The sequence below is a fragment of the Vulpes lagopus genome, chromosome X (assembly GCF_018345385.1).
Source record: "Vulpes lagopus strain Blue_001 chromosome X, ASM1834538v1, whole genome shotgun sequence".
NCBI lineage: Eukaryota > Metazoa > Chordata > Mammalia > Carnivora > Canidae > Vulpes > Vulpes lagopus.
This window is the reverse complement of record NC_054848.1, coordinates 12,936,769-13,389,616: the sequence shown is the minus strand read 5'-3', so window position 1 is coordinate 13,389,616 and position 452,848 is coordinate 12,936,769. Positions and strand designations below refer to the sequence as shown.

Here is a 452,848-nt window from a genome sequence, read left to right as displayed (position 1 = left end):
ATGGTGCCTTTTGAAATTTTTTTAAGTAGGTTCCAATGTGGGGCTTGAACCCACAACCCTGAGATAGAGACCTGAGCTGAAATCAAGAGTCAGACACTTTTATAACCACATGTACATCTCTCTCTCCCACTCCATGCCATCTCTAACCCTGACAACCACTAAACTGTCTCCATTTCTAAAATTTTGTCATTTCAAAAATGTCATATAAGTGCAATCGTACATGACATAGTCTTTTACAATATTTTTCCCCCTCGGCATAGATTCGTCTGCAGATTCATCTAAGTTCTATGTCTAGGGATCCCTGGGTGGCGCAGCGGTTTGGCGCCTGCCTTTGGCCCAGGGCGCGATCCTGGAGACCCGGGATCGAATCCCACATCGGGCTCCCGGTGCATGGAGCCTGCTTCTCCCTCTGCCTGTGTCTCTGCCTCTCTCTCTCTCTCTGTGACTATCATAAATAAAAATTAAAAAAAAAAATTTAAGTTCTATGTCTATCAGTAGTTTCTTCCTTTCTACTGCTGAGTTGTTCTCCATGGGCTGTACGCACCAGGGTTTGTTTTACCATTCACCTGTTCAAGGACATCTGAACTGTTTTCAGTTTTTTACTATTAGATCAATAATATTTATTGCACACCTACTGTATATATTAGGTGCTTTTTCTTGTCCCAACTAATCTTTACCCCAAAAGTCCTATGAGATAAATATTAGTATTAGTGCTTTAACTGAGAGGTTCTGTGATGCCAATTAACATGCCAAGGTCACATAATCAGTAAGCGACACAGTCTGAATTCGTGCCCAGATCCTCAATTCCCAAGCCCATGAGTGCCATTTGCTAGCTAATTTGATGGCTTTTCCCTTGGGCTAGCATGGGTATGGGGGCCAGGCTGGCCAAAACGAGCCCAGAGAGCATTTTGGGCTGTTAACATCCCAGGGTTTCTCCATTATTTTCCCACCATAAATCAGGACTGACTTGGAGAACTGGGCAGTACGATGCCCACCTGTTTGCTAGATTTTTCTTTTAGAGGTGCCTGTGCTTAGAGAGGGTCATCAACAAAACAAGTGAAAAGCTGAAGGTAAGATCTGGTTTCCCTCATCTTGATAAACGTTCGTTTCTTGGGCTCTTTTCCTATTTTCTCTTCCAATTGACAAACGTTATCAAGGGAGTGGTGGTTAAACTGACACATTGTCATTCTGAAAACAAATGACTGGAAATGCCATGCCAATTCATATAGTTCCAGAAAAAGGTTCAGAGCAGCCCATCTGCCCAGGGGAGGGACACATTCTGCCTATCATAACTCAAGCACAATCTCTTGGAGGAATAAGTATGCCTGTCAATAGAGAGCCAGCTCTCTGAAGAAACAGCCTTCAAGATAACAGACACATAGATGCTATCCCTTTTGGACTTCAGTAGGACAGTTCCTAAGCCCCCCTCTCCTAATCAAAGTGCTTCTCCTACCAGCCCATCACCTACAAGTGCCACTCTCTCTCCACACCCATGAACCAAAAAATTTGGAACCTGTGGCAACAGGGGCACCTGGGTAGCTCAGTGGTTGAGTGAGCATCTGCCTTCAGCTCAGGTCATGATCTCCAGGTCCCGGGATCGAGCCTCCCATTGGGCCTGCTGCTCATCAAAGAGTCTGTTTCTCTCTTTCTCCCTCTGCCCCTCCCACGGCTCATCCCCCTCCCCCGCCTCAGAAATAAATAGAATCTTTAAAAAAAGAAATTGTGGCAATGGTAAGGGAACCCATGTGCATTTCAAAGAGGCATTTAAAACCACAGTGAGATATCACCACACACCCACCACAACAGCTAACACTCAAAACATTGACAATACCAAGTGCTGACAAGGTGCTGAGCAACAGGGGCTCTCATACATTGCTGAGAGGAACACAAAATGGTGTAACTGCTTTGGCAAACTGTTTGGCAATGTCTACTAAAACCAAAATATGCAACTCCTATCACTCGGTAATCTACTCCTAGGCATAAACTCAAGAAAATGAATGATTATGTCCACCAAAAGACATGTACAAAAGTGTTCATAACAGATTTATTCAGAATAGCCCCAAACTGTAAAAACCCAAATGTTCATCAATGGGACCATGGATAAGTAACTGCTAAATATTCATGCAATAGAATGCTAACCAGCAAAAAAAAAAAAAAAATACTGACACACACACATGGCTGAACCTTACAGAAGCTGAACTCAAGAGCACAGACTGAGTGATACCATTTACATGGAGTCCAAGAATGGGCAAAATTAAGCTATGGTGATAGCAGTCAGAGTAGTGACCTTTGGAGGGAGTGGGAGGTAGTCACTGACAGAAAAGAGGCCTAAGGAGCCATCCGGGATGCTGGAAATGGTTCTATGTCTTGACCTGGCTTGTGGTGACTTGAGTATATACAAAGGTAAAACATTCATCAAGCAAAAACACTTAAGGATTTGTACACCTTATACCCTTTCCTATATAAATTTCATAGCAAAATTTTAAAAGTTAAAAACAAATACAAGGGAGAGTTGCTCTCCCATTGACCTCCGGGAACACTGAACCAGGCCCCTCTTCTTTCCTGTCCTCCTCCTCCTCATTTATGGATCTGTGGACACCAGGACATATGACAGAGCCAGTTGGTTGCTCCACCCCAATGGATTATTTGGGGGAGCCAAGCGATAACAATACTAGGCATAATTAGTGGAAAACCAGATAAGAGATTGGCACTGCAGTCTGAGGCAGGATAAGCACTTCGTGCTAAAATACCTCCAGAGACTTTTCCTGTCTCCTTTTAACAAAAGGGTGACTCATGCTGAGGCGGAGATGCAGGAATTATATGAGCACAGATAATTTCCGCTCCCTTGGAAACTTGAGTTCAGGAGACAGAAACACACACGTGTGTGCACACATGCGCGCGCGCACACACACACGCCTATTTCCAACAGGCACTGATTCCAGAAGAATTTAAATACACAAAATGAGAGAGATTTAAGAAAAATTAGCAGGGTGTACCAAACTCTATTTCTAATTTGTACATGGTGAAATTCACTCTCTGTGGTATACAGTTGTATAACCTTAAACAAATGCATATGGTTGTGTAGCCACCACTACTATTAAGACACAGAACAGTTCTATCACACCAAAACTCTCCTTTGAGATGTTCCTTTGTAATCCACACCCCTCTTGTCCCACACAACCCTGGTAACTGGATCTGTTCTCCATCCCTAGAATCCCTATAGTTTTACCCTTCCCACGACGTCACATAAATGGAATCACACAGTTTATAGCCCTTTGGGTCTAACTTCTTTCACTTAGCAGAAGGTCTTTGAGAATCATCCTTGTTGCATGTATCAAGAGTTCATTCCATTCTCTTGCCAAGTAGAATTCCGCAGGATAGATATAGCACGGTTTGTTTAAACCATTCACCAGTTGAAGGGCATTTAGGTTATTAATCGTTTCTGGCAATTATGAATAAAGCTGATACAAACAGTCATGTATCGGTTTCTGTGTGAACATATGTGTTCATTTCTTGGGCAAATATACCTAACTCTGGGAAACAAATTAGGGGTGGTGGAAGGGGAGGAGGGCAGGGGGTGGGGGTGAATGGGTGACGGGGGGCACTTGACAGGATGAACACTGGGTGTTATTCTGTATGTTGGTAAATTGAACACCAATAAAAAATAAATTTATTAAAAAAATAAATAAATCAAGTGAAAGTGAAAAAAAAATAAATGTATACCTGTAAGTGGGATTGCTGTCAAGTGTGGGTTTAACTTTATAAGACGCTCAACAAATTGTTTTCCAAAGTGCTTGTATGATTTTGTTTTCCCAATGTGTAAGAGTCCCAACTGTTCCACTTCCTTGCCAACATTTGGTATTTCCACTTTTAAGAAGTGTTAGCCCTTGTAATAAATGTGAAGTAGTATCACATGGTTTTAACTTGCATTTCCCTAATGACTAATAAAGGTGAACTTTTTTGTGTGTGCCTATTAGCCATCCACATATCTCCTTGGGTGATGTGTCTGGTCAAGTCTTTTGCCCATTTTTATTTTTTTATTTTTTATTTTTTTGTTTTTTGTTTTTTTTGTTTTTGCCCATTTTTAAAATGAGATACTTGTTTTCTCATTGCTGAATTTGGAGAGTTCTTTGTATATTCTGGATACCAGCACTTTGTCAGAATGTGATTTGCAAATTTTTTTCTCTCAGTCTCTGGCTTGTCTTTTCATTCTCTTAAGAGTGTCTTTTGGGATGCCTGGGTAGCTCAGTGGTTAAGCATCTGCCTTCAGCCCAGGGTGTGATCCTGGAGTCCCGGGATTGAGTCCCACGTCGGGCTCCCTGCATGGAGCCTGCTTCTCCCTCTGCCTGTGTCTCTGCCTCTCTCTCTCTGTCTCTGTCTCTCATGAATAAATAAACAAAATCTTTTTTAAAAAAGAGTGTCTTTCAAAGAGCAGATGTTTTTAATTGCGACAAAGTCTAATTTATTGATTTCTTTCTCTTCTGGATCATACTTCTCATGTCATATTTAAGAACTCTTTGGATCACAAAGATGTCCTCCTATATTTTCCAGGAAACTTCATAGATTTATTTTTATGTTAATCCATTCTGAGTTAATTTTTGTATAAATTGTGAAGTTGAGTGGAGGTTCATCTTTTTGCATATGGATGTCCAATTGTTCCAGTACCATTTATTGAAAATAATATCCTTTCTCCATTGAATTGCCTTCACAGCTTTGATGAAAATCAGTATTTGAGTGGGTTAATTTCTGGATTCTATTTTGTTCCATTTGTCTAGGTTTCTGTTCTTTCACTAATACCACACTGTGTTGATTAATGTGGCTTTAGACTAAATCTTGAAATCACAGTGTGATTCCACTGCATTTGGTTTTTTTTTTTTTAATTGTTTTGAGTATTTCAGTCCATTTGCTTTTCCATGTAAATTTTAGAATCAGCTTATCAATATCTACCCCCAAAAATCATGCTGGGATTTTTATTAGGATTGCATTGAATCTATAGATCAATTTCTTGAGAATTGACACTAAACAACATTGAGGGGATGCCTGAGTGGCTCAGTGGTTGAGCATCTACCTTTGGATCAGGGCGTGATCCCAGAGCTCCAGGATTGAGTCCCACATCAGGCTCCCTGCATGGAGCCTGCTTCTCCCTCTGCTTGTCTCTGCCTCTCTCTGTCTCTCATGAATAAATAAATAAAATCTTGAAAAAAAAAAAACAATGTTGAGTTTTTCAGTTCATGAACATGATATACTTTCCCATTTATTTAGATCTTCTTTATTTCTTTGCTATGTTGTATTTTTCAGCATACAGATTCTGTACTTTGCTAGGCTTATACTCAAATGTTTCTCTTTTTTGGGGAGTGCTGATGTAAATAATGCTTTTTTTTTATTCTGAATTCCAATTGTTTTTTGTTAATATGTAGAAATACAATGAATTTTTGTATATTTGCCTGGTATCCTGTGACCTTGCTAAACTCCCTCATTAGTTCTACAACCATTTTTATAGATTCTTTGTGATTTTCTATATATGATGTCTTCTGTAAATAGAAACAAGCTTATTTCTTCCTTTCCACATCTGGAAGCCTTTTACCTATGCATTTTAAGGTCAATCCCGTCCCTGGTTAAGAACTTTCCCTTAGGGCAGCCCCGGTGGCTCAGTGGTTTAGCTCCACCTTCAGCCCAGGGCCTGAGCCTGGAGTCCCGGGATCGAGTCCCACATCGGGCTCCCTGCATGGAGCCTGCTTCTCCCTCTGCCTGTGTCTCTGCCTCTCTCCCTCTCTCTCTCTCTCTCTCTCTCTCTCTCCCTGTCTTTCATGAATAAATAATAAAATCTTTTAAAAAAAAAAGAATTTTCCCTTAAAAAGCCAAACCCTAAAGTTCTTAAGATGTTATCCATCTCTCATATTGTACACTAATAACTAAAACTGGGGATCAACTAAACTACATCAGTCAGGATAGGTTAGGCTTTGCTGCAGTAACAAATAACCCTAATATCTCATTAACAAATCTCTCTTGCAACAAAGTTATAAAATCTTGCTCACAGTATATGCCCATTAGAGATTGACAGGAGGACTCTGCCCTTTGTGGCCTCCCAGAAACCCACACAGATAGACCAGGCACTGTCTTAAATGCTACTGTGAGTATGCCAGAACAAAGGAGAATTCTGGAGAATTTCCCACAGAAGATTCATTGGTCAGCCGCACAGTGACTCGCGTAGGTTCTGCTCACAATCACTGACCAGAACAAGTCACAGGATACCACTCCATGAGACGGGGGCTAGAAAATGCAATTTTACCATATGCCTCGAAGTGGAGAGCCAGAAGTATTTGGTGAAGAGCAATGATGACTGTCAAGGCACATACACACATACAGACACACACGCACACAGACACACAAAGGAAAATAAGACATAAAAGTCATCCAAATGCAAGCTAGAAAGTGGTGCATGCCTTTAGAGAGGTATAGAGAAAGTGCTTTTGGAGTTAAGAGAAGGTTTCTCTTGTATGAGCTCAGGGGAGGCTCCTGGCAACAGGAACCTTTGAAACTAGGCCTTGAAAGATGTTAAAAATTGGAAGTTTAATACGTTTATATTTCCCAACATAATGTAGTAGTTAAAAGCAGGGGGTTTGGGAACCAGATCATCTGGATTTAAGTCAGATCTGCCCATACTAGCTGTGTGACCTTGGGCAAGCCACTTAACTTCTCTGTGCCTAAGTGTCCTCATCTATAAAGTGAGGCTACTAATAGTACCTGCTTCATAGGTTGTTAAGAGGGTTAAATGAGTTAATATTTGTAAAATTCTAGAACGATGCCTGGCACATTAAGTGCTATAAATGGAAAATGCACACGCGCCACTCCCCCAGCCCCCGCAACGCCCCCCCGCCCCGAACATCCCTGTCTTCAACCAATTTTAAAACCTTGAGATTTTTAAACACAGAGACTAGATAAGAAAGGAAATTGGAAAATTAGTTCTCTCTGGTGAAATTCACCCTGATTCCAGCGAGCAAGGGCCACAGGCCGACAAAACCATCCATTCACTGTCTCTGTGACTCTGAAGCACTGAGCAGGACTCCTCCTTTCACTTTACAACCAGAAACACAGATCGGATTTCTTAGCTATAGGTCAGCATTCCCCCTTCCCTGTCCAAAGCTATACCAGTTGAGCCTTTCCTAGGAGATTTCCCCCTCTAACGTTGAAGACTTAAACTCTGTTTAGGAAAGTCTTTTCACCAAGCTATGTGAAAATAAAACCTCCATTCATCAGCTGCCTGGGGCTGTACTAAGGGGGAGTAAGCATACCACAGGACAGTTAGGCATGCCACAAAAAGGGATTTGCTCAGAGACCCTCTTTCAGGAAAAGGATAGAAGCAGTACTCAAGAGACTTCCACATTTCTTTGAAGATGAGCAAATAAAGAACTATTTCTACTATAAGTGGGAAAATAATAATTCTCATAAGTAGAGTCAGAATGGTTTAGCTTGTTTGAATGAATAAAGCTCTTCCAAGTGTATTTCCATGTTTGGTTCTCACAACAACTCTATAAGAAGTGCAGAGGGGGTGCTTAGTATTCACTGTCACTCCACAGATGAGAAAATGGACACTCAGGTGAAGTGACTTGCCAGTGACATTGCAGCTGGTAAGTAACAGAGAAGGAACTTAAACGCAGAGCTCCTTTTCACGGTCACCTCTAAGTCTCTGTCTAGAAAAAGGTGGGAGGCATAGTGTCCGCAGGGTACGAGTGATTTCATTTTACATGTGACATATTTATTAGCAAAATGTAAAACCAGAACAAACTAGTAATCTGAAGCTTCCCTTTGCAATTAATTTTATTTGCTTCAGACATTAGTCCACTTAAAGAAAATCTTAAGTGATGAACAACACAGATGGCATGTGGATATGGCCAAAATTATGAAGACAATCTGCCAAGGACTGAAGGCCGGAAAGCCTGCCGTAAGAACAGTGATGGGCATGGGTGCCCTAGGCCAGGCTCTGTCACTAGCAGGCTATGTGACCTTGTATTAGCCATGACCTCCCTGAGCTTCAGGCCTATCCTAGCAAGAACGAGGGGGTTAGTTGCAGTCTTTCCTGGAGCTTCTCCAACTGGAATCTTCTAAGATAGAAGCTGGTGTTATGTCCACGATGGGTACAGGGTTGGGTTCCTCTGGCCCTCTTCTTTTGCAGTCAGCTTTCATTTGCCTGAAATAAAGCTGACAGGAGGCTGCAGGATTCTGAGCACATTCCTCTGTGTAAGCTGTTCAAGATCTTTTCTCAGGAGCTTCTAAGGAGGGCCCCTTCAGCAGCCTGGGTTCTCCTTGGCTGTGCACCCTGGGCCCCACAGCCTGCTCAGGAGAGACCACGATGGACAAAGCAGGAAGGAAGCGGTTTCCACAGAGCCATCCTCCAACAGTGAAGGATTCCAGCAGGGTGGGGAGCTGGGGCAACCAGGAATAGAATTTATGATAGGTCCAAGCTGAATGGCAGCAAGGTCAGTGGGAAGGGCTTTTGGAAAGAGCCAGGATTCCTACTGAGTGTGTCTTGAAGGTACTTGTGGGTGGGTGGCTGTTCTACCACAGAACTAGATCAGCATCCAGAACAAGAAAGTACAGGAGGGTCACCAGTGGCTCATGAAAGTATGAGGAAAGCCAGGGCCACCCTGCCCTGCTTTGTGCCCCCGGGCAATAACTTAATCTCCATAAGCCTCAGTTTCCCTATCTGTGAAATGGACATAAGAACTGTAACTATCTCCTCAGGGATGCTGGGGATTAAATAAAAGAATACCTGTAAACACTGGCGTCGTGGTAAGAATAAACGTTACCATTCACATTTACGATTGATAATCTTGCACTGGGCGGCCGGGATAGTGTTCTAGCTGGGGATTAGACAAACATACATTGAAATCCTGGCTTGGCCTCTGATTAGTTTTGTAATTTGGGGCTTCAATTTTCTTTTTTTGTTTTAAGATTTTATTTATTTATTCATGAGAGACAGAGAGAGAGAGAGAGAGAGAGAGAGAGAGAGAGAGAGGCAGAAACACAGGCAGAGGGAGAAGCAGGCTCCCTGTGGGGAGCCCGATGAGACACTCAATCGGGATCACAACCTGAGCCAAAGGCAGACGCTCAACCACTGAGCCGTCCAGGTGTCCTGGGCTTCAGTTTTCATCGATAAAATAGTGATACTAATAGTACTCACTTTGAGAGAGGGTTATTATAAAGATGCAATTGCGTGTTAGCATAAAGCACATCGCAGAATGCCTGCACACCTGAATTGTTCGATAAATTATAGTCATGATAGACATGGACCTATCATGAATTCCCCCACATCCTCAAAGCCTCACAGCCCAGCTGCGGAGACTGCTGCCAGCTGACAGGTCCACCGTCAGCACTTTCAGGGCCTGTGTGTCCCTAGTAAGCTCCTTGAAGGTAGGACCCCCACTTGGTTGATGTCCCCAAGATATTCAGCACAGCACTGCAAATATGATATGGCAGATCAGCTCCAAACACTGACGGGCTAACTTCATGACTTCCTTCTGAAACACAGAATATATCTCGATGGATTCTACTTTGAAACATCTCAGGTGAGAATGGGGAAAGTCTGCAGAGCCTAATTCCAAGTCCATAGCAAAGACAAAGGGCCCCATCAGCCTCCCTCACTGACCTACAAGGGTTCTCTTTCTTTAAGATGGGATACAGAGCCTGGCTTTGGGGATCCAATTTAGTTCTTGTCAAAACCCCTCCACTCTCTCCCCAGGCCTGGCTGGGAGGGAGGACACTAGCTTCACGCTGACCTCGTTTCCAGTCAGCACTGCCTGTGAAAACGCAGTCTTGGCAGATGTGCCCTTTCGAGAAGATTTTTATCTTACGGAACTTGACAGATTTTCAGGCTCACTCTTTAATTTGAAGTTTCTCATATTACCCCCTCCCCTCCTGTCATTCCAGCTTGGGTAATTTTTCTCTAAAGCGACAGTTTCTCAGTTGGTGGTTACATTCCAGAGTGGGTTAATATGAAAGGCAGAATTGCCACATCTTGAATAACTTAAACCGAAGTGACGAATGAATATGGGATTGACCAGAATGTAGCAAGTCCTGGGCTTTTGAGCAGTAGTTTCCAAACACCAGTCCATGGAGCAGGGCCAAGGTCCCACTCCCACAGAGCTACAATCCAACGGGCGTGTGTCGAAATGCAGTGAAGGCCACCATACTCTGCAGCTCCTCTCATCAAGGGGTGGAGTCTATTTCCACACCCCTTGAATCTGGGCTGGCCTTGTGACTTGCTTGTTTGGCCAATGGAATGCAACAGAAGTGACGATGTGTCGATTCCTAGCTTAGAGTGCAAGAAGTCTTGAAACTTCCGCTCTCAAGCTCTTGGAACGCTACAACTGCCCTGTGAGCAAGCCTGGGCTGAGCTGCTAGAGGATGAAGGATAAGAGAACATGAGGAGAAAGGCCCCAAGGTCCCAGCCTTCCCAAGGAAAGCCATAATAAACCAGCCAGTCCCACTGACCCATGTGTGAGCAGGCCCAGCCAAAATCAGCCAAACCTGGCCCAAGCAGTAGAATGGCCCAGCTGAGCTTAGACCATATTGGCATTCTACAAAATCATGAGTAATTAAATAAGGGATGATTTACATCACTGCACGTTGGGGTAGTCTATTGTATAACAGAATGGATAAAAGGGGAAGAGAATACAGGGGGAGATAGAAAGTAAAGAAGAAAACAGAAGACCAAGATAATACAAATCATGACATATACAATAAAGGAAACAAGCAGGGTGAGGTGATGGAGGAGTCTGGGTGACAAATTTGGGGGAGATCGTCAAGGGAAAACCTCTCTAAAGAGATGACTTTTCTGCTGAGACCCATATGATGGGAAGGAACCAGCTAGGTGAAGACCTGAGGGCAGAGGAAATTGCGATTCAAAGCCTCCAAGGTGTGTTTTCAGGAAATAGAACAAAGACCAGTATGGCTTCAGCCCAATGAGAGAGAGAGAGAGAGAGAGAGGATGTGGCCAGAGGTAGTCAGAGAGGTGAGTAAAGTGCCTCAAGAAACCACGTGACAACATGTGATTGTTGAAGAGCGACAACATGTGATTTCCATCTTTTAAAAGGCACTCTGGCTGCGGTGTGGAGGACCGATTGTAGGGTGCCAAGACTGGGAGCAGGAAGCCTGGTCGGGAGGCTGTTGCAAAATCCAGGCGAGAGAAGATGCTGGCTTAGACTAGAGGTATCAGTAGTGGTCCTGACAAGGGGTTAGGTTCTGGAACTGTTTTTGGAAAGAAAGCTTCCTCACAGCACATAAACTGGCTTAAAACCAAAGTTTGTTATTTGATCCATATGTCTAATAAAGTTTAGGTCATAGGTATTGCTTTACTTTTCATATGCTTAGTCCAAAATTTTTATTGAGGAGCTTTTAAATAAGTATATAATTTACTCATATTTTATACCAGCTTTTATTGTTAATTATTAATGGGTGCATAAGGTTCTCCTCATACTTAAAAAAGTGGATAAAACATAAATCCAACATCTGGTTGTTCACAGAACAGACTATTTGATTCATAATTCTTATATTCCCAATTTTGTAAATAGGATTAAAATTTTCATATTCAGAAATTTTTTTGAACATTTTTCATCAGAATCCTTCTGATAGTCTCCCAAGATGTCAACATTAGCTTATAAACCATTTACTAAAAAATTTTTTCTTAGAATATTTTTCTTAGAAGTTAATTTGGAAACATTTGTTTGTTTAATAAGTATTGAGAAATAGTGCAGTTTGGTGATTAAAATCATGGACTCTGGAGCCAGTCAGGTTCAAATTCCAACTCTGCCATTTATGACTTGTGTGATCTTTGGCATGTTTTTTTTAAATGAGGTGATAATAGTACTTCCCATATGGTAGTGTGATGATTAAATTATTTAATACATACAAAGTGCTTAGAACAGCCCTTAGTACATAGTTGGTGCTCAGTGATAGCTATTAATATTTAACATTGAATGTCTTTAGGATCTCAGTCACTGGACTATATATCTTTGTTAGTGTGACTATTTGAAAAGTGGAGAATAACATTTCCTTTAAAAATTAACAAAAAACAATCTTTCGGATTTTCACTAATCTAGCATTTCCTTCCAAATTTTCTCTCTCTCAGTTCTGACTATATGTTGTCCTCTAATGACTGGTCCTCTTGCTCACTGTACCCTTGGCCAGTGCCAGCCTTGAGTTATCAAGTGTGGATTGCATATGTAAGAAAAAAATTGTCAGCACGGTACATGGTGACTATGCCAGATATGGTCATGGAAAAGTTGCCTTCTATTCCAAAAGAGGTGATGGTTGAGTTATTCCTGAGTTTGCAGTTACAGGAGGATGGGGGCTGAGGTCATCTTACAAGCTAATTCAGTCAAATGCCCCGTACCTGGTCTGGGAAGGCACAACCAGCTGGGGGTTGAACAGCTGGGGCCCCTTGGGCATGTCTATCTCTGTGTGGTCTCTCCCTGTGGCTTCTCCAACATGGTAGCCACAGGGTAGCCAGACTTCTTATATGGTAGCTCAGGATTCCAACAATGCCTGTGAGGGGAGGGGAGAGAAAGAAGCAGAGAGCAAGCAAGAGCCAAGCAGAAGCTAGACTGCCGTTTATGACCTAGCTACATGGAAGTCACATGGAAGTCACAACTAATATTGTAGTCTATTAGCCGAGGCTGTCAAAAAGGCCCATCCAATGTTCCATGGGGAAGCAAAATAGAGCCCATCTCTTGATAAGGGATGGGGGAGCGGTGGCAAGGTTCTGGAAGAGCATAAGGGACTGGAAATATTATGGCCATTTTTTGAAATATGCTCTGCCACAGATGGAAAGAGCACCAGTCAAAGCATGGCTTGTGCTGGCCAAGAAGATGCTATTGACAAGGAACCAAAAGCCACAGGTCCACTTGAGCTGGCTAAATTTGTAGCTTCACCTGAATGGCCCTACCTGTACCAGGTTAAGAGAGAGAGCAATTATGGGGATGAGAGGAAGGGGAAGAAGGAAACTCATGTTTATTGAGCACCAATTATACCCTGAATGTTTCACGCATTGCCAACTGTCAATCAACAATCATTCAGCTCATGATTCTGCAGGATGGCAATTTGAATTGCATTTAGCTGGCCAGTTTTTTGTTTTGGTTTTTTTTTTTTTTTCTCTGTGTTAGCCTCAGCTGATTGCTGGGCTGGCTCATGCATCATCAGCCAGCTGCCGGGTCAGCTGGAAGCTGGCCGACAGTCAGCTGAAGCACCTTGGTTCTTCCCAACATGGTCCCTCACCCTCCAGTGAGCTAGCCCAGCCTCATGCATACAGTGGAAAGGTCCTGGGGCAGCAAGCCCCATTACACAGGCACTTTCCAAGTCTCTTCCATGTCAGAATTGTTCTTGTCCCATTGACTGAATCAAGTAACATGGCCAGACAAGATTCACAAATATTGCAAGAGTGTAGACATAGGGGAGGGAATAATTTGTGGCCACTTTTGCAAGTTACCAGAGCACAAGATGTAAAGTTTTGTTCACCAACTTCTCCACAACAATTTCTCACAAAAAAGAGTCATAGTGAGAGAAAGAGCCTACCAGAGACTCCTTATGCTTCCCCCTAAGATAACAAGGGAGGTCCAGGAGCAAAAAGCCTCTAGGACTCCTACTCACACTAGAGCAGGGAACACAACCAGGCTGAATGAAGGCAGCTGTACTTTGAGACGAGGAAGAGCTGAATGGGAGAAGAGTAAGGGGAAGGCCCTTCCAGAACATGGCAGTCTAGCACTGCTGCTCCCATTCATCACTGCCCACCTATCCCTGAAGGGAGTTATTACTCAGCCTCAATACATTCATAGTATCATCAGCAAAAAAAAATAAAAAGCAAGTCACTTCTGCTTTTTGTTCTAGGTTTTTCTTCTTCTTACATTTTTGTTTTGACAGACAGGAGCCGAAGGCTGGAAGAACAAAAGGTCATCTGGGGCACGAAAGCTACCCACCACATAAATGGACAAGGTTCCACCATCAAACAAAGCCCCCAAGGTAAGTGTGTTATTGTGTCAAGTGAGGCCGTAAGTGCATTTTAGAATATTAAATCATTTTTTAAGATTGTCCTTGGGTCTTTGACCTTCTTTATTTCTTCCACTTAGATGCCTCACTTATTTACCCAGAACATAAACTATGGCCTTCCTCTGTGGCTACAACTATTTCAGGGGGTTAGCATTGACCTAAGCCATAAATAATCTGTCTCCAAAGAACAACCCCCAGCCCTACCACCCATCCTCCTACCCTACCCCCACAGCTTGGCAGTTAACCACTTTATGTGGTTCCAAAATTTGTCTGTGCCTCCTTCATTCAGGAGGACGAGGCCTGTAGAACTATGACCAGTCAGTCCCTGACTGCAGAAACATTCACGACCAAGCTCTTGGGCAACTTCTCCCTCATTCCTGATATCCTTTCAGAGTCGTATGAGCTATCGGTAGGACACTACTTGATTCCAGGATGCTCTCGACTCGTTTTCCAAATTCATAGGCCTGGTGGCACAGGGAAAATGGCCCCACCAAAGATGTTATGTCCGTTTGCTAGCGCTGTGAAGAAGACTGTTCTGGGCCTCTTCTCCTAGCTCCCTGTGGTTTGCCAGCCATCTCTGGTGTTCCTTGGCCTATAGACACATCACCCTGATCTCTGCCTTCACGTTCGCGTGAGACTCTCCGTGTGTGTCTGCATGTCTCTGCCAAGATGTCCCCCTTTTGGAAGGACGCAGTCATATCAGATTTGTGCCCACCCTGATGACATCATCTGTGGAGAACCTATTTCCAAATCAGGTGAAATTCACAGGCACCGATGGTTAAGACTTCAAAACCTTTTGGGGAGACACAATTCAACCCATAACAGATGTCTACACACTGATCCCTGGAACCTGTGAATATCTTACCTTCTGTGGCAAAGGGGACTTTGCATATGTGGTTAAGGTTACTCAAAGGACTTTGAGAGGGAGAGATTATCCTGGATTATCCAAGTGAGCCAACATAATCACGAGTCCTTAAAAGCAGAAAAGCTTCTCACACCAGAAAGAGGGGGGATCTGTGAGGATGAGAGCTGCAGCACCGAGGAGGGTGTCAGGGGGCTGCAAGCCAAGGAATGTGGTGCTCTCTGGAAGCTGAAAGGGGCAAGGAAATGGATTCTTTCCTAGAGCTTTCAGAAAAGAGTACAGCCCTGCCAACACCTTGATTTTAGCCCAGGGAGACCCGTGTCAGACTTCTACCCTACAAGACCTTAGATACTAAGTTTGTACTGTCTAAGCCATTGAGTTTGTGGCAATTTTTCAAGCAGCAATAGAAAATGAACACAGCTGAGATTAAGCCTACTCAGATCTTAGGTCATGTTCCCTAGAAGCAGAGCCTGAGACAGAGATTTTGTGCAAGTGATTTCTTGGGGTGAGTGGCGGAGGGTAGGGGAGAAAAGCTAAGCAAAGATGTGGTCTTTACTGGAGACAAGCTTCCATTCGATCCCATGGGGGGCTCTGAAGCACAAACAGCACCACAACATTAATCAGATTTCTGCAAGGCTCTTCTTATATCCTCATGCTAGTCAGTGACTGATCAAGGCCTGCAGGGGTGGAGGGGGGGTGTAAGTGCGTAGGGGAGGAGCAGAGCTTGCAGGGGTAAGAACAGCTATGAGTTATCGGCCAGCACTCACAGTAGCTGGGAAATGGGGGGTCCCACAGATAACCTGGGGCAGAGCCGTCTAAATCTAATCTTATGGCATTCGGCAGCCTCGTGCACATTCCACAAGGCCAACATTTGTTCACGGTTTCAGGGTGCATTTTCCCTGTACTTTCTCAAGGGCATGACTTCGCCACAGTCAGCCCAGGGCATCTATTTGCTGAGAGATGGTAGGGGGCAGTGAGGGGGGGGAGGAGATTGAGATTTTGCTGCAGAGGGAGTGGAGACAAAAAGATCCTGCAGCAGGCAAGGGCCTTGCAAGCCAAGAGCTTGTCTTCAGGAAGGATTTCCAGAATCCTTTGTCTCTTCTGGTACCCAGTCAGGACACGGAAGACTCCACTCCCAGGTTGTAACTGTAGTGAAAGAGAGGGGACCTCTGTCTACCATGAAGGCATAGCTGGAGTCAAGAAAAAGGAAACACGACACAGAGGATTAAAAGAAGCCCATCCCTGTTATAGCCTAAGAACTTGTGGGGAGTAGGAGAGAGTGAGGTGAGGAAGCAGGCACAGGGGTGTGTCCTGAGCATCCCTTTCTGGAATGTGCAGTAGCCACACTGAGAGACTAGAGGGCCTCGGACAAATCTGAAACAGTCACCTTAGAGCCAGCTGCATGGCACAGTGGGATCAGGCACAGTGGGATCAAGCACAGGAACCCCTGATCTTCCCAGGCTGCCTTTGGTCCCAAAAGGGTGTAGTACCTAGGTTAAGAGCTAGAGGTCCCACCACAAGACCACCGGAGCAGGACAATGTCGCCCTGCCAGTGGGCCATACAGAGATCTCAACGGGTACCCAGCGGTCTACGGTCAGCAGGAGCCTAGGGTGGGGAGGGCCTGGTCATCCTGGGAGGCCATAGGCCTTGGTCACACCAAGAGAATGGTCCGATCCCAAGCTGCACCAGCAAAAAAGACACCAGCTGAGCATCCAGAAGAGGCTACAGAGCCTAAGTCCCTTTCCTCATGGAGTAGGGAAAGTGCTGTCTCACCAAATGAGAGTCTGAACATCTCCTGATAGACCCACTTACATGATCACAGCTGACACTGAATTTCATCCCTCCAAGGAGCAGGTGGGGCCTCGGGAGACTCATTAAAGATCAATGGAAATCGGTTTTTTGGCCCACTCACGTGCAGGGGGTTCATTCTGCCCGTGTACAATGAAGGGCTCAGGCCCGAGCCAGCAGCAGGCCACGGGCCTGGGAACCACGTGAGACAGCGGGGGCGGGGGGGCGCCCCCGGTCGGCTCCACTTCCCTCCCAGCCCCCTGCACCCTGAGCGGCTTGGGCAGGGGGCAGGGAGCGGACGGGCCTCTTCTGGCGGTGCTCGGGGAAGCCTGCTGGGTCACCGGCCGGGCCTCCTCCATCCTCCCGGGGCCTCTGCAGTCGCGGTCCCAGCTTAGGCCCTTGACACCCGCCCCCCCGGGCCTCTTCGGTCCTCCCACCCGACTCACTCGTTCCGGAGACTTTCACTAAGCACCCAGCCTCGGCCCCGACACTGAGTTCAACAGTAGGGGGTGGACAAATGTGAGACACGCGCCCTGCCCTCAACGGGCCAGCCTACCGATGAGGACAGACACATGGACAAGTTGTCGTAAAATAATGCAGCCTGGGGCGCCTGGGTGGCTCAGTGGTTGAGCACCTGCCTTTGGCTCAGGGCGTGATCCCGGGGTCCTGGGATCAAGTCCCACATCGGGCTCCCCGCAGGGAGCCTGCTTCTCCCTCTGCCTCCGTCTCTGCCTCTCTCATGAATAGATAAATAAAATCTTTTCTAAAAATTAAAAAAATAAAACTCACTCTGAGTTTCTAATGGCCTGGCTCCACATGCCAAGCCACCATTGTCCTCTGCATTCACTTTGTGTGGTAGCGACCACGGCCCCGTACAGAGAGGAGATGTGGAAGGCCCACACCTTCAGCACAGCGTCTCCCCTCCCTGGGCCATCCTTGGGATCTGTGGGGTCCAGACTCACTTTGAGCTTTTGGCTTTGAGACAGGGCTGTTGCAAAATGGAAAAGAAGCCTCCAACTGGGCACCAAGCCGGGTACCTTCAGTAATCCACCCAGACCCTCTGAGAGCCATCCCCATCATGGCACGTGAGGCCTGGTGGGCCTTCCTGCCCAACCACTAGCACCCGCATCTCGGTGGACCACTCTAGCCCTCTGTATTGTTGAGCGTGGACAATGAGCTGCCCGGGGACGGCACACTGGGGACATGGTGGGTCCAGAGTGTCCATGAGCCCCACCCCTGGTGCAGACACAAACTCCAGAGCACCCCTGCGAGGTTGAGTCAGTCATCTCTGTGGGCCCTGCTGGCTGCCTCCGCCTTGCTTTGTCTCCTTCCCTCCCGGGCCTGCTCCCCGCGCCCGTCCTGGTCTTGAATACAGCACTGTCCCAAGAAGCCTCAGGCCAGAGTTTGCTTCCAGGGAATGCAGCCTCAGGACTGGGAGAGTCTGTGCTCCCCCCTGGCTTGATTTAGGTCAGGAGCAGGGCAGGGGTGAGCCTCGGGATCTTTGTTTACCACCTGGTGACAAGCTCCTTCTCCAGCCTACAAGCCACAGCGTGACAGGGCCTGTCTCACCTCAGCAACCACCGTTTCTCTGCGATCTGGGCGAGGCATCGTGAGCTCCCCAATCCTTCTGGACCAAGGCCTTCTCTGCTAAAATGCTGAGAGGTCTCCTACAAGCCACTGAAAGTAGCTTCCTATAGAAACTTTGCTTGGGTTAGTCCTGGTGCCTCGAAAAGTGTCATGAAAAAGGCACCTGGGTCTGAGTCCTAACGGCTCATCCTGAGGTCACAATGAGGAAGGACCCTCACCTGGAGAGAGGAGTGGACAAAAGAATTCTCACTCGACATTGACTGAGCTTTTCCTCACCAGCTTGTTCTAAAGGAAATTCTGTTGTAACCGTCCTTGACCACAGAAGATCATGAATATACTAAGGGAACATTTTTAGGCTTAATGTAGTGCCTCTAAATCATGTATCTTGGCAGCACCGATCCTGCTGCCTCAGGATGTCAGAATTGGCAGGTGTGAAAAATCCCCACCGTCCATCACTCTAGAACTCATCTTCTCCCTGGGGTCTGAAGCTAGCAGAGCTGAGGAAAAAGAAAACACATTGAGGAGGAGACACTGCAGGAAAAACAGCCGGGGTTTTCAGTCAGAGACGGTGACATTCATCATCATGAGCCAAATGGAGAGTTAAGCCAAAGGTCACCAACCACCCATCACTGGCTCCCTCCTCTGAACAGCTGGCAGAAGGCAGGCCAGAGAGTTTTTGAGAGGTACAAGTGCCACTTGGGTGTGAGGTGGCCTTGTGAAGACCTTCAGCAAGGACATGGCCAGGTGTACCCTTGGCGCTCCTGCCCTGAGCTACGTCCTCTGGGCAGAAATTTGGTGGAAGGTGCTTGTCAATCAGGGGACAGCTGACATGGAGGACGAGGTGAGATTCTGGAGGGGCCATGGGTAGGGCACAGAGGGAGAAGCTTTGGGAACAAAGAGACTTCAGGGCCCTCTACAGCTGTGGCCAGGGGGCGCCTGAGTGGCTCAGTGGTTGAATGTCTGCCTTCAGGTCAGGTCGTGATCCTGGGGTCCTGGGATGGAGCCCTGCATCACACTCCCCATGGGGAGCCTGCTTCTCCCTCTGCCTGTGTCTCTGCCTCTCTCTGTGTGTTTCTCATGAATAAGTAAATAAAAAACATTTCTGTGGCCAGGGTTGCTATATATTCACTAAAACCCACTTATTGTCTTCAGCAGCACATGGCTTGATACATTTCTCATCCTTCCTTGCATTAGGCATTGACATGGGACTGAGTTCTGGCTCATGGAATGTGCACAGGAACGTGGTGTGCTGTCCTCACTTGGGGCCACAGAACTGCCTTCCTGCATTTGCCTTCCAGGGCCCAAGGATAGAGGAGGGGGGAGACAGGGAGGGAAGGAGAGACGGGGAAAGAGAGAGAGAGAGAGAGAGAGAGAGAGAGAGAGAGAGACTAAGTCCCTAGGGGAGAGCAGAGTCGCAGGTGGAAGTCATCTGGGTGCCTATGGGATTGCATGCAGCTAAACCCCCATCACCACACAGTCGGACTGTGTGGGCAAGAGGTAAATGTGTAGTAAGTCCCTGAGACTCAGGGGTTTGCCTGTTATAGCAGCTAATTCTACCTAAATTAATTCAGCAGGGAAGCAGGGCATGACAGCAGCAACCTTCAGTGTTTCACAACTGAGCCAAGAAGGGGCATAGCTGACAATAATCCTAATGAGAGACAAACCAACAAAAAACCAGTCGCCTAAAAAAAATAAAAAAGTAAACCAGTTGCCTGGATCAAAAGTTTCCTTCTTCAGTTTGACAAGCAGTGGACAAAGAGCAAGTGCTGTGCAGGCTGACAGGCCTGGAAGCGAATTCTGGCCTTCTCCCTGCCGAGTTGTGGGACCTCACAACGATGCATCTTGTCTAAGGCTCGACTGCCTCCTCACCTTTAAAATAGAGACAGCCACGTCTAACTCCTGTGCTTGTTACAACGCTCAGGTCCAACGAGATTGCGTATCTGGTGTCCACTCAGTGCCTGATGCATAGTAGACCCACGTTAAATATGAGCTTTCCATTTGCTTCCTTGTCTCTCTCCAGAAATTTCTCCGCGCTACCATTTTTTGCCCATCATCGCTGGGTAGTGTCTGACCGCAGGGAAACAGCAGACCCCTGTACATCGCACGATATAGGAGGTGGGGGAGAAGGACAGGGCTGGGTGCCGGCCTGCTCTGTCATGCTGGGCCAACCTGACCAAGGCTTTCATTCCACTGAGTGATCATGTTCATTTTGAGCTGCATTCGGCTGCTCAGAAAAATTCGTCCCCAGCCCTCACAGTGAGCTGGAGGGCTGGCCTGGCCCCAAAGCTGGCTCAGCAGATCTGCTACCCGGCTCCAGCGGTGGGCAGCCAGGCGTCTGGTCCCCCGGCCCCGGTCATGCAGCTGTGACTGGCGGGCAGCGGGGAGCTGGAGCTCTGATGGGAGGACTCGCTTTGGCTTCTAGAAAAATAGCAACAGCAGCAGCAGGCTCCAGTGGAAAGCAGCCCTGCCAGCACGGCTGATGCCGACACCCCACTGCCCAGGGACCCACACCAGAGGGTAAAACAGCAGGTAATTGATGGCTTCCCAGGCTCACTTAGCAGACTGAGTCAACTCTAGAGTTTAAGACACAGGTTTGATTCCAGCCGGACCCTAGTGGGCCATTTCCTGACAGCTTGGGGCAGAGAGCAAGAACTGAATGTTGCTTCCTCAGCTGTACACAGAAAGGATCCCTTGCAAGTGTGGGCAGCTCTAGCCAGGGGACTCGGAAGCTGGCCGCACACCGGAATCAGCTGGCAGCTGAAAAACTTCCAATGCCCAGGCTGTGACCCAGACCAATGCTGTCAGAGTGGCCGGGGCCGGGACCCAGGCACTGGAGGTCTGAAAGCTTCCCCAGGTGATTCCACCTGCAGCTAAGGGCAGGAATCCCTTGGGCTATAGCTTCCAACTACTCACCCTGGTATCAGCTCCCTTGATGTAGGGCTTCTCTACAGAGAAGGCAATAAACCCAAACAGGAAAAATAATTCATTTAAAGTCCTACACTTGACAGGTGAAGGAGCTAGGATGTGGCCCCAGCCTCCTGGTGTTTAATTCAGTAGTCTTTCTCCTTAACCCCCCTGGCCTCATCTTCCTCTTCTGTAAAATGAGCATCCCATTAGCCTACCTCCCAGGGTGTTGTAAGGATGAAACAACTCGATCTTACCATTTCATTTCTTTTGCTTAATATCTACATGTGACCTTCCAGTGTGCCCAGGGCTCGTCAAGCACTTTACCAATATTAACTCAGCTTAGTTCACTAAAATAGCCTCCTGTACCCTCCTACGCCACTGGGGGGAATTACTCTGGGGAATGATTTAGCAACACGAGCAATTGCCTTTAGAATGTGTGAACTTTTTGCCCCAGCAAAATCTTAAAAGTCATGAAAGGAAATAATTAAGGGTATATGAAAAAATTTAACCACAAGGGTGATCACTGCAGTTTTTATAATGACAAAAAAATGGAAACACTAATTTTCAAATATAAGGGATTCATTAAATAAATTATAGCACAGCAAAAAGCTGAACTAGCATGGCTCAGTTTTAAATGGTGTGTGACACACCCTTCCGTGTTCTCCGACTCTGATTCTGGGGGAACTATTTTACAATTCTGCAGGCTATATAAATGATAGCAATGTAAAGTTTCTTTTGCTTAGAGACATCCAAATTCTATCCTGTCCTGTCCTGTCCTGGAGAAGTCCTCCCCCACAGTGGAAGAGGCTCGTTTTGCCTTCATTTGCACATTCATTTCAATATCCTTTATCTATAAACATGTCCATTCTTTGGATTTTCTTTTTTTAAAAAAGATTATTTATTTTAGAGAAGGAGAGGAAGAGAAAGAATCCCAAGCAGGCTCCATGCCTAGCTTGAGCCCAGCATGGGGCTCGATCTCACAACCCTGAGATCATGACCTGAGCCAAAATCAAGAGTCGGGTGTTCAACCAACTGAGCCACCCAAGCGCCACTTTGGATTTCCTTTTGCACTGGTTATACCATCTGCCTGGTTCCCTCGTATTTTTAATGAGTGAAATAAAATCTTTAACAAGCGTAAAATGAAATGAAATAAATAAACGGTATGTGGCGAACAGGGCGGTCCCATGTTCACACCTGGCATCATCCCTTCCCCTTGAATGTGGGTGGAGCCTGCAACTTGCTTCTAATGAACAGAATATGGCGAAGGTGATGAGACATCATTCCTGTGGTTACATTATGATGTAGACACAAATAGATATAGACAGACAGATACAGACATAGATACAATACTTATCTTGCTAGCACACCCTAGAGAGACTCTCTGACTGGCTTTGAATAAATACTGTGAACTGCCTCTGGAGACAGCCACATGGCAGGGATTGCCGGTGGCCTCCAGGACCTAAGGGCAGCCTCTAGCCAACCACCAGGAAGAGGCTGAGCCCTCAGACATGCCGCCTCAGGAGAATGAATTCTACCAACAACCTCAATGAGCTCAAATGTGGACTCTTCCCTAGTCGACCCTCCAGGTGAGAAAGCAGCCTGGCCGACATCATGTTTGTAGCCTCACAAGACCCTGAGCAGAGGCTCACACTAAGCCAGACCTGGACTCTTGACTGATGGAAGCTGCAATATAATAATTGGTGTTGTTTTAAACTACTGGATATGTGGTAATTTGTTACACTGAAATAGAAACTAATAGAGGTGTCATGAAGAATATTATTTTACGTGAAAGATATCTACAAAATACTATTCAATTACAAGCTCAGATTATAAAGCAATATGATCCAACTCTGTCTCACACACACACACAGACATAATGCACAGAATCTAGAAAGCCAGTAATATAGTAGAACTTGGAATGACTTGTATTTCTTCCCTTTGAATCTCCGTACCTTCTAAAATTAGTTGCATTTTTCAAAACAATTTTTTAAAGATTTTATTTATTCATTCATGAGAGAGAGAGAGAGAGAGAGGCAGAGACACAGGCAGAGGGAGAAGCAGGCTCCATGCAGGGAGCCCGACGTGGGACTCGATCCCAGGACTCCAGGATCACGCCCTGGGCCGAAGGCGGGCGCTAAAACACTGGGCCACCCAGGGATCCCCAATTAGTTGCATTTTAATATAATATTAGAAAACATTGAAAATAAAACTACTGAATAAAATACTCAAGTGTTAGCAGCCTGGGTGGCTCAGTGGTTTAGCGCCGCCTTCAGCCCAGGGCATGATCCTGGAGACCCGGGATCGAGTCCCACGTCGGGCTCCCTGCATGGAGCCTGCTTCTCCCTCTGCCTGTGTCTCTGCCTTTCTCTCTGTGTCTCTCATGAATAAATAAATAAAATCTTTAAAAAATATATATTCAAGTGTTAACAGTGGTTCTGTCAGGGTGGTGAAATTATCGTTGAATTTTATACTCCAAAATTCAAAAAGTTATTTTAATGTTTCCACTTTGAAGAGCTGACACTAACTGGTGTAATTAAACAGAGTAAATAACTCCCAATTATTTTTTTTAATTACTGAAGAAAAATCCCACCATCATTGCTCTCAGATGTAATTAGGAAGGAAAAACCCATCCATGTGGGGTCTGTCTGCCACACATAGAGATCCAGGACAACACAGAGTTAATAGCACAAACTCAAGTGCCATATGACCTGGATTCCAATGGTATTTTCTGGGCAAATTATTGAGTCTCATCTATAAAATGGGAGAATAATAAATATCTACCTTGTAAGGTAAGGATATCATGAGGATTCAGTCAGATGGTGTATATAATTTATTTTTAAATGACCCTGCTGTATAATAGGTGCTCAATAAATGTTATTATCAACCAACTTCCTGTTGCAGGAGTAGCCAATATTTCAGTCCTGATGTTATGCTTAGGTTCATTAAAACAAGTACAAAAGAAAAACATAAGAATTATAATTATGGCATATTCAGATATTTAAAAGAATATCACATGCCTTGAAAGACCTAACATGGATGCTATGGGATGTTGAAGATACGCTTTGCTCACTTCAATGCTAGAAAGAGGTTCTTTGGTATAATTAGCACTATGTGTCTGCTGGGATGACATGGGGTGGTTGGAACGGGCTCTTTAAGAATTTAAGTCAAGGGCAGCCCCGGTGGTGGCGCAGCGGTTTAGCACTGCCTGCAGCCCAGGGCATGATCCTGGAGACCCTGGATCAAGTCCCATGTCAGGCTCTCTGCATGGAGCCTGCTTCTCCCTCTGTGTCTCTGCCTCTCATTCTCTCTCTGCATCTCTATGAATAAATAAATAAAATCTTAAAAAAAAATTTAAGTCAAGCTGGTTTGAGGTTTATTGCATGCTATAATAAACTGGTTCGTTATGGTATGAGGTGAGCCAGGTCTAGGTCAAAACTCTCTCAATATTCCAGGGGCCTCTGGGTACTGGGTGGGAGGTGGAAGCACTCCAAGGCCACCATGAAGCACAGCTGAAGAGTTACAGCTGCCCTTGGGATAGTGTCAAAATCTGTGCTTGGTTGAGGGAGGCCAGGCCAAGGAGACTTGACAAACAGGCTGGAGCAGGAGAAGGGCCAACATCAGGGGACCTGTAGGCTGGGTATCTGGTGACGTGGCCACAGGCAATAGGCAAGTGGCCAGCCAGACAGGCAGATGGAGTCAAGGATGTTCTACAAACTTTTCATAGCCTGGCCTTGGGAGTCTGGCAGAGAGTGGTTGGCAGAGGGAGGGCCAAGCCACTGATGGCACAAGGGAGCCAACCTACTGGTAACAGTGCCACAGCTATAAGATGCTAAGGATGGCTTGCTGTCCCAAGGAGCAATTCTAAGGGATGAGTCTTTCTTAGAAGCATGTGGCTCCAGACACTTCCAGAGACAGACATGGAATTGATCCCATGATGAACAGCGTAAAAATGAAATCCATCTCAATCTTCCCCAAGAAAACTCCAAAAGGAAATTCCTGTTTCCTTGGGAGGACCTGTCTCCACACTCACAAAGACCAAGTAGCGAAATAATCATATCCATTTTAAAAGTTTAGATTAGGAGCTCAGCAGTGCATGGCAAGGAAGGAGAAGGGATAGTGCCTCTCTGGTGAGTCAGGCTTTACTATGATCACAATTTTGATCATGATTATAATTATGATTATGAACCTTTAAAAGAACCTTCAAATGTGTTTATTTTAAAATAACTGGCCTTTAAAGATTCCAATCCTAAAATGTCAAAACCAGTTTCCTAATTCACAACTAAACAGGTTGAGAGCAATTTAGACATAAATATTTTCCTGCACAGGTGGAACTGTCAATGATTTAACTAGTTTCCTCTCCTGGAAGGAAAAGATGTCTAACTTGAAAGGACTATCTACTTTGGTGCTTTCCTTTTTGCTCTCATGGCCACGGCCATATCCAAGTCATTGTCTTCTTAGGCACAGAACACCTGGAGGGGTCTTTTTTACCCTACAATTGTCTGCTAAAGCCAGCATACCCAAATCACTGCTTTGAGGTGTACAATACCCCCACTCGGGATCCCTGGGTGGCGCAGCGGTTTAGCGCCTGCCTTTGGCCCAGGGCGTGATCCTGGGGACCCCGGATCGAATCCCACGTCGGGCTCCCGGTGCATGGAGCCTGCTTCTCCCTCTGCCTGTGTCTCTGCCTCTCTCTCTCTCTCTATCATAAATAAATAAAAATTTAAAAAAAAAAACAAAACAATACCCCCACTCAAAAGCCTATGATGGTGTCCACATTAGTCAGGGTGAGTAATGTTGGATGCTGTAACAAATAACCTAAAAATTTCAATGACTTAATATGATAAATATTTCTTTCTTGCTCATCGAAATCCACTCTGCTGAATGGTTCTTCTCTAAGGTGAGACTCAGGAATCTAGTTTGTTATCAATCTTGAGGTTCTATCATCCAGTATGTTCAAAGCTGAGCTGGTATCATCCAGCTGCTATGTGGGGCAGAGGGAGAACATGGAGGATCCTATATTTACTATTTAGTCCGTGTCAGCCTGGAGGTTACATACACTCCTACCACTCACATACCATTGGAGAGAATGAATCATGTGCAAGGAGAGCTGGGAAAACAGTCTCTGGCTGGGCAGCCAGATCCCAGCAATAGCTCTATACTACAGAATGGGAAACCCCATATTTGGTGGTCAGCCAACCATCTATTCCAACAGAACCTCCTCACTCACTGAATTACTTCCAAACTTGTTAGGATGGTATTGCCAATCTACTCTAACTTAGCTCCAATTCAAATGATGAAGGCCATCTTTTAACCAACCAGGATAACCCAGTTTTCCCCCAGACATACCAGTTAGCTTTGGGTGCATAGCAGACCGTTCCAAAACTTAGTGACTTAAAACCACAATCATTTATTTAGCTCATAATTCTTCAGATTGGCAATTTGGGTTGAGCTCCACTGATAGATTCTTCTGGTTCAGCTCTGCTCCCTCATGATCAGCTGCCAGATTGGCTAGGGGCTTTGGGTCTAGAGGGTGCCTCAGCTGGGACAGCTTGCCTTTGTTTCATGTAGTCTCTCATCCTCCAGTAGGCTACTCTTGGCTTGTAAACCTAGCAGCAGCAGGCTTCTCAGAATGAGAACAGAATTGTGTAGGGCCCCTTGAGGCCCAAGCTCAGAACTCTCTCACTTCTGTGGTATTTTAATAGACAAAGCCAGTCACAAGTCCAGTTCAGATCCAAGGGGTGTAGAATAGATTCCACCTCTAGATAGGAGGAGGCCCAACACTACCACACCAGATATGTACTATGCTTCCACGCCTCCTTCACAGTGTGTCATCTACCCAAAACCTCTCCCTCCTCCTTGTTTTTGTCTGTGGACAACTCCAGTTCAAATGCCTCCTATTCCACAATGGCTTCTGCCTTAGTTTAGATTCTCCCCAAAACAGAGTCTGAGACAAGGACTTAGATGAAGCTATTGAGTGATAAAGTAAAAAGAGTAAAGCAGGATGGCGGAAAAGCCAAAATCAGGGCGCTTTTCCTGAGATCACTGCTGGTGGCAATGAGAGGTTGATTCCCCATGGATCCCTAGGAAGCTATGGGATACTGCTCAGAAATGTCCCTTATGCAAAGAAGTGGGGCCTAGAGCCTTTCTCCACCAGCTCCCATTTTTTATTGGTTGAGGGTTACCCCAAAGGACAGTCTGTTCCCCACAGTCTTGGGCTGCTCTTGCATGTGGACCAAGCCAGCCCCCCCAGCATCAGAGGAAAGCCCTGAGGCAGAAAGACCCAAGTGCAGGCTTGAAGTGGGATGCTGTCAGCATGACCCGGAGCTCCCCTGGAACTATCCTCTATAGCTGGGTCTGAAATCACTGACCAGAGAATGTTTTTTGAGGTACCAAAAATGTTAGCTATCATTTCCCTGATGTCTTGTTAGAGAGGGATTCTCCTTCCTCAGGGATCCTGTGCTCCGAAGTTTCCATTATTCCTATGGCACCTATTACATCGTGTTCTTAATCGTAGACATTCATATGTGTATAAGCTCCCCTGTTGGATTTCAAGCTAGTAGAGGACAGTGGCCACATCGCATAGAACTTTGTAGACCACTAAGTTGGTCCCTAGTGCGAAGCACTTTCACCTTTGTTGGCTGAATAGGCAAAGAAACCCCTACACCCCTGATACTGTAATCTTTCACTCAAACAGTCCAGCAAGTAACTGCAGGTGTCCATAATGTGCAGCACTGGAGGGGTTGTGAAAAACAAAGAAAAACAAGTAGAAGTTCGCATTCCCCAATCTCAACAATCTTAATATCTTGTCAGGCATATAAACCACATATGCACACCATAAAGTCTAATAGAGAACAAACTGAGGGTCACCAGAAGGGAGGTGGGTGGAGGGAGGGGTGAGATAGGTGATGGGGATGAAGGAGGGCACTTTTCTTGATGAGCACCGGGCGATGTATGGGAGCGTGCAATCACTATATTGGTACACCTGCAACTAAGAGAACAATGTCTGTTAACTAACTGGAATTTAAATAAAAACTTTTTTAAAAAGTAAACACGTCTAAGGCAATGCCATGGAGTAATCTGGGGGGACAGTGGTTATGCCGGGAAGACCAAAGGAGATGTTGGATTAGTCTGGCTGCCATAATGGAGACCTAGCTTAAGGAGATAATGCAAAAAAAAAAAAAAAAAAAAAAAAAGGAGATAATGCAGTAAAAAGGAGGTGCCATTCTTCACCAAATGGATTAGTATTCTTACAATATCTTTCTATCCATAAATATGATACGTGTGCATTATAGAAGAGTTAGAAGATGCCAAAAAGAACAAAGAATGGAGGGGATCCCTGGGTGGCGCAGCGGTTTGGCGCCTGCCTTTGGCCCAGGGCGCGATCCTGGAGACCCGGGATCGAATCCCACGTCAGGCTCCCGGTGCATGGAGCCTGCTTCTCCCTCTGCCTGTGTCTCTGCCTCTCTCTCTCCTCTCTGTGTGTGTGACTATCATAAATAAATAAAATTTAAAAAAAAAAAAAAAAAAAAGAACAAAGAATGGAGTTCATAATCCTACCCCCCAAATGTAACCACTGGAAACACTTCGGCATACAGTTCCTTCTTTCCTCCTTCATACACATTTATTTTACATGGTTGAACTCATGCCGGATATTGAATCCTAGTTTATATAGCATGAGAGCTAGAAGTGACAGAAAATTGAGTCCAACTTCCTCATTATATAAATGAGAAATGGAAAACCCAAAGAAATCAAGGGATATATGGAGCCCCCAGAGCTGAGATCAGAATAGAGGTCTTCTGATCCCAATCGAGCACTCTTCCTAGCATATGATGCTGCCTCTATTTACCTCTTCCTTCCCACATAAGTATGAATACGGACAAGAAACATACGTTTGTGGCTTAAGGTTTCCCAAATCAGTATGTGCACTTATAATTGCATGCCTACCTATGCACATACTGTGGTGGAAAGAGGTAATGGTGACCGACAGAGCCACTCTGAGAGCTGGAGATAACACACATGGGGGAGTACCCACGCATGCAGCAAGCACTCCATAGGTGTGACTGGGGTGTTTGTGTGGCTGGGGCGAACAGAGAGAGGCGCAGCAGAAATCTCCGCTCTGTTTTTGCCACGTGTCCTCAAGTACAAGCTCACAATGTTCCGCTGCCCATGCGGAAATAGAAAATAAACTTCTCAGCCAGGAAGGTGGTTCTGGCAGGTTTCCTCTGTGTCTGGGTGGATTCGTTTTTCTATAAACTTTATGGTCCTCTGCAAAGAATGACTACAAGGGCTGCAGATGTTGCAGGCTCCTGTGAGCAGATGTTCATGACTGTAAAATCTCAGGGAAATTATACCTCAGCCCTTTTAAGTCAATGAGCTAAAACCCAACATAACATTCTGGGCTCATTTATTATTCCCCCCCTCCTTACAGCAGGCTGTGGATTAGTAGCAACAAAACAAATACATTTCCTGGGCAGTAGCCTATGGTCACTGGAGTCACAGATAAGCCCAAACCTCTCTGTGTCTTGGGCACGATGATTATCTTTCTTCTGGGCTTAACTGGCAACACAAACCCTCTGGTATCAGAGGACAAATACATTCAGGGATTTTGTGGGTTGCAAAGAAAGCAACACGTCCCCCACACCACCACCACCACCACCCCCATCTTTGGGGGCAACTTCCAACCCCTCCATCGCCGCTTTCACTCATGTCAGGGGTGAGAAATCGGAGCATGGAAAGAGAGCTTTGAGATGATTTAACTTCTGGAACCCAGTGAAGTCTTACAAAAAATTATGCGTGATAATCAGCAAGGATTAAAGGAATTCTTTATAAATAGAGCATTAGAAGAAGTCACAGCTTGCTTGCTTGCTTTCTGTCTTTCTTGTAGTAAATGCAAGAACATCTCTTTTGTTCACATATACCTCAGGATCTAAACACCCTTTTGTGGAGAGGGATCAGGTTCCTTCTGTGAAGCTATGCATCATTTCTGTTCAAGAATAAGGACAGAGCATAACATTCTCACCACCACGAACAAGCAAGTACACAGACTGTTCTTTTCTTCCTCTCCACCAACCTCTCCTCCCTTCTTACCACCCCTTCCTCTCAACCGTGGAAGTCAATGAGTGATGAACAGCAATCTCCCAAGCATGATGTTTCAACATTAGGCCAGAGCATTGCAAGAAGCAGACTCCAGGCAACTTTCAAAAGCAGAACCTGTTCAAAAACACACTCTGCTCCTCCTTCAGACAACTAAACGGGGTACAGACTGGTTGACAACTGGAATCCCCCAGATGGGAATATGGAGAAAGTGATAGCCCTTGAAACAGAAATGTGGGGGGAGGAATCACATGAAAATATTGCACTTACTTTAAATGCCCAAGGGGAGAACGAGATTCCCAGGTGCTGAGAACAATTTTTAACTAGCCAACAAATAGGCACTTCATTGCTGAGCCCATCCCAAGCAGTACAGCCAGGGTCTGATCTGGTTCGGCTGGTGGCATTAGGCAAAAGTCCAAGTTCCCTTAGTTTATCCAAACTGGTTTGTCCGTTTCTTGCTTTAATGTGCAGAGTTTGTTTTTGAAAGTCATTGCCAGCCGCTTCTCTCATGGTCTGACTCACCAAATCTGTATCTGGTGGAGTAAACCAGGGCTGTTGAGTCAGTTTGGTGGTCAGAAGCTATAGAAGTCCCCATCTGATCATTTCTATTTCATCTATGCAAATGATGACAAGTTTATTTCCTATCAGTTGAGTGCAAGTGGTGTGTGAGTAAATTGGAGGGGGGGGGGCGTTTGTGTTGGTAGAGAGCAGTGCTCAGGAAAATGGAGGAAGAAGAAGGGGGAAGGGAAGATGAGAGAAACAGAGCTAAGGGCATAGAGAATGATCGCGTAACCTCAGCTAACTTGGACAATCTAACTCTGTGCCATTGTCTGATTTGTTTCCTATGAGCCTGGTATATATTGCTTGAGTCTGAGAGCTAGGCTGATCCAGAGGTAGGGTTTTGTCAGATGAGGGCAAATAAAGGCTAAGGAAGGCCATGGAGTTAAGGATGTTTTTCAAGAATATGAAGAGCACCTGGAGGGAAGATGAGAGACACTATCCAGAGCTCTCCCGAGGCAAGATATAGCAGCTGTTCCCACTGACCAGCATGGAAAGCCTTGTAAGTCATGGGGCATCAGGTGGAGTAATCAGAAGCGTTTCGCCTCAATCACAGTAAATAACGAGCCCTAAACTAAACGCTGCCCTGATCCTGCCTAGTAAGTCTCAGAAGCAAGACCCCCCCAAAATCACCCTGCTTCTAAGTAATTTAACCACATCCAGAAAAAGAGAAAACTATTTAGAAGAGTGCAAGAATATCCAACACGCAACAAGGTAAACTTCACAGTGTCTGGAATCCAATAAAAAAAATACCAAGAAAGCAAAGAAGCCGGAAAATCAATCAATTGAAACTAATGTAGAATGACAGAAATGATTGGATTAGTAGGCAAAGTCATTAAAACTGTTATTATAACTATTCCATATGTTCTAGAAGCTAAAGGAAAGAGCACAAGTTAACTAGAGACAGAAATGGTAAAAATATGGTAGATTACAGCTCTTTAAAGCAGGTGTGAAGGTTGAAAGCAAAACACGGAATACCATGGATGGGGTTCTCAATATATGTTGATGTAAGACAACTATAGCATGAAGAGGGGAAGGTAAAGAGATCTATATGGCAGTAAGTTTTCTACATTTTCATTGAAGTAGGAAAATACTGATTCTAAACAGACTGTGAAAAGATAAGTATGCATTTTGCAATCCCTAAAGCAACTACTAAAAGATAATCAGCTGGTTAAAGCGTATCACTTCTGTGGCTCAAAAGGGAATCCTACCTTTATTGCCATAAAAAAAGTTAATAAATCATCAGATAAACCACCACCTCCACAGTTACTGCTCTAGGACAGGGGGTCAACAAACTATGGCCCATGGGCCAAATTTTTGTTAATGAAGTTTTATTGGGAAACAGCTATGTTCATTCATTTACATATTGTATATGTCTGTTTTCATGCTACTGTGGAAGAGCTGAGTACTTGCGACACAGACTGCATGGCCCACAAAGCCAAAAATATGTGCTATCTGGCCTTTTACAGCAAATTTGTTGACTCCTGCTCAAGTACATTACAGCTTCAGCCCAGGCCATATCAACGAAAATGAAAGCCCTATGATCTGCCTCTCTACACGCATTGTTAGAGCCTCATACAGGGACCACTGTAACTGCTGCTAGAGAAACAAAACTCTGCATGCACTATGAGAAGCATGGCATCCACCTCATTTCTAATTTGCAAATCTCTCAGGAAGATATCCTCAGGGCAAAACCTGGGACACATATGGAATTCAAGCAGTAAGAGAAAATAGCAAATGAATTTAGCTTTCCAGCCCCCAGCATGCAGTAAGGCATGCTACAGAGGGCTGGAATGGAACTCAGTGGGCCAATTTGTACTATCTGCCAAACCATCCACCTTAACGGTCATTCCAAATAAGAAATCCATTGCCAAGCCAACAGGATGGAGACCAGGCAAAGATTTAAGGAGGAGAATAGAAGGCACTTTACTTTTATTATTTAATTTTTGAGATACAATTCACATATCATAAAATTCACTAAAGTATATGATGTAGTGGTTTTTAGTATGTTCCAAAAGTTGTAACACCATCACTATTATCTAATTTCAGAACATTCACCACCCCAAAGAGAGCCCATACCCATTAGTTGTCACTCCCTATTTACCCCTCCTCCCAGCCCCTGGTGACAGCTGATCTGTTTTCTGTCTTCATAGATTTGTCTATTAAGTCCCTTTCATATAAATAGACTCATGTGGCATTTTGTGCTTGACTTCTTTTACTTAGCACAATGTTGAAAGGGTCATCCATGTTGTAACATGTGTCAATACTACATTCCTTTTTTTGGATATGTGTAGATATACCATATTTTGTTTTTCCATTCATCAGCTGATGGCTATATGAGATGGTTCCACTTCTTGGCTATTACAAATAATGCTGCTATGAATATTTATGAACAAGTTTTCGTGCAGACATATATTTTCAATTCTCTTAGGTAAATGGGTAGTAGTAGAATCACTAGGTCACATAGTTACTCAATGTTTAACTTTTTCAGGAACCGCCAAATTGTTTTCCAAAGCAGCTACACCATTTTACAATCTTAACTGTATTGTAGAAGAGTTCCAATTTCTCCACATCATTGCCAAAACTTATTTTCTGTTTCTTTAAATATTTTCATTCTAATGTATATGAGACAGTATCTTATGGTTTTTACTTGCATTTCCCTAATGACAATGGCGTCAGGTATTTTTTCATGTGCTTGTTGACCATTTGCATATCTTCTTTAGAGAAAAATCTATTCGAAGACTTCACCAATTTGAAAAATTGGGTTGATTTTTATTATTGAGTTATAAGGCTCTTTACATATTCTGGATACCAGTCAATTAACAGATAGGTGATTTGTTAATATTTTGTCTAATTCTGTGAGTAGTCTTTTCATTTTCTTTTTTAAAAAAATATTTTATTTATTTATTTACTTGAGAAAGAGAGAGAAACAGAGAGAGTACAAGCAGGGGCAACAGTAGTGACAGAGGGTGAGGGATAAGCAGGCTCTCCCTGCTCGAGGGAGCCCAATGCAGGGCTCAATCCCAGGACCTCAGAATTATGACCTGAGCTGAAGGCAGATATTTAACCAACAGAGCCACCCAAGCACCCCTGTCTTTTCATTTTCTTGATAGTGTCCTTGAAAGCATCAACATTTTTAGTTCGAAGTCCAATTTATCTATTTTTTTCTTTCACCATTTGTATTTTTGCTGCCATAGTTAAGTAACTATTGCCTAATTCAAGGATATAAAGATTTATGTGTATACTTTCTTCTAAGGGTTTTATAGTTTTAGCTTTGCATTTAGATCTTTGGTCCATTTTTAAAAAGATTTATTTATTTACTTGAGAGAGACAAAGAATGGGGGTGGCAGGGAAGGGGAAAGGAGAGGGAGAGAAAGTCTTAAGCAGACTCCACACTGAGCATGGAGCCTGACATGGGACTCCAACTCATGACCCTGAGATTATGACCTGAGCTGAACCAAGAGTCAGGTGCTTAACCAACTGTGCCACTCAGGCACCCCAGTCTTTGATCCATTTTTTTAAAGATTTTATTTATTTATTCATGAGGGACACAGAAGCAGAGACATAGGCAGAGAGAGAAGCAGGGTCCACACAAGGAGCCCAATGTGGGACTTGATCCCAGGACTCCAGGATCATGCCCTGGGCCAAAGGCAGACTCTCAACCACGGAGCCATCCAGGTGTCCCTCTTTGACCCATTTTTAGGTTAATTTTTGCATATGATGTGAGGTAGTGGTCCAATCTCATTCTTTTGCATATGGATATCCAGTTGTTCCAGCACCATTTACTGGAAACACTATATTCATGTCTTATTGAATTGTCTTGTATCCTCATAGAAAATCAATGGGCCATAAATGGAAGTAAGGCTTTGTTTTTGGAATCTCAGCTCTAGTCTATTGATCTATAGGTCTATTCTTATGCCTGTACCACATTGTCTTGATTACTATTGCTTTGTGGTGAGTTCGAAATTAGAAAATGTAAGTCTTCCAATTTTGTTTTTCTTTTTCAACATTGTTTTAGCTCTTCTAGTTTTTTGAGTCTCCATTTAAATTTTAGGAGAAGCTTATCCATTTATGCAAAAAAAAAAAAAAGCAGGATTTTGATAGGGATTGCACCGAATCTGTAGATCAATGTGGGGAGCACTGTCAATTTAACAGTATTAAGTCTTTCAATCCATGAACATGAGGTACCTTTCCATTTATTTAGGTCTTCTTTAATTTCTTTCAATGATTGATGTCTTGTAGTTTTCAGGGTATAAGTCTTACACATCTCTTGTTCAATTTATTCCTAATCCTATTATGCTTTATGTTTCTTTTGTAAGTGGAATTCTTCTTTAATTTCATTTTCAGAGTCTTCATTGCTAACGTATAGAGATACAATTGATTTTTTAAAAAGATTTTATTTATTTGAGAGAGAGGGAGAGAGCACGCATGAGTTGGGGGTGGGGAAGCAGAGAGAAAGGGAGAAGCAGACTCCCCACTGAGCAGGGAGCCTGACTTGAGGCTCGACTGCAGGACTTTGAGATCATGACCTGAGCCAAATGCAGACACCTAGCCGACTAAGCCACCCAAATGCCCCTACAATTGATTTTTTTTAAAGATTTTATTTATTTATTTGACAGAGAGAGAAGAGAGAGAATGCACAAGCAGGTGGAACCACAGGCAGATTCAGAGGGAGAGGGAGAAGCAGGCTCTCTGCTCAGAGAGCCTGTGGGGGTTCAACCTGCAGACCCTGGGATCATGACCTGAGCCAAAGGCAGAAGCTTAACTGACTGAACCATCCAGGCATCTCTACAATTGATTTTTAAATATTGATCTTGTATCCTGCTACCTTGCTGAACCCGCTGGTTAGCATTTTCTCTCCCTCCCCCACTAATTTTCTAATTAGTTTTCTCTCCCTCCCCCACTCCTCTGTGTGTATGTGTGTGTGTATTCTTTAGGATTTTCTATATACAAGATCATGTCATCTGCAAATAGGGATCGTTTTTACTTCTTCCTTTCTAATCTGAATACATTTTATTTACTTGCCTGACTGCCCTGGCTAGAACATCCAGTTAAATGTTTAATAGAATTACCAAGAAGGGGACATCCTTGTCTTGTTCCTGTTCTTGGGGAGAAAGCTTTCAGGCCTAAGTATGATGTTAGCTGTGGGTTTTTCATAGATGCCCTTTATGAAATTAAGGAAGTTCCCTTCTATTCCTAGCTTGTTGAGTGTCTTCATCATGAAAAGAGACTGGATTTTGTCAAATGCTCTTTGTTTATTGAGGGACAAAAATCATGGGATTTTTGTCTTTTATTAATATGATGTATTACATTGATTTCCACACATTGAAACAATGCTGCATACATTAAATAAACATCACTTGGTCATAGTGTATAATCCTGTTTTTTAATTTTTTTATTTTTTTTTAAATTAATTTTTATTGGTGTTCAATTTACCAACATACAGAAAAACACCCAGTGCTCATCCCGTCAAGTGTCCGCCTCAGTGCCCGTCACCCATTCCCCTTATAATCCTGTTAATATGTGGATTTGGTTTGCCAGGGTTTGGGTGAGGATTTATGTATCTATAATCATAATGGATATTGGTCTATAGTTTTCTTTTGCTGTAACATCTTTGTCTGGTTTTGGTATCAGGGTAATGCTGGCCACATGGAATGAGTTGAGAAATATTCCCTCCTCTCTATTTTTTGGAAGAGTTTCTAAAGCTTGGTGTTAATTCTCCCTTAAACATTTGGTAGAATTCACCAGTGAAGTCATCTGGTCCTGAGATTTACCCTGTGAAAAGTTTTTTGATTACTGATTCAATCAATATCTTTTCTTACATTCAGTTTTTCTGTTCTGCTTGAGTCAGTTTCAATACTTGTGTCTTTCTAGGAATTGGTCCTTATCATTTAGGTTATCCAATTTGTTGACATAAAACTGTTCATATTATTCCCTTTTAATCACTGCCATTTCTGTAAGGTCAGTAGGAATGTCCCCACATTCATTACTCACTTCATTAAAATGAGCCTTCTCCTTTTTCTTGCTCAATCTATTTATAGGTTGGTCAATTTTGTTGTTTTTTTCAGAAACCCAGCTATTGGTTTCACTGGTACTTTTCAGTTGTTTTTCTATTTCATTAATTTCCACTCTAATCATTTCATTTCCTTCCTTCTGCTTGCTTTGGGTTTAGTTCCCTCTTCTTTTTCTGGATTCTTAAGGTGGAATGTTCTTGATTTGAGATTTTTTCCTTCTTTTAATGCAGGCATTTACACCTGTAAGTTTCTTTGTAACCCTGTTTGAGTTGCATTCTGTAAGTTTTGTCTATTTCTCCCTTCAATTCTGTCAGCTTTTGCTTCATGTATTTTGGGACTCTTTTGTTAGGTGCACACATGTTTATAATTGTCCTCTCTTGCTGATTAATTGACCCTTTTATCATTATAAAGCATCCTTCCTTGTCTCTAGTAACAATTTTTTTCTTAAAGTCTATTTTATCTGAACTTAGCCACTCTATCTCTTTTAGTTACATTTGCATGATATCTCTTTGTACCCTTTTACTTTCAAGAGATTTGTGTCTTTGAATCTAGGATGTCTCTTGTAGACAGCACATTATGGATCATTTAAAAAATATCCATTATGCCAATCTCTGCCTTTTGTCTGTTTAACCCACTTATATTTAATAATATAGGGTCTGCACCTACCATTTTGCTATTTGTTTTCTATATGAATTGTCTCTTTAATTCCTATATTCCTCCATTACTGCCTTTTGTGTTTACTGTAACATTTTAATTATTTTGATTTCTTATATTTTTTGAGTTATTTTCTTAGTGATTGTCCTGAGGAGTATAATTAAAATGTTAACTTATAACAATCTAGCTTGGATTAATACCAACTGAACTTCAATAGTCTATAAAAAACTTTGCTCCTATATAGCCCCCTTGATTTTGGCTGATTTCCAGAGTCTTGAAAAAAAAAATGATTTTGACCATTTTCGCTAGTATTCTTGTAGCTTTTACGGAAGAGAGTATTTGTGGAGGTCCTTGCTCCAACACCCCCAGTGACATTATTCCCAGGCAGTTCACTTCTAAAGGGTGCCTACAATCTTAGGAAGAAGTGACATGGAGTAGCAAAAGGTCTAAAAGTAAAGATGGCTGTTGTTGCTTTTCAGTAGATATATAGCTGTGGAGGATTGCATTCTTGTTTCCAACTATCTACCCCCTCTCTCTCCATGCCCTCTGTCTGCCGTGTGACTTCGCAGTGGTTCCACCTGGAGGTGGACTATATTTCTCTGATCCACTGATGATGTTGTTTTGCTGTATAGCTTTCTTTGGCCAAGTGAGATGTGGACAAAAGTGAGGGTGCCAGTTCTGAGCTTAGATCATAAAGCAGTTGATGTTTCCACTCATCCTTTCTGTGCTGCTGCCATCACCATGAGAAGAACATGTGCAGCTAGTCAGCTGGTCCAAGAAAGAAAAGAGAACAGGAAGCCAACCTGGACTCAAGCTAGAGCTTGGGGCCAAGTTCAGCCAAGCTTGGTCTATAACATCCAAATGTCAGCCAACCCACAGGTGTGTGGGCAAGAACAAATGATTTAAGCCAGTGAGTTTCAAGCTGGTTTATTATTCAGCCCTGTTGTGGCAACAGCTGGCTGATACATGTTGTTTTGATCATACCCTGGTAAGACTTGGACCTCAAATATATCTACCAGTTATTTATGCCACTACCACTTTCCTTCTCTCTCTCTTATCAAATGGAAGAGTTTGCTCTGGGCTAAGGAGCCATTTTACATTTTTGTCAGTTATGAAATGAATATCTGGTATGAAAGGCAACAACTACATTAGATCAAGTATACCCAAGGCAGCCTCTATCTCTCAAGGAAGCAGCCAGCAAATCACACCTCAGAGAGCAGACACTCAAGGTCAAACAACCAGGTCTTTTTTCTAAAAAGAGAAATGATGAATTCTTCCCACTCTGAGGGGAACAGTTTGCAGTATGGAAAGCACTAATGGAAACTCCAGTTTTCATTCCAAGGATTTTTCTTCCAGAAAACTGGTTATTTTCTTCAGAGCAGTTTGAGATCACACGCTCTGACTAGATCACATCATTTATGGAGGAAGAACGTCTCCACCTCAGTATCTTTCTGGTGAAAGTTTAATGGCCTATAGGCTCTTGGTCCTGAAAAAGGATAGAGTGTGAGGAAGATATATGAGGAAATGGGTGTAAAGGTATTTGGTAACCTTTACAGGTGTTCTTAAAAAGTGGTTGGAAAGCTTCTGTCAGCTGCTATATACCTTGCTCAGTTAAATCTTTAGTCTTTATTTTTTTTTATTTAAAAGATTTTATTTATTTATTCATGACAGACACACAGAGAGTCAGAAACCACTGAGCCACCAGGCTGCCCAATCTTTAGTCTTTAAAAGGTAAACTCTAGCTTACTGATAATGTTAATCATGGATGATGATCATTTCTTGATCATTAGAATAACATTAAAGAATGAAGTAAGTAGGGCAGCCCGGGTGGCTCAGCGGTTTAGCACCACCTTCAGCCCAGGGCGTGATCCTGGAGACCCTGGATCGAGTCCCATGTCGGGCTCCCTGCATGGAGCCTGCTTCTCCCTCTGCTTGTGTCTGTGCCCCTCTCTCTCTCCGTGTCTCTCTGAATAAATAAATAAATAAAATCTTTAAAGAAAAAAGAATGAAGTAAGTATAAAAGACTTGGTTAATTCTATTTTGGCTATAGGAAAGAATGTGTTCTGTAAGTTGGTAAGTGAATGTACATGTATGAGAGTTTAAGCCTAGCAGTTCAATGATGTTTCTGCCCTCAATCTTAAGACATGTTTTATTTATGTAACCCCCTTCAAGTGGGGCTTATGTATATCAAGGAGGTGTTAGGTTTATAATGAAAGAGAAACACATTTCCTTGAGAATCAGAGTGAACCAAGTACAACTGTTTGCTTAGGGACTGGCAATCTATAGCAGATGTACAATTTTCACAGCCACTGTTGTTTGCCTATCCCAACTCTCATTGTAGTCTTCTTTTTAGTAATACAACCCCAATTTTATTTAATATAACCATGGTCTTGCTTAAAGATTACATTTCCCCAGCCTCTTTTGCAATTAGATATAGCCAAGTGACTAAGTACTGGCCAATGAAATGTAAAAGAATATATGTATGGCTTATAGGAAGTCTCTTTAAAAGAATGGCAATTCCCTTAATTACCTTTTTCTTATTCCTACTGCCTGAATATGGATGTAATGACTGGAGATCCATATTGGACCATAAGGTGACCTAAAAAAAGGAAGCCACATGCTAAGGATTATAAAACGGCATGATATTCACCAGGCTTCCTGTGACAACATAAAGCTGCCATACTAGCCCTGGCCTATTACCTCCTGGCCTATTACCTTCTTTTACCTGAGAGAAAAATAAAATTTATTTCCTTAAAGCCAGGTTTATTGTATAATATATAGTAAAATTCACTCTTTTTAGGTGTACAGTTCAATGAGTTTTGACAAATTTATACATTCATGTTACCACCACCATATTCAAGATGTAAGCCATTTCCATTGGCTCGTGTTTCTTTGCATTTAATCCCTCCCCCCACCTTCAGCCACTAGAGATCACTGATTTGATTTCTGTCCAAATAGTTTACCTTATCCAGAATGTCACATAATTGGAACCATACAGTATGTAGCCTCTTGTATTTGGCTTTTTTCACTTAGCATAATGCTTCTGAGATTCATCCATGCCATTGCATGTATCAGTAGTTCGTGCCTTTTTGTGGCTCAGGTACTACAATTTATTTATTCATTCACCACCTGATGGGTATTTGGATTGTCTCCAGTGTTGGTCATTATAAGTATGGCTACTAGAACTATTTGTGTACAAATCCTTGTATGGATATGGCTCATTTCTCCTGAGTGATACTGATGGGTGGTATGATAAGTTTATGCTTAATATTATAAGAATCTGCTAAGCCCATTTTTAACCAGCAGCAATGTATAAGAGTTCCAAATGCTTTACATCCTTGTCAGCATTAGTGTCAGAAATTTTCATTTTACCCATTATAATAGCTGTGCAGTAATATCTCATTGCGTTTTAATTTGCATTTCTCTAATGACTAATAACATCGAGCATCTTTTCCTGTGTTTACATGTCATCTGTATCTCTTTTGTGAAGTGTATGTTCAAATCTTTTGCCCATATTTTTAGTTGTCTTCTTAGTATTGAGCTGTATTTAAGATATAAGTCCTTTATGAAATATGTGCTTTGTAAATATTTTCTCCTAAAGTACAATTTGTCACTTCCTCAACATTTCCTGTTTCTTAAAAAAAACAGAAGTGTTTAATTTTGATGAAGTTCAGTTTAGGGAATTTTTCTTGTATGCTTTGTGCATTTTTGTGTCCTATTTAAGGATACATTGCCTACCCCAAAGATTTTCTCTTCTAGAATTTTTATAGTTTTAATGCTTATATTTGGATTTATGATAGGTTTTAAATTTATTTTTATATATGGTGCAAGGTAAAAGTTGAAGTTCACTCTTTTTTGGCATATGGCTATCCAGTTGTTCTAGCACCATTTATTGAAAGACTATCCTCCTTCCATGTGGAATTACTTTGGCACCACTGTTAAAAATTAATTGACCATATATACAAGGGACTATTTCTGGACTCTATAGTTTGTTCTGCTGATCTATATATCTATCTTTATGCCAATGCCATGCTGTCTTGGTTACTGTATTTTATAGTAAGTCTTTTATTTATTATTTATTTTTAAAAGATTTTATTTATTTATGAGAGAGAGAGAGAGAGAGAGAAAAGCAGGCTCCGTGCAGGGAGCCCAACGTGGGATTCGATCCCAGGACTCCAGGATCACACCCTGGGCCGAAGGCAGCCGCTAAACCACTGAGCCATCCAGGGATCCCCTACAGTAAGTCTTCTTAAAAAAATATTTTATTTATTCAGGAGAGACACAGAGAGAGAAAGGCAGAGACATGTGCAGAGGGAGAAGCAGGCTCCTTGAGGGGAGCCTGATGTGGGACCCAATCACGAGACTCCAGGACCACGCCCTGAGCCGAAGATAGATGCCCAACCACTGAGCCACCCAGGCGTCCCTACAGTAAGTCTTCTAATCAGATAGTGAGAGTCCCAACTTTGACATTTTGTTTTCAAAACTGTCTTGGCTACTTTAATTTCCTTAATTTTCCATGTAGATTTTAGAGTTAGCCTATCAGTTTCTACAAATAAGAATTAGAGGATTTTGACCGGGATTGCTTTGAATCTATAGATAATTTAAGAAGCATTGACAATCTAACAATTTTGAGCCTCTGATCCATGGGCATGACATATCAAGAGAAAAATAAAATTCAATATAATTTAAGACACTGTTACTTAGAGTTTGTTTTTACAGTCAGCCAAGCCTAATGCTAATCAATACAGAGGCATTCACAACTTGTCATGATTGTATCAGATGCTCAACTAAAAGAAATAGAGGTCCTTAAAAAAGAAAAAAGATGTCAAAAAGACACTGGAGTCAACCTGAAAGAGCTTCAAATTGCCAAAAATGAAACAATTTGAACAACGAAATAAATACTGATTGTACTGAATTGTGACCCAAAGAATAAAATATTCATGAGTTCATATTGATATAAATACATTATTGAATAATGAGGAAGAAAAAACAAATATTCTTTATATTAGAATTTCAACTAACAGGGGATCCCTGGGTGGCTCAGTGGTTTAGCACCTGCCTTTGGCCCAGGGCGTGATCCTGGAATCCCGGGATCAAGTCCCGCATCAGACTCCCTGCATGGAGCCTGCCTCTCCCTCTGCCTGTGTCTCTGCCACTCTCTCTGTGTGTCTCTCATGAATAAATAAATAAAATCTTAAAAAAAAAAGAATTTCAATGTACATAGAAAGAATGAAAAAAGCAGAAAATCACCCTTAAAACACTACAGCAATAACTGCTGCAGGTAAGTCATTTACACTTTATGTATGTGCAGTTTGTTGTATGTCAATTTTACTTTAATAATATTGGAAAATTAATCTCACCGTATTTTATTTTCCAATGAAAAGTTAACATTTCGGTGCTTCATTCAAGTACAGGAGGTGAACTTTCTGTGGGCAGAGCTGTTCTAATACCTATAGCTCAGGTATCAGGATATACCCGAGGAAAGAAGGGCAGGCTCGATTGCTAATCTGTCCTGAAGTTTACTTTGCCTGCCCATCTGTCAGGCCAGAAGTGCCAGGGAATTCACGCCCCCAGAGGAATTGCCCTCAAACAGTGACTTCTGGGAATTGATTGGTGTATAAATATCCCAGCTCTCTCACCTCCTGTGTATAGTAACTCTGAACGCATGTTCTACACGGTTTCCCAGAGGTCCACAACAAGACTGTGCTCTCCTACTGCCTACAGAGCTAACTGATTTGATAATGTACCCTGTCTTCCCCTGCCTGCCTCACTTCCCCACTTCTCTACAGGCATTTCCTCTACTTGCAAATAAACTACTTGCTCTTGAATCCTTGTCTCAGGGCTGGCTTCTGGGGGAACCCAAACTAAGACAAATATGTAGTGGGCATCTTTAGTGAATACATGAGCATCTGTAGGAAAAATTGCTAAAAAACATATTCCCCTTGAATAGAAAGACTACCAAGAATTTCAGGAACCTAAAGCTTTATTTTTCAGCCTGTGAATACTTGAGAATAAAACGATCTATAAAACCAGTGCAATTAAAAAAAAAGCAATACTCTCTCCCTCTGCCCCTCCTCCTCAATAAATAAATAAATAAATAAATAAATAAATAAATAAATAAAATATAATTTATATTAAAAAATAGGAGTGTCTGGGTAGCTCAGTCAGTTAAGCTTCTGACTCTTGATTTCAGCTTAGGTCATGATCTCAGGGTTGTGAGATCAAGCCCTGCGTTGGGCTCTGGGCTGGGCATGGAACCTGCTTAGGATTCTCTCTTTCTCTCCCCCTCTGCCCCTCCCTCCCATCTCTCCCTAAGAACAAACAAACAAGGAAATAAACCAAAAAAGCAATAATATATGCAACTAGCTTAGTGTTGATTTGCTTCTCCTCATTTCTTTTTTTTTTAAGATTTATTTATTTATTGAGAGAGAGAGAGAGAGAAAGGCGCAGAGACACAGGCAGAGGAAGAAGCAGGCTCCATGCAGGAAGCCCGACATGGGACTCGATCCCAGTCTCCAGGATCACACCCCGGGCTGCAGGCGGCACTAAACCACTGCGCCACCAGGGCTGCCCTTCTCCTCATTTCTGATGGATAACTTTAATCTTGACCATCACCCAGTTTATTCTCAGTCTAACAGTATATATTTGTCTATTTGTCAAATGTTCAGCAACTCTTCATCACTGGGGTTCTTGTTTTTCCTATCCCTTAGTTGTTTGTTTTCATAAGATGTCTGAGAAGAGGAGGGCAAGCTCATTACACAAAGCTTCAGCTTTATAAAGCAATTACTTATCCTAATGAGAGGGGGTGCTGAGCTCAAGGCTTGAATACAATGGATTGACAATGCATAATTTGCATCATGTATTAACATGGCAATTAAAAACCATGAGAAATCTAGATATTGGAAATGAAATGGTTCTGGAAATAGCCGCAGCTGACAGTTACCGGTCACCTTTGAGGAGTGTTGGTAATTGTGAGAGATTGCAAAAATTGCCCCAATTCTTTACTTTTCCATGTATCTACACCCCCTCTGCCATGTAACTTTGCAGTGTTCTTCTGTGCAAGGGGGTTCAGTTATGTGGCTTCCTTTTGGACAATGAGATATAGAATATGACACAGCAGAGGTTTGCAAAGAGTTTCCATGATTGAACTGTCTCACTCTTGCCTTCTCTCATCACCATAAGAACATGCTCAAGATGGTGTGCTGGGGGACAAGAGATATAGAGCAGACCCAAGTCACCTCACTCATTTTAGCCAAGATCGTCTTGGACCAGCTGATAGCTAATTGCCAGAAATGCAAGTAAACCCGGGCAAGACCAGATATACTCCCCAGTTGAGTCATCACCATCCCAGAGAAACATTAAATTTATACATTATATTTTGAGCCACTGATTTTTGCAGTGGCTTATTACATAGAAATCTGATGGAGATAAATAATACAGCAAGGTTGGAGATGGAGGAGTGTAACCTTCCTCAGGGCAATAGGGCCCAAAACTCACATAAAAATGTATAAATTCAGCAAGTCACCTGAATACTCATAAATATCTAGGTAAGTGATGGATTCTAAAACACCCATATCAGAGACTGCAAACTGGTGACCCACCATCCATATCTGGAGATGTGTTCTTACAGAATGGCAAAAGCAGGACTCCTTGTCTTCTTTTCAGTCAGAAGTAAATGAATCCTATATATCAGAGACCTTACCTCTCTTGGCTTAAATTTCTTTCTCTACTACCAATTGGATGTAGAATCTAAAGATAAACCCTAGGGTCAATAAAACATGACTCTGTATCAGATAGGGATCAGTCAGAGAAACAGAACCATGAGGAATGATGTAGAGTAAGAATTTGTCATAGCAATTTAAGCAATTATGGGAACTGGCAAAATGGTCTCAGTTTGGTTGTTTCTTCTGTGTCTGGTGAAGAGCCTACAATCCAGTGGGCACTAGGGAGGCAGGTGGAACCAGTGAAGAGCAAGCTGGAACTTGCTCTGGTCTCTCCCCATCTCCAAGCCTCCAACCCTTGCTGTCTTAGGTGACCTGTAGGAGAAGTTGGTGCTCTTGCCACGAAGCCACACTGATACCTGGCCTAGGATTTGGAGAAGCTGAAAGAAAAGATCCTACAATAATTAAACTTGCAAGCCTGGCTGCTGCTGCAGAAACAAGGTGTGCCGGCAGAACCGTGACACTGCCTCACCTACACTGACCTCCCGAGGGCAACCATGGCCACTGCTTCACTTCCACCTTCCAAATATCCTGCAGATTTCTTCTGGGCTAACTCTAACTAGAAATGTACAGGGAGGGGAACTCCAGGAACTGACAGGCTGGTACATGACAAAGCCACAACCGCTTGGTACTTATTTGAACAAGTTAAAATTTAAATGGAAATCAAAAAGTCAGTTATTATCCTAAGTTTTAAATTTCTAGATTGTGTCCCTGGGTGCCTGCCTTCAGCCGAGGGCATGAACCTGGAGTCCTGGGATCGAGTCCCACATCAGGCTCCCTGCGTAGAGCCTGCTTCTCCCTCTGCCTATGTCTCTGCCTCTCTGTGTCTCTCATGAATAAATAAAATCTTTTAAAAAATAAATAAATTTCTGGATGAAAACTAGAGAGAGAAGAGCCATGCAGTTCATGCTGTGTGTCCCAGGAAGCTTCTGACTCTAAGTGAGTCAGACAGGTTTAAATGTAGAGAGATTTCTTGCCTTATACAGTAAGTTCAAAGGCAGTATGGTTCCAAAACAGGCTAATTAATGGCTTCATGACTCCATCTAAGATCCACATTCTTTCCATCTTTTTGCTCACCCTCTATAGCATGTTGGGTTTGTTCTCAGGTTGGTCTCTTCCTGGTCACAAGGTGGCTGAAGCAGTTCCAATCATCACATCACCACATGCTAACATCCAAAAGTGTCTATTTTTCTAAGATTTTATTTATTTATTCATGAGAGATACACACAGAGAGAGGGGCAGAGACACAGGCAGAGGGAGAAGCAGGCTCCATGCAGGGAGCCAGACGTGGGACTCCATCCCAGGTCTCCAGGATCAGGCCCTGGGCTGAAGGCTAGCGCTAAACCACTGAGCCACCTGGGCTGCCCATAAGTGTCTATTTTTTATGTGTGAAGAAACTTTTCCCATTAGTCTCCTAAGCAGAACTTTCTTAACATCCCACTGGCCAGAATTGGTCAGATGTCTACCCTAAACCAATCAATGGCAAAGGAAGTAGGATTACAAAAATTTCTCTTCCTAGGCTATGATTATGTCCACACAACTCTTTCTCTCATTTAATTATCTGCTTATGGCATATGTGCCAAAGTACAATTATTAAGTCAAAAGGCATAATAATACTTTATTTTTTTAAATGTAAAGCTAAAGCAACCCTGTTACTGACGTCAGTTTTTCCTCACTGAGTTCACCAGAGTGAATATACTGAGCAAACAGTGTCTGGATAGTTTAGCCTCCTGTGAATCACATGACCACCCATTATCTAAATCAAATTGAATTTCTATTAGCAAAGAATAATAGGAGAGATGAGTGGGCAGTGGCTTTGTGTCTATTCATTCACTCAGCATTTATTTTATACCTGTAACCACATTAAGAGTACCAGTTATGAAAGCTCCACAAGTAACATGTAGGAAAAGAGAATTTCTCCATGGCCCAGAGAAGTAAAGTATAACCATCCTGTGAGTTCTAGAGGGAAACTTAAAAATAGACATATGAGGGGTACCTGGGTATCTCGGTTAAGTGTCTGTCTTTGACTCAGGTCATGATCCCAGTGTCTTGGGATTGGGCTCCCTGCTCAGTGCAGAGTCTGCTTCCCCCTCTCCCTCTGCCCCTGCTCTCTTTCTCTCTCTAATCAATCAATCAATCAATCAATCTTTAAAAAATAGGCACATGAAATGGCCAACAAGCACATAAAAAGCTGCTCTACATAATTACCCATTAGGGAAATGCAAATCAAAACCACAATGAGACACCACTTCACTCCACTAGGACTTTCTAAAAACAGGGAAAGGAAAGTGCTGGTGAGGATGTAGAGAAACTGAAATCCTCATACACTGCTGGTAGGAATCTAAAATGATAGGCTGCTATAGAAAACTGTGTGGCAGGTCCTCAAAATGCTAAACAGAAAAATCGTGACCCAGCAATTCTACTTCTAGTATCCACTCCCCCCTCATACAAACATTTGCCCACATGGAGACTTGCACATGAATATTCACATCAGCACTATTGGTAACAGTAAAAAACTGGAAAGCCAAATGTCCATGAATGAATAAATGTATAAAAAAATTATGGCCTATCCCTACAAGAGAATAGCATTCAGCTATAAAAAGGAATGAAATACTGATACAAGCTACCATGTAGATGAATCTTGAAAACATTATGCTGAAAGAAACCAGACGTATATTGTATAATTCCATTTACATGAAATGTCCAGAATAGGCAAATCCTTAGACACAGAGGGCAGATTACTGGTTGCCTGGAACTGGGGGAGAGGGAATAGGAAATGCTTGCTCAATTAAACCCCAGTTAATTTATGGAGTTTCCTTTGGGGGGGGGGATGAAGATATTCTGTAACTAGACTGAAGTGGTAATTATACAATACTACAAATGCACTGCCATGGAGCCGTTCCCTTTAAAATGGTTAATATCATGATATGTAAATTCTATTTCATTTTTTAAAAATCTTGTAAAGAAAGACACAAGAGAAAACAGCTTTTCCTACTTTATTTTTTTTAATTTTTTTTAATTTTTATTTATTTATGATAGACACAGAGAGAGAGAGAGGCAGAGACATAGGCAGAGGGAGAAGCAGGCTCCATGCACCGGGAGCCTGATGTGGGATTCGATCCCGGGTCTCCAGGATCGCGCCCTGGGCCAAAGGCAAGCGCCAAACCACTGCGCCACCCAGGGATCCCCCTTTTCCTACTTTATTAGGAATAAAGTTAGAACTGCCAAAGCCACCCTGTGCTCAAAAAGAGACAAGTCTGAGAAATAAAAATCTTCCAAAGATGGCAGAGCAAAAAGATGGAAGGAACCCAGGTTTGGATGGGTTGTCAAGCTGTTTAAGTGATCTGTCACAAAACCACTTTTCCTTAAGACTTTTTATTTTGTGAGATAATTAATTCCCCTATTAAGAAGTCTTAGGAATGGGATGTTTGCCAAATGCTTTTTTCTTTTATTTATATTTGCTGTCTAGAAGCTGGCAGGCTTCTGAAAATTTCCCTTAATGATTCTAGATATTCCCATAATTCTTTTCAGACACCACAGCTTTTGAAAACACTCCTCTTACCTGTAGAAACCAGACATGCACCCTTCCTGCTGTTATAAAAGCCAAGTGCTGTGAACCTAACCACTTACAGAACCTAACCATTCCAGGCTTCCCAGAAACAGAAATTGGAACAGGACAGAACACAGGTACATTCTCTCCAGATATTATGTGCAATCCATGGACACTTAATGAAATTCCATAGTCAGAAGGAGCCTGACCTTCAACAGAATGGATTTCTTTTTAGTCTCAATCTCACCTCAATTAATTTTAGTATTTCTGTATATGCTAATGGGGCCTCTTACTCCCATTGATGCGTACACACACGTACACACTTCACAGAACATTCCTGCAGAAATATTTTTACTTTAAAAATTACGCAGAAATGGGGGCACTTGAGTGGCTCAGTCAGTTGGGCAACCAGCTCTTAATTTCAGCTCTGGTCGTGATCTGGGCATCATGAGATCGAGCCCTGCATCAGGCTCTGCGCTTAGTACAGTGTCTGCTTGTCCCTCTCCCTCTGCTCCTTGCCTTGCCCATGCACACTAATAGCTGAATAAATAGAATCTTTAAAAAATTACTCAGCAATCACAATGCCACAGATCCTTCAGTGTAGTTCTATCTCACCCTACCCCAGCCCATGTCCCAAGAAAACTGCCTTAGGTGGAAGCAAGAGGAGGTAGGAAGGCAGCTTGCTTCCCTGCACTGGAGCCATGAAGGAGGTGGAAATTGTCAGGGATACTTGAGCTGTGGTTGTGGGGAGTCCCATGTTGCCAGCCATATCATTCAGCAGGAGCCAAGGCAGGGTTTCTTTTGTATTATTTAAGATACTTCACATGAAGAACTCAAATGATATCTGTTGATTTAAACTTTGTGTCAGGTATAACTTATCCCAGCTATGACTCACGTGATGCTACAGAGCTGCAGAATGCTTCCACATACATCATGATATTTAATTGGAGCCACAGTTCCTCACAACGGGTCTTCTCATCTCTATTTTACGATAGGAAGTCAAGAAGTTAGGAGCCATGAACTTCACATAGACAAAGCCAGAACATGGCAGCCCAGCCCCTAGCCCAGGCCTTCTGACCCCAGGTCTCATGGTCTTTCTTTTTTTTCTCTGTATTCTGGGGCCCAGCTGCCAGTACATGGCCCTCACGGGCCTCCTTGGAAGGACTTAGGGGTCTCTGGGGACTCACCCAACAGCCCCCCCACTTTGCTAACCTTACTACTACAGCACCTACCTGGAACTGAACTAAGAAAACCTGCTTTCATGGCCAGACTCATGACCTGGGGAGTAAATCATAACCCTGTACAACTGATGTAGATAAGAGCAGAATTTCCTTTTAAAACTTGCTAGAAACACACCCTCATACCTATATGATTTTTTTTCATTTTTCAAAAGTTTTTCATAAAAAAAACATAAATGCTCACAGAGGGAAGAAAGAGCCTTATATCTTTTAGTCTCTCCCCCATCCCTACTTAATCCATCCCCAGGAAATTCCTGGTAGACACCATAATGTTGGGAGTCTAATAAGAACTTTGTGTTAGTTTCTTATTGCTACCATAACAAATAACTACAAATTCAGTGGTTTGAAACAACATAACTTTATCATCTTACACTTCTGAAGGTCAAGAAGTCTGGGTACAGCATGGTTCCACGGAGTCCTCTGCTTAGAGTTTCTCTAAAATAAAATCAAGGTATTGACAGAGCTGTATTCCTCTCCAGAGGCTCTGGGGATGAATCTGCTTCCATACACAGTCAAGTTGTGGGCACAATTCAGTTCTGTTGGATGAAAGCACTGAAGTCCTTGTTTCCTTGTTGGTTGTCATCTAGAAGGCTCTCTGCTCTTTACGGCCAGTTGCATTCCTCTTCACATTGCCCCATCCACCTGCAAGTCCTTCCCATGCCTTACAGCTCTGCCTTCCTCTTCTGCTTTTAAGGACTTATGTGATCGCAATAGGCCTATTAGATAATCCAGAATAATCTTCCTGTTTTAAAATCAGCCAATTAGCAACTGTAATCACATCTCCAAATACCCTTTGCATGTAACACAACATGACCACAGGAATAACAGCAGAATACCAGAGGGTGAAAATGGAGGGAGCGCCAAATTCTGCTTATGACAATCCACCCTCTGGTGACCCCATCATCCCCACCCATTGCACAAGGCCTCCACGTTCAGTTTTCTACCAAGTTTCTTTACGGTATTTAAGCTTTCTCTATGGTGATTAGGATTTCTCTAGAAGGGTCTTTAATCTTTCTGAGCCCTGATCAATAGTATTTAATACTCACATTTCTACTAAGAGTCTACTTATGACAATCTAGGCTTCTATCATGCTGCCACACTCTCGATAAGTTACTTCACTTCTCAGGATTAAAATTTTCTTCACTTATTGGGGCACCTGGGTGGCTCAGGGTGTGATCCTGGAGTCACGGGATCAAGTCCCACATCGGGCTCCCTGCACGGAGCCTGCCTCTCCCTCTGCCTGTCTCTCATGAATAAATAAATAAAATCTTTAAAAAAATTTTTCGGGCAGCCTGGATGTCTCGCGGTTTAGTGCCGCCTTCAGCCCAGGGCGTGATCCTGGAGACCCGGGATTAAGTCCCACGTCAGGCTCCCTGCATGGAGCCTGCTTCTCCCTCTGCCTTGTGTCTCTGCCCCTCTCTCTCCTGTGTGTCTCTCATGAATAAATAAAATCTTAAAAAAAACCTTAACATTTTTTTAAAAAATTTTCTTCACTTGCATGAACAATACTAGTTTCAAATTTTAGAGAATACTCCACAGAATGATCTTAATCATCTAAGTGGCTTTGGATTTCAGCCATTACCAGGCTCCACAAGAAGAATGTCATCAAAATTGGGGCATCTGGGTGGCTCAGTTAAGTGTCTGCCTTGATTTTGGCTCAGATTGTGATCTCAGGGTCATGAGATTGAGCCCCATGTGGGCTCTGTGATGGGCATGGACCCTTCTTGAGATTCTCTCTCTCCCTCTCCTTCTGCCCCTCCCCTCTCTAAAAAAAAAGAAGAATATCATCAAACCATCTGTGGTCCCTTTTTCACCAGCTCAAGAAAAGGGGAGGGCGGTGTGGTCAAGTTGTTTGCCTGTCTTGAAATCAGGTGTGGGCTGGTGGTCTCTGGGATGATCTCTGAGATGATCCTGAGACAAAGACACTCATCTTCTATTTCCCAATGCTGGACACAATGCCAAGGCCTGACAAAATGTTAAAAGTTTAAGTTTGTCTGTGTCTCTATGTCTTCTACCTCATGGTAGCTTAAAGCTGACTCCTAGAAATGCTGAGAAATTCTAGTCAGAGAGCAGAGTGAAAAGAGGAGCAGCTATGGTCTTCAGAGAGCAGGCTGAAGGCACAGTGGGAGCCAATTTAAAGAAACGTGATTAAATTATGTTTTAAACTATTTTAATTACTGTGTCTATCAGAGAGAGGAAAGTAGTATTTAAAACCTAAAATCACTATAACCAGCCATGCTGCCATCTAAGAGAAAAATCTCCATTATTAAGTAATAAATGTCTACACTGTTTCTTCCCCTTACAGAAGCTGGCAAGAAAAGAACGAGAAAAATATAGAAATGGTAAAGCTTCTATCATTCTTCTATGCTGTGAAAGGTGAGGTTGCAAACTGGCAATGCGTAGGCCCAAGCTGGCTCACAGACATGTTTTGTTTGGCCTGCATAATGTTAGCCTGCACAGTGGTTTTTTCCCCCTCGGTGTTTTAAATTGAAAATAGTTGCCAACATATTTTTTAAAAAAAGGCAAGAACCCTTTGACAGATGTATTGCAAGTAAGTTCTACTGTGCCACAGCCTGCCAAAATCCTCTTGGTTGTGAATTTTGATAAACAGAAGTTTAATTTTAATGAAATCCAATTTATCAATCTTTTCCTTTATGGTTAGTTCTTTGTATGCCCTGTTTTTAAAAGACCCTTTATGAAATTCATGAAGATATTACCCTGTGCTTCATTCTAGAAGCCTTATTGTTTTACCTTTCACATTTAGATCTATGGCCCATACTGAATTAATTTTTATACATGGTAGGGATCCAGGTTCACTTTTTTCCACATTGATTTCTAATTGTTCCATCTTTTCCCCCCACTGAACTGTGGTAACATCTTTATTGTAAATCAAGGGATTACATATGTGTGAATGTGTTTCTGGAATCTCTACTCTGTACTATTGATCTGTTCATCTAATATCTGCAACAGTATCATGCTCTTAATTACTGCGGCTTTATACCCAGTGTTGAAATCCAATAACATAAGTCCTCTGACTTACCTAAGTCTGTTCTTCTTCAAGATTATCTTGACTATTCACTGGGATGAACACTTAAAAATTGGTACACGTACGTTATATCTCAATAAAAAAGTAAATAACACCAAACAGCCCTTCTAGGGTGTAAAGGAGAGGAGATATTGAGCTTCTCTCAAGGTTTCAGAAATTTAGCAACACAGGAGCCCATAGGGCAATAATCCACATCTGCCCTCTTGGCCAGGGTATGCAAGCTCCAATTTGTCACAATCCCCATCTATTGTTCCCTACCACTGTGACGGATGGGCTGGTACCACTTCTCATCTTACTCCCAACTCACTTCACTAATTTACACTGCTGCTCGGACCCTGGAGGTATTTAAATTAATGGACTAACTTAGCAGAACCGGTTGCTGTAGCTGTGACCATGTGAAAGGGTGTTCATGGCAATGACAGGGAGAAGGCTACCTAGCTCTGAATAACTGAGGGAAGTGAAGGAAGCCTGGAGGGCTCCTCTAGAGCAGGTTTCATACACGGTCACTATTAACATTTGGGGTCGGATCACTCTCTGGGGGGAGTTATGCTATGCACTGTAGGATGTTCAGCAGCACCCCTGTCTTCTACCCACCAGATGCCCTCCCAAGTTGTGACCACCAAAAATGTTTCTGGATATTGCCAAATAGTCCCCTGGGGGGCAAAGGCAGGACTGCACATGGTTGGGATGAAGTGGCCCAGACCTAGAGTAGAAACAGGGAGGGGAGAAATGAGATCTGTAGTGGGGGGTCTGGGTATTGAAACAGAAATACTAGCAGGACCACCACAGTTCCCACCTGCCACCTTCCCTCTGCCAGCAGAAGCAGAAAGACACATCTGCAAAGAGGGACAGGAATATGCTGCACAGCTCAGAGCCGTGAATGGGTCAGCCGCAGCACACACCACAAGGGGGCATCTCTCACACAGAACACGATGTGAACGTCCCCTGGAGTTGGGAGAAGGGGGGCCCTGGATATAAACTATGTTCTGAAATTCTGCCTCTTTCCCACTCCACCCCATCTCCCATACACAGACACGCAAATGCCTCATGTAAATGATGTTCTGCAGGGAAATAGATGGTCCATCTATCAAACTAATTCCTAGGAAACGTATCAGAGCCAGAAGGGAAGAGGATAAAAACATCAGTTTATCTACCATTACCTCTGCCTCTCACAACCTCCAGAGAGGTGGAGATGCAGTCCCTCACCACACATGGGTTGAGGTTCAAGCCAATTTCATTTGCATTTCAAAGGTCCTACATCACAATTCTCTGTATCTGTATTTAATTTTCTTTGCTTTCCTTTATTTCATTCTCCAAGCATTATCTTTCTTCCTCTTGGCTTTCCTTCAACCTTGTAGCTTTGAGTAAGTCTAATCCAGGGGTGGAGGCCTGTACTCTGTGCCACAGTGATGTACCTAATGCAGGAGTGCTCCACCTCAGGTCCAAGAAACTGGGGGGCATTCTCAGTAAAATGTTAAAAAAAAATAACAAAACTGACTACAAGTCAGTCTTTTATTTTCACCATGTGCCAGTGGTTCTAAAATTGTTTAGACACTGGCCAATGATAAAATGCAACCCCCCCCCCACATTCTGTTGGCCTACATTCAAAACAATTACTGTGGTTACTATTGTTTTAAATATTTATCTATTTATACATATATATTTACTCTGAGTGAAACCCAAATGCAATGAAGAGAAAATCACTTAGACCTGCCAACACCAATGTCTGCACTTCCAAAATACCTATTGGAAAAACAATATGGCAGTACTCTTTGAAGTTGGGAGTTTGCCATAAAGATGCTATACTTGGGAGTATTCCTCCCCAGGCTCAGGGATTTTCGGAATTATTAAATAAATTCATGGAACTTGTGTTCCAAACAAATTGGCATTTCAGCTTTATTTCCAAACTCTTCATTTCTGCACTTTGTTAAGCCTTCTTGCCAAAAAAAAAAGAAAGAAGGAGGGAAAGAAGAAAGGAAGAAAAGAGGAAAAGAAAAGAAAAAGAGAAGAAAGAAAAAGGAATAAAAGAGTCCCGGATCTTTTGGTCATCTCAGTGCCCATTATCTCCCCCAAAATGACCGAACTGATTATGGAAAAAGTTTCACGTCATCTGACAGAGCTCCTGCCTAGCAGGGTTTAGTCCCTTGTGTTCTGGGCTTTGGTCCTGTGTCCAAACACATGCCAGAAGATATGTAACAAATCAAACTAACAGGTTTGGTTCATGTCAGAAACACTAGTTTACAGTCTTCCAGTGAAACATTTCCTTTCTAGGGGGTAGAAAAAAAATTAAGAGAACACAAATCACTCCTTGAATATTAGTGAAGTGACTTCATGCATTTGTGCTTAAATCTTGAAAGAGGCTGTAATTTCAGGATGTTTTATGGCTTCTCATGACATGCCTTCCCACCCAGCCCCCATGCCCGACGCCTGCCACTTCCTCCCCTCCACACTCCACTGGCTTCTCCATCCAAAGGACTATCTTTTGCAGTTACCAGAATACACCATGTTCTTATACTGCCTTGCCTTAACACATGCAGCTTCCTCTGCCTAGAACACCCTTTTTCTTAGTGAGTGCCTATCCCTCTTTTAAGACTATTCTATGAAGTTCTCCTGGATCCCCCACAGTCTGAATTACATGTCCCTCCCCCACATGGTATGTCTCAGAGCAAACTGGCCTTGTGCCGTCTGGTGGACAATGTGCTCACTGCAACTTTTTCCTCCTGAACTGACAGCTAGACCACATTTCACATCTCCATTGCAATTAACTGTTGCCATCTGAGTTCTGGGAAATTAAGTATGCAACGAAGGGTTGTGTAGCACTTCTGCTAAGAGAAACTTCCTATAGTATCATTTTTTTCTCCACATACAGGCTAAAAGGACAAAACTCTCTAGCCTTACAGGAAAATGAAAGCACACATTAAGAGTCTGGGTTCCTGCCTGTCCACAAAGAAAATGGGGCAACTAAGAACATGCAGTCTGCACTATAAGGTGAGAAATACACTTTCACTGGGTCAAGCCACTCTACTCTTGGGAGTTCTCTGTTACAGCAGTCAGCCTACCCTGATACATCTTAGTAAGTGTCCCCCACTGCACTACAATTCCTGTGTAGGAATCTGTGAGCTCTTTGAAGGAAGGGCTTCTGTATTGTAGACCTCACCTCCAGTCCCAACATAGTGCTTGATATACAGCAAGAGCACAGCCAGTATCAGGAGAGGGAACAAACTCATGACTCTCTCCCATAGCACAGGAGAAAGTCTGCCCTGGGAACATTCTGATCCTTTGCTGTGACTGAAATCCAGATGAGTTCATTTGCCTTTCTGCACCATAGTTTCTTTGGCTTTAAAATGTAGTTAGCAAAAAAATAAATAAATAAATAAATAAAAATAAAAATAAAAATAAAAATAAAATAAAATGTAGTTAGCAAGAACAGTAGTTCAGTTTTCATGGGCATCACATCAGTATCACATGGAGGGCTGGTTATCACAAAGGCTGCTGGGCCCACTCCCAGAGTCCCTGATTCAAGTGTTCTCCAATGATGGGTTCCCCAACAATGTTGATACTGCTGGTTTGGAGACCACATTTTGGGAACCACTTGCCTAGATGATCTCAAATTTCTTTTATCTCTAAAGTGGGGGACACAGTGATCCTTACTGGTGTTTTGGAAAGGTCAGGGCCAGGTGATTTGCAGTGTGCAAGCTTATCCGCCAGATCACAGATGATTTTTTCCAGAGTTCGTTTGGTATTCAGAAGTACTAGACAATGGGGGATCCCTGGGTGGCTTAGCAGTTTAGCGCCTGCCTTCATCCCAGGGCCTGATCCTGGAGACCTGGGATGGAGTCCCACATCGGGCACCCTGCAGAGAGCCTGCTTCTCCCTCTGCCTGTGTCTCTGCCTCTCTTTCCTTCTTTCTCTCTCTCATGAATAAATAAATAAAATCTTTATAAAAATAAAAGAAATACTAGAGAAATATCACATGTCTAGCCCACCATATGCATTTATTATACAGAATAAAACCCCCATGTGACATAAGACTGGTTAGACTCCTCAAAATATTCAAATTTTTAAAGTGAGAGCCTGCAACTGGGGTGACAGGTTACTTGGTTGGGCTCTCAAGCCCACTCTTCCTGATCTCTCCCCCTTCATCCCTACTCCAACTAAGGATATGATGGTGGGTACAGTTTTCAACAAAAAGAATACTGACACAATGAAGCAAATTACCTGGACCCACATCAGGCCAAGTTTTCAATTCAGTGGATCTTTAAAATGCACTGAATTAGGCATGATATCCCATGACCAACCAGGGTTTACTGTGTATAGGTGTTTAAGGGCCTAGCTCAGATCACCAGGATGTAAAAATAATTAAATCTCAGACTTTGATTCAATTAATTGGGAAGATCTCCAAATCTTTTCTACAGTTCTTCCATTAAATGAAAAAGACTAAAAATGCAGGCCACAACATATCGACACCAAGAGTCCATAAAAGCCACACTTAGTTATCATACATTTATTTTTAACATAGCACCCCAGTTTCACATCATGTACATTTTCCAAAGTTGGAGATTTTTAACCTACTATGTTCTTCACAGACTTTCCAACAAGTGTGAAAAAGAGGCAGTAAGGTTAGAGTCTACAAGTCACAAACCAAATATAGGTTACCCTATATTTATTTATGTTTAAGATCAATATACATAATGTTCCCAAGGCCTAGCAAGTGAATAAGACTCTGGCTAAGTAAAATATTAATAGAACTTGTTCGCACATTATCATGAAAAGACAGAAGGCATTAAATATATACTTTGCGGTTACTCATTTTACTATTCAATGTACTTGTAGTGAAAAAATATACACTTTTACCCTCAAGGTTAAAATAGACCATCAGCTCATTATCCCTCCTGGCCCACTGTAACAAAGACTAAAATGGCTCTTCCCGCCTCTGGCTTTCTTGAACATCATACTTGCACTGAAGACAAAAGGAGTGGTAGTGCTAAAGAAAAGGGTACACCCAGTTCCCAAGATGGGTACAGCCAAAGTCCTCATACAAATTGCCTTAAAACAAAACAAAAACAACAAAACTAGCTGATCCAATCTCCATATAATGGGGTTCTTGTGTCAACTGCACCATTCTGAGGGCAGAACTCCATAAAGGACCTTTACGATCCAGTCCTGTTGTCCAAAAGACTACTTTAATAGGACGGAACTAGTCCCTGAATTTCCCTAGTGCAGCCCTCTTAAAAGTCCCATGTCCTCTGGTCTCCAGAGCCTTAAGCCCATTTTCTCCAACTTCCTACACCCATGAACTTAGCTTAGAGCAAGAACACACAAAAAAATAAACATTTTCCAGTTGTTAAGAACAGAGCAGGCTTCTATAACTAGAAAAAGCCCTCTCAGTTGAAACCCTGCAATGCCTTTTAGAAAAGCTTCCTTTGTGATCATGTAGGTTAGCAAATGTAGACAATAACTACCTGAGCCTAAAAGCAACTGTGTATCTGGGATCTCTTGCTCACATCAACAGACTGGCTGTTTCAGAGGCACTTGTAAGGTAAACTCCGAATGCCTATTTTTGAGGAGGGGAGCAGCTCTTAGAGTTTGTGCTACTTTTCAAGTCTGGTCCTCCATGTCTGTTCTTATGGTTACTCTTGGGAGGGTCACAGAACTAGGCGCATTTCTCATTGCAAACAAGCAAAGTGGGGTGGCTCACAGAGTAAGACTCACATGCAAATTGCCATCAATGACTGAGCTGTTGGCATTGGTGGGCAGTAGCCTTTTGCTTGTGCCAAAAGAGGATATGCCACCTCAGACTTCCAAAAACCCAAATCCCCACTTCTACTAGGAACTTGAACCACACTGAGTCATGATGGAAAAAAAAGAATGTAAAAAAACACCTATCACTAACGTGTAAATTCAAGAGATCTTTGAAATCAGTTTTAAAAGAGTACACTTGCAACAGAATAAGCCAGTCGGAAAGAGAAACCAAAGTTGCCATGAAAACAAATAGTGTTCTATTTAACTAGAGGAGAAAAAGACCTACCTTTTTCTAACTGATATTACATTTTGTTCATAATGTTCAAACCACAACCTATAAGCCCTACTTGTCAATAATATGAGAAGATCTGGCTGCTGTGATATTTGGAATTCATATATATATATACATGAATATATGTATGTGCGTATGTATATATATATATATACGCACACACTTTCAAAATTACATTCCTTTGGCAATGTCTAGTCACGAGGTCTGATTGTGTTGAACAAATGTTTTTAGCTGTAAGGTGTTATACTATAACTGAGATCTTTCCAACTACTGCTTAGAAGAAGGCATTTGCAAATGCCTGTCTTAATTGCAAGAGAAACATCCATTCCAGATGATTTTGTTATTGATCTTCTGAGTACACATCTATTATTACCACGGTTGTGAGATTATTTAAGAAATAGACAAATTATCATTTATAAAGATACTATAGAATCAAGTCACATATGAAGAAAAGAATGCTTTATGATAGTTCAGACACTGGTAGGAAATCAAAGGAAAACTCATGTTTTTGATTACTCCCTCTAAAATATGCTGAAATCGAACATTTGCAACCCACATAACTAAAGATATATCGAAGAAAACTATAACTTACTACATATTGAGTTCATTTCCATCGCAGTAGTCTATTTTAAAAACAAACTCCCATAAGGAATACAGGAATGGAATCCATTCAAAGCAACAGCTGTCAAAAGTTCTGCCAAGAAACTCAGAGTAATTTATTGCATCATGAAAGGTGAGGTGTTCAGAAGAACAAATAGTTCAATCTTATTCTTCCCTTCAGATTTAATTTTTGCTTCAATCCAAGAGAAATATCTAGATCTAAAACTCACTGAAACATGTTTTCATACTCGAAGACTTACTAAGTAAATAAAATTCAACACAGTGAATAGAAGAAAACCTTCTCATCTATTTTTAGTATTGCTAGAGGCTAGAGGACTTGACTTAGAATCCATAAGATCAGCTGGCATCTCAACTCTGCCACTACTTATCTTTCTATAGATTCTTAGGCTAGAAAATGTAGTTTCTGATGGCCTTGGTTCCCCCACAAGCAAACTGCAGGAGACAGTACAAGTCCTCTCAGCTGTGACATCCTATTCTCCAAGGAGAGTAAAATGGGCATAGCTTCCAGTTGAGATGTCTCCCTTCCCCATCAGGCCCAAAGCACTTCTCTAATATTTATAAAGCAGTTAGATCTTCCCAACTAAAGCAAGTGCAATTATCTGCCTTGATAACACCACGGACCTTCTTTCTAGATATCTACCTTTTGGTTTTGCTTCATGTCTGCTGGACAGGGAGGTGCAAGAGCAGTACACTGCATACAAGAGACACTGAGGTGCCCCATAAATCTGCTATCAATTCCTACTGAGCTTTCATCCTTGGGACTACAGGACCCCTCTGGAGGAAACCACTTAACAACAAGCTTATTAAAGCCCCATGGATGGGGGCAACCTCGACCTTCTGTCTGTTGAATTCTGCCCAATAAGCAGTCTAATTTTGGAGTAGTTTTATAGAAGAGGTATAATGGTGATTTCAATAACCCAGCCTTCCTAGAAATCACATTAAAGGCTCACAGAAATATTAATAGGAGCTATAATCTTAAAAGTGCACATTCTGAGAAAAGAGAGACATAGAAGAAGAACACTAGTCAGGTAATAATAATAGTGTGTATTTGGTTTTTTTAATCCACTTCTAAGCAACTGATACACTTAATGGTCACCATTAAGTGCAGTCACAAAAGCTGGATACAGAAACTGATGTGTGCTTTAATGCAATGCTCATCTTAAAATAGTAGTGAGACTACACAATTCATGAAACTTTAACTGTCCAGTGTGTGTTTGTTCCTTTAGTGAAAACCAGGCCAACTAAACAAAACCCCAACCTCCAATTTGTCTTACTCTGGCTGGCACTGACTTGATGAGGGAAAAATATATCAATATTTTTAAACATATAATAAAAACTAAAATTTCTTAGTTTCATATGCCTCTTCACTGGACATGCAGTGCTATCTCGGGTGACTGTGTATGTACTGGAAGATGAGGAGATGGAGCGCACAAGCTGGTCTTTCCCGGGTAGAATGCAACAAAAACTAAGCATGCTGTGGAATGTCTGCAACAAGGACACTGTTGATAAAATCTGTGGTAGCCCCCAGATCTCAGAACATGGGAGAAGAGGTTATCTCAAAAATCTGCACCACCTATTCATAATCTTAGGAAGGGTTTAAAATGACTCCAAAACCCTCCCAGAGGGACAGAAAAGGCAACCAAATGGAAGGAAAGGGGGAATAGAGAAACAGTTCAAGTTCTAAGATTCTCAAAATCAAATCAATTCAAAATCCTTTAATATGTACAGAATAGAATCAACAATTTGTTTTTCTTTGGGAAAATATCTGCTTGAGTCTTTCCCTTCTGCCATTAAGCTATTGATAAAGCTGGCAAATAAGATAAGGAAGCACTAAATAAATACCTACTTATTCTAAAAGCTGTCAACTCTACTGAAACCAAAGGCTTAGTCCCACACCGCAAACCAATCCTAAATCACTTCAAAAAGGACCCCAGGCACACCCCACCCCTCTACTCTAAGAATGGCTAAATTATCAAAATGCACAAGAGATAGCATTTCTTGTAATCAGTATCTCAAAGTCATGTTAAAGCAGGTGTGCCCTGATCCCTGTGAAAATCAGTCAATTCCCACTTTCAACCTGACCTTCACAGGAGGAGCAGGTGATCAAAATTTCTATAGGATACTGGCTTCTGCAATTTGAGTTCGGGGTTTTACATCACATACACTGGAGTCAGTGGGCTCTGCTGGACTGTATATAAACCAATCACTTCCCAAGGGTACATTTCACAGGGAACAAACAGTTGTATATCCAGAGTGAAGATCAGTTATCTTGCATTATTCCTTCATACTCAATACAATCACAATCCAGGTTAAAATAACAAAGACAAAAATAACTACCAGAGTTGTTGGATTGCTGGTAACAACCATTCCCCTTCTTCTGCAGGGTGAATACCTGGGCTCAAGTAACAAATATTTATCAGTCCAAAGAGTCTCTTCAGCTTTTCACATCTGATGTATAGCTTCCAAACACATGCACTTACAGATATGTTATCCCATGCAGGATAGAAGTAGAGATCTGGCAACTATTTATTTAATTTGATCGGGTGAGGTGGTTAAAGCAGATTGTTCTTGCCCAAAAATTTACATGAAAGGACTGAGTTTTGTGAGCTGATGGCCTAGCTGGGCCAAGTTAAATAGATCATTGACAAAACTTCCACTTTATAGAGGTGCAAAGACCCAATAAATCTCTGCCATTCAACAGAAAACAATAGTTATGTATTATTTATAGCTAGATATAATGTCAAAATGGCACTAGAGAAGCAATTTTTGGCATATGGTGGCGGAGGGCACAGCGCCAGTCTAAATCTGATGCTCTTATTTTAGTTTTTGCTTTTATTATCATCATGCCAAAGACTATCCAGTTGGAATCCCAATTATTCAGGAAACCAACCTACTGTATTTGATATACATACAAAAATAAAACAAGCATCCTGAAAGTACTAGGTTATAAGGTTTTATACAAATCATAAATTCCTTAAATAAATAATGCTCTAATTTGTTTTTATTTGCTAGAAGATTGGTTTTTGGTAAGGAGCAACATCTAACAACTTGAGGAAGTACTTAAGAATGGGAGATAAATTCCACTGATAATTATAATTTCAAGTGTGATAATCAGTTGCATTTTTTCCACCAGAGTAAAATGTACAGGAGAAAAGGAAATATGGATTATATCTGCTGCTCGCAGCTTTTCACACAGTCTTGGACATCTATGACAAGTAGTTGGGTTGAAACATTCAAAGGAAAGATCTTGGCAGAAAGAGTCACCCACTGTTACTTGAGTCTTACAACACAGTGACTGGACGAAGTTGTTCCAATTGGTTTTCCAACGCAATCCGTTCTTGATGAACCTCCTGATTTGTACAAAACAGAGAGAAGAAAACAAAAAAGCAAAGGGGTCATTTCTTGGGTTCATCCTCACTTCATCAAATATTAAAAAGAAACTTATAAGCGGACCTACAAACACTGAAGTGCCACATGACCATAGGACAAGCAGGCTAGAGAGCATCGTATTCACAGCTGGTGACTAGATAGAGGCGGCTTCACAATCTGTCATCTTGCAGCTCCTTTCTGAAGATGAGGATATGAAACTGACACCACCCTGCCTCACTCTCATTGGCAGTTTTAACAGGATCAGTGGCTGGCAGAAGTTGATGCTAAAAATCAAAAGACAGACTGGGAGAAAGCAGAAAAGCAAAAGCAAACTGCTAATACTGAAAGGTGAGCCAGGAGGACTCAATTTCTAGCTGCAATCTCTCATTTCTAGTCCAGCACCACACCCTGGAAGGTCTGGGGGATGAGCAAACGTGCTGGCCACCCCCCGCCAAAATCTCATCTTGGCTCCTGCACAAAATACAGCTTAAGGTGTGACTGCATGGCTAAAGGCAGGGAGAAAGAAAAAGAGGATCAGCCATCTGCTATTTGGCAATTCAAACTTTCAGCCCTAAAACAGAATTACTGGCAGGAGGAGAGGGGGACACATAAAGACATTCGTAAGGAGAGTCAGTCAAGATGGGAAAGAACTCTGTATGAAGGCTCAATTCTGAGATGCCCCAGAAGAATCAACATGCTAACAGTCCAAACAGAACTCAACGAGCGTTTGTTCACCCTCTCCTCCTACCCGTCCACCCAAGAGTCTTTGACTATTTGTCTACTACAGGCCAGATTCTGCTCTAGGTATGATAGCACCAGCAAAGAACAAGACGGATCAGACCAATGCCCTCATATGCTTTATACTCAAATGGCTAGAGAAAGACAATAAAGAACAAGATACTTTCAAAAGGAAAGAAATAAGATGAGGTAATAGAGGAATCTGGAAGACAGGTGGAGCAGGTGGTCAGGGAAGTCTTCTCAGAGGTGATGCTATCTAAGCAGAGACTCAAATGAACTAAGGGGTGAGCCATAGGAAGACATGGGGGAAGGATATTCAGGGAGACAAAATGGCAACTACCAAGGCTCCAAGGGAGGGAATAAGCTTGGTGTGTTTGATAACAAAAAGGCCTATGTGACCAGAGAGGAAACCAGAAAGATGCTAGTAGGAGCTGAAGGCTAAGTGTTAGGCATAGACCTTATGGACAGAGTTAGGAGTGTGAAACACCATTCACAGTACAGGGGGATAGCACCATGGGTTTTGGATCAGGGAACGTATGTGGCTTAACTTAGAATTCAAAATGTTCACTCTGGCTACTGTACAGACAGTGGATTGTAAAGCAGAGCAAAAGTGCAGGCAGGGAGGGCTGCAAGGTGACTTCATGGACCCAAGTGAGAAATGAAAATGGCTCTGATCAGGGTAGCAGCCATAAAGATGGAGAGAACTAGATTATTTCTGGATATATTTTTTACCTAGAACTGACAGGACTTGCTGATAAAGCTGATATAGAAAAGAAGGAAGAAAAAAAAAAAAGAAAAGAAGGAAGATTTGGGATCAAGCAAGTGGGTGGTTAGTAAGCAGTACTGAGAACAAGATTAGATGAGAAGTAGGCATTTCAAAGGAAAGGTTGGAGGGGCAGCCCGGGTGGCTCAGTGGTTTAGTGCCACCTTCCACCCAAGGCATGATTCTGGAGACCCAGAACCGAGTCCCGCATCAGGCTCCCTGCATGGGGCCTGCTTCTCCCTCTGCCTATGTCTTTGCCTCTCTCTGTGTCTCTCATGAATGAATGAATGAATAAATAAATAAATCAAAGGAAAGGTTGGGAATGAAGCATCTGAGGTATGTATTACATATATTAAGAGAAAATGTTGAGTAAGCAGTTGTAATTCTATGTCCAAAGATCAAGAGGTACGAGAAATAGGGTTTTAAACATAAGTTTAGGATCACTAGGTTACGGGTGATCTTCAAAGCCTTGAGACTGTATATCATCTAGCAAAAGTATACAAACAGAGATTGCAGGTAAAAGATGGAACTGAACATACACAGCATACTCATTCTCTGCTAGAATTCCACTAAAACGATAAACAGGTTTTTTAAGTCACAGACACACAAGAACAAGAAAGACAAAAGGGAAGGAGTGTTACCAATAAAATTTATAAGCAGGAAGGTAAACTGATGAATGGTAAATGACTTTACCATTTAATCAAGAAAAATAAATGTGGCCATTCTACCAGTTGTTACGTTGCTGCATGGTGGGGGTCCATCCATAAAGTGACCCAAATACCCCTTTATTCAAGGGTCCTGCATCTGTGAACTGACTTAGTATGGGAATTGATTGAGAGGCTGCGACTGAAGCTCTATTTTAATGATTCTTCAGACTTCTTTTCACTCAAGCCTGAACATGTTCACTCATATTGATCGAGTGCAGAAAACTGAAACATAAGCTAAGCATAGGGACAAACCAAGAACCAACCTTATTTTACATAGAAGAGACCCCGAAAGACTCAGACTGGCAGCGCAAGATACCTACATAACTGAAAGTGGAGAAGGAGAGGAGGATGGCTAGAATGAGTGTTGGTAAAAGTCTGTTTCAGAAGGAATTAGCTCCCCAGCTCCTTCCTGCTACCAGAGCAGAACTCTGAAAATTTATTCCTTGAAAAGGTAAAACATAGGGCCTCTTGGTTAGCATACAGAGACACAGTTGAGGACAGATATTGAACTGAAACTAAGGAGATGAAATGAGTATCCTGGATACTGATACCCACAGCCCTCTCTCTCCCCTGAACTAGATCCTTCCCTTCATGTAGGACTCGCCAAACACACAAATCTCCTCTGGAAATTCCAATCAGATTAAAAAGAAAGCACCAATGATACTGCCTTGGGAGGTTCCCCAACTATACAGCCCAACCAGAATGTTGAAGACTGAAACTCAAAGTTGACAAGCCCTACAACATGCTATGTACTTTCAGTGAGCATTTTCATCCTCCTCCCAAATATAAGCAAAGGACCATCAGATATTGAAGGAAAGCATCTAATAAATACATAACAGTAAAACAGAAAAGTATTTAAGAAGAAGAAAAATACTACTATTAATAGAAGATACTACAACAACACAATGAGACTAGGATACCTTTAAAAAGAAATAATCCAAGAACAAAAAATGAACTCTTGGTTATTAAACAACAGTTTGACAATTTTAAATTAAGTAAATCTCCAGAAGTGGACAAAAAGACAAAAACAAAGAAGAGGAGGACAAAACAGAAGAGAACATATGAAAAAATTAGAGAACTAACAAGCTAAGAGTTCCAATGTCTGAAAAATATCAGCAAGTGAGAACAGAGAAAATGGGCAGGGGAGTGGAGGGAAGAAACATGGAGAAAATACAACAATAATAAAAACCAAGAAAACCCTTAGAACTGAAGAATATGGGTTTCCAAGTTCAAAGAGCTTACCGAGAAGGGAGAACAAGTATATGAAAAGGACCTACACCAAAGCAAAGTCAGAGGGGAGAAAAGCAACATATAGAACACAAAACAAAAACAAGATTTAGGGCAGCCCCAGTGGCCCAGCAGTTTAGCGCTGCCTTCAGCCTGGAGTGTGATCCTGGAGACCCTAGATCGAGTCCCATGTCAGGCTCCCGCTTCTCCCTCTGCCTGTGTCTCTGCCTCTCTCTCTCTGTGTGTGTGTCTGTCATGAATAAATAAATAAAATCTTTAAAAAAAACAAGATTTTTTTAAAAACAAGATTTGTAAAATAAAATGAAGTTTGACATTTTAAAAAATTCTTATTTTTATTATATAGTAAAAGTGACTTTTTTCTTTTAATGTACAATTCTATAAATTTCAACACATGTACATATTTATGTAACTGCCACCACAAAGAGGGTATATTACAGTTCCAACAACCAAAATGTCCCTGGCACTACTCAGTGATTTACAAACTTTCACCTTTGTGCACAACCCCTGGCAACTACCAGACTGTTTCCCAGCACTACGGTTTTGTCTTTTCAAGAATGCCAGATAAAAGGTATCAAACAGTATATAACCTTTTGACCCTCACTCAGCATAATATCTCTGAGTTTCATCCAAGGTGTTGTGTGTATCACTACTTCTACTGTTGAGGGCTATTCATTGTGTGAATGTACCACATGTAACATATTCATCCTTTGAAGTACATCTGGGCTGTTTCTAGGTCTTGGCCATCACATAAAACTGTTATGAACATTCATGTTCAGATTTTTGAGGGAACACAAGTTTTCATTTCCCTGATGGATATCCAGGAGTAGGACTGCTGGGTCACATGATCAGTGTATATATAACTTCCGAAGAAACTGCCAAATGCTTTTTCAGAGTGGGGTAGCATTTTTCATTCCTAGCAGTGCATGAAAGTCCCAGTTACCAGCACTTGGTGGTGTCATTATTTTCTGTCTTGGCAATTCTAATATGTGTGTAGTGGTATACAATCACAGTTTTAATTTGCATTTCTCTATGGCTAATGATGCTAAGTATCTTCTCACATGTTTGTCATCCTTTTATCCTCTTTGGTGAAATATCTGTTCAAGTCCTTTGCCCATTTTTAAGTTGATTTTCTGGAGTTTGGAGAGTTCTTGAGTTTAGAGAGTTCTTTATATAATCTGGATACAAGCCCTTGTCAAATATGCAGGTTGCAAATATTTCCTTCCAGTCTGTAGCTTGTCTCTTAATTCTCCTGGCAGTATTTTAGGCAGAGCAAAGGTTTTTAATTTTGATGAAGTACAATTTTATTTTTCTATTCTAGAATATGCTTTTGGCATCATTTCTAACACTAGGTCACATAGAGATTTTTTTTCCTGTGTTTTCTTCCAAAAGTTTTATACCTTTATGTTTTATGCTTGCATCTATGACCCATTTCAAGTTAATCTTTGTGTAAGGACTGAGGTTTCAATTGAGATCCATTTTTTTTTCCATATATGGAGGACCCATTGTTAGAAAACAATTGTTGAAAAGACTATCCCCTTTCTCAATGAATTGATGTTGCACCTTTGTCAAAGATGGAATGACTATATTCATGTAGTCTACTTTACAACCCTCTATCCTGCTCCCATCGATCTATGAAACAGTCCCTCCCCCAAGGCCACACGGTCTTGATTACTGAAGCCTGATACTAAAGTGATCCCTACAACTTTGTTCTTTTCCAAATTTGTTTTTGCTATTTAAGTTCCTTGGCCCTTACATAAAAATTATCAGACTAGCTGATCTATACCTACAAAACATCTTGCTAGAACTGTGATTGACATTGTAGTGAATCTATAGATCACTTTGGAGAAAAATGACATCACTATTATGTTAAGTCTTCCAATCCACAAAAAGCAGATGTCTCCATTTATTTAGGTCTTGGATTTCTTTTAGCAGCACTTTATAGTTTTCAGTATTCACAACTTATGTTTTAATGAATTTATACCTAAGTATTTCTTTTGAAGGAGGGTGACAAGATATTGTGAATGGCAGGCACTGTTTTTCATATTTCTGTTATCAATTGTTCACTGCTTACATTTAGGAATATGATTGGGTTTTGTGTGTTGATCCTGTATTCTGCAACCTTCACAAACTCAATTAGACAATGAATATTTAAAAACCAATTCAATCTGCATTAGTGTCACAATAATTAGGAATAAATTTAACAAAACACAGGTAATACATGTACACTCAGAACTGCTAAGAGAAATTTCACAAGATACAAATAATTAGAAAGATGTACTCTACGAACAGATTGGCAGACTCATCACTGTTTAGATTTTGATCCTCCTTAAACTGATCTATATACCAAACAAATCCAATCATAATCCTAGCAGGCTATTTTGTAGCAAATGGCACATTGATTCTAAAAATTATGTGAGGGATGCCTGGGTGGCTCAGTGGTTGAGTGCCTGCCTTTGGCCCAGGGCGTGATCCTGGGTGCGGGGATCAAGTCCCACATCAGGCTCCCTGCATGGAGCCTGCTTCTCCCTCTGCCTGTGTCTCTGCCTCTCTGTGTCTTTCATGAATAAATAAATAAAATCTTTCAAAATAAAATTTATATGAAACAGGCTGATCCTTTTTTTAAAAGATTTTTTAATTTATTTATTCATGAGAGACACAGAGGGAGAGAGAGGCAGACACAGGCAGAGGGAGAAACAGGCTCCACGCAAGGAGCCTGATGTGGGACTCGATCCCGGGACTCCAGGATTACTCCCTGGGCTGAAGGCAGGTGCTAAACCGCTGAGCTACCCAGGGATCCCCTTATTCCTAATCTTGAAGGAAACACTGATGCTTTCAGTTTTTCACCATTGAATATGATGTTAGCTATGGGTTTTTCTAGATGGCCTTCATTATGTTGAGGTGTATTACCTATCTCTCTCAAAAAAAAGAATAAGAACCCAAAAATAAAACTACATTTATATGGCCATTAGACTTTTGACAAGGGGACCAAAGTAATTTAAGGAGGAAAAAAATTATTTTCCACAAATGATGTTAGATTAGATATTGATATAGGGAAAAAATAAACCTTCACTCTAATCTCAAAAAACTTAATTTGAGGTAGATCATAGACATTGACGTAGCCACTATGGAAAACACTATGAAAGTTCATCAAAAAATGACAAAACTACCAGGAGTGACATCAGTATCACGGCTGTGTAAGACATCCCTTGTCCATGTTCCCCTGCCAACAACAATATCAAAAAAAACAAAAACAAAAAAACAGGCTTTCATTCATGGGCAAAGTACCTTTGTGGGAACTCTGGGATCCAGCATCATACATATGCCAAAAGACCCAAGAGGAGTCTCACTCAGCCATGTACTGGGTAATAGGCACACAGACCTCAGACCTAGATCTGGACCCTGCACTGGCCTGTGAACCAGCTCTAGCTCTCTTAGCCACCATCTGGGAGTCTATGGAAAACACTGTTTTAGACAATCCCCTATAGATTACAGAGCCTTTGTGGAAGTCTAAATTTCCAGCAGAGAAGTTCTAGCACAATGCTGGAGGGAAAAAAGTCTTTGGGATGCACTAGGGAAGAGAAGAGGGAACTGTTAGATTTTACTTACATCACACTTCTCTACAAGGTAGCACACCTTAGGGCAAAGAGAGATTCTCTTGGCCCATCATGTCTCCCATGGGGGAAATAAGAGTGTGTGAGTACACATCCCGCTTCCCCAGCTGTGTGGGACACTGCCAAAGAGGCTCAGTTTTCTCTTGCCCCATACAGAGTATTGAATTACAAACTGTATGACCGAGAGATAGAAGGTAACTGGGAGTACAGAGGACAAGACCCTCAAAAGGTATTAAAGGAAACACAGATCCTACTAAATGTGTTGCAAGACTCATCAAGAAGCCTACCCATGAACTTCTGGGGATTCTCCAACTGCCCACAGGGTACTTTCCAGCACACCTCTCACCTAACACACACACACACACACACACCCCTCTCCTATGGCCAGATACCTGTTCATATGCCCTCGGCAGCAAACTTTAGCAGGTGGCTAGTGAGCACATGCAGAAAGGTTGTGCAGGCCCAAATCTGTGAGTCATGGAGAGACCACAAAATTGAGCTTTAGCGCCACCTTTGGGAAAACAAAAGACAGGCTTCTAGCACTTGGCCTGGTGTTTTGCAGGATCAGGAGGTGGGATATAGCTAAATAATTCTGCCACAAGAGGGAGCAAGAAATGTCAAGTAGGTACATTGATAAAAGGTCTGAGAAAGCCTCAGAATCCCTAGCAGGACTGATGAAATGTACCTGTCTCCTGAAGGTAGTTAATAAAGATTGGAGGTAGTGACTGCTACTTCAAATATGAAGATAGCAAAGCAAAATTTCAAGGAACATAAAAAATTAAGGAAGTCTGACACCACTAAAATATTGTAGTAATGTCCAATAACCAATCCCAAAGACATGGAAATCTTTGATTTACCTATTAAGGAATTTATTTTTTTTCCTATTAAAGAATTTAAAATAGCTGTTTGAAGAAAACTCACTGAGGTACAAAAGAACACAAAAAGACAGTATCAGGAAAACCACATTACACGAACAAAATGAGAAGTCTAACAAAGAGAAAGAAATCACGAAAAAGAACCAAATAGAAATTCTGGAGCTGAAGAATGAATGAAATGAAAATTACAATAGAAAGCAAAAACATCAAAATGGATCAAACGAAGAAAGAATCTAGGAGACAGAAGTCAGAACTTTAAAATTGTGTAGTCAGAAGAGAACAAAAAAAAAGAATCAAAAAGAGTGAAGAAGGGCTACATCATTTATAGGGTACCATCAAAAGAAATAATTTGTGATTTGTTGGACCTCTAGAAGTTGAAAAGAGACATGGGCAGAAAGCTTATTTAAATAAATAATGGCTGAGAACTTCCCCGAACTGGGGAGAGATATGGGTCAAAGTTCATAAAGCTCATCAAATTCAATTTAAAGAGATTCTCTTCAAGATTCATTTAAATAAAACTCAAAAATCAAAGAGAGACCATCTGAAAAGCAGCAAAAGAAGTCTGTAACTTACAAGTGAACCACCAAAAGACTCAGCAGATTTCTCAGCAAGCACCTTACAGACAGGTCAGGAAAGAGTGGGATAATACATTCAAAGTACTCAAAGAAAAAAAACTGCAAACCAAGAATACTCTATTTGGCAAAGTAATCCTTCAGAAATGAAGGAGGGGCATCCCAAGTGGCTCAGCGGTTTAGTGCCACCTTCAGTCCAGGGTGTGATCCTGGAGTTCTGGGATCGAGTCCCATGTCAGGCTTCCTGCGTGGAGCCTGTTTCTCCCTCTGCCTGTGTCTCTGTCTCTCTCTCTGTCTCTCATGAATAAATAAATAAAATCTTTTAAAAAAAGGAAATGAAGAAGGATTAAACACTTTCCCTGAAAAACAAAAGCTGAGTGAGTTCATCAACATTAGACCAACCTTGCCAAGAAAGGCAAAAAGGAGTTCTTCAAGCTGAAATGAAAGGATAGTAATCAGCAACATGAAAACAAAAAAATATAACATACTGGTAAATCTAAGTATATAGTAAGATTCAGAATACTCTAACACTGTAATATGATGGAGTGTTAACCACTTAACTCTATTAAAAGGTAAAAGGAAAAGAGAATTAAAAATACCTATAGCTATTCGCAAATAATCAATGTGATACATCACGCATTAACAAGTGGAAGGATAGAAATTGTATGATTATCTTAAGAGATGCAAAAAAGACATCCGACAAAGTACAACATCCATTCATGATAAAGACTCTCAACAAAGTGGGTTTAAAGGTAATACACCTCAACATAATGAAGGCCATCTAGAAAAACCCATAGCTAACACCATATTCAATGGTGAAAAACTGAAAGCATCAGTATTTCCTTCAAGATCAGGAATAAGGGGATCCCTGGGTAGCTCAGCGGTTTAGCACCTGCCTTCAGCCCAGGGAGTAATCCTGGAGTCCTGGGATCGAGTCCCACATCAGGCTCCTTGCGTGGAGCCTGCTTCTCCCTCTGCCTGTGTCTCTGCCTCTCTCTCTCTCTCTCTCTGTCTCTCATGAATAAATAAATTTAAAAATCTGTTAAAAAAAGGATCAGGAATAAGATGAGGATGTCTACTCTACTCTCACCACTTTTATTCAACATAGTACAAGAAATCCTAGCTGCAGCAATCAGACAAGAAAAAGAAATAAAAAGCATCTAAACTTGTAAAAATGGGGCAGCCTGGGTGGCTCAGTGGTTTAGCACTGCCTTCAGCCCAAGGTGTGGTCCTGGAGACCCGAGATCAAGTCCCACATCAGGCTCCCTGCATGGAATGGAGCCTGTGTCTCCATCTGCCTCTGTGTGTGTATGTGTCTCTCTCATGAATAAATAAATAAAATCTTTTAAAAAATTAAAAATAACTAAAACGGGATCCCTGGGTGGCGCAGCGGTTTGGCGCCTGCCTTTGGCCCAGGGCGCGATCCTGGAGACCCGGGATTGAATCCCACGTCGGGCTCCCAGTGCATGGAGCCTGCTTCTCCCTCTGCCTGTGTCTCTGCCTCTCTCTCTCTCTCTCTGTGTGACTATCATAAATAAATAAGAATTAAAAAAAAATTTAAAAAAAAAATAAAAATAAAATAAAAAATTAAAAATAAATAAATAAATAAACTCGTAAAAATGAAGTAGAATTGCCACTATTTGCAGATGAGGATATTACACATAGAAGACCCTAAAGACAGCACCAAAAAAATATTAGAATAAATGAATTCAGTGAAGTAACAGAATATAAAATTAATATATAGAAATCTCCTGCATTTCTAAATACTAATAATGAAGTAGCAGAAAGAAAAATTAAGAAAACAATCTCATTGACATCTGCATCAGAAAGAATAAAATACCTAAGAATAAAATTAACCAAGGAGGTGAAAGACCTATAGACTGAAAACTATAAGACTGATAAAAGAAATTAAAGATGACAAAAACAAATGGAAAGATATTCCATGGTCATGGATTGGGGGGAACAAATATTGTTAAAATGTCCATACTACTCAAAGCAATCTACAGATTTGATGCAATCCCTATCAAAATACCAACAGCAAAAAAAAAAAAAAAAAAAAATACCAACAGCATTTTTCACAGAACTAAAAACAAATAATCCTAAATTTTGCATGGAACAAAAGCCCTCGAATAGCCAAAGCAAACTTGAGAAAGAAGAACAAAGCTGGAGGTATCACAACCCCAGATTTCAAGATATACTACAAAACTATAGTAACCAAAACAGTATGGTACTGGCACAAAAACAGAAACAGATCAACAGAACAGAAGAAAGAACCCAGAAATAAACCCACACTTATAGGGTCAATTAATTTATGACAAAGGAGGAGGCAAGAATATCCAATGGGAAAAAGACAGTCTCTTCAATAAATAGTGTTGGGGAAACTGGACAGCTATATGCAAAAGAATGAAATTGGACCACTTTCTTACACTATACACAAAAATAAATTCAAAGTGAATTACAACTAAATGTGAGACCTGAAACCATAAAACTCCTAAAAGAAAACACAGGCAGGGATCCCTGGGTGGCGCAGCGGTTTGGCGCCTGCCTTTGGCCCAGGGCGCGATCCTGGAGACCCAGGATCGAGTCCCACGTCGGGCTCCCGGTGCATGGAGCCTGCTTCTCCCTCTGCCTGTGTCTCTGCCTCTCTCTCTCTCTCTGTGTGTGACTATCATAAATAAATTTAAAAAAAAAATTTAAAAAAAAAAAAAAAAAAAGAAAACACAGGCAGTGATCTCTTGGATATCAACCTTAGCAACATTTATGGATAATGTTGCCTGTCTCCTCAGGCAAAGGAAACAAAAACAAAAATAGACTAATAGAACTATACCAAAACAAAAAGCTTTTGCACAGCAAAGAAAACTATCAACAAAAAGGCAACTGAACAAGATACTTGCAAGTGATTTATCTAATGAAGAATTAATATTCAAAATATATAAAGAACTTATACAACTCAATACCAAAACAAAACAAAACCCAATCCAATTTTAAAAAATGGGTAGAGGACCTAAATAGACATTTTTCCACAGAAGACATTCAAATGACAACCAGACACATAAAAAAGATGTTCAACATCACTAGTTACTGAAGAAAGGTAAGTCAAAATCACAATGTGATATCATCTTACAACCTGTCAAAATGGCTAGAATAAGAAAGATAAGAAATAACAAGTGTTGGTGAAGATATGAAGAGAAAGGAACTCTCATGCACTGTTAGTGGGAATGTAAATTGGTGCAGCCACTGAGGAAAACAGTATGATGGTTCCTCAAAAAATGTAAAAAAAAAAAAATGGGGCACCTGGGTGGCTCAGTTGGTTGAGCATTTATCTGCCTTCAACTCAGGTAATGATCCCAGGGTCCTGGGATCAAGCTCCACATTGGGATTCCTGCTCAGTGGGGAGCCTGCTCCTCCCTCTTCTTGTTCCCACTGCTTATATACTCTCTGTCAAATAGATAAATAACATTTTTTTAAATGTGAAAAATAGAACTACCATACAATCCAGTAATTCCAATATTCAGTATTTATCCAGAGAAAATAAAAAACATTAATTTGAAAAGATATATGCACCCCTATGTTTACTGCAGCATTATTTACAATAGCCAAGATACAGAAGCAACCCAAGTGTCCATCAATAGACAAATGGATTTTTAAAATGTGATACATATGCCCCCCCCACACACACACACTGAATTATTACTCAGCCATAGAAAAAGAATGACATTCTGCCATTTTCAACAACATGGATGGATCTAGAGGGTACAATGCTAAGTGAAATACATCAGACAGAGAATGACAGATACCATATGATTCCACTTATATGTGGAATCCAAAAAATAAAACAAATGAAGAACAAAAAAAATAGACTCTTAAATACATAGAACAAACTAGTGGATGCCAGAGAGGAGGTGAGTGGAAGGATGGGTAAAATAGGTGAAACAGATCAAGAAGTATGAAATTCCATTTATAAAATAAGTCATGGAGATGAAAAGTACAGCATAGGGAATATAGTCAATAATATTATAATAACACTGTATGGTGACTACGCTTGTGGTAGTGAATGCTGAGTAATATACAAAATTGTAGAAGCACTATGTAATACACCTGAAACTAATGTAGCATTGTACGTCAACTATACTTCAATAATAAAAAAAAATAAAAAGCAAATCAGTATCATATGGGGAATCAGAGTGCCAAAGTGCTGTATACTTGGTATTACTACTCCTCTGCTCTCTGCTCTGTCACATGGTAGCTAAAGGACCATGGGCCAGTCACAACAAATTTCAAGGGCCTTGCTATGCCCATCTGTCAGAGAGTTTCCTGGCTCCCTTAAAGCTCTGAAATTCTATGATTTAGAATCGTAAAAATCACTAACATAAAACATTAATAGGCACAACACTAGAGCGACTAGCATCCAATTAATACCTTGAGGAAATAAAGTGAGATAGTAACTTTTAACAGGAATTAATATAATTAAGGCAATAAATATTATTTTAACAAAAAATGCTACAGCTACAATGATTTGCTAATGGATATACAATATAAAAAGAGGTCAACTGTGACAGCAAAAACAAAAATGGGGGGGGACTAAAAGGTTAGAGTTTTTATATGCAATCAAAGTTAAGTTGTTATTAGCATAAAACAGACTGTTATAGCTATGTTTTATACGAGCCTCACAGTAACCGCAAAGCAAAAACTTACAGTAAATTCACAAAAGAAAGGGAAGACAATCAGAGCATACTACTGAGCAAGGGTCCAAACCTCCAGAAAATCATCAGTGCACAAAGGAAAGCAATAAGCAAGGAAGAAAGAAACAAAGGAACTACAAAATAGTGAGAAAACAAATTAAGATGGCATTAGTAAGTCCTTACCTATCAATAATTACTTTAAATGTAAATGTATTAAGTTCTCCAATCAAAAGGCATAAAGTAGCTAAAAACAAGACCCAACCACAGGTTGTCTACAAGAGGCTCACTTCAGCTTTACAGTCACACACAAGGCTCAAAATGAAGGGATGAAAAAAGTAATTCATGCAAATGAAAACCAAGAGAGCAGGAGAGCTATATTTAAATCAGAAAAAAATAGACTTTCAGCCAAAAACTGTAACAAGAGACAAATAAGGTCATTATATAATGTTAAAATGGTTAATTCATCAAGAAAATATAATAGTTGTAAATATGTATGTACCTAACATCAGAGCAGCTACATATATATTAATAACAGATATGAAGGGAGAAATCAATGCATATATCATCTAGACAGAAAACCAGTAAGGCAATGTTGAACCTAAGCTATACTTTGGACCAAATGGACCTAAGAGACATCAAGAACATTCCATCCAGGGCTGCAGAATACATATTCTCAAGTGTACATAGAACACTCTCCAGGATATATATCACGATAGGTCACAAAACAAATCCTAGAAAACTTAAAAAGACTGACATTATACTAAGTATCTTCTCTGACCACAGTGCTAATGAAAGTAGAACTCAACTAACAGGAAGAAAGCTGAAAAATTCACAAATATATAGAAATTAACACACTCCTGAATAACCAACAGGTCAAAGAAGGAATCAAAAACTATCTTGAAACAAATGAAAATGGAAACACAACATACCAAAACAAATGACCAACAGGCAGGTAAAAAGACGCCCAACATCAGTAATCACCAAGGACATATAATCAAAACCATAATGAGAGGTATCTGGCTGGCTCAGCTGATAAGCAGATAACTCTTGATCTCAGGGTTGTGAGTTCAAGCCCCACACTGGGTGGAAGCTTACTTAAAAAATAAAAACACTGCAATGAGGTATCACCTCACACCTGTTAGAATGGCTATTATCAAAAAAGTAAGAAATAAGTGTTGCCAAAAATGTGGAGATAAGGGAATCCTTGTATACTGCTAGTAGGAATGTAAGTTGGTGCAGCCACCATGGAAAACAGTATGGAGGCTTCTCAATATTTTAAAAAAAAACTATCATATGATCCAGCAATCCCACTTCTGGGTATTCAAAGAAAATAAAAATCAGAGTCTCAAAGGAATATCTGTACTCTCATGTTCACTGCAGCATTATTTACAATAGCCAAGATATGAAAACATTAGTATCTGTCTACAGATGAATGGATAAGGATGTAGTACATACATAGAATGGAGTACTATTCGGCCATAAGAAAGAAGAAATTCTATCATTTGTGACATGGATGGACCTTGCAGGCACTATGCCAAGGGAAATAAGTCAGACAGAGAAACGCAAATACTGCATGATACCACCTGTGTGTGGAATGTAAAAAAAGCCAAATTCATAGAAAGTAGAACGGCAGTTGCCAGGGGCTAGGGGGAAACAGAGAGATGTTAACCAAGGGTCCAAACCTCCAGTTCTAAGATGAGTAATTTCTAGGGATCTAATGTACAACATGATGCCTATAGTAAACAATATGTATTACATAATTGAAAGTTGCCAAGACAGTCAATCTTAAATGTTCTAACCACATAAAAGAATTGGTAATTTTGTGAGGTGATAAAGGTATTAATTAACAATACTATGACAATCTTATTGCAATATGTAAATGTATCAAATAAATGTGTTGTATACCTATACATACTGTTATATGTCAATTATATCTCAATAAAGCTGAAAAAATAGAACTACCTAATACAACCCAACTTCTGTGTATATATATCCAAAGGAATTAAAATCAGTATCTCAAAAAAAAATCAGTATCTCGAAGAGATATCTGTACTCTCATTTTCACTGCAGCATTATTCACAATATCCAAGACATGGAAGGAACCTTTAATGCCTACCAATGGACAAATGGATAAAGAAAATGTATATACATACCGTGTAATATTATTCAGCCTTAATTTTTTTAAGAAAAAATAAAGAAATTCAGCCATTTGCAACAACATAGATAAAACTTGGAGGATATTAAGCTAAGGGAAATAAGCCAGACACAGAAAGACAAATACTAAGTGATACCACTCATGAGGAATCTACAAAAGTGAAACTCATAAAAGGAGAGTATAGAATGTAGTTGTTCAGGGCTGGGGGAAATGAGAAAGTACTATTCAAAGGGTACAAAGTTTTAGTTATCCAGAATGAGTAAGGCCTAGAGATCTACTATACAGCAATAGTGCCTACAATTAATTATAGTGTGGTGTATAATTAACAATTTGTTAAGTGGGTAGATCTTAATTTTTTTTTTATTTATGATAGTCACAGAGAGAGAGAGGCAGAGACACAGGCAGAGGGAGAAGCAGGCTCCATGCACCGGGAGCCCGATGCGGGACCCGATCCCGGGTCTCCAGGATTGCGCCCTGGGCCAAAGGCAGGCGCCAAACCGCTGCGCCACCCAGGGATCCCAAGTGGGTAGATCTTAAGTGTTCTTGTCACATATACAACATAATAATGATGATAATAAATAAAGAGGGGGAAGGAAACTTGTAGAGGTGATGAATAGTTTTATGGCATAAATTGTGGTGATGGGTCCATGGATATATAATTACCTCCAAACTGTATATATCACATTGCATATATTAAATATGCATAGTTTTTTGTGTATCAGTCATACCTCAATAAAGTGGTTTTAAAAAGCATCTTTAGACCTAAATGCAAAAGCTAAAATAATAAAGCCTTTAAGAGAAAACATAGGAGACTATCTTCATAACTTAGATGTAGGCAGTTTCTTTATATAGGAAGAAAATAAGAACCATAGAGGGGAAAAATGATAAATCAGACTTTATAAAAATTAAAAATGTTCATGAAAAGATACAGTTAAGAAAATGAAAGAATGAAAGAAAACATTTATAAAACAGGTATCTGACAAAGGCCTAGTAACCAAGATAATATAAAAAGCATCTAACTTAAAATGCCACAAAAAAAAGACTAAAAACAATGTTTAAAATGGCCACATATTTTGAACAGACACTTCATAAAATATATGGAAGGTAAAGAATTGCAATAAAAAATGCTCAGCAAAATTAAGCATCAAGGAGATACAAAATAAAAACTAAATCACCACAGGATCAACTAAAATTAAAAGACCACCACCAAATGTCGGCAAAGATGTGGAACAACAGGAATTCTCGTGCTCTGGTGGGAGGAGCACAAAATACCTACAACTGCTTTGGGAAAAGCACTAGCAGTTTCTAATAAAACTAATCACATACATTTGCCACTAACCCAAATCTTAGGTATTTCCCCAAGAGAAATGAGAACATATCTCCACACAAAGACTTATTCAAGAATGTGGTTTTCTTCAAAATAGCCAAAAACTGGCAACAGCTGAGGTGTCGATTAAAAGAACTGATTAAAAAAAAAGAACTGATAAAATTGTGGCATAATCACTCAATGGAATACTATCTAGCAGTAAAAAGGAATGGATTACTGACACATGCAGTATCAATGAATCGCAAACATGTAATACTAAGCTTTACACAAAAGTACATATTAGAGAACACCATTTACATAAAATTACAGAATAAACAACACTATAGCATAACAAAGTAAGAACAGTAGTTGCCTCTGTGTGCGTGGGGCAGGAATTGACAGGGAAGGAGCATGAGGGAGCCTCTTAGGGTGATGGTAATGTTCTATGTCACGATAGGGTTTTGGCTTCCATAAGTATATGCATTTGTAAAAACTCAGCAAATGGCACATTTAAGATTTGTGCATTCATTGTATATAAAATTTATATCATCAGAAAAACCTGTAAAAATATTCAACTCTCGTTAATGATCTGCATGTTGTAATGTTTAGGGGATGCATATAAATGTCTGCAATTTACTTAAAAATGCTAAAAATAACTGATGAACAGAGGGATAGATATGTGATAAAACAAATACAGTAAAATGTTAAAAGAGGTGGCTATAAAAGTATTTACCATAGGATTCTTTCACCTTTCTTGTATACTTGAAAATGTTGGTAATAAAATATCAGGACAAAGGGGGAGTAATAAAAGAAAAATCAAAGAAGGAAGAAATAGCAGAGAATGCTAAAGAAGAAGCACCAGGAAGGGAGGGAAGGAGGGAGAAGGAACATGAAAATAGTATAATAGCCCAAAAGCCAGTGAGAAAGGCAACTTCGGAGGAGGCAATGGTCAATTGTATAGAATTCTTCTGAAAATTCAAATAACATTGAAAGAGGCCCTTTGGATTTGGTTATAGGAGGGATGTGAATGGAGGAGAGTGACACCACACTGAAGTGGAGAGAAAAAAAGCTATTGGTGAGGATGGAGAGTAAATGAAAAGCAACTGCTAGGACACCTAGCTGGGAAGGAGAGCAGAGACAGGGGGCTGCAGCTGAACAAGGATGGGAGGTCATAACTCTGGAAAACGAACTAGGGTGGTGGAGGGGAGGAGGGCGGGGGGTGGGGGTGAATGGGTGACAGGCACTGAGGGAGGCACTTGACAGGATGAGCACTGGGTGTTATTCTGTATGTTGGCAAATTGAACACCAATAAAAAATAAATTTATTATTAAAAAAAAAAAGGATGGGAGGTCAAGGTAATGGACAATACTGGAGCATGTTTATGTGGATGGGAGTGATGCAGTAGACAATCAGGGGATGCAGTGGGTAGAACTGTATCCCCCAAAATGATATGCTTAAACCCTAACCCCCAGTACCTGTAAATGTTACCTCATACAGAAATAGGATCTTTGGAGATGTAATTAAAATGAGGTTCTGCTAAATTAGGGCAGGCCTTAATTCAATAACTGGTGTCCCTATAAGAAGAGGACATAATAAGAAGAGGAATTTGGATACAGACAGAGATCCAGAGAAAACATAATGTGACAGTGAGACAGATACTGGAATGATACATCTGGAAGCCAAGGAATGCCCAGGATTGCCAGCAACTACCAGAAGCTGGGAAGAAAGACGGAAGGATTCTTCCCAAAAGCCTTCAGAGAGAGGGGATGGCTCTGCTGACACTCTGATTTCAGACTTCTAGCCTCCAGAGTCGTGAGAAGTGATTTCTGTTACTTCAAGCCACCAAGATTGTAGTACTCTGTTAATGGCAGTCCTAAAAAACTAATACGGGGGAGATTAACAGTGAAGAGAAAAAGGCAGGGGTGATGTTCTTGAGAAGGTGATAGGGAACCATTTGTCCACAGGAGAGGTTGGGCCTTTGATTGTGTCAGGGCTACCCTCTTCCATCTAAATAAGTATAGCATCATTCAGGGAGGATCTACACAATTGAGGGTTTAATTCAGAAGCTTATGACAATGAAGAATGCTTCTGACAGCCTTTGTAAGAGGTTCTCTGTCCTACTAACTAATACACAATATGTAGCCTGCATAGTCAAGTTACTAGTCTTCCTGTAAACATACAAGAACCAACCCATGAAACCTAAGTGCAGCAATTCTGTCTTCCAAAAGACCTTTGAGAACAAAGATGCAAGTCTTACCAACTGGAATGGAACCAGGTGCTCAGCCAATGGTCAAAACAAAGGCACCAGATGAAAAGCCTAGTAATCCGATTTCAGGAAGCTCCTTACCTTGAGCTGCTGCTGGAGTTCACTGTTCAGCCGGGCCAGCACTGCATTTGCCTCTTTATTTTTGCGGATAGCAGTTTGAATAGCCTTCTTCTGTTTGGAAGACTGTCTAAAAAAAAGTACAAACAGTTCAGGGAAACAGAACTCAGAGGTCCAGATCCTTGTGGGTCAGAACACTCTAATTCACGAGAAGTGCTCAACTAACAAGGGGCTAATGTCACAGGGCTCCAAAAATAAAATCATCGATTAGCAGGCAGGCAAGCAGGCACACACCAAACAAAACAAATTTGTCGGGATGAATTATTTACACCTGAAGTAATTCCCATTTTATAACTTGAAGAAAAGCTGTGAATTGGACCTTTTCAAACTTTGCATTCCATTTATTCCAAGACATTTTAATAAGCATTTCTTCCTGACAAACCACGTTAACTAGAATGCCCTTTTTGTGTAAGCATTAATGGCATTTAAAAGAACTGCAGGTGGCCTCTGTGGACAAGTCTGAAGGAAATGAATAGAAGAACATTCTCTTTAGGAAAAATCCTACATTAACTTAGCCAGCCTATATAACTCTCCTTCATCTCTTTATTATTAGGTATGAATGCTTGAGTGTGTGTATGTGTGTGAGTATGCTCACGCAAGTGCATATACCAGCATACATCTGTGGCACTTGAGAAAATGTTTTAATACCACTATTCCTAAATTAAGTCAGTATTAAATTCACAGAACAGGTATAACTAGAGTGACCATATGTTTCACTTTGCCCATTACATCCTCTGCTTATACTGCTTGTCTGGCCCTAATTATCTTAGAACCCTCTTTTTCCCTCGAAGCTGTCTACAGTTGGGATGATAAATCAACATGACTGTATAACCTACAACCTTATATCCCACAGCAAAAAATACCGAATTCTCAGAGCGAAAGGCCAATTTAAGTTCCCCTTGGAAAACAGACATATTTACAATCTGTGAGAGGTAGGTTCTACGCCAGAGCAACTTAACCAGAATGCATAGTGACCATTGTGGAGATCTGATTAATATTCACTGAGTATATACACTATGCTACCCACTCTGCTAATCTGCAGAAGGCATACTCCCTTCTCCAACAAATTGAAAATTAATTTTTTCATCCATAAATAGGCAAGAAAGAGGCTTTAAAATCTACTTTTAGAAAGATAAGGATTGGATTTCCAGTTTCAGGACAATGTGAAGTAGACATACTTCTCTCTACCCCACCAAATACAGCTAAGGTCCTAGATATAATATATAAAACAAACATAAGATTACTCCAAAAAGTGAAGAAGCAAATTAGTCAAGGAACTCAGTACCCAGGGAAACACACAACAGTGAATTCCCCAAGTTTTCTAGAATGCTTCATATATCCCAGACTACATAGTGGAGAAATCAGCAATCCATAAATGCCAATAAAGGCAGACAGTAAAAAGTCTTTCCCCATCCAAATCCTGCTCTCTCCAACCAGGTAACTTGGAAATGGGCAGTCTAGCAAGACCTAAATTAGACACAACACCTCTCCTGGAGATACATGGAATTTCTTTAACAAAATATTAGCAAATAGAATTTAGCAGTGTATTAAAAACTATACACCATGACCAAGAGAGCTTTATTCCAGAGATGCAAGGCTGATTCAATATTCAAAAGCCAATAAATATAATCCACCAACCTAACAGGTGAAAGAACAAAATCACATGACTGTATCAACTGATAAAGAAAAATCACCTGATAAAACTCAATACCCATTCATGATAAAAACTCTCAGAAAACTATGAATAGAGGTCAACTGGTTCAAGCTGATGAAGAATATCTACAAAAAAAAACTACAGCTGACATCATATATACATACATAATAAAAACTAAATGCTTTCCCCCTGAGATGAGGAACAAAGCAAGGATTTCTACTTTCATTACTATTTTCAATACAGTGCTAGAAGTCCTAGCCACCACAATAACGCAAGAAAAGGAAATTAAAGGCACACAAATTAGAAAGAATGAAATTGTCCCTATCTGCAGATGACATAATAGCCTATATAGAAAGTTCCAAGGAATCTATAAAAAAAATTCTCAGAACTAATAAATGACTTCAACTAGAATAGAAGTGAGTGTGGAGGAGAGAAGATTAACGTACAAAAATCAATAGAATGGGGGTGCCTGAATGGCTCAATCAGTTAAATGTCTGACTCTTGATGTCGGCTCAGGTCATGATCTCCGAGTTGTGGCATTGAGCCCCACACTGGGCTCTGCACTCAGCGTAGAGTCTGCTTGTCCCTCTCCCTCTGCTCTGCTCTTCTCTTTCTCTCTCTCTCTCTCCCCCAGTTCTCAAAAAAACAATAGATAATTTTTTAAATCAATAAAATTTTGATATACTAACATTGAATACTTAGAGAAAAATTAAAACACAATATTTACAAAGCTTCAAACCAAAATTCTTAGATATATCAAAACAACTACAAGACTTACATGCTGAAAACTATACAACACTAATGAAAAAATAGGATCAAAATAAATAGAGAAATATTCATCATGTTCATGGATTGGATGACTCAACATAATAAAAAAAAAAGTCCATTCTCCTCAGATAACACAATTCCTTTTTTTCTAATTTTTTAAAGATTTATTTATTTATTTATCTATTTGAGAAAGAAAGCATGAGCAGGGTCAGGGGTGAGGGGGAAGTAGACGTTTAACCAACTGAGCCACCCAGGTACCCCAAAGGTTTAACAAAATTTGTATCGAAATCTCAGCAAGATTTTTTTTGTAGATCAAGACAAAATTATTCCAAAATTTATGTGGAAAGAAGAATTAGAATATCTAAAATAATTTTGTTTTTTATAAAGATTTTATTTATTTATTCATGAGAGACACAGAGAGAGAGGCAGAGACACAGGCAAAGGGAGAAACAGGCTCCATGCAGGGAGCCGAATGCAGACTCGATCCCAGGACTCCAGGATCACGCCCTGAGCCGAAGGCAGATGCTCAACCACTGAGCCACCCAGGCATCATCCTGTTCACCTCTCTTTTGACACTGAAATGGATGCTGGCCCATGCTGAGCTGACCAGATTCTCCCTCCAAATGATTTGAGTTATGGCTAATAATTCAGTTCAGCCTGGGCCCAGCACAGTAATCTCTACAGTTGAAGGTGCTTGAGAAGTCCTCATAGACAAAAATGTCAAAAACATCCTAAGAAAACTGAGAGGCATCAGAATGAGCCCCAGAAGGTTTGCAATCCTTTCTTCCAATCCACCCTGCCCCTGATTTCCCCGAGTCACCTCTATATCCTTATAATACAGAGTATAGTTTTGGGGCACCTGGGGGGCTCTGCCTTCAGCCCAGGTCATGATCCCAGAGTCCTGGCTCCCTGCTCAGTGGGGAGTCTGCTTGCTTCTCCCTTTCCCTCTGCCCCTCCCCCTGTTGTATTCTCCTGCTCTCTCTGTCAAATAAATACATACAATCTTAAAAAAATAATAAAGAAAAAAAAAATAATAAAGAGTATGGTTTTGCTACCTCAAGTTGCCTTTTATCATTTGCTACCAAAGGAGCCCTAAATAACACAAAGATAGGATCAAGCCCAGAATACCTCTGAAGGGGTCACCAAAGCATTTAACCTGCCTCACCCTCTTAAGAGTTGCTTCTGGAGTCTGTCTCTTCAGGTTCTCCTAATATTTGTACTCACTGTTTCAGGCTGTACTCTAACCAGCCTGGCTTCCAGGGAGGAAACTGAAGAAGTAACACTTACGTAGACATTTGTTTTGTCTGGCTCTGTTGTGTGTCATGCTATCTATCAATTTAGAACAGCAGCACCATGAGGCACTGTCCACTCAAGGTTGTGTGGCAGACTGTCCTCCAAAACCTCTTCTTGTGCCTTCTTGTTTGCAGTAGCCTAGCATTCTCAGTTTGAGTGAGGTACATGGCCCTCTAACTAGAAATTCCATTTCCCTGTCTTTCTTGCAGGTAGGTAAGGCCATATGACTTAAGTTTGGGCCAAAGCAGAGATGCCACTTCTGAGTCATCCCCTTAAAAATAGCCTGTTTTCTCTCCATTTGTTCCATTCCCCACTCCGGGGTCTAGAATGTGAACATGTTAGTGAGCCATCTTCAACCATAAATATAAAGGCCCCACAGGGATCCAGAATAAGAATACAGGAAAGTACCCGGGTTCATGCACAGAGCTAATCTACGCTTTGGGACCACTCACCAACTTAGACTTCTACACAAGAAAGAAGTCAATTTCTATGTTTATCTGAGTGACTGCTAATTGGGTTTCATTCAAGCAGCTGAACCAATATTTGAAAGAATATAAACTGGGGTCTCTAGATAAGAAAAATCTTCTTGGCCTTCAACCTGAGCCCCAATTTATCCCACGGAATTATGAGTACAGCGTCTAAAAAATGAACTTGTATTACCTTTTCTCTACTTGGAAATAGCAGGTTTTTATTAGGAATGCCACTCATTGACCCTACAGACAATCTGGTACCATTAAGCATGCAGCAGGAAGGAAAACAGAATCCAAGCACACTAAGAACATCACGCAGGCAAGCAGACACTGTCACACTGGCTGCTGGGCATGCTCTAGGGTGGTCCAGGACACTTCCAGAGTTTATAGAAAAGAGCAAAAACCATGGAAGCTGGCACAGCTTCAGTCATAGTACTGTTATACAACACCCTCTCTCTCCAAACTGTTCAAACCATTCTATTTTCCCAAGGTCCATCTATACAAGATGTACAAGACATGAGGGAAAAAAACAAGTAAGTCATATTATTTCTTTTAAAAAACCACTTTTGGAACACCTAGGTGGCTCAGTGGTTGAGTGTCTGCTTTTGGCTCAGGGTGTGATCCCAGGATCCAGAATCAAGTCCCACATCAGCCTCCTCCCAGGGAGCTGTTTCTCCCTCTGCCTATGTCTCTGCCTCTCTCTCTGGATCTCTCATGAATAAATAAATAAAATCTTTTTTAAAAACCCACTTTTGTCCTCACAAGCAGCTCAGTAATTATGACACAATCCAAGAGTTGTTTATTAGTTATAATCTGGACTCAGCAGCTCACTTAGAAAAGATTATTTTATTTTTCCTTTTCCCTAAATGGAATAGACAATGATGATATATGAAGAAGAATTTGTTTCTTACAATAGGTCAGTTCTGATGTTCATTTCCCGAAGACCTGATGACCATTTTCCAACTAGTTTATTTTTTTTAGCCTTTCTTAACCAGTGTTCTGTTAGTTAAGAAAATTACTTGTCACTCTTTTGTCAATTTCCCCCAAAGCAATACACAGTAAATACCACTCTAGATGCATAGGAGAGAGGTTAAGTTCCTACAGACAATGGATGTCTAAGGGCATCAGAGTTTCATTCTTTCCCAGAACCCTGGTTGAGAAAGAACTATACAGACTAACCATCATGTGTCTGGCTGTCTCTCTCTCCAGGGCTTAAGAAAATGATAAATTCTAAGTTGCTCCTTATCACTCCAAAATAAACTAGTCTGGGAATGATAACAAGCTGTATGAAATTCCCTAACCCAAAGCTTACATCCCTGCCATTTACAGCACTACTTGTGTTCCTGGTGATCGCTAGCATCTCTCAGTCTGACACCATGTGGTCACCTAACTAGTGAGAGAGTATCACAGTGAGGGACAGTCACTAAACTGGCAAATAAAAGAAAATATCTCCTTCAATAAACGATGTGGGGACAACTGGATATCTATATGCAAAAGAATGAAGTTGGGTCCTTTCCTTACCTTATACACAAACATGAACTCAAAATTAACCACATGTTTCGATGTAAGAGCTAAAACTATAAAACCTATAGACGCAACACAGGAAAAAATCTTCATGAACTTGAGTTAGGCAGTGGTTTCCAAGCCATGACACTAAAGACACAAGTAACAAAAGAAAACAAAATAAACTGGACTTCATCAATATTAAAGCTTTAGAGCTGCAAATGACACCATCAAGAAAGTGAAATGACCATCTACAGAATGGAAGAAAACACTTGCAAATCATTTATCTGGCAAGGGATGTGTAATCAGAACAGGTCAAGAATTCCTAACTCAACATAAAAAGATAAACAATCCAAGCAGAAAAGGGCAAAGGATCAAGTAAACATTTCTCCAAAGATAAACAAATGGCCAATAAGCACATGAAAAGATGCTCAACATCATTAGCCATTAGGGAAATGTAAATCAAAAAGACAATGAGATACTCCTTCATACCCACTAGGATGGCTGTAATAATTTTAAAAAATAAATAAATAGCAGCAAGTGTTGACCAAAAATACCAGGAGGAACCAGAACTCTCATATGTTCCTGGTAGGACTGTAAAATGCTACACCTACCATGGAAAACAGTTTGGCAAGTCCTCAAAATATTAAATATAGAGTGACCATATGACCTAGCAATTCCACTGCTAGGTACATCTCAAGACAAATGAAAATGTAAGCCCACACTAAAACGTGTACACACATAGTATGCCAGCATTATTCTTTACAGCTTTATTTTTTTTTTTTAATTTTTATTTATTTATGATAGTCAGAGAGAGAGAGAGAGAGAGAGAGAGAGAGAGAGGCAGAGACATAGGCAGAGGGAGAAGCAGGCTCCATGCACCGGGAGCCTGATGTGGGATTCGATCCCGGGTCTCCAGGATCGCGCCCTGGGCCAAAGGCAAGCGCCAAACCACTGCGCCACCCAGGGATCCCTCTTTACAGCTTTAAAGTGAAAACAACCGAAATGTCCATCAAGTAATGAATGAATAAATGTGGTATATCCATACAATGGGACATTATTTAGCAATAAAAAAGAATCAAGTACTGACTCAGGCTATAGCATGGATAAACCTTGAACACATTATGCTAACTAAAAAAAAAAAAAAAAAAGCCAGCCACAGAAGACTGTGTGCTGCATGATTACATTCACATGAAATGGCCACAACAGGCGAACCTAGAGAAACACAGAGTAGATGACTAGCTGCCTGGGACATGGCACAGGAATGGAAAGTGATTGCTAACCCACAGAATTTCGTTTGGGGGCAATGAAAATGTTCTAAAATTAGTTTGTGACAACAGTTGCACAACTTTGTGGAAATACTAAAAACCACTGAATTGCACATGTAAAAGGTGAATTATATTGCTATGTGAATTACATCTGAAGAAAGCTGTTTAAAGGGCACCTGGGTGGCTCAGTGGTTGAGCATCTGCCTTCAGCACAGGTCATGATCCCGGGGTTCTGGGATCAAATCTTGTATTGGGCTCCCCAATCTTGTATTGCCTCTCCCCTCTGCCTATGTCTCTGCCTCTCTCTCTCTCTGTCGCTCATGAATAAATAAATAAAATCGATAAAAAAATGAAAGCTATTTTAAAACACACACACACAGATAAAGCAAAGAAACAGAAAAAGACCTCTGCATGAGCTCTGCCAGCTGCCCTCCATCCAGGACGGAGGGTGCTGTAGCCATCCCTGACTAACAGTGATGTGAAGCAGAGACCACCGTGGAAAGCCAAGATGGCACACAGAAGCAAGTTTAGCCATCCTTGTCCCTGACATGGATTCATCCCCTAGGCTTGACAGTGGCTGAAAGATAGTCAAAGCTCTCAGTGGCCATTAAGGACAAAATATATTTCCTTTATGCATTGATACTGCTAGGGAACTGTCTATTTGGAAAAACTGACACAAAAAACATTATCTGAAGAGTGTTGTATGGATTCATGATGGGGTTTTGGCTTCAGAGGCAAGTCGTGCCCACAGAATCCGTTGCTTCTTTCTCTACAACAGTATAAGCAGGAGAAAATCACAGCAGCCCCTGGGATCTACAAGGCCACTAGAGCAGTGTCAGGGCGTATGTTGAGCATTTATGTTAGTGACCAGGCAAGCTCATTTATGAAGTTATGCACAGCAGCAGGTTTCTGCTCTCAGCACTGCTTAATTTCACTACAGAAAAACTGAGGCAAGGGACAGGTTTTCTTAAAACAAAACCCTCTGTAGAAAACTGGTTTGTCGGGAACATTGTTCTCTCAGTTCCTAGCCTTGTCCACGGGTGCCCCCCTCACATAGCTGTTACAGCCAGTCACATAGCTATTTTGGAGGCTCCACATGTGACCATCTGTGCTGAGATGATCGACAATAAAAATTTTCGTGGGGAATAAAATGAAATCACAAGCCACATGTACTTAAAATTGGGTCTGAGGGTCACAAAGCTAGCCATTTGCCCTGGGGGAGCACCAGAAGGCAAAGAGGAAAAAGGGCCATTTGTATCACTGTCTTCTTCCAAGGAAAACGTGCACCAGCACAAGGAAGCACGGCAGGAAGGAGAGGAGGAGGAGAAAGGAAGGGAGGGAAATCAAAGCAAACTGCAACAGCACATCTTTGTACTTGCTTGGCCCTTGGCTCAGGTTAGGTTCTAGAGCACAGGTCTCTTCCTGGGTGCCCGGGAAGAGTACCACCACAGAGACAAGAAGGCAAAACTACAACCATAAAATCACACCGTTCTATGGCCATGAGTATAAATGCAAACAGATTTCCAGGTACACACATATAAAAACTGGAAAGCTGGTGTCTGAGTCCCGTGATCTGCCGTACATACTTTTGGACTGCTGCGTGGGGCTTCCCGCTCGCTGCCGACACTGGCCCACCAACAGTGCTAGGAGGCTCTTGGCTTTCTGTAGCTGAGTTTTCAGGTCGGAACTTCCTTCGGATGGGCTTTGATGGAGGCTGAGAATGTGGTATGTCCTGCAGATTAAATACAAAACAATAAAACCCCGAAGTTCACAACAGAAATGCTCCCTTCATCATGCCAATGTCCTCATGTTCCTTCTATGCCCATCCTCAGGTCAGGTGTGTGCTCTGTTCAAACTCCACACCTGAGGATGTAAGTTTGAGTCATGACTTCACAAGGGGGGGGGGGGATGACACAGGAAGGACATGGGCATCAGATTCCAGGAGCCTTTCTTTTTTCGTTGTTCTTTCCATGCTTGCAGCATATTATTGCTTTTTGCACCTGAAAGGACACAGGTATCAGATTCCAATGGGAACTCCCTTCCTTTTTTAAATGCTATGTGCATTTCACAGCACAAGGCTTTTTCTGACTGAAGACAAAGCTCACTCTTGCCTCACTTTGGGGCCTGTGGGAACATGTTGTAAGCTTTGAAGTTTGTGATAGTCTCAGTCATCTCATTCTTCCACTCCCAATTCATACATGAAGTCATGCTTAAGGGCCACAATGTCTTCTGGAAGGAGACAGCCAGCTGGCTTCCTAGGAGTCCCCTCCTCACCTGTGCTCCCAGGCCCAGGGCCCATGCTCTGATCAGAGGAGGGCCTTAGAAAAACAGGGTGCAGCCAGAAGAGGGTAAGAAGGTAAACAGAGAGCAAAAGTGAGTGGTGAGTGGTACCTTCTGAGTAAGTAATCTGGGACTCAGTGACACCAGTGGGCTAAGGTGAAGATGCCGCGATGCAAGAGGGGACCATGGCACACAGACAAAGGAAGGCAGACTTCCCGGCCCCCACCAGAGGTGCTCCTAGACACTCAGCAACCTGCAGGGTTCTGCCAAAGGCCCTCCCCACCACACCTCCTGAACTTGCCAAAAGCAAAGCCACCATATTTAGCTCCAAGGCTGAAGAGGGAAGTACAAATGGTCAGTGACATCAAGGTCAGGCCCAAGAATCATCAGCACCCTAATCTTCACAAAGAGCCCAAATTATAGGAAAGCTGGATCATTACCATTCAGGTCAGGACACAGACACCAAAGCAAAACAGATTTGCAAATAGAGACAAGAAGCCCAGGGGAGGGGCTTACAGTGCCATCAGAGAGGCACCTTCCTGCAGGCCTTACCTTCTTCGTTGGACTACTCTCAGCAACCTGGGAGGGAGCTCTGTTCAGCTGGGGGTGTATTTCAGCCTCAGACACCTGTTCAGACTGTAGCAAAATATCATACAGAAGATAAAAATGCAAAAACATAACCACCTAAATATATAATGAAGAGCACTTAGAAAATGTTACTAAGTGGAAGTTGATGACCAACATGCAGCCAAGTGTGGTCAAGTCTATGGACCCCTGAGAAAATCTTCCCTAGACCCTGCCATTCCCTCCCATGCCCCCTTCCAGTACTGTTCAATATTAGGAAAAGGAGTCACAGTAATGTCCATAACTAGACACAGGTGTTGCTAAAAACTAATGTTTTACAAGCTCAAACTAAAAAAATAAGGCTTATCGGGAAAAAAAAAAAAAGCTGGGAAATTTGTTAAAATTTTAACCCAAGCACTAACAAAAATAGTAACCATAATAATAAAAAAATTGAAATTTTTAAAAATATTAAATTCCTAAGAAAATCACTCTAAGTGACATGACTCTTTACCTTAAAAAACACAGGAGTGGGGGTGTATAATGGAAGGAGTAAACAGAAGGGTTGAGGCTACCAAGTAGTATGGAATCTATGGACAAATGCACAAAGAATGGTGAGGACTGCCTCCAAAGCCCTTTGAGACTGAGCAGGTGCCAAAGAGTCAAGCAGAAGAGTACAGGGAGACTAGATGCCATGTGCTGTTCCCGGTCTCCAAGAGGCTTGCTACACTCAGCTGCTATTAGCCAATAATGCAAAGTGTTAACATGCTGAGAAAAAATGCTCCATATGAACTAATGTGACTTCTTCATTATAGTGACATCAGTCCTCTACCCACAGATTAATATGCATTTCAGAAACACACACTGCAGCACAACAATCATCCTTAGCATGTCCATCCTGTTCCTAACCCGGCCTTTTCTAACTCCTTCTAGAGCCTGGCTTCTTTCTTCTTCCACCTCTTCTGTAACAGACAAGGGCATTAAATGTTCCCCTATTTATTGGATTCTTGCTGCCTCTTCTAGTTTTTGCCCAGGCCTCTGCCCAGCACAGCACCCCTGACTATCTTTTTAAAACTCCTGTCCCTGGTATCTGATGAAGGACAATCTCCTACTGGTAATTATTATCTCTTTCCTGTTTTGACCCCTCTTATCCCTCAGATTTAGGATTTCTCAAGATTCTGTCTTTGGTTCTCCCACCCTATTCCTCCCGTCACCATTCATTCTTTTCCACAGCAAGCCCATCTGCTCCTACATTTGCACTGCCCTAGCTAGAAACCTCAGCTCCCTATCACCAGTCCACCTCTTCCAAAGCCATTTTGCAAGCACTCCATATGCCTTATTTCTCATTCCAAGTTTTGCTTATAGCCTTCTCCTTTCCATTAAGGATAACTGTATTGCTACTGTTGTCGATAGTTATCTGAAACACCAAACACAGTGTCACACATTTCTCCAGGTGTTCTGCATAGATGAAAGCATTTCATCATCAGAGCCCGAGGAAGGAATTATTACCCTCATCTAATTGGTGAAGAAACTGAGGATCAAGAAGTTGAAGAACTCACCCAAGATCACACAAACAGCAGAGTCTGAACCCAGGCCTCAGGTTCCAATGTGGGGCTTGTGACCACTATGCTATATAGCCTCAGGTACTCTTGGGACCGAGTGGTACTCATTCAAGAAATATTTATTGACCAGCTACTGCAGGCAGGCCCTGTGCTAGATCTGTTATTCAAGATAAATGATACTTAGACCTTTCTTATAAGAAGCTTGAAGTCTAGCAGAAAAGGCAGAGAAATGATGGGACAAGCATGCTTCAGTGGAATTCAGACTTTGGTGAGGAAGTATGAGGGACCAGGCCGGGTGGGTGAGCAAAGACTTGAATGAAGGTGATATCACAGCTAAGACCTGAGTGATAAGTAGGGTGCAGCCCAGTGCACAGGGATAGTGAGAAAGGAAGCTCCAGTACCCAGAACACCAATTTAGGATACCATGACAGTAAGAGATCTGTCACCAAGACAGGAACCATGAGAGAAGCAAATGTAAGGGGAGCTCACTTTCAGGCACACTGAGTTTGAAACACTCAGGCAGCACCTGTGCAAAGCTATCCAGGAGCCATTCCTTATCAGGAATATGAGGAATGTAAGTAAGACTTTACCCACCTTCCCTCAGGGTTCTGACAAATAATGTCATACTTTAAGATCTGCAGGCCCAGGGGCACTTGGGTGGCTCAGGCGGTTAAGTGCCCACTCTTGATTTTGGCTCAGCTCATGACCGCAGGGTCCTAAGATCAAGCCCCACAACTGGCTCTTCACTAGGTGTGGAGTCTGCCTGGGATTCTCTCCCTCTCCCTCTGCTCTTACACTCAGTCACTCTTTCACACTCTCTTTCTAGAAAGAAAAGAAAAGAAAGAAAAGAAAAGAAAAGAAAAGAAAAGAAAAGAAAAGAAAAGAAAAGAAAAGAAAAGAAAAGAAAAGAAAAGAAAAGAAAAGAAAAGGAAAAGGAAAAGGAAAAGAAAAGAAAAGGAAAAGGAAAAGGAAAAGGAAAAGGAAAAGGAAAAGAAGAAAAGATCCATAGGTCCAATGTCAGCTTTATTAACGGCTGAGTGAGGGCCCAATAACTTCCTGAATGCAGGATTTCCCCTGACCTGTGTGGAAGAACACAACTTGGACTTGATGCCCCTTCCTACCTTCCATCCCCAAATCTATTGCTTGGAACACAAATGTTCTGGCCTCAAGTCTATGCATGCAGCTCTCTGCAGGACCACAGGTATGCATTGACATATCCTGCCAGCTAGTCACAGAGAAAAGGAGTGACTGATTAGTCTCCCCGCCTTTCACCTGCTCAGCTCTCTCCTCCATCATCAGGCAGAGAGAAGCATTTGCCCTAATGCTTCCTTTCCTGGGGAAATGAGCAGTCTCCCTCTTGTGGAAAATACAGGGGAAATAATAAATCAGACTCTCCAACAAAAATAAGGATTCTAAGCACAGCAAAAGTAGTAGACTATCATTACCATTGCCTCTGCTTTCTTCCCTTAAACATCTCTAAAAATCCAAACAACACTGGAGTGGGAGTTGATAAGGATGAAAAAGCAAGTTGTGAAAAGGGTCTGACAATTTTTTCCACTTATATGTTTACCTTCCTGAAACTGTATCCAAAGGCCTTGGTTTTCTAGCTCCACCACCAAAAATAAACAGCTCCTCGGTGCTATGTCAGGTGGAATCTAACCACCAACCTCCTTGGGAGGAACATCAAAACCTCCCCTCCCCACCCCATGACTGATTCTAAATGACTCCATCTATTGAACATTCAGAGGAGTGGAATCCTGTGAGGGGCCTGAATCACGAAGGTCCTAGAAAGGTAGAGCTTCACTGGAGCCAGACATTATCCCAGGAAAAGAGATGAGCAAAGAAAATGAGCTTTGTGGTAAAAACAAAACTAAACTAAACAAAACTAAAGATGAGATTTAGAGGTACAAAAGCCCCTCTTTGCAAGAAACTATTTCACTTTACCTCAGGAAAATAGTGTAAGGCTTAGCAGCTGGAAAGCCAAAAAAGCCTGGGAGATTTCTTTGCTATTTCTACAGACTTTTCTAAGGTAACTAACAACTTGGAGAGAATGATAACCCATGAAACAAGGGGGCCTCAGCAGCTCCCTTTTTCCTCCATATATTAAAATACGAAACAACTCTATCAAGATGGACGATATGCCCTTGCCTGGATTAGAAGCAACCCATAGTGGGCAAAGGCAATCCACTTAAAACATTGAAAATTAAAACAAGACAAAAAATGATGGTCACTTAAATCAGTCTGGTGGAAGTGGGGAATAGGCATATTTGAGAGCTATGTAAGCTTGACACTAGCTACATCCTTGGTGATTGATGGCATGTGATAAGTGAAAGGAAAGAACAATGACACATGGAAGCCAGATTTTGATCTTCAACAATGGATAAATGGTTGAGAGGAAAGAGTTTAAAGCAAGAGGAAAAGAAATATGGCAGCATAAAAGTTGAATAAAATTAAGCAGATTCATCACAAGCAGTACTAGAACAACCCACCTCTATCTTCTTATAGCAGTATCTCTCAAATATGAGTTCCAGGGAATATCAGTTCTATGAATTGCCTAGCCAAGGATAGGAAAACTTTCTCTGTCAAGAGCCAGATAAATATTTTCAGTTTTACAGGCCATTTGGTCTGTGTGTCTCCAATGCAAACATGCTACACTGCTACTGAGTGCTAAAGCTGCCAAAGAAGACAACACAATGGAACATCGGGGTGGCTCAGTTGGTTAAGCATCTGCCTTTGGCTCAGGTCATGATCCCAGGGTCCTGGGATGGAGCCCTGCCTTGGGCTTCCTACTCCATAGGGAGCCTGCTTTTCCTTCTCCCTCTGCCTGCCGCTCCCCCTGCTTGTTCATTGTCTGTCTCTTTCTCAAATAAAAATCTTAAAAAAAAAAGACAACACAATAATGGGTGTGACTGTGTTCCAATAAACTTTATCTACAAAAACACGATGATGGGACAGATTTGGCCTGTGGGCCATAGTTTGTCACGCCTGGCCTAGAGAAAACAGATAAGCTTAGGGAACATGGCATAGCCTATATCCCTTCTAGAAATTCACAGAACACATAGCATATCACACACACTCTGAAATCCTGTGAAGTAAAGGAAGCCATTGCTTTCACTTAACCCAGCAGTTCCCAAAATGATTTGGCTTCAACTTCTTATTTTCATGTAACTCCTATTAATATCTAGCAGAACTATGTTCTGTGGTACACACTTTGGGAAACAATGACCTACCGACTGGGTTTAGAGGAACAAAGGAAAAATATTCCATTTGACTCAAATGCCAAATGCCACATTCCACACCTAATCCTTTGAGAGGAGCATTCTACAGATTGTTTGGCAGATCCAGCTCGGGGAAGCCTCTGCTAGACCCCCTTCCCCAAGCATGTGGAAGCAGGGTAAGGATGGGGTTGCCGCCTGGCAAGAAAGGCCTCCCTTTGTTTCTCATTTCCTCCCTCCTTCCTTGCAACAGCAGCTGTCGCTGCTGCCAACTACTTCTCTATATGAATTTATTTACTGGGCTTCCTTTAAAATCTCCTGGACATGAACACAATAAATTCATTCATTATAATAGTTAAAGTAGATGAACAACACAATACTGATAAATTATGGATTTTTTTAAAGTAGCTTAAAACAACATGCCCCAGATTCCAGTGCCACCCAGGCAGGCTAGCTCTGCAAAGGTCCCACAGCTCCCATCTCAGTCCATGTGCTCATTATTAAACCTCCTACCTGGGGCACTGCAAAAACTGCAGTGGGTCTTTTTCTAGCCTTCAGTTATTTTCCCAGTCTGATCCACCCTGCACACACTAAGGAAATAATTTTGTAAAAGCACCTTCTCTCATCAAAACACTTTCCTCAAAGTCCTTCAATTGGTCCCTAAGGCCTATGGCATAGCACCACAGGCCTTAGGGACACTCAGCCAGTTAAAGATCTTCTATCATCTGGCTCCAATTTGCCTCTGCATCATAACTGCATTAGTTTCCCCATATGGATCCCGCTCCAGGCACGTAAGTATTACCTGAATCTTCAAACAGACCAGAAATTCCTTCCCAACTCAATTCTGTTTGTTCTAGACCTTCTAAGCCCAGTGGTTCCCAAATATAGCTGCACAGGAGAATTATCCAGGGAATTTTTATAAATTACAGACTTTTAGATACTACCCCAGACCTCCCTAATTAGAATCTCCTAGGGGTGGAGAACTAGAAACTTCTATTTTAACAAGCTCCCTGGGTAATTTTTATGTAGCCAGTCCAGACCAACTGTGGACCATAGATGGCCTGAACTCATTTAAGAGATGAAAAAACCAAGTCTCCAAGGTCCTGCTCTGAAAAAGGCCACAGGTGTTGCACCAAAAACTAACTAGGCTTCTTAACTGTTTTCTTGTTCATTTACCATGGAGGAATAGGGGTGTCTGCCATATGGTTTCATAAAATAAATAAATATTTGAAGCTGGGCAAAATCTTCAGCAGTAAGACTTTTGTTTAAAAGTCAAATTTGCAGGGTGCCTGGCTGGCTCAGTCGGTGGAACATCCAACTCTTGATCTCAGGGTTTTAAGTTTGAGCCCCACCTTGGGTGTAGAGTTACTTTAAAAAAATAAAATCTTAAAAATAAAACCTTAAAAGCAAGGAAGTAAGTGTCAAATTTGCAACAAAAAAAAGCAGAGGGGAGGGGAAATTAGAGAAAGGTGACCAAGAGGTACAAACTTCCAGTTATAAGATAAGTAGTAGAAATGTAATGCACAGCATGGTGACCATAGCTAACACTGCTGTACAATATATAAGAAAGTTATTAAGAGAGTAAAACCCCAAGAGTTCTCATGACAAGAAGGACACTTTTTCTTTTCTTTTCTTTTTTTTTTATTGGTGAGGGGGAGAGGGAGAGAGAGAATCCCAAGCAGTCTCCATGCCCAGCCCAGAGCCTGATGTGGGGCTCGACCTCACAACCCTGAGATCATGACCTGAGCTGAAATCAAGAGTCAGATGCTCAATGGACTGAGCCACCCAGGGGCCCCTTCTTTTCATTTTATCTATATGAGAATATGGATGTTAGCTGAACCTATTGTGGTAATCTTTCACAATATATATAAATCAAACCATCGTGCTGTACATCTGAAATTTACACAGAGATGTATATTATCTTTCAATAAAATTGGGAAAAAAGGTCAAATATCTTTTTAAAAATTAAGTAGTTTAGGAGTGCCTGGGTGGCTTAGTCGGTTAAGCATCCAACTCACCCCTTTTCCTCTCTTTCTGTCTCTGCCCCCCTCCTCACTCATGCACACTCCCTCTCCCTCTCAAATAAATAAATAAACTTTTTTTTTTCAAAAAGTAAGTAAGTAGTCTAATTGCAGAACTAATTGCTAAAGGTATGGATAATTGATTAATTTATTTTATAAACTCTGTAATACTCATGCTGACAGATTAGAAAAAGGAACTCAAGTTTCATTTATTACCCAAGAATTCAGGCAGATGCCAAGACTGGGAAACACAAAGGCAGCAGCTAAACTGTAGGCAGATGGGCAGACAATCATGCTTTGGCCTCTAGGGAATCTCCAGCATCCCACTGATATTCTAAAGGTCATTTGGTGCCAACCTTTCACCTGACCTCCATCTCTACTAGGTAAGGGCACATTAGAAATAGCCATGTGGTCACATCCAGCCATAGAAGATGCAGAACCAATGGCCAGCAGCACACTGGCCACAGCAAAGCCCATCATGGCATGCCACAATCAGTTTCAGAGAGAAGTTCCAAAAAAGCTGAATTTCTCTGCAAGAACGATGACCAAAATCCATGACCCAAGTCACCTCTGAGAGACAGAAATGGAGCTGATGTGTAAGCACTTGGAGGGCTCAATGTGTTTTGCTTCACTGTCCTTTCCCATGCCTAAGCTGAATGGAAGCACACAGCAAGTACCCAAATCCATGTGGGGAATGAGCTAGTAAGAATCCAACAGTGTTTTGTGTTTTACTGGACAAGTCAAGAATTCATCCTACAGTAACTGGAGCCCCAGAGCACATCAGTTACAGTGCAGAGGCTCTGGAATCAGTCCAGGATTTGTGCTTGCTTGGTATATAACCAGAGCATGTGCTTAACCTCTCTGAGCCACAGTTTCTTCATCTGCACAAGGGGATAATTCACCTAACTTCTAGCATTTGTAAAGATTAAGCAAAACAGCTGTCTAGAGTGCTAAGCATAGTAACATAGTAGCCACTCAATAATGGCAGCTACTATAATAATTAAGAGTAAAGATACAAAAAAAAGAGTAAATATACAGAGGCGCCTGGGTGGCTCAGTGTCTGACTCTTGGTTTCGGCTCAGGTCATAATCTCAGGATCGTAAGATCGAGCCCCAAGTTGGGGTCCACATTCTATGGGGAGTCTGCTTGAGATTCTCTTTCCCTCTACCTCTGCCCCTCCCCCTGCTAATGCTCTGTCTCTAAAATAAATAAACAAATTTTTAAAGAAAAGTGAGTAAATATACAACTGGTTTCCCAGGCATAGATTCTGCAACTGCAAAGAGTAGCCAATTCAACATAAAGGACTCTTCCTCTCTTGCCAAAAGATGAAAACCTAGACTGCGAAAGTGCTGACTCCAATTTAGATTATACACAGATCCTATAAAGCAGGCTATCCAAGGTCCAAATTTGTGCCACTGGACATTGCTATTAATATTGGAGGGAAGAAGCTTTTAAAGATAAAAGCTCTTTCAGATTTTAGGGCTGTTTCAGCACAGGTGTCTCAGGCAGCTTATACTGAACATCTCTGGTGGTCCCCTACAGCTGGCCAATCCAACATTGGCAACAACCAGGGGAACGCTGACAGAGGAGCTCAGGGACAACTGCAATAGAAGTGGATAATCAGTGACTATAATGGGCAACTAGTCCCTGGACACAGCAGTCAAATAGCATAATCTCTTGGGGATTTCTGGAATCCACTGGATTATGGACAATAATCCATGAAACAGATTTACTGTGACAAAGAACCATGAGTGCTTTATTTTGGTCTAAAAGACAAATATTTTGGCAATGATGACTGGGATTTTGTTCTTCTATTTCCAATTTCTACTAATAGAACAGAACTCTGAGTCAAGTCTGAGCCCCACCTTCTATTTAACACATACCTAAAGCCATACGATAATGCTCTCTGCAGAGTCAACAACATAGACTTCATAGGTAAGGGGATCTATGACAGGATTCTCTTGAGATTCATATTCCCCACTGAATAAAGGTTGAAAAAAAAGATGCCATGTGTATGCTTCTTACCATACCAAATAGATGATTACTAAATAGGCAGCCACCACCATCACAATTCAAAGATATCTGGATATGAGGCCTTTAGAAATCCCCCCAACCCCGACATATATAGGCCTGGCAACAAGAGCAAAAGTATATAAAAATTTCTAAGTGCCTCAAAGCCCTAGCTCTAGCCTAACTTGATATTTTACCACACTTAAAATTTTGAATTCCATTCCCAGTTCTGTTGCTCTGTATTAATGTAGTATTTGAAAAACATCTTTTCTAACTAGTGAAAGCTGATAATTAGACTGTGATTAATGTCCCCTTTTGGGTTGACACAGCCCTTCCTGCATGAGCTATGTCCATCAGAAGAAGGTGGCTTTTAAAACTTTCAATTAGAAATAGCTGGCTAGAGAGGAAACTATAAAAATTAGTTAAGAGTTAAGAGCCAGTCACAAAATAAATCCAGTACTGACGAGGATGTAAGAAGTGGAACAGGAACATTGTTGATGGAGTATAAATCAGTACAAACACTTCATAAAACTGTTTGGCAGTACCTATAGGTACCTATAGGAAAGGCTGGACATATGCCTATCCTATGACCCAGCAATTCTACTATAAGCAGAAACCTAAGAGAAATGAAAGTATCCACCTACTCAAAAACTTGTACATGAATATGCACAGCAGCATGATCCATAATTGCCAAAATCTGAAAACCAAATGTCCACCAACAGTGGACAACAGTGATATTTTTGCATATACAATGGAATACTATACAGCAATGACCTATAGTTATACACAAGAATATGGATGAATCACACAACACTGTGTAAGCAAGAGAAGCCAGACACAAGAGTATCTACTGTGTGGTTCCACTTATGTAAGGCAGATAACAGGTAAAACTGATCTATGCTGTTATAAGTGAGAAGATTGGTAACCCTAAGGGACAGTAACTGGAAAACAGCCTAAGATGGGCTTTCTGGGGTGCTGGTAATATTTTGTTTCTTGACTTAAGTGCTGATTATACACATGTGTTCAGCTTCTGAAAATTCATTCAGTTGCATACTCAATGTACACTATTCAATATGTATGTTCTACTTCGATAAAAAGTTAAAAAATAAATCCAGTGGAGCCAATTTCCTGTAATGTCCTTAAAGTGCCACCTAGTGGCACAAGTTAAATGTAAACAAGAGGGAAGTTTTCATTTCTAGCGACTTCAAAAATATGGTCCCATTTCTAGCAGCACGTTCTGGGATTGGGCTGAAACAGTGCCCTAGACTAAAAACGAACAAACAAACAAACAAAACACTCCTGTGTGGCACACAGAGTTCCTGACACAAGGGTCCAGCAGCGAGTGAAGCTGTCTACTACCCAACACACTAGCAGCAACAAGCTGAGGACACACATCACCTCCCAGCCACACCTGCCATCAGCCACGGTGTGGGAGATTTACAACACAGACATCAGGAAAGGCTACAGAGTGGGGCTGTTCCTTTTTCCAGAGGGAACATTTACCAACACACCAGGAAGTGATACCTACAGAACTTGCTGAACAGAAGAGAGTATTCAGGAGGAGTTGGGAACAAAGAAATCCTTTATCCTGTTTCTCCTGGACAGGCTTCTTTCCCTCTTTCTCACCTTAAAGGCAAGGCCTTAGTCTGGTTTCCTCTATTATGCCTGAGAAAACAAAGTTAAGAAGGCCTGCCCACAGCAACTCTTTGAAGCTACTGGTTGAGTCAAGAGTATTTGCTCAAGGCTTTATTAGTAAACTGTAACACAGAGAGCATCTTGGTTAGATAAAGGTCCTCAAGGCAAAGCTGCAAACTAAATACAGGCATCACAATTCTTGAGTTAGGAGATGGTAGGTTAAAAGGCCTTATTAGGAGGTCTATCTGTCTTTCCATCAATTCTCCTCCTTCATGTTTATTTACAGGAAAAGGTGATGATCTGGATTTGGAGCTAAAGACTGTAGTTTGCTGACCCATGTCATGACATAGGCAGAGGGCCAGCCAATGAAAGGTCACAACAGCAGGAAAGAATACCATTCTACTAGAAGTGGTTTAGTAAGCCAGTCCAGCACTCATTCTGGGCTTAGGACCGGCCACTAATTTTTGGTTATCCTAAGTCTGCTCCTCCATATTTGCCAATTAGAACCAGCTTCTGTTTTGCTGTGCCTGGAGCAGTAATAATTATAATAGCTACTTGCCACTGAGGCCTGACTATATGCCAGACACCATTCTAAGTGTTTTACGGATACTAACCCATTTAATCATTTTAACAACCCTATGAAAGTAGACACTATCATCATCCCCACTTTATATATGATGAACCTGAGAGACAAACTAAATAACTTGCCCAAAGATACACGGCCAGCAAGAGGCAGAGATAAAATTTGAACCCCGAGCCCATGTTCTTAACTATTCTGTCAGGGTGCCTCCCTGGGTCTGACTCCTAGCTGTCCTTCATTGTCCTTTCCCATTAACACCACAGCACATTTGGACACCCTTCCATCCTGCCCCACTTCCATACTTGCTCCTTCCCTGACACACAGGAGTACTTATTGGTTTTTATCACCATGTGATGAGGGGGACAGAGAAGACAAATAAATATTCCATTGTTTAGGAACCTAAAAAACAACCATAACTGACCTCCAGGGGAAAGACTAGGGTAGCTTGTTAGTTATGGGAAATACGGCATCCAGCTACTGCCTATAATCCTTGACAATACAACATGAGAAAATGAACTTAAATGAGATACATATACACACTAGGAGAAACTATAAAACGGATGGCATTAGGCAGGAGCATAGGGCAATCTCTGTGCCGTCACAGCTCTTGGCAAAGTATGGGCCTGTTGTAAGCATATTCCATCAGTGGAATGACCTTATAGCATCTTCCAGAGAAATGATGCTAGCAAAGTCAGCTTTACATGATAATACCATGAGCACAATACAGTAAGGGGGGCATCCAAGAAAGAAGACAAGTTACTAGTGGTGGGGTAAAGCTAATTCATTAAGAGGTTTCACAATATAAAGTGTATCCGTGATAAAGATAATTGTCAACAAATGAGTTAACTCAATTGTCAACTCAGTTGTTAAGAAGAGATAGGTTAAGGGGCACCTTGCTGGCTCAGTCAGAAGAGTGTGCAACTCTTAATATCAGGGTTGTGATTTCGAGCTCCATGCTGTGTGTCAAAATTACCAAAAGAAAATAATTCTGAGACATGGTTGGATAGCATAGCATAATAGGAGGAACTGGCACTCTAAGGCAAGATAACCAGGACTGGAACCATCATATTAATTCTTACTTGCTGTGGGTGACCTTGAGGAAATTCCTGAAGTTCTCTGTGCCTTGGTTTACTCATCTGTAAAATGAGAATAGCAACAGAACCTATCGTGCATGGTTGTTATGAAGATTAAGCACATATTTGTCAAGCACTTAAAAGAGCATCTAGCATATAAGCACTATATATAATTATTTATTATGCAAAAATTCTGCCTTTTTGTTTCCTTTTAAAAAGCAGAATAGGGCTAACAACACTTGGCCTTTTGCCACACCAAATATCGTCCACTGACCAAAGTGTGAAAGCTATTCTGGCCAAGATAAATGTTAAGTCAAGTCTGCACTGAGAAAAGCACTTTTGCATTTTGCCTAATGTATGGAAATACTTCATATTTAGAAAATTATTGGTGGGCACAGAAACTGGAAATTCTTGTGACCTTTTGCTTAGCAAGTCTTTGGGCTATGCAATGAGTGATTCCTCTGTCTCCTTCTCCCTCTCTCTCAATGTTTGTTATTACATTTCTAGCACCTCCTCAGAAATCTTTCCCAGCTCTCCTCTTTACAAGAGCTTAGCTAGCTCTGTCACTCACTAGGTGAGAGGCTCCAAGAAACTCACTTTCTGAACCTTAACTTCCTCTGCTGTAAAATAATGTGCAAGGACAGATATGAGAGAGCACAAGCACAAAAAGTGTTAAAATTTAAAAAGACTTAGACATACTCAGAAGCCAGCTCAACACCCCTATAGGGCCAAATCACAAAGTAGTTAGCTAGACTGAGGGTTCAGAAGCAGGCAGAGGCAGCTGAGAGCTCATACAGAGCAGAGTAACAGGTATTTCAATGCCCCAGAGGAGGCAGGGGGCCTCCTCCATGCTCATTTCCTGAAGCCAGAGGCTAAGGTGGTGCTTTACTACCTGTGAAGCTGCAAAATCAGGATGAAGCCTGGGAAGGTGCTTGGTACTGCCTCCCTAAGAAAGGGAACAGAAGCAGATAGAGCACACAGCCTGCACCCCCCTGCAGAGAGGGACACCTCGGTGGCTCAGCGGTGGAGCATCCGCCTTCGACTCAGGGCATGATCCTGGGGTCTGGGATCCAGTCCCACGTCGGGCTCCCTGCATGGAGCCTGCTTCTCCCTCTGCCTATGTCTCTGTCTCTGTGTGTGTGTGTATGTGTGTCTCTCGTGAATAAATAAATAAAATCTTGTTTTAAAAACCTGCAGAGATATGACTAAGATTGTTCCAAATTAGGGTGCCTGGGTGGCTCAGTTGGTTGAGCATCTGCCTTGAGCTCAGGGTCCTGGGATCAAGTCCTGTGTGCAGCTCCCTGCTCAGCAGGAAATCTGCTTCTCTCCTTCCCTCTGCCTGCTGCTTCCTCTGCTCATGTGCTGTCAAATACAGAAAATCTTACGATGAAAAAAGGAACCAAAAGAGAATTCTTTTTTTTTTTTAAATAAGTCTTTGCACCTTCCTTCCCTCTTTCCATCCTTCCTCCCTTCTTTCCTTCCTTCCTCCCTTCTTTTCTTCCCTTTTTTTTTAATTTTTATTTATTTATGATAGTCACAGAGAGAGAGAGAGGCAGAGACACAGGCAGAGGGAGAAGCAGGCTCCATGCACACCGGGAGCCCGACATGGGATTCGATCCCGGGTCTCCAGGATCGCGCCCTGGGCCAAAGGCAGGCGCCAAACCGCTGCACCACCCAGGGATCCCCCAAAAGAGAATTCTTAACAACAACAAGAAACACCAGAAGAAAAGGAGGGAATACATTCACAATGCTGAAGGAAAATAACGTTCAACCTGCAATTCTGTACAATGCAAAATTACCATTTCAGAGAAAGGGCAGTAAGAGTTCACTATCCAGAGAACATGGACGTAAAAAACTAGTAGATGGGGGAAAAAAAGAAAGAAAAAACTACTACGTGATAGATTTCAGTAAACAGTATATTTGAACCTCCCAATTCCTGGAGTTATCCTAACTACATGATGACAGGTCTTATAAATTCTGAGAGCATGGTGTCTAAAAGTAGCTTCCCAAGTGTCAGTTTATTCTGATGAAGCTTTAAGTGAGTTTTTAAAATTCTAACTGTCCTATCAGAGAGCACTTTTTCCCTTTTTCATAAACATTAATTGAAAGAGAAACTCTTTAAGAAACTACATAATTTTCTTTTTTTTAAAGATACAATGTATTTCTTTTTTTTTAATTTTTATTTATTTATGATGGTCACACAGAGGGAGAGAGAGAGAGAGGCAGAGACACAGGCAGAGGGAGAAGCAGGCTCCATGCACCGGGAGCCTGACGTGGGATTCAATCCCGGGTCTCCAGGATCGCGCCCTGGGCCAAAGGCAGGCGCTAAACCGCTGCGCCACCCAGGGATCCCGAGAAACTACATAATTTTCCCACCAAAAAGAGCTATCTAAACTACTACCAATTACTTAGCAGTTTACCTCCAAATGCTTGACAGTAGAGACTTGACATTTTGGACTGAAATGTCCGGAGACCTTCACGGACACTGCAATTTACATACATACCACTCATATAGTCTCCCCAAAATAGAGACTGTACTTATATAAACAAGGTACAAGATGAGATAGGTAAGTTATAAATGAATTATTTAAGTGACCCCTTTAGACCTCTGAAAAGAAGTCCATGGAAATTCATTAGGGAGTTAAAAACCTCAAAAGCCTACAAGGGAACACTGGCCAGTAACGCTGAGAAAGGAATTCAAAATCTGATCATGGAAAAGGGGCCAATCACTGTGTTCCACAGACCTTGCAGATCACCCAAGGAGGCAGAACACCTTACTGTCAAAGGTTTACTAAGCACTTTTATGTGGTACAATCAGGAAACATTTCTGTACCCAGCTGTTATCTCCCTTTTCTACTATTTTCCATTTAATCACTTTAAGAGATGTCTAATATCCTATTAGGCAGATAAACAATACCCTTAACCAGAGTAATACCAACACCCTTAACCTTCTTGGACATTTGTCTGTATTGGTGTTTTTTAAAAGATCTTGTGTATTTATTCATGAGAGACACAAAGAGAGAGGCAGAGACACAAGCAGAGGGAGAAGCAGGCTCCCTGCAGGGCAGCCGATGTGGGACTTGATCCCAGGACCCCAGGATCATGACTGGAGCTGAAGGCAGATGCCCAACCACTGAGCCACCCAGGTGCCCCTGTATTGTTTTTTATTTTTATTAATAATACTAAAATAAATGTCATCATAAAACTTTTCCTTTTCAACAGTTTTTGGGATAAATTCTAATAGTATTTGTTGAGAGCTGGCAAAGCTATGCATGCTCTTTTAAACAGCAGGGGTTTATCCTTAATCCACCCTCCACTACTACAATCCCAGTATTTCCACGTAACTGGGAGGCTCAGTCAGTTGAGTATCTACCTTCGGCTCAGGTCATGATCTCAGGGTTCTGGGATCAAGTTCTGTGTTGGATTCCCTACACAGTGGGGTATCTGTTTCTTCCTCTACCTCTGCCCCTCCCCACCTCCTCGTGCTCACTCACTCTCTTTGTCTCAAATAAATAAATAAAATCTTAAAAATGCCAGTATTTCCTCACTATATCTCTGTCTCTGTCTTCTCTCCAAACTTATCACTATGGCAGTTTCTTCTGCCTTCTTAATTTCTCATCCAATGCCAACTGTTTGAGTACAGCTTTCAAATTCCTTTAATAAATCCTTATGAGAGGACTTGTAGAACTCTCAAGATTCAATCAACAGAAGCTGGTCTAAACCACAATTGTGTCTTCAGGTTACACCAACCAACAGCTATGATGAGCAATTTGAGTCACCTATGAACCAATCCTACAACTAGGGAACATACAGTAAAATGCACTGCCAAAATTAATATGGGAAAAAAGATCTTACACAATCAGAATCATTCTACTGGAATATTCAACCTTGATAAATTCAAAACAACATTATCTGCAGTGAGAGATAAATTTATCAGAATCTGATTTTGATTTAAAATAAAGCCTTTTAACTAGAGGACACAAAAATCAATTTTTAGTTTCAATGATTTTGCTATTGTTTTCCTACTCTCCTTATCATTTATCTCCACTCTACCTCATTTCCTTCCTTCTGCTACCTTTGGGTTTAGCTTGCTCTTTTTTCTCTCAATTCTTATGGTGTAAAGTTAGCTTATTGATTTTGGATCCCTTTTTCTTTTTAATATAAGTGCTTATAGTAAAATTCCACCAGAGTACTGTTATTCCAACATCTCATAGGTTTTGATATGTTTTCCCTTTCAGTCATCTCAAGGTATTTTCTAGGTATTTCACTTATAATTTCTTCTTTGACCCACTGGTTTTTTAAGAGTATGCTGCCTAATTTCCACATTTTAGTGAATCTTCTGATACTTCTGTTACTGATTTCTAGTTTCATTTCACTGTGGTCACTTTGTATGATTTCAGTATTTTCAAATTTATTGAGACTTGTTTTGTAGCCTAACATCTGGTCTATCCTGGGGAATGTTCCATGTGCACTAGAGAAGAACCTGTCTTGTGCTGTTGTTGGGTGGAGTGTTCTATAGATGTCGCTCAGGTCTAGGGGATTTATACTGCTGTTCACGTCCTCTATTTCCTTACCAGTTTTCTGTCAAGTTGCTCTATCCATTACTAAAAGTGAGATTTTGTAGAACTGCTACTCCCTTCAATTCTATTGGTTTCTGCTTCATACATTTTGGGGCTCTGTTGTTTGGTGTGCATATTTCTATAAAATTTTTTTTTACCATCTTAATGGAGTGAACCTTGAGTTAATATATAATGTCCTTCTATGTCTTCTAACAATCTTTGTCTTTAAGTCTATTTAGTCTGATGTGACTATAGCCACCCAGACTCTCTTTTGGTTATTATTTGCATGAGGTATGTTTTTCCACACTTTTATTTTCAACCTGTTTTTATCATTGGATCAAAAGTGAGTCTCTTATAAACAGTATATCGTTGGAATTATTTTTTAAATCCATCTGTTTCTACCTTTTAATTGGAGACATGTATCCATTTAAAGTAATTAAAAATAAGGAAAGATTTACCCCTGCCATTTGCTGCTTGTTTTCTATGTCTTGTACCTATTTGGTTCCTCAGTCCACCCATCACTTCTCTTTTTATGATTAACTGATTGTTTTTCTAGTATACTGTTTTTGTTACCTTCTCATTTTTGTATTTTTTATATTTTTTAGTTTTTTTCCTTAATAGTTACCCTAAGGATTGGTTAACATCTTAACTTTACAACAATCAAATCTGAATTAATACCAAGTTAGTGTCAATAGTATACAAAGACTCTCCTCCTTTATAGCCCTGCTGCCCCTTATATTATCATTGTCACAAATTATATCTTTATATGTATGTGCCCATCAACATAGATTCGTAATTATTATTTTAAGCATTTTTCTTTTAAAACCTATAGAAACCTATAGAAAATAGAAGAGTTACAAATCAACCCTACTGGCTTTGAGATTTACCGACGTGGCTGCCTTCACCATTCTTCATTTCTTGTTACGGCTTCGAACTACTGTCCTTTCATTTCAGTCTGGAGGACTCCCTTTAGCATTCATTACTGGGCAGGTCTACTAGTGACAAACTCCTTGAGTGTATGCTTATTGGGAAATGTCTGTCTCCAGTGACACTATCTGTGGGGGTATAAAGTACCTTCCAAGGCCACCTGTTGCCATCAAATCAGGGTTAGGAGACCCCCTTGGTCTCTGCTAAAACCATGTTTGCCAGCTAGGAAAGTACTACCCTACGTTGTCTACTGCCACCAAGTGAGGGACAAGAGGCTAACTCCCAGATTGGTCTTCGATGACCCCAGAGGGAGGTATATCCATGATGTTTAGCTGGTGTAGGGCATGTGTTGTCAAAAAGGTTTCTATCTAGTTTGTCTACCCTTTTCGCAGTCCTTTGGCCAGAGAGGAGACTTTTCTCAAGGGTTTTTATTTTTTTTTGGGGGGGGGGATCTACATTTGTTGGTAGTTCCAGGTTGCAAGCTTCTCCAGTATGCAGTCCAGGATATATGGGAGTTGGTTTTTTGTAGGTTTTTTATTGTTGTTGTTGTTTTTTTCCTTACAATTCAGGGAACTCATTGCCATGCCATTACTCAAGTCCTAAGGCCCTAGCCAGGCCACTTTCCTGTTTACATCTTTCAAAGTCCTCTTTCTGTTTATTATGTCCAGGGCTCTTAAGTTGTACTCAGCAGTGGGGGGAAGCAGGGAGAAATTAATCTAAGTCATCTTGTCCTCAATTGTGTTTTATGATGCTTCAACTATATTTGCAACAAAATTTTTCTTGGACAGAGGACTATAACACAGATTCAGAGACCTTAAGTACTAGAAGGATCTATCTACTCTAATCTTTACATTTTATAAAACAGGCAGTAGGTCTTGTGAGACTAATCTGCTTACTTCCCACAAAGTTACAGAGTAGTAGAGCTAAGCAAGACCACGGAAACATTTATATAGCGTTCTACAGCTTTTAGTATGTTTTTTCCTCATCACAGATGAAGATCAATCCTGGGCCTAGACTTTCTTTCTTAATTACAGAAATACTCATTTACATACTGTGATTTTCAGCTCATCTACAGTGTGCACTGTAAGACAGAACAGGGTAACACACTGGAAGAAAGGGAAGGTGTCATCTTAGGTGACAGGTTTGTAAATTCTCTTTAGAATAATTATAAAGTTTCTAATAAATGAATACATAGAAAAAATACTTCTTGACATGTACTAAAATTACATATTGACAAGTGAAAATTAGGATGCTGTATATATCTTTGAAAGCTCATTAATATGCTTTATATAAAGCCAACATGCTCTTAAGGTGATTCAATGACTAGTGTATATTACATGAGATCATCTACATATATTATAGCAAAAGATCTCATATTTGATGTATGCCCACTGAATTTTAATTTGATAGAGAGAAAAGCCATGAAATGCTAGAAGCGGTAACATTTCTATATTGTTTATACTTAAAGAATGTTTCCTGCTGTTTTCTTATTAGATATTTAAAGTTCCCAATGAGATAGTACTCCATTTTACTCTATTAAAAATGGATTTAGCAATGTTGTACTATATGTTGGTTAATAAATTTAAATAAAAAATAAAAATGGATTTAGTATGTGCTTAATAGAGATTCAGTATGCATGTTAAGCTTTAATCAAATTTACATGTTAAAAATCTATTAAATAACTCTGTGAGAAACTTACATGATCACAAGTAATGCCCCTCTCCACCCCCAAAAGACTGAGAAAAAAAGAACAAGTGTGGGTGAGCTCTACTCTTTATTTCTTCCAGGAGAATTTACTATTTTGTATCACCAACTCTACATTAACTCACAGAAAGAAGACTTGAAATGACAGGATACTAATTTATAAGGACATTTTCTAGAAAAGCATAGTGTCAAATATTTCAGAAGTAGTTCAGGGCCTACAAACTGCCATTTTAGTTTAAGTGAGCCCGTCTTTCCTTCCAAATAAAAGAGGGTAGGATCTTATCTAAAAAGTCGTGTCTAAGAAATTTGGCTTTGAAAGGGAACAGCATGCCCAGCATATTCCTACTGGGTTCAGTATTGCCTTAGAGACCTGATTCTAGCCAGATGACAAGGTTAGATGAAGGACTTGCTGCATGGACTATGGTTTCCTCTCATGACCATCCAGGTGCATGGCTAGTCCTTCACAATAGCACACACAGGACCTGAGGTGCACAGTGGCTAGTCCTTCCAGCAAGACCATTCCATCAAGCCCTCTAACCCTACTGGAGTCAGCCATCTCAAGAAGGCAGAAACTCCCAAGGCCATTCATCAGGATCTGGGTTCTTGTCACCACAGGGTAGGAGTACATCCCCTAACCTGACCTTATGCCTCCCACCCTCCCCAACTCAAGAATGCCTTCCACTGTGCCCTTTAAGAACTGGGCATACCATCAACAAATTCCCTACATTCTCAAGTTGGTCTTTGAACATTCCTTCTCTTGCCTTAATTCAGTGTTTCTCAATCCTGGCTATACTTTAGAATCATGTGGGGAGCTTCTTAAAACTCCCAATGCCTGGGCCACCCACCACACCAAAATCTCTTGGGGTAGGACCCAGACCTCAGTAGGTTCAAAGCTCTCCCCCAGATTATTCCAGTGTGTACGAGTACCACTGGGCTAACTGATGCCCTGTGCTATCCCCTCAAGGGCTGTTCCCCCAACAGAACTCTCTTGTCAGGGTACCTTTCCTCTCCCAAAGCTCTGGCATTACTGGGACTCAAGTGGGCAGGTCACTGGCTCTTCACTGCCATGTTCAAACACTAAATCTCTCTCCCCTAAAATCTAGCTTTCTAAATTTCAGGCAGTTCCTTAAACACATGGGGATCTCTTGCATGCCTGAACCATGAATTTGCTTTTTCTTTACATTAATGCTCTGAACTCCTTGGCCATGTGAAAAGAAAAGTTTTCTTGTTTAAAGCTCACTTCAGGGATCCCTGGGTGGCACAGCGGTTTAGCGCCTGCCTTTGGCCCAGGGCGCGATCCTGGAGACCTGGGATCGAATCCCACGTCAGGCTCCCGGTGCATGGAGCCTGCTTCTCCCTCTGCCTATGTCTCTGGCTCGCTCTCTCTCTCTCTCTCTCTCTCTCTCTCTCTCTCTCTCTGTGACTATCATAAATAAAAATTGAAAAAAAAATTTTAAAGCTCACTTCATGGATTACCTTAGCCCTTCCATGAAGCCCTCTTGGTCTAAGGCTTAAAAGTATTGATCAAATGTTTCCTCCACAGTGTTTTCATCCTACAGTGCTATTTTAGTACTCCTGCACTGCCAGTGAGAAGCACTTGCTGTTATAAGGTAAGAAATTAGCTTAAATCCTGAGCACATTAGTCTACAGGGAGCCCCAATACATCAAATGTGGTGTTAATATAAAACTGAAAAGATTATCCTTTGTACCAAAAAACCTCTTTTCTTTTATAAAGATTATTTCCAGAAGAAATGTGGCATGAGATCAATACTATTAAAGAGATTTAATTATTGGAGTACCCAATAGGCCCTTAGCAAAGAACTGACCCACAGGACAAGCACCTCTGTAGATGGCATTTTATTTTACTCAGTTTATATGCAGACAAACAGTGAGCTACTAAGTTAAACTCTCATGTTAACACTGCTCTATATGAAACAGTTAACTCTGCTTTTTAGTCATTTATGTTATGAATCAGTCTTTTCAAAAAAATTTATAAATAAATGTGTCACCTCTTTTGATCTGAGCCAAAATACCATGCCCTTGGTCTCTAGCCTGTCCCCAGGAAAATATGGAACACAAACCATTTGATTCTTTATATATTCAATTGGTCTCTCTTGATCTTACCTATAGTATGAAAAATAAAAAGATCTGTTTCTTTGAATTTATTCCTTTTCCTAACTCTAGGGCCCCATCTGTATAATTTCCTCCAGATGTCCATATCATACTGAGGCTTAGTGTAAGCAGGGGCCAGCTAAACTGCATTTTATGCTGAAAACCTATACCTCATCTCTCTCACTTGATATAAGTAGAGATATACTTTTAGTGTATGTAGAAACAATCTATATATACCTTTGTGGACACATCTACAAATGTACAAATGCTTTTCTCTTACATACTTACAATCTCGAAGGATATCACTGACTGGCCACATAGTTTTTTAAACAGTTGTTCCTTTTTAGGGAACAGAAAGTTTTCTTGTTTATTATAATCTAGCATTACCCACTTATCAGGTCAAATAATATGAAAATTTTAAATCCAGGAGTGCCTGAGAGGCTCAGTCAGTTAAGGATCTGCCTTCAGCTCAGGTTGTGATCCCTGGTTCCTGGGATCAAGCCCCGAGTCGGGCTCCCTGCTTAGTGGGGAGTCTGCTTCTCCCTCTGCCCCATTCCTTGCTTGTTTTCTCTATCTCTCTCTCTCAAATAAATAAAATCTTTATTTAAAAGTTTTAAATCCAAAATCTCTTTATATTAATCTCTTGTCAGAGCTATTAACAAATTTAAGATTTAAACTATACCAAGTCTCCTTGTTTCTCTCCCCTCAGTACTACAGTTTAAGTCTCGTAAAAAAGTCTCTGAGGTTTTTTTTTCTAAGTCAGTTCAATTGTCCATATATAACAAGGAATACTCAAAAAAAAATTTTAACAGAGCAAAGGAGGAATTCAAAATGCTTAGGTTTGCTGTAATAAAGCTTGCTGTGAAGTAGTAAAAATGACCTCATGAGAGAATAAGCCAAAAAGAAAAATAAAGCAAATAAGAAAACAAAACAAACTGAAAACATGACAACTAGAAATCCAAAGCTAACATGTGGTAAACTTTCTTTTTTTGGTTTCAACTCTTCTAAGAAAAACTACTGGCCTCAGATATGATAATTTAACTTTAATCACATAATATGGAGAAGAGGTGACAGATGAAAGTAGTTTGGAAATGTTCTTACCAATATCTTAAGGCTGGTGTAGAATAATGTTTCCTACTCACCAAGCCCTTAGAGTATTGGTTAAGTATTGTATAAATGAAGAGGTGAATGGTCACGCACACTACAGAATTGCGAGCTTTACCAAAATTGAGCAGGTTTCTTTACTGTAGGACTTCAAATCCTTTAGTGAGCCCATATGCACTGTGATTCTCCACAAGCGGGCACTGAGGCAGGAGCCTGCAAACATGTCTTAACCACAGAGCCCTATTAACATCTCCCAGAAGACTGCTTTATCATAAGCAGTTTGGGAAAGACTAGAATATACAGGTGCCCCCATCCAAGTGCTTAGGTGAGACTCTCCCAGGACCATTAGGAATTTGACACTGCACAAGGACTAAATACAGTCATGTGTTCGGTACCCAGGATTTCTTCGGTTGAATGTGTGTGTCCCACTCACAGTGGAAGAAAAGGGGAGAATAGGGGGAGGGAAGTGGTGAAGGGATTTTCTGCCTGCATTTCTTACACACCTGTTTCTGCAGTCTGAAATCTCCATAGTTAGGCAGCTGAGTTGGAGGCTTGGGATGAGCACTGCGCTCACTGTTTACATTGTGATGGGAAATCTGGTAGACAAAGAAGCAGTCTCATTCATTAACAGTGACTTGAGAATTCCCAGCCCCCCATCAGATCCTTGGTCACTAAGCCCCCAAGCAGGCAGGAAGCCCATCTCAAGCAGGTCAGATGAGGACTGCTAATAGCAGCAACACATTTCACAAGCAGGAAGTAATCACTGTTACTTGTGCAGTAGAAGATAAGGAGGTTGATCACAAAAGTTCTTTCAGACAGGTCTTCCACGCATTCATCCAAGTGGCTCCCAAGCCCCAGTTTAAAACCAGTAGCTAGTAGATAAGTGCCTCCAGAATGCCCACATTTTGTTGTGACAAAGCCCAGGTTTCCTGTTGGTACCAATCAGGAGTTTGGTCTCATCTAGGTCCTCCACAGTGGTGAATGTGGTGAAAGCCTCATCCTGCCAGAGCAACAGATCACTATCTTACTGTATGCATAGACACTTCAGCTCCATTGATGGGCAGGGCAGGGGCCTTTAGGAGATGGACCTCGGTTTGGGAGCTGGCTCTACCTATTTAATAGCTATGTCACCTTGGCTGACTTGCTTAACCCCTGTATGCTTCAACTTCCTCATCTATAAAACAATACTACTTCATAGAATTTTCATGAAAATTAAATAATGCATTGAAAGCACTTATCACAATATCTGTCTACTGCAGATGCTCAAGAAACAGAGCTACTAATTTCAATGAACAGAAATTATAACCAGGGAAAAGCTTAGGACAGAACTAAAGCTTGCCATTAGACATACAGCGGGGACTCAATACTTGTTGACTAATCAACATCTCTTAAAGCCAATCCTAGAGTATTAGAAAGGGGGTTCTCACCCATTTATGTGTCAGGAAGAACAGGGTTTTTTTTTTATTACCCTTCAAACTGAGGAAGGAAAGCAGTACTCATTGTATTTGCACCTCAAGGTTGAGTGGATGCTAAAAATGATCTAATTCTCTAAAAGAAGGACAAGCAAATGTTAAAAGTGGTTTCAGTGACTCAGCAAGTCCTAAGATGTGCCACATGGAAAGGTATGTTCTAAACCATCTAGAGTAATAAGGTAGAAACTGAGATTGTTTAGAGAGAAATTTTCCGACATTTTCTGCTTAAAGTTAGAAGGCCTTTAAAGTCTCTTTAACAGCAATTAATGAAAAGAAAGATCTGTAGCACCCTTTACCACACTCTGCAGATTTGCTGCTTGCTTCTCATTTCTAACTCTACAAGGAGTGTTGATGAATAAGGCCATAGTAGCACATATAAATGAGGCAGAATTAATTCACAAGTGAAGCAGATTTTGGTGACACCCTCTCCCAACTCCTGCTGTTTCAGCTTATTGTTCCAAAGGAAAATATCATCCTACAGAAAGCAATATAGGCTCAAAACACAGCACTAACACCATGGTGATGACCATTAATTATGGAGAATTAATACAACTCCTAAAATACTGATGAAAATATACACACCTAAATTATACATAAAAACAAACCATGCCCCCCGCAACTGGAGAAATGCCCATTCTTCTACTCTTTTCTCTATCTGAAAACAATATGCAACCCTCTAGGGGCAAAGGTGAACTACTATGCATTTGTTTGGTTGCTTATTGAGGAAACTTTCCCTTTTCCACATGAGGTTGGGGGACTGGCTGGATAAGAAATAAAACCACACTCTCTGCTTTGTCCAGATGTCATCGTGGAAATGTGACCAGCCAATTAGTTCTGTAGCTATCAACCCTTGCAAAGGAAGTACAGTGGTAGGACAACTTCCCTACTATCAAACAGTGCACAGAAATCAACTTCTGTTTCCTACCTGTGACGGACAAGGTCTTGGAGGGAGTGCAGGTGGTGGAGGTAACAATCCTGACTTAGTAGCTGAAAAGAAAAACACATACTGTTAAGAATTACCAAAAACAAAATAAAATACCCTTCCACTTTTTAACTACGAATAGCAATTGCAGTTAACATGTTTAAGTTATTAAAATCCATCTGAAGGCTTAATTTAAAAAAGGAGTATATGCTATTTCTAATCTCTCTTTCATTTTCATCCTACCTAGCCCAAATCCAATTATTTATATAGGCTGTTTTGATTAAGATAGTATAAAACAGTAAAGAAAAGACACCCTTTGATCAAAGGACTAGAACCCAGCATGGGAAAGGCAGTCAATCCCTCATTATTCTGATGTTAATTATTTAGTTTCAAATAATCTAGGCCTTTTGGTTTCTCTAATATTTTTCCCTATCTCTTGGCCATTACACTATTCATTAGCTCAGCAAGTAGGCTACAGAAATGAAGAGAGCCAGAGTCCCCACGAGGCAGCTCTGCTGCTCTGTAAGCTAGTGGGTCTGACAGCAGCAGGGGAGGCTCAAAGAGATAGGACTAAATGATGTTGAGGGACCCTTCAAAGATCTCAATTTCCTTTTCTCTCCCTGATCCTTATTAGCAGCAATAATAAAATCTGTTTCTACAATAATGGCCCCATTTAAAGGATGTTTTGAACAAAAATTTGTCTAATTTTTTTTAATTTTGTGAGATACAGAGAAAATGTGAGTTAAGCCAAGAACGTCTGAATTTTAACTAAATGAAAATAAACATCTGCTAGTGAATTACAAATCTCATAATTATGCACAAGAAATAAGCTTATTATCACACATTGGCAAGTTAAACCATATTCTTTACAAACTCCTTTAAAAAGCACACTGTGCTCTATATAACCATACCTAGTTTATTGGCAAATATAATATGTGTGCTAATATTTGGACAATTTTCTGTGACTTAAAAATAAATCATAGCAATGTGCCAAGAACATGAAAGTTTTTGTAAATCACTTTTGATCTGACCTAGCTAGATCATACGAGCCAGAAGATGGAGTTTGGGGCTTTCCACAAAGGTAACTTAAGAGTAATTTCATAGAGATTTGCATTCTGAGCCAGTGCACAGATCTGGTACAACCATGTGGGCCCATCAGTGGTTTCTCTCAATCTGTCTTTCATTAAAATTTATGAAACACATCAGTGGGTCAAAACTCCAGCGGTGGTGAGACCTTGAACAGCCTTCGGTAACAAAGCATGTAGCAGCAAAAAAACAAAAGCCTCAGGAATTATCCATCTTAGGGCACCTCCCTACCCTACTTAAAGGTCCTCAGGATTAAGCCTTTCAATGACCCGTTTTTTTTTAAAAAAAAAAAAAAAAAAAAAAACTTCTTTTTAAACCTACACATGCTTTTAAAGGAAAGGCCTTGCACCGGAACAAAGTGCATGTTAAAATAACTCTTTATTAACAGAAGAGGACTAAGAATTGATAAGCATTTAATTAAACTTCTGCTTCCAGCAAGAGGGAATAACAGAGACCAGATTTACCCTCCCATTTGGAACAGCCAAAAACAAACACATGTTTTTTATATGAAACAACAGTTTTAAGATACTGGAGCAAAATGTATAAAACAACAGTTTTCAAGACACTAGGAAATCTGGCAACAAAAGACAGTGATCCCTGAAAGACAGAAAACCAACCAGGGGAGTTGTAGGTTTCGCTGTCTCTACTTAGTGTACTCAGATTCAGGACCTACATCCAGATGCATGAGATTCATTTCATTTTTACTATTTTTTTAATTCAAAAAAAAACAAATGCCTTATTTTTGTAAAATAAGAGATGAGGGTGTTTCTGAATATACTTTAAAATAAAATCATATCACCTACGAATACTAACAGCAATTTGGTTTCCTCTTTTCAACCTTTATCTATTTTTTGTTTCTTATTTTACTTACCTGGCTAGAATACCTACTATAAAGTTGACTTACAATAGTCATATGTGCATTCTTATCTTCTCTTGATCTCAAAGGTAAGGCTTTCACTATTTCAACATTAAGTATGGTATTTGCTGTAGGTTTGTGTAGAAACCCTTTAACGGATCATGAAAATTCCCACCATCATTTTAAGTTTTTTATAATTTGTTTAATTTTAACCAAAACTGCATGTCCACCCACTAAGAGGATAGTATGATTTTTCCCCTTATAATTAGTTAATATGATAAGTTACACTATAAATGTTTAAATATTAGAACACCCTTAATGACCTAGGATAATCCCAACTTGGTCAGGTTTTTATATCTGTTAGGTTTAGTTGGCTAATATACTGTCTAGGATTTTTGCCAGTTATAAGTGAGACTGATAAGTGGGTTTCCTTTCTCATGTGGTTACTGGTTATGCTTCATTCAGCTGGAGAGTATTCCCCATCTATACTCTGGAACAGGCTGACATTGTTGAATGTCAGGTAAAACTTGACAGCAGAAGCATCTGGGCCTAGAGTTTTGTTTGAAACAAGGTTTTTTTTTTGATAAGTATATAATTTATTCTGGACCATAAAAGATCCTTCTATTCCAGTAATGAACAGAACTGGCCTATCACTGTTAGGGCACTGTTATCATGGATAATTTTATTGCTAAAAGCCAATGCATTTGGTATGTCACTTCTTCCTGTTTCCACAGAAAATACACCTTGATCCCATTGTATAGTTCACCTGTACCCTTGAAACAAGATTTTTAATGATTTCACATTTTAATTGTTACAGGATTATTTAGAATTTCCAATTCTTAAATCAGTTTTGATAAATGATATTTTTCTAGATATTCATTGTCTAAATGTTCATATTTATTGCCAGAAAGGCATTCCTATAACCTCCTCTACTCATCTTAATTTCTGTGCACATAACTTTTGTTTTCCTAATACTGTATCATCACTCTAGTTTCCTTCATTGAGCTCACCTGACATTTGTCCATTTTATTACTCTTCAAAAACCCAACTTTCCTGAGCCTCTGTATTGTCTGCTTGCTTTCTGTTTCATTGATGTCTGTTCATCTGCTTGCATTTTCTTTCTTTGGGCTTATCCTATTGTTCTTTTTCTAGCTTGAATTATTTGCTTAGCTGATTAATTTCCAGCATTTCTTCTTTTCTAATGTAAGTGTTTAGTGTTACAAATGTTCTCCCAGCTGTCACAGGTTTTGATATGTTCTCATTCGGTTTTAAAATTTTCCTAATTTCCATTACAATTTTTTTTTTTTACAATTTCTTTTATGATATTAGCTTCTGTCTGAAGTTTATCCTTTAGAATTTCCTTCATGGATAATCTGTTATTAGCAAGTTTATTCTGTTTCTGTGACTGAAAAGTCTTTACCCTCATTCTTGAAAGATTGTTTCACTGGGTAGAGATTCTAGACGGACAGCTATATTCTCATAGCACATTAAAACTAACATTCTGCTGTCTTCTGGCTTCCATTACCGCTGTCAAGGAGTCAGGTGGCTACAGAATCGTTGTTTTGGTAATTTGTCTTCTCTCTGGTTGCTTTTTAAATCTCTTTGTGGTGCTCTGCAGTACCAAACTTGACACCAAGTCAGCCTATTTCTTCATCCTCTTTTTCTTTCATAACCTGCTGAGCTTCACTGGACTTTCTGAACCATTGTGGTATCCTGTTCACTCTGGGAAATTCTGATTCTGCCATTTTCTCTTATCTCTCCTTCTGGAGTTCTTTGTCTCAACTGTGCTATGTTTGGGATAATTTTCTTTTTAAAAAAAAAAAGATAAAAGATTTTATTTAGTTATTCATGAGACACAGGCAGAGGGAGAAGCAGGCTCCATGCAGGGAGCCCAACATGGGACTCGATCCCGGGACTTCAGGATCACGCCCTGGGCCAAAGGCAGGTGCTAAACTGCTGAGCCACCCAGGCATCCCTGTTTTTGATAATTTTCTAAGATCTACCATTCCATCAATCTTCCCTCTTCAACTGTCCTGTTAACCCAGGCTTAAATTTATTTCAATGACTAAGTGTTTCATTTCTAGTTCTATTTGATCTTTTTCCAAAATGGTTTTTTCATTTTTATAATTTTGTGGCTATATACCCATTTTCTCCATTTCCTTTTCTTTCAATTTATTAAACGTATTTATATAACAGTCTGTGTCTGATAATCCCACAATCTGAGGGCTTAGTATTTACTACTCTTTTGTTGCTCCTGCTAGCTCCCTCTCACTGTGTTCCATTTCCTAGAGTGCCTGGTAACCTTTGACTATGAATGCATATCCCTTGGAACTTTACCTGTAGGAATACTCTGGGCCCTGTGTGAAAAGTGGGTTCCTCCTCTACTATATCTGCCAGACACCCAAATGTACTTATCAACCTGGGATCACTTGAAATTAAAAGCTTGGCTTGATACTGTATAGGATTCCTAGTGTCTGCTCTCCTCAAATTTCATTAAATGTCCTACAGTAAGACTTTTGAGCCTAGATGGTAGCTTGAATATTTGCAACTAATCTCACTCCTACCTCATTGACAAATAGTGAAAAAAAAATGTTTCAATTTTCTTGTTTAAATTTTGAACTGGGAAAAAAGATGAGTGGCTGATAGCTAAATGAGCAACAGAGAAAGCAGACAGTAACCAAGGTATACCACAGAAGCCCCAGTTCTCAAGAACTGATGAAATCAAACTCCTCTAGAAGTAGGAAGTAGGAGTAAAATGAAGAAAGCAAGAAGTAAAGAAAATTAACTAATAGTGAATCCTGTTACCTATCCTTTAGAATGGCATACCTTGACAACACTCTTGAAGATCAGGTTCCAGCTACACCTCAAGCAGTTTTTGGCTTCAGGATCCCTGCTCCTGTGGTCCCCTCTGTGTATAGTGTCCATGCCCTACCCCTACTTCACCTGCAGAACTCAGAATATAGTAAGTATTCAACAAGTATCTGTTTGAACTAACATAAGAAAGAACTACAGAACCACAATCCATTCCCATATTAAAAGAAAAAAAAAGACTAATTGAAGCCCTTTAGGAGCAGTTAGATCCTGAGATTTTTCTCCCACATTCTGTACATTTTCACCATGTTTCCCACTCCAGCAAAAGGCTAAAAGTATCCTTCTTCTCCAGGGAGGACACTAGGTCCAGATGAAGGTATGGGGCCATACGGAAAACAGGAGCTAGTAAATATATACATTCTGGATGTTGAGACTTGTAATCCTCTCCCTCTCTGCTCTCAGACTTTTGTATCCAGAGATTAAAAGAAGTAGTCCAGGGAATTGGACCAGCCAAGAATGAAGAACTAGATACCAATATCAAGATATCTCCAACAAGATAATAAAATCAGATCACTCATGAAACCCAAGATGCCAAGTCCTATCCATTTATCTATATATTTCAATCAGCTTTTTACCCCCCTTTTTAAATAGAAACAGATGATAAAGTATTACCAGATATCTGCAGAAAAATTTCTAAGAGCAATAAAAAAAGGTTAATCTCAAAGAGACAGATTAGATCTATAATAGATCATTTTTAACATGTTAGTATCATCATAATGACTGTTCAGTTTATTCCAGAAATATTTAAACATCTACTATGTATCAGGCATTGTTTGAGGTGCTAGGAAAATAGCAGTGAAAAAAAAAAAACAGGAAAAAAAGCTCTACCCTCATGAAGCTTTATTTTACTAAGACAGCTAATGGGGTGGGAGTAAGGAATAAAATTTCTCAAAGGAGAAAAGACTTTCTCAGGGAAGTCCTCAGCAAGAGATAAGAGATATTACTTGCAAAGATGATATACTGAAATGCTACTGAAAAACAAAACAAATAATTAAAAAGAGTACCGAGAAATTAAAAACATGACAGCAGAAAGGGAAAGCTTAATACAAAGGTTCAAAGATAATCTAAGGAGGTTTTTTTAGTATTTATTTATTTATCTAAGATAGCACAGCACACCTGCAAGCACAGAGGGGAGGGGCAGAGGGAGAAGAAGAGAGAGTCCCAAGCAGTCTCAGCACTGAGTGCAGAGCCCAACACAGGGCTTAATCCCATGATCCTGACCTGAGCCAAAACCAAGAGTGGGACACTTAACTGACTGTGCCACCCAGGCACCCCAATCTAAGGGGATCTTAAAGAAAGTAGGATAATATCCTAATAATCCAATATCCAAATAAAAGTTCCACAAAAAGAGAGAAAATATCAGGAAAAAAAATCACACACTCCAAGAAAACTACCAAGAAATAAAGAATAGGACTTTCTAAATTAAGAGAGCCCACTGAAAAAAAAAAAAAAAAAAAAAAGAGAGCCCACTGAGTACCCAAGACAATGGAAGAAAACAGATCCATGGCAAGGCACATGAATACGAAATTTCAAAATACTGGAGTTAAAAGATTCTACAAGTTTCCAGCAGGGGGTGGAAGGGGAGGGCAGGCCACATCCAAAGGATCAAAGTCCAAATGGTTTTAGACTTTTAATATACTACTGAAAGCTAGAATTCATTGGATCAGTGTAATGAAAATCCTAAAGAAAATTGATTTCTGGGGAACCTGGGTGGCTCAGTGATTGAGTGCCTGCCTTTGGCTCATCAAATTGTGATCACCGGGGTCCTGGGATCAAGTCCCACATCAGGCTCCCTGTCCTGGAGCCTGCTTCTCCCTCTGCCTGTCTCTGCCTCTGTGTGTGTGTCTCTCATGAATGAATGAATGAATGAATGAATGAATGAATAAATAAATAAATAAATAAATAAATAAATAAATAAATAAATATCTTTTAAAAAGAAAGAAAAGAAAACTGATTCCCAACTGATGGTTTAACACCCAGATGAGCAGCCTGCATGATGGTTCAATTAAAGGTATTATTAGACATTCAGAGGCTCATATTGAGCTCTACACACTCTTTCCAAAAAAGCTACTCAACGGTGTGTTCTACCAAAGCAAGAGAGTAAACCAAGAAAGAGCAAGGCATGGGATGGATACAGGATAAAGGAACTCCAATATGAGAGAAAGAAGAAGAGAATCCTTGGATGACAGAGAAGGGAGATGCTATGATGAATACTATGTACCCACAGAGAAGACTATCACTCTACATTTCTTCAAACAGATAAAACTAATACCTGAGTCAGAATTTCATAAGAGGACCTTTAGAAAATTGAGGAAGTCTACAGTTGCTTCAGGGGCAAGTACACTGAAAAGAAACAAGTTGATTATGCACTCCAAGGCCAACAAAAACCTGCATAAGTAAGAAAAGTAAATAATATACTATATGGCTTACATGGCCATAAGAATAATATAAACACTAAATACTGACCTAATCAAAATTCTACTTTTAATTGTACTGAGAGGGTGAAAGAGAAAAAAAGGTGCTAGAAGGGAAAGGCAGTAGATGATAACTAAAACTGAAAAGTCAACAAGAGGCTATTACAAATATGCTATTTTGAAATATGAATGCCAAAAGGATATAAACAATTCTCTAACAGAGTGTATTCTCTCAAGTCTTCGGGTACATCAATGGTCTTGGAGATACTTCCCAAACTTCAGTTTGTTCCCTCAGTTCAGCATGGAGCCTGGGCCTTCCCCTCCACCATATCAGGGCATCAGCTGTGATTATTCATTCTGCCAGCTTTTTCCCTCTTTCCAGAAGTCATGTCCACTGACCCTCAGTCAAGAAAAGGTAAAACTAAGAGTACGCATTCATTTCGCTTCACACCAGATTTGGAGTTTCAGGAAGAAATTTCAAGACTTGTCTACTCACACACACGGCTTCTAGAAGGAGGCAGGCAGAGTCTAACCTTGGGTTTTCCCTTAGCGTGGTAACTTACAGTGGTAACTTAGAGTGGTAACTCTTTGGGGAAAAAAATGGTATTAGCTCATGCATCTTTCCTTATTTGGCTCCTGTTGAAAAATCTCTTCTATGTGTTTATGACTCCATGTTCATTTCCTTTAACAGTAGGTGATATTAACCTAGCTTCATTCTACAAGCTTATGTCTGATTCATCTTTTTATCTCCCATTGCACCTAAACACACTGCCTTGTGTCCTTGTGTGTAGTATATTCACATAGTGGGTGAATAACTAGAACTGAATTTAGTAAATATCTCCTCTTATAGTAGTTACAGTCCATTCATGATCTTAGATTCAAATATTTTATCCAGAATGCTCTAATCAGTTTAATAAAGAGAAAGTATATCTTCATGCAAAGTGAAATTGAAAAAAATACTTTGACTGAATAATCTAGCGCACACATGCAAAAGATGACAACATACCTATTAACAGTAATACCTGCTTTACCGGAAGGGAAGGAAAGAGGAGGGGAGAAGGACACTTTTGATGTATACATTAATAGCTACCATCCTTGTGAAGCAATTGCAGGTTTATTCCTGAAGTCTCAAATAAGGTGGAATACCAGGTATCAGCAAAGTTTTGTCAAATCAAAAATGTTTATACGTGTAATGAGGGAAAAAAATAATAGATACCCAAATCCTGAAAACTAGATTTAAAGGTTCATGAAAGAAATTGCCATTTAATCCTAAACTCAGGAAACACAGTAACAATTACTAGTGTTTATTAAATTTATTGAAAGATGTGCATTTTCTAGCACTGATCTGCTGAATGTCAGGTCTTCGTATCTTCACCCAACATTCTAACCTCCAATTTTTTATCCTTTTATTTTATTATGTTTAGGAATTTCCAGTCAAAATTTTATCCATATATATTACTGTCTATTTACTAATTTCCTTCAGATTTTTACAAAGACCCAAATCAATAATTTAATGAAAACATGTTCCAAATAACTAAGTGAAAATAAAGCAGCAGATGTGGCAGCTGAAAGCTGCAAAGAACAGAAAGCCAATTCTTCAGGGGAGTGAAACTTAGAATAACTTCAGCTGTGAAAAGGCCTCCCATCCCCCCAAACTAGGAATATTTTATGAAGAAAATAAAAGCATTCAAACGCCAAAGGGGGGAAAAAAACACTTAAAGGATGGAAAATGTTGAAAGAAGCCTGCCAGTGGGACCTGCACTTTTAAGTATCAATCAAGTAGAGAGTCAGCCATATGCAAAGCTTCAAGGATTTCATCAGTGAAGACCATTCTTCTTCTTGGCAAGTTCATTAAAACGGCTATTTCTTTGTAATAGAAAAATGTACTTTCTTTCCTTACTAATCACAAAAGCATTTGTGAGCCTATGTCTATCTCCTAATCACCCAGCTACACACAGTGATGGGTTTGTATGTTATCTGCACCTATGAATCTGATAAAATGTTTGCCAGGAGTACTTTTCCAACAGGGGCTGCTTCAATTCCCTGAGAATGCCCCATTTCCCTCCAAACATACAAGGTCATTCAATTCTCTGTTAAACACAACAATTAGTTTTCACCAGTTAAAAGAAAGGAACTTACACATGACCTGGAATTGTTCGCCAGGGAAAATATTAATGACTGAGTTTGGAAAAGTAATAAGATCAAATTCAATTCTTCTACTTTGCAGATGAGAAAATTAAGGCTTAGAGAAGTAAAATGACATCACCAAGGCTACTACAGCAATCAGTATCACATTTTGAACCTACAGTATAGGTAGTGGTAAAGAGCAGAAAAGGACACTGAGATGGGGATAAACAGCTGGATAGGTGTTACTGTATGTCCAGGAAATAAGCATGCCAGAAGGCTGAAAGTAAGAAAAGTATTGCAACTTCCAGGAACTACAATGATGCTTCTGAATAGGCTACATGCCACATACTCTGAAGAATAAGATGCTAGACACTACCTTAAAATGTGCCACTGTAGCAAATATTTAGTCTAAGTCATGTGACTACCTCTTCACAAGACTACAAATAACTCCCTTGCTTTAAAAAATATTCAATGTAGTACTGCCATCAGGATATATAGATCAAAAAACAGAATAGAGAGTCCAGAAACAAACCCTTCAATTTACACTCAAGTGATTTTCAACAAAGGTGCCAAGGCCACTCAATAGGGAAAGGAGAGTATTTTTTTCAACAAGTAGCACTAAAACAACTGCATGTCCACAATACAAAGAAATGAATTTAGGCCCTTAGCTCACACTACATACAAAAATTAAATCAAAATGGATTACAGATACAAATAGAAGAGTTAACACTAATATTTTTTGAAGTGAAGAGAAAAGCTTCAAGACATTTGATTAGGCAAAGATTCCTTAGATAGGACACCAAAAGCACAATCTAAACAGGAAAGAATTGATAAACTATACTTCATCAAAATGCAAAACTCTTTTGCTTCACAATATACCATCGAGAAAATGGAAAGACAAGTCACAGAATGCGAAAAAAAAATATTTTCAAATTATACGTCTGATAAAGGACTTGTATCCAGAATAAATGAAGAACTCTGGAATATGTAACTCAACAATAAGAAGACAAACACCTCCCCTCCCCCCAAAAAAGAAAGCAAACACCCAATTTAAAAATGGGCAAATGATTTCTGTAGACATTTCAACAAAAAAAAAAAGATATAGGAATCATTAATAAGCACACGAAAAGATGCTCAACATCATCAGCCATCAGGGAAACAAAACCACAATGAAATACCACTTCACACCCAGTGGGATAGCTATAATTTAAAAAAAAAAAAATAGTAAGCGTTGGTGAAAATGGAAACAGTAACCCTTGCACATTCCTGGTGGAAATGTAAAATAGTATGGACACTTTAGAAAACAGTTCGGCAGTTTCTTAAATTTACCATATAATTTAAAAATGGGCAAATGATTTCTGTAGACATTTCAACAAAAAAAAAAGATATAGGAATCATTAATAAGCACACGAAAAGCCACTCCTTGGTCCTGTGCCAAGAGAAATGAAAACATATGTCCCACAAAGACTCACATGCAAGTGTTCATAGTAACATTATTTCTAACAGGCAAAAAGTATAAAAAATTCAGATGTTCATCAAACTGAAAAAGGAGAGGAGAGGCAAAATGTGGTATGTCCATACAAGGGAACACTATTCCACAATAAAAAAATGAAATACCGATATATGCTACAACTTAGATGAACCTTGAAAACATCATACAAGTATAGAAAGCCAGACACAAAAGACCTCATATTGTATGATTTCATTTATATGAAATGTCCAGAAAAGGCAAATCTATAGAAACAGGAGGTAGATTACTGGCTGTACGCCCAGGAGGCTGGGCGTGGAGATTGACTATAAACAGGCATGAGGCATACTATTGGAGTGCTGAAAAGGTTCTGAAACTAGATTATGGTGACAGCATAATTTGATAAATTTACTGAAAACCACTGAGTTGTACACTTAAAATAGATGAACTTTATGGTCTGGAAATTATACCTCAATATTTTTTTCAAGCTAAGGGTAGAGGATAAAGTATAATTAATCATATGGGAGAGAGAACATAGATGAAACAAATTAGGCCATAAAGAGTTAGTTGATTATTGTTAAGGCCAGGGGTTCAGTATCCTAATCCTTTTCTTTTTTATATATATTTAACATAACAATTTGATAATAACAATTTTTGATCATCAAAAAAAGAAATAAATTCCTACGATCTCCAAGTACTTATGAAGGCAAAACTTTCTTTCCTGTCTCGCTAAAAAAAAACTACAGGGAAATTGGCCCAACATTGAAAATCACCTAAAAGAAAGCAGAGGAAAATAATATTAGTTTCTTGCATATTGGGCACCATATCTATTTTTAATATATCTTTTTAAAAAAGATTTTATTTATTTGAGAAAGAGAGAATAAGCAGGGAGGAGTGGCAGAAGGAGAGGGAGAAGCAGACTCCCCGCTCAGCAGGAAGTCCAACACAGGGCTCAATCCCAGGACCCAAGGATCATGACCTGAGCCGAAGGCAAATCCTTAACTGACTGAACCACCCAGGCGCCCCTTTAATATAACTTTTAACTTTACATGTATTATTACCTATAGAAGAATAGTGGGATCCCTGGGTGGCTCAGCGGTTGAGCGCCTACCTTCAGCCCAGGGCATGATCCTGGAGACTCGGGATCGAGTCCCACATCGGGCTCCCTGCATGGAGCCTGCTTCTCCCTCTGCCTGTGTCTCTGTCTGCCTCTCTCTCTCTCTCTCTCTCTCTCTCTCATGAATAAAATCTTTAAAAAAAAAAAAGAATAGTAAAGCGGGCCCCCCAAATTAAATTAATATAGACTGCTTTCTCTGACACCACATCTGCTGCAACAAAGACTTGAACAAAGAGGATTCTGATGGAGAACAAAGCAATTACAATTTCTGGATCTCAGTCTTGTCGCCTATAATACATGAGAGGTGGCCAAGATGACACATAAGTTCTTTCAACACTGACAGACACTCTATGATTCTAGAATTTAGTTGCCATTTTTTTCCAGCAACTTCTTGTACCATGGGACATATGATACAGGTTATCTAGGTCCCAGATTGAGAAATAGGCAGAGTTAACCAACAAAAACACATGAGAATTAACCTTGGTGGGCACCTGGGTGGCTCAGTGGTTGAGCATCTGCCTTGGGCTTGGGTCATGATCCCCGGGTCCTAGGATTGAGTGCCACATCAGGCTCCTTGCAGGGAGCCTGCTCCTCTCTCTGCCTAGGTCTCTGCCTCTCTCTATGTCTCTCACGAATAAATAAATAAAATCTTTAAGGGATCCCTGGGTGGCGCAGCGGTTTGGCGCCTGCCTTTGGCCCAGGGCACGATCCTGGAGACCCGGGATAGAATCCCACGTCAGGCTCCCGGTGCATGGAGCCTGCTTCTCCCTCTGCCTATGTATCTGCCTCTGTGTGTGTGTGTGTGTGTGTGTGTGTGTGTGTGTGTATGACTATCATAAATCAATAAAAAAAAAAAGAATTAACCTTGGTGAAGGTCAAATTTCATTTCTCATGTTACACTGACATGAGTACATTTCTCCTAATCATTTTATTATGAAACTCCTTAGGTTGGCTAAAGACACACGTGTGTGTTTGTGTGTGTGCACATATGTGTCTTGAAATTTGACATTTAGTCACACCAACATCTAAGTCTGAAACACTTCAAAATGAGTTTGTGATGACAACTACTCCACACTAAAGTTTCTCAATCACTCCACCTTTTGCGATCTGGATTAATTCTACCACTCCAATCAACCATTCTAAGACTTCCTAAGAACACAGTTTGCGAACTCCGTCCCTTTTAGTCTCCATTCTTTTTGATCAGTAAACAACTTTAGGCTTCCGGTTTCTACTTATTCCTGAAATACACACCTCTCTGAGCATTCCAGGCCATGGTGATTGTCCCTTACTGAATTCATGTGTTCTCATGGCTTTGGGTCTAGCTGTTAAGACAAAGAAATTTGGTGTTTACATAAAAGACCTGAAAAGTTTTAAGTAGGAAGGTGACATCATAGTTGAACTTAAGAAAATTAATCCTGCTGCTCTATGAAGGAAAGAATGAAACAAGCAAACCAAACTGGAGATTACTATAGTAGTCCCCAAGGCAACCGGTAATAAGTAAACCAAGGCAGATATCAAAGAAAAATCAACAGAATTTGGCTCCAAAAATTATATCCATCCCTCAAAGGTTAGCTCAACAGCCTGTACCACCATGACAATATATATCTACCTACAGATCAGCCTAGTTAGAAACCACCCAGACTTACTATCTTTCTCACATGTAACTTTAATACTGATAGGCAGAATGTGGGGCCATATCCATATTCCTCTTAGAATTCTCCACAGTACCTAGTACACAGTAGTATTCAATAAATATTGGTTAAACAATAAGGTATTTCTGCTTGTCACCATTACTGAAGTCTATTTCAGTTTTCACATAACTTTCTAAACTCAAACGCATATACTGAGAATTTTATTTGTTGTTGTTGTTTTTTAGAGAGCATGTGTGCATGCCTGGAGTGGGGAGGGGGAGAGGGAGAGGTAGAGACAGAATCTTCAGTAGGCTCCACACCTAGCGCGGAACCCAACACAGGGCTCAATCTCACCTGAGCTGAAATCAGGAGTCAGAAGCATAACCAACTGAGCCACCCAGGCACCCCAAGAATTGTATTGTTTTATGACATTCTTTAGCTCACATGTTTTTTAACAGTGAATAAACTAAGGCCCAAATTAATAAACGTTAAAAAAAAATAAAAGTATCATCATTTTGCAACTACCAACGAAATCATGGATCTACGCAGTAATTTGCTGGAAACAACTCATATCATGCTTGTAAGAACCAAGTGCATACATCTGTTCCAACCCCACATTTAGTGACACATCAGTAAGAATTAAGTTGGCTGTGGTAGGGATGTTTATACCATAAAAATTGGCAAATAGCCAGTTAAACATTTACCAACACCCACTGGATATAGGCAATGAGGATCAATACCTGATAAAATGATTACCTGAAAGGCTGTTGGGATCTCTATCATAATGTATGAATCAGGCTAATACTTCATGAACCCACTAATAAATCAAAAAACAGAGGCATTACACATTGGACTTCCTAATGTGATGCAGTAGAAAATACACGGCATCACTAGGAACTACCTTCCCAAAAATAGAATGTGAAAAATCAAGCCTACATCTACCTACCAGTTTGTAAGAAATACAAAAGATGGAAGGACAACCAGCCAAATACAGAATGTGCAATGTCTATAAGGGTGGATGATTTTTATATGAATGAGTGAACATCAACCAGCAGGGAGGAAGAAGAGATTGAAGGAGGACCCTATCAATTAAAAGAGATTTAGCAGATGTCAAAACAAACACAATGTGCACTGTAGCCCTTGTTTGGATCCTAATTTGAGCAAGTCACTACAAAAAGACATACTTCAGACAATTCAGAAAATCTGAACACCGGCTAGACACTAAGTATTAAGGGATTATTGTTAATTTTGTTACATGATAAAGGTTTCGTGATTAAGTTTTTTTAAAGGCCTTACCTATTAGAGATACATATAAAATATGTATGAAATTATACAATATCTGGTATTTGATCTGGGGATGGGGATTTTCTACTTTTACATAAATTTGAAGTATTCCATAATACAGTTTTTAACAAAATAGCCAGTATATAGAATGCATATAAAAGAATGACAAAATTATCAGTACTGACATGGATATATTACCAAAAAATAAAAAATTGTGAAAAAGCACAGGGAAAATATGTACAGTATGATGCCAATTATTTTAAAGACAAAAAAAAACCATGAAATTGATGTTATAAATGGACTAGAAAATGTCAGAGGGATACCTTTCTTGGAGAGGATCCTGGGTTTGGTGGAAATGAGGTTAAGGACAGATCTGTAATGTTAGAATTTTACACAGAAGAGACTATTTGTCTATTACTCAAATAAGGTGTTTTTTTTTATTTGGGAGAGAGAGCAAGAGAGAGAGAGAGAGAGAGAGAGAGAGCATGAATTGGGGCAGGGAGAGAGGCAGAGGGAGGATAAAAGAAACTCAAATAGACTCCAAGCTAAGCATGGAGCCCAATGCTGGGCTCTGTCTCATGACCCTGAGATACTGACCTGAACCGAAACCAAGAGTCCGACGCTTAACCAACTGTGCTACCTAGGTGCCCCTATTCAAATTAGTTTTATAAGCATTTTTTAAAAAGGTTATACCAACATTTCCCACTGCATCCTCCCAAGATTCTAGTCCTGTTCTTTCCCACAGTCCCTTGTTCAAGCACTTAGCCAGCCCAGGGAAAGCTATAAAGCCAGAGAGCAGACAGAAAAGAGAATGCACTCTGCATAACAGCAAGACTAGCTACACTCTCACCTTGGCAAGCCTTTGTAAACCTTCTACTGGCATAAATCACAGCACTATGCTAGCAGAGAAACTTTCACAGAACTATTGGAAAAGAAAAAAATCTATAAAGAAAGAAAGGAACAGGAAATGCCAAAAAGAAGCCAAGGACAGACAGCACACTGAAACCACACCTTCCAGAGATGGAGACTAGCATCTGCTAGTGGCCTAGATGAACACACTGAGTATCTGGCCCACACAAGCTTGGAAACACCAGCACTGTATTTTTACCTCTGAAATTTTCATCTAGCCTAACAGCTCAACTATACTTCTCCATGTTTAAATGATCTTCTAGATTTCAAATCTCATGACCAGGTGACACTATATTGCAGGCAACATCTTTTATCCATCAACTCTTGAGAAGCTCAAAAGGAAATCTTAATGCTCTGTCACTACAAATTCTGAATGTGTTACTTCTCATTACAGACCTCTACCACAAATAAGATCAGGCCTGAAAGCAAGGATTCAGATCTAGAAAGCCAATGAATTCCTTGGCCCTTCAAAGATAAATGGCTGCTGTGGCAACCAACTGCTCAGGTGTGGAGAGGAGTCTCAGTCCTCAGCTGGCTGGTGAAGGAGGATGAGGGCTGTAACCAACAGGAATAATAATAGCACTGTGCCTTCTGCCCCTCTTAAGAATTCAATATCCAGGGGCACCTGAGTGACTCAGTCGGTTAAGGTTCCAACTCTTGAGCTCAGCTCAGGTCTTGATTTTAGGGTTGTGAGTTCAAGCCCCTCATTACGCTCTATGTTAGGTGTGGAGCCAACTTAAGAAAAAAAATTCAACATCCAAAACAGGCAGCTGAACAGAGATATGACTACCAAAAATCTGGCCAAATGCACAAGTCGGGAGACACAAGTGGGGTAGAGAAAAGTACTTGCCCCTTCTTAAGGCAGTGGAGGAATGCAGGCCCTAGCAATGGGCTACATGCACTTAAAACCCAGCACCACCATCTATTAGCTCCACAACCTTAGCCAAATTAACTTCTGCACCTCAGTTTCTGTATCTCAAAGTGGGATTCAACAGCACCTACCTCATTAGGGTTACTGTAAGTAAAACAATAATGCATAGAAAGTGCTTTAAATGTGTCCTCTGTAAAAAGTAAGCCTCAAATTCAAATCAGCCATCATCACCACTGTATCTAGTGCTAGGCGTTAATAAAGAACCTAAAAACAACTCTAACAAATAGGGAAACTTGGCTTGGGACTGGCATACTGATAGGTAAAGAATATACTACTTGATAAAGAAACTAGATGAACTGGTTTCACATATAAGAGGAAAAGTACAGCTGGATGCAAGCAGTCAGGAATGGTTCTTTAAATGTTTTCCAAACACTAAAAGGGATTCCCTCCATGATTTGTGGTAGCTGTATGATTAGTTAAGCAGTTAAAAGTCCAATAATGAGTATGCTGCCAAACTCATTATCTAAGTTAAAGATAAGAAGTGTCCACACATGGGACAGCCCGGGTGGCTCAGGGGTTTAGCGCCTGCCTTTGGCCCAGAGCCTGATCCTGGGGACCCGGGATGGAGTCCCGCATCGGGCTCCCTGCATGGAGCCTACTTCTCCCTCTGCTTGTGTCTCTGCCTGCCCCACCCCTCTCTCTCCCTCTCTCTCATGAATAAATAAATAAAAATCTTAAAAAAAAAAGAAGTGTCCACACAGGGACACCTGGGTGGCTTAGCGGTTGAGCATCTGCCTTCAACTCAGGGTGTGATCCCAGGATCTGGGATTGAGTCCTGCATCGGGCTCCCTGCATGGAGCCTGCTTCTGTTCCCTCTGCCTATGTCTCTGCCTCTCTCTGTGTGTGTCTTTCATGAATAAATAAATAAATCTTTAAAGAAAAAGAAGTTCAACACAACTGACAAGTTCAACAAGGTTACAAGATAGATCAATATATAAAAACCAATTGTATTTCTAAACGCCAGCAATGAAGACTGCAAAAATGAAATTAAGAAAATAATTCCCTTTAGACTAACATCAAAATAAACAAAACACTTAAGAATAAATTTTTACAAATATAAAACTTATATGTGAAAACTATAAAATAGGGATCCCTGGGTGGCGCAGCGGTTTAGCGCCTGCCTTTGGCCCAGGGCGCGATCCTGGAGACCTGGGATCGAATCCCACATCGGGCTCCTGGTGCATGGAGCCTGCTTCTCCCTCTGCCTATGTCTCTGCCTCTCTCTCTCTCTGTGTGTGTGACTATCATAAATAAATAAAAATTTAAAAAAAGAAAGAAAACTATATAATATCGTTGAAAGAAACTAAAGACTTAAATGGAAATACATCCTATGTTCATGGATTGGAAGACTTAATATTGTTAAGATGGAAAACATGTTGTACACCATAAATATGCACAATTTTTATTTGTCCATTAGCCTTATTATTAAGTTTGGGAAAAAATACTGTTGAATAGCAATACTAACCAAACTGATTTACACAGTCCATGTAATCCCTGCCAAACTCCCAGGTGCCTTTCTTTTTTTTTAAATAGAAATTGACAACCTGATCCTAAATTTCATTTGGAAATGCAAGGGATCCAGAATACCAAAACAATCTTGAAAAAGAAGAGAGGCGCCTTGCGGATCCTGCGCTGGCGGAGACGCGCGCTGCTAACCTGGTCTCCTTCGCGCGACCCTTACAGCCGCTGGTCTCGGGGCACAATGGCAACTCTTAAGGAAAAACTGATTGCACCAGTTGCAGAAGAAGAGGCTGCAATCCCAAACAATAAGATCACTGTAGTGGGTGTTGGACAAGTTGGTATGGCATGTGCCATCAGCATTCTGGGAAAGTCTCTGGCTGATGAACTTGCCCTTGTGGATGTTTTAGAAGATAAACTCAAAGGAGAAATGATGGATCTATAGCATGGGAGCTTATTTCTACAGACACCTAAAATTGTGGCAGATAAAGATTACTCTGTGACTGCCAATTCTAAGATTGTGGTGGTGACTGCAGGAGTCCGCCAGCAGGAGGGAGAGAGCCGCCTCAATCTGGTGCAAAGGAATGTTAATGTCTTCAAACTCATTATTCCTCAGATAGTCAAGTACAGTCCTGATTGTATCATAATTGTGGTTTCCAACCCAGTGGATATTCTTACATATGTTACCTGGAAACTAAGTGGACTACCCAAGAAGCGTGTGATTGGAAGTGGGTGTAATCTGGATTCTGCTAGATTTCGCTATCTTATGGCTGAAAAACTTGGCATTCATCCCAGCAGCTGCCATGGATGGATTTTGGGAGAACATGGTGACTCAAGTGTGGCTGTGTGGAGTGGAGTGAATGTGGCAGGTGTTTCTCTTCAGGAACTGAATCCAGAAATGGGAACAGACAACGACAGTGAAAATTGGAAGGAAGTGCATAAGATGGTGGTTGAAAGTGCCTATGAAGTCATCAAGCTAAAAGGATATACCAACTGGGCTATTGGATTAAGTGTGGCTGATCTCATTGAATCCATGTTGAAAAATCTCTCCAGGATTCATCCAGTGTCAACAATGGTGAAGGACATGTATGGTATTGAGAACGAAGTCTTCCTGAGTCTTCCGTGTATCCTGAACGCTCGGGGCTTAACCAGTGTGATCAATCAGAAGCTGAAGGATGATGAGGTTGCCCAGCTCAAGAAAAGTGCAGATACCTTGTGGGATATCCAGAAAGACCTAAAAGATCTGTGACTTCTGGCTTCTAGGCTGTAGAAATTTAAAACCATGATGTAATTAACTGTGAGCCTTTAGTTTTTCATCCATATACATGGATCACAGTTTGCTTTTATCTTCCTAAATATGTGAATCTGGGCTCACAGAATCAAAGCCCATGCTTGGTTTAATGCTTGCAATATGAGCCTTGAACAAATAAAATTAACTAACGTAGTGTGCTTCTAAAAAAAAAGAAAAAAAGAAAAAAAGAGAGGCACCTGGGTGGCTTGGTTGGTTAAACATCTGATGCTTGGTTTCAGCTCAGGTCATGATCTCAGGGTCTTGAGATCAAGCCTGCATTGTGCTCCACGCTCAGCAGGGAGTCTGCTTGAGATTCTCTCGCTCTGTCTCCCTCTGCCCCTCCACACCCCGTGCACTTGCTGCTCACTTCTGCTCATGCTCTCTCTCTCTCTCTCTATCTCAAATAAATAAATAAATAAATAAACAAACAAACAAACAAATAAATCTTTTTTAAAAGGAAAGAAAAGAAGAAGAAAATGAAAGTGAGCAGACTCATATCCCAACTGCAAAATGTATTATAATTCTGCAGCAATCACGACAGTATGGTACTAGCACAAGGATAGATATATTAGGGCAGCCCAGATGGCTCAGCGGTTTAGCGCTGCCTTCAGCCCGGGGTGTGATAACTGGAGACCCGGGATCGAGTCCCACGTCGGGCTCCCTGCATGGAGCCTGCTTCTCCCTCTGCCTGTGTCTCTGCCTCTTTCTCTCTGTGTGTCTCTCATTAATAAATAAATAAAATCTTTTTTTAAAAAAAGGATAGATATATTAATGAATGGAATAGAATTAAGAATCCAGAAACAATCCTTTATGTTTATGGTCAGTCGATTTTTAACAAGTGGATAAGTGGGCCAGGAAAATAAAAGGTAAGTAATACTTTTCTCAACAAATGGTACTGGGACAACTAGATAGCCACATGCAAAAAACAAATTTTTTTGAACCCCTACTCTCACATCACATACAAAAAAATCAACTCAAAATGGATCACAGACCTAAATATAAGAGTTAAAAACATAAAAATCTTAGAAGAAAAGAGGAGTATGTGTTTGTGACCTTGAGTTAGGCAATAAATTCTTAGATATGACACCAAAAGCACAAATGATAAAAAAAAAATAGATAAACTGGGCTTCATCAAAATTAAAAGCTTCTGCACTTCAAAGGATACCATTAAAAAGGTTGAAAGAACAACCCACAAAATGAGAGAAAATATTTTTAAATCATGGATCTGAAAAGGGGCTTGTATCCAAAATATATAAAGAACCCTTACAACTCAACAGGAAGAGACAAATACAGCACAATTTAAAAATGGGTAAAGGGCAGCCCGGGTGGCTCAGTGGTTTGGCACCTGTCTTCGGTCCAGGGCATGACCCTGGAGACCCGGGATTGAGTCCCACGTTGGGCTCCCTGCATGGAGCCTGCTTCTCCCTCTGCCTGTGTCTCTGCCCCTCCCCGTCCCCCCGCTCTTGGTCTCTCATGAATAAATAAAATCTTAAAAAAAAAAAACAGGTAAAGATTTTGAACAGATATTTCTCCAAAAATGACATAAAATGGGCAATAAGCATATGAAAAGATGTTTAACACCATTTGTCATTAGAAAAATGCAAATCAAGGGGCACCTGGCTGGTTCAGTCAGGAGAGCATCCAACTCTTGATCTTGGGATTGTGGGTTTGAGCCCCACATTGGGTATTGAGATTATTTTAAAATAACAATAATTTTTAAAAAGAAAATGCAAATCAAAACCATGATAAGATACCATTTCATACCTACTAGGATGACTAAAATAAAAAGGACAGGCAATAAGTATTTCAAGAGTGAAAAAGTACAGTCCTCACATACTGCTAGTGAGATGAGGTAAATTGGTACAGTCACTTTGGTAGTTCCTCAAGATGTCCAACTTAGAGTTGCCATAAGACCCAGAAATTCCACTCCCATGTATATCTATGAACTGAGAAATGGATAAAATGTGTCATATTCCTACAATGTAATATTATTCATCCATAGAAAGAATGAAGTACTCCTACATGCTACAACATGGATATACCTTGCAAATATTATAATAAGGGAAAGAAGCCAGTTACAAAAGACCATATATTGTATGATGCCATTAATATGGAATGTCCAGAACAGGCAAATTCATAGAAACAGACAGTGGGCTAGAGGTTGCCAAGAGCTGGGGGGAGTGGAAACAGTAATGAAGAAGAATAAATATGAGGTTTCTTTTTGGGTGAGGAAAATGTTCTAAAATTGGATAATGCTAGTGGCTGCACAACAGTATGAATACAGTACAAGCCACTGAACTATATATTTTTAAAGGGCGAATTTTACAGTGTGCAGATTTTACCTCAATAAAGCTTTAATTAAAAAAAAACTGTCCAGACTGCCAAAATGAACCCTTAACCAGCTGTGTACTGCAGAACCAAAAGTTTGGGGGTGGAACAGGAATCCCACAATCCTACTAGATTTTAAAAGGGAATAAGCACTCATACAAATGATACAGTAAGAAAATCTATAAAGCTGAGGCCATTTATGTGAGCAAATTCATCCTTTAGAGAACTTGAAGGTTATATTTGATAAGAGATGTTGTGTCTCTTATTCCCAAAGGGTTTACATATTTCTCAAGTTGCAGAAAGAAATACCAATTTGTAGAAAAACCCAGACAGACTCTTCTCAGCTGGCCAACTAAATAATACAACCCCCTTCCAAGTTGAGACAGAGCCTTATCACACTTTGCCCATCTGTACATCTCACAATGGAGGCTATGGGAAGTCCTTCAAAAACTATTCCTCAATGTTGGAAGGGCACTTTAGAGGAATCTGAAGAACATGTCAGAGCCCTATAGAATGTTCTAGAATGCTTCTGTCCTTTTAGCTACATTCTAAGAAGTGGCAGCAGACTGGCCACAAAGATACCCTGGACATAGTATGGTAGGCAAGTTTGAAACAGGTAAACTCAGTCAGAAAGGACATTTCTGGTACTCTTAGGTACCACTGTAGTTGCTGCAGCTATAGAGTGAAAAGAAAAATTTTAATATCTGTACATGAGGCAAAATTAAAAAGATACAAGTGGGTATTCAATGAAAAGTAAGTTTCTCTCTCACTCCTGTCCCCAGTCATCTTATTCTCTTCCCCAGAGGCAACCACAGTTGCCTCTACACATTCTGCATCATGCCTCTTTCACTTAATTTATCACAGATGGCTCTCCACTTAATACACATCCCTTATTCTTTTTAACTGCTTCATAAGTTTCCATAATACAGATGTACTATAATTTCCTAACCCTGGAATTAATTATTATTTCCAGTACATCTAAAGCAAAAATAAAACATTAGCTATCCAAGGGTAGATACTACCCATGGATGTGTTTTTGTTCAGCCACCACCATGGTTTTAACACGTGTATCTGAATATATTTGGCCATATGGGATGTGGTGGAAAGAGCTGTCTACCAACATCCACTCCTCTTTTATAGGAGGGATGTCAATGAGAAATAGCTACCCTGCCAGGGACTACATTTCCTAGCTGCCTAGCAGCTAGCTAGATCCATGCAACTAAGTTTCCTCAGCTAGAATTGAGCGGAAGTGATGAAGGTTTCTGGTCTTCAGCTTTAAAAAGATGGCTGTTTTCTCCATACAAGCACTGCCCCTTCTGCCAGGTGGATGCTCAACGCCTGGAACAGGGCTATTTATGGTAGAGGCAGCAATGAAGGGGTAGACCACCACCGTGGCAACCTGCAGCTGCAAGCCTTAGGTATGGCTCTGGAAGGGGCAGGTCACTGCTAGGAGTGGAAGGAGGGGAGTTCCCACCCACACAGAACAAAAGAAACCCCTGTTATGAGAAAATTTGCTTTATGAAAACAACTGTTTCAATGAGGAAAAGGAAGTCAAGATCCAAAAAGCACTGTCTTCAAAGTGCGATTTTTCTTACAGGAATTTCAGTAATAAAATATATTCTCTAAAACAAAATAATAATAAAATAAAATATGTGTTATGGCTCTAAATACAGAGCTATAAAATCTAAACAGCACTGAACAAGTTCCAAGTCTGACTGCATCTAGATTTTGTATACTTGCATCATCACTGATTCAGTCTTTCTTGCACATTTCTGTTTTCTCTCAAACGCAGCAGCTGTTTGGGCCTGGACAGGATGGCTCCATGACCTGGATCAGCTATTACAAAAGGTGACCTCCCTTTTACACACAACAATCATGTCATACCAGCTTATCCCTATGAAAACATACATTTTAGATGTCATACCAGCACCCACCCATCTAGAGCCCTAGGATAACCTAGACTCCTGGAAATTTAGGTTCATACTGTTTTTACAGATATCAAAGATAAAGTCAATTGTCCCATCCTGCTCAAGTGGCTTGTTCACTTTTATAGATACACATTCTAAATCTAAATGTAATTCTCCTCCATATCACGTAACTGATCTTCCTAAATTTGAAGGCATTAATGTCACCCTCTTCTAAGCTCTTTTTAAGTCCAAATCCTTCACCAAGTCTGTGGGAAGGATTCTCTGTAGGCTCTCCTCCCCTTGGTCACTACAGTCTTCTATTTCCTTCTCCTCCCTTTATAGAAACATCATCACTCCTATATAACAACCACCTTATTGTTTTCTTCACTTTCTTCTTTCATTCTTGCTTCTTTGCATCTTGTGTCTATCCTATTTTTTCTCCACACAATCAGTCCACCATAGGCCACTCTGACTCAGCTCAACAACCTAGCCTCACTTACTTTGTTTTTTACAATCCTTTGCTTCTAATAGAGCAGGCAAGTGGGGCTCAGTTCCTCTGTGAGGCCACCAAGCAACTGTAGGGAAGAGATCACATTCCTGCCCCACTGGAGATCAAGAGGGTCAGGGGACTTTGTCCTCACTCTGCTTTCCTCAGTGATTTCTGTGCAAATGAGTGCCTATGGGCCAAACATGTTGCTATTAGGATTATGTTTATTATCTTACCAAAACCCTACAGCTCCGTGGACTGTTGCCCCTATTTTAGAGATTAAAAATCTGAAATGCAGAAAGATTAAGCCACTTGCTGAAAATCAAAACAGTTAATAAGAGCTAAGCTGGACTCCAAATCCAGTCTTGTCTTTTCCACCATATGATGCAATGTCGTAAAAGCCACAGCACATCCATTCCCCAGCACAGCTGGCACTCCTTGTGGGCTTGCACAGCCAGAAAGATGCTTGCACGTTTCCAGCCTCTCCTTGCAAGGAAAATGTATTAAGATAGCTGCCCAGATTGTTTTAATCTTCTTGCATGCACAGAAAAATCTTCTGGGTCATAATCCGCCAGCCATGTGAAATTTTTATAGCATCATCATCCATGGCTATTCCCACCTCAAATACCAGTTACTATGAAATTATGCCAGAATTTGGATCAAAGTATGGGAGAAAATGCAAGGCAAATTTTTATCTGATGAACTCATGGCAGAGAATCAAATTTCATAGAGAGTTCCAGACTCTAGTATATTAAAAAACAATCTGCAACTTTACTGTGAGGAGACTACTTTATTAGAACAACTAAAACATGCTGAGCTCTGCTGGGACACAGAGGTCATGCTAATGTGTGAGCCAAGGAGAGTCTTTTCTTGCTTTAGTAGAAAAGATAATAATCTGCAAATCACTAGCATCTGAGGCTGGCTTGATTTAAAATGCACACAAATATAGAAAAAGTTCCAGGAAATCACTGTATTTATAGCTTGCCTACATTAGTCAGTGGAAAGGCCCTTGCTGCTCCCAAAATAACACTTGGGAAGGCGCTGCATCCTAGCACCTTCACTAAGCAAAGGCATGCATGGTTCTCATCTGCTGTTCTGTAGGTTCCCTAGGAGGACATCTCCCACTTCCCAGGGAGCCAGGGAAGCAGATGTCAACCTCCAACCTCTACCCCCCTCCAACCCAGCTGTATAGCAGCTGGCTCAAGGAAGCCCCACCCCCAGAAGCCCCTCAGCAGGCCACCTGGAGGAGCCCTTGCCCAGTTCCCTCCACCAACCACCTAACCATCAGTCAGATTTAGAAAGCGGGGCCCCCTTGGCATTAAACCCTCCAATACACAGGATCTTCACAAGGATAAGATACAGAAGATTCTGGCCAGGTGTCAATTGCCAAGATCTTTCATACATAAGTGTCTCAGGAAATAACAGACAGCAAATTACCACAATGCAGAGAACAAGACCCCAGCCATGCACTCAGTGGGATGTCTGGGGTTAAAGGATTTTCATCTTCTTGGTACAGAATTTCATAATTCTTGGTCCATATGAGTGTGGGCAAGGCTCCAGACACATGGGATATTTATTTGCCTAGAAGTGCTTCCCCCCCGCCCCCAGAATACCATAGCAACTCAAAGACCTTCCTGGGATGGGAAATGGCCAGATCTGCTCATTCTGTGGACTCACAAAGGCCTCTGTGGCAGACATACATCCAGTGACTCCAACAGGAAAGGGAAAGACGGGGTGCAGAGGGGCACTTCACCTGGCACACTGGGCTGGAAGACTTTATTCAGATCCAAGGAGGAGGCTCTGGAATGGGTTTTCTGTGGTCGCGGTGGTGGGGTGGGAGGGTCCTCACCCCTTTTCATGGCCTCTTCTATGGAGGTGCTAGAGTAAGATCTGCAGCAAAATAAGGGAAGGTCAGAAGGGAGATAGCAAAGCTTTAGTCTCTGAAGCAGGACTGAAATGAAAATACCCAAAAAAGTCAAAATCACTATAAAGGACTGACAAGTGCCCATCTCAAAGCAATCATGAGTTCGACTGTCCCTTGGGTGCCATTATCTGTCCAAACCCAAACCATGAACCAGAACCTCTTTTAACCTCTTTGTTCATATTATATCTTAGACCTAAATTTACCCAAAGGAAAAGCTTTCCATAAATTCAAAACAGTTTTTATTGGTACTGCCGATAAAAATAACATGTAAACCTTCAGCTTAGGCATTTCCATATTGTAACAGAAGGGGTTGGTGGTCTTAACGGGCTGCAGCACTTTTCTCCTGTTTACATGTGACCTTGATGACAGGCATGTGTGGAAGCGGGGCAGATAACCCAAGAGTAAGCATCAGATGCTCAAGGGAATATGCCACAAATAAAATTTAGGAAAGGGAAACATATCAATCAGATGGAGGGTCTAGGCTGTTTTACCATGAGAAATACCAGTATGGGGAAATTTTCAAAGCAAAAGCTTCCTCTTAACTTTCTCCCTCAATCTGTAACAAGGCAGTAACTAACTAGACAACTTCTGAAATTATAACTCCAATAATTACATTCAAAGAAACAGGAAATAAATAACCTGCCAAAGGTCACACAGCTAGGTAGTTACACTGGTTCAATTCAAACTACAATCTATTTCTAAATCCCATTTTAAAAATATTCTGATACTGTCTACGAGCCAGGAAAGAAATCTTTTGGAAGTGGCGGCTACACTATTTATTACAGATTTAATTATTTTCTAAATGAATTCAACTCAGTACATTTATCTATTGCTTAGAAACAGGTTTGTGGAGGAGTTCTCAATATGATTTTCTAAGAAGTGGATGTGTACATCCATTCTATTCAGCTTCTTGTCTAAGTTGTCAAAGAACAAAATGACCTTTGAGTCAGAGATATGTTCTAGGGACAAATTAACCTCAGAAAACTATTATTAGTATTTAGCTATTAGAGTGCCATTTATGAAATCTGAATCTATTGATAATTATGACACAACCTCAGTTCTTGGTAAAGCTCATTTTGACATAACAAGTTTGCACTTTCCTGAATCATTCCCTCCTCAAGGTTCCTTTGTGGTAGTTGAAGAGTTGTTTGTCATGCAAGGTTGCAATCTTTCATAAAACCACCACAATGGCATGTAACATGCTCTGGAGTGGTCCCCGTAAAATAACTGGCAAGACAGGCAAGGCAAAGGCATATAGGAACTGGCAGGAAGAATGCTCTAATACTTCAATCAGAGTAAAAGGAAACCAATAGAAAAGGACAACAAAGTTTTCAAATGGGGACTCTTGATTTAAAAAGGAAATCAGAGACTCTAGCTAGAAATTAAAAAAGAAAAAACTTCTCTGCCAGAAAGAGCTTTAGTGACATTCTTCAGTCAAGAAAGAAAATATGATGTGCATTTGTGTGTATATCAAAACACATACATAGAGTAAGGCACACCATCCAACACTACATATCTCATTCCATTCTACTTCCATATATATACCAGTATTTTCATATGGAAAGTTAACTGAATATTAAATAAGTAAAAGTATGACTACAACCAATTTAAATACAAACGTGCAGGAATCAACAAAATAATGAATATAAGTAGTGTTAGAATGGTGATCTTCCCTCTTTCCCTCAGAGTTCTACAGAGTTTTATTATTCTAAAAAGGAAGATAAAAATAATTTGATCCTCTCGGTCTCAGTGAAGACCCAGTTGGGAGCAATGAAAATAAAAACATCTAAATTCTATCAAGAGACCAATCCCTAAAAGAATAATATATACAAGTTGGCCAGAGATATTAATAACAAAACATGTGACTATGAAATCTTGTACTTTCATTTGCTTTGAGAAACAGAGGAAGTCAACAAAAGAAAACTGTGAGGTTTAATCTACAGTTAACATAGCACACATAAACAGATTTCTGTAATTCAAAAGTTTTTTATGAGGACAGATAAATATTACTATTCCTACATCCTAAAGCCAATACTGTAAGCCAGTACAGTAAAAGATCTGTTGATCCTTTAAAAAAAAAAAGATGAGGAAATGTGTTAGCCACAGAAACAGTAACCAAAAGAATTACTGTATCTATTGTTCCAAAAAAATATTTAGATATCTGTATCTTCTCTAAATAAGGAAACAAAACCCCCAATTTAGAAAATCCAGACATAAAAGATAAACAAACTAAGGGGTAACTCTTAGATTTACAAAAAAATGAGGTTTCCTTAAACATTAATACTTCAAGCATATGAAATAAGATCAGATTTAAATTCACTTCTTCAGGAATGTGTCTAAGTAGCCAAAGGAAAAAAAAGTTACCGAGAGCCAAAGCAAAACTTGGAAAACACATATGTACTGTCCTGTCTTACACTGCTGTCTACCACTGAAGAGTGATCCCAATACCAGTACCCCTCTCTGATGTTCTATTAATGTTTCTGTATTTCTCCTTGATCCTCCATTCTGATGTCTGATGTCAACCGCAGCTCTGTCTTACTTGCACTTCCTCTTCTACTAGCTTCTACCGATCTAAAAACTGTGAAGCCTAAAAGAGGCTCTAAGGATAAAAGAGACCATAAGCACTGCTTACCTAAATCTTAAAGCCTCATTAAAATCACTGTGAGCATTTTCTTTTCCTACTCTAGGCTTTATCCCTCAGGCATCTTACTTTTTGGGGTCCACCTTGTCATGATGGTAAATTTCAGTGTAACCTTTTAACCACATTTCCTTCTCTCCAAAGCTACTGCCCTCTATTCCTTATCATCCTGCAACAAGTGGGCCATATCCACACAAACCAGTTCTTGTCAGGCGACCAGCCAGCAGCAGCCACCATCTTCCAGCACTAATAAACACAGAAACTAAGAGTCTCCCAGCAGCACTGCATGCTCCAAACAGGCCCTTCATGACATGTGAATTCACATCTATTCTAAGCTTCAAATCTGAAGGAAAAGGAAATTGTGGGTTGGGCTTCGGGTGTAGGATTTTATTTCTAGTCAGGGACAGGATACAAAGGGCATTAAAGCAGAAATTAAACAAACACTACCTGGATCTTGGTCTTGCTTTGAGACTGTTGGAATCCTTAGAAGTGGCTGAAACAAAGATTAGTTGTTGTTTACTTGGCTTTCATTTCTGCAGTTGAACAGGTTTATAAGCAATACTTGGGCTAGTACAGAACAAATACATCAACAGGTAAATGTGAGGTACAGGTGTCCCTGTGGAGAACTTAACCGTCTCCACGTTTTCATTATTTTGTAATTTTATTTCTAAAGCTAAAGGCACAATTCAAAGGACAGAGAAATCAACATTTTTTTTCCTTTTGTCAGAGCACTAAGAAGCTATTCTCAAATCTATGTTGATGAATAAAGAAATTCCAGTCTAAAAAGACAACCCTCTCACGGGGTTATCTACTTAAATAATAGTGGGTTCAGACGTATGGTTTTCTTAGTCTATCATGACAGCCTAGTAATTGATTTTGAACCAGCTTCCCCTAAAGGCTAAAAAGAAATCTATCAGGTCATACATTTTAAGATTTTTCTTAAAGTACACACTACCAGAGCATTACCACAGGAAATCAAAGGTCCCACAAGTTAAGTGGAAATGAGCTACACAGATTTTCCTATAAGAAAATATCCGTGTGTCCTCTGTCTCTGTGACCAAATCATACGGAGGATATTATGGAGTAAAATCATCAAAATATTTCATCAATCATATGACTTTTCCTTATTGAATTTAAATTATAAACTAACTTGCTCAGTATCAACACCCATGGAGCCTACTTTCCCATCATAAGTTGTTGGGAGTAATTAGAAACATTTACAAAAACATTAATCCTTTTTTATGTTTTCAATACCCTTTGGAAGACAACTTTAGAAACCATTAGTTATGCTAAGGTTTTGCAAACACTGCAAATTTTTCAACAAAAAATGTCATAAAAATCCATAGAAAAAGTGCTACTAACTAGAAACAAGGAGAATATAGTTTGTATATTGTTTCCACAAATTCTTCCAGAGAGAAAACGTCTCAATGAATTATCCCATCCTTTTTTACATTGCTCTAAAGATAAAAACCCTCCTTGGGATGAAGCAGCCTGAATTGATGATGGCCATTAAAATCCATGGGTTAGATAAGCAGGAGAGAAAGGGGAGCTAAAAATGCTAACAAGGCACAAAGCAAATTAGCAATATATATTCCCTTAGATATAGTCAGTTGTAGAAAAGATACATTTCTCCCCAAAATAAGCATTTTAGCTTGCTGTAGTGAGAACACGGGCATCTTCTGACTTCAATCCATCAAAATGCTGCCAGAGCCCTGAAAAGCATGGGAGGCCTGAGGAGTTTGAGCCCTGTTCTGTCCATTATCATGCACCCACACCTGCATGTGCACATAGTTTCCCCTACCCCACCTCCCACAAACACAAACCCCAGGCAATCAGGGAAAGCAGCTAAAGGGGAGCCAGTTCTGCAGTCAAGCAGGCAGCCGTGGGGCTAAGTGGACAGTGTGACCAGACTCACCACAAAGATGGGGGCTGCCCTCTGGGCAGGCTGCCCACAGCTGGCTCAGAATTCCTCTTCTCTCTCAGACCACACTGCTTTCCAGAAATATATGGGTCGGGAAAGCCTCAGTCACATTAAAATAAAGTCTGGTTCCCCAAACCAGATCATGGGGGTGACCGTTAATTCTTTTGTCAACTACCATTATCTTTGTCTTTTTGCTGGGTTGAGAATGGGTGTGGAAGGAGGGGTGAACCCTGCCAGTGAGAGATAGACAGAGAGATGGGGTGTGGGGTATGGATAAGCAGTGAAGACCTGGAGAGGAATCCTGAGGTCTATGTGTCCCTCCTGGCCACAACCCTAGCTATTATGTTTCTGAGCCTTAGTTTCCTAGTCTACAGAATGAAGATAATAAAAATGTGGCCCTTTTCTCAAAGGAGAGAGAAGGTAAAGGTACTTTGAAAACTAAATGTATTTTAGAATTGCAAAATATTATGGTTGTAGAATGCTCCTAATTCTTCAAGCTTAGACAGCAAAGGAAGTGCAAGTGGGAGCAGGTAACTTAAGACCATGGGGTGACAGCTGGCAGTGGGGCAGCTGCTAGAGTCACCAATGGTGTTTGAAGACTACAGTGTGAGGGCAAAGAGGTCTCAGCATGACCTACAGACATCAAGAAAAAGATTACCATTGTGCAGTGTGCCTTGTTGAATTAGGCTGAAATATGACGTTAGCTAAGGAATGTATTAGACTCCACTAATATATCCACTTTCAGCAATTAAAAGGGTAAAAGCATATTTAAAAATATGTGACAAGGAAATCCCTCCATTCCCTGATAATGGTCCCACCACAATATCATCCTCTTCACCATTACTATTATCATTATTATCATCATTATTATCATCCATTGTGGAAGAGCAGGACAGGGGGATACTTCTCTTGCCACCTGAGAAAATCTATCCGAGGCAGATCTTGGTAAGTCCCCACAGGTTTCAGATCACAAAAAGCTAGAGAACACTATTCCAATTAAGTCTTCCATCAGCCTCCAAGTCCCTGAAAGTCAGACTCAGCATTTGGGACATGTGAATAACTGCAAAAATGGCCAGGGCATGATGTATTGGAATCCAGGCAGAAGCCAGTGGGTAGATCGCAGCTTTCATTTAGCTGGGAAGAGGGAAGAAGAATGACAACTTCCTAGAACACCCCAGGCATGTCATCTTTGCAGCAAACTGAAATAGGATAAAAAAAGCAAGCCTAAAGTTTAATTTTCAAAAAGGCAGCAATTCAACTGAGGTGAAATGTCTGTATGGCATGGACAGACATTCAGAATTAAAAACCACCACCTTGAAACTATAGTGTCTCACACTAGAAATCCAAACATGCCCCCAGGAAAGAGGGTATTAAATATGTTTTCAGATGAGGGATTCCCTCATATCCACTCCAGAAAGGTGCTGCAATGGTAAAAATGAATCAGAAACCACATAGCGTGTTCCCAGGCAGAATGTGAAACAAATTCAGATGTACTTCATGCACTGTGGCACACGCTGATAGCATTTGTCTGGTGACACCATGCCCTATTCAATGAAGGAATCTTAAAAATGATGTCTAAAGTTCATGCTCCAGAGAACACATAATGTTCATGGAAAAAACAGGAAGTTATTAACCTCAAAGGCTGTTGGAAAAGCACCAATCTAACTCTCCAAATTCAACTATCTTTTATTAATACTGTTAACATGAAGTTTACAAAAACTGAGGCGCATCCACTTTAGCTCCAGAAATTAGAGATGGAAAGAACCTACCTTGGGCATTTGTCCTGAAACGGGGTAAGAGGGTAAGCCTAAAGTCCAATTCTCTAACAAGCCAGCAATCCATTTGCCTTTACATAAACTGAGCATTTCTCCCTATGATGAAGGAACCCAAATCATTTTCAAAAGCCCAAACCAGGCTTGAGAATTCTTAACACTTTTGGAGTCACGGTTGATCTACAATCTCAATTTTCTATTTCTTAACATCATTTCCTAGAGACAGAGGTTCCCAAAATAGGCTACACATCAGAATCGCCTGGGGGGCTGCCGAAAAACACAGATTCTTAAACCTCATCACTGAACTCAATCATATATTCTCATTCATATTCATGCTCTCTCTTCCCCCACCCCTCTCTTTTAAACCTTAAAAGAACTTAGTGTTTGGGAAATACTGTACTATAGTAGCATAAGCCTCAATGTTACATTGATTCCTTTGTTCCAACTTTAAACAAATAAGCCAGGGATGATAGCTAGTTAACCAAAACAAACATGATTTACTTAATTAAATATTATGAGAGATAACCATGAGAGAATGCAGCAACTTCTTTCACAACCTTATACCTGGAGCTCCAAATAGTAACACCCTCCCTAGCCAGTTTGTTTTTAACTAGGTTCAGCCTGGTTCGGTGATGGTTCCCATTCAAGTGAGCTGAGGACACAGGCCTGGTCATCTCCACAGGTCACAGACATAGTTCCAACTCTCCAAAATATGGGCAAACACAACTTTTTTTTCTCCTTGGAATCCACTCCACGTATAAGCACACTTACTTGCCTTCTTGGTGGTGGTGAAGTTTAATGAAAATATCTGAGATTTTTGCTTTGGAAATGGAAAAGTTCAACTGTGGGCCTCCAGTTGATCTACCCCATCAGCTCCTTACTCTACACAGAAACCACAATGGCTTACTGAAATCTCAACTCCGAACCTTCCCAATTTTATTAGTAAAAGTAACAGTGAGACTCTAACTTCAAACTGAGTGATCCTATCAGTGAAACCTAAACTCAGAACTTAAAAAAAAAAAAAAAAACACCCTCTTCTCATACCTGAAAAGAGGGAAGGAGTAAAAAGCAACCAAAAGGTTTTCTTAGAATAAAACACAAGGCAAATATTTAGAGAGAAATCTACATTACTACTAATTTTCTACTCACGGAAACTACTGGGTTTTTTAAACTAATAAATAATTACATAAAAATATAGTATAATGGTTTTCTCCTACCTGGATCCTCGGACATATCCTTTGGTAAGGCTTCATCTGCAGTACTTTTCAAAGCTAGACGCGTTTTGTTTTGTTCTTAAAGAACACAAGAAAGAACGGAGAAAAGAAAAAAACTGTAAATTTTATGTCTGAGGCACAGTATATTAAAACAAAGAATCCCTAGTCATCACTTATGGAAATGGTGTTATGAACCATTTGCAGGTTGCTATATCACTCTGTAAAACAATAAAGATCCCCTTAAAGTATGGAAACAGGTTCTCATCCCACAAAGAACAAAGCAGTATTTCCAACTTTCAACAGAGAGCACCTTTAGTGGCTACAAGGAGTATTACGAGAAAGTATCAGAAATTTCCCCATTTCATTCTTGGCACCCAGACCAATGACATCAGAATCTCTCTAGGAGTGAGATGGAGCCTTCAGTATTTTTAGACCTCATCCAGTTATTCCAATGTGCAGTCAAGGCTAAGACCCACTAGTAAAGACACTGATCAGAGCATGCACTGCTGCAAAAAAATGTCTAGTTCGGCCTACCTCTCCTGAGCAAATATTTAAATAGAGAGCAAGCAATTATTATTTCCTAATAGGAAACTTATTTTTCATGTTTAACTTCCATACAAAGCTGCAACGATGTCAGGTCTCAACAATAACCCCTACAATAGTTTCACTGATTTTTAGTCCCTTCAGATAAGCCTGTCATTCACGGGCAGTAAATCAGTATCGAATAATAGAAAGAATACTGGCTGGAGACTTGGAAAATGTTTGTTCTTATCTCCACCCTTTTTATTATTAAACTAATGATTCATACTGCCTATACTTCGGTTTACTCATCTCTGTATTTTAGGTGATAAAACACACTAGCCTCCATTGAGTTTTGTGAAAACTGAGTAAGACAATGAATGAGGAAGGACCTGGTAGATTATGAAGCATTATACGGAGTAGTGCTGGGGGAAGGGGTTGGATGTCCTCCTGTTCTTCTAAATATTCCCAGGCCAACTCATCTCTGTGCTTCACGGTAGCTCTGACATGGAAAACTGTGCTATACTGCTTCTCACCCGCCAGGTAAGACAGACAAATGGTTGCTGGCTCCATGACACAAAGTCAGAAGATAAATCCCAGGGACAGAAGATAACTTCCTCAAGGATTAGACCTGTGCACAAATACACATTTATACTGATGTTCTGGGCTCACATCTGCCAACCCAACATGTTAAGCTCTCAATTCTTCCAGCTTCCAGTCATTTTCTAATTAGTGCAACCCAATTTCAATGTAAAGTATAGTTTGAGGGTCAGCAGTGAGTAAGGGGCCAATGAGTTGGGGGGCTTTGGAAGCTCCCATTACCACTTAAGAAACTACAGTTTTCTGAAAACAATTTGAACTACTTAAACCATCCAAATGTGTTCACATGGTGACTACTGTCCTCATATGCTCCAGAAGCCAGCCATTCCAAGAGAAATAGATGAAGAAACACAGGTAGAATGTTCCTAAAGGAAGAAAACTCATTCTTTTCATACCTTGTTTGTCATCACTAGTCACATCTTGGGTTGGGACAGGAAAGTCAGCTGTGTCTTTAATAGATAGCTTCTTGGGGGGAAAAAAGTAAATAAATTATACAGGTTGAAATGGAAATTAAGTTGCACATACATATGATGAAAATGCTTTAAAAGCAACATAGCTTGCCAATATTTCTGTCTTCGGTAAACCCTGACATTTAATACTACTTTATTTTTTTAGACTCCCAGTGAGGTATAAGTTAATTTGTGTTGAAAATGTACAAGGCAGCCCGGGTGGCTCAGTGGTTTAGTGCCGCCTTCAGCCCAGGGTGTGATCCTGGAGACCTGGGATCGGGTCCCACATCAGGCTCCCTGCATGGAGCCTGCTTCTCCCTCTGCCTGTGTCTCTGCCTCTCTCTCTCTCTCTCTCTCTCTCTCTCTCTCTCTTTCTCTGTGTGTGTGTTTGTGTCTCTCATGAATAAATACATAAAATCTAAAAAAAAAAACAAGAAGAAAAAAAGAAAATGTACATGTTGGGCACCTGGCTAGCTCACTCGATAGAGTATGTGACTCTTGATCTCAGGATCCTGAATTTGAGTCTCACATTGGGTATAGAGATTACTTTAAAAAAATTTTAATTAAAAAAAAGAAAATTTACACATGCAGAGAAAAAAATGACAATTCAGATTTAGATATATGTATAAGACTGTACATTAAATATGAATCCAGTGTGGGATTCAGCTGGAGAATTATGTAACATTTGCCCATTCTGTCAAAAACAAACCTGCACTTTATGTACTTTTTCACAAGCAGAGAGAGGTTCTGACAAGTGGCCCCTAATGTATGTATTTGCCAAAATGTGTTATGCAGAGAGTATTCAACCCTGATTCAAACAGCCTCCTTGTCAAGGAATAAGAAAAATGAACAGAACAAAATTTTCTCCTAACTCAATCAGGGGAAAGTCTTCACTAATACTAATAAGAAAGAATACCCAAATTAATCACGTATTGATCTGTTTAAAATCTACTTATTATAAATTTCTTTTAAGGTCTCAATTAGGGCAGCCCAGGTAGCCCAGCAGTTTAGCACCACCTTCCACCCGGGGTGTGATCCTGGAGACGTGAGACTCGAGTCCCATGTCGGGCTCCCTACATGGAGCCGCTTCTCCCTCTGCCTGTATCTCTGCCTCTCTCTCTGTTTCTCATAAATAAATAAATAAAATCTTTTTTTTAAGTTTCAATTAATATGCATTCTAAGACCTTTGATAAAAGAATAATATATATTAATAATTACTATACATATAAACAAATTCTAGAAAGATACATAAACATTAAAGGGAGACTGACTGGGTAGACGGGGAAAAGGATGGGAGGAGGACCTGTCACTATATGCCCTTTGACATTTTTTAAATTTTAAACATATTCAGAAAATTAAATAAACCTTAAAGGAAGTGGGTTAAATCCTGGAGCTATTTGGTGCTACAGAAGGTTTAACTGGTTTGCCTCTCAGAATTTGAACAACCCTACTGAGATAAGCAATACTTCTGTTTTTCAACTGTTTTGAAGAATGGAGTTCAGTACTGCTTGGTGGTAACCTGATCTAGGATTTAACAATCCTCAAGCAGGTCATTCTTGGCATTACCATGAAGCTTCCAGATATAATTTCCCAAAGTCTACTATCTCCAATAGAACACAGAATGTATCTTAACAGTGCCTTTCTTTCATTTGCTTCTCCCAGTCAACTATAAACTAGATCCCTAATAGAAGAAAATTATTTAGGAGTAGAAAATATAGATTAAAAAGTCATTCCCCCCCTCCAAAAAAAAACACCTTTGAAAGAAATTTTTAAACCAAAATAGATGGAAAGGCATCCCATGCTCATGGGTAAGAAGATTCAATATTGTTAAGATGGAATACTCCCCAAATTCATCTACAGATTCAGTGCAATCCTTCTTTGCTTTTTTGCAGAATTTGAACAGCTTGTCCTAAAATTCATAAAGAAATGCAAGGAAGCCAGAATAATGAAAAGATTCTTTAAAAAGAAAAAAAACAAAAGACCAAAGTTGAAGGACTCAAATTTCCTTTCAAAATTTACCAAAAAGTTATATTCATTAAGACAGGGTGGTACTAGCATTATGACAGACATCTAGATCAATGGAATACAATTGAGAATCTATAAATAAACCCTTAAATTTACAGTCAACTGATTTTCAACAAGGGTGTAAAACAATTCAATGGGGGAAAATTGTCTTTTCAATAAATGATTCTGAGATAACTGGATATCCATATACAAAAGAATGAAGGTTGGGGCACCTGGGTGGCACAGTCTGTTAAGCGCCCAACTCTTGGTTTTGGCTTATGATCTCAAGGTTGTGAGACTGAGCTCTACATTGCTCAGTGCATGCTCAGTGCAGAATCTGCTTAAGACTCTCCTTCTCCCTCTGACCCTCCTCCCCTGTTCTCTCTCTTTTTCTCTCTTCTCTCTCTAAAGTAAATAAATAAATCTTTGAAATAAAAAAAGGAATTAAGGTGGACCTCTTCTTCACGGCATACAGAATAATTCACTCAAACTGGATCACAGACCTAAATGTAAGACCTAAAACTATACAATTCTTAGAAGACCACATAGGAGTAAATCTTCATGATCTTCTGTTAGGCAATGGTTTCTTAGATATGACAACAAAAGGACAAGCAACAAAAGAAAAAATAGACAAACTGGACCTCATTAAAGTAAAAAAACATTCGTGTTCCAGAGGACACTATCAAGAAAGGAAAAAGAAAAACCAAAGAAAAAAAATACTTGCAAATTATGTATCTAATAAGGGACTTATATTCAGAATATGTAAATAACACTTATAACTCAATAATAACCCAATGTATAAATGGACAAAGGATTGAATAGACATTTCACCAAAGAAGATACACAAATAGCAAATAATCACAAGAAAAGGTGCTCAACATCAGTAGTCACTAGGAAATTTAAATCAAAACCACAATAAGATACCAACCACTTAACTCCCACTAGGATGGCTGAAATAAAAAACACGGACAATAACACGTGTTGACAAGGATGTGGAATGATTGGACCCCTCCTACATTGCTTGCTGGTAGAGAAATGTAAGATGCTTCAGGTGCTTGGAAAAACAGTTTGGTAGTACCTCAAAAAGTTACACACAAATTACAGTATGATGCACAATTCCACTCCTAGGTAAACAGCCAAAAGAACTGAAACATTAAATCCACACAAAACTTGATACATGAATGTTCATAGCAGCATTTTTCCCTCACAACCCCAAAGTGGGAACAAGCCTAATGTCCATCCACTAAAGAACATACAAACAAAATGTGGCAGATCCACACAACAGAACCCTACTCAGCAATAAAAAGGAATGAAGCACTGACATATGCTATAACAATGAACTTAATGAAAGAAGGTAATCACAAAAAAAAAAAAAACACCATATATTGTGTGGTTCTATATTTAATGTTCACAATAGGCAAATTCAGAAACAGAAAATAGATTACTGATCACCAGAGGTTGGAGGGGAGAGGGTACAGTCAGTGACTGCTAATGAGCACAGGCTTTCCCTTTTCTGGGGTGATAAAAAAAAGTTCTAAAATAAGACTATATTGGGCAGCCCAGGTGGCTCAGCGGTTTAGCACCGGCCTTCAGCCCAGAGCCTGATCCTGGAGACCTGGGATCGAGTCCCACGTCGGGCTCCCTGCATGGAGCCTGCTTCTCCCTCTGCCTGTGTCTCTGCCTCTCTGCCTCTTTCTCTCTCTCTCTCTCTCTCTCGCTCTCTCTCTCTCTCTCTCTGTCTCTCATGAATGAATGAGTGAATGACTAAATAAATAAATAATAAAATAAATTAAGAGTATATTGATGGTTGCACAGCTCTCTTAATATACTAAAAACCACTGGATTATAAACTTTAGAGGAGTATAATATGTGAATTACATTTTAGCAAAGCTAATTTACAAAAGAAAGACATCCAGTAATGTAAGAAGCACTGCTAAAGAGGACTTTACCTGAAATTAAAATCTTTAATTCTTGAAGGAAACAAATACACGGTTACTGCTCTACTGTCTAGAGATCTGATCTGTACTGCTGAAAAAAAGTTCTCATGACCTAAATCAGCTACAGCTTCATTCAGAGCACAAACACCTATACGGAATCATCCCTCACAGGACTAGTACCAAGATCTACTTAAATCCTATGCATGCATTCATGAGAGATTAAAAGATTGGTAGAAAGAACAATGAATAAAATAGAAAAAATGAAATATTTAATCATTAGCTACTAAAATTTGACCTATACTTCTTGAATGGCCAAAGCATCAATTAGCCTCATTACTTTGTCCTTGAATTCTGTATATTATTACATGATTATGTAAAAGTACCCCACCCTAGAATATAACAATTTTGTTGGGAATGAGGAGTTGTTATTGTTTTGCTTTCTTGTTTGGACAGGGCAAAAGCAAAGACTTTAAACCACCACCCACCACCACCCCCCAAAGAGCCAATTTAAAGTATACAAAAGTATATAACATAAAACTAGCTGCACATCATGTCCATAAAGGTGAATATTCATAATGTCATCAAGGACATCAGAGTGTGCGTGCGTTTTTAAAAGTATCTCCATTTACGGGGATCCCTGGGTGGCGCAGCGGTTTGGCGCCTGTCTGGCCCAGGGCGCGATCCTGGAGACCCGGGATCGAATCCCACATCGGGCTCCCGGTGCATGGAGCCTGCTTCTCCCTCTGCCTGTGTCTCTGCCTCTCTCTCTCTCTCTCTCTGTGACTATCATAAATAAATAAAATTTTTAAAAAAAAGTATCTCCATTTACAACTATATATTTGCTCCTTTTCTTTTAGACAGATGATAGATGACTACATGGGGGAAAGCAGCACAAGCCAGTAACTAATGTCTGTAAAACACAGCATTATTTGTTTCTGTTGGAAGGGCAAAGACCACCTGATACCGTGGCAAGTTGAAATGTAACATTTATCTAGAAAGAATAGGAATTTATGACATTTTTTTAATCACCTAACAACCTCATAACATTATACAAGTAGGGGGACCCATAGCAAACAAAGAAACAAACAAAAACAGGGCAACTGCATAAGTCTCCAGACACTTCCAGCAGCCCCAGAGTATAAAGAGGACCATGAAAAGTGGCTGATTATTTTATCTGCTTCTCCACCATACTCATATTTCAAAAAAAAAATTAAACACCTAAAACTCCTCAAATGCACATCTATCACTCCTCCTGATGTTACTGTATACTTATTTCCCGTGAGTAGAAATCTATTGAGGAAAATAACAGAAGCTATGACTCAAAGAAAGAGTAGCACAGAGGTGAAGAGAGGTGTGATCAGAGGGAGCACTGCAGAAGCAGGCTGATTCCATCACAGAACAGAGGAGGTCATTGCAACACAGACTGTATGCTTGAGAGTACTGTGGAAAAAAATAATCACATACATTTGCAAGAAATTAAAGAAATGGCCCTGTATCCTGCCTCTGACTTCCATCATCTTGCGACAGTTTTAAGCAGGGTCAGAGGACTGTAACAGCAGCCTATGAATAAACCTCCATTTATTACACATTTCCAGACTTTTTTTTAGGATGGGAATAGCAAACATCATAAGTTGTCATCACAGCAACAGCAATCATAACAGTGATGATGATTATGAAGATTGTAATGATATTAATAATAACCATTATGGGCAGCCCCAGTGGCCCAGTGGTTTAGCACCACCTTTGGCCCAGGGTGTGATCCTGGAGACCTCGAGTCCCGCGTCGGGTTCCTTGCATGGGGCCTGCTTCTCCCTCTACCTGTGTCTCTGCACACCCCCCGCTGTGTGTGTGTGTGTGTGTATCTGTCATGAATAAATTAAAAAAACAATAACCATAATGACTCCTATTTATTGACGCATACCTATGGACCATTAAGCATGTGGCTAGGCCCTTACATCAGTGGCCCAACACTGAAGGAATTCTACAGATTTCTCTGGGGGATAATCCAAATTAGTCTTCATTTGGTCCAAACACTAAAAGCCCTAAGGGAGAAGGCAGCTTTGAACGTGATTTGGGATCCTCTTACATAGTTCTCAAACTTCCTCTTAAAACTGTTCTGGTCCATTAGACTTTGTTCCTACTCAGCTACTAAAAATACTTTACTATTTTTACTCTAAAATTAAAGCTTGGTTAAAATAAACAACTTGGCTAGCATTTTTCTGGCTTCTTTGTCTATACCTACATTTCACCCCTAGAAGGTCAAGACACTACTATGCTTATTTCACTAAATCTAGTTCTAGGAAGAAAAGGAAAAAAAAGTAATTATAGCTATATCTGGTGTCTAGATTTGAAAGGCTGAGCCTCAACATAAGTACTCAACATGAAAAGAAAATGTTATGAAAGTGGATTTTCCAGCCTGTAAAGAACACAGGCTAATGGATTTTAATTCCACACACATTTATGATTAATTAATATATGAAGATCTTTTACCTCCATTCTATTCAAATCACGGGGCTGCTGGTTCGCAGGCATTGACTCAGAGTAAGAATCAAATAGCGTGCACTCCCGCTTGGGCTTAGGAAAGGCTAAGAAAAAACAAAAAGAATACATAAGAATATTACCATATTCACAGCAGGCATGGTTTTCTATCAGCTTTTCTGTGCTTATGAAATATAACAACAAAATCAGCTAGCACTGATAGCTGATGACAGTAATCACGTGGAGGTAATGTCTTGAGTTCTTTACATATGCAACCTATTTTATCATCCTCATTTTACATGTGATGAAACTGAGGAGCAGGGAAGTTAAGCAACTTACACAAGGTCCTACAGCTGGTAAATGAAAGACCAGGGACTTGAACCATCAGCATTTAAGTTGTAACACAGTAGTAATAACCTTCACTATCACGAACTACTATTATGCTACTAGCATAATTTTTAAGTGGCAGTAACCAGTGATAGTTTTAACGCTATAAGCATTAACCTAAGGAAATACTTCATTTTAGCTATTGTTGGAAACAGACAAGATATTATCATGAAAGGTACCCAAGAAAACTTTATAAAATTCTCTTTTCTTTTGGTTAGCAGAAATAACAAAAAATAAGAGCACAAGTTCTTGCTGATTTACAACAAGGGAATCACATTATGGGTGTCTTCTAACAACAGTGACAGAGGCTGTTATGTTAGCTGGGTAGCTGAGTGGATTATGCTACTTGGTAAACTAATATTCAACACACCATTTCTGAGAAGCAGGTTCTGTTTCACTACTTTACCTCAAAGTAATTAAGAAATGTCTCAACAACCAGAAAATTGGTCAACACCCCAAGGAGGAAAAAGCAGATCACGGCAGACAACTACAAGCTACAAATTTGTCAAGACCAGCTATTAAGAAATCAAAATTTCAATGCCATGTTTAAACAGTTTTTTTAATCAAATGTTAAAAATGGATTGGCATTATTTTTAACTGTTTCTCACCATCCCACTCCCACCAGAATTTGAAATGCCAACTTCTCCATGCAGCACAGTACTGGTCTCTGACTAGCAGCTACCACATGCAGTTGAATACAAGCACTTTCTCTGGTGGCCTGCTTCCCGCGGTCTCAATTCCCCGATACTGGGAAGGGCAAACCGCGAGCCCTGGCGATTTTTCCAACTATACCAGGTAGTCTCATTTCCTTGGTAAAAACTCAGCAAGACACCTTTCCAAATACCATTCCACAATCCAACCACATAAGCAGGTTGAACCAAGGTAAGATTAGTTTTTAGTTTACCAGTGATTTGACTAGGATTACATGACTTAAGCCTGATCAACAGAGAGCCTTGCTACACAGAAAGCCAACACTGTCCAAATCGACAAGTGCTGTCATTAACTCCTAAATCTCTCTCTCGACTGGCCCCATCTCTCCAACTCCACTGTCCTCTCTCTAGAGCCAGCCTCCTGTGGTTCTGACTGGACTGCTGCCATTACCTGGTCTTCCAGTTTGCACCCTTGCTCCTCAAAACCTGCTCTCCAATCAGCAACCAGCATAATTATTTCCAACAGCAAATCTGATTGTGGCACTTCCCTGCTTAAAACTAATCAACGGCATGGCCCATGATTTGTTCCCTACCTTCCTCTTCAGCTTTATCCCCAGCCCCTCCAGCTCTAGTCTCTAATATTCTAGCCACTGTGGCCTGCACTTTCCGTGCCTCCCATACTCCAAGTCCCCTCCTAGGGCCTCTGCAGCATACCTGCTGCCCTCTCTGCCCAGAGCCTACTTTTCCTCCTTCTTCACCTACATAGCCCTTAGCTCATCCTTCATATTTCAGCTCAAATACTTAAGAAGGCCTTCCCCAAGGTCATGCACACACTTGCTGCAGTTGTGCTTCTCCTCCACAGCACCTACCACCACCTCCAATTACAAGTACACGAGTTTATTTAACATCCATCCTCTAACTGCCAGCAAGTTCCATGATGGTAGGAATGCTCTTCTATACAGCATTCTGACCACAGAGAATAACACAGTGCTCACAAATTATTTTTAACAAATTCTACAGTAAAAATCTATACCAGTATCTACTCAGTCACCTAGGCAAGAAAATATCAAAGGCCCATGGTTAAGCTACCAAATAATCCAACTTTTCCCCCCAACTATATCCTCTTATTTTCACTGTTAGGGGGAAAATCAGATATGACCATCTGTTTTGTTATTTTATTGAAAACAAGCTTGTATAATTGTTAATGCATAATAATATCAACCGAATTTATACTCTTCACCAATCTCACTGAAAACTGGATTAGATTATTAAAGACTGAATGTAAGACTGAATGTAAATCAGGAAAAAAGTTGCAACAAGAAGCTAAGCTTTTAAAAAAATCAAGTGGGATACCATAAAAATGAACCCCCAAAATGAACAGAATCACTCATATTTTGCAAAGTCTAAAAGTCACAGAGAAAACCTAGACAGTTCTGGTCATTTTCTTTTTATAAATTTATTTTTTACTGGTGTCCAATTTGCAAACATATAGAATAACACCCAGTGCTCATCCCGTCAAGTGACCACCTCAGTGCCCGTCACCCAGTCACCCCCACCCCCCGCCCACATCCCTTTCCACCACCCCTAGTTCGTTTCCCAGAGTTAGGAGTCTTTCATGTTCTGTCTCCCTTTCTGATATTTCCACTTATTTTTTCTCCTTTCCCCTTTATTCCCTTTCACTATTTTGTATGTTCCCCAAATGAATGAGACCATATAATGTTTGTCCTTCTCCGATTGACTTATTTCACGCAGCATAATACCCTCCAGTTCCATCCACGTCAAAGCAAATGGTGGGTATTTTTCGTTTCTAATTCTAGCCATTTTCTTGAGCTATATACAAAAATAAACATGCGTGGGCAGCCCGGGTGGCTCAGTGGTTTAACGCCACCTTCAGTCCAGGGCATGATCCTAGAGACCCGTGATCGAGTTCCGCGTCAGGCTCCCTGCATGGAGCCTGCTTCTCCCTCTGCCTGTGTCTCTGCTTCTCTCTGTGTGTGTCTCTGATGAATAAATAAATAAAAATTTCTTTTAAAAATTTTAAAAAATAAACATGTGTGATAAAGCATTAAAAAGTTAACTGTTCAACCTCCAGGGTTTGCCTAAAATATGCCATCACTGAGTTTGATGAGGTTTTATGAGATCTCTCATTTTTCATTAGAACTATATAATTATTATTTAAGATTAATCCCACAAGCTCTGGAAATCATGTACAGTTTCTGTTTAATTAAAGGGTATATGAGGGCAGCCCGGGTGGCTCAGCGGTTTAGTGCTGCCTTCAGCCCAGGGCATGATCCTGGAGCTGGGTCCTGTGGGACCCAGGATTGAGTCCCACATCAGGCTCACTGCATGGAGCCTGCTTCTCCCTCTGCCTGTGTCTCTGCCTCTCTCTCTCTCTCTCTCTCTCTCTGTGTGTGTGTCTCTCATGAATAAATAAATAAAATATTTTAAAAATAAAGGGTATATGATGGATTCTTCAGTTGTTTTGGTATAAATACATGCTAACAGCCTCCACAAAAGATCAGGAACAAACAAGGGACTTCTTCCAAAGGAAAGAAAGATGCCTCTTAACTGGCACTCTGTTTTACAGACTCGCCCTTACTGCATTATCAAGGCAAAAGCAGCCATTTGTAGCAGTAAAGGAATCAAAAGAGGCTACTTGTCTTCTGTTTACACACTTCTTACACAAGGCTTTCAGATTTTTAAAAATTTTACCAGTGGCTTTTCAAACAATCCATGAAATACCTGGATACCTACAAAGTGACTTCTCAAACAAGGAGTCATGACATCCATGACTGGTTCCATGGCCATAGGGCATCAGAACAATGTAACACCACCATTAATCAAGACTGAAAAACAGAAAACTAAGTGTGGGCATGGGAGATAATCTGACCCAGGACTCTCCCCAGGGCTCACAAAAGCAAACAGTGATGATATTAAATATAACTAAATAGCCCTGGACCAGACCTTGGTCCTCTGGTCAGCTGTTCATCCCCATTAGAGAGAGACAAAGCCCCCATGTGGCCCTGCTTCCAGGAGAATGGGCTCCTGGATGATCCGATACTGCCTTAGTTATGAAAGCTCTGCCCTTGTCAAGAAAGCCCCAAGAATGTTAGCACTTCTTTGCCTCAATCCAGGAGAAACAGAGAGAAAAAAAGAGAAAAAAAGATGGAGAGGGGATGCCTGGGTGGCTCAGAGGTTTAGCGCCTGCCTTCGGCCCAGGGAGTGATCCTGGAGTCCTGGGATCAAGTCCCACATCGGGCTCCCTGCATGGAGCCTGCTTCTCCCTCTGCCTGTGTCTTTGCCTCTCTCTCTGTGTCTCTCATGAATAAATAAATAAAATCTTTTTTAAAAATGGAGAGATAGAGATGAAAGTGGAAATAGAGCACTTTGTCATGCTGCCCAACTGCAAACTGGTGCCTGGGGACCTATGAGGGTCCCCCAGCCTGGAAGGAAGGGTATAGCAGGCTGAAGTTACATCCTGCTGCAGTCAGAAAGCAGCTGCTATTAGCAAAGTCTAAGCTCTGAAATAAGGAGGAGCCTCTATTCTCTGAACACCCCCCACCCCCTTCATACTTTCTATGGAGGCATTTGGGGAAGATCTCAGAATGGGTCACTCTTCCCTCAACATGTTTACCTACCACTGGCCCCGGCCACATACTTGGTCTCTTCCCTTTGGTTGAGCTTTGGCCTGCTGACTACCAAATACAGAAAATGATAGACTTTTTATTTAAGAGTCAGAGAGACCCCAAGACTGACCTAGATAAGTCACTGGCCACTTTGAATCTAATGTTGTTATGAGGGGATAAGGTAAGATAAACTAGGGCCCTTTCCAGATCTAACCACAAAATTCATACTCTGTTAACAACTATCCAGTTTCTTTAGACATTGCTCCTTCTTGCCAATAATCATCCATGACTAGTTCTCATGCTTTTAAGAGACCTTCCCTAAAAAGTTAGGAAGGTTGACAGCACTAGCTGTCAATGGAAGCTATACTTCTCTAAGTAATAGAAATCGTATCAGTGCCCACTGCCTATGAAAAGGGCAAGAAGAAAAAAGAAAAGGGCAAGAGATTTCCAGTCTTCCAAAAGAACTGATACAAATGTTAGATACCATGACTCTTTCTTATTGAAAGGGTTTGGGGGTAATAGCTTTATTACAAGGAGAAAGACAAAGAGTTCTATTCCAACCTTGTGGTGTGCCAGAATGTTCTATATCATTATCTGATTACAGTTACATAGATGTATATGGATGTAAAAATTTATCAAGGGTACATTAAGATCACAGCACATTTCATGACGTGTAATTATTTTAACTTCCTCATTAGGTATAAGAGTTCCATTCTATTCCATTGCCCCAGGCCATCTGGGGACACTAGTATGTACTAAAGACACCAAGTCAGCACTGGCTCTACAGGAGATCTTCCTCTTCATTCTCTATCAGCTAGGAGGTTCAGTACTTGCCTACTCCACAATTTTTAGGAAAGGGTAAGTGACTAGTTCAAATTCATCCAGAGAACAACAGAATGGAAATAACAGATGACTCATACTTACCCACATCAATCCTATTATTCATATTATAAGATGTAAGTCTAATATCAGTTAAAATACTTTAAATACAAAGGACTCCACAAAGTACGTGGATACCACCTCAGTGCACAAAAAGTTCTTATAAGGCCTGGATGGAAAATGTCAAAGGTTTAGGACTTTGATGAGGCCTTACCTGCTTGCAGGTACTCTGGCTGCAGAGTCGGAGGCAGGCCTTCAGGCAGTGGGTAGCCGTTTTTCCGAGCCACAATGAGATGAAACGCAGCACAGAATTCAGGCAGGGTCAGGGCTCCATCGCAGTCAGCATCACTAAGTTCCCTAAATATAACATGTCACAAGCACCTAACATGGCGCTTGGAAAAGTTACTCAGCCTCAAATATGCAAACACGGGGGCACCTGAGTGGCACAGTCCATTAAGCATCCCACTCTTGGTTTCAGCTCAGGTAGTGATCTCAAGGTCGTGAGATAGGGACCCATGGCAGGTTCCATGCTTAGCATGGAGTCTGCTTAAGATTCTCTCTCTTCCTCTCCCTCTCCTCTCTCCCACCCTGCTCCTGTGCATGTGCCTCTCTCTCTCTCTCTCACCTCACCCCTCAAATAAATAAATAAATAAATATTTTTTTAAAAAAATAAGCAAATACAACTCCCAGGCTCTCTGGTGGTGGCCCTGCAAAGTCTCCAAATGCCTATGAAATCTCAGGGGGGCACTTAGAGGACAAATGTTGATCAACAGTGCTAGTACCAGTAGCACTTTGTAAACAAAACTTTACATTCTTCAGGTTCTCTGGCAGGTCTGTTTCATAACACTGAGTACACAAGACAAGAAACTATAGCACAAAAAGGAAAATAAGGCTCAGAATTCCAGTTAGTCGACAGTCATTCGGTAAATGGGTGGTATGGAAAGCTCCAGAAATGGTGCTCACAATAGTCAGAGGAAGGGCGGGCCTCAATCTTTTTACACTTGTCCCAGGCATAATACAGTTACCCAAGCTCATAAATTAGTACTTCATTTTTCAGCTTTAAGGAAGAATCTTGAACTTTTTAAGTCACATAAATGTTCTATCAAAAATTTGCTTGAGAATTCCCTCCTGGGAAAATACAAGTAAGTTCAATAAATATTGGTTGAATTATGTTTTCGGATAAAACTAGCAACTTGGGAGGGCTGGAACCAGATAAGACACAAAGGAAGAAAGGAAGAGTCTTGAAAAGGCCTATCTTTGCTTCAGTCAATGTTTCCCACTGAAAGGCACAGACCTATTTACTCAGCACAAAAGAAACCTATTTGCCAAAGTAACCAAGACACCATAAGCTCAAGCAGTCTCTTAGGTGTATAGAGACAATATACTTGTGCTGGGACAAATAAAGACATAGGACATAAAATTGTGCTAGAAAGGTATCACTATTTCAAAGAAGAAATATAGAAGGTAAGCTCCCTAACTTTCCTTTGGACCATTCACATTTCCTCCCATCAAATATTTATTTTTTAATAATAAATTTATTTTTTATTGGTGTTCAATTTGCCAACATACAGAGTAACACCCAGTGCTCATCCCATCAAGTGCCCCCCTCAGTGCCCGCCACCCAGTCACCATTCACATTTCCTCCCATCAAATATTTAAAATGCACCAGCCCTATAGAAGCAACTAGTTCCCCAGGGTGAGGAGTCAGGGAACTGTTTCAAATGCTGGGTGAAGAGAGTATCATTCAGCTTTCATGGATATGTCTCAACGTAAAGATAGGAAGCCTCGTGCCAATAATGTTAAGACTGGGAATTCTGCCCAGAGTGTATTCTTCTCAAAATAATAGTTTCTTTTTTTCCCTAGGTTTAAAATCTAATACAAAGCTTGTTGTAGATGGAATATTCCTCAGCCATTAGAAATGACAAATACCCACCATTTGCTTCAACGTGGATGGAACTGGAGGGTATTATGCTGAGTGAAGTAAGTCAATCAGAGAAGGACAAACAGTGTATGTTCTCATTCATTTGGGGAATATAAGTAATAGTGAAAGGGAATATAAGGGAAGGGAGAAGAAATGTGTGGGAAATATCAGGAAGGGAGACAGAACATAAAGACTCCTAACTCTGGGAAACGAACTAGGGGTAGTGGAAGGGGAGGAGGGAGGGGGGTGAGGGTGAATGGGTGACGGGCACTGAGGGGGGCACTTGACGGGATGAGCACTGGGTGTTATTCTGTATGTTGGTAAATTGAACACCAATAAAAATTAATTTATTAAAAAAAAATCTTGTAGAAAAAAAAAACTATCCTAGAATATATTGCTGGAGAACCTAAACCCAGCTCAGAATCCTAGATACACTGGCATGCACAAGTGTTACTGGAATAGTTTTCCAATAAAATGCACAAAACATGACAAGCAATGTTAAATCCTACCACAATTTTTGTAAATCCTCATGAAAAAAGTCTTAAATAAATATTCCAATATTTTAATTATGTATTTACAGCAGCGTGGTCTCCCACCCAAGACTTGGGGAGGAGAGCCCACACACAGTCAGGAGTTTACAGAGGCACCAAGTGTTCTCATAACTGTATATCAGCCACCTGGACCATCCTGGTACAGCCCTTCTGGAGCCTGGGCTGCAGCTGGCACAACAGCAAGACGCAGTACGCACCACAGCTGCAAGTTTCAACTAAGGCCCAGCTCATAAACACCAGCCAAATTTAGGAAGCTCAGAGGCAGCTAAAATAGTCAAATTTGACTTAATTCCAAAACATTTGTGGACCTTCTATTCACCTGGCCTCATAAAATATTTAAAGAGCTTTTCAAGATTCTCTGGTTACCTGCATTATATCAAGTAGAAATATCTGAAAATAAAATTCACAAGATGGAAATGCTCATATGCCCCCACAGTTGTTTAGACAGGAAAGGGATCTAGAGGAGGATAATAATTGGGAAATTAATTTTTAAATAACAGCTAACAGTTACAGTGCATAGTATGCACCAGACACTGAGCACTGTGCTTTTCATGTAATAACTTATTTAATCTTCAGAGCAACGAAAATGTTAAGTTCTAGTCACTCTCTTAGTCTGTTAAAAAAAAATTTCAAGGGATGTCTGAGTGACTCAGTCAGTTAAGTGTCCAACTCTTGATTTTAGCTCAGGTCATGATCTCAGGATTGTGGGATCGAGCCCTGCATGGGCCTCTGTGCTCAGCAGAGAGCCTGCTTGAGATATTTCCCTCTCCCTCTGCCCCTTCCCCCATTCATGCTCTCTAAAATAAATACATATTTTTTAATTTCAAAAGATAAGACTTCCAAAATGTAAGTCTAAGGGATGGGTATGTTATGACAATATGATACTATATGGCATTAATTATACTTACCATATGTAGGAGAGTTCTGGAATGGAAAGCTTTGATTTGGTGAAAAAATTCTTGGCTACAGAACCTGCCAAGAGAGCCATTGTTTAAATAAATCATTAATTACTTATCTACAGCAGCTTTTATATATATAAGTGAATTGCCATTTTTTCATTCAGAATCCCTACCATATAACAACAAATGTAACATTCATTCATCAAAGCAACTATAAATCATATGGCTAAAATCAACATATGAATAGTTCTTACAAGAATATATAAATTATAACAGGGCAAAAGAAGTAATGACATAACACTTATGATATATGAGTCATATAAATTAATTCCTTCATTTTTCCAAAAATCTATAAAAGTTTACTAAAAGACAAATTTCAAAATTATTAAAGTAAAAATCTGTCAAGCACTTTTTTTTTAAAAGATTTTGTTTATTTGACACAGATAAACCACAAGCAGGGGAAGCAGCAGGCAGAGGGAGAGGGAGAAGTAGGCTCCCTGCTAAGTAAGGGGCCCAATGCAAGGCTCTCAGGACCCTGGGATCATGACCTGAGCCAAAGGCAGACATTTAACTGACTGAGCCACCCAGGTGCCCCTTGTCAAGCACTTTTAATGAGAGGGTGAGAAAGTAAAATATAGTCATGGTAGAAAAACAGAGCAAAAACAAGAAAATTAATACTATTAATCTTATCACACAGAGACAAAACAGATATCTTTGTAAAGAGTTTGGTGAAATTTAAGATCTCTTGGTGGCTCTTTGAGAAACTTATCTAGGAACCTCTTGCTACTTTCTTTATTCACCACAAATTTACCAATATCAATCGAAATCAGGTAATCATTCCATTTTACACGTTATATAGCTCGAAGTCCCAACTGTACTTAAAATGTTAGACTGATCCTTATTCAGACTTAAATATTTATGGCTTCAGCTCTCAGACCAATTTCAAACTTCAAAGGCCTCAATTCTAACACAAAGAACAGTCAAATCAAAGCCACAAGCTCTGGGATCCCTGGGTGGTGCAGCGGTTTAGCGCCTGCCTTTGGCCCAGTGTGCAATGCTGGAGACCCTGGATCGAGTCCCACATTGGGCTCTCGGTGCATGGAGCCTGCTTCTCCCTCTGCCTGTGTCTCTGCCTCTCTCTCCGTGTGACTATCATAAATAAATAAAAAAATTTTTTAAAAAAAGCCTCAAGCTCTAAACTGATAAAGTCAAAAGTCTTTCCTTGGCAATCACAAGTCTTCTAACTGGCCTTAAGACAAGGAATTATAGTGGACCCTAAAGCAGATGTATTTTCCTTTGATAGATTATTAAGGATCAAAGGCAAAGTGCCCTATTAACCAATGAGCTTTCTCCCCAAAAGCATCCTGGAAATATTGCTGTCATAGGACTGTTGGCCATCGGGGCAGACACCTTGCAAACATTTATCAGAAATGTCTTAAAAGCCTATTTACCAGCTATTTTATAGATATAAAGACATTCTCCCCTCAACTCATTCTTCTTTTCCCCCTTGATATCCTTTCTTCAAATCACACTAGGCCCAAGCCCAAGCCAGAGACTCGGCCTGGCCTTCAGACAGTAGAGAGATTGTTTTGCCATGGTGTCCATAGGAGATTAGGTAGGGCCCATCCGGAAGCCAACAACTAACAAGTTCAGTCATGCCCTGGCTGCCACCTTCCAGAGAAAGAAGCTGATGAGAAAGCCCTCCCTCCTTTGGTGCTGACAAGTCATTTAACCAGTGAGCTGGAACCCTCAACCCAGCCCTAATCTCAGCCAACCTAGAGACCCCAAGCCAGCTTCCTTTCCTTGCTCTCTTCAGCTTTTCAGACCTGCTGGGAAGCTTCACATGTGGCAAATGAGGGAAAGGTGAGGCTTTAAAAAGCTGTCAGCAATCAAATATCAAAATGTGGATTCAGACTTTTTATTACAAGGAGTCTCTCAGCCCAATAAAAAACAGCTATACATAAGCATTGATATATTAGTGATAAATGTTAACACATTGAATATATATAGATCTTTTAAAAATAAAGACTGGTAACACAATATAAAAATGGGTAGAAGAGCAGCCCAGGTGGCTCAGCAGTTTAGCATCGCCCTCGGCCCAGGGTGTGATCCTGGAGACCCAGGATCAAATCCCATGTCTGGCTCCCTGCATCGAGCCTGCTTCTGCCTGTGTCTGTGCCTCTCTCTCTCTCTCTCTCTCTCTCTCTCTCTGTGTGTGTGTGTGTGTGTGTCTCTCATAAATAAATAAATAAAATCTTTTAAAAATAAAATAAAAAAAGGGCAGCCCCGGTGGCCCGGCGGTTTAGCGCCACCTTCAACCCGGGGTGTGATCCTGGAGACCCCAGATCGAGTCCCACATCAGGCTCCCTGCACAAAGCCTGTTTCTCCCTCTGCCCCTCTCTCTCTCTCTCTTTCTCTCTCTCTCTCTGTCTCTCTCTCTCTCATGAATAAATAAAATCTTTTTTAAAAATTAATTTAAAAAATAATAAATGTAAATAAAAATGGGTAGAGTTGTGACAGTTCACAGAAATAGATGAAATTGCCCCCCTTTTTAAAAATAAACTGTACCCCAAATGTAGGACTCCAACTCACAACCCCAAGATCAGTGGTGCTGGGACAACTGGATATTCACGTGCGAAAGAATTTGAACACCTACTGATATCGTACACAAAAATTAACTCAAAATGGATCAAAGACCTAAATATAAGAGATAAAACTGTAATATAGATACCTTCTTAGAGGAAAATACTGACACAAATTTTCATGACCTTGGATTCGGCAATGATCTCTTATAGCACCAAAAAGCACAATCAAAACTAAAAACTTATGTACTCCAAAGACACCGTTAGGAAAATAAAAAAACAAGCCATCAATTGGGAAAAAATATTTCCAAATCAAGTATGTGCTAAGGGACATGTATCTAGAATACAGGCATACCTCGTTTTATTATACTTCACTTTACTGCAGTTGGCAAATATTGCATTTTTTACAAATTGAAGGTTTGTGGCATCTCTGTGTTGAGCAAGTTTATTGGTACCATTTTTCCAAAAGCATTTGCTCACTTTGTGTCTCTGTATCACATTTTGATAATTCTTGCAATATTTCACACTTTTTCATTTTTATTGTATTTGTTATGGTAATCTATGATCAGTGATTACAACTTACTGAAAGCTCACATGAAAATTAGTAGATTTTAGTAATAAATTATTTTTAATTAAAATATGTACAGCATTTTAAGATATAATACTATTACACGCTTAACAGATACAGGATAGTGTAAATATAACTTATACATAAACTGGGAAATCAAAAAATTCATTTGACTTGCATTATTGCAATATCCACTTTATTGCAGTCATCTGAACCAAACCTTCAATATCTCCAAGGTATGCCTGTATACAAGGAACTCTTACCATTCAGTATTTATTTAAAATAGCAAAAGATCTGAATAGACATTGGTCCAAAGAAGATATACAAATGGTCAATAAGAACATGAAAAGATGTTGAATTTCATTTTTCATCTGGAAAATGCTAATCATAACCACAAAGAGATACTACTTCACACTCACTAGTGAAGTAGGAAGGAAGGGAGACTCAGGAGACAAGCTGACCAAAGTAAAACCATTCTGGTTTTAGACTGACCCTTAACCTAAAAATCAGTAGGTAATAGAAAGAGTCACAAGACACAAGACCCCACTCCCTCTGGCAGTAAAAGCCACAAAGGCCAGACATTCTTAAAATTGCTCCCTGTGGGTAATTTCACAATCCTAAAACAATGGAAAAACTAACCACCCGATGTAAACGATAAACTCAAAGTTAAGGAGTAAGCCTCTCCCTAAGGTTAGCTAAATTTTAAGACTTATAAAACCCTTTCTTAGAGGCTAAGGAGGGTCCTCTTCCTCACCTGGGAGAAGACCACTATTTTGTCTGTGAAGTAGCTCCTTTCTCACTGCTATACATACTAAATTTTTGTTCCTTTCTTTAAACAGCTGGCTCTTGAATTCTTTCTCACACAAAGCCAAGAACGCTCAAAGCAAAGGGCCTGAGGCCCTTCCTCTCGGGACCCTGGCCCATCTGGCATCACTAGGACAGCTACAAGCAAAAGACAGATAATAAGCGTTGGCAAGGATGTGGAGTAACTGGAACCCTCATATGTTGTTGGTAGCAATGAAAAATAATGCAGCCACCGTGCAAAAACAGTCTGTTTCAAATGACTGAACAGAGAGAGTTACCATATGATTCAGCGATTCCTCTCCTAGGTATATATTTAAGAGAAATAAAAACATACATCCATACAAAAATGTGCTCACAAATGTTCATAGCAGCATTATTCTTAATAGCCAAAAAGTAGAAACAACCCAAATCAAGTGCCCATCAATTGATGAATAAATAAAACATAGCATATCCATACAATGGAAATTATTCAACCATAAAAAGCAATGAGCATCTAGTGCACAGTACAACCTGGATAAACTTTAAAAATATTATGCTAAGTGAAAGAAGTCAGACACAAAAAAGGTTTTAGACTTTTTTCTAAAAAAGTTATATGTTATATGTTATATGATTTCACTTGTAAGAAAAGCCCAAAATAGGTGAACTTTTAGAGAGAAAAAGTGGTTTAGTCATTATGTAGGGCTGGGAGGCAGAAAGAGCAGAAACGGGTAATAATTGCTAATAATAGGTGGTTAGAGGGTACTGAAAGTGTTCTAAATTCAGATTGTAAATATACTCTGTAAATACACTAAAACCACTGAACTGTATACTTTACAGAGGTATATATTATGGTATATTAATATTCCAAAAAAAGATTTTTTAAAAGAGATATCACCTAATTGCAAATATATGAACCCCTCTTGACCTTAAGCAGACTGAACTGTTTTTAATAGGCATTTGTGAGACAATCAGGGAAATCTCAACAACAAAGAATTGATGATATTAAGGAAACATGTTTTGTATTGCTTTCACGTGTGCCAATGAATTGTGGTTATGTTTTTAAAAGAGGTTTTTCTTATCAATCAAGATACAACCTGAAATATTTTCCAATGAAATATCTGATTAACTGCTTCAAAATCATCTGGGCTGAGAGAGGTTACAAACAAAAATAAAATCACAGGTACTGTGTAATAGGTGCACAGGGGTTCATTATACTAGGCACTCTAGTTGTATCTAGAAATTCTGTAAAATAAAAAAGTTAAAATAAAGCCACTCCTAACAGCTACCCATTTGTATTTGTCTAATTATACGCATATACTGTGAAGAAACTCACTTAAGGGGCACCTGGGTGACTCAAGTCAGCTAAGTGCCTGCCTTTGGCTCTGGTCATGATCCCAGGGTCCTGGGAGCTGAGCAGGGAGCCTGCTTCTCCCTCTCCCTCTGCCTCCCCACACTCATGTTCTCTCTCATGCGCTCTCTCTCAAATAAATAAAATCCTTTTTAAACAAAATAAAAAAGGAAACTCATTTAAGCAGTGGGTAAGATCAATCTGGGTTTCTGCTTTTTTTTTAAGTACTGTTGTCAACATTAATATGTTGTATCTACAATATTCTGCTTTCAATAAAGCTATTACCACCAATTAGAAAATGATGTCTGAATTTATACAAGTATATTTCAATTACACACCATATTTCTCCAGAGAAAATTAGTCCACATTCAATATGTCAGGTTACAATTATTGAGGGCATATTGTTATTCTTCAAAATTGAAATACAAAAAGAAAGTTTTATGAATTTTTCTTCCAGACTCTACAATTTACTGTTTAGTCTTCAGCCCAGGAAAATGTAGGCACACAGGAATTAAATCAATTTGTCTCAGTTTGAATTTTACATGAGAACTCAATAGGAATACATATTTTGAAGACAACCCGAAGAACAGACATGTGGATATAAAACTGCTGGCCAATTTTCCTCCCATATTTTAATTTCTCTCAGAAAATCCAGAGGAGAAAGACTTGAGCCAAAGAAAACAAGCATGAATTTGGACTTGGAAAGCATACATAATATAAAGAGACTTGTGACGCTAAATCTTTAGAAGGTTACACTACATCTTTGCTCTAATATGAATAAGCAATTAAAGAGGTCATCTTCCTGCCATAGTCTACCATTTCAAGAACTGTTCCAGCTAAAAAGGCACAGATCTAGACCAGGTTCCCCCAAATTCCCATTTTAAACCTTTAAAACTGAAACATAATTTTCTAAATGTCATTGCCAAGTATTTTTCTGCATGGTATATAGTTGATAAGAACTTCAATCTCAGAGGAAAACAAATCAAAATCACAGAATGTTGTCATATTCATTTTGCGTGAACTATTTCTTAAGATATGTACTGTTATCTGTGTGAGACAATGATCTGGGACCCATGTCTTCATCCATCAGACTTAGTTACCTGAAATGAAGGAACTTGGGTCAGGTTGAAGGGATCGGAACTGATTGACATAGTACTCGCGCTGTTCTTCTGTTATCCTCCAGGGTTCATCTGGGTAATTACTGCTGTTGTCATGCGGTTCTCTCTCCACGGAAAAGGACTTTCAAAATAAAAAAAGCAAAGGCTCAGAAGTAGAAATATTAAACATCAGTAAAAGCTATCATACATTATACTTATTTTTTTCCTCAAGAGAATATATTTAAACACCTTGTAACTAGAGCATCATTAGAACATAAACTTCTTGCAGGGCAGACATCATGCTTTATAATTTTTTTGTATACCTCAAAGTTGTTAATAGGACTGAGCATGAAGAGTAAAAAGGATGATCATTCTTTTTAAACATTTTATTTTTGAGAGAGAGAGAGAGTATAAGTGAGGGGAGGGGCACAGAGGGAGAGGGAGCAAGAAAACCTTAAGCAGGCTCCACACCCAGTGCAGAGCCTGACTCAGGACTCGATCTCACAAGCCTGAGATCATGACCTGAGAATTGAACACAACCGACTGAGCCACCCAGGCACCCCAAAAGGACAATCATCCTTACCTTCAAATATTCACATTTTTATCCTTCAGGTTAGCTGAGTAGATAGCAAAATAATCTAGACTCCTTTCTATTTTTTAAAATCTACAAAAGCTATAGCCACATCATCTTTTTCTGAAGCATTCATTCTCACTGTATAAATCTGGGAATTAAAAGTTCCAATTCCACCTGCCCAGGTCCTACTCGAGTGGCAAGTCAGGATCACAGAACCTCTCATTCCGCATTTGTGGATAATACCTGGTAATAGAACTGGGTGGAAAGAACAACTGCTCATGGTACCACAACAAACAGGGTAACAAAACGAGGGGTGCATCAGACCTGCCACTAGGGGGCATGCAAGGCAAATGTGAGGATTTAAGGATACAGAGAACCAGAAAAGTCGTTCAGGAGAAAACAAGACTGTACAAGGCAGTGAGGAAAGAAGCAAAACTGGTGATTCTGGAAGGAGGAGCCTAGAGCTTTGTTCTATCCCTCCCATCTACCCTAAGGCTAAGGTGCTACTTGCCAAGGGAACCTAGAGGTGAATACAAGGAGTGTGAGCCTTTAGGACAAAAGGCGGCTAGGAAAGAAAAAGAGAGTTATTACTGCTAATAAGCCATCAAGTTGCCTGCTTCTGCACATACTATCAAGAAATTCATCATTAGGAGAACATTCTACTCACTATCTCTAGAAAAGACAACTGACCATCTCTGCACCCTTCCTCCACCCCAACACACACCCCATTCCAGGAGGTAATTCTTCTCAGGAACACCCAGCTCTCCTCTCCTCTGTGAACTTTCAGAGATGAAATAAGACTATAAAATATTGAACTGTGATATAGCCTTGAGATGTTATCTCTAAAGTTTTCATACTAGGTGAGTTTCCACTAAATGTAGATCAAACCATTCTTAAATGCCCCAGAAGCTACTAATCATTAGTTAATATCTTAAATTCATAGAATGCTTTCAAATTTACAAAACACTACACACACCTATTTCATCTTGAGCATCTCAAAACCTTTGAAAAGTAGACATAGCAAGTAGTAGTATCCTTTTCCCAGATGAAGAAGTAAAGGCTCATAGAACTTAAGAGATGAGTTCACATCCTTCATTATATACAATCAGCATTATTGCAGTTAGCAAGTAATTACCCCCTCTGTCTTATGTTGCTCAAAGTCAGCCTACTCCATATCAAGCCTTTGTACATTGAATTACATCTGGGACCTTGAAAACATGATGCTAAGTGAAAAAAGTCTGACATAGAAAGACAAATACCAAATAATATCATTTAGATGTGGAACCAAGAAAGTCAAACTCACAGATACGGAGAACAGATTGGTGGCTGTCAGAGGCTGTGGGTGGGCAAAATGGGTAAGGGTGGTCAAAAGGTACAAACTTCTGGTTATAAGATAAATAAGTCCTAGGGATGTAATGTACAGCATGGTGACTATAGTTAACAGTACTATGTTATATGTGTTTAAAAGTTGCTAAGAGAGTAAATCTGAAAAGTTGTCATCACAAGAAAAGTCTGTAACTCTGTATGATGAAGGATAGTAACTAGACTTAGTAATCATTTTGCATTACATACATCTAATCAAATAATTATGTTGTACACCTAAAATATAATATTATGTCAATTTATCTCAATTTTTAAAAATACATTAATTTTAAAAATTGAGTTGTATCTGAGTTGTTTTCCAGAACTCCTATCATTCTGATAATAAACAATATAAAAAAGCAAGGCCACAAGTCAGTCTAAGCACCTGATGGACCACACAACTTTCCAAAACACTCTCACCAAATTCCAGAGCCAAATTTAAATGCTTCACACTAGTGCTTTCTGAACAAGCCCAGATGTCTGACCAGGTTGCAGAGGCAAAACCCAGGGTAGAAGGCATCAGTATGCGATGGAATAGGTTCCTGGCCAAACTATGTGTAGAGCTCCTAGGAACACTGTCCTTCTGGTTAGCACTGAAAGGAACAGCTGGAGTAAAGGTATCTAAAAAGCTTGGCATGGGCAGGACAACAAGAACAGATGTTTATGACTGAAAAATCAAGCGGACAGAGATGGTTCACAAACCCAGCAAGACACTGGTGAAAAGATCTGTCCCACCACCACCCTACGAATGAAAGCACGAAAATCTCTGTGCTGAGTGTTGGCTACTGCATTCCCGGTTCTGACACAGAAGCTACTATTCCCCTAGAATACACTCCTTTCTGCCTGGAACTGAAGCTGCCATATTCAGTTGCTGTTATTATGTCAGCCCATGTTTGTTCTTTCTCCAATCCCAGGACCACCTGCTCATTATTTCCTCTCCCACGTTATCTCACTCCCAACAGGTGTCAGCAGCCTCCCAGTAGGTCTCAAGTCTATTCTGACAGCAGAGCTTAAAAGCCTATAGATGACCTGTCACCTAATAAAAACATCTACTTCCTCCACATGACCGTTAGGGCCCTTATAATCCAACCTCCTCTTTGCTCACTCTTAGCAGGCTTCTGATTGGCCACATGCTCGCTCTTCATGGATCACATCTGTGTCTTCTTCCCAGACCATCCCTCCTCTGATCCCAGCTGGCTCAAATCCTATTACTCGAGTCCCACTGCCCCCAAGGGCTCTCCAATGTACCTGCTAGGCCCACAGCCACTGCAGAGGGCAATGCCCATCCCCCAACTCCAATACCAAGGTGAGCTTGAAAGCCACATGTGCACCACAAGACCTACCTCACACCTGGTCTCACCCAACTGAGTCTAAGTAAGGAAGGGAGGGCACACAGTTTCTGGCCTCTGCAGTGCTCTTGCATAGAAAGCTCTACCCTAGCAAGGAAAACATCAGCTAGATGCTCAACACCGGGGGTGTGGATAAGAAATATAAGGATCATCAAGCCCAGAAATCAGACCCTGCACAGATGCAGTGTGGCTATGATATGAAGTGAGGGCTCAGTGAAACCTGAAGTCACGAGGAAGCCAGAAGCAGCAGAAGCAGAACCTGTGGGGTAGACAAGTACTAAAAAGAAAAGGGGGTAAGGATGGCTGTGGCAGCCAGAAGATAAGCAGATACTGAAGCAAACTCAAGGCAACTAGGCAAACATGAACAACCAAGAATTCCCACTCCTCAGGACCACTGGGCCACACCTTGTCTCTCGTTTCTTAGATTCCCAGACCTGCAACCCCATCTCCTTTTCAAGAAGACTTAAGCTGGCAAACAGAGTTCCTGCTCCCCAAAACCAAAAAGGCCTTGCAACAAAGAGGGAGAGGGCATATGAATATTGTATATAACCTGTGCATAATATAGTGTGGCCCTTCTACTGGCTTGCACTAAATGTGTTAACCTACCCCCAGTCTCTTTCCCCTTGCTTCTCACTGCATGCTTTTAATTGATTTAATAAACCAAGTAATTAAGCATCTTAAAAATATTAATTCTTCTGATAAGTATCACACAGTTTGAACATTTCAAGTGCTCTTGACTATCATCAACTCAGGTTTCAACCTGGAGGACCAGAACCATATCATGCATTCCTTTATTCAGCATACAATCCCTAGCTACTACATCACACATACTAAAAGAGTAGTGTGAGACCCACTTACTGATGGGCTCTGATAAGTTCAGGTGTATGTCTTATTACTAAAAAGAGGTGCAGAAACACTACTCTGTGTTGTGTTGAATGAAAGAAAACCTAGGAGTCTATTTCACATTTAAAGTTTCAGATCTGGGATCCCTGGGTGGCGCAGCGGTTTGGCGCCTGCCTTTGGCCCAGGGCGCGATCCTGGAGACCCGGGATCGAATCCCACATCGGGCTCCCGGTGCATGGAGCCTGCTTCTCCCTCTGCCTGTGTCTCTGCCTCTCTCTCTCTCTCTGTGACTATCATAAGTAAATAAAAATTTAAAAAAAATAAAATAAAAAAAAAATAAAGTTTCAGATCTATCAAAAGAAGTCCATGCCTATCTTCCTGTAGTTCATCCATGGTCTCTGATCTCTTTGGGGAGTTCTCCAGTTCCATATCCATTATTAAGTGAGTATTTCAGGGTCAGGTGAGGGCATACGGAAGAGGTAGATCACATTCCATATATCCTTAGGCTGAAATAATCTAAAAGAAAGCTGATCTACAAGAAGCAAAATGATTTGAACTTTGCTGCATGAACAGTGATCCATTCATTCATTCATTCATTCAACAGACACTTACTCAACACCAAAAATATCCCCAAAACTAGTGACTCGGGATACATAATGGGCAAACAGATTCTTTTTCCCAGAAATCCTAGGGTCTCATGAGGGAGAAAGACAAACAGGCAACCCCAAAACAGTGAAGTAGTGCTATGGTAGGACAGGGTACTCTAGAGCTTTGTTACTCAAAGTACAGTCCCCAGACCACCCACATCAGCATCACCTCGAGACTTACTAGAAACACTGAACCGCACACTCTACCCTTTGTCTGGTAAATCATAGTCTGGGAGTGGGACCTAGGAATCTGTGGCTTAACAATAACAAGTCTTCTAGACAATTTGAAGCACACTCAAGTTTGAGAAGCAATGCCATTTATTTTTTTTTAAGATTTTATTTATCTATTCACAGAGACAGAGAGAGAGAGACAGAGACAGACAGAGGGAGAAGCAGGCTCCATGCAGAGAGCCTGACACGGGACTCAATCCAGGGTCTCCAGGATCACGCCCTGGGCTGCAGGCGGCGCTAAACTGCTGCGCCACTGGGGCTACCCAGCAATGCCATTTAGAACATGCAGAGCAAGACAAACAAAAGGAACAGCATTTATAAAAACTCCAAAAAAATGAGAGAAAATGGCCATCTTCTGAAAGTAGCTCACTTGGACTACATATATATAGAATAGGCTGCTGGTACAACATGGATGTTAGTGGAGCTGCCTGAAGATGGTCCAGACAGCAAGCAGGGCCCAGATCATGATGGCCCAGGTACCAGGTTAAAAGATACAGATTGTATCTAGAAGACATGAGGGAGCCACAGAGAAGTATTAAACACAACAATGAAATAATCAGATGTCAGTTATAGAAAGATCACTTCATTGAGGAGAATGGAAGGGGAAAGACCAAAGGTAGGAAGACAAGTTAAGGCCATATGAGCAACCCTGGCCCAGAGGTCAAGAAGGCTCAGAGTTAGGAAGGGGATGAGAGGAGTCCAGAGAAAAAAGAAGCCCTATGGCCACAACCAGAGGAAGGCCTATTCCAGTAGTGCAATGGCAGCTAAGAACCTCTCTGTCAGTAGCTAGAGGGCCATCTTGCTGCAGGACCCAGATACAAGGAACATCATCTCCAAATGAACCCCAAAGTCAACTGAAAAAACTAGCATCATTTTACAAAGATCTGAAAAGTCGGCCACCTGAGAGAGAATATCCAACTGCAAAGACTGAAGGCATTGAGAAATGTGGGTGGATGAACTAAGGAGCCTAAGGTTTCCAAGCAGAAGCCAGAACCAGGAAAAGCTCCACTTGTGCCTGCACTCTAAAAAGCCTCTCCCGGTTCAACTCCAGCACCAGTGGTTTGTTTTGTCGGCTGGGTAAGGATATTTGCAGGTTGGTGCCAATTTTAAGTTCTGCCAGTGTTTTTAAGAAAAAAATGAGAGAGAAACCTTCCACATCTGTCTGCTTGAGCCACATACATATGGTTCATTATGCAGTTTCTCTAGACACAGGAGAATTAGATTTGCTTATATTTAAAACATTCAAACCCTTAGTTTCGTTTCAAGTGAAATGCAAATATTTGGCACTACAAGTTATTATCTCAAGGGAAAACAGGCTGTTTATAATGAAAGAGATTTCAAAAGACTCATTAAAAAGTAATACTATTAATAAAATCCCAAAAGGTGACATTTACCCCTGAAGTATCTTAAAAATCAAGCACAGCTGAATAATATGAATTGCAAGGAAGCATTATCAGGGAGAATTTACAAAGGGTGTGTATACTGTTTCAACCACAGAACGTTTCTGTTTAGAATATAATCCCACCTTGGAGATATCCTGTAAATGCTGCCCAAGAGTCCAGCCATTTCACCTGAGGATGCAATGATCTTATACCAGGGTCCTTCTGGTGCCTTAGTAAACAAACCATCTAGAGTAGCAAAAGCTCATACAAAGCCCACAGTGAATATATGAGAACACCTCACCCGCCAACAAATTTTGGAATTAAGATGGCCATAGTGCAACCACGGATCAAAATATAATTTCATGAGCAAATATGTGAGAAGACTCAATCACCCCTAATGGGAAAGAATGGCTAACAGACTGGTGACACTAAACTAGAGCCCAAGTGAATATTAATCTGCCTCAGGAAAGATCATGGTTGCTGATCAGCCACGGGGCTGAGGAAAAAGAAGTCACAGAGGCAAATGACAACCATGCTGATGTGGGAGATTACAGTAGCTGTCCTCCAATCATGTATACCGCCCAAGACCAGGTATAGAAGTATCACTGAGAAGCTGTGGCTGCCCACCCAACAATGACATGTTCCCCCATACCCCCTGCAGTTGGTTGCAGCCATGTGACTGAGTTTTAGCCAATGCAATGGGAACACAGGCGACCTGCACCACTTCCATGTAAGGCTAGCACCCTGTGGCACTCTATGCTCGTCCCCAAAGGCCACTGAATGGGGGAAAGGCACAACCACAGGACTAAAAAGCACTGGTGCCTGAATCACCATGTGGAGGAAGGCTGCCTACAACCTGTTAGATGACTGAGAAATATACCAATGTTGTTATGTCATTAAAACATGGGGCATATTTGTCACAGCAACTGTTAATCTATCCTTCAGGCAAGGCCCAAAGGAAAAGCAGGCCTTCCCAGTCACAACAGCACAGCCATTCCTGCACCAAAGATGGAAGCATTAGGCTTCGTTTTGTAATTGGACCACCTGATGATCTGAGACAGTTCTGAGCCCACATAACTTAATTTGTCCATGTTGACGAACTATAGGGACACCAAGCATGTGGACGCATCTTTACGGCCATCTTTCTATGTCCGGTTAAAAGGAGTTTATCTTTCATAGGTTTGAAGGAGACTCACAGGGAAGATGTACAGAGAAAAAGAAAAGGGGACCAGGGTAAAACTGGGAAAACTATTACATAAGGAATGAAGAAAACAAAATGGAGCTCAGCAATTTTGCTTTGAACTTTCAACTGGTTACCATGTGATACTTTACAAACTTGTGTATTTATATTGTCTCACATCTCGCTCTCACTATAATAAAAGGTCCATGAGGGCAGGAAAATGGGTCTAGTCCGATCACTGCTGTATCCCCAGCACCTGGAGAAGTGCCTATGCCCAATACATGCTTTTTTCAGTGACGGAACAAATAACTGGACAAATGGTCAATTCCAATCCAGAGACAGAAAGGCTAATCTGAGCTCTCCTATGATGACTAGAGCTGAATTTTATATGCATTTATCAAACAAGTCACCTAACTGTAAAAGCTGGGCCCTTTCCCTTATCTAGGAAATTAGAGGGAAAACATCTTTTTATTTTTATTTTGAAATAGTAATAGATTCACAGGAAGTTGCAAAAAATAACTTCTGTTTTTGCCTATAGAGAAGTTAGTTCAAATTAAATCCTAACAGAGCAATTTAACCATATCAGTTTCTTCATGGAAATATACCCATAAAGATGTCAAACTTGCTCAGGGATCAATTTCAACAGTTTAGAAGGTTGATTGTAAAGTGTAGGAATCTGAATCTAATGAGAAACACAGAGTTGCTGCTTATTAAGATAAAGTAAATTTTAAAAGCAATCACCACAGACATAGGAGAATGTCAGAGAACATGTATTTATTACTTTGCTAAGTGCCAGGCACTGTAAGTACCCAATACACATGACCTATTTTCATCTTTACAACAACCCTGTGAAGTAGGTCCCATTATTTCCAATTTGCAGAACAGGAAACTGAGGATTAAGGAAGGGAAGTGACTTACCAAGATCACATGCCTACTAAAATGGTAGAGCCAGAACACGAGCTAATAAGTCCAGAGTATGTACTCTTTTTTAGTCAGCAAGCCCTATGGCTCTCCCTCCCTCTCTTATCCATCCATCCTATAACAATATACCATTTCCTTTTAAGAAACATTCTCACTACTCTGAAAACTATGTAATACTGATAAAAGAAATTCAAGATGACACAAAGAAATGGAAAAACATTCCATGCTCATGGACTTGAACAATGAATATTGTTAAAATGTCTATACTACCTAAAGCAATCTACAAACTCAATGCAATCCCTATCAAAATACCAACAGCATTTTTCACAGAGCTAGAACAATCTTAAAATTTATATTGAACCACAAAAGACCTTGAATAGCCAAAGCAATCTTGAAAAAGACAACCAAAACTGCAGGCATCACAATTCCAGACTTCAAATTATATTATAAACCGGTAATAATTAAAACAGTATGATACTGGCATAAAAACAGATTCATAGAACAATGGAATAGAATAGAAAATCCAGAAATAAACCCACAATTAGATGGTCAATTAATCTTTGACAAAGGAGGAATGAATATGCAATGGGAAAAAGACAGTCTCTTCAACTGGTGTTGGGAAAACTAGACAGCTACATGCAAAAGAATGAAACTTGACCATTTTCTTTCACCATACACAAAAATAGACTCAAAATCGATTAAAGACCTAAATGAGACCTGAAACCACAAAAATCCTATAAGAAAGCACAGACAGTAATTCCTCTGGTGTTGGCCCTAGCAACATTTTTCAAGGTATGTCTCCTGAGGCAAGGGAAACAAAAACAAAAATAAACTATAGGGACTACATCAAAATAAAAAGCTTCTGCACAACAAAGTTAATAATCAACAAAACTAAATGGCAAACTATAGAATAAGAGAAGATATCTGCAAGTGATATATCCAATAAAGAGTTCGTATCCTGGGATACCTGGGTGGCTCAGCAGTTAAGCGTCTGCCTTTGGCCCAGGGCATGATCCTGGAGTCCCTGAATGGAGTCCCACATCAGGCTCCCTGCATGGAGCCTGCTTCTCCCTCTGCCTGTGTCTCTGCCTCTCTCTCTCTCTGATGAATAAATAAATAAAATCTTTAAAAAAAAGAGTTGGTATCCAAAATATATTTTTAAAAAAACTTATACAACTCTAAACTCAAAAAACAAATAACCCAATTAAAAAATGGGCAGCCCAGAGCTGCCGCCCCGCCACTGTGGCTTCCTCCTGGGCCTCACGGGGTGAACAACCCCCACCGAGCCCTGCACCAGGCAGGGGCAGAGCAGCTCCCCCAAGTGCTAACACCTGAGAAACAGCACAGCAGGCCCCTCCCCCAGAAGACCAGCTAGACGGACCAGTTCCAAGGGAAGTCAAGGGACTTAAAGCACACAGAATCGGAAGATACTCCCCCGTGGTTTTTTTTGTTTTGTTTTGTTTTTTTGTTTTTTTGTTTTTTGTTTTTGTTTTGTTCTGTGCTTTTTTTTCTTTCTTTTTTCTTGATTTCTGATTGCTTCCCCCACCCCACCCCCCCTTTTTTTTCTTTTTTCTCCTTTCTTTCTTTTTCTTTGTTTTTCTTCTCTTTTTCCCTTTTTTTCTTCTTCCTCTTTTTTCTTTTTCTCTTTTCTTTCCTTCTCTCTCTTTTTCTCCTTTTCCCAATACAACTTGTTTTTGGCCACTCTGCACTGAGCAAAATGACTAGAAGGAAAACCTCACCTCAAAAAAAAGAATCAGAAACAGCCCTCTCTCCCACAGAGTTACAAAATATGGATTACAATTCAATGTCAGAAAGCCAATTCAGAAGCACTATTTTACAGCTACTGGTGGCTCTAGAAAAAACCATAAAGGACTCAAGAGACTTCATGACTGCAGAATTTAGATCCAATCAGGCAGAAATTAAAAATCAATTAAATGAGATGCAATCCAAGCTAGAAGCCCTAACGACTAGGGTTAATGAGGTGGAAGAACGAGTGAGTGACATAGAAGACAAGTTGATGGCAAAGAGGGAAACTGAGGAAAAAAGAGACAGGCAATTAAAAGATCATGAGGATAGATTAAGGGAAATAAATGACAGCCTGAGAAAGAAAAACCTACGTTTAATTGGGGTTCCTGAGGGCGCGGAAAGGGACAGAGGGCCAGAATATGTATTTGAACAAATCCTAGCTGAAAACTTTCCTAATCTGGGAAGGGAAACAGGCATTCAGATCCAGGAAATAGAGGGATCCCCCCCTAAAATCAACAAAAACCGTTCAACACCTCGATATTTAATAGTGAAGCTTGCAAATTCCAAAGATAAGGAGAAGATCCTTAAAGCAGCAAGAGAAAAAAAGTCCCTGACTTTTATGGGGAGGAATATTAGGGTAACAGCAGACCTCTCCACAGAGACCTGGCAGGCCAGAAAGGGCTGGCAGGATATATTCAGGGTCCTAAATGAAAAGAACATGCAACCAAGAATACTTTATCCAGCAAGGCTTTCATTCAAAATGGAAGGAGAGATAAAGAGCTTCCAAGACAGGCAGGAACTGAAAGAATATGTAACCTCCAAACCAGCTCTGCAAGAAATTTTAAGGGGGACTCTTAAAATTCCCCTTTAAGAAGAAGTTCAGTGGAACAATCCACAAATACAAGGACTGAATAGATATGATGACACTAAACTCATATCTATCAATAGTAACTCTGAACGTGAACGGGCTTAATGACCCCATCAAAAGGCGCAGGGTTTCAGACTGGATAAAAAAGCAGGACCCATCTATTTGCTGTCTACAAGAGACTCATTTTAGACAGAAGGACACCTACAACCTGAAAATAAAAGGTTGGAGAACCATTTACCATTCAAATGGTCCTCAAAGGAAAGCAGGGGTAGCCATCCTTATATCAGATAAATTAAAATTTAACCCGAAGACTATAGTGAGAGATGAAGAGGGACACTATCTCATACTCAAAGGATCTATCCAACAAGAGGACTTAACAATCCTCAATATATATGCCCCGAATGTGGGAGCTGCCAAATATTTAAACCAATTAATAACCAAACTGAAGAAATACTTTGATAATAATACACTTATACTTGGTGACTTCAATCTAGCTCTCTCTACACTAGATAGGTCTTCTAAGCACAACATATCCAAAGAAACGAGAGCTTTAAAGGATACACTGGACCAGATGGATTTCACAGATATCTACAGAACTTTACATCTAAACTCAACTGAATACACATTCTTCTCAAATGCACATGGAACTTTCTCCAGAATAGACCACATACTGGGTCACAAATCGGGTCTGAACCGATACCAAAAGATCGGGATAGTCCCCTGTATATTCTCAGACCATAATGCCTTGAAATTAGAACTTAATCACAACAAGAAGTTTGGAAGGACCACAAACACATGGAGGTTAAGGACCATCCTGCTAAAAGATGAAAAGGTCAACCAGGAAATTAAGGAAGAATTAAAAAGATTCATGGAAACTAATGAGAATGAAGATACAACCGTTCAAAATCTTTGGGATGCAGCAAAAGCAGTCCTGAGGGGGAAATACATCGCAATACAAGCATCCATTCAAAAACTGGAAAGATCTCAAATTCAAAAGCTCACCTTACACATAAAGGAACTAGAGAAAAAGCAACAAATAGACCCCACCCCCAGCAGAAGAAGACAGTTAATTAAAATTCGAGCAGAACTCAATGATATCGAGACCAAAAGAACTGTGGAACAGATCAACAGAACCAGGAGTTGGTTCTTTGAAAGAATTAATAAGATAGATAAACCATTAGCCAACCTTATTAAAAAGAAGAGAGAGAAGACTCAAATTGATAAAATCATGAATGAGAAAGGAGAGATCACTACCAACACCAAGGAAATACAAACGATTTTAAAAACATATTATGAATAGCTGTACGCCAATAAATTAGGAAATCTAGAAGAAATGGACGCATTCCTGGAAAGCCACAAACTACCAAAACTGGAGCAGGAAGAAACAGAAAACCTGAACAGGCCAATAACCAGGGAGGAAATTGAAGCAGTCATCAAAAACCTCCCAAGACTCAAGAGTCCAGGGCCAGATGGCTTCCCAGGGGAATTCTATCAAACGTTTAAAGAAGAAATCATACCTATTCTACTAAAGCTGTTTGGAAAGATAGAAAGAGATGGAGTACTTCCGAATTCGTTCTATGAGGCCAGCATCACCTTAATTCCAAAACCAGACAAAGACCCCACCAAAAAGGAGAATTACAGACCAATATCCCTGATGAACATGGATGCAAAAATTCTCAACAAGATACTAGCCAATAGGATCCAACAACACATTAAGAAAATTATTCACCATGACCAAGTAGGATTTATCCCTGGGACGCAAGGCTGGTTCAACACTCGTAAAACCATCAATGTGATTCATCCTATCAGCAAGAGAAAAACCAAGAACCATATGATACTCTCATTAGATGCAGAGAAAGCATTTGACAAAATACAGCATCCATTCCTGATCAAAACCCTTCAGAGTGTTGGGATAGAGGGAACTTTCCTCGACATCTTAAAAGCCATTTACGAAAAGCCCACAGCAAATATCATTCTCAATGGGGAAGCACTGGGAGCCTTTCCCCTAAGATCAGGAACAAGACAGGGATGTCCACTCTCACCACTGCTGTTCAACATAGTTCTGGAAGTCCTCGCCTTAGCAATCAGACAACAAAAAGACATTAAAGGCATTCAAATTGGCAAAGAAGAAGTCAAACTCTCCCTCTTCACCGATGACATGATACTCTACATAGAAAACCCAAAAGCCTCCACCCCAAGATTGCTAGAACTCATACAGCAATTTGGTAGCGTGGCAGGATACAAAATCAATGCCCAGAAATCAATGGCATTTCTATACACTAACAATGAGACTGAAGAAAGAGAAATTAAGGAGTCAATCCCATTTACAATTGCACCCAAAAGCATAAGATACCTAGGAATAAACCTAACCAAAGAGGTAAAAGATCTATACCCTAAAAACTATAGAACACTTCTGAAAGAAATTGAGGAAGACACAAAGAGATGGAAAAATATTCCATGCTCATGGATTGGCAGAATTAATATTGTAAAAATGTCAATGTTACCCAGGGCAATTTACACGTTTAATGCAATCCCTATCAAAATACCATGGACTTTCTTCAGAGAGTTAGAACAAATTATTTTAAGATTTGTGTGGAATCAGAAAAGACCCCGAATAGCCAGGGGAATTTTAAAAAAGAAAACCATAGCTGGGGGCATCACAATGCCAGATTTCAGGTTGTACTACAAAGCTGTGGTCATCAAGACAGTGTGGTACTGGCACAAAAACAGACACATAGATCAATGGAACAGAATAGAGAACCCAGAAGTGGACCCTGAAATGTATGGTCATCTAATATTCGATAAAGGAGGAAAGACTATCCATTGGAAGAAAGACAGTCTCTTCAATAAATGGTGCTGGGAAAATTGGACATCCACATGCAGAAGAATGAAACTGGACCACTCTCTTTCACCATACACAAAGATAAACTCAAAATGGATGAGAGATCTAAATGTGAGACAAGAGTCCATCAAAATCATAGAAGAGAACACAGGCAACACCCTCTTTGAACTCGGCCACAGTAACTTCTTGCAAGATACATCCACAAAGGCAAAAGAAACAAAAGCAAAAATGAACTACTGGGACTTCATCAAGATAAGAAGCTTTTGCACAGCAAAGGATACAGTCAACAAAACCAAAAGACAACCTACAGAATGGGAGAAGATATTTGCAAATGACATATCAGATAAAGGGCTAGTTTCCAAAATCTATAAAGAACTTATTAAACTCAGCACCAAAGAAACAAACAATCCAATCATGAAATGGGCAAAAGACATGAAGAGAAATCTCACAGAGGAAGACATGGACATGGCCAACATGCACATGAGAAAATGCTCTGCATCACTTGCCATCAGGGAAATACAAATCAAAACCACAATGAGATACCACCTCACACCAGTGAGAATGGGGAAAATTAACAAGGCAGGAAACAACAAATGTTGGAGAGGATGCGGAGAAAAGGGAACCCTCTTACACTGTTGGTGGGAATGTGAACTGGTGCAGCCACTCTGGAAAACTGTGTGGAGGTTCCTCAAAGAGTTAAAAATAGACCTGCCCTACGACCCAGCAATTGCACTGTTGGGGATTTACCCCAAAGATTCAGATGCAATGAAACGTCGGGACACCTGCACCCCGATGTTTCTAGCAGCAATGGCCACAATAGCCAAACTGTGGAAGGAGCCTCGGTGTCCATCGAAAGATGAATGGATATAGAAGATGTGGTTTATGTATACAATGGAATATTACTCAGCAATTAGAAACGACAAATACCCACCATTTGCTTCAACGTGGATGGAATTGGAGGGTATTATGGTGAGTGAAGTAAGTCAATTAGAGAAGGACAAACAGTGTATGTTCTCATTCATTTGGGGAATATGAATAATAGTGAAAGGGAATATAAAGGAAGGGAAAAGAAATGTTGGGAAATATCAGGAAGGGAGACAGAACATAAAGACTCCTAACTCTGGGAAACGAACTAGGGGTGGTGGAAGGGGAGGAGGGCGGGTGTTGGAGGGGAATGGGTGACGGGCACTGAGGTGGACACTTGACGGGATGAGCACTGGGTGTTTTTCTGTATGTTGGTAAATTGAACACCAATAAAAATTAATTAAAAAATAAATAAATAAATAAATAAATAAATAAATAAATAAATAAAAAATGGGCAGAAGACATGAACAGACATTTCTCCAAAGAAGACATCCAGATGGCCAACAGACACATGAAATAATCCTCAACATCACTCATCATCAGGGAAATGCCGAATCATCTCTCAGAATGGCTAAAATCAAGAAGGCAAGAAACAACAAGTGTTGGCAAGGATGTGGAGAAAAAGGAACCCTCACACACTATTGGTGGAAACACTAACTGGTGTAGCCACTGTGGAATACAGTATGGAGGTTCCTCAAAAAACTAAAAATAGAACTATGCTAGGACCCAGCAATCGCACTGCTGGGTATTTACCTAAAAAAATATAAAAACACCAATTCAAAGGGATTGGTTTATTGGAGCATTATTTACAATAGCCAAATTGTGGAAGCAACCCCAAGTGCCCACAGATAGATAGATGAATGGATAAAGATGGGGGTGTGAGTGAGTATGTGTGTATGTATACACACACACACACACACACACACACACACACACACACAATTATTCAGCCACAAAAAGGAATGAAATTCTGCCATGGGCAACAAGATGGATAGAGGCAGAGTATAATGATGAGTGAAATAAGTCAGTCAGAGAAAGAAAAATATCATATGATCTCACTCATATGTGGAATTTAAGAAACAAAACAAGCAAAGGGGAAGAAAAGAGAGACAGAGACACAAACGAAGACACAGACTCTTAACTCTAGAGAACAAAATGATTGTTACTAGGGGGGAGTTGGAAGGTAAGTGAAATAGATGATGGGGATTAAAGAGTAGACTCACCATGATGAAAAAAATTAAATTAAAATTTAAAAAAGGAGGGCAGCCCAGGTGGCTCTGCAGTTTAGCGTCGCCTTCAGCCCAGGGCGTGATCCTGGAGACCCGGGATCAAGTCCCACATCAGGCTCCCTGCGTGGGGCCTGCTTCTCCCTCTGCCTGTGTCTCTGCCTCTCTCTCTCTGTGTCTCTCATTAATAAATAAATAAAATCTTTTAAAAAATTAAAAAAAGGAACACCCTCACTGCAATGCCAAAATCAATGCACCAATTTTGCAGACTGCAGATATTCATTATGGGATATGAATAGCCTATACTTACTTCTACATCCCTCCCATTATCTAGTTTAGTTGTAGATTTGGGCCACTAAGCTACTAAATTATAGACAGAGCACCATCTTATTTCTCACACACCTATGAGCATCTGGCATGTTTTCACATCAGGAAAGAATCCTGTAGACAGCCATACAGGTATTCAATCATTTCACTGTTATTTTGGTATGTGGCACTAGCACTATGTTGTTTCACGTAAGAAATGCTTATGAATAATCACTATCTCCAATTCTCCCATCAGGAATCAAGATCTGCTGCTCCAGAAGGGCATTTTTCCTTGGAATTTTGCTCTTTGCTTGGAGAAGGCCAGGAGAAAGTGAGAAGTCAGCAGTAAGAGGAGATTTTGATGAGGCTGCAGACTTCCAGTACCACTGCACTAACATGCCCACCCCAATCCTTGCCGGTTAGGTCAAGGGGACCTGTCTCCTCTACCAAGCCCTCAGTCAAGGCAGCCTGAGATCAGATGAGAAACAGATGTGCCAAGATCTGGGGCTGAATTCAAGGAATGCTTTAGATAACGAGGCTACAGATTAGAAATGCAAAAAGAGTGTAGATTATGGAGGCAGACAGACCTGGGCTCAAATCTGGGATGGTCACTTGGGCCACTTCATTTCTGAACCATCAGCTCTCCACCTAAAAGGCAGTGCCATGGCCCACAGGGCTCTGCCTACCTCTCCAGCTTCTTCTCCCTCCTTCTCCAGGCTCTGGCAACACTGGCCTTCTTTCAGGTCTTAGACTATGTCTCCTATTGTGTGCTGTATACGTGGTGTACTGGATCACTCAATACCCACTCCATCTCCTCTTAGCATAACTGCACTGCAAATGCTGGCTATGTTAAAGTACATTATCCAAATACCTTTGCTGCTAGAGTGCCAGAAGGAACTTAGGTTCTCACTAAAGACACCCATGGAAGGCTGATTCAAAACAAGTCACATGGTAAAAGAGGCAGGGAACAAAGCATTTGCTTGGCGGGCCTGGGTCATACACAGTGTAGAGCTGCAGCTCAGAGCTATGGCAGCAGTTTCCCAGCTCTGTAGCTTCCTGACTGTGGCAAAGGCAAAGCTCTCTCAGCCATCCAGCCATTCAGTCCTACTGTGTGGTTTGGGGAATTGTTCCTTCAAACTCAGAAGTCAGTCAGAATCTTCTGCCCTTCCAAAGATCTATCTAGTAGAGCTTCCACCCTCTTATTAGAAATCCCTATTTGGGCAGCCCCAGTGGTGCAGCGGTTTAGTGCTGCCTGCAGCCTGGGGTGTGCTCCTGGAGACCTGGGATCGAGTCCCATGTCAGGCTTCCTGCATGGAGCCTGCTTCTCCCTCTGTCTGTGTCTCTGCCTTTCTCTCTCTCTCTCTCTCTTCCTGTGTCTCTATGAGTAAATAAACAAAATCTTTAAAAAAAAGAAATCCCTATTTGCTTAAGCTAGCCAGAGTACATTCTGTTGTTCACAATAAAACCCTGACCAGTGCACACCCTTAGTCTAGACTCTTCCCACTCAGCCAGCCACCCCTCTCCTCACCTCCCAGGGAGAATACCAATGGACCCAGGAGCTAAAACGGTGCTGTTGTAAAGGAGTCTTCCAAATTTATACCCAAGTATATACCAACTAACTGAGACCAAGAGGTCTTGGGGAATATGCTAGAAACAACCACCACTCTCTTTTCCAGCTTTAAATAGTACTATCTGGGACCAGTTGTTCAATTGGGTATTTACATCTGAGACAGTAAACCAGAGGTGCTCCTATCTACCAAACCAATGTGGGCCCTAGCTACTACCAAGAAAGTTCTGGATACCAAAAGGCCCACACCTGTGGGGAAAGCAATGCTGACTCCACAAAGAAAATGTGCTCATTTGCTTTCATCAGTAGTCTACCCGACCTGTTAAGCACTATATGGAAGCTAGAATTCTCATGTGTACCAGATCCTCCATTTTTACCCTCCGTCCACCCTACTATCTCCAACCATGGATTCTGTAAAGCCTTAAGGCAGCACCCCCATTGAATCCTAGTATTTACTGAATTTTTTTCCCATAAAAATCCTTCTGTTTCAATGCCAGGTACCCTGTTCTTATATCCTAGAATCACCTCTCTTTCAATGATCTAGTATCTTTTTACTATTCTCATCTTGTAACACAAAACAGTTTTCATGTAGAAGTGCTTCCTAACAAAGAAACTAAGCAACTACCATCACTTTAATTGTTAAGAAGCAAGGGCAGATAGAGTAGATGATAAGCACCTGAAGAATATAACGAAAGACGGCTAAAAAAAAGTAAATTTCAGTATCAATTGAAATAAAGTGTTTCAAAAATAAGGGAAAGAGAATTAGAAGTAGGTGAAGGAAATAAGTAGGAAGGAGACTTGACACAATGAAAAACAGGACCTCTTTGTGGTAATAGTGACTAATTGGGAATCTGTTGAGTCCTAGGTAGTAGACTAAGTGAAGTAGAACACATCAACCTTTTTACCCCTCAAGGAAATGGTAAAACTCCAGCTAAGGTTTGAAATCAAATATGGAAGGAATCTGGTAAAACAAGATGTCCAGAACAAGGCACATACATTCTTATAAAATTTATCAAACCTGTTCTTCCTGTTACACACAAAGACAAACACACATATATGCTTTCTCACCCTCTTCCTGCTCCTCCTCCCCCTCCCTCTCCCTCAGCCACTTCTATTTCAGTCAGAGGAAGGGAATTTAGCAATGCTAAGAGGTCAACACACACAGGATGTATTAACATTCACCATCCCTAATAAGAGAAGATTTTCCTAGCCCCAATCTCCACCCATAAACTAAGTAATTCAACTTTCTGCCCTAAAGGTATAAAAAAGAAATTCCTGTTGCTGGAGGGCCTTAGGGTGCTCCAGAACCAGGAAAGGCTAGGTTCCTAACCTCCTACAAGGGCCTTGGGTGCCCAGGACATCCTCTCAACCACACAAGGAGCAGTTTTCCATATACACTGCAACCTCTCACTCATCCAAAGGAAGAGAGACACCAGCTTCTGGTTTCAGACTGGCAGGAATGACAAACCAGTAAGAAAACACTGATAACTCAAAAAAACGGCATAGGATATGAAGTGATTTACTGAAAAGGAAACACAAATGTCTCATAAATGTAATATATTCCACTTCACTAATAAAGAGAAATGTTAATTAAACCTACACCTAGATTTTTTTTAAAAACTACACTGAGATACCATTTTTCACCTATCAGATTTGGCAAAGATGTGTAAGGTTTTTAGGACATTGTGTTAGCACAAGTATGGGAAAACAAACACTTTCATATATTGTTGGTAAATGTGTGAACTGATAGTTTCCAATTTGAAAATCTCGATCAAAAATAAAAGTGTGTAGACATTTCACCCAATTGTTCCATTTCTAAGAACTGGTGTGTGCTTGCTTGTGCGCGAGCTCTCTATAGATAGATAGATACATACATACATACATAGATCTATATATGCATATATACATATGCAAACAATGCTCTGATTGCAAGTTCCATACGCTGATCAGAAGGAGCTGATCCATAAATGATTTATAGAAGATATACACAATAAAATACCATTATCTCAAAAAAAACCAAAAGATGAGAACCATTATAGAATATTAAAGTTTACTGCTAAGTAAAATATGCAAGTATATAACAGATGTATATAGTATGCTATCATATATATATAAAGGTAGAACTCTATGTTTTACACCTATTACGTGTAGTTACATATAAGAATGCCTCTGTTAACTTGTATATGCGTAAAATAGTCCTAAAGCAATACAAAAGAAATGTGTCCTATTATCTGCCTCTTGGGTAGGGAACTGGATGGCCAGTGAAGGGTCTGGGAGGGATACTTTTCATTCTGCACCCCTTTGTATTTTTTAATTTTTGATGATTTTTTTAAGTTTTGAATTGCCTTAAGAACAAGGGTATTTGAAAGCTCACAACCCATGATCCAAAAAAACAAAAACAAAAAACACCAGTATGGTGTTTAATGTAGAATCTGAAACTAGCAAGCAGTACCTTAGCCTGCTTTCACTGTGACCAAGTAAAGAGGGCAAGCATCAGTAGGTGGTTGCTTAGCTCTAGTCCCTCATAACATCTGCGTGGGTTTCTTCAGTGGCTCATGAGCCCACTAGTTTGACTACAAGATGCGAAGTACTAAAAAGGGCAAGAACTAAATGTGGAGTGGTGTTATGCGGAAGTGTGCCCAGGGACACTTCGCAGGGGGGCAATATCACAGTTCTCAGACAAGGAGAGGGGAGAGATTCCAAAATAAGGAAGGAAAAAAAATGCCTGTGGTTTCACTAAACACAACACAACAAAAACAATGCCCACCCAAGCCAAATGACCATGAAAGAGCCCCCCACCCCCCATGGGCCCGACCTGCCACACAGGCCATTCCTCTGGGCTGAGGACCAGGTAAGAGAAGCAGAGTGTATCAGACAGTATGAAGAGGCCCCTTGTTGACCTGCTTCTTTCTTCTCCACACTCAAAGAGCAACTTGCTCATGACTTGTCTCTAAACCACCTCACTCAATCCCATCCCAATCTTCCAGCCACAGCCTCTACACCCTGCTCTCCTCACCCCACATCATGCTAGTCCCATCCATCCATAAAATGCCTTTCACCATAAAAGCCTTCCCAGTGCAGCAATAGCCTCCCAGAAAATCTAATTCTTCCTGTTCTCATCAAAATGACTACAATGAACAATTTATAGTAGATAGCCATTCTCTTCGGACTTATGCCACCAGCATACCAACAAAACCTCAGGGTATTCTTCCTTTCACCATCCTTTACATACTTCTTTTCTATTTAGAACCATTCCAAATGGAGGCAAGGAACAGAGAGAATGTGCTTCTGGCCATAAGTATATACAGTTAAGTTCAAGGTGGGATGGGGGGCATGATAAGAAATTGAAGGAGACAACTAATTTAAATAAATTTTTTCAAGTCACAGACTTTTAGATTAATACGGTGGCTGGCTACCAATGTCTAACAATGTCTGCCTATTCATTACAAAACTTCCATCACAAATATAGCCAAAACCCCCAAGTAAAATGGCAGAGTGATGAAGTTCCCTAAATTCTGTTTATTAGTTTTTTGTCTTTGAAGTAATAAAGACAAGTGAGTACTGAAAATTTACCCCAGAAGACTATTACAAGTTCACTCTTCCAGCAAAAGAAGAAAATATCATAGCATGTTTATTTAAGGTGCAAAAAGTGAGTATGTTTTGATTTAAAATAAAAGATAAATTTTTTCTAGGGGGATCTGCCTGGAAGGATATTTCATTTGCCAAACCTAACTCTGTAAAGTCAGGTAAAAATATATTACATGTATTTTTTATATGTGTGTATATCCATATACATGTATATGTATATACAAATATACATATATATATGAATACCTATATTTGTTTATATGTGCATAAAATACTCCTGGAATGGTACAAAAGAAACAGACAATACCAGTTGCCTCTGGAATGTGCAACCAATAAAGACTGAATGCCCAACCTCTAGCTGAGCTTACAGATGAGTAATGAACCATTTTGAAGAATGAAAAAGCAGAAACTTCACATATACAAGAAATATTAGAAAATTCTCAAACTTAATGTTATCAATGGGAAAAGAGCATACATTAATTGAAACAAAGGAGAAAACAAAGAAGACAAAAGCCAGGATGGAGAGTAAGGTTCCACATAGAGAACACTATCAGGAAACAACAGTAGTTCTGTGTGGCTGGAGTATGGAGGGAGAGAAGTGAGCTACTGTGGCTAAAAGGGTATTAAGCAGGGGCGAACACCCGGGCCCTGAGAGCCATGTTCAGGAATATAGGTGATATGAAGAGAGGAGTAGGCAGAGAGTGACAGGTCTCAATCAAGGGAGTACGGTGATTAGATATGTATTTTTAAGATTTGAAGAGGCCAAAAAGGGAAGCAAAGAAAAAGAGAGGCTAATACAATAGATTCAATGACAGAGGAAGATGGCCTGAACCAAAGAAATGCAGAGTAATGGACAGGTAAGAGAGGCACTGAGAAAGTGAAATGGTCAGGACCTGGTAACTAAGTGGGTAGAAGAGCCAAGACATGAGTCAAATACAGAGACCAGCATTCTGGTCTATGCTGATAGATGGACAGAGCCAGGAATGGAAGGGTGAAAGCTGACTTTGTGGGAAAGACATGTTAGTTTAAACTTACAGTGGGACATCTGAGTGAGGGTATCTGCTGGATGTGGTCATAAGCATCCATATAGCTAAAGAAGAAGAGAGTGAGAAGGACCCAGGCATCACCAACATGTGAGGCGCTGGTGGAAGGAGGAGAATGGAAAAAGAAGATTAGGAAGAGGTAGTCATAGAAGCAGTAAGAAAACTAGGAAAGGATGGCATCATGGATGCCAAACAACGAGAGCATGTCAAGAAGGTGGTCAGTGTCAAAGCTGCTATGGGGTCAATGAAACAAGGACTTAATCCAAGGTAGGTTCCAGCAACCATGGCAAAGCAGAGGCAGTGGAGTATAGTGGGAGCAAAAGGAACAAATCTAAATCCCACACCAGCAAATTACAAATATAGATGGTATAATTTGTGAAAAAGTAAACCACAAAATGACCTATAAACGCATGATAAACAGATGAATCGGGAAAGAAGACTTAGGATTTCTTTAAAAATCACTGTCAACCATTCACCAATATAGGATATGCTCAGTATCTGAAATTTTAAGAGAAAAAACATCCAACCTTGAACAACAACAACAAAAAAGCAAGAAGGAAGGAAGGCAGGCAGGCAGGCAGGCAGGCCAGCCTAAAATATCAGGCAAAAAAAAAATTATTCATTCCAATATTTGGGTGCTTAATTTGGCACAAGCATCTCTCTCTAAAATGGCAAGCTCGGGCAGCCCGGGTGGCTCAGCGGTTTAGCGCCTGCCTTCAGCCCATGGCATGATCCTGGAGTCCCGGGATCGAGTCCCACGTCGGGCTCCCTGCATGGAGCCTGCTTCTCCAGTGTAATTTCCATTCACAGCAGTGTAATGACATATTTACTTTGCAATGGTTTGATTATTGGCCACCTCGTTCAATTGCCTATAAGCTCTAGGAGGGCAGGGGCTGGGAATGTTAAATCTTGTTTTTTGTATCCTCAACACAGTACCCAGAACTTAATAGGTGTTTAGTAAACATCAGTTGAATAAAGTACCCATGAAGCATATCTATCAGCAGGAAACATGGACCCAGAGATTAGAAGTCACAAGACACCAATCCATGTAAAAACCCATGGCATCCCATCTAGGGAACTAGGCAGAAAGGGTCTGGTGAGCCCTTTCTGACCACTGCAAAGTTCATGATTTACTGCCTGTTTGACCACCATTCTAACAATTCAGGATTAGGTCTCTACAGCACTAGGATACACTCTGCACAGACATGCACAGCCACATCCTGGAGAATTTTGTGGATGAATCCCAGTCCTTCCAATTCCTCTCCTAATGTAACCATCATTCCACAGTAAGTGTGATTCTTGTGTTTAAAGACATATTTTTATACCACAGGACCTCTAAACATAGCCAACTACTACATCTGGGGCTCAACTAAAGAAACAGCTCTTTGTTCCAACTTAGGGGTGAAAGTGAGCTCTACTGGACCTAGGAGAGAATGGCATCTTGGCTCTCCAATACGGTTCCAGTAAGGGATCTTCCAGAATATTTTTTTACTACACCCAGTGCTTGTTTATGTAGCAAGTCCAAAACCTAGCCTCCCTATAATATGGAACTCTAATGAATAGCAAAATATTTTAAAGTGCAGATTTTGACACTAGGCAGACCCAGCTTCAAATTCAGGTTCTGCCACTTACCAGTTATGAATAAAACTTTAGACCCATTACCTGACCTCTCTCGGCCACAGTTAAGTCATCTACACTAATAGATAGAACAGTACCTAGATCTTACAGTTGTAGGAAGCATTAAATATAAATATACAGGATATGGCTAAGTTATTATCCTTAAGAAAGTTCTTTGTACACAGATAAAATTCTGTCTATAACACAGTTCTGGGCCTAACAGATTGCCCCATTCACAGAGCATATTCAGTTAAGTACCACAATCATCCTTAGCCTTTGTCTATTCTGTTTGAGACTTAGCACCTCAATTCCTTATGGAAATATCTGACACCACCCTTCTATTCTGAGTAGAACTGCCTGTGAATAAGTGATCCTTTTTCCTAAGTTGGATAACGAAATGTCATACAAACCACCCAACTTCCTCTTGTCTTTAGGGTCAGTGAACCCAGTTTTTTCATAATTCCTCTCAGGCAGACACACACACACACCAGCATGCACACACCCTTTTTTGAGAATATGACTTCCCCAGCACAGGACTCAGAGATACTACATAAGATAACAGTTGTAGACACGAAAATGATAAGCATTCTTTATCCAAAAGAAAACATTGGATAAAATTTTCTAAGCCACGAAAAACGGAGACATCACTTGTGATTCTGTCATAATATTCCTTTTATATCTACTATATGTAAGAAATAGTAGTCACTGCCATATGTAAAATAACTGTTCTCCAAACTGCACGCACTAGGCACTGAAAGAGAATATGGAAGAACTACCTCTGCCTTCCAAAAGCTTGCAGTGTAACTGGAGGCACAAAACAAAGGGCAACAGCTAAATTTGCACTGAATGAATGAATAATAATAATAATAATAAAGAATAAGGCAGAAATAAGATAGGCTATTTGGGAAAAAAAAATAAAGCACTCCTGAAAGAGATGCCTAATGATGTAGGTAGAAGGGCATTATAGACATACAAAAGACCAAGAACCAGCTTGGATTAGTCTAGAGACACTGAGAAAAGGGTAGAAACACACATTACAAAAAAAGATTTAGGAGAACAGGGGAGCCTGGCTGGCTCAGTCAGTAGTCTTATGAGACTCTTGATCTTGGGGTCATGAGTTCAAGCTCCACACTGAGGGTAGAATTCACTCTTAAAAAGATTTAGAAAAATATATAAGCAACAGAATAAGAAGTGCAATATTTGCATAAGGGGGCAGTTTTATATCTTCCTTGAAAAAAACATAGAGGATCCATCAAAAAGTCATGTCCCCATAGTCTCCCACATATGTGGCATAAAACATCACTTACCCGAATAAGGGAAGCCTTATGCCGAGGGGGCTTGGCTCCTGGGGCCCCTGACGAGGGTCCTTCAGGCTGGACAAGGGGCTGTCTAGCTTCATAAGGAGCTGAAAAAGCAGGAGGAAAAGTCAGCATAGTATAAAAAGATACTACTCAAAAATGATGATTTCACACTCAAACTGAGACTGTTCTTCAGGGAAGAATTAGCAAAGGAGTCAGAGTTTATCTACATTGGGCCACGTTGAACAAACAAACCTTGATGCCCCTGGGTACAATTTAGGGAAGCAATCTAAAGACATTCAACTGATTCATGAAAAGACAGGAAAATATTTACATCAAGTTGAGATTAGGAATAAATTAGAAAAGTGGAAAGGTAGGAACCTAAATTGGAACAGAAAACAATAACAACAGTCAGAAAAGTGCCATGTTATAAATGCTCAAATTTTAAATATCAGGTAACTTCTATATGTACCTGCTGGTTTAAAAGTCTTGCATTCATCATCCACCTTCTCAAGAAGCAAGAAAATAAATATGCATTTTCAACACTAAGAATCGTTATTATTAATTTTTCAAAAATAAATGTCACAGTCTTCTTTCCCTTATTGGAAAGAATGTAAAACCAAGTAGAGAAAAATACAGAAAGGAATAAATGTATTTTATGTTTATTATTTTATCTTTCAATAACCAAATGAAAAATACTTTTGCTGACTTTGAGAAAAGTTCTTACGCCACAAAAACAAATGCATTTTTTTAGTCCCTTTTATTTCCAGAACACTTCATAATGATCTTGCCAATATGGTAGGAAAATAGTTAAATATAATCAGGTAGTATTCAGCTCTAACACAAAGGAGAAATTATCACCCAAGATGAAACCTTTTTTTTTATTTTGTTTATTTATTAGAGACAGAGAGAGAGAGAGAGAGAGGCAGAGACACAGGCTCCATGCAGGGAGCCCTATGTGGGACTCAATCCCACGTCTCCAGGATCACCCTGGGCTGAAGGCAACGCTAAACCACTAAGCCACCGGGGCTGCCCAATAAAACCATTTTTGATGAACATTCCCGGTTAACAATTCAAGATTTTGTTTTGTTTTGTTTTTTATGATAGTCATACAGAGAGAGAGAGAGAGGCAGAGACACAGGCAGAGGGAGAAGCAGGCTCCATGCACCGGGAGCTCGACGTGGGATTCGATCCCGGGTCTCCAGGATCGCGCCCTGGGCCAAAGGAAGGCGCCAAACCACTGCGCCACCCAGGGATCCCCCAATTCAAGATTTTGGAAGTATATCAAGAAGTAAAAAGCTGGGGCACCTGGGGGGCTCAGTCGGTGAAGCATCTGACTCCAGCTCGGGTCATGCTCCCAGGGTCCAGGTATCCCCCTGCTCAGGGGGAGTCTGCTTGTCCCTCTCCCTCTCTCTGCTGCCCCTCTCCCTGGCTTATGCTCTCCGTCTCTCTCTCAAATAAATAAATAAAATATTTTTTTAAAAAAGTAAACTGCTTTCTTCCTAAAGCTTCCTTATAAGTAAAATTAGGTAGAGAGAACAGAGTAGAGCAGCTTGTTATGGCATTACCCTTAGCATACTTTGATCAGTTGAAAATAAAGGAGGTGTAAAAATACCATATCAAGAACAGCAAACCACTCTTGGGCTCACATCTGCTTTTTGTATTTCCTCCAAGGGACTGGAATACTACATTATAACACATTTAAAATACATTAGAACATCAAAAATCATCACCTGGAAAAGCATTAAGTAGATTTTCAGACCCTGCTAAGAATAAATAAAAATATACAAACTGCAAAAGACACCAACCCAAGAACATATAATCCAAATCTTAGGTAGGTTTCAGCTGGTAGGCAGGTGTTCCTTTGAAGAAGGATTTTTTAATTAAATTATTTTTTTATTTTTATTTAAATTCAATTAATTAACATATAGTGTATTATTAGTTTCAGAGGTAGAGTTCAGTCAAAGAAGGATTTTTTAAGATCATTCCATTTTGATAAAATACCCAATGCCAGAATTAAACTCTTAGTGCCAGAAGTTTTGAACCATAGTAATCTGTATCATGGTTGGGATACTAGTGATCATGAGCTTTTCCTGGGTAGCTATCCCTATGTTTCTGGTTCCCTTCAGAGGGAAGGAGCGTCTACTGCACAGGAGGAACACATATGCAAGGAAGCCACCTGGTTCATGGCTCCAGTCCCTTACTTACAAAGGGTCTTCCCTTGGAAGAGATAGACATATCTCATCAGTAAGGCCTTGAACAAAGACTCAGTTTCATGGGTGATCATTTTTTAAAAGGCCTGGCCTCAATGGCCTGGCCTTTCTTCCTACTCCTGTGGGAAGCCTGGATTGGCCTCACCTGCCTATGACTGAGAAAGTGAGTGTATGAAGCCCATCTGGTCACAAATCTAAAACATGCACTCCGATCAGCTTTGTCAGTACCAGAGCTGATAATCAGACCATCATCAGTCTGACTCTTGTCTCATTCCTCAGTTGGATCTCAACTCAGAAGGTAAAAAGGTGCTACTTACTGCCTCTGCTCTCCTTTCTCCCGAATAAAACCTGGAACATTTAATTCAATGCAAAAGAAATAATTCTTAGGTCCCCTTATGAGAGGTTTGATGAGGAACTAGAAATATCATCTTTCTCCAAAGGGAAGAATAAAAGATGAACCCTAAAGATTTCATCACTCTGAGATTGTCAAGCTAGAACAGAACCACTAGTAACTGCACAATAAAGACTCTATGTCTGCAGTCAACCCAATGAATGATATTCAGAAGGTAACTTTCAAGAATACTTAAGAGCTTCAAAAATTAAACAGGTACCAGATTCTAAAAACACAAAAGAAAACACTAGGCAACATTTGAGCACCTACAATGTGCCAGGAACTGTGCTCAGCACAGAGGTTTATGTAACATTCCTTATTTGATCCACAGGACAAACCTCCGAGGCAGATGTTATTCCATTTCACAGATAAAAGAAATTAAAACTCAGAGAAGTGACACACCCAGAGTCCCACAGGCCAGAAATGAAGGCTCACCAAGTCTACGTTTAGGCCCAGGACACTGACATCACAGCCCATGCTCTTAAGAGAGTACATTCCTAGGGTTGATATGTCAGAATAAGATGTGTAAGAAAAAACAGAACAGGTATCTTGATTTGGAGATAAGGCATTAGATATCAGAAGAAACAGATAAGATTTGAAAGCAGTTACCTCTGGAGATCAGAAATAGGTTGAGTGGGAAAAAGAACAGTTGTTTTCACTATAGGCATTTAAGTATTATTTAACTATACAGATTACTGTGATTTAAACATTTTTTTAAATATGGGTAGCAGTATCTGCCTCTGAGGGTTGTGCTAAGCAGCAAATAATGCACATGAAGATCTCTGCATGATGCCTGGCACACAAGTCTTAGCCACTGAATATTAGCTACATCCAGGAAGTTAGACTAGCAGGAGCGAGGAGAGAAATTGAAGAGGGGCTCTGAAGCCAACTGGTCTGGAGATCCTCAGTCTGATTTAAAACATACTCACATGCATTCCCCACTAGCCAGGAATCATGGCAGAATTTTAGACAGGAAAATGACCCCAGAAAAATGTACTCCTACAAAACTATTCCAGCAGCAAGACTCCTTTCTGAAAAGGAATAAATTAAGAATAACTCTAGGGGTGCTTGAGTGGCTTAGTTGGTTAAGCAGCTGCCTTCAGCTCAAGTCATGATCTCAGAGTCCTGAAATTGAGCCCCACATCAGGCTCCCTGCTCAGTGGGGAGTCTGCTTTGCTTTGCCCTCTCCCTCTGCCCCTCCTCCCCCTTACTCATGCTTGCTTGTGCTCTGTCGCAAATTAAAAAAAAAAAAAAAAAAGAGGGACACCTGGGTGGCTCAGAGGTTGAGGTCAGCTCAGGTTGTAATCCCAGGGTCCGGAATCAAGTCCCACATCAGGCTCCTTGCAGGGAGCCTGCTTCTCCCTCTGCTTATGTCTCTGCCTCTCTCTGCGTGTGTCTCTCATGAATAAATAAATAAAATCTTTTTAAAAAACAAAATAAAAGGGCAGCCCGGGTGGCTCAGTGGTTTAGTGCCGCCTTTAGCCCAGGGCGTGATCCTGGAGACCCGGGATCGAGTCCCACGTCAGGCTCCCTGCATGGAGCCTGCTTCTCCCTCTGCCTGTGCCTCTGCCTCTCTGTCTCTCATGAATAAATAAATAAAATCTTTTTTAAAAAATACAGTTAAGGGATCCCCGGGTGGCGCAGCGGTTTGGCACCTGCCTTTGGCCCAGGGCGCGATCCTGGAGACCCAGGATCGAATCCCACATCGGGCTCCTGGTGCATGGAGCCTGCTTCTCCCTCTGCCTGTGTCTCTGCCTCTCTCTATCTCTCTCTATCATAAACAAATAAAAATAAAAAAATTTAAAAAAATACAGTTAAAAAAACAAAATAAAAAATAAAAATAAAGAGTAACTCTAGAATGTTTACTACTACAGTCACTAAGATTCAATAGGTTTTAGATAAGCTTCTCTGGAGATCAAAGAGAAGATGGAGTACAGAAACAGGAAAGAGAATCCTCAGTTTGTCAGATGGGTTGATGGCATGGTGAAGGCAATAGAGAGTTATGAAACAGATGGAAAAGAGCATGGAAGCCTTAAGAAAAACTGAGTTCTGAAAATGTGGGGAGAGAGAGAATGAAGACATGTGGGATTCTCTTAATTCTTGACCTAAGGATAAATGACAGAAAGGGAAGCAGACAGGCAAAGAAAATCCTCTAGGGGAGAATCTACAGACATTATAAAAACAAGAGTGAACAAGCTTTGAAGTGAGTATTATAAATTAGAAGTAAAAAATCACAAGACTGAACCAAGTTGCAGATAGACAAACTCTCCCCTCCTTTGACTTACAGAAGACTGAATGGCACCTGTCAACATTTTACTTCTGAATGACCTAGTTTCCAGCTACAGGGACCTAACAGACTTCTAATCAATGGCTAGACCCAAAAACTCAAATTCTTTGAGATACAGGCAACTGACTGTTCACTCAGACTCCTCTTTATGGGTATGCTAGGCAAAGAAGAACCCTCTGAAATAGTAGCTCATCAACTTCAAGGTTCATGATATTGGAGAAAAACCAGGAAGGATAACTTAGAAAAGTACATTTCAAGAATAAAAGAGTGACCCCAAGAAAATGTCTTCACATCTAATAGAATGACTACAATTAAAAGCACTGAAGAAAAGGGAACTACGGAGAGAACCAAATGCTGGCAAGGAACACAGAACTCTCATACATTGCCAGTGGGAAAATACAGCCACTTGGTGAAATTCTGGCAGTTTCTTATATACCTTTCCTAAGGTACAGCAATGCTACTCGTAGGTGCCAGGGAAACGACAATATATGTCACAAAAAGACTCACAAACAAATGTTCATTATAGCCTTACTCATAACAGCCAAATACTGGAAACAACCCAAATGTCCATCAACAGGAGAATAGATCATGAAATTGTGGTACGTTCACACAATGAAACACTACTGAGTACTAAAGAGAAACAAACTACTGAGATCCAGAACACAGATGAATCTCAAGCACTAAGCCGAAGGAAAGATGGCAGACACATAAGAGTCCAGCCATTCAGGGCAGCCTGGGGGCTCAGTGGTTTGGCAACTGCCTTCAGCCCAGAGTATGATCCTGGAGACCCGGGATTGAATCCCAGGTCTGGCTCCCTGCATGGAGCCTGCTTCTCCCTCTGCCTGTGTGTCTCTGCCTGTGTGTGTGTGTGTGTCTCTGCCTCTGTGCGTGTGTGTGTGTGTGTCTCATGAATAAATGAATAAAATCTTTTAAAAAAAAAAAGAGTCCAGCCATTCAATAGGATTCCATGTGTATGAAGTTCTGAAAGACAAAACTTATCTAAGGTGATAAAAAGTCAGGACAGTCCTCACTCTGGGAGCCAGGGAGGGACTGGAAAGGGGTATCTCTGTGGTGATTGAAATGTTCTATTCTTGATCAAAGTGGTGGCTACACGGATGTTAAAATTCAAACAGGATGGGACGCCTGGGTGGCTCAGTGGTTGAGCATCTGCCTTTGGCTCAGGGTGTGATCCTGGGTCCGGGGATCAAGTCCTGCATCATGCTTCCTTGCATGGAGCCTGCTTCTCCCTCTGCATCTCTCATGAATAAATAAATAAATTTCTTTTAAAAGATCAAACTGGAGATTTTTAAATGTGTGCATTTTATCATTTAGAAAACAGAATAAAACACAATGAAGGCACAGACAACTCTGATACAGGCCACTAAAAGTCCAGAAAGATGGAGAGAAGCTGGTTGTCTCCCTGCCAATGGGGGAATGGAAGTCCAATGTGAATGGAATGAAGAAAGAACAGGGCAACAAGCAGAGCAAATGCGGACAAGTTTTTAAAGGAATAACAAACAAACAAAAAAAGTCAGGGTAGAACTTGGTAATAGGCTGATTTAGTAGAACAAAAAATGACTCACCCGTGAATTAAAAACCAAACCACAGGCACCATGCTGGGCATAAACCTCCAATGTCCAACCCCAGATAACATTAGGAATCAAAAAGAACTCCATTTCTAGAACTAGAGAAGTCAGGCAGGAGAGACTTTAAGAGGAAAATGAAAATTCTCAACCCTACTTAGTTTCAGACCCTACCGGGACATTCAAGTTTCAGGAGAGTCATTTTTGTTACCATCCTTTAATAACATCATCTTACATTTGCATAGGACTGAGTTTCTAATCAGACTTTATACCCCTGTTCTCACTAATCCTCACAACACCCCTCCAGAATACCATTACCCCATTTTAAAAGAGGAAAGAAAATCATGGTTCAGAGCAGTTCAATGGCTTGCCCAAGGTCACACAGCTAGTCACATTAAACCCACGACTTCTGATTCCAATCAAAAGACTTTTCCATTATGCCACACCTGCTCCTCTCTCTACAAGATTACAGCCTCTCTCTAACCTAGCACACATTTTTATCTGTATTCCTTCCAGAACTCACCACTATTTTCAATGCAGCAAAAACCTGCAGAAACTGGGTCATTTTCAAACACAGCCCACAAAATACAAAAGGAGGATTATGGATAACCAATTCTAGAATACCTTTAATTGGTCCTATCTTAAACTATGAGCCTGAGCCCCAGGACAAGATGCTGCAGTGAATTTATGGGGCTTTAGGCACTACAGGCTAGGCGGTCAACTTTGCAAGTCATCCTCAGAACCAACTAACGTATTTTACCACTAACATGGCCAACACAGCATAAATGTGAGCAAGCAGGCAACCCCACAACTAGACACTTCACACACTTCTCAGCAAAATGTTTCCCCTACCATTTACTTCCCTTATTCGTATTCCCAAACACAAGAGCTAAATATTTTCATTTATGTGATCAGTCTTGAAAGGTTGAATCAACTCTTTTGCTTTTGCAGTTATATTTTCTTAAGTAGTTTCATAAAAGCAGTTGTTATATAAATATGTTTGGAATGTTTGCTGAAAGGAACAACAATTCCAATACCCATCTTTTTCACATGCTATGTTCCTGTGTAATGAAATCTGTATATGAAGGATTAAATCGTCTAAATCATTTACAAGTCCAAAGATAAACTAGTTTGTAGGAGAGGAGACAAGGCATTACTAAGATATATTTCATTTTCTTCTTTAAAAAAACCTTGCTTGAGAGTATAAAATTAAATCGAGCCATGTTTCCAAGGACAGAAATAATTAAGTCAGGAGATTCAGCAGCTGGTGGCGTTGCTGCCTGATAGATTAAGGAGTCTCTAAGACACTGCTGGGACAGCTGGACAAGATCGCCTCTTACCTGGATGCATCTGCTCCGTGCTGCTCCGCAGTTTGCTGTAGCCATGGCTCAAGGGCACCCTCTGGTAATGAGGCGGGGAAGAAGGAGGGGAGGCGAGGGGTGACATCGTGGGAGACTGTGTTTCCTGCTTCAAAAGAACCAGAGCAGAGTTCAGAGGCAATCACTCGAGAAGCCTGGCGCTCTGAGCTGCAGTTATGAAGTATAATGCAACCCTATTGCTGGTGAGATGGCTGATTTAACAAATGGAGGGAATGTTTTCTCAAAAACACAGTTTGGTTAAAATGCAGTGTCTGAGGATTCACATCTCCCAGAGAATCAAGTCTTGCCAGCACTTAGTTACCTAAATTACTAAAACAAGCCTGAAATGCTTTCAGTTATTCCACTAAAACTTTCCTTTGGAAAATGGAAGACAATGATCACATGAAATAGCATTCATTCTCCCCAAATCTGATCTCCTCGTGGATAAATTCCATTTTTATTCATTTAATAAAGGCTATTTCCTGGATTTACACTTATCAAGTCTTCTAGCAAATGTGGATATTAAAAACATACATTTAAAATGCTTAATGCAAAAAAAAAAATAAATAAAAATAAAAAAAAATAAAATAAAATGCTTAATGCTAAATGTTCCTGGAGCTTACTATGCCAAAGTAAAATGCCAGCTTTTTCTTTTCCACACTGGGGGAATTATAAAACAATTCATTATGGGAAAACCACTCCTAACCACTAGAATGGAGGCTTACTTAACAAGCTACAGTTCAAATTTCAGTTGAAATGTGAATTTTATGTAGGACTCTAGCAAGGTAAAAAACCTTGCTCTGCTACTGGGTTTCCTCCTCTTTTTTTTTTAATGCTATCAATAAACTAGAGTACCCAAGTAACAAGGAAATAGTACTTTTAATCAATATGCAGACTATATAGGTGCTCTCAGCCTAAAAATAAAAAAGCAATCTGAGATACTGATCAAATACTCTTCTTCAAGAAAAAAAGAATATTTCTTTTGAAGTGTAAGTTCACAACAGATTGGATGGGCCTAGCATAAACCCAACCTGAAGTGAAAGGATGTGTCCTCAATCATGCAGCCAGGGGATGGGCCTAGAAAGTCCCTAGGGTATCAAACATCCTGGGATAGTGGACCCTCATTCCTCTTCAAACACTGGTAGGAAAACATGCCAGAGTACTGACTAAAGGTTCCTACACTCCTTATTTGTGTGTGTATGTGTGTGTGTGTGTGTATATATTTATATATATATATATATAAATATATACACACACCCCTGAAGAACCTGTTTAAAATGTATCAGAATTACAAAAGCAACAGTACACTCAGCTATTTAACAGGACTTGCTATACATCACTTGACTGTAAATATAAAAATTCTGCAGCAACCTCATATATACAGCATTATCATGGTGAGCCATGTAAATTAGTTCTCAACTTAATCCTTTAAACACTCAGCACATTTAAAAAACATTTTGAGGGAGCCTGGGTGGCTCAGCGGTTTAGCACCGCCTTCTGCCCAGGGCCTGATCCTGGAGACCCAGGATCGAGTCCCCCATGTCAGGCTCCCTGCATGGAGCCTGCTTCTCCCTCTGCCTGTGTCTCTGCCTCTCTCTGTGTGTCTCTCATGAATAAATAAATAAAATCTTTAAAAACATAAATAAAATAAAATAAAATAAAATAAAATAAAATAAAATAAAATAAAATAATAAAAATAAAAAACATTTTGATTCGTCTTCCTAAAATATGACAAATTTGTCTTACAGAAGACACTATATTGAATATCATTTGACTTTTCTACATGATTCAGTATCTTTATTAGAAGTATGAGCTATACCTTGATGCCCTCAGAGTTCACTAATTTGTGAGACTATTTACCTCTTTCTTTCTTCTGAGATTTTATACTTCTATCTCTATCAATCACCACCTGACTATTGCAATTAGTGCTCCAATTTTATTTTTTTTAAAGATTTTTATTTATTCATGAGAGACACAGCGAGAGAGAGAGAGAGAGAGAGAGAGAGGCAGAAACACAGGCTGAGGGAGAAGCAGGCTCCCTGCAAGGAGCCTGATGTGGGACTTGATCCCGGATCCTGGGATCACGCCCTGGGCCAAAGGCAGACACTCAACCGCTGAGCCACCCAGGCATCCCTAGTGCTCCAATTTTAAAAGCTCATCCTCCCTTTTCTTGTCCCTTGGCTGCTAAGTGTATAATGGCAGCATTTCCCAAGATGGAATTCAAAACATGCTCCACAGGAAAGGATTCCCTGGTGAAAGAAGTTTACTAAATATAAATCTCCAAGTCTCTTTGCAGCAGGACTTCTCAGGACCTTGAATGTGCTAAAGTGCACTATGACTCTCCAAGACGGAGGATGTAGTCTTTCCCCCCAAGAAAAGGATATAAAGCAGCATTCTCCAAACATATTTAACCACAGAAACCTTTCTCCAAACTTTTTGTGAGAAGAATATCTATTAAAAACTCCTAGGTAAGCCTGACTGGCTCAGTCAGTACAGCATGTGACTCTTGATCACAGGGTCCTGAGTTAAAGCCCTACATTGGATGTAGAGTTTACTTAAAAACACAAAATTCCTAGGGCAGCCCCAGTGGCTCAGCAGTTTAGCACCGCCTTCAGCCCAGGGTGTGATCCTGGAGACCCAGGATCAAGTCCCACATCGGGCTCCCTGCATAGAGCCTGCTTCTCCCTCTGCCTGTGTCTCTGTCTCTCTCTCTATGTCTCTCGTGAATAAATAAATAAAATCTTTAAAAAAAAAACTCCTAGAAATTACATTTCAAAGAACCCATTGGGAAATGTCAATTAGAGAAATCAGTAAATGTGTTAAATCAGTAGCCTTACTTTGGACATAGTTCTACATTCAAGTAGGTTCTAAAGGGCTCATGGGTGGCTGGCTATACATCAGCTTCTTTTTCTTGCTACAAGGAAACTTTACTGGCTCATTTCCAAGTCTATAATTGTATCCCAGATGGTGAAATTTGCTAGAAGCTTGACAGCAGATATGAGGCACTGCTATGTGAGGTCTCATGGTCAGAATCAAACAGACATGCCTGATCAGGCTGTTTACCTGTTTATCCTCATCGTCCATTCTTTTGAAGGTATTTTTTTCTGTGATTAAATATGGAATCTGAACCTTAGTTCCATGCAGTTCAGCCGGGTTCCCAAATCGTATCTCAGCATCAGTCTTTGACATCATAAAGCGAGGCAGTGGCAGTTCTTTAGGATCAGAATCAGAGAAGCTCAAGTGAGACTTTATTTTAAAACTGTGAAAAGCAGAACTCAATGGCCAAAAGATGAATCACTTTTGAGGAAAAATTCCAGAGCACTAAATATAGATTAAATTTTTATTTTGACATAATGAAGACTCCTATAATAAAGTCATGATAGAAAAATGCTTCAGTTTTACCAAGGCATTCTGGCTTCACATTTTTAAATGCTGTCAAATCACTGCAGAGAATATTCAGGCTTTGGAATGATCTCCCACATCAGCCTTTAGTCTAGCACCAGCAAAAAGGATGTGATATTGTATAAACACAGTAAGTGGCTAATGAAACAGGCAAAACCTATACAACACGTATTATATGCGAGGCACGATATCAAGACCTGCAAACGCTGTCATTTAATCTTCACAACAACTCAATACAGTAAGACTACCATTAATCTTCTTTTTTTAAAAAAATATTTTATTATTAAAAAAAGATTTTATTTACTTATTCATGAGAGACACAGAGAGAGAGGCAGAGACATAGGCAAAGGGAGAAGCAAGCTCCATGCAAGGAGCCTGATATGGGACTTGATCCCGGTACCACAGGATCACACCCTGAGCTGAAGGCAGAAGCTCAACCACTGAGCCACCCAGGTGTCCCTATCATTAACCTTCTTTTACAGATGTAGAAACAGACACAGAGGAGCTAAGTAACACCCCCAAGACCGCACAGCTCATTATCTGTGGCAGAGCTGGTTCTTCCCAGTGCCCAGAGCTGCTGCCCTACAGAAAGGTCCCTCATTCCTAGGGCAAACTTACTGGGTAAAACAGTTTTTCCACCCTATGTCATTCCTTAAGGAATTTCCACACTCCATCTCCAATTGTCTTTTCATAATGGAATAAGAAAAATGGTATCAAGTTAAAGCAATGAGTCCAATGTTCAGCCAGATTCTGTCAAAACCATTAGCCACACTCACAATTCTACAAAGAGCTGAAACACAACAGTCTAGAATATTTCCTTATCTTTCAAATATCTGATAAAACTATTCTGAAACAGAAACGATGCTTTGGCACACTTCTAGTTCTCGGCACAGCATATCGCACACAATCACACAACACAAAGAACTCTAAAAATGGGGATAATATTATGGATTATGCATAATGATTTGCATCTGTATCCATTGTTCAGGATAATACTCATCACCATGCCTCTGCACTCCCATCAGCTTTCTATTCCAAACACAGCTGCACTTCCACTGATTGATGCTGTGCTAAAGCCAGAAAACATCTTAGCAACAACAACCAAGGATCCCAGCTCCCCAGGCAAAGAAGGCCCCTGGTTCTCTAATATCCACATCATGTTTATTTTTAGTTGCTATGTCCACATTTGATTCAAAGAAGTAGGCAATATGACGAATCCCTGCATGATCAATCAGCCAAAGGCCCAAAAGACATAAATAGAATAAGCAATCTGGAAAATTAAACCAGGACTCTCCTCTAAAGAGAGGATGGCCACCATTTGCAACATTTTAACATTTCTCAACCTCGGCAGTTCGCCAGTACTCAAGGCAGGAATGGACTCCAAAAGAAAAAAGGCAGAAGAAAAGAAAATCTAGATTCTTAGTAAATCAAATATAAGCTAATCCTATGGTTATCTTCTCAAAAAGGTATTTGTTTCAATTCAGTCTGCAAAAGGGATCTAAAAAGATGAACAAGATTACATAAAATAATCTGCACCCTGATTGTCCATGAGAGGATGACTACTCACAAACACTACTTGAGGGAGTAGAGAATTAAATGCTCACACTTGTAAACTCCCTGATCAGTGTTTTACTGGGTATTCAACAGATAATTCTGGAAATGATAGAATACAAACACAAGAAGATGAATATCAACCATTATTATACTAGGCCTCCCCAATATCCTTTAGAACACTGTCACTTTACACATTCTCCTCCTTCCCCAGCTACAGCATTTCTCTGGATCTAGTCACCTGGCAACGAACCTCTCTCCTCCAGATGGCTACCAAACAGCAAAACACATAATATAGCTGAATTTTTCTAGTACTTTCTTTGCTTATGTGGTTTTAAACAACTCTCACTTAACAGAATTGTAACCATACATAATAATCATCGTTATCACTGCAAACTTTCATGAAGATGGCATCTCCCTTAAACTGCTCCTCCAAGCTTTCAAAAAGTAAAACTCTTAGTTTGTAAATATTCAGTCTAAATGCTTTTTTGTACTTGGGATACCTGGGTGGTTCAGCGGTTGAGCGTCTGCCTTTGGCTCAGGGCACGATCCCGGTCTGGGGATCGAGTTCCGCATCGGGCTCCCTGCGAGGAGCCTGTTTCTCCCTCTGTCTATGTCTCTGCCTCTCTCTGTGTCTCTCATGAATAAATAAATAAAATATTTTTAAATAAATAAAGATTTTAAAAATCAATGTTTCTATAGTCATATAGACAACCTATTTAATATTGAAACTTTATTTTAAAATAAATCAATAGGGCAGCCCTGGTGGCTCAGCGGTTTAGCACCGCCTTCAGCCCGGGGTGTGATCCTGGAGACCCGGGATCGAGTCCCACGTCAGGCTCCCTGCATGGGGCCTGCTTCTCCCTCTGCCTGTGTCTCTGCCTCTATCTCTCTCTCTCTCTGTGTCTCTCATGAATAAATAAATAAAATAGTTTTAAAAAATAAAATAAAATAAGTCAATAAAGTATCTGCTATCCAGTGATGTATGTCAAGTAATCACAAGAGCCGTTTGTAGTAGTTGGTTAGAATCTTTTCTCCCAAAGTGAATTAAAGTAACACAAGGAAATAAATAGTTCAAATTAAAGGTTTATGAGGGCCAAGGAGACAATGAGTGCAGCCATCCAAGGCAATAATTTGTTTCATAATGTTATCTTAGGTTGTTGTCTTTGAACATAGAAACACTTTGTATATTAAATATAAATGACTATTTTTCCCTTCCACAAAGAAAACTATGCTTCTAAGCATCTGACCCTCTAAAAAATAAGGGAAAAATACTTTCATTTTCCATGTTTGATGGAGATATGAATATAAGAAATACTTCCATTTCCTCAATTAGAAAAAACATAAACGTAAAACAGAAATGCAATAGCAAACAGTAAATGACAATGTGGAGAGGTGAGGCTGAGCAGAGAACCCATGTCCCATCTAAAATGGCAGCTGCAGGGATCCCTGGGTGGCTCAGTGGTTGAGTGCCTGCCTTCGGCCCGGGGCATGATCCTGGAGACCTGGGATCGAGTCTCACGTCGGGCTCCCTGCATGGAGCCTGCTTCTCCCTCTGCCTCTGCCTCTCCCTCTCTCTCTCTCTCTCTCTCTCTCTCCCTCCCTGTGTGTGTGTGTGTGTGTGTGTGTGTCTCATGAATAAATAAAATCTTAAATTAAAAAAAAAACAAAACTGTCTAAAAAATAAATAAATAAATAAATAAAATAAAATGGCAGCTGCTACTCACTGTCCTTCAATACCAATCCACTAGAAAGAAAAGGTGAGCCGCATACATAATTGTAAATTGTGTACTAACTACAATTTTTTAAGTGAAGAAACCAGTCACAAATAAGACAAACACTGTATGATTTCATTTATATAAGGGATCAATAGTGAAATGTGTAGGGATAGAAAGTAGAATGGTGCCTGCCTATGACTAGAGTGAGGGGAAATGCAAAGCTCTTTAATGGGTATAGAGTTTCATATACCTAAAATGAAAAGATTTCTGAAGCGAGATGGTAGAGATGGTTGCACAATATCAATGTACAAAACGGTACAATTAAAAAATGGTTTAAGGTGGGGTACCTGGCTGGCTCAGTAGGTAGAACACGCAACTTTGAACTCAGGGTCATGGGTTCGAGCCCCACATTGGGTGTGGAGATTTTTTTTTTTTTTTAGATTTTGTTTATTTATTCATGAGAGACACAAACAGGCAGAGACACAGGCAGAGGGAGAAGCAAGCTCCACACAGGGAGTTCAACACGGGACTTGACCTCAGGTCTCCAGGATCACACCCTGGGCAGAAGGCAGGCAATAAAATTGCTGAGCCACCCGGGCTACCCAAGTGTGCAGATTACTTTAAAAAAAATGGTTAAGGTACTTTACAGTAAATTGTATGTTACATATATTTTATCAGAATTTTTCAAGACTTTTTCAAATAAAAAAGGAAACAGGTGAAATCAATTTTAATAATTATTTGAACCCAATATTATAAGATATAATCAAGATAAAAATTATTTTTAAGGTTTTTTTTAAAAGATTTTCTTTATTTATTCATGAGAGACACAGAGAGAGGCAGAGACACAGGCAGAGGGAGAAGCAGGCTCCATGCAGGGAGCCCAATGCAGGACCTGACCTGGGAACTCCAGGATCACGCCCTGAGCCAAAGGCAGATGCTCAACCACTGAGCCAGCCAGGCGTCCCAAGATAAAAATTATTAATGAAATAGTTTACATTCCTTTTTTCAGACTGTTTTTTTTTTCCGGACTTCCAAGTGTATATGGTACCTGCACTACACACCTTGATTCAGACATACCACATTTCAAGTGCTCAGGAGCCATGTTAGTATGGCTACTGGCTACCCTACTACAACAGCACAATTCTAGTTGATGGTTAACACAAGGGACTGTGGACCACTGTGGCCAGAAATCGGGATTTCACTAAGAAATATTATAATGTTAAATGTTAACAACTAATTGATTTCTTTTTAAATTATGTAAGGAAGGGATCCCTGGGTGGCGCAGCGGTTTGGCGCCTGCCTTTGGCCCAGGGCGCAATCCTGGAGACCCGGGATCGAATCCCACATCAGGCTCCCGGTGCATGGAGCCTGCTTCTCCCTCCGCCTGTGTCTCTGCCTCTCTCTCTCTCTCTGTGACTATCATAAATAAATAAAAAATTTTTAAAAAAAAATAAATAAATTATGTAAGAAATATTTTGTATGGAGGGACAATTTACATGAATCTTGAGTGTACCACCTAAAGAATTTTAACAAATGTATATATATAAGTACATACACCCAAATTAAGATATGATATTTCCACCCTATAGAATTTTCCTTCACATTCATTTCTAGTTAATGCCCTCTCCTTGTCCTACTCGGCAACCCCTATTCTAATCTCTAAATCCACAGACTATATTTGCCATTATAGAACTTCAGATAATAGAATCATTCAATATTTATCCTTGAAACTAGTTTCCTTCAAAACATTTTGTAGGAATCATCCAGTGTACTGTATGTAGGCAGTTTATTTTTTTTTCATTGCTATGGAATAATCCAGTTTTATGAATATATTGAAATTTTGTTTTTTTAAATCCACTCTCCTATGATGAATATCTGGGCTGTTTCCAGTTTGGGGCCATTATGAATATATAGCTATCAGAAATATTTTATAAATGATTTTGGATGGACATGAATTCATTTATCTTGGGCATAAAAACCTATGAACTAAATCCAACCCGCTGCCTATTTCTGTATACCCCGTGAGTTAAGAATGGGTATTACATTTTTGAACATCTGAAAAACATGAAAAGAAAAATAGTTGTGATGTGAAAATTGTATGAAATTCAAATTTCAGTGTCCATAAGTAAAGATTTTTTTTTGGAACACAGCCACTCTCCTTTGTTTACATATCATCCATATCCACTTTCATAGTTCAAGGGCAAAGTTAGGTAGCTGCAGCAAAGCCATATGGTTCACAATGCCTAAAATATCCACCACCTAGCCCTTTACAGGAAAAGTTTGCTGATCCCAGTTTTACACAATTCAATGGTTAAAGTAAAACGTTGTCTTACTAAAACAACAAAGGTACATTTAATGGAAAAATACTTTACACTGCATGGATATTTTTATTTAGATTTTTAAATAATTTACATTAAATTAAAAATTCAATTCCTCCATCAACACTAACCAGATTTCGAGTCCTTAAGAGCCAGCCATATGTGGCTAGTAAGTACTATATTAGATGGCACAGTATACATGCTTTTCCAAATTTTTTTGAACTAGCTGATTTTATGCTCACAGCAACCCTGCAAGACAGGTAGACAGGTACTATTGGTATACCCCTTCTCCAAGTGAGCCGCCAGTTAAGGCTCAAAAAGGCTAGGAAATTTGTCTGAAAGCACACAAATAGAAACTGATGATGCCAACATTCAAAATCAGGCAGCCCTATTGCTAGGGCCCACATTCAGCCACTAGACTATCTTGTCATCCTGAAAATTATAATATTCTTTCTATTGCAGGTTTGAACACTCAGCAGGAAACTGTGGCATATCACAGCTGGAAAATAACCCTGAATAAACCTGCTTGGACTATCCACATCTTACAGGTGAAGGACTAAGCCCAGGAAGGGGAAAGTGGGCCTTGTCTTAGTCATGCAGCAATATGGTGACAGAACCATGACCACAACACTCCTGCCTTCGAGGGATCCCACCTCTTGTAATTTTTTGGAGGGATAATGGTGAATAAATTACATTTACTCATTATCAATTTCATAAAAGGGGATTTAATTTAAAAAACCATCTTAGAAATGAATGTATTTCATTTTATAAATAACTCACTCTTTTGTCCTAATTCTTCCTCCTTTCATTATAGACTATGCCAGACTGCCACTAGATCAATAACCAGTTTGGGGGACACAGTCCTAGAGGCTATGTGAACCATGTTATTGCACTATCAGCATTCAGAGGCTACCAGAGGGGATGTGGAAAGAAATCGCAGGGTTAATCATCTTGGTCAAGAAAAAAATTACATCTCTATTCTCCCTATGCTAACTGATAGTATTTCTTTCAATATGAATGCAGGCAACAAAGTACCGTAGTATTATTAGCAGTGCCCATAACTTTGTCACCCACCAAAATCAGATACCTATATATCACATTACACTTGTTGTAGACATCTTGAAATACTGTTTATGCTCATCACCACTTTGAAAGTACAGCAGTTATTTAGGTCACTGTTAGGTCTCTTATTTAATGCATTAATGAAGAAGTTACGTATATTGCCATATAACAATTTTTTAATATATCTTGATTTTAATTTCAATATAATTGGTTTCCTTTAGACCATGTCTTTGTATACATTTAAAACATTATGCCAAGAAGGAGTATCAGACTGACAAAGGAGTCCATGACACAAAATACGTTATAAAACCTACTCTAAACCTTACCTATACCTTCCCTCAGTCCTCACACTCCCTTATGGCCAGTCTTCAGAAAGGAAGGGACAACAGCTCCCACGACAAATTTCCAACATGTACCTTCCTTATCAGGAATTCTCCACTGGTCCTCATTTTCACCCCTGCCTTCTGTCCTCCTAAATCATCATAAGATTTCGCCCGTTGTAAGGTTTCATCCATTTTAACCAGCGAAATAGGGTGTGGCTAGAGAGATGCCTAGTGCCAAGATTTAAGGAGATGCTCACTCTCAGGATCCTGATTCTGTAAATGCAAATTAGCACTTATACGGCCCTGATAGGGAGCTCCCCCTTAAAGTTATGTACACTGGGCACCTCTGGCTTCACCCCAGTTTAGGCCCTGGTATAACCAAGTATGTACTCATAGTTTAAGCAAAGCTCTTGAAAATGCTTCACTCAGCTTTCAAAAAAGTGGGTAGGAAATATCAGAAAGGGAATCAGAACATAAAGACTCCTAACTCTGGGAAATGAACTAGGGGTGGTGGAAGGGGAGGAAGGCGGGGGCTGGGGGTGAATGGGTGACGGGCACTGAGGGGGGCACTTGACGGGATGGGCACTGGGTGTTATTCTGTATGTTGGCAAATTAAACACCAATAAAAAATAAATTATTAAAAAAAAAAGAACTCCCTCTCAACCTCGGCTCCACATAAAAATCACCTGGACAGCTCTTAAAAATCCCCACTTTCAGGCTGCACCCCAGGCTAATTAAATAAGAATTTCTGCAGGTGGCCTCTGATACCTCTATTTTCTATTTTGCATTTAAAGCTCTCCAGCAGGGGCAGCCCAAGTGGCTCAGCGGTTTAGCGCCACCTTCAGCCCAGGATCAAGTCCCACTTTGGGCTCCCTGCATGGAGCCTGCTTCTCCCTCTGCCTGTGTCTCTGCCTCTCTCTCTCTCTCTCTCTCTCTCTCTCTCTCTCTCTCTGTGCCTCTCATGAATAAATAAATAAAATCTTTAAAAAATAAAAAAATTAAAAATAAAGCTCTCCAGCAGATTCTCAAGTGCAAACAAGGCTGGGAACCAGGGCCTGAGAAAGAGCCTGCTTCTCCCTCTGCCTGTGTCTTTGCCTCTCTCTGTGTCTCTCATGAATAAATAAATAAAATCTTTTAAAAAATAAAATTTCTGGGCAGCCCGGGTAGCTCAGCAGTTTAGAGCTGCCTTCAGCCCAGGGCGGGATCCTGGAGACCCAGGATTGAGTCCCACGTCGGGCTCCTTGCATGGAGCCTGCTTCTCCCTCTGCCTGTGTCTCTGCCTCTCTCTGTGTGTGTATCTCTGAATAAATTAATAAAATCTTTGAAAAAGAAAAAAAAGGAAACCCCTTAGGAGTTTCAGGTGAACCTAAAATCCCACGGTTTGAACTTAAAAAGTGACAGATGATTAAGACTCAGTCCCCATGCAGAAGCACTCATCTCTTCATTCACTCAACAAATATGCCGTGAGTGTTCACAATGCTCCACAGCACAGATCCTCCTCCCTTCCCTTCAGGTAAGCTTGCAGACTAGTGGGGAAGACAGAAATTAGTCAAACCTGTAAAGGAGCATTTACAAACTGATAAAAATGCTATAAAGGAGCAGATGGTGAGGGAAAGTAGGGAAGGGATTGTCACACAGAATCATTATCTAACAGGATTAACTCATCCAAGGATTATCTAATTCCTAGGGATATACTTTTGTTTTGATTTACTACTTATTGTTCATTAGGCATTTTACTACTTTACTGGTAGAAAACTGTTAGCTAACTAATCTTATCTAATAGCAATGCAAGTGAATTTCATCTTAGAAAAAAGTATAACCACCAAGTTACAGTTTTACTATTTACAGGACATTTGTCAATTTTACATGTAATTTAGCAATCTTACTCCAGCATTCTTTCTTTCCGTGACTATAAATACTTCTAACTCTCCTACACTTTCTTGAACCAGCTTTACTCTATGCTGGTTCCTTCATTAATGAATTAATTTGACAGAACCTACTTTAGACAGGATAGTGGGGACAGTCCACAAATCCTGAAGGATAAGAAGGAAGAGGCAGCTATGGAAAAAAGGGGGGGGGGGACAGACTGCCTGGAACCCAAGACCTCGAGATAACATGGGTTTTCCTGCAGCAGGAAAGAGATGGCCCAGAAATGGCTAGAAGGCCATTGAGGCCGGGGTACAGATTGCGAGCACAAGGGGGGGGCACGTTTAAGATGAAGATAGAGAAGCAGAGACTAGATTACTTAGGGCCTTACAGATCAGTGTAGTGACTTCGATTTTAGTATTATGTACAAGCCAACCAGTGGAGGATCTCGAGGAGGAGGATGAAAAAATCATTCCTACTACCTTGAAGGAAAAGAAACTAGAAGAGAGAAGAGAGGAGGCCATGAAATCAAAGATAAACCACTGTGATATCCAGGTGAGTGGCCGAAGGTGGCCCAGTCTAATAGAGAGATGGAGGGAGCAGGCAATGAGACAGGAGCTGCACTGCCAGGACTGTCGAGGGATTACACTGTGGAGTGAGGAAAAGGGTAGAATCAAGGATGATTTCTAGGTTCCTGGCTTGAGCAACTGTAGATGGTGGTGGCATTGACCGAGATGGGCAGGGCTAGGGGTTTGAGATTAACACACACATAGACACAGACGCATGTAATTCATGAAGAATGGACTGACAACTCCATGACTGTGATAAGGCTACTACAGCCTTTCAGATTAAGTTCTCACAGAGCATTCTCTTTGGCCTTCAAGGTTTGTGTCACCAAACATTAAACTAATAGATTTCAAGCCATAAATTGGAAAATTCTAAGTGGAAGCTCAAAGTCTGGCCCAATCTTGCCCTTATCCTTACTTAACATATGCTGACTACAAATAACTTTTATTTAATAAATCTTTAAATGAAGGAAGAAAAATCAAAATTAACTGACTATATTCAAAGTCTCAGAGGTAAAAGGCAGCATCAAGATTTATAAAATACAACTGAGAAAGCCTTACACTTGTGAAAAAGTGTTAATCCTTTACACATATAATTTAGACACACACACACACTTACCTCTCCCCCTCTCTACTCCCAGGAAATTAAGCTGTAGATATGGGCACAAATCAGATTAAAGGCCAGTCTAACTTAAACAACAAAAGTGTCAGAAATGTATTCTTGTATACAACAAAGCAGCTTTAACTTCTCCAGAAGATAAAGTTGGAAGATACAACAATAAAGCTTAATGATCATTTACAATGGAATAGAAACTGGAAACTTTCAGTGTCTACCCCAAGTCCAAATACAATGTGATGTGACTTGAAACTACTTGTAGCAGTGACCACTCTGTCTCGTAGTGATAGACATCAAACTTACCACTGAAATAATGCTCTAACAGAAAAAAAAAAAAAACTATTTTAAGGAAACTAATTACATAATACCAAGGGATGCCTTTTGGGTCAGATTTTTTTTCCCATTCAGAAAATATTCCATGATTCCAGATTATAATCAGCACCTTACTAAACAGAATAATCAAGAAGAGGCCACTATGCATGAAGAGCAAAGGAACTGAAGGCTGAGTTTCTGGTTCCAAACTCTACTAACCTTAAGTCTTTACACAAATTACTCAATGTCCCTAAACTTCAATTTCCACATCTGTAAGATAAGGATAACAACAGTACCACAGTGGAGACTTCCAGTGTTCATCCATAGCAGTTCTCTCCTTGCAGGCACAGGAGAGAATTACACCTCCCCCAGCCTGCTCTGCAGTTCAGTGGATCCATGTGACAAGTTCTGGCCAATGCACTGTGTGCAACAGTAATGTGAGTCACAATCCAGGACAAAGCATTTAACTGCTAGGGTGAGAAACTATTTCTCTGTTACAGCAATTATAGGAACAGGTGCTTGCCGGGGGAGGGGGGATGCCACAAAACAAAGCGGCCAGGATCACAAAGCCACCACATGGAGGGCAGCTGCCCTAAAGAGTCACCGTGACCCAATGCATAGCAGGAAGCGAACTGGCATTTTGTTAAGGCACTGGGATTTTGGTGGAATTTGTTTCACAGTTTATCGTAGGCAATGCAAACTAACACAAACACCTAATTTAGCAGGATGTCAGGAGGACTAAATGAGATGGTACCTGGCACACACTAAGCCTTTAATAAACATTAGCAGGATGATTGTGGCTCCCTGATGGTTAGGGCAAAAGGACTTTGTTTCCCATAGTCAGCCTATCAGAATCTTCTCAGCTATTTAGATCCTACAAGGTTCCTGAACCCACTTTGAGGTTTACTAAGAACTTTACAGGAGAAGTGTGGACAGTTGAGTGGTTTCTATCTCAAAATGAGGAAAAGGAAAAAGTTCCTACATGGCTGTGTGAACTTATGAAAATAATGTAGATCATAGTAAACTAACAGAGAACCTCAACACATTCCTGGAATAACCATCTTCTTCATAGAGATTTATAAACCCAGTACTGAGGCAGTATAAATGATGCTAAGAGTTTGGGGCTTTGCTGTTTAAGTTATGGAAAGTACTCAAACATTCACTGGGTTGGAGGCAGGAATGGGAAGATAAGAAAATGTTAAATCAAAACTGAGAAGCTAAATTCATTCTGCCAAAATTTTGGTAGCTCCATGGTACTTAGTAATCATTAAAAGAATTGGCGGACTAAAGGACAGTAATCAGGAACTGGGGAGCTAAAGGACAATCATATATAATATGACTGGTAGGGACAGGAGAGGAAATAGGGATGGTTCCACTCCAATTCTCCCAGGTAATTGTCCCTTTGTCCCTAACAAAACTTCATTTTTTTAAGATTTTATTTATTTATTCATGAAAGACACAGAAAGAGAGACGCAGAGACACAGGCAGAGGGAGAAGCAGAATCCATGCAGGGAGCCTGATGTGGGACTCGATCCCGGGACTCGATCCCAGGACTCCAGGATCACGACCTAGGCCGAAGGCGGCACTAAACCGCTGAGCCACCCAGGGATTCCCCCTAACAGAATTTCAAATGGCATTATGGATATTCCTCAAGAGGAAAATTAAACTAAAAGTTTTTATTTTGCCACAGACTCTAGAAATCCTGTCCTGATCTTCTGCTAAAGAGCAAAAATCTATTTTAACTTCAAGTCCGTTAAAAGACATGAATCTTAGGTCACTCTCTGAATTTTTTTCCCATTTCAAGAAGAAAAAAAAAAAAAAGAGAGACACCTGGGTGGCTCAGCAGTTGGGCACCTGCCTTCAGCTCAGGTTGCGATCCAGGGACCCACATCAGATCAAGTCCCGCATCGGGGGATCAAGTCCCACATCAGATCAAGTCCCACATCGGGCTCCATACCGGGAGCCTGCTTCTCCCTCTGCCTATGTCTCTGCCCTTCTCTCTCTCTCTCTCTCTCTCTCTCTCTCTCTCTCTCTCTGTCTCTCATGAATAAATAAATATTTTTTAAAAAAAGAAAAAGATGGGGATCCCTGGGTAGCTCAGCGGTTTGGCGCCTGCCTTCAGCCCAGGGCATGATCCTGGAGTCCCGGGATCGAGTCCTGCATCAGGCTCCCTGCATGAAGCCTGCTTCTCCCTCTACCTGTGTCTCTGCCTCTCTGTCTGTGCCTCTCATGAATAAATAAATAAAATCTTAAAAAAAAAAAAAAGATGCCTACTACATTTTCTTTATTTTACAAAAGAGTGGAAGAAGCAAGGAGAAATTCCACACATGCTTATAGAACAGGCCTTAAGCCCATGAAAAATGGTTCTCATAAACAAGACAGCCATCACAGACAATCAGATGTATAAATGGGAGATACTTACCACATTTAATACTCTCTATCCGTACAGGAAGGCCAGACTGTGCAGCAGCAATCAGCTTTAAGGCAATGTAAAACTGTGTTGGACCAAAATAACCAACCCGCTTTGCACCACACAGTTCTGTGATCTGAAAACAGAGAAGAAAAACCAGCCTGAAAACCCCATTTCATAACAGGAAAATGAGACAAGATATATTATGAAATCTCAAGGATTTCACAGCATAGCTAACCAAAAACTCCCTAGAGAACCTATGTGTACACACCGGTTGGGGTTTTTCCCCTCCAGTTTACAGAAGATTTTCAATTCAGATAATTAAATCCTACCTACCCATGATGTTTCAGGACTGAGTGATTATTCCTCCTCTTCCAAAGATAAAAATAAATGTGACAAAGGATGGCTGTTACTGTTCTTACAAAAGAGAGTGACTCGTTCAGGGGGTGGATACTAATGTACAAAGTCTAGAAGATCACTGAGGTGAAAAGAACAGGTTAGTCATTACCACTACTTGTGGATTATCTCAGCTGATCAAAACTAAAAGTGAATTAATTATTTTTAAAGTTTTCAGGCAACAGGATTTCCTAAGCATTCAAATTACATCACAAGTGCTCACTTCAGAGGAAAAGTAAGGGGAAGGGGCTACAAATACAAATGTCTTTAAAATCTTGCAATGTTTAATTTGCAAACCTTTAACACATATCCTATTGGTAGTTTTTCTTTGTAAGATTTTTATTTATTTACTCATGAGAGACACTGAAAGAGAGATACAGAGACATGGGCAGAGAGAGAAGCAGGCTCCATGCAGGGAGCGCGGATGCAGGACTCCATCCTGGGACTCCAGGATCACACCCTGGGCCAAAGGGAGGCACTCAACTGCTGAGCCACCCAGGCACCCCCCTATTGGTAATTTAAAACTAACAAACATTCAATGACTTTTTAAAGTCATTTCAGGGGATCCCAGGGTGGCTCAGTCCAGGGCATGATCCTGGAGTTCCAGCTGAGTCCCCGAGTCCCCTGTCAGGCTCCCTGCATGGAGCCTGCTTCTCCCTCTGCCTGTGTCTCTGCCGTTCTCTCTGTGTCTCTCATGAATAAATAAAATCTTTAAAAAATAAAAATAAAATAAAATAAATAAAGTTATTTCAAGGTAATACCTAAAAGTTCAAATAATAGTAAAAGGGGTGAAGCTCTAAAAAGCACTCCCCACTTCCTGTGGCCTAGAGGAAAACATTATATTCTTTTAGGAATGTTCTGTGCATATATATTGCACACACCTGTGTTTTTCCTCTTGTTTATTCAACACTTTATACAAACAGAATACCACATACTATTTTGCAACTTGTTTTCATTTATCATTATCCCTTAAAGAAAAATCTCTATCAGCACAGTTAAAATTACATCTTTCTTTTAACAACTACATAATATTCTGCTATAACGATACACGTGGTTTCTGTTTTTTAGTTGGTCCTTATGGATGGGCTTTTAGATTTCCAAACTATAAACAGCCACTAATTAACCTAAAGAAAATTCCTATAAAAATTCAACTAGGATGTTATAGCAAAAAATGGGGGAATAAGGGCCTCCCAAAAACTCCTCCCTCAATGCAATAAGAAAACCAACTAAGAAAATGGGCAGAACTCTGGAAATTAACCAAAGTCTTGCAGCAATCCAGGGAGCGTTTATTCAAGAAAAGCTGCTGAATCTCAGGAAGAACACTGAGCTTTGTAGTATGTAACTGGCCTTACACCCATGCCCCCAGCCGAACTGCAGACATTTTCACCGAGGTTGCAAGCTGGGGATGCTGCAACCAGACAAACAGCCTAGCAGCCACAGGAGAGGGCAGGACAGGGATGGGCTTCTTGAATGTATAGATTAGTGTTTTTCTTTCTCTCATTCTCTCTCTCCCTTCCTTCTGATACTTCTAGTATTTCTCATAGCATGTGGTCTCCCTCTCCTAGCCCTAGACTAGGAGCTGGGGTTGAGAGGAGAGACAGTCCTGTCTTCTTTGCTGGACCCACCAGGAATGGAGCTTTCCTCATATGGAACTGGTAGGGGAGACATGGGTAACAGGTCGTGGCTCAAATACTGCAGATTTGCTGCTCACCACAATTTAGGAGATTTTCTTGAATGCTTCTCCACTTGCAGTATGTCCTCAGGTCAATTTCCAATGACTTTAAATGATTATTTTTTATAATTTTTTTGTTATTTAAATGGTTGTTTCATTGGAGAGGGTCAGCTGAGTTTCTCATGTTGCTGTTAGAAAAGTCAATCCTCCCTAGATTCATTCTTGACCAGAGAAGCAATAGGGTGTTATGATAAAGAGAACAGCCCTTACAGTAAAGAACTTGGTTGTAAATCCTGGCCTGGGCACTAATTAGCTGTCTGCATAGCCTAAGGCAAACTACTTAACTCTTGTGCCTCAGTCTCCCCATAACTGTAAAGAGAGATAATGGTAATTACCTCATGAGAGCTAATTAACAGTGTTGACAATAGCATCCATTCAATAAATGCACCACTGTCTGATTTATTGACCCACTTATCTTATTTTGTTCCCGGTCTAGCTGCATAACCTGGGATGCCTGGGTGACTCAGCGGTTGAGTGTCTGCCTTTGGCTCAGGGTGTGATCCTGGAGTCCCGGGATCAAGTCCTACATCGGGCTTCCTGCAAGGAGCCTGCTCCTCCCTCTGCCTATGTCTCTGCCCCTCTCTCTCTCTGTGTGTCTTTCATAAATAAAATCTTAAAAAAAAAAAAAAAAAAGAGTAACCTGAGCAGCTTTTGAAAAATACAGTTACCTAGGCCCTACCCCCCAAAGATTCTGCTTTAGCTGGTAAATTATGTGGCCCAGGCATGAGTATTTTTGCAAAGCTCTCTAGATAATTCTAATGTGTAGCCAAGGCTGAGAATCACTGCACTTTCAGTGATCTCATTCTCTCTCCAGGCTTCAATTACCTTACAAATGATCACCAAATCACTCTCTCCAAACGTAACATCTCAGACACTTCATGCACTTTTTCAAAACCCTAATGTGGGACCCAAGAAATTTAACAAAAATCCCCTGCCCCTGGACAAGCAGAGCAGGACTAACTCCATTTTGTGCTACACCCGCCATCTCCTGTATGACCCCCACATGACCTGCTTATCGCTTAAGACGTTCCCCCACCCTAGTCAAGCCACTGAGCATACCCTTATCGGAAATCGGCTCATAAAAATGTAACCCTGCCTTGTGCCCACCAAAACTGCGCGCCAATTCTGACCAGAGTGATAGGCCAGATCAAATGGTCACTATAGGGCAAATTGTGATTCAATTGGCCACCTGCGTGCGGACCGACATGACTGTGCAACTTTCTATGTGTGTTACAATCCCATTGGCCACTGGCCCCTATAAAGCTGCTACGCCTCTTAGCCTCGGGGTCCAAGTCCCTGCTCTGCTGTGTCTGGTATACTTGGACCCAAGCTGGAGCTTGCAAATAAACCCTCTTGCGCTTGCATGGGTGTCAGCTCCTTGGTAGTTTCTCGGATTTGCAATCTTGGGCACAACACTAATATGGATACCCAATGCCATCTCAGACATAACATAAATAAATCTCATTCATTTGCCCTCCCTACACACCCTGGCACCTGTCAATTAATCTTGCTGATGTCAACTATCCATACCCTAAATCAGAAACTTCTCTTCAATGGTGACCATATCCAGTTGATCTTTCCACCAACCCACGTCCCAAACTAAGGCTATCTTCTCCTCTGTCATAGCCTTAACCCTTCCTAGGATCTCACCCGGCTATCATGACAGATTTTTTTAAGTAGAATTAACACACATAACCATACAGGGACAGATTTAACTTTTTCTAACCTTATTCCATTATTTGGTATTCTTTTCACAACAAAATAAGCAGGCACTAATATTGAGAGAGGAGAAGAACCCCTGAGTGTGACTTTCAGATAATAGTGAATGTTCCTCAAGTAAACAAGTAGACATCAATAGTAATTATCAGGGGCACCTGAGAGGCTCGGTTTTTAGGCATCCGACAGTTTGGCTCAAGTCAGGATCTCAAGGTCCTGAAATTGAGCCCTCCATTGGATTCCATGCTCAGCACGAAGTCTGCTTCTCCCTCTCCCTCTGCTCCTTCCTCCATTCTCTCTCAAATAAATAAAATCTTTAATATTTATATATTTAAAAATACTAATTATCAGAATTTGTTTCTAGAAGAAATACAATATTCATATGGAAAAGTATAATATACATACAGAGAAGCATACAAATCCCAAGTATATAGTGTATGGGAGATGAGTTTTCATAAATGGAACACAACTACATAACCAGCAGCCAAGATCAAGAAATAAAACATTACAAGCCTTCTAGAAGCCCCCCACCCCCAGTGCAGCTCCTTTCAATCACTACCCATATGCCATTTTCCTAACTTCTAATACCACAGATTAGTCTTGCCTTTTTGGGAACTTTATATAGTCAGAATATGTACCCACAAGTCTGGCTTCTTTGTTCAATATTGCTTGTGACATTCTTCCAAGTTGGTGAGTGAAATTACAGTTCAGTCATTTTTGTTGTTATTCAAATACTTGTGTGGATATATCACAAATTACTTATCCTTCTGCCACTGGACATTTGGATGGTTTCCACTTTGAGTCTATTCTGAATCATGCTTCTCTAATATTCTTTTTCATGTCTTGTCAAGACATGTAGAGTGGAATACATTGGCCTGAAATCTATTTCTCTTTAGGTTTTTAAGAGTGGTAACTGCTTGCTTACCAGATATGTATATGTTTAGTGTTAGTAGATATGGCCACGCTGCCACCAATAGTGTTTGAGAATTCAGTTTGCTAAAGGTGGTAACCTTTTCAGAGGATCATAGGTATTATGGCTCCGATACCAATCCTAAAATGTTAAGGCGGAGGTGTCCCACACAGCACCAAGTAATTCTCTAGAGGACACCTGAGTGTCCTACAATTCAACTCAACTCTGACAGGATTACCCAGAGACAGCATCAGACTGCACAGGTTAAGGGCTCAGCCCTCCAAGATGGGCCCCCTTGGTGCCTTGCCCCGCTTCAGACATCAGGTTGTTATCAACTGGCTATAAATTAGAGGTGCCCATGACCTCCTCCTCAGGTTTAATTTGCTAAAACAGCTCACAGAACTCAAAGAAACATTTTACTTGGTAGATTAACAGTTTATTACAAAAAGGATATAACCCAGAAACAGGCAAATGAAGGAAATGAAATGGGGCAAAGTATGGGGGAGTGTGCAGAGTTTCTATGGTCTCTTGGAGCACCACTCCACTCTCCCCAAATATCTTGTGCTCACCAACCCCGAAGCGCTCTGAACCCCGTCCTTTTTGGGTTTTTATGGGCTTCATTAAATAGGCATGATTGATTAAAAACCACTGACAATTGGTGATTAATTCAACCTCTAGCCCCCTCACACCTGGAGGTTTGTGGGGACCAGGTATCAAAAGTTCCAAACCTCTAATCACAAGGTTGGTTCCCTTGGCAACCAACCGCCATCCTGGTTACCTGAGGGCTTACCCTAAGTCACCTTATTAACGTAACAAAAGAACATTTACTGCTCTGATCACAGGAAATTCCATGGGTTTTAGGAGCTCTGTGCCAGGAACTGGGTTGAAGATCAAATATATATTTATTATAAATCACAACATTACAACAGGCCATTTGCATGTAACTGATTCTCTACTAATCTCCATGAAAGGGCACCTGGGGGTTCAGTCAGTTAAGTGTCTGCCTTCAGCTCAGGTCAGGATCCCAGGGTCCTGGGGTCCAGGCCCACGTCAGGCTCCTTGCTCAAGGGGGAGTCTGCTTCTCCCTCGGCTTCTGTCCCCCCTCCCCACTTGTGCTCTCTCTCTCTATCTTAAGTGAATAAATAAATCTTTAAGAAAAAAATCTCCATGAAACAGGGAGATGTGTTTGTTGTTGTCAGTTCATTCTCGGGGTCATATTGCCTACACTTAATAAATAGTAGTTGAATAAATACTTTTTCTGACCCATACTCACCTCAGCTCATCTTCCAATTCCAGTTTGTCCTCCACACTGTCTGCATATTCTTCCTTTTGAAAGCTCACAATACTGTTCTCATGCCTTCAGACATCTCATCCTGGAACTCCACCATCCTCAGGACAATATTCTATCTCCTTAGAATGGCATTCAAGTCCCTTCACAACTGGCCTGGAGCAGCTTCTCTAGTTTCATCTCTGAACACTGACGAACATACACACATGCACACATACTCTATAGCTGCATTCTGCTTCTCCCACTTTTAGACACATCTTGTACTTTCACATATCTGTATGTACATGGTGTGTATCATGGTGTGTACAGATATTCACATATCTGTATGTACATGGTATGTACACTATGTACATGGTGCAGAAGATGGGAAACTAAATAGCCTTAAAGTTAAGGCTGGTTTGCGACATGGAAAACTGATTAGTTTTATAACTTTGGGCAAGTTTGTTTAAATCTGCCTGAAACCTAATTTCCTCATATGTAAAATAGAGATAGTGCCTCCCTCATAGGACTATTATGAAAAAAAAAAATGTACTAGTGTACTAAATGAATGTAATACAATGCTCAGAGATATTCAATAACTGTTCAGTTATATCCCACCCCAACTTACTCCCTCCATTCTTGAATGCTACTTCTCTGTAGCTCCTTCCTTCCCAAGTGCCCAGGTATAGTTTATTTTCCCTGTGTATTCTCTGACTCTTCAAATATCTATAAATGCCCATCACATGGTATACTGTCTTGGATATGCTTCCAAATAAAATGGGGGAGGGACGTAAGTGGAGCAGAGCATATGGGTACAACACTATTGAAGCTGGGTGATGCATTCATGGGGGTTCATTTGCCTACTACGTACTTACATCAAGTGTTTGACATTCTCCACATTCAAGTTTTTTCGTATCTATTTCAGCACTTATCACATTATAATTATGTTTATCTCTATTAAAATGTTTTCTCTCCAAAGGCAAGGAGTAACTTCCATTCACCTCCTAGCACAAGGCTAGGCATCCAAGATTTGGTCAAAAAAATTCTCAATCAAGTGAATAAACCAGCTCTCACAAATAAAAAGTAACTGTTGTATAATATATCCCTTACTGTGAACATAGAAATTACACATCTTCAGGTACAGGCTTGCCTATACATGGGAAGAAAACACCAACATGATCAATGTGGTTCCAGCATCAATATAGTTGTCTTGCAAAATAATCCCTAAGAAATTAAAATCCTTGACATGTGAACAATTTAAAAACTACTATTTCAGTGTTAATTTAGTATCAAGTTAACCTTCAGTTATCTTTGCCATAAGTAATATATAGAACCGAAAAGCTCCCAACTAAGTGTAAATGAAATTGCTGCTAAAACCTCCATATGGGGATCCCTGGGTGGCTCGGGGGTTTAGTGCCTGCCTTTGGCCCAGGATGTGATTCTGGAGTCCCGGGATCGAGTCCCACATCGGGCTCCCTGCACGGAGCCTGCTTCTCCCTCTGCCTATGTCTCTGCCTCTCGCTCTCTCTGTGTCTCTCATGAATAAATAAATAAAATCTTTTAAAAAAAAATAAAAATTAAAATTAAAAAATAAAAATAAATAAATAAATAAATAAAAATAAAACCTCCATATGGTACGTTGAGACCAACTGCTTTATTTACCTTGGAAAGTGTCCTTTGGTCCCATACACCACTAGGATCACTGCTTTTTATAGCAAACATGGAATATACACACATAAGTGAGGTAAACCCATAGGTCACTTTTCTTGCTCTTTGTACACTAACCCTCCAAGAGACATGCCAAGAACTTTCTGAAATATTCAAGCCATAAGGAAGATAAAGTAATTATAAGCCTTTGGAACTTACCTGTGGACCCCTGTAAGCCTGAGATGTCTCAATTCAAAAAGGAGGTTAATTTTCTAAGTTTTGTTTCTCAAGGTTCAAGATGTTCTAAGTCAAATTCTCCATGGAAAAGCTCTGAATTGTGGGTAGAAACGTTTTAACACAAACTAAAGATAATAAGGTGGTGCTTATCCCAGATACTCAATTAGCAGGAAATATTTTATATAATTGCTCCTTCAAACAGTCCAAGTTACCAACCATTTCTCAAAATAAAAGAAAAAATACAAAGATTTCACTCCTCTTTTTCTAAACTCCAAACCTGTAACACTCTCGGCTGGATCCATCTCAGATTACATGTGCAAATTTCTGACACAGAACAAGAACCTATGGACTCATATTTGTTTTCTCAGGTGGAAGGCCAGAGATGGAAAAAAAGGAATAGATGAAATCAACTTCCTTACAGCTTACAGATGTATACTAAACTGTGGGGGTGCTGGATACAAATCAGAAAAATTCACCGACCATTTGGGAGAAACCTGGACAAAGTTCTGGAGGAAGATTGAAGGCCACTAAAATAGCTTCCCTCCTACCTAATTCTGAAAGATTAAGTGACTGTGCTGAGTAATCAGTCCACACATGTTCCAGTTTGCCTGAAATAATACTTTCTTTCCTAGCTAAAATGTAATAAATTTTCAGAACTGTTCAAAGGTTGGAATAAGCTTCTCTCTTTCAAGTATTTTTTAAAGACTTCCTTAGAAAGATTTAAAATTGTAAAAGGTCTTGTTGGGAGGGGTTGAAAGAATTCCGCAAGAGCACCAGTGGACCCTTCCTTATTTTCTATTTTTTCTCTGCTGCAGCTGCCAAGTTCAGATTCTTAGCTCACACACGGACTACTTCAAGTCCTGCCCCTAGACTCGTGCAATTTTACCACACCACCCTCCACATTCCCTCCATGATATCTTATTGAAACAAGATCACACACACACACACACACACACACACACACACACACACACCCGAACTCAAAGGGACTTCCAGGGCTCCTCATTCCCTTTCCTGTAAAACCCAGATTCCTGAGCATGGCTTTTGAGGCCTGCCCATCTGGCCTAAACTACCTTTCCCACAACCTCACGTCTGTCTCCTCCCTACCCTGCATCTAAGGCTTCAGTCACTCCAGATGCCAACCAGTCCCTCAACACATAAGAGCCATTCAAGCCTCTGGACACCTTGCAACACGTGTCCCCTGCCTGGGAGCTCGAGGTCTCCCCACTTCATTACTGGCAAGGCTCATTCTTCAGATCACTTCAAGACAAATCTTATGTTTGCAACCTTAACTCCAGATGGCATGTTTTCTGCATTCCCATAACCCTTCTCACTAGCATTCTATCACATCACTAGCCTTGTAGCACAGCCAAGTCTGTATTTGGTCACCGTCTCCACTGTATCCCCATCACGTTCCCTTCCCTCCAAGTGTCCAGCCCAAGGCAAGAGAATATCTTTATCATTTGTACCTCTGGACTCTTTTTTACAATGTTTGCTAATTTTCAGTTGCTCAATTAATGTTTGCTGAATTAATTTATTTTCACAGCCTGTAGTAACAGAATCACTTTTCTTTCTCTCATCTTGTAATTACTTTTACAAGTGGCTGCTAAATTGGCTTTAGTCATCTCACACCATATAGTCATAAGAGTTCCTGCAGGAATATGAGAATATTAACTTGTCTATTCCATCCCTGCTCACCTAGGAAGGACCGGTTAGACCAAAGCATGAGGAAAGGCCTCATCATGCTTTATCCCAGCCCTCTGCTTCAGAACCCAGAACACCTCAGTGATGCTCCAGCTGCTAGGTGCTCCAGAGATGCACACTGCAGGCTTCCTCCAACCAAGCCTCCTTCTACTCAGCATACCCCCATCAGATGTCAGCCCCCAAGTATGCACCTTCAACAACAGAAATATAGAGGAATATCTGAAGGACATGCTTATAAGTTGTATCAGCTGAAGAACCAGGTCAACTATCCTGAGTTCTCCCTTCCTGTTCATTTACACATTCTAAAAATCAAGAGTGATTTTCAGTCCAGAGGGACCTAGGTGAGCTGCCCAAGAAAATATGAATATCCAATTCTCAACATCAGGTACCAGAGTATATGCCTAAGCCAAACTACCACACTAGTAAAGAGAGGACAGATATTTAGTGCTTAGGCATAATTTCAGACACAGAAGCCCAGTAATAGCTGAAAGTACTTAATGCTTTAAGATGTATTAGGCACCTCTCCATTAAAAGCATTGTGTTCAGTGCCATGCTAGGAAGTGAGCAGCACTGAACAAAGTAACTTACTTTTCTCTCTCTCATACGCTCATTCTCTCCCTCCCTCACCCCTAAACACTTTATTATTCACCTCCCCAAAACAGATACTCTCTTACACCATCCCACCATCATCACCACACCTCAGGAAATCAACATTAATATCATCATACAGCATGTGGTCCATACTCAGAGTCCCTCAATTGTCCTATAAATGACCTATAGAACTTTTTCATATCCAAGATTTTTTTTTTTAAGATTTTATTGGGCAGCCCAGTGGCTCAGCGGTTTAGCGCCGCCTTCAGCCCAGGGCCTGATCCTGGAAACTTGGGATAGAGTCTCATGTCAGGCTCCCTGATGTAGCCTGCTTCTCCTTCTGCCTGTCTCTGCCTCTCTCTGTGTGTGTCTCTCATGAATAAATAAATAAAATCTTTTATTAAGATTTATTTATTCATGAGACACACAGAGAGAGAGAGAGAGAGAGAGAGAGAGAGAGAGAGGCAGAGACACAGGCAGAGGGAGAAGCAGGCTCAAGGCAGGGAGCCCAATGCAGGAATCAATCCCAGGACCCCAGGATCATGTCCTGGGCCCAAGGCAGGTGCGGAACTGCTGAGCCACCCAAGGATCCCATATCCAAGATTTAATTAATGTTCATGCATTACATTTTTATCTTATCTTTCCTTAATCTTCCCCTAATCTAGCCCCATCAACCCTTGGTTATTCATGACACTGAATCCTTTCAAGAGTTCACAATGTTCCTGTAGAAAATTCCACGTTTTAGATGTGTCTGTTTCCTTATGATAACATTAACATTCACGTCAAACATTTCTGGCAAGAACACCACAAAGATGATACTGTGATATAGTAAGAGGTACACATCAGTGAGGGGCACATAATATCAGAACATCCCACCACTGACTGCCAAGGTTGACCATTTGTTTAAGGTGGTGACAGCCAAGATCTCTCCAATGCAAAAACATGTTTTCATATAGTACTTTGAGACCATGTTACTATTCTATACCCTGACCAATCGGCTTTTCAATCTGTTAAATACTAATTCTAAGTAAGTCTAGCTAAATTACATCAACATCTACAGAACTGGAATCCTAATTCGAAATCACAACAAAGATGGGGGGGATATTTATTCCATGTGGTATGTGTCATTACCTCCAGTTTATGCACAAATAAACACCACAATTTAGTTAAGTAAGATGTTCAAGGTCACAAGTTCAGAGGCAATACTCAAACCTATACATGCCTGCATCCAAAGCTCATGGTCTTCCCATTACATCAGGGGCTGGAAAACTAATATTCAGAGGCCAAATCTGGATCATTGCCTGGTTTTGTATGGCCCATGAGCTGAGAATGGTTTTTACAGATGAACATTTGCAATCAATTTGACGATCAGGGAACGCTAACTTTGAATCCCATTAGGTAAAATATTATTCCCAAAACAAGAATCTCATGTTTCTTACTAGTAGACTTATATTACAAAAAAAATTGTACTGGACTATTATGTTTTGAATTTGTCAATAAAAAGTCTGTGGAAGTTTGTTTTGTCTCTTGTTATATCAAGTCCTCACTTTTACCTCTTGGCCTACAAAGCCTAAAATATTTACCACCAGGCCCTTTACAGAAAGGGTCACCAACCCCTGCACAACAGTACACTGCCTCCCTGAGCTATACTTTATATCCTTGCAGACACCCTGAATAGCCATGCAGAAAGGATATTTTCTTGAAATAATCAGCTATACTAAGTAAATGCCAGTTTAAAGAGTGAACACAGGGCCTGGGTGGCTCAGTCTGTTCAGTGTCTGCCTTCAGTTCAGGTCATGATCCCAGGGTCCTGGATGGAGCTCCATGTTCAGCAGGGAATCTGCTTCTCCCTCTGCCTCTGTCCCTCCCCCTGCTCATGTGCTCACTCACAGGCTCTCTCTCTCTCTCTCTCTCTCCCCTTCTCAAATAAATAAAACCTTTTTTAAAAAAAGAACACACATGTATTACCCCCTATCTTCTGCCCATTTATATTCATTTGTTTAAAATTTTCAGAAGCTTTTGTACAAGGGCTTCCTACATTACTATGTATTTTCACAGCAACCATTTGGAGCAACTAGACACCAGACTTCAGTTATAAGCAAAATTTATGCAATAATTAACACCCTAAAAAGTAAAACTCTGCCCTTTTGTCCAGCTTTGAGGTATAACAAATAAAACTGTCATATATTTAAAGTGTCCACTGTGGGCAGCCAGGGGGCTCAGAGGTTTAGCGCCGCCTTCAGCCCAGGGTGTGATCCTGGAGACTCGGGATCGAGTCCCATGTCCGGTTCCCTGCGTGGAGCCTGCTTCTCCCTCTGCCTGTGTCTCTGCCTCTCTCTGTGTCTATCATGAATAAATAAAATCCTTTAAAATTTTTTTTAAAAAATGAAGTGTCCATTGTGATTATTCTATATACATACACATTGTGAAAGGATTCCCCTCCAGAGTTAATTAACACATTTGTCACCTCACACTTTTACTTTCATGTATGTGTGAGAACGCTTAAATTCTACTCTCTTAGCAAATTTCAATTATACCATACAATGTTATGAACTACAGTCACCATGTTTAACATTAGATCATCAGGCCTCGGGATCCCTGGGTGGCGCAGCGGTTTGGCGCCTGCCTTTGGCCCAGGGCGCGATCCTGGGGACCCGGGATCGAGTCCCACGTCGGGCTCCCGGTGCATGGAGCCTGCTTCTCCCTCTGCCTATGTCTCTGCCTCTCTCTCTCTCTCTCTGTGTGACTATCATAAATAAATAAATATTTAAAAAAAAAAAAAAAAAGATCATCAGGCCTCGTTCATGTAATAACTGAAAATTTGTACCCTTTGACCATTCTCTCCCCCTTTCCTCCACCCCCTACCTACCCCAGCCCCTGACAACCACCATTCTATTCTGTTTCCATGAGTTCAACTTTTTTTTCTCCCAAGATTCCACATTGAAATGGTATCATACAGTATTTGTCTGGTTTATTTCACTTATTTGTTTTTTATTTTTAAAGGGCAAAAGGTATTATAAATCTTCATAACCATTCTTTGAAAATGTCCTTATGCATTTGTGAAAACATAATGATCCAAGTCCTCTCAATGTGTAAGCTCCTCCCAAGCTGCAAATCAATTTTGGAAGCTACATTATCTTTCGGATCCCCCAATATGCCATTTAAGGCCAGAGAATCTAATAAAATTATAGGCCAAATCCTGCCCAGATGCTAAAAACAGGCTGTATTGGCAGGGGTTACAGCCCAGATCTGGTTTGCCAGCATTCTTGGCCCAAGGCCCAAAATTCACCCCACTACTGGGGAAGACCCAGCCGGCCACTCTGGCTCTGATGAAATCTGAACAGCAAAAAGACTCTGGGCAAAAACTCAGGAACTTGTACACTGCTAGTGGAAACGCAGACTGGTATAACATCCAGAGACCTTTTGGCAATATCCATAAGAATTACAATCAATCTGGAAGCCTGGGTGGCTCAGTGGTTGAGCGTCTGCCTTCGGCTCAGGGCGTGGTCCTGGAGTCCCAGGATCAAATCCCACAGCAGGCTCCCTGCATGGAGCTTGCTTCTCCCTCTGCCTATGTCTCTGCCTCTCTCTCTCTCTCTCTCATGAATAAATAAATAAAATCTTTAAAAAAAAGAATTACAATTAACCTTCTGATCTAGGAATTCTACCTCTATGAATTTATATTCCTTTTTACACAAGCAAAATGACATATGTACAAGGTCATGCAATATGTATTGTGTAAGATACAGATTGCAAAACACCTAGAGGTCCCTTATCTAAAATATTAGTTTAATCAACTGTGGTTCATCCACACAACAGATTTCTAGGCAGCTCTAGTAGACATGTGTCATATCTGAGATTACCCATTATCTTTTGAAAGCTTTTCTCTATTTGAAGAAATTTCTCATAAGTTTCACCTCCCAACTTGAAAGCTGAGAATCAGATTCCTAGGCTTCTTTGCAGCTAAACTGCAAACATGTGACCAAGGCTCCACTGATCAGACATATGCACACATGAATTCGCTTTAGAAGTGAGAAATAGAAGAGAAGCTGCTCAGAGCATTACTTTTACAGGTGAGAAGCTGCAGTAGCTGCAAAGCTGCCTTCCTGGCTCAGGATGACAATGGAAGCATCTGCAGTCAAGGCAAATAAATCCCTGCGATCTGCTGCTCAATGCGGGCAGAAGCACAGGTGGCTTCCACTTAATACCAGTGCTATGTGGGGCTTGGGAAGTTAGATGGCAGCCGGTTTCTCCAGCCTCCAACAATTCTATCAGTTACCTAAAGTCCTAATCCCTCTTTGGCTTAACTATTTAGAGTGGATTCAGCTGTCTGCCACCAAAAGGAAAAAAGGGGGAAAAAACCCACGAACTAAAAAAGAGTGAGGAAGCTCCTTGTGTAAGGACATGGAAAGATCATCAGGTTAAACCACTGAAACAGAAAAAGCATGGTGCACAATAGTGGGTATAGTAGGTTATTTTTTTTAGGGGGTTGACTATAAATACATTTACTTATATATTTGTATGCAATCTCTTGAAGTTGAAGCTAACAAACTTGGCTGCCAGCTGTCCTCCAAGGAAGAGAAGGGAACCCCTTGGCCAAGGCACAGGGGTAGGGAAGAGTTTGCTGTATTTCTTATTATACCTCTTGATTTTTGAATCATGTACATGTACTATCTACTTAAAATGAATTCAGAAAAGCTGAGGAGTAAGAGACAAGGCCTAATCCCATGTCAGCAGAAAATATAGACATACCACAAAACCATTCCCCTCCCACCTGTTCTAAGTGCAATTACAAAACAAAATGCCCAGCTGAACAAAGCTGCAAGGATCCTTACTCACTGAGCTCAGATTTAACACACAAACACAGCAGTCTTTCCTCTAAGTTGCCAACACAAACCAAGGCAGCACCTTGCTTTATAAAAACGAGTTATCTCTGTCAAAGGTAGCTCTAACTGGGTGATCAAGAGGAAGGCACCTGACCTCTTTTGGTCTCAAGTCTCATCTATTGGAACAAAGCACCGTGACTAGATAGAACACAAGGCTTTTTTGAGATCCGAACATTCTATAAAACGAATTCTATGAGTAAAAGCTAAAACTATAGTTTGAACTGGCATTTACCACTTCTACTTTGCATTATGGTTCTCCGTTTATCTGCTACATCTCCCTACAAGGCCACAAGTCTCTTGAAGGCAAGTCCAGAATTTGCAAAGTCATCCCTGCATTCCCCATCCACCCATCCCATTGATTTCCCACTAAGAAAGCTTATGGAATACATTAAATATGCCCAGCTGAGTCTTAACTCTTCACTGCACTGAGAGAACCCCTATGAATGTTGTTTTGTACCACTGAATTGTGCCTTATGTGAATATATCAACCTATTCAATTTTTTTTCAGATTTAAAGGATCAGAGACACCACCTGATTCCAGGATAGCAAGTACCTCATGTGAGTTCAGGTAAGTAATTTTGTAATCACCTGACTCGAAGCAAACAAAGCCAAAGAGAAATACAACATATCCTCCCAGAACTTTGAATTTACTCAGTTTTCTTGTTTTTGCAGGAGGAGGATCACTTTTGAATTAAAACAAAGAAATATGTTAAGGAATCAAACATGAAACTAATATGATTCCTAAAGACAAGAATTCAAATAAATTCTACACTAGCTAGCTGTTTTGGTTTTTGCACAATGGATTAGCATATTCAGACAGAGAGTCTATAGACTCACCTATACTGTTATTTGGAATGAGGAAAGATTATAGGTAGGGGTGACATTTGACGACAATGATTTATTATGACTTTTGTAAACTAGGCCTTCTTTGGCAAGCCAATGCCACAGCTTTTCAAGCTGTCCAGTTGGCTGCACATGTTCAGGCATACATCTCAGAGTCACCTGCCTAACACTTCAAGGTGAGCTGCGGGGAAGAGTGTAAAAAGAGTGAACCACCCAAGTACAAAGGAAGCATCCCACCTACCCCCAGAAGACAGTCACTGCGATGTAGAACAGTATAGGGAAAAAGAACAATAGAATCAACTAAGAACATTTACTGAGGGCTGACCAAGTGCCAGGCACTGATTTAAATGCCAGGAACAGATGAGAGGAAGGAATGCACACACACACACATGTGCGTGCAAGCACATACACACACAGTCTTGACACTACAACTGAATTAAAATGCAACAGTGGCTCAGATTACAAAAGAAAATTCATTTTAGGATGTTGGCCCAGTTTCTAGGCTCTGCACATCACAGACTTTTGTAGAGCTGGAGGCAGCAAAATCTCAGGTGAACACACATGCACTGCCAAGATTATATAAAGCTTTTACTTTAGGTAAAGGTTCTAGCAACTCACACTTAGCGCCAAAGGACTCACTTCCCAGACAATTTGTTTATTGATATTTTCAATGCTTTTTCAAAAACAAAATTACAGGTAGGGGTTATTTGATATTTTTGTAAGTTTGTTTCAGTATATTCTATGTATCTTTTATTTCATACACTCACACAAGCACAGGCACACATGCACTCACTCATACACACATTCTCTTTTCAAACCAGTGCCTTAGTGAGAGAAACAGAGCAAGCCAAGGCACCTCATGTCAGTGGAACACCCGTGTATTACATACAAATCCTTGAAATGCTTTGGAAGGAATGAACAAATGGAAGTTAAGTCTCAGATCACATTAGAGTTCTCACTCTCCAACTTAAACCCAGACAGATCAGAACCTTCCAGCACATGGGGATCCCTGGGTGGCTCAGCGGTTTAGCGCCTGCCTTTGGCCCAGGGTGTAATCCTGGAGACCCGGGATCGAGTCCCACGTAGGGCTCCCTGCATGAAGCCTGCTTCTCCCTCTACCTGTGTCTCTGCCTCTCTGTGTGTGTGTGTGTGTGTGTCTCTCTCTCCCTCCAGCACAGTTAAACTCATACCCAAAAGAGCACTTTTTGATAGGGTAGGCAATCTGACTTCATTAATTGGGTTTCCATGTTGAATTCCTAGTGAAGACCCTTTCAACTGTTAAAACAACAAATGCTCCTCTCTCTCCTCCCTGACATGCGGGCAGCCTCCCTCTGAGAAAGCCGACTCCCTCAAAGCAGGCTGTACTGCAGGGCACTGAAACTGGAAACGGGCCCCTCCCTGTTCATGACTGTTCTCCCCATAGCAGGGCCTCATGGCAACCAGCACACTAAGTTCCCCAGCATCATCACAGCAAATGCAAATGGATTCTTTAGCCCAATTAGCCAGAACCCAGCCCCAAGTCCACTCTGCTATTGGTCCTATTGAGATCTAATGGCCACGTTATATTAACAAGACTAACTTCTTTCCATGACCAAATCCCCTTTCTATGCCCCAGAAAGAAACATCCATCCTCTTCCCACTCTAGCTTAACAGACACCCATCATTTAAGGCCTGGCCTTGCTCTCAACTGTCTGTCCTTGTCTGGTGCCTCACCCCCAGGTACCCACTGACACTTCCCTGATACCTAAACCTCCAACTTTCCCTGCTCTTAGGTCTGTCACTGAGTTGTGCTTGCCAAAAGGGACATCCCTAGGACCCAGGTGGATCTCCTGTGTTGTACCTTGAAATCACCTCTAGTCACTATTCCAATGGCCCGGATAGACTTTGCATTGCCTGATCTGAGACAATCCACTCATCCCTCCTTAACTGGCACCCCCACCACGTGGATGAGCTAAGGTCTAGGTCCTGATTTCTCCCAAGACAATCTACCCCAAGTCTCACAAGCCATGCCTAGAGATTTGACAACTTAGACATATTTGACACAGAAAGAACAGTCTCTACCCTCAAGGAGTTTATAATCTGTTATGGACTAAATGTGCCCCCCCCCACAAATTCATATGTTAAAGCCCTACCCCTCAATGTGATGGTATTAGGAGATGGAGCCTTTGGGAGCTGATTAAGATCAGATGAGATCATGAGGGTGGAGACCCCATGAATGGGATCTGTAACCTTAGAAGAGTCACAAGTCTGCTTCACTCTCTCTGCCAGGTCAGGACACAGCAAGAAGCTGGCTGTCTGCAACCCAGAAGAGGGCCCTCGCCAGAACCTGACCATGCTGGCACCCTGACCTTGAACCTCCAGCCTTTAGAGCTGTCAGAAATAAATTTCTATTGTTTGTAAGCCACTTGGTTTATGGTATTTTGTTATAGCAGCCCGAACTAAGAACACAATCTGATCAGAGTATGTATATTCAAGAAGTTTGAGAAAAAGGATCAACATTTCTCAAGCACCTACTACATACTCTCCAAGCATTATGCTTTCCTTCTTATGTGTTATTTCTAATATTTAAACTAACCCTAGATAAATGGTTTTGCAGATAGGCATTTAGGGATTCAGAATAGTTATTAGAGAAATTCTGGAAAATGAGAAATGACCTGAATTTCAAGATCTTGCCACCCAGCAATTCATATTATAAATGTCACATGAACCAAATTCACTGTACAAATAGGCAACCCCTTATGTTCACTAAGATGCCATTCATTCATTCATTCATTCATTCTTTTAGGTGGCATACTGTGGCAATGAATGAAGTCTCTCTGGGCCTAGCAACTGAAAGACACATACTGTTTGTACCTTGGCAACCAGAGATACATGCAAATTAGGAACCTCTTATTTTTTTGGCCTTCCAAATGGCCATGGGCACACATCTGTGAGAAAGGGAGAGATTGTAAAGGGTACAGGCTCAGACTGAATATTTTCTCTCCATAGAACCAAGGAACGAACCTCACATCCAGTTTCATCATAACTATGCTAAAACTGAGTCAACCAGAGTACAAAACAGAAACTAATGAACATTTTCTGATTTTTCTTTTGGCTGCCCTGCATCACAACACCTTGCCAATGTTTATGAAATTTTCTACCTGCCTTCAGCTAAAGAAGTTAAAAATGTCAGATACTCACTTTCCTGATTTTGGTAAGGGCACAGGCCCTCAGCTTGGTCAGACACACTACAGGGCATTTGAATCAGTAATGAGTATGCAAAGTAGCAGGAATAGTAGATCACTGTTTTCTGAAAACAGCAGCAATGTCAGTTCCTAGGGGCAACAGGGGTGCCGAGCTCCACATCTGAGGTCCAGTGCAGGCAAAGAAAGGTATACCTAGAGGTATACAAATATTCAGTGGCTCCAGTTCCAGCATCTTCACCAGACCAAATCTGTGGCATGATATGGCTGTAGTTCTAGCAATGCTGCCTCTTGTGCACTTTTCAAGCCTTTTCCCCAGCTTTCTTAAGAAAAGACTGAGCTACCCAATGAACTCCTTTTTTGCTTAAATTACCCACAGGTATGTCTGTTACTAACATGATTGTGTTATGACTCCTGGGTGTTATAGAAAAGAGGTCAAAAATAAGTTTTGACTGGCCCATCCAAGCTCACCTCTATCAATTATCTATTGCTACATAACCAACCACCCCAAAACATTAGTTCTTAAAACATTTATTTAGTTAATAATTTGGGGGTCAGCAATCTGGGCTGAGCTCAGCTAGGCAATTTTACTGATGTGGACCAGACTCTGCTGATGTCAGGTGGGACTCACTTAGGCTTCCACAGTCAGCTATTGAGTTGACTGGGGGCCTCCACTAGCCTCCATGTGGCCTCTTATCCTCCAGCAGGTGAGCCTGGGCTTTTCCACTTGGTGGCAGAGCTCCCAAAGCAGCAAGAACTGAAGGTGAAATCCTTCTTTGGACCAAGGCTCAAAACTTGCACAGTCACTTCTACTGTATTCTATGATTAAAGCAAGTCATGAGGGGATCCCTGGTGGCTCAGCGGTTTAGTGCCTGCCTTTGGCCCAGGGCGCAGTCCTGGAGTCCCGGGATCAAGTCCCACGTCGGGCTCCCGGCATGGAGCCTGCTTCTCCCTCCTCCTGTGTCTCTGCCTCTCTCTCTCTCTCTCTCTCTCTCTCTCTCTCTGTGTGTGTGTGTCTATCATGAATAAATGAATAAATAAATCTTTAAAAAAAAAAAAAAAAAGCAAGTCATGAGACCAGCCAACACTTTAAGGATGGAGACACAGATTTCACATCTTGATTTAAAAAACAGAAAAGAAGATGCAGGGTGCCTGGGTGGCTCAGTCGATTAGGCATCTGGCTCTTGGTCTTGGCTCTGTTCATGATCTCAGGGTCCTGAGATGGAGCCCCACGTTGAGCTCTACACTCAGTGTGGAGTCTGCTTGAGATTCTATCCCCCTCCTATTCCCTCCCCCAGTTCACACTCCTTCTCTCTCTCTAAAATAAATTAATAAAATCTTTTTTAAAAGGAGCAGCATAGGGACACCTGGGTGGTTCAGCAGTTGGGCATCTGCCTTCGGCTCAGGGCGTGATTCTCGAGTTCCGGGATCAAGTCCCATATCGAGCTCCCTGCATGGAGCCTGCTTCTCCCTCTGGCTAAGTCTCTCCCTCTCTCCTGTCTCTCTCATGAATAAATAAATAAAATCTTTTTTTAAAAAAAGAAAGGAGCAGCACGGTATTGGGGGAATTTTACAATCTACTATAGCTATTTGATAAACAGCACAATGGGGAAGCTGTCACAATAGTGATAACCCTAGGGATTCCCAACTATTACAACTGCTTATATCCAGAATCTCTCTCACCATCAATTCCATTAACCCACCACCAATGCCAGCCACCAATCCAACAACAGCTAACGAAAAGCAATAAACACACAGTACTGAGTCTGCCAACTCCACAGCCTGTAAACAGTTTATACAGAGGGCAGGCCTCTTGGATCTCCCATACTGCAGGGCATGCTAAAGATCATGAAGTCGTGTGGCATTGGACACCAGCTCTCTGGCTATGGGCCTTTCTACAAACCTCAGTTTTCCTCCGCCACAGCTCACAATCAGCATTTTCTGCATATGAACAAATGGGCAGTATGCACACTTCAAGCAGAGGACTAGTTAATATCCCTAAATAACAGAAAAACTTACTATAACTCCAAAAGAATCTAAAAAAGCTTTGCTCTGAATTTGTTTATTAAGATCTTGAAGAGGTTTAACCATATCCTCTTAAATTGGCAAGAGCCACTTAAACTGGCAGACCCCACAAATTGAAACTTGATGTTTCCCTGACAACTGTTGAACTGAGACAGGGAAGGCTCCTGTGAGAAGTCTCCATGGAAACCACCCAGTCCTTGCATCTACCATTTACCTTATTCTTTGGCTGGCATTCAAGCACATCAAATTAGCAATAAAAACGAAAGGAAGTTGGAAGGGCTTTGGAGCGATGAAGACTATGTTTGGTACAGTGAGATTTTCCAGGAAAAAGAAAGCCTATGTCCAAATGTCCAAATGTCTCAAGTCCAAATGTCTCAAGACTCAGATTAAGAAGCCTCTGCATGCCCAACCCATTTTTTAAAATAATCTAAGAAGTTTTAAAACATAATGTACTGGTTCCCCTAGGGCTGCTGTGACAAAGCACCAAAAGCTGGATAGCTTAAAACAACAGAAATTCATTGCCTCACATTTCTGGAGGCTGGAAGTCCAAAATCAAGGTATCCACAGAGTTGATTCCTTCTGAGAGCTCTAAGCGAAAATCTGTTCCGTGCCTCTCTCCTTGGAATTCCCCAAGAGTTCCTCAGCTTGTAAATGCATGGCTCCAATTTTCCTCTTCATGTGGCACTGTCTTTGTGTGGATTAGGAGCCTGCTCTATTCCAGTATGATCCCATCTTAACTTCATTATATCTGCAAAGACATATTTCCAAATAAGGCCACCCTCCAAGGTACTGGGGGTTAGGACCTCAACATATCTTCTTGCAGGGACACAATCCAACCCACAATCTACAGCTTTTATATAAAGTATTTGATTTTACCTATTCACTAAGTGTTTGTTAAAGCAAATTGATAGTTCCATTTAATTTATGGCTTAATCAAAATAGAAGATTCATACTTGTTCACACTGCTATACTTAGCTACTGAAATCTGAGCAAATGCAACCTTTATTCTGAATTGTCATGTGCCCAGCCCAAAACTGGAGTTTCTACTGCAAAAGAGAAGCAGGAAATGAACAGCAGCGAACAACCAGAAATCTCTATTATATAGGCAAAGAGAAAAACACCACTCAGAAAAACAAGTCTAGTGTCCAGATACTCAGGCCCTTAGGTAAGAACACACTGCAAAACTGAGATCATAAAAGTTAACGGTGCTTGGAAATGACCTTGAAACTGAAATGAAGAAACTAGAATGTGTCTAACAAAACCAGAGACAAAAGGCACAGAAAAGGCATACAGAAAATAGCTTCCTAAATCAGAAGCACTTGAAAAAAGTCAATCATACACTTACATACAGGGACTCACATGGACCCATTTCAGAACACAACTGGGCCAGAACTTTAGGACACCACCACATACAAAAGTGCTGCATTATTTATTATTTCTGATTCTTCTGATTCTGATCTTTGTAGGTCCTGTTGTACTTTTCTTAAATGCTTTTTTCAAAAATTAAACTTTTGAGATAATTGTAGATTCACATGCAGTTGTAAGAAATGACATGGGAAAGATTATTCAGGGGAAATTGGGTAAAGGATGCACAGGATAACACCTTGTAAAAACTACGATACAAGAACACAACCAGGATACTGACATTGATAGAGTCAAAATAGAGAACAGAAGATTTCCTTCACCATAAAGATCTCTTATGCTGCCCTTTTATAGCCAATCACTTTACTCCTGCTCCTGCCCCCTCAACCCCTGAGAACCACTAATCTGTTCTCCACTTCTATAATTTTGTCCTTTAAAAAACATTATATAAATATAACTACATAGTATGTGACCATTTGGGATTGGCTTTTTTTCACCCAGCAGAGTTCTCTAGGGATCCATCCAGGTTGTTATATCTATAGTTCATTCTCTTCAATTGCTGAGTAGTATTCCATGATATGGGGTATACCAGTGTGTTTAACCATTTACCCATTGAAGAACATCTGTGTCATTTCCAGTTATGGGCTATTAAGAATAAAGCTGCTATAACCATTTGTGCACAGGTTTTTGGGTAAACATAAATCTTCCTTTCTCTGGGATATATGCCCAGGAATGCAATTGCTGGGTCATATGGTATATTTAGTGTTTTTAAAGAAACTGCCAAACTGTTTTTCCAGAGGGGCTACATCACTGTACCTTTTCAAAAGCAAGCAAGTTTTTTAGCAGCCTCATCAGCATTTGGTCATGTCACTATTTTTTATTTTAGCCATTCTGCTAGGTATGTAGTGATCTCTCATTGTGACATTAATTTGCATTACCCTAATGGCTAATGATGTTGAACATCTTTTTTTTTAATTTTTTTAAAGATTTTATTTATTCATGAGAGACAGAGAGAGAGACAGAGTGAGAGAGAGAGAGAGAGAGAGAGAGGCAAAGACATAGGCAGAGGGAGAAGCAGGCTCCTCACAGGGAGCCTGACGCAGGACTCAATCCCTGGACCTCGGGATCACGCCCTGAGCCAAAGGCAGACGCTCAACTGCTTAGCCACTCAGGCGTCCCTTGTTGATCTTTTCATGTGGTTATTTGTCATCTGTCTATATATTTTCACTGAAATGTCTCTTCATGTCTTTTGCCGATTTTCTAACTGGATTTTTTGTTTTCTTACTGTTGAGTTTTGACAGTTCTTTATATATTATAGATAGTCTGTTGTCAGGTATGTGATGTGCAAATATTTTCTCCACTCTGTAGCTTGTCTCTTACAGTCTTTCTCAGAGTAAAAATTGTTAATTTTTTTAAATTGTTAATTTTGATGAAATCCGATTTATCATTTTTTCCTTTTATGGATCACACCTCTGGTGTCAAGTCGAAAAAGTCTTTGCCTAGCCCTAGGTCCTAATGACTTTGATGTTTTTTTTCACTTATAGTTTTATGTTTTATATTCGTTTGTGATCTTTGTTATTTTATATAAATATATATATTTAGTGTTACATAAACACGTGTATAAAATATACATATATATGTATACACACACACACAAATAACATAAGTTGAAAGAAGGGATAAGTGGAGTTGTCTTTCCATTGTCCAAGATAAAGATAAAGATAAAACTTAACAGTAATAATTTCTTACCAAAGCATCCCCTAAATCTTAGGTTCATAAGGTAGAAAAACCTCCATCTCCCCTCATTTCATTGCTTTTCAATCAAATCACAGTAAAATCATTCACCCACTAGCATCACTGTGTGGCAAGATGGTACATGTGTATAATAAATCCCTCCTTAAAATATCTATACGAGGCAGCCCAAGTGCCTCAGCAGTTTAGCGCCACCTTTAGCCCAGGGCCTGATCCTGGAGACCTGGGATCAAGTCCCACGTCAGGCTCCCAGGAGCCTGCTTCTCCTTCTGCCTGTGTCTGCCTCTCTCTCTGTGTGTCCCTCATGAATAAATAAATAAAATCTTTTAAAAAATATATCTATGAGTACTCACCATTTCCAAACCATCCATCTCCATGTTCTTCACTGCCAGGATGACCAACCATCCTGGTTTGCCTAGGACTGAGGTAGTTCCCAGGATATAGGTCTTCCAGGGCTAAAACTGAGAAAGTCCAAGTTGGTCACCCTACTTCCAGCTCCAATGGCCCATACTCATGAAATGGATAAAGTAGGATATCAGTAGCTCCTCTCTTTTCCACTCTCTTCTAGTGAGCAGATCACCAAGCGGAACTCATTAAAGTCAAGCACACAGGCTCACCTACAAATGCCACCTTTTAAATGTTCCCCAAATGATGTTTTTGAAAGCACATAAACTCCTTGGCTCCTCAAAGGTACAGTGTATCAACAAGTTAACTAAAACAGAACCCCCCCAAAAAAAAATAAATAAAAAATGTTCCCCAAATGATGTTTTTGAAAGCACATAAACTCCTTGGCTCCTCAAAGGTACAGTGTATCAACAAGTTAACTAAAACAGAACCCCCCCAAAAAAAAATAAATAAAATAAATAAAACAGAACCCATCGGGATCCCTGGGTGGCGCAGCGGTTTAGCACCTGCCTTTGGCCCAGGGCGCGATCCCGGAGACCCAGGATCGAATCCCACGTCGGGCTCCCTGCATGGAGCCTGCTTCTCCCTCTGCCTGTGTCTCTGCCTCTCTCTCTCTCTCTCTGTGACTATCATGAATGAATAAATAAAATCTTTAAAAAAAAAAAAAAAAGAACCCATGGATATTTTACCAGGCTCTGTTTTCTCACTTTCTAGATCCCAGTGTCCTACTAAAGAATACCAGTATACAGCAGAGAAACAAAATCTATTTTAATCTAAGAGAATTGGGAAACCTCCAAAGAGCACTGACCTGAAAAATCTTGATGCAGCAGAGGAAATCGATTTTCTACCAAAGCCATGCAGAGGATTAGACTCAGATTTAGGCCAGAAAAAGATTTACATTCCATCCATGTCCCAATATAACATGATGCACAGATGAAAACATGCTCATGAGCAGACATAGCTGACACACATTACAAAGTGCAAAGTAGAAGTCAGCTCTTTTTTAACATTTTATTTATTTATTCATGAGAGAGAGAGAGAGGCAGAGACACAGGCAGAGAGAGAAGCAGGCTCCATGAAAGGAAGCCCAATGTGAGACTTGATCCCCAGACCCAGGATCACGCCCTGAGCCAAAGGCAGAGGCTCAACCGCTGAGCCACCCAGGCATCCCCAGAAGTCAGCTCTTAAGAACATGTGTCCCACAGGTAAAAACACACAATTTATAAGTTGTAAAAAATATTCTGATGAATCATAATCAGTCTTTCAAATGTATTTTTTTAATTTTTTATTTATTTATGATAGTCACAGAGAGAGAGAGAGAGGCAGAGACACAGGCAGAGGGGGAAGCAGGCTCCATGCACCGGGAGCCGGACATGGGATTCGATCCCGGGTCTCTGGGATCGCACCCTGGGCCAAAGGCAGGCACTAAACCGCTGGCGCCACCCAGGGATCCCTTTCAAATGTATTTTTATAATTAGTTTTTATTCTCATCTTGGTCCCTTTTCAAAATGCCCACCAATCTTCAGGATCAGAAAATAACATCAGTCATGCATTTATAATAATTAAGAAATTATTTTTTAAGATATTATTTATTTATTTGACAGAGAGGGAGTGCATGAGTACAATCAGGGAGAATGGCAGAGGGAAAAGGAGAAGCAGACTCCCCAATGAGCGGGGAGCCCAACATGAGACGATCCCAGGACTCTGGGATCATGACCTGAGCCAAAAGCAGATGCTTCACCAACTGAGCCACCCAGGCACCTCTAATGATCAAGAAATTCTTTTTTTTTTAGATTTTATTTATTTATTCAAAAGAGACACAGAGAGAGAGAGAGGGGCAGAGACACAAGCAGAGGGAGAAGCAGGCGCCATGCAGGGAGCCTGATGTGGGACTCGATCCCAGGACTCCGTGATCACATCCTGAGCCAAAAGCAGATACTTAACTGCTGAGGCACCCAGGCATCCCGAGAAATTCTTAAAATTGATAATAGGTATCTTTAAATTACAAAAACCTCCAGCTTCCCACCTTTCAAATGTAGACAACTATTCCACCCACATGTAACACACCTACAATTTGACACTATATCACATTTTTATTATAACCTCTATTAATAACTGTAAGATCCCCTATACACAGCTACAGCTACACTTAGAACCAAAAGTAGTACTGATGACCAGTTTGACCTTGACTGACCTGGACACCTATACTGGGCAGTGTACAATGAGAAAGCAGTTCTGCCCATCAGGTGGCCACCTATCCTGGCTACAGTGAAAATTAAAATTAAAGCTACCTTTCACAGTGCTCTTCACTTTTGCAAATTTTCTTCAAATTCTTAATTTTTTTCAATCTTCCTATGTCTAAGAAAGAAAATGTGATGCATAGGATGTTAAGTCAATAGAGTCAGGGAAAGCTATCACTGTGTAAATGAAGCATGACATTGGGACAGTAGGAGTCAAGATCGAAAGTGAGTGAGCCAGCCTTCGTGTAGTATTGGTCACATCCAACTGAACACAATTTTGAAAAGAAAAGGAAAATACTTAAAGGAAGCAAAAAGCTCTAAGCCAATGCAATCAACAGTGGTTAAAAGTGATGGGCTGATTCCTTAGGTGGAAACATTTTTGATTTCACGGTTGCACGATTAGACACAGTAAATCCATATACCTCTGTTCCCAGTCAAAGCCTATCTTCTATTCCCCAAAGCTCGAACCAAGTGAAAAAAACAAAAGGAGAGTTAAACTGCTTCAGGAAGAAGACCCATTTAAGATCCTCAAGTTTCAGAAAAACCTAACTCAACCTCAGAGATACACAGAAAAACTCAGTTCTGAATTTGGTTCAACAAATCCCCTTTCCATCAGCTACTAGATTGATGGGCACCACACATTAACTGGAAGGGGCACGTCCCAGAAATAGATGAATGAAGAAAGGAGAGGCTTCTGCAAGAAGTCTCCATGGAAACCACCCAGTCCTTGCATCTACCATTTATCTTCTATTTTGGCTGTCATTCAAGCACACCAAATCAGCAATAAAAACATAAGGAAGTTGGAAAGGCTTTGGAATTGAAGGATTCGGTGTTTGGTACAGGGAGATTTTCCAGGAAAAAAAGAGACCAGAGCAGTCTGAACTTCTCAGGACTCAAGAGGCCTCTGCTAGTTCAGCCCATTAAAAAAAAAAACAAGTCCCATGGGACACCTGGGTAGCTAAGCGGTTAAGCTTCTGCCTTCAGCCCAGCACATGATCCTGGAGTCCTGGGATCAAGTCCCACATCAGGTTCCCTGCATGGAGCCTGCTTCCGTCTCTGCCTGTGTCTCTGCCTCTATCTCTCTCTCTCATGAATAAATAAATAAAATCTTTTAAAAAATAAAAAATAATAAATAATAAAAAACAAATCCCCCAAAGGAATATGCTTATCATGATGAGCACTAGGTGATGTATGGAATTGTTGAATCACTATATTGTATACCTGAAACTAATATTACACTGTATGTTAACTGGAATTTCAATAAAAACTTAAATTCCTCAAATGAAGTGTTTGCAACACAGTTTTATTTATTTTTTTAAAGATTTTTTTATTTATTCATAGAGACAGAGAGAGAGAGGCAGAGACACAGGCAGAGGGAGAAGCAGGCATCATACAGAGAGCCCAATGTGGGATTCGATCCAGGGTCTCCAGGATCACGCCCTGGGCTACAGGCAGCGCTAAACCGCTGCGCCACCGGGGCTGCCCCAACACAGTTTTTATAATATGTATTTGATCTTGCCCATTCACTAAATATTTATACAAGTAAATTTATATTTCCATTTATGTTGGGAATGATTGGGTAAAGTTTGAAATTCTGTTTTGGAATTTTAAAATATGAAAAGGAAATACAACTTACAATTTTGCAACTATGGGAAATAAGGATCCTACACATGTAGTAACCAGTCTCCCAGATGGCCCCCCCATGATGTCCATGCCCTAGTATTCACCATGCCCTTATATAGCCCTTTCCCACATTGTTTCAGGGCTGTCTGTGTGACCAATTGAATGTGACAGAAATGATGATATGTGACCTCTGAGGTGAGGACATAAAAGATACTGTGGCTTCTTAAAAGGGGGGAGGGGACACCTGGCTGGCTCAGTCAGCAGAGCATGCAACTTCCAATCTACAGTGTGTGTTCAAGCCCCAGGTTGGGCATAGAGATTACTTTAAAAAAAAAAGGTACTGTGATTTCTGTCTTGCTGTCTCTTTCAGATCCCTCACTCTGCGGGAGGCCATCTACTATGTCCAAAGACATTCGAGCAGCGCTAAGGAGAGTCACATGTGGTGAGAAACTGAGGCCTCCTGCCAACAGTCATGTAAGTGAGCCATCAAAGAAGCAGGCCTTCCATCTCCAATTGGGCCTTCAGATGGCTGAGGCCTGGATGACAACTTGACTGCAACCCCAGGAGAGACCATGACAACCCCAGTTGTCATCCAAAACCACCAGCTTAACTTCTGGATTCGTGTGTCTCAGAAACTGCATGAAATAATAAATGTTTGTTGTTTTAAAGTGCTAAATTTAGAGGTAATTTGTCATGCAGCAATAGAAAGCTAATACAACACAAACTGTTATCATTCAGGCGTTGCCTGCCTGCCTTTCTTAAGGTTGAAATGAATGCTAAAGAGGTAGTATAGGATTGAGTAAAGGACAGGACTCTGCAGGCAAATGTATCTGGGTCAAATCCCAGGGATTTAACAGTGATCTACTGAATGCAGCCTATCATAGACCGGAAAACCTTTTCTTCTTAAACTTTTGTCATGGTAATATCTTATCCTCTGAAGGCAAATTCTCAAATGAAAGTCAAAGTTGCCTGCAAAGTACTTTGCAGGGCCCACACAGGAGCCAACAGAAAATAATACCCTTTTGACCTTTAACTTTTTTTTTTTTAAGATTTTCAATGAAAGGCACTTAACTAGGAAACTGCTTTCTTAAATTGTGGTCAGAATATTAAGATATGATAACTCTTACACTCTGCACTCTATTAGGAAAGAGGTTCTTCATTTTTTACTCCATGGCTGGTGAATCCGTTTTAGAAATCTTTTTAAATGCAAAAGATAAGCACAGGACTAAAGGGGAAGCCAATTATTAAAACAGTTATTAAAATATTGTACTAAGTTGTGATATGGTAATATATATACTATTTTATTATGACATTAAGCATCAAGAGTGGAAACTCTAATAACAGCCAAAATTTTGAAGTAGTGATTAGCATAAATAGTGCAAGATATCTGAAACAGCTGTGATGCCTTATGAAGCTGATTGACAACACAGTCGCAGGTGGGGCTAATAGCACTGTAATTTGTTGCCCACGTTAATTGATGAATATGCTAAATATCTATTATTAGTCAAAATATAGATGTACTTTTTTTTTCATTCAAGGTCAAGGTCCCCTTGAATTCTATCCACAGATCCTTCGAAGATCTAAGAATCCAGGAAAAGAATCCGTGTTTAAAAATGAGTAATAACCTAAGATGTGACTCCTTCCCAGAGCGATGCAAATTTTAAGATGTATGCTGACATCATTTAGAATGTTTTCGTTATAAACAACACAGATAAAAGGGTTGTGATTTTTCTGATTGTTTTACACCACCAATGCCTTGTACCCAGCACATAAAAAAGCAAGTGTTAATAAATAAATAACATCTACACCTGGAATAAAAGAAGTAACCCATGTTCACTTTTATTCTGGACACTCTCTTGACAGAAATCCTGTTGTTAGACTTGGCTGACTGCCTAGAATTTTATTTGGACTAGCCCTTCACCATGGGAGAGAAAGCAAATTTTATACTACCCTCAGAATTTATCCTCTGCCTACCTCCTACACTTCTTGAGATTGTTCTCAGATTTCTTAATCAATATTGAAGAAAATAAAATCTCCTGTGGCTATGAATTTTGGCACGCTTAATGGTATCCATGGAAACGTCCTAATTGAAAACATTCAGTTCCCATTGGATCATCTTATCCCATGAAGCATTTAAGAGAATTTGTTTAAATCCTCCCACATATTTGACACCCCATAAAGAGTCTTACAGTGCTAGGTAGTACATTTATGGTATGGGGGGAGGATTTATAATCTGAGCATTCAAAATAATTCTAGGGACTTGCTTATGGGCATTCAAAACTCTGACTAGGATATGTTTGTATTAGTAAATTTAGCGTTTTGTCTGTAATATAAATAGCACTCTTAAATTAGGCAAAGCTTACCAGAAATTTCCTTTTTTAGGAGTGCCTGGGTGGCTCAGTTGGTTAAGTGTCTGACTCTTGATTTCAGCTCATCTCATGATCTCAAGGTTGTAAGATCGAGCCCCACATCAGGCTCTGCACTGGGCATGGAGCCTGCTTAAGATTCTCTCTCTCCTTCTCCCGTTGCCCCTCACCCCCTCTCTCCCTGAAACAAAATGAAACAATTAATTAATTAATTAAATTTCCTTTTTTATTGCTTTAAAAGTTGACCACTTAGGGGCACCTGGGTGGCACAGTCAGTAGAGTATCCAACTCTTATCTTGGGGTGGTGAGTTTAATCCCCACTTTGGTAGTAGAAATTACTTTTTAAAAATTGACCTTTTATTAACTTAGGCAATAGCAGATAAGGTGGTAGAAGCTGGAAGGCACTTGGTTTCTCACCTTTCCTTGTAATTCCGCCTCACATGTTATTAAATGGCCCACAATTTCTAGTTAGAATCAACATCGCTTTTACTATTTTAAGGATCCAATGCGGGCAGCCCAGGTGGCTCAACGGTTTAACGCTGCCTTCAGCCCAGGGCCTGATCCTGGAGACCCGGGATCGAGTCCCACATCAGGCTCCCTGCATGCAGACTGCTTCTCCCTCTGCCTGTGTCTCTGCCCCTCTCTGTCTCTCATAAATAAATAAAATCTTTAAAAAAAATAAAGATCCAACGCTACAAATAATGAGTACAGGATCATAAAAAGATCCAGCTTTACTCTTCTCTTGCCCAAGGCACATCTGTTTTGTGTTATCAATCAGTACTAGGGTCAAGTGGATAGAGAATTAGATGCTGCAATTAAGAAAAGCTATTTTACCTTTTTACACCTCTTCTTATATGTAAAAAGGGAAGTGAGGGTGTCATGCCCCTCTTGCTCCAAAAATTTAGGATTGTTGCAATTGAACCCAATCCTTACCTTCATCAATTTTACATCCCAGTGACTGCTCCTCCTTCTAATGCTCTAGTGCGCACTCAGCATGAGTGGCCCAAGAAAAAAAACACAAGGGCACTGAGAGAGCATGGATAACAGCCAAGGCTGACAGAGTTTCAATAACCTGGGATTAGAAAAGCTGTACAAATATATTTATTATCAAGATGTTTCAACTTGTTATTATTATCAGCTTACTTCTATGGAGTAAAAGGTCTTCTGTGCTCACACCAGATGGCCAGGAAAGCATCAGGAAATCATTTCTAAAGGATGTGCTCAGTAATCCAAAACAAGCCAAAAGTTGAACCTCCTGTTTTGAACAACCCAACATCCAAAGAGCAGAGGAAATAAAGTATTCCTTCTTTCCTTCAACTTTCTACCCTGATTAGGTGATCAATATGACAAAATAAAATAGTAAATATCACAGTCCCTATACCGAATATGTTTGTCAATATGTAATTGAATTTAAAACAGAGGCTTTCATTCCATCACCGCCCTGGGAGAAGTACAGCTACCCAGGGCCCACCATGAGGTAAAAAGCCTAAGCCAGGATGACATACTACATGGAGAGATACGGGCCACAGACACTGAAGAGCCTTTCCTAAGAGTGAAGAGGCAATCTTGGAAGTACCAGCCACCCCATCAATGCTATCTAGAGCCCAGTTGAGACCTTCTGAAATCCCTGACCAACAAAACTCTGAGAATGGTTACTGTAAGCCATCAAGTTCTGGAGTGGGTTTTCAGGCAGTAATATAGAACCAAAACAGTCATCACCTCTTGGAATGAGCTTTGTACCACCAGAGAAGAAACAGGCAATTGACCTGATCATTCTTCAGACAGGAGTAGAAAATGAACAAGGGTCCTTTCAGCTGGCTCAGACCTCAAAGGCACTCATCCTTAATCCTCACGCAGAAGGTACCTACAGCAGGAAAGGGACTGCCTGACTTCTGCTCAACTCATCCCAATAGGAATCATTAAGGCCGTAAGAACTTTATTTTTTTTTTTTTAGTAAGAACTTTAATGGTGAGGGGCTACCTCATTCAATTTCAGATCTTCCGTGAATAGGAAGCTGAGGCAGGACCCTAAAGACTACTGATTCTTCAGAGAAATGACTTCTTGCCTCTAGGAATCCTCAAGTGTAGGAACCACACAGAAAGCCTGTAAACTGTTTGCAGGCACCTAATAATGGGTTATGCCATCTATCAATACACTAATCTCTCAAGAGCAAGACACAGGCTAGTCCTGGAGTCTCTCTTACATCTACAGCCCACAGGAACCAAAGAATCTGCTAACAGGCTCAAGGCCTTGTCAAATTTTTGAGGAAATGAGGGACGCCTGAGTGGCTCAGCGGCTGGGTGCCTGCCTTCGGCTCCAGTCGTGATCCCGGGATCCGGAATCAAGTCCTGCATCAGGCACCTGAGAGGAGCCTGCTTCTCCCTCTGCCTGTGTCTCTGCCTCTCTCTCTCAGTCTATGTCTCTCATGAGTAAATAAATAAATATTTTTAAAAAATTTTCTGAGGAAATGAAACAGACACCCAACACCATACATCAAAGGAATGGGTGGGTCATTGAGCAATATTATTTTATGAGAATTTAAAAATCTATAGCTGTTTCTTCAGTTCCAGCAAACTAGGACACGTGGCCATGCTAGCTACATTGTATGGTGCTATTAAAATTAGTTCTAATAAATATTCCCAACACAAAAGAATGATTGAGTGAACCCTCGAAGAACAATGAGAACTGTTACTAAGAATAAGGAGCCCCTTTTACTCTGCAAAATGTTTTATAGTGGGGCACCTGGGTGGTTCAGTCGCTTAATCATCTGCCTTCAGCTCAAGTCATGATCCCAGGGTCCTGGGATCAAGCCCATCGGGCAAAGCAGGGAGGCTGCTTCTCCCTCTCCCCCTCCTTGTGCGCTGTCAAATAAACAAACTCTTTTTTTTTTATGTCAATAAATAAATAAATAAATAAAGTCTTAGAGTTTTGTCCCAATAAATAAATAAATAAATAAATAAGTCTTAGAGTTTTGTCCCAAAGCAGCCTTTACAGAGAAGGTGGTTTTCTTATGTTCACTTTATAGACAAGGTAATAAGGACATACAAAGACTGCAGTGAGAAAAAGGGCCTTTATGAACCCTAGGCCTCTAACACTGCGGGAATTTATCCTAATTTCTATGTGTTTATACCTATCAAACCATGTACAAAAGCATGGATGATCTGAATGCCTATACCCAACCGGTAGATGGCCAAGATGGAAAACACAAAAGGCAATTTAAACTCTGACCTGCGGGCAGCCCAGGTGGCTCAGTGGTTTAGTGCCACCATCAGCCCAGGGCCTGATCCTGGAGACCTAGGATAGAATCTCATGTCGGGCTCCCTGCATGGAGCCTGCTTCTCCCTCTGCCTGTGTCTCTGTGTGTGTCTCTCATGAATAAATAAATAAAATAAATAAACTCTGATCTGCTTCCCTACAGGAATAATTTCACCTCTCCTTGCCCTATCCCATCCAAAATACCCCAACCCTGGAGGTAAAACTTACCAAACCAACAATTATTCCTGTCAACTTTCAGAATAAAACTACTCCCTGTACCAGGATTTGGAGTTACTAGATATTAATTTATGCCAAAATGCAGAAATTGCTCTGTATTACATGGCAAATAATATTTTTATCATAGTCTTCATATAAGAGCAAAAATTGAAAGACCTTATCACAGATATAAGAGAAAGCTACTGTTTATAGTAAAATATTGTGATGACATTTAAAATAAGGTTACCAGGAGCTAGGGGAGAGGGGAAATGGATAATTATTGTTTAGTAGGTACAGGGTTTCTGTTTGGGACGATGAAAAAGTTCTGGAAATGGATAGTGGTAATGGTTGTACAACATTGCAAATGTACTTAATGCCAATGAATTGTACACTTAAAAGTGGTTACAATGGTGTTATGTATTTTACTACAATAAAAAAATTTTCTAAGATGTTGTTTATTTGTCAGAGAGAGAGACAGAGACAGAGCACAAACAGGGACAGGGACAGAGCACATGGCAGGCAGAGGGAGAAGCAGACTCCCCACATAGCAAGGAGCCCAACACAGGACTCAATCTCAGGACCCTGGGATCATGACCTATGCCCAAAGGATTGAGCCACCCAGATGCCCCAATAAAAAAAAATTTAAAGGAAAGAATTGCCCCCATGAGGAAATAAAAAGTCATGAATGGGTAAATCCTGCATTAACATTTCAATGGTAGAAGATGACTCAAGAAGAAAGAAGTTAAAACTTGGTTTCATGTTAGGTATATGTCAAGCTGAATGCTTTTGAAAGTTTTTTCTTTTTCTTTTTTTTTTTTTTTTTTTAGTTTTTTCAATTATAATTTTTCAATCTAAACACTGTTGTAAGAGACTTCCTGGTATTGATCACTCTGATATTTCATACCTAAATACACTTCAGATATAGGCAATGCTTTAACCAAATGATAAAAATTTAAATCACCAATGAGAGACAAGCAGATATGTGCCTTCTAATGCATGCATTATCTGAGAAGGACCTCACTGCTCATGCATTATCCAGATAAAAATGCATAATCTTAATCTAAACATGAGTTGGTTGGTAGCTACCAATCAAACCCAAATTTGGTACATTCTACAAAATAGTGTCATGAAATGTCATTGTTCAAAATGTCAATGTCACAAAAGACAAAGAAAGGCTTGCAGAAATGATCCCAGATCAAAGGAGACTAGAGAAATGACAAATTCAGTATGTGTCCCTGGGTGAGACCCCATATCAGGAAAAAACAAAGATTCCCACGAAAAAAATTTTGGGGACAACTGAGGAAATTGGAATATAGGCTGCAGACTAAAGTACTGTACTGATATAAACTTCCTGAATTTGAAGGGTGCCTGGGTGGCTCAGTAGGTTAAGCATCTACCTTGAGCTCAGGTCATGGTCCCAGGGTCCTGGGACTGGGCCCCACATTGGGCTCCCTGTTCAGCAGGAAGTCTGCTCCTCCAGCTCCTCCCCCAGGTCATGCCCTCTCTTTCACTTGCCATCTAACAAATAAATAAAATCTTTTTAAAAAAACTTCCTGAATGTGCATAACTCTATGTGCTTGTGTACAGTCTTCAGATTTAATACTTTAGTAGAAAACTTAAAAACAGTATCATGGGGCAGCCCTGGTGGCTCAGCGGTTCAGTGCCGCTTTCAGCCCAGGATGTGATCCTGGAGACCCGGGATCAAGTCCCACATCAGGTTCCCTGCGTGGAGCCTGCTTCTCCCTCTGTCTGTGTCTCTGCCTCTCTCTTTCTGTTTCTCATGAATAAATAAGTAAAATCTTAAAAAAAAAACATTTATATTAAAAAAACAGTATTATGACTAGATACTGTAAGTCTAAAGAGAACTGTTAATAAATGCTGTAATATACTTAGTGTTTTTCACAGGGGTATGAGGTAGCAATTCTCCAACTACTTTATATGTATACTAAAATTAAATAAATATTTAAATTTAAACTATTAAGGCATATAAGAGCATGATGTTTGCAACTTAATGTCAAATAGTTTAGTACAGGTAGATGATAAATAAATGGATGGATGAATAGATATAAAATACATTTACATACATGGAAAGAGAGAAAGAAAATAAGGCAAATGCGGCAAATGTTAAGTAAATTTAGGTAAAGGATACATAAGATTTCTTGGTACCACTCTCACAATTTTTCTGTCGGTTTGAAATTACTTCAAAATAAAAAGTTTAACCTGGGTCCTTGAATTATTATATGAAAAACAACCTACATAACCCAAAATACCCACACTGGGAAGGAAAGCTTCTGTTGGGTTAAGCCTCTGAAAGTTAGAATACACAGTTACACTAACCAATATGACAGGACTTTAATGTAATTGATCTTTGCTGCCAGGAGGGCAGAGCTCTATTTTACTTAATCAAATATTTATCACAAATACTCTAGGAAATGATATGAAATGAAATGGATATGGATCCACCAATGAACGCTAAAAATTAACAGGCAAAAATCTGAGGAGAAATAGGATATTCACATAGTCGTAAAGCATCTCCTCCTAAAATACTTTAACCAAGGGGGATATCCTACAGGCACCAACTTAAGGGATCGAGGTAAATAACATCATTAATAAAACTGTCATCATTATGAACTCCATGACAGAGTACAATGGAGAGTATACATCGTTGTATCCTAGTAATCTTGCCAAAAATGTACAACTTTATTCAAATCATAAGAAAATATGAAACAAACTCAAAGGACCATTCTACAAAATAACTGATCAATACTCTCCAAAACTGTCAATAAAGACAAAATTAAAAACTGTTATAGACTAGACAAGACTAAGGAGAAATAACTAAATGCAATATGGGATCCTGAATAGTATCCTAGAACAGAAACAGACCACCAGTAGAAAAGTGATGAAATGAAAATAAGGCCTGTAGGTTAGTTAATAAGATTGTAGAAATGTTAATTTCCTGTTCTTGATCACTGTACTGATTATGAAAGATGCTAAAATTAAGTAGCAAGGTAGGAAATATAAGAGGACTCTGCTATTCTTGCAACTTATCTAAAATTCATTTTCTGTAAGCTCATCTCTTGAGTAATTGAATGAATATTCCTACTGGATTGAACATACACATTAATCTCCACTACTACTCAAAACTCCACTAGAACAATAATATGGAGTTATTGTTTTGTTAAGTCTTAAACCTACAAGAACAAGAGAAAGGGAAAAAAATTATGGTGCCTAGAAAACAGATGGACATATAATGAAGGGCAGGAAGTGGAAACCAAGGAGGTCAATTCATACAACAGACTCTGGGACAGGACCCAACTCCCTCTGAGATGTAAATAGAGCTAGAGGCAGGAAGGTAACAGCATTTCAAGCTTAAGACACCATTATTTAGGTAGCACTGAGAAAACAGCCAAATAAGATATGACACAATAGTATTACCACTTAGTGTTTATCTTAGACTTATTAAAAGGAGCTCTTTTATACTTATATTTTTCATTTATCACTCATATATACGTAGAAAGGAAAATAAGCAAAATTAGTTGCTCAAGGTTTTCCTAAAACTTCACATTCAGAATTGAGCTTCTGTCAATCTTTTTGACTAAGATGCCCACGTTTTTCCATAGTATTGTCCTCTGTGCCATCAACACCATTGGGCAATGCAGTACTTCTTTTTAAAAAATCCATAAAAAGGGATGCCTGCGTGGCTCAGCGGTTGAGTGTCTGCCTTTGGCCCAGGGTGTGACCCTGGAGTCTGGGGATCAAGTCCCACGTCGGGTTCCCTGCATGGAGCCTGCTTCTCCCTCTGCTTGTGTCTCTGCCTCTCTCTCTGTCTCTCATGAATAAATAAAATCTTAAGAAAAATAAAAAATAAAAAATCCATAAAAAGAAACTAGAACCATTAGTACTCAGCTTTGAAACTCAGTAAACCTATACTACTTTTGACTATTGCTTTGAGTTTGCTACTAAACACTGAGGGAGCATCCAACTTACCTCTCTCACTACCCACACCTCTCAACCATTTGGATCCTAAGAGTTAACAGTGCTCTACTCTAGACTGCAGTATTCTTTCCCAAGCCACGTCCAGTAGGCCAGCTTTAATGCAATGGAAGATACCATTAATTGTCCTAATTAGATGTCCTAATTTTCAGTGAGGGAGGAGGGAATATGTGCCTAAAAATAGATAAAACAAATCAAGACAGTGTTGTCGCAGCATAACGATAGAAACAGAGCAACGGAATAGAATGAGTTGGGATGCCTGGGTGGCATCTGCCTTTGGCTCAGGGCATGCGTGATTCTGGAGTCCCAGGATCAAGTCCCACATCGGGCTCCCTGAATGGAGCCTGCTTCTCCCTCTGCCTGTGTCTCTGCCTCTCTCTCTCTCTGGGTCTCTCATGAATAAATAAATAAATCCTTAAAAAAAAGAGGAATAGAATGAGTTGTCCAACTCTTATATTTATGATCCAACCCTTTGGACAAGGGTTCCAAAACCATTCAATGGGGGAAAAAATGATGCTAGGACAACTTTGCAACAAATGATATGAAGACAACTGGATATCCATATACACAAAGATGGAGTTGAAACCCCTATCTCACACCACATACAAAAATTAACTCCAAACAGATCAAAGACCTAAATGTAAGAGCTAAACCTATACAACTCTTAGAAGAAAACATAGGAGTAGATTTTTGTGATCTTGGATTAGACAATGGTTTCTTAAATATGATACCAAAAACACAATGACAAAAGTAAAAAGTAAATAGATTACCTCATCAAAATAAAAAATTGGGGCACCTGGGTGGCTCAGGGGATGAGCATCTGCCTTTGGCTCAAGTCATGATCCCGGGATCCTGGGATCAAGTCCCACATCGGGCTCCCCGCAGGGAGCCTCCTTCTCCCTCTGCCTATGTCTCTACCTGTTTGTGTCTCATGAATAAATAAATAAAATCTTTTTAAAAAAATAAAAATAATTTAAAAACTGTATGCTTCAGGAGCTCCCAGATGGCTCATTTGGTTAACCATCTGCCTTTGGCTCAGGTCATGATCCCAGGGCCCCGGGATTGAGCCCCGAGTCGTTGGGCTCCCTGTTCAGGAGGGAGTCGGCTTCTCCCTCTCCTTCTGTCCCTTCCCCAACCACTCATGCTCTCTCAAATAAGCAAATAAAATCTTTTAAAAATATTGTATGCTTCAATTTTAGTATATGTGCTGCCGAAGCGAGCACAAAAAAAATATTGTATGCTTCAAAGAACATTATCAAGATAGTGAAAAGACAACCCACAGAATGAAAGAAAAATTTTGCAAGCCATTTATCTGATAGAGGACTTATATTTAGAATACAGAAAAAACTACGACTCAATTTTTTTAATTTATTTTTTATTGGTGTTCAATTTGCCAACATATAGAATAACACCCAGTGCTCATCCTATCAAGTGCCCCCCTCAGTGCCCGTCACCCAGTCACCCCCACCCCCCACCCACCTCCCTTTTTACCACCCCTTGTTCATTTCCCAGAGTTAGGATGACTCAATATTTTATAAAGACAAACAACCTAATTTTAAAATGAGCAAAGGGTCTAAATAGACAGTTTCATAAAGAAGATATATAAATGGCAAATAAGCACATGATATCATCAACATCATTAGTCACTAGAAGAATACAAACTAAAACCACAATAAGATACCATTTCTTGGGATGCCTGGGTGGCTCAGCGGTTAAGCATCTGCCTTTGGCTCAGGGCATGATCCTGTAGTCCTGGGATCGAGTCCCACATCGGGCTCCCTGCATGGAGCCTGCTTCTCCCTCTACCTCTGCCTCTGCCTGTGCATGCGTGTGTGTGTGTGTGTGTGTGTGTGTGTATGTGTGTGTGTGTTTCTTATGAATAAATTAAAAAAATAAAATAAAATCTTTAAAAAAAAAGATACCATTTCTTACCCAGTAGGATGGCTATAATAGAAAGATAGACAATAACCAATGTCGGTGAGGACGTAGAGAAATTGGAATCTTCATATATTGCTAGTGGGAAATGTAAAATGATGCAGCACCTTTGGAAGTCTGGCAGTTCCTCAAAAAATTGAAAACAGAGGGGAGCCTGGGTGGCTCAGGTGGTTGAGTCTGGCTCTTGATTCTGGCCAGGTCATGATCTCAGGGGTCCTGGGATTAAGCACACTCTCCACCCACACTCTAACAAAAATAAATAAATCTTTTTTAAAAATTGAACTCAAAGTTACCATATGTAACCTACCAATTCCACTCCTAGGTTATTAACCAAGAGAAATGAAAACATACATCAACATAAAAACTTATACACAAATGTTCATAGCAGCACCATTCGTAACAGCCAAAATGTAGAAATAATCCATGTCTACCAACTGATGAATGGATAAAATGATATATACATATAATCAAATATTATTGGGCCATAAAAAGTAGTGATACATGCTACAACATGGATGAACACTGAAAACGTTATACTAAAAAAAAAAGCTAGGGCAGCCCAGGTGGCTCAGCAGTTTAGCGCCACCTTCAGCCCAGGGCCTGATCCTGAGGACATAAGATTGAGTCCCAGGTCAGGCTCTCTGCATGGAGCCTGCTTCTCCTTCTGCCTGTGTCTCTGCCTCTCTCTGTGTGTATCTCATGAATAAATAAATAAAATATTTTAAAAAAATAAAAAATGTTTAAAAATCTAGTTACAAATGACCACATATCATACAATTCCATTTATAAGAAATGTTCAGAATAGGTAAATCCATATAGATAGAAAGCAGAGTTGTGGTTACCTAGGGACTGGGACTGGGAATGCCTACTATTGGGTATCCTGCATATGGTTTCTTTCTGTGGTGATGAAAATATTCTGGAAATATATAGTGAATACACTAAAAACTGAATTGTATGCTTTAAATGAGTAAGTTGTATGTGAATTATATCTCAATAAAGCTGTTAATTTAAAAAGTGAGGAAACAAGGTGCACCTGGGTAGGTCAGTTAGTTGAGCATCTGCCTTCAACTCAAGTCAGGGTCCTGGGATTGAGCCCCACGTTGGGCTCCCTGCTCAGTGGAGAGCCTGCTTCTCCCTCTCCCTCTGCTACTCCTCCTGCTCATGTGCTCGTAGGCTCGCTCTCTCTGTTTCTCTCTGTGTGTCAAATGAATAAAATATTTTAAAAACTAAAAAAAAAATAAAAAGTGATAAAAATAAGACAAAAAGAAAACTAAAAAAACCTGCATGAATGTTCCAAAGCTGATTATGTTAAGTATATTAAACCCAACAGGATGACTGTAGAAAATATAATCTTTATCTAATATAGGATTTATTAAATTAAAATAGCATAATCAGTTCAGGTGGCTTAGTTAGGATTATTGAAGTATCAATGTTTATATGGTGGCTGAAAAGCCCAAAAGCAGAAAGCAATATAGTTGGAAATAAATAGAACTGGGGGGATTATAATTACTGATCTAACAAAGAAAACACATTAACTAGTAAAGTGATAAAATTCATTATCCTCATTTGGGAAGGGTTAGGAGTTATTTGTTATGATAAAAAAGCAACATGGGTATAGAAAGAGTTGAAATCAAGTGTATTTGAGATATGCCATAGTATATGATACTACGCTTGTGAAAGCAGTAACATTTAGTGGAAGAGAGGAAAATATAATACCCAAAAAGAATCCAAATACATATGAAACTGTACACAAATCTAACCTTTTATTATTCAGTACAATCTCCCATTTTAGATGTAGAATAATACAGAGTAGGGGCTGGCAAACTTTGTAAATACTTTAGGTTCTGAGGTTCTGTGGACCATAATAAAGTCTCTTGTTACAGTTATTCACCTCAGCCACTCTCATGCAAAAGCAGCTATAGATTATATAGAAACACATAAGTGTGGCTGTGTACCATTAAAACTGTTTATGGAAGCTGAAATTTGAGTTTCATATAATTTTCACATGTCATGAAATATTCTTTTTATTTTCATCCTAACCATTTAAAAATGTAAAAACCATTCTTAGCTCATTGGCCATACCAAAAAAAAAAAAAGAAAGAAAGAAAAGAAATAGATGACAGGATGGATTTTGCCCACAGACTGTATTTTGCCATCCCCTGATAGAAAAATGCTTTTCAGTATTAGAAACACTACAGTATCCTAATAAACAAAAGGAGCAACCAAGTCTTACACTGCACACAACACTTACCAGAAATGAAAAGGCATGCTAATCAGTATGCCTCATCTGGAAAAGAGTGACAAAAACCATTAAGAATATTTATGGGAAGGGATGCCTGAGTGGCTCAGTGGTTGAGCATCTGCCTTTGGCTCAAGGCGTGGTCTCAGAGTCCTGGGATCGAGAAGCCTGCTTCTCCCTCTGTCTATGTCTCTGCCTCTCTCTCTCTGTCTCTCATGAATAAATAAATATTTTTTTAGAAAAAGAATATTTATAGGAATTATAGAGTGCCTGGGTGGCTCAGTCACTTTAGCATCTGACTTTGGCTCAGGTCATAAACTCAAGGTCCTGGTATCAAGTGCCATGAGGGGTGCTGCACTCAGCGGGGAGTCTGCTTCTCTCTCTCCCTCTGCCCCTCCCCCAACTCATGTACATGTGCTCTCTCTCAAATAAATAAAATCCTTTTTTTTCAAATATTTTATTTATTTATTCATGAGACAGAGAGAGAGAGGCAGAGACACAGGCAGAGGGAGAAGCAGGCTCCATGCAGGGAGCCTGACATGGGACTCAATCCCGGGTCTCCAGGATCACACTCTGGGCTGAAGGCAGCGCTAAACTACTGGGCCACCCGGGCTGCCCTCAAATAAATAAAATCTTTTAAAAAAGGAATACTGGGACGCCTAGGTGGCTCATCAGTTGAGTGTCTGCCTTCAGCTCAGGGAGTGATCCCGGGATCTGGGATCGAGTCCCATGTCGGACTCCCTCTGCCTGTGTCTCTCTGCCCCTCTCTCTCTGTGTCTCTCATGAATAAATAAATAAATAAATAAATAAATAAATAAATAAATAAATAAATAAATAAAATCTTTAAAAAAATACTTATAGGAATTGATTGAGTTAATTACACACAAAAATTTCTAAGAATAGTACGGATCCCCAGCAAGCACTCAAAAACTATTTCCAATATTATTAGCAAAAAGATATTCATACTGACTTGCAGAGAAAAGACAAAGGCAATGATTCCATTTCTGTAGTAGTAAAACACAAATCAGGATTAAGAGTGGGGTGTTTTTCTGTATGTTGGTAAATTGAACACCAATAAAAATTAATTTAAAAAAAAGGATTAAGAGTGAATACTTTTGGGGTAGCTAGGTGGCTCAGTTGGTTAAACATGTGACTCTTGATTTCAGCTCAGGTCATGATCTCAGGGTCCTGGGATCAAGACCCACATCAGGCTTCAAGCTGGGCAGGGAGCCTGCTTAAGATTCTACCTCTCCCTCTGCCCCTCTCCTTGCTTGCATACTCTCTCTCTTTAAAAAAAAAAAAAAAAGAGAGAGAGTGATTACTTATAGGTCTAAAATTCCCCACCATGGTATTTTCTCAGGAAAGTCTAAAATTCTCTAGAATAAATTTTATTTCAGCACCAGGAAGCTGTTATTTACATATAAGACAAGTTTCTAGAAGAAAGGTGAGAGAACGACAAAATATTTGAGACTTACTACTCTAAAATATTACCCAAAGGATTTCTCAAGGAATAATTAAGATTAGGGTCAAGATTCCAACCTTGGCTACACATGTGAGGCCAATGCTAAACCAGCATGGTGAACTGATCTTTACCAAGGATCTGTTCCATTTAAAAACCCACAAGAAGTCAGTATTTGATAAACAGCCTCAGAGCTCATCTATTCCATCTAACTACCTGCTACTTGTCAGTTTGTAAGTACAAGGCACTTAAGCAGAATCATTTGTTCAAGAACAGGAGAATTATACTACTTGGCCCCAGCCCAATCTTGTGTTGCACCCTATAGCACCCCATCGCACAGAAAGAGTAGAGAAGCCATTTACTTATCACCAGGAGAGGTGCCTTCAACCACCATATTCATTTGACCTAGAAAGAGAGGCTTAAAAATCACAATTAAACAGAGCTCCACTGCCTGCCTTTTCCAGATAAAACTGCATTTTGAGAGAGAAAACTAAATCAATACTCATTTTGATTTCACAACCTTAAACAATGGAATGCTGACAAAGCACCCTGCTATACATTCATCCAACCACCTGTCACCAACATCACCCTCAAACACAAAGGGCTATTTTTATGTAGTACACTACAGAGATAGATAATATCCCATTGCCATGGCAACAAGTTTTCCAGAAGATATGCTAGACCATGAAGAATGCAAAAGAGAGCAACGCTATTTCTTTGCACTTGCTTTTACTTTGCAATGTATGAGGAAGATTCTAAGTTTTTTTAAGTCCTCAGTGTGTTCAATAGGGCCTTAGTACGTTTGAGCAGTGTACAAAGAAATCCTGAGTGGACACATATACACATATAGCTATTCCAGGGTGAGGAAGAATCCCTACAGGAATCTTATCTTTCAGGGAAAGAAAAATGCCAAACTAATGCAAGGTCATACCCTCAAATGTAATAATATATTTTCTACTCCCCTGAATCCATCTCTGGTCACTAGGGCAACCTTTCCCACCATGTGCACTACTCTTGGCAGAATCTCCAAGAAGATTATTCCCTTGCTGTATTTTTCCCAGTTCCCCAAACAAGAACAAACACAGCAGCCCATGGAAATGTCCCACTCTGATCAAAAAGCACACATATCCCCACATCCCATATCCAAATGCAAACAGACAACCCCAGAGCCTTCAAGACTTCCCTAAAGAAGTGTGAAGCAGCAGCTCAGATGGACTGGTCACTCCTATCCTGCCTCTCTTGTCCCTCCTGGAAGTCTGCACACTCAAGCCCAGCTTGGCATAAATGGATTTCCCTCGCCCCTTACACCAGCCATGCCCCATTCTCCCTAGGATCCAGAGCGGTGGTTCCCAGTTCTGCTTGTAGCCTGTGTTGGCTTTTCCTCCATCTGTTCCCCAGAACCACAACCCTTCTTCATCCACTCTTCCCAGGAAGCTGGTCTCTTCAACACCCAGGCTTTCCCTGGCTTCCAGTTGGCCACTGTAGCACATCAGACAGCAGGAGACAGTTGGTTATTGGTCCCTCAGCCCACCAGCCCCTCCCTGGCCACAATTCTGGCAATGGCTGCATTCTTCTAGACTACTGTTCCTTTAGGGGAATCATACCTTTCACAGCTCCAGCAACAACAATCCCTTCCTTGGCCCCTTCAGATCTTGGGACAGCAACGGCTTCATGGGGCTGCTAATCTATCCATGCCTCCACATACTCCTGTTTTCAGTAAAACCCTCTGAATGTGCCATTTTCTTTAGGGCCCCAAACAGTACATGGCCTTACCCCCAATTTCTTTTAATGGTTCACAATCAATTTAATATTTGTTTTTATTTTTAAATGTTTTTATGTATTTGACAGAGTGCGCGAACGCAAGCAAGAGGAACAGCAGAGGGAGAGGGAGAAGCAGGCCCCCTGCTGAGGAGGGAGCCTGATGTGGCTGGATCCCAGGACCCCGGACCCCGGGATCATGACCTGAGCCAAAGGCAGATGCTTAACTGACTGAGCCACCCAGGTACCCATTAATAGCAAATTTTAAACAATAATCACACCCAAGTTAAAGTCTTATCCCTTTATAAAAAATAATAAAATAAATTCTATGAAACAAACAACCTAAAATTTCAAACACAGAATGTGTCAAATGTGGAATTTTAAATCAGCTGATATGGCAGATTAATAAATATTTTAAAGTTAGCTAACAAGTTGTAAATATGTTTGTAAATTTTGTATGATAGAAAGAAAACTGATATATACAGATATTTAAAAAAAAATAAGATGGGAGGGCACCTGGGTGGCTCAGTTAAGTGTCCACCTTTAGCTCAGGTCATGATCCCATACTCCTGGCATCAACCCTCACCAGGCTCCCTGCTTAGCAGGGAGGCAGGGAATCTGCTTCTTCCTCTCCCTCCGCTTGTGTTCTCTCTCTTGCTTATTGGCTCTCTCTCAAATAAATAAAATCTTTTAAAAAATAAAAATAAGACAGAAATTTATTTCTCTTTCATGTAAATGAAGTTTAAACTTGGACTAAGACTAATAAGTCAGTTTTATAAAGGTATGGGACCCAGGCTCTTTCCCTATATACATAAACTGCTTTCTGCCACACTTTATGCTTTTCCTCCAAAACCATCATGTAAGCACCAGACTTCATATTCCAGTACAGTTAACATACAGTGTTATATTAGTCTCAGGTGTACAATATAGTGATTCAACAATTCTATACATTACTCAGTGCTCATTATAAGTGTACTCTTAATCTCCTTCAGCTGTTTCACCCGTCCCCCCCACCTCCCCTGACAACCATCAGTTTGTTCTCTATAGTTAAGAGTCTGGTTTTTTAATCTCTTTTTTCCTTTGTTTGTTTTGTTTCTTAAAATCCACGTGAGTGAAATCATATCGTATTTGTCCTTCTCTGACTGACTTATTTCACTCAGCATTATATCCTTTAGAACTACCCATATTGTTGCAAATGGCAAGATTTCATTCATTCCTTTTTTTCTACTTGAATCATCAAATTATATTTGAGAGAATTGCCATAGAAATATTTAAAAAGACAAGTTTATTTCCAGAACAAGATCATTGAGCCCACATTAACATAAATATCTAGTATCAAAGTAAGATCTTGAAAATGCTTTCTAAAATTCAAACTGAGCAAAAATTCTACTAAACCTTGATTTTCCCACCAAGCCAATATATTAATATTTCTTGTCATATAAACCTTGTCTTAACATTTTCCAAATTCCCAGCTTAAATTTTTTTAAGCATTTTATTAAGTAATCTCTACACCGAACATGGGGCTCAAACTCACAACCCCAAGATCAAGAGTTACATGCTCTGGGATGCCTGGGTAGCTCAGCAGTTAAGCGTCTGCCTTCGGCTCAGGTCATGATCCTGGAGTCCTGGGATCGAGTCCCACATCTGGCTCCTTGCATGGAGACTGATTCTCCCTCTACCTGTGTCTCTGCCTCTCTCTCTCTCTCTGTCTTTCATGAATAAATAAATAAAACTTTAAAAAAGGTCACATGCTCCACCAACTGAGCCAGCCAGGTTGCCCTGAAGTGATAATATTTTAGATATATTAGGTAGAATATTAGGTAGAATAAAATAAATTATTAAGGGACACCTGAGCCTTATCCCAATTTCTGATGGCTTTCTTGGCTTTGAAGTTTAATCAACCTTAACCCTAGACTGTCTCATGTTCTGCTTTATCATACTGAAGCTCCTTAGAAGTAGATCCAAATCCCCTACTCAGACCCATAGACTCACTCCTTTAAGCAAGAATTCCAACATTTACACAGAAGTGCTATGAAAGCCATAGCCTCTCCACTGAGACATCATCAGGAAACCCTCCCTTTCCTTTTTAGTTTGTCTCTTCAACAAAGACTGAATTTCAACCCAAATTATTATGAAAACTATTACCAGAAGTAACTTATCTATGTGACCATGGGCAAATTACTGAATCTCTGTACCTCCACTTTGTCTTCTTCAAACTGGAGGCAATAATAACTACCTCATGATTTGCTTGTGAAAATAAGATGAGCATTCTACAAATTATAGGACAAGGACAATTACATGGTAATCAGTAAATAAATGGTAGCAGCTACCATGATTGTTATCACGTATGTACAGCCAGAGTAGATTTTGCCCCAAAGGACAGTATCTAGAAACATTTTTGGTTGTAACAACTAGGGGACAGGCAGATACTGGCATCTACTAAACAGAGACCAGGGATGCTGTGAGACATTCTATAATGCACAGGACAGCCCCCACAGCAAAGAATGATCTGGCCCAAAGTGTCAACAGTGCAGAGGTAGAGAAACCTTGATACAGAACAAAGAATAAATTAAAAGACTCTAGGGGTGCCTGGGTAGCTCAGTTGGTTGTGTGTCTGACTCTTGATTTGGGCTCAGGTTGTGATCTCAGGGTTATGAGATCCAAGCCCCCTCTGAGGCTCTGGGCTGGGCCTGGAGCCTGCTTAAGATTCTCTCTCCCTCTGCCCCTCCCTGCTGCAGCTTGCACACTCTCATAGATAGATAAATAGATAGATAGATAAATAGATAGATAGATAGATAGATAGATAGATAGATAGATAGATGAGGGACACCTGGGTGACTCAGCTGTTGAGCGCTTGCCTTCAGCCCAGGGCATGATCCTGGGGTCCTGAGAGTCCCACATTGGGCTCCCAGCATGGAGCCTGCTTCCCCCTCTGCCTACGTCTCTGCCTCTCTCTGTGTGTGCCTCTCATGAATAAATAAATAAAATCTTTTTAAAAAAGAAAAAAATAATCTAAGACATCCACATGGTAAATTTCACAGACTTTGCTTCCAGTGCCATTTCTCAGTTAATAGGTCTTGAAGTTACCACAGTGTATGCAAAGGAAAGGAATTAAAACATTTTAGAACAATTTTAAAGCAACCCTAAAGGAAGAAGAAAAAAAACCTCAAAAAGCAAGCACACCAAACACCTCCAGGAGCAAAAACCTGTTCATGTAAAATCATCTGTTTTTCACAAGAATGACCCTGAACTAAAGAATAAACAGAGATTATTGCATTAAATATGTTCTTTTGAAGGCACCAGGGCAAACATTACACATTTAAGAAAACCTGCTTTTTCAAAAAAGCAAAAACAGTTCCTAATTGCTGGCATTTATGCGATTTACTTCAATTAGTCAGGAAATTAACACAGGTGAAACATTTAATTACCCCCAGGAGGCTGAACAAAACTATTTTTCTGTAAACCAATGGCAAAGTGTTACAAATGAATTAAGTCAAAGCAAATGTTTACTACTAACCTAATATTAAATAGCCTCTCCTGGTCCTGAATTAAATTATGAGGCTAGCCGAGTTTCTCCAGTCTGTTAAAAATCACTTTTCCTTTCATGTTCATGTTCTAGCCAGTCTCTGAAGTAGAGATAATAGTGGTAAATAAAACAGGCCCAAAAGCCAGCCGGCATGCACTCCACAGGGGTTCTCTGGAATGAAGTGAAGTAGAGAGGGCCAGATAGAAAGGTCAGGAGCAGAGAAAGCTGAGCAGGGACTGCAGGTTGAATTCCTGGTGGAAGAAGCTGGGCATTCATTCTCTCTGAGCTTCCTTCCCCCTCACAGGGCTGAGTGGAGGGGGAGGGACCACTGCAGCCTTATGGAATCTCATTCCTGACCCAGACCTGCCAGCGGTGCTGCTGCCATTCTGACTTTAGAACCAATGAACTCTGAAGAACTGAAGTTCCTAGTCCAGACACCTCGCAATTCTTCAGAGCAGGGCTTCTTAATTGTTTTTGTCCTATGCTCCCTGCCCTTTAGTAGTCTGCATGGACCTCTTCTCAATAATTTTGTTTGTTTGATTGATGGATGGATGGATTTGACAGAGCACAAGCAGGGGGAGCAGCAGGCAGAGGAAGGGGGGGGTAAGCCGAATTCCTGCTGAGCAGCAAACCTGACATGGGGCTCCATCCCAGGACCCTGGGATCATGACCTGAGCTAAAGGTGGACACTTAACCAACTGAGCCACCCAGGCACCCCAGAATAATGTTTTTAAATGCATACCATTAAACACTTAAAATAGGTAGGATTATGAAAGAAACATACTGAAATATAGCTATCAAATTATTAAAAAGCAAGTTTGTGGTAGTCATGCATGTGTTTGAATATGTATTACTACCTGTGATAATTGTAATATGATTTTTAAAAATCCTACTTCTACAGGTGATGAAATCACGGGTACTACTAATACTACTGTGGTTTGTGCCTATATGCACAATGGAAGGAAATGCTTCATTTCAGTTACGAGTTGGTACAAATAAAAATGTATCTTTTTCCACATCCAAATCCACTGACCCCTAAAACAGAACCAGTGCCTGCTTTAGAGTATTCCAGGCAGGAGTGGGAATGCAGGGCATTCATATCTGCATTTCCACTTCTTTTCCTGCCTCCCACCAGTTAAGAGGAAAAACAAATTGCCTAAAGACTAAAATTGAAAATAATACATAAGAAGATAATATATTTGCCAGTTCTACTTGGCATAAGAAAATGAATTATGCATGAAAATGTTTTTTAAAAAGATAAAGAAATTTTAAATGAGTGGTTGAGCAAAAACATCTATATTCTCTGGCCCCAAAAAGCTAAACAGAGTAATTTTCTGCTTCAGAAAACTCTGGAAGGCGACTGTGGCACAAAATTCCTAAGGTGACACATACCCCAAATAATTCTCCCTTCCTGGTGTCTATGCTTTTGAATAATCCTCTCCCCTTCAGTGCAGACAAAACCTGTGACTTGCTTCTAACCAACAGGATATGCCAAAAGCAATGGAGGTGTCCACACTCCTCTAAGACAACTGGAGAGAGAAAATCTCCTTAAAGAAGCCAACAGCCATAATTATGAACTGCCTATGGAAAGAGCCATGTGGCAGGAAACTGCAGGTGATCTCTAGTAGCTGAGATCTTCAGTCCTAAACTCACAAGGAACTGAATTCTACTAAAAATGACATGAGCTTCAAGAGGTCCCAGAGCTCCACAAAGGAATGCCACCCAGCCAATGCCTTGATTTTAGCCTTGTGAAAGCCTGAGCTGAGGACAATTAAGCCATGTCAGCACTCCTGACCCAAAGGAACAGTAAGATAATAAATGTGTTGCTTTAAGCTGCAATTTAAATGTATTCAAAGTCATTACAAAAAAAAAAAGTCATTACAGAGCAATAAGATAATTAATGCAGTAACCAATAGAGGGGGTGACCAACCATCCCAATTTGCCCTCCAACTGTTCTGCTTTGAAACCTGAGTCTCATGCCCCAGGAAACCCCAGAGGCCTGAGCAACCCAGGATGGTTAGTTGCTGCTATGATCTGAATGTGTCTCCCATGGGGATCCCTGGGTGGCTCAGCGGTTTTGCGCCTGCCTTTGGCCCAGGACGTGATTCTGGAGTCCCGGGATCGAGTTCCGCATCGGGCTCCCAGCATGGAGCCTGCTTCTCCCTCTGCCTGTGTCTGTGTCTCTGCCTCTCTCTCTCTCTCTCTTTCTCTCTCTCTCTCTCTCTGTCTATCATAAATAAATAAAAATAAATCTTTAAAAAAAATGAATGAGTCTCCCACAAAATACATATGTTGAAATTCTAATGCCCAATGTGATGGTATTAGGAGGTAGGGCCTTTGGGAGGAGCTTAGCTCATGAGGGTAGAACCCTCATGAATAGGATTTAATGCCTTATAAAGAGGCTCCAGAGAGATCCCTAGCCCTTTCCACCTTATAAGGACACAAGAAGGTGCCAGCTATGAACCAGGAAAGGGTCCCCCACTAGGAAGCAAATATGCTGATACCTTGATCTTGGACTACCAGCCTCCAGAACTGTGGACAATAAATTTCCACAGTTTATAAGCCACCCAAGTCTGCAGTATTTGTTATAGCAGCCCAAACAGACTTAGATGCCCACCAAAAGACATGTACTAAAGAAGCAAATGATACAAATACAAAATCCTAGATACTTGCCTTTACGAAACAAAGTTTGGGGGAAAACCTAGAAAGGAACCAAACCCGCTTTTAATAATTACTGATAATTAGTGAAACAACTCAAGATTTCCTCACAACCAATTTTCTATGCCCTTAAAGTAGGACAGTCCCCAGTTATGCATGTGAAACTAGGCCAATATTCAAATCCATCTTGCTTTTTTTTTTTTTTTTTTAAGTAATCTCTAACCCAACTCAGGGCTTGAATTCACAACCTTAAGATCAAGAGTTGCATGCTACACCAACTTAACCAGTCAGGTACCGCACCTTGTATTAATTACTAGTCTTCACTTTTGTTACGTTTTCCAACTCCCTACTGGTTTACCCAATCATTCTAAATCAGTCTCAAACATCATTACCTTAAAGACTGCAAATAGCTCAATCATGTAGAACCATCGTTCAGTCTTTACATTTGACCGAAGGCCACAGATACCTTTTCTGCCTATATTAAACCCCTCTATGTTCCCATCTCTGACCACTCTCAGGTTCCTTTTTTTAAATCCTATGAATCGTATGATGTCTGAAATTTGCTTTAGGATAACAGAGGGCTAGGGTACAAAAGTGGGAACACAAATGGAACAGAACTGACCACATGTGCATTGATGGTTGTTGAGCATGGATGGCAAGCACAGAGGAGCTGAATGTAGTATTATTCTACTTGTTTGAGATTTTCCTAAAAAAAAAAGAGAGAGAGAGAGAGAAAGCAAGCCTTTGAAAGCCAAACCAAAAAATTAACTCTACAGTCCTCTAACACTTCAAGAATATAGCGTGCATTCTGCTACCCTATAAAGGAGCTTTTAATATTTGTACACGTTTAGCACAGTCCTGCAGTCATGTGACATCCTATACAAATAAAAATGCCACCTAGTTTCCTTAGGCATAAAGGTCTTTACAGCACCATAATGATGAGTCACTGTAAGAGTAGGTAATGAAGATTTTTAAAAAGGAAACATAAATGAACTAGAGCTACATGTGTCAATAAAGATGAATCTCAAAAACAATGCGAGGAAAAGCAAGTTACAGTTAAGAGTACAATACTCCTAATTTTAAGTTGAAAAGCCATACAAAACAATATATTATTTTAGTGACATACACACACACACACACACACACTATATACTCACATGATATACATATAATAGAAGTATTAACATTTTTTCAATTCATTGCACACCAAATTCAGGACAGTAATAACCTCTGGGGTTGGAAGGAAGGAGAATGGGACCAGAGAAGAAGGTCACAGGAAACCCTCGCAGTAAATGAACTGTTTTACTTATTTGTTGGGTAATCCTCTAAGTTTTACACACCTGAAATATTTTTTTTCACCCGAAATATTTTTGTTATAAAAGAGTCAACAAGCAACTATTATACAATTGTCCCTCTTTAAACCACCCAATGGTTTGGCTCTGGAATTTCCTATATCTATCTGCTGGCATTCTTTCTCTTTTACAAAAAAAGAGTACTACCTCAAACAGGATACATTCTTACTTGCTGTTTTAATATTCTGGCCTCTCTCCTTAAAGTGTATATTACAAAGGACTATGATATAAAGATGCAAAAATAGAAAACTGCTTTATTTGCATTTTTAAAAAACAGTTTTGGCTAATAATCTAACAATGACGAAAAGTTCACAAGAATTTTGTCTTGGGACGCCTGGGGGGCTCAGTGGTTGAGCATCTGCCTTTGGCTCAGGTAGTGATCCTGGGATCAAGTCCCGCATTGGGCTCCCCACGGGGAGCCTGCTTCTCCTTCTGCCTATGTCTCTGCCCCGCTCTGTGTCTCTAATAAATAAAATCTTTATAAAAAAAAATAATTCTGTCTTTTACCTATAGTTTTCTTTAATGATTAAACAGTTGCTTCAATGAATTACAAGAAAATCTTTAAATAGGACTTCTTGGGACACCTGGGTGGCTCAGCAGTTGAGTGTCTGCCATTGGCTCAGGGCGCGATCCTGGGATCTGGGATGGAGTCCTGCATCGGGCTCCCTGCATGGAGCCTGCCTCTCCTTCTGCCTGTTTCTCTCCCTTTCTCTCTGTGTGTCTCTCATGAATAAATAAATAAATCTTTTTTAAAAAATAGATAGATAAAAAAAATAGATAGATGATAGATAGATAGATAGATAGATAGATAGATAGATAGATAGATGATAGATAGATAGGACTTCTTCCCAAAGATGAGTCCATGCACAGGGCACCTGGGTGGCTCAGTCAGTTTAACATCTGACTTTTTTTTTTTTTGAAAGAGAGAGAGAGTACGCACACAAGCAGGAGGGGCATAAAGAAAGGGAGGGAATCTCAAGTAGGCTCCGTGCTAAGTGGGGAGCCTGATGCAGGGCTCAATTTCACAACCCTGATATCACAACCTGAGCCAAATCCAAGAGTTGGACACTTAACTGACTGTACCACCCAGATGCCCTGAGCGACTCTTTTTTTTTTTTTTTTTTTTTTTTAAGATTTACTTACTTAGCACAGAGAGGGGTGGAAGAAAAGGGAGAGAGAAACCTCAGCAGACTCCTCGCTGAGTTCAAAGCCCCACTCAGGACCCAATATCACGATCCCCAAGATCATGGCCTGAGCCAAAACCAAGAGTGGGACACCCAACCAACTGCACCACCTAGGGTTCCCCCACCAGTGTCCAACTCTTGATTTCGACTACAGTGATCTCAGGCTCATGGGATTGGGCCTCCACATCCTCTGTGCTCAGTAGGGAGTCTGCTTGAGATTCTCTGCCCACCCCCAACTCTTCCCACCCTGCACACTCTCTAAAATAAATAAATATTTTTTAAAAATCTGATTCCATGCACAGGAATTTTTATTTTTTTTAAAGATTTTATTTATTTATTCATGAGAATACACAGAGAGGAGAGAGAGAGAGGCAGAGACACAGGGAGAGGGAGAAACAGGCTCCATGCAGGGAGCCCGACATGGGACTCGATCCTGGGTCTCCAGGATCATGCCCTGGGCTGTAGGCGGTGCTAAACCGCTGCACCACTGGGGCTGCCCGCACAGGAATTTTTAAAACATCCCCTACTTCTAGAAACTTTATTACTTCTTTACCTCAATCAAAGCTGCTTAAATAAGCAGACATTTATCGGCTTTTTTCCAATTCAGTGATTTCCCTTGATATTACACAATCAGTAGTGTTTTAGAGCTATTCCCCTTAATGTCTAAGAGTTAACTATCAAGTCAGAGAAAGACAAATACCATATAATCTCACTTACATGTGGAATCTAAAAACAAAGAACTTGAACTCATAAATACAGAAGAACAGATAGGTGGGGGGGGGGACAGATGAAAGTGATCAAAAGTTACAAACTTCCAGTTATAAAATAAGTCATGAAGATTTAATGTATAGCATGGTGACTGTAGTTAATAATACGGTATTATATATTTGAAAGTTGCCAAGAGAGTATATCATTAAAAGTTCTGATCACACAAAAAATTTATAACTATGTATGGTGATAGATGTAGACTTACTGTGGTGATCATTTCACAAAATATACAAATACTGAATCATTATGTTGTATACCTGAAACTAATATAATGTTACATGTTAATTAGATCCCAATTAAAAAATACACCATTTCAAAACAAAAAAAGAGTTGACATCATAAAAATTAAATTATGACTACTTCAAAAAAAATTATGACTTCTTCAAATATGCACAGCATTCCCAGAGACTAACATACCATCCTAAAAGATGAATATTATCAATAAGTCTATATAGTTTAATTCATTACAGCAAATATAAAACTTGCTAGTTCAAGATAGACACTTTATTTCTAGAGGTTATATTCCTTCTTTATTTTTTAAGTTAGCTCTACGCCCATCATGGGGCTTGAACTCACAACCCCTAGATCAAGAGTTGCGTGCTCTACCCAACTGAGCCAGCCAGATGCCCCTCTAAAGGCTATATCTGAAACTGAATAAACTCAAACAAATTGAAGAATAAAAAACATTTGCATTGGAATGTAAACTCCATGAGGACAGGGATTTGTGTTTGATCCATTGATGTAATCTCAGTACCTAGAACTGTGCATTATGAGTAACAGAAACTCAAATACATGTCAAACCCAAACCTGATTCCCACCACACCATCCTATGCCATCTAGTAAAATGCTGGTCTTTGAATACCAATGAAATACTTCACAACCTGGGAAACCAATCACTCTAACATTTGTAGATCTTTGTCTTAAAAACTGTTTCTCAGACATTCATATTAACTTTTTCTAATTTATTTTTTTAATATATTTTATTTATTTAGTATGAGAGAGAGAGAGAGGCAGAGAAACAGGCAGAGGGAAAAGCAGGCTCCATGCAGGGAGCCTGACGTGGGACTCAGTCCCGTGTCTCCTGGATCAGGCCCAGGGCCGAAGGCGGCGCTAAACTACTGAACCAACCAGGATGCCCAACTTTTTGTAATTTAAAAGGATTTCATCCTACCATTTTTCACCTAGTAGTGAAATTTGGCTTTTAAATAAATCAGCACATGAAGATAAATACTCCAAAAAAAGGACCAAAGATCTTTTTAAAATAGACTATTATGGGGATCCCTGGGTGGCTCAGCGGTTTAGGGCCTGCCTTTGGCCCAGGGTGCAGTCTCTCTCATAAGTAAATAAAATCTTAAAAAAAAAAAAAATGATGGCAAATAAGCATATGACATGATGCTCAACATCATGTCATTAGGGAATTGCAAATCGAAACAACAATGAGATATCACTACATTCCTTTGGTCAAAATCAAAAACACTGGTATTGTTAAATACTGCTGAGAATATGGAGCAACATGAACTCTCATGCATGGCTGAGGGGATTGCAAAATGGCACAGCCACTTTGGAAGACAGTTTGGCAGTTTCCTATAAAACTAAAGATACTCTTACCATATGATCCAGCAATAACACTACTAGGTATTTACACAAAGGAGTTGAAAACTTAAGTCCACACAAAAACCTGCACACAGATATTTATGCCAACTTGAGCCATAACTGCCAAAACTTGAAAGCAACCAAGATGTCCTCTAGTTCATGAATGGATAAATTTTGGTCCATCCAGACAATGTAGTATTTATTCAGCACTAAAAAGAAATAAACCATTAAGCTATGAAAAGACATGGAGGAATCTCAAGTGCATATTATTAATGAAAGAGGCCAACTGAAAAGATTACATACGTGTTTTTCTAACTATATGACATTCTTTAAAAGTGCAAAAATATAAAGACAGTAAAAAGATCAGTGGTTGCCTGGGGTTGGGGGTTGGGGGTAAGAGGAAGGGATGACTGTGCGGAGCAGAGAGCATTTTTAGGGGCAGCAGTGAAACTATTCTGTATGATATTTTAATGGTAAATACATGTCATTATACATTTGTCTAAACTCATACAATGCTCAACACCGAGAGTGAACCCTAATGTAAACTATGGATTCTGGGTAATTATGATATGTTAATGTAGGTTTATCAATTGTAAAAAATGTACCACTCTGGAGGGGAGTTTTCCTAATGGGAGAGACTGTGTATGTGTGTGATCAGGTGGCATTATGGGAACATTATGCACCTCTCCTTCAATTTTGCTCTGAACCTAAAACTGCTCTAAAAAATTAAGTCTTAATAAATATATTTTAAAAAAAAAACATAAGAACGTACAACACCAAGAGTAAGTCCTAATGCAAACTATAGACTTTGAGCAATAATGATATGTCAATGTCAACAAATGTACCAGTCTGGTGAGGGATGTTGATAATGATGGAGGCTGTACATGTGTGCTGGTAGGGTATGTATGGGAATTTTTGTACTTTCCCCATTACTTTGCTACAAATATAAAACTGCTCTGAAAAAAATAAAATTTATATATAATATTTCAACAGAAAGAAATTCTTTTTTTAATTTATTTTTTATTGGTGTTCAATTTGTCAACATACAGAATAATACCCAGTGCTCATCCTGTCAAGTGCCCACCTCAGTGCCCGCCACCCAGTCACCCCCATGCCCCACCCACCTCCCCTTCCACCACCCCTAGTTCGTTTCCCAGAGTTAGGAGTCAACAGAAATTCTTAACCTAACTTTCATGACAAAGTAACAGGTATATTTTTACTGCAAGGAGGAGACAAAATTAAGTATTTTTGTAAAACATTTACTCCAGGTAAGATTTTCACTCTGCCTGAAACATTATGGTAATCTTAATTATATGCTTATTAAGATAAAAAATCTGGCTGTTACCATAGAAATTACCAGGGATGGTTAGTGGCTCCATGATTTGAGCAGTTATACCTGTTGGGCCACTTAATTCTGAACTTACAGGTTCATGTTTAACAGGGAAAGGCTAAAAATGTCTACATTTGTTTTAAAGAATGGCTAATACACTCATGGGGAAATGCAAATTGAGGTAAATGGAGCATGTACATACACATCAAGATACAACACACCACACCACACCATACCACACATCACCGAAATGGTTGGTAAAACAGGTGGCTGCTGAGTGCTACCTTTGCTTGAATCTCTTCTGATTACATTTCCCTGTCCAGGATGCCTTTGATGTTCATTTTTACCTGCATGAAGAATACTGGACTATTGCAATTATATTAGGTTAATCGGGAAGGATGTATTTTATTTTGCTGGACTGAATAAGAGAGCTTAAAGCTCTGAGAGATTTACTGCAAGCAATCTTCTAGGCGTGTCCCCCTTTGCCAACATCTGAAGCAGTCTTCGGCAAGCAGGTTTCAACTGGACATCAAGAGTATAACATCATTCATGCAAATGCACTGTGCCTTGGGTTCTTTCTAAATCATATATACTTCAAGGGAGCGTGTATTTTTTCTAACACCAGTAAAGTCCCCTCCCCAATTCCTTAGGAGTGGTGAACCAACACATTCACATTTAGCATGCCCGCTTTCTCTTATCACAGTACATGTATTACTGACTACAAAATAGGTCTTGGCAGGTGCCCAGCTGTCATTTACTTGCTGTGTGGCCTCAGTCACTCATTCCTTTTTCAGGTGAAAAGTTGCAAGAGCATTTAATAAATTTATACGGTTGGGAATATTCTGAGGGCCTCAAGTAATGGCCATGGTTTGTGTTTTAATACACTCACTTTTTTAAAGATTTTATTTATTTATTCATGAGAGAGACAGACAGACAGAAACACAGGCAGAGGGAGAAGCAGGCTCCCCGAAAGCAGCCGGATGCAGGACTCGATTCCAGATCCTGGGATCACGCTCTGAGCCAAAGGCAGATGCTCTACTGCTGAGCCACCCAGGCGTCCCAAGACACTGACTTTTTGTGTCTACCTAGTTCAGCTAAACCACAAACAGCAATTGCAGAACTTTCTACATAGAAAAGACTTTTTTTAAAAAAAAAAAAAAAAAGGACTACTTAAGGGCTAAACAGCCATGCTAAGTTCTGCGAATACTAATTACATTTTCAGAAATCCTTTCTAAAAGGTGAAAGAGGGGATCCCTGGGTGGCTCAGCGGTTTAGTGCCTTGCCTGCCTTCGGCTCAGGGCGAGATCCTGCAATTCCAGGATCGAGTCCCACATGAGGCTCCCTGTATGGAGCCTGCTTCTCCCTCTGCCTGTGTCTCTGCCTCTCTTTCTGTGTGTCTCTCATGAATAAATAAATTAAATCTTTTTAAAAAATAAGATAAAAGGTGAAAGATTACAGAGTGGCTAAAATTATGCTCACAGACATATAGGCATATGCATGCTCCAGTAGCATAAAGCAGTCTTAAATGGTAAGAAAAAAGACCTACAAACACAGTGACATTGCAACTGAGCCATAAAATCCTCACTAATCCTCTGAAACTAGATTTTAAAATGCCACTTCCCACTCCAAATATTCAATTGATGTTAACTTTTATACTACTGCTTTCAAGAAAAGCTTCATTTCCATGCACCCCTATGTTTATACTTTATAGCAGCATTCTTACAACAGCCATGATATGGAAGCAGCCCAAGTGTCCATGTCCATCAATTGATGAATGATAAAGATGAGTGTATATGTTTATATATGTATATGTTTATATACACACACACACAATGAAATATTTTTTTCACACAATGAAATATTATTCAGGCATCAAAAAGAATGAAATCTTGCCATATGCAATGACATGGATGGAACTAGAGTATAATGCTTAGCAAAATAAGTCAGAGAAAGACAAGTACTATATGATCTCACTCATATGTGGAATTTAAGAAACAAATGAGTAAGAGACAAATCAAGAAAGAGACTATTAACTATAGAGAACAATCTGATGGTTACCAGAGGGGAGGAGATGGGGGGATGGATGAAACAGGCGATGGGGATTAAAGAGTGCGCTTGTCCTGATGAGCACAGGATGATGTATGAAGTACTGAATTACTATATTGTACACCTAGAACTAATATCACACTGTATGTTAACTGGAATCAAAATTAAAACTTTAAAAATAATTGAAAAAAGCTTCATTTCATGTTTTGGGCCTGATTTTAAGAATCTTATCAACATGGGATGCCTGGGTAGGTCAGCAGTTGAGCACCTGCCTTCAGCCCAGGGCATGATCCTGGGGTCCCAGGGTCGAGTCCCGCATCGGGCTCCCTGCATGGAGCCTGCTTCTCCCTCTGCCTGTGTCTCTGCCGCTGTCTCTGTGTCTCTCATGAGTAAATAAAATCTTTAAAAAAAAAAAAAGAATCTTATCAACATGAAAGCCTGGTGACATCGAAAGACGATGGTTATCAAATAGTGTTTCTCCAAGCTCCAAGGAAAGCACAAAACAAAAACAGCATGTGCTGTGGATCATCCCCTCCTCCTCTTCCAGGTATGGAGCAGCTCAAAGGAGGTAGCTGTGACACACATTACTTTCCAGTTCTGTTTCAAGTGCATGCAATAAGGTGGGAAACTACAGCTGTCTCCTATGCTGGACGTCTGGGGTCTACCTCTGGCCCTAAACAGTAAGCTTGGCTTTGCCTTGACAGACATCCTCTTACAGCCCTTTGTCCCTGCTCTGCAACGTATTAAGGCTTTCCAGTTTAATATCAATATTCCGAAGTACATTAGTGAGCAAATACATATAGTAGATATATATACATTAATACGTACATGGGGCGGACAACATTGAGTTCTGGGCCCCGCTGTATACACATACACACTTACCTAAACACAGACTTGAAGTTCAAGTTCCAGCAAGGCACCCTGAGCACCTACCCCCTTCCACCCACCCAAGGGAGGGAAAGGCAGGAGCAGCGAGCAGAGGTTAAACCAGACACCAGCCAAAACAAACAGCACTTCCAGAACAAGGCAAACTTTGGGTCTGGGCGGCTGCAGAGCCCCAGCGATGGCCGGGGGAGGGGAGGGAGCGTCAGTCTGTCTCAGGGGAGGAAGACGGGGAGCGCACCCTCCAGAGCTGCGGAGGAGGCTGGTGCTCCCTGGGGGACAAGGGCGTCGCCGCCATCCCCGACTTCGACCTGGCCGAGGCCTCCAGGTCCTTGGGCAGCCCTATCGGCCCACCTCGCCCCCTGATCTCCACAGAAATGGTCCCCACAGACAGGCGCCGGCTGAGGGCGCGGGGACATACCTGGTGCAACGTCTCGGCGGGCAGCTGCGACGCCCGGAACAGGTCGGCCACGGGGCCCGCGGCTGCGGTGACGGTGCCGGGGACGGTCCTGGCGGCCTCAGGGGGCCCGGACCCGGGGCCCCCGCCTGCGGCGCCGACGCAGCGCGCGAACAGCTCGGAGTAGCACTGCTGCTCGCCCTCGCTCAGCAGCAGCGGCGGCCCGGAGCCGCAGCCCCCGCCCGCCGCTGCCTCCATGGGGCCGGGAAGGGGGTCCGGCGAAGCACCGCCACCGGGTAGGGAACAGCTGCCTCCGCCTCAGCTTCCGACGCCTGGGTCTCGGCCTCGGCCGCCGCCGCCACCGCCCCCACGCCCCGCAGCTGCCGCGCCGCCGCTTCCTCCCGGCGCGCGCCGGCCCCGCCCCCAGACTTGAATGTTGTGCCTCCGCCGCGCGGCACATGGAGACAGGCGCGGGGCGAACCAATCGCAGCCTGGGATCGCGCCCCGGCCCCGCCCCCGCCGTCCGCCCCGCCCCGCCTCGCCCCGCCCCGCGCCGCGCCAGGTAACTAACTCCGCGGGCCGCCCGCCCCGCCCGCGCTGTCCGGACCCGGAGGCCGGGGGCCGGCGCCTGGCGCACCCTCGGAGCCCCGCAGGGGCGCCTCCGGCTCTCCGCCCTGGCTGGGAAGGGAGACAACTAGACCCACCTGGAGCATGGCGCTTTTCAGGGGGCGGAGAAAGCTGTGGTGGTTTTTCCCTAGAACTGAAGCAGGTGCGGCGCCCTTCGCAGAAGAGGGGGGGAGACAGGAGAAATTAAGCTTCCCTTTTTGCATAGTGCGCTTCCGTCCTGAAAAGCTGGAGGACAGAGATCTCCAGAACTGCTCGCAGTGACTCCACTTAGCATTCATGGTGGAGATGAGGTTAGGCTACTTTCTCAGGTATGGCTCATACCTGGAGTTGTGCCTTAAAAAGGAATACCGTCAGTTAGTGTTAAATACTAGAGTGATAAGAGTGAAAAGGGGCCCTGGGAAGAAGAATTGCATATATATATATATATAATATATGATATATATTATATGATATATAATAATATGATATATAATATATGATATATAATATGATATATATAATATCATATATCACATATATATCATATATATATATCACAAAGAAAAAAATGAGTCCAGAATTAAAGCACTACTAAAAAATACAATTTCGAATTTAATAAACAGATATATATAAACCTTTCACCCCAAAATAATTTTACTTTAACTAAAAACAAACACTATCTCAAGAAATAGCACTGATGATAACAAATATACTTTGGTATGTTGGTCAAACTAAAATAAGGAGGAAGGACAAGACTGAGAAAAAAAAATCAACAAATGGTGAAGGGGGAAGAAATACATAAGAAATAGATAAGAAAAATGATTAGAGTGCCTGGCAGGTTGATTAGGTGGAGCATATGACTCTTGATCTTAGGATCATGAGTTCAAGCCCCACTTTGGAAATAAAGTTTACTTAAGTAAAACAGGGGTTTTTTTTAACAAAAAAAAAGAAGAAGAAGAAAAATTATGTCAATCCATAAATGGTGACCAGAGTAAGATTTTCCTTTTGGAATCTAAGGACATGAAATAGAGAAGAGGATCCACTCTAAAAGCAGGAAGTTCTCATCTCTTCACTAAGATTTCCTTATACCACATTTTGCTTTACAGCTACCAGGAGAGAATTAAGCTTGTGGACAAGAGTACAGAGAGGATAGGTAAGTAAGGAACAGCAAAGACTATCTTTGCTGGGGAATTACCATTTTAAAATCTCACCACCTGCTGTATTTTCCAAACTGTGATAATTTCTAAGGAAAACTGGAAGCCAAGAGATCATGTTTACGCTCTTCTTACCTTTTTAGTTACACCCTTGGGATTCCCTGAGAATCACCCACTATTCTTTTTTTTTTTTATCACCCACTATTCTAACAGAGGTTAGAAAGGGACTCACGCTTTGTGATAAAAGCCAAAACCTATTTTCCCCTGTGACACCTGAAAAAAGAAATGTGAGGTATAATAATCCCTAATATTCATACAGTTCAAAGCTACATTATCGCATTTAAGACTCACAGTAACTCTCTGAGGTAGATTGGGAGAACATTTTCATCTTCATTTTGCAGATGAGAAAATGGATGCAGAGATGGTGTGATTTACCCAACTGAATAGTAGATTCGAAGCTGCTCTTCATTATTCAACTCAGTTTAATAAATTTGACAGATACTCATCAGCACTGCAGATCCTGCTGAAATGCATGGAAAGCCTTACATCTGTGCCTATCCATCAAGCAGCACTTATTGGTAGAACAGGAAGTATTAACTGTGTCCCTACGGGGGTACTGTGAGGGATTTAAAAAAAATACAAGACGTGTTCCTTTCAAGGAGTCTGCAGCTTCACTGGAAAAGACAAAACTAACACAACAAAGAAAAACAAACAATAAAAGACGATGTATAATTAAGTGCTAAATCGTGTACCCCAGGCTAAGCGCTGTGGGAGTTTAGAGAAGAGAGAAAATCCAGGAGCCAGAGCCCAGCCAGGAAGGCTTAATGAAGAAGGCACCCAGATGGATTATTGACAAATCGGTGGGACTGGGGGAGGCAAAAGGAAGGACAAGAGAGGGAGGCTCACAGGAGAGGGAGGAGCCCCAGGGTTGAGGCGCCAAGACAGTAGTGAGTGTGAGACAGCAGACTGAGATGGGAGGGAGGGAGATGGCGGGTTGGGGTTGGGGGAGAGGGACAGCCTCTCTGGGGCTCTAGGATCCCAGAGGGAAGGTGCTCAAATGGAAAACAAGAGACAGAAGTGACCCAACAAGAGTAACATTTAAACCCAGGATGCAGGAGGGGAAAATGGCATTTTTTAAATGTTTTAATATCTAAGGAATGCCAAGTACTGTTCTTTATTTCAGCAGTTTTTTGAGTAAAAGCAATAGTGATCACACTTTAGAGTTAACACAGATAAGAATGTAAAAACTAGAAACACTCATATCCCTTAAGGCTGACAGTAAACAAGAGTTTTTTTAAAGATTTTATTTATTTATTCATGAGAGACACAGAAAGAGAGGCAGAGACATAAGCAGAGGGAGAAACAGGCTCCCTACAGGGAGCCTGATATGGGAATTGATCCCAGGACCCTGGGATCACAACCTGAGCCAAAGGCAGATGCTCAACCACTGAGCCACCCAGGTGCCCCAAACAAGAACGTTTTAGAAGGGAATTTCTTTTTACTTTTTACAGTTCTAAATTTACACACTTGTTTGGGCTCCATCATAGCAAAAGGCCAGAATGATAATATAGTTGACCTTGAAACAAGGCAGGGATTAGGGGCACTGAACGCTGTGCAGTTGAAAATACACATATAACTTTTGACTCTCTAGGAACTTAACTAATAGCCTCCTGTTGACCAGAAGCGTTACCCGATAGCAAACACAGTTGATTAACATATATTTTGAGTATATATTACATACTATATTCTTACAATGAACTAGAGAAAAGTGTTTTTAAGAAAATCATTAAGAAGGGCACCTGGGTGGCTCAGTATGTTAAGTGTCTACCATTTGGCTCAGGTCATGATTCCAGAGTCCTGGATCAAAACTGGCATCTGGCTCTCTGCTCAGTGGGGAGTCTGCTTCTCCCTCTCCTTCTGCAGCTCTCCCTGCTCGTGTGCGCTCACTCTCAAATAAATAATCTGTGATCTTTTCTTAAAAAGAAAAGAAAATCATAAGAGAAAAAACATTTACAATACTGCACTGTATTAATGGGGAAAAAATTCACAGATTAAGTGGACCAGCGCAGTTCAACCTGTGTTGTTCAAGGGTCAACTGTATATCAGGAATAGCCAAGAGACAGTCTTGAAGTTTTGCTTTTTCCTTTTAAATCCAGCATCGGTGCCCTGTATGAAGATGGCAACTAAACAAACTCAGAACAAAGTACTGTTTGCATGTAGGGAAGAGTTTCCTAAAGCAGGGGTTGCAAAACTAGGACCAGTTGCCTGGTTTTATTTTTATTTTATTTTTAGAGAGAGAGAATGGAGAGAGAGGCAGGGGGAAAGAGAGAGATTCCTGAACAGGCTCCACGCTCAGCACAGAGCCCCATGCAGAGCTTGAGCCCACAGCCCTGAGAGAATGACCTGAGCTGAAATCAAGAGTTGAATGCTTAACTGACTGAGCCACCCAGGCACCCCAATTGTCTGGTTTTGTATGGCTCATAAGCTAAGAATGGATTGTACTTTTTTTTAAGTAAACTCCACACCACACATGGGGCTTGAATTCATGACCCTGTGATCAAGAGTCTCGAATTTAAAAAAAAATTAAAATTAAAATTAAAAAGTCTCGAATTCTATCGACAGAGCCAGCCACATGTCCCAGGTTGTACTTTCTTTCTTTCCTTTTTTAAGTAGGCTCCACTTTTTTTTTTAAGTAGGCTCCCAATCCAGGGCTTGAACTCACTGACGCTGAGATCAAGACCTGACCTGCCATCAGGAGTCAGACACTTAGGGCGCCTGAGTGGCTCAGCCAGTTCAACGACCCACTCTTGATTTCAGCTCAGATCATGATCTCAGGGTCCTGGGATCAAGCCCCAGGTCAGGCTCTGCACTCAGCGGGAAGTCTACTTGAGATTCCCTCTGCCCCTCCTCACCTCTAAAATAAATAAATAAACCTTTAAAAAAAAAAGAGAGAGAGAGGCTTAACAGCTGAGCCACTCAGGCGCCCCCTGGGTTATACATTTTTTAATGGTTGAAAAATAGTGCTTTCTGTACACTGAATAGTATTTCAGGACATGTGAAAATTGTATGAGGTTCCCATTTCAGTATCCGTAAGCAAAGTTTTACTGGAACACAGCCACGCCCCTTCATTCATGTGTTGTCTATGGCTGTTTTCACACTAAAATGGCAGAGTTGAGTCATTGCTTAACGTCTCTGGACATTTACAGGAAAAATTTACTGATTCCTGTTTTATAGTATGGAGACCTAATCTCTTCTTTTCTCTTCTCTTTTCTGAGACCTAATATTTTCTGATACCTACAGCCAATTGATAGGATACTTGGGCAGGAGAACTATACAGAATTCTATCCAGCTTCTCTGATTTTCATGAATGATATTGAGAGTCTTGAGACTGTATCTCAAAGATAGTGAACTTTAAGAATTACTTAGTGAGGGACTGACCATTGTAAATGCTAAATAATCACTTGTTTGACTGATTTTTTTTTCTGGAAGTGAAGAAAGATCTTTGACAGTGTGAGAGGGAATCTTATTCCCCTGGCCGCATTTTTTTCTTGAGAAATTTCCTCTCTACTCCCCAGGAGGGAGTATGATGAAGTAACATTGGCACTTCTCCCAGCTCCTCTCATTTTTTCGTCTCTAAGGAAGTGATGGAAGAGTGAAGAAACTGATCATTCCTGATTCTTAACAATGTTGTCTCTACCCCTGTCTGTCTCTATCTTTCTGTCTCGCTCTATCTCTGTTTCTCTTTCTCTCTTCCCCAACACCCCCGCCCTTCAACCTTTCTCTCTCTCTCCACCACCAACACCCTTGAATTCTGTTGCCCTCAGAGAGGACTCCATTCTACCCTATTTCACATAGAAAGCACCCCTAGTGTGGGGCCACTCTCCATTCCCACTTGTGGGACTTGATGGGTGTAAGACAGCAGTGTCCTTGCAGCTTGCCAGGACAAAGTCTGGCAAGGAAAAAGTCTGTTTTATAGACTCTCTCTCTGAGGTGGAGAAAGGAGAGGGTAGGGAAAGTAAGAAGCCTGATTGTGGCCACAAACCAATGTGAGTCTCCAATTCAATTCCAGCGACAGTAAAGCTGATGTGAGCCACATGGACGCACCCAATTCATTCTGCACTCATAGAGAAAGAGCAGCTGGAGTACTTGGCCCCGGTACACTCGGCAAACCTCTAATGACAATGAATCTTACAAGTTATTGTCTCCCATAAACCAGTTTTGAACATTGATTAAATTATATCCTATATCCACCCTAGTGTGTGCATGTGTGTGTGTGTGTATGTGTGTGTGGAGAGAGAGAGAGAGAGAGAGAGAGAGAGAGAGAGAATATGCCCTCTTCCTTCCTGTAGCAATTCCATCCTCTGAAGCAAAAGCTTAACAAATTGAGAAGGTGGCTGTTCCCAAGCAACAAACAGCTTATTGTCAGTAGCCCTGCTGGCCTCTTAGGTCAGGTATCAGATGGTTCACCTCTCTCCATGGTGGCCCTGAGAATGGCTGAAAAGAAACATTAAAAAGCTTTCTGTGCACTGGGCAAGTCCAATAGTTATGTCAGACAAACTGTAGCCAGCAGTTCTCACCACTTGTTGACAATAGCAAGCTGTCTAACCTTGAGAAGGCAGCTTCCTGCTTGGTTTCCCTGAACTGGATTTTGGATAATAATTATCCTAGCCAGGGACCCCTGAGTGGCTCAGTGGTTGGGCATCTGCCTTTGGCTCAGGTCGTGATCCCGCAGTCCCCCAATCAAGTCCCACATCGGGCTCCCTGCATGGAGCCTCCTTCTCTCTTTGCCTGTGTCTCTGCCTCTGTGTGTGTGTGTGTGTGTGTGTGTGTGTCATGAATAAATAAATAAAATCCTTAAAAATAATAAGAAGAATTATCCTAGCCATATATTTTCATAGTGCTTTTAAAATTCACCCATAAGGGGATCCCTGGGTGGCTCAGTAGTTTAATGCCTGCCTTTGGCCCAGGGCAGGATCCTGGAGTCCCGGGATCAAGTTCCACGTCGGGCTCCCTGCATGGAGCCTGCTTCTCCCTCCTCCTGTGTCTCTGCCTCTCTCTCTCTCTCCCTCTCTCTCTCTATCATAAATAAATAAATCTTTAAAAAAATTTCACCCATAATACTCATATATGCTGTCAGAGCTTTCTTCTATGTTTTTAAAGAATAAGAAGAAAATTCTTACTTTAGTTCTTCAGCACTTTGGTCACCACAGATTTGAGCAAGGATTATTATTGATGAGACTGATAGAATTTGGAAAATAAAATTTTCAGAAGCTATTCAGGTTACTGAAAAATAGAGCGTTCACTAAATGAGTCATGGTAGGCTAACTACTGAAACAAACAACTTGAAAAATCTCAGTGGATTAACCTAGTAATGATTTATTTCTTGCTCCAGTCATAGTCCAACAAATGTCTGTGCAAAGGAGTGGTTCTCTTTGTGTTCATGCAAGGACACTGTCTAGTAGGTCCTCCATCCCATGGGACCTCATAGTCTTCCACTAGATGCTCTGCATCTGGCAATTATAAAAAGAAAGGGAGAGCTCAACACAGCTGGAAACAGAGAGCATGGAAGATTGCTTGCACTGGGGTTTATGGGCCAGGGCCGAGGTGGCATGTATCATTTCTCCCTGCTTTCCATTGGTTAGAACTGAGTCATGTGGCTGCCACAAACTGCAAGGGAGTCTGGGAAATGTAGTCAACGTATATAGCCAGGAAGAAGAATGGGTTTGGGGGAACATCTATCTGGATTCTGACATAATGACCATATAAAAATTTCAAACCTATTGTAGACACTGTTGGTTCACTGCCAAGATTCCCGTCAGCAGGCAATGACCCATCAGGGAGTGTTGTCTGCTAATGTCTCACAGCTGCTCCCTTCTTTGGAGACTTCCCCTCAGCCAAACTGGAGCCACCTCAGTGAGGTGACACTTCTACACCCTACACCCCCACGGACCAGCCCATAGCCAATGGCTGACTGAAATGAAATATAAAAGGCCAGCCTTTTGCCTCAAGGTGAGACCACCTCTGTGCTACACATCATGCCCCACAGTGCCTGTGGGATCAGAATGAAGCAAGTCTTCAGCTGAGACTGCTTCCTCGCTTACCTCCCTCTCCAGTCCCACCCTGCTTCCTTCACTCCCCTTCTCCTGAGAGTATTCCCACAATGAGGCATTTACACGAGAATCCCCATCTCAGTCTCTGCACCCAGAGATCCCAACCTGAGCCAGGATTTTACATCAGAGAGTAATATGACTCACATCTCACGGAAAAAGCATGTGCAGCACAAGTCGATCTGTAAATATTTAAGTGCTCTCAGTAGAGTATGTATAGTCTTATATTCCATAAACAAAGACCACTTTTCCAGCACTGCAAACAGCATCCTTTTATGGTGAATATGGATTATAGCCTCATTCTTTATTTTTGTTTCCTACCCTCTCTACGTTGACTAAGTTAATGTGACTACTGGATCATCTAGGACCTGAGTCTCAGCTTTGCAAGGCCAGAAATGCATTTATCACTTTGTTGGAGGTATTGCAACCTTGGAGACAGCAGGTACATAAATCACAATTCCAATTAACTGATTTACTACATCCACAGCAATATCTGTTCCGTGAAACATGACTCCCCTTCTCTCTAGAGATAAATTTTAAATAAAACTGTTTCTCAAATATAGAACCACAGAAACAAACAGAGGAAGTAAATAAAGACAATGAGCCCCAAACAACCTTTTTCACAGTCAAAAATGCTCCCAGTAGCATTTTGAGGACAAGGAGCACATCTTAATTATCTGGTACTCAATAAATAATTGATTTATTTTTAAATTTATTTTAGAGAGAGAGAAACAGCACAAGCAGGAAGGGCAGAAGGAGAGGGAGAGAGAAAGAATCTCAAGCAGACTCCACACTGGGTGCAGAGCCCAACATGGAGCTCTGTCCCAGGACTCTGAGATCATGACCTGAACCAAAACCAAGAGTCAGACTCAACTCACTGCACCACCCAGGCACCCCTTGATTTTTTTCTTTTTAAGATTTATTTAGTTGAGAGCACGAGAGGGAGGAGAGGCAAAGGGAGAAGCAGATTCCCACTGAACTCGGAGCCTGATTCAGGGCTCCATCCCAGGACCGTGAGATCATGGCCTGAGCTGAAAGCAGATGCTTAACCAATGGAGCCATCCAGGCACCCCAGTAATTGATTTAAATCAAGGGAGAAATCAGAACTACCTGGAAAGTACTAGAAATACAATGGAAAAGTATCCTTCTAAGATGTCCTCTCATGAGAGGCTTATGTTTCCTTTGCTACTAAATCTCCTCCTAGTGTTTAAACCTACTTTCAGGGGCAGCCCCAGTGGCTCAGTGGTTAAGCGCCGCCTTCAGCCCAGGGTGTGATCCTGGAGACCTGGAATCGGGTCCCACATCGGGCTCCCTGCATGGAGCCTGCTTCTCCCCCTGCCTGTGTCTCTGCCTCTTTCTCTCTCTTTGTGTGTCTCTCATGAATAAATAAATAAAATCTTTAAAAAAAAAACCTACTTTCATGACATGATTTTATTCTCAACTTCATGTCTTACTTATATCTTAATTCATTTCTTTAATTCTCTTCTCTAGGAGTTCCAGCCTGTCACTAAAAACTTACATTTTAGTTCAGCTGTTTCCTCATGACTTCTGAATCAGTACCATAATCTCAATAATAGTTTCTAAGATAACAATGCAGATTTGGTTATGTCCTGGAAATGTTCCTTTCTACATCTACTTTAATTTACAGATTATATCAGAATCTGGTGGAAAGGATCAGCTTTATATGTAAGCAGCTGTCCATGCAGCATGATTTCAAGGTGCTTAAGATATGGAATTGGAGGGGCGCCCCAGTGGCTCAGTTGGTTGAGCATCGGACTCCCAATTTCGGCTCAGGTAATGAGATCAAGCCCCATGTCAGGCTCCACACTCAGCAGGGGATGTGCTTGGGATTCTCTCTCTCCCTCTCCCCACTTCCCTCCTGCCCTTTCTCTGTCAAATAAATAAATAAATCTTTTTTTTAAAAGATATGGAATTACACCAGTAATCCATTGCTGCATAACAGTAGCTTGACCAACGGACATTTATTACCTCATGGTTTCTGTGGGTCAGGAATGCAAGAGTGACTTAGCTGAGTGGTTCTGGCTCAGCCTCTCAGGAGATTGCAGTCAAGCTGTTGGCCAGGGCTGCAGTTATCCGAAGGCTGAAGTGGAGCTGGAGGACCCATTTCCAAGATGACACGCTCACGTGTTTGTTGACAGAAGGCCTCAGTTCCACCTATGTGGGCGTCTCCACAAGGCTGCCTGAGTAGTTCAGGACATGGCGACTGGCTTCTTCCAGAGCTAGGGGTCCAAGGCAGTGTACTTCTGCAAGCACAACATCTTTTATGACCTGGTCTTAGAAGTGATGCACCACTTCTACCGTTCTATTTATTAGAAGCAAGTCACTAAGTCCAAGTCACACTGAAAAAGAGGGGAATTGACCTCCAACTCTTGAAAGCAATGTCAAAGAACTAATGGACACATTTTAAACCACTACACAACTCTTCTCGGAACTAGGTTTTATCTACTCTCTTATTCTTCATACAGTCTCTCTCAAATTTGCAAAGTACTTTTTAGTATGGTTTTAACTTCAGATTGATAGCAACCTATTTAGAATCTTACAATGAGAACAGATAGGACTTTTTCTAATTCATCGGCATTATTTTAGTTTATTAACTTTTTTGCGGTAATTTCAGATTCACAGAAAATTGCAAAAATAGTACAAAGAATTCCTGTGTATATCTCACTCAGATCCCTCAAATGTTTCTACAGTTGCTTTATCATTTCTTTCTCTATATTTTTTTCTTAATAATCTGAGAATTTGTTGCAGATATAATTTCCCTTTACCCTTGTATAATTCAGCATACATTTCCTAAAAAACAAAGCTATTCTCCTTGTAACCACTGTACAATCATCAAAATCAGAAAAGTAACTGTCATCTAGTCTACAAACTACTCAATTGTCATCAACTGTCCCTTTAGAGTAAAAGGGGGAAAAAACTATTTTTTCTAATCCAGGATCCAGCCCAGGATCACAAGTTTCATTTAATTGCCATGTCTCTTTGGTCTCCCTTCTTCTGGAGCAGTCCCTCAGTATTTGTCTTTCATGACCTTGACATTCTTGAAGACTTCCACTTATTATCTCAGTTTGGGATCAGATAGTATTCAATTTCCTTACAAACCTGCATCTTCATTCCTATGTAAGCTTTGTAAATCTCTCTAAGAAGCACATAAAAATAAGCACTGCCAAAAAGAATTTTTGTATATTTTTTAATTGGAGTTTGATTTGCCAACATATAGCATAACACCCAGTGCTCATCCTGTCCAGTGCCCCCCTCAGCGCCCGTCACCCAGTCACCCCAACCCCCCCCCCCCGCCCACCTCCCCTTCCACCACCCCTTGTTCGTTTCCCAGAGTTACGAGTCTCTCATGTTCTGTCTCCCTCACTGATATTTCCCGCTCATTTTCTCTCCTTTCCCCTTTATTCCCTTTCACTATTTTTTAAACTTTTTGTTTATTTATTTATTCATGAGAGACACAGAGAGAGAGGCAGAGACACAGGCAGAGGGAGAAGCAGGCTCCATGCAGGGAGCCCGACGTGGGACTCGATCTGGGTCTCCAGGATCACGCCCTGGCTGAAGGCGGCGCTAAACTGCTGAGCCACCCAGGGATCCCCCCCCTTTCACTATTTTTTATATTCCCCGAATACTGCCAAAAAATTTTAGTCTATCAATGGCTTGTAAGCCACCTGATAATTTTGAGAATTCATAAATAAAGGGAAAGAATCAAATATTGATCTTGCCTTCCCTACTGAGCTGTACCACTAGGAAACCAAAAAATGGATGAAGTAGAGTTACAGAAGAAATGACACAATAGGGGATCCCTGGGTGGCCCAGCGGTTTAGCGCCTGCCTTTGGCCCAGGGCGCGATCCTGGAGTCCTGGGATAGAGTCCTGTGTCCGGCTCCCAGCATGGAGCCTGCTTCTCCCTCTGCCTGTGTCTCTGCCTCTCTCTCTCCCTCTATGTCTATCATAAATAAATAAATAAATAAATAAATAAATAAATAAATAAATCTTTTTAAAAAATTTTAAAACAAAGTCTTTCAGATAAATAGGCAAAGAAGATGTGGTATATATATATAAATGGAATATTACTCAGCCATCAGAAAGAATGAATACTTACCCTTTACATCAGCATAGATGGAACTGGAGGGTATTATGCTGAATGAAATAAATCAATCAGAAAAAGACAATTATCATGTGGTTTCACTGATATGTGGAATATAAGTAGTGAAAGGGACCATAAGGGAAAGGAGGGTAACTGAGTGGGGAAAAATTAGAGAGGATGACAAACCATGAGAGTCTCCTAACTCTGGGAAACAAAGGATTGCAGAAGGGAGGTGGATGGAGGGATGGGGTGACTGGGTGACAGGCATTAAGGAGGGCACGCGAGATGAGCGCTGGGTATTATACTATATGTTGGCAAATTGAATTTTTTTTTAATTTATTTACGAGGCGGGGGGGAGGCAGAGACACAGGCAGAGGGAGAAGCAGGCACCATACAGAGAGCCTGACCTGGGAATCAATCCAGGGTCTCCAGGATCACGCCCGGGGCTGCAGGCGGCGCTAAACCGCTGCGCCACCGGGGCTGCCCTGCAAATTGAATTTACATTAAAAAGGAAAAGAAAACAAATTGACAGTTGAAGGAGGAAGATAGGTGTGGATGGGCTAAGTGGGTGGTGGGTACTAAGGAGGGTACTTGTTGGGATGAGCCCTGAGTGTTATACCTAAGTGATGAATCACTAAATTCTACACCAGAAACCAATTTTACTATATATATTAACTAACTAGAATTTAAATAAAACTTGAAATTTTAAAAATAATAATAAAATGTTTTTAAAAAACCAAAGTATTTTAACCAAAAGGGAAATTTGAATATGAACTGAGTATTTGATGACGTTAAAAGCCATTGCTTATTTTTTAAGTGTGATAACAATGTAATGGCATAGTGGTTATGAGAAAAAAAAAAGCCTAACATTTATGAATGCATTCTGTATTATCTACAGGTGAAATCTGAATCTGCACTAAGATCCTCAGACACAAAAGAAAAAAGTATGGAGGGGTTAGTTTTTTTTTTCTTTTTCTTTTTCGGAGGGGTTAGTTTAAACAAGAATTGGTGGGGCACTGCCTTCGGCTCAGGTCATGATCACAGAGTCCTGGGATCCAGCCCCACATCAGGCTTCCTGCTCATCAGGGAGCCTGCTTCTCCCTTTCCCTCTCCCTATGCCACTCACCCTGTTTGCGCTCTCTCACTCTCACTGTCTCTCAAATAAATAAATAAATAAATAAATAAATAAATCTTAAAAAAAAAAAAGAATTGGACCATGTTGACAGGTATTTAAGGTGAGCAATGGATATGGGGGAAGGGGATGATATCAATTTCTCTAATATTTTATGTTTGAAATTTTCCAAAATAAAATATTTTAAAAGTATGTCAACCTGAGGCACCTGGCTGGTTCTGTTGGTAGAGCATGTGACTGTTGATCTTGGGGTCATGAGTTCGAGCCCCACATTGGGTGTGGAGATCACTAAACAAAATTTTTTTAATAAAAAAATTGAAGATATAAAAATAAGACTTTTTAAAAAATAAATAAAATAAAATGAAAGTATGTCAGTCCTTTTAGTACCTTTTAGCAGTCCCATCTTTCATCCCAATATGTAAGCTCTCACCTGGACTCCTGTATCTAAGTGGTTTAGAACCTTAACATTAAACAGAAGTATCAAACAAAATGACAATATTACATCATGCTTTTCTCTTTGAAAATAGTGAAATGTCTGGCAACTCCTCAGATTTTTTTCATATTTTAGAGTGGTTACTGCATGAGGAAGTTCAACATGTCTGGCCTATAATGCCTGCCTTCTTTCTGCCCTGGAACAAAGAAGGCTATGTTCATTTTGAAGAGGATGTTTATTTCGCAGGTGGTATATTATCTTCACAAGACTCCACCCCTTAACTCAAAGGGGAGCCAGGAACAGGAGCACCCACTAATAAGCTGGATTTTTTTTTTTTAGCTTCGGAATCTCTTGGGGCAATACATATTTGCAAAGGGTTTCCATATTACTACTCATGCCAACTCAGTAACTATGAAAACAACAACAGTGGATTAAGAAAAAGAGCTTATCACCTCTGTAATGATTTCCATGTTGGAACCAGAGTACTGTACTTGCATTGATAGAAAAGGGCCTTAATGCACAATGAGGCTTTAATCCGTGGCCTTGTGCAACAGAAAAATTGGAAACGTTTTTGAGTTCATGAAATTCATTCTCAGTTTTGACCTAAGCCAGCTGTTTCATTTAATCCAACGAATATTTTTTAAAAACACAGAACTATTCTTTCAGGAGCCAGATCCCACCTACCAAAGCCTCAACAGACTTCTGATCCCCTAGGAAAGCACTATTAGAGAACTTTCACAAGCCTGTTACATCCTCAGGGATGGTTCTTAACAACTGGCTTAAAATATATATTGAGCCAAGTGTATGAGAGCGTATCTAATACATAGCATGGCCCACTAGGATGGCTAGCATCAAAAAGACAGACAGTAACAAATGTTAGAGAAGATGCGGAAACCAGAACCCATTCTCAAACACTGCTCTTGAGATTGTAAAATGGAGCAGCCACTTTGAAATTAAGTCTGAGCTCCTCAAAAAATTAACCAGAGAATTATCATGGGACGGTGGCTCAGTCAGTTAAGTGTCTGACTTCAGGGGCAGCCCGGGTGGCTCAGCGGTTTAGCACGGCCTTCAATCCAGGGCCTGATCCTGGAGACCCGGGATCGAGTCCTGTGTTAGGCTCCCTGCATGGAGCCTGCTTCTCCCTCTGCCTCTCTCTCTCTCTCTCTCTCTCTCTGTGTGTGTGTGTCTCATGAATAAATAAATAAAAATAATTTTTTTAAAAAAAGTGTCTGACTTCAACTCATGTCATGGTCTTGGGGTCCTGGGATGAGCGGAGTGTCTTTGGCTCCATGCTCAGCGGGGAGTCTGCCTGTCGCTCTCTTCAGCTCCTCCCCTGCTCATGCACACGACACACACTCTCTCTCTCTCTCTCTCTCTCAAATAAATGAATAAAATCTTTAAAAAAAAGAATTATCATAGGACCTAGCAATGCCACTCCTAGGTATCATACCCAAGAGAAACAAAAATATATGTTCCCGTAAAACTTGTGCACAAAGGTTGCATGAAGCAGCATGATTCATAATATCCATAAAGTGGAAACAACCCACTGATGCATGGAAAAATAAAATGTAGTATAGGCACATAATGAAATATTCTTCAATAATAAAAAAAATGAAGTACTGACACATGCAATCACATGGATGAACCTGGAAAACATGATGCTAAGTGAAAGAAACCAGGCACAAAGGCCACGTATTCTATGACTCTATTTATATGAAATGTCCAGAATGCACAAATAGAGACAGAGTGGTTGCCTGGGGCTGGGTGGAGTGAAGTTGCCAGGAAATAGGAAGGGGCTGTGAGTGAGTACAGGTTTCTTTTTGGAGTGAGGAAAATGTTCTGGAATTAGTAGTGATGTCTGCACAACCTAGCGAATATACTAAAATCTGCTGAATAATACACTTTAAAGGGGTGAATTTTACGGTATGTGAAATATGGCTCAATAAAAAAAAGTTTATAAGTAATAGCATGGCACTACCACCTCATTATTTGCTCCTCGTATACTGTAGGAGCAAATGAAGAACAATGTGTAGAGGATAAGTTAACAATCTCGTTCCTCTCCTTTGCCTAAATCATGCTTGGAATTTAGCCCCCACCCCATACCAGTCCACACTGACTCAAACAGGCAACACTTCACACTGGGAGCTGCTGCTCTTTTGCACTTGATTACATCATGCAAATTCCATGATTACCTTGGACTATGTCAGTTAAAAGCAAATGGAAAGACTTGGCAGTGAGGGTGGTGGCGTTGAGCCTTCTCCAATGGTGCCCTTTCTAAGTCTTACCTCTCCCTGCCTCTCTCTTATGGAGATCAGAGTCCCCAACAGATGTCCGTGGCTCTGGAGAGTAGAACCACACGAGGCAGCTCCGTCTGGGTGTCCAGTTGGAGAGGGCAGGTCTCCAGCCTTTTCCCAAGCTTCTGGAAAGAAATTTCTCTTTCTCACCTAGGGGAGTGGGTACAGTTTAATAACTCAGGCATGTCCCACGTGACATAGTGGGTATATATATATATTTTAAAGATTTTATTTATTTATTTATTTATTCATGAGAGACACACAGAAAGAGAGGCAGAGATATAGGCAGAGGCAGAGGGAGAAGCAGGCTCCATGCAAGGGGCCCGACGTGGGACTCATCCAGGTCTGCAGGATCACACCCCGGGCTGAAGGCGGCGCTAAACCGCTGGGCCACCCCAGCGGTTTATATATATAAATATATATTATTTATATATATAATAATGGAATATTATTCAGCCATAAAAAGAAAAGAAATCCTGACATATACTACAGCATAGGTAGGTCATCCATAAAATAAGTCAGACAGTGGAAGACAAATACTGTATGATCTCACTTGTATGTGAAATCTAAAAACATTAAAACTTACAGAAACAGACAAGAATGGTAATTGCCAGGGGCTGAAGAGAGGGAGACATGGGGAAGATGTTGGTCAAAGGGTACAAACTTTCAGTTATAAAATGAATAAATTCTAGGGATATGAGGTACAGTATGGTGACTGTGGTTAACAATAATGTATTGTGTGCTTTAAAGTGGCTAAGAGAGTAGATCTTGAAAATTCCAACCTGTGCACTGCTGATATTCTGGCAAATTGTACTGTTGATGCCAGTGGTTCTCCCTCCTACTATTGAGGCTTTCCTGTTCCAATCACCACTTTGGTCATCCTCCAACAAGTATTCTCTGAGGATTATTGGCTAAGTGTGGTACTCAGATCATTGATGATGCCTGGAATCCATAAAAGGGGTTCGCACACAGTTCAGGAGTCTCAGGGGAAAAAAGAACAAAACAATTTTGTCCACTTACATTTAGTAAATTTGAATTTAAGATAAATTATGGGGCCACCTGAGTGGCTCAATCAGTTAAGCATCTGCCATTTACTCATGTCACAATCTCAGGGTCCTGGGATCAAGCCCCACATAGCATCGGGCTTCCTGCTCAGCAAGGAGTCTGCTTCTCCCTCTCCCCTGCTCATGCTATCACTGTCTCTCGCTCGCTCACTCACTTGCTCACTCTCTCTCAAATAAATAAATAAAATCTTTTCTATAAAAGAAAAAAATTATGATTTTCACAGAAACTTCCGTCATCATTACAATCTTAAAGTTTGTGCATTCACCAAAAACACTAAATCGACCAGCTAACATTCATTTGCCAGGCTGCATTTGATCTCAACTAATGTATTTTTATGACATTTGCATATTATTACTTAAATTCGTCCAATTTGCATTTTTGTTGTAACCACAGTGCTTCATCATATTCCCAATTTGTAAAAATGAATCAGTAGTCCAGTGAAGCATGAAACCAGTTAAGAAAAATTTATCTAAATACCACAGTGCAGAATAACTTCATAATTGCAAACAGTGCCTAGAAAGTCAGTATGAATAGAGCTGACTCTGTATTGCTAGGGCAGGAGAATCTGTAAGTGTGATGGGCAGACAGAAAAGAATAGGAATAAGAAAATACAATCATTATATGAAAATTAGATTTTACCTCTAGATCCCTGTGCTTTTTGCCTGCTATGAAACTGTCAAATAGTGGCAGGAAGCCACCAAAGCCTTGAATACTTTTCATAAACAAAGCACAATGACCTCTCTGGTAAACCAACTGAGATTTTCCAGAATAAGCTAAAAATTGTGCTTTCCAGGATGCTAAAGGTTCAAGTTGTACCACTGCCAAGAAGTTTGTAAAACCACTCACAAAGTTAATGGAAATGTTATGCTGGGAAGGAAAATGGAATGGCCTGTTGGCAAAATTCTCTGATGAAATGATGGTGGTGTGCAGCCCCTCGTATCCACAGCATTCTGTACGAACAAGCACTTATTATGGTGTTTATGTGAGCAGACATTTCACATTACAGCCCCAGTAAATTTGCTCTTGGTATATATAATGAGCATGTATGAGTGAGAAGTGCTCAGTGGTTTTTGCTGTTGTTGTGGATCTCTGAATACCCACATTACAAAGGCAATTTTTTGTGGAAGTAAAAATCATTGTGGAAACCAGTGCTGGGGTAGCACCAGCTAGCCAAACAGCAATGAGGGCTTTGCTAGGTGAGTCAGACTAGTGGAAGGTGACAGAAAAATAGTTGTAACTGCCTCAAGATGTAGAGCATTTATTTGGCTCACACAACTTAATTCAGGCAATACCATCCATCACAAGCTGTTTTGCCTCCATTCCTCCTCTCTGCCTTCTGCTCTTAGCTTCATTTTCAGGATCCACAGTGTCTCCCAGCTGCTTCCATTGCACATGATCTCAGGTTGAAGTTCAGCTGGACACTCTTCCAGTAGCCCCAACTAACGTCTGGTTGAATCTCATTGGCTAAGTCTAACCGGGTCACACACCCATTCATACATCAGGGTCTTTGGCCAAAGGAGTGAAATGCTTTGACTGGCCACACTTGAGTTACCATCCATTTCTGGAACTGGGGATGAACAACAACTTCTCCTTCTCCTGTCACCCAAGGACAGAGTCTGAGATGCAAGAAAATCTGGTCTTTCAAAAGAAAATCAGGATATTATACCAGGCAAAGGTTGAATGGAGGATGAGGAGGGGGATGACAATAGATGCCAACTATAGTATGTGACTAGCATGACAGTTCTTTCATGCTCCTTGTTCACCCAGGACAGCTGGAGGTCGGCAATATGCTTCTTGATTCAGGATGGAAGTAATCTGCCTAAACTGCCACCACCCAGTACATGTGTTTTCAGTATGCTGGGAAACATAATAGACAGTATGTAAGACAGCTCTTCCATACTAGAGTGCATTAAATTTCAAGAAAAAGATGCCCATATAAACATGACACTCATAAAGCCAGTAAATGTCATTTCTGCATATTCAGTGCTTGCTGCTTTCCAAGGTGCAATTCATTGATGCGTTTAATATGCTGGGTAGTCTGAAGTTATCACTTGAGATCTAAAATACTGGGATTTCTAAGGTTCAGCATAAAATATTGGACTTGTATTTTTAAATTTTATTTATTTATTTATTTATTTATTTATTTATTTATTTGAGAGAGAGCAAGCATGATTGAGGGGAGGACCAGAGGGGGAGGGAGAGAGAGAATCCCAAGTGGACTCCACACCAAGCATGGAGCCCAACGCACGGCCTGATCCCACGACCCCAAGATCATGCCCTGAGCTGCAACCAAGAGTCAGAGGCTCAACTGATTGAGACACCCAAGAGCCCCTAAAATATTGGACTTTTAAAAATCAGCCTCAATCACTGAGACTTTCACTCTCTCTTAACCTTTCATAAGTTCGGGGCAGCCCCAGTGGCACAGCGGTTTAGCACTGCCTGCAGCCCAGGGCGTGATCCTGGAGACCCGGGATCAGGTCCCGCGACGGGCTTCCTGCGTGGCGCCTGCTTCTCACTCTGCCTCTCTCTCTCTCTGAATAAATAAATAAATAAATCTTAAAAAAAAACTTTCATAAGTTTCTTCACTTGATAGAAAAAGAAATCACTGCCGTATTTGAGGGTATATTTTAGAATCATATGCATTTAGTTAAACAAGGCAGATTGACCTCATTCATACATATATCTTGGGCCCCTCTTGAAATCTCACTAGAAAGACTGAAAGGAAACTTTTTAAGTAGACTCCACGCCCTGTGTGGAGCCCAACTCAGGGCTTAAACTCGTGACCCTGAGATCAAGAGTCAATGCTTAACCAACTGAGCCAACCAGGAACCCTCAAAAGGAAATTTTTTAAGGCACAAACTCAAAAGGAAACAGAAAGCCCTAGAGATGACAATAGAAGATATGACAACAAAAAATGTTTTAAATGTATTGTTGAAGTAAAAAAAAAAATGTATTGTTGAAGTATAGTTGATTTTTTAAGAACATTTTTATTATTGAAGTATAGTTGACATGGCAACAAAATTTTGAAAACTATAAGGTGGAGGGCCAAATGGCACATGATCTAATGAAGCAGAAAAAGCTAAGTGCCTGCAAGGTGGGAAACCAATAAAAAGTACACTGCTGCATGTCACAGAACCTGCAGAAAAGCTTAGGAACTAGAAGAAGGCCCTCTGAAGGTGGGATGCCAGAGCCAAGCCAAAAAACAGAGTGGGCGAAAATTCTTTTAAAGGAACAGCTAGATCCCAGTTCATCCTACCCCTGCTTATTCCTAAAAATAGAATGAACATGTGTATATGGGGAATTTAAGAAACAAAACAAATGAGCAAAGGGAAAAAAGAGAAAAAGAGAGACGAACCAAGAAGCAGACTCTTTTTCTTTTAAGATTTTATTTATTTATTTTAGAGACAGAGTGATGGAGAGAGTGCAAGCAGGGGGAGGGGCAGAGGGAGAGCAAGAAGCAGACTCCCTGCTGAGCAAGGAGCCTGATGTGGGGCTCAATCCCAGGATCCCGGGATCATGACCTGAGTCAAAGGCAGACATCAACCACTGAGCCACCCAGGAGCCCTGAAACAGACTCTTAAGTACTGAACAAACTGAGAACAAACTGAAGGTCACCAGAGGGGGGTGGGGCGGGGGAATGGGTGAAACAGGTGATGCGGGTGAAGGAGGACACTTATCATGATGAGCACCGGTTGATGTATGGAAGTGTTGAATCACTGTGTTGTACACCTGAAACTAATATTACACTATCTCTTAACTGGAATTAAAATAAAAACTTAGAAAAAGAAAGAATGAATGTGTGTTAAAAAATGTACTTAATTTATAATGAGGAAACCTTTGGTATAGCAAGGCTGGTTCAAAGATCATTTGAGAAAAAAAAACAAAGATCATTTGAGAAATTGAATATACATACTCAAGCAGGAAAAACATGCTGAAATAAGTTGATTTAGCAACAAAACTGTTAATTACCTATAGGACAATAAAGTCATTACCTCTGAGTTGTCATTTCTGCTAGGCGTCTCTATTGAACAAAAATCTACAAGCTTACATGTAAGTTTACAGAACATGAACCCTATTAGTAGAAACTAGTATGGCAAACAGAGGTACATACTCCTGGAGGATACAGTTATCCTTGGGCAGATCGGTTGGACAGTGCTGCCCTATGACATTAAAAATCCATTCTAGGGCGCCTGGGTGGCTCAGAGAGTTAAGCATCTGATTTCGGCTCAGGTCATGACCTCAGGGTCCTGGGATCAGCCCCTAGTTGGGCTCCAAGCTCAGCAGCGAGTCTGCTTGTCCCTCTTCCTATCCCCCTGCCCCTCCCCTTGTGAGCTCTCCGTGTGTGTGTGTGTGTGTGTGTGTGTGTGTGTGTGTGTGTCTTTCTTTCAAGTAAATAAATGAAATCTTAGGGATCCCTGGGTGGCGCAGCGGTTTGGCACCTGCCTTTGGCCCAGGGCTCGATCCTGGAGACCCGGGATCGAATCCCACATCGGGCTCCCGGTGCATGGAGCCTGCTTCTCCCTCTGCCTGTGTCTCTGCCTCTCTCTCTCTGTGACTATCATAAATAAATAAATAATAATAAAAAAATTTAAAAAAAAATAAATGAAATCTTAAAAAAAATAAAGGAAAAATACATTTAGTCATCCTTTTGTTTATTTGCTTTGGATAATTTTTCTTGTTAAGAGAAATAAACATCCCTTTGAAAAGCCATAATTTAAATAAATACAAGCATTCTCCATATTACAACCGTAAGAATAATATTAAGATAGTTCTCACAGGGATGTCCAGGTGGCTCAGCGGTTGAGCGCCTGCCTTTGGCCTAGTGCGTGATCCTGAGTCCTGGGATCAAGTCCCACGTCAGGCTCCCTGCATGGAGCCTGCTTCTCCCTCTGTCTGTGTCTCTGCCTCCCTCTCTGTGTCTCTCATGAATAAATAAAATCTTTAAAAAAAAATAGTTCTCACAAATAATTTTAACCTTTTTCACTGTACTACTTCCTTCCCCTTAGGATAGTGGTTTTTGTTTTTGTTTTTTAAGATTTATTTATTTATTCATGAGAGACACATACAGAGAGAGGCAGAGACAGAGGCAGAGGGAAAAGCAGGCTTCTCACAGGGAGCCCGATGTGGGACTCGATCCCAGGACTCCAGGATCATACCCTGGGCCGAAGGTAGATGCTCAACTGCTGAGCCACCCGGGTGCCCAGGACACTGGTTCTTAAAAGCAAATGTGTAAAATATAACCTGAGATGGTTTTTTAAAGATTTTATTTATTTTATTTTGAGAGAGCACAAGCAGGAGGGAGGAGCAGGCTCCCTACTGAGCAGGGCCAGAACCCTGGGACCATGACCTGAGCCAAAGGCAGACACTTAACTGACTGAGCCACGTTTAAAAAAAAAAAAAAAAAAAGCCAGGAGGGGCGCCTGGGTGGCTCAGCCAGTTAAGCATCCCACTCTTGGATTGGGCTCAGGTCCTGATCTCTTGGCCCGGGAGATTGAGCCCTCAGTGCAGTCGGCTCCACGCTCAGGAGTCTGCTAGGATATTGTCTCCCTCTGCCCCTTCCCCCACTCACACATGAGCGCTCTCTTGCTCTCACTCTTGCTCTCTGAAATAAATAAATAAATCTTTAAAAAAAAAAAAAAAAGCCAGATTCAGACCCACCAGAGATTCTGACAACATTTTAAGAAAACATGCCTTAGTACATCAATGTAATAGGTGGACAGTCACAAGTAGGGGTGGGTTTTGCCCCTGGGCAGAGTCAAGCAACTCAAACAAAACAAGCACTGTGTCCACGAGGCTTGCTGTTTCTGTGTACAATGACACTCCGGACCTCATCTCCAAGCGTATCTCTAGGTCCTCAAAGTCCCACTGCCTATTTCTTGCTTCCTTTTTCTCCTTCCACAAAACTCTCAGCCTGCCATCTCCCACACCAGGGCAATCCTTTTTTCTTTTTTAAGATTTTATTTATTTATTCATGAGAGACAGAGAGAGGGGGGCAGAGACACAGGCAGAGGGAGAAGTAGGCTCCCTGAGAGGAGCCTGATGTGGGACTGGATCCCAGGACCATGGGATCACACCCTGAGCCCAAGGCAGATGCTCAACCACTGAGTCACCCAGGCCTCCCCAAACCAGTGCAATCCTAATCACATCATCATAATCATACAGGGTCATTCATTTCTTCCTCTTTTCTCTTTTGAAGTCACTCTTCATGAATAAAACTTATTCCCAACTCTTTTAAGGTTCTATACTTTGATTTACAAAAGGCTTACCTTTCCTCAAAAACCCTGGCTCATGCAAATCAAAGACGTTGGTTTTTACACTATATCCAATACCAGGTCTCCCAAAATACCATCAGAGTAAACTGGTGATGAGCAAATTTGAGCTTATTGCTTATTGCAGTCAGGAAGATCACCACCTGGACAATCTTACAGCAGCTCTGAGAGACGAAAGCCAAATTGGCATTTGTATGAGGTTTTTTGGTAAGTCTGGTTTAAAGCTGGTCTTTTGATCCAGGGGCCTGATTAGAATTGAGTAATCAGTTCGGGATGACGTGATATAGTAGGTTAGGCTTGATGGACACAATGAGGTAAGAGTTTCAATCAAGTTTCAGAGAACGAGGAGTTGTTTGATGCTATCTATTAAGATGTTGAGGAGTCTGACATTGCTTCAAGTCAAATGGCTTCTGAACTGGGGCTCCTGACTGGCTCAGTCAGTGGAACATGCGACTCTTGATCTCAAGGTTGTGAGTTTGAGCCCCACATTAGGTGTAGGCATTACTTTAAAAAAATAAAATCTTTAAAAAAAAAAACAGATAGTTTCTGAACGAAACAATAAAATTATCTAACACTTTTATCTTCCTAAGATAAAGGCTTTTCTCCGGTAGGTAAGTCATGTTGATGAAAACATTGGAATAGAAAAGGCATATTATTCTTTTTTATTTTTATTTTTGGCATATTAATATAGATAGTAAACTCTGTGGAAATAGATGGTTTTCATTCTCAACCACAACCTCTGAAACGGGTTTCAGAGACTATTTTGGTGATTAAAAGCTAAACATTGACTGTATCTTTCCAGCTATAATAATCTTTAAAATCTTCAAGACAATGGATGCCTCTGGCTTAATGTGGTGAGGTTCACTTTTAAAAAGTAAAGAGTGAAAGCACATTAACATAACTGTAGCTTTTATCTTCCCGTGTAAATATGTTAAAGCCTCTTGAATTTTTTTAAAAGATTTTTATTTATCTGGAGAGAGAGAGTGCATGTGCAAGAGTGGAGAGGGGCAAAGGGCAAGGGAGAGAGAGAGAGAGAATCTCAGACTCAGGCTGAGCGAGGAGCCTGACACAGGGCTCCATCTCCCAACCCTGAGATCATGACCTGAGCCGAAATCAAGAGTTGGGCACTCAACCAACTGAGGCACGCAGGCACCCCAAGCCTCTTGAATTTTATTTATTTATTTATTTTATTATTATTATTTTTTTAACCTCTTGAATTTTTAAAAATAAATCTCTCCAGGGATCCCTGGGTGGCACAGCGGTTTGGCGCCTGCCTTTGGCCCAGGGCGCGATCCTGGAGACCCGGGATCGAATCCCACGTCGGGCTCCCGGTGCATGGAGCCTGCTTCTCTCCCTCTGCCTATGTCTCTGCCTCTCTCTCTCTCTGTGACTATAATAAATAAATAAAAATTAAAAAAAAATAAATCTCTCCAGATAACATGGGGACTTCATTATTTCCAGGGATTCCCACTGTTTCGGCTTGGTCTCATCTCAGATACCAGCCCCTAGGGGACAGGGAGGGTCTTTGCCACCTCTGCATCCCAGCAGCTCTGGGAATAGCTCTTGTGCGTGGCAGGTGTACACTAACTACTTAGAGAACTGCATTCATAAACTAGACAGGAGAGAGCAAAAAGCAAACAAGCACAAAAACCCCAAACAAACTAAAAGTGACAAGCTGCAGGGTTTTTGAACTAGAGATCCAGTCACTGTCACTACTCTCCCTCCTCTGACCCTTCCCTCTGTCCTCTGCCTCCTGCCCTCCACTGCTTCTGCTAAAACAATGGATGACATAACTACTAACTCAACGGTCTTTAAAAAATATTTTATTTATTTAAGAGAGAGGCAGAGACAGCAACAGAGATAGTGAGAGTGAGCATGAGCTGGGTGAGGAGGCAGAGGGAGAAGCCAGGGAGCCTGGTGAGGGGCTCCATCCCAGGGCCCCAGGGTCATGACCCAAGCTGAAGGCAGACGCTTCACTGAGTCACCCAGGCGCCCCTCAGTGGTCATTTCTTATTCCTTATCTTGTTTGCTTGATCTCCCCGTCCATCTAGATTTGAGAAGTTATCAAAGACAATGAAAGATGACCTGGAAAGCACAGTATCCTGGAAGTCTACAGAAGAATTTTAAGGAAGAAGTGATCAACATTGTCAAATACTGCAGAGAGATGGGACCAAAAAAAAAAAAGTCGTCCTGTGCTTTCTGGCAGGTAGGGGGTGATTTGTTGGGAGAGGGACTGCAGCCACTTGAGATTTAATGCTTCCCCAATGTTCTTCTCCAGCAGTTTCCATGGGTCCACCATGGATTGATTGCAAAGGGGAGCAGGGACTTATTCTCCCCAAATCAAGGATGAAGGATATTCCTGTTGATTCCTAACTAATTCCAAGAAGTCTGTACTACTAGAATCTTGCTTCAAATTGTATTTGGAGGGACACCTGGGTGGCTCAGCGGTTGAGCATCTGCCTTTGGCTCAGGGCATAATCCTATGATCCAGGATCGAGTCCAGCATCAGGCTCCTTGTGGGGAGCCTGCTTCTTCCTCCACCTATGTCTCTGCCTCTCTCTTCTCTCTCTCTCTCTCTCTCTCTCTCTGTCTTTCTCTCTCTGTGTCTCTTGTGAATAAATAAATAAAATCTTTAAAGAAAAAACATTGTATTTGGAGGGTACCTGGGTTGTTCAGTGGTTGAGCCTTTGGCTCAGGGCATAATCCCGGGGTCCTGGGATCGAGTCCCCACAGACAGCCTGCTTCTCCCTGTGCCTATGTCTCTGCCTCTCTCTGTGTCTCTCACGAATAAATAAAATCTTTTTTAAAAAATTGTATTTGGGGAAGCCCGAGTGGCTCAGCGGTTTAGCGCCACCTTCAGCCCAGGGTGTGATCCTGGAGACCCAGGATCGGGTCCCACATTGGGTTCCCTGCATGGAGCCTGCTTCTCCCTCTGCCTGTGTCTCTGCCTGTGTGTGTGTGTGTGTGTGTGTGTGTGTGTGTCTAATGAATGAATAAATAAAGTCTTTTTAAAAATTGTATTTGGAAATGTTCTTTGTTTTGTCCTTTTCTCCCACTCTTTATTTTTTTATACAGCAATACTAAGTATATAGACTTTGTCAAAGCTCCCACCAAGACCACCGGAGCTACCCTTTGATCATATAAAGTGGGTCTATTAAACTTATTGAGAAAGGGAGAACCCCAAGTTCACAAAGTTTCAGTAGTGATTTAAAAGAAGAAAGTTAGAGAAGCTATGTACATATAGGGCTTTGGGGGCTGGGCTCAGATAGTTCTAAGGCTGGTCTGTGCAAGGTGTGAGCTGAGCCTGTATCAAAATTTGTAAGCTACGCAGGTTGGTGAGCCTGGCAACACATGAGTTTGGCTTTTTATTTAAAATTTTATTTATTTATTCATGAGACACAGAGAGAGAGGCAGAGACACAGGCAGAGCTCCAGGCAGGGACTTGATTCCGGGTCTCCAGGATCACACCCTGGGCTGAAGGTGGCGCTAAACCGCTGAGCCACCTGGGCTGCCCAACACCTGGGCTGAGTTTGAATGGGCTGATGTTAAAACAGCTTGAGCTTAACCAGTTTTTGTTGCACATTTGTGGTTTGTCTTTCTGGGACAGACAGTTATGTCATTCATTATAGGACATGATGCTGTAACCAGGGCTCCAATATGACTTTGAAAGGACATGCAGCCATCATTTTGTCTATTTCTAAGTTCTGCCTATTATTTTCCTTAACAAAAGTAAGAGCTATGCATCATCAGTCTGGGAGCAATGTGATAAGGTACAGGGATGACCTGTAGATCTAACTCCACGCCATTGGTGGCATAGTCCTAAGTTGAGAAGGATTTTCAAGCCAAGTCTGGGATCTTAAAGACAGGGTCCTATGATCTATTACAACATTATTTTAGGGCGGCTTCCTGTTCCGTAGAAATTGGAGAATTAAAAACGGTATTTTCAAAAACAAAAAAACAAACAAAAAAACTTACATTTTCTGGATTCTCCTGAAACCACAGTTTCAGATGTGCTTTGGGTTCTGCCACTGAGAGGTCCTTAGGCCAGCAGTGCATGAGGCATCTCTGTGCAGGTATGGATCATGACCCCAGATCCTGAACTTTCTGGGTTGTGCCTTTCTGGACCATGGTTGAGCTTATCTTCCTTGGATTTTGTAAGCCAAACAAGACTGACATTAAATCTTCCTTGTTACTTAAGTGAGTCTTAGTTGAGTTTCTGCCAGTTGGAACCATGAGTCCTCAGTGAGATATGTATTTGCACACAAAATTTTGTATTCTATTTCAGGCCCTCACAAAATTTATCCACAAATCCTGGATGAAAAACCACTACTGTAAAGACTTCATAATTTATCACTTTATTCTAAGTGTGTCTACACAATACAGAAAATCTGGTACAGAGCTTATAAAATCCCTATCCATACACCTGTGGCCAAGTGATTATAAATAGGACCTTTGAAATTTTCAGAAAAATATTAAATCTTTTTATACTCCCTTGACTTGCCATAATACCTAAAATCCACTCTTAAAAATGTATTCCCCAGCGTTAAACTATGACACCTTATTTATTATTATTTTTTCAACAAATAGGTACTGTATCTCTACTATAGTGGGCACTATGCTATATGAAGAAGATAGAAATGACTCATGCCCCCCATGGAGCCATAAGTCAAGTCAGGGAGAAAGACCAGCAAGTAGGAGGGCCTCTTATTTCAATGTCTCTGATGTACCATTTGCTATTTATTAAATATGGAATTTATTTACAAAATGTTTGATCAGTTTGGCATTGTTCTCTAAAGCTAAGCATGTACCACCCCTTGACCCAAAAATCCCACTGCTAGATAGAGCCAAGAAAAATGGTGCTTAGGTCTACCAAAAGACTTCCATGGGAATGTTTAAAGCAGCTTTATTCATAATAGCTCCAAACTGGAAACAGCCCAAATGTCTAGCAACAGGACAGTGGATAAACAAAGTAGAGTATGCTCATACAGCAATAAAAAAGGGCAGATTCCTGTTACACACAACTACGTGGATGAATCTTGCCAACATAATAAGTGAGAGAAGCCAGACACTAAAAAGCACATGCCATATAACCCCATTTAAATGAAAGTCAAGAACATACAAAATTAATTGGTGGTGATAGAACTCAGTAGAGTGATATCTCTGGTTTTGGGAGTGGTATTGGCTAGGAAGAGGGTACAAGGGAACCTTTTGGGTTGCTGTAAATATTCTATATATTGATCTGAGTGATCTGTACATATGGGTTTACTTATTTTTTTAAAAGATTTTATTTATTTGTTCATGAGAGACACACACAGAGAGAGAGAGAGAGAGAGAGAGAGAGAGAGAGAGGCAAAGACACAGGCAGAGGGAGAAGCAGGCTCCATGCAGCGAGCCCAATGCAGGACTCGATCCCAGGTCTCCAGGATCACGCCCTGGGCCGAAGGCAGGCGCTAAACCCCTGAGCCACCCAGGGATCTACATATGGGCTTACATATGCCAAAATCCATCCATCTCTATACATAAGATTAGTGCATTTTATGCACTTCGCTGTTCTTTTGGTTAGCTCTTGCTGCATAACAAACCACCCCAAAACTTAGTGGCTTAAACAATGACAATCTTTTATTATTACCCACAATGCTGTGGGTTAGTTGGGAGGCTTCCTCTACGGGGGTTTTGGTCAGATGGTGACCAAGGCTGGAGTCACATGGAGGCTCACCTGGGACCTGGGATACTGGGGTGACTGGATCTCACTCCTTCCCCACATAGTCTTGGGATCTCTCCTCTTCACATGGCCTCCCCACAGGGCCTGTCCAGTAAGGTAGCTACATACAGCAGTCATGGGAGTGTACCACTCACACCTCCCTTCAGGAGACAACCTGCTGTGAGGAGTAGAGGTAGCCCACAGCCTCCGGGGGTCATAGACCCACTGCAACCTTCACATGGTGGCCTTGTGCACCCTGGGCCTTTCCTAGCCCATGATTGGGTCCAGTGAGGGTACTGGGGCCTGGCTCTTCCTGCCCATCAGCAATATCTCTAGTGAGCGATCTTTTCTCTGGGGCTCCCCATCAGCTTGGGCAAGGACTTCTCAGAGCTGCACTGCTCCCCACCCCACCTTCCTGTTTGCATCGCTCGTTTTGCAACAGTCAGAGCTGCAGCACAATCTATCTGAAAGCTTGCCTGGCCAACTCCTGCTCTCTCCCTTTTCTCCTTCACTAGCATTTCCCCTAATCAGTCTCTTGCTTACCTAACTTGGTTTTGGTATTTGCTTCTTGGAGGATCCAAAATCAGAGGGTGCTCCACAACAAATATTCTGAGAGGAAGGAAGTAGAACCTACCAGTGTTCCTAAAGCCAGGCCTAGAGAAGGCCCAGGGCCCCTTCTGCGATAGTCTGTTGTTCAATTCGAATCAACAGACCAGCCAGATTCACTGTGGGAAGGGAACACCGGCTGGGGCTTGAATACTGGGCCCATTTATGAAGACCGGCTACCACAACTGTGTGTATGTTATGCCTCAATTTTAAAAGCTTTTTTTTTAAAAAAAAAAAAAAGTTTTATCATTTGGAGAGGCTTTGAACTCTGGAGCTGGCGATGGATTGTATGCCAGGGAGATAGAGCATCAGGGAGAGAGACCTCTCAAGGACACCACCCGTGTTCCTGCCATATGGCAGTGTTGAAAGAGAGATTTGGAAGTGCCACTGCCTGGGTTTTGCTTCTACGTAGGCTTAACTGTGACCTAGATGTATTCCATTAACAGGGGCCATTCATCTGTCAGCTGGGCCTCCTATACCTCCTGGTGACTGAAGCAGAATACACGAAGGATAGGTTAAGACAAGCACTGGTTGGTTTTGGCTGACTTCACCTACGAGCTCTTGTCATGAAATTTTTCAGTTTAATCATTATTCGAGTTTAATATAAACAGTAATCTGATCTAATTAAATAATTACATTGCATCAGACCTGGCAGTTACAAAAGCAAAACACACTATTGTGCTTCCTTTAAAAATAGAGAGAACGAAAGAGGCATAAGACTCCAACGAGATGACATAGTTTTCTTTCTTTTATTCATATATATTGTGCTTTACCACCAAATGCTTGTAGTCAAAGGGCCAAGAAAAGCTAGAGAGGGAAATTAAAGTTGAGGCACGAAAAGGCAGCTTTTACTGAAACGCCAAAGTGAGATTGAAGTAAAAAAAACCCCAGGATCATCAGGTTCAGATAAGAAATCCATTTAAAAGAACTAGCTTAGAGCTCCAGTGTGGGTTCGCAAAGTACTACCTGGAGGATCCTAGGCTGAAAGAGAAACTTTTGCACTGTAGGTTGTCTGGACATTTTCTTGCAGTCTGGAAGTGGGAAGGGCTTTTACTATTTTTGTTTTGTTTTGTTTTAAAGATTTTTTGGGGGACACCTGGGTGGCTCAGCTGTTAAGCCTTCGGCTCAGAGCATGATCCTGGGGTCCCGGGATCGAGTCCCACGTCAAGCTCCCTGCATGGAGCCTGCTTCTCCCTCTGCCTGTGTCTCTGCCTCTCTCTCTCTCTCTCTCTCTCTCTGTGTGTGTGTGTGTGTGCGTGTGTGTGTGTCTCATGAATACATAAATAAATAAAATTAAAAAAAAATTTTTTAAGTAATCTCTATACCCAACACGGGGCTTGAACTCCCATCCCCGAAATCAAGAGTCACACTCTCCAACTGAACTAGCCAGATGACCCAGCTTTTATTTTATTTTTTTATTATTTTATTTTTTTCACTTATTTATTCATGAGAGACACAGAGAGAGAGGGAGAGACACAGGCAGAGGGAGAAGCAGGGTCCTTGCAGGGAGCCCAACGCAGGGCTTGATCCCAGGACCCCACGATCACGCCCTGAGTCCAAGGCAGACGCTCAACCACTGAGCCACCCAGGTGCCCCCAAGCTTTTATTTTTTAATTGAAGTACATACAGTTGACACAAAACAAAGTGCATAGATCTTAAGTATACAGCTGAGTTGGCTTTTCACAATTATATACCCCTACAACCACCACCCTAATAAAGACATAGAATATATCCTTCATCCCAGAATGTTTTCTTGTGCCTCTTTCCAGCCCATCCCCATCCAATCCCCAATCCCCTGCAATTGCTTTCTGATTTTTTAAAAAGATTTCATTTATTCATGAGCGACAGAGAGAGAGAGAGAGAGAGAGAGAGAGAGAGGCAGAGACACAGGCAGAGGGAGAAGCAGGCTCCATTCAAGGAGCCCCATGCAGGACTCGATCCCAGGTCTCCAGGATCACGCACTGGGCTGAAGTCTGCGCTAAACCGCTGAGCCACCCGGGCTGCCCTCACTTTCTGATTTTAATCACTATTAGTTTCACTTGTTCTGGAATTTGTTTACATGGAATCTGACAGAATGACTTGTTTCATTTGACATAATGCTTTTGAGATTCCTCTAGGTTGCTGTGGCCCTATTTATTTCCTTTTTTTTACTCAGTAGTATTCCATCGTGTAAGCATACCATTTTCCTGGTGCTGGATATCTGAGATGTGTCCAATTTGGGGCTCCTATGAATAAAGTTACTACAAAGAACTTTTTGTACAGTTGTTCTCTTTTTTTTTTTTTGTGGACAAATGATCTCAGGACTCATGGGAAAATACGTAAGAGTGGGATTTTTGGATCCTAGAGTAGCTGCATGTTTAACTTTTTTAAAAATTTTATTTAGGGACGCCTGGGTGGCTCAGCGGTTGGGCGCCTGCCTTTGGCTCAGGCTGTAATCCCCGGATCGGTGATGGAGTCCCCAGTCGGGCTCCCTGTGGGGAGCCTGCCTCTCCCTCTGCCTGTGTCTCTGCCTCTCAGTCTGTGTCTCTCATGAATAAATAAATAAATCTTTTTTTAAAAAACTATTTATTTATTTGACAGAGAGAATACACACAGGGGGAGCAGCAGGCAGAGGCAGAGGGAGAAGCAGACTCCCCACTGAGCAGAGAGCTCCAGCCGGGGCTCGATCCCAGGACCCTGGGATCACAAGCTGAGCCAAAGGCAGACGCTTAACCGACTGAGCCACCCAGGTGGCCCACATGCTTAACTTTAGAAGAAACTGACAAAAAGTTTTCCAAAGTTGTACCATTTTACACTCCTACCAGCCATTCGAGAAGATTTCAGTTGCTCCATGTTCTTACCAATAGTCAGTGTTATGGGTCTTCTTAAATTTTAGTTAGTGTATTAGGTTAGAATTCCATTTCTGTGATTCCTACTGTTGTTGAGCACCGTTGTGTGCTTTTTGGACATTCCTCTATGTTCTTTGGTGAAGTGTCTGTTTGTAATGCCTTCGATCTGCGTTTTTTCACTGGCTGCTTTCTCCCCTTTAAAAAAGCAGTCCTCCCTAACTCTGGGAAACGAACTAGGGGTGGTAGAAAGGGAGGTGGGCGGGGGGTGGGGGTGACTGGGTGACAGGCGCTGAGGGGGGCACTTGATGGGATGAGCACTGGGTGTTATTCTGTATGTTGGCAAATTGAACACCAATAAAAACTATATTTATTTTTTTTAAAAAAAAGCAGTCCTCCAAGTTGGCTGTCTGAAAGAGCTCTGTGATGAGACAGATCAATCCAAGCAGTACATTTAGCCACTATAGCTTTTTAGACTGGCCCAGTTTCACTGCTAAAAAGCAAATACCCTAGTTCAAATAAATAGATGTGACCCCTCCAAAGTAAAATGCTGACTCAAGTATTTTATTTCCAACTCTGGGGTTTATGTGTATTCTAAACAAACATCTTTACCACAAGCAAGAGAACTCGAGGCTATGGTCTATTATAAATAACTTATGTTTAAAAAAAAAACCCAACCTATTTGCTTTAAATGAACTCTGGCTTTGGGGTGCATTGCAAATCTTAAGTAGTTCTATACCTACAAAATGAGGCTGAGGCTGACGTATATAGATATATTCATGGGTCTTAAAAGGCTTTAGGATGGTTGACATGAAATAAACTGCAGCGTCTCGTTAAAGAATGAACAGGAAAACTTCATTTTCACCCACAACAAAGTGTTTCAATGAAGAATCAAAATCTTACAGAAAGGAAGCCTTGGATTTCTAAGGTAGGTTTACCCCAACTCACTGAACTTGAATGTTGGCTATCACCAACGACAGCAGATCTCTCTTTTTACTTATGGATTAATCAGTCTGGAAGCTTGATTAGTCCATCTTTGTGAGTGAAGACTTATCATTTGGTACTTTCAAGCGCTGTAAGGAACTTAATATTACTGAATATGATCATCAATGTGATAGTAGGATGTGCTACAACACCCATCAGTTATGTCTCATTCCACTTAAAGTTGAGCCCCCCCAAATCTCTCTTTTTCCCTGTTATGCTTTCCCAGCATTATGCTTACATTACAACATTCCAGAGTTTTTTTGGGCTTTGTCTACTAGTCTTATATTTGGACTTGTCATTTTCTGCGCTTATGAGTAGCGATGCCAATTTGTTCCTGGCTTGTTGTGTCTTGAGTAGTTTAGTCACCTTCTACTGAGTCACATAGACCAATGCTTCTCAGATCTTGATGTGCATAGGAATCACCCAGTGATCTTGTTAAAGTGCAGATTCTGATTCAGTAGGTCTGGGGTAGAGCTCAAAATTCTCCATCTCTAATGAGCTCTCAGGGGATGCCCTTTCTGCTTGCCCTATGATCCCACTTTAGTAGCGACAGGCCACAGAATAATCATCCTCTTGTCAGTGTTCTGCTTCACATTCAGCTGTAATTTAGCATTACAAATTTTTAGCTCTGCAAATACCACATTATGCCAGATGATGCGCTTTGCCTACCATCTCTCGTCCTCCAACCCTATGCACATTCTGTTTGTTAATAAAACTCCTGTTTTCTTTGGGGCAGTAATTTAACCTTGGTTATTCTACTCCGTTTGCTAAATATCCACCTTCCCAGGATCCCTTGCATCTAAGGGTGGTCATGTGACCCAACACTGGCCAATGGGATGGGATGGAAAGGAAAAGTCTTCTAGGACACTTCTGGGAAAGATTGTATTTTCCAGCTAAAAAAGGCTGTGACACGAAGAAAGTCCTCTACCTCTCGTGATCTTGAAAGGAGTGAAACACTTCTCCCCTCTCTAAATCAAGTTAAATCTCAACAACAAAGCATTTTGCTGACATAGTCTGTATTCGTTTCCTAGGGCTGCAGATAATGAATTATCAAAAAATTGGTAGCTTCAAACAATAGAATTTATTCTCTCACAGCCTGGAGGCCAGAAGTCCAAAATCAATGTGTTTCCAGGGTTGGTTTCTCTCTCCTAGCTTCTGGAGGCTACAGGCGGTCCTCGGCATTCCTTGGCTTGAAGATGCATCACTTCAGTCTCTGAATCCAACTTCGTATGGCCTTCTGCTCTGTGTGTCTCTCTGTATGTCTTCTCCTTTTCTGACTTTTGTAAGGACACCTGTCTTTGGATTTAGACCCCATGCTAATCCACAATGCTCCTGAGATCCTTACCTTAATTACATCTACAAAGGCCCTCATTGCAAATAATGTCACATCTTGAAGCTCCAAGTAGACATGTTTTTTGGACGGACCTTGTTCAACTCACTACACAGGCCTAATCTGTCTTTTGGAGGAAGACCCTCATTAAGCTTAGACATGAACCCCGGGGGCTTGGGAAATCCATAGTCATTGTCCAAGTTTTTATGTCCCTACCAAAGCAGGGGGTTCCTCTAGTGGATCCATTCATTCCTCCCAAGCTCAGCTTTGGGGATCCTCACAGTGACTGCTAAGGCACCCCATGGTCTGTCCTCAAATATGCCTGTGGCTTCTCTGTCAGAGAAAGAAAAAGTCCCTACCACTGCGACTCTCCTCACTCCTTGGTCTTCACAGTAGATCTGGCCATGTAATTTGTGACCCAGTGTAAACTGAAAATACAGGATCCCTTGTTCAAAAAGTATAAAGAATTTCAAAAGAGTAATAACAGAGCATTGAACCAAGCACAAGGCCCCGTGTGACTGCATGGGTCACTCACAGGAAGCCAGCCGTGTTCCCCAGTCTCCAAGAAGCCAACAATACCTTTGGGTTTGGCCAAATCCATCAAACTTCTTGCTTCTATTATTCTCTGTCACTCTGGGAAGATGAATGAAACATAGAAACTCTCATCTCCTTTCTGAGGTCTGGAGACTAGAGCTCAGGATGCAAGTACTGGCTGGATATAAGAGATATAAGGAGAAGGTTTCGTAGTGGTCATCTTTCTGACAAGTCCACAGCATAAAAGTCAAATAAGATACAAATCAGTATACAAATTAATATGTCGATAACTCATTCTGTTACAAAAGAATGGTTAAAAATGGCCACCTTTACATGTACTGAGGATCCTGGAAAACATTAGGATGGGTCTATAAGTTAAAAACAAAGAATGTGGGGATCCCTGGGTGGCTCAGTGGTTTAGAGCTTGCCTTTGGCCCAGGGCGTGATCCTGGAGTCCTGGGATCAAGTCCCACATCAGGCTCCCTGCATGGAGCCTGCTTCTCCCTCTGCCTGTGTACTCTGTCTCTCTCTTTCTGTGTCTCTTGTGAATAAATAAATAAAATAAAACAAAATTTAAAAAAACAAAGAATGTAACAAAATAAAACAAAAGGCAACCACCTACCAAAATATCACATTACCTTATCTTCTTAGTCCAATTGCGTGACTTTTTAAAAAGTTCTTAAATGTTCTATGAAATAGGGAAGTTACTGGCCAAATTCTTCTGGTTTGTTTTAAAAACTGTCACCAAAGAAAATGTTAGCCTTGCAAAGCCAACCACAAGCTGAAATGCAAAATGAAATGACAGCTAAGCAATTTAGGGTATTAAAAATAGAAATTATAACTAGTATAATAGTATCACCCTGTTTCCTGGGTTCTCCATTTTCATTTCTTTCAGAAACATGAGTATGAAAAATATGGAGGCTGTTAAAATTTTTTGAGATGATTGATTTTCTGGATTTAAGTGTTGTTATAACTTGTAATGGGTACCCATTCCAGAGGAAATTGACAAAGGTTTCCTTTTTTCCACCTAAGTAATTATTTCTACATTTCATATGTCATGTCAAGCTGAGTTTTGTTTCTGCGAGGGCCATGGCACTATAATTTCTGTGTTCAGAATAAGTAATAGCAGATTTTCCCTACATCGTTTGCTATGAAGTTTTTAGAATTTCAAGTTTGCTGGTTTACAAAGTAAATAAAAAAAAACACATACAATTTGAAAGCATGTTTGAATTAGTCTCTTAATATGCACAATCCTGCAACTGTGTAGAATTCAATGAAATGAAAGTAAACTTCTATCCCATGAAAAAATGTAAACATAAATATTTACGTGAAAAATAATTAATTATATTTGTGATTACATTATCACTTGAAAAATATGTGTAGGTAGTAAATATATACATATGAAAAATGCCTGATTTTACTCGTGATTTTAAAATACACTCTTTAAAATAAATAAATAAATAAATAAATACACTCTTTTCTTTTTTTTTTTTTTTTCCTTTACCAAGCTCTCCCTATTTCCTCCACCCTCTGTACCCTGGCAACCACTGTTCTACTCACTGCTTGTATGAATTTTTTGTAAGATTCCATATACGAGTGATACCATGTGGTATCACTTCCTCTGGCTTATATCACTCAGCATAATGTCCTCCAGCCGCATCATGTTGTCACAAGTGGCAGGATTTCCTTCCTTCTCACAGCTGAATAATATTCCATTGTGTGTATATACACCCCATCTTCTTTATCCATTCATCCACTAATGGACACTTAGGTTGTTTCGTATCTTAGCTATTGTAAATAATGCTGCAATGAACAGGGGAGTGTAGATATCTCATCAATATATTTTCACTTCCTTTGGATATGTACCCAAAAGTAGGATTGCTGGATCATATGATAGTACTATTTTTAATTTTAGGAGGAAATTTCATTCTGTTTTTTTACTGTGGCTGCACCAATTTACATTCCTAACAGTGCATAAGGATTCTCCTTTCTCCACACCCTTCCCAACTAAAATACAAAATACAACTAAAAACTTGTATTTTATTTTTAAATAAATACTTTTAAACATTTAAATATCTTATATTTAAATACTGTACTTATATATTTAAATAATATTATCTATATTTTCTCATTTTTTTAAAGTAATCTCTATGCCCAACATGGGGCTTAAACTCATGACTCTGAGATCAAGAGTCACATACTGTACTAAGCCAGCCAGGTGCCCCTACATCTACATATTTAAATAATATATTTAAATACTATGTATAAAAAATAAATACTTTCAACTTTTTTTAAATTTTTATTTATTTATGATAGTCACAGAGAGAGAGAGAGAGGCAGAGACATAGGCAGATGGAGAAGCAGGCTCCATGCACCAGGAGCCCTACGTGGGATTCGATCCCGGGTCTCCAGGATCACGCCCTGGGCCAAAGGCAGGCGCTAAACCACTGCGCCACCCAGGGATCCCAATACTTTCAACTTTTAAATATTAAATAAATACTTTTATTTTTTATTTTCTTTTTTTAAGTAATCTCCATGCCCAATGTGGGCCTGAACTCATGACCCTGAGATTAAGAGTCGCATGCTCCTCTGACTGAGCCATCCACATGCTCCAAAATAAATACTTTTTTAAAATTAGAAAGACAGAGAAGGAGGGAAGGAGAGGCACAGGGAGGAGAGAGAGAATCTCAAGCAGGCTTCACATCCAGTGCAGAGCCCGATGTGGGGCTCAATCTCACAACCCTGAGATCATGACCTGAGCTGAAATCAAGAGTCCGATGCTTAACCAACTGAGCCACCCAGGCATCCTCCAAAATAAGCACTTAAGTAAATATTTTAAAATAAATATTCTCTTGTCTTTCAAGTGACAGCCATTCTAGCAGGTATGAGGTGATATCTCATTGTGATTTTAATTTGCATTTCCCTGATGATTAGTGATGTTGAATACCTTTTTGTGTATCTGTTGACCATTTGTATGTGTCCTAAAAATGTACATTAAAAAATTTATCCAGGGGCACCTAGGTGGTTCAGTCCGCTAAGCACCTGCCTTCGGCTCAGGGCTCAGGTCGTGATCCCAGAGTCCTTGGATTGGGATCAAGCCACATGCTGCATCCTGCTCAGTGGGGAGTGCTTCTGCCCTTTCTCCTGCTCATCCTCTCTCTCTTTCTCTTGTTCTTGCTCTGGCTCTCTTTCTCTCAAATAAATAAAATCATAAAAAAAAGAAAAGCAAAACAAATCCAATTTATTCAAACATTTGTCAGTCAAGAAGAGGCTATAAAGCAACCAAAGCACTAATTTGAGGTTAGTAATCCAGAAGACACAGAATGGCCCCAAATCACTGAAAGTGTGCTCTGAATTGTGAGCAGAGAGTACAGGTGTATAATGCAAAACTCACAAAGTTACATAACATGTTTTGAAAGAATTATGATCTGTGCTGGCAGAGTTTAAACTGACTGATGATACAGGATTGGCTATTTAGCTAACAGGTGTTACATTATCTCTATTTCAGTCCAAAGTAGGAGGATGTGTTCTGGGGAGATGGAGAGTTGCAATTGATAAAAAGTCAAAAGTTTATAGTGTTCTGAGAATTGAAACAGGAGAGGTATACAGGCCCTACTTGCTCAATCTCCTTTTGGTGCTATTTTGAATGGCGTTTTTAGTGATGCTTACTTCATTTTGAATCTTTCTTCACACATTTATCATCCAATAATAGCTAAGAGATTCATGAGATAGAAATATAAGAGGGGCACCTGGGTGGCTCAGCGGTTGAGCGTCTGCCTTTGAGAGACTCCTAACTCTGGGAAACGAACAAGGGGTGGTAGAAAGGGAGGTGGGCGGGGGGTGGGGGTGACTTGGGTGACGGGCACTGAGGGGGGCACTTGATGGGATGAGCACTGGGTGTTATTCTATATGTTGGCAAATTGAACTCCAATAAAAAATAAATTTAAAAAAAGAAAAATGAGAAAAATATAATCTGTGTTTGAGGATCTTAGAGTCTACAAAAAGGGAGACAAGCATGTTAACAAATGAACACTAAAGTTACATAGATGCAAAATTAGAAATCTTCATGTGATTCTAAGGGTCAAAGAAGGGAACATGCAATTCTTTCTGAAGGGCAAGGTGGGCTTTGTTGAGGTGGTACACCTTGTTCTTGAAACATGTTCAAAAATCGGTGGCAGATTGTCTCAGACTCAGGGTGGGTGCCTGTATTCCAGTTGTAGTAGCAGAAGCAATGATGTAGGGTGAGGAATAAGAAGGTATGCTCAGATAAGTATAAAAATCTCAGTTACCTGGTATCTGTGGCTATGAGTTGGCGAAAAGGAGTAGAGTGAGATAATGTGGGGCAGACAGTTATATGTAAGAGCTAAGGACTTTGAACTTTATCTCACAAGGACTCATAAACCATGGGCTGCTCATTTATATGTATTTCCTAGCCTAGGTCATCGTGATTCAGGGTGGTCATTATGGTCAATATTTACTGTTGTGAAAATTAATAAAAGAAACTTCACTAAGTAGGCCAAAGGGGGAGCTCTCACACCCTTGTCAATTGCAGACCAACAGGAAGAGCTGTACATTGCAAGTTAGCATTATTTTAGTTCTTTCTTCCTCCCAGGAAGAGAAAGATTCCCCTCCTTCCCTCCCCAGCAACAGCCCAGCCCAATGATCAGAGTCACAACTCAATGAGATGTCACTATACTCCTAGCTCCCAATTTACTGCAATGGACTTTTCTCCTTTCTTCTATAAAAGAGCATTCCTCTCCTTTGCTCTTTGGGCTTGCCCATGGTTTTGCCATAGCTTGCTTCTCCTGAATTGCAATTCTCTGCTATCCCCGACTAAACCCATTTTTGCTAGTAAAATAACTGACAGTTTTATTTTTAAGGTAAACACTGTGGCAGATTGTTTGCGAAATGGTTGCCATCATTCTCCTCTCTTTATCCATTCCTTTGGTGGTCCCCTTCTACTCTGACTCAAGGCTTGGCCGTGTGGCTTGCTTTAGACAATGGGACAACAATAAACACGAGATTTGAAGTGTTTGTGCTTTTCCTGTTCCTGGGAAACATGTAGCCATCACCACGTGAATAAGTTCAGGCTAGTCTGTTGAGACATGTGAGTGGCCACCCTCGTCACTCCAGCCAACATGAGCACCTAGTCCATATATGGGAGTGATGTTGTACTAGAGCAATAGTTTCTATTAATATGCACTCATCAGAGAAAATCAGAAAGATAGAAGGAAACATGTCATTGTTTTTTTTTTAATTTTTTATTTATTTATGATAGTCACAGAGAAAGAGAGAGAGAGAGAGGCAGAGACATAGGCAGAGGGAGAAGCAGGCTCCATGCACCGGGAGCCCGACGTGGGATTCGATCCCGGGTCTCCAGGATCGTGCCCTGGGCCAAAGGCAGGCGCTAAACCGCTGCACCACCCAGGGATCCCAGGAAACATGTTACCCATAGATGTACTACCTAAATAAAACCATTATAAGCTTTTTTAGTATCTTTATTCCAATCTTTTTCTCTACACAGGCTTGTTTTCTATATGGTTATAACAATTCTATATGGACAATTTTGCATCTTGCTCTTTAAATTGTATTAAACAAGTATATTAGTAAATTTTTTTAATCTTCAAAAATACTGTATTTAATGGCTAAATAATATTCTATCCAGCGAATGAATCCTAATTTCTTAGTTCTTTGGGGGCAATTAGGTAGATGCTACAATGATCCTTCATAAGCATACAGCTTTCTGAAAATTGAGGAATCTTTCCTTAGAATATTCCCATTAAGTAGGGAAATTGGATCAATTAGTATCTTTTAGAACCAACGCATACTGACAACTTTCACAAACGATTTCATACTAATTTACACACCCATCAACACTAAGTACCCGTTTCACCAAAGCCTCAAAAGCCCATGGGTTTTTGCTGTTTGTTTGTTTTCTCTCTTTGTTAATTTGGGTGAGAAGTCAATTCTGGTTTCTTAATTTTAATTATTTTAATTTTTAAAATAATTAATTTTAATTTTAATTATTTCTTTGAAAATTAATAAAGTTGAAGAGTTGGAAAGTCTTATTTTCTCAGTGCCTATCAAAGCACTGAGATAGTTGATTTCTCAAAATGATTTCTTCAAATAATCCACACAACAACTGTTTCAAAATTTCTTTTTTTTTCTGCTTCAAAATTTGTATATGGGAAATGTCTAGAAGTAGCTATCTGTTTGAATCTATGTTTGCACAGCAATTTACAAATACTGAGAAGGTATCAGTTGTCCATATTTCAGAATGGGCCTACCACATGAAGATTATTGATGGGAGGCCTAAAGTCCTGGAAGGCTACCCCTGGGCATTCGTAAAGAAAAAAACAGAGCTGGACAGTATTTAAAGTGGTAAAAATAGATTTTAGTCAAGACTATTGCAATGAGGAAAAGATACCTAAGTATAGGACCAGGCTCAATTCCAAATACAGCATGGCCTAGTGAGAATTTATAGCAGGATGGCGGTCAGTGGATAGAAAATTTCAAAGAGGAAACATCAGGGGTAAGGGAAACTCTGGCTAAACCTACCCTAACAGGATTCTCACTGAAGGCCGCCAGAGTGATCAGACATCAGATGGAGGAGATAAACTGACTTAGGGGATCTTGCTAAAACTGGATTTTACAAGGAAGTGCACAGATGGGCCTAGGAGAAGGTTCAAAAGCCTGACTAAAGTTTGATCTAGCAAAAATTCTTCATCAGCATCACCAGGGAATTTATGCCGCAATATTGTTCCAATCTACAGATGAGTACCTTAAGTCTTGGAGATTTTAAGAAACTTGCTCAAGAGTTTCATGGATATTGGGGGCCTCTGCCTGGCTCACTTGAAAGGGCATGTGACTCTTGATCTCAAGGATATGAGTTCGAGCCCCACATTGGGTGCAGAGACTACTTAAATGAATAAATAAATAAACTTAAAAAAAAGAGTTTCATGGATATAAAAACAACAGAGAGTGTAAATAGAATATCAGGGCAGGGTGACTTGGGTTCATAGAACAGTTCATAGAACAAAAATCAAATGAAATAGCAAGAAACCAGGAATCCTGGGTGGCTCATCGGTTTAGCCCCTGCCTTGGGCCCAGGGCGTGATCCTGGAGTCCTGGGATCGAGTCCTGCATCGAGCTCCCTGCATGGAGCCTGCTCCTCCCTCTGCCTGTGTCTCTGCCTCTCTCTGTGTTTGTCTTTCATGAATAAATAAATAAAATCTTTAAAAAAAAGAAATAGTAAGAAGTCTAGTTAACACCTCATCACAAAATCTTTCTTGTATTTTTCAAATACAATGACTTCTTACATCTGCTGCCACCCCAGTCCAAACCACAGTCACACTCACCTGGACTGCTGCAGCATTCTGCTAAGTAGTTCCCCTGATCCTGCCCATGCTCCTCTACAGGCTATGTTCTGCAGGTCTCCTACTTATTTCAGCAATCTTCACATTCCTCTTCTTCATTTGACAGATAAGGAAACTTGCATAGATAATTCTAGTTGATCTCACCTCACAACCCTTTGGTCCTCCCAACCTCCAAACAAGGGGAAAAAAAACTAAAAGTGCGTATAAGCGCAAGTTGACCCATTCCCACCCATTCCGCACCTGCAGAACTCAGACCTTGCCCATGCCTGGATAGTAAAGTCAGCCTGACCATTGTCTCAGCCACCTTAAGGAGTCTCATCCACTTTCTTTGCTCAATTCCCAGCCTTCCAGGTGGAAAACAAAAGCTTCATTTTTTTAAAGATTTTATTTATTTATTCATGAGAAACATGGGGGGTGGGGTGCAGAGACACAAGCAGAGGGAGAAGCAGGCTCCACGCAGGGAGCCCGGTGTGGGACTCCTTCCCGGGACCCCACGATCATGCCCTGGGCCGAAGGCAGGCGCTAAACCTCTGAGCCACCCAGGCGTCCCTTCATTTTGTTTTTTAGTCCATAAATCTTAAGTATCTTTTTTAGGGACAGGTGCTGTCCTATTTACTAGAGACAGGACAGTGAACAAGACAAAAATGGTCCTCATATTCTGGAGCTTGCAGTCTAATGAAGGATACTGACAAAACAAATAAATAAACAAGAAAAGAGAAAGTTCACACAGTGCAATAAGCGCTAGGAAGAAAGCAGAGTGTCACATTAGATTAGAAAATAATAGGGAGGGGGCCAATTTAGATTGAATGGTTGGCAAAGGTCTCCTTGGGCAAATGACATAAAAGCTCAACTCAAAGGAAGAGGAGTGGTGGAGATGGTGTGTAAAGAGGCAGAAAGAGAACAGTAAGTTCAAAGGCCCTGAGGTGGAACAAAAAATTGGCAAGTTCAGTAAACTGAAAGAAGAGCAGAATGTTCTTCATACATATTGAGCATGAAATGTGCCTGAGAGGTAGTCAGGAGTCCAAATATGTAAGGTCTTAATGACTAGGGTAAGAAGTTTGTATTTTATTCAAAGCATGATGGGAAGGTATTGAAGAGTTAAGCAGGAAAAAGAAATAATCAAATATCTCTTGATTGTTGGAAGTGGATTAGAATGGTTAGGGGTGATAGTGAGAGAATCAGGTAGGAGCGCTGGTCAGGTGAGTGATAATGGTGGTTGGGAGTAGGCTGGTGGCTATGAAGATGGAAAGGACTGGAGAGATCTGAAGCCATATTTTGGAGGTAGAACCAAATCAAATGAAAATGTTAAAAAAATCCACTTATCAAATAGTTTCACTTGTTTCATTAATAATAAAAAACCAGGGACGCCTGGGTGGCTCAGCGGTTGAGCGTCTGCCTTCGGCTCAGGGTGTGATCCTGGGGTCCCAGGATCGAGTCCCGCATCGGGCTCCCTGCGTGGAGTCTGCTTCTCCTTCTGCCTGTGTCTCTGCCTCTCTCTGTTTCTCATGAATAAATAAATAAATTTTTAAAAATAATAATAATAAACCATGAAATATCCCTAGATCAAAATGGCAAAAAAATATACGTAAAGAGTTTCTATAAAGGAAAATTATATTGCTATTGGTATTTAAACCTAAAAAAATTATTCTAAAGTGTTTAGATTAAATGTAGTATGAAAAATCTGTATGAACCCTTATATAATTGCCATCAGATTTGGAAAAACACATCATTCTAATTCATCTGAAATGAGAAAAAAAGTTATACTCAGGGGCTTACAATTATAAAACTGATGAATCACAAAATTAGTTAAATGTTTAATCACTTAAAACATTTTTTCGGGACACCTAGGGGGCTCAGTGGTTCCTGAGTCCCAGGATCGAGTCCCACATCAGGATCCCTGCGTGGAGCCTGCTTCTCTCTCTGTCTGTGTCTCTGCTTCTCTCTCTCTGTGTCTCATGAATAAAATAAAATCTTTGAAAAAAATTTTTTTCATTGAAAACACTTTTTGTAGGTAAACTCTATCCCCCTACCACCAATGTGGGGCTTGAACTCATGACCCCCAGATCAAGAGTTGCATGCTGTACTGACTGAGCCAGCCAGGTGCCCCCATTTAAAACATGTTTAAAAGAAATTGCTGATGGATCAGATGTAGAAAGTAGAATCACAAATGACTTTAAGGTTTCTGGTTGGACAATCCGTTGGTATGGAATTTTAATGAGATCAAGACAACTGAACAGGGCACGAGGTAAAGGTTCTACACGAGGATCAAAAGTTCAGTTCTGGTGGCATCTGGAGGGCTCAGCAGTTGAGCGTCTGCCTTTGGCTCAGGTCGTGATCCCAGGTCCCGGGATTGAGTCTCGCATGGGGCCCCACTGCAGGGAGCCTCCTTCTCCCTCTGCTTGTGTCTCTGCCTCTCTGTGTCTCATGGATAAATAGAATCTTTAAGAACAAAACAAAAGTTCACTTCTGGACACATTAAGTTTCAGATGGGCTTAGTCTTCTTGACTCTGGGCAAGGTAAACACAAGATGCTTCTCGGTGAAAACAGATGTGACCTAAATTGGCACAACAACAAATTGGGAACTAATTAGGAGGGACGGGATTTTTAAGACTTTCAGAAAATGAAAAAAAAAAAAAAAAAGACTTTCAGAAAATGCAACCACCCAGAACTGTTGTGCTTCTTAGAGAATTTATCTGAAACTTTCAAATAATAACACTAAGAGGTAAGTACGGAATTATTGCTCTTATAGATGAGTAAACAAAAGGAATGGAAGCTTAAGAAAACTCATCCAAACTACACCGCTGATAGGGGAAGGGTTAGGATTATAGAAATTGTAATAATTTATGGCAAATGTAAGAAAGTACTACCTTATTTTTCTATGACCTTGTATCAAACAGTAGGTTCTGGTCCCCAGCTCCAAACCAGTCCTTCTATATTCTTTCTGGCTGATGATGCTTGGGCTTGGGACTCTGTAAACAACATATCTGCCAGCAGGGGGAGTAACAGAGACAGAGACAGAGAGAGACAGAGACAGAGACTGAAAGGCTGGGAAAAGGAGAAAGAGACTTGCTCCTCCCTATCTGCTCCTTGCACTTTGGCAGCCACAGTTCTTTCCCACAGAAATATCTGAATCCAGTTGGCAGCTCCTCCAACATTTGCAGAGCTAGCATCCTTGGTGCTGCATCTCAACGGCAGAGATAGCAGCACCAGTTGGCAGCACCACCCCCCAAAGTCTGGGTCTCAGTCCCCTCCTCCAATTTTCTCAGGGTTTTTTTTTAAAGATTTAATTTACTTACTTATTTTACATAAACTCTAGACTCAATGTGGGGCTCAAACTCGTGACCCGGAGATCAAAAGTCACATGCTACACAGACTGAGCCAGCCAGGCACCCCTCTAGGTTCTAATAATTCCAATTTCTTCCTTTTGTTCATTCATCCATGACGCCTTAGAGTTCTCTCTTTATCCTTTCAAAGATAACATTTGTTTATGTTAAATTCTTTTTTCAAATTATAACCTATTATTTATTTTAGAATGGAATATAGAATTAGAAGATGTCCCTTTAACAGTGATTTTCCTGGGTTCTCTTAAAGCTAAAGAGGTAATTACAAGTTTTCAAGAAAATGTATTAGGTAAAAGCTTTTTTTTCCCAATTGATATAATTCAACTCAATTTGGATTCCATACATAACGAGAGCCTTCTTCCAGGACACTGTTGGTTTTTTTTTCCCCTCCAGAACTTATTGATTTTGCATGACTGCTTTGTATCCTGTGACCAACATCTCCCCATTTCCCCCTCCTCCTAGCCCCTGGCAACCACCCTTTTGCTCTCTGCTTCTACGTGTTTGACTATATTAGTTGCACATATAAGTGAGATCATGCTATATTTTGTTTGAACAACTGGTGGGGTTTCTGTCTCCTAACTGACCTTGGTTGATACAGACTTGAAAAATGAAAATTACCAGATGATGTCACTTATGAATACAGCTGCTAAATCCTAAATAAAATTTTAGTAAACTCAGAAGCAAAATGATTAGAGCAACAGCCTGTGGCCATGAAATGGATCAACTTGGTGGAGCAGGCCTAGTTAGCTAAACCGTTCCTTTGATATATATACTCTTATGGAGTACCAGCCATAGGCAAGATGCAGTCAGGAAGAGGCCACGAGTCTGGGAGAAAATGTTTGCAAATCAGGTATCAGGTAAAGAACTGGTATCCAGAATATATAAGTAACTCTTACAATTCAGTAATAAATCTAATAACCCAATTTTAAAAATGGGTGGGGTGCTCAGCTGGTGCAGTGGGTTAAGCGTCTGACTCTTAGTTTCTGCCTGGGTCGTGATCTCAGGGTCATGAGATTGAGTCCCATGATGGGCTCCGTGCTCAACATGGAGTCTGCCTGAGATCCTCCTCTTCCTCTGCCCCTCTCGCTGGTGCTCTTTCTCTCTCTCAGTCTCTCTCAAATAAATAAATAAATCTTTAATAATAATAATAATAAATGGGCAGAGGATCTGAATACACATCTCACCAAAGCAGATGAATGAATGACCAATAAGCACATGAGAAGATGCTTAACATCATTAGGGAAACAAATTAAAACCACAGGGATAGATCACGTCACACCCATAAGAATGGCTATAATCAAAAAGACAGACAATAACAAAAGTTGGCAAGATTGTGGAAAATTTGGAACTCTCGTAGAATCCTGGTGGGAATGTAAAATGGTGCAGCTGCTCTGGAAAACAATTTGGCAGTTTATTAAAAAGTTAAACATAAATTTACCATATGACCCAGCGATTCCACTCCTAGATGTGTACCCAAGAGAAATTAAACTATGTCTATACCAAAACCTGTATTCAACTGTTCAGAGCAGCGTTCTTTAAAAGATTTTATTTTTAAGTAATCTCTACACCCAACATGAGGCTCGAGCTCACCACCCCAAGATCATGAGTCACATGCTCCTCTGCCTGAATCAACCAGGTACCTACATAGCAGCATTGTTATAATAGCCCCAAATTGGAAATAACCCCAATGTTCACCAACCAGTGAATAAATAGACAAAATGTAGTACAGTTCATTCTGAGGTAGAGTGCATTGAAGAAAGCTGGAAAAATGGTTGGTTCTTTCCCTTCATTTACCAGCTTTATTTGTTTGTTTGTTTGTTTGTTTGTTTGTTTAAGATTCTATTTTTGGGCAGCCAGGGTGGCTCAGCAGTTTAGCACCGCCTTCAGCCCAGGGCCTGATCCTGGAGTCCCCGGATCAAGTCCCACGTTGGGCTCCCTGCATGGAGCTTCCTTCTCCCTCTGCCTGTGTCTCTGCCTCCCTCTTTCTCTCTGTGTCTCTCATGAATAAATAAATAAAATCTTAGAAAAAGATTCTATCTTTAAATAACCTACGCCCAACAGGAGGCTCAAACTCACAATCCTGATATCAAGAATCACATGCTCCACCACCTGAGCCAGCCGGGCTTTTTACCAGCTTTAAAAATAACCATTTGATTTTGTACAATGCACCAAAGATGACCAATGAATTTTTCAGCATTAGATTTGTTCAAGTAATCATGATGAATTTATTGATTGATGAATATTTGTTTAGCTTCTATTGATAGCTTTCAAATTGATGCATACTCGTGTAAAATACAGAAAAGAAAAAAAATAGTCATCCGTAATCATATACACCAGAGGCAACTGCTGTTAACATTTTGATTTGTTGCACTGGATGTTACACTATATGTTGGCAAATTGAACTCCAATAAAAAATTTTTAAAAACATTTTTATTTATTTCCTTTCAGTCTTTTTTCTATACATTTAATTTTACAAAGTACTAGATTCTGAATATTTTGGCATTTCTTCAGCACACAGATGAACACTGTCCCATGTCAGTAGCACTAAAGAAAGGGCTAAAGACTGGTTTCTGTCCTCCTAAGAGATCAGAACAGTGTCCTACTGTCTTTTTATTTTTAAGATTTATTTATTTCAGCAAGAGAGTGTGTGAGTGGGGGGAAAGGCAGAGGGAGAGGGAAAGAATCTCAAGCAGACTCCCCACGGAGCCCAGAGACCCATGCAGGGCTCCATCCCAGGACCCTGAGATCAGGACCTGAGCCAAAATCAAGAGTGAGACGCTTAAACCACTGATGGGCAGCCCGGGTGGCTCAGCGGTTTAGCACTGCCTTTGACCCAGGGTGTGATCCTGGAGACCCAGGATCGAATCCCGCATCGGGCTCCCTACGTGGAGCCTGCTTCTCCCTCTGCCTGTGTCTCTGCCTCTCTCTCTGTGTCTCTCATGAATAAATAAATAAATAATCTTTAAAAAAAAACACTGAGCCACCCAGAAGCCCCAATGGTCCTATTGTCTTAACCTGCCAATAGCACACAGTCATTTTCCCATGAATCCTGTGATCCAGGAGTCTGCAGTCTAGCAAGGAGGAAAATATAAATACAAATAACTATAACTCAAAGTAAAAAAAAAAAAAAAGTAAAAAAAAAAAACTATTAAGTGGCATGGAATGAAAATTGTATGGGAGTTGAGAGGAAGGAGAGGTGCCTTCTACTGATCCTGTCTGCTTTCCATGACACTGCCTTCCCAAGTGGAGTTACCTCTGCTCTGTGGCCAGCAACTCTTACGCTACTACAATTGTCCAGAAAAGAAGTGAAGGACACTAGGTCAGTTCCTCCCCGTAGCCACATGTTAGAATCACCTGGGATACTTTTAAAGCTCTTAGGCTGCACCACAGAACCAATTATATCAAATTTGGGGGGAGGGGGGCAGACCCAAGCATCGATATTTTTTTAATAACTCCCCAGATGATATGTGCAGCCAAGGTTGAGAACTGACAGGCTATTATTGTACCCAAAGACCTATGCCAAATTCCGCCCAGTGCTGCAGAAAAATGTAAAATACATGCCTGTACGTGAAGGCACTTCACTTTCTAATAACAGGCTATTGTTGCATAAAGTAATTTTTCCTTGTGCATTTCTGTCCAGTCAAGCAATTAAAGAGAATCATTTTAGTCATTTGAACTCATAACTATTTGTGCCTTGATTAAGTGCCCACTCTGACAGAACTAGTGGACTTAGGATGCAAATGGGAACTGCGAGTTCAAAGCTATCAAAAAGTCAATGATTTATCCTCCCCCGTGTTGTTGCAGAAAGATGACTCTTTGATAACACTTGTGTTTATTTTGAAAGCAAAGGATTGATAGCTGCTATAAAGAATAATTGCCATCTCCATTCCATTCCTCTAGGAGTCTAAAATCGGAGCCGCCTTTTAAAAAATTGTTTTCTTGTGAAATAATTTCAAACTTACAGAATAGTTGCAAAAGTAGCACAAAGAAATCCCATATTCACCCAAATTCATCAATTGTTAACATTTGACCACATTTCCTTTATCATTTTCTCAATAGATAGGTAGCAGTTAGATTGTAGATAGATGCAGATACGTACAGGTACATAACTTTGATCCTTAGTAGAGTGTTTCATGCCCCTTTACCCCCTAAATACTTCATAGTGTATTTCTCAGTAATAAAAAATATTCTCTCATATAACCACAGTTCAATCACAAGAATCAGGAAATCTAATGTTGATATACTATTATCCAAGCTACAATTCATGTTCAGATTCTCCCCACTGTCCCAGTAATGTCCTTCGAAGCACTTTTTCCCAACTGGGGCCCAATCCAGGAGTACCTCGGACATCTCTCCAGTCAGTTCCTCGGCCGTCCTCGCCTTTCTTGACATTGACAGCTGTAAAGAGGCCAGGTCACTTCTGGCATGGAAGGTCCCCTGATCTAGGTTTGTCCGATGTTTTCTCATGATTAGATGGAGTTACCCATTTTTGGATGGGGAGGCCACATAAAAGGTCTTGTGTCAGGGCGCCCGGGTGGCTTAGTGGTTGAGCGTCTGCCTTCGGCTCAAGGCGTGATCCCAGGGTCCCAGGATCAAGTCCCGCATTGGGGTCCCTCCAGGGGGCCTGCTTCTCCCTCTGCCTGTATCTCTGTGTGTGTGTGTGTGTGTCTCTCATGCATAAATAAAGAAATAAAAAAAAGAAAAGAAAAAAGATCTTGTGTCTTTCTTGGGGTACCACATATGGTCAGCTTGTCCCGTTACTGGTGAGGTGTGTGCCAGGTTTCTCTGTCTTAAAGTTACTAATTTTCCCTTTCTAGTGTCATTTGGGGGGACTTGCGGGGCCAGGACTAGGATGAGGTGAGTGGGGCATTTGGGGGGCACCCCCTTTCAGGGGCACAGAGCCCTAGCCCAGCCCCCCATCATGAGATCTTGTTCTCCCCTTCTGAAAACATCTCACTTTAGCGATCTCTCTGCCCTCTCTTATCGGGTTTGGGAGGAAATCTTGCAAACTTATCAGTTTTGAAAAATGAAATCGAAATAAAATCCTGCCTTCGAATTCAGCCTACACGCCAAGAGGAAGCAGGAAGCACAATCTGGGTGGATGCGGATAAACACAACAAAAAGCAGAGCAGGTGGGCAAGGGGTTGCTGGGCTAAATGTCCCTGGCGCCCAGGGCAGTGAGCGGCTCTCGATTACGTGCAGGTCTCCTAACTGGAGCCCCACGTCATCTCTGTCCCCCTTGGCCGGCTCAGCGCAGGAACTTGCAGCAGCCTCGTGCTCTGGCCCTCCAGGCAGCCCCAGTCCTCCTTTCTTTTTTCCTAAATTTCTTATTTAAATTATTCAATTTAGTTGGGGCACCTGGCTGGCTCAGCGGTTGAGCCTCTGCCTTGGGTTCCGGGCGTGATCCCGGGGTCACGGGATCGAGTCCCGCATCCGGCTACCCCAGGGGGCCTGCTTCTCCCTCTGCCTGTGTCTCTGCCTCTCTCTCTCTCTCATGAATAAATAAAATCTTTTCTAATTAAATAAATTCAATTTAATGAACACATACTGTATTATTAGTTCCGGGGCTAAAATTTTGTGATTCATCAGTTGCATATAATACCCAGGGCTCCTTCGGTCAGGTGTCCTCCTCCCCCCCCCCCCCCAGTTACCCCATCCCTCCCTCTCCCTCCCCTCCAGCGACCCTCAGCTTGTTTCTTGGAGTTAAGAGTCTCATGGTTTGCCTCCCTCTCTGATTTTATCTTATTTTTTTCCTTCCCTTCCCCTATGTTCATCTGTTTTGTTTCTGAAATTCCACACGTGAGTGAGGTCACAGGGCAGCTGTCTCTCTCCGACTGACTGCCTTCGCTCAGCACAACACCCTGTCCTCCATCCCGCCCTACCGCCCTAGCCCTCTCCTCTTCTCCCACCTTTGCCAGAGCTGCCGGAGCTGCTCTGCTAGAACAAAGCAAGCTCACTCCACTTGGCCTCCGGCACTTGGCGCCTGTTCCCTGGCCGGGGACACCGTGTCCCAGATAGCCATGTGGCTCCCTCTGTCCCCTCATTCAGATTTCTGCTTAATCTCCTCAGCGAGGCCTTCTTTGACCCCCCCCCCATTTCCTCCCTGCCCAATCCCACTCCCACTCCTTCGAGGCCTTCTCTGACCCTCCCAGTTCCCCCCTGCCCACTCCCACTCCCACTCCTTCGAGGCCTTCTCTGACCCTCCCAGTTCCTCCCTGCCCACTCCCACTCCCTCGAGGCCTTCTCTCACCCCCCCCAGTTCCTCCCTGCCCAATCCCACTCCCACTCCTTGGAGGCCTTCTCTGACCCCCCCAGTTCTTCCCTGCCCACTCCCACTCCCTCCAGGCCTTCTCTGACCCCCCCCAGTTCCTCCCTACCCAATCCCACTCCCACTCCCTCGAGGCCTTCTCTGACCCTCCCAGTTCCTCCCTGCCCACTCCCACTCCCACTCCCTCGAGGCCTTCTCTGACCCCCCCCCCAGTTCTTCCCTGCCCACTCCCACTCCCACTCCTTCGAGGCCTTCTCTGACCCCCCCCCCAGTTCTTCCCTGCCCACTCCCACCCCCACTCCCTCAAGGCCTTCCCTGCTTTAGTTTTCCCCAGAGCAAGCGCTTAGGACCATCTGATGTGCAAATACCTTTCTTTGTGCTGGCCAGTGGAGCTCATTAGAATGTGAACTCCACCAGGGTCCAGAGTTTTGCCAGCTTTGCTCACTGCTAGATCCCCAAAGCCTAGAGCATGCCTGGTGCATAAGAGCTCAGTGAATACGAGACAGACAGAGGGAGGGACAGACACAGAGACAGACAGGGAAAGGGAAAGGAGTCTGGTGAAGTTGAAACTGGTAGGAGTCTGGTAGGTTGGAACTCCATGCTACTCTTCTAACAGGATGGGTTTCTCATGAAGCTAACGAAGCTTAAAGGCCTAGCAACGTGGCCATATGTTTAAGTTTGCAAAACTAAAGTGCGTAAGCTGAAATCAACTTATTTATTTACTTTTAAAGATTTTGTTTATTCCCTTTCACGAAGTTGGCGCTGAAGGCGAAGAAGGAAGCCCCTGCCCCTCCCAAAGCCGAAGCCAAAGCAAAGGCTTTGAAAGCTAAGAAAGCGGTGCTGAAAGGCGTGCACAGTCACAAAAAAAAAAAGAAGATCCGCACGTCACCTACATTCCGGCGACCCGAGACCCTGCGTCTCCGAAGGCAGCCCAAATATCCTCGAAAGAGCACCCCCAGGAGAAACCAGCTTGATCACTCTGCCATCAGCAAGTTCCCCTTAACTACTGAGCCAGCCATGAAGAAAATAGAAGACAACAAACAACACACTTGTGTTCACTGTGGATGTCAAGGCCAATAAGCACCAGATCAAACAGGCTGTGAAGAAGCTCTAGGACATTGATGTGGCCAAGGTCAACACCTTGATCAGGCCTGATGGAGAGAAGAAAGCATATGTTCGACTGGCTCCTGACTATGATGCTCTGGATGTTGCCAACAAAATTGGGATCATCTAAACTGAGTCCAGCCGACTATAAATCTAAATATAAATTTTTTCACCATAAAAAAAAAAGATTTTGTTTATTTATTCATGAGACACAGAGAGAAAGAGGCAGAGACACAGGCAGAGGGAGAAGCAGGCTCCATGCAGGGAGCCCGACACGGGACTCGATCCCAGGACTCCAGGATCACGCCCTGGGCTGAAGGCGGCGCCAAACCGCTGAGCCACCTGGGCTGCTCCTGAAATCAATTTAAAACACTGTGTCCTTCCATTCCATTTCCCCTCTCTCACACTTCCTGTGGTGGCTTTGTCCTGCATCAACTTGGCTAGGCTGGAACTATATTCTCTCCCCCTGTATGGTTCCAGGTTAGCACGGCCACTAGAGACGTGTTGTGGGAGGCAGGTGTGAATTAGCAGCCACAGCTTCAAAGCTCTGAAGGTTAGTCCAGGGCACCAGGCCCTGTGGCAGCTTACACATGGGGTCGCTGCTCTGAGCCCTCCACACTTAGATGGGCCTGGGCAGCACTCGGGCCCACAGCTCCTTCATGGGCTACCAGATGTCCTCCTACTTTCAGCTCTCCTTCCCGACTGCTGGTCTCAATGATCTATAGCGATTTTGGTTGGACCACAGCCACAGCGCAGCAGCCCACACAGCCTTGTCCACTGGCTTCCACAGCTGCCAAAGATCTGAGCCTATAATGAGTCCCTTACTATATTTCACCCATGGCAGTTCTGCTTCCTCCACGAACCCTGGCTGATGCACTTCCCATCATGCTCGGTGGCACTGGAGTGGCCACAGGCTTTGGAGGCCCAGCTAAGGGGAAGTTGAGTTGGAGGCACATTTTGGTAGGATTCAGAGAGATGTACTTACATGGTTTACAATTGCTTCCATGAATGGTTAGATCATTGATAGCCACCCCACATGGGAATGGCTCCCAAGAATACTCCCATGGCCTACGGTGGAGGGTCCAGCGGGCATATGGCAATATGATCATGTGTACAGTACCCAGTGGGCAGGGAGGGTAGTGTATAAGAAACAAGACTTATTTTTTTTTAAGATTGTATTTATTTGTTCATGAGAGACACAGAGAGAGAGAGAGAGAGAGAGAGAGAGAGAGAGAGAGAGAGAGAGGCAGAGACCCAGGCAGAGGGAGAAACAGGCTCCATGCAGGGAGCCTGACGTGGGACTTGATCTGGGTCTCCAGGATCAGGCCCTGGGCCGAAGGCAGGCGCCAAACCGCTGAGCCACCCAGGGATCCCCAAGAAACAAGATTTAAAAGGTCCAGAGCTGGGTGCCTCTGGCTGGGTCACTCTGTAGAGCATGTGACTCTTGATGTCAGGATTGTGAGTTCAAGCCACACACTGGATGTGGAGCCTACTTAAAAAAAAAAAAAAAAAAGATAAAATGTCCAGAGCCAGAAGCATGTCAGTGGAAAGTTCTTCCAATCATATCATGTGATTCTTTTTTCATATTTTGTGGTGTTTCTGGTCTTCGTCAGCTTTTTAACATTTGTAATTTGCTATATGATTTCTTTTCTCATTCCAAATAATTATTTGCTTTTGTGCCTAATATTATACTATTAAATTTGTTATTGTTCTTGAATTGTTCTTGGGCCTCCAAACTGCATAATCTTCAGGACCCGCAAGACCTGAATCCTCTCTTGCTCTTAAATATCAAGCTGGAGTAGTTAGTTAGCTTTTATCCTGGAGGCAATCAGGAACCATCACAGGATTGTGGCAGAAGAAGGGAATAATCAGATCTATACCAAGCACTGGTATGCTGGGGCAGGGTCATATTGACTCGTGAGAGGGAACTGTTAAGTTTTCAGAATTTTTACAACATGGTTGATGTCATATCAGTATCTTAAAATCATCAGCAGCAGTCATCGTAGGGGTATTTATCCACAGAAATTGGCAAATGCTACAAATCAGGCCCTCCTCCACTCCCACCCCCAGAGAGCTGGTTGTTAAACATGGTACCAAGCGATTTCCTTGGTCATAAATCCTTATGAGAAAATATACCTATAATTGATTGACTCTCAAGTGTAATTGGTAGAGATGGGGGTTGAGGCAGAAGAAAGGGAAGAAGGCATCACAGAGGATAAGTACTTAAGAGCTTCGAGTACCTGAAGAAGAGAAAGAAAGGAAAAGAATGGGAAACCCTTAAGACAAAACCGCACCCACTCCCAACTTTGCCCAAGATGAATCCTGCTGATCTTCAATTCTATGGGGCATGAGTCATCACTGCAATGGAGATGTTTGAGTTTGCGTGTTGTGTGCCATGTCTTAGTCACTTGGAGGAGCACTGATTATGACATGCAGTTTAATATTCTAAACTGTACTTAGAATCACTGTAGAATGTCATTGTCTTTGCCTCGGGGGGATTTAAAAATGTATATTAAAATAAATGTAAAGATAAATATTTTTACTGATATTCTAAAATCACACAGAACATATTTCATCTAGTCTAATGTGTCACGATTATAAGATATACCATTATTTTGTATAAGAAAAATTGCTGCCAACTGTATTGTGAAGTGCCATCGATCATTAGATAAAATCTGGTGAAAATAATGTGAGTTTCAGAATCAGTGAAATGCAAAATAGCCCTTGGAGATCTCCTCCAATGTTTGGGAAATGAGGAAATTCTAACCCTGGAAGGGCAAACTATCTACTTAAGGTCATAGGCCTAGTTAGTGACAGATTTGAAAATGGAAAACCCGGTTAGCCCTTGACCTAGGCCAGAGCTCATTGTGATAGTTTCATACACCAGAGATAGTGCTAACGGTTAGTCTGGAAGTTTCTTCCAACTCTGAGAACATGCTATGCAAAAATATACAAGTGATTCTCCGATAAATCAAGAAATATTATATAGCATTTACTGAAAAGGCCCCCATAGCAAACATTGGTTCCTATTGCAGATTTCTAGTGTCTACGATAGTGCCTAGCTGATTTATTTATTGACACACTGTAGGCACTCAGAAAATATTAGGCGGATATATCTGGCAAGCCTCTCACTTTGGACCATTTACTCTAACTCTCTGGACTCTGTTTCTTCATTCATCAAATGGACATAATAGCCATCTCTTAGGTGCATAGTAAGTCAAGCAAGGTAGGTGTGCAAGTATACCTGGCACATTAGCTGGCCAATGGCTAGAACATCAATGTGAGTTTCCTCTATGCCTCAAGTTAGTGTTGTTAGATCCAAAATTACTTAAATGTCAACACATAAAGCCAGTCAGAAAAACCAACATTCCTATGGAGTCTAGTGCTCTAGACTTGCATGGTCCAATATGGTAGCCACTAGTCACATGTGACTATTTAAATTTATAATTAAAATAAAAAATTCATTTCCTCAGTCACATTAGCCACATTTCGAGGGTTCAGTATCCACATGTGGCTAGTGGCTGATGGACTGGACAGCACAGATGCAGAACACTTCCATCACCGCCGAAAGTTCTGTCGGGCTGTGTGGCTCTACACTAACAAGTGTGCCATGCTCTGCATGGGTTTTTTTCTCAACCGGAGGTAGTATTGTCCCAAATTTTTTAGACCAAACTTCACTTGATTAATGTATTTGTGCGCCCTCCTGTGGCTAGAGATGAAAACTAGTCTGTGTTTGAGGTGGAGCTGCACATTTGTAAGAGGGATTGTTCAGAAAGCTTTAGTAATCTGAGTGCTAGAAAGAAAAATAACATAAAACAGCACACGCATTTTGACATCTCTAGAGACTACTAAAGAAAATCTGGTTGAGAAGGTCTGATCGTCTAATGATATTATTCTGAAATCTCAGTATTTTGTGAACCCTTGTGAGAGAGACACTCCCTGCCCAAACAAAGGCCAGAACACTGTAACTGTTTAAAAGTGAGGAGACACAAGCAGGAATATTCAATGAATGATCCCAAGAACTCTCTACAGGGCAGCTGGCAACAAACTGGAACCTAAGGCTCCTCCTGTGTGGATTGGGGGGAGGCGTACTGGGCGAGGGGGCTGGGGGTACAAAACCCAGACTCACTTCCCACTGGATGGAGGGGACTTCTGTTTCTGGGAGCCAGCCAGGTGGCCCTTCCCCACACTCCCTTACACAGCTGGCACCTAGGCCCAGCCTGCTTAGTGTCTGATCCCAAAAGTTTAGTCTCCACCTCTTCGGATTCTCCATGCCAGACTGTTCTCACGCTTACACAATGAAAAGTGAGAACTGTGGCAGCGGGGTGGGGCCTCCCCTGGAACAGTGGGTGCCAGAGTTCAGCAGCCCCACCCAAGCACCCTCTCTACAGAATACACAGAATGGTGGTGGGGGGGGTTGCTGAGCAGCCACTGTCTCCTCTGCCCAGGGTTACAGCCTCACTAGCAAATCTCCTGATGTGGAAAAAAAGCTAAACTCTTTGTTAAGGTTTATTTCTTCTTTTCTTTCTTTTTCAAAGATATTTATTTATTCATGAGAGACAGAGAGAGAGAGAGAGGCAGAAACACAGGCAGAGGGAGAAGCAGGCTCCATGCAGGGAGCCCGACGTGGGACTCGATCCCCGGTCTCCAGGATCACACCCTGGGCCGAAGGCGGCACCAAACCGCTGAGCCACCCGGGCTGCCCTCTCAAAAATCTTTTTAATATCCTCTTATAATAAAGCACCAATCTATAACGGATTCTTTTTTAAGATTTAATTTATTTATTCATGAGAGACACACACACAGAGAGGCAGAGACACAGGCAGAGGGAGAAGCAGGCTCCATGCAGGGAGCCCCACGCGGAACTCGATCCCGGGGCTCCAGGATCACACCCTGGGCCAAAGGCAGGCGCTAAACCGCTGAGCCACCCGGGGATCCCCTAAATAAAGTCTTTTTAAAAAAAAAGAATCTGGGCAGCCCGGGTGGCTCAGCGGTTTAGCGCCGCCTTCAGCCAGGGCCTGATCCTGGAGTCACAGGATCGAGTCCCGCATGGGGCTCCCTGGGTGGCGCCTGCTTCTCCCTCTGCCTGTGTCTCTGCCCCCCCCCTACCGTGTCTATCATGAATCAATAAAATCTTTAAAAAATATATTTTATTTATATAACAGATTCTTTCTATACTCAACCAACAGTTCCAGGTTATAGAGAAGCATGGAAAACTCTCTAATTCATTCTATGAGAACGCTACAAACCCTGAAACCCAATCTTGAAGAATGTAGTGAGGAAAAAGAAAACAGAAGGCGCTGGATGAAAAACTATAAATAAAATAATAGCAAATGAAATTCAATCATACATTAACAGACTCACCATGACCACGTAGGCTTTAGCCAAGGAATGCAAAGACTTTTGTTTTTCAACTCATTTTATGAAAAAATAAGTAAAATCTTATAGATTAAAAAATAATCAGAAAGTGCAGAGAAGTATACAGAAATTCAGGATCATCTGGAATTTGGACATCCAAAGTGAATCACTCACTAGTACAGCTAAATACACGACTGCACTACACTTTGTGGTATTTCTCCCCACACGCTAGCATACAGAGCTTTACCAGACACGCAGCAAGCGATGCACGTGCCAAAGAGCAGCTGCCTCCTGGGCTGGGGCCACGCAGCTCCAGCGGCTTCCCGGTCGCCCCAGACACTGAGCATGCTCAGCGGGGAGCGTTCCGTTGAACCAGCCGCCCAGCGCTTGGGCTCAGGGCAGCCAGCCCTGCCATTGAGCAGCTACGTGCACACTCTGCGTGGTGCACTGTCTCCGAGAGTAAGTGCCAAGTCACATCCCTCCTAGTGCAGCTGCAACTCATCAATCAGGGTGTTCACAAACAAACGTTTTTGAAAACCAGGTACAAGCTGACCCGCTAGCATTCCACATTTATCTTAGCAAGCTACTTGCTAGGGAGCAAATACACGTTGTGTTGCTTTTGCTTTTCTTTTTCAAAAATAGCTTTATGGAGATATAATTAACACACTGTGGGAGTCATTTAAAATGAACAACTGACTGGGCTTTAATATATCTAAAGGTTAAAAAAATATAGAGAGATATATATACTTACAGGTTCGTGTAATTATCGCTACAGTCTTTTATTTATTTATTTAAAAAAAGATTTTATTTATTTATTAGAGATACACAGAGAGAGAGACAGAGAGAGAGAGAGGCAGAGGGAGAAGCAGGCTCCATGCAAGGAGGCCGACATGGGACTCGATCCACGTCTCCAGGATCAGGCCCTGGGCTGAAGGCGGGGCTAAACCACTGAGCCACCCGGGCTGCCCTGTTTGTTTATTTTTAAAGACTTTTTTTTTTTTTTAAGTAATCTGTACACCCAACCTGGGGCTCAGACTTAACAACCGGGAGATCAAGAGTCTCATGCTCTGCCCACTGAGCCAAACAGGTGCCCCTTCAATCTAATTTTAGAACATCTTTATACTCCATAAAAATCTTTCCCATTTCCCCACAAACCTTCCAAATTTAGGCCATCAATAACCTACTTTGTGTGTCTAATGGATTTGCCTAATCTGGACATTTCATATAAGCAGAATCCTACAATAGGTGGCTTTTTATGCTTGGTTTCTTATACTTAGCATAATGTTTTCAGGGTTCATCCATGGTGTAAGATACAGAGATACTTCATTTGGTTTTATTGCCAAATAATATCCTATTGCATAGATATGTCATATTTAATGTATCCATTCATCAACTGATGGACATTTGGGTTGTTTCCATGTTTTTGGCTAGTATGAACAAGGCTGCTATGAATATTTGTGTACAACTTTTTGTGTAAATATGTTTTCTTTCCTCTCCCAGACATATCTAGGAGTGGAACTGCTGGGTCATATAGTAACTATGTTTAATTTTCTGAGAAACTGGGAAGCCCAGGTGGCTCAGCGGTTTATTTAGCACTGCTTACAGTCCAGGGCGTGATCCTGGGGACCCGAGATCCAGTCTCACATCTGGCTCCCTGCATGGAGCCTGTTTCTCCCTCTGCTTGTGTCTCTGCCTCTCTCTCTCTCTCTCTCTCTCTCTCTGTCTCTGTGTCTCTCATAACTAAATAAATAAAATCTTTAAGAAAATTTTCTGAGAAACTGCCAAACTTTTCCAAAGCAGCTGCACCAACAATGTATATACATTCTAGTTTCTCTATGTCCTTACCAACACTTGTTATTACCCGTCTTTTTTATTACAGCCATTCTTGTGGGTGTGGAGTAGCATCTCATTGTGGTTTTATTTCTATTTTCCTCTTCATGTACTTGTTGGTGAGGGGGCTCAGAACATGCCACCTCCGTTTACTTATTCATATCCTTTTTGCCTTATCACGTTTTCCCAGGATTGTCCATTCTTCATCAAACCGAGCATAAAAGCATTTTGCTTTAACCATTTCATCAGGTCTTCATTTCCTTATGGAAGCATTTGTGTGACATAAAACTTGTATTAGATAAATTTGTATGTTTTTTCTTGTTAATCTGTCTTTTGTTACAGAGGCCCTGATAGAAAATCTAGAAAGGCAGAGGGACAATTTTTCTCTTCTCCTACATCAGCTATTTGTACACTTAAAAAAAATTATTTGTCTGTTTGTTTGTTTGTTTATAGAGAAGGGGAGGGATAGAGGAATAGGGAGACGAAGAAAGAATCTCAAGCACACTCCCCACTGAGCACGGAGCTCCACATGGGGCTCGATTCCAGGACCCTGAGATCTTGACCTGAGCTGACGTCAAATTCTTTTATTATTATTATTTATTTATGATAGTCACACAGAGAGAGAGAGAGAGGCAGAGACACAGGCAGAGGGAGAAGCAGGCTCCATGCACCGGGAGCCAGATGTGGGATTCAATCCTGGGTCTCCAGGATCGCGCCCTGGGCCAAAGGCAGGCGCCAAACCGCTGCACCACCCAGGGTTCCCTGACATCAAATTCTTAACCAACTGAGCCACCCAGGTGCTTCTCTTTTGCCTGTTTTTAAATTGGATTTTCTTTAATTATTGAGTTGTAAGGGTTAGAGTTAGGATACATGATTTCCAAAAATTTTTTTTCACATTCTGTGGGTTGTCTTTTAGCTGTCTTTATGATATCATTAGCAGCACAGGAGTTTGTTTAAGATTTTATTTATTTATTCATGAGAGATACAGAGAGAGAGAGAGAGAGAGAGAGCCAGAGACACAGGCAGAGGGAAAAGCAGGCTCCATGCAGGGAGCCCGATGCAGGACTCCATCCCAGATCCCAGGATCACCCCCTGGGCCAAAGGCAGACGCTCAAATGCTGAGCCACCTAGGCATCCCATCAGCACAGAAGTTTTGATTTTAATGAAGCCCAGTTAATCTTTTGTCACTTTTTTTTTTTTTTGGTATCATATCCAAGAAATTGACTAACTCAAGGTCACAAAAATTTAGTCCTAGAATTTATTCTGAGAGTTCTGTAGTGTGAGTCCTCCAACTTTGTTCAGGATTGTTTTGGCTTTTGCATGTCCCTTGACCTTCCTTCTGAATTAGAGGGTTAGCTTACCAATTTCTGCAAAGAAGTTAGCTGAGATTGGGATAGGAATTGCACTGAATCTGGAGATTCAAAACCTGTTTTTTCCCCAGTTAAATATATTGAGAGCATCTTTCCATTTCAATAATTACAGAATGGCATAATTTTTCTTATGTAATAATTCAACAGATGTTTATTAAACAATTACACGACACAAAGTGGTCTGGTTGCTGGTTATACTGAGATGAATCAGACACTTATCCCATCTGTGAAAAGGAGTTTTCTACCTAGAAAATAAGACATGAACATAAATAACTCTATTCCAAGTATGAGAGAGAGAGAGAGAGAGAGAGAGAGAGAGAGAGAGAAAGCTTCAAAAAAAAAGTTATTTACAGATATGAGGAGGGAGGTAAAGCTTTCACGTAGATATAGTCATTTGGTTAGACTAGGGTCTCTCAACCTTAGCACTATTGATATTTGGGGATTATTCTTTGTTGGGGGGGGGCTGTCCTGTACATTGTAGGATGTGCAGCAGCAGCCCTGGCCTGTACCCACCACATGTCAGTAGCACTCCCTTCCCCCAGTTGTGACAATGCAAAAGGTCTCTGGACATTGCCAAATGTCCCTTGGGAGGCAAAATCACCCCTGGTTGAGAACCACTGAGCTAGAACTTATATAATCATTTTTCATGGTGGTGTAGCACATCCATGGACTATCTATAATGTATGCAACTAATGTCCTATGATTATACATTCTTGTTGTGTTCAACTTCCTATTACTTTTTATTTTTATTTTTTTAAAGAATTTTTGTTTATTCATAAGAGATGGAGAGAAAGGAAGAAGCAAAGGGACAAGCAGGCTCCCTTCAGGACTCAATCCCAGGACACTGGGATTACAACCTGAGCTCAAGGCAGATGCTTAACCGACTGAACCATCCAGGTGCCCCCACTTTTTTTTAAAAAAACATAACTTTAAAAAAAAAAACATAACTTTTAGGATCTATTACATAAGCCCCTTAAGATAAATAGGTATATCATGCTAGGGTTTTTTTTTTTACTATGAAAGTTACACATGTTAAAATTATTTTTTCAGGGGCAGCCTGGATGGCCCAGTGGTTTACCGCCAACTTCAGCCCAGGGCATGATCCTGGAGACGGAGATCGAGTCCCACATCGGGCTCCCTATATGGAGCCTGCTTCTCCCTCTGCCTGTGTCTCTGCCTCTCTCTCTCTGTATCTCTCATGAATAAATACATAAAATCTTTTTTTAAAATTATTTTTCAAAAAAATTATTATTTCAAACAGGCAGATAAAAGGTGCTTTCTCTCTCTCAGTCCCACTCCCCAGAAATACAGTCTGTGGAATATTAATTTTAAATGTTTATATTTATTCAGAAGTGAAGTAGTAAAAACCTCTTTTTAAAAAAAGATTTTATTTATTTATTTATTTGATAGAGTAAGTGCAGGCGTGGGGGGGGGGGCGGTGCACAGAGGGAGGAGGAGAAGCAGGCTCTGCTGGGAGGCTGCTGTGGGCTCCATCCCAGGACTCTGGGATCCTGACCTGAGTGGGAGGTAGATGCTTAACCGACTGAGCCACCCAGACGCCCCTAAAAGCCTCTTTCAATGCATTTTTATCATTACATATGATATTTGGTCTATTCGTTATACATTTCTCTGGAGCTTTTTAAGCTATGTTTTTGAAACTGTGTGTCTTGGTCCATTAGTGAAATCAAATTAGAGTCATGATGGGTATTTTTTTAATGAAATAGAACAGAATACAATAGATCAGAGAGTATTACCACACAGTAAGGGTAGGTACTACTTTGTGAGAAATTCGTTTCAGTATCATGGAAAGACACATAGATGATAGGTAAATGTAAAATGTATATGTTACTGTGAGTTGCAGCCAAGAAAAAATTTAAAGCCACTGCTTTAAAGCAATCTAAATATATATTCAACATTCCTTTCTATAATGAGAGTGAAGTGGTGAATGTGGGAAGCCTATTTTTTCTTGACTAAAAGAGAACAATTAATATAACATAAGCAAAAATGCTTACTCCCCAGAACAGTAACAATGCTAATTCCCATACTAAATATTGGTTTTAATGTAAATTTTTTAATGTAAATTTAAAGTCCTCAAGTTTCCTTAGGAATTAAATTATTCAGTAAGAGTCATCTTCAATGCTTTTACCATTTTTTTAAGATTCTATTTTTAAGTAATCTCCACACCCAACATGGGGCTCAAACTCACAACCACAAGATCAAGAGCTGTGCTCTACCAACTGAGCCAGGCTGGTGCCCTTATAATACTATTATATGTTTGCAATTTAAACTGCATTGTTAAAAAAAATAAATAAATAAATAAACTGCATTGTTGTATATATTAAGAGTGTTGCTGATGGGGCGCCAGGGTGGCTCAGTAGGTTAAGAGTCTGCCTTGGCTCAGGTCTGATCTCAGGGTCCTGGGGCTCCCTGCTCACCGGGGAGCCCGCTTCTCTCTTCCACTCCCTCTCCTCCTGCTTGTGCTTTCTCTCAAATAAATAAATAAAATCTTTATTTAAAAAAGAGGGTTGTTCACATTTTTCAGTCTAGGTCTCTGGTACCTCTTTCTTCATTCAGTTGAATCATTAAACATCATTATTGAATATTTATAACTACCTGTAGGGAACATGGGATGCAGTGGCTTATATACATGTTGTAACTCCCTTCTGCTTGAGTGGTGGTTTGTATGGTCTGGATGCTCTTGAATGCCTTTCTTTCCTTCTTTCTTTCTTTTTTTAATGCCTTTTTTAAAGTATTTTTTAAATTTATTTATTCAGAGAGAGAGAGAGAGAGAGAGACTGAGAGGCAGAGACACAGGCAGAGGGAGAAGTGGGCTCCGCGCAGGGAGCCCGACGTGGGACTCGATCTCGAGTCTCCAGGATCAGACCCCTGGCTGCAGGCGGCACTAAACCGCTGCGCCACCGGGGGTGCCCTTTGAATGCCTTTATTTCATACTAGGATAGCACAGTAAAGTCCATGTGACCAATTGATTCTACATTATCATATAAATTTTTGTGTTAAGACTGAACTACTGTAGGGGCATCTGGGTGGCTCAGTACTTGAGCGTCTGCCTTTGGCTTGGGTCATGGTCCTGGGGTCCTGGGGTCTAGTCCCGCGTCAGGCTCCCCGCAGGGAGCCTGCTTCTCCCTCTGCCTGTGTCTTTGCCTCTCTCTGTGTGTGTGTCTCTCATGAATAAATAAATAAAATCTTGAAAAAAAAAAAGACTGAACAACTGTGGTATTTAGCTACAAGGCATGGTTAACAAAGGATTTCACTGAATTTTTAATATAACTAAGATTTTCCCCCAAAGCTAGAATATTTACCCTAACTTGAAATGACCATATTTTCAAGGTCGCTGAAGCCAAAATTGTAGCTGAAAACACAAAATGGCTTTCAAAGAAACATGGACAGGAAACATTTAATAAACATAGAAATAAATTTTCCCTAAAGTTCTGTTTAAAATATCACCAAAAAGACCTGATAAAGAAAACTTTCCTGTGTGAGTCTATTCTTTGCCAGAACACGCACAGCCAAGTGATGCCAGCTCTGTTGATCTATCAATGAAATCACTGCAAGCTACATGGTGGGGATAGATAACAATCATAAACACTTGGAAATGCAAGGAGGGATAATCCACCTCTACTTCTAACGACAAAAATTTCACTCTAAAATCTAGTCCAACTCCTCACTTCTGAGATAAGGAAACCCAGGCTTGCAGAGGATAAGACTTTAATTAATAGATTTTTATTTTTATTTATGAGAGAGAGAGAGAGAAGCAGAGACACAGGCAGAGGGAGAAGCAGGCTCCATGCAGGGAGCCCAACGTGGGACTCGATCCCGGGTCTCCAGGATCATGCCCTGGCCTGAAGACAGTGCTAAACAGCTGAGCCACCCTGGCTGCCCAATAGATTATTTTTTTAAAACAGTTTTAGGCTTACAGAACAATTGAGTGGCAAGTAGAGTTCCCATACAGTTCCTCCTCCCACCAGTCCACAGTTTCCCGAGTTAGTCACACATGGTAATCCTTATTGATTCAATTTCGCACATTAATCTTACATTAGTGTGGTACATTTGTTATAATTGAAAAGCCAACATAGGTACGTTATTGCCATTAACTAAAATCCATCGTTTGCATTAGGGTTCACTCTCTGGGTTGTACATTCTTTGGCTTTTGTCAAGCGCAGGGCAAGATGCATTTACCATTATGGAATCATACAAATTAGTTTTGCTCCCCTCATGCACCCCAATGTTTATAGCAGCAATGTCCACAGTAGCCAAAATATGGAAAAAGCCCAGCTGTCCATCAACAGATGAAGGGATAAAGAAGATACGGTATACGTATACAATGGAAAGTTACTCGGCCAATCAGAAAGGGTGAGATCTTGCCATTTGCGTTGACCTGGATGGAACTAGAGGGCATTATGCTAAGTAAAACCAGTCAGTTAGAAAAGAACAAATACCATACGATTTCACTCATATGGAATTTAAGAAATGAAACAGATGAACATAGGGAAAGGGAAGGTAACATAAATAAGATAAAAACAGAGAGGGAGGCAAACCATAAGAGGCTCTTAACTCCGGGAAACAAACTGAGGGTTGCTGGAGGGGAGGGGGTGGAGGAAAGGGGTAACTGGGGGGTGGGGGTCACGTGATACAATGAGCCCTGGGTGTTATATGCCACTGGTGAATCACTAAATTCTAACCCCGAAACTAATATATACTATATGTTAACTAACTTGAATTTAAATTTAAAAAAAAAAAAAGTTTTGCTGCCCTAAAAATTCCATCTGTTCATCCCTTCCTCCCTCCCTCCTCCTGAACCCCTGGTATCCTTTTAGCTGTCTCCATACTTTTTCTTTTTTTTGTCTCCATAGTTTTTAGCCATTCTAGTAGGTGTGTAGTAGCATCCCATTGTTTTAATTTGCAATTCTGTAATGATATATGGTATCGAGCATCTTTTCATGCGCTTACTTGCCATCCGGTGTATCTTTTTGGTGAGATGTCTATTCAGATTCTTTGCTCATTTTAAAATTGGGTTGTTTTCTTACTCTTGAATTTTAAGAGGTCTTTGTATATTGGATACCAGTCTTTAGTTCGATATGTATTTTGCAAATATTTTCTCCAAGTTTGTGGCTTGTCTTTTCATTTTCTTAACAGAACAGTCATTTTTAATTTTAATGAAGTCCAAATCACCAGTTTTTTTCTTTCATGGATCATGTTTCTGGTATCACATCCAAGAAGTAATCACCAAATCCAAAATCACCTAGATTTTCTCAATGTTATCTTCTAGGAGGATTTTTTTCCAGCATTTTCCCCCAAACTTTATTGAGGCATAATTGATAAAATTGTAAGACATTTAAAGTGTCCCAGGGCACCTGGGTGGCTCAGTTGGTTAAGTGTCCAACTCTTGATTTTGGCTCACTTTATGATGTCAGGGTTGTGAGATTGAGCCTCCCTCCATCCCTTCACCGGGCTCTGCATTCAGTGCAGAGTCAGCTTGGGATTCTCTTGCTCCTTCTCCTGCTGCCCTCTTCCTGCTCTCACACATGTGCTCTCTCTTTCTAAAATAAATAAATAAATAAATAAATAAATAAATAAATAAATAAATAAATCTTTTAAAAAATTAAAGTGTACAATGTGGTGATTTGATATATACTGCAAAAGGATTCCCCTCACCAAGTTAACACATCCATCACATACTTACCTTTTTAATTTTTCTGGTAAGAACATTTAAATTCTACTCTTTTAGCAAATTTCAAATAAACAATATAGTATTTTTTTAACTATAGTGACCATGTTGTACATTAGATCCTCAGACCTTATTCATCTCATATCTGAAAGTTTGTGCCCTTTGACCAACTTCTTCCTGTTACTCCCACTCCCAGTTCACTGCAACTACTTTTCTACTCTGTTTCTATGGGGTCAACTTTTTTTATTATTTCTTTTTTTAGAAAAGAAAAGATAGAAGAGATGCCATGAGCTATTTGTCTTTCTCTAGCATAATGACTTCCAGGTTCATCCATGTTGTTCTAAATGAGGGATTTCCTTTTCTAAGGCTGAAAAACATTCCATTGTACATACATTCCACAACTTCTTTATCCATTCACCTGTCAACTGACTCTTACATTGTTCCCATACTTTAGCTATTGTGAATAATGCTGCAATGAACATGGAAGTGCAAATATCTCTTTAAGGTAATGAATGATTCGGTAAAAAAAGAAAAAGAATAAAAAAAAGAAAAGAAAGAAAAGAAAAAGGTAACAATTTGGTTTCCTTTGGATATATACCCAGAAGTGGAATGGTTGGATCATATGATACTTCTATTGATTTTTTTTGAGGAACCTCCATGCTGTTTTCCATAATGGCTATAGCAGTTTGCATTCCCACCAACGGTGCACAAGGGTTCCCTTTTCTCCAGCGTTTATCTCTCATCTTTTTGACAACAGGCATCCTGACAGGTGTGAAGTGATAGCTCATTGTGGTTTTAATTTGCATTGCTCCAATGATGAGTGATGTTGAGCACCTTTTTGTGTATCTGTTGGCCATCTGGATGTCTTCTTTGGGAAAATGTCTGTTTAGGTCCTTTGCCCATTTTTAAATTCTTCTAGGAGTTTTATAGTTTCACAGTTACCTCTATTCTGAGGTAATTGTTGTAAAAGGTGTAAGGTCTGTGTCTAGATTCCATTTTTTGCACAGAGATGTCCTGTTGTTCCAGCACCATTTGTTGAACAGACTATCCTCTATCCATTGAATTGCCTTTGCTCCTTTGGCCAAAAAACAGGTAAGACTTTTGAGCAACACATCCAGGTGTTCGTCTCATGTCGGTTCTTCTGGCTGATAAACTGACTACAGCTGTGTTTAAGGGAATTGCTCTGGAATCAAAGACGTCGTTTTGTAATCTAGGCTCCTTCAGTTACAAGCTGTGAGACCATGGGCAAGTAACCTCTCTGTGCCTCAGTCTCTTCAATGTATGAGTTTGATAATAACATAAGGTTATCATGAGACAAATTAGACAATATATGTAAAATATCTGGCATATACTAAGTGCTCAATAAATGTTAGCTGTTATTATGATTGTATTCTAATTTAACTTGCTTTCTGCCTCAGGGGCTCACCATCAAAATATACAAAGGAAGAATATGCATATATTTTTCTTTATTCTCTACATTCCCTTCTAATGTTTATAAAATCACATACCATTTATGTTGCTGCTGTTTTCAAAACCACACTCTCTGTAAACTAGTTTTAGTGACAAAAAGCAGATCAGTGGTTGCTTTGTGGCCATAGATGGAGGAAGGGGCACAAGGAAACTCTGGGGCATGATTGAAATGTTCTGTTTTGTTTTTTTTTTATTGTAGTGTTGTTTTCATAGGTGTTTACATCTATCAAAACTTACTGAATTGTATACTTTAAATAGGTGCTGTTTATTGTACATGAATTATACCTCATCAAAGCTAAAGCATACACCTTTATTAAGAGACAAGCTAGTAAATATAAATGTTTCCTGGATTTTGAAGGGATTGTTAGGGTTTTTTTTGTACGTGTAAATGTATTATTTTGAACTTTTTAAAAAAGGAACTTGGGGTGCCTGGCTGCCCAGCTGGCTCAGTCAGTAGTGCACATGACTCTTGATCTCGAGTTTGTGAATTTGAGCCCCACATTGGGTGAAGAAGATGTGGCCTATATATACATTGGAATATTCCTCAGCCATTAGAAACGACAAATACCCACCATTTGCTTCAACGTGGATGGAACTGGAGGGTATGATGCTGAGTGAAGTAAGTCAGTTGGAGAAGGACAATCATTATATGGTTTCACTCATATGGGGAATATAAAAAATAGTGAAAGGGATTATAGGGGAAAGGAGAGAAAATGAGTGGGAAAAATCAGAGAGGGTGACAAAACAAGAGAGACTCCTAACTCTGGGAAACGAACAAGGGGTAGTGGAAGGGGAGGTGGGCAGGATGGGGTGACTGGGTGACGGGCACTGAGGAGGGCACTTGACGGGATGAGCACTGGGTGTTATACTATATGTTGGAAAATCTAACTTCAATTAAAATATATTTAAAAAATAAAAAATAAAAACTCGGGATCCCTGGGTGGCGCAGCGGTTTGGCGCCTGCCTTTGGCCCAGGGCGCGATCCTGGAGACCCGGGATGGAATCCCACATCGGGCTCCCGGTGCATGGAGCCTGCTTCTCCCTCTGCCTGTGTCTCTGCCCCCTCTTTCTCTCTCTCGCTTTGTGTCTCTCATGAATAAATAAAAATAAAACAGTCTTTAAAAAAAAGAAGTTTGAAGAAGGAAGAGGAGCTCAACCAAAATAAATTTAGCATGCTGTTTCCTGGAGAAGGAAGAATGGATGATAGCCAGCAATTAACAAATTTTCACTATATTGAACTTCAGAAGTGGTCTTTTGTTGTAAATTACAATGCATTGTGTACTAAAACTTTGAATAAAAGAACAATGATCCTGCGGTGCTCAGAGCAATTTTTCCAAAAGAAGGTTCTACATGTGAAGCCTTGTTATCACTACTTATGGATTGGGACAGACCAGGAGGAGTTTCCTACTTAATATTTTTCATTTGACAAATATTTATTTACTCTGCCCCAGTGATTCTAAGTCTAAGCCCCAGGGATTCTGGTCTAGGTTATTTCCTGCATTCACTGTCACCAATGCAGAGCTCATGTTGCTTAACATTAACAGTAAGCACAACGGGTAAGTTGGTCTTTCAGAAATCCAGAGGGACGCCCACAAAGGTTAAATATTAACACACATATAAGTGTAAAACAATGACTTCACTCTACCTAATATCACAATAGTAAATGAAAACAAAGTACAAGTTCAAACAAGTATAGTATTTCCTACTTTACAATAATTTTCCTACAACTCCGTCTTTCACAAGTGCATTAAACAATATTTTAAGAGAAATGACTTAGAATTCTATCGCACCTGGGCACCTGGGTGGCTCAGTGGTTGAGGTCTGCCTTTGGCTCAGGTTGTGATCCTGGACTCCCAGGATCTGGTCCCACATCTGGCTCCCTGCAGGGAGCCTGCTTCTCCCTCTGCCTGTGTCTCTGCCTCTGTCTCTCATGAATAAATAAATAAAATGTTTTTTTAAAAAGAATTCTATCACACCAAGACAATTCATTTGGGTGCATTACTCTTCTACCATACTTTATACTTTTTTCTAAAGTATGTGGGGGTTTTTTTCTGCTTAGAAGAGTAATGTCTGTCCACTGGAGTATTTTTTAAAATAGAGCAATGTATGAATAAAAAGATAACCATCATTCTTAATACCAGTAACCAAGAGACAACAGCTATTAATGTTTTCTGTAGCTTCCTCCACTCCTAACAATTTGGATGAAAATAATTTGGTCAGAAACAAAATTGGTATTCTTTATGCTCCTTTCTGTTTGTGTAATTTTCAGATTTTTCTGCGATGAGCTTTGCTTTTAATTAGAAAATAAAAAATAAAAGAACGTATAAAATGGAAGGAATGTATGTACAGACAATAAAGGAATGTACAGAGTAGGGGCCCTATATGTCTTGTTCATTCCAGGTATCTTGAGTTCCCGGAACAATGCATGGCACAGAGTAGGTACTCTAAAATTTTTTTGAACATCTAAGATTTTCACCAAAAATGAGTAAGGGCTGCTTGCAAACACAGAATGTCTGTGTATTATTTCCCTCTCTCATTTCTTTTGGTAAACAGTTCAATCTATCACATAGGTCACTTTTGCTGTCTTAATATAAGACTGATCGAATTCAAATTCCAAATCTAACACTCACTAGCTATGTGACCTTGGCAAGAAACCACCATTCTTTGCCTGAGCTTCCTCATGTGGTAAGCACTGGTCCAGGAACTGGGGATATAACAGAACAAAAATCCTGTAACTTCCATTTTAGTGTAGGGAGAAAAGCTTATGAACAAGCATTTGTCAGGTGGTGAAAAGCACTATGAGAAAAAAGAAAATGGAGTAAAGGGGATAGAATGCAATTAGCTGTGGGGGACGAGAGATGAGGGCATGTTGCTACTTTTTAAAAGATTTTATGTATTTACTTGAGAGAGAGATGGGTGAGTGAGCATGAGCACCAGGAAGGACAGAAGGATAAGCAGTCTCCTCCCTCAGTGGTGAGGCTCCAACCCAGGACCCCAGATCGTGGCTGGAGCTGAAGTCAGGGGCTTGATCCCAGGACTCAAGATTGTGCTGGAGCTGAAATCAGGCACTTACCTGATTGAGCCACGCAGGCGCCCCATTATGTTGCTATTCTGTAAAAGATAGTCAGGGACTGGCCAGCTGCTTCAAAAATAACCTAGCTGTCTGTGTTTTCCAAACTTTAAGTTGTAACTAAGTGTGATTGCAAAAATGCAATGTACAGGGTAATCTGCATATTTTTTAAATGAAATAAAATACCAGACTGCATCACACATATTAAAGGTCAGCAGAGTTCGGTGTAACTTGTTTCAGTTTATTTTTAATTTTTTTATTTTTTAAAGATTTTATTTATTCATGAGAGACACAGAAAGAGGCAGAGACACAGGCAGAGAGAGACGCAGGCTCCCCACAGGCAGCCTGATGCGGACTCCATCCCAGGACCCCGGGATCACACCCTGAGCCAAAGGCAGATGCTCACCACTAAGCCACCCAGGCGTCCCTCTTTCGGTTTATAATACAAGTGTACTAGCCTGTAAAACACAGTCCCATGGACAAAGTGGTGGGTAACAATATAGTAACTTTGATGTAAACAGTCTTAGAGAAAGGTACCTAAACAGGACTCTTTATGCATGCACCTGCTGGTGTCTTACTCATTTAGCAGACCTACTTGAGTGCAAGAGAGACAAAAACACAGAGAAAGTGGGAGAAAAGATTGGGATCAGAGCTAAAACGTTGGGGTGAAAGACAAAAGTAAAATTGAAAAGTTTAGCAATTTGAAGGAAAATGTATTACCTTTTGGAGGCAAAAAAGTACCTGATTGGAAAAAAAAAAAAAGAAAAAGACCAAAAAAATTAGAGAAAAGGATCGGCAGATTCTACCTAAAAGCTAATAAAATATGTTGTAATGATACTTTTGGATGAAGTATATGACAGTAGCTGCATATTTTCAGAAACTCCCAAAACATCTGCTTCACACTTCCACCTCTGACCCTCAGTGAGGTGGACAATATAAAGATTATAAAGCCATAATGTCTGGGAAGATTTCTTTAACCCTTTACACATGTAATAGGTTTTGGAAATCATGCATACCCATCAAATATAAATAAAATGAATTAAAGGGAGTCTCAAACCTGTCTGCGAAGCCTTCTCTTGCCATGCACATGAGGATGTTCCCGCTGAAGCAAAGCCATTAAGACAATTATTCTAGAACAAGGTGGTCAAACTAGAGTCCTCTGGGTATATAATCACCACCAGTTTTTGTATGACCCACGAGATAAAAATGTTTTTTCCATTTTAAAGTAGTTGAAAAACATATCAGATTATTTTGTGGCACGTGAAATTTATATGAAAATTCAGTCAAAATTATTTATATGAAATTTCAGTGTCTATAAAGTTTTATTGGAGTACAGCCAGGCTCATCCATATTGTCTGAGGTTGCTTTCTCACTGTACGGTGGCAAAGCTGAGTAGTTTTTCCCAACACCTAAAATATTTACTCTGTGGCCCCCATCAGAAAAACGTTTGCCACCCAGTGTTCTAGAGTATGAGAGCTGTGCTATTTAAACACCCTTCCAACCCTTCTGCCTCTGCAGCCGAGACCCCCACTGCCCTGCCCTGCCCCAGCTTTAGTCCCTAACAAGATTCCTGGGCCTAACATGAAGGCAGAGCGTTACAATAATGAACTGTAACCTACTGTAAAGCAGACACATCAGAGAGTAAATTTCTATATAAGGTAATATTACTGGTTTTGCCACCAAGTAGAGTAAGGCCTGAGTTTGTTTTCTGATCGGAAAAGTGGGCATCACAGCGGCAACTGAACAATTCCGTTTGAGGATCACCATGGTCACTCTTGTGAAAGCACTTGGAAAATACCAAGGTACCAAATGTTCTCGGGTGCTTTTGCAGAGGGAGCCTCTCTCCTAATCTGGATGTACACTGAGGTTCTCTTTGTGCGTAGGCATCTCGGCCACGTCCTCCCACCCGGTACCCTCTGGCCCTCACAGCCCTTCTGGCCTTGCAGCTCACTTTCTCCTCACCCCCACGCACTCCTCAGGGGCTACCAAGTTTCAAGGCAAGCAGGGCTCAAGCAAGCCATCCCGGGTCCGCATAGGGCAGCTGTCCCCAGCTAAGCCATCGCGGAGTGGGGTCGCCCTGGGACCCCCACGGGTGACGAGAATGACTCAGCAGGGGCCGGAGACAAGAACGTAGGGACAAAATTCTCTGCAGTTCGAGAGGCCGCAAATCATTTTAAGGACCCAAATGTGCAAACAAACAGTGTAATTCAAGTCAGCTTCGGCCGTCGGAGGCCTTGTGCCAGTAACAGGCCGCAAGTTTAGCCTAACAGGGAGGCCCCTCGGCTTTAGCAGTCAAAAAACGCCCGCGGCCTCTGTAAAAGGTTTCCTCAGCCTGCAACGAACCCCACCTCAGCTCGACCGGACCCCGGGAAAAGCCAGTCGACTAGAGGGAAGCCTTTCAGGGTACACAGAATTGCTTGCCCGTGATTATCCGGGAGACGTTGAGGGCACAGTAATCTCTCGAGACTAGAAACCATTTTCCTCTCTCGCTCTGAGATTTTGCTTGGCTAAGCCGCGTCAACCTCCCTGCCCCCCTCCCACCCCACCGCCACGGCCGCTGCAAGCAGCCACGCCCCGCGGCCCCGGGGCTCACAGCCCCCGCGCAGCCCGCACGCCGCGCCCCCATCCGCCCCACCCCCGCGCGCCCCCATCCGCCCCCGCGCCCGGCCCTGGGAGCGCTGGGCGAGCCCTCGCGCCTGCGCCTCGCCAACTTCCTGCCGCGGAACGCCCCGCCCACCCCCAGAAGCCCGCCCACAAATGCCGCGTGAAACCTGCGTGCCGCACCTCATTGGTTGAAACAACCGAGCCGTTGGCTCCCAGGCCCGCCTCTCCACCGCCTCTCACTTTTCCCAGGGCGGATGCGCCTGCGCTCAGCTGCCTGGGCGGGCTGGGAGGCGCGGGTTGAAAAGTCTCGTTCCAAGTTTGGAGAGAGAGAGAAGAGCGCCTCAGACCTCGGTACCCGCGAGCGGGGAGGAGGCAGGAGAGAAGGACGCAGCGTTTGGGGAGCACCCAGGCCGTAAGACGGAGCTCACGCTTCGAGAGCTAGAAGTGTGTGACGCGCCTGGGCGAGGCAGGAACGCCTGCGGTTGGGCTGCTGTTGGCTAGCGAGGGGAGTCCGAGGCGGCGGCGAGGGGCGAACGACCCGACGCAAGATGGCGAGTAAAGAGAGTAAGAGGCCCTGCGGGGCGGCGCGCGCCGGGACCGCGGGGGGCGGCGGGCGCGCGAGGCCGCGGCACGCGCCGGCGAAAGGCGCGAATTGGCGTGAGGAGCAGGGGGCGGGGCCGGGCGCGAGGCTAGGCGCGCGCCTCGAGGGGCCTACAGCGGGACGGGACCGCGGCGCGGAGGGCTCCGAGCACTTCCGGAGCCGGGCGCGGGGCCGCGGGTTGGGCCCCCTTCCCCCTCTGCCCCCCCTCGCTCCCCCTCCCCCCCTCTGGCGGCGGCGCTCCCTCCGGCGCCCTTGGCTCTCGGGCGGAGGCGGCCTCCGCCACCGGAAAGCGGACACGGCTGCTCCTTCCACGCGCGCGCGTCGACCGCTTCGGGGTCGCGGCCCTTGTCCGGGGGATTCTGGAACACGCCGGCCTATGGCTGCTGACGCGGGCTTCGTGGAAGCGGAGGCCGCTCCTGGTGGGGGATGGAGGGAGCGGGCCGAGGGGTTTCTGCTACACGTGGATTCGTCTCCCGGGGTGGGTCGTGGAGCCCCTGCACAGATGGGTCGTCATCTTAGAACAGGTGCGAACAGCTGTAACTGGTGAAACAAAATCGTCGTCTGTGTAATTGCCCAATTCTGTATACGCAAGCAGTATCGATTTCTAAGTGCAAAAAATAAGCTTCCTGGTGTTAATAAATATTCTCCTCACGTTCTGGAAGAGCAGTTAGTTCGTGTCCAAATTAGACGTAAAGCTGAGGAGTAGATTAGGTGTGGCCATCTCGAGGTGACCTCCACTATCTGTGTACAGATTCTAACTCGATTTCTCTCAGCCACTTAATTGTGTGGGATTTCTCCAAATTTCAGTGTTTGAAGATACTGTGGAGGAGCGTGTCATCAATGAAGAATATAAAATCTGGAAGAAGAACACACCGTTTCTGTATGACCTGGTTATGACCCATGCTCTTCAGTGGCCGAGTCTTACCGTTCAGTGGCTTCCTGAAGTGACTAAGTAAGGGTTTCTGGCAACTTTTACTTTGCATAAATTTGACTATTATCCCGAAATTCCTAGTTTTGGCATTTTACACATAGAACATGAGCGTGTAATCAATTTAGCCCTTGCATGAGGTGGCAGGTGATTTTTATTTTCAAAACAAGTGATTTATGGGATGGTTTTTGATATGTAAGCGTGGGGACAAAGTGCGATTAATGATATTTGTGGGGAGCATCTAACGTATTTAACAGTTCTTGGGATTACATATAGAGCAGCATTTTGAGGGGCCCAGACTAATGGATTTCTTTAAAACTTTATTGAAAAAGAGCACACGTACAGAAAAATGCACAAATCATAAGCATATGGCTGGATGGATTTTTACGAGGGGAGGACATCCATGTAACCAGCCACCACTATATGAATAGGTTTTAATTGACAAAGGGAAAAAAGAATTTAGTAGCAGTTCACTGAAGAAAAGACGTTACTAGCTGATAGTGTGGAATACACTTGGAGGTTGCTGTTGGTTCTTTTCAGCCGTTTCTAAAATTTCTCTGGTAATAATTGCTGGTATTATTGAACACTTAAAATAGGGCCTGGCACATCTCAACAGTTTTGTGTCCAGTTGTTTAATATTCAGAATTATACTATAAAAAAGTATACTATGATTATTTTTTATCATCTTTGTCTTACTGTTGTGGAAACTGGGGTGGGGATGTTAAAATACGCAGGATCATCCAGCAAGTGGTGGAGTGGGATTTTGAACCCAAACCGGGTACCCCAGAGTTGAGGCAACTCCTGTATTAGACTTTCTTAAGTGCTTGCACTTTTTCTAGTAGGAACTTGGCTGTGTACTTTAAAAGTATTTAATTTGGGTATTGTGAACATATATTTTTAATGAGGATTAACAAAACTAATGTAGGAAGGGGATTTTGAGACAATTTCTGAAAATAAGAGCAAGTTAATTTTATATGAGGTTACTCCTTTAATGGCCGAATTCTCCATATGCAGACATTGTCTTCCATATAGGTAGAGGCTTCTATTAGGATTCCCCAAAATCAGTGTAAATACACAGATGTGGTAAGAATAGCCAAGAAATAAAAAACAGACTTCAAAACACTGACATATTCAGGTTCTCCTTTGAGCACCATGTACTTTTGATTCTTTGTGCGCTCCTGTTAAGTAAATTAAAACCTTTAACAACTTAATTTACATTATTTTGGATCTTTTTGATCTACCTTAACAGCAGAACACAGCGGAGGTGTTTAGGACTCTAAGGTTAGAAACCTGAGTTTGAATCCTGCCGCCTGCTGCTTAATAGCTAAATTAGGGCACATTGGTCAGTCTCTATTCCCAAGCTGTCTGACCTGTAAGTGGAGGTGCTGGTGCTTCTGACTGCCTACTTTGAGGAAATTAAATAAGATCATGCACTTTTAAAGTGCTGGCACAGAAGAAGTCTGCAATAAGTGGTGACTGATGCTGATTTTCTCCCCCTTTGTATTCAGAAATAATTAGACTGTAGTAACTGTGTTTCTCCATTTGGATTCCAGTGAAAACTGCTTATTCAAGTCTTCTGAAAATGTTATCTGTGTTTTGTGTAACAATTTTAAGGACGTTAAATGTGTATGTTCTTAGCCCAGATACTGCTTTTTAAAAGATTTTTAAGTAATCTCTACACCCAACGTGGAGCTCATATTTACAGCCCTGAGATCAAGAGTCACATGTTCCACCTACTGAGCCCGCCAGCCCCCCCCCCATACTGCTTTTACGTTAACACTTAAGAACTTAACAAAAAATACTTTAAATGATGTATTCCGTGGTGTTCTTTGCATACAAAGAAGTGGGATCTGGTTGTGGGATGTGCAGTTGCTCTGGGAATGCAAGAAAATGCCAGCCAGCCTGCATTCTTGGATGTTGAGGATGGCTGTGTGGTGCTTTTGCAGGATTCTACTTGGAGTATGAAGGGACTGTGATTGTGTTTTGTTACTATACGGAACACTGGAGATGTTGGCTACTCTTATTCCCAGGGTCTTTGAGGAACGTGATGCTAGTCAACCTCATGAGGCTTTTACCTACATACTACATAGAGCATACTTCCCAATAATTACTTGCACTTTCTGAACTGTTGTCCTTAAACTAAATGAGGTAATTGTCCACATGGTGGATTTGTCTTGTAAAAATTTTTATTTAGGGGGGATCCCTGGTTGGCTTGGCGGCTTAATGCCTGCCTCTGGCCCAGGGCGCGATCCTGGAGTCCCGGGATTGAGTCCCGCGTCGGGCTCCTGGCATGGAGCCTGTTTCTCCCTCTGCTTTGTGTCTCTGCCTCTCTCTTTCTCTCTATCATGAATAAATAAATAAAATCTTTAAAAAATTTTATTTAGGTATTTCTAATCCGTAATTCCATTATTCCATATTTTTTATTAAATAATTTCTTAAACATCTTGAGACTAACTTATTTTGTACTTAGAAACCTTTGTAATCCTTCAAATTCAGATGGTACAAAGTACATAGAGAAAATAATAAGTCTCCCTTCCATGTTCCGTGTTCTCCTGGTTTATTACCCAGAGTCGAGTCATTTTTGGCTGGCTTTTTTAACTGATCCTGCCAGAAATAAGTGTATATACACGTTACACACACCTGCCCTCCATCTCTCTCTCTCTCTCTCTCTCTCTCCCACCCCCCCTTCTTTGGGTGAACTGGTTGTGCATGAGCAGGGGGAGGGGCAGAGGGCAAGGGAGAGAGAGAAACTTAAGCAGACTCCCTGCTGAGTGCAGAGCCTGACAACAGGACTCGATCTCAGGACCATGAGATCATGACCTGAGCGGAAACCAAGAATTAAACACTTACCTGACTGAGCCACCTAGGCACCCCTCCCCTCTATCTTTTTTTAATGATAGCAAGTTACTCACTTGACTTTACAGTTTGTAGTTTATGTTGGAGACTTCCTATCAGCATGCTTAGATATGCTCTTTTGCTTTAAGGGCTCCATAGAATTCCCTTTATGAATATACTATAATGTATATCACCAGTTCTTTTTAAAATTTTTTAGAGATTTTTTTTAAAAAGATTTTATTTATTCGTGAGAGAGGCAGAGACCTAGGCAGAGGGACAAGCATACTCCATGCAGGGAACCCGATGAGGGACTCGATCCTGGGACTCCAGGATCACGCCCTGAGCCAAAGGTGGACACTCAACCGCTGAGCCACCCAGGTGTCCCACCAGTTCTTTATTAATAGATATTTCAAGGTTGTCATCAGTCTTTTTCCACTAAGACCATGCTACTGAGAATAATCTTGTGATAATCTGTGATTGTTAGGTGACTTTCTTAGCAGTGGAGTCCCAAGTGATCAAAGGATGCTGGCACCAAAAAATGGACAAGGTCTTTTTAACATTAGTGCTCCTGCAGCTTTAGGTGCATTCAGCATTGGAGGAAAATATTGTAATATTGTTGGTTCAGGAAAATAAGTTTGTATTTTAATGATGGACTTGAAAGGATTGCCAGTAAACAAGAAAAAAAAAATCCTTACGTGATTATTGTGACGGGGGATACCTGAATTGAATTTTAGAGTCAAGGAATTTTTCAGATCATCCATGTTGGGACCGGGCTTCTTAGAAAGGTCCTATTTTTTTCTGTTTAACCCCCTAATAAAATACTTCTTCCTTTTATGTTAGCCTTAACATTGCTTTGTGGTGCTTCCTTTCTCTCAAGCATTCCTTTTTCTTTTCTTTTTTTCTTAAGATTCTATATATTTATGAGACAGAGAGGCAGAGACACAGGCAGAGGGAGAAGCAGGCTCCATGCAGGGAGCCTGACGTGGGACTCGACCCCCAGTCTCCAGGATCAGGCCCTGGACCGAAGGTGGCGCTAAACCCCTGAGCCACCCGGGCTGCCGCCTTTTTCTTTCCTTTTCTTTTCTTTTCTTTTCTTTTCTTTTCTTTTCTTTTCTTTTCTTTTCTTTTCTTTTCTTTTCTTTTCTTTTCTTTTCTTTTCTTTTCTTTTCTTTTCTTTCTTTTCTTTTTTCTTTTCTTTTCTATTTAAAAAATATTTTATTTATTTATTCATGAGAGAGACAGAGAGAGAGAGAGGCAGAGACACAGGCAGAGGGAGAAGCAGGCTCCATGCAAGGAGCCCGACGTGGGACTTGATCCCGGGTCTCCAGAATCACGCCCTGGGCTGAAGGCAGTGCTAAACTGCCGAGCCACCCGGGCTGCCCCCTTTTTCTTTTCAAATGGTTCTTTTTTTTTTTTAAGATTTTGTTTTTATTATTTATTTATGAGAGACCGAGAGAGATAGGGGAGAGGGAGAAGCAGGGATCCCGGGTCTCCAGGATCACGCCCCAGGCTGAAGGCGGCGCTAAACCACTGAGCCACCCGGGCTGCCCCCTTTTCAAGTGGTTCTTTTTTTTTTTTTTTTTTTGAAATTTTCAAATGGTTCTAATGAGATGTGTTTAAGTTCCCTTTCATTTTGAGCTACAGAGATTTCATTTTGTCTAAGTCCTCCTCAGTTACATTGTTTAGAGCCTAATTTTCTATGTTATTTTTCCATTTAAACATAAGTTGGGGGGATCCCTGGGGTGGCTCAGCGGTTTAGTGTCTGCTATTGGCTGGGTGTGATCCTGGAGTCCCGGGATCAAGTCCCGTGTCAGGCTCCCTGCATGGAGCTTGCTTCTCCCTCTGCCTGTGTCTCTGCCTCTCTGTCTCTCTCTCTCTGTGTGTCTCATGAATAAATAAAATAAATAAAAATAAGTGGTTGAGTACTCACATGCATTGCCTCCCCCTCTCCATTTAAGTTCATCTAAGATGGAATTAACTGTTTGGTAACCATATCCTGTTCTTGACCACTGAACATACATTGACTAAGACTCATGTTTTTTTTTTTTAAATAAGCTATTGCTTAGACACGGGTGCCTTATTCTGTTCTTGGAGTTGTATCGTATTTATTCTTTTTTACATTAAGCCTAATCTTGGCAAAATTTTACTTTGTATTTTTTCAGTTACTACTAAATTATATTCGTAGAAGCAACCCTCAAGCCTTTTTAAAAAACCACTGAATCCTTTGTACAACCAAACTTTAGAACTGGGCAGTCCCGGTGGCCCAGCGGTTTAGCGCTGCCTTCAGCCCAGGATGTGATCCTGGATTCGGGGATCGAGTCCCACGTCAGGCTTCCTGCATGGAGCCTGCTTCTCCCTCTGCCTGTGTCTCTGCCACTCTGTCTCTCTCTCTCTGTGTGTCTAATGAAAATTAAATAAAAAAATTAAAAAAAACTTTGAAGTATACCTAACTTGCATGTGCTCAGCCCTCTCTGCCTCTAGTCCATCTAAGCAAGGTGAAATTACTGTTTGTAAACAATATTCCATTCTTGACAGACATACATGTGACTAAGACTCATGTTTTTTTTTTTTAAATAAGCTATTGCTTAGACACGGGTGCCTTATTCTGTTCTTGGAGTTGTATATGTATTTATTTTTTACATTAAGCCTAATCTTGGCAAAATTTTATCTTGTATTTTTTTCAGTTACTACTAAATTATATTCGTAGAAGCAACCCTCAAGCCTTTTTAAAAAACCACTGAATCCTTTGTACAACCAAACTTTAGAAACTGGGCAGTCCCGGTGGCCCAGCGGTTTAGCGCTGCCTTCAGCCCAGGATGTGATCCTGGATTCGGGGGATCGAGTCCCACGTCAGGCTTCCTGCATGGAGCCTGCTTCTCCCTCTGCCTGTGTCTCTGCCAATCTCTCTCTCTGTGTCTGTCATAAATAAAATCTTAAAAAAAAGAAAAAGAAATTTAAAAAACAAACTTTAGAAACAGATAAATAGCCTAACTTGTCTGATGTTGGGGCTCAGAGCCCTACATCTTGGCCCTCACTGAGGTGGGACCATACAGCACAGGTGGAAATTGCTGTTCTAAATAATACAAATGGGAAAATGTCATTAAAAGATAAGAGGCAAGGGATACCTGGGTGGCTCAGCGGTTGAGCGTCTGCCTTCACCTCAGGGAGTGATCCCAGGTCTGGGATGGAGTTCCGCATCCGGCTCCCTGCAGGGAGCCTGCTTCTCCCTCTGCCTTTCTCTCTGTGTCTCTCATGAATAAATAAATTTTACAGATCTTTTTAAAAAAAATAGATGAGGCAAAACCAGGGTGCCAAGAAGCATCAGTGGGTTCTTTAGCCTCAAAATAAGGTCCATAGAAAAAGGTAACAACAAAGACCCCTCTCCCCGATAAAAATGAGAATCTCCATTTCATAAACTTTAAGCACTATGAACATCAATAAAAAGTTTTCACAGGCTATTTGCACACATAACCTATTTTTTAGGTGAAGAAACTAGGCCCCACAGGAAATTGTGTTTTAAGGAATTGCATATTTCAGGACACCCTGGGTGGCTCAAAGGTTTAGCTCCTCCCTTTGGCCCAGGGTGTGATCCTAGAGTCCCTGGGATTGGGCTCCATGCCTGGAGCCTGTTTCTCTCTCTGCCTGTATCTCTGCCTCTCTGTCTCTCATGAATAAGTAAATAAAATCTTAAAAAAAAAAAAAAAAAGGAATTGCATATTGTTAATTTTAGTTTGAGCCAGGATTTGAACCCAGTTTTTCTGGCTCAGTGCTTAAACTTGTTGCCTCTTACTGGGAAATTAGAAATGTCTAGTGTAAAAAAAAAAGAAATGTCTAGTGTATTACAATGGAAGATATTTTTTAGGTGAGAAGTCGTGATTTTGAGTATGGAGATCGGTGATGAATTTGTTAGCAACTGATTTCTTGTAGGGTTAGTGTGACTTATTTTCTTTCCTAAACAGACCGGAAGGAAAGGATTATGCCCTTCATTGGCTAGTGCTGGGGACTCACACATCTGATGAGCAGAATCATCTCGTGGTTGCTCGAGTCCATATTCCGAACGATGATGCACAGTTTGATGCTTCCCACTGTGACAGTGAGAAGGGTGGTAGGTATACCATATGTTCCAGTATTGATGTGTAAGAGAGTGTGGATTTTTTCTAATATGTTATTACAACTTTCTAATATCTTTTGGCCCAGCAGTTTAGCTTTTAGGACTTTATCTTCTAGAACTCTAGAACTACTTGCTTACATGTGCACAAGGATTTCACAATAGCATTATTTGCAGGATTGAAAAATTAAGATCAACATAACAACCCAGATGTTAGTTTAATAGGAAATTGGCTAAACACATTATGTTTGAAATACTGTGCAACAATTCCTAAGAATGCAATAAACCTGAAATTTTACACAAACTCACAATGAGGCAGATCTGTATGCCCTAGTACAGAAAAACGTCTAAGGTAAATTAACTTCTTTGTTATAGTACCCATTTTTGTAAAAGTAATGTGTGTTGGGTGTGCATGGGAAAAAGTCAGAAGGCGTATTATGCCAAACGGTTAATAGTGGCTTTTAATGCAAGCTGTTAACTCCCTGCCCCCCCCCCCCTTCTGTCAAAGGTACATTTCCCTGATTCGGTATTCCCAACATCACCCAAGTTTGGACATCGAGTTAGAAGGACTCACAAGACTCAGCAAATTATACTCATGGCTAAAGTTTGTTACAGTAAAGAATACAGAACAAAAGCAGTAAGGAAAAGATACACATCAAGGAGTCTAGGGAGGTCTGGCACAAGTCTTGTCCAAGGCCGCACACGATGTGCTTTCTTTCTGGCAGCAAACGACAGGGACATGTGCAGAATCTCTCTCTCCTGCCCAGGGAAACCCATTTGAGTGTCAGGATCTGAGGCTTTTGTGGAGGGGTTGTTTTCACAGGCATATCCTGCTGGCAACCAGTTAAGACAATTGAAACTCAGGACCCCAGTAATGAAACCAGGTGCATGTCGTCAATCTTGATATTTGTGCAAAGCAACCCTGACAAACTGGTACAGCATGGTCCATTGCTCCAGGTGTACACCACAAAATCATCAGTCTATCAGTGACGTAAAGAACATTCTGAGGTCCATGTTCCCAGGACTTGGCCTAGGGTCATTCATAGTCCCAGTGTCCCTCAGAGCTGCAAGGGCTAAGCAACCAGACCTGTTGGGTTAGTGCATTCTGCACAGCCCTGAAAGGTTTGATCTTAACGTTTTAAGGAATTTGCTTTAGTTTTTTTCTTACCGGAAATAAAATATTACTTTATAGCTAAAGTCTTGCCACCCCAAACCTACTCCTTTCCTACTGCCTTCCTTTGAAGAATTTCTCACTGTTGTGAAATTAGTGTGCCATTTGTTTATATTTTTATTACACAGTAGTAAATATACATAAAGCTTTTTTTTTTTACAGCTTTTTTCTTTCAGTACTGTTTTGTGTATACCATGTAGATGTCATTCTCCTTTTAACTGCCGTATACTGTTCCATTGTGATTAAACCTGACTTTGTTCTTCTACCGGAGGCAGTTGGATTGCATCCATGTGGTACTTTGCTCTTATAAACAGTGCTTCAGTGAACATCCTTACCATGTCTCCTTGTACACATGTTGGAAAATTTATCTAGTGGAGTGGAATTGCTGAGTTGTATGGTGTATTCATTGTCAGCTTAAAATAGTATAAAACTATTTTCCAAAATGATTTAATCCATTTGCCGCTGCCACAATTCACAGTCCATTTCCCTACAACCTTAAGCATTATTTCTGTAAATATTGTAATCAGAAATTTTTAGTGGCTTTTAATCCTAAAGTATGTATTTATTGGATTCTTGCCTTTAAGAATTAGTGTCTGTGCATAATTTATGGATGTGTATTAAATTACTGAAGTCACTTGTTCAGTGTATTACATTCCAACAGTGATTGAAATAATTCAGTTAACACCTCTTTGTATTTTCATTTACAGTGTTTTTTAATGGATACTATTATCATTAAAGTAATGGTTTTTTCAAACTTTTGAAGTTGAGAAAACAAAGCCCCATGTTAAAAGTGAATCTTACCTGGAAATCCTTTTTTTTTTTTTTTTTTTAAGAGGAGAGCTGTTTAGGTTGTTTTAAGTAAAGGAATTGGGGAACTTGAGTGTCTTTATATCAGAAATGTTAGAACCCTTGGAGTCCACAGTGGGTGGAGGGTTTGTGGTGGGTTGAAAATCAAAGTTGGGACAGGTTTGGAGCAGAGTCTTGAGATAAGTGGCAGTCTTAGAAAGACTGGGGTGCATTTCTCCCACTGACATGATGGAAAGGGAACATGCTGAGAAGGAAAGGTGATTGCATATGGCTGTGTGGGAGTAGCTATATGGAATGGTATGTGATTTTTCAGCCACACAGAATAGTAAGCTGTGTTTGCCAGAGTAGAATGGCTGAATACTGATATTAAACCATGGCAGCCAGTGTTCATAAAGCATTCCCATATAGCAAGAGCTGGCTGAAACAGAAATGGATTGCTTTCAGCTGGTTTTCTCCAGGACCCAGCCAGTCTGTTTTAGTTGTTACTTGCCTGGCTCCATTAGGCATTTGAGTTAGTGTTCCTAACCTGAGACACTGGGAACAAAAAAGGAATGTGTGGAGAAGTAGCAATATAGGTCAGGAAGAAATAACAGTTACAAAGTGAAGCCTCCAAACATTTTTTAGCCTCAGCAACTATTTTAGTTCTTAATCTATGAACACAAAAAAGAAAATGTTCTTGTTGTTATCTGCTTAGATGTTCTCTACTTGTATTCTTTCTGCTATCATCTTGCTGCTTCCCAGAAGCTCCTGTACTCTTTATGTGACTTTGTTACTTTTCCAAGGCCTTTTTAGTAACTATTCAACACTATAGTCTTATTCACACACCAGGTAGAGAGGTTAACCCCTCCCCCCCTCATTTTAGCTTTGGCACCCTACTAGCAGTTGAATTCAATATGCTGGTAGAACCAACATGTCTGTCTCAGGGTTGGGTGGGGGGTTAGTTAGCATGGATTCCTGATTTTAGGGAATAATCACATCCTTTTCACAACTGAAAGAGGCTAGTTTTTAATTATTCTAAATCCAGGGTGAAACAATTAATTAACTTGCATAAAATAACTGTCAACATTTTCCAATTCAAATGGGCTTTGAGAATAAATTAATTCCAAGTGGCAAGTGAGCCCATATTTTTGCGTCTCTGGTTAATTTGTGCTGTATTCTATCAGGTTAGAAATCTGTTGGGTGTATTAAACTAAATGACTTGTGAATTTTAATCGTAAGTGTATGTGTTTATTTCTTTCTTCTCACATTAGAATTTGGTGGCTTTGGTTCTGTAACAGGAAAAATTGAATGCGAAATTAAAATTAACCATGAAGGAGAAGTAAACCGTGCTCGTTACATGCCGCAGAATCCTCACATCATTGCTACAAAAACACCATCTTCTGATGTGCTGGTATTTGACTATACAAAGCATCCTGCTAAACCAGGTATGTGGTAATGTAATCAGTCCATTGCTTGAACATTTTCTTGATTTGAAAAAATTGCTTTGAGGTCATTCAAACTAGTGTAATCTATAATTTTTTAAAGGTTTAAAAATTGTTTCAGGTGTCCTATCACCAACCTCAGAATTCAGGTGATTTGACAGAAGGACCTGCCAGCAGGTTATACTCTTCTGGCTTGGTAGGGTTTACTACATGAGAGGATACAGAGCAAAAGTAGGAGGAAAAGATACATATCAGGTAGAGTCCAGAGAAGTCAAGCACAGGCTTCTGAGTCCTTCCCCACCGGGGCCACACAGAACGTGATTTCTCTCTAGCAGCAAACCACAGGAGCATGTAAGTGTCTCTGCTTAGGGAAGCCTGTTTGAATCTCAGGATCTGGTGTTTTTATAGAGGTCTGGTCACCTAGGTATATCATGCTCTATGACCAGCCATGATAAGGACAACTTAGGACCCCAACAGTGAAGCCAGATACATCATGAATCTTGCTAAACAATCCTGCAAGTCTTGACGAGCTGCTACAGCATGCCTCACTGCTCTGGGCATACACAACTTCAGTCAGTGACGTGAAGAATTTTGTGAGGGTCACATTCCTAGGGGTTGGCAAAGGGTCAGTCATGGTTGCAGGCTACCTTGGAGACATGCACGAGCTCAGAAACAGGACCTGCTCTGTTAATCCTTTTCTTGCAAACATGTTTGAAAAACTTGATCGAGGGGTGGGGCGGGTTGCCACCACTCAAATTTGAGGGGATAGCTATAGTTTTCAGTATTTTGTGTTGCAGCTAGTACTAGATTTTGCAAAGGAACTAGTCACTTTATAGTCCTGAAACTTCGTGTGCATCGAATATTTGAAGTGAAGCACAGAGAACAGGTTTTCAGGGTGGCTATGGGTCAGACCATGTCCTAAGTCATGATTGGTGTGTGGTGCTTTTTTCAAGCGTTGTAATGAATGTTAACAGCTCATTCAGTGAGGAGTGAGGATTGCTTTTACTAGTTCTGATAAACAAAAAAAAAAAATCACTTAATAGTTAATGTATCTTTTTTCTTCTTTAGACCCAAGTGGAGAATGTAATCCTGATCTTAGGTTAAGAGGCCACCAAAAGGAAGGCTATGGTCTTTCCTGGAATTCTAATTTGAGTGGACATCTCCTAAGTGCATCCGACGATCATGTGAGAGACTTATTCTTTCTAATCTCATGTACTTGGAGTTAAAGACTGTCATGGAGAGCTGTGCACTGAAGGAGTGCTGTATAGTTGAAAGGTTTTCTAAGATAATACTGGTGATTATTGTGATAACATTTTCACAGGATTTAGAGCAATGGTTATCATACTGCCCTGTTGGAGCCTTAGAATTCCACAGAACTCTTTTGAAGCAGCCTTAGAATGGAGGGAAGGTGGGCAAAAGGTGTCCCATGATTTAAAAATGTATCTTTATAATGGAAACTATGAAGTGTGAGGCCTAAGAAACAGAAATTACATTTTAGTTTATTTAAGTGTACAATTCAGTGGGTTTTAGTATATTCACAAAGCTGTGCAGTCATCACTGCTCGAATTCTAAAACATTTTCATCATGTGTCACAAAGAAACTCCATACTCTTTAAGCAGTCACTCCCCTTTTCCCCCAGCTCCTGGCAACCACTAATTTATTTTCTATCTCTATAGATTTGTCTCTTATTGCTTTTTCATATAAATGGAATCATATGTGCTTTTTTTCTTTCTGGCTTTTCATTTAGCATAAATTTTTCAAGGTTCATCCAGGTTGAAGCAAGGTCAGTATGTCACTCCTTTTTATGGCTGAATAATCCATTATATGGATATATCAGAATTGATTGATCAGTCGATGGACATTTGGGTTTTTACTTGGGGCTTTTTGCTCTTTTTTTATATTTTAGGGCTATTTTGTTTTTGTTTTTGTTTTTGTTTTTTTGCTATTTTGTATTTTGAGTGATGTTGCTATATGAACATTTTTGTATAAGTTTTTGTGTGGATGTAGGTTTTCATTTCTCTTGGGTAATTACCTAGGAATGGAAATACTAGGTCATATGGTAACTCTATGTTTAAATTCTTGAAAAACTGCCAAGCTTTTCCAAGGGAACTGTACCACTTCACATTCCCCCCAGAAATGTGTACCCCAGGCTTCCACTTTCTCCATATCCTTGTCAGCACTTAGCTTTTTTATTAGAGCCATCCTGGTGGGGGTAAAGTAGTATCTCCTTGTGATGATAACTAATGATGTTGAGTATCTTTTTATGTGCTTATTGGCTATTTATAGATCTTTGGAGAAATATGTATTCAGATTCCTTGTTGGTTTTTAAATTTTGTTTTTTTTATTGAGTTGTAAGAGTTCTTTGTATATTCTGGATACAAGCCCTTAATCAGATAGGATTTCGAAAGATTTTCTCCCACTCTGTAAGGTTGTCTTCATTTTTTTAGCGATGTCCTCCCGAGCACAAAAGTTGAATTTTGAGTCCAGTTTATGTATTTTTATTTTGTCACTTGGGCTTTTGATATCATCATATCTAAGAAACCAGTACATAATCCAACATCACAAAGATTTACATCTATGTTTTCTTTTAAGAGTTATCTTGGCATCCTTAATACAAGTATTTTAACAAAAGTACCACATAAACACAAAGTGATCTTGTTAATTTATTGTAGATCAATCTTTGTAGCATTCTTGCCACCTACAGCTCCATACCTTCCTTCATGGATCCCATACTGTAAGCGAAATATGGTGGGTATGACTCCAGCCCAGAGCTGGGAGTAGACTTCTGGAGCTTTTGAAAGCTCTTGTAACTTGGCCACAGGTTCTCTTAACCTTCTTCCGTAGTATATCCTCCTGTCTAGAATAGGGCCTGTTGCATCACAGACCTTCTTTTATTTCTACTGGTTACAATTTCTGTTAAGCTTTTTTAAATATTGAAAGTAGGTAATTGGCTCAGTCAAGATTCTTTAGCTGCAAGCAACCAAAACCAACTCCAGCTGATGCAAACAGAAAAGGAATTTATCAGAAGGGTGTTGGGTAGGGTAGCTCACAGAATTGCTTTGCTGGCTAGAAAATGGCCCAGAACAGAGAGGAGAGGCGGGTGGGTGTTGCTCTCCACTTTGTACCCCCCCACACACTTGGCAAACATGAGAACAGATTTCCCTCTTAATGTTCACAATTTAAAGTCCTGGTCCGGGGCACCTGGGTGGCTCAGTTGGTTAAGCAACTGCCTTCAGCTTAGGTCATGATCCCGGGGTCCTAGGATCAAGCCCTGCATCAGGCTCTCTGCTTCTCTGTCTGCCTGCTATTCTCCTTGCTGCATGCAGTATATCTCTCTCAATCTCTCAATCTCTGTCAAATTAATTTAAAAAAAAATCCTGGTCAGACTGATGTAGCCACTATCATGTCCTAGCCGTGAGGGAGGCTGGGAAGTGAGGGTCTCCCTTAGTTCTCCAAAAGGAAGTTTTCCTCCACTTCCCTCAAAGTGGGTGTGGTAGAGTCTCTGAAATGGAATGGATTATGCTCAGTAACTTTATTACTAGTGCCTTTTGAAGACATCAAGCTGGGATTTGCTAGTTACAATAGCTGACATTTTCTAAGGGCTCTGCATGTGCCAGGCTTCTTGCTCATCTTCCCAGGATCCTTCTGAAATGAGCAGGAAAGGATGTCAAGAGCTCTATATATGTTCCTTTTTCTTCAGTGCTTGTAAATTGTCTGAGTGTATATCAACAAAGACTAAGGGTGTATTATGTAAAACTATTTTTTTTTGTTACTGAGTACATAGCTATTACTGGGAAATAGCTTTGTCATAGAAAGTCTTTCAGATAAGAAAGTGATTTTCAAAGAAATGAAACCCATACCAGTCAGTGGAATTGTTGGGGCAAATATGTCTTAATGGAATTACCTTTTAAACCGTTTGGATGATAATCATTGTCCCATAGCTTGTAATATTTTTTCATAAAAACTTTCCTGTTAACTTTGTAATGGTTTTCATTTGAAGAATCAGATCCCAGAGCCTGCTGATATGTGATCTTTGAGTCATGGGAAAGGCCCATGGCCTCTCCTTGGATTTTGCTGAAGTTTTATTGAGGTCTGTGCTGTGGGGATCTGTCAGCAGGCCTTAAGCTTTGGCCTCTCAAAGTAGCCTAGTTGGGGTTTCTGGATTTTTCACCTGTTCGACTTCCTAGTGTTCCACTACAAATAGTGGTTTCTGCTGTGAGGCGAGAGAATTATCCAAAGATTTTTCTTTTTTTAAGATCTTATGTAATTTATTCATGAGAGACAGAGAGTGACAGAGACATAGGCAGAGGAAGAAGCAGGATCCCTGTGCGGAACCTGATGCCAGACTCGATCTGGTACCACAACCCTAGCCAAAGGCAGATTCTCAACCACTGAGCCGCCCCCGCCTTTAAAGATTTTATTCATCCATTTTACAGAGCCTTCATGAGCACAAGCAGCGGGAGGGGAGGGGGAGGGAGAAGGAGACACCTTAATTTCCAGTCTCCCAACCCTGTGTGAATTTTTAGGACATGAGTATCTGTTCAGTAAATACTGAATATTGGACTCTTAGTGTTGCATTGTGTAATCGAGATGAATTTTAAAAGATTTTATTTATGTATTCATGAGAGAGAAAGAAAGAAAGAGAGGCAGAGACACAGGCAGAAGGAGAAGCAGGCTCCATGCTGGGAGCCTGATTCGGGACTCCCAGGACTCCAGGATCACGCCCTGGGCCAAAGGCAGGTGCAAAACCGCTGAGCCACCCAGGGATCCCCTCTAGATGAATTTTGGATACTTAAAGTATGTCAGTAGAAACTCTACCTCATTGTCTCTTGCCTGCCATCGTGCCTGGTTTCTCTGTCCCCATTATCATATACTTTCCTTTTCCTTGCCCTCTGCATCTCAGGTGATGAAAGCTATAAGCATACTCTTCTGTTTCTGAAGCTTCACTTTGTTTATATTTCTTCTCCTTTGTGTTTATTTCTGCCTTTATATATACAGTTAGATAATTTTTAAGTTTAAGTGATCTCTACACCCAGCATGGGGCTCGAACTCACAACCTCGAGATCAAGAGTCACTCTTCAGACTGAGCCAGCCAGGCACCCCTAGTTATATAATTTTTTAATGAAGATTATTTGTTTTTTCCTTCTTTAGACTGTCTGTCTGTGGGATATAAATGCAGGACCAAAGGAAGGCAAGATTGTGGATGCTAAAGCCATCTTTACTGGCCACTCGGCTGTTGTAGAGGATGTGGCCTGGCATCTGCTGCACGAGTCATTGTTTGGATCTGTTGCTGATGATCAGAAGCTTATGATGTAAGGTGGAAGGTTCAGTGGGGTCTTGATATATGGGTGTCCTGAATGATCAGCAGTGATTGTGGTGGCCTATGGTTTGATTTTTTTTTTTTTTTTTTTAAGTTATATACTGGCCTTAAAAGCTTTAGCTTGACATACAAGAAACAACAAGTGTAACAGCTTTTTTTTTTTTTTTTTGCATAGAAGATGCAGTGCTATATGAATGAACATATTTTTTTTACTTGAAAAAGAATCTAGAAATGTAAAGAAACATTCTTAGTGGTATGTGTCAAAATTAGGGTCATAGTGACTTTGAAGATGAGGGCTAAGAATGTTTGCATCAGGGCATGGCTACAGGCTGCATTCAGCCACCTAAAATGTGTCTTATTTCATAAAGAAACTAGTATCTGAGGCAAATGTGGCTAAATAGTAAAATATGATAAGGTTGGGTTGTAGGTATCAAATTGTTACATTATTCTCCAGTAGTTGTGTCTGCTTGAAATATTTGGTAATAAGACAGGAATCTGAAACCTGAAATGATAGCCCTAATTTATTTTCTGTGGGTTTAGAATATGTCACTTAGTGGCTGGAAGTCCAGATTGGCAGCTTTGTACGTGATTAGGGTGTCCATGAAGGGGTGAGCATGGCAGAGTAAGGGTGGTGTGGAGTGGTGCAGACCTGGAAACGGGCATGAGAAGCTGAGGAGGGTTGGGTGGCTTCTGCTTGTGCTGTGTGCCTTGTGTCTTTGTGTTCTAGATGGGACACCAGGTCCAATACCACCTCCAAGCCAAGCCACCTGGTGGATGCACACACTGCCGAGGTCAACTGCCTGTCCTTCAACCCTTACAGCGAGTTCATTCTCGCAACTGGCTCTGCGGATAAGGTTTTTTAAGTTTTTGTATATTTGATGTTTATGAATCCAGTTGTCTCGTGCTATAATCAGATATTCTAAAATTCTTCGTACAGTGCAGAAATGAATTCCTTTTCATTTATTTTTCTTCAGACTGTAGCTTTATGGGATCTGCGTAATTTAAAACTAAAACTGCATACCTTTGAATCTCATAAAGATGAAATTTTCCAGGTATGTGACAGTTTTCTCATGTCTGTCAGGCTTTTAGTAACTCTTTGATGGTGGGAAATTTAAAATCTTACTGGTTTTATAGCAGGCATGATATTTGTTTTAAGTTCCTCTTCTGTGTATATATGTTAACTAGTGGGAAATAACTTGGAGCTATTTGAGATTATTACATTAGAAGTAGAAAAATCTTGCAAAACAGGATCATTTTAAAGAGTGAAATTCAAGGATTCTTTAGTTAAGGTGTCCAGTGTGGTGCGTTTCTCTAGTGAATAAAAATACCTTGTATGTGGTTTCAAATGGAGATTTGCATAGGTTTAAGATACACCTCGTAGAAAAAGTGAAAAGCTTCTGGATTAGTTATGGGCTTAATAAGTGTATGGAGATTCCTAGCTGAGCTCCCCTGTATGGGGGGGTGTGATCTTCCCGGAGGGTGGGCTGGGGAGATGGACCATTTAAGAGCACTTGAAAGGACAGGACAAGGAGGGTGAGGGCTGTATCCAAGAAGAGGATACAGAACAGGAGATGGAAAAATCTCAAGGATTAGAATGATACCCACAAACGTAGGAACAAATGATGCTTCATACTTTTAAATCTGTATTGCTAGGTCCACTGGTCTCCACATAATGAAACCATTCTGGCCTCAAGTGGTACTGACCGCCGCCTGAATGTGTGGGATTTAAGGTAACTCAGAATCTGGTAACAAGAAACAGCTTAAATCTGTTAATATGACAGTGTAGTAATTCATAAACTAGAGCATAGTTTGCTGATCCCAGTTTAATAAGCCAAATATTAAAGCAACTTTCAGGTACCTTCCTGAAGAGTCTTGGTTCTATAAAATAGAAGTGAATCAGCAAATGGACTGCAAAATAAATTTATACAAGGAATGTTTAACGATCCAAATAATTGTATTGAAAACACTGTTGGTATAGAAGCTAGCTGTTCCCATCTCATCGGAGCTCCTATCATACCTGCACTCTTAAAAGTGTTTCCACCATTTGCTTTTCTGTGCTTCCATCGGTTCATTTTGGGGATCTGAGCCCCTGCTGTGGGTTTTGTGACCGCTGGGGATATACTTGGGAGTAGGATAAGCACTGCTCATGCTGTAAGAGAGCTTACGTTCTTCTGGGACTCATTATATAGTTCCTTGAAATTTCTTAAAGTTCCTTGATTTCAGAGTTGCCATTCTAAGAATTTCAGACTCCTTTCTTTTTTTGTCTGAGCCTTTAGAGCCGTTAACAAAGATGTCCAGTTCCATGAACTACTTCTAAGATATCATTAATCTAAGTTTATGTTTTTTAAAGGTTTTATTTATTCATGAGAGACACAGAGAGGAAAGAGAGGCAGAGACACAGGCAGAGGGAGAAGCAGGCTCCATGCAGGGAGCCCGATGTGGGACTCGATCCCGGGACTCCAGGATCACACCCTGAGCCGAAGGCAGATGCTTAACCACTGAGCCACCCAAGGGTCCCGTTATCCTAAGTTTAAATCCTTAAATTACCAAGAATTAACTTATTTCAAATTCTTATTTTAAATGTATTTCTTTGAAGTAGACTAAGTTTTTAAGTTCACTAAATCAGGGCCACCTTAATCAGAAGCCATAGGCTGGTCCTTCAATGTATAGAACAAAAAGCATTGTGGAGTAAAATGCGTCTGTTGTAAAACTTGTGAAACATCTGATGTTCTGTGTTTGTTTGGGACAAACTCTGACCATAATAGAAGCTTGGAAATGTAGAGAATCTTTAAAACCGACATTTGAGTATATACTATTTTGTTAGTAAAATTAGAAACTTAAAGCTCTAGTGGTTATATGAAGTGAAGCAGCAAGCTCTGGAAGTCTGATACCCTGTCAAGCTGAATTGTAGCTGAATTGTCCCTAAAGGTGCCAATAATTAATTTGCAGGCATTGTAAAATTTCTTCTTAAAACTCTTTTATGACTTGTGTACTATTAAAAATACACTGGATAGGGACGCCTGGGTGGCTCAGTGGTTGAGCATCTGTTTGCCTTTGGCTCAGGATGTGATCCTGGGATGAGTCCCACATTGGGCTCCTGGCATGCAGCCTGTTTTTCCTCCCTCTGCCTGTGTCTCTGCCGGTCTCTCATGAATAAATAAATAAAATCTTTTTAAAAAAATACGCTGGATAAAACTGCAGATTAAAATGACCAGTGTTAGCAATTATACTCCTGACCAGAGGAGACATAATTGTCTAGCAGTCACATGTGTTTGGTGTGAGTTTAATGGAAGAGAAAGAATCCCTTGGAAAGTTGTGTGTTTTGGTTGCTTTTCAGCAGTTATTAGCAAAGTCCACCTTGGGGCTAGATATCGAGGCTGATATTTGGCACGTAACTTAAGAGTGATTTCGCTGTTAGGACTGCTGGCAAATGCTACAGATCGAAGTTGTTAAAAAAAAAACATAGCCTTTCCTTGGCTTATATATTATGTTTTACTTTTAAGTTCAATGCAGTAAACAACCACAGTTAATAAGTAATTTTATTTTGGTTTTTTAAATAATGAATTTTAAATTATTATTTATTATTAACAATTTCTGTGCTATATACTCAGTTATGAATAGCTCTTATCATTTCCAGAACGTGAACATTCCACCCTCCCACCAGTAATTAATATAGAAGCTATAATTGATAGTAGTATAGAAATAAGTTGTTTCTAGGGTGTATATGTTTTGAGATGCACTTTGTGGGCTAATGCTGGTTTTGCAAACATTCACGCCATCTACGAGAATTTCAGTAATGACGGCATTATGTTCTTTATTGATAGCAAAATTGGAGAAGAACAATCAGCAGAAGACGCAGAAGATGGGCCTCCAGAACTCCTGGTATATATTGGCTTTCTTATGCAAATTGAAATGTCTATGCAGACTGGATTATTTGTCATTGATCCATGTATCTGGAAAAGGAGTCAGAATTTCAGATGCTAGCTCTTGGGGAGGATTTCAAATGGGAGGTCTTGTAGGTTATTGTGACTGGGTTTTGACATTTATCGACAACCGTAAATAGAGCACAGTAGGTTTTTATGAATGTTTCACTAAACCATTTGGGCTCCTTGGAAAATAGTTAATTTTTCACTGATTCCTAATTATAATATCTCTGAGAGGTTTTTGGAGGGGGTGGGCAGCTAGGTATTGATAGTGAATTAGCAATACTTACCATTATACAACAGTACAGAAATATTTTTAGTGACCTGCTATTTAAGTTCCCTGCCCAGAAAATGAAAGCATTCTCAGTCTTGTTGATGCCAAGTGTCTACCATCTCCCTTCTGCTCCTGACTGAATCACTGGGCATCTCCTTGGCCCGCCCTCAGAGGGTTTCTGTGTTGTCTCTCTCTTGTTGGTCCTCATCCTCCCGGTCTCTGAGCTCTTCAGTGTGCGCTTCAAGTCCCTTTCCTGTTAAACATGGCCAGACTTAGCAGTGGTTCTTCCTCACTCAGATCCATTCATAATCCACCAGTTATGTGGCAAATTGTCATTCATTGCTCTGCAACATATATTTTTTTTAATTTTAAAGATTTTATTTACTCATGAGGGATACAGAGGCAGAGACATAGGCAGAGGGAGAAGCAGGCTTCATGCAGGGAGCCCGATTTGGGACTTGATCCTGGATCCTGGGATCACAACCAGCGGCGAAGGCAGCCGCCCAACCACTGAGCCACCCAGGTGTCCCTCTGTAACATATTTTTAGTTCTTAGGGCAGTACTAAGTCTTGGTACACTTGGGCTTTGCCCACTACTTTTAAAAGGTAAAGGCGGCCCTGGAAGGCAAGCCCTAGGAGATGCTCACTAAACTCCCACGTTGATCCCCTTACTAAACTCCAAGTAAGATCCCCTTACTCCTTGTCCAGCATGTTACCGTGTCAGACGGCAGTCAACAGAAAGTGACAAGAGGGTATGACGACAAGCCAGCACGTTCTGTGCACCACTGATGAAGGAATAGCATTTCTCAATAAATTAGACAGATGACAGCACCTAAATGGTTTGTTCTCCATTGAGTGACTTAATCTGAAAAGTCTGTTTTGTGAGGCATGGCTTCATAGCTTTATTTTCTAGCTGAGGTGCTGCTGTCAGCTGTTTTTGTCCAGCTGTTTGCACTTCTTTTACTTTGGTAAAAACTTTATTGAGCTAGAACTCTCATATAGTTCACCTATTTAAAGGCTATAATTCAAAGGTTTTTGGTCTATTCACAGAATTGTACAGCCGTCGCCACAAATCCATTTTAGAACATTTCCTTCCCCTTAAAAAGGAACTGTCTACTCTTGACCACCTCCCAGTCTGCTCCTTTCCTCAGTCCCCAGCAACCAGTGATCTGCTTTGTGTCTCTAGGTTTGCGTATTCTAGATAGTTCATAGAAACGTAATATAAAGTGGTCTTTTGTGACTGATTCTTGTACTTTGCATAATGTTTTCAAGGTCTCTAGCTATTTTTGGATACCCTTCATATTACAGTTAACAATTTTGTGGTCCTTGACGAGATCCACTAGGATTTTGTTCCTTTCACAGGAGAGCCTGAAATCAAGGGATACTTACTTGTAGTGAACTGGATGCTAAGTATAATTTTAGTATAACAATATCTTGATTTGAGGACTCCTTATATATTCCAAGGCTGTGGTCTTAATATATTTTCCCTTAATGTCCCCCTTAACGATTCTGGAAAGCTGTTCTATCATTTTTAAACGGGGGGGGGGGGATAGCTAAAAATAGTTACCTTGCATGTAACTTGTCATCCTGAGTCAAATCAGACTTTGTCAGGAAGTAGGAGTTCTCTGTCCAAAATCGTGTATTCATACTGTCCATATGAGAATGGTTTCTTCCCGTTGCTAATTCTGAGGTAAGGAAAGCCCAGTGCCTTCCCATGAGTGGTCTGTGTCTTATAGGGAAGGAGTCTCTGCCTCCTTCATCATTTCATAGCAAAGCCCTCTACCTCGCCTTTCTGGGGCTTTGCTTTGGACCCCTGGGTTGGTTTTGGTTTTTGAATCCCCACCTTGAATGATGCACCTTGGAAAGATGCAGGCTGGTGGGGAGATGTGCCTTTCTCTTAGCAAGAGGGAGGAGGAGGAGCTCTAGAACTGGGAGACTGACTCCTCGGGTGGGCCTGTTTTGAGACTCTATAACAGAACATTAATTTATTGCCTTGAATATGTGGACCTAACTACACATAATTGATAATGAGGCTGAATTACTGTTAAATGTATTAGGTATATCAACGGCATCATGGTTGTGTAGGAAAAATGTCTTTACCTTTGGGTGATGTGGGCTGAAGTACATGGGCGGTGGCTCAGTAGGCGTGTCTGTGTAAGAAAATGCACTCGTGAACATGTTAGAATTGGGGGAATGTAGGCGAAGGGTATCCCAGGCAGTCCCTGTACTGTTCTATCACCTTTTCTGAGGGTTTGGAAATTTGCAAAATGAGAAGTGGAGAGGTAGATTACTGAGCCTGTAAGCCCCTCCCTTTAAACCTCAATTGTAAGACTGATGCTCTAAAAACGGCTAACATGAGATATGAAACAAAGGCTTTTAAAAATTCTTATTAACAGTTTATTCATGGAGGACACACCGCCAAGATATCAGATTTTAGTTGGAACCCCAATGAGCCGTGGGTCATTTGCTCGGTGTCTGAGGATAACATCATGCAGATCTGGCAAATGGTGAGCTAAAATATTTCTCTTTGCTGGATGAAAAGAAGAGACAAACTATTTACTGGAAATGTTTCTATTATAGATTGTGCATATTACAGCAAATCTAGAAAGGCAACAATCTGAAAAGATCTTTCTCCATTTTAACAAGTCTTTAGTTCACTATGCACCTGTCAGGTCAGGAAAAATCTGTGTCTACACACAGATGGGGACACAGCATCTGTTCCACTTTGCGGGACGGTTGTGCATGTCCTCGGCGGGGCTCTTGGCATCGCTGCTGAATGTCCAGTGTCTGCTGTGCGTCCAGCATTTGTAGGATACCGAGTTCTCGGATGTGGAGTACGAAGTACCTGATGTTTCTGAGGTGGTGTTTACCCTCATTAACTGCAGGGCCATTGCTTCATTTTCAGTGATGCTTGAAATGCTGTTTGGGAAACACTTTTTACAACAGAAATACATAGGGGGCGGGCAGCTTGTTGGTATAAAGGTGGAATTCCCTGCCAAATAAGAACGCTGGCAAAAACAAACAAAAAAAACTCACCACGCTGGCCCTGGTTTTTTCCTCATTTCAAATCTTGGGGTGGCGGGGTGGGGGGGGGGGTGGCGTGAGAGGAGACTACTAAGTAAATTACTCTAAAAATGTCTAACACACAAACACGTTGACCAGTGAATCCTAAAGTCTAGACAATTAAATGCTGTTTGTAGAGAACTTTGTAAAAACCATGGGGAGTTTTACCTGTGCATTTATTTGGTTGTCCTCTCTAGGCTGAAAATATTTACAATGACGAAGAGTCAGATGTGACAACATCGGAACTGGAGGGGCAAGGATCTTAAAACCCAGAGTACAAGAGATGTTTCTATTGAATGTAATGCTACACGAATGCTTGGTTTATCAAGCGCCGAAAGGCATTGTATAGTAGGAGATGTAAGTGAGATGGCATATGGCGTTCTTTACCTTCTGATTCTAGCACTTTCAAGTGAGCTATTGCGTACTGTATCATATTGTAGCTTTTAGGGAAGAAAGGAATGTTGTTTAAGAACGAACATCACTGTTGTTTTAAAATACAAGTAGCAGGGTACTGCCTTTGATTCAACTATTTTAAGTCCTTGTTTTCTCAAACTAAGTGCTTGCTGTTCCCAAATATGCAAGAATAACTTTTACACTTTTTCCCTCCAACACTTGTTGATTGGCTTTGCAGAAATAAAGTTTTAAAATAAATTCTGTTTTATTCTCTTAGAACCTGGGTAAGGAGAGCATGAGTGTGTGTTGTCCGTGTGTGTGTGTCCCCCTTCTTGGAAGCAAGCTGGTATGTGTGTGGAACAGGGTACACGAGAGTGTCCTAATCGAAAGATGGGGAGAGGTTAGACTTGTAAACCTGGAACTATCTTAACACATCTGTTGTTGTCCCTGCCCCATGAAAGCTTCTTTGCTTATACGGCAGGGGTCAGCAAAGGGGACCAACCAGGTTGGCCTCTCCACCTATTTAGTAGGACCTGCCAAATAGGAATGCTTTTTTATTTTAAAAGGCTGTTTAGGGATGCCTGGGTGTCTGCCTTTGACTCAAGGTGTAATCCTGGAGACCCAGGATCGAGTCCCATGTCGGGCTCCCTGCATGGAGCCTGCTTCTCCCTCTCTCTCATGAATAAATACATAAAATCTTAAAAAAAAAAAAAAACTGTTTAGAGGATCAAAAATTCCCCTCACTTTGTATGTGCTTTGTGCATCTTCGAATTAGATCGTGCCCTGTATGCCTCTCTACATACCTCATGCTAATACACATAGGGGCAGCCAAGACTTGTGGAAATGCAAAAGTATAGTCTTTGAAGTTTGCCAGCAGGTAAACTATAGAATTTTTTTTTCTAAAGGCAGAAAAAAGGTATGCACAGGAGTCTAGACACACCAAATGAGTCTTCTGCTACCCAGTCCCAGGGTAAGCGGGTGCTCCATCCTTTCTCTAAGGCCCGAGAAACCAGCCACCTACAGCTGTCCTTGCAGTTGTTATACACAGTTACGGTCACACGGGCAACAAAATACACAGAAGCGGTTAAATTTATCATACATATTTACTTAATCTATACAGAATCGAGTAGATAAAATCAGATTCACATTAGTGAAAAATCTCTACAAAATGTCTTTGAAAAGCAAAACAAGACTGCCTCTGAACAATTCGTATCCTCATGAAAGACGTGGGCTGTAAAAATAAAGCCGTGTGTTTAGCACAAACTAGAAGATCTCTGCATCATTTGTTTTTCACAGTTATTTCCATCTACAGTCTGAAAGAGGTAGATTTTTCTGCAACACCTGAGAATTGAATTGTGATAACCAGGTGTAATAAAGGCAGTTGCATACATAACTAAAAAACGCTGGTCTCAAGACCAAGAAATGTACTCCTAACAAGTCTGAGGATGAAATGGTCCATGATCCAAGACCCAAGTGTTCTCTACTCCTTGGAGTCTACCGCCACTATAAATAATACACAGCAAGATTCCATGATGGTGCAACAAATGCAGTCGAAGTGAATGGGACATTTAAACCTTTTCTGGACCAGCCTAACAGCATTACAGTGTTCTAGAATACGGTGGATACAGGGCGTGCTACAAAGCCACAACACTGGGCTGGTGAGGTGATTGCTTCAGGGGGGTGTCTGCAGAAGGGCCCATTTGTTTTTATTCACAGGGTAATGGGAGGAAAGATTCTGAAGGGACACCTCATGCATCCCAAACAGAATCGAGCTCCTTTAAATACCATGATCGCATCTAGCTACAAAATACATAGTAAGCCAAAAGCAGCAGGCCAAGGACTGTTAATCACATTGCTTAGAAAGCCCTTGAAAATATGCAACAGGTCCAAGATTTACATCTTCCACACAGGACAAGCACCACAAAGAAACGTGGTGGGCTACACGAATGGCTTTAACAGTAAGAGCTGTACATCCAGCAGAGTTCTTGTGAAACATGATTAGTACTAATTTAAAAGTTGATTATATTTCTGATATATACCTTCGTTTCCTCTAGGGGAAATGAGTCCAACATATCATCTAGTAGCAGAAAGGAATATTTATACGAGGCCGTTGGAGGAGGGGATTGTTTTTGCTTCCGACTCATTTTGACAGTAATGAGAGAACCTGCTCTGTGGTTTTCTTTTCCTCTACCGTCTGGCCCCTTGATTCCTATGACCAATGGCGGAAGCTTATCAGACAACTTTCAATTCTTTCAACCCACTTTAGACCATGAATACGACAGGACTTTACAAGACCGCTTTAAAGAGAAAACCCTTGTTAACTGGACAGAACGGACTCAATTCGGCCCAGTGAGCAATTGCAGTCTCAGTTTGATAGTTTTGCTCCATGAAATGTGCTAGTATCAATTGTGGTAAAGTATTTCAATGCAAAAGTCCAAACTTGCATGGTGTAACCTGACTTATCATTTGCGTAACTCAGCCATATTCAACATAAACATCATAAGAACATAGGAAAGTTAAGGAACTAATTCAGAAGTGACATGCTTCATATGGAAAGTTCCCCCAGTCCAAGTAGAGAGACCTTGATAATAATACTGGCTTTTTTCTTAAAAGGACCGTAACTAAGAAAAGGGGTGAGAACCAGACCAAAAGCGTAAGTAATAGATCCAGACTACTTAAGACTCTGCCAAGTCTTCCCACAGTTAATAGTGTGGGTTCCAGTCTTTGTTTTGGAAATAAAACCCGTTGTGGTTAACATGATCCACAATTAAAATTCCCTTTTAAAAAAACCTGGAGAGGGCAGCCCTGGTGGCTCAGCGGTTTAGCACCGCCTCCGGCCCAGGGCGTGATCCTGGAGACCCGGGATCGAGTCCTGCGTCGGGCTCCCTGCCTGGAGCCTGCTTCTCCCTCTGCCTGTCTCTCTCTCTCATGAATAAATAAATTAAAAAAAAAAAAAAAAAAGTAAAAAAACCTGGAGAGCTTTGCCATCGGGATTTGCAAAAATAGTTGATCACCAAATTTCAAGTAGCCAGAAGGCATCAAGGTAGCAGAGGGACTTCTGCTTAATGAGAGCAATACACCAACCTCACCCTCCTTGTCTTCAAATGACAACTCCTGACGCTGCCTTCTGTAGAAGGGGAGGACGCCTACCCAAATCCCAACCTGAAAGCCAACATACCACCATACTCCAGGGTGACCATCTGGGGTCCAAGTTCAAACGGGTTTTGGTTCTAACCTGAATCCAAAGCAGTAGTAGTCACATAAACATTACCTTGTTTTGTTTGTCCAATGAATTGCCTGTATATGCGACTTTAAAAGTGACAGCTTTATGTACTTAATCTGCCAAAACTTTGAGTATTTGAGGCTTGCAGCCATGTCAATTTGTCAAGTGATAGAAGTATTACCAAAAAGCTAATTTGGATCAAGGATGCTGTACTTAATTCTGACCCAACCCAACTTTATTTTTACTTAAGCATTTAAATGGGCTAGGAGACAAAACTAATCAGATTATTTTTTTTTTTAGTATTATTAATTGGGGGGGGGGCCATGTTTGAATCAATATTGTTTTCACATCAAGGAACCATTATCAGAACAAAGTTCCCTTGTGATGATCGGCCCTGTCTCCAGTGAAATCTGAATAGTTCTGTGCAGGGAACAGGGAAGCTAGGACAAGGCGATGGTCACATGCATTCCAATGAAGGGAAATGAGGCAGATGTGCAACACGGCTGAGGAAAATGTATAGAGGAAAACTATTCAAAACTGCTAAGCAGCCTCCTGTACCACATAAGTCCAGTAGTTCTAAGAAAATACAGATATGGTAGAAAAAGTAAGAAAATTTTCACCACAAAACCAATAGTTACTACTAACAGAAAGTTATACACAAAATAGAGCTCTCGATACAGTGATCATACTTCCTTTCAGTCAACGGACTCGATACCTGGCCCCGCGCCCGCAGACATGGCCGTTTTCTCCTTCGCGGCCTTGGGTGCAGCCTCCAGGGGGCCTCCAGGGGCGCTTCTGGAAGCAGTGTTCAGCTCCCTGGGGGCCGCCAGGCCAGTGCAGGGCTGTGTCCCAGGCAGCGCCGGGTCTTCGCCCGCAGCTCTCCCGGAGACCTGCTCCTTCAAGACTTCCACCTTCTCGTTGAGCTCGTTCCTCTCGGTCTGAAGAGCCCTGCACAGCTTCTCTAACCGGTCCAGTTTTATTTGAAAGGCCTTGTACTCTTTATCACGGACAGTTTTCTGTAAGGAAAAAAGCGGATTTATGTAACCTCAGTGAATACCAATCAGTTTACAGGATACAAAAAAAATGAACCAACCTAAGCCACGTTTAAAAGTGTTTTAGTCCCCGGAGCGCGCCGCCTTTCCGCACCACCACCTAACCATGTGGCTAGCTTCGCTGCATACCGATCTGATCTACCTGTACCAGGTGATATTTAACAGCTAATACTGTCCTAGGGTAACAAAATGACCAAAACCCACTTTTAGAAACATTCGGTATTGGTCAACTATAAAGGAAATTCAAGATACTCCTCACAAAGCTAAAGATGAAAAAAGTAAGGGCCTGATTAAAGAGGAAAGGATTCTTTTCTACATAGATTTCTCTTGTTCTACCAATTTTTAGATAACAAGATTCAAGAGGAGATTTTGTGTTTGCAAACGATACATTTCAGCGGGTTAAAAACATTTCGCTGCTTCTTTTGAAGACTCAGTCAAGGCAAAAGGAAAGGCACCGAGGAGTTGTCCGCAGCCGGCACTGGGCAGTGTGCTCAGGCTTCTGGAGGTGGGCACTGCAGCCGCCGCCGCCGCACGCTTGTGAGAAAGGCAGATTCTGCAGCCCCACCCCAGAACCAGTCACAGTTGGTGAAACCGAGCCATCTGGGTCTTTCCAAGCTCGAGCGTGATGCAAGCCCCAGCCTGAGAAGCCACTGCTGTAGAGGAAAGCAAAATCTCCGTGCTGTGGCTATCTGCGACAGAAGGCCGCACTCCTCAGCTGCGCGGCGGGAACCTGGTACCTCACTCAGGCCCCCCACCTGCAAGCCTCAAAGACAGCTGCAGGTTCCAGAGAGCCGTCCTCCCAGCCCCGGCTCTGGCCAGAGCCCTCAACTACAGCGATGGGGACACCACGTGCCCCCTGCCCTGTTAGGTGCCTGAGCTTCACGAGTCCCCATGACAACACACACACCTTAACCATGGGAAACCTCCTCACCTCTTCAGCCATTTGCAGAAGTGCTTTGTTATTGTTTTCCCATTTGGTACGCCAGATTATTGTTTCTTTTTCCAGTTTTTTAATTTTCTTTGTCATCTGTCAATCAACACAATTGCAAATGTAAATTCGAAGTTCCATTTCTTAGCTCTACCCCCTGTCCCACCACAAAACCTTGCTCTACCCCACCCCCATTGTGGCACCCGCCTCGTCCAGCTGACAGCTGTGCCTGTCCATCGGTGCTAGAGCTGATCTCAGAAGCTCCTATGGTGGCAGCAGCAGGAACCAAGGTAGGGGTTTCAAATTATGAGAAAAACGAGTCTGATCTCAATTTCAGAGGCAGGAGCACATGGAGGAAGGGGTCAGACACCACACTGAACTCTAGCTTAGGCTGGAGTGCGTCTTTCCTCCCAGCTGTGGTTAACAAGAAGGGACCTCCTTCCCCAGGCTGTACCAAAAACCTGTCCGTGTCAGTTTCCTAGTCATTAAACAAATTCATCTGGTTCTTGGAAGGATCGGGGCTTCCAGCTCTCCCAAAGACTCAGAATTGGTGATTTCCCACAAACCTCCAAGACCACATCAGTTTCAGGACTATAGGCAGTGTCACTTTGGTAACACTCCAGTGAGCAAGAAAGAGACCGTAGTGTATCATCAGCTTTGGGCATTCTCAGCACTCACAAGGCTGACTTCAGGTTTGGCTAAGATAAAACATGCCCCCAATAAGGGGAACATTCTTAAACCTAGACTTCAAGAACCCAGTTTTCAGAAATCACAGTGAGACTTATCTGTGCCTGTCACTGAGCCCCATTTTCAAGATTCCTTCATGCACCGTTGACTGTGCCCCAGCTCTGATTCCAGGTGGGGCACTGAGCCAGGTGCTGTTATAAGGGACACCAGGATACAACCCTGTGCTGAGTGGGTCATCACCCACAAAACTGTAACACAAGGCAGGGTGTGACAAAGGCCATGGGAAGAACTCATGAAGACCTGGGTTTGGTGCTAAGCCACGAGCAGAGAGGATAGCGAGCGAAGCGCATGACTCCAGCTCCGTCCGGCCCCCATGGTGAGCACTGGCCGGCTATGGCACTTGCTGTGTAGAAGAGTGGCCCTCGAAGGACTCTTCGGGCAGAACGAAGACGCACCTCACCAAATTCTCCAGACTACTGAGTCTAAACCTGAAGGTGGTAATTTGAGCACTTAAACATGGCCAAAGCACCGTCTGAAATACTCCACTTTATGGAGGGTAGGTATTTTTGTCATTTTTAATGAGTAAGACCCAGAAAGGTTAAACACTTGCCCACAGTCACACATTATATGATGTAATTGGGACATTACCCAGAGCACACACTCCCAGCCACTATAGAAGATCTAGTCATCTACTGAATGCTTCCAAAGTGCCAGGCTGTACTTCTCCCCAACCCACCACCATTTTATAAAGCTCCATTTGAAGGGGAACGTGCCACATAAAATAAGGATGAATGCATGGATGGACAGACAGATGGATATGTATGGAAATATTCTGGTTCTCCGCTTGGTATCAAGGATATCGCTTTCCTTAATGTAGGCAGGAAAATTAAGCAGAAGCCAAAGAAAGAATGTGTATGGTTGAAGGAGAAAAAATTCAGTGGGAGTACAGCTAAAAGAAAAAAGCTAAAAATGTATAAACACCAGGACACCTGGCTGGCACAGGTGCAGAGTATGTGACTCTTGATCTCGGGGTTGTGAGTCTGAACCCAATGTTAGGTGTGGAGATTACTTAAAAATAAAATCTTAGGGGATCCCTGGGTGGCTCAGCGGTTTAGCGCCTGCCTTTGGCCCAGGCGTGATCCTGGGGTTCCAGGATCAAGTCTCACATCGGGCTCCCTGCATGGAGCCTGCTTCTCCCTCTGCCTGTGTCTCTGCCCCTACCCCTCTCTGTGTCTATCATGAATAAATAAATAAAATCTTAAAAAATAAATAAATAAAATCTTAAAAAAAAAGGAAGCACAGACATATTTTGGTTCATTACAGATATGTAAAATATAAGTACCATATTCAATTACATATATATACAATTACTGTTCTGGGCTTGGATGTCTTTAATCTCCAAAATCACAGAGCTCTGTGAAAGAGGGGGTGGGGTGTCACATGAGTGAATAAAACAAAAAACACAACAAAAAAGAAACCACTTTGTGTGTAACAAACTATTTAATAGAGGAATTCACTTTATTAAAGATAGTATTTAAGAGCATAGAGATTACTAGCTATATGGGGCACACCAAGGGCAAAATGACAAAATGGGATGCCACTGGAGGATCAGAAAAGAGGAAATGAAGACTACTTGTAACAACGTCAACTCATCCAGGTAGTGATCATGCTTAAAACAGCTTCTTATATAAATTCCCTTTTAGGTAATATTCTACTAAAAATATGCAAAAATACCTTTTCCATTTCCTGCCGGAAGGTTGTAAACAGTTCGTTGCTTTTTGCCATCGTAGTCTGGAATTCTTCAAACTTATCCATATAAAGAGAAAGCTACAGAAGAAAAAAGTATGAAATATTCTGAGTTCTAGGTAAACAATTTAAAAATTCCAAAAGACTTTCTAAAAGGACATAATATGGTTGGTTACACATTAGTTACTTATTACAAGTGACAGAAATAAACACGCACCCAGCCCCTGGCTACTAGACAGAGACAGCTGAAGTTCTATAACCCACTGAAATTCACTGCAACTTAAACATCTTCAGATGTAAATACTAAAAATGTACAAATATTTACTATCTCTAATCCACCAATTATAATAAAAACTAAAGGATGTAGTTGGTATAATTACAAATTTCATATAACTAATCCTTCATGAACTACCCTCTCTCTCCTTATATTTGAAAACTTGTCCGTGGAAAAAGAACTTTCTTTTAGAATACCACCTGTACAGTTCTTAGCTTGATACCAAGGATAGCTCTTTCCTTAACAAAGGAAACAGAAGACAAAGCACTGGCTTGGTGGCAGGGGAGAAAGAATTCAGTGGGATGAGGTCCTTTTGATTGGTTTGGGTCTTGGGGACCATGGCTCTAAAGTTCAAATATTGGAAATTATCCTGCTTATAATAACCTTAATAATAACCCTGGTGTGTTGTAGAATATTAAAAGCTTTAAATGCATGTTGATAGCTTTTTTTCTTGAAGATGGAATATCCAGGTAGACTGTCCCATCTGAGAGCTCAAGGCTGGCCCCACAGTGGGTAGTTAGTAAGTGGGAACTACCATCACACCTGGATTTACATGCCTGCCTTACAGAACACTGGGTCAACCAACACCAATTCGACTCTGTCCTCAACAAATGCTGGAAACGGACATGGTAAGAGCATAGAATGAGACCAACTTTTGACGAGAGCCACATTTAGGGACTAGGAAAAGAAAGTTGTGACAGCAAAGGAAATAAACTAATCAGATTAACACAACTCAGGGTAACAGAGATCACAGACAACAGAAGTTGCAACGGTAACAGTCCAACAGAATCAGCTGCCTGGGAGCTTCATAGAAGGATCCTCTGGTGCTTTGCACTGGACTTAGCAATGACTCCCACATTAAAGTCTATCTTCCAAAGCTGTATATAAATAGACTTTATATGCCTTTCCCACATTAATACTCTTCTCCATTTATATGGACAACTGAGTTTATAGAGCTAATAAGGGGTTCACATTCCCTAGGATCAATCTAGCATAATCCTAAGGTACAGTGGAAAGTTCTAAAGACTTCTTGAATTTTCACTCTAGGTTAGGTCAGCTATAGGAAAAGAGCATCACCACATCGTAAAACATGCCCAAAAGATTCAGACCAGTCTCCATGTATCTGCATTTTAGAGACCGTACATTAAGTATACATTAATTACATAATAAACTTAAAATGAATAATATTTTTTCAACAGAACGTATCTAGTTACTTGGAAAAGGGTGAACTATCTATAGGTAAACACTCAACTTTACTTGTCCATAAAGATACAGGAAGTCTTTCCTGTACTTTTTCTTTGAGTGGGGAGGCAGCCTCTGCTACCCTTACTCCACATAAGACAAACACCGAGAAAGACTGCATTAAACAAACTCAAAAGGAGTTTGGGTTGAAAAGCAAGGAAGCAACAAAGAAAAGCCTCGGTCCAGATGGTCTCACGGATGAATTCGGCCAAACACATAAAGAACGAATGCCAATTCTTCTTAAAGTCTTCCGAAAAACTGAAGAGAAAGGACCTCCTCAACTCATTCTATGTAAGGTCAGCCTTCACTCTGGTATCAAAGCCTGATAAGGATGCCAGAAGAAAACTATAGGCCAACATCCCTGATGAATATAGTTGCAAAAAACCAAAATACTAGCAAACCAATTTCAATTGCACATTAACATCATCCCTGTGATGATGCAAGGATCATTCAACATACACAAAGCAATAAATGTGACATTCTACATTAATGAAGGAGAAATATCATGAGATTATCTCAATAAAGTACAGAAAATGCATTTGACAAAATACAACATCCATTCACGATATAAATACTCAACAAACTGGGTATAGGAGCATACTTCAACGTAATAAAGGCCATACATGATAGACCCACAGCTAACATTGTACTCAACAGTGAAAGTTTTAAAGCTTTCCTTCTATGATCAGAACAAGGCAAGGATTCCCACCCTCACCACTTCAATTTAACACGGAATTCCTAGCCAGAACAATTAAGCAAGAAAAATAAAAGGCATCCAGATCAGAAAGGAAAAAAATAAAACTGTAATGTCTGCTGGTGACATGATCTTATATATAGAAAATCTTGAAGACTCCACCAAAAAAATTTACTAAAGTTTCAAAATGTGAAACCGGCATACAGAACAGAAATCAGTCTCATTTCTATACACTAACAAAATATCTTAAAAAGAAATTTAAAAAACCCTATTTACAATAGCTCAGAATAAAATACTTAGAAATAAATTTAACCAAGGATATAAATTAATCTACTCACTGAAAACTAAGACACTGATGAAAAAATTTGAATACAAAGTGGAAGATATCTTGTGTTCATGGATCAGAAGTTAATATTATTAAAATGTCCACACTACCCAAAGCCATCTATATTTAATCCTTATCAAAACCCCAATGGTACTTTTACAGAAATAGAAAAAAAAATCCTAAAATTTGAATGGAACCACAAAAGAGCTGGGATAGCCAAAGCAATCTTGAGAAAGGACAAATCTGGATGGAGGCACCATGTTCCCTGACTTCAAACTATACCACAAAGCTAAAGCAATCAAAACAGTATGCTACCAGCATAAAATCAGACACAGACCAAAGGAACAGAGTTGAGAGCCCAGAAATAAACCCATACAATAGGGTCAACCAATATTTGAAGGGAGCCAAGAATACTCAATAATGAAAGGATAGTCTCTTCAATAAATGACATTGGAAGACTGGATGCCTGTCTTAATACTATTCGCAAAAATTAAAGACTTAAACATAAGACCTGAAACCATAAAACTCCTGGAAGAAAACATAAGTAAAAAACTTGAAAATGGTCTCAGAAATTTTGGCTATGATACCAAAAACACCAGCAACACAAGCAGAACTCAACAAGTGGGACTACACTGAACTAAAAAGCTCCTGCAGAGCAAAAGAATCAAGAAAATGAAAAGGCAACCCATGGAATAGGTAAAAATAACCGCAAACCACACATCTGATAAGGGATTAATATACAAAACATATGAGGAATTCATGCAATAGCAAAAAAACAAATATAATCCAATTAAAAAATGGACAGAAGACTTGAATTAACATTTTTCCAAAGACATACAAATGGCCCACAGGAACATGAAAGGTGCTCAATACCACTACTCATCAGGGAAATGCAAATCAAAACCACAATGAGATGTCGTCTCACACCTGTTAGGATGGCTATCATAAAATAGACAAGAGATGACAAATACTGACAAGGGTGTGGAGAAAAGGGAACTCTTACGCACTGTTGGTGGGAAGGTAAGTTGGCACAGCTACTATGAAAACCAATATGGAGGTTTCTCAAAATTAAAAATAGAACTACTGGGGCAGCCCAGGTGGCTCAGCGGTTTAGCGCCACCTTCAGCCCAGGGTGTGGTCCTGGAGACCTGGGATCGAGTCCCACGTCGGGCTCCCTGTATTGGAGCCTGCTTCTCCCTCTGCCTGGGTCTCTCTGTGTGTCTCTCATGAATGAATAAAATCTTTAAAATAAATAAATGAATAAATAAAAATAGAACTACTGTGTAATCTAGGAATCCTACTTCTGGCTATACAGCTGAAGGAGATAGAATCACTATCTGAAAGAGATATATATGAACACTTCTGTGTTCATTGCCAGCAATATCCAAAACAGCCAAGATACGGAAACAACCTAAGTGCTTACTAACAGATGAATGGATAAAGAAACTGTGATACACACACACACACACACACACACACACACACACACACACACACACAATGGAGTATTAGCCATTAAAAAAGAAAAAAAGAAATCTTGCCATTTGTGACAGGATGGACCTTTAAGGGATTATGCTAAGTGAAATAAGCCAGAGAACAGACACTGTATGATCTCACTTATATATGGAATCTAAAAATAAGCCAAACCCCTAGAAACAGCAAGTGGAATGGTGGTTGTCAGGGGCTGATGAGAGGGGGAAATCTGAAGATGATGGTCACAGGGTACAAGTTTTCAGTTATAAAAAGAGTAAGTTTGGAGAATCTAATGTACAGCACAGTGACTATACTTAACAATAATGTATCATATACTTAGAAAAGAAAAAGTAGGGAGAGCCGCCATTAAAATCACCATTTCCACAGCTCTGAGACTAGAACTGTATGGCAGTTAATAGGCAGTCTCTAAAGTAGGTTATGTGCTCACAGCACAAAATTCTGAAGATTTTAAGTTCAACTGTATGAAACTGCCATTTTAGTAGGTCAAAGGAATATCAGCAATTTCATATAATTCAACTTAATACAAAAGAGCTATAATCTTAAGATTTGTTTTTCTTTAGTTGGAAATTAATGGACACACGTGGAAAGAGACTGAGAAAGGGAGGAAATACCTGGGATATTGGAAAGGGGACACTGCAGACAACATCACCAACCGTCCCAGTCTGCCTGAGACCTAAGTGTTTCCTGGGGCACGGGACTCAGTGCTAAAACCAGGAAAGTCCTGGGCAAATCAGAATAAGCTGGTCACCCTAAACTAAGAGGGAAATTCCAAGAGGGACACATGATCTACTCTCAGTTCTGGCTGGGAACAAGCACAAGCATCTTAGAGAAGATTTAAGGTATATATCAAATGAGCCATAGTTGCTGTTGTTTTTTTAATAACAAATGCTACTATCCCCTGCTGTCAAGTTACCTGCTGTTTTAGTTGTACTTCTTGCTGTTTCATTTGTTCATATTTGTGCCTCGATTCTGTTGCTTCTTTTAATAACTAGAAAACAGAAACATTCTGGCAAAATACTAATAGTAATTACAAATATGACTATGTCAGATGACCAGAGAGAGACTTAGGCTTAATCCTTCCACTCATTATTTTAGCAAGAACTACAAGTCTATAGATAAAACTTTCAGTTGTATCAATTGTTCATTACTTATTATCTTCAATCTGTTCCACTTGTTAACACTCAGAAATGTTGGAATAATCTTTTACTGCTTAGAAAGAGTACCCTGGAGACCTAAGAATAGGTTTACAAAACTCGGGGTTAAATTGTTATGTTTCAGGTGAAAATAATTAGAAGTCTGGTATTAGCAGAAAACGTGACTAGGAATCTTGACATCATCTAGGTGACTTAGAAAGCCACTCTACTCCTTCAGAGTCAAGATGAGGCAGAGTGAAAGGATACAGAGCAAGGCAATGAAATCAGAGACCAGTTTCTGATCACTTCTTAAAAAGAAAGGGAGAAGTGGATGAAAGCTTTTATACACTGGGTTTTTAAGAAAATTATATAGTAAAATTGCATAGTAATAAGCAACTGCTGAAATTCAGTCTCTGAAGTAAAATGTCACACATAGTCCAAATAAGCCTTAAAAAATCATTATACCAACTACAAAGTGTATACATGCAATCTATGTACATGTGTGTGACTGTATGAAACTTATACTCCCACTTTGGAAAGAACATCTGTTTCTTCAATTACGCACAGGATACTTAGCAGTTCTCGCAGAAGGATTGTGCTGTATGAAAAATAGGTCTCTTTTAAGCCTAGACTCACACTCAACATGGTAAGTTCACAGCATGAGGGCCACTCACAGAGTCTTCATACCAGGCTCTCCTCAAGGCCTACGCTACTTGAGTGAAAGCTGGATGAATAGTCCTCATTGCCATAATCACTTCTCACTTTTCTTTTTTTTGGTTAAGTACATAAAGCTGAATTTGCAGATGTTAAATATACATACCCAATGAGATTCCACTGTATTCACAATTACTGACAGGCAATATAGTCTGAACATACACTCTGGGAACGATGCTGAGTGATTAGGCATAGAGAATTCTGTTAAAATTTTATCAGAAAATTATACCAGAGTAAGTAGACAAATAGTTTCCCTAGTTTCAAGTTATTTGTTTGGAACAAAATATAACAGTATACAGGAGACCAGTGTTTGGTAAGCTTGATATTAAATTGAACTGCCAAATGTGATGTGCTCAATATTGGTATAGTTCTTGAACATGGTGACCATTACACAAAAGAAGTGAAATAACCACAAAAAAGTCAAATGAGTGCAGATCTTTCCACTAACTTGGTCTAATCTCTCCAGTGTATCTTCTGTATAAAAACAAAACAAAACAAAACAAAACAAAACAAAAACAAAAAAAAATACTTTCTAACACACACATGCCCTTCTCAGTCTAGAACAAAAAACCAGTTAGCATGACCCAGGTACTATATTAAGTTTAAATAATAGAAGTTTAAATGTTTTAAAATGGCTTTGATTATAATTTTGACAAAAAAATTTCTTTTTTTAAGAAAGAGAACTTACAAACTCTCTCTCTCTTTGATGTTTTTCATCAGCTTCTTTTATTAGCTGTGTCGTCTGCTGAAGCTTGGCATCCACAAGCTGTTGTTGTAATTCCTTATGTTTGAATACTTTATCAATATGCTATGGGAGAAGTAAAATTTCTTCCATCACTTAATGAAAAAGGAACACAATGATGAGCAAACAGCACAAGTTACAAAACTTTGCTTATTAACACACTGCTTTTCCTGCTTATACCACCACAGCCAAGGACACTGGGTCCCCGTGCTTGCGGAAGCGTGTGCTTTCCTTCACCTTGCAAGCCCTCCTACACTACATTTGCAGTAAGGGAGCCTTCTCACTACTATCCTGTACCCCCTTCTCCCTTTTGGAGGTGGGCTGTCAAGGAGCCTCATCAGCCATATACTTGTACTTCCTATTTCTGCCCTACAATGGAAAATGAGACTCAAAGTGTATCAAGAAAAAGATGGATGAGGAGATCAAACTGTTCAACTCACAGACTAGACGCAGTAATTCCTGGATCTTTCTCTTCCCTTTAAATTTCCCCAAATTTCTCAGTTGGAGGCAGCATGCTGTCACATGACAGTTGGAGTGGCCCCAGGTCAAATCCTGGCTAGTGTGTGGCCTGGGGAAGCCATTCCCCTTGCTGAGTCTCAGCGCCCCCCTCTGAGTGGGGGGGAATCATGCTCTAATCCAGAGCGGTCTAAGCCAGTGCAGTGGTTATGCTGGGTAAGGTGCCCAGTGCTCAGCACGTGTTAGAGATTTGGTAAAACGTCATTATAATTTCCAAATGAAATTGTTCAGTGGTTATTTATGTACAATAAAGTCATGAGAACATCCCTTCTCAGATGTAGAAAGAGTAACTCTTCCTGACCAAAGAACATTTGATAACATCCAAAATAAGATTTGTGCTCACTTCGACAGCACATATACTAAAATTGGAACAATACAGAGAAACAGAGCATGGCCCCTGCACAAGGATGACATGCACATTTGTGAAGTGTTCCATATTTTTGAGCATGTGATGTGAGGAGCACTGGGTGTTATACGCAACTGATAAACTATTGAATACTACATCTGAAACTAATGTGTACTATATGTACACATTATATATATATTCTATATATATATTGAATTTAAATAAAAAACAAGACTCACATGCAATGTGATTTAAACATACATAATTTTCAAATTTTCTACATCTATGATGTGGCAGATTGTCACTTTTAAAAAAAATTTATTTATTTATTTATTCATGAGAAACACAGAGGGGAGAGAGAGAGGCAGAGACACAGGCAGAAGGAGGAGAAGCAGGCTCCATGCAGGGAGCCAGATGTGGGACTCGATCCCGAGTCTCCAGGATCACGCCCTGGGCCGAAGGTGGCGCTAAACCGCTGAGCCACCCAGGCTGCCCCAGACTGTCATATTAAACAAAACTAAAAGAATAATTTTGGGAAAATTGAGGGCTTTATAATCTAATACAAAAATTTATTCTCTAAGATAAAAACGTTCCTTCAATAAACACTCTGTAAGAAAAAAAAGAACGAAGAGGAAATCTTTATGTTACAGACTCAAGATCAACCAACCAGTGAAACAGATGGGCTTTATTTAGACCTTGATTGAAACAGCTTAAAAAAAAAAAAAAAGGCATGCGGGGGGACTACAGAAAATTGAACAATGACTCGATATTTAACATTAAGTAATTACTGTTAACTTTTTTAGGTGTGAAAATCATACTGTGGTTGTGCTTTAAAAAAAAATCCTTATCTTTTTGGGGTACACCCTCAAATATATATGAACAGAATAGTAGGACACCATGAGGTTGTGTCAAAATAACCAAGGGCAGGGTGATGGGAAGAAAGCTGAAACTATGGTTTCATCTGCTAAAACCAGATGACATATTCTCTACTTTTAAGTCTATATTCTCCATTTAAAAAAAAAAAAAAGCAAAAGGCAGAGAAGAGTGATTAAAAAGAAAATCTTTTCAGTAACAGTTTTTAGGGGGGCCTGGGCGGCTCAGTCAGTCGAGCTTCTGACTCTTGATTTTGGCTCAGGTTATGATCTTGGGGTCATGAGATCGAGCCACAGGTTGGGCTCCTTGCTCAGTAGGGAGTCTGCTTGAGATTTTATCTCTCTCTTAAATAATAAACAATCTTTAGGGCACCTGGGTGGCTCAGTTAGTTAAGTATCTGCCTTCGGCTCAGGTCATGATTCCAGGATCCTGGGATCAAGCTCGTGCCGGGCTCCCTTGCACAGTTGAGTCTGCTTCTTCCTTCTCCCCACTGCCCCCTCCCCACTCTTGTGCTCTCTCTTGTTCTCTCTCACTCGCTCTTTCTCAAATAAAAATCTTCAGGAAAAATAAGTTTTTGAAGGTCTGAATGTAAGACTCTAAGTTAGTATGATCTAAAGTTTGCCTTCAAAACTGGATACAATAACCAATAGAGGTACCAATCTTTTTTTTTTCTTTAATCAGCTATTTTAATCTACTTACATAGGGTTACAACACACATAAAAGCTATTTCCCTAACTTCAAAGGCAGCAGATGCACTATTTAAAGTTTGATGCCTCTAATTCTGCCCATCTGACCTCTAAAAATGAGGAATCTTAAAAAAAAAAAAAAAGGCTATTGCCTATTTGCTTTTATTTTATTTTATTTTTTTTTTTGCCTATTTGCTTTTAATAGACACTACCTCTGAACTTTCCAACTAGCTTGAAAAAGTCTTAATTGGAGGCCAATGATCAAGATCGGCAGGCATGGATCGTTCCAATAAACTTTACTTCAATGGGTATGAGAGCCTGGAAATAGGTTCTATTTTTCCTCCCAAATAGTATAAAACCCCCATTCAAAAAAAAAAAAAAATCTAAAAACACAGGTGTAATACAATGGTAATGTACTGTACAGATTATCATCGATGTCTGAGTTACAGCATTATTTGGAGGCCAAATATTTATTCATTATTAGTGTAGATAAGGAGAAAAATTTGTATGCTAAGAACACCATCTTCTAATATCAAGTGGAAGACAAGTAGTACTTAACACGTCTTTAAGAAACTGCCTCACCTACCCAAATGTATGGACTCCTCAGCTATCTAAGTGATGACCCCCAAGACCCCTGTTCCCAGTGGCTGAGTTTTTCCAAAGAAAAGCCCAATGTCCACTATGCAGATATAAAAGTTCTAAAATATTCCATGACGGGAGTTTTCCTCTGATACCAAATGATGAAAAGTTCTTGCTAATAATGAGAAGCTGTCTAAAGCAATAAAACGGCTTTACCTCCTCTCTCAGGGCATACTGTTCAATGAGCTTCTTTAGCTTCTCCCCCAGTTCAATATTCTCCTGACGGAGTTTGGCGTTGTGTAGGTCATGCTGTTCCAGCTGGGCTTGGATTTCATTTAAAGTAATTTGGAAGTGTGCAGTGGCTTCTTTACGTCTTTCTTCCTCCTCTCGTGCCTGCTGCATATTTTCTTCCTTATTATCCAAAATAATTTCTGTTAATGGTATAGACCTATAGAGAAGATGCTTGTAAAAGAAGCTGCTGCTATGGGGGTTGTTATTGCTACCCTGAAGTGTTGCTTCTGAACTATCATTCCTTTCCTTTGACCAGAAGATGCTCATTTAATAAGCAGGCAGCTTTTCTTAAGTAGATAATCAGAGATGCAAACTGCCCTGCTGGAAAATGAGTGCCACCCGTCAATCTAAAATTCATCATCCTGAAAATAAATGAATAAATTTAACTCAATGCACTTTACTGAAAGAGCTTGCCACACGGCCAGCTCTCCACCGTAGTTTCCCAAATACTCTCCTCACCAGTTACACAAAAGCATCTTAAATCTGCCTGACGAGAGAGACCCTTCCTGTAGCTTACTTTCTCGGTTACACCTAAATCCCTACAAGGCAAGGGACTAAAGGAATCCATGTCTTGAAAACCTCACTTCCATCACTTGCCAAAGATACCAATGTTAAAAGTTTTAACAGTTAAAAGATACAGGTTTTACATGTTTAAACGGCTATCAGTCTAATCAAAATGTTGATTTTCTACAGGAAAAAAATACCACCTACTTTAATGAATATTAAAATCCAAGGGTTCAAAAGCAAAGAGAAAACTAACAGCTCCCAGAGTAGGTAAACATCCATTTCCTGGGTGTTCCTGTATTCTAGGACCTTGGACATCTGCTATGCTGGGGCAGTTTAATGGGAGCTACTGCTCAGTCGAAATCATACCAAAGCTGTAAATGAAGACAGGCCTGCCTCCATGTCTCTGGCTCTTTTTCCTTCTCCCCCTGTTGGCATCAATTAATCTTTGGGTACCTGCTCTCTCTTCCTTTATATTCAGCCATCATTTAAGTGTCATTCTAAAAGTACTTCGCCACTGGGTACTGGGGGGCAGGCAAGGGTGGTTTGGCAATGCAGCTTATGAACATCCCCCAAGGAGCTCAATGGGTGTTTTCCCTCCCCAGACTCAGTCTCTGCTTCAAGTCTGTTTCAACTCAGCTTCTCATACATGATAATTACCTCAGTGCTCAGCAGAAAACTGGCAACTCTGAGCTTCCTAAGCCAGGGCTCCAGGCAAGTAAGCTGTGCTTTAAACATCAATCTCAATTAGATTCCCCATGACCAGGTATGAGGTTCATTAAGAAGCATCAGGCCAAGAAAAAGAATAGTAAGGTGGCTGGTATCTGTCTCCATGTAGTGACAAGATTTATTTCAAACAGGTACACAGTGATTATAAAACAAGGTAAGTCAGTGGTCAGTGTCAGTCCCTCCTGAAAAACATAAAAGTGAACCAACTAACCTTTAAAGTCTTATTGTGACGCTGAAGTTCCCTGCAAAGAGACTCTAGTTTGCTTCTTGCCAAGATAGCCTTGCTGTGTTCACTCTGCAAGTGAACTTTCTCTTTCACAATCTGGGCTTGCTTCTTCTGCAGAATCTTCATTTGCTTCTGAACATTCCTGCTTTCCTCCAGCTAAAATTAATAAGTACTTTACAATCAGGAAGCACAATGAAAACCTTTGAGTTAATGGCTGGAGGAACTACAGTAAGAACTATGGAACACATTTTCAAAAGCCAAATATATTATTTAAATTATTTTGTGCCATATTACTCTGTCAACCTTCTCTCTCTTCCAGTTGTGATAGGTAAGTAAGCAAATAATTTAGGGTAAGAGAAAAGGAAACCAATCTTAACCCATTTTTTAAAGTAAACTCTGCCCCCAAAGTGAGGCTTGAACTTACAACCCCGAGGTCAAGAGTCACATGCTCTACTGACTGAGCCAGCCAGGCATCCCTTATTCTATTTTCTTATTAAAAATTTTAAAAAAGGGGATCGCTGGGTGGCTCAGCGGTTTGGTGCCTGCCTTTGGCCCGGGGCGCGGTCCTGGAGTCCCGGGATCGAGTCCCGCGTCGGGCTCCCGGCATGGAGCCCGCTTCTCCCTCCTCCTGTGTCTCTGCCTCTCTATCTCTTTGTCTATCATGAATAAATAAATAAATAAATCTTTAAAAAAATAAATAAAAAATAAAATTTTTTAAATGTTTTTTTGGAAGAACTTTAGAAATCAACAGTATCGTGTTTTACATTTGTGAAAAACACACACAGGCTGCTCTGTTGAAATGGTCCTCCAAATTAGAATAAGCAGCACTGGGGCGCCTGGGGGCCTCAGCAGGGGAAGTGTCTAACTCCTGACTTTGGCTCATGTTGTGATCTCAAGGTTGTGACATCGAGCCCGGCATCAGGCTCCACACTAGGTGTGCAGTCTGCTTACAAGTCTCTCTCTTCCTCTATCTCTGCCCACACCCGTCCCCCAGCTCACGCACACATGAGCGCCCTATCTTAAAAAAAAAAAATAAAAAGAATAAGCAGCACTCAGGGTTCTTTGTAAGACAGGGGAATTGCTGCAATTTTAGGTTTGGAACAAATGAGTGTATTTCAAGGTTAAATCAACAATGACAGTTTAAGGCGGCCCTACTAACCTTTCACAGAAGGAAAGGAGCGGAGTCAATTTCAAGAGCAAGAGTGACACCTTGTGGCCTATCAAAATTCACCAAGCATACATACAAGGCCAGATGCTTACAGCTCTTAAAAATGTCCTTACAGAAATTCCTGCAGGAAAAATAATTTTTTTTCTCTAATACTTTTGCAAAGTAATCTTAACGATGATTGTGGGCTGTAGCCCAGTTCCAAGAAGCTTCCAGTCTGTGCACACTATCTGTAATTCCATTGAGAGCTGCAACTCCCTCTGCCCTCCTGGACTCAAGGTAATCACAATCCCGAATCCCAAGCTCACAATTCCTTTGCTCTTCTCTTTTTATCTCCTTAGTGTGTGGTCCTAAAAGAATCATTTTGGTTTCAGTTGTTTTGACTTTGTTGTGGCTAGTGCAACTGAAGAACTGATTTTTTTCTTGAATTTAAATTGAGCTTAAATAGCCATATGTAGCTAATGGCTACCATTTTGGACAGCAAAGCTGTAGATTACATTGCTACAACCCATCCAAATTGTTGGCACAGATCAGGGGACAGCAAACCTTTTCTGTAAATGGCCAAAAAGTAAGTGTTTTAGGCTTTGTGGGCCATGTACGTGTCTGGTGCATCGTTGTCTTCTTTTTCTAAATACTTTAAAAATGTAAAACCATTCTTACCTTGTGGGCAGTACAAAAACAGGACTCACTAGATTTGGCCCACCGGTTATAGGATATTTCACATAAAAAAATATACCACACACAATATGCTTTACTGATCCATTCTCAGGTCAATGGGCATTTGAATTGTTTCCAGACTTTATTACTTAAAATGATATGAACACTGTCCTAGGAGTTTCCTGGTATACACATACAAGAATTTCTCTGGGTACAAACCTAAGAGTGGGACTGCTAGGCAGTGATTAATGTTCTGTTTCACATGACAATGCCAAACTGTTTTCCATAGTGGCTGGCAAACTTATTCTCCCATCAGTGACTTATAAGAGATCATGTAGACAGAAAAAAAAAAAAAAAAGAGAGAGAGAGATCATGTAGACAGATGCACATCCTCTCCAAAACTAAGTACAATCAGAATTCTTAATTTATGCCACTACAACAGACATAAAATTGCATCTCACTGCAGTCCAGATTTGCATTTTCCCTGATCACTAATAAAGCTGAACATCTCTTTATAAGTTTATGTACCTTTATGTTTAGGTATCTTTGTATCTTCGTGTTTTTCTACTTATATAAAATCTCTCTTACATGTTTCTTGCCCAGTTTTCCACTGAGTTGTTCTTTTTATACTCATTTGTAGGGATTCCTTATTCTTGAAACTAAATATTCTGTTGGTTGTATTTGTTAGAATATGTTCTTCCCAGTTTTTTAATATGTCTTCTTATGGTCTTTTGAAGTGTCTTTAGCTGAATAGAAAGTTAATTTCAGCATAGCCAATTTTTGCAATCCTTTCTTTGACACTGCTTTTTGTGTTATAAGAAATCCTTCCCTTGGGGTGCCTGGGTGGCTCAGTGGGTTAAGTGTCAGACTCTTGATATCCACTCAGGTCATGGTCTCAGGGTCATAAGATCGAGCCTCACATCAAGCTTAGCACTCGGCTGAGAGTCTGCATGTGGTTCTCTCTCCCCCGCCCCTTTGCCCTTCCCCCTGCTCTTGCTCTAAAATAAATAAATACATCTTTTAAAAAATCCCTTAACCCAAGTTTAGAAAAATATTAACGTATTTAAATAAATATAAATATCTAAAATTTTAAAGCTTAAGTTTTACATTTAAATCCTTAATTCATTTGGAATTAATCATTGTGTATGGTATGTAAGAAACTAATTTCTTTCCCATAAGAATATACACTTTTAAAAAAAAGATTTATTTATTTAAGTAATCTCTACATCCAACATGGGGTGCAAACTCACAACCCTGAGACCAAGCATGCTCCACCAACTGAGACAGCCAGGTGCCCCAGGATATACACCATTTACATTCCATTCACTTCATGAGGAAGGGAATTCTACCACAAATACACCAATAATAGGGATCCCTGGGTGGCTCAGCGGTTTAGCGCCTGCCTTTGGCCCAGGGTGCGATCCTGGAGTCCTGGGATCGAGTCCCACGTCAGGCTCCCGGCATGGAGCCTGTTTCTCCCTCCTCCTGTGTCTCTGCCTCTCTCTATGTCTATCATAAATAAATAAATAAATAAATAAATAAATCTTAAAAAAAAAAAATACACCAATAATAGATTCCATGAAATGCTCTTCTAAATTGTCAACTGATGTTTTTTCCCCCAATTTTTCCCAGTAAGTTGAACCTAAATTTTTATAAAGAGCCAAGAATAGCTAAGATGCTTCTAAGAAAGAGTATTAAGACTATATACATACCCCAGCAGATATCAAGATTTATTATTACACTATAGTAATCTACACAAACTGACTCAGGAATGGGAAAGAATAGCACTATAACAGGTCCTTAAGAATCGTGTTACAAACCTAATGGTATCCACACTTAGCAAGCGAAATGTGAGGATTTCAAGAACCCATGTTATCTGGTAAATGTAGAGGCCACAAGGTCTCCCCAATGGATTATCCCAATTACAGCACAACATGCCATACCACCTACTCTATAGGACTTTTCTACTTATTCATGCCACAAGGACCAGTGATGTCAGATGATGCTGTCACAAAAAGGGCAGAGGACAGTGATGGCGAAAGGGAAGTTTTCTAAATAAATAATCCTTAGGAAAAGGCTACTATTGATGGTTTCACTGCTATATACCTATATACTCTACCTTTTAAAAGAAATGAATGTTGTTTTAAGAAATAAAGCTTTAGAACATTTTCTGAAAATGGTACACATCTGTCCTTCATACATTCAGCACACATCAAATTCAGAGAGGTTACTACTAAGTCATCTATGTGTCACACATTCTAAAATGAACATAGCAATTGTTACTGGTACTTAAAACTAACCATACCCACCCTCCACATACACAAAATAAAAGCCATAACCAATAACAGCCTAGATGCCTGCTACAAAGTGTGATCTAAAGGCTAACAGCATCAACATTATCAACTGGGAGCTTGTTAAAATACAGACTCTCGGGCCCTAACCCTGACCCAGTGAATCAGAATGTGACCATGATATGGGTAAATATGAGGACTGCCCTAGCGAACTATTTGCTTTCTCCTTCTAATCTATTCATGGCTGTCTGACTTGCCACAATACCCGGTCAAGTAGCCAGCTAAAACTATCTATGCTGCTTTTTGTCTTTCATTCTTCTTTTCTTTTCCTTTTGTTCTTGTCTTCTTTTTCTACCACTTCTCACAGGATCTCATGTGGATGGAACCAGTAGGGACTGTCTTTCACAGATAGAAGAGTTCCTTGCCTAAAACCAGCAATCTGACGACATTGTGTTTTCTTCCATCTTTGTATTTGTGACTGTTCTAGGCCATTTATACTGACGCACAGGGTTTCCTGCTGCTCTGAATAGAAGGTGCTAGGCTGCCAAATGCCAGCTACATGGGGGTATACACACACGAAGGGAGAGTAACTATAATTCTTTGAGTAATAAATAAACAACTCATTTTTAGAGCTGCCCAATGACAAAAAGTAGTATTTATGATATGGAATAACTGCTTTATCAACAGATGAAAATGCATAAAAAATGTCAATAATTCATAGAAGTTTTTCACAAAAGGCATTATTACTTTTAGCATTTATATTACTACTCATTCTGTTTCCCACAACCCTAACTTCAAAGGGTTCTAGGATTTCCCCATTCTTCAACCTAAAGAGGATGGCAGGGTTTCCATGTTGCTACTTGAAATAACAAAGGCCCAGAACAAATGAGGTCAGTTTCTTTAGAAGATGGAAAAAGAAATGTCTGGCACATAGTAAATGTGAAATAAATATTTCCTGAGACACAGTATTGTTTTAGTAGACTATTTCATCTAACTCACAATTTCAATCACAATGGGTAGAACCTTTATCTCTAGAATTCTCTTGGGAAAAGTTAAATACAGGAACCACTACACCCTGACTAGCATCTAAAGCATCACAACAGGGTATTTCTAAGTCAGCCTTTTCATTCTAAAACTGAGTTTTAGAAAATCAATGCCATATTGTAGCATTATAAAGTCCTATATGTATCAGCCTATATAATGAAGTCATACAAACAACAAAAAGCCCCAAGAAATGACACTCCCCTCTTCGATTCTGGAATACAATACAATTTTACATCTAAAGCTATATGAAAGTATTTTTTAAAGCTTATCAAGTATATACACATTTTGCTGTTATTTCATTTGAACCTTACTGCCTTGATTTAATACTCACAAGATCAGCATATTTCTTACAGAGAGCTGCCAGCTTCTCTTCTGGAGTCGAAAGGGTGTTTAGGGCTTGCATCAATAACAAAACTTCTTTTCCTGATGATCAACAAGATAAGAATGAGATCAAATCTAAACTGTAAATTCTACATAATGCTTCTTATGTTCTAACATGTAGAGTAAAATAATTTGTGCCTGTTAACTAGACATAAGAGATTTATCAGCTAAATTAAGAAAGCTATTTTTAAATTCTGGATTAGCAGGAACCTCTCCCTTCCCACCCCCACCCCAAATTTCTTCACTAATACCGCTAGCTATTTGTAAGAACTCTTGCTGAAGGCTTAAAAATTCCCTTGCTTAACCATTGATGTCCAAGTTAAGACAAAGGGCAAGTTACAAAGGGCAGAATATTTTTAAAAGCTTCCTAACCGAGTACAAATATAGAAGCAAGTTCAAAGGGAATTTCAGTTGGTATTCTCGATCTAAGATGCACATAATCACTTGTGACATGTATCTTTTCTATAAGTAATTTAAATAACTTCTGATGATTTAGTAAGCACATTCTGTGTGTTAACCTAGTGTAAATAAAAGGATGTCAACATAAATTCTTTTCCCCACAGGAGGAGCCAGCAACAGTATTTTTAAAACGTTTTGGCAGGGAGAAGCAGGTGGCTGAAATAGAGGACAAATGGCCTTTCAAAATAAGTGATAATATTTTACTTCTTAAGGAATCATTTTTATTTTTTAAAGTGTTTACTCTTATATGTAGGATATTTCATTTAAAAAATACATATGTATATATTTTTAAAGATTTATCCATGAGAGAGACAGAGAGAGAGAGAGGCAGAGACATAGGCAAAGGGAGAAGCAGGCTCCTTGCGAGGAGCCTGATGCAGGACTCGATCCCAGGACCCCGGGATCATGACCTGAGCCAAAGGCAGATGCTCAACCACTGAGCCACCCAGGTGCCCCTTAAAAAGATATATTAAAGGACTTTGGTACATGGTAGAGAGACTGCTATGAGGAAAAAATGCAAACTTTAAAGTAGAACACCGGGGATCCCTGGGTGGCTCAGCAGTTTCACGCCTGCCTTTGGCCCAGGGCGCGATCGTGGAGTCCCGGGATCGAGTCCCGCGTCAGGCTCCCGGCATGGAGCCTGTTTCTCCCTCTGCCTGTGTCTCTGCCCCCCATCATTCATTCATAAATAAATAAATAAATAAATAAATAAATAAATAAAATCTTTAAAAAATAATGATAAAATAAAGTAGAACACCTTCCTATCCACACAAAATTTCAGTAACAAAACCTCTCATTTACAGCCCAAGGCTAATAAGAATTCTGAAAGAGATGGCTAAACATGATTATTAAACATGATTAGAAGTAACCATAGTGAAACCGCAATTTTTAACCAAGACTTTATTTTATTTTTAAAGATTTCGGGATCCCTGGGTGGCTCAGCGGTTAAGCGTCTGTCTGCCTTCAGCTCAGGGCATGATCCTGGAGTCCCGGGATCAAGTCCCACATCGGGCTCCCTGCATGGAGCCTGCTTCTCCCTCTGCCTATATCTCTGCCTCTCTCTGTGTGTGTCTCTCATGAATAAATAAACAAAATCTTAAAAAAAAAAAAAAAGATTTCATTTATTTATTTGACACAGAGAGAGAGAGAGAGAGAGAGAGAGAGAGAGAGAATGAGCAGAGGGGAGGAGCAAGGGGGAGAGAGAGAAGCAGGCTCCTTGCTGAGCCAGGACCCTGGGATCATGACCTGAGCGGAAGGCAGACACTTAACTGACTGAGCCATCCAGGTGCCCTTAACCAAGATTTTATTTTTTTTATTTATTTATTTATTTATTTTTTAACCAAGATTTTAAAACTCATATTTTCCATCTGAGGTTTTCTTGAAACACAATTCACATACCATAAAATTCACCCTTTTAATCTAAAAGTGTACAATGGAGTACATTTGCAAAGTTGTACAACCATCACCACTGCCTAATTCCAGAACATTTTCATCACCACAAAAAGAAACTTCATATCCTTTAGCAGTCTCTCCTTCTTGCTCCCCAACCAGGATCCTGGCAACCACTATGCCACTTTCTGTGTCCATGGACTTGCCAATTCTGAACATTTCATATAAAAGAGAATCCTATTATGTGGCCTTTTGTGTCTGGTTCCTTTCATTTAGCACGTTTTCAAGATTCACCCATGTAGGATGTTATCACTACTTCATTCCTTTTTATAGCTGAGTAATATTCCATTACACAGATATACCACATTTTGTTTATTCATTCATCAGTTGATAGATAACTGTGTTATTTCAACTTTTTGGCTATTATGAAAAAGGCTGCCATGAACACTCATGTACACATTTTTGCATGGACATGTGTTTTCAACCCTCTTGGGTATATACCTAGAGGCAGAGTTGCTGGGTCACGTGGTAACATTATGCACAACTTAAAAAAAAAATTTGGGGGGTGCCTGGTGGCTCAGTGGTTGAGCATCTGCCTTCAGCTCAGTGTGATTCCGGGGTCCAGGGATCGAGTTCCACATTGGGCTCCCCTTGAGGAGCTGCTTCTCCCTCCACCTATGTCTCTGCCTCTCTGTGTCTCCCATGAACAAATAAAATCTTAAAAAAAAAAAATTATTTAAAGATTCTCTAGGGGATCCCTGGGTGGCGCAGCGGTTTGGCGCCTGCCTTTGGCCCAGGGTGGGATCCTGGAGACCCGGGATCGAATCCCACGTCAGGCTCCCGGTGCATGGAGCCTGCTTCTCCCTCTGCCTATGTCTCTGCCTCTCTCTCTCTCTCTCTCTCTCTCTCTCTCTCTGTATGACTATCATAAATAAATAATAAAAAAAATTTAAAAAAAAATAAAGATTCTCTAGAGACGCCTGGGTGGGTCAGCGGTCGAGCATCTGCCTTTGACTCAGGGCATGATCCCAGAGTCCCGGGATCAAGTTCACATCGGGCTCCCTGCATGGAGCCTGCTTCTCCTTCTGCCTATGTCTCTGCTTCTCTGTGTCTCTCATGAATAAATAAATAAAATCTAAAAAAAAAACAAAAAAGAAACAAAAACAAAAAAAACCTCTACACCTAAATGGAGTTCAAATTCACAACCCCAAGATCAAGAGTCACGCTCCCCAAGTGAGCCAGCCAGGTGACCGACTGTGTGTAACTTAAGACTCCATCTGCTTTTACACAGGTAATTGGGGCTGCTGATTTTGAAGAAATTTATTTGTAAGGAATTAGAATTATTTCTTGTATTTCTATAATTTTTAGGTTTTCCAAGTTAGCAGGAAATATATTTAATAAGGACAATTCTATATAAAAAACCATATAAATCAAACACTGTTAATCTTAGGTATACTAAGTATAAAAAATTTAAGAGCAATGAGTAAGGCTAAAATAAAAGGGGATTTCAGATTTCATAACAAGACTTAACATATTACTTTCTTAGTCCTAAATCTCAAACACAGCAGGAGAAAGAAAACATACCCTTGAAAGCCAGTCTTAACCCACTTTCTGAACTACAGATAACATTATGTTGTCTCTCAAGTGTTATGACTAGATTTTCAATAAAACAATCAAATAAATATATACTGTAAATTTCAGACTACACTAAAGATGCAAACAAGGCAAGTCAAATACTACTTCTGTCAAGTTGGCCCCCAATTTTGTCAAGAAAGCCTATTCTTGATTATTCAGAGAAAACAACTTCCTACTCTCTTTGTCTCCTGCACAAAATGCAGTAGATACGCAGACTGACCCCACTGAAGACAATAAATGTATTAGCTAAACAACATTTACCTCAACAGTGGCTATGTTCATAATCACCTGTGCTGCAGAAAACAGAAGTAAAAAGAGCAGCACGTAAAAATGTCCAAAAAAAGAAAAAATATCTAACCACTGAGCACAGATTGTTACCTAAAGTTTTCTCTTTGTTCCTGTTGCATTCGGAATCCTGCTGACCGTCAGGCGGATCTATTCGAGCTTCTCGCCCAGGAATTTCCTCTCTTGACTTTTGTGTGCAGTATGCTGGGCTCATCAAACTCCTGTTCTTTGTAATAAAATCACTGCCTTCATCCTCTTCCAATGAATGCTTGTTACTTGTGCCACCACAATTTGAGTCTTGATGTTGAAGAATATCATTCGATTGAGAGTTGCGCAACATATCTGATTTCACCCCTAACCCACACATTCCAGCTTCTTCCATTGTGCCAATCACAAACTAGAGGGAAAAGAGGAAAAGAAAAAATATACAAAGAGGAGTTACATCAAATGTAATTAATGTTTACATCCAATGACACACCAAAGGTTGACAGCTTTTTTCTTTCTTAGTATTTGTAAAATTGATGTAAATATTTTTAAGTTTCAGAGAAGGGACATAACTATAAAGTATAAGAAAATTAAAGTTAAAACAAATCACACAACTAAATGGTACCATAGGAAGTGAGAAAAGCCATTTAGTTGTAAATCTAAACTTATTTCCCTACAAAAATTCACCACTTAAAATAATAAGCATCTTAGAAGTAAAATTATCCTCTAAGTTATGAACATTAATTATTCTGTTCTTATCCTTGATGAAATGGTACAGCAGAGATGGCTCACTAGCTATCCAGCAAAAACCCACGCTCCTCCAATATCCTCTAGAGCTGGCACTGCTGGACAAATGCTCAGCCTGGGACTCCACTTCCCAGCCCTCTATACCTAAGTGGAACTCCCATGTGAAGCTCCCACCAATGGAATACAGGATGAAGTCATGACTGACTGTCCCTTCTTCAACAAGACTTTTATTTAAAAAAAAAAAAACAAAAAAAAGAAAAGAAAAAAAAAAAAAGACTTTTATTCTTAGAAGCATACATTCTTTCCCCACAATCTCTTTCCCCACTGGTTTTTAAAAAAATATATTCACAGAGTTGTGCAACCACCACCATCATCAATCTTAGAATACTCCTGTCACCTCAAAAAGAAACCCTCCCATTACCCTCAATCCTAGGCAACTAATTGTTCTGAACAGTTCACATAAATAAAATCAGATAATTGTGGCCTTTTATGTTTGGCTTCTTTCACATAGCATGATTTCAAGGTTCATCCATGTTGTATTATGTATCACTACTTCATTTCTCTTTATTGCCAAATAAGACTCCATAGTTTGGATATACCACATTTTTTTTAAAGATTTTATTTATTTATGAGAGACACAGGGAGAGACGCAGAGACACAGGCAGAGGGAGAAGCAGGCTCCATGCAGGGAGCCCGACGTGGGACCCGATCCTGGGTCTCCAGGATCAGGCCCTGGGCTGAAGGGGGTGCTAAACCGCTGAGCCACCCGGGCTGCCCTGGATATACCACATTTAACCATTCATCAGTTAATGGGACATTCTGATTATTTCCAACTATTGGCTATTATGAATAATTCTGTTATGAACATTGATGTACAAGTCCTTCTGTAGACATGTTTATATTTCTGCAGGGTATATACCTAGGAGTGCAACTGCTGGGTCACAGGGTAACTGTTTAACCTTTTGAGGAACCGTGAAACTGTTTTTCTAAGTGACTACACCATTTTATATTCCTATTATCAGTGTGTTAAGGTTCCATTATTTCTACATTCTCACCAACACTTGTTTTTGCCTATCCTTTTGATTGCAGCCACTACAGTGTGAAGGTATCTCATCTAATGATTAATGATGTTGAGAATCTTTTCATATGCTTATTGGCCATTTGTATACCTCCTTTGGAGAAATGTTTATTTAGATCCTTTGCCCTTTTATTAACTAGGGTATTTGTAATTTTATTATTGAGTTGTAAGAGTTCTTTATATATGCCAGATACAAGTCTCTTATCAGATGTATAATTTGCTAGAGCTTTCTATCACTGTTCTTTCAATTTGAGAAAAGGCAAAATATATTCACCTATTTCAAAATGTCATAGATTTAATTATAAGTTACTCTGGCTTTCAGATTAAAGGCATATAGGTCAATTTCAACCATCATAGACAGAAAAAAGTTGAAGGACTAGAAAGATCAAATGTTTACCTAACTCACAATAATAGCTGGTGGCACTGAATTAAGGACATTAAGGACACTGAATTAATGTGTAGAGTATATAACCATTACATCTCATGCTGTCCTTCTATTTTATCAATATCTTCAGTTATTAATACTACTGCTTTTTTTTTTTTTTGGTCTTTCCAGACACTCCACTTTCACTTCTCAGCTCCTGTCACACACATTACACTATCACTTATTTGCTATACATATCCTCCTCGACAGCAAAGCTTATGCATAAAAGACACTCAACTGCCAATTGATGAAGAACAGAAGGGACCAAAATGGCTGAAAACAAGCCATGGAAAGTACCTAAACATTACTACAGAAGTTAGAGAAAAAGAAGACAGTATTACATTTCCCTTCTCTCCTGTACAACTAGTTTTGATGTATTTTTCATACTTGCTAATGAAAGACCAACTTTGGTGCTACTAAATCTTTGTTTATGAGTAAGCCCAGGTCTAGCTAGACTCCTGAAATAGCAGGCCCCGGGCAGCCCAGGTGGCTCAGCGGTTTAGCGCCACCTTCAGCCCAGGGTGTGATCCTGGAGGCCCGGAATCTAGTCCCACGTCAGGCTCCCTGCGTGGGGCCTGCTTCTCCCTCTGCCTGTGTCTCTGCCTCTCTGTGTCTCTCATGAATAAATAAATAAAATCTTAAAAAAAAAAAATAGCAGGACCCAATTTGTCTACTGTAAGGACTATCTGTTCAAGAACCTACTTGAGGCTCTGCACTGGGACATGATATGAAGCAAATTCTTAGGCCAATAACTTTTTTTTTTTTTTAAAGATTCCATTTATTTATTTGAGACAGAGAGACAGAGATAACGACAGAGATAGTGAGAGAGGGCACAAGCCAGGGAGGAGAGAGAGGAGGCGGCTCCCCAATGAGTAGGGAGCCCAACACGGGGCTTGATCCCAGTACCCCAGGATCGTGACCTAAGATGAAGGCAGATGCTTAAATGACCCAGGTGCCCCTCAGGCCAACAACTTTAAATTACAAATTATTTCTCAGCCCTCACCTCCCTATATTACATGGCAAATACAACTTCCTACTCTACTCTGATACCCATTCTGAATGCCTTTTCTTGGGTATAATTTCCTGTATAGTAGCAGCCAGTATTTATACAGCATATACTACATCCTGACACAAGTGTAAGCACTCTCCTATATTCACTAACATAAGCCTCACAATAATATCACAAGTACTATTATTATCTCCATTTTCCAGATGAGTAAACTGACACAGTAAAGTTAAGTATGCTGCCAAAGATCACAATGAGTAAACAGCAGAGCAAAGATTTGAACCCTGGCCGTTTGGTTTCTGAGTCCACTTTTAACTACAATGATACAACGCTTCAAGACTACCCTTTGTCTGCTATGCAAACACCCTTGTTCTGGCCCAGCCATCTAACAGAAATCTATTTAGTAGTGGGTAGAGATGCCCCCTGCCAAATACTATATAAAAACAAATTGCAAAAAAAAAAAAAAATTAAAAATAAATAAATAAAAACAAATTGCAAAACAGTACGCACCCATGTTTCATATATACACATGTGTATTTAATGCATGTATGTACATACACACACACAAAGTGCTGGGAGGGGAACACTTGGGTGGCTCAGTGGTTGAGAGTCTGCCTTTGGCTCAGGTTGTGGACCCCAGTCCAGGAATCGAGTCCCATATCAGGCTCCCTGCGAGGAGCCTGCTTCTCCCTCTATGTCTCTGCCTCTCTCTGTGTCTCTCATGAGTGAATAAATAAAATCTTTAAAAAAAAAAAAAAGTGTTGGGAGGAGGTGCACCTGACTGGCTCAGTTGCTAGAGCGTGTGACTCTGATCTTGGGATTGTAAATCTGAGTGCCATGCTGCGTGTAGAGATTTTGTAAAAATAAAATCTTAAGAAAAAAAATGTTGGGAGAAAATACATTTACATATTAATAAAGGTTATTTTTATTATTTTTTAGAGGGAGAGGCAATTTTTTTTTTTAAGACAGAGAGCAAGAGAGAACACAAAGTAGGGGAAGGAAGGAGGGAGAGAATCTTAAGCAGGCTCCATCTGCAGCATAGAGGTGGACAAAGGGATCAATCTCACAACCCTGAGATCGTGACCTGAGCTGAAATCAAGAGTCACTTAACCAACTGAGCCACCCAGGCACCCTAATAATGTTTATTTTTAAACAGTTTTTAAACAGGTGGTGTTTCTTTTTCCTTCCCTATATTTCCTAGTTTAACTACCATTAATTTTTATTACTCTTGGAATTGAAAAAAATTCAGTAACTGTTCATACTAAGAACAGTGGAAGCATTACAGAACATATGTAAATTTTTAAAAAGATTTTATTTATTCATGAGAGACATGGGCAGAGGGAGAAGCAGGTTCCCTGTGGGGAGTCCAATGCAGGACTCAATCCCAGGACCCCAGGATCACGACCTGAGCCAAAGGCAGACACTCAACCACTGAGCCACCCAGGCTCCTCAACATATGTAAATTTTATTAAAATTTCTGGGGGATCCCTGGGTGGCTCAGCAGCTTAGGAACTGCCTTCGGCCCAGGGCATGATCCTGGAGTCCCGGGATCGAGCCCCGTGTCGGGCTCCCTGCGTGGAGCCTGCTTCTCCCTCTGCCTGTGTCTCTGCCTCTCTCTCCCTCTCTCTGTGTATCTCATGAATAAGTAAAATAAAAATCTTAAAACAAATTTTTTTTAATAAAAAAATTATTAAAATTTCTACAGTCATTTAAGATAAAAAAAATTTTTTTAAATATATGTGCTGCCGAAGCGAGCACAAAAACAAAACTTTTAAAAGATTTTATAATTTTTTTTTAAGATTTTATTTATTTATTCACAAGAGACACACAGAGAGAGGAAGAGACACAAGGCAGAGGGAGAAGCAGGCTCCATGCAGGGAGCCCGATGTGGGATTCGATCCTGGATCCCAGGATCATGCCCTGAGCGAAAGGCAGACGCTCAGCCTCTGAGCCACTCAGGCATCCCTAAAGATTTTATTTACTTATTCACAAGAGACACAGAGAGGCAGTTACACAGGCAGAAGAAGAAGCAGGCTCCCCACAGGGAGCCGATGTGGAACTCAATCCCAGGACCCTGAGATAATGACCCAAGCTGAAGGCAGACGCTCAACTGCTGAGCCACCCAGTTGCCCCAAGATAAAAAAAATTAATTTTTTTTTTTTATTTGAGAGCGAGAGGCATGGGAGGAGGCAGGGGCAGAGGAAGAGAGAGAATTCCAAGTAGGCTACATGCCCAGCACAGAGCCAGACATGGGGCTCCATCCCACAACCCAAGATCATAACCAAAGCCCAAATCAAGAGTAGGCTGGTCAACTGAGCCACCCAGGCGGCCCCAAAATTAATTTAACACAAATGGATACTCAAGTGAAATAAACAATATTAAGATCCACAACCCAACAAAAATGGACAAACAATATGAAGAAATCACAGAAGAGGGGATCCCTGGGTGGCTCAGCAGTTTAGCATATGCCTTTGGCCCAGGGCGTGATCCTGGAGACCCAGGATCGAGTCCCACGTCAGGCTCCCTGCATGGAGCCTGCTTCTCCCTCTGCCCATGTCTCTGCCTCTCTGTGTGTGTGTCTCTCATGAATAAATAAATAAAATCTTTAAAAATAAAATAAAATAAAATAAAATAAAATAAAATGAATAAAACAAAAAAAATGAATAATAAAGACTACACACACACACACACACACACCAAAATAATGGACTAGATAGATCAACTGTGGTACATCAATACAATGGAGTACTACAGCACCTATTAAAAAAAGAAGGTAGTTGTATAATTACTGATCTGTAAGGATACGCCGAAAGAGGAAAAAGAAAAATGCCCTATACTATGTACTGTATGCCAAGATTTGGGTGTATGTGAGGGGGTGGTTGTTTAAGTTTATGAGTGGGAATCCTATACAATCTCTGGAAGGATACAAAGAAACACACTAATGGAGAGAAACTGGAAGTGGCAGTGGAGAAGAGGAGACACCAAGCTTTCATAGCATGCCTGTTTTTGTCTTTCAAGTTAGAGACATTCAAAACAGTTTGTTGGTCTTAAAAAAAAATATATCAAGATGAATAGAGTAATATAGTACCTAACATTAGGAAAACTAAGGAGGAAATGTTTATTGAAATTCCAGGGATCCCTGGGTGGCGCAGCGGTTTGGCGCCTGCCTTTGGCCCAGGGCGCGATCCTGGAGACCCAGGATCGAATCCCATGTCGGGCTCCCTGCATGGAGCCTGCTTCTCCCTCTGCCTGTGTCTCTGCCTCTCTCTCTCTCTCTCTCTGTGTGACTATCATGAATAAATAAATTCTAAAAAATCTTAAAAAAAAAAAAATTCCAACCTCAAATGAAAATGAAATCAACAATAAGTAGTTTTAAGATAAACTTCTATTCGAACTTTTCCCTGAAAATCATAAAGCAAGAGCTATCACATTTTTATTTTGTTTATGGTCTACAGTCATAAGCAGCACACACAGCTCTTAGAGCTTGAAAGACACTAGAGAGAGCAGGTCATCCTGCCACAGCAGTATTTACTAGAGCCCTAAACCCCAACAACCCCCACCCTAGCCACGCCCCTCCTGTCAAAAGATAGATTTCTCAACCTTCCTTCCACTGTCTAAATACCTGGAGCTAAGATGATTCCTTAAGTGAAAAAGAGATGCCTTCAAAATGGATAGCCAACAGTTCACCATTAATTGTGGGACCAAAGAATAGCTTTAAGATTTTATTTATTTATTCATGAGAGACACAGAGAGAGAGGCAGAGACACAGGCAGAGGGAGAAGCACGCTCCATGCAGGGAGCCTGATGTGGGACTCGATCCCTGCACCCAGCATCATGCCCTGGGCCAAAGGCAGGCGCTCAACCATTGAGCCACCCAGGTGTCCCAAAGAATAGCTATTATAGAAATTTTTGCAAAGGTAAATACACTGTATTCATCTACTACTTATAATAGCTTATTCCATCATTACATTTGAAACTAAAATCACATAGGAATTAAAAACCTAAAGAAAAAAGCATTTAAATAAGTTTCTTTCCCTTCTCTGTAAATTTGAATAATTTTAAAGTTTAATACTTTCATTTATGCTCTCTCAAATATTACTGAAGCTAAAGAGCCTTATTTCTTTCACTTATTTTGTTTAAAGGGCTTCAATATTTTTAGTAATGGCTGTTCCTTTACTACCACTCATCTAAAAAAGCAAAAAACAAAAACAAAAAGCCAACACCCACATTCACTTCCTAATTATTTCAACTACCATCTGCTTAAATGAGATCGAATGTCTTCAACCAGTGCCAGGCCATGTGTTAAAAGCAGAAATCACTCAGTCCTTGCCACTGAGGGCCAGGGTGGCCCTTTAGAGGGAGCAGTTGGGAAAGATTATGCACATTTATGCCTTTTCCTGAGGAGAGAGTGCAGCTTGCCTTGGGTTCCCAAAGAGTCTTGGAAAAATTTATCGAGTAGGTAAAGGAAACTTTCAGAACATGCAGGTTCCTTTATTACACCATTTAACCTTCCTCTCTGAGAGGTGAGTCTTACTGTTCCCAGATAAGGAAAATGAAACAGTGAGTTGCAATAACTTGCCCACAATCATATTAAAGTCAATAAAAGGAATTCGAATAATTCAAAACCAGGTCTGTCAAACTCAAGAGCCTAGGTTTTCTTCATTACACAACTCCTCTCACACTTCATACATTGGCCTTGAAAAATGAAAAGTCAAACAGATCTCTCATGCAGTTACAATAAACCTAAGAAGTTAAATGATGTCTAAAAATATATAGCATGCTACATATACTAGCATGAAATTAGGAAAACATTGGGAAAGAGCTTTAAGATTTTTAGCAGTGATTAACTCTGGAATTTAGGGAGGTAAGACAGGACTAATTTGGGGGTAGGGATATCTTTAAATAATTTTAAGTGATTATTTAAGGCATTGAGGTTGTTGTTTTACTTTTTTGGCCCAACTTGGGGCCTGAACACACGACCTTGAGATCTAGAGTCTGACACTTAACCAACTGAACCAAGCAAGCGCCCCTACTTTTTGCGTCATGGCATAAACTGAATTATCTCTAAAAATCCCTTCAACTCTATGTTTCTAATAATTAGCCCTAAGAGTTGTCAACCACCAAATGGGAATGTGAGGACAGGAGCGCATGCTTGCCAGACCCAATGGGAGCCAGTGAAGGAAGAACTGCCTGAGGAAATACTGAAAGGTACCAAAAATACTATCTCTCAAGACCAGCTATCAGCCTTAGTTGATTTTTAAAATATGAATCTTAATACCTCAAAATATAAACCTATCCAGTATTTTGAGGGGTTTTTACATTTCCAAATACAAATTTTACAAACTTATAACATTTACATTTTCATGTGCCTTTTTGTTTTCTTAAATAGGTGGATGGAGTTGGTGGGGGTTTCATATATTTTTTAAATCAGAAAAGTGACTTTAGCTTTGTATAAATAATTTAAAATAGTTTATATACTAAAGCTATTTTAGTCTTTCAAAGCATTATTCTGGATAGCAAACTTTTCCACACATTAACACTGCATCAATCATTCATCTCAAAATTCTGTTTTAACCATTTTGGACCAAAGCCTTTAAAATATATATTACATAATGATGGCTCCTTAAATAGTAGTCTGTTTCACTGTGTTAGAACAAAGGAATGAAATGAAATTAAGGGGTTTTAATTTTTAACAGATAAAATGATATATTACTGTGCACTAGAATATAATTAGGTTCTGGAGTACATCTCCACAATATGCCTATATTCTTTTTTCGGGGGTGGGAGGGGCAGAAGGAGAGGGAGAGAGAATCTTAAGCAGCCTCTGCACCAATCTCATAACCCTGAGATCATGACCTGAACCAAAACCAATATTTGGATGCTTAATTGTGCCAACAAGGTATCCCCTTCCTATATTCTTTATGACAAAAAACTCTTAATATCTCAAAATATAAACTCTCACAGATGAAACCTTATTTTTATTTCAAGCATGAAATACTTGTCTGAGACTTCCTAATTTTATAGCACTGTCTTCCAAAACAGACCATGCAGACCCATATATGGGAATTCACTATATTAAAACCAGTGTCAGGGTGCCTGGTTGGCTCAGTCAGTTGGGCCCCTGCCTTCAGCTCAGGTCATGATCTCAGGGCTCCCTGCCCAGTGAGGAGTCTGCTTCTCCCTCTCCCTGCCACTCCCCCTGCTTGTGCTCTCTCGCTCTGTCAAATAAGTGAAAAAAATCTTTTTTTTTTTTTTTTTAAAAAAAAAAATCTTCAATTACATACATATATACAGTGTCATTTCAAATTGGAAAAGGAGGGGATGCCTGGGTGGCTTGGCGCTTAAGCACCTGCCTTCAGCCCAGGGTATGATCCTGGAGATCTGGGATCTAGTCCTGCATCGGGCTCCCTGCATGGAGCCTGCTTCTCCCTCTGCCCGTGTCTCTCATGAATAAATAAATAAAATCTTTAAAGAAAAAAATCGGTAAAGGAGATAAATGATTTCATATATTTCTCAAATCATACGAGAAAAAAAGAACTGATATCCTGTAGCATCTCTCTGATGTACCAAGACTGGAAAACAGAAAATGGAAACCACAAAGAACTAGAGGTCCTAAGTAAAATTTTCTTCATAACCTTGGCAATGGAAAAGATCTAAGTAAAATAAGCGCAGAAGCTATTTTTTAAAGGAGAGGAAGATCAATTTGGAACCGCTTCAAAAGGCCACATTTGTACGAGCTTCAAATGAGTCAGAGACTTATTTGCAAGGGTTTGTGAACAAGCAGATCACAGTTAAAAAAACATGCTTAACCTCATTCATAATAAAAGAAATACAAATAAAAACATATACGGGACAACTGGGTGACTCAGCAGTTGAGTGTCTGCCTTTGGCTCAGGGCATGATCCCAGAGTCCCAGGATCAAGTCCCATATCGGGCTTCCTACGTGGGGCCTGCTTCTCCCTCTGCCTGTGTCTCTGCCTCTCTCTCTGTCTCTCATGAATAAATAAATAAAATCTTAAATATATATATATATATATATCATCTTTAACCTACTGGATATAAAAAGGATGATTTAAAAAGAACAAAACAAATCATACTGTGGGTAAACAGGTCCCTCAGTACAGTCCTGGGAAGCCTAATTGGTAGAGTATTAGTTTTGTAGGAGTATTTAGCACTATCAATGTCTGAATACACATTCACTTTCACCCAACAATTCCACTGCTAGTTTACTCTGAAGATATTATCACTCAAGAGCAAAGGCTATTCACCAAACTACTGATTGTTACCACGCAAAACTACCTAAGTGTCTACAAATACGGAACTGGTTAAATAAACAATGCTCATCCATACAAGGTAAAACTACAGCTATTCAAAAGAATAAGGTAGATCCACATCAATATGAACAGATCTCCAAGGTATACTTTAGAGAAAAAGACAAACATCTAGTGCAAGATGAATGTCTCAGTATAAATTAAAATTGTATTCATATATAAGCCAGTATACTGGCAAAATTTTTTTCTGAGGATATCCTCAAAATTGTTTACCATGACAGAGGTGGGCCTAGAAGCTGGAAATGAATGAAGACTTACTTTTCATTTTACTATGTGAATGTATTACTTTCATTAAAAAAAAAAAAAAAAAAACTTTAAAGTTGATTAATTTATTCTTAATTTTGGGGTGAGATCACGATATTATTCTTACTCATTATTCTACTACTACACCCCAAGACCAGAGTCTAAGACTGTAGGAGTTCCTATTTCATGTCATCTTTTCCCTTTGCCCTGCTCTACAGACCTCTGGGTTTGTCCCCCTAAATCTTTATACTCACATTTTCTACTGGATTGTAGTAGAAGCAGGAGCTACTAAGCATGAGGTTTTGTAGCACTTCTCATTTATTTCCTTCTTAAAACAATTCTCAAAATGAAAATATCTCACTTAAATTTGGTCTCAGTTTATAACTATGGCTAGGACATCTACCAAATCACTTCACCAGTTTGAAAAAATTCAAGCATGGATAACTAACTATTCACAAGTGAAATCAGATGATCAATATCTCCTCAATGAAAACAGATACAAAAATCCTCAACAAAATATTAGCAAGGGGTACCTGGCTGACTCAGTCAGAAAAGCATGCTACTCTAGATCTCAGGGTTGGGTTGTGAGTTCAAGTTCCACATTGCATGTAGAGATTACTTAACTAAATAAAACTTTAAAAATAGTAAAAATAGGGCAGCCCGGGTGGCTTAGCGGTTTAGCACAGCCTTCAGCCAAGGGCCTGATCCTGGGGACCCGGGATCGAGTCCCACATCAGCCTCCCTGCATGGAGCCTGCTTCTCTCTCTACCTGTGTCTCTGCCTCTCTCTCTCAATGGGTTTCCCATGAATAAATAAAATCTTTAAAAATAAATAAATAAAATGCTGGCAAGTCAAATTCAACAATACATTAAAAGGATCATACAACACTGGGATCGAGTGGGATTTATTCCAATGAATTCAAAGATGGTTCAATAACCACATATCAGGATGATACACCACATAAACAAAATGAATGATAAAAACCATGATCGTCTCAATAGATGTAGAAAAAGCATTTGGCGAAATTCAACATCCATTTTATAATAAAAACTCTCAGGGCACCTGGGTAGCTCAGTCGGTTAAATGTCTGACTCCGGATTTTGGCTCAGGTCATAATCTCCAGGTCCTGAGATCAAGCACCATGTCAGGCTCCCCACTCAGAGTCTGCTTGAGATTCTCTTCCTCTGCTTCCACCCTCCCCCCAACACACACACACACTCACTCTCTCTCTCTAAAATAAATAAATCTTTAAAGAATAAAATAAAAACTTTCAACAAAGTGTAGGTAGAAGGAACATACCTCAACATAATAAAGGCCATATATGACAAGCCCACAGCAAACATCATACTTAATGGTGAAAAACTGAAAGCTTCTCTTCTAACAAGAACAAGACAAGGATGCCTACCATTGCCACATTTATTCAACACAGTATTGCAAATCCTAGCCACAGCAACAGGCAAGAGAAAGAAAAAAAGGCACCCAGTTAAAAAAGGAATAGGCATCCAAAACTGTCAGTTTTTGCAGATGACATGATTCTACACATAGAAAACCCTAAAGACTCCACCAAAAAACTCTTAGAAAAAGTGAATCCACTAAAGTTGCAGCATACAAAATCAATATATAGAAATCGTTTGCATTTCTCTACACTAATAAAGAACTATCAGGAAAAGAAATTTTTAAAAACCCACCTAAAATGGCATCAAAAAGAAAGAATACCTAAGGAATAAATTTAAGGTAAGAAACACACACACTGGAAACTGTAAGACACTGTTGAGAAACACTGAAGACAACACACATATATGGAAAGATATTCTGTGCTCACGGACTGGAATAAACTCATGGATTAAAATAATTCACATTGCTAAAATGTCCATAATACTAAGGCAATCTACAAATTCAATGCAATCCCTATCAAAATTCCAATGGCAGGCAGCCCTGGTGGCGCAGCGGTTTAGCACCGCCTGCAGCCCAGGGTGTGATCCTGGGAGACTGGGGATCGAGTCCCACATCAGGCTCCTTGCATGGAGCCTGCTTCTCCCTCTGCCTGTGTCTGTGCCTCTCTCTCTCTGTGTGTGTGTCTCTCATGAATAAATAAAATCTTAAAAAAAAAAATTCCAATGGCATTTTTCACAGAACTAGAATAATATAAAATTCATATGCAATTACTTAAAAACCCAAGATAACCAAAGTAATCTTAAGAAAGAGAGCAAAGCTGGAGGTATCACACTATCACTCCCTGACTTCAAACTACAGCAGCCCAGGTGGCTCAGCGGTTCAGCACCGCCTTCGGCCCTGGGCCTGATCCTGGAGACCTGGGATTGAGTCTCACGTCGGGCTCCCTGCATGGAGCCTGCTTCTCCCTCTGCCTGTGTCTCTGCCTCTCTCTCTCTCTCTGTGTCTCTCACGAATAAATAAAGTCTTTACAAAAAAAAAAAAAGAAAGAAAAGAAACTTAAAAAAAAAAGGTAAAAATAGAACTACCACAAGATCTATTTCACTTCTGGTTATTTATCTGAAGAAAATGGAAATTCAAATTTGAAAAGATATTTGCATCCCTATATTCACTGCAGCATTATTTACAACAGCCAAGATATGGAAACTATCCATCAATGGATAAGGAAGATGTGATATATATATACACACAGTGCAGTATTACTCAGCCATAAAAAAGAATGCAATCAAAAAAAAAAATGCAAAAAAAAAAAAAATGCAATCTTGCCATTTGCAACATGGATGGACCTAGAGGGTATTGTGCTAAGTGAAACAAGTCAGAGAAAGACAAATATCATATGATTTCACTTATATGTGGAATCTAAAAAACAAAACTCAGAGGGAATAGATAGGTGGTTATTAGAGAGGAAGGGGGTTGGAGGTGGGCAAAAGTGTAAAGGAAGTCAATTGTATGGTGATGGATGATAAACAGACTCATGGTAGCAATCACTTCGTAGTGTATGCAAATATTGAATTATTATATTGCATATCTAAAACTAATATAATGTGATATTACCAATTTTACCTCAATTAAAATATACTGGAAAAGAGGGGATCCCTGGGTGGCGCAGCGGTTTGGCGCCTGCCTTTGGCCCAGGGCACGATCCTGGAGACCCGGGATCGAATCCCACATCGGGCTCCCGGTGCATGGAGCCTGCTTCTCCTTCCGCCTGTGTCTCTGCCTCTCTCTCTCTCTCTGTGACTATCATAAATAAATAAAAAATTTAAAAAAAAAATTTAAAATATACTGGAAAAGAAAAAACCCTAAGTCTACTGTTTGAGATATATGGAATTTACAAAAGAGGGTTAATATAGAATACATAAGGCTAAGTTCTGAGTAAAGGGAGGAAGGAAAAAACCTAACATCTACTAATTGCTTTGTGCTAAACATTTTAAATACCTTATTTAGTTTACCTTACAATTCTAAGATAGTGAGAAATGTCACTCCATTATACAGATAAACTAAGGAACAAAGAAGAGGGAAAAAGTCCATTATTTGAGACCTACATTTGTTGAGCGTGGCATGGAGGTAATGCTTCTATGGGGGATGTCCTAAAGAATCACATTTGAAGTTAAGAATCATGATGACTACCCAAGTGTTCACTGACAGATCAACAAATGTGATATATAATACATACATTAGAATAATTATTCAACCTTAAAAAGGAAAATCTTGACACATGCTAGAACATGGATGCACCTTGAAAACATCATGTTTAAGTGAGGGCTCCTGGTTGGCTCAGTCGGAAGAGCATAGGACTCTTGATTTGGGGATGATGAGTTCGAGCCCCATACTGGGTGCAGAGATTACTTAAATAAACTTTAAAAAGGGGTGCCTGGGTGGCTCAGTCAGTTGAATGCCCAGCTCTTGATTTCAGCTTAGGTCATGATCTCAGGGCCCTGAGATCAAGCCCCACATGGGCACCCCCTCCACCCACCCTGTGCTCAGTGGGGAATCTGCTTGTCCCTCTCATTCTGCTCCTCCCTAGCCCCTCCACCCCCAGCTAGTGCTCTAAAATAAATAAAGAAAATCTTTTAAAAAATACATCTACAAAAGTGTTTAAAAAAATAAAATTTAAAAATATATATATGTTAAGTGAAAAAAAAAAAAAGACACAAAAGGACACTGTATGATTCCATTTATGTGCGATACCGACAATAGTCAAACAGATAAAGAAAATAGAATAATAGTTGCCAGGGGAATGGAGTACAGAGTTTCAGTTTGGAAAGATGAAAAAGTTCTGGAAATGGATGACTGTGTTGTTTGCACAACACTGTTGATGTAATTGATGTAATTAATGCCACTGAACGGTATGCCTAAAAAGGGTTAAAATGGTAAATTTTATGTTATGCATATTTTAACACCCCCCCCCCAACATACACCTGAATCATGATGAATGTATTTTGGTTTAGAATGTTCTTCAAGCCTTTAGCAAATAAAACCTAACTTTATACCAGCCAGTAGGAATTAAATGTAAAAATATTCCGGTTGCTAGGATTACTGAATTGCTCCATTAGCAAGATAAAGCAGTTGAGTCAGTAGTAACTGGGATTCCACATTCCTAGAACAAGGCCTAGGAATAGGGCCAGGAAAAATAAGCCTATTCTCTTCTGACAGAATGGTCTTTGGGGAAGAAGAAGAAAGGAAAAGCAGAGCCCACTTCTGAGAAAACTCAGGGGCAGTGGTTCTCAAAGTATGGTCCCTGTGGACCCTTCCAGGTCATGTGTGCAAGCTCAAACATTATTTTCATAATAATACAGAGATATTATTTGTCTCTTGATGTTAACATTTGTACTAACGGTACAAAAGCAATAAAGGGTAACAGTGCAAGCTCCTTAGAACAAAATCAAGGCAGTAGCACCAAACTAGAAGTCATGGTTTTCTTCACCATCATGTACTCTGAGGATAGGGGAGCTTTTTTACTTCTAAATGCTCTTGAGGAAGCAATAAAGTTACAAATCTGTATTAAATCTCAACTAATGAGTACATACCCTTTTAACTGTGTGAAGACAAAGTACACATAAAGCACTAATGCTGCACATCAGTGTAATGGGATCTTTTCTTTTTTAATTATTTATTTATGGGGGGGGGGGCAGAGACACAGGAGGAGGGAGAAGCAGGCTCCATGCCGGGAGCCCGACGTGGGACTCGATCCCAGGGCTCCAGAATCACGCCCTGAGCTGAAACCAGATGTTCAACCCTGAGCCACCCAGGCATCCCAAAATTTAGGATTTTTAGAAACTACCTGCTACCATGAGTTTGACAGATTCCCAATACTTAAGACTTCTCTATACAACATAGGGACTAAAGTCAATAATAATGTAATAACACTGTGGTGACATAGAGACTACACTTAACAGTAGTGAACACTGAGTAATGTATAGAATTGTTAAATCACTATGCTTTACACCTGAAACTAATATAATGCTGTTAAAAAAAAAAAAAAAGACTCCCCTGATGACATCAGTGGTGATACTAACATGATTTTGATATAAGAAAATGTGTCAACATTTAGAAGATCAACACAATTTGGTAAACCAAATGACTAGTAGGCAATGTTACAAAATGACACATGGAGAAAGAATATCCATTCAAGTGTAAAACAGACAATTACCATTAGATTTTAATAGTACTGGGGATCCCTGGGTGGCTCAGTGGTTTAGTGCCTGCCTTCGGCCCAGGGCGTGATTCTGGGGTCCCGGGATCGAGTCCCACGTCAGGTTCCCTTCATGGAGCCTGCTTCTCCCTCTGCCTGTGTCTCTGCCTCTCTTTCTCTCTCTTCTCTCTCTGTTTGTCTTTCATGGATAAATAAATAAAATCTTTAAAAAAAAAATCAATTTAGATTTTAATAGTACTAAAAGTTCAGTAGAGTTTCAGATTCCACATTGGCGACTAACTTTCAAGAACTACTACTTGCCAAGTTTTGATGTAGTATCAGAATTTCCACAACTGTCTATTAAAACACTACTCCTTCTCCCGGTTCCACCTACATATATGTGTAAGGCCAGACTGACTTCAACTACAATGGCATACTGCCAAAGACAGAATATGAGAATTCAGCTATTAAGCCATTCATTAAAGAAATCTACAAAAACATAAAACAATGCCACTCTTCTCACTTTAAACTTCCTTCATCTATTTCACCCATGCCCCCACCCATCTCCCCTCTGGCAATCATCAGTTTGTTCTCTGTATTTGGGAGTCTGTTGTTTTGGAAAATCAGTATTTAATTTTCAAAAACCATTATGCTGATATGTGGTAAGCAGCTTCTGACATGGCCCTGGATGATCCCAGTGATCCTCCTGGTATTTACAACCTTATATAATCCACCCCCCGCCCCCCGAAGGTGGACTAGACCTAGTGGACTGACTTCTAATGAAGAGAGAATCTGGCAAAAGTGAAGGGATGTCACCTCTATGGTTATGTGACAAAAGATTGCAACTTCCTTCTCTCTTCTGCTGACAGTCTTGGTCATTCTGATGAAGCCAGCAGCCATGTTGTGAGATGCCTATAGAAAGGCCCATGTGGCAAGGAACCAAGGGAACCTTGGAGCCAACAGCTCATAAGGAACTGAATCCTGCAAACAGCTACATGAGTGAGCTAGGACACGGATCTGTCCCCATCAGGCCTTCGGATGAGTGCAGTCCATGAGACCCTGAAGCAGAGGACCCAACTAAGCCACACCCAGATTCCTGACCTATAGGAAGAGTGAGATCATAAACATTTCAAGCATTAAGTTTTGGGGTAACACAGCAATAGATAATTAGTACAATAGGAGTTCTTTTTTTTTTTTTTTTAAGATTTTATTTGGGCAGCCTGGGTGGCTCAGCGGTTTAGCGCTGCCTTCAATCCAGGGTGTGATCCTGAAGACCTGGGATCACGTCCCGTATTGGGCTCCCTGCATGGAGCCTGCTTCTGTCTCTGCCTCTCTCTCTCTCTCTCTCTCTCTCATGAATAAATAAAATCTTTTAAAAAATCAAAATAAAAAGATTTTATTTGAGAAAGAGAGAGCGAGCGCGCATAAGAGAGAGCATGAGCTGGGGGAGAGGCAGCTGGAGAGGGAAAGGCAGACTCCGGCTGAGCAGCGAGCCCAATGCAGGGCTCAATCCCAGAACCCTGGGATCATGACCTGAGCTGAAAGCAGATGCTTAACTGGCTAAGCCACCCAGGTACCCCTATATGAGTTCTTTTTAAATGAATAATTATTTAAAATTTGCTTTAATTTCTAATACGTGAAATATCAGATATAACCCACAGAAACTACTTAGGGTTCTCAATAATTTTTAAGTATGCAGAAAGATCCTCAAGTTTAAGAACTGCTGTCCTGGTTATGGTGGAACAGAAAGAGACTACAGGACACCTGGGTGGCTCAGTGGTTGAGTATCTGCCTTCGGCTTGGGATGTGATCCTGGAGTTCCAAGATCAAGTCCCACATGGGGCCCCTGCACGGAGCCTGCTTCTCCTCCCTCTGCCTGTCTCTGCCTCTCTCTGTGTCTCTCATGAATAAATAAATAAGGTCTTTAAAAAAAAGGGGGGGGGGATCCCTGGGTGACTCAGCAGTTTGGCGCCTGCCTTTGGCCCAGGGCGCGATCCTGGAGTCCCGGGATCGAGTCCCACGTCGGGCTCCCGGCATGGAGCCTGCTTCTCCCTCCTCCTGTGTCTCTGCCTCTCTCTGTCTCTATGTCTATCATAAATGAATAAATCTTTAAAAAAAAAAAAAAAAAGAAAGGAAGAGAGACTAGAAGGCCAACTCACTCAAACCATGGTCTGAGAGGGGTCCTTATCTCAGCACCCTTAACCAAGCAAATCCACCTCTAGGGAATATGACCCTGAGACCAAGTACAAAGACAGGGAGCCAAGAGTGCCACTTCCTCTGGTTCATTCAGAAACCTCTCCAACAGTACTTGATATACTTCCTCATTTAATCCTCAGAACTATCTTACAGGCAAGTGTGATGAACAAACAGGCTCACTGATATAACTTAAAGTAGTTTGTCCTTCTCAGTCATGAGCCTAAGGGCTTAGAAAGCAGAGACTGAATTCTTAGCTTTCTCTCATTCCAGAGGATATGCTCTTCCAAGGTTATGTTAAAAATAAATGTGGTGGGCAGCGGTTTAACGCCGCCTTCAGTCCAGGGCCTGATCCTGGAGTCCCGGGATCGAGTCCCGCGTTGGGCTCCCTGCATGGAGCCTGCTTCTCCCTCTGCCTGTGTCTCTGCCTCTCTCTCTCTCTCTCTCTGTGTCTCTCATGAATAAATAAATAAAATCTTTAAAAAATAATAAAATAAATGTGGTGATGGTCACAAAACTCTGAATACACTAAAAACCACTGAACCGTACATTTTAAGTGGGTGAATTGTATGTGAATTATACTTCAACAAAGCTGTTAACCAAAAAATTAGTAAATTAATACATGAGTAAAGCCAGATCAATGACAGGGTTCCAAGGAGGGAAATAAACTGGAGGCATAAGTTCTAGGAGTTGTCCCAACTCCTAACTTTTGGCAGCAAAATGCTGCCAATGATCTGTCACAATTATGTTAGGAGCACGGGGAGCACATGGAGGCGTTAATAAGTAAATGAGGAAAAAAAGAGAAACCAGAGCTGAAGGTAGGATGAGGGAACCTGATTTCCCCCACTGGCGAAGAAGCAAAGAGTGAGCAAAGAGGTCTGGAAAAAGGTCTAACTGGGACACAGCTTCTTTAGCCTTATGATCTCTCTTGTAGTAGTGTTACTATCTACAGTAGTAGTGCTAACATCTGTATTAGACTATACACATCATTTGCATTTTAAAACAAAGATCGCATTAGATTTCGCATTTAATTTCTATGACTATCTTATAAAGGGTGCTAGATTCTATTATTTGCAAAATCATTTCTAGCTCTAAAACTGTAATTCAATGATAATCTGCAAACTGGGAGATATCTGCATTAGCCTAAACACCTATCTAGGCAGCAAAAATATCTGGAAACCCCAAATTTTAATGCTCAAAGCTACTGAAATATGCTTGGGCCTGACCTATTTTGCAGAGGGGCAGGGGCTGGGTCACACACAATTAGTATCTTCAAGTCACAGACTCCTAAGATGTAAAATGGTCTTCTACTTTTATGGGTTACTAAATGGAACACCCCGTCCCAATTTTATGAAGTCATACTTTGCCAGCTCCACGTGCAACAACCATGATGTACCTCTGAACGTCAAGCTTTCTCTTTTTTCTTGTCCTACTTACCCAGACCACTTTAGCTCTTTATTAACACCATGTTGTGTGGACTTTAAGACAGGTTTTTACAAAAAGGTCTCTCTAAACCCTCTATCTTTCGATTTGTCCAAATTATACTTGGAGGTGCTTTTGCAGGAAGTTAAAGCAGCTTATCTCCTAAATCATTTATCTTAAAGTTGACCTAAGGCCTAAGTGAAACAAAAGGTATGAAACCTGAAAGGATCAAAACTTCCCAAATTATAATAGCTTTTCTATACCCCTAGTGATCCAACCCACCCTTCAGAGTTTCATTTTCATTTAACAAAAATGATTATTCTTTTGACTCACCACTGAGTTTGGGTTACATTCAACAAGGAGCATGTTTTTACTTACTATTCTCAAGAAATGAGTTAAGAGAGCACAAGACACATGACATATGGGTAATGACTTTGGAGCCCCAGAAGTCTGACCTTTGAACATACCACTTACTGCCTCCTATGCAGCCATGAGGGAGATCAACGTCAGTTTCCTTATCTGTGAGGTAGGGATATATATTATCTACCTTCCAGAGTTGTAAGATTAGACATAATCAATATAAACTGAGCATGCAGATTATAATAACATCTGAATAAAGATGCATTTGCAAATTATGCAAAATGCCTACATTCTCACTTTTAATATGGCCCACATGCCAATTGATAAAATCCTTGGCAAAATGTGTTTCTTAGCTACTGGCACATCTTGCAAACCATTCGATATTGACCTTTCTGAAAGTAGGAAAAGAAGTGGAGAGAGATGCCTGGGCGTGATCCCAGGGTCCTGGGATCAAGTCCCACACCAGGCTCCCCATGGGGGGCCCGCTTCTCCCTGTCTGTGCCTCTGCCCCTCTGTCTCTCTTATAAATAAATAAAATCTTTAAGAAAAAGAAAAAAAGTGGAGAAGTGCTGGTTTAGCAATATTATTTATGACAGACTTTACAAAGTAGGAAGTTGAGGATAATGAGGGTTGTTCTGGGGGACATTTTTGAAATGTAACAGAATGCAAATCAACACCCTGAGCAAGAAATGCTAAGGGAATTATTTTGAAAAAAATTATTTTGATAGCATAGGAGGACACCACCAGTTATTTTATATATCTTTTCCATCAAGTAATAAAATTTAAGTAGCTTTAAATATAAAGAGAGTTTCAACTAGGAAATAAATTGAATCATAAAAATATACTCTCAGGGTCACCTGACCTATTTTTATTTTCTTATGGAAATGCTCCACTTGGGAAACATTTAAACATACCTAATTTTCAATGTTAATGAATACTACATTAAATTTGTATATTACTTTATACATTTAAATACTGTCACATTTGTTACATCAACTAAAAGTTACTGATAATCAGCGTAGAACCAAACAAAAAGGAGCTGAGGGGGAAGGGGGTGAGTGGGGGGAGGGAAAGGCAAGGAATTTCTTTGGGATATTAGATTAAAACTTGCTAGGTAAGCAGAAACTGTCCATTTAGTAGGGTACAGTGGTTGCACAATTATATATCAACTCTAGGCCAACTTCACCAACTCTAAGCTATGTTATTTAAAGCAAGTTTTCGGGGATCCCTGGGTGGCGCAGCGGTTTGGCGCCTGCCTTTGGCCCAGGGCGCGATCCTGGAGACCCGGGATCGAATCCCACGCCGGGCTCCCGGTGCATGGAGCCTGCTTCTCCCTCTGCCTGTGTCTCTGCTTCTCTATCTCTCTGTGACTATCATAAATAAATAAAAATTAAAAAAAAAAAAAAAAGCAAGTTTTCTGTTATTTGACTGAGCTTCAGATGTCATATCTATACACCTGGGGATATCACCTATTCTGCAAAGGTAAGAAGATATGAGAATGTAAGCACATTTTAAGTGCCTAGCACATTGCAGGAGACAGTCAAGACTCAAATTTCTTTCCTTTGAAACTCAACTCTCTGTAAAGTGTAAAATCTGAACAACACATCTACTGAAAAATCTATTATAGTGAATCCTTCTGTAAAGAATCCCATTTAAAAGAAAAAAAAAAAAAAAGAATCCCATATAAGGGATACCTGGTGGCTCAGCAGTTGAGCATCTGCCTTCAGCCTGATCAGGGCATGATCCCGGGTCCAGGGATCAAGTCCCACATTGGGCTCCCCTCGAGGAGCCTGCTTCTCCCTCTGCCTATGTCTCTGCCTCTCTCTCTGCGTCTTAAGAAAAAAAAAAAAAAAAAAAAAGATTCCCATACAAAAGCAAATCATACACACCCTGTTTTATGGTATCTAGATTTGACATATACATTCCTACATAAAACTCTAATCAGGGATCCCTGGGTGGCGCAGCAGTTTGGCACCTGCCTTTGGCCCAGGGCGCAATCCTGGAGACCCGGGATCAAATCCCACGTCGGGCTCCCGGTGCATGGAGCCTGCTTCTCTCTCTGCCTGTGTCTCTGCCTCTCTCTCTCTCTCTGTGTCGCTCATGAATAAATAAATAAAATCTTAAAAAAAAAAAAAAAAAAGAATCTAAAAAACAAACAAACAAAAAAAACCAAATGAATAAAAAGAACAAACAGACCCATACAAAGAACTGATGGTTGCCAGAGGGGAAGGTAGTGGGGGGAATGGGCAAAATGGGTGAAAGGGAGTGGGAGGTACAGGCTTCCAGTTATGGAATGAATTAAGTCACAGGAATAAAAGGTACAGCATCGGGAATATAATCAAAGGTATCAGAACTGTATGGTGACAGACGGTAGCTACACTTGTGGTGCATGTATAATTCATAATGTATAGACTTGTTGAATCACTAGGTTGTACACCTGAAACTAGCAGAACATTGTATGTCAACTATACTTCAAATAAAAAATAAATAAAAAAGGGATCCCTGGGTGGCGCAGCGGTTTGGCGCCTGCCTTTGGCCCAGGGCGCGATCCTGGAGACCCGGGATCGAATCCCACATCGGGCTCCCTGCATGGAGCCTGCTTCTTCCTCTGCCTGTGTCTCTGCCTCTCTCTCTCTCTCTGTGTGTGACTATCATAAATAAATAAATAAATAAAATTTAAAAAAAAAAAAAAATAATAAATAAATAAATAAATAAATAAAAAAGCTTTTTGGAGTGCCTGGGTGGCTCAATTAAGCATCCAACTTTGATAGCAGCTCAGGTCTTGATCTCAGGGTCGTGAGTTCAAGTCCCACATTGGGCTCCATGCTGGACGTGGTGCCTACTTAAAACAAAAACACACAGAGGCAAAAACAAACAAACAAACAAAACCTACCACCACCACCACCAATACTTCTCTAGTCAAGACCAATATAAATGACACACATAACATAACACCTTCCAACTAACATAGTACATAAATGTAGCATATTATGATCTAAAAACATGGAATTACCAAAGGAATGTGCTACAGCCTGTCTGCTCTCATTACTGCTTTGCCTCTTTGGCCACCATTAAAATGAAATTGACCAAAGTTTGATGATAGACAACAATGTTGTAAATAGAAGATCACTTTGAATATTATTTAATCTCTGTATCATAAGAGTGGAAATTCAAATCCACAAATGGGGAGAAAAACAAGATAATGAAATGGTTTCTTCCTATCCCATACTCTTGCCTCACCCTGAGTGGACTTCTCATTTTTTCTATCAGGGAGTGATTCTAGGAAAAGAGAAGACTACAAAGCTTGGTAGGTATATTTACAAAATTAATAGCACCCTAAAAGCAAGAGAAATGTATCTTTCATATATTCCCCTTGCCAGAACAAGTAAAATTATACAGGCCCAGGAGCGTGCTGAACGCTTCTCATCAATTCTTATTCTTCACAACAATTCTATGTGGTACGTATTAGCATCATCGCCACTTTACAGATGATGCAACTGAGGCTCAGAAAGATTGAGAAACCAAGGTTGCACAGCTAATACGTGGCAGAGAGCCAAGAGTCTTGACTCCAAAATCCATACTATTCACCTACTAGTACACTACTTATTACCTAGATGAAAGGGTATTGGTTTCTAGACTTGGCTTCACCCCTTGGGCAAATCACTTGACCTTGCTGAGTAGCTTCTCATCTGTAAATGAGGGCAATGACAGCTTCTCCACAGCATCCAGTATGCTGAAAGAGTTAACGTATGGACAAATATGCTGTAAAAATTATGGGGTGCTTTGCAGATATAAGATTTTAATTTGAGCCTTGGTTACATATCTTTATTTTTCCAAATGGTTTATTGACCTAAAAACGTTTAATAGTAATTTAAATCATTTTTAACATTCCCAAGCAAAAATCTAGTATTAAACCAAAACAAACCTACCTTAGACATTCTGGAAAAAGCAAAACTATATAGATAGTAAAAATATCAGTAGCTGCCAATGGTTTGGGGGAATAGGAGGAGGAAAAATAGGGGATTTTCAGGGAAGTTAAACTATTCCATATGATACTGTAATGGTGGATACATGTCACTATACATTTGTCAAAACTCTTAAAATGTACAATACTAAGAATGAACCCCAATGAAAATTATGGACTTTTGTTAATGGTAATGTATGGATATTGTTGCATCAATTCTAACAAATGCACCACACTAATGCCAGATGTAAATAATAGGGGATAACGGTGTGTGTGAGGGAATATATGGGAACTCTGTAATTGATGCTCAATTTTTCTATAATCTAAAAGTGCTCAAAAATTATCAAATTTTTTAAATCAACTTCATAAAATAAATTCTACATAGAAATTTAGAGAGTAATGAATGACCTTGGTGGCCTAAAAAAATGCCTGAATACCTGACAATGTATATCCCATCTTTTTAGACCAATGTTGTCCAATAGAATTTTATGCAATGATATAAATATTTTTGATCTGCTCTAACACGGTAGCCACTAGCCACAAAGGCTACTGAACACCTGAAATGTGGCTAGTATGAGTGAAGAATGGAATATTTCATTTTATTTAATTTCAATTACATTTAAACAGCCACATGCAGCTAATGGCTATCATATCAGCACAGTTTTAGACAATTCAAGAGGCCTCTAGAAATGTACTATAGTATTAACTTCAGAAGAAAAGAGTTACCTCAGAGACCATTCAAATGGATGTAGTTATGAAACAATGCCACAATTAACTGAGCTGGCGAAGAATGACTAAGTAGGTGGTTCAAACTAAGAACCAATAAAGTCCATCTCCAGTTGTTTTTCACTTTAAGTCCTATAATGTAACCAAAGTGACTGTACACTTTTCCTTTAATTCTCTCAATATTTTCAAAACATTCCAATTAATCAAACATCGTTTCTGCTTCCTGAAAAAATACAGTACAAGTCAAATTAGAATTAGGAATATTTTTTCAAGTTGGTAACCCAGAGAAAATAAAATATTAAGGGTCATAAATAAGTGATTTTTGCAGACACAAGATAGTCACCCAATTTTTTTAAACGAAAATTCAAAAACTAATATTCAATCATGTATTTCAATTCCATGTCATAGTCAGTTGGAAATCAAAAGGAAAAAAGATGCCCAGAAAAACAAGAGCAAAGAAAAAAGGTACATGAGATAAGAAAACAAAAACAGTACAGACACATATAACTATTCATATCCAGCTGTTACCCAGAATGCTACCTCAAAGGGTCATTACCTCTTATCTCAGGCATTTAAAATGCTAGTTGATAAACCTCAGTTCCTAATTCAGACTTTTGGTCCTTATCCCAGTGGCATAAACGGGAACTTATGTCTTCAATCGCAGTAGCTTTTTATCAGAGCCCTCCCCTGGGGGACCTATGAAATCAAACACTGAGATTGGCTCCCCACCCTCAGGGAATAAATGAAGTGACCGAAGTGACAGTTTTGAATCCCTAGAGTACATTCAGTCCACAGCTTCTTTTTCAGTCTTTCAAGTACTGGATCTTTATTTCAGAGTATAAAGAGAGAGGTAACTGAGAAGTAGTAACACCCTTATGCAGGAAGATATAAAAATACTCGACCTTAGGAACAGGCCCCCGAAAGCTCCAATTCTTGACACTTTGCTCAAATGTAAACCAAACCTTTGTTCTCCTTTTTCAAGCTCGTAAGTCTCATTAGAAAAATATTATTTAGTAATTTCACACAGGAGTGATTTTTAGAGTATCCAAATGCATAATTAACAATATTAAAAAGCCCTGAGTGATCAAGCAGGACGTCCAACAAGTCGAACGTTTCAAGATGATCCACGGTAAGGAAAAAGAGATGGGATTTCCACCTTTCCAGCGCCTTTCCCCGCGGATTTCCATTCCTGGGCCCTGAAAGCCCTGTACCCCATTAGTTGTGCAATCTTTTTCGAACTCCACCCACTGACTCCAGAACAAGTGGAATTCTCCCATTCTGAAGGTCTAGATTTTCCTGTATCCAGGGAGACATTGAAAACTCCTTGACGTGAGTCAAGTAAGGCAAGGGGGAACGGTCCAGCCTGTCTCCCAGATTAAGAGAGACCAAAGGCCAGGGTGGGGGAGGCGCTCAAGTTTCTGCTCACCCAAAAAAAAATAAAAGAAAGAAAAGAAGGGGAAATAAAGAAAGAGCAAGAAAGGGGAGGGAGGCCTGAAATGGGAAGACTGGCTATATCACGCAATGCTGCCCCCAACTCTGCGGGACCCAGGTCCACCAGCATCGTCTCTCATCGCCCGCCCCACGTGCAGCCAGGCCCGTGGTGCCCAGAGACAAGCCCGGGGGCCCAGGAGCGGAGTGGCCCCTCCAGCCCCGCGGCGCTCGCCCGCCCGCGCAGTGGCGGGGAGCGCAGGGGGGCGGGGGAAGGGGGGCGCAGTGCAACCCCGGCTCCCGCGCGGTTATCTTACTGCGCAACAGCCTCGCCCGCGCCGCCCGGGCGCACCCCGCAGCGCGCCCTGCGCACCTGCCGGGGGAGAGCAGGGCCAGCCGGTGACCCAAGCAGCCCTCCGACGGCGGCGCCCGGCGCGGGGCGCGCGGCTGAGCACTGCGAGCACGGAGAGCACGCCGAGGGCGGGGGCTGGGAGAAGGAACACCTGGTGTCCGGGGTTCCCCGGTGCCGGCCGCACGTGGCTGTCACACCTGGCGCGCCCCCGCCTCGCACCCCTTCCCCTTCACACCAGGTTGCGCCCCCTGCTCTCTCCCCACCTCTGCCGCGCGCCCCCAAACCCCAGCCGTCGCTCCCTCTTACCCCATCCATCCCGGTCCCAAATCCCCCCCCCACCTGCTCCCACTGTCGTCACCCCCGGGAGGAAAAAAGGCCGGATGTTAGTCCCGCGGCTAAAGGTAACCGGAGAGAGTGAAGATGTGGACCCCGAAAAATCTACCCGGGCATTCCCCCGGCCGGGCAACAACGCGGACGCCTCCCACACTGACCTTTTGCCGCGGGCTGCGTCGCCGTCCGCTCCGTCCGGCCTCAATAGCCTCCTCGGCGCCGCCGCCTCTTCCCCGCGCTGCCTCCTCTACCCGCGTCGCCATGAGGTGACGGCAGCAGCCAAACAAGCGGCCGGACAAGGGGCACGGAACCTTTCAGGGCCCCCGCGCCCCGCCCCTGAGCCCCCACGGCCAATCGCCGCATGAAAGGCTTCCCACGTGACCGGAGGAGGTTGGCCCCCGAGGGGTTGGAGCGGGATGGGGGTGGGGAGCATTGAAGTCTGGGCTGGGCTTCTGCAGGGCCGAGGGGCTAACACAGGCCGCGCGAGTCTGCGCAGACAGGGAAAAGTACTCTGAAGCCGACTACATGTCCCAGCAGGCGGCGCGGCCACGGCTCACAGGCTCAGCTCAGGATTGGAGCGTTAGGCGGCGTTCTGAAACGGGGAGAGGGTCCACTGGGTTGCGCGTGCTGCCTACTGGGACTTGTAGTTTTGTGGAAGCGATGTACCGGTACCGGAAGGTACTCTTGATTATCCTTTGGGAAAAGTTTAGAAATATTCCAGCGTTTGGGAGAGAGCGGGAGTGGGGACACGTTGTTGTGTTTTTGTTTCTCCTCTTGGGAATTGAGCCCATATGACTTAGGCATAAGGGGAAATCGTGACTTTCGAGGCGGGAGAGATGTAATGCCTTTCAGAATTTGAGGCTTCTGGCTGGGACACTTGCCCGGAGTCCTGCTCCTCCAGCAGAGCTCGCAGCACCGTTTACCTGTCCTGAGCTCCTGCGGGGTGGGGGCTGCGTCCGATTCACCTGGGCTGAACCGCCCGGTCTCCTAGCACAGTTTTCCACACTTAGTTGGCGCTTAATACATGTTGAATGTATCCTGTTTTCTCCGCTAGTCGTTTCGTTACCGAAATTTTTAAACAAATTAGGTTGGCTGAATCGCTTTTTTTTTTTTTTTTTTTCTTGACAGGATTGGGGCGGGGGGTGCAGTTTTCCTCAGGAATATTCCTTTCCATCTGATGGAACCAGATCTTTAATGACTGAGCCTCTGAAAGTCATAGATCTTCATCTATGATCTATGATATATATATGATATATATGATATATGATATATTAAAGAACTAATTATGAAAATTTGTGTAAATCCTTTACCATTTTTTATTAGAGTTGAGGACAACAGTGGTAGCACATGCTGAAAAATTTAATAATAGGGACGCCTGGGTGGCTCAGCGGTTGAGCGTCTGCTTTCAGCCCAGGGTGTGATCCTGGAGACCGGGGATCGAGTCCCATGTCGGGCTCCCTGCATGGAGCCTGCTTCTCCCACTGCCTGTGTCTCTGCCTCTCTCTGTGTGTCTCTATGAATGGATGAATAAAATCTTTTTTTAAAATTTAATAATATACATGAGAATAAATTTCAATATTGTGGAAATTCCACCTATTAATATTAATTATTTTTGTAAATTTGGGGAAAAGTACCAGTATTTTATTTCATGGGCAGAACACCTCAATTCAGCATTGAGATTTCAAAACTAGAGCAGTAGATCATGAACCCGTACTCAGATTCTATATAAAGCTGGTCTCAGCCACCATGCCTCACCTTTTTTTTTTTTTTAATTTTTTATTTATTTATGATAGTCACACACAGAGACAGAGAGAGGGAGAGAGAGAGGCAGACACACAGGCAGAGGGAGAAGCAGGCTCCATGCACTGGGAGCCTGACGTGGGATTCGATCCTGGGTCTCGAAGATGGAGCCCTGGGCCAAAGGCAGGCGCCAAACCGCTGCGCCACCCAGGGATCCCGCCTCACCTTCTTAAAGGTAAAATTCCAAGAGAATTTTGCATCCAAGCAAGATGCATAATAAATGTAAGGGTAATACTGCTTCTAACCTGTTCAGGGAACTGAGTTTCAAAACAAACAGTAGTTAAATTACAGCACAATAGAACACCATGCAGCTACTAAGAATGATAAACATTTTTTTTTATTTTGACCTAGAAAATATACATAGCATAGTGAGCTTTATTTTTTTTCAAAGATTTATTTATTTATGATAGACATAGAGAGAGAGAGAGAGAGAGATTGGCAGAGACACAGGAGGTCGGAGAGACAGGCTCCATGCCGGGAGCCCGATGTGGGACTCGATCTCGGGACTCCAGGATCACGCCCTGGGCCAAAGGCAGGCGCTAAACCGCTGAGCCACCCAGGGATCCCCGCATAGTGAGCTTTAAAAGAAAAAAATTCCAGGGGCTCCTAGCTGGTTCAGGCAGTGAAGCATGTGACGCTTGGTCTCTGGGTTGAGTTCAAGCCCTAAGTTGGGTGTAGAGCTTACTTTAAAAAAATTTTTTTTAAGTTCATTTGGGAGAGGGTAGGGGATGGGCAAAAGGTGTGAAGGAGAGTGTGAAGTAAAGGCTTCCAGTCATGGAATGAATAAGTCACAGGGATAAAAGCTACAGCATGGGGAACATAGTCAATAGTTTTGTAATAGCATTGTATGGTGACAGACGGTAGCTACACTTGTGGTGAGCGTAGCATAATGTATAATGTTGTCAATGTTTTTTTTTAATAAACTTTTTTTTTTATGATAGTCACAGAGAGAGAGAGAGAGGCAGAGACACAGGCGGAGGGAGAAGCAGGCTCCATGCACCGGGAGCCCGATGTGGGATTCGATCCCGCGTCTCCAGGATCGCGCCCTGGGCCAAAGGCAGGCGCTAAACCGCTGCGCCACCCAGGGATCCCTGTTGTCAATGTTTTACACCTGAAACTAATGCAACATTGTGTCGATGATACTTCAATAAAAAAAAATTCCATTTATATAGAATTGCCCGTATGTGTATAAAGAGATATTTAGAAAGATATTAATCAAAACGTTAATAATATGTTTCCCTGGATGGTGAGATTTGGGAGTATTTCTACTTCATGGTTTTCTGTATTAAGTATGTATGGGGAAAAAGTTGGTAGTTATCTTTATTACAAAAACAAAGGAACTGGGATCCCTGGGTGGCGCAGCGGTTTGGCGCCTGCCTTTGGCCCAGGGCGCGATCCTGGAAACCCGGGATCGAGTCCCACATCAGGCTCCCGGTGCATGGAGCCTGCTTCTCCCTCCGCCTGTGTCTCTGCCTCTCTCTCTCTCTCTGTGACTATCATAAAAAAAAAAACAAAAAAACAAAGGAACTATAAGTGACCTCAACTCTTAAAAGATGAAAACTATTTCATTGTATTTTATTTATACATGGTCGTATTTCAAAAGGGATTTGGAGGGATCCCTGGGTGGTCCAGCAGTTTGGCACCTGCCTTCGGCCTAGGGCCCAATCCTGGAGACCCGGGATCGAGTCCTGCATCGGGCTCCTGGCATGGAGCCTGCTTCTCCCTCTGCCTGTGTCTCTGCCTCTCTCTCTCTCTCTCTCTCTCTCTCTCTCTCTCTCTGTATGTCTATCATGAATAAATAGAATCTTTTTAAAAAAAGGGATTTGGTTATATGTGTGTATGTAGATATATGGATCTATATCATGCTATTCATTCATTCCTATGTATATATGGAGGGAGGGAATGAGGAGAAAGTGAATGTGGAAGAAGGATGGGAAAAATCAGATGAAGTCATGGGTGAGTTGAATCTGTAAAATACAGGCCTTGTGGTCTTGTCCACAAGCTGGAGGTGAACCAGATTTTTATTTGCGCTTCTTGACAACTGAGAAAAAGAGGAAAACACAATTTACAGAGTGATTCACAGCATTGTAAAATAAAAACAAAATGGTTGCTCGAGAGAAACCTGGCTATTACTGCTCCTGAGAGAAATATGAATTTTAGAGGTTCTAGAATATCTTTAATGTAGGCAATGGTGGTTTTTAAGTCTGTCCACAAGTTTGTCGATGGTCCTTCCTGCAAAAGGTAGAGTCTGATTCCTCTCCTCTTGGGTGTGTGGCCCAGGCTTAGTGGTTGGCTTCTAAGGAATACAGCTTAACAGAAGTGATGCACAGCTTCTGACACTAGTGAGAGAAACAATAGCTTCTGTCTGGTCCTTTAGGCCTTGGATCGTTCATTCTTATTCCTTGGCTCAGAGTAACTTGATTTTTTTTTAAAGATTGTATTTATTCATTCATGAGAGACACAGAGAGAGAGAGAGGCAGAGACACAAGGCAGAGGGAGAAGCAGACTCCATGCAGGGAGCCCGACGTGGGACTCGATCCTAGGACTCCAGAATCATGTCCAGGGCTGAAGGCAGGCGCTAAACCACTGAGCCACCCAGGGATCCCCAAACCTGATTTTTTTATAGACCCATTCTTTGTTTAGATTTTTATCGTAAATATCTTCAAAGAGGCCACTGTCAAGCCTTAGTCCAAAGCTCTGTAAAGCACTTTGCTTTTCTCTGCTGGGATCCATTGTTGGGGTTATATTTTAAGTTTTCAAGGGCTATCATTTTTTTAAATTTATTTTTTCTTTTAATTTTAATTTTCTTTTTTTTAATTTTTTTTGAAACATAAGTATGGGTATATTTATTCCTCTCAAATGCATACAAGACAATAATTACACAGCAACAAATCTTTTGTTCAACAATGATTTGATTCATAAGCATCTGAATTTACATAATTTCACATCCATACCTTTGCATTTTTAAATACTGTAAGTAAAAAAAGCCCCCCAAATAACCAAGTCTTATATTTTCCTATTTATCCCTCTATACATCCAAACTTTAAAAAGTTACAAACTGAACATTATACAGAACATATAAATCATGTTTAAAAACTTGAGGTTTTAAAATCACTGTTCCCCAGAATGATTCAGAAAGTCCTCATGCTGACAAGTGCAGTCCTAGGTGGTAAGGTCAGTTGGAAGGGGGATGAAAGAAGTCGTAAAAAGGCACCCCAGGTTCTGTCTTCATTAATTATTCTCATATTTACTCTTGGAACTGTCAGGAAGACAAGAATTGTGCCTGTCAGGAAGGTGGGGGTCACAAGATAAACAGTTCCTGGTGGGGTAGGGCATATTCTCCCCTGACTCCCTAAGGGCTCTGCACATAACCTGAATATGGGCCCGTTTATTGAGGTGTTTATTAAGCAGCCATAAGTCTGAGGCACAAAACAGTTTTTATGAATAGTGAGTTCAATGAGGTCCCAGCTTTCTGTTGTTTCATGTGCTCTGACAATCATTTTGTAGGAAATGCAAGGCACTCCAAGCAGACTCACCACTATAACAGAGAGAGGATTCTGTTGGTTTCATAACTATTATCAGGGAGCTGGAACCCTCAGAGTTCATAGCTGGACACAGGGCCATTTGGAGGTTTAGCTTGTAGTATTATCCCAAAGGGAACAGGCTTCCAATTTGCTAGGTTCCTATGCCCTGTCAGTGCAAGGGTGAGAAGAATCTCACGTATCCTAAACAGTGCACATCTTGAACATCATTGATTTTACCAATTCGAGCCCATTTCTCTCACCTGTTATACTAGCTAACAAACTACTAATTCCACCAGTGAAAACCAGTTTCTAACCTTCATTTTGCTACTTAGCAAAGCTGCTGGTTTGATTGAACTGTGGTTGACAAAAGCATTTGGAACTGTAATATGGAATACGGACTCCCTGGTTATTATAGCTGACCGCCCCTTGGTGTGTAAAGTCCTGAGTCATTGCCAGCCCTTAATTTAATCACACACACACACACACACACACACACACACACAGGCTACTACTACTACATTTTTTGCTGACAGTAAATTACAGACCTCATCAAACCGTATGGGCCAAGGACAGGCTCCTCCAAAATGTGCCACTTTGATATGCAGATTATTTCAAGCTGAAAATAACCAATGCCCAAAAACGCTCAGGAAGAAACTTGGAAGTTCCCCCTGACTGCCTAAAAGAATGTGGAGGACCTGCTCCAGAGACCTAGCACCATAGGTAGCAATAGAAGAAAGCTAGCAGGCCTGTTTGATCCAATTCCTTTCTGTGTCCCCTTGTTTGAGTGGCCAAACATTTACTCTTTTTCATCTTCATGAAAGTCCCAGACCCCTACCCTCTTCTCCTTAGTTTATTTATTTTTTTAAGATTTATTTATTTATTTATTTATGAGAGACACAGAATGAGAGAGACAAAGACACAGGCAGAAGCAGAAGCAGGCTCCCTGCAGGGAGCCCAATATGGGACTCGATCCTAGGACTCTGGGATTACACCCTGGGCTGAAGGCAGATGCTCAACCACTGAGCCACTCTGGTGTCCCTTCTCCTTAGTTTAGAAGGTCATTTACATACTTCATTTTGCCTGTCTTTGGAATCTCAGGTCTGTATGGATTCCTCATATGTAGATAATTAAATCATTTTCTCCCGTTAAGCTTTCTTTTGTCAATTTGATTCTCAGACTAGCTAGAAGGACATTGAAGGATGGAGGGAACTTTTTCTTCCCCAACAATACCCTGTAATGTAATAAAAAGCATTGACAAATCTAAAGACGCAGTGTTTCTATTAGAAGATCAGAAACTAGCAAAAGGGCGAGTCAGGGAAGCTTGGCTGACAGAGCCATCCAAGCGATGTTTGAGGGAGAGAGAATCTTGGTCAGAAAAAGAGAACTTCAAAAATAATAGCCCTATTCACAAGTCTAATTTCTCACATGGGGATGGAGGCTCTGTCATCCTAATGCCTTTGAGCAGGGAAAATTGTTTTGATTTCTTACCAAACAACCTTACCATTATGATCTGCCTCTCTATATGGATCTGACTACAGAGAGAGAATGTAGATATGTGTACATTTCCATTCAGCGAACCACTTCCATTGCTTATTGTTAATAAAGGGACATTTTGACTTTGTAAATCAGGCCCAAGGGCTGTGTTCTGTAGAGAACATATTCTGAGTGATCCCTCTAGGAAGCCTCTCTGGTGCTCAGTGTCTTAGGTGTACCATGTTATCCATCCCTAGCATGTTGTACTTCTCATCCCAAGCTAGTCCCACTCTTCAGTGTAAAGACCTTGTTTAATTGACTCTTTATACCCCAAACAGGTGGTAAATGAAGTAAGGGCAAGGACTGTGCCCATTGAACTCCTGTATTACCAGTGCTCCACAGAATGTCACACTCGGAGAAAGCTCCCAATACATGCTGATTGAGAAAGAGCCTCTGAATAGATAAAATGTACTCACAATTTTTCTGAACCTGCACAGATGAAAGCCAAACCCTCAATTCCCTGAAGCGATATTCCTTTGTGCAACTTCTTGGAGAGCTTCCTGCTAGCAACAACCCCCTGCTACACTGGGAAGACCTCAGCCAGCCACAAGACCAAGATCATCCCAGGATAAACGTGGTAGCAATAGAAAGTTTTCATTCATCAGTTGAGCATTTGAGCACCTACTACATTCTGAGCACTATATTAGACACTAGGCATACCACGATTTAGAATAAGGACTCCCAGGCCAATAATGGACAGTGGCATGCACAAACAACTAATTCATAAGATACAGGTATTGCAAAGTAACTTCTCAAGGGCTATTTTCTTCTGGTGGTAGAGAGATTTAAGGAAGGTTTAAGGTAACATCTGAGCTATGTCTTGAAAGGTCAATGGGAGTTAAATTAACCATGCTAGTTTGACTAGTCCACCCCAGTATTTTCAAAGAAAGAAAAGCTCCTACTAACCTTTAAAGCAGCCAAGAGTATTATTTCATGAAGACTTAAATTTCATGTTTGTTGGATACTATTGAGGTTGTAGGTAGTGGAAGGAGTATTTGCCTTTTCGTAGAACAGAGAGCTTATTGTTTATTTTGATTACCCAATACTATCCTTGTGAGCTAACCTTGATTTTAGTCCTTATAGGAATTTGGCCAGTTTCAGTATTTGCTATACACTTCCACATTTCTGGCAGACACTAAAAGATTTAGAAAATGATTTTACTTTATGCCCAGATTGCTCAGACATATTCATGGCAGGCCGTGGAGGATACTATTAGATTGGCACACACTGGGGAGCCAGCTCCAGCAGGAAGAAGATAGGTCCAAAATTCTTGTCATTATGGAATATGGGGAGAGTACTTGCATTTCAAAAACTCAAATCTCAAATACACCTATTGCATATTTGAGTATAGGCATTCATGGATTTTGTTCTGATTTCCCCAAGTCTCAGCTTTAATTATATACTTACAAGGTTAAAAAAAAAAAAGCAAAAAAACAAGGTAATGGAAACTCTGTATATAAAGACAATGGTAGGGATCCCTGGGTGGCGCAGCGGTTTGGCGCCTGCCTTTGGCCCGGGGCGCGATCCTGGGGACCCGGGATCGAATCCCACGTCGGGCTCCCGGTGCATGGAGCCTGCTTCTCCCTCTGCCTGTGTCTCTGCCTGTGTCTCTGCCTGTGTCTCTGCCTCTCTCTCTCTCTCTCTGTGTGACTATCATAGATAAATAAAAATTAAAAAAAATAAAAAAATAAAAAAAAATAAAGACAATGGTAGGGCAGCCCAGGTGGCTCAGCGGTTTAGCACCGCCTTCAGCTCAGGGCCTGATCCTGGAGTCCCGGGATTGAGTCCTGCATCAGGCTCCCTGGATGGAGCCTGCTACTCCTTCTGCCTGTGTCTTTGCCTCTCTCTCTCTCTCTCTCTCTCTCTGGGTCTCTCATGAATAAATAAATGAAATCTTTAAAAAAATAAAAGACAATGGTAAAGAACACAAAATTTTCATGGGTTAGGATGTGTATTAAAGCACACACACACACACACACACACACACACACACACACAGGCACCTGAGTGGCTCAGTTGGTTAAATGGCTGACTCTTGATCTTGGCTCAGGTCTTGATCTCAGGGTCATGAGTTCAAGCCCCGTGTTGGGTATAGAACTTACATAAAATAATAATAATAAAATAAAATAATAATTTACATAAAAATTTAAAAATTACTTGTTTTTGGCATCATGGTTTAGGCTACCTGCCAGTCTTCTCTAGATTAGATGCCTCTAAGTTACATATCTTTTAGAACTGATAAGGTCCCAGTCACGATTATTATTTTTTTTTAAGATTTTATTTTTCATTCATGAAAGACAGAGAGAGAGAGGCAGAGACACAGGCAGAGGGAGAAGTAGGCTCCCTGCGGGGAGCCCGACGTGGGTCTCGTCCTGGGGCTCCAGGATCACGCCCTGGGCTGTAGGTGGCGCTAAACCGCTGAGCCACCCGGGCTGTCCCAGTGACGATTATTTTTTAGCACAGATGTCTTATTATTGTTATTACTACAAACATCTTATTTTTGAATAGAATGTAAAGATTGGGCCCCACCAAACACTTCTGGATCCATTGAAGAATAGTATCTTACCCATAATGGGTGTTTTGGTGAATACCATTAACCATTTCTTCCATAAGATGTTCCAGGATAAGGATTTGTTATATTTCCAGCTGGCTTTAGTGCCGGCATGGTATCCAAATCTCCATTCTTTAGTTCTTCTGAGGCTCTCCCAGGAATATTGGGGCTGATATTTAATTCATCTAATACTGAAACCATTATAAAGAGTTTTGCAGTGTTTGTACAGGGTGCCAGCTTGGCGGCTTGGTCTGCCTGACTATTCTCTTGAGCAATCAAACAATTTGGGGTGTCCTCAGCATCGAGGACAATAGCTGATGGGTCACAACTACATCTAGCTCTGTGTTGTCCCTGATCCATAAACTTGTTCCCATCCATGATTATCTCAAGGTCTGAAATTTCCAATAACAGATCCATCCAATCAGGATGGCTGGAATAAACTAGTTTTGGTGATCTGAGCGGCCTATTCAGCAATTACAAACATGGGCCAGTGTGGCAATTTTCTCTGAAGCTTGCTTCAAGTTGTCTAGATTACATCAGTTTGCAGGGCTTCTGGAAAAAAGGGCAGGTTTAGTTCTCAATGATTTCAAGTCAAGAAAATGGGAGAAAATTGGAAACCTTAATCAAAGACCTAATAAAGACAAAACACAAGGGAGAGCGAGGAAGAGTGAGAAAGAGCAAGGGTTGGTTACTCCCTAATAAACCTTTCTCCGTGTTTATTCTCTATGATCTCAGTCCCAACCATGTACAAAATTCCTTACCAAAGATTTCCTTCTCACAAGCCTTCTACAACTTTCCCTGTTTACGTTCAGATTTTGTTCTAAGGTTTTCCTCTTTAAATAACCAGTCTTGCTTTCCTTGCATACAGAGTTGTTACCTTTATTATTCCCAGCCTTAGATCACCCATAAAACTTAATGAAGCATTTAGACAAAGCTTTAAGGGTTTTTTCCCTTTTCTGACAAATTTTGCAATGGAGATAACATAAACTTTTACATTTAATGCTGATAATTCTAAAGACCCGTCCATTGTAACTAAACCATCAACCTTAAATTAGCTTTAATGCCAAGTATTTTCCAAGATCATGTGAACTTAAAAACCAAACATTTGGGTTAGTTTCCATCTTTCCACCTCACATTTATAATATACATGGACACACAGATAAAAACACAAGATGCAAACAAAATCTTTTTTTTTTTGCAAACAAAATCTTAAAGCACCAATTTCTCAATAGTTCCCTTTTACAAAACAAATCTAATTGCAAGATGATATTATAATTTATGGATGTGCTAATTAGTCATTTTTCTCCAGGGTGTAACAAATATGATAGCCAAGCAGTGTTGCAAAAAAAGATTGCCCAATTTTGGAGAGTACAGCCCAAAGGGCTGTACACAGGGATCAAACTGTCATTTCCCATTTTCCAATCACACCATTGCCAGTTTTATTCAAAGACACCGAAAAACGTAGCAACAAGCAAACCAAATAAAGCCCAGTGTAGCTCTACAAGGGTTGGTTCCTCCGCAAAAGTTGGGGGGCTTCACCGACTGTACCAAATGGCTTCCTCCCCAACCTTTTTTTAAACATGCAGGAAAAGGAGGCTAAGAGAACCAAAACTCCTATGGGAAGCCAACCAAATGAGAGGAGAAATCTAAGAGAGCCAAGTCAAAAGGGACAAAGAAATAGGCTCATGTGCTGTCACACACAAAGTACTTGCTAAGAGAAGTCTGTCCAAACCAACCCCCCAAATCATTTCCTTGCTACAAGAGTTAAATTAGGCACTAAAGGTCAGTGGTCCCCAGTTGGAGTGGGGCCCTGGGGACAGTCCCTGCGACAAAGGCCATAGGGCGCTGCTTTGACTTACCGCCAGACTCCTGTTACCGACTGGGGTCCCAAAGAACCATGGGCAAAGAGCTCCTGGCTGGTTTGCCAAATTTGTAACCAAACCCAAGCTCATCTGCCTGATGCACAACAAAGCCAATCACTGAGATGCTGAATGCACAGCAAGGAAAGGGCTTCTTCGAGAAGCAGCCAAAGGATGAAGGAGATAGGAGCGTTAAGCCTCAAATTCACCTCCGAAGTCCATGGAGGCAAGTCAGGGAAATTTAAAGGCAAAGGAAAAAGGTCTGGGTGAAAATCTGCAGCTGAGCTTATTAGTCTGCAGCTGCAATTAGTCCCATTAACCAAATTTGGTTACCAATTTCAACAAGACATTTACTTCACAGATAAAATTTAATATAAGGACGGGATACCTGGGTGGCTCAGTAGTTGAGCGTGTCTGCCTCTGGCTCAGGGCATGATCCTGGGGTTTTGGGATCAAGTCCCACATCAGGCTCCCCGCAGGGAGCCTGCTTCTCCCTCAGCCTAGATGTCTGCCTCTCTCTCTGTGTCTTCGTGAATAAATAAAATCTTTAAAAAAATTTAATATAAGGAATGATTAGCTAGGGGTGGGGGGGAAAAAGAATGATCAGCCCATATATTGAGGCAAAAAGGAAACAGGTAGCAAGTGCTGGAAACAGCTATTGCTCCTAGGACTGGAGGGGAAAAGGAGCCGTTGGAATTTTGAGGCTGATTAGCTTGGTGGAGGGGGTCCAGACCTCTGATGAGGGGGCACCGTCGATGCTGGGCTCTCTCAGGGCACCACGAGGTTGGTTCTGGGGAAAAGCTGCCCATGGGAATTAACTGCTACCACTGAAATTAGAAACTAGAAAAAAAATAAAAATAAAATAAAAGGAAAGAAAGAAAAGAAAAGAAAGAAAAGAAAAGAAGAAAAGAAAGAAAAGAAAAGAAAAGGAAAAAAAAGAAAAGAAAAGAAAAGAAAGAAAAGAAAAAAGAAAAGAAAGAAAAAAGAAAAGAAAAGAAAAGAAAGAAAAGAAAAGAAAAGAAAAGAAAGAAAGAAAAGAAAAGAAAGAAAAGAAAAGAAAAGAAAAGAAAAGAAAAGAAAAGAAAAGAAAAGAAAAGAAAAGAAAAGAAAAGAAACTATAGGCAGGTGAAGTTTCTGAGGACCAAGCCCAGAAACAAGGCCCCTCTGTCCTCTAGCGGGCCCTCTAGAGCCTCCCAATGGCAGGGCCTAACAGGGAGAGGCTGGCCAAGGAGAACCAAGGCACCTGGGAGGGCAGGTGGGAAGCTCAGAGGAAAGCTTTAACGACCCTCACAGGTTGTTAGCTTCAGGCTGAATGGGGTCCTGGAGTACCCTGAGCTAGAGTTGGGCTATATCAACATTTTGCAACCCCCAGTGAATAAATGAACCAGGCACTGAGTATCAATGGCTCCCACCCACAGAAACCAGCACCATTTTATGTCTCCCAAGCTTATGTCAAAGTGATCAAACCAGAATGGACTCAAGCCTGGGCATCCAACTGCTAGCTTGTAGGAAATTCCCAGGATACAGTTCCTCCTGGAACTACATCTGTAGTTTGTAATCAGCAACAGTCAAGCTCTTGGGATCAAAGGGCCCAGTTTCTTCTACAGAAAAATTGTAAAGGAAAAAAAAGAGGGGATGGATGGGAAACTGCAGGTAAAAACTATTTAAAAGACATTGACACAAATGGGCAGGATTGAACTGTGGTGCCTGGGGATGCAAGTTTGGGTGAACCATAAAGGAAGGACTATAGAAGTTGGGTGATCTTCCAAGAGAGGGAGCAGTGATGGGGGCAGGCGTTCAGAGGAGATGCTGGGGGTGGCTGGCAAAGTTCTATTTCTCAACCTGTGTTGTGGCCACCAGGGTGTTTGCCTGAAGATACTTTATTAAGTTGCATGTTTGTTGTTTTTTCCAAAAACAGGTTAAGAAATATTGTTCTCTACACATCCCCCATCCCTCAACTCCCACTACCTAGAGGCCACCATTTTCATATCTTTAAAA

The 452,848-nt window shown here is 40.9% G+C and overlaps 3 protein-coding genes, 1 long non-coding RNA gene, 1 other non-coding gene and 1 pseudogene across 13 annotated transcripts; 4 read left to right on the top strand and 2 right to left on the bottom strand.

Moving 5' to 3' along the window:
* Positions 1-57,548: 57,548 nt before the first annotated feature.
* On the bottom strand, positions 57,549-285,041 carry REPS2 (RALBP1 associated Eps domain containing 2). Of its 6 annotated transcripts, none has more exons than XM_041740770.1 (19): positions 284,658-285,041; positions 223,171-223,294; positions 210,078-210,226; positions 206,997-207,123; positions 199,192-199,289; positions 173,732-173,870; positions 167,360-167,423; positions 164,194-164,336; positions 158,450-158,544; positions 151,965-152,034; positions 150,454-150,528; positions 145,991-146,036; positions 142,735-142,871; positions 116,820-116,881; positions 114,926-115,018; positions 91,912-91,995; positions 90,666-90,811; positions 82,088-82,193; positions 57,549-63,064 (listed from the first exon to the last, which is right to left on the bottom strand). In XM_041740770.1, the coding sequence occupies exons 1-19, from the start codon at positions 284,889-284,891 to the stop codon at positions 62,996-62,998; spliced, it is 2,061 nt and encodes a 686-aa protein (XP_041596704.1). In that variant the 5' UTR covers positions 284,892-285,041; the 3' UTR covers positions 57,549-62,995. The 6 variants fall into 6 exon arrangements, with proteins under 6 accessions (XP_041596704.1, XP_041596706.1, XP_041596705.1 ...); XM_041740772.1 differs by having other exon boundaries at positions 151,965-152,031; XM_041740771.1 differs by having other exon boundaries at positions 206,997-207,120.
* On the top strand, positions 135,063-136,405 carry LOC121482837 (annotated as a pseudogene).
* A 220-nt stretch (positions 285,042-285,261) lies between the features above and the next one.
* LOC121482409 lies at positions 285,262-287,090 on the top strand. Its single transcript, XR_005985603.1, has 3 exons — positions 285,262-285,402; positions 286,346-286,392; positions 286,795-287,090. It is a non-coding gene; the product is annotated as an uncharacterized LOC121482409 (long non-coding RNA).
* Positions 287,091-359,502: 72,412 nt separating this feature from the next.
* Positions 359,503-384,355, top strand: RBBP7 (RB binding protein 7, chromatin remodeling factor). Of its 2 annotated transcripts, none has more exons than XM_041741870.1 (12): positions 359,503-359,818; positions 360,663-360,807; positions 367,578-367,723; positions 370,982-371,128; positions 372,194-372,309; positions 376,277-376,437; positions 377,173-377,299; positions 377,420-377,497; positions 378,099-378,175; positions 380,270-380,327; positions 383,038-383,148; positions 383,902-384,355. In XM_041741870.1, the coding sequence occupies exons 1-12, from the start codon at positions 359,803-359,805 to the stop codon at positions 383,968-383,970; spliced, it is 1,251 nt and encodes a 416-aa protein (XP_041597804.1). In that variant the 5' UTR covers positions 359,503-359,802; the 3' UTR covers positions 383,971-384,355. The 2 variants fall into 2 exon arrangements, with proteins under 2 accessions (XP_041597804.1, XP_041597803.1); XM_041741869.1 differs by having other exon boundaries at positions 359,504-359,818; positions 370,955-371,128.
* Positions 384,356-384,875: 520 nt separating this feature from the next.
* Positions 384,876-439,898, bottom strand: TXLNG (taxilin gamma). 3 transcript variants are annotated; one of them, XM_041741156.1, is made up of 10 exons: positions 439,745-439,896; positions 412,501-412,804; positions 408,590-408,681; positions 403,087-403,257; positions 401,568-401,762; positions 398,298-398,417; positions 396,676-396,750; positions 391,722-391,814; positions 389,304-389,399; positions 384,876-388,336 (listed from the first exon to the last, which is right to left on the bottom strand). In XM_041741156.1, exons 1-10 carry the CDS (start codon positions 439,844-439,846, stop codon positions 388,016-388,018), a joined length of 1,569 nt encoding a protein of 522 aa, XP_041597090.1. In that variant the 5' UTR covers positions 439,847-439,896; the 3' UTR covers positions 384,876-388,015. The 3 variants fall into 3 exon arrangements, with proteins under 3 accessions (XP_041597090.1, XP_041597092.1, XP_041597091.1); XM_041741158.1 differs by lacking the exon at positions 439,745-439,896 and adding an exon at positions 434,763-434,815; XM_041741157.1 differs by lacking the exon at positions 396,676-396,750 and having other exon boundaries at positions 439,745-439,898.
* LOC121483633 lies at positions 399,203-399,309 on the top strand. Its single transcript, XR_005985764.1, has one exon. It is a non-coding gene; the product is annotated as a U6 spliceosomal RNA (small nuclear RNA).
* Positions 439,899-452,848: the final 12,950 nt, after the last annotated feature.

Excerpts from the sequence above, each read along its gene's own strand:
- REPS2 (XM_041740770.1), bottom strand. The coding sequence starts at position 284,891 with ATGGAGGCAGCGGCGGGCGGGGGCTGCGGCTCCGGGCCGCCGCTGCTG. Across the intron at positions 164,337-167,359 it reads CCAGAACTCTCCTACATATG|GGAACTTAGTGATGCTGACT; the intron begins GTAAGTATAATT and ends TGTTATATTTAG. Across the intron at positions 90,812-91,911 it reads AGAGTAGTCCAACGAAGAAG|GACATACCACATTCTCAGCC; the intron begins GTAAGGCCTGCA and ends TTTAATCTGCAG.
- RBBP7 (XM_041741869.1), top strand. Across the intron at positions 360,808-367,577 it reads TGGCTTCCTGAAGTGACTAA|ACCGGAAGGAAAGGATTATG; the intron begins GTAAGGGTTTCT and ends TTTCCTAAACAG. Across the intron at positions 371,129-372,193 it reads AAAGCATCCTGCTAAACCAG|ACCCAAGTGGAGAATGTAAT; the intron begins GTATGTGGTAAT and ends TTTCTTCTTTAG.
- TXLNG (XM_041741156.1), bottom strand. The coding sequence starts at position 439,846 with ATGGCGACGCGGGTAGAGGAGGCAGCGCGGGGAAGAGGCGGCGGCGCC. Across the intron at positions 398,418-401,567 it reads AGTATGCCCTGAGAGAGGAG|CATATTGATAAAGTATTCAA; the intron begins GTAAAGCCGTTT and ends CTTCTCCCATAG. Across the intron at positions 389,400-391,721 it reads TCCGGCAGGAAATGGAAAAG|ATGACAAAGAAAATTAAAAA; the intron begins GTATTTTTGCAT and ends GTTGATTGACAG.